The 576,716-nt window shown below is 38.6% G+C and overlaps 4 protein-coding genes, 1 long non-coding RNA gene and 1 pseudogene across 26 annotated transcripts; 4 read left to right on the plus strand and 2 right to left on the minus strand.

Annotated features, from left to right (window-relative positions):
• Positions 1-17,484: 17,484 nt before the first annotated feature.
• On the plus strand, positions 17,485-229,622 carry BICD1 (BICD cargo adaptor 1). 5 transcript variants are annotated; one of them, XM_078075862.1, is made up of 10 exons: positions 17,485-18,278; positions 109,065-109,277; positions 167,614-167,766; positions 174,840-175,265; positions 186,361-187,455; positions 191,513-191,664; positions 194,295-194,612; positions 195,588-195,781; positions 218,447-218,522; positions 223,470-229,622. In XM_078075862.1, the coding sequence occupies exons 1-10, from the start codon at positions 18,066-18,068 to the stop codon at positions 223,555-223,557; spliced, it is 2,928 nt and encodes a 975-aa protein (XP_077931988.1). In that variant the 5' UTR covers positions 17,485-18,065; the 3' UTR covers positions 223,558-229,622. The 5 variants fall into 5 exon arrangements, with proteins under 5 accessions (XP_077931988.1, XP_077931989.1, XP_077931990.1 ...); XM_078075863.1 differs by lacking the exon at positions 195,588-195,781 and having other exon boundaries at positions 17,486-18,278; positions 194,295-194,502; positions 218,437-218,522; XM_078075864.1 differs by lacking the exon at positions 195,588-195,781 and having other exon boundaries at positions 17,487-18,278; positions 194,295-194,502; positions 223,470-223,606.
• Positions 229,623-244,193: 14,571 nt separating this feature from the next.
• FGD4 (FYVE, RhoGEF and PH domain containing 4) lies at positions 244,194-455,846 on the plus strand. 10 transcript variants are annotated; one of them, XM_078075870.1, is made up of 20 exons: positions 318,658-318,824; positions 334,943-335,017; positions 335,924-336,144; positions 382,831-382,883; positions 391,814-391,966; positions 399,421-399,604; positions 404,209-404,719; positions 419,359-419,448; positions 421,462-421,607; positions 422,052-422,208; positions 427,039-427,177; positions 430,056-430,114; positions 430,447-430,593; positions 436,720-436,892; positions 440,559-440,589; positions 440,805-440,897; positions 441,201-441,326; positions 445,485-445,625; positions 448,418-448,558; positions 449,968-455,846. In XM_078075870.1, exons 4-20 carry the CDS (start codon positions 382,859-382,861, stop codon positions 450,223-450,225), a joined length of 2,574 nt encoding a protein of 857 aa, XP_077931996.1. In that variant the 5' UTR covers positions 318,658-318,824; positions 334,943-335,017; positions 335,924-336,144; positions 382,831-382,858; the 3' UTR covers positions 450,226-455,846. The 10 variants fall into 10 exon arrangements, with proteins under 10 accessions (XP_077931993.1, XP_077931994.1, XP_077931998.1 ...); XM_078075875.1 differs by lacking the exon at positions 382,831-382,883; XM_078075867.1 differs by lacking the exons at positions 318,658-318,824; positions 334,943-335,017; positions 335,924-336,144; positions 382,831-382,883 and adding exons at positions 244,194-244,771; positions 298,337-298,432.
• Positions 293,717-317,233, minus strand: LOC144382357 (uncharacterized). Its single transcript, XR_013449137.1, has 3 exons — positions 317,180-317,233; positions 299,976-300,204; positions 293,717-293,884 (listed from the first exon to the last, which is right to left on the minus strand). It is a non-coding gene; the product is annotated as an uncharacterized LOC144382357 (long non-coding RNA).
• Positions 455,847-490,140: 34,294 nt separating the features above from the next.
• On the plus strand, positions 490,141-540,510 carry DNM1L (dynamin 1 like). Of its 8 annotated transcripts, XM_036075378.2 has the most exons (21): positions 490,141-490,365; positions 513,514-513,661; positions 517,357-517,395; positions 518,837-518,883; positions 519,280-519,351; positions 521,683-521,769; positions 523,685-523,847; positions 525,105-525,225; positions 527,023-527,154; positions 527,994-528,200; positions 531,187-531,307; positions 531,529-531,684; positions 531,932-532,021; positions 533,409-533,501; positions 536,064-536,120; positions 536,994-537,071; positions 537,393-537,425; positions 539,271-539,447; positions 539,607-539,716; positions 539,824-539,983; positions 540,252-540,510. In XM_036075378.2, the coding sequence occupies exons 1-21, from the start codon at positions 490,264-490,266 to the stop codon at positions 540,306-540,308; spliced, it is 2,250 nt and encodes a 749-aa protein (XP_035931271.1). In that variant the 5' UTR covers positions 490,141-490,263; the 3' UTR covers positions 540,309-540,510. The 8 variants fall into 8 exon arrangements, with proteins under 8 accessions (XP_035931271.1, XP_035931272.1, XP_035931266.1 ...); XM_036075379.2 differs by lacking the exon at positions 537,393-537,425 and having other exon boundaries at positions 490,142-490,365; XM_036075373.2 differs by lacking the exon at positions 536,994-537,071 and having other exon boundaries at positions 490,148-490,365.
• On the plus strand, positions 507,737-508,782 carry LOC118524933 (ATP synthase subunit s, mitochondrial pseudogene; annotated as a pseudogene).
• A 778-nt stretch (positions 540,511-541,288) lies between the features above and the next one.
• YARS2 (tyrosyl-tRNA synthetase 2) lies at positions 541,289-561,620 on the minus strand. Of its 2 annotated transcripts, XM_036075380.2 has the most exons (6): positions 560,784-561,620; positions 559,793-559,960; positions 550,240-550,389; positions 546,749-546,904; positions 546,328-546,498; positions 541,289-543,624 (listed from the first exon to the last, which is right to left on the minus strand). In XM_036075380.2, exons 1-6 carry the CDS (start codon positions 561,560-561,562, stop codon positions 543,465-543,467), a joined length of 1,584 nt encoding a protein of 527 aa, XP_035931273.2. In that variant the 5' UTR covers positions 561,563-561,620; the 3' UTR covers positions 541,289-543,464. The 2 variants fall into 2 exon arrangements, with proteins under 2 accessions (XP_035931273.2, XP_035931274.2); XM_036075381.2 differs by lacking the exon at positions 550,240-550,389 and having other exon boundaries at positions 560,784-561,615.
• Positions 561,621-576,716: the final 15,096 nt, after the last annotated feature.

Here is a 576,716-nt window from a genome sequence, read left to right on the forward strand (position 1 = left end):
CAATTGGTTCAGAAGCCAGGTAGGAAGAGAGGTAGTATTTATGGGTTGCTCTCAAAGACTGGATCAAGAATGACCCCCAGGATAGTCAATCTCCCCCAAATACCATGACCTTTGCACAAAGGAGGGGGAGTGAAATGAGTATTGGTCATAGTTGTTAAATGACATATAAAAATTTGGACTTACATGATTTTTAAGTTTTGTTTTTTTTAAAAGATGTTTATTTATTTGAGAGAGACTGTGCATATGGGAGCATGCTCCAGCAGGGGGGAGGCAGAGGGAGAAGCAGGCTCCCCACTGAGCAGGGAGCCAAGTGTGGAGCTTGATCCCAGGACCCTGGGATCATGACCTGAGCCGAAGGCAGATGCTTAACAGACTGAACCACCCAGGCATCCCTTAAGTTATTTTTTGATAGATATTGTAACTGCCCTTGGGGTGGATCAGGGATAGCTAATCCCCATCCCTCACTACCAGGTTATAATGAAAGCAAACTTCAGGCAAAATCAGGCCACCCACACAGATATTTATCGAGCATGCACTGAGCAGCAAGCAGGCACCCAGCAGTTCACATAATCTGTTCTGCATGGTTAGATGACGTCCCAGTGTGTTTCCTTAGGTGCTGGAGCACATCTCGTGTAAAAGGTTCATTCTGAGACACAGGTTATCAGTGTGCTGGAGGCAGGATGTGGTTAATTTCATCACTAAATCCTATGAATCAGTGGCTGGACATAGGACGTTTAGAGGTCAGGATCTGGGTGCCAACCCTTAGGGAGCAGGCTCCAGAACATCCCAGATTCTTATACTCTGTTCCTGTCAAGAGTGGCTAAAACACTTTAGCTAATCCACATATCTTCATCACCACTGGTTTTACCAACAAAAACTCTTTTCTAACATAATGATGCTGATTAACAAAGTCTCCTTAATTATTCAAGATAAGCACTTGTAGGGTGGGCTTGCTTGCTTGCTTTCTTTCTTTCTTTCTTTCTTTCTTTCTTTCTAGGTTTATTTATTAATTTGAGAAAGAGAGAGTGCGCACGTGAACAGAGGAGGGGCAGAGAGAGAGGGAGAGAGGGAATCCTCAGGCAGACTCCCTGCCGAGTGCAGAGCCTGATGCAGGGCTCTATCCCAGGACCCTGAGATCATGACCTGAGCTGAAACCAATTGTCAGCTGCTTAACCGACTGAGCCACCCAGGTGCCCCGAGGCCTGCTGATTAGCATGCTGACCAGCCCCCGAGGGGATGGGGGAGTTCCCAAGAAGAGCATCTGACCTGCCTACTGCACATGTACTACGGAGTGTACAGCCTCTGCAAAGGGCTTCTTCAGTATATTTGTAGTCTCATTTATAGAGGTGAAAGAGTTCAGGACATGCCACCCCAAAATGTGCCCTTTTGGTATATTGATTATTTTGAGCTGAAGACACTTGAAAATCAGCAAATGCTGGAAGAAGCTTTTCTTGAACTCCTCTTATCTGCCTAAAGACAGACCCTTCCCAAGGAATAGGAATGCAGTTGTTAGAGATGCCCCCCTCCTGGAGTTTCATCAACCAGGGAAGATTGAGTCTTATCACAGGAAGGAGACTAGAGGTCACCACCACATCCAGACGAACTTTGTCACAAACTCCTATCTCCCATCTGTTCTCCTAAGGCCCATTCATTTTTTAAAAAAAAATCACAGAGTCTCTCCTAAGTGGCCTACATCCTCTCCTTCCCTTGCACTATTGAGACTGTAAAGCTCTCAGATTTCACAGCTTTTTTGGCTATTCACTTTTCCCCCCGGGTACATAATATTAAAAATTTAAAAATTTGTATACCTTTTCTCCTGTTAATCTAGACCCAGATATCATACCTAGAAGGGTAGGGGGAAAGCCCTTCTCCCCCTACAAAGGCTTATAGCCTTTTATATGCCCATATATAGAGGAGACACACAATAGTAAGTTTCCTATTTCCATACATATTTGAACTCTCTAATGAGAAAGTATGAAATTTGTAAACAATTTTTTCCACTTATTATTCGATCAATTATATTATTCTTTTGCCTTCCCTTTCTATGTTTGAACATGTTCCTTATTATATGCTCTAAATTGAATAATTTAGGATTTACTTAATTCCTCCCTCTGTGCCCCCCACTTCTGTAATTTTGTAATTTTTCCTCAGGCCAAATGGTGGTCAATTTCCCACTGGAGGCTTGGGATATCATTATTATCATAACTATCATCCCAAAGGTTCCCCTAACCCAAATTACTCTGTGTTCCATGTCTTTCTAAGGTTTTGAACAGGTTTTGAAGGTGGTAACCTGTGTCCCCCAAAATGAGTAATCTATAGGAGCCCAAGTCATGAACTGGTGAGCTCAATGAAGATACAACGGGATCTCAAAAGTGTTCTCAAAAGTGTTCCATTAAGTTTTGGTTGTATTTATAGTGTTTATTTTTCAGTATCCATCCTGAAGAGCCAAGTATGATATAGCCTCATTTATGAAGTAAACAGCTATAGACATGGTTTGGTGGATTAATAATGTAGCCCTCACTCAACAGCCTTTGTTATAGGCTGTGGATATATTCAGAAAGATTGCTCAGGGAGCATTCTCTTTAGGGTAAAAGGACATAGTGTGGCCTGATCCTCCTGATGACTTGAATTTCTTCTGCCTACTTCCTCCATTAGGACTACTTCTTAGCCCATACCCTTGGTCTTATAGACGAACACGCCTTAGAGTGCTCCTCTACCTCCGTCTATTCCCAGCCACGTTTGCAGGGTGCAAGAAGGATATTACAATGGACAGTGCTTTCCATGGAGTAAGCTGGATCCTGAAAGCATCAGACCTGCTTGCCTTAGCCACATGTGCAATGGAGCCAACCTTACATGTTTATCTCATCAGGATTCGATCTGTTACATTCAGGTAAAAAAAAATCAAAAGTACTTAGGGTTTCTTTATTTTTATCTTGAGGATGAGTAATAGAATTTCTGGTCCCGAAATGAAAAAAATGGTTTTTAAAAATTAGTTGGATGTGTTGTGATATGAATCATGTCCTCCATCCCCACCCCTGTTCCTGTCCACATCCCTCAACATGTCCTCCATGCTGGTCCTGCATGTGAGCTTCGATATATGCCGTCACAGTCTGCAAAGCGTGCCCCTCACGCTCCGGAGGTCTGTTGCGCATAGCAGTTGCTTCACTGATCCATCTCCATTTCCGGTTGGGCGAACTGCTTCAGGAGTGATGTTTGGAAACATGAGCAAAAAGCATCAATGATGTTGTAACCAAACTAAGGTGAGTTCGCTCCTTGATGAGTCACAGCTAAAGACTATACCAGGTGGACTCGTCACACAAGGGAAACTTTATTTGCAGGAAATATGGAGATCACGGGGAATAACTTCCAAAGCTGTGACTCCCTGAGCAGTGGTGATTAGGTTCTTTTTATTTAGAGTTAGGATGAATATTCAGAAAGGGGAACTTTCTTTACATCGCATGTAAAGGCGGGCATAAGGTTATGCAGGCACTTGGAAAACATGCCTATGCATGCATCCTATGTCGTGTTCATGAAGCTCCTCCTACTCCTAATGAAGCAGAAGTAACTGTCAGAGCAGGGGCAGGGGCTATGGGCATGCTCCTGGAGCTGGTATAAGCTACATGGGGGTCTTGGGTGCACTATCTCGGGGAAGGAGTGCAGGTCCTTGCTTACTTTTGAAACCGCACTGGGAGTTTTAATATTTATTTATTGTCCTGATCCTGTTAGGCTATTTCCTGGCCTGGTAGAGACTGTTAGTGTTTGCATTCCCTTTGTTCCCTGAAAATTCTTAGCTACTGAGGTTTTTGCATTTCTTTGTAATTCCAACACCTCTTAGGAAGTTCTGCAAGAAGTGTGCTTGGGCCAGCAGGGAACAGATCATGGAAAATAGCTGGGGGCCTACAATAACTTCTCTTTTGTCACAGGAGTTATGTCTTGTCCTTCTTTTCTGGGAACCCCTAACCCTTTCTGCTTACAATGTTTCATTTGACTCATTCTGCATTGCTTAAGGCTTGAAACAAAGTTTTAAGTTTTTTTGACAATCCCGGTTTCTAGTCCAAGGAGAGGAGAAACTGACTTAGGAGAAAATCTTGTATTTACAGTTGATGAACATCATTTGCCAGTTGTGAGACCTTGGACAAGATATATAATCTTTCTGTGCCTTGGTTTCCTTATCTGTCAAATAAGAATATAATCTCCTGGAGTTGTTATGAGGGGTCAATTCATTGTAAAACGCTTAGAAAAGGGCCTGGCATAGAGTAGCATTCAGGACGTGTTATCTTTAAAGAAAGACTTTAGAGAACAGGACAATGGATTAGGATGAAATCAACCTTCATGTCTGTTTACCAAATTGAACATCAAAAGCTTGCAGCTGGGTTTTCCTTAATCACCCCGAGAATGCATTTGCACATGAGATAAATGGGTGATAAGGTTTGTATAGCTCTGCCTAGAATGGGGCCATGGGCTGGATATATAGCATCTTTGAATCTCTCAGTATCATGAAAAGAGGTTGGTATATCCAGGAAACTTATTAAGAGAAACGAGAAGAGAGATTAGAGAATTATTATGGCATGTGCTTTGTACTTGTTAAAATGTTTTTAAAAGAACAGAAAAAGCTAAAATTGTCAAAAAATTGATGCTAAGAAGTTGAGCTGCTCATGTAACACAATGCCAAGCCATCGAACTTCCCTCTACTAGCAATGAGAGGAAGCTTTTCTAAAAAGAAATGATTTTGGTAGATATAAGATTTGTTTGACTTGGTTCACTGAAAATTATTTGTGCAAGCTAGGTATGTAGTCATGGCATCAACTGGGTTTCCATGGTTACAAAAATAATCGCTCTTCTACAAATAGTCTTTGCAACAGACAAGTGTTTGATTATGATCTTAAAATTACTTTGGAATTCAAGGAATTTTTTTTTCAACTGAAAGAACAAAACCTTAATTTTTTTTGTTTTGTTTTTTTTGTTTTTTAAAGAGTTTTATTTATTTTTTGACAGAGAGAGAGACAACACAAGCAGGGAGAGTGGGAGAGGAAGAAACAGGCTTCCCGCCGAGCAGGGAGCCGGACGTGGGGCTCAATCCCAGGACCTGGGATCACGACCTGAGCCGAAGGCAGACGCTCAATGACTGAGCCACCCAGGTGCCCGAAAACCTTAATGTTTTAAAAACTTATTTTTCTGGATTTGGGCATGTTTTAAAAGAACAAGAGGTGAGAGTTAGATTATGGAAATGATCTATTAACTGTGTTTCGAGTGTTTTGCTTTTAAAACTATGTGTCCATCCTCAGTTGACTCTGCAGGAGCAGCATGCTGACCCGAGCATCCTTTATGTGTTCCTGGTCACCCCTTGTCTATTCCCTGTGACTGTTCCTCAAGCCTCTCTACGACACTGTCTCCCTTCTCTCAGCAAATGATGGGAGACAGAGAAAATAGGGTCCCTTATCTTATTTAAATAGATAAAAGGAAAAACACAAAGACTTAATAGAAAAATTGCAAAAGATGGAAAGAGGGAAGAAATGTAAATGATTAATAGAATAAATGCAGTAGTTTTGGTCAGAAGGTCCAATCTCATTGGTTATCAACAAAATGTAGATTGAAATGACAAGATAATACTCCACTTTTGCCTGTCAAGTCAGCAAGGATTTTTAAAGAACTTAGCACAGATAAAGGCATGATAAAACAAGAGCTTCTTCCGTGCCAGTTGATGGGAAAATTAGTACACAGTCTTCAAAACATGCATGGTCTTTGCAGTCATTCCAACTGGGGTAAGTCCTACACAAGATAAAACTCAAACCATAGAAACATTACAATGATTTCTTTTTAATTATTTTAAAACTTCTTTTAAAAGCACTTAACTGTGAGCTAAGCACAAATTGGAGGCCTTCACATGTATTGTTAGTTAATCCTCATCAAAACTCTATGAGGCAGATGCCATTATTCCCTTTTATACAAAGGAAGAAACCAAGGTACGGAGGAAGTAAGTAACTTACTTGCCCGAGGACACGCAGAGAAGTGGCTCCAACCCCAGAGCCTGGCCCTGAACCACTATGCTCTACTGCCTAGTTCTAGAAAAGACAAAGGCAGCAGGCAAGGCTCTATGAAACACAAGATAATTTCAAGAATTCTGTAGAAGAAGGAAAAAACAATGATGGGGACATAAAACAGGAATTAGGCTAAAAATACATATTATTCGACCTATTTCCTTGATAAAAGATCACAAATTTGCCTAGAAGCTTCCTAGCGGCCTGTGGATAAAGGGAAATCTGATCAGTTATACAATTCACAGTACTTATGTTGTTAAAGCAGACCAATTACTCTGGAGAAGGCCAACTATCCTTGGTAGTAAGATCAGACACAGATTTATTCCACAGAATACAGAAGGTTCTCATAAAAAGATATTAGGTGAGGTCATGGCTAATGACCTCAACAGCATCCTTGTGTAGACAAGATGACCACTTCTGCTGGGTTGAGTATTCCAACTTTTCCCGTAGGGCCTCATGACCCAGCATCAAAACATGGTAGTGGGCAAGGAGGATGTGGGCCAGGCATGTCATTCTGTACTGGTCTAGAGATTACAGAGTACCTGTGAGTGAGTGAGCTGATATCCTTTAGATAATCCTCCTTTTGATAAATGTTGTGGGGCATGAGATTGAGATTGTGCTTTTCAACAAATCCTTAGAATTCAGCTTTTGTATTTTGTCAGTTTCATGTGCACTAAGGACTATTGGATTGGATGGAGGTAGGAATGATTAAAAAAATTATAACATGAAATAGTTAATTATGCAGCTATAAAAGATGATGCTTAGGAAATATTTTGATAATATGAAAAATGTCTCAGACTACAATATTAAATAAAGCAGGATATAAAACTATATATGGCATATGATCTTATGCTATATATGGTTTTTCCTGAGTTTTATGAGTTGCTCTAGTATGATATGAATCTTCAGTTTTTCTTAATATAGAATCTTACTATTTTTTTTTTTCTGTTATTTACTGCAATAGAAGAATGGAAGGCACTTTTGGGATCAATTGGAATATCTTAGAAAGAGGAACAGTTTTCAATTACTAATTACTTGGGTTCTAGGTTTGATTTCACAATCCAACCAAGGGGAAAGAAGAAGAAAGCAGGTTTTGTTTTGATTTGGTTTGGGGGGCAAGAATATTTGAGGGGGGAGGTATAAAGACAATGTTGGGGTAACAGATTGGGGGGGAAGGATAACAATGAAGAGGATTTCCAGGGGCCTTCAGAAATCTAAAAGCTGATCACTGGAGTTGTCCATGAAGGGAGTCCAGGACTAGGAGATTTCTATGCCCAAGAGAGAGCTGAGCCCTTATACCCTATCAGATACACCTGCACTTGAATAGTAATATGCCCATCTCCAGTGTCCCAGGGTCTACCGTTGTTTCTTCTCACAGATATGGGGAGGGACGTACTCCTTCCTAAACTTGCATTAAGCTGATAATTGACCCACCACAAGACTGTGGGATCCCTCATTCAGTACCCTGTATGAGCATCTTTAGTAACCATGCTCTAGGATACTGGCGCAGGGTGTGCGGGGGACAGGCAGCTTCTGTATGTAGAGAAGACAGGTTGAACTAGACAAGTTTGAGATCATTTTAATAGTGTGCCCATGTGTGCATGCATGCACACACACACACATATACTGGAGAAAACTCTACCTCTTTCAGGGATCCTACTCTACCTCCCCTACCTGCCTCTTAAATATGGGTGTTGCCCAGGATCCATTCTCAGTCCTTCTTCTCTTCATTCTGGTTATTTCCTGGGCTCTTTCAACTTCCACACAAATTTTGATGCATGTACATTAAATGTGAAACCTCCAGCATAAGTCTCCTTCAGTTACGGTCTAATGAGATCCAAAACAGCTTCCACACAGGAAACACATCTGGTTTTTCATCTATAAGCTTTTTATCTTTGTTTTTGTCATATTTCTTTAATCCCTAAATCCTTGATGAATATTGTACCATCATAAACAGGAGGGTCCTGAGAAGGAGAAAGAAATTAGTACTTAGAATCCTCACAACCACTTGTGAAGTAGGTGTACAGTCATTCCTGTTTATAGATGAGGAAATTGAGGTTGGAGCAGGTAAGTAACTTGTACAAGATCAAACAGCTTGGAAGTAGGATGGCTAAGGTTTAAAGTTAGATTTATCTATTTCCCTAAGGAAAGGCTGATGGCTCTTGTTGGGGAATCAAACTTCTTGTCCCCAGGATATGGGACACTTTGCTAACCAGGAAATAACTAATTCTTCCTCCAGGACATGTTAGTGTATGAGGTGTTTTGTAAGTCACCACTGCCTTTTAACCTCAGTTTTATTTAAGAATCCTGAGTAAATGCTAAATCCTGAGCTTCATCTACCTTCTGATATTACCTGGGACCGCAGCCTGTACGATAAAATCTTAAAAATAAAATAAAATAAAAACCACTGAGTTGTATATTTTAAATGGGTGAATTCTATGGTATGTGACCCATATCTCAACAAGGCTGTTAAAAAAAAAGATTGACTAGAATAGATGATTTCTAATGTTGCTCTTCTTAGGTGCTCCTTGCAGTCAGGAAGGAGGAATAAGAGCTAAGCTGATTTTCTCAAGCTCTTTATTTTTTTCTAACTGAAAAAAAAAAAGTCACTTTACATGGGTTGAGTTTGGAACATTAAAGCTGGATATCTCACCAATCCATCTGTTAAGATTTAAGGACCTAGGCACCTTCTATCCTGTTGCTCAGTCTACATGATTTTCATTATCAAAGTGATTTCATGGCCAGGATGGCTCCTGGAGCTCAGTCATTCTGTTTGCATTCCAGCCAGTATGAAAACGAAAGGGGAGAAGGGCATACCTCCTCATATTAAGGACAATTACGGAGTTGTACACACCACTTCTTAAATCCAATTAGCCAGACGCTAGTTACTGGCAAAACTGAATGTATTAACTTAAATAAATAGCCAGATTTATTACATGACCATTCATACAGCAAAAAATTAGGTATGCAATTATTATAGAAGAAAATAGATGTAGAGAGACACCTAGCAGTTGGCCATGTTCCACAATTTAACCCACCAGCTACCTTTTCATCAATATCCTCAATTTCCTTGTCTCCTATTTCTCCTACACACTCACTGACAAAACCCTAAGTCTGGACTGATATATCTACCCACCATCTCCACTCTTACACCTGATCCTCTGGGAAAAGCCATACAACTATATGGGTTTATTGTTTCTATAAATCCATGATATTTAACTATAGTTGAGCTCTTGACTCAGCTGGGTGACAAAAATTTATTCAAAACAATCTTTATGTTCTTTGATCCATAGCACCTTTTAAGACCTGGGTATGTATCTATCTCTATCTATCACTTTAGCTGTTAGCATATAGTTTTGCTCACTAAAGTGATCCTCAAAATAAACTTTATAAAAAAGAGGAATTGGTCTTCTGAAACAAATGACTTAGAACGTTGCTTCAGATCAAGAAAATCAAGGCAGGTCAGTGGACGAATTCTAAAGAAATAATATCTGGCAGTCAGAATTTTTTAGTCTTCTTTTATTATTTTTTTTAAAGATTTTATTTATTTATTTGACAGAGAGAGACACAGCAAGAGAGGGAACACAAGCAGGGGGAGTGTGAGAGGGAGAAGCAGGCTTCCTGCTGAGCAGGGAGCCCGATGTGGGACTCGATGTGGGACTCGATCTCAGGACCCAGGGATAATGACCTGAGCCAAAGGCAGACACTTAACCGACTGAGCCACCCAGGCATCCCTTTAGTCTTCTTTTAAAGAAAGAATAAGTTATTATTAGCTTGTGTACTACAATGTGCAAATGCTTGTGGTTGTTTTCAGCCAAAATACATGGGAGACAGATTTAATGATGAAAAAATAATTAATGAGATGAGATTGCCCCCGAAATAGGCAAATGCTGATGGCAAAAACGGTAAAATTAAGAGTTTTGAAGAAAATATCATTTAGAAAGTAAAGCAAAACACAGTTGGAGAAATGTAATCCCAGTGAAAATTATATTGGTGTCTTTCTGGTGGGAAGATGACAAGGATGTAGGCTGTGGCTAAGAAACAACCCCAGAGAATTTGGTAGTCACTGATTTTGAAGATGTGAAACAGGAGAGAACAGCTATGTTCTGCCCCCATCCCCCCTTACAAAATACTCCAGCTTTTATTCATTAGCATCTTGCATCTTAGAAGAGACAAAAGACAGATGAGGTAGCAGAGTTGGGAGTGCTCCCTGAATAAGCACCCAAAAGAGAGTAGCTGGGGCACAGGAAGCCATGTGAGCAGAGGGAAGGAGGCAGCACCTTCTGGGGGTGCGCCTGGACCCAGGGGTGTGCTCCAGGATCCGAGCCAGAGGCAGCTGCTCAGGGGGCTGTTATCTGAGCAGCTTGGAGATCAAGTTCTGGCTCAAAAGGCATTGATGGGGGAAACCGCACTCTTACGTTGAGGGTGAGAGGGTGCATTTGGAGGTCTCAGTGTGAAATGCTCTTGAAGGGCAGATTTCCCACCAGCAGTTCATAGCTGAGATTCCAATCCAGATCCACCTTCTCATTGTATGTCGTCCCCTCCACTGTTTCTGGGGGCACAGAGTTGTCAGCTTAGGCTGTTTCCACATCTTAAACCTCTCTTCATGTTTCAATCTCCTGTATTCTGGTTTTTACGCTCTCTGTTCTGCACAAACTACTCTTGTCAAGAGTACCCATTTGCAGGGTGCCTGGGTGGCTGAGTTGTTGGGCATCTGCCTTCGGCTCAGGTCATGATCCCAAGGTCCTGGGATCGAGCCCTGAATCGGACTCCCTGCTCCAAGGGAAGCCTGCTTCTCCCTCTCCCACTCCCCCTGCTTATGTTCCCTCTCTCGCTGTCTCTCTCTGTCAAATAAATAAATAAAATCTTAAAAAAAAAAAAGAGTACCCATTTGCATGTTGCTAAATATGGTGACATTTTTTTGTCCTCATCTTACTTGACCTTGACCTCTCAATGTCTTTGACTTGGTCCTTATTCCTTCACTCTTCAAATGCTCTTTTTTGTTCCCTTCAGATATTTCTCTCCTGATTTTCCTCCTAACCACACTGACTGGTCCTCCTTAGCTTTCTTTTCTTTTTCATTTTTTTCAAGTTTTTATTTAAATTCCAGTTAATTAGCATACAGTGTAATACTAGTTTCAGGTGTACAATATAGTGATTCAACACTTACGTACAACACTCAGTGTTCATCACAAGTGCACTCCTTAATCCCCATCACCTATTTAACTCATTCCCCCACCCACCTCCCCTCTGGTAACCACCAGTTTGTTCTCTATCGTTACCTTTTAACTTTCTTTATTGGCTTTTCCTCTTCAACCTTTGAGGTTTCCTAACTCAACCTTTAATAGGGGTACCTCAGGGACCCCCTTCTCTTCTCTATTTCTACTCTTTTCCTAAATAATACCATCCATTTCCTTCACTTGAAATCCATATAATGCTGGAGTGCCTGGCTGGCTTAGGCAGAAGAGCATGTGACTCTTGATCTCCTGGTCATGAGTTCCAGCCCCCTATTGGGTGTAGAGTTTACTTTCAAAAACAAACCCACAAAATATCTAATGCTAATGGTTTCCAGAAGAGAACTGTTATACCTCCCAAGAAGTCTCTTCTTAATTCTGGTCTTATATCCAATTGTCTGCTTAACATTTCTAGTCAAATGTCTCCAATTTTAGTATATGTGCTGCTGAAGCGAGCACCCTAGTCAAATGTCTCCAAAGTGTCTTACACTTAATATGTCCAAAATAGAACTCATAATTTCCTGAAACTTCCTCAAAGCTTTTCCCATCCAACTAATGGCAAGCCATCTTCCCAATTGCCCAAGTCAGAAAATTAGAGTCTGTGGGGCGCCTGGGTGGCTCAGTCATTAAGCGTCTGCCTTTGGCTCAGGTCATGATCCCAAGGTCCTGGGATTGAGCCCCGCATCGGGCTCCCTGCTCTGCAGGAAGCCTGCTTCTCCCTTTCCCACTCCTCCTGCTTGTGTTCCCTCTCTCACTGTGTCTCTGTCAAATAAATAAATAAAATCTTTAAAAAAGAAAATTAGAATTTGTTAATGGTTGCTTTTTTTCTTTCTATCCCACATCCAATCCCCAAACAAGTCTTGAGACTTCTATCTCCCCTCCCGCTCCCCCAATATATTAGGAATCCATTCATTTCTTTTCCCTATTGCTACCACCTCAGTCCAGGCCACCATCTTCTAGACAATCACAACAGCTTCCTGACTAGTGACCCCACTTCTTCTTCTTCTTCTTCTTCTTTTTTTTTTTTAAGATTTATTATTTATTTATTTGAGAGAGAGAGAGAGCATGTGTGAGTGAGGGAGGGCAGAGGGACAGAATCTTCAAGCAGACTCCCTGCTGAGTGTGGTGCCTAATGAGGGGCTCGATTTGTGCTTGATGCAGACTTGATGTGGGGCTCCATCCCATGGAGATCATGACCTGAACCAAACCCAAGAGTCTTGATGCTCAACCAACTGAGCCATCCAGGCACCCCCTTTTCTCTTTCTTTCTTTCTTTTTCCTTCCTTCCTTCCTTCCTCCCTCTCTCCCTCCCTCCCTCCTCTTTCTTTCTTTCTTTCTTTCTTTCTTTCTTTCTTTTTCTTTCTTTCTTTCTTTCTTTCTTTCTTTCTTTCTTTCTTTCTTTCTTTCTTTCTTTCTTTCTTTTCTCTCTTTCTCTCTTTCTTTCTCTCTCTCTCTCTCTTTCTTTTCATAAGCTCTACTTACAAAGTGGGGCTTGAACTCATGACCCTGAGATCAAGAGCTGCAGGATCTACTGAGCCAGCCAGGTACCCCTCCTACTTCTATCTTTTGATACCACCAAACTTTTTTTGTGTGTAGTCGTGATGTTCCTAAAATATAAATGAAATAATTTCATTTCCTGGCTAAATAATCAATTCTCCCACTGCACTGAGAGTAAAACCCAAATTCCTTATTCTTCTCTTTTTCTTTTTTTTTTTTTTAAGCTGTTGGGTAAAGGAATGTTTCTGAACAGGTTCGGAATCTCTATATAAATTCTAGGGCCATCAAAAAACCAGAGAAGGGGACATATTTTGGCAGAAAGAAGCGTATTAAGAAATTTTGTTCAAATCTTGAAGAGCTGGATGCAAGGCCAGCCTTAGGCACAGATGTGAATTAGATAATGTTTGTCTGCAATGTTCCCAGCCTCCACTTCTTCAGCCATTCAGTTCCTTCCTTGGGGTATTTTCTTATCAGAATCAGGAAAAAATATAAAGCAAATATAAGTATAAATTTAAGTTTAATAACTTTTTGCATTTCAAAGTTATTTCTAATTATGAGATAATAAGCATCTTTCTTTATTACCAAAGGAGTTTCAGACATCATTTTGAGGGGAATTAGAAAGAAGAGCAGAGGATTTAAAAAGTCCTTTCTGGCAGCTTTAAAATCCCAGGTCACAACCTACCAGCTATTCTGACGTTAAGACTAAACCAGTTAGGGTTATTTAAAATTTTTTCTAAAGCATGCTGAGAAGCAAAATAGAAGTATTTTGTCTCCTCTTGTTCTTGTGTGGTGTGAAACTCATTTGCCTTGGAAAATTTTTACTCTGCAAATGTTTGCAATTTGAAAGACCATATTCTTCTTTTTTTCTTTTTTAAAAATTGGGATATAATTGACATATAATATTATATTAATTTCAGGTGTTCAACATCCAAATTAGTCTAACCTGCAAGGCAGGCATGATCTGAGTGTCCCTTCTGTGTTGTCTTTCTAGTGCAGTCGTAGGTCACCTACCCTTGGCTTATAAGCCTCAGCTTCTGATTTTTATTCTTTGTACTCACCAAGCTCTTTTCTGCCTTAGGCCTTTACACATGCCCTTCCCTCTTCCTGGAAAGCTCTTCCTCCACATTTAGCATATCCAGTTCCTTCAGGTACCTTAGATACTAAGGTAAATATCACTTCTGCAGAGAGATCTCCACTGATTATTCTGTTGTTTCTTTTTTCTATCTCAATCTTATTCTTTTTTTTTTTCCAAAAACTTAAAAACAAACACACATATGCTGCTTATTAGGTGTCAAATATTGTTCTATTCACAACAATCTTGTTAGTAATTATATTATTGTCCCCTCTTTAAGGATGAGGCAACTGAGGCACACATAGCTAGTAAGTGGGGAAGTTGGATTTGACCCAAGCAGATTAGCTTCTGCTCTTAACCATTATGCTGTATCCTGCTTATCAGTATCACAATTTGGAATATTTGTATTAATTTATCTTTTTTGTTGTCTTTTTTAAAGATTTTATTTATTTATTTATTTATTTATTTATTTATTTATTTATTTATTTTAGAGAGCAAGGAAGCATGAGCAGAGGGTGGGGGTGGGGAAGAACAAAGGGGGAGGGGAAGGGAGGAGGAATGAATCTCAAGCAGACTCTGCGCTGGGTGCAGAGCCCACTGTGGGGCTGATATGACCCCAAGATCATGACCTGAGCTGAAACCAAGAGTTGGAGGCTTAACCGACTGAACCACTCATGCATCCCTGTTGTTGTCTGTTTTTGGTCTGTTTTGTCGTGTATTTGTTTGCTTCTTCCCTCCCAGAACATAAGCTCCATGAAGTCAGGGACCACTGACCACTGACATCTTACTGGTCATTGATTTCACAATGCCTCCTATTGTTCCTAGGACATAAGGGGTACTTAATAAATATCTGTTTAAGGAATGAATGAATGAATGAGAGCAAGAGAAAGCAATATTCATGCAAAGTTGGCAAGAGGTTGGTTTGAGGTACTAAGTCACAAAATATAATTTTTCCTAAATATTTGTGTTTTAAAAAATATTTAAGTAATCTCTATATCCAATGTGGGGCTCGAACTTATGACCCCGAGATCAAGTTGCACGCTCTTCTGACTGAGCCAGCCAGGCACCCCTAATTTTCCCTAAATATTTGTAAGCAAGAAAGTTTCCTAAGAAATTGGAGGCTGCTAATTTAAAGAAATATGAGGGAACCCTACTTCCAGGAATGGTTTAAGAAATTCTTTTCTAGATACTTGTCCGTGATCTATAGCTATATCCATCTATATCTAGGTCTGTACCTATATATACATGGTATGTATGACATCTATATGAAGAGAAATCTAACTGTGCAGTCCTGCAAGAGTATGGTATACAAGCTGATTTTCTTCAAGTTAAATACCAACATATAAAGGATCAAAGTTGTAATAAGCAAAATCTGTAATGTTAAAATAGTGTAATGTCTGAATGAAGTCAGACTGAATACATTAACAAGAGTTGATCCATCAGAAAAATGGGGCAGGACAGAGCATAGGGAATGGGGGGGAATGGAAACTTCGAAGAAGGAAAGTCACAGAGGCAAACTCCATTCTTAGTTCTATCCAAGGGAAAGGGAGTAACAGGCAATCTTCCCCAAGTGTTATGATTCCTTTGGAAGCGCTCTGCTTACACTTTGCAGAGTGAGGAAAGACCAGGGGCATACTGGGAAGAAGGCAGTTTGGGCTACCCACAATTACAGCTTTCATCTCTTCTCTCAGTGGTTCATGATCATTCATCACTGTGATGGAGGATGGGCGCTCCAGGAGCACCCAGGAGGAGCTTCTCAATTGGAGTGTGACATCAAGGCAGTATACGTGGACTGATGTGGTCATTATTACCCCTGCTTCTCTGCCAGGTTGGAATTCATGGTTTGTAGCGTGTTTCAAGTGTTTTCTTTCTTTCTTTCTTTCTTTCTTTCTTTCTTTCTTTCTTTCTTTCTTTCTTTCTTTCTTTCTTTCTAGATCAGATAATCACAAGAGAATATTCTGTCGTTACTGTCAACATCTGGAAGGAATATTTTTTTGTCTGTTTTCAGAGGCAGTGAAAAATCACATCCAGACTGCCTATTAGTTCAGGCTTTGTAAGAGCATTGTTGTTTGTTTGCTCTTCTTCCCACACCATCAGCAACTATTTTTTTTCTTTACCATCTACAAAACAAAGAGGAGCATCGAGTCCTGCTTTCTAAATCAGAAAATTCTGTGTGTGTTGAGCACCTCCTGGCCACTGAGAAACAGCTCTCTAAATAGTGGCACCCAATAGAAGAGAAGGAAGGAACTGGTAAGACCTTTGGTCTATTGATCCCAGAGCCTCCCTTCCATTTCCACAGAAATCACTCCTTTTCTGCTATTTCTCCCTTTCCTCTAGGTTCTCCATTCTCATCTCTTCTCCATTTTTGGTTTTTCACTCTGACTTTGCCTTCGGCTCCTTTTGTGACTCTTCATATTGATCAAAGTGGTCATTTTACGAGCATATAATATTTAGTTGCTGGGTGTGTATTATTAATGAGTGGTGAGGCCAATATAATGATCCAGTTTAGGGCTCTGGAGTTAGGATTAAATTTTGGCTTCACCACTTAAGAGTTGCCTAATTTGGGGGCGCCTGGGTGGCTCAGTTGGTTAAGCATCTGCCTTCGGCTCAGGTCGTGATCCCGGATCCCCACGTAGGGCTCCCTGCTCAGCGGGGAGCCTGCTTCTCCCTCTGACCCTCTCCTCTCTCATGCTGTTTCTCTGTCTCTCTCAAATAAATAAATAAAGTCTTTAAAAAAAAAAAAAGAGTTGCCTGATTTGGACAAATCCCTCAATTTCCTGTGCCTTTCTTTCACCACTTTTAAATTGGGGATAATGGTTCCCACTTCCCAAGAGTGGTCATTAGGACTAGAGAGAATGCACATACCATACTCAGAAGAATGGCTGGCACGTGGTCTCAAGAACTATTAACTCTTACTCTTTTAAACATGTTTATTGTAGGGTTTCGTTGATACCATATATAGGGAATTTCATGCAGTTTTCCTTTATTGAAGAATGTGTAGCGTAGAACTACTGAGGCAAGAAAGAGTAGTACCTAGAGGCTTATTGGGTGCATGCATTTTTCGGAGCAGATCCAGTCTTGTGGCAAGCTGGGCACAGAACGCTGTGCGAGGTCAAGCAACTTCAGTGCAGACTGTCCTGAGGGGTAATAAGGTTATTTGGTGACAGTGTGAGGTAAACCAGGCCAAGCTGGCGAGGGGAAGGGAGGGGAGGCGGAAGGGGTGGGGGTCGGGGGGAGCGCTCGCCTTGGGGCGCGTCTGGCAGGCTTTGGAAGCACAGCGTTGGTTTGGGTGCAGGAGGCTGGGAAGGAGGCTGCGAGCCCAGGGGGCGAGAAGGATGCGCGGGCCCCGAGCGCGTTAGTTACTGTTTGCTTTTCTCTGGGAAAGGCGCCTTTTCCAGGCAGTTCCGGAGCTCTCGCTCCCGTCTCAGAGGCAGAGCAGGGGCGGCCCCGCCACTCCGGGGGGCGCGACGTCCACGGGCCAAAGTCCTGGGAGGAACTCCCGCCCGGGGCGAGCCGGGCAGGGCGGAGGTTCCCCCAGCGCGCGTCCCGCCGCCTCCGCCTCGGCCTCCGGCCCGCGCCTCCCCCCCCCCCGCCCCCCCGGTGCAGCCCGCGGCGGCGGCCCCGCGCGCCCGGCGGGAGGCGCCTCGGGATGTTTCCGTCGGTTCCTTCCCTCCCCCCGCGCTGACTCCATCCGCCTCCCCGCCCCCTGCTCGGAGCCGGGGCCAGGCGCGAAGGGAGGGAGCGGGCCCGAGACTGCATCATTCCGCACCGGCTGCAGCACAGCCAGAGGGAGCAGGTGGAGCGAGCGAGCGAGACGCGAGCCGGGGCGCGCCAGGCCCCGGGGAGACTGCAGTGACGCTGCCCGGGAGACATGGCGGCCGGGCGCCTCTGAATAAGCAGAATCCGGAGCCCCTCGTCGTCCCCGGCCGCCGCAGCCCAGGCCATGCCGCACGGCTGCTGACCCAGAGGACACATGCGGCAGCGGCTGCCGCCTCGCCCCTGATCCTCTCCCTGCGTTCTCCATGTTGCGTTTCTCCTCAATTTCTCCGGCAGTGTAGCCGCTGCCGCCGGAGGAGCAGTCGGGGCATCGTTCTGCTCATTCATCCAGCCACACTTTTCTTTTCCATTTTTACCCTTCCCTCCCCACCTCCTTACCCCTTCCCCCGCCTGCTTTGCATCCGTCTCCCCACCCCGACACCCCGCTCCTGCCTCCATCCACCGGGGCTATGGCCGCAGAAGAGGTATTGCAGACTGTGGACCATTATAAGACTGAGATAGAGAGGCTGACCAAGGAGCTCACAGAGACGACCCACGAGAAGATCCAGGCTGCCGAGTACGGGCTGGTGGTCCTGGAGGAGAAGCTGACCCTCAAACAGCAGTATGACGAGCTGGAGGCTGAGTACGACAGCCTCAAACAGGAGCTGGAGCAGCTGAAAGAGGTGAGTTGCCTGTCACCTCATCCCTCCTCGGCCCCCGTCCCCCCACCCCCGCCGCCCACTCATCATTTGTAAAGAAGTCGGAAAGGATGCGATTGAAAGGAATGTTTCTTCGTCTTAGAGTCCTTTGTTGATAAGAGAAGATTGAAAGAGTCCATTGTTTTCCCCCCAAGAGAAAAATTGCCCAGGAAATGAATGTATAAACTGGAATTTGAGAGGCAGTGGCTGTTTAGGCTGTGGGGGAGGGAGATTCAGAAGTCTTTAAGTCTCAGCACTCTAAGGCGACATTCAGCTCGGTTGGAATGTGTAAATCCAACTTCTCAAAACTGCTGTTATTTCAAACCCAGGTTCCAGCGACAATCCCATAATCCACAAAGGCGATGAGTAGATTTGTGCTGAGGGACCCACAATTTCAGGATGTAGGATCTATGGTACCTCTCAGCCTTCTGAATGTAACCACTCCTTGGTGCGAGAGGGAACTGTTATTAGAACTCTCCGCCAATCCCATCTGACAAAGTCTGGGCAGTCTTCGTTCTCCTTGGCTTTAGTTATTCTTGTCATCGGGCTGCCTGAGAAAAACAACTCTGCTGGGTGATCCCACTGCCTCGATTTCACCTCTGAGTGAGGCAGAGCCATGCCCAAGTCATATAAGGTCACCCTGACCAGGGAAAATTTAACTCCCCTACACATAGTCTGAATGGTATGTATCAAGTACAAGGGTAGCCGTCCATATCAAATGAGGCTCTTCTGTTTGAAATGACTGTGTTTGTAAAACCAGAGTATCACAAATGGGCCATGTTATAACACTGGTCCTCTTTAGTCTTTCGGTATTTGGCTTCTCTTAAACACTGGCTAATGTTTGGAAGAAAATCATGGATATGCTTTGATTTCCTATCAAGCACTCATAAGAATATACATACTGTTGAAGGAACTCAGTTTATTTTACCTGATTCCTGAAGCACTATGGGTAACAAGTCACCGATTATAAATTTAAGTGTACACACTGCTTTTCTTTGTGGCAAGTCTTTATTTTTAGGTGCATATTGGCTTTTAAGTGTTAATTCTAAATTTGGTATATATTATCAAAAACGTTTTTCTTACTCAGTGTTTTGGAGGGTGTCTGTTTTATGTTGCTACAGTTAAAAAACATGATTTATGACCTATCTAATCAATTTGTCTTCTAATCTAGTACACAATATGGTAAACACACTTTCAGGTATGTCTTATTTTTATTCTGATGCCTGACTGCTAACAAATAAACATATGGTAAAAACCCCAACTAAAAATCTGATTTTCATGTATCAGGCTGTAAATTCTGAGTTCATGTTTTTCTTACCATGTACATGTCTTTTCTTAACAACAGCTGGACTCACTGGTATTTTCCAACTTAGGTTAGGTCAGATATGTTTAAATTCAGTGATGTTAAACCTTGTGAAGTCAGGAAACAAGATAGTGATTGTAATTCTCAGGGATGTTTTGATGTTTAAACCTGTCAACACTGCTTTGCCAATGTGAGGAAGTGCAAGCTAGGCAGCGGTAAGCCATCACCTCCTTGATAAAGGAGGTAGACTTAATTTAATGAAATGGAGTATTACTGTTAACTGATCTTCCTGCTTGATTTAAACAACCTTTCTAGGGGTATTTCTGTGTCATTTGCACTTACCCTGTATAGTAAACCATAATGCAATTGTCTTTTGCCTTTACCAGACCATGAGCTCTTAAGGAAAGGAATCTGTCTTAATTTACTTTGCATCCAAAGCCTTTAACACAAAGCCTATCACATTGTAAGTGTATAATAAATATTTTATTAAAGAATAAATTTATACTGGAAGAAGGGGCACATTTATCAAACATTCACTAGTCAATATTGGTTAGTGTCAGAGAAAGACTAAGAAAATTAGGAAGTATAGGAAGTGACTGGTATTGAAACACTACTTATATTACTGTCATCAACAATAATGGGAAAAATGAGAAAAAAACGTTTTGTGAGAATAGTACAACTCGTAATTTCTTAATACAGAATAATGCAAATAGCAGTTATAAATTTTTTTCTTTAAAAATTTGAGGCATATTTTGTTCTATATAGCAGGAGGTTAATAAAAAATTTATCAGGATTATTTTTACCAAATGATACTCATTTACATATGTATTTTGAGTTGCACTTAGCATAAATTAATTCCGTTTTTTATTCTGAATGAACTGTCTTAAGCAATTACATAAAAATGTATTTAAGAGTAATAAAATAATCATTATATTTGATCGTTTGATAGTGTGACCTGATATTTTTATTCTTTAAATGTATACTTTACTCGGGAGTATTATTTAAATGCGCTAAATCAGTCTCAATAATATTTCCTGTTTGAAAAGGAAATCCAGAATAATTGGGCAAACTGAGATATCCCAATGATGATATCATACAGAAGCCATTTTTGAAAGACATGTTTTATGAGTGCTCTGATTTTTAAAAGGGAAGTTTTGTTCATTTGCAGGTACATATAGTAAACAATGTTGCATTTTATCTACAAAGCCAAGTATAAAATCTTTGACTTATTTTTAGGCTCTTTCAACAAATATGATTCATTAAAAGTAATTGGTCCATCATCCTAATCTTCTCCTTTTAATTATCTTTGGGGAGCTGGACAAAGCAACATGTCTGGTAAAAGACTTGACCATGGTTTTATGATTTCACAAGTAATGCATGCTTTTCAGTGACCTGAGGGGCACCCATGCCCAGTTATATTCAGGTCCTGGCTGATTGTATGTTTGGGATGTGTGTAAATCAGCACTGTGAATGTCACTTAGGCCAAAGTAGTGTTTGAGGAAGAGTCATAGTTCCAAAATAATTTTAAAACTAAAAATATACATACATTAAAAAAAAACTCCTAGAATTTAAATTTGTTTTTGTTGTGTTTGTTTTGTTTTTTACTTAAAAATTATTTGAAATTTAAAAAGTAGTAAAGTTGAAAAAGATCCCCATAGAAAGGAATGATTCAGCATTCTTGGTAGCATTGTAGAAAACATATCCATGTGACTTTAGAAAAGTTTTGCAGCTAGGTTACGGTAGACTATGTACTAAGAATCTTCAACTTTTTTTTTTTTTGCTTATATTCTTAACACTGACGCCAAGGATAGACACCATTTGCTAAAGAAGCACTTTGTGGACAATGAAGAGCTTATCTTCCTGGAGCCAATTTTCTGTTTTTTCAGGGCTCTGGTTAAATCGTTCAAGGAATAAACATTGAACTTATACATTTTTTAGAGACTGTCACATTGGGGACCTGATGAAAGCCATTTAATTATTTGGATTCAACTTTAAACAGAAATTTTTCTCTTCATATGCTTGGAAAGATTGTTAGGTTTGTATATGCTAAATCATGAAATCATAGTGGGGGGAGGGAGCCCCCAGATTTCGTTTCCAATCCAGGAATAAACATAGAGGATGTTAATAATTTATTTACCTAGCTAGTATTTTCTCTCTCACTGTTTTGAAAGAGAAATGTTTATATTATCATATTTATTACCAAATTAATTAAATCATCTATAATATATCAACATATGCTTTTGGAAAGTATTGCAAAGTATTTACAAACAACCTCAACAAACAAACACAATCACTTTCAGTCATTTTTTTTTTTTTTTTTTGACCCAGTTGCTCTAACCTGCACCATTCCTTCTTTTTATTTCAACTCAAAATTTCATCTCTGGAAAAGTTATTGCTCCGATATCATTTAACAAGATGTTGTATCTTTCATCACATTCATTATGTTTGCGTGAACATGTACAGTAACCATGGTTTGATGATTTTTTTTCAGATTTTCATGCTTATGAATATTCTGCTATATCATCCCCTTCAATACACTTATACTTGATGGATATTGCATTCTAAATTTGAAAATATGATAACTATTGCATGTTGAAATATATAGTAAAGTCTTTCTCACACGTAGTGTTGTACCTGTAAGTATGGCTTTGAAGGAGAGGAAGGCATGAAGAGATGCAGTCTTACTATTAAATAATTCATTATGCTAGAGAAGACATGTGAAGTCAAGCGGCAGGAGATGATATTGGGAAAGTGGCAGTAGCCGCATTTTGCCTTGGGGATAGGGGAACCATTAAAAGGAAACGAAAAGAAACACTTAGTAACACTGTGTTTGGTGCCTTACATCTTATTTAATCTTCAGAGTAATTCAGAAACTTACTGCTCATTTTTACAGATAAGAAAATAATAAAAATAATAAAGCACTTAATTCTGTACAAAGCTCCATTTAGGGCTAGGCATTTTGCATACCTTACCTCTCATTCTTATAAGAATCCTTTTATAAGGTAGATATTACTTGAATTATGCAGAAGAGGAAAATAGGTCTTAGGTTAAGGATTCTTCTCAAGGCTGCAAAACTAAGTGGTAGAACCTGGTTTAGGAAGAAGCCCATTTTCTAATCACTGCACCATACTACCTGAGAGGGTGAAACACTTCAGTCACAAGTATGGTTTAGAAAGTCCCAGTGTTGGTTATAGAGAGTGGATTGGAGCTGTGCAGGGGCAGTAGGGATGATGGGGGGGGGTCAAACCTATTAGCTGTTTAGAAGGTGTAGGGTGGAACATGATACTGGGTCTGGATGTGGAAAGTAAGGAAAAGAGTAGAGTTGAGAATTTTCTCGGATGTGTAGAAGGTGGCTCCATTCACGAAGGAAGGAAGATGCTATGGGGAAGAGCCCTTTTAGAGGGTCAGGTTGATGGCCAGGTTATATGAGTCATTTTAAGTCATGTTTTCTTTGAAGGGAGGCATAAGTTGAATGAGAAATTCAAATACTCAACCCTCAATTTAATAAAACAAATGAATAATTTGTGCATTTTGTTGTAATTTTATTCAAACCTAATCTCCAGAACATAGAAGATATGAACAACTCAACAATGTTTTCAGCAGTTAGTTTGATTGCATTTTGAATTAGGAGATGTGCAAATTAATAAACAATGGGCAAAGAAGCTGGGCTGGAAGGACCCAGAGGTCAGCGTAAGTGGAAAACTGGCCCTTCCTGACCTCCTAGGTTAGAGAGGCCTGGGAGAAAGAGCACACACCTCTTGCTGACAGATAACTTGAAATTGCATTAGTGCTTTTAATTTAAATTTTTTTCTTTCTTTTTTTGGTCATAATAGTTTGATTGCTTTTATAAAAATGATGATTCTATAATTATAATTTATGGCCACAATCCAAGTTAGATAAAATCATATGCAAATTAGTTGTTTCTCCTTTCTCTCCCGATTCTGTCTGTATTCTTATACTTTGGTATACTTCTATACGTGTTTTAAATGTTTAAACATATGAATCCGTTGACATGGTTTTTTGTTTTTCCTGTTCTTTTATTTTTATAAAAATGGGGTCATGTTATACATATTACTCTGCCACCTGGTGTTTTTCATTTAATACTATATCCTTTTAAAATGCAGATATTTCTAGGGTGCCTGGGTGGCTCGGTTGGTTAAGCGTCAGACTCTTGGTTTCTGCTCAGGTAATGATCTCAGGATCCTGGGATGGAGCCCTGTGTCAGGCTCCACGCTCAGTGTGGAGTCTGCTTGTCCCTCTCCCTCCCCTTTTGCCCTTCTGCCCTCCCTCTCTAAAAATAAATAAATAAAATCTTAAAAAATTTTTTAAAAATGCGGATATTTCTAGAACAGGACTAACTTTTTTTTTTTTTTTAAGATTTTATTTACTTATTTGAGAGAGAGAGGGAGTGCATGAGCAAGCGAGCATGAGTGGGGTGGGGGGGGAGATGGGGGAAAGGGGCAGAGGGAGAAGCAGACTTCCCACTGAGCAGGGAGCCCCACACAGGGCTCAGTCCCAGGACCCTGAGATCATGACCTGAGCTGAAGGCAGATGCTTAACTCACTAAGCCACCCAGGTGCCCTGCAGGGCTTCTTTTTTAAGGCACTGGTATTTCAAGTGTGAAGAAAATGGGACTGAGTAGAGAAGAAAACCAGAGAATCTCAGGGAGTGTGGGTGACCCTGGGGGCTTGGAGGGAGCAGGTGGCTTTATGTGATAATACCGAGGAAAAAATGGAAAGTTTTGTGGGTGAATTAGCAGCAATTTTGATTCTTGTCTTCTTGGCTGGTGATGGGGCTACATATATCAGCATAATAAGTGGCTAGATTCCATGGCTGGTGAGAACTGGTCCAGCAGTGTGGCCACATCCTGTCCATACTGGGTCTTGGTGAGAAGCCAAGATGATTCAGGCAGTTGAGCCTCATTATTTTATTCCATCTTTGCCCTTGGTAGTTGAGTTTTGATATAGCTGGTTAGGGTTTTATACAGAATCTCAGATTCAGCATGTTACGTAGGCAATGGGGATCAGTGGCTATAAGACAGGAAATTGTTTGGCAAAGTGTTCTTCCTTAAAACAATGAAAAGGAATATAAGAGTGGCAATTGATACCTTTTCTTCTAGGATTTAATTATTTGTCTATAAAATTAAGGGGTTGGGATAGGTAATTTCTATGATTTTTTTTAGCTCTAAATTTCTGTGATGCTCTGTTTTAGAGTTACCTAGTCTACTTATTTTATCTACTTGTCCTTTACATTTCAAATTCTATTTTTTTTTTTTTTTTTACAAAATATAGAATAATCTTGTTCAATTACCATAATTTTTACTTAGCCTTCAGGGATGTGCATCAACTGTTTTCTGTCTTTTCCCTCCTATCTATTTCTACTCTGGTCACTCACCTCCAGCCAGGATAATCTACCTGTTTTCACACTTGTATTCTGTCCCTTGATAGTTTGTTTGTTTATTTATTTATTTATAACAATTCATTGTTCTCTTTTCCTTTGAGCACCTGGCCCAAATTTATTTCCCTTCTGGATTCACTTTACTTCTTTAATCATACCTATATTGTTGTAGAACTGACTCATTGAGTTTGTTTCGTTGACATATTTGTACTATAGAGCAGAACAAGGCCCACTGGGTCCATGGGAGCCAGATTTTGAGTCAAAATCAAGAACTAACAAGTATAGGTGTCCAATAATGGAACAAGGCAGATTTCTTTAGGAAGTAGTGAGTTCCCTGTCACCAAAAAAATTTAAGGAAAGGCTAGCCAACCACATGCTAGTAATACTGTCTGGAAGGTTCATACTTAGAAAGGAGTTTATATAGAATGATCTCTAGGGGTGCCTGGGTGGCTCAGTCATTTAGCGTCTGCCTTTGGCTCAGGTCATGATCCCAGGGTCCTGGGATCGAGCCCCACATCGGGCTCCTTGCTCAGCAGGAAGCCTGCTTCTCCCTCTCCCACTCCCCCTGCTTGTGTTCCCTCTCTAGCTGTCTCTCTCTCTCTGTCAAATAAGTAAATAAAATCTTAAAAAAAAAAAAAAGAATGATCTCTAAAGTTTTCCCCACCGCAATCTGAGTTTTTTGATTTTATCATTTCATGTGTTCCAAGTAATTTCATATTGTTTGTGTTTTTTTATACTCCCTTCCCCACCACTAGATCACAGTGTTTCCAATATGGTTACATTTTTCTGTTTTAATGTTTAGCATTTTGCAGTATTTATGACTTTTGAATATTTGGAATGTTTTCAAAGTATATCAAAAGTTTATCTTAATTTTGATTATGTTTTGCTTGATTTTCAGAAGAAAACTGATGCATAATAAGGAATTTAAGATGACTACCTCTGTAAATTTGGGGAAGTTTCCATGAAACTTTGTACAGTTTGAAGCTATATGGTTAACACTGAGGGGGTCTATAGCCTCCAGAATATTTGTGTTCATACACACACACACACACACACACACACACAATGATATATTTTGTCTTTTACTCTTAATTCAATATTTTATAATTGGCACTGTCAACTATTTACATTATATAGCAATCTGAGTTTGGGTTTTGCTTTAGATTGCCCATGCCTCTTGTTCTGTTTCATTTATCCATTCACATGTTTGTATTGAGTAGCTACTATGTTGGGCACTGTGCCACTTGCTGAAAATAGAGTGTTGAGCAAGACAGACAAGATGGAGCTGCCTGAATGGAGCTGATGTTTCAGACCTAGGAGATCATCAGCAAGCACACATGCACTTAGGATGTGAGGGATGCCATGAGTGGAGAGGTGGAGACTGGTTGGGAAAAGTGTGATCAGGAAGCCCTCTCCGGAGGTGACATTTGAGCCCAGACCTGAATGATGAGTCACATGGAGATTGGGGGAAGTGAATTTTGGGAAGAGGTACAAGTACAAAGATCTTGGAACTCTGTAGTTGTTAGGAGAAATGATGGGTCACCCTGCCCCGTAAAAATAGCCATTCATATTTGAAAAATGACCATCTATAAAGTACTATATTACCTTTAGAGTTTTTGGATGAGATTTTGGGTCTCAGCATAGGAAGTGTTTAAAGCAAAGCTTAAATACCCACCCTGGGATCTTCTTTTAGAAGAGCTGAGTCAGAATCAGTGACTTTCTATACAGACTACTCATTAGGGTCACCTGAGTGATTTACAAAAATGCTGCTGCCTTGACCCCACTCCAGGATAGTTCAGAGTCATTGGGGGTGGAGCCGGGGCTTTATTATATTAACCCTTCTTCCCTCATAGGTAGAGCTGGGGCTGAGAACCTCTCTTAGAAACTTCCAACTCTAGGAGTAAATGACTCCACAGGAATAGAAGTGTTTTTTGTTTTTCTTAAAAGATTTATTTGTTATTTATTTTTGGTGGGGAAGGGCAGAGGGAGAGGAGAGAGAGAGAATCCTAAACAGACTACATGCCCAGCGTGGAGCCCAATGTGGGGCCAATTTCATGATCCTAAGATCATAGCCTGAGCTGAAATCAAGAGTCGGATGCTTAACCAACTGAGCCCCTCAGGTGCCTCAGGAATAGAAGTGTTTTGGAGAGAAAAGCTGGGAAGTTATGAGCTAATATGGAAACCTTAACTGCACTGTCTTTTTACTTCTCCATTATCTAGAAATTAAAATGCTGTAAAGCCTTTCAGAAAACCAACAAATATCATCAAAAACTTGACTGCATTAGACGGAGATGTATGTTAAATGAGACTGTTTATTTTTATATCCTCCAGGGTTGTTTAAAGTTTCTTTTGAAAGTTGTCTCCTGTGTTGAATCTGTTTTGTGGCTTTACTCTGTTTGCAGTAGCTTATGCAAACTTTACAAGTTTATAAATAGGATATTAAAAAAGAATTGCTTTGATACATTGATCATTAACTTCTGGGGTTATTTTCAATTGCTCTTTGGTTATACATGCTTACTGTTTTCAAACAGTATTTTATGGAGAAAAAGCACTCTTCTAAAATGTAATATTTAACTGCTGTGTTTCTGTCTTTAAATTTAGAATTGAAAATAAGAAACCTGTTTACATTTATGGGAAGTACACAATAACAGCGATTTCCTTAAGAATGTTTTGTTGCAGTTTGGCGTGGGTCTGTAATGGAAGGTTCAGAATGATGGGTCTTTGTTTTTCTCTTGCATACTGCAGACTAATGTGGATTCAAATGCCACTGCTGAAGAGCCCTTACCCATCAATTTTTGAAATTGAAAGAGGTTTATATTATAACATGGATGTGCGTTGTTGATAAGCCTTACTGATTGCGATTCTCTAGAAGGTTTTAGAAGTTTTTTTTTTTTTTTTTTTTTTAAGTTGACCTCAGTGTGAGGTAAGACTGTACATGACTTCTTTGGTTGAGCTGAAGATACTATCATCTTGCACATTATCTCCTTGGCATATACAACCCTTTTTTCCCCTTTAAATCACAATCTGGCTTGCTTTCTGCTAATGCTGGTGTGTGTGCAGAGCTTTTAAACTCAAAACCTCAAGTAAATATAATTAGGAAGGAAAAGCAACCATTAGAGAGGCAGAAGGAAGGGGATATATTGCACTTGAAAACCAATTCTAAATATCTTTTAAATTGTTGGCTCTTTGAATTATTTTTAAAAAATTGATACAGGTTCTTAAGTAGTGTTGGTAATTCAGAATTAACTATGGTTTAATGATTTGAACAAGAAGATCCTCTTTTAGTTAATATTTTAAAATATATTTTTTAAACATTTTATTTATTTATTTGACAGAGATAGAGACAGTGAGAGAGGGAACACAAGCAGGGGGAATGGGGGAGGGAGAAGCAGGCTTCCCGCTGAGCAGGGAGTCCAATGCGGGGCTCCATCCCAGAACCCTGGGATCATAACCTGAGCCCAAGGCAGATGCTTAATGACTAAGCCACCCAGGTGCCCCAATATTTTAAAATAATTTAAAGAACGCTTTCCTAAGAGAGTCCTCAGGTCATCTGTCTTAATCACTGTAATTATTTCCAATCAAGTTATATGTGCTTGTTTTTCATTTCAGCAAAATAAATAATATACCTTGCAGGTCACTTGAAGTGTTTGGGATAATATGAGCTATTATTTGCTAGAATTGAGACCAGGATCTCAAAGCCACAATTACATTTTTAGACAGTGGTCACAGTAAGACAGTTCAGGAAAAGACAGTGAAAAGAACTCTCTACCCATGAGGTTTTTGTCATTGATCCGTTCCAAGTGAAAAAAAAAAAATTGTTTTAGAGATTTATTTATATATTTCAGAGAGAGCAAGTGAGTGAGAGAGAGAGAGACAGTGCAAGGAGGGTGTGCAGAGGGAGAGGGGAAGCAGACTCCCTGCTGAGTGCTGAGCCCAACATGGGGCTCCATGTCCTGACAGAGAGATCATGACCTGAGCTGAAACCAAGAGTTTGATGCTTAACACACTGAGCCACCCAGGTTACTATTTTCAATAGTGTGGTCAGAGAAAGGCTCCTAGAAAGGGATGGCAAGGAGGCCATCTGGCTGTCTGGGACTGAATGAGGGGGTGAAAAGTAAATGAGCGCAGAGAGAATGGGGGTTAAGTGATGAAGCAGCTTTTAGGTTGTAACCAGGACTTTGCCTTTTGGTCTGAGTAAGATGGGGAAACTTGTGGAGGATTTTGAGCAAAGGAGTCACATGTTGTACACTCTTTTTTCCCCTAGTGAGATACCTGTGCATACATTCAAGCAAGACTTAACTTCTTTCCAGGAAAAGGAGTTTAAATTAAACTGGTAGCTCACGAGATACGATGCATTCTTTTTTTTTTTTTAACTCTCTCCCCATAGCAAGTATTTAATAGATGTTTATGGTATTGCATTGATTTAGGCTAGAAAAGAAAGATGAAGTTATTAAGATAACCAGTTATTTTATTTTATTTTTTAAAAATATATTTTTATTTAAGTAACCTCTATACCCAATGTGGCAAACTCACAACCCCAAGATCAAGAGTCACATGCTGTACAAACTGAGTCAGCCAGATGCCACAGATAGCCAGTTATTTTGAAAAGAGGTTGCATTACACCACTTGTTTTAAAAATAACCATTTTTTGGGCGCCTGGGTGGCTCAGTTGGTTAAGCGACTGCCTTCGGCTCAGGTCATGATCCTGGAGTCCCGGGATCGAGTCCCACATCGGGCCCCCTGCTCGGCAGGGAGTCTGCTTCTCCCTCTGACCCTCCTCATGCTCTCTGTCTCTCATTCTCTCTCTCGCAAATAAATAAAATCTTAAAAAAAAAATAAAAAAAAATAAAAATAACCATTTTTTGATTAAATCAGTTTACTAAAAAGATGCTGTGTTGACTTTTCCAGTTTTTTTGTACCTGAATCTTTAACTTTCTTTTATTCTCTCTTATTCTGGACCGTCTGAGCCATCCAGTAGATCCTACTCTAAGGTGACATAAAAGACATTGGAATAGGGATTCTGTGCTATCATTGATATTCTAGTTTCTGAGGGACTGGAATGGATGCTAGTCATTATTTCATTCATTTATGTATCAAATTTTTTCATTGAAGTGTAGTTGACATACAATATTGTACAGTTTCAGGTACACAACATAGTGATTCAACATTTATATACTTTATGATGTGATCATCATGATAAATCTGGCTACTGTCTGTTACCATACCATGAAGTTGTTACATATTTTTATGTGCATTCTATACTGTACATTGTATCCTCATGTCTTGTTTATTTTATAGCTGGAAGTTTTTACTGTATTAAATATTTAGAGAGCATCAGTTATATGCTAAGCATTATGCTTGTTATACAAAAATGAGGAAGATATGGTCTTTATTTTTAAGTTAGTTATTACTGTTGGTGGCAACAGACATGAACAAAGGTGATTATGTATTTTATTGGAAAGATCATGGGCTTTTGAGTCAGAATGAACTGTATTTGAATCTGTTTAGTAGCTGTGTGATCTTAGGCTGATACTTAAAACTCTGAACCTCACTCTTCTCCTCTGTAAAATAGAGGAAGATAATAACTATGGGCATTAAAGAAAAATCCATGTGAAGCATTAATAGACTCTATTAAATTTACACTTCAGTAAACACCTGATAAATGATGGATGTGGTGGTAATAAGAATAATAAAATAATAAAACCAATAATGTATTGGCTGTGCTTGATAGGACATGGAAGTGGAAGGCAGCAAAGTTATCTTTAAAAAATCAGAGAAAAAAAAAACAGAGAAAACTTCCTGATCAAGACAACTGTGAGTGGGCATTGAAGAAAAAGTAGGATCTTCCAGGCAGCTGAGAAGGCAGAGTCGTTCAAGAAGAGGGAAACAGCCTGTGAAGGAGGGAAGATTGGAGGGATTGTTGCTTGTGAGCAGCTGTGTGGTTGCAGCTGAAATGAGATAAGAGGTGGGAGGTGAGCCTGGAGAGATGGTTTGGGGCCAGATGGTGAAAGGTCTTGTAAGGACGTTGTCAGTCCCCACCAGCAAAGGCCTCGGTATAGCTGACTCTAATGTCTGCCATGGGAAGGCTTTACCAGTGAGAGCAGGCCCAGTGACACTGGAGGAAGGTGCCTCTAACGAATTAGGGGTCTGGAAATATCTGCTATTCCTCTGGGCTCTGTTTGGTTTGTTTTAGCGTTTGCTTTAGCCTCATGGCTTTTTGTGAATTTCTCTGAGAGTGGCAGCTTCCCAGTCTTCCCACCTTTGTGACCAGGTTGCCTAATTGCCCATTAGTTTGGGTCTTCATCGCCCACTGTCCTTTCATGACGTTGGGCTGGTGCTGTTCCTTCTGGTCCTCACCCCCCATCGGATTCCTGACTCTCAGCTCTGAGAGCCTCTAATGCCCTGTGGTCTTGACTTAGATTCGAACGTGTTGATCAAGGCTTTGGCTATGTTAAGCTCTGTCCATATTAGACTTGAATATTCTCTGCCATTGGCTTTGCTAATTAAGATTAATTGCCATTTTCCTCCTCTCTCTTGTCTTTTCTCTCAGTTGCCATTGATTCGGGTTCAACCTTCCTTTTGCTTCTCCTCTGGGAGAGTCTCTCTTATGGCTTCAGGACAGGAGGAGGTCACTTATGAGAATGCGAAGGAGCTTCAGCTTTATTCTAATGCCATGGGACAAGCGTCGAAAACTTCAAAACTTCAAAGCAGGAAAATAATATAATTAGCTTTCTGTTTTAAAACCATTACTTTTGGCTTTTGATTCTGGCAGGACAGTGGTCTAGGACCTCTGACTAACTCTTATGCTGGAAACAATTAAAAATGCTGGATAAAATATAACACTATCCCTTAAAAATGCACAAATGAATTGGCTACTTCGGATTCTCAGAGGCTAAAACTGAATTAAAGCAGAAACCCTTAGAACTAAATAGTGCATCGAAGCTGACTTTTGCCTTGAGTGCATTTGCTGAAATCAGGTAAAAATGAGCGTTGTTTCTATGGGCCACTTAGGGTAGAGGAAATAGGAGAGAGACAAAACCTAGGATCCTCCTAAGTTTGGGCTCCAAAGAACTCCACCCTCAGTATAAGGGAGAATTGGACATACTGTCCTCTACCTCCCGCAGCTGACTACAGGAAGAATCGGGTCTCTCTCCTCAGGCTTCATACCCCCTACCACTGGCTTTCACCAAAGATTGCAGACTGTTCACACAGTGAATGTGTGTGGAGGGGATGAAATCCAAAAAACCTTAAGGTCTTAAAGTCAGAATTTAGTTTAGAGTGATTCCAGGCTGGTCATGCCTGCAGACATCTGTCAGAAGTAAATGCAGACCTGCTTTGAAGAAACCTACTGCTGTGGTGGCCTAGAAAGAATCAACACAGGTAATATTCTAAAAACTATGAACCCATGGTAAAAAAAAAAAAAAAAATTGCAAACTATGCAAGGAACAAGGCACCATTGGCTCCACATCCTTGTCATTACTTTGTATTGTTAAACTTCAGGATATTTGCCTCACTGGTGGATGTGAAGTGTGTCTCATTGTACCTTTAGTTTGCATTTTTGGGACTGTTAACGAGGTTAAGCATTAACCTTAAATGTTTACAGGCATTTATGTTTCCTCTTCATTGAAATGGTTTTTTGTGTGTCTTTTGCCCATTTTTCTATTGGGGTTGTTTATATTTTTCTACTGATTTGTAGGAGTGTATCTGTATTCTGTAGACTAAGCCTTCTTAGTTATATGTGTTAGAAATCTCTTCCTGGTTTGTGGCTTGTCTTTTGATTCTTTCTGGGGTGTCCTTTGATGAAGAGAACTTCATAATTTTAATTTGGTTCATTTATCACGCCTTTATAGATACTGTGTTTTGACTCTTGTTTAAGAAATCCTTCCTTACTATGAGGTCATAAAAATATTCACCTAGGGGTGCCTGGGTGGCTCAGTCAGTTAAATGCCCACCTTTGGCCCAGGTCATGATCTCAGGGTCCTGGGATCGAGTCCCGCATCGGGCTCCCTGCTCAGCGGGGAGACTGCTTCTCCCTCTGCCTGCCGCTCCCCCTGCTTGTGTTCCCTCTCTCTCTCTCTCTGTGTCAAATAAATAAATAAAATCTTAAAAAAATATATGTATATTCACCTACATTGTTTTCTGAATATATTATGGTTTGCCTTTTATGTTTAAAACTTTCATTCTTCCTGGAGTTGATCTATGTGTTTAATGTGAGATAGAAATCTAATTTAATTTTTTTCCCATAATTTTTCCCTAAAATTGGATAGCCACTTATCTCAACACCAGTTGAGATTGAACAGTCCTTTCCTCCACTAATCTTCAAAGTCTTGCTTTGTCATAAATCAAGTTTCTATATAGGATAGGTCTGTTTCTGGACTATTCTGTTCCACTGGCTATTGGTTTATGCAATATGCAAATATCACATTGTCTTACTGTAATGGTTTTATAATAACATTCTTTTTTAAAAAAAGATTTTATTTATTTATTTGAAAGAGAGAGAGAGAGAGCACAAGCAGGGGAAGCTGCAGGCAGAGGGAGAGGGAGAAGCAGGCTCCCCGCTGAGCAGGGAGCCCAATGTGGGGTTTGATCCCAGGACCCTGAGATCATGACCTGAGCTGAAGGCAGACGCTTAACCGACTAAGCCACTCAGGCATCCCTATAATAACATTCTTGATAGATGGTGGAATATTCCTTACTATTTTTCTCTTCTTTAGGACCCATTGGTTTCAGGAGTCGTCTTCTTTGCTCTCGTTGACTCTGCTTTGTTAGGCTTTCAACATTTACAGGGAAGCAGCAAGTGAATGAGGGCAGAGCATACTGTTTATTTCTGTGTCCCCAGTAAGTGTTAAGGAAAAGGATGTCAAGTGTTTGGTTGTGGTTGTCATAGACTTTGCATACATTTTTATAAGCAAAGCAGACAAGCTCCAATGTAGGAACTTAATTGTCTAATTAGATGTTATTGGAAACCCTAATGGGATCTGTGCTCTAATTCTTAAGAAGTTGCTTTGGAGAAAAATATTATTTAAGGGCTTTTCATAAAGTATTAAAAAAAACAAGTTCTCATCTCAAAAGTATATTTGTTTTGGCTTTTGAGCAAGCACATGCGTATTTCTAACTTAAGCATCTGGAATATTTTATTACCTGTAGCTCTGTAAAAATTCTCCCTTTAGTTATTTTCTTCTTATGACAGTTGTTGGAAAAATAAATTTGTTGATTAATTCCCAATTCACTGGTCTATTTACATATAAATAACATCAGAATATCATAAAATTTATTTATTTATTTTTAAAAAAAAATTTTTTTTTAAATTTATTTGACAGAGAGATAGCACAGGTAGGCAGAGCGGCAGGCAGAGGGAAAGGGAGAAGCAGGCTCTCTGCTGAGCAGGGAGCCCGATGCGGGGCTTGATCCCAGGACCCTGGGATCATGACCTGGGCCGAAGGCAGCCTCTTAACCGACTGAGCCACCCAGGCGCCCCAGAATATCATAAAATTTAAAACTTTTATGGAAAAGGCTCAGATGAAATATTACCTAATCAGGAATTAACTTATTTTTTATCATTTTACATTATTTCACTTTTAGTATTATGAAAATTGTAATTGTTCCTCTTCTTACTTTAAAAAAATTTAGAATATTATTTGTGCTCAGATAGTTTTAAGCCAATAATTTTCCCTTATGGTTATATTTATGTAATTAAAGCTTAATTACATTTTCAAGTCAAAATACTTGAGTTTTTTTGCCCTTCATAATATTAACCATATGGAGAGGAAAATTTCAACAGTGCAGCATCACATGGAAACTTCCTCTTTAACATTAAAAAATAAGACTTCTCCAGTCCCTTTTCTCTATCCTTATACTTTTCTTTCTTGTCTCATTTATCCCCTCTCTTCATTAACTTTACACTAGAATTTTGAGGATTTAATGGATTGTTAAAGAATGAACTCTAATTAGGAGAAAATTCCTGAGAACATTTATTAAATGTCAGTGTGGGGGAAATATTCCTAAGCAAGATATGAAACTTGCAATCAAAAGGCAGGACTGACACATTTGGTTACATAGAAATTTTTAAAAATTTTTAAAAAATTAAAAAAAATATGATAGATACCATAAACAAAAGTCAAAAAGAAGCAACAGACTGGAAAAATAATGCAGCATGGATGACTTACAAAGACTGTTATCCCTAAAGTACAGCTCCTACAGGTTGACTGAAAACAATAATAGAGTAGAAAAAAAGGGCAAAGACTAAATAGACAAACAGAGGAGGATTTGCAAATAATAACATCTGAAAAGATGCACAATCTTAGTAGTCAGTGAATGCAAATAAATAATAGTTTTTACTTTTTCATCAACTTACAAAAAGTGAAAATATTGATAATATGCAGTGTTGGAAAGTGTGTGGAAGTGTGAGCATTCTTTATTTATTTTTTAATTTAATTTTATTTATTTGAGAGAGAGAGAGACAGTTAGTGAAAGACAGCACGAGCGGGGAGAAGAGGGAGAAGCAGGCTTCCAGCCAGGACCCCGGGATCATGACCCAGGCCGAAGGCAGACGCTCAACCGACTGAGCTACCCAGGCACCCCAGTGTGAGCATTCTTATACGTTGCTTCTTGGAGAGTGAATTGCTGTGAGTTTTGAGAATGGCATCTGGTAGCCTATATTATGATATGAAATGCACACAGTACTTGGGCCCAACAATCTCACACAAATCATAGGTCATTGTATACTAGACCCCCAATATCACTCATCAAAGAAAAGCACTTAGCATTTACTATCTAATCTAGACTCTGTCCAAGTATAAGTCATATATGTGTGGAACATGAAAGGAATCAAATTATACTTTCTTCTTTAACAAACTTCCATATGTTGAAATAAATAATGCTTTTATACATTTCATAAATTCATATTATAAAATCTAAATGTAATCCTACATATCCCCACTTATCCCTTCTCCGTTAGCCCATTTCATAGACCTGGTTTGAAACTTTAGAATTAGCACTCTCAAAGTGTGTTTGAAAAATAATTTTTTAACATTGTATTATTTTTCAGCTCTTCTTGGTCTTGAAAATATGTTTTGTGAGCATTTTTGACAAAAGGTAATTCTCATTCTCTCCTCTGGTGGATTCAGGAGTTGCTCCAGTCAAAGTAAAGGGGACTACCGTCACCTGTGTTTACTTTTGCTCTTGGAAGCACTTCTACCCTTGCTGTACTGACCATGTTAGCCAGAAGAAGTGACACATTTATGGTGAGGTTTACAGAAATATGGTGCTCATAAAAACAAAAAACCCTCTTTCACATTCTCTGAAAGAGTTAAGTGGTGACTCAGAACATTTAAAATTTACCGTTACCTCTCTGTGCTGTGGAATGATGGGTAGTGACACTGTACATCAAAATCAAGTTTTATTCTTTCCTAATCCTAAATAAGAAAAGTTATTATAGGTATTTATTAATCTCACAGATGATTATTGAGCAACTGCTCTATCCCAGGCCTTGTTAGGTGCTGGGGGTACAGATTCCTTGAAGGGGTTGACACACCAGTGGGGGAGAAAAGCAATAAAAGAGTAAGCAAATAAATAAAAAATTTTGGCATAGTGATGTGTGCTAAAACGTAAATAAAGCAGGGTAAAAAAATAATAACACTGGCAGGGATGCTGGTAGGGGAGGCTATTTTAAAAATGAGGGCTGGTCCATGTTCAAAGGAGATAACATCCCAAGTGGAGAGAAAGAGCAAGCCAGGAAAGATTTCACAGTGTCCTGGGCTGAAAGTAACTGCAAATGCAAAGACCCTGAGGTGGGACCGAGCTTGGTGTTTGTGAAAATGGCACGGGTATTCCTGGCATGTGGGTACTGTGATCCTTCATAGTGTAGAACAACTTCGTTGTGGGGCAGTGGGTTCTTTGGTGCGATGTTTCACATCCCTGGCCCACTGCCTACTAAGTGCCAGTGGTGCCCCCCTCCCAAGTCATTGTGATTACAAAAGTGCGCTCACTGTACACCATGGTGACTAGAGTTAACAGTCCTGTATTGCATATTTGAAACTTGGTAAGAGAGTAGATCTTAAAAGTTCTCATCACAAGAAAAATTATAACTATGTGCAGTGATGGATGTTAACTAAATTTATTGTGGTAATCATTTTGCAGTATTTACATATACCAGCTCATTGTGTTGTACACCTAAAACGAATACATTGTTATTTGTCAGTTGTATCTCCATTTAAAGAATGAATAAATAAAAAGAAAAGAAACACAAAACAAGAAACATTCTCACACATTTTGAACACTGCTTCTCCCCCTGCAGGGTGCCAGTCCTGCCCCCCAGCTGAGAATCTCTGAAAGCTGGAGCGAGGGAGTTGGGGGTGGGGATGTTAGAAAGGAGGATAGAGAGGTGGACAGCAACCAGGTCCTTGAGCCCTGGCAAGAAATCTGCATTTTATTTTAAGCATAATGGGCAGCCACTGGAGTGATGTGATCTGATGAATGTTTTAAAAAGATCACTCTGGCTCTTTGTCTTACAGACTGTGGACAGAATGAGATAGATAAGTGAGGAGGGCTGTGACTCCGGTTCCCGTATTAGATGGTGCTGGCTTGGACTGGGGAGAATCTCCTTGGGGGAGGGGATGATCTAATGCCGGATGCTGAAGGATTCGCTAATTAATTGAATGTGAGAGCAAAAGAAAGAGAAATTAGGATGGCTCCTGGTTTGGGGGTTTCTTAAAATAAGAAGTTAAGAAGAATATAAAGAAATCATATGATAAGGAGATAGGAAAATGAAGGAATAGGATAACATTTCACAATTCAATTTAGGAGATGAAATACTCCATATTTATTTGAATTTTCAAATTCTTATGGACCCCAGTTTTGATGTTCTTTTTATTTTAATTTAATTTTTTAAAAGATTTTAGTTATTTATTTGACAGAGAGAGAGAGAGCACAAGCAGGGGGAGTGGCAGGCAGAGGGAGAGGGAGAAGCAGGCTCTCTGCAGGCTCAATACCAGGACCCTGAGATCATTACCTGAGCCGAAAGCAGACAGATACTTAAATGACTGAGCCACCCAGGTGCCCCAATGTTCTTTTTTTTTTTTTTTTTTTTTTAAGGATTTATGTATCTGAGAGACAGAGAACGGACGTGAACACACATGCATGGGGGAGTGGGGGAGAGGGAGAGAAAGTCTTAAGCAGACTCCGCGCTGAGCGCAGAGCCCCACCAGGGCTCAATCTCACGACCCTGAAATCATGACCTGGGCCAAAACAAGAGTTGGGCGCTTAACAGACTGCGCCACCCAGGCACCACCCAATTTTGATGTTCTGTTTAAAAAAGAATTTTATTATTTATTTTTTTAAGATTTTATTTACTTATTTGACAGAGACACAGCAAGAGCAGGAACACAAGCAGGGGGAGTGGGAGAGGGAGAAGCAGGCTTCCCGCCGAGCAGGGAGCCCGACGCAGGGCTCGATCACAGGACTCTGGGACTATGACCTGAGCTGAAGGCAGACGCTTAATGACTGAGCCACCCAGGCGCCCCTAAAAAAGAATTTTATTTTTTTTTTAAAGATTTCATTTATTTATTTGACAGAGAGATAGAGAGCACAAGTAGGCAGAGTGGTAGACAGAGGGAGAGGGAGAAGCAGGCTCTCCGCCGAGCAGGGAACAGGACGTGGGGCTCGATCCCAGGGCCCCAGGACCATGATCCAAGTTGAAGGCAGCCGCTTAACTGACTGAGCCACCCAGGCGCCCCTAAAAAAGAATTTTAAAATATGTCTGCCAAAAGCATTTAACATTTGGAAAGGATTCATGACTTTGACAGATAAACAAGCATCGTCCTATAGTTATTATGCTCTATGATGTAATTTACTGGACTTAAGTTGGCTACATTTCATGATACACATTGGGTGTATAGCCATATTTCTTAGTTTTCATTTAAAAGCTAAGCTGTCATTTTCTTCCTATGAAATCAAACACTCTTTTAATGTTCTATGAACACAACCTCATCTGGTTATTAAAATGGATGTATTTTTTTTTTTAAGATTTTATTTATTTATTTGACAGAGTGAGTGAGAGAGCACAAGCAGGGGGAACAGCAGAGGGAGAGGGAGAAGCAGGCTCCCTGCCAAGCAGGGAGCCCGATGCAGGGCTTGATCCCAGGACCCTGGAATCATGACCTGAGCTGAAGGCAGACGTTTAACCATCTGAGCCACCCAGGTGCCCCTAAAATGGATGTATTTTTAAAACTAAAGAGTTAAAAAAGTTATTTATAAGACGCAATGTGTGTATTCTAGATTAGGAACACGGAGATTAGGGCATAAATGCATCCTTAAACTGGAATTAAAGTAAGAAAAACATGACCGGTAGAAAGAACAGCCCTCTTTCCCCTCCACTGTAGATCTTTGTTGACTTACTTGCATTGCTAGATCATTCCATAGTCCCAAGGGGCGAGGGAGGCAGGTGTACTAGACTCATGAAACTTTGTCCAGGCGTGATGATAAGTGTGAGTCATCCACTCCTGGAATATCGTGCTCTACGTATAATGATCCAGGAACAAATAGGTGGCAGATGCAAGGATACAGAGCTCAACTTAATATGAAGAAGGACTTTTCATATGGGTAAGACTAAGAGCAGAGTGAAAATTAGCAGGCCTTCCGAGGAGAGAGACTTCCCTGTTGGCTAATGGAGATGTTTAAGCAGAAGCCAAAAAGCTACTTGCTAAGGGATGTCCAGGAAGTGAGGCAGGCACTTGATGGACTTTGGAACAGATGATGTCTAAGTTGTTTTCATAACTGTGATTCTGTCAGTAAATGTGCCTGTCCCATTCATACTGCAGAATTAGAATAAAATCCTGATAACAACAGTTGCACCAGTCCTGTGGTTTGCTTTGTAATGACTGCTGGGTTGTTCAACTCTAGGGGTGAAATACCACAGTGATGGAAAACAATACCAGTCAGATTGACCCCTTGTCATCTAGAGCAGAGATTGCACACTGCCATCCCATAGGCAGAATTCAGCCCAGTGATAGGAAACATTTGATTTAGGGAGCTTCTTTAAAAAAAAATGAGAGTTATATAAAAAGACTGGATTTCAGACCTCTCTCAAAAAATTGGAAGATTTTACAAAGCCCTGGGTCCACATTCTGCATGACATCAGAGCTAAGTGAGTCTCCTTCAGAAAGGGCATGAACCCCCAATTAGCCACAGTCCCCACCATCTCATCTATATCCTCTTACTGTCTATTTTCCTCATTTACATCATCTGCCACTTCCCTATTGACATTTGAGTTTTGACTTCTGATCTAGATGCTGACACTCTCTTGCCCTTCTAGGGAAAAAAATAAAGGAGAAAGGCAAGTCAAGAATGAGAAGGTAGAGGATGTGGAGAAGCATTATGGTGCCTTACAGAGAGCCCTGGACTTGGATTAAGAGGGCCCCAATTTCATTCTGAGTTCTGCTTCTTACATCTTGAAGCCTCCATTTCTTCAGCTACTGAATAGGAACAATAAATAGGACTGACATTTATTTTCAAATGAGATAGTGTATACAGGAGACCTGGCATGTAACTTTGCCCCCAGTATACCTTCTGGTTAGCTGATGTCTGTGTTGTCCTGTAAAACCTAAGGTGACTGTAATGTTCCCCTGTTCTGTGACCATTGATTTTTGTTTGTTTTCTCTACTAGATTCTTTGTGTCTTATTCAACTTTATATCACCAAGCGCTGACCTTGACATTTTGATGAATAAATGAATTTATGAGTGAATTTTGAGAGTGGAGGAAAAGAGAATAGAGAAAAAGGAATAACTGGTCACCTCCTGCCTTCCCTTACTTCACATCCCCCTCCCTCTTCCTCCAGACCCTCAGGCTCCTAAACTTGCTGTGAATCCTAATCTCTCCAGAAGAATGTCCAGCCGTATTGACTTGGACCACATTCTTAAGAAAATAAGCACGTGGTTAAACATACCCCAGTTCCTTATTTAGAAGCTTTATTATCAGCTTTGCTTATGGCTCCAGACGTAGCCATTGATATCTGGAGCTCGAGCACTGTTTTGGTTTATCAAGACTCTGATTTTCATTGAATACTTAGTATTTTAAAGTTGGTTAGCTTATTAACAAGTTATTTTGCTTTTGTGACCTGAAGTAATACTTTCAAATATTTACTGTAGTGATTCATTGCTTAGATATATACTTTCTCTATATTTTTCAAAAAGGAAAAAGTCATAGCAGAAAGAAAGAGAACAAGCTAGTTAGCCTGTTTGGTTGTGTTTGTCCCACTGGGGTGTCTGACCTGATTATGTTACCTACTGTGAAGCCTTTGGTACTTAGTGTCACCCAATGCACAGTGTGACCAATGTTACTTTTTGCTACTGTATCATAAATAATAAATTGTATCTATTCAATTAAATGGCCTCTATGTTTTCTAGCAGTGTGGCTGTAGAAGGTGCTCTAAACTTTATCAGGAGACCTGAGTTTTTAATTCACATCCCCGATTTGCTGCCTAGGAGACCAAGGCCATACATTTAAACTGTAAAAGTTACTAAATTGTGTTTGCCATCTACCAAACACTAAGTATTGTGCTAAATACCTAATACTTATTTTAATACTCTCAATAGCCTATGAAGTATATATTTTTATTATTATTGCATTATATGAGTGAGAAAATTAAGGCACAGATAGATTAACTTGTGATGGAACCAAAATTTGAATCAGGTGGTGTGACTTCAAAACTCGCATTCTTAAATAATAATATCAGCAACAACAATAATAATAATACTGTTATGGTAGGGATAATAGCTTGGACTTACATAGTGCTGGTTCTATGGTCAAGCAGTTCTCCAAGTGCTTTACATATGTTTATTCAAACTCATTGAGCTGTGTTTTCTTTAAGTTCATAAAGTTGTTATGAGTATTAAATATCAGTATGTGTGCATATTTACTTATGTATATATACATGCTATGGAAATTATAAATTAACTGTAAATTTCTTACATGGCATTATTGTACATTCACATGTAAGAATGAAGAATTTTGTGATTTTTATTAACTCATAGACTTTAAAGTTACCAGGAAGGTAGAATTTGCTGCATGCAAGAAAGCTGCATGTGCATTAATTTCATAAAACAGTATTACAGTAATAACTTGGTCTTTCTTTAGTACTAAAGTTTGTAGTTCAATTTCCATTTTCTTGAAAACTTTTTACAAGAGAATTACTCAGTGATCTTATCTAGAAACTGCATGACAACTTCATAATTGAGGGAGATAATCTTTCATATGCCCTGTGGTTGTTAAGGTAACTGCTTTTAACAACAGTGTTACCTTTGCTGCTGAATTAGGTTTTACTGCACCATCCGTGGTTAACGCCGTATTTTCTAATGTAGACCCATGCTGTTTCTGTGAATTTGTGTTTGTTGTAATCTCAAAAATTTTAAGGCAGTGCTTTTATGGCCTCTCTTTTTTCTTTTTGTGTGCAGCATGATGAAAAAAAAAATTAAAAGTTCTTAAATTAAATCAGAGTTTAATCCATGTCCCTATACTAGATAGTAAACTGCTTTAGACCTTTTCCTATCCCTTTACATCCAGTCATGGCTCAGTAAATACTTGCTGATTGATTCTGAAGTTAAGGATTATTTTTATAGTAGCATATGGTAGACTTTAAAAAAAATATCATTAGTGGAAAACTTGTTGGCATGTATCCATTTTCAGATTTTTCTAGAAGGTCTCCTACCAGATGAAAAGCAGCAGAACCATCTGTCCCAGTACTTTGGACAGATCTTAGCAGTCCTCCTTTGGGTTGCACTCTTTATAGTGGATTGCCTTGCTGCACTGTAATTAAGTCAGCCGGTGGGAATCCCTGTGTTGAAGGGGCTCTTCCCTGCTGGATAAGTACCACTGTCTTTGTGTTACATGCCATGTTATTGTGGAATGGGTAATTTTTTTTCCTGCATGGGTCTTGATTTAACAGCAGGATCCTCTGGGCTTCTTCCAAGCAGCATCATGTTTCCCTGAAAATAAATGGTGGATGGATTCTTTCTCCAGATTATGAAAAACTGTTAAATGAAAGCTTTTCTTTTTCTCGTGTTCAAAACAATGCTAAGTGTTTATAATTATATTCACAATGAGTTACTTGGTTCACTGGCTTCCTTCCTGTTCTGGCAAAGATGAATTTTGTTTTAACATGGCAGAGAAACTTTATAAAGATGTAATATTTAAAAAATGCCTAAAAGTCAAGAATATAGCATCTTTACACGCCTCTCATTGTGGTCTAATAAAAGAAAGGCTATAAATGAGACTGTTATAATTGGATTTGAATATCCTTTATTAATTTTTTCTCTTATTCGTACCTTCTTAAAGCCTTGTGTTTCCTCCTTCAACCAAGCCTCTTTCTGCTCACCAATTCTCTTATTCTGCACACTTCCTAGACCCCACCTGCTTACTTACTGTCCGCTATCCTTCTCCATAGCAAGCAGACTTTCTTGTACCTTAATCTCTTCCTGGAATATTCTTTCCATCTCTTCTTCTTGGCCTTACTTGTCTTCTCCTGCAGCCCTTTGTAGAAGATTTTGCTCATTCTCTCCCATATCCTATAAACCTAAGAATCCAGAGAAAACAGCATATATTTTTTTCTTCCTTATTGCAACATACAGACCATTATTCCTCTATTATTGCCTCTACTTTTGCTATGTATCCTTGCCTGTAGTCTATTTGGACTGAATAGCTCAGTGAAAAAGAATAGACTCAAGGAAAGAGGTAAAATGGGGAGACATAAGTGGGAAGTTCATCAGCAAATATGCTATGATATGATGCTGTTACTTTTTTTTTAAAGATTTTTTAAAAAAAGATTTTATTTATCCATTTGAGAGAGAGAGCGAGAGCACAAGCAGGGGGCAGAGGGAGAGGTACAAGCAGAGTCCCCACTGAGCAGGGAGCCCGACACCGGGCTCGGTCCCAGGACCCCGAGACCATGACCCGAGCCAGAGGCAGACACCTAACTGAATGAGCCACCCATGTGCCCCAAAGATTTTATTTATTTATTTGAGAGAGTGAGCGAGTGAGCGAGAGAGAGCACGAGCAGGGGGAGAGGGGCAGAGGAAGAGGGAGAAGCAGCCTCCCTGCTGAGTGTGGAGCTGGTTGCGGGGCTCCATTCCAGGATCCCAAGATCATGACCTGAGCCGAAGGCAGTGGCTTAGCTGACTGAGCCACCCAGGTGTCCCGATGCTGTTACTTCTTTATGAAAACTTATAACCTCATTCATAAGCTCTCAGTTCTGACTACATGGCTGCGTACAAAGCAGCTCCAAGAATGATCATATAAAGTTTGAATATTTAGTTTAAGGGTAGAAATAATATTGCATTGGTAAGATGCATAATTTCACCATGAAATGTCTAGTAAATCAAGTCAAAATGGCCCTCAGTTTTCCAAGAAGCATTTCATGGTGCTTTCATTTCTTGTCGGAAATCTTCTCAGGCATGACCTTTTGAAGTCTGTTATTGCTCTGAGGATATATTAATAGGAACAAACATGTGATTAGAAATATAACTTATGAAAAATGCTGGAATTGTGGTCACATGTGTTATTGACCTGTACACAAAGGAAACAGAAATCTATGCCTTCTTTCCCCCAAATCCCTACTTACTGGATAGTTAAAACATGCTTGCCATACATAGTGTTTTGGATTTTTATTTTATTATTTATTTATTTTTAATTATTTAATTATTATTTATTTATTTTTTAAAAAATATTTTATTTTATTTATTTGACAGAGAGAGAGAGAGCATGAGCAGGGGGAGGGGCAGAGAGAGGGAGAAGCAGGCTCCCCGCTGAGTAGGGAGCCCACATGGGGCTCGATCCCAGGACCCTGAGATCATGACCTGAGCTGAAGGCAGATGCCTAACTGACTGAGCCACAAGTGCCCCAGTGTTTTGAATTTTTAAATTATTAATAAGGGTGAACAACTTTCTTTCATGTTGTTTAACCATTTAAAATTCCTCTTCTGTCAGGTTGTTTTTGGTGTGTGTCCCTTGCCTTCTTACCAAACTGCATGTCAGTGCTTCTGTTGAAAGAAGTGCCATAGTTTGAAAGGATCTTTATTTTCTTTCTTTTTTTTTTTTTTTTAATTTTATTTATTCATTTGAGACACAGAGATACAGAGAGAGAGAGAGAGCATGAGCAGGGAGAGAGGCAGAGGGAGAGGGAGAAGCAGGCTCCCCGCTGAGCCAGGAGCCCGATGTGGGGCTCGATCCCAGGACCCTGGGATCATGACCTGAGCCGAAGGCAGACGCTTAACCATCTGAGCCACCCAGGCGCCCCAAGGATCTTTATTTTCTAAGCAGACTGTTTCTTTGATTCAGTGTTATAAGAACCAGATCTACAAATAAAAAGCAAAATGTTGGGTACTAGTTTCTTTGAATGAATAGAATTTTACATATATTTCCTCATTCTTACAGGGTTACATGCTTGAGTATGTATAGTTTTGGCATTTGAAAAAAAAAGGATGTTTATAACCACATCAACAACATGCTATATAGCAGAAGAAATGTACTGACTTAAATTCACGGACGGGAAACTCAAAATTTTTCAATGTCATTGAAAATCTTCCTTTGAATGTATATGTTTCCTTGATTCAGAAAGGAAAACACATTAGAGAAGTTTACACTAGTTACCTTCTATTTCTGTAAAAGTCTCTGAAATTCAAAGTCTCTTACCTTTGGAGGGATAAAAGTTCAGAACCATGGTTCTGTGTTTTGCTTCTTTGCCTTTGGCCAAGTGGTTACCTTTTCTGAGCCCTTGGCTTTCCATCTGTGAACAGAAGGCGCTCCATCTGCTGTTTTAAAGTGAGGATTTATAATTCAAATAAGACACCGTTTTGATCTTACGCTCCTGTTTTATAAGATTCCAACTTAAAATTAAGAAAATGGAATTATTCAAGACCTTATTATCTCATCTGTAGCTTATTCAGAATTTATATTTTTGATTTATTTTCTCCTGGTATCTGCTTTTGACCAATTTGTTGTGTTTTTGTTATAGCTTAAAAAATGTATGAAATAATATCTCAAAACAAAATACTGTATTTGTAATGCCCAATGAGAAATCTGATTTAGATGTCTCCACCTTTGGACAAACTTCAGTAACACTTACCATAGTATCTTGTACCTGTTGGTTTTCTAACCTTTTTTTCTCCTGTTACCTGTGAGCTTCACAAGTCCGTGATCCTTGTCTTGCTTGTTTTTGTCCCTCCCTAGGCGCTAGCACATGGTATATGATCAAACAAATGTTTGTTGAATGTATGAGCTAAATCATAGTCTAGTTTTAAAAAAGGTATAAACCTCATCAGTGTTTCTGATTTTGCTGAACAGAAGATAGTCGATTGCTTTTAAATAGAGGGGAAACTTACAGTGAAAAACACACATTTCTGCATAATGGCCAGCTCTTCAAGCACTGGGAGGCGGGACTGTGCCATAAATAGGACATAACTTAGACAGCGGGGGTCACATGTTAGGGCAAATTATATGAAACTGCCTTTTTTTAGATCAAAAATGATAGGTTGAACCATGTGGAATTGTAATATTCTAATATATTGAACAGAAAAGTTGTGAGTGTGAAGGCTTAAAATTTAATCCATTTTGAGGACCTTTGTTATCTGTGAACAACTGACATACAGAAAAAATCAATTCACTTAAAAATTGGGAGCAACACTTCATAGTAAGTAGTCAGGAAAAGAAAAAGGACTGATTGGAATTCATTTTTGAAATATATAAACATATGAAAATGTTGATAAAAATAACTAATTCTTCAAATTAAGAATGAATGGCTTTTTGTTATTTATGACATACAGTCTTAACTTCACATCTCAGATCTCAGATTAAATTTGAAGATTTAATTAACTTTTTCAAGGCTTTAATAAATATTATTAAAATGTTCATATGAAGCATCTAAAATATAGACTGCCTTTTTAATTTTATTTTCTTCAGTTGTTAACAGTCTAACATTTCCAGATCCTTATCTATCAGGGCCTTTTGGTGTAATTGGAACCATCTTCTATGGACTTTATGAAATCTTGCATGTGGCACAATTTGAAATTTCGTTGTGCATTCAATTTGCATTGCCCTTGCACTACATCCTTAGCTGTGGAGACACTGATTTTGCGGGCTATAAATAGTTCTCTCTACTCAACCTACTCCCCTTATCCTGCTTTATCTTTCTTCATGGCACATGTTCTCTACTGATGATATTTTATTTTTATTTTTTATTTTTATTTATTTATTTATTTTTAAAGATTTTATTTATTTATTTGACCGAGAGATAGAGAGCACAAGCAGGCAGAGCGGCAGGCAGAGGGAGAGGGAGAAGCTGAGCAGGGAGCCCGACGCGGGGCTCGATCCCCGGACCCTGGGATCATGACCTGAGCCGAAGGCAGACGCTTAACCGACTGAGCCACCCAGGAGCCCTGGTGATATTTTTTTTTCAAAGATTTTATTTTTGCATGTGTGTGCACACGCAAAAGAGAGAGAGCTCAAGCAGGGGGAGGGGCAGAAAGAGAGAGAGAAGCAGGCTTCCTGCTAAGCAGGGAGTCCAATGCGGGGCTCAATCCAAGGACCTCAGGATCATGACCTGAGCTGAAGGCAGACGCCCAACAAACTGAGCCACCCAGGTGCCCTGATGATATTTTTTTTTGTCCTTTGTTTCATCCCATCCAGTTTCCGGAACATCTAGTCTTATACATCTGTATAACCTTTTTAAAAAACATCTTTAGCTGTGAAATATACCATTATTTACAGAAAAAGTACACAAACAGGAAGCACAGTTTAAACAAATAATATAAAGCCACTCTTCATGTAGCCACCACCCAGTGAAAGGAGTAGAATATTGTGAGCACCCCAGAATCTCCCTTCATGCTCCTTCTCAATTGCAACTCCCCGACCCCAGGTAATCCATAATTTTGTCATAGTAATTATCTTGATTTTTATTATAGTTTTGTTACATGTGGTTTAGTTTTTATCTGTGTTTGAACTTTACATGAATGGAATCGTATATATTCTTTCATACCATATTGTTTTGTTTAACATTTTTTGTGATATTTTCCTGGTTGTTGCATGCAACAGTAGTTATTTAATTACTGTGTACCCCATTGGCCTATTTATCCACCCTTGTTGGTGGACTTTTGGGTTACTTTCATTCTTTGGGCGATAATGAAGAGTGCTGCCATGAATATTTTGCTCATATAATCCCATGTACAAGTTTGTGAATTTCTATGACTGTAATTTCTGTGGTATAGAATATGCCTATCTTCAACCTCATCGTATTTTCCAAAGTGAAGGATTTATATACCTACCAGCAGTGTATGAGAATTCTCACATTATTGGATACTGTCAGATTTTAAAGTTTTGCTAATCTGGTGGGTGTAGAATGGTATCCTGTTGTAGTTATATAATTTGCATTTTCCTGATTACTGAAGAGATTGAACAACTTTTCAACTTTTCAAATGTTCGTTTGAATTTCCTATTTTATGAAATGCCTATTTAAGTCTTTAGCATTTAAAATATTAGGTTATCTGTCTTTTTATACTGGTGTATAGGAGTTTTTTATATATATTCTGGGTCCTCTTTCTTTATCATTTATATGTGTTGCAAATATTTTTTTCCTTGTCTTTTCATTCTTTTTGTGATGTCGTTTGATAAAATTCCTAACTTTAATTAATGTAATTGAATTATCAGGTTTTTTTCCTTTGTTCATGTAATTTTGTGTCTTCTTAAAGAAAGTTTTCCCTATCCTGAGGTCTTACGTATAATTTTTGTCTTCCACAATTAGTTCTTTAACCTTATATTATTGTAAGTGTAAATAAATTTTGACCGTCTTTGAATCCACAGTAGTTGAACTGCATCTATAGAAGCTTGAGTTCATAAATGATTCTTTCCAGGGTGAGTATTAGCATATCACACTAGTACAATGGCTTTTTTGCTAGCAAAATCCTATATTCTCCTTTCCCACTCAAAAACATGTTTGCTAAACTAGAAATGAATGTACAAAGATATAAATCTGTAGTAGATGTGAACAACAAAAATTATGATTTAAACCAGCAAAATACACCTTCTGAGATACAAGAAACATTTCCTCAAATAGCCCCTGGCTTCACCTGGGCTAAATGAAGAATCACCAGGAGGTGTTACATAGTGAAATTAATCCACTTGTGGTAATTGTTTTCATTAATCAAGGCAGGTTAATTTCTATGTACTTGCATAGCAATGTAAAAAAATCTATTATCTACTGAAACCTTTTATATAGCAAGTTAAGCTCTTATTTCTTTCATAAAAATTAAAGATTAAATATTAATCCAAACTACTCAGAATCACTTTCTTTCCCTCACCTTTCTGATACCTGCACCCACTCCCCTATGAGGGAGGCCAAATTGCATTATCAGTCATCTTAAAGCCTTCTTCTTTTATATCCAATACCCGGCCATTGGTTAAAAAAAATTTTTTTTAATGGAAAGATACCAACAGCATTAGTATGGGTGGGGGCAAGTGTCATTGTCTCTTATCTAGCAAAAGAGTTGGTTGTTTCCTGACAGTTGAGTAGTATACATAGACAAAGAGAGACCTAAGTTTTCTTGAAAGCAGTATTCTTTAATTCTTGTCAATGTTTTAATCAGTACCGCTATGCATATTTGATTTCTGCATATTTCAGCACTTGATGTTGAACTCCATATTTGTTCTTTGTTTCTGCTCAGGGACCGAGTAAGAGAGAAACAAGGAAGGAAAGGAGCCTTAATGCCAAGTACAGTGCCCATAGCTCCACATCCTTGATATTGCAAGGAAGGCTCTCTGACACAAGTTAATGATCGTATGAGATAAAAAATGGTCGAGGAAAAGGCCATGGAGAGGTACAAAGTAAGAAAGATAAAAAGATTCATTTTTGCTATCAAAATCCTTTGTCTATATCCCCAAATCTCTTTTCTTCTTTTAAAGACAATGATTTATTGAATACCAATTAAATTACCAGGTACTATGTTAAGCCCATTTATTACACAGGAGATTCTGAAAATTTTTAAGTAGTTCCTGGTCTTAGAAGAGGGAAGGAGGAGAGAGATGCCAAAATAATTATAATACATGATAATTTGCAGAGTGCATTGGAAGCACAAAGAGCCAAGAACTTTACATAGAGAAAGTGGTTTTTGAGCTGGATCTTAGAGGACCAGGTTGTTAGGATTTGATGATCAGTTAGATTTGAGGGGCTAGGGAGAGTGGGTTTGTTGTTTGTTTGATCGAAGGCTGGAGTGAATATTATGTCTACAAATATAGGGCTTTAAGGAGAAAGGCTTAGGACAAAGTGCCAGAATGTCTTCTATTTTCTGTATATTTATATATCAGATTTCTATTTTCTGTGTATATAATATCAGGATAGTTCATGAACAGACACAGACACTCATCCTTGTGAATAGAGTATTCATATCATATTTACCTTTTACCTGGTCTGAGTTGTCAGCTTTGGTCATAGAGAATACGGAGCCAGCTTCTCCTTTGGTGGGTGTTTGGGTGGAATATTTTCAAAGAAGTTCCCCCTCTTGGTTCTTTTTTTTTTTTTTTTTTTTCCTCCTGATCTTGATTAGACCTCTCTGCTTGTCTCATACCTTCCTGATCAATTGATGCCTAAGAAATTTGATATCAGACATTCTAGACTTGTTTAATCATTAAAAGGGGCTTTTAAAATGATAAATGACCCTCAAGGCCAGTTTAGTTTTGCGGAGGTGAAAATCACTATCATAATCAGGGTCTTTGATTTAGTGAGAAAAAAAAAATCTGATTAAATAATGAACCGAAGACTCGACAGATATTCTGAGAAAGTTTTATTCGTCTCACTAGACAATTTTTAGTTTCTGTGGTGGTATTAAACTGATATTGTCTATTGACGTTCGGTGAGTCTTTGATTTTGATAGACAAACCAAAGCAGAACTCAGTTGTGTTTTCAGCTAATTGTGTTAGCAACAATGTATCCAGCAAGTGTTTTCTAAGCATCTACTATATGTGTCGCACGTACTGGTGCTAGCCATATAGAGATAAGCAAACAGGCATGGGTCTTGCCCTCTTAGAACTTAAAATTGAGTGGGAAAAATGGAAATAGTCAATTTTCCATATTTTTAATTACAAATAAAGGTCTCTCATAACCCATTCATTATTCCTTTCCACTCTTCTTCCTATTTATACCATCTGCATAAGTTAACAGTCATTTCTCAGGCTTACTTAGCAACTAGCTTTGCAATTTTCTCTTGCACCTTTTGTTAACAATTATTGTTACACAGTCACTTTTACATATTAGCCAAAATGCCTCACAACCATGGTGGCTTCTAGGTTTTCAATTTGGGAAAGCAGATGGATGGAGAGGCCATAAACTGAAATAGAGAACATAGGAGAGAAAATTTGAGACTAAGCAAAAAAAAAAATGTTTTGAACACACAGAGTTTAAGGGAACTATGAGACATCAGAGTGGAGGTATGGAGTAGGCTGGTGCAAATGCACTTCAGAATCTCAGGACTGACTAATGAAAAAACAAGAAAATTAATAATGAGGAACCCATCTCATGTGTCTGGCTCATGTATATAAGTCATTCTTGAAGTCACAGAGTGAATGAGATGAAAGTAGAGGAAGAAGGACAAGGGCTGTGTGTGGAGCCCTGGGAATCACAGTCCTTCAGGGCAGGCAGAGGAAGAGGCTGTCCTGAGAGCCATTGCAGTGTGGTGGGAGAGCTATGAATGTGACCAGGAGAGCAGGCAGATGGAAACCAGCACGGGAAACATTTCGAGAACCAAAGATCAACGCTGCAGAGAGTCCAAGACAGATGGGCACTGGAGAGCAAGCTGGATTGGGTGGTTCACAGCAACAAGGGTGGAGAATCCTGAATTCTGAAATCCACAGCTCTTATTTCACAGAAAGGACAGTTGGGTGGTGGTTTCTTTTGTTTTCTTTAACCACCATTTTGGATATTTGACTAATTACCAGACAGCTAAACTTCCCACTTCTTGGTAGTTAAGATTTACCAAGAAGAATTTCTACACTATTTAAAATTAAATGACTTGTGATTAAAATCATTCAAGTTCGTTGTTCACCGCACTGCTCATTCAATTTCTTTTTTTTTTTTTTTTAAGATTTTATTTTATCTATCTGAGAGAGAGTGAAAGAGAGAGCATAAGAGGGGGTAGGGTCAGAGGGAGAAGCAGACTCCCTGCCTAGCAGGGAGCCCGATGTAGGACTCGATCCCGGGACTCTGAGATCATGACCTGAGCTGAAGGCAGTCGCTTAACCAACCAAGCCACCCAGGCACCCTCATTCAATTTCTTTGTTTTGTTTTGTGTTTTAACATCTGCTTCAAGTCTACTCTCTTTAGAGTCTCTATGGTGATAATTTTTAAAAAGCTTTTTCAAGTTTTCTAGAAACATGCCTAAGTACACAATAACTTAGTGAATGTGGGCAGTTAGTATGTAGATGTGGTGTGAAGTGCCTGCTAGGAACTTAGAAATAAGGAATAACATGAACAATTAAAGGGCTAGAGAAGTAAAAATCTCAGAGACAGAATGGCTCTAGATCAGCAAGCTTTGTCTACAATCTTAAGAAAAAACATCTTAATACTCTATCAAGACTGTAGCAATCCCAGGTAGGGTTGTTTAGAAAGGGAAGCAGAGAACAAAGAGAACCTGAGAAGCAGGTGTTGGCAGGGTGCACTGAGCAGGGGGTGGGCACCCTGCCTAGCCCCTGTAGTTCTGCCAACAGGCCTGTGCTGTGGAAACAGACATAGTGAGTTTTTGGGCCCTGATGCAGTTACATTTGAATCAGACAAATCTCATGTTGACTTTGATTCCATGCTCCTCCAACTGGTGCCTGGCTAACTGGTTGCTGGAGAGCTTGCCTTTGAGGAGAGAATGTGATTTTCCTACTGATGTCCTTCTCTGACCTCTTGGCAGTTATATAATTTATACTGTAAAATAAATGTCTATTCTGGTTTTGTGTATCAATCTCCTGGGGCTTTAATTCACGTGTGAGAGTATCCATGAGCCTGAATGAGTCTGGAATGGGATCAAGTTTCCTGGTCCATGGCTCATGACCTGAATCATGTCAGATTAAAGTCTGCTAAAGTCTGTTGGCAGGCGGGCAGGTGGGCAGGCAGGCTCTTTCTTGGTGAAACTCCTCTATTTCACCATAAGGCCTTCCTCTGGGAGTTTTCACAGATTACCATTATTTTTCTAAAAATGATAAAATTTAATGTAGTAAGACTTAATTCTGTTGTAAAGATGTGAAACAGATATTATCTACTGTGAAATGAATAACTGGCCATTTGCAAGCATGTCATGATTGTTCCCATATTGCATTCTATTTCCTAGTGCTCAACTGCATGGGCCAGGCCATTTGTATATAGCCTGGTCATCTGAATAAGGAACTATGATGCCCATAAACATGTATTGAATATCGATCTTGAGTAATATTGGAGACATTCATGGCCATTGATAAAGTTTGTTCTCTGTGGTGATGGGCTGGTCTCTTAGGAATGATAGCATTATACATCTATATGTTCTTTATTTTAAATTCATGTAACTTTATAACAAGTTACATAAGTCACACAACTTAATCTGCCTTTTCTATGTTTCAATATGTATTATAGAAGAAACCATTTTTTTCTTTTTTTTTTCAAGATTTTATTTATTTCAGAGAGAGAGAGAGAGCATGAGTTGGGGGGCAAGGGCAAAGGGAGAGGGAGAAGCAGACTCCCCGCTAAGCAGGGAGCCCAATGTGGGGCTCCATCCCAGGACCCTGAGATCATGACCTGAGCCGAAGGCAGATGCTTAACCGACTGAGTCACCCAGGCACCCCAGAAACCTTTTTTTTTTCTGAAGTCAAAAATATATATTGTTTCATGCTGCTAAATTTGTATGCTTTGTCAAAAAAGCACTTGCAGAAAATCAGCGGAAGCCTAGAACAATAAAGTTGGGGCTTTAAGATGTTTTAAGTGAACGAAGAAAAAGAAGACTAGTGTGAGAGTTAGAAGGATGCAAAACAAAAATAAAGATAAAACATTGACCCTGTCTGACTTGGGAGAATTATGGTCATGTGATCTTAAGAACAAGTAACCAGTTTAGGATTTCCCTGATAGTCCTGGTAGATCATTTTGGCCTCTCTGAAGGTTTTATCTAGGGAAATAAGAGAAATCTCATACATTTTCCTCCTGACCTTGAGCGTTTACCCTGGCTTTGCTGTGTACAAACAGGAAAATCCTAGGAGATGCCCAATCAATTTTAGAGAGGCACATGAATAAAGGTAGGGATTGCAAGAACTGGGTTTGGTGGCTGGGCAGAGAATGATGATCTGAAAGGACACCCAGGTCAGATGCTTCTCTAGCTGTACAAATACATTGCTTGTGAACGTCACTGAATTCACATCCTTGCTTTTCCATGCTATAGACAGGTAATTTCCAGGGCTGCTGTGTTGCATAACTTTGAGGAGTAGTGATGGAATTGGCACCCCTGTAGTTATGCAATGCAGGTCTGCACAGCCTGACTGAGGTGCCTTGGGTTGGTCTGTAACAGCAGTAAGTGTATGACTGACATCCCGGTAGAGTAGAGGTACTCTGCTATCTTATGAAATAGATAAGATATGCAGACTGTTGCTCAGAGATAGTAGTCTAAAGAGTTAGAACCCTTTCCATAGGTAAAGAAGCCTGGCAAGACTCCCAGCAAATTCATTGACTCTTCCTGATAATTATAGCCCTGCCTTGTAATCTTAATATAAACTGTGTACTGTGCTTCTCAGCAATTCTGGTAAATCTTTGTACTTTGCCAAATGCTCCAAAAAATGTAGGGTCTACTGGCTTATGTCTTCTGTGTAGGCATCAAAGCAGATGATGGTGACATTGTTGGAATGATGGTAACAGACACAGTTGCTTAAAGATGTTAGATTTCCTTGATGTGACAAATACTGAGATATAAGTGACTGGAAATTTCTGTACAAGTGGGTGACAGTGGAGCATGTTTTGAGACAGAAGTATATGGGCCAGCTCACACAGCGGTACAGCTACTGCTCATGGAACCTGCACAGATTCCATTAGTGGACAGGCACTCACCTGCTGTCTTCGGCAGTCTTTTTACCCTGACAGCCCTTCTGACTCTTCTGGAGCCTCTGGATGCCTGCCTGCCTGCTCAGCAGGTCCAGCTCGTTAATTACTTGTATACAATATGATTACTGGATTATAGTATAGCTTTGCTTAAATCACTTACATTTTTCATTCTTATTAATTTGGAGAAATGCATATGCCAACCCAAACATAATGAGTTGCACAATATTTATTGCAAGACTAGATGAATTGGAGGTCATGTTTCCAGGCATCCCTAGGCTTGGTAACTGTACATTATGGTTACTTCACATTGGGTGATGAGTAATCAGACTTGGTCAGATCTACCCTCTGGGAGTTTGTAAGACAGGGAGAAAGGAACAGAAATGCCAGTGGTAGAAGCAGGCAGCAGAAAGGAGAGGAGCAGAGCCTGAAAGCAACTGAGAGTGCATGGAGTCACGGAGTGAGGAATATCCAAGTAGACTCTGAGGTCTAGACTCTGCCTCTGTCTGCACATCTATTTCTTTCTTCCCTGCCTCTGGTTTTCCTTTTTCTTTTTCCTGATGGCCCTGGTGGAAGATGAATGCTCCACGGTTCCTGAGATTACATGGCTTCAGTTTAAGTAGTCAGCAGAGACAGGTGTTTTTAAATCCCAATTCTACCTGCCAGGGAGGGCAAAATTGATTGGTGTACCTGGGATTATGTGTTCGCAGCTAGTCTATTATGTTGTAGCCAAGGAGAGAGATTTGCCCCGAGAAAACAGAGATACGAGCTGGTGAGAATAAGTTCTCCTACTTAAGGAGTTATATCTATAGGCATATAACATAACCTTTTATTTATTTATTTATTTATTTATTTATTTATTCTTTTGAAGAAATCAAACCTACTTAATATAGTAATAACATAGTCAAAGAAATACACAGCCACATCTGGTTAGATTTGGTTGCTCATCTGGATCTGTGAGGATTATTCAGTTATGTTCAAGAGGTTCAGTAGGAAAACTGCTCTTAGCAAGTGAGTAAATAAGACTGCCCTGACAGAAGAGGAAATTTGTTTATTTATTTTTTTTCAGAAGAGGAAATTTAAAAACATTAAATCAATTAAGATGTTTATTAGATTCCCAATGCTTGAAATCGGAGGGTGGATTTAAGACTTCCACAACTCTAAGATTTTTTTTTATGGGCTTCTTCAAGTTCATTGTAGACCTTATTTTAAACAAGTCAATAATTTCTTTTCAGTGAATATTTTGGACCTAACGTTTTTTTTTAAAAAAGATTTTGTTTATTTGAAAGAGAGAGAGCACATGTGAGCAGGTTTAGGGGAAGGGACAAAAGGAGAGAATCTCAAGCAGATTCCCCCACTGAGCATAGAAACAGATGTGGGGCTTGATCTCAGGACCCTGAGATCATGACTTGAACTGAAATCAAGAGTCGGCTGCTCAGACGACTGAGCCACCCAGGCACCCTGGACCTAATGCTTTTTAATGACTTTCCTTCCTGGGGCCTCCATGACCCTATTCTCATTCTCCTCTTACATCTCTTTCCTCCAAAGTCCCCTAAACGATCTGTATCTTCCCTACTCTGTGAAAATGGGCTCTGGTTCAGTCCTTCGCCTCCGCTCTTCTTTTTTCATTCATTTTCATAAGTTTTTCCAGTGTTTTGTGCCAAGGAGGCACGTTTCTACCCCTGACCTCTCACATCACTGTTTCTTTGTAGACACAGTTGCCAATTGAATGACTACTCAGTGGCTTCATGTCCCACAGTTACTAACTTTCCCCTAATTTTGTCTGTGTCACCAAAATTCTCCCATTTCCTTAGGCCTAATACCATGAACTCATCTTTGACAGCATTTTCTTCTCCATTTTCATTGCTATGACCACAGATCAGATTCTCATTGGAATACCTTCAATATTTTCCTAAGAGGGCTTTTTTTCCTTTATTTTTTATTTTTTGGCTTTTGTTTGGCTTAAAACTTCTCCACTTAGTGGTTTACAGCCAGAAATCACACCCAGAATTACTTGAAGAATAGTTCTTAAATATACACCCTCTGATCTCCATTACAATCACAATCTCTGGAGTGATCTGAAAATCTCAAAAAAATAAAGACAAGTTCTAGTGTGGAAAGTTTCCCAGGTGATTCTGATGTGTACCCTTGATTAAGGATTACTGCTCTGGTCTATACTGTTAGATCAGTTCTTTAAACACCACTTAAATCCTTCCTTTTGCCAGCAGCCTTCTCATGCCTGTCAGGTCAAGGTCAAGATCCTTAGTCTGACGTTCAGTGCTCACCATTCCTCTATGTGAGCCCTGAACTTGGAGTAACTAGTATTTCCTTTATCTGCCACATTCATATACAATCTGTAACTTTACTAGTCTTATTAAAGTAGTTCTGCCTTAACTTCTCTCAAGAACCACCTTCTCCGCTGAGCACTCCCAATGACTATAGCTCATGTTGTTCTTTCCTTTCCCCAAATTCCTGTGGTCTTATCGTCTGGACTGCTTATAACTCAATACTTGATTATGTACTGTCTTGTATGCATGAAATCTTTTCTATCAAAGTAGATTTTCCATTACCTAAGAGTAGGAAAGTCTTTGATATCCTGTGCACAGTCTAGGAGAGCCTGGTACTTTGAGTCAACTTAATCATACACAAAATAATGTGCATACTGATGCATTGTGGATAAGCCTCCTGCTTATCCTGTATCCAGTTAAAATGATCTCATTTCAGGTTTTCCTCTAATTCAAGTATTTTACCCCATATTGTTTCTGCAATTAGGCAGAAAGATGAGCATCTGTGAAATTAACCTTTTTTTTTACTCTGAAATGTGATTTTTAAAAACAAGCTGTGGTTTTCTTAAAATCCAGTATCTTGAATGACGTTTATTATTTTTTTTCAGGTAACATATTTTAAAATTTCTTTAAAATTTCTTTAATCCACAGCGCAGACAGGGCCCAAAACGCAAATGTGGACTTTGTCCACAGATGTATCCTATCAGCCACTAACACTCTGATTGCATTATTTCAAAGGCCCAGCAATCATTTACACTCTTTATTACCCAGGGGCATTTCAAACTGTTACTGAAATGCATCCATCCCTAGAGTAACCATCTGTGAATGTTGACACCACAAGGTAGAACGATGAGAACTAAATCTAATTGATATGCAAGAAGGAGAATTTCAGTTGTCCAGCTATGGAGATTAAAATTCAGCAATGAGCTAAATTTTTTACATAGTATCTAGTTCAAGAACTCATTGTAATAAGATTCTCAAGTAGAAATATAGTCCTCTTCTCCATTCAGAGAAGAACATCTCAAAGTAAAAGTATCATCTTTAATACGTGTTTATTATAAAAGATTCAAACTCTACAAAGAAAGGAAGTTCTTATGAAGGGAAGGAGATTGCTGTTGTTGCTGTAGGATCCTGCAGCAGCAGTACATTTCCTTCATACGTTTGCTTGCCCTCCAGAATCAAAAAAACAAAAAAAGAAAAGAAAATGCCTTATTTTAATATTTCAGCTATAGTAAAATAAACTATTGGAAGCCACATTTGTTAAGATATTAAGATATATTCACTTATATTAAATTGGTTTTATAACAATGGCTTAAAATCTTTGGAAATTTTCTCTCCCTTTATTATGAAATGTAATCGTGAAAGGGTCGCTTAAATTGGCTGTCTGGCTGGATGTACCAAGCCCTCATAGTGATGCCAGTTCACTTGGAATTATCTAGAAATCCTACAGGCCAATTCATCCCTCAGAAAAGAGGTTCTGTGGTGATTTATACGTCTGTGAGGACAAATAACACCGTTAAAATGCAGTGAGGTCTTGAAATAGCCCTGCTGTTGCAGTCCATTGAGAGATCACTATTCTCCTGAGGTCTCTCCCCTAACGGCTGGAGGGAGAGTAGCAGCTCCTGTCAGTCTGTGACAGGAGTGTATTAGCAGACATTTGTAAAGAGACAATAGTAGACTCAGGCCTTTCTGCAATAAAATTGCACTTCAAAATGATTACTCCTCCAGGGTCTTTGTGTGCGGTCTTGCAGCAGGCGGGCAGCTCTCTCTGAAGGGCAGGACAAGCATGTCTCTGTGTGTGAAGTGCGGCACTTGTCTTGTCTTTGCCAGGGAGGACACAATGGCATCTTCTCTTCTCCCCCGCACAGCTCAATCCTGGCTCCTGGGATGAATTAATAAAGGGATATCGCCAAGGGCAGCCTTAGCCAGGGCTCAGGTTCCCAGCTATCGTATTGCTGAAATCTAAGGATAGGCTTCAAGTAACTGAAGGAAAGCACAGAGGGATTTGATTGGCTCAAGATGAGGCACTCTGAGAGAGGTCTGTTAACAGCATTTGGGGAGTTATTTGGCACTGGAAACCTAGATCGTGTCCCCTAAAATTGCAGTATTTTTTGATGTTCTGGGCTCCAGATACTTACCATTCTTTTCTAAAGAGCTCTTCCCTGCCTGTCAGTTTACATGATTACGTTTTCAAAATAATGTCCTGAGGACATCCCTAAGCTGTCTTGGTATTATTTACCACCAGCAGGGCATGTGTGTATTTCAGAACACACCTGTTTAGATCAACCAGGAGATCTGCTTGTGACACAATCCTAGAAGCAGTCAAGACTGCTTTTTATATTCTCAATAAGTTCTTTGAAAATTATTTGTATTCAGGAAAAATTCTAACTATTTGGATTCTTCTCTCCAAAGAGGTCAAGTTCTGCAAAATTGTTATAAATACGTACGTATGTATAAATATACGTATACACACATGTGTGTGGATGAGACTTGTTTAGTGTTACACTGTGTGTAATATGTGTTTTGTAATGTGTGTGTGAAGTGCTGTGTTTATTAATGTGTGTATGATTATGTCTCTATTATCTTAAGATTTGACAGTATTGATACTACACCATGTGACCTAAGAATAAATCAGGAAATCCGTAAATTTTGACTCTCAAAACAATTTCTCAAACATGATGGAACCATTTTATACTGAGTAAATGCTGGTTATTATAAAAACAATAATTTTGGCATTTATAAATTAAGTAATATTTTTATAGTCAAGCTAATTCTCTGATTTGTAGTCTTCTCATTTGTAGAAGGTGTTTTTGTGTTTTTAAAATGTGTAAAACATGGTATGCCCAATGTGGGGCTTGAACTCATGACCTCAAGATCAAGAGTCGATATGCTACTGACTGAGCCAGCCAGGTGCCCCATGTAAAATGTGTATGTTAATAGTAGCACCTATCTTGAAGGATTTTATGTATTTGTCTATCTATACATATTTGTCTTTGTGTACATTTATACATCATTCCCTCCCAAACCAAAAATATGTAATAGAAATGTGTATACACACATACCCCCTCTACATGAATATGAATATACAGAATGAGTTAGTATGTATCAGTGGCTGTTAACTGACAGTAATTTTGCCCTCTCTCCTCCCCCCCCCCGCCCCCGCCCCAGGGGACATTTGGTGATGTCTGGAGACGTTTTTGGTTGTCACAATTAGGAGTTGCTACCTGCAGAGAGACCTGGATGCTGCTAAATGTCCTACAATGCACAAGAGAAACCCCAAAACGAAGAATTATCTGATCCAAATGTCAGTAGTGCTGAGGTTGATTATCCCTGGATTAGCATAAATTAAATTTTATTGACCTGGTTACATTCATGTGTGTGTGATAGATGTATGCATGTATGTATATGTGTGTGTATATGTATCTATACATATACTATGTATGCACCTATACATATACATATGTACATACATGTTACATATAATATATATACACACTAGATATAAGGAGAGAGAGAGAGATGGAAACAGAGAGACAGAGACAGACACATAAACATACACTAAATGAGTTAGTAAATATAAAACACTTTGAACTGTTGCCTAGAATGTAATTGCTGGTATGTATATGCACATTATAATTACTTTTCTAAACCAAAGGTCTGGTTTTCACAGGCTTAAAACCCAGTAAAGTTGGATGTCAATTAGCACATTTTTAAAAAAATGTTAGATATTGATTCAGGTAATTAAATTCTTTAGAAATGACTCTTGTCTATTATAATTATTTTGACTCTAGAGTCTTATTTTCAGAGATAAGGACTTGATCCCAGCCTCTGTGTGTCGATTTGAGTTTCACTTTTTATGCATATACCTTTTGATAGTACTCTTTATGTATAGATGCAGACATTAATGAAGGACCCAGGCCCACTCTGATGATGCTAAGGAGTTTACCTTCTCTAGAAGAGATGAAATGTTTTTAGGACAGACCTCTTGGCTTCAGAGCAAATGCAGGTGTGTTGTTACTCTTTTTGGATAGTTTGTATTAACAGATTTTTCAGGCCCACCCCTAAACATTTTGGGGGGCCAGGACAAGAGGACAAATGTAAGCCCACACATTCTATGTCTACATATTAAAAGTGGTAAATCAAGGGTGCTCTCCATGTTTTTCTGCTTCTTCTGGAACAACCCAGATTCCTGAGTGCTCAAGGCTGCTTATTGGGTGGTGCCAGGAGCCATCTGATCCCAAATCTCCTTGCCACGTTTCTTTATTCTCTCAGCATGACTGTTCATTTCCTAGGTGTTTTCTCAATCTTCTTCCCCACCCCTTCCACCCCTGTCTTTATTGCCCATAGCTTAGTCAATTTCACCTTAGAAATTTACTTTCTCACCTATCACATTAAAAAAAAATCCCCCCCGTATTCACTGTGGTGTCATGATTAAGAATGTGGGTTCTGGGGGCGCCTGGGTGGCTCAGTCGGTTAAGCGTCTGCCTTCGGCTCGGGTCATGATCCCGGGATCCTGGGATCGAGTCCCACATCGGGCTCCCTGCTTGGCAGGGAGTCTGCTTCTCCCTCTGCCACTCCCCCTGCTTGTGTTCCCTCTCTCGCTGTGTCTCTCTCTGTCAAATAAATAAATAAAAATTAAAAAAAAAAAAAGAATGTGGGTTCTGGAGCCCAAATGTCTGGGCCAAATCCTCCATCTGCCCTGGATTGGCTTTGTGGTCTTGGGCAAGTTACCTCCCTGTGTGTCAGTCTCTTCATCTGCAAAATGGGGATAATAATAATACTTTAAAGGGTTGTTTTGAAGACAAATGAGAACGTACATATAGAGTAGGTAGTAAGTGCTTGATAAATGTTACTATTTTTTACTGAAGGGAAAGTAAACATAATACTTCTTGCCTTTACCTAAAATTTTTGTCTGACCAGAAGCTCCCTTTGGGATTTTGATATTTGATTTGTGGTGTTATGAAGGTGTGATATTTTAGCAGCATTATGGATTAAAATAAGTTTTGGTGAGTAGAAAGGGCACTTTGCCCCATTTAATAATATTTGAGGAAATATTTTCAGAGTACAAGCCTATAGATTAACATTGGGAACTTGGCTGATTTGTAAATTGGGACTGTACTTATTCATTGGATTGACAATTGACTGATCCCTTGTTATCTGGGGTCACTAGGGTGGCCTCTCTTATATCTGCACCTTCACAAACTGAAAAGAAGCCAAGGCCTTTAGCCAAATAAAACATGTCCCACAGTTTATTTAATTTTAGTTTGGCCATTAATTATTGGGCACTTTTCTATGTGCTAAGGGTTGGGGCAATAATATTGTTAAATGGTTAAGGTGTGGGCTTTGGAATTAGACAGCCTGGGTTTAGATCCTGGCTCTAGCTGTATGACCTTTGGCACATTCCTTAACTTCTCCGCGGCTCAGTTTCCAGAAGTAAAAGGAAAATAAAAATGATAGCTACCTGGTTGTAAGGTTGTAAGAACAAAACGAGTTAACCTATGGGAAGAACACCTCTGACCCATTGTAAGCACTCAACAAGTATTAGCTATTCATCTTTTAAATTCTGTAGGTGGCAGACGTGGTCCCTGTTGTCGTATGGTAGAGAAGCTCACGCCGTGGATTTGTGAACAGCCCTCCACAACTCTCGTGATGGTTTTACTTCTGTTTCTGTGTGACTTTCACACTTGCGCAGAGCTCTGTCACAGTCTCTACGACATCCCGCAGCGTCATGTTTGTATTCCCTGCTCTCCATCCCCACTGGTTCATGCGCTCTTCGAATGCAGGAATGCGTGCGGTCTTTGGTATTCTTTTCAAAGGGCCTGCACAATGCCTGCCACTCTTGATTAAAAATGCTTAAGAAATGTTTGTTGAATGAGTGAATGAAAGAATGGGACCAATAATTTGTGTGTAATTTGTACCCCCATCAAACGAGTTTGGTTTACCAGTTTTCTAGCATCTAGACGAGCTGGTAAGATGTGTGTTTTTGGAGAGGCCGGGTGGGGAGAGGAGGGGAGACAGAAGTTGCTGGTCAGGCATACTGACAGCAAAAAGCGACTACCAGTAGATTAGCAGGGAGGGGAGAGAGAAAAACTCTGAAAAGTGTGGTGGTCCACGGCTATTTCATGTAGATGCAGAATGCTACACAGCTCAGTAGCCCTCTCCAGCATTCCTGACACGTCGAGCTGCGGTAACCAAAATGCCACCTGTGTCCTCCCTGTCCTCTTAGCTTCGGCCATCACTATCCTTCTGTTAGTGCAGCACCAGCCACTTGGTCCCAAAAGCCAGTCCTGCAAGGACTGTTCAGGGAGAATCAGTTCACCACCAGCAGGTGGGACTCTGGAATTGTCTTGCTGCCAAAGACCCACTCTTTGATGTGTGTCTGTTGTTACTGGACATGTGTGTCCCCAAGTCAAAGTCACCATACTAACCATTCCCTTGACAGGACTCTGGCTTGAACCCTGCCTGTTCACCTGGTGCTTTGACATTCTTCCCAGCTTGTCTTGCCATTCCTGTTCCCACAGAGGAAGTAGGGCAATTAGTTTCCACCTGTCGTTTGCGGTTCTCTTTCAGGTTCTCTTTCACACAATTGTCCACTTTGAATACAGACCTTTCCTTGGATAGAATGGGTTGGACCCAACAGGCTGAGGTTTGAATCTAGACTCCACCTTTCCTAGTTGTGAACTCTCTGAGCCTCTGATTTTTCACCCACAAAATGGGCATGATAATGCCCAGTTGTTACAAGTTTAGAAAACATGTACATATGACATCCAACACATACTTAACATGTGGTTTAGTCTGGCATATACTTTGTAGTCAACAAATGGTAGGTATTATCCCTCCCACTGCCATGTCCCACTCACTGGCTTAGCTCACTCTTTTGGAACCAAGCCTACCTTTACCAGGCAGCTCTGGCTAATCCCCTAGAGGTGGACCCCACAGCGGGGAGAATCTCTTCCAGCATACCTTACAGAGCCTCTTTTGACAAGAGGTTTATAAATACCCTTTGTAGTTAAGAAAAGATTTTATTGTTAAAAAACTAAGCTGATGCAAGCTAACCTTTAAAATCTATTGTATACTTTAGAAATATTTCCATAAATATGGTTAAAATGAATGAAACCACTCTTATTGAAGTTATATTCATTTATCTGAAAATAGAAGGGCCTCACTTTAAAAAAAAATTGAGCCTTACTACAGATTTTGGAAAATCAGGGAGTATGAGTTTTTCAATATCAAATCTGGGTAATAAGAACTAGTTAACTCAAATTACTTTTAATCTTTATAGTCGAGGATGAAAATCTAAATCATCTTGAAATTCAGTGGTGACAGTTAAAACTGCTTTTGTGTTTCATATTCCTGCATTCATGCAACAGTTTAGGGTTTATTATGTATATAGTGGGTAATAGATAATGAGTTGGGTAGACATTCCTGTTTGTTAATGGTAAAACATTTTTGTATAATTAAATGTCTGGTATCTCTTGCACACACACATACATATATACATATACGTATTGATTCCCTTTTTCTCCTTATGTAATTAAAAGTTAAAAACAAGTGAAAGTTGTTTCAGTTGTGCTTAAGCTCTATCTAAATCTGCTTTATTTGCAGTAAGACATACAACTTTATAAAAATCTAACATTATTTTTTTAAAAAACCATTTTTATGGCATAGGTTTACACTATGACTTTATGAGCAATATCTTTATCTTTTGTCTGGGAGTCTTAATGATATAGTAATAGTCAATGATACAGTAATTGCTCATAATCTGTTCAGATCCAGAAAGAAAAATGATTTGAATGTCATTATGTCTTCAGACGTACCTAAATCCAATCTTTTACATGTCGTACTGAATCCCCCATATGGTAAAAGATCTGAGCCTGAAGACACCCGCTGCCAAATCATTACCCATCATAATGCTGAGTAGTGATCCTTCCAAGCTGAAAGATGGCATGCTGTATAACAAATGAAAGGGAGCTGACACTAGAAAGAACATTAGTGGAATCAATATTGTTCAACTGAGACATACACTCCATTAACAGTATGTCAATATGACCAATTATTTTCTACAGCACTGACATCATGATTGTATTTTTTTTTCACTTTGTCTTTAGCAGAGAATAGTTTTGCTTACCGTAATTGTTGGATTGTAGCCATTTGCCAGAAGAAGGTCTTCTTGAACGTTTTGCATTGTAATCATCACTGGTTCAATTTGTCTTTATTTGGTATCTGAACTCCTGATTGTAACTTACCCTAGTTTGAAGGTTGAGAGCAATAAACTGGACTAAACATTCAGTAAGTCAGTATGAATTCTAGAAATTTATGATGGTATTCACTACCTAGGGAATAGGATAAAATGAAAGCAGGCAGAACTTTGAGTAATTAGAGTTTGTAAACAAATATTTATTTGTAATAATTATTTTTGTTAATTTCTGCTTTCCCAAATAGGCTGTAAGCTCCCTAACTGTAGGGATGTGTATATTTTGCTTGTCATTGTGTTCCCACCACCTAGAACAATATAGTGTCTGGCAAAAGAAGCCTCCTGGTGAATATTTTTTTAATGCATTTCTAATGTTTCATGGATTTTTGTTTATTTTTTTTGACATTGGGAAGACATCAGCTTCAAAGTTATACCTCCAACTACCGTAGTAAGGAAACCTCCATGATCAGGAAACTGCACATACTGTTGCTGGTTCCAGAACCAAGCCATGCCTGTTACACTATGCACCAGCAAATGGATGCACCTCATCATATCCTTCAACACCCGCGAGGTGAGAGAATAATCTTTGGTAGCACTGTCACAGAGAAGGAAGATACCTCCATGACCATGCTTGATGGCAGAAACAGCTGTGACCTCAGCCTCACTTCCCCCTTCTAAGTCACACTCAAAAACCTAGCCACAAAGAAATCTAGAAAATCCAATTTTTAATATTCTAGTCTCTACTGGAAAGAAGGTCCATTAGAAAGAAGCTGGAATGGATGTTAAGCACAATCTACTGTATCTATTCTATCTCCTTAAAAGTCTATATTCTATTAGCAGTCTTGGGAAGAATGTAAATGTAGGTGAGGATTTTTCAGTGCCAAAAAATAATTGACAGGTAGAGGGTAGTGGTTAAGGGTATGGGCTCCAGAGTCATGCTATCTGAAGTCACATCCTCATTCCACTCTCTGTGCTCCAATTTCCAGATCTGTAAATCAGCATAATCTTGCTTCAAGGTATGAGTTTGAGGAATATATGAGATAAAAAAATGTGATATGCTTAGCACAGTACCTGACTAATGGTAATTAACCCATAAATGTCACCTATTATAATTCTAACCCTCATTCATCAAATTTTTGTTTTCTAATAGGAAATGGAGATTCTTTGATTAATAAGTAAAATTTCAATTTTCCATTATAGTAGGGTTGTCATGTAAGAGTAACAAATCTCATTGTTTAATTCTTCCTGTTTCCTTTTCATTCATTCATGCAGCGAGTGAGGGTTTATTAATACACAAAATCCTGAGGTGGATTGTATTCTAGTTTATTGGATTGATATAAATTCTTTTTTTTTTTTTAAGATTTATTTATTTTTTTTGAGAGGGAGAGCATGGGGGAGGGGCAGAGGGAGAGAGAAACTTTTGCAGACTCCACTCTGAGCATAGAGCCTGAAGCAGGGCTTGATCCCAGGACCTAGAAATCACAACCTGAGCCGAAACCAAGAGTCAGATGCTCAACTGACTGTGCCATCCAGGCACCCCTGATATAAATTCTTAATACATGGTTATTGTATTTGACCATGATATTGGAGAATTTGGCAATAAGGAAGTACATAGAGAATAACATTAAATTACCTAACTTAATACTATACAGAGATAACCTTTGGTGACAAAGTAGTATTTTCCTCTAGCTTTTAATTTTAATTCCTTGTAATATTTTATTATGTGGAATGTAAAAATTGCTATTTCCAACAATGGAAATATATCTTTTTTTTTATTAAAGGTTTTATTAAGTAATCTCTATACTGAATGTGGGACTCAAACTTACAACCCCGAGATCAAGAGCTGCATGCTCTACCAAGTGAGCCAGCCAGGCGCCCCAGAAATACATCTTTTGAACACAGATTTTAGTGCTCATCAAATACTCCATTGTGCCCCTTATATTTCTTAGCTTCCCTTTTAGTTGAGTTAGGATCCTCACACTAGTTTAGACAGTGGTCTGCGAAGAGAATTCCCTAGTGGCACTTCTAGGTCAAGGCAGTTAAGAGCCAGTGTGTTTCCTTTATCCCTTTCTTCCTCTGCTGAAATGAACGTGGAGGTGGTATATTCCAGATGGCATACCTGAGGACAGCTGTCCAATCTACTTTGGACTTTACCTGAGTGAAAAATAAACATTTGTTGAGTTAAACCATTGAAATTTACAGATTTGTCTATTGTAGCAGCTTCTGATAATTATCCTAATAACTTATAGAATTTATCTTGTTTGCCAGTGGTATTGATGTACTATTATACTTTTTTCCCCCCAGTTTTAATGGGCCAGGCTATTATGCACCAATTTTCATCAGTGCACTTAACAATTGGTTCTTCCTACCATGTAAACTGAAGATAAATCAGAATATGTGGTTCAAAAGTGAAAGACTAAAGAAAGGTTACTACCATGTAATCTGTTTTTGTCCCCTTTCTCTCTTTTATTGACATTGAACTGGTCAGTGTTTTAGACTCCCCAAATTTTTGTTGCATGGAAGAAAGTAAAATGGATTGAGATAGTTCCTATTGTTAAATGAAACTTTATGGTATTTGTTATAGGAGACAATTAAGGTAATTAGTGAAATACAAATATAATCTATTTTCTGTCTCAGCTCCTTAGTTATGAGGTCAAAGGAGGAACATTGCAGCCTGGGTTCAGAAATCCCTTTCAATAGCATATTGATAGTTAAAGAGAAAATTGGCTCTTCAAGGGCGTGAAAGGACAAAAGTGAATCCATTAACACTATAGAAAACAATCTGACTACTGTGGAAAAAAAATCAAGAGGTAAAATGGATTTTAGAAGGCCATAGAAGCTAATTGTCAGTATTTAGGCCCCTCATCAAAATGATTTTTAATGAGGTCCCTCATAGCTGTGCATCCTAACAGTGTAGGTGGAATGACAAGTCTAGGATCATAGGGGCATAATTAGCTAACACTACCCTGCCTTTGCTGAACTACAGGGACATCTCCCCTGTCCAGAGGGGACCATGGCAAGTTAGACAAAGTGTTTGGTGAGGGCTTGAATTTCACATCAGAGCTCAGACGAACCGCAATAAAGATGAATTGGGTTCATAAGTATAAAATAGAATATTATGAGAAGAAGGATTAGAATTACTGGAAGAAATATTTGAAAAGAGACTCCAGGATTGATGGTTCAGATTCATATAAAAGTATTGAGGAGATGCTCTGTCAAAATTCATTTGTCAAGAGGACTTGGCAATTAGCCTCAAGGTGAACACCATGAAACAATGCAGAATACCTAGAAACTGCAAAGAAGTACCTACCTACAAAGAAGAACCATTCAAGAATTCTAAAGGGGCTCTTTATAAAGGAAATCTGTAGATCATCTTTATTGAATTGGTTCTATGAAAAAGGTCTTAGTTAATGGGCTATATATTATGAGTTTCCAAAGATTGTTACAGAGCTTATTAAACTGCAGTAGTTCTCAACTGGGGGCAAGTTTGCCCTCACCTCTCCCTCCACAATGTCTGGAGGCATTTTTGGTTGTCACGACTAGGGGAACACTACTGGCATCTAGTGGGTAGAGGGCAGGGATGCTGCTAAACATCCCAATATCCTACATTGCACAGGACAGTCCCCACAGCAAAGAATCATTCAGCCAACAATGTCATTATTGCTCAAGTTGAGAAACCTTGAGTTAATAAACCAGGAAACTTGTATTTAAATGAAAAAGGGAGGGGCGCCTGGGGTGGCTCAGTCAGTTAAGCGTCTGCCTTCAGCTCAGGTCATGATCTCAGGGTCTTGGGATCAAGGCCCGCATCGGCTCCCTGCTCAGTGGGGAGCCTGCTTCTCCCTCTCCCTCTGCTGCTCCCCCTGCTTGTGCTCTCTCTCACTCTGTCAAATAAATAAATAAAATCTTAAAAAAAAAATCTCTTCACCTTTAAAAAGAATAAATGAAAAAAGGGATAAGCCTCTAGCCAAAGCAGTGCCTGAGGAGGGATTATAGATGGGGTGCCTGCCTCACTGAGATCATAGGATTAGCAATCCCTCTAGTACTAGGTTGGAACTTAGGCTGAGGGCAAGTTTCTAGACCTCTCTAAGCCTCAGTTACCAAAAAAGTAGGAATAATAATAATAGTACTTGCCTTGTAGGTTTTGGTAAAAATTAAACAGGAAACATAAGTGCTTGGCACAGTGCCTGACAATCTTTAAATGCCCAGTAAATGGTAGCTAGTGTTGGCACAGAAATAAAATTGAATAGATGTACACCACAGTGTCTGTATTGGTTATCACTGGGCCATGAGTTTTAAGTTAGATTGTATTTTAAAATTTTCTACCATAACATGCTTATTTTTATGAGAATATAGTAAGCTTGTTTTAAATCAGTTTAAAAGGAAGCTTCAGATTCCATATCATTAATTCTAAATATTCTCCTCTTTCCAGAGTCAAGTCTAGGTTAAGTAGATCACAAAATAGATATTTTCAGCTACTACCTAAATCATGAGTGTGTATAAAGCTTTGTTATTGGAATGAAATAAAATAGTTGTCAGTATTCTGGGATAGCAAAAGCAGTGATGTGTTTATGACAGACAGGAGAATGGATTACAGGATTTGGTTTTGTTCAAGTTATTCACATATATTCATGTTTTGCCTAGACTTTAAAATTATTTCTCTTTCTAAGGGCACATAGTAATTACAGGGAAGTAGCTGAGAGTCATTCTTATTTGACATGGATTTTCCTAATGACAGGTCATATGTGATGAGGGAAACCCAGAAAGAGTCTTGTAGAGTGGTGAAGAACACAGACCCGGCAGCCTGGCTTCCTTGCATCAAATTCCAGCCCTATCACTCATTAGCTTTTCAATCTTGGGGAAGTAACTTAACTTCCTTGTGAATTAGTTTACTCACCTTTAAAAAGGAAACAATAATGTTTTTATAATATGATGGTTTGAGAAGATGGTATATATTTCTATTTCTACTTATTGGTTGTTGGATATGGTTCTATCCATATCTATCTAAAAAATTTCTATTTTTTTTTTTAACCTACTGCAAACACACAGCACTAACTTTGATAAAACAAAGGTAATTTTGATAGACATTCTTCAGCACATAAATAATAGGTATCAGACTGCGCTGAATTAATTAGTTCACTTACATTGGATTGCATTCTCTGGCTTCTTCATGCTGTCAGCTACATTGGAAGATCATATTATTTAGAACTAGATATTAATGCATGGCTGAGATTTCCAAGTTGTAGTTCTTGGTCAAACACCTTCCTCACCTTTCTGTCTTTCTCAAGGAGGGCCTCTCATGATTAGAGATAAAATCTGAGAATGTACACTTTTGTGTTCTTGGTGAGAGAGTGAAGGATTCAAGGTCTGTTTCTCCTGGTGCAGTTTCTTGTTCCTTGTTTTCTACTTACGTGGTAAGACTTGGCCTCTGCGAACCTTCTGCTTTGAAGGAGCCCAGTGTAGGACTGAGGAGTGAGGCCAGGTGAGGGTCCAGGGGCAAGGAATGGAAGCCAGCAGCTCAGGGGTGGTTCTCTCCTTGACCTTGAGAAAAAAGGATGGGAGGTGGAGGGTGGGGGGCAGTCTTTGAGACTGGTGAGGAGAACAGTTACTAGCATTTGACAGGAGCCAGAAAGTTGTAACAAAAGTTGATCACTGGTAACATTTGTGCTGAAAGATTTTTAGGCTCAGACTGCCTCAGCAATGCTCAGCAGTGTAGAAACTTTGGATGTGGACCAAGCACTAGGTCAGGTCCTGAGTGGATCCAAAATGGATATCTGAGAAGAATCCTGATTATGTGTCTATCTCTTGTGAGGAGATGGAACAGTGTTGCACCTACCTGTGAATCCTGGTCAGAAGCTTTCATTTCCATAATAGAAGTGGGCTTTATGATGAGCTCTTCTAAATTTAAGGATCTGGGCTCAATCCACATTGCATCATTTTTCAGACAAACTGAGGCCCAGAGAGGTTAATATCTTGTCCATCAAATATAAGATTTAAAATATAATCACCCAGATTTATTCTTAAAATAGTTACATGATGAGACATTTCACTTTGAGACTGAGATCAAGATCAAGATTTCTGTTCTGCAAAACTGAGGGCCCTCCCTGAAGGTGCCTCTCTACAGCAAGAATATATATTCCTGCCCTGCTGAAGTCCAACATGGCTACTTGAATTGTTTGGGCCTGTGAAGCAGGAGCAGAAGCAACATGCCACTTTCAAATGGAAGCCTTGGGAGTGCTTGCATGGTGTGTCCTGTTCACTCTTCCCTTTGCTAGCATGACTGGCAATGTTCCAGGTCAGGCAGGTCTGTTAGTGTGGTCTCAGTTACAACCGCCCTTGGATGGGGATGTGGTGGGGACTAGAAAGTTTGTTGTTTTAAAAACATAATCACATGAGGAAGTGTGATATACAACTTTCCTATGAAGAGCAAGATTTCGATGCTTCCTTTCCTTTATAACTTAAGCTCTGCACACATAACATTCAATAATTGTTTCTTCTTTCTTTCTTTCTTTCTTTCTTTTTCTTTCTTTCTTTCTTTCTTTCTTTCTTTCTTTCTGTCTTTCTTTCTTTCTTTCTTTCTTTCTTTTCTTTCTTTCTTTCTTTCTTTCTTTCTTTCTGTCTTTCTTTCTTTCTTTCACAGAGAGAGGCACAGCAAGAGAGGGAACACAAGCAGGGGGAGTGGGAGAGGGAGAAGCAGGCTTCCCGCTGAGCAGGGAGCCCAATGCAGGGCTCGATCCCAGGGTCCTGGGATCATGACCTGAGCCGAAGGCGGACGCTTAACCGACTGAGCCACCCAGGTGCCCCAATAATTGTTTCTTCTTTTGTGGTACCTGAGCCAGGGCACCCTCTGTTCTCACCCATCAGGAGTAAACAGGAAGGCTTATGTCCCAGCGCTGTTATGGTGGAGCTAGAAACATGAGTGCTTCTCTTTGTTGTTTGCACATTTATATTTTTAAGATTATAGTACTAAGACTGCTGGAATTGAGCACTAGGCTTTATGATGGATTTTTTTCCTTCCCTTCTCGCTTCTTGGCATCAATTTTTTCCTTCCATTCTCCTGTCCTTCCTTTCATATTTATTTCTACTTTGGACTGAGCACGATCGCATTCATTACTGGCTGCTTTTATCTACCTTTACATAGTAAGTCTAGAATGAACAGTTACCCAAAGAAGAAGGAGTAAGTGGCTAGAGAAGCAGACTGATTATAGTTAGCGAGGGCCACTAAGTAGCGGGCGTCTTTGTGAGATGGAATGATTAGTTTGCTTTTACACTAGGTACTGGCTCTATAGAGATGAAAAGAGAAGGATTCTTCACTCAAAAACCTTAGTCTGGAAGGGAAATAGATATGCCAGCAAACTACTTTGTCTCCTTACCCCTGAACTTAAACTTGCTTGAATCTCTGTCTGTAACATTTCAATGTGGAGACAAAAGCCCTTCCTGTAAGGAAGGCAGTAAGAGATCCAGAGTCCAGAGCTTTTCTCCCTCCAGGCTTAGAGTAGATCTGGCTGATTTCACCTTCTTCTCACTCACCTACCTACTTTTGGTCCTACACACAACTTCAGATCTTTTAAAGGTGTGCAGAACTCCCAAGACTTAGGCTCTCTTACCTCATTCCTGTGTAGGGAGGTCCAAAGTGACTAATCCTCCAGGGCTTTTATAGATTGATTGGTGTTACAGAAGATTTTGACATGGGTAGGTCATGTCATTCATTCCTGCCTGTGCTTACCATGTGCCAGAATTGGGGATCCACTGCTAAATAAGACAGACAGGGTCTTTGCCCTCAAAGTGCTTATGTTCTATACATTAATACTGTGAATTTCTTTCTGTACCATGCCCTAGCAAGTCATCCTCTCTTCTACTTCTCATCTTTAATTATGCATTGTTCAGTTGTTAAACCAACATTACCAGGTACGGTAATAGCAACAACATAAAATGCCTGAGTTTACCACTTGCCTCTGCTCTCAACTGGCTGGCCGGGGGTCCTGCTTCATTCAGGTAGAGCTTTAATTGACTACCATGAACTACATTACTCCTAGATACTAACTTCTGCTCAGGTTCCTTAAAGCTATGTCCCACTTACCTGATTGGCTGTCTCAATACTACTGCTGAGTAGCTGACATAAGCGTGGTGTCAACTTTTCTCTTGGTCATCTATGAGAACTTTAGCTAACATGATCATTTTTATAAAAATTCTCTTTAGAAACAGATGGGAGGGAAGGAAGATAAGAAGGAAAGAAAGGAAGGAAGGAGGGAAGGAAGGAAAAAAATAACTAGAGTCATGCTTACCTAGTTTCAACTTGTGAATTTTGCTTCTTTTCTTACCAATGCAGTAGCCCAACGTTAGATCAAACACCCTAATACAGTAATCCCCAACTCCAAACCTCTATAGAAATTATTAGTCGCTTACTTTGTTTTTTTTCTTTGAAAAATTACTTTAATTTATATATAGTTGCCAGATGTATTTGATCAAACACTTCTCCAAGAAACTTGCACATATTTGGAATTCAGTAAATATTGGTTGGATAAATGAATGTGAAGTCTGTAGGAATCACTTATTCCACAAATGGTCCCTTACCAAAATTTCCAGAAACAATTTTTGTATTAAATAAAAAAACAAAACAAAAGACCAATTCTGCTTCTTCCCACAGAGTTTTGCAATAGCCTTTAGAAAATAATCTTGAACATATTTCAGTCTTGTTTGTGGTAAAAATAAAAAGGCATCATCACATTTTTCTTTTGGGTATTGTTTTCCTCCATAATTCATAGGCATTCTTTGTCTATTATGATTATAACTTTAAAGCCTTAATCCACTGGAATTATTTTCTTCCAGTTGGATAGCCAATTGTGTCAGCATAATTATACTATTCTGCCCTATGAAATGAATTGCTATCACTGTCTATAGACTGATCTTTCCCCATATATCCTGTTCTGCTCCACTGATCTATCTTCTATAGTTAGGCCAGTATAATGTTTGAAAGCATTGTTGTTAACAGAAATTTAAAAATAGTAGAGACTCTTCTTCACTATTCTTATTTTTCATAATATTCCTAATTCTTTCCAGATTTTTATTTTTCAAATATGTGATTATAAATCATTTAGCTCCAAAACCTCATTAGGAGCCTAACTGAAATTGCATTACATCTTCTGATTCACAAGCATGGAATGTATTTCCACTTATTTGTCTTCTTTTATGGTTTTTTTTTTTTTTGATACAGTTTTCTTCGTATAAGATTTGTACCATTCCAACAATATTTTATAGTTTTTTTGTAAATGGAATTTTATTTATTTATTTATTTTTAAAGATTTTATTTATTTGAGAGAGAGAGCACAAGCTGGGGGGGAGGGGAGAGGGAGAAGCAAACTCCCTGCTGAGCAGAGAGCCCCAGACAGGGCTCAGTGCCAGGATGGGGCTCAATCCCAGGGTGGCTAGGTGATGACCTGAACCGAAGGCAGACACTTAACTGACTGAGCCACCCAGGCACCCCTGTAAATGGAATTTTAAAATTTTCTCTTTCTACCTGATTATTATTAGTATAGAGAAAAGTGACTGATTTTTATTAGCCCTTTATTTATTTGATTTATTATTTGCAAACATTTATTAGTTGACCTTTTTTGGGGTCTGTTTCCTGTTTTGAATATAAGAACAAGATAGATCAAGTTTACTTTGCTTACTATTTTATTCCCATTCCAGCAGGGAATGAATGGACGAATGAACTTCTTTTAAAAAGAGTTGGAGAGGAGATTGAACAATCTGCTCTGCTTTTCCTTTCCTTTTTTTTTTATAAATGTGTTTCTAACACATACGAAACATCCTTGGATTCCTTAACATCCTTGGATTCCTGCTGCCAATAAACTGGGAAGATTCTTCAATTTTTTCCTTAACTTTTTAAAAACAACTTTATTAAAGTATCTATTTTGTGTAACATAAAAATCACTCATTTCAAGTGCACAGTGAAATGATTTTTAGCAAATTTACTTAGTGGTACAATTGTCACTATAAATCAGATTTAGAACATTTTGATCCCCCCCCAATAAGATCCCTCATGCCCATTTTTTTTTTTTTTAGATTTTTATTTATTTATTTATTTGACAGAGAGAGAGACACAGCAAGAGAGGGAACACAAGCAGGGGGAGTGGGAGAGGCAGAAGCAGGCTTCCCGCCGAGCAGGGAGCCCGATGCGGGGCTCGATCCCAGTACCCTGAGATCATGACCTGAGCCGAAGGCAGACGCTTAACGACTGAGCCACCCAGGTGCCCCAAGATCCCTCATGCCCATTTATAATTAATCTCTGTTCCCACCTCCACCCCCAGCCCCAGACAACCACTAATCTATTTTTCGTTTCAATGGATTTGCTTATTCTAGACATTTCACATAAATGGGATCACATAATATGTGACCTTTCGTGACTAGGATATTTCACTTCACATAATGTTGCTGGGGTTCATTCATATTGTAGCATGTATCAATATTTCATTCCATTACTGCTAAATAATATTCTATTGTATGTTATACCTCTTTTTGTCTATCCATTCATTAGTTGTTAGACATTTAAATTGTTTCCACTTTTTGGTTATTGTAAATAATGCTGCTGTGAACTTCAGATGCAAGTCTTTGTGTGGATAGATGTTTTCATTTCTCTTGGTAGGTATCTAGGAGTGGAATTGCTGGTTCATTTTACTGTTTTTGAGAAAATGCCAAACTATTTCCCAAAGTGACTGTACAGCGGCAAATGTATATTATATTCCTGGCAGCAACGTATAAAGTTTCTGATTTCTTCTTTCTTAACTCTTTCCTCCCAACTGATGTATGATTGAGATATGATTTACATTGAGGTACAATTTATATATGATAAAATTCTCAGACCCTTTTTTTTTTTTTTTTTAAGATTTATTTATTTGAGAGAGACAGAGCCTGAGTTGGGGCTCAGTCTTACAACCCTGAGATCATGACCTGAGCTGAAATCAAGAGTCAGATGCTTAACCAACTGGGCCATCCAGGCGCACCTAAAATTCTCAGATCTTAAGTGTACAATTCAATGAGTTTTGACAAATGTATGCATGTGTGTATACAACTACTCTGTCAATCAAGATATGGGACATTGCCATCACTCTAGAAAGTCCCTTTACCTCTTGCCCCTCAGTGGTAATTACTGTTTTGATTTTGATCTTTGTGGATTAGTATTGCCTATTCATAGAAACCAACTCATGCAGATGTGCTCTTTTGTGTTGACTTTTTTCACTTAATATAAGGTTTTTGAGTTTCATCAGTGTTGCTGTGTTCATTCTCAGTAGTTCCTTTTTATTTCTGAGAATATTTCAGTATATGAATGCACATTTTATTTATCCATTTACCTGTTAATGGACATTTTGAGACATTTTTAGTTTATAGTTATTAGGAACAAAGTTACAATTGAACATTCTTGTACAAATGTTTTTGTGGACGTGCTTTCATTTTTCTTGTATAAATACCCAAGAGTGTAATTGCTAGGTCATAAGGTAGTTGTATGTTAACTACTGATTTATATCTGATATTGTCACCTCATGAAATTTCTATAAGAATTACAGTTTTAAAAATATCATGTCTTTGATTTTAAAAATAATTGTATAATTTGCTGATATGGATAATTTTATCTTTTATGATATTTTACTGATTATTTAATTTTCTTATATAGAACTTCTAAAACACATTTAATAATGATGGTGGTATTTGGCATTCTTGTTTTGTTGCTGACTTGAATAGATATGGTTTTGATACCTCACCATTTGGTATGGTGTTTGCTTTTGGTAAACAGTCTTTATCATACTTAAATTGTTTTACGTTTTCCCTATTTTACTTAGCTGCTGAATTTTACCCAATACATTGTGGGAATCTCTTAATATCTTCCTTTAGTTCTCTTCATTTTTTTGTTGAGATAATAAATTGTTTATAGATTTCCTGAAAATGAACTAACTTATCATTCCTGAAATAAATCTTACAAAAGACAGAAGATAGAAATAGGATTTTATAGAAGAGGAAATACAAATGACCAACAAACATAAAAAGAGGCTCAACCTTAGTTTTAATGAGGAAAATGTATATTAAGGTAACATTGATATACTGCTGTTTATCCACAAGATTAGCAAAGAGGGTGACAGTACTCAGTACTGGTGAATTTTAAGAAAAGAACACACTCATATTTATTAGAGGGAATGTGAATTACTATAGCCTTTTGGGAAGACTATCTGGCAAATCTTTAAAAACTAATAATGCATACAATTATTAGGTCATATATCTATGATCTAATAGTCATAGTCTTGCCTTATGTTGGAATAGCCTTATAATATTTTTCCTTAATTTCATGCCTTATAAGAATTGGATTTTATATTGTGAATGAGTGAGACAGTCTTCTTGTTTTAAAGATTTTATTTTTAAGTAATCTCTACACCCAACATGGGGCTCGAACTTAAAACTCCAAGATCAAGAGTCACATGCTTAACTGACTGAGCCAGCCGGGCGCCCCAAGTGAGACAGTCCTATAATCAGAACATTGAGTTCTTGAATAATAAATGTTACCCTTGATTAGCATGTAAATTTGAAATAACATTATAATTATCAGGTCATTATATTAATGGTATGTAAACACCAGAATTTTGTATAGCAACAGAGAAAGGAGTATGAATGACATAAATATTAAAGAGTGCCATCCTTTAAGAAATTTATAATAAAAGGGGTGTCTGGCTGGCTCAGTTGGCTAAGTGTCTGCCTTTGGCTCAGGTAGTGATCCTGGGGTCCTGGGATCGAGCTCCACATTAGGCTGTCCACTCAGCAGGAAGCCTGCTTCTCCCTCTGCTTGTGGTCTCACTCGCTGTCAAATAAATAAATAAAACTTAAAAAGAAAAGAAATTTATAATAAAAAACATATGCTCCTCTAAAATGGACAAATCCAAGAGTTGATATTTGCTTTATAAAAGCAATCACTAATGCTTAAATTATAACTTTAAAGTGTAAAGCTTACTACATATACATAAAAAGGTTTCTTGTATTGAATGCCTGTGGCTTCTGGCAATAATGCCTTATAATAGAGAAGAAAAGAAAGTGCCCTGTTTTTCAGAGTTTAACTAGAATAATTTAAAGATAGCATGTGTTCTTTATTTTCCATTATTCTCTTTTTAAAAAACAGAGTTTTACGGGGCGCCTGGGTGGCTCAGTCGTTAAGCGTCTGCCTTCGGCTCAGGTCATGATCCCAGAGTCCTGGGATCGAGCCCCGCATCAGGCTCCCTGCTCTGCGGGAAGCCTGCTTCTCCCTCTCCCATTCCCCCTGCTTGTATTCCCTCTCTCGCTGTGTCTCTCTCTGTCAAATAAATAAAATCTTTAAAAAAATAAATAAATAAAAAAAAATAAAAAACAGAGTTTTTTCTTAAGATGTGCATTTTCCCCCAACATATTAGATTTCTATTTATTTAGACTTAATTTAAGTATTCAGTGATAGTAGCATAATGTTTGGATTCAGACTCAAGCTAAATCTTATCCTCCTCAATATTAATACAAAGTCAGTTTTATATTATTTTGTATAATGGCAAGAACTAGAAAAATCTGAAGCCCATTAGTAGGCAAATGGTTGGATAAAATCCATATCATGCATTCATGCCTTAGAATTTATTTTTATTTTTTAAAGATTTCATTTCTTTATTTGAGAGAGAAAGAGAGAGAGGGAGAAGGTGAGCATGAATGGGGGGAGAGGCAGAGAGACAAGTAGATTCCCCGCCAAGTGGGGAGCTGGACCACAGGGCTCTAACCCAGGACACTGAGCCAATGTCAGATGCTAACTGACTGAGCCACCCAGGCTCCCCTGCCTTGGAATTTATATGAGTAACAAAAAGAATGAGTTAGATCTTTATCTGTTGATCTCGGTTTGTTTTTTGTCTTTTGTTTTTAGTGAAATAAGCAAGTTGCTGAGAAATGTAGGTAGTATAATACAAATTTTATAAGATATATCTATTTGTTTACACAACATGTATATATTTGTTTACACTCTTATAGGCAAGGGAAGAGATTCAAAAGATGCCCACTGGGATACTAACCCTGATTTCCTGGCTGAGGATTGATGTCTAAGGAGAAATGGAAGGAGTTGAGTTAAAAAAAAAAAAAAAAAAAGGAAACAAGGATAAAAACATTATTTTGAAAAGGAAATTATTTTAAAAGAGTATAAATATGTAAGATAATATTGCAAAAACTTTATAATGATAAAATTTAGAAACAGTACAAGTGATTAACTTAATGAATTTTTTTGCAGCTGTTAAAAATAGTGATAGACATATGTTTAGAATGTGTATTAAATGACAATTCAGATTGTCTACTTTGTGCTAATATGATTGTGTGATGATGGGTGTTTGTTTTTTGTTTGTTTGTTTGTTTATTTTTTTAACCTAATAGGGAAAAAGAACTGAAGTTATTTCTGGAAGTATGAATTACTTATAGTACGTGTAGTCTGTATTACCTAAATTATACTCTTCCTGGTATAGCTTCCTGGTATTACATGAGATTTAGTCTTATCTTTAATTAGATAGTAGTCTGATTGAAGGTAGGAATCACTTTTTAAGATTCTATGTGTCACTCTCAGCACTCAGAATAATTCTGATTCATAATTTCAAGGAATCACCATTGAACACAGCCCATATACAAGAATAGACAGCATTAAAGAGGTCAAAGCGTGAGCTTCTAAAAACAGCAGGCTATGGTGAAAGTATTCTTCACTCAACTGCAGTGCTGGTGCTTGCCTGTTGCACCTAACCAGCTTGATCACAATGCTTGCTGGGATTTAAGCTGAAGTTTCTAGGAAAAGGGCAGAGAGGTGAGCTAGGGCAGGACTGGTGTTAAAGGAGACTGATCTATTTGCTAGGTCAGCAAATTAGTCCCTGATGTATGGGAATTTAGGATTTGATTTGACTAGAGTTTGATTAATGTTGCTTTGATTCAAGCTGGAGACTCTACTCCAGGATATTCCATCTGGTGGATGGGCCGTAGAAGCAAGAATCTCATGGTAATGTTAAAAAGTCAGGCAGGTGGCCACTTGTTGGTTCTACGAAGTCTCTAACTGTCCAGAAGCCTGGCAACCGACTGTGTAGCTCAGTCTGCTCTCCCCAGTGCTGATGTAGGGAATTCCTCTGTCACTGCTGCTGGCCATCGCGGCCATCCTGGCCCACTGCAGACTAGGCACCTGGGGGTCGCTCTCTGCAACACCTTCCAGCTGATGTAATGAGTAACGAGTGAGGCTTTTGTATTACACTTTCCTTTAAGGGCTTCACACTTCATTTTAGGGAACATAGCTGTTCCTTAGTTACACAGCTCTCTACTTTTAACAGAGCAGCCACTTTTTTCCACTTGCGGTAGGGATAGGTTTTGGAGTATGTAAAATATTAACCAAGAAGAACAAGTTATACCTCATAGTTCTCTAAAGGCCACTGAAGTGTAAATAAATCAGGTTATTCTACATAGTCGAGGGACCTGGCTTTGCATCGTTCTGTGTAATCTGTTGGTGCCTCTGTAGAAACAACAGGCCGCACCTCAAGTGATGAAGCAGTTCTGTGGAGAAAGCCATTTACACCAGATTCCGGATGCCATTCCCACCAGAAACAATGCCAAGAACATACTTATATTTTAAATAAATGAGAAAATCAATATCTAGATGAAGTATATATTACAAAGTAGAAATTTTTTATTATTGGTATATTTATCAATCCTATTTTGGCTAAAGTCGAACCTGACAGAAAAATATCAATCCCTTCTTAAAATAGATAAAACACATTTTGAGGTAAATTGTTTTTCTTTCTGTTGTACTAGCCAGTGCTTAAAGTTTAATGATATGACAGTGTAGGGGAGGAAAAAATTTTCCTCAACCATGTTAGGGTCCCTGGCTGGGTCTGAGAATTAAACTGACAGAAAGACAGATTAACAGGAGAAAAGTATACAAATATATTTAATATTAATTTTATGTGATGTGGAAGGCTTCATAAGGAAATGAAGCCCTGAAGAAGCTGTTAAACCTGAGTATTTTTATGCTAAGTTTGATGAAGAGTGGGCATTTGTGGAGAAATTTGATAGGTCAGAGAGTATGAGATTAGTGAAGTAAACTAGAGGAGACGTAGCAAGGCCTGTTTGTTCGGATTCTTCCTCTCAGTGTCCCCTTGTCTTTGGAGATAAGGATGCTCCTTTCCTCCCTTATAGGGAAGGCACCTCTCATATAAAGATTTTATGACCTGTTTTAGGGTGGAAGATGGGGAGGAGGAGGGAAGGTCTTTCCTACTTCTGCCATTTTTTCAAACTCCATCAGCTTAAAATTCTCAACATGCCAAGTTGCCATATCTTGAGGTAGCATATCTTGAACCCTATCAGTAAGTTGAGTAGGAAAGGAGTCTAAATTTCTACTTTTTTGACTCCCAATATGCTAACTTTACTAAAACTATGAAAATAAGCAAGATATTTTCATAGCTATAATACTGATTTTTTAAACTTATGTGAAAATTGTGTATTAGGCTGAAGTAATTCATAGCTTTATAGTGGGAATAAAGTGGACTCAACGTGGAGGATTTCCCCTTGTACGAGGCAAAGAAGGAAAGCAGCAAAACCCTATTTAACCACTGAGCCCGAGCTAATTTCTTTCTCCTTATGAAGCTGCATAGCCAAGGAAGTCTGCACATAGACTTCATTGCTCCTGAGATCTTGGGTCCATTAATTAGCTTTAATGCTCTGCTTAAAGAACCCTGAGGATTTCTCCCTAGACCTTGCAGTCACCCACTGAGACATGTTATCTGGGTCTGCTTTTCCTTCTTCCTCATGGATGGATATCTTTCTGTCTTCCTGAAGAGTCTCTACTTCACTTAGCCTTTCATCTAGAGGTACCTGGTGCTTTTATAATAGGCACCAGGTACATATTTTACTTATAGGATTCTGGAGTAAGGCCTTTCTCTTGATGTTTTCTGTGGTTACACATTTTCTTTATCCGATTTCCAAATATACTTTTTCTCATGTCCTTCATTCTCTTCTGCAAAAGTTTTTCTAGGCTAGGTTGCCCTAGCTCTACTGGAAGTACATGGTACACTTGGGGAATCTAAAATAAGGGCAACAGCTCAGAGATACTGTGGGTTTGGTCCCAGACCACCACAATAAAGTGAATATTGCAATAAATCGAGTTAAATCAATTTTTTGGTTTCCCAGCACATATAAAATTTATGTCTGTACTAAACTGTAGTCTATTAAGCATGCAATAGCATTATATCTAAAAAATGTACATACCTTGGTTTTAAAATATTGCTAAAAAATGCTAACCAGCATCTGATCTTTCAGTGAGTCATAATCTTTTTGCTGGTAGAGGGTCTTGCCTCCATGTTGATGGCTGCTGACTGATCAGGGTGGTGGTTGCTGAAGGTTGGGGTGGCTGTGGTAATTTTTAAAAATAAGACAATGACGACAGTAAAGTTTGCTGTATCAATTGACTCTTCCTTTCACAAACAATTTCTCTGTAGCATATGATGCTGTTTGATAGCATTTTATTTACAGTACAACTTTTTTCACAATTGGAGTCAATCCTCTCAAACTCTGCTGCTGCTTTATCAACTAAGTTAATGTAATATTCTAAATACTTTGTTGTCATTTCAACAATCTTCACAGCATCTTCACCAGCAGTAGATTCCATCTCAAGAAACCACATTCTTTGCTCATCCAGAAGAAGCAACTCCTCATCCATTAAAATCTTATTATGAGATTGCTGCAATTTAGTCCCATATTCAGGCTCCACTTCTGATTCTAGCTCTCTGGCTATTTGGCTGCTCTAATTCTAGCTTGCTGGCAATTTCCACCACATCTGCAGTTACTTCCTCCCCCGAAGTCTTGAACACCTGAGAGTCATCCATGTGAGTTGGAATCAACTTCTTCCAAACTCTTGTTCATGTCAATCTTTGACCTTCCCATGAATCAAAAATGATGTTAATGGATCTAGAATGGCGAATCCTTTCCAGACGGTTTTAAATTTACTTTGCCCAAATCCATCAGAAGAATTAGTATCTATGGCAACTGTAGCCTTACGAAATGTATTTCTCAAATAGGACTTGAAAGTTGAAATTACTCCTTTTTTCATGGGCTCCAGAATGGGTGTTATGTTAGCAGATGTGAAAACAACATTAATCTTGTACATCTCCATCGGATCTCTTGGGTGACAAGTGCACTGTAAACAAGCAGTAATGTTTTGAAAGGATTCTTTTTTCGGGGCTGTAGGTCTCAACAGTGGGCTTAAAATACTCAGTAAACCATGTTGTAAACAGATGTGCTGTCATCCAGACTTTGTTATTCCATTTACAGAGCAAAGGTAGAGTAGATTTAGCATAATTTTTCAGGGCCCTAGGATTTTTGGAAGTGGTCAATGAACACTGGCTTCAACTTAAAGTCACCAGCTGCATTAGCCCATAAAAAGAGAGCCAGCCTGTCCTTCAAAGCTTTGGCACCAGGCATTGACTTTTCCTCTAGCTATGAAAGTCCTAGATGGCATCTTCTTCCCATAGAAGACTATTTCATCTATATTGAAAAATCTGTTGTTTGGTGTAGCCACCTGTATTAATGATCTTAGCCAGATCTTCTGGAGAACTTGCTGTGGCTTCTACATCAGTACTTGCTGCTTCATCTTGCACTTTTATGTTATGGAAATGGCTTCTTTCTCTAAACCTCATGAACCAACCTCTGCTAGCTTCACACTTTTCTTCTGCAGCTTCCTCACCTCTCTCAGCCTTCATGGAATTGAACAGAACCAGGGTCTTGCTTTGAATTAGGCTCTGGCTTACGGGAATGTTGTGGCTGGTTTGATCTTCTATCCAGACCACTCAGACTTTCTCCATATCAGCAATAAGGCTGTTTCCCTTTCTTATTTGGGGTGTTCACTGGAGCAGCCTCAAGAACTTTTCATTTCACAAATTGGCTAACTGTTTGGTGCAAGAGGCTTAGCTTTTGGACTGTTTCAGCTTTTGACATACCTTCTTTACTGAGCTTAATTATTTCTAGTTTTTAATTTAAAGTGAGAGATGTGTGATACTTCTTTTGCTTGAACATTTATAGGCCATTGTAGGGTTATTAGCTGGCCTAATTTCAATATTGTGTCTCGGGGACTAGGGAGGCCTGAGGAGAGGGACAAAGATGGGGGAACATTTGGTTGATGAAACAGAACACACACAATATTTATAGATTAAGTTCACTGTCTTATATGGGTGTGGTTTGTGGTGCCCCAAAACAATTACAGTAGTTACATCAAAGATCACTGGCACAGATCACCCTAACAAATAGAATAATAATGAAAAAGTTTGAATATGTTGCTAGAATTACCAAATGTGACACACAGACACAAAGTGAACAAATGCTGTTGGGAAAATGGCGCTGAGGGCGCCTGGGTGGCTCAGTTGGTTAAGCGACTGCCTTCGGCTCAGGTCATGATCCTGGAGTCCCGGGATCGAGTCCCACATCAGGCTCCCTGCTCAGCAGGGAGTCTGCTTCTCCCTCTGACCCTCCTCCCTCTCATGCTCTCTGTCTCTCATTCTCTCTCTCGCAAATAAATAAAATCTTAAAAAAAAAAAAAAAAAAAAAAAAAAAAGAAAATGGCGCTGATAGACTTGCTCAACACACAAACCTTCAATTTGTTAAAAAAAAAACCAAAAAACAACCCCAACATCTGCAATGTGCACTAAATCAAAGTACAATAAAATGAGGGTATGCCTGTAGAGCATTTTCCTTTAGTAATTCACCCATCTGGTCCTAGCAGGTTATATTTTCCTCCTAACATTTCTGGCGTCTGGCTTGCCAATTTGAAACTCTGTGCCATCTTCTGAAAGATCACCCTTTGTAAACGTCTTATTAAAAATAAAAGCGGGGCGCCTGGGTGGCTCAGTTGGTTAAGTGTTTGCCTTTGGCTCAGGTCATGATCTCGGGGTCCTGGGATCAAGCCCCGCGTCAGCCTCCCTGCAGCGGGGAGCCTGCTTCTCCCTCTCCCTCTGCCCCTGCCCCCCCACACTGCTTGTGCTGTCTCTTTCTCTCCCTCAAATAAATAAAATCTTAAAAAAAAAAAAAAGCTAGCATTTATTGGATGCTTATTTTGTAACATAGATGATCTCATTTAATCCTTATAATAATGTTCTTGATTAAGGCGCATTGGCTTTCCCAGGTTTGTGGAGCCAGTTCCTCCTCATCCATGTGTATTCCAGTTTGTAACATTACCTCCTGTCACATTCTCTGGTGGAAATATAGATACATATTTAATTGTACTGTAGCTTTAAAGGATTTTCAAGGGGGGTAGTAAAAATACATGTTTCGATCTATCTTTACCCAGAAGTTGGAATATCACTTTCAACAGTGGAATCATGAGTTTAGGTATATTTTAGTGCTTGGAGACAGACTAAAAAGAACTAAATAGATGTTTATAAAAAAAAATCCCACTCTTTACTAATTTGTCATATTGAATGTCATGCTGTATAGTAATTCTGGCTATAAAAAGAAAACAATTATTTTTAGAAATTTTTTTTTGAATTAACATTTGAAATCATTAAATGTTACTATCAGGAGCCCTTTATTTTGTGCATATAAATGCAGTAAGACAGCTTGTTGGTTATCTTATGCACTTATGTACTATCTTATGAAGGATTGTATTTTAACACATTTTCAAATTCACCTAAGTTAAAGATTCTATCAGAAAATATAACTTTTCTACCCACTGGCTTTTGGAACATAATTCAAAATTGTAGCAACTTTTGCTTTTATAATTGACATTTACTTGTTATAATTCTAACAGAGCAAAACACTGACCTATGTAATTTTAGTGCAATTAAATTTTTCTCTTTATGTCTATATGTACTTCATCAATTTAGCAAAAGCCATAGCAAAACTTCGAAATTCCTGCACAGCAGATTGTAGGGGAAGAAGTATCTGCTGATTTGTCTGCACTGTAAGACCCTGGTTCTGGCAGAATTGTGATGGTAATTGCTCAAAGATGCCTTCTGTTTACTAAAATTAGTGTTGCAGCTGTTTTTAATTAGCTGCTATAAATGATAAACTGTCAGTGTATGCTTGTTAGATTTACTTAAATTTATTCTATTCCAAATAAAGGAAATTTAAAGAATATCAATATAGAATGGAAAACTGCTCATTATCAATCAAGTTCAGAAAGGTGGTGGTAAATATCTTCATGCATCATTTTGATTTTATGGGAAGGAGAAAAACTTGATTTCCTATGGTACAGATGATTACATCTTATGTTCTATTTAGTTTCCTAATTTTTTTTTATATGTAGATTTCTGTTTTGAGTAAAGGATTTACTTCCAAGGAAAAGGCTCTTTGTGGTCCCCACTGTGGGCCACTGTGTATAGAAAACATTTACTGACATAAGGGTTGGAAATGAAGGAGAGTTAAAAGTGTTATGATTTATCATGAAATTTGGTGAATATCATTCACAGAGCTTTATCCAATGGGTTGAAAAAATCTGTGTTAATTTTCTTATTTTTCTGTTTTTATAGGCCTTTACACCATTTTGCTATTAGTTTTATTTTTTATTTTTTTTATTTTTAAAGAGAGAGGGAGAGCATGTGAGTGGGTGGAGGGGCAGAGGGAAAGAATCTTCAAGCAGATTCCCCACTGAATGCAGAGCCCAAGGTGGGGCTCAATCTCACCACCCATGAGATCATGACCCATGAGATCATGTCCTGAGCGGAAACCAAGAGTGAATGCTCAACCAACTGAGCCATCCAGGCGCCCCTTGCTGTTAGTTTTAAAAGAGCAATATTGGGGATGCCTGGCTGGCTCAGTCAGTAGAGCATATGACTCTTGATCTCAGGGTCGTGAGTTCAAGCCCCACATTGGGTGTAGAGCTTACTTAGAAAAAAAAAAAAGATTACGACATGCTGAAAGGTCGGATGATGGTTTAGCATCTTGGGGTACTTGGCTGGTTCAGTTGGTGGATCACGTGACTCAATCTTGGGGTTGTGGGTTCGAGCCCCATGTTGGGTATAGAGATTACTTAAAAATAATATCTTTTTAAAAAAAGAACCATATTGATGCTCATAGTCAGGACTGTTGAAGAAAGCTGATATTTTAGGTCACTGTAAAGTGTCTAAATTGTGATGGTATTTAATGCAGTGCCTTGCAAGGAGAACTTTTATTGGTTTGATTTCATGGTACACTCATTTCTTGCTAGTATATGGCCTTGAATAGTCAGTAATTGACTATGCCTAAAATGTTGTATGGAAGATGATTTTTTTCCATCCTAGGTGAGGACCTAATGAAAATTTGCTTAAAGTCACAGCAAAGGAACTTAGACTTCAGAAAAGCAAAATAAGGATGATGGAAATCCTTTTGCATAGGACTCCTTTTACCTGAAACTTTGGAAAATAGGTAGATGAATTAGAAAGCTAGATTTTTTTCAACTTTTGCTTTCTTGATTTTCATTGTTACATGGAAAGTTTATGAAACCTAAATTTTCTTCAATTCATGAAACATGTTTTATGGTCTAATAGAAAAGTTATGTCAAGTTAGTTATATGTTATATATTAATAGAGTTATATAGAGAGTCAACTTAGTTCCTATTAGCTACATTCCTGCAGAACAAATATTGCCTTTTTTCAATATGATTTGTTGAATTCCAGAAGTTTATTTGTAAGTCATTTGTTAAGAACGTGTTACTATGTATAAGCTCTGTCCACATGGAAGTCTCTTTACCCCTGCACATGCAAGGTAAATAACCAATCGTGCCAGCAAACAGAGGAGCAGATCCACCCCCAGGCACCCCGCCGCTTCCACAGCCTCACTACCTGGCAGCGGAAGTAGGGACCCCACCATCTACAAGCCGCTGATAGGGTCCCTTCAGGACCTGGGAAGTAATTTTAGAAGTAAAAAAGTCCAAAGTAAAGGTCATGCCTAACTTAAATTTTTGCTTTTGTCACATTCTCTACCAGTCATAGGAATGTTTCATTATTAGTCACAAATCAAGGCATTCCTATTCTTAATTTATAATGCTTCTAAAGAGCCACATCCACTGCTATGGTTTTGAGACTTTGTTAGTCACTTAGGCTATGTTATGCTGTGGTAACCAAACACCCCCCAGCTTTTAGGGGCTTGTAACAACAAAGTTTTCTCTCTCCTGCTCTATATCTATTGTAGGTAACTAAGACTTATTCCATGTCATTGTCATTCTGAGACATGAGCCAAAGGAGCAGCCCCTCTCTGAGACTTTGCTTATCGTTTAGCAGAGGGGGGAAAAAAACCCCACAGTGGAAACATACAATGTATCTTAAAGCTCCTGCTTGAAAGTAGCACATGTCATGCCACACACATTTTACAAATCAAGTCAGACCGCCACTCTGGGGCTGTGCAGTTCTGCAAAGAGGGGCACCGCAAGTCATGCAGCCAAGCCTGGCATCGATGTGGCAGGGATGTATAATCCTTCATGGTGAGAGGCAAGGAATAGTTTTGAATAGTGATACCATCTACTTATAAAATCTTGAGACACATCTGTTTGTGTGATGAGGTCTGAATGTTGGCTGACGTCTCAGGCAAAGACAGCCCTCTGTACTCAATCACATTATTTCATTTTCTTTTGGGGCTTATAGGAAAATAGCCTTTCTCAACCCCTTTGCGTCTGTGTGGGGCCAGAAGACTACTTATGGCCAGTGACTATGGAGACAAGACCTAGCTCCCAAACATCTAATAAAATCCCCCCTCCTCTCATTATTGTTGGAGTGAATTCAGAGGAGCCTGCCTCTCCAAATCACTGCTCCAATCATCTACGTCATCCAAGGAGATGTAGCCAGGAGAACCACCTGACCAGAAATGTCTACTTTGAACTATGGAATAGAACAAATGAACCTTTATTGTCTTAAGACACTAAGATTTTACTGTTGCTTCTTCCTGTGTTACCCTATTCTGACTAATATACCCTTGCTTTATGGTTTATTTAATGATGCACATTTACTAGGGTTATATACATTCTATAGTAGAGTGGCCAACTATGACATACCCCCCAAATTTCTGAAAGTATACATAGATTTCTCCTGTACAAATATGAATATGTGACCAAAGAACAGATTTTTAGATATTACTGAATTTTAATTAATGTGAATGTAAATGGCCACATATGGCTAATGGCTACCATAATGGATCACAGAGCTTTAGACAGTAGGAAGCTTTTGGCTGTTGATGTGTTATAAATCTTTCCACTATTTCAGCCATCTAAACATAAAACCAACATGTTGTCTAAATTAGACACTTTCTGAATGACTGAGAGTCATAAAAATGAAGAGCAGAAAGTAATCACATCTTCATATAGTGTTTCTTTTTTTTCCTTTTTTTATTATGTTAATCACCATACATTACATCATTAGTTTTCGATGTAGTGTTCCATGATTCACTGTTTGCGTATAACACCCAGTGCTCCATGCAGAACGTGCCCTCTTTAATACCCATCACCAGGCTAACACATCCCCCTACCCCCCTCCCCTCTAGAACCTCAGTTTGTTTCTCAGAGTCCATAGACTCTCATGGTTCGTCTCCCCCTCCGATTCCCCCCCCCTTCATTTTTCCCTTCCTGCTATTCTTCTTCTTCTTTTTTTTTTTTAACATATAATGTATTATCTGTTTCAGAGGTACAGACATTGGGGGGAGGGTATGTGCTATGGTGAGCGCTGTGAATTGTGTAAGACTGTTGAATCACAGATCTGTACCTTCATATAGAGTTTCATTGGTGACAGTTTTGACACTAGAGCACTGGTCAGAGTTCTTTACTAGTACAAGTTGACATGAAGGTCCATGTTAATAGATTCCAAATACAGTGCAGAAGAACAAATGGTGGAATGGACATTTTTGCCAAAGTGTAAGTGTGATCTTTACTGACATAAAATAAATTTAAAATGGAGAAGACTTCACAGTCTTAAGTTTCTAAATTTCTTCATTGTTAAGTATGTAGATGTGTTAGGAATTGATAACTTTGCAAATGCTATGCCTTTGCTTAAATCTCTGTATGACATCTGTAGAGATGCTTGTGATCCCAGGAACCACTTACAGGTATTATGAAAGACTCTACATTTCTCTGTGTTTAAAGGTCCATTTCAAAACAGGAGCTGAGTCATGTAATAGAAAGAATATTGGATTCAGAGCAAAATATCTGTATTCTGTTGTCCACTCTCTTGCTATATGAGTTTAGGTAGGTTATTTAAATTCTCTGGGTTGCTTGCTATATGAATTTAGGTAGATTATTTAAATTTTCTGGGTCTCAATTTCTTCTACAGTTTACTTATGAGCTTAGACTACTCACCAACTTCTAAAATTCTATGACTGAATATTCCTCTATGTCAATCATATTTTTTCTCCTTAACCATTTGCTATTTACACGTGGAATGGGATGTATTAGAACTGAGCCCACCCATGTCAATATGACTTAATTCTTTGCTCCAGGAAATTCTTGCCCAGGAAGATTAGACAGTAAATTAATAAATAACTTCACTGTTTGCTTTAGGAAATTCTTGCAAATCAATTTATCAGGACAAACAGTTTGCTCATCTGGGCAAACAGCTCTCTTAATGGAACAATATATTGTTCATCTGGGCAAACAGCTTGACAGGTATGTAACAGAATGACATTATGCATTATGGTCTTGAAAATGAAGCTGCTGTGAATGCTATTTTATTTTACTATCTAATTGAGAGAAAAAATATCTTAGTATGTGAGTCTAGGTATTTTTCTTGACTAGCATGAGACTCTACATAGTTTGTACATTGGTGAGGTTAATTATAACAAGAATACTGAGATCATAGACATTGGGTTAATTATAACAAGGTGAGTGAGCAAAATCAATTTTCTATGTTAAATATAGTTTACAACTTTATGTAAACAAGAATTTGTCTATAAAATACATTCTGAGAGATACAGTTTTCTATAACAAATGTACATAGTCTTAAGGTTCCAGGTTAAAGCCTTTATAGTTTACATTTTTTTTTTTTTAATTAAGTAATCTCTATGCCCAATATGAGGCTTGAATTCAAGACCCTGAGGTCAAGATTCACATGCTCTACTGACTGAGCCAGCCAGGTGCCCCAACCCTTAATAGTTTGAAATAACATAATACAGAGGTTCCCTGACATTACTTACCCAACACTTAAGAGCTACTTATTAGCTTGGGGCCCCTAGGTGGTGCAGTCAGCTAAGCATCCAACTCTTGGTTTTGGCTCAGGCCATGATCTCAGGTTGTGACTTCAGGGTCATGGGATCAAGCCCCATGTCGGGTTCAGCGCTCAGCACAGAGTCTGCTTAAGACTCTCCCTCTTTCTCTGCTCCTCCTCTCTAAAATAAATAAGTAAAATATATATATTTTTAAAATTAGCTTGACAAGAGACAGAGCATGTGCAAATTTAAACTTAAAGCAGAAATTTGTGCCTGTTGTTTAAGTATTCTTTGTTCAATGTCCTCTTAAGACCCCCAAAGAAAAATACTTCTCAACTTGTCATATTTTTGACCCTTCCTGAATTCTTAAATAACCTGTATTATTTAAGAAATAACTATAAAGTTATTTTTCTCAAAGTTTCTCACTGAGTACCTTACTCATGAGTTCTCTCTTTAATTTTTACTAAGGCTGAATTAAAGTATTTTCAAATTTATACTTTTTATTTCCTCATGAAGTCTGGGAGGAAAAGCTTTGTCCTCAGAGTCACAGTTTTACCTTAGGAGATTCAAACATGGGTCCAAAAGCAGGTTGTTGAGGATATGGAGTTAGAACTTAGAACGTAATGTGCCTTTAAGAAGGAATAACCCTGAGAAAGAGTCCTGTGACAGTTACATTCTGTTGCTTTGACATAGCCATTTTGTTGTGGGGTCATTTGATGTAGACTGAAAAGGATACTTTGATTTTCAATGGAAAGAAATGGCCAAATAATGTGCAAAGCAAACCACCTCACCTTCCCTGAGCCTCACCCCGCTGTTGACCACCTGTTATATTCTCTTTCCCTTCCTGAACTCCCCTCCCCCCGACTCCCCACCCCTGCCCTATTGATATCAGATATAATGTTGAATTGGAGATGTGGTGAGGCACAAGGCAAATCAGAGAGAAGCATGAGCTGAGCTTGAGGGTTAAATAACATCTGACAGGGGCGCCTGGGTGTCTCAGTTGGTTAAGCGACTGCCTTCGGCTCAGGTCATGATCCTGGAGTCCCAGGATCGAGTCCCACATGAGGCTCCCTGCTCAGCGGGGAGTCTGCTTCTCCCTCTGACCCTCCCCACTCTCATGCTGTTTCTCTCTCTCTCTCTCAGATAAATAAATAAAATCTTTAAAAAAAATAAAATCTGGCAGACCAGCCATGTATAGCTAGACATTAGAAGTTTTCCAGCCACACTTACTCATCTCAGGAAAAGCCATCAGTCATAAAAAAACAAAGCATCTTTTCCTTCCTGAGATTTTACTTCTATCTTTAATATCTGCCATCTTAAATTCCATTTCTCTCATTTCTCCCTAAAGTTAAAGGCCTCGATGCAGGTTAGAGTTGGGGTGGAAATGTTTGGGCCTATGGTAGAAAAATTCATATTAGTTTTGATTTGAAGAGAAGAATCTGTTTGTGGTTATCATCTTATTACAGATCAGGCCCAAAGGAGGAAACCAGAAAGTCTTCATATTTTCTTACTGACAGAGGAATTTAAGCCCTTGGCCAAGGATGTTAGATAAAGAGGGCCGAGGACAGCTTCCTTGACAGCCCCTTAGTATGTATAGCTTCAAAGTTTATGACTATATTCCCTAAGAGATAGAGTTAGCCTTCTGAAGTCTGGATGTCTCAAGGTAACTTGTTACAAAGTAGTGAGGACACTTTTATGATGACAAGATACAGATGAGCCATAAGTAAGACAAGAAAGAGCCTCCATCCAGCACAGGTTAGGACTTATAGATCTCTAAGTCCTAGGTATTATGGCCCCTCCTAGCCTTCACCTGCATGAACGGGCCATGACTGACTGCCTAACACAAATCTCTGAGTAACAAGCACGCGTCATATTCCCCCCCCGCTACCTGCCCCAATCCTTTATAATAATGAATTTCAAGAACAAAAAAGTTCTCACAGACTTCTTAAAAATTTTTTGAGAGGAGAATGATTATAGGAGTAATATATATATTACAAATGATCTAAAAATACTGAAAAAAAAAATAATGAGGAGACTGAACATTCTTCACAGCCAGGGTCAGGGTCAGGGACGAATGTTGCATGACTTAGTAATAAACACCAGCAACTGTGCATTTTGGTAGGCCAGTCTGAATACCCTACCTGTTCATCTGTTTCCCCACCCCCATCTTCCCCATGCTGGTAGTTGAGAGGCACCTCTAAGCCTACTTATTGATTTCACACCTCCCTGTTGGTTCTTTTCACCAAATCTGCTTTAGTACTGCACCAAGGTCTGTTTTTCTTAAAATGGCCCCTCTATCTCATGACTTCTGATGGCCTGTAAATAAGTACTGTCTACCTCCTTCCTTCTCCCTCAAGGCTTTTGCTAAATCACCCTCAACCGGAAGCTTTTTCCACTTTCTTCTTGCCAGTTCACTATCAGTGGTTCCCTTTAAGACCAACATCCCAAAGGAGCCTTTAGGTTTGAGCCCTGGCTTCATCAGTTACTGGACTGGTGATTCTAGACAAATTTCTTAACTTTAATTTCTCATGATCTTTTTTCCCTTTTACATCACAGGCTGAGCTGTTGACTTTTGCATCTACTATTCATTTCTACCTTTACTGATATTCCAAGGTTTTCTGTTAACAGTATATGCTATGAATTCATAAAGACATGAATATAAGTCTAGTAGAGATAAATTACAGAGAGGAATAAATGTCAGGCAGAAAGGAGGTTATTGTGAATTAGAATACAATTTATTAAGAGTTCTTGTAAATTTCTGGAAAGAAAGTTTTGAGGATAATTAAAAGTTAGAAAATTATGTAAGACACTATATCACTTGGGATTAGAATTCAGCCACATTTTACAGAAAACTCAAATAGGAGTGGCTTAAACATAAAAGTCCAGAGCTAAGTAGCTCAAGGCTGGTGTGGCGATTCTTTTTTTTTTTTTTTTAAGATTTTATTTATTTGACAGAGCAAGCACAAGCAGGGGGAGTGGCAGGCAGAGGGAGAGGAGAAGCAGGCTCTCCGCCAAGCAAGGAGTCCAATGTGGGGCTCGATCCCAGGACCCTGGGATCACAACCTGAGCTAAAGGCAGATGCTTAACCGACTGAGCCACCCAGGTGCCCCTGGTGTGGCAATTCTGTGGTCACAAAGAGCCCAGGCTTCTCCTAGTGCTGGTTTACATGCCAAAAGTCTCCTCGTGGTCATAAGATGCTATTAGCGCTCCAGCCATCATGCCTATATTCCAAACTGGAAGAAAATGAAATGGCAAAAGTGCATATCTCTCAACGGAATCAGCCCCCTTTGAAAGAGCTTTCCTGGCTTCCATTTACTTAGCTTCTGCTTCCATTTCCTTGAACTTCCCTAGAAACCAATAAAGTTAGGAAAAGTAGTCTTTAAGCTGGGCCACTGCACCCAAATAATGTCAACATTTCTTGTGAAGGGGAGGGAAGGGTGGATATTGATTAGGTAACTCACAGGCCCTTCCACAACAGCAAACTAGGGCGGAGATAGCTAGATGATGCTTTCACTTTGGTTTGGCCTAAACAAGCTCATATCTTACTCTGCCTGAATTACTTTTGTATTTCCTAACTTCCTACAAGTTCAGAATAAAAGTCTCATATTATCTTATTAATGCTTCTTATCAGGTTCTTCATTTCTGATTTCTTGCTGCAGTTCTGCTATACATAGTACAGAATACCTGATGCACAGGCTCTGGCGTCAGGGTATTGGGCTTTGAATCCCGGCTCCACCACTGACCAGCTGGTCACTTTGGCAGGTTACTACAAAATAGTGAATAATGTCATTTGCATTATAAGTAGTGTTTTAGGCTGGGGTGATTTTTAAAAATCCAAGTAAAGGATCACTTTACATGAAGACAGGAAGACACACTCAAAACATACGGTTCATTTACTTTGTGAACCAATAAGAACATAAAGGCCCATGTACGGAGGAAAGGAAATAATGTGTCCAAGAAACATTTTTCTTTTCTTGATTAGTAATAAAAGTCACTTGATCTATTCTCTTATATCCTAATCACAACTGAGTTTTAAGAAAATCTAGGTCATATTGATAACTCCCTGTCAATACTGCTTTTTTGCTATTAGCTGCAAGATCAGGAATATTCCCTCATTACTTTCTTCTTTAGATTTCAAAAAAGCCTATTGTATTTATTCTCTGAGGATAGAGTGTGAGATAATCCTTTTTCTGAATGAAATCCTCCTTTCTACTTTCGGTTCTTTCTTCTGAAACAAAGCTTTCCTTTTCTGAGTCCTAAGTAGGAATAATCTCCTCTGGGGGATCCCTCTTAACTAGGGGGATTGTTGTGAGGTCACTGCCTGAGCTAATTTCAGTTCATTTTCTTGAGCTGAATCAACTGAATGGCTTTGTCTACAAGTTGTTCTTTAAAAGGGTAGACTTGTGGTTTTGACGATTTTTTTAAAAGATGTTATTTATTTACTTATTTATATATTTAGAGTGTGAGTGGGAGGAGGGGCAGAGAGGGAAAGAGACGATCTCAAGCAGACTCCAGGCAGCGCAGAGCCCAACGTGGGGCTCAATCTCAGGACCCTGAGATCACAACCTTAGCTGAAACGAAGAGTCAGATGCTCAACCAACTGAGCCACTGAGGCGTCCCAAGGGGATAGACTTGTTTTTATACAAAACCTGGCTATAAACAAAACCACCAGGTTTCTTCATACAATAAAACGAGGCCTTGATATTCCAGTGATTTGGTACCTAAATGCATAGATTCTGAATGAATGTTTGTTGGAAGGAAGGGTGGCAGAAAGGGAGAAAGGGAAGGGAGGGAAAGTTAGCAAAAAGAAATTTTTTTTTTTTAACTGGATATTGGTTTGATTTTTAATCAGGAAAAGGAATGTAAAATTTATTATTTTTATACTTAGGGACCCAAAATATAGCTTAGGATGACTTAAGAAGTTAAATTCCTTTTATCTACATTTTAATAGACAAAGACCCTCATTGGATAGGACCCAGAAAAAAATTTTTACCTGAATTTTATACATGTTTTGTTCAAAAAACAGAATCTATTAAAAAGTTTAAGAGTTTCTTTCTGGTTGTAATACTCATAAAATGTGTGCATTTGAGTTTTGCTTCTGGACAGACATATTCTGCTAAGCAAGCAGTCTCAGAAGAGATTGCTTGCTGAGCATGTATATTTTTCCTTATGCTGATTCTTAAAGTCTCTGTAACTTGCTTGGGACTGTGATAGCCATAATAATAAGAGACTAGCTTCTCACCCAGCCAAATGAGGCTGAAGTGAGCCATCAGAAATGAGATTGACTGTATACATCAGCTAGGGGACAGTGGTTGTCTAAGACTTTTGATCTCAAGATTTCTTATGACAAAAAAATACTTAGAACCCAGGGAGAGCTAAAGAGGAGGAAGCGTGGGTGGACACCATCCTGGGCAGATGGAGTCCTTTTGGGTGAGCCAAGTTCACCAGGGAAGAAGACTAGATCCTAGCTTGAGGCCTAAACCTTTATGAGTAAAACACGTGTTAAAGACCTCAAGGGGCCCGGTAGGCAATGGTGAGCAAGGGTTTGGAGGTCCTTAATTGCCCTAAATTGCGGGGGTGGGGGAAGAAAAGTGTAACTTTTTTTCTTTTTCTACTTTTTGGGATTATCTGTATTTTCTTTAATAATTGTATATATTCCTTACATAAAGGAAAGAAAAACCTAGGTTTTATATATTCACTGGCTAAATTTCAAAATCAATATGGATTTGCTCCTTTCCTGCAAAGTATGGCATTTTCATTTAATAGATTGCCATTAGTAATGACATCCTGTTTGATGCAGATAGTTCAAAGCTTGAATCACAATGATAAGGGTCTGGATGATGTAAGCTATGCCTTCTTTCTCAGGGGAACTGCCCCTCACTTCCGTACCCAAAGAACATTAGTGGAGTATTATGGGATAGCCTAGAAACAGGCACACTTATGTCAATATGATTTATGGCTGACTTGGCACTCGACATCAGCGGAAAAGGAGGGGCAATTCATTAAATAGTGCTAGGGAAATTGATTATTTATATAGAAAATAATTAAAATAGATCTGTACTTCATTCCGTACACAAACATCAATTTCAAGTAGATTAAGGGACTTAAATGTAAAAGGCAAAACTTTTAAACTTTTGGAAGAAAATACAGAATAACTTTATGACCTTGGAGGAGGGAAGGGCTTAAACGAGACATGAAAAGTCCTAGCCAGGGAGCAAAGGATTGGCCATTGGACTGCCTTAAAATCAGGGACATTATTTCATCAAAAGACATCACTGAAAGAATGGGAGGGGGGGGCCACAAACTGGGAGAAAATATTTGCCATACTTATTACTAACAAATAGTAAGGAAACAGGAACCCGTCCTTTAGAAAATGAGATCTATAGGGGTGCCTGGGTGGCTCAGTCAGTTAAGCATCTGACTTGATTTCTGCTCAGGTCGTGGTCTCAGGGTCCTGAGATTTAGCCCTACATCGAGTTCCGTGCTCAGCGTGGAGTCTGCCTGTCCCTCTCCCTCTGCCCCTCACCCCCTCTTTAAAGAGAAGGAAAAAAAGACACTGTAAAATGAGTGAAAAAACAAGCAGGGAAGATAATTGCCATGCATATAACTGACAAATTAATAAAAGGGGGAAAATGCACTCTGTTGAAAATGAAAAAAGCCTTGAGTAGAAACTACACAGAAATGGAAATGGAATGGTTAATAAAATATGAAAATGCATAACTTCATTAGTAATCAGGGAAATGCAAATGAAACCACCAGGTGGTAAAAAAGCTTCAGAGTCTAAAAGTCAAGAAAAAGGATGTGGAGCAATAGGAACTCTTGGACGCTGCTGGTGACAGTGAATCTGCAGCAACATTGGAATGCTCTGCAGCCCTGCTGGGAAGAGCTGAGGCTGTATGTCATCTACAACCTGGCCATTTCAGCTCCTGGCCCACACCCTAGAGCAGTGGTTCTCAGCCCTTCCTTACATGAGAATCTTGAAATGAGCATGTCAGACCTGTGGATACCCCAGACCTTGTGTGCCTAAGTGCCAAGAGGCACCACTGCAAACTCACGGAAGACCATGGGATATTTTACATGTTTGAGGGGAACACACTATGTGGCTTCTTTTGACACTGTGTGAACTACGAGCTCAAGATAGTTCAGTTCACAGTTTCAGTATTAGATTGAGCTACATTCTTTTTTTTTGTGCAATATTTTGCAAAGCTGGGTTTTCAATTGTTGCTCTAATAAAAAGCAGATGCCATATGAAAATCAATGTGGAACAGGAAATGAGGATGACAGGGTCCAATCTGATTCTAGGTTTGAGAAGTTGTGCAGTGCCCAGTGGGGGCACACATCTTATTAGTACATAATTGTGGTTATTTAAGAATGAAATGAAAATATTATTTTTTCTTTAAATTTACATACACTAGTTTTTCAAACAGTGACTACATTCTTAGGACATAAACGCTTATTTATTTATTTATATATATTTTTAAAGATTTTATTTATTTATTTGTTTGAGAGAGAGAGAGAGAGAGAGAGAGAGAGAAACAACATGAGAGGGGAGAGGGTCAGAGGGAGAAGCAGACTCCCCGTTGAGCCGGGAGCCTGATGTGGGACTCGATCCTAGGACTCTGGCATCATGACCCAAGCCGAAGGCAGTCGCTTAACCAGCTGAGCCACCCAGGCGCCCCATAAACACTTATTTAGTAAAAGGAATTGTTCAGTATTTCTTTTGTCCTGTGGTGCTATGAAAACATTATTGAGACACCAGATGTACCTTAAACCAAGAATGTTTAGGAATCTCTGTCACAAATCAGTTAACTCAGAATATTTGGAGATGGAGTCTGTGTGTGTTTTTCAAAAGCTTTCCAGGTGATTCTAATGGGCCACTAGGGCTGAGAACCATTAGAGAGAAACTTTTGCACTTGTGACTTAGGATAATGCTATACAAAGTGTGTGTATCTGGGAACCAGCACCGGTTTGCAAATTATTTCCTACAGGTCTGTACCAAGATAAATATAGTTTATATTAATAACACTTACAGTGAATAATGGTACACTTTTTATAATCCTTTTGTAATCCTTTTTTTCTCCTATGCTGTTTGTTCTGGTTAAATTTATTGAAATATAATTTTGTCTATTAAATTTAAAGTTTAAAAAATTGCTTGAGTGAATACTGGTGAGGATATGGAGCAACGTGAACTCCCATGCATTGCTGGTGGAAATGCAAAATGGTACAGCTACTTTGGAAGACAATTTGGTGGTTTCCTATAAAACTAAACATACTCTTGCTATATGATCTAGCAATTATGCTCCTTAAGATATCTACCCAAAGGAATATGGATATGAAAACATACCCACAAAAAACCTGCACATGGATATTTACAGCATCTTTGTTCATAGTTGCCAAAACTTGAAAGCAACAAAGATGTCCTTCAGCAGATGAATGGATAAATAAAAAGTGGTACATCCAAACAATGAAATATTATTCAGTGCTAAAAGGAAATGAGCTATCAAACCATGAAAAGACATGGAGGATACTTACATGCATATTACTAAATGAAAGAAGCAATCTGAGAAGGCTAAATACATTCTGTATGATTCCAACTATATGGCACTCTTGGTGGCAAAACTATGGAGATGGTGAAAAGATCCGTGGTTGCCAAGGGCTAGCGAGGAGGAGGGATGAATAGGCAGGGCACAGAGAATTTTTAGAGTAGTAAATTGTTTGATACTATAAAGGTGGATATAAGTCATTATACATTTTTCCAAATTATACATTTTTATAATTTATAATACATTATACATTTTTCCAAATCTACACAAAGTATATCAAGAGTGAATCCTAAAGTAAACTATGGATTTTAAATGATAATGATGTATCAGTGTAGGTTCAGTGGTTGTAACAAATGTACCTCTCTGGTGGGGAAGGCTATGCATATGTGGGAGCAAGGAATAATGGGAAATCTCCATAACCTTCCTCTCAGTTTTGCTGTGTACCTAAAACTGCTCTTAAAAAAACAGTCTTAAAAAATAATTGAGGCTTATATTTTGTATTTTTCATCTCACATTTTTCTAGTGATTTATATTTGTACAGCTCTATTAAGGTATAATTGACATACAACAAGCTGCACATATTTAAAGTGAACAGTTTGTTCAGTTTGGGCATATGCATACACTTATTAAATCATCACCACAACCAAGATAATGAACATATCCATCAGTCCTTAAAATATTTTCATGCCCCTTGGTAATCCCTCCCTTTTGCCCCTACACACCCCTTCCTCAACAACCCCCACCCCAACTCAGAGCAACCCTCACCTGCTTCCTATTGATTGGCTTACATTCTCTACAATGTCATATAAATGGAATCTTACAGTATGCACTCTGGTTTTGTCTGGCTTCTTGTACTCAGAATAATTATTTTGCATGTCATTGCATGTATCAGTGGTTCATTCCTTTTCTTTGCTGAGTAATGTTCCATTGTATGGCTATACCACATTTGTTTATCCATTCACCTATTGGTGGACATTTGAGTTGTTTCTAGTTTTTGGCTATTACAGATAAAGTTGCTATAAACATTTATATACAAATCTCTATGTGGACACATGCTTTCATTTATTTGGGTAAATAAATACCTACAAGTGGAATAGTTAGGTCATATGGTAGGAGTATGCTTAAAGTAATTTATTTTTATTATATTTTATAAAAGCGTTAGTCCACTACAGATTGGAAATAAAACTGTTACTCACCATATGTATTTTGAGAAGGACTGGCCTAGGAGAGAGGCACAAGAATATTCAGAGCTACATTGTTTATAACATCAAAGAACTAGAAGCAATCCAATTATCCATTGTCAAGAGAATGGATTATTAAAATGAGGTATATATTTATTCAGTAGACTATAGCAATGAAAAAAGATGAGTTACAGCTATACCAAGCAAAATGGATACATTGTAGGAATGTGAAGTTGATTTAAAAAAGCAAATTGCAAAAGAGTGTGTATGGAATGATTCCATTTTAAGACTTTAAAAACAAACAATATCGAACAGTATATTGTTTACAAATACATATGTATATGGTAAACTACAAAAAAAAGCAAGAAAATGGTAAATACAAAATTTAGGATAGCGTTTACTTGGGGAGGTATTGGGGTGCAATGAGGGAGATAGGACAAAGGAAGGGCAAACGGAAGGTTTTGATGCTAGTGGGTCATGGTCTTTTTCTTAAACTACAGAAATTAATTTTGATTTTTTTTTGCTTATATTTTGTTATAAATTTTCTTTGTGTATATTCAATATACAACAAAATTTAGAAAAATCTCAGAATAGTTTGAAAGGGGGTTTTTTCAGCAAGACAGAAGGTGCTAATTACAAACCAGCAAGGATACAAAAAAAAAAATAATCTAGGCTTTAAGTAAATGTATATTTGAATAAGCTGTTAGGTATTACACTTGGAAAAATCAGGGGCAATAACCCAAGTTATCATAACTATCCTGTGTTTCCCAGATGGATGGGATTTATAATCGGGTAGGACTTAGGTTAAAAGTCAGAAAAGATGGGGAAAGTTAAGGAAGAGTTGAAAATTCTCACTGAAAGAAGATAAAACTGAATTCTTTGCTAAAATAAACCTTAGAGCCTAGGGCTTGACAAATTTGTTTGCCTTTTTACATTTTTAATGGCTTAATAAAAACAAAAGGGTTATATCAGAACTTCTGGTAAGAGGTTTAGTGTTTCAGAAATGCACAGGGAGCTGCAGTCCATAGAGAGGCGAACTGCCTCCTGAGTCATGTGCGAGCTCACAGAGGACCTTCACACCAGAGGAAACAACAGCCCGCCAGTGTCAGATCTGAGAATTCCAAAGGGCAGGTGAGAGACGCTGAGGACTGGTACTGAGTAAGCATCTACTGTGTGCAGTGCATTTTGTGGTGGATTTTTTTATTAAAGATTTTATTTATTTATTTGAGAGAGAGAGACAGAGATAGCGAGAGAGCGCATGAGCATGGAGCAGAGGGAGCCATACATGGGGCTCCATCCCAGGATCCTGCAATCATGACCTGAGCCAAAGGCAGATGCTTAACCAACTGAGCCACCCAGGCACCCCTTGTGGATTTTATCTCTCTTCTCTGATATCCTTACTTTTTAGGGCTATTCTGGTTTTACTTTTAAGGTAGATGCTGTTCTTCTCATTTTGTACGAGATGACTGAGATATAGAATTACAAAACATTGCCAGAGATTTCAGAAGAGGCAAATTTAAACCCAAATGCGTTTGATTCCAAAGCACATTTTCTTTCTCCTAATAATAGCCAATAATTTTTGAGCACTTACTGTATTTGTACCAAGAACTGATCCAAGTGATAACATAGATTTTCTCTTTTAAGCCTCACAACAACACTATGAGATGAGTAAACTGAGGTACAAAATGTTAGGTAACTTGCTCAATGTTCTGCAGTTAGTAAGTGGCAGAGTTGGTCCAGCTTAGGAGCTCACACCCTTGACCTCTTTTGCCTCTTATGAGTACGTGTCCTTTCAAGGATCAGGCTTGAGGGCGCCTGGGTGGCTCAGTTGGTTAAGCGACTGCCTTCGGCTCAGGTCATGATCCTGGAGACCCTGGATCGAGTCCCGCATCGGGCTCCCTGCTCGGCAGGGAGCCTGCTTCTCCCTCTGACCCTCCCCCCTCTCATGTGCTCTCTCTCTCTCTCTCTCATTCTCTCTGTCTCAAATAAATAAATAAAATCTTTAAAAAAAAAAAAAGGATCAGGCTTGATTCTAACTGTCAAGGATACCCGATGACTCCTAATAACTTGAGCCATGAGTCATGGAAACCAATTTCTCCCAGTTGGGTATTTTTGGGTTGTCTCACCTTCAGTGATCCTTTCTTTTTTAATTGGATCATACCCTCTAAGACATTTTGCTGCTGGAATAAGTGGTTTGGGAAATGTTTCTCAGTTCTAACAAGCTTAGCTCACTTATTCCTGTGTGTGTGCGTATGTGTGCACACTTTATGAAATCCTTTGGACCCATTATTTTCCACAGAATGAGAATGAATCCTTAATAGAACTCAGTTCTCTTAAACTCTCAAACTCCATTCTTCAACATGGACTTTCTTTAAGGCTTAAATTTCGAAGAAATGGTTATTCAACATTATTTAAACCATTTGGTGGGATTATAACTCATATCCTTTCTACTCCAAAAGTATTTGAAGTAGATTAAAATAAAAGAAACCAATACCATAGGGATAAAAGCAACAAAAACTCAAAACAGTATAGAGAAAACAGGAGAGTTATACCAGAAACTTAAGATACTTTAGCTAATTGCTGTAGAGCATTTAATGCTGAATTTCCTGGCCAGCTGAGGCAACAGAGACATATAATTGGTCAAATAGTTTTTATTGTATGTTCAAAGAAGGTAAAGTAGTTGGGGAAGATGGGTTACAGTGACAGGCTAGTTGCCAACCCTTTTCTTCTTACAAGTTAAATCATGTCTCAGTAATCCCTGGCTCACTCAGGTCTTAAAGTGCTGTGGCAGAGACTTAAAGAAGATGCCACCATGCCGCCAATGGTCTTCAAAGAGGTCCATGGCAGTGCAGTAATTCTTGCTTAGTAACACTTAAATTTAGGCTTGCTGCTTTGGGGAAAGGCCAGCTTCTGGCTCACTCCTTCCTTTGTTCAGGTCTGCTCAAAGGTTACCCCCTTCCCTGAAGTTCCTGTCTAAATAGGGCTTCCTCACTCAGCACCTGCCTTACTCTCTATCCATGCACTGTCCAACATGGTAACCATTAGCCAAATGTGACAATTAAAATTCATGAAATTACATAAAATTTAAAAATTCAGTTCTTTGGTCACACTAGCCACAATTTAAGAGCTCAATAGTCACCTGTGGTTAGTGGTTAGTGGACAACACAGATACATCTTTGCAGAAAGTTCTAGTAGGCAGTGCTATTCTATGCTTTTACCCTGGCTTTCATTTTCTTTCTAGAACTTTTGCAACATTATGCCACATACTTATTGATTTATTTATGTTCCACTGGAATGTATGCTCCCACTAGCAGAGATCTTTTTTTCTAGAACATAGCAGATCTTCAGTGCCTTAACCAGCACCTATTACGGTTCTCTGTAAATACTTGTTGAGTGAATGAACAAACAAATTTTAGTATTTCAAATAAAAACTATTTTGTCTAATGTCCTTGGGTGACTTAGCACACCGTTCTGCTACAGTTTTTAAGATGAAAGAATGAAAATTCTGTAACCAAGGACACATATTTTTAACATAACATAATGTTATTAAATATACTAGCCAAACTTTTATTTCTTTAATCATTCATATTAGGAAGGATAATAAGTATGAAAATTCCACTTAACAGCTAATATATTGTCCTGAACATGAATGTAAAAAATATCAGTCTTCTTTGGATTAAGAAGTCATGTGAGTAGAATGAGAAAGGAAAGAACTTATTATATAACTACATTAATTATGTACATTAGTATGTAATTGAAAGCAACTGCGATACATTGCAATGGACTCTATGAAGGTAATATTGTGCAATTAAATCATAATATATTCCAAAATTGTATAGAAATGTCAGTTTACTTGAATTAATTTCAAATGAAAATTATGCATGAAATGATTGCAGTACCTAAAAGGAATTTGCTGTCTGAACGAAATATAACTAGAAGCATGACTACCCTAGGTTTGCCTATAAATAGACATTGAAGCTAGTTTTGTGATTTCTGCCAAGGATACAGCTTCAGTGGCCTTGAAAAAGATTGTTTGTCTTCTCTTGGGCCCAGCTTTTTCAGGACATACTTGGAATAGTGATGGAGGAAGAAGCTCCCTGGCAGAGCCTGACAGGTCTGGTCAATCCACTTTAACAATTAGCCAAATGATAGATGTCAGTTGGCGTCCTGTCCCATTCCACTTACTGACAATTAGGAATTAGGCAAAGTAGGAGTGTTTTCTCCTTTACTCTCCCTTTCTAAAATGCAGATATTTTCTGAGTAGTGTTAGTACTCAGTGGCTTTGCAAATGCACATCTTGGGGCATCTGTAGCCTGTGCAGCGTTGATATTATTTTTCTATTACAAGTGAAAAACACCATGGTTAATGTCCTTGGATAACCTTGCATACTTTCACTGGTTTTCAATCAGGTCCAATGAAGGGCCAGGTTCTTCATAAAAATAATGACTAACTTTGGAAACCCATATGTTCAGTTAAGGTTTCTGAGCTGCAGTAAATATAAAGAGTCATCAAAATGTTTATATTTGCAATTTCCATTCTTGATTCTTTTTTGAAAATCTATTCCATGTATTTATCTGAAAATTTTTATTTCCTTTGGTGCTGGATCCAGAGTACAGTTTTTAAAACTTTATGTCAAGAGGTGGAAAGGCAAATTCACTTGCTGTTAAGACTTCAGAGGTTGTTTTAGCTACCAAGAGACCATCGCCTATGTGCTGAGGATAATATGAGAGCCATATTCTGAGTGCCTAAGTCTATTGATTTTACTCAGGCAGAGTAAAGAAAATGACCCTGTGGCAGTTTTCTGTTACAAAGAAGTGGAAAAGTAGGTTGTAAAAAGGAAGCTAGCTGAGTTGCTTGATGCACAGTTCATGCTAATTGTAAATTTTATTAATGCCTAACTGTATAGTCAGGATTCTTTTGCTAGGGTGAGGGCCTGGTGAAGACTTCAGCAGTCACTGCGGGGAAATGTGCTGCCAGACCTCTCCCCTCCAAAGGCTATCTAATGGGTAATGAATTCAGAATTGACCTCACAGAATCTGACCATTACTGATGGAAAAGCAAAGTAAACATCACCCACCCCTGAAGATACTTTTTCATCTGTTCATGAGTCTATATGCTTATTACTACATATAGAAATTTGGCTACTCAAATAAGAACTTCTTTCTGTTCAAAGACTTAACAAGCCAAATGCCAAGAGTGTTCTACTTTGTACAGATGAACATCCATCCATCCATCCATACTGGAATGTTTCTTTCTCAGTTGATGCTTAGGAACCATCTTTAGATTTTGATCCATATAGAGATTCTAAAGATAGTTTATTGAGACACAGGTTTGCAGGTTATTATTTTTCTAAATTTCTGTTCTATGAGTGAAATTTTTTTTTAAAGATTTTATTTATTTACTTGATAGAGAGAGAGAGACACACAGTGAGAGAGGGAACACAAGCAGGGGGAGTGGGAGAGGGAGAAGCAGGCTTCCCACGGAGCAGGGGCCTGATGCGGGCCTCGATCCCAGGACCCTGGGATCATGACCTGAGCTGAAGGCAGACGCCCAATGACTGAGCCACCCAGGTGCCCCCTATGAGTGAAATTTGAAGAGGAGTCTTTGAAATCATTAAATCATGCTGTCTCCTCCTAATAAGTATTAAGACTATGCAAATATCCCATTTCTCATCATACTTTTGGCCTATTAATTTTATATTCCATTGACAATTTTTACCTGCAACAATTATTATTTGGTGTTTGCCAAATTCTGATATATTTTATTTCCATCATTCCTATTCCTACTACATTTATTAATTAGAATTCTACTATAAGGAAGAGGTATTCCTTCCCTCATTTATTCAGTTATTGTATCAATGTGGACTCATGACTATATTATTCTATTGATTATAATTCATTACTACAGTTATTTATTTTATTGCCCAAATTATCCCAGATTTGGCCATTGGCAGCCCCTTCTGACAGGCTCTTCTGTCCTTTGACAAATCCCTATTATTTTTTGAAAGCATTTTGTTATTTACTCTTTGGCACCACAAGATGTATGAAATTCATTTTGCTTTAGCTCAAGAATGGATCATTTCTCCAAAGAACCCTAGTCCTTTTAATTGGAGATTGATAACAAAATCCGGGTGCAGGTATGCTCATTGCTACTGAGATGTTCTTGCTTCTGGGCCTTTCAGTGGGCAGAGCTGGGAAATACATGCATGGATATGCACATATGGAAATGTCTCTCTCCATCTGTCTATGAATATTTACCTATTAAAGACTGAAAGTTAATCCTGATGCTTCTTTTTTTTTTTTTAAGGTTTTATTTATTTATTTGACAGAGAGAGACACAGCAAGAGAGGGAACACAAGCAGGGGGAGTGGGAGAGGGAGAAACAGGCTTCCTGCGGAGCAGGGAGCCCAATGCGGGGCTCGATCCCAGGACCTGGGGTCATGACCTGAGCTGAAGGCAGACGCTTAATGACTGAGCCACCCAGGCACCTCCATCCTGATGCTTCTAATTATAACTCAGTACCACTAGTTTCCTTCTAGAATTCTTCCTTTCCTTACTTGTAACTTTCTCCAATAGTGAGAGACCTGGCATTCATGATTGGTAATATAGTTACTTATTCGTTCAACCCTAGTATACATATAAAGAAGTTTCTAAAATTGTGATCCTATAATCCCTGTGAGAATTTACTAACTCGACTATAGGATTTGGGTACAGTTCTTTTTGTCTTTGGCATATAGCAAAAATACTGATTTCCCAAATTACTCAGGCCAGATCTTTTCTTCTCCATCCCTTTCAGTGTGGTTAAGTTGTCCATTTGTGTACAACTAGGAACATTTGTTACTGTTTGTGTTCCACATGGGGTCCCCTGACACCCAGAGGTTGGTTTTTGTTATTATTTATTTGGGAGGTATGTGAAACATTACTATAGTTCTGAGAGTCAGGACTGTATGAAAAGGCATGCTCCTGAAAGTATCCCTTATCCCTTGTATTGCATTCCACCCCACCCCTCTGCCTCATTCCCACTCATCCCCTGTGGCTTACCAACTTCATTAGTTTCTGGTTTATTCTGTATTTCTTTTTTGCACAAATATGTAGATACATACAAATTTTCTTATACAGTGACTACATTTCAATGTTGGTTTTTTTTTTTTTTTTTTTGTAGTACTGGGCAATTTGAACGCCGTTTGGGGATTTTCTCTCTTCAGGGTGCTGTTCATAATTGGTGTGTTCTTACCACTAGTGTATCAGAAAGCTAATGAAACCATTATTTTCTTCCTTGAAAAATGTTTTTGGGATTTTTTTTCAAGAATGAAAGTGAGAATGTGAATTTTGATTACCTCATTAGCACTGAACTGTCTGTTTCTTAATAGGATTGGTTTAAGAAAATAGTAACATAAAACAAGCAGTATTTTTCAAGTTTTCCTTAACTCATTATATGTATCTTTAGCAAGATATTTAAAAATTCTCTTTCCCCTTTTTAATTGAATTTGAATTATTTCAAGTATCAGTGAGAGCAGTTAGATTGTTGCATAAAATGTGTTGTTTTGCTTCTCTAAAATACAAAACAAAACATTTCCCCAAGTCTGTTTAAATAGTGCTATGGTACATTTCATCGGACACTCTTTTTTTTTTTTTCCCAAATACTTTGCAGGCCTTTGGGCAGTCCTTCTCCATCCACCGGAAGGTTGCTGAGGATGGAGAGACTCGGGAGGAAACGCTTCTGCAGGAGTCTGCGTCAAAGGAAGCTTACTATCTGGGGAAGATCTTGGAGATGCAGAACGAACTGAAACAGAGCCGGGCTGTGGTCACCAACGTGCAGGCAGAAAATGAGAGGCTCACAGCCGTTGTGCAGGATCTGAAGGAGGTAAACAGCAAACTCCCTGTGAGAGATTTGTGTGAGCAAGCAATAAGTTAAAATTCTTTCTAGGAGAGAGGAATAAAACTTTTTCTTTGATCAGAGGAGCTGTCTTAAACAAGAAGCACACAATACTGATGCTAACGATTTTTCTTGTTTAGTGAAATGACAGCTTGTTCTGAGATGAGCTTTTCTCTTATTGTGTGTTAAGAATTAAAATCTACTTATGGAGTAGTTGGGAATTGGCCTTGCTATTTCTGCAAAGGTTTAAAGAAATATAGTGACCGTAGCACTTCCTCTTCCTTTTACCTATTTTAATAGAAGGTGGAGAAGAACAGTTGGCCATGATGCTCTATGTTGGCACCAATTCAAAATGACAGTGGTGTTAGCTCAGGACCCTTCCCACTAGGGAATGAGACCCCAGGGGAGTGTCTGTGGGGTCGTAGAGTCTGGCCATGCAGAGCCATAACTATTTTTCTGGTTTTAGAGAAGGCAGCAGATTACAGCTGGTGTGAATTAGGTCTGAGAGCCTCCTCAGTCCCTGGACTCACTCTTTCTTCAGCATTTCCATGGCAGCATCACGTGCCAGATCATTTTCAGAGTGGCAGAGTCATTCTTTTTTTTTTTTTTAAGATCCCATTTTTTTTTTATTATTATGTTATGTTAATCACCATACATTACATCATTAGTTTTTGATGTAGTGTTCCATGATTCATTCTTTGCGTATAACACCCAGTGCTCCATGCAGAACGTGCCCTCTTTAATACCCATCACCAAGCTAACCCATCCCCCCACCCCCCCTCCCCTCTAGAACTCTCAGTTTGTTTCTCAGAGTCCATAGTCTCTCATGGTTCATCTCCCCCTCCGATTTCCCCCCTTCATTCTTCCCCTCCTGGCAGAGTCATTCTTTACTGGAGGGGCGATAACTGGGAACAGCTTCATCTACCAAACCCTTTTAAGAGCATTTTTGGAAACTTCACTCAATTTTTTGATAAGAAAACTATAGAAGAGGTGCAGATGTCCTCTAATCCTTACAGCAGTGCAGTGGAGATTGACGAACCAAGTGGGCTTATTAATTGAGCGTTTTAGTAATACAAAAAGGAAAGATGAAAAAAATCATTAAGATTGTGAAATACAAGAGAAATAATCCACTGATATTTTTCACTTGAAATTAGTGAAATATTACAAATACATATTACAAATAGAGTAAACTGTCCTAAATTTATTGGAATTTAATCAATAATTTACATTTACACATATCCATATTATAATGAACTAAATGCATATTGACAGTAGGGTTTCTCCTTTACCTAGCTCATTCTCTTTGGACATGCTCAAATACAGCAGTATGACTTTTAGAGACCAAGAAGGAGCCAACCAAGTGGAAGTTGGTGCTGGGTACTGAGAAGAACATGCAACAGTTTTTGGGATACCCTGCCTCATTTCCCTCCAATGCAAGTGATTGTTAAAAACAAAGCTCCTCTCTAGTTCTTTATTTGATGCATCTATAAGTGTTGGGTGTGGGCCTCACTTGCTTACCCAGACCCTGCTCCTCCTAAGGAATTGCCATTCACCCTTTCAGCCCCAGGCTTCCCTATGAGACAGACATCCACTATGGAAGTGGACCCAAGATCATGTAGTGTCCTAGGCTACCAACCTGGATCAAGCCTGAAGACCCACAGAGGGCAGCCTCCACAGCCATGAGCAGCAGATTCACATGGCAAGTTGGCAGAGGGGCTGAAAAGGTCAGGCAACATGAGGGCTGTGGACACACACACAGGTGGTTTGTGGAGAATAACTGCAGTCAATGAGTCAAACAGTCTTTCTTTTTTTTTTTTTGCAAAGATTTTTTTTTTTAATTTTTTTATTGTTATGTTAATCCGAGTCAAACAGTCTTGATTGCCAGTTGGATGGATCCTCTGGAAGCTACACATGCCCACTGTGCCCAGCAGCTACAACTGAGCATTGAGCAGTCAGGGTTGGGGAAGGGCAGAGAATCCACAGATGTTTCTCTGTTGAGGCATTACAGAGGTGACTGACGAAGCATCCTCACAACGTAGACCGTGCTTGAGTGCATATTCTACATTTTCTACTCTACAGTGAGTAGATTTAGGATCACCAGCAGGAGTTGGTAATTAAGAGTGGGGATTTAAGTTAGGAATGAACTGAGGCAGCAAAGAAAAAAAAGATTTTGAGGAGCCATTCATTTCAGATCAGTTCTCCAATTTTAGTGAGCATCAGAGTCACCTAGAGAATGCATCAAAACACGACCCCTGGACCCCACCCCCAGGAATTCTGATTCTGGAGGTCTAGTTGGAGCTCAAGAATTTGCATTTCTCACAAGTTCACAGCAGGTGATACTGTGGGTGCTCCTCTGGATTCCGTTCTTTAAGAATCACTAATTTAAACTTTTTGGCTGGCCCAAAGTTAGGGAAGGGAGTATCATAAGGCTCACAGTTGGGGGAATTGCTGAATGAATCACTGGGTTATAATCCTCTATTTCTATACATTTTCAATAGTTGATTTGCAGTAAGAGAATGACTTGCTTCATCCAAATTCATGTATTTTTTAAATCTAATATATACATAAAGCAGTCTAGCCTCTGAGTGTATTCATTCAGGTTTATCGGGTAACTAAAAGAAAAAAAAAGCCAGGTTGTCAGGTTCCTGGGCTTCTAAGTGTGGTAATATATTTGTTGGTGTTCTTTTTGCTGGGCTGGAAGCTATTGGTATTACTACACCTGGAGGCCTGCTGGTTTTCATCCAGGCTTCATGTTTTAATGTACCTAGTAAAATTATTAGCATTTAGAGCTGAGTACATTTGTAAAAGGAGGAAAGAAATGAATTGTATTTCTTGGAATGTTGATACAGACTTTTTGATTGAGGTATAATTGACATATAACATTATATTAGTTTCAGGTATATGGTATAATGATTTGATATTTATATTGTGAAATGATCACCACAATAAGTCTAGTTATTGTCCATCACCTTACATAGTTACAAAAAATCTTTTTTCTTGGGGCACTTGGGTGGCCCAGTTGGTTAAATGTCCGACTCTTTGTTTCAGCTCAGGTCATGATCTCCTGGTTGTGGGATCAAGCCTCGCATCCAGCTCCACACTCAGCATGGAGTCTGCTTGGGATTCTCTCTCTCCCTCTACCCCACCCCCACTCATGCACATACACGTGGTCTCTCTCTCTCTTTCTCTAAACTAAATAAATAAAATCTTGAAAAGAAATTTGTTTATTTGACAGAGGGAGAGAGAGCGCAAGCAAGCACACAAGCAGGGGGAGCAGTAGAGGGAGAGAGAGAGAAGCAGGCTTCCCACTGAGCGGGGACCCCGATGCGGGGCTCGATCCTAGGACCCTGGGATCATAACCTGAGCCAAAGGCAGACGCTCAACCGACTGAGCCACCCAGAAGCCCCTTGAAAAAAAAATTTTTTTCCTGTGATGAAACCTTTTAAGATCTATTCTCTTAGCAAATATGTATTCCAGTTTTATTAACTATAGTCACCATACTGTACATTATATCCCATGACATTTATTTTATAACTGGAAGTTGGTATTGATATAGATTTTTTATGTCTGGTGTTAAATTGAAATCCCAGATTTGTTTTTATTGTAGGCTCAATTTTATTTATTTATTTTTGTACTCTGAGCATTGATTGGAGGAGAGATCATGAAACAAAAACTATGACCTGATGGACCATGAGAAATACACAAGGATAACCAATGCAAAATGTAGTAAATCATCAGTTTGACAGATGCTGTGTGAATTTAACTTATGGAATCACTTTTATTTATTGAAAGTAAATTATTTACTCATTTATTTACTCATCTCTTATTACAGTAGGATTATTGGAACTAGCCAAGGTTTGTGTGTGTGTGTAAATGTGGTGTGTATATTATGGAAGCTTCACATATATGTTTGTATGCATATGTAATTCCTAGGTCAAGTTCTCTCTCTCCAGAGAATCTGGTGTAGGATAACATAGTGGAAAAAATCAGAAAATTTTCTGAATTAGATATTAGAAAATTAATATTCTAGTCTCAGCTCTGCTAAAGGTTTTATAATTATATCCATGGTATTTATAGAAGATTACTTTAGCATATAGTAAATACCGTACATATTAAACATAGAGTAAATACAGTACATAGTAAACATAAACTGTTATCATTAATAATTTTCTGCATCCTCCTTAAAAACACTGTTGAAGATATCCCTTATTATGTTCATCCATTTAGGTTAAAGAAACATCAGATTCCTCTTTGAATTTATTACCTTGAAGATTCTTTCTGTTGAGATGAATCAGACAATAGGAATTACAGTGTGCTTTTTGTTCTTGCTTTGGTTGTTAAGAAGCTCCAGGACTATGTTTAACTGTAAAGACTAAGATTTTTCATATAATTCTTCCCATTTTTTTCATCCTTATTGTATAGGTGTCTTTAATGGTAAACTGCTTTAAATAATTTTTTGAAGTATAGAGAGTATAAAGAAAAAATATCACTCCAACAAAGCACCAAATAGGAGTTAATCCTATAGGGCCAGTAATAGAGAGGAAAAAAAAAAACCCTTGGGTTACCTTGACCAGCATCATTTTGGTGTGAGCTTAAAGAGAACAGATAGATCACTATAGGGCATAAGCAGATATTTAGTAAACAAATTTGATTTTCATCTTTCTTCAACCCTATAGGTATAACATGTAGAAAATAGCCTAAATAGGTGTATTTGAACAATATTTATTGAACATTTACTTTGTACTAAATTAAAATCCACATTGATGAAATCATGAAAGAGGTAAATGAAACTTTTGCTACTACCGAATACTCTCAGTTGTTAGTAAGTAAGGTAAGTCAGAATTTACTGCAATATTTTACAAACTATACAATACAATTTTACCAATATTCCTAACCAGAACTGGTGTAGATGTGAAAAAGAGATGTTACGAAAGGTAGACCCTTTCAGGTAGAATGCAGAAGATTGGAGTTATAAAATGGATTATTGACCTTAGTGGAGATTAAGCCTCTACTTTCAAGTGCAAATAACTTAACATTGACTGCCAGACAATGTGCCGGGCACTGTTCTAAATTCTTTACATGGATGAACTTGCTGAATCCTTATAACATGCTATTGAGGTAGATTCTATTACTATACCATTTCAGTTTTCTGAGAGGTCACATAACCTGTCCAAAGTCCAAAGCATGTTGGTAATAAGTGACAAGCCAGGATGAGAATTCAGAAAGTGGCTCTGACCTAGACATTTTCCATCATGTCACTGCATTGCCAAGAGCACAAGTTTAGTCTTCCCTCAAGCTAATGAAATTTCTGGCAAAATATATGAAGCTTTAGTATATTATCTAAATTTGTAATTTACTGGAATAATATTATTAGCCTTTTGTTGGGATGTGGCCATTTTATATTTTAAAAACTGCTTAATCCATATGATTTTTAAAAAAAGATTTATTTATGTTAGAGAGAGAGCGAGAGAGCTGAGGAAGGGGCAGAAGGAGAGAGAAAATCTCAAGCAAACTCCATGCTGATTGCCCAGCCCCATGTGGGGCCTCCATCTCACAACCCTGAGATCATGACCTGAGCCAAAAACAAGTGCAGGATGCTCAACCAGCTGAGCCACCCAGGCACCCCAATCTATATGACTTTTAAAAAAAAATTTTTTTTTAAGTTTTTTTTTTTAAAGATTTTATTTATTTATTTAAGACAGAGAGAATGAGAGAGAGAGAGAGAGCACATGAGAGGGGGGAGGGTCAGAGGGTGAAGCAGGCTCCCTGCCGAGCAGGGAGCCCGATGCGGGACTCGATCCAGGGACTCCAGGATCATGACCTGAGCCGAAGGCAGTCGCTTAACCAACTGAGCCACCCAGGCGCCCTTAAGTTTTTTATTTAAGTAATCTCTATACCCAATGTGGGGCTTGAACTCATGACCCTGAGATCAAGAGTCATATGCTTTTCCAACTGAGCCAGCCGGGTGCCCCAATCCATATGATTTTTATTACATTTGAAGCTCTACTGTTTTCCTTCATTGGAATACACAACCAAATTTCATAGTATACCAGTGGCTCAATTTCCAGAAACCTAACGATGCCAACATTTTAGGAATACATCTAATTCACCATAAGGAATCCATATCTATAAACTTTTTAGGGCAGGAAGGCTCTCAATGATTATTTGGTGAAGGTTGGCTGGTTGGCCCAGTCGGATAAGCGTCTGCCTTCGGCTCAGGTTATGATCCCGGGGTCCTGGGATTGAGCCTCACATGGGGCTCCCTGCTCAGCAGGGAGTCTGCTTCTCCCTCTCCCCCTGCTTGTGCTCGCTCTCTCTCTCTAGCTCTCACTGTCTCTCAAATAAATAAAAAATAAAATCTTAAAAAAAATGATTCTTTGGTAAAGACTACTCCCAGATCAACAGTTCTTTCTCCAGTATCCCTAAATGGTCATGTAGCCTTTACTCAGACATTTCTAGCACTATGGAGAAGAAAAACTGTGAGTCCTTTCAAGGAAGGAACTGTGCTTTGTCTGTCCTTTATCTTTGAATCCCCAGCACCCAGCACAGTGCCTTGCCAAAAGTGGACATTAAAAAATGTTGACTTGAAAGGAAAGAACATGCTTTGGGAGCGAGCTACTCCTAGGTTTGAGTTCCAGCTGTGCCACTTACCAACTGTGTGATACTGACAAATTACTTTTGTTCTCTAAGCTTCACTTCCTTAATTCCGATGTGGAGGTCTTAATACTAATGCTCAGGTACTGTGCAGAATATCCGGCGTTGCTAAATGACTGTTTATTCCCTTTCTTACAGCTTCTTCCCAAGGCTGCCCACCCTGTTGCTTGGCAGCTCTAATTGTTAAACTGCTCTTTTTTATTAAATGAAAAGTTGACTCCCTGTAATTTTCACCAGCTGGCCATATTTCTAGCCTCTGGATCTACAGAGGAAGCCGGGTGCCCCGGCTAATATATATATATATATATATATATTAGTTTCCACCTGACTATTCCACTTGACAATTTTAGCCTATGCCCAATAGCTTCAAATATTTGCAAAGAACTATCTTGTCTTCTCTTTTTCAGACTAAACATACCTAGATCCATTAGCACTTCTTTATGTGACATGGTTTCAGGGTGCCTTACCTTCTTAGACTAGCATCCAGTGTCTCTTAAAAATGTGTGTCTGCTTTTAAAAAACATACTATGAAGTGTCTTTACCCTTGTTATAAATATCTTGAAATTTTGAATCATTGGACCTAGATTTTGAGTTTCTCATCTTAGCATTTTAATTTCTTTGGGTTTCCAACTTTGCAGTTACATAGATTCATTCATTCAACAAAGGTCTCTTAAGTGCTTGCTATGAGCCAGATGCTTGGGGAACATCAATGAATAAAAAATTCAATAATAAGTGGTTGTTTTCAATGTTAAAACAGCTAAATGTATTTAGAAAGTATTTCCTTCTACTCTTTACTATCTGTGGAAATAGAGAGTAAGCTGTGTTTTGGACAATATATATATGATAGACTGAATGTTTGCACATACACCCCACCCCCACTGCTGCTAAACATTCATACATTGAAACTAACCTCCAATGTGATAGTATTTGGAGATGAGGTTTTTACAAATGATTAGGTCTTGAGGGTGGAGGCCTTATGAATGGGATTAGCGCCCTCATAAAAAAAACCTCCCTAGCCCCTTCCACCATGTGAAGACAGTGCCGGAAGATGGCCATCTCCGAACCAGGAGGTAGGCCCTCACTTGGCATGGAACCTGCCTGCGCCTTGATCTTGGACTTCAGCCTCCAGAACTGTGAGAAATAAATGTTTGTTGTTTAAGCCGCCCATTTTATGGTATTTTGTTATAGCAGCCGAATGGACTGGGACAACATATAACATTTTGTATATTATATGCCTCTTAGTCTCTAATTAAAACTACAAATATATGGTACTTGCTGTGACTAAGTGAAAAACACCCTCTAAAGCCAGATTAGATGTCATGACCTCAGTCACTAAGCACATACTGACTTTATTCCAAGGAGAGCCCTTTAGCTGCTCTTTAAAAATTGATTTGCTTGTTTTATAAATAGATGGTTTGGTAATAGGGTAGAATTAAAAACCAGGAAATCTGAGTTCACGTCTTAACTATTTTACCAGTTGTGTGATTAAACTTTTCATTTCCCATATAAACATTATACTAACACCTGTCCTGCTCCCCATGATTTTGATAAGGATAAAATATTTTCATGAAAATGCTGTATAAGAAAGAAAAAATAAGGATAAAATATTTTCATGAAAATGCTTTTTAAGAAAGAAAGGAAAATGCTTTATTTATTGTTTCAAAGTTTGGTTATCAGACTTACACATAGCAAGACAAACAATAAATTAGAAAGATATATTGGAGTATCAGGAGAGGCCCCAGCACCTTCCAATAGTAGCAAGAATAATGCCTGACATCCTGACACCAAAAGAGGAAACAACACATATTTTAAAAGCCAGTAGGTTGAAAGAGGAGAGCTGTCTAGGTGTTCTTACTATCAGTGTAACAGCCTTTCGTACCTGGCTCGTTCTTGAAAGGGTCACTACGTTATTAGTACAACGTCAAATGTGCTTACAGATGACCCAAGTCGTGGGGGGAGGGGGCAAGATTATTTAATTAACACATCCAATAAATAACAAAGCTTTTCTTATAGCCTCTGATATTGGTCATTGGGAGCTGTGTTTACACATAGCTGAATGAACTTGACACTTCCAAATGAATGATGATGTTTACCATTCTGTAAAGATATGGCTTGAGTATAGCTGGGAAGTGGTCTATTTTCCTGGCATGTCCCAATTTCTCCCCAGCTCTCCACACTTGTTGGAAATGGACCTTACGCCTCTTGGAATGACACAAACCCCCAGTGAAAAATTATCACTGTTTTAATTGGTTTAAATAACTAATAACAATATCATAGCTAACATTTTTGAGAGCTTACCATGTTCCAAGCATGATATCAGCACTTTACCATCATCATCTCATTTAATTCTCTCAACAGAATTACAAGGCATGCACTGTTTCTGTTTTTTGTCTCTCTTCACTCGCCTTTACTTGCGAGGCAAAGAGAGGCTAAACAGCTTGTCCAGCAAGTATTCAAGCTGGCCTGAAAATCTGACTCTAAAGCCCTGTTCTTAATTACGTTAGTGCCCGCTATTGGGTTATTAATTCCACTGGAGAGAGCTATATTTCTTTTGGTGGAAAAATTCTTTCCAACACTTGTTAAGGTACTGTAAACAAATATCCCTATTAACATCATCAGGAACTTGAAAGCAGAGTTTAACAATATACAGACAATTCACCTTTGAATCATTGTGATTGTATGTAGGACTAGTTTAAAATTATAAGCTCATAGAATTTTTTGGGGAGAGGTGTACAGTTCTATGAATTTTAATACATAAGTAGATTCATGTAACCACAGTCACGATCAAGATGCAGAACAGTTTCATCACCCCAGAACCTCCCCTGTGCTGTGCTATTTCTTTGTAGTCATACCCTCCCCGACTCAATTTCTGATAACCAATCATCTGTTCTCAATCACTGTAGTTTTATCTTTTTTTTTTTAAGATTTTATTTATTTATTTGACAGAGAGAGACACAGCGAGAGAGGGAACACAAGCGGGGGGTGGGGGGTGGGGGAGGGAGAAGCAGGCTTCCCACTGAGCAGGGAACCCAATGTGGGGCTTGGTCCTGAGCCGAAGGCAGATGCTTAACGATTGAGCCACCCAGGTGCCCCATGTAGTTTTATCTTTTAAGGAACGTGATGTAAATGGAATCATACAACATGTTAACCTTTTGAGATTAGGTCTTTTCTCTCAGCATAATGTCTATGAGATTCATCTAAGTTTTTACATATATCAATAAGTCTTCCTTTTTGTTGTGGAATAGGATTCCACTGTATGGGATATACTGTAGTTTGTTTTTTTAAATCAGTTCACCTGTTGAAGAAGATTTGGTTTGTTTTCAGATTGTGGCAGTTACAAACAGAGCTTTTTTTTTTCCTAATTTTATTTATTTTTTTAATTAGGTTATGTTAATCACCATACATTACATCCTTAGTTTTTGATGTAGTGTTCCATGATTCATTGTTTGTGTATAACACCCAGTGCTCCATGCAGTACATGCCCTCTTTAATACCCATCACCAGGCTAACCCATCCCCCCACCCCCCTCCCCTCTAGAACAGAGCTGTTATATACATTCATGTAATTTGTATTTTTGTGTGAACATAAGTTTTCATTTCTCTAGGACAGATACCTAGGAGGGTGGGAATTCTTGGTCAGATGGTGTGTGTTTAACTTTTTCAGAGTGGCTGTACCATTTTGCATTTCTGCTAGCAATGTGTAAAAGTTCTAATTTCCCTTCATGCTTTCCAGCACATGACATTATCTGTATTTTTAATTTTAGCCATTCTGATAGGTGTGTAGTAGTATCTCATCATGGTTTTTATTTGCATTTCCCTAATGGCTAATAATATTGAACATCTTTTCATGTGTTTATATGCCTTTCATATATTCTCTTTGGTAAAGTTTCTGTTTGAGACTTTTTTCCGTTTATTAATTGTGTTATTTCTTTTCATAGGTAAGTTTTGAGAATTCTTTGTATATTCTGGATACAAGACCTTTGTAAGATAAGTGATTTGCAAATGTTTTGTCCTAGTATTCGGCTTGTCTTTTCATTCTCTTTAAAGTGTCTTTCGCAGAGCACAACATGTTTCATTTTGATAATGCCTAATGTATCAAAAAAAATTTATGGGAGTTGGGGAGTGAGTGGAATGAGTTAAGGGGGTCAAAAGGTACAAACTTCCAGTTATAAAAAAATAAGTCATGAAGATGTAATGTATAGCATGGCAACTATAGTTAATACTTATTGCATAATTGAAAGTTGCTAAGAGAGTAGATCTTAAAAATACTCAGCATATGCAAAAAATTCTGTAACTATATATGGTGACAGATGCTAACTATACTTATTGTAGTGATCATTTCACAGTGTATATAAATATTGAGTCATTATGTTATATGTATATTAGTTTCAGGTATATGTACCTGAAACTAGTATAATATCATGTGTCAATTGTACCTCAATAATAATAACATATTTTATGTATCATTGCTTTTAATATCAGATTTAAGAATACTTTTCTATCCCCATGTTATGAAGATTTTCTACTATATTTTCATCTCAAAGCTTTATAGCTTTAAATTTAGCTCTATGATACCTTTGAGTTAATTTTTGTGTAAAGTATGAAGTTTAAGATAAGGTTCATTTTTTTTTTTTTTTTTTGCGTATAAATATCTGATTGTTCCATCACTATTTGTTAAAAAAAAGACTGTCTTCCATTGAATTGCCTTTGTATCTCTGTTGAAATCAATTTGCTATATTTGGTTGTATTTCTAGACTCTCTATTCTGTTCTGTTGATTTATGTGTCTGTCCCTTTATCAATACCACACTCTCATGATGAAGTCATAGAGGTAACAGGAAGCCAAATCATGTAGGGTCCTATAGACCTTTGAAAGGATTTTGGCTTTTGCTTTGAGTGAAATGGGGAGTTATTGGAAAATGTTAAGCAAAGGAGTAAAATGACTTTAATGAAGCAAGGTTAGGAGTAGGAAAGTTTTGCAGTCATCCAGATTTGAGAAGATGGTGGTTTGGCCAGAATGATAGGTGGAAGTGGTGAAAAAAGGAAATATTCTGAATGTATTTTGAGAGTGGAACCAACATGACTTTTTAAAGGGGTGGATGTAGAGACTAAGAAATAAGGAGGAGAAAGGATGACTCCAGTTGAAGGTTTTAGCTTGACCACTCGAAAAATGGAATTATCATCAGTTGCGATGGGGAAAGTGTCTGATGAAACAAGTTTTAGGAGGGAAGACTAGAACTTAAGTTTTAGATGTGTTGAATTTTAAATTTTTATTAGACCTCCAAGTGTAAAATATGGGTGGGTGATGAGAGATGAGGGCCTAGAGTTTGGGAAAGCGATTTAGGGATAGAAATATAACTTGTGGATTTTTCAGCAGATATATGCTATTTAAGGAATATCAGAGAGATCATCAAGAACAGAAGTGTAGATATAAAAGGAAGAGGCCCAAGAACTGAGCCCTAGACCACTGCAGTGAGGTTGGGGACAAGAAAGGAAACTAGCAAAGAAGACTAAAAATCATAGTGGGGTAGAAAGAGAGAATGGTTCCTAGAAGCCAAATGAAGAAAGTGATGTATCTCTGAAGGAAGTTATCAACAGTGTAAATGCTGCTAATAGGTCAGACGAGGAAACTAAACAGGCTATTAGATTTAGCATCAGTCATCTCAATGAGAGAGGTTTCTTTGGAGTGGTGGAAGCAAAAGTCTGATTTAGAGTAGTTTAAGAGAGAATAGAAGGAGAGGAGTTGGAGACAGAGAATAGAGACAACTTTTTTTTCTTTTTTTTTTTTTTGAGTTAGTTTGTTTGCAAAGAAGACCAAAGAAATGAGGAGGTAGCTAGGGGACAAAATGGGCTCAAGAGAAAGTTGTTGGTTTTTGTTCTTTTTTTTTAAGGTGAAAGAAATAATTTAACAGCGTATGTGAATACTGATTGCTGATGGGTGACCTAGCAGTGGAGGGAAGTTTTAATGATTTAAGAGGAAAAGGGGAGAATGTCTAGAACAATTGATTTCCTTGAGTGAAGGAGAGAGGAATGATAACCTGGTGCAAAAAATGGAGAGATTGCCTTTAAAAAGGAGTAAGGAACGGGGTGCCTGGGTGGCTCAGTCGGTCAAGTGTCCAACCCTTGATCTCAACTCAGGTCTTGATCTCATCAGGGTTGTGAGTTCAAGCCCTGCGTGGGGCTCCGTGCTGGGTGTGGAACCCATTAAAAAAATGCTGATTTGGGGGCACCTGGATGGTTCAGTTGGTTAAGCATCTGACTCTTGATTTTGGCTCAGGTCATGACGAGCCCTGTAGCAGGCTTCACATGGAGCCTGCTTAAGATTCTCTCTCTCCTTCTCCCTCTGCCCCTCTCCGAACAACCCCCCTCCCCCCCCCGCCCCCGTTCTCTCTCTCTCTCAAAAAAGAAAGAAAAAAAAAGGAGCAAGGAAGTTTCATCTTTGGCAATGCCTGGAAAAGCAGACTATGTGGATGTAGATGTAGGTACTTGGTAGGTGTGAATGAAGAGAGTCTTTGCAAGTCCTCTTCAGTCTGCTTCATTTTCCTCACTGAAGCAGGAAGCAAGGCCAGTAGCTGAGAAAGAAGATGGGGAGCTGTTAGGTTTTGAAGAGAGGAGTGGTGAGATAGTCACCTGGGAGTGAGTCACTAAGGTGAGAGCACGGGAATGAGTGGCTGAAGCAGGAAGAAGACGTCCCTCAAGAAGAGGAATTCCAGGAATCAAGATCATCTATGTACATATTGAGAATGCCAGGAATTAAGACCAGACCAGAAGTTCTAGAGATATTGACGATAAGCCTGGAGCTAAAGTCTTGGAGAAATGAGGGGGAATGTGTTGGTGTGTGAGAGGTGACAGTATCAGTGCTGGTAATGGACAGTATATAGGGTTTAGTCCTATCCTGCTGCCACTACCTTGTCCCAGTGGAAGCTACTGTTATTTTGTTTCCCCCCAAAATGTATATTTATCAGCTTAAGAAGAAAATCTTCTAATGAGATTTGAAGCGAGGAATTTAAGGGGAGGTGGGAGGGAGACTGCTCTGAAAGCAGCCACGTGGAGCAAAAGGGGCACCCATGCCACCTCCAGGCCAGCACTTGAGAGGGTTGCAGGGGAAACAGTGTCCCCAGGGAGAGTCGGGTTTCCATTACAGCAAGGTAAGGAGTGCATTATACACATCTGTAAAACCGATATGATGCCTGCTGCAATCCCATATGCTCAGTCAGTGGATATCGATTCAAATGCATGCATTATTGTAAGGAGCATATACACTTAATTTCTCTTTTTAAAGATTGGAAATATTTTTTCCATGATGTCAGAAGTTGGGTTATTATATTTGTCAATGAGAAATAATGCAACAGCTTTTGAATAGTTCTGAAAATGATGTCAATTGATCTTTATTCAAAAATATCGTTAGCCTTTTTGAGATTAGAGAGGTAATAAGGACCTGCATCTTTATAATCCCAAGTATTTTGAGGGCAGCTTAAAAAATGAAAGCACATGTAAATGTTTCTAATATCCAGATGTTGGACCTCATTTGGACACAGCTTCAAAATAGTACCTTTTTTGTTTGTGACTCCTTCGTTTCTGCATTCGACAATGAAAAGGGGCATAAACTTCTGGCCTGAGATGATAGTTGCATCAATTTCCTGTACAATAGCCAGTCATTAAACGAGTGCCGAATGGAGAATTAAATGGGAAACTGCAGTTCAAGCCAAAGTTAGGAATGGTGAGAGCATTGCTCAGAACATACTGTAGAGATGGAAACTGAAACTGACATAGGGTTTAAAGAAAATCTATTTTTAAAGTAATCCTGCATAGTCTACTCTTTTTAAAAAGTAATTAAGTTTTTATTAATTATCATTCATCATTTAAAAATAATAAGCAGTAAAAGGCAGCCTGTTTTTTAAATGTAAAACCAGTATGGTGTATATAATATATATGTATATATATATTTCTTTCCTCTCCCCTTCCCTCCCTTTTTTCTCCCCTTCTCCTGCCTTCCCTTCTTCCCTTCCTTTTCCTGTCTTGTGAATAGTCAAACACCAGCTTTCTGCCTCTTGGAATATAAGAAGAAAGATCTGTGCACAGTCCATTTCTACACATTGATTCCTGGACTAAAAATAGCCTGATTCAGTTTCAAACTTTTCTCCCACCCCAAGCTCAGGTTTTGCTCCCTGTGCAGACTGGGTAGAAGAAGTAATGCACAATCAGCATTTCAGCTGGAGTGCTTAGTGGACAATTTTAATCTTTTTTTTTTTTTTTTTACATCTTGACCTCTATTTCCAAAGAATATCCTGGTTGGCAGGTCTAGCCTGATTAAGATTCTGTTCAGGCATTTAATTCTCCTAAGGGAATTTATAGCTTAATCTAACAATCAAGAATACCTGAATCTACTCAGAACTTAATTTCTTGAAGGTTATAGGAAACTTATACTTGAGCAAGGCAGAGAGGGCAAATAAACGAGTGAATTTGGGGATATAATGAATTTTGATGTGTATATTTTGAATTATACTTTTTAATCCTTAATCAAATATATATATGTTCTTAAAGATTTATTTATCTATTTTAGAGAGAGAGAGAGAGAGTGCCTGTGCAACTGTGCACATAGCAGGGAGGGGCAGAGGGGGAAGTGGAGGGAGAGAGAATCTCCAGCAGACACCCCACGCTGAGCGCAGAGCAGGATGTGGGGTTGATCTCATGACCCTGAGATTAGAACCTGAGCTGAAATCAAGAGTCAGACGCTCAACTGACGGAGCCACCCAGGAGCCCCCAACAAATATATTTAAAAAAATAAATATTATAGGGATGCCTGGATGGCTCCATCAGTTAAGCATCTGCCTTTGGCTTGGGTCATGATCCCGGGGTCCTGGGATCGAGGCCCGAATCGGTCTCCCTTCTCAGCGGGGATTCTGCTTCTCCCTCTCCCTCTGCCCCTCCCCCTTTCTTGTGCTCTCTCTCTCTCAAATAAATAAATAAAAATTAAAAAAAAATAAATACTGTAGACCAAATAATACTAAATGTATTAATAGACCCAAACTTGCAATTCGAGTTAAGGTAGACTACTGTGTATCCCATAAGAAAGGCTATATGTTGATTACCTTCTTAACTAGCTTTCTCATTATCACTTACTTGTTCAACAATATTAAAAGTACTTGGATTTAGAAATAGTTCTCTGTTAGAGTTTTGGTTTCACTAAAGCAATTTTTTAAGAAGCAGAATTGTAACTAAACATCTCTTCTGAGCTTACCACAATATAAAAATCCTCACTGCCTGCATTACACTGAAGAAATATAGAATATCAAAATATATTTCCTTATGGGCTTTGGCACGCAATATATCCCCATAATTGTTTTTAAACAACAAGGTAGAGATCTGGCTACCTGTACAAAGAAGTGACCTTCAACCCTTTTCTGGATGGCGAACTTGTATAGGGAGTATATTATTCATTAGAGTGAATAATATTAAAGAACCTGTTGGGATAACAGCACCCATCCCGCTTTGCCAGCTATTAATGATGGTGAGAGTGGGCCTTGAGAGTAATGAACACCTTGCCTCATCATTTGAATCAATCTTTCACTGGCACTGCTCCCCAAAGAAATGGTGTTTTATTACCTTTTTTACATTCATTATCATCTCCTTAAAGGAGCCTTTTAAGATTTTTTTTTTTTCTAATTGCCACAAAATTAAATACTGAGGAGTAAGATTTTGTAGGGTAGGGTTGAGCTTGAGGGGATCACAAACCATTGTAATATCTAAGACTTTTTTCACTTCCCCAAGGACCAATTTTCACCCCCTTTGGGGCTGCATTAATTTTCTAGGGCTGCTGTAACAAAGTACTTCAAATTCTTTGGCTAGCGAGTGAGTCTTTAGTTTCTGGAGGCTAGAAGTCTGCAGTTTACTGGGCTAAGATCAAAGTGTGGGGGGGCGCCTGGGTGGCTCAGTTGGTTGAGCGGCTGCCTTCGGCTCAGGTCATGATCCTGGAGTCCCAGGATCGAGTCCCGCATTGGGCTCCCTGCTCAGCGGGGGGTCTGCTTCTCCCTCTCTGACCCTCTTCCCTCTCGTGCTGTCTCTCATTCTCTCTCTCAAATAAATAAATAAAATCTTAAAAAAAAAAAGATCAAAGTGTGGGCAGGGCCACCATCCCTCTGAAGGTGCTAGAAGAGTGTCCATTCCCTCTTTTAGTTTCCACCCTTTCCCAGCTTCTAGAACTGCATTCCACGCATTCGTTGGCTCAGGGCCCGGTCCTCCACCTTTCATAGTCCGCATTTTAGCATCTTGCCTCAGTGTGATAGTGCCTTTGTCAAATCTTCCTCTGCCTCCCTCCTATGAAGACACTGTGATTACATTTAGGGTCTGCCTGGGTAATCCAAGATAATCTCTCCATCTCAAAATCCTTAATCACATCTGCAAAGTTTCTGTTACCATATAAGGTAACATTCACAGGTTCCAGGCATTAAAACTTGAATATCTTTGGAGGCCATTATTCAGCCTACCGCATGGGTGATACCGCCCAATTGGAAATGCACCATTAATAAAGAAAGAAAAAAAGAAAGAATAGAAGGTAATAAATATGTAACTTTGGCTAGCAATTATTTTTTTATTATATTTTAATCTATTGGGGGCACTTGTCATTAGAAAACAGAGAGAAGATACGTTAAACATCAATAGGATTGGGAAGAGTAGAGTTGGTGATGCCCATCTTACTGTGCTGTACTCATCCATCCATTTATTCTGCATCACCCTTTCTGCTGGGGCCAGTCAGCAGAGAAGGGCAATGAGTCACTCCAAGGTCAGACAGTGTTATTACCTAACTCTTATTGTGATGGGCAAATCCACCATTAAGCTTCAGATTGAGAGAAATACTATTGAGTTGGCAAATGCTTTCGATGTGTACGTGCAGATAGTCATATGTAACCACAATTTTTCACACTCTATGGCAAAGAGAGAGATGAAAATGAAATGAAAAGAGAAATGAGAATTCTGTTGTATTTTAATTTGCTGCAAAACTTCTCTTTCATGAATGACCATTCTGTTAAGCACTCTGTGCAAATGCTATGCCAAACACTGCTGAACATACCCAGCATGTGTAATGCAATGTATACCTCTAAGAGACTGTTCAGAGGGATAAAATAAATATATAATTATAGTACTGGAAGGCACTTCTCTCCCTCTGGGCTGGCTCAGGATGGTTGCCTGAATTAAAGCAGGAAACACCTGCCTGACATCCTCTCAGTAATATACAGCCTGATTAGTGCCCTCTGGGAAACACCCAGTGGCTACCACTTGGTTCTCCAGCCTAAGAGAAGTATTATTAATTAAAGACTTACTGCCAGGTTCCTCTTTGTTTATTGTAATAAATATCTTAGATGGCCTTGAAATCGATCAGTTCTCTATTAACAGTCCATGAGTTGTACCTCTATCTGAAATAACTAGAGGATATTATGGAAGTTAAATAATATATTTAATATAATTGTGGAGGTTGAATTCAACAAGAGCCCTTATGAAGTCCAACTAGATTCTTAGGGCTTTGCTCAAACCGCTTCTGGAGACAGACTTTTCCTGACATATTTTACCAAATGACAGGCTAAAAACCTTTCTATTTGCCCTTATTCTTGGGCTAATAGGCCTGGGCATCTTAATCTTTTTTTAAAAACTGAGTTGCTGGGAAAATCTTACTGAAGCCTAGCATAATAATATTTCATGTTGGATAAAGCAAATATACAAAAGGAAAATTGTATTAGGAAAAATCCCTGAACAGTTTATTATTTAAAATTTTGCAAATAATTGAAGTTAGAAGCTTTGGATTTTGTTTTTAGAGCTAGGTGCAGATTTTGCAAGTGTTTTTTTCCCCACAGTTGCCACAGTCTAATATTGGTTCTACACATATTAGCAGAGTCATGTTAGGCGAGTGAAACGGCCTCTTGGGGCCTCAATATTGTTATCTACTAGGTGGGAATAAGAGCAACACCTACCTCCTGGGTTGTTGTGAGGGTTAAATGAATCCTTACATGTGACACACTTGGAATTGCACATGCACATGGTTAACAACTGAGTCAGAGTTAGCTATTTTATTATTTCATTGCTGTTCGCATATCTTTAAAAAATATATTTAGGATTATTTCTCTAGAATAGCATTCCAGAAGTAGAATTATGACATCAAATGATACAAAGATTTTTTTTTTAAGATCATACCTATAGCTATATTGCTTTCTTAATTGATTAAAGCAACTTATGCTCTCATCGTAATAGAAAAGAATTCCCATTTCACTTAGCCCTGGCAAGCATTAAGCTCTATAACTCTTTTAGGTTGCTTATTTGGTAGGTGTGTAGTGACATTTCAGTACAAATTTATAAGGTCATTGATGGTAAAACATTATTTATCTTACTTATTGGTGTATCCTAGCACAGAGCTTGACATATAGCAGACACAGAAAAAAGAACAGATGGATGAATGAGAAATTTACCACTTTCATTAAATTGTGGAATAATTAATGAATAAATTCATTTATTAATTAAGGAATAATTTATGTTCCTTAAGGTTTTGCATATTTATTTTTATTAGGTTTTAGTGTTTCTATTACGTATGTGCATGTTTCAAGAAATTGATTTTTCTTTTTTTCATATTTACTTATTTTTATTTTAATTCCAGTATAGTTAACATACAGTGTTATATTAGTTTCAGGTGTACAATATAGTGATTCCACAATTCCATATATTATTCAGTGTTCATCATGGTAAGTGCATTCTGAATCCCCCTCACCTATTTCATCCATCCCCCCCACCGACCTCCCCTTTGCCCAGAAGTTGATTTTTTTAATTATTACTATGAGTATTTCCTCCAGTTTGTTATTTGCCTTTTGATTTTATTTTACTTTTGACCTACTGAAGTTTTGGCAAGTTCTGTTTTTAAATCTACTACTTGTAATCCTATGAGATTCCTTTTAGTGATTTTAAGCATAGAATGTTTTTCCCTCCTCCTTCTTCCATTCACCCTTCTCAAAACTATAGAACTATAATGATCATTTATATCAGTTTTGATGCTTTGATTTTTACTTTTATTTATTTTTTTAAAGATTTTATTTATTTATTTGAGAGAGTAAGCATGAAGGAGGGTGGGGCAGGGGCAAAGGGAGAGGCAGAAGGAGAAGCAGACTCTCCCAGAGCAGAGAGCCCAATGCAGGGCTCCATCCCAGGACTCTGAGATCATGACCTGAGCCGAAGGCAGACACTTAACCAACTGAGCCACTCAGGCGCCCCTGATTTTTTACTTTTAATGCTTTAGTCTGTGTGAGATTCAGTTTGGTGTATAGAACAATGTGAGCTTAAGTTAAAAATCTTCCCTGAAATGGTTAAATGTCCCCACACCGTTTACAGCATGGTGCCCCTCTTTTAAAAAGAATATCCTTCTCTATACTTTTTTTTTTTTCAAGTAAGCTCTGTGGGACTTGAACCCATGACTCTGAGATCAAGAGTCAACACACTGTATCAACTGAGCCAGCCAGATGCCCCTCCTTTTCTATACTTTTTATTTAAGCTTATAAACAGTTTAAACTGGGAGAATCAGAATAAATTACAGGGTTGTTTAAAAAACAAAACAAAACAATGAAACCCAGAATATTTTTATAATGTTGGAGAATAAAAGAAATGAAAAGAATGAATTGTTAGTAATTTTCAATTCAAGTAAAGAAAAATAAGCATATTTAATGTTATTAATATTTTCTACAATACACAATTTTTGTGATTTGACATAATTCTTTAAGACATGATTGACAAGTTTTTAGAATTGGCATAAGTCCTTCAGTTAAGGGTTTACAATTTTGATAAGAGTCTCAATATTTTTACTTTGAATATCAAAAATACAAGACTGGGGTGCTTGGGTGGCTCAGTCATTTTTTTGAAAAAGTCTTTCCAGTCTTTTGTATTTGAGATAGAGAGCCCAGAATACCTACTCATAGAATTTCCAGTCTAATTTGTTTGTTTGTTTGTTTTTGCTAATAGGTGCTCAGAGAACTTAATCAAATCAGGACTTTGTGATATAACTTAACAGGAGCCAGGTTAAAGTTAGGCACATTTTAGCTACTGTAGTTCATGTTTCTTGATAAGAAAGAATAATATTACCATATGGGGTTATTTTGAGGATTAAATGAGATAGTACAAAGCTCTTAGAATAGTTACTAGGATGGGTGCCCAGTAAACAGTAGAAAAGGATGAAATCACTACTGGTGCTATAGGCATTTTAAGGATTTGAGTTTTGCTCAATCAACTTGAGCAAGATTGACATCTGGAAAGAGAAAGCATCCCTCAGCTTTTCTTACCAAGAAGCAGCCGACATTACTTCAGTTCTCTCTCCAGTAGCTGTGAAGATCTTGCCAGATGAGTGGCAAGTGTGGAAAAGGAATATTAAAAATATCCAGTAGTCTGATTTTGTTCTTAAGTCAGAAGGGAAAATTAGGAAATGTTGTCCAAGTTGACTTTCCAGTGTAGAATAGAAGGAATGTTTAGATTGAAAAACAACTACCTGTTGGTAAATAATGTAAAGATATAAATAATACCTTTGAGTTTGGAGACGCTTGAATGACCTATTAGTTCATGGTTATTTCTCCTCCTTCTTAGGAAAAGAATTGATTATCTCTACCTCCAGAAAGAACAGCATAATAATATGGCAGATTTCCACCAAACCTTTAAAAAAAAAAAAAAAAAAAAGGCAGCACTTCGCTGCTGATTAGGAAAAACTATTAAGAAAGCATCTTTATAGTTATTTGATATTTGTAGCTTTTCCAGTGTTTATTGGTTTTACTTTCCTTCTCCCTCTCTTCTGCATTCATCAAATACTTGTTGAACACCTTCTATTTGTCAGATACTGGTCTAGGCAATGGAGATACAGCAGGAAACAAGACAAAATCCTTACGCTCATGAAACTTATGTTCTAGTGAGTGAGATAGACTATAAATGTAATTGTAATATCCTGTGATGTTGTAAAATGGGGAACCCTCATGGAGGGGCTGGGTTGGTGTTTTGGGAAGGGGGGTGTGATGTCAGAGTTCTGTTTTGATCCTGTTTGGTTTGAGGTGCCCTTAGATCTCCAAATGGAGAAGACAAGAAGAAGAAGAAAATCACTGGATACCTAAGTTTAGAGCTCAGGGTAGAATTTGAGACTAGAGGAAGAAGTTTAGGAGTTATCAGTGAAAGATGACATTTAAAGTCATGGGTCCAGATCTCATCACTATGGAGTAATAAGAGAAGACGTCCAAGGGTCCAGCCTTGGACAGTTATTTACAGAAGTCAGTGAAGAAAAGGAGGCGCCATTAAAGGAGACTGAGTCCTAGAGATAAATTTCTTCCAAAAAGGAAGAAATGAATACTGTGAGTAGAATGAAGCTAAGACTTGACCATCCAATTTGGCAAGATGGGGTTGCTGATGACCTTGGGAAGGAAGATTTCCTGCAAGGCAGAGCAAGTGGAAAGAAATGGCAATGGTAATGTAAACAATTCATTTTAGGATTTTGCTGTGAAAGGCAACAGAGGGATGGGGCTATTACTATTTTTGTTTTCTTTGTTAGTTTCTGCTGTGGTGGTGGTGTATTTTATTGAGAGATGAGTGTTTGTAAAGTCAAGATCTTTAAAGAAAGAGAAACTGATAATGAAGAAGAGAGGTAGGAGGGATAGTTGTAAGAACGAGGTCCTTGAGCAGGTAAGATCTGCTTTCCTAATATGCATAAAGATGGAAATCTTAGAATGAAAACCAGAATCAACTCTGGGTTAGGTTAGGGTAGTGATGGCATGGGGGTCTGTGAAGCTGGGGAGTCTGTATGTTACTCAGTCCCAGTCTTTAGGGAAATTATACTCTATCCTATCCAAGTTGATAGGATAGAGTATAATTGCTGGCAAAAAAAAAAAAAAAAAAGATTTGAATAAACAAACTTCTTGGTGCTGGTGTCCTGGTAAGCAGACCTGGGATGGAAAAGTGAGCTTGCCTTAATTGGCAAGAAGCCTGATATGGACGGGAATCTCTATAAAACAAAATATGTTCTTATACATGGGTGTTTTGAAATAGTTTAGTTGGTCCTATACTTTGGTTAACAATATGTATATCTACTTTAAAGTTATTTATTGATCTGCCTGTGAATGTGTCTTTCCTCTTCTCACTTTCTCTTAGAGTGAAAACAATAGAGAAGAGAGTTTCTGATTTAATTTTATTAGAGGAAAGAGATACAGATCATCATGGCTGGAGAGGGAGTATTTCTAGGTTTCCCAGGTGTCCCTAACAACATTCAAATGGAGTCTAGCTTAAAATGCTGTGGGTTTGGGAATGTTTTCTTAGGGATCACTAAGCACTTCAGAAGCCCTGCAAAAAGAGTTTGTGGGTTTGTTTGTTTTTGGCTATTTAAGATTTATTCGGTTAACTGGCAGCATTGAACTGAAGTTGTCACATCATTGTTTTTTGTTCATTTTTATGCACAATGTCTTCCTATATGATTTGATAATACCAATAATTTGCAAGTATTTTTATGGCAGCATAACTTTAGTTCCCAGGAATGCTTACAGCATGGGTCCTACAACAGAGACTTGAAGAAGAAATAAAAGGGATATAATAATCAATGCTGTCGAGTTGGTATACCAAACGATTTTGGTTAGTGACCCATTTTTTGAGATCAAGTAGGAGACACGAGAAAGGATGTTGGGAGAGCCTGTATGGTGGAGGTGGAGAAGCTGAACTATTGGAATGAAAAGACGGAAAGTCATATTATTATGTTAATTCCGCAGCCCTGGCTCTGCCGTGCTAACAGGACTGCTAAAACTATAGCTTGTTCTATACTTCATTAATCACAAAGAAATTCTTTTTAGACATTGAGTGGAGTGTTCCTGACTATATTGAGCACAGCATTAAGTGGTTAAGATTGTGCACTTTGCAATTACCCTGTTCCTATTCAAATCTGGTTTTTACCACTTACTAGCTGTGTGGACTTTGGGCAAGTAAATCCCTTGTGCCTCAACTAGGCATGATGATAGTGCCAACCACAGAGGGGTTATTGTGAGGCTTAAATGCAATACATCTAAAACAATTAGAAGGGTGCCAGGAACACAGTTTAGATGTTTTCATTATCATTGCATTGTGACATATAATAAGATGATGGTCTAAATACCATTGTGCAACTTGCGGTGCATATTTACCACTTAGTTAACTTTTCAAGATGGTGAAAGGATAAGATAACAATGCCAGATTTACCAATACTCAGGGATGAGAAGTGAGACTCAGCTTTTATCTTGCTTTGTTTTCACCTTTTAACTAGGTATTCACCTACTTTTCAAAATTGTGTTATTTTAATCTTTATTACATACAGACATTTTCTTTTTTTTTTAAAGATTTTATTTTTTTAATTTATTTGACAGAGAGAGAGCGAGCGTGAGTGCACAAGCAGGGGGAACTGCAGAGGGAAAGGGAGAAGCAGGCTCCCCACTGAGGAGGGAGCCCTTCGTGGGGCTCTATCCCAGGACCCTGGGATCATGACCTGAGTGGAAGGCAGACACTTAACCGACTGAGCCACCCAGGCACACCCATATAGACATATTTTCAATAAATCTGTACAGCATATGTAATTGTAAGGATGAAATTGCAAGCCTAATTACTAGTCCTTTTGAGTGAGTTAGAACCTATACAAAATTTCCCCTCTTCAAATTTCATTTTTCTTATGTTTACTTCATTATTTCTGGCCATAATAGAAAATTATCCTTAAAATTATTGCCACTACAAAGGGAATTATAGTTCTGAAAATACCAATTAAAGACAGTCCTTTATGGTTGTTATTAAATATTTTTAAGGTTTTACAGTTGGCCCTTGAACAATATGGGGGTTAGGAGCACCGACTCCCTGTGTAGTGGAAAACCCACATATAACTTTTGACGTCCCAAAAACTTAACTACTGTTAAGCCTACTATTGATCAGAAACCTTACCAATGATATAAAGTTGATTAACACATATTTTGTATGTGTATTATATATTGTATTCTTACAATAAAGTAAGCTAGAGAAAAGAAAATGTTAAGAAAACCGTAAGGAAGAGAAAATACATTTACAATGCTGTGCTATAAAAAGACCACGTGTAAATGGACCGGCACAGTTCAAATCCATGTTGTTCATGGGTCAACTGTATATACATATGTTAAAATATTTAAATGAAGTAGAACGAGATACAGTTGAAATCTCTTGCCGGGCTTCCCCGACTTCCAGCCCCACTCTGTAGACAAACCACATACATTAGTTTCCTGTAACAAATCACCACAAACTTTGTGGATTAAAAAACACAATTTTTTTTTTTTTTTAAAGATTTTATTTATTTATTTGAGAGAGAGAGAATGAGAGAGAGCAGGGTCAGAGGGAGAAGCAGACTCCCTGCTGAGCAGGGAGCCCGATGCGGGACTCGATCCCGGGACTCTAGGATCATGACCTGAGCCGAAGGCAGTCGCTTAACCAACTGAGCCACCCAGGCGCCCAAAAAACACAATTTTTTTATCTTACAGTTTTGTAGTTCAGAAGTCTGAAATGATCCTCTCTGGGCTAACCTCAAGGTGTTAGCTGGGCTGTGTGTTCCCTTCTTGAGGCTCTAGGGGAGAGTCCCTTCCCTTGCACGGTCCAGCTCCTGAAGGCCCCACCTTCCTTGGCTCGTGGCCTCCTTCTATCTTCAACATAAGCAACGTGAAGCCAGATCTCTGTCATGCTGCCATTTCTCTGGTTCTCTTCTCAGCTGCTCTCTTCCACTTTGAAGGACCCTTGTGATTACACATGCCCCTCTGGGTAATCCAGTATCATCTCCCTGTCTCATGGTCAACGGATTAACAACCTTAATTCATCAGCAATCTTAATTCTCTTTTGTTTGTAACCTAACATATATACAGGGGATTAGGACACGGGCATCTTTGGGAGGCTCTTATTCTACCTGCCATGCCACGATTAACACTTACTTACATATTGTTTCAGAAATGTTTAATACTCCTTGATTTTTTTCATTTAATTATATATTTCATAGAACTCTCCATACTTTTTTAACAGCTACATGCCATTCTGTATGGACATAGCGTAATTATGTAAGCAGTCCCCTATGTTGCTGGACAGTTGGTTTATTTTTAAGTTTTTTGATTTTTCTCTTAAACTATATCCTAAAGAATATCTTTATAATTTATATTTGCATATTTTGGTAAATACATCCATGGGATAAGTTGTCTGAGGTGTAATTTCCAGGTAAAGCAGGATGCACATTGACAATTTTGATATTTTTTTTCAAAATTGCCTTTCCAAAGACTGCATCAGTTAACCAGTGATACAAGTTCATGTTTACACGCACATTGGCAGACACTTTTTCAGGGGCTGTTTTTACAAAAGTTTCAAAATGTACAAATATGGTATGTTGGGAAAAAAACATTTACTTTATTTTTCTTTCATTATAAATTGGTTTTAGCATCTTACTATGTGTATTAGCCATTTGGATTCTTTTTTCTTTGAACTGCTTGTTCATATATTTGCCCAGTTTTTGTTAAATTTATCACATTATTGATAATGCCAGAAATTGGGATGCCTGGGTGGCTCAGTTGGTTAAGCGTCTGCCTTCGTCTCAGGTCATGATCCCAGGACCCTGGGATCGAGTCCCGCATGGTGCTCTCTGCTCAGCAGGGAGCCTGCTTCTCCCTCTGCCTGCCTCTCCCCTCTGCTTGTGCTTTCTCTCTCTCTCTGACAAATAAATAAATAAGATCTTTTGAAAAAAGATAATAATGCCAGGAATTTTGCTAGTTGCTGTGCATGATGCAGAGATGAGGAAAATCTGATTCCGATTTCAAACTGCTTACATTCTAATTCTGAACTCATTTGATGGACCTTAATGCCCACTGTACTGACCCAACAGCATTTGCCATTGTCCCTTTCAAAAGGACTTCGTATACATAGAAATTTAATTGAATGATAACGGCCCAAGAAGGACCATGGATTAGTATTTTATTGTTTTTGACCAAAAGTGATTAGAATGTTTCTTTTTTTAAGGACAAAAAAAAAAGAAAAGAAAAGAAAAGCAAAGGTGGTTGTTAAGCTTCCAATTAATATTTATTAGTCACAGGCCATAGGTGAATAGTGACTGAAACAGCTCCCTAGTCACTCTCTAGCACATTTCTATTTTATTTTATTCTTTTTTTATTTAAAGATTTTATTTATTTATTTGACAGAGAGAGACACAGTGAGAGAGGGAACACAAGCAAGGGGAGTGGGAGAGGGAGAAGCAGGCTTCCCTCTGAGAAGGGAGCCCAATGCGGGGCTCGATCCCAGGACCCTGGGATCATGACCTGAGCTGAAGGCAGGCGCTTAACGACTGAGCCACCCAGGCGCCCCTATTTTATTTTATTCTTAACATTTTTTTACCATATGAGCTTCTCTGGGTTTGTTTTGTTTCGTTTATTTTCTATTTCCCTCCAACTGCAGTATAAGCTCTTTGTAGTCAGGGATCATATCTGCCGTATTCACTGCACTTATCCCAAGCATTCAGAAGAGTGTCTGGTACTCATAGAAGAATATTTGCTTAGGAAAGTATTTGTTGCATAAAGAAAATAAGAAATTTAAACCTCTTAATAGGTACCATATTTTGATATATTCATTTGTAATATCTATATGAAAATCCATAAGCAACACAAGCAAGTAAGTAAAAGCCTGGCGTTCCCCCGATGATCTTTCCTCCTCTGTTCAGCATGCTGCTAATCAATACGTTTGCTTGCATCGCTATCTCACTCAGTTGGGGGCAGTCACATCATCTGCCTCTTGCTGAACTGAGCCTTTGAATCAGATGAATGAAATTTGGGCCCACTGTTCTGGAATTCAATGACTACTATTACCTAGTTTCCCTCGGGTGCAATTAGAATGGAGCAGTGAACCAATAGATAACATTGCTTAAAAAGCAATTTCCTTTTTTGTTCTCCTTCTTCAGTTAGTCTGTTTGTTTGTCTCTGAGCTGTTGAAGGGCATTTTCTTCTTCCAAAGCAAAAGCGTTAGGATCCCTTTAGTGTTTTGATTGAGCCTCATTTCTTCTTCCCTGACTAAATCTTGGCCACTGCTTTAGTCTGCTCAGGCTGCCATAACAAAATATCATAGACTGGGTGGCTTAAATAACAGAAATTTATATCTCAAAGTTCTGGAGGCTGGGAAGGCCAAGATAAGATTCCAGCCAATTTGGTTCCTGGTAAAAGCAGCCTTCTTGCTGCATCCTCACATGGCTTTTCTTCTGTGCTCAGGCTGGGGAGCCGGGTGCTGGGGAGGAAGCAAGCTCTCTGGTGCCTCTTCTGAAATCCCATCATGGGGTGCCCCCCCTCATAAGGTCATATAATTCTAATTACCTCCCAAAGGACCCATCTCCATCACATTGGCAGAGATTAGGACTTCAACATGAATTTGGGGAGGGGCGCAACAATTCAGTACATAGGAGTCATGGGCCAGTCATCTGGATGAAGTTTGGAAAGGCTCTATCCATGCCAAAGCTTTATCTCTTTTTAAAATAATGGAGGTTTAATTAGTAATGTGACCCTTTTCATGCTCATATATTCTACAGATATTTCTTGTTTGTGCCATATTACTCACTGGCTTAAAAATCTTTCAATGATGAAGCAGTGAATTGGAGGATATAACCAGTCCTTCTACAAGGTCATGATGAGGCAGTGCACTGTAGCTCTCTCTCTCACCCACCCTGCTTCAGCACACTAGCCTCCTTGTTGCCACTTCCTTCCTTGGGGCCTTTGTTCTTGCTGTTTATTGTCTCTGCAATGCTTTGTTCCAGATGGCCAGCTCATTCTCATCATTCAGCTAAATGTCATCCCTCATAGGACTTCCCTGACACCCAGCCACAATTACACCTGGGACTAGCTGGTCTATACCAGATGCTTTGCTGGATATAAAGAAGACAAAGATCAGTAGTAAAATGCCAGGCTTGTTAAAGGGTTACCCTTAATAAATGTTGGCATGTGTGTTCATGTTAATAATAGCTGGCATGTATTGAACACCTACTGTGTGGGAAGCACTGTGCCAAGGGTTTACCATTATTTCTCTAATCAAATCCTTACAGATAGCCTCTGATATACAAATGGTCGTTATCACATCAGATCGGAAAACCACAGCCCAGGAGAAAATGGGAGGGCGGGGAATACTCGGTTTCACCCGGCTTCAGATTTTAAACCCTTAAGTAAAATTTCCCTTTTGCCAAATGATATACAAAATCAACAAGACAAAGTTTCTTTACCTTGAAAAATTGAAAAAATAATAGATCAGAAGGAAAATTGTAAAAAGAAGCAGTGGTGATTATTGAAGTAAAGGTATTTTGTAATTTGACCTGCATTTGAATTCTGACTCAGCCACCAATTGGCTCTTGTCAGAGAATTAACTCTTATCTTTTTTCTTATCTATAAAAAGGAAATTTCGATTAGATGAGACAAGAAACACTGGCACTAAAACATTCTCGAGAATTCAATGTTAGCTTGATTTTCTTGAATAATAACAACAAAAGTCAGGTATGTAATTACTTTGCAGTTCAGCACCAAGCACAAACCAACATTTAATATTTCTTTTTAACGGTATAAAATCTTTTCTAAGCATCACTAAGATTAGAAATGCAAATTTTCCAGAAGTTCCACAGCTATGTTGAAAAAAATAGACATGTTGTTAGGGAAGTAGAAATATATGCAATTATATACGTATAAAATTATTTTATTTGTTCTGGAATATAAAATGTTACCTGTATTACTGTAGATCCAGTGATCATACAAACTTCTGTTAGCATTCTGTTGAGCTCCTCTCTCTCTTTGAAGACTGTGCCAGGGTATTAAAAATGTATGGAGGGGTGCCTGGGTGGCTCAGTCACTAAGCATCTGCCTTCAGCTCAGGTCATGATCCCAGGGTCCTGGGATCGAGCCCCACATCGGGCTCCCTGCTCGGCAGGAAGCCTGCTTCTCCCTCTCGCACTCCCCCTGCTTGTGTTCCCTCTCTCACTGTGTCTCCCTCTCTCTCTGTCAAATAAATAAATAAAATCTTAAAAAAAAAAAAAAGTATGGATAATACCAAATGTTAGTGAAGATGGGGGTCACTAGGAACTCTCAAACATTGAGAGTGGGAGCGTATCTTGGTACAACCATCTTGAAAAACTGTTTGGTCTTATCAAGTAAAACTAAAGATGTACTAAGATCTAGTGATTCCAATCCTAGGAATGTGCCCCAGAAAACTTCGCACTTTTGAATCAGGAGGCATAGACAACAAAGTTTACAGCAGCACTGTTTGTAATAGAGAAGACTGAAAACAATCAAATGTCCATTCACAGTGAAATGAATAAATTATAGTGTAGTTGTACAATAGAACCTTATGTTTGTACAATTTATTTAAGTGGCTGCGTGTGGTTGCAGTTCATTAGTTCTCATTGATAAATAATGTTATATATATAAGGTTACATTTATAATATATGTCAACAACACATACATGTATATATACATGTATTTCATTGTATGAACATATAATTCATTTTTCCATTCTATTGTCAACTGACATTCAAATTGTTTGATATTTTTTTTAAATTTTCTTTTATTTGAGTATAGTTGACACACAATGTTACATTAGTTTCAGGTATACAACATAGCGATTCCACAACTCTGTATGTTATGCTGTGCTCACCACAAGTGTAGCTACCTTCTGTCCCCATACAATGCTATTATAATCCTAGTGACTATATTCCCTATGCTGTACCTTTTATCCCTGTGACTTATTCACTCCATAACTGGAAACCTGTATCTCCCACTCTCACCCATTTCTCCCGTCCCCTCCTGCCATTCCCCTCTGTCAACCATCAGTTTGTTCTTTGTATTTATGGGTCTGTTTCTACTTTTTGTTTTGTTTTTTAGATTCCACATAAAAGTGAAGTCATATGGTATTTCTCTTTCTCTGTCTGACTTATTTCACTTACATGATACCCTCCAGGTCTACCCATGTTGTTGCAAATGTCAAGATTTCATTTTTTTCCTTATGGCTGAGTAATATTCCATTGAGTGTGTGTGTGTATGTGTGTGTGTGTGTGTGTGTGTGTATCACATCTTGGATGGACCCTTGGGTTGCTTCCATATCTTGGCTATTGTAAATAATGCTGCAATAAACAAAGGGGCACATATATCTTTACTAATTAGTGTTTTCATTTTTGGGGCGTAAATACTCAATAGTGGAATTACTGGATCATATGGTATTTCTATTTTTAATTTTTTGACATTCCCACCAACAGTGCACAAGGGTTCCCCTTTATCCACATCTGTGCCAACCCTTGTTATTTCTTATCATTTTGATTCTAGCCATTCTGACAGGTGTAAAGTGATATCTCATTGTGGTTTTGATTTGCATTTCCCTGATGATTAGTGATGTTGGCACATTTTCATGTGTCTAAATTGTTTGAGACATTTGGCTATTAGGAATAGGGTTTCTCTGAAAATCCTTTTTCATGAAATGCAGCATGTATGTGTGCATTTCTGTTAGTCATATGTCTAGGAGTAGAAGTGCAGTGAGGTATGCCTGTTCAGCTTAGTAGAGACTGCCAAACAATTTTCCAAAGTGGTCGTACCAGTGTACATGCCTAATATGTGAGACTTTGGTTATACTGCATCTTTGGCAATACTTGGTATTTTTTTCTCTTCATTTCTGCCACTCTTGTGAGTGTGTAGTGATTCGTATCATAATTTTAATGTACGTTTTCCTGATGACTAATAAAATTGAGGCCCTTTTAATATGTCTGTTGGTCATTTGATATGCTATTTTTCAAGCAAGATATTTATTAACAAAAGGATCACTGGAAACATTACTTAATAAGCTTGATTATGAAATATCTGTGTAAATCATTGTATCAGTGAACTGAAGCTACGTTATCCTATAGTGAGTGATGCATCACTTGAGAATCTCAGTAGTTAAAACAAGGTTTAATTATTCCTCTTGCTTCTTGCCTATTTCTGATGGTCAGTGGCTCTGTTCCATAACCCCACCATTCTGGCAGCTTGGCTATAAGGATAGCCCCTATATGGAGCATTGCTGGTTTCCAGACAGAAAAGAGAGGCAGCAATGTGATGGGTCTCACACAAGCTCTTAAAGCTTCTGCTCAAGAGGTGGCAAGCACTTCACTGCCCCTCACATTCCATTGACCAAACATATCCTGTGTCCAAGACTGATGTCAGTGGCAACATTATATAATCTTCTGAAAGGGAGGGGCTTATAGGAAGGGGCAGTAAACATTTATGAACAAGAGAGTGACCAATAAAATCTCTTTCTGCAGAGTAGTTTTATAAGAATATTACTCCGGGTAAGAGAACCCAAACTGTCTGTGGGCTGTTTTCAACACACACATACACACATACATGGAGCACTTCTTTTTTGGTTTGTTTAGTTGAATTAGTTGCTAACATTTTAAAATTTGTGGCTTCTCTTGGAAATGGTAAACTAAAGCAAGAACCATTTGGAGCTAAATGGCAGCTGCCGTCTGGTGGGATATGCACTCTCCTGTTCTTCATGACTACCTGGTGGCTGCCTTCTCTGCACTTGTGCCTTTCAAACATTAGTAACATAGCCCACAATAAAGAGTACATTTTACATACTCGCCATTCATATGCATGCATATGCATGTGTACACATTTGTGTGCAGGTGTAGATACGCATATACATACACATTCCCAAGCAAAATTTCATGAAACAATGCTTACTGTTACTTTCTGCAATGCATGCTGATATCATCTCTTCTAGTCTATCCTGCATTACCCTATTCTATTATTTGATTTTTTTTTTTTTTAAGTGCTGGAATCAACCCTCTAAATTGATTTCACAAACCACTGCTGGGTCACAGGCCACAAATTGAAAACATTGCTCTTGATCATGTTACTTGTCTGCTTTTCCTCTGAATGCTACTGGTTAGTTTTCCAGACTGAATTTCTGTCTAAGCTTTTTAGGATTCCCAGGACAGTTTGTTGTGTGGGTGAGAGCAGCTGCTTTCCCTCACCGATTTAAGCCTGTGCGATTACTGCTTTCACCCAAGGGCCCTAAATAAAACATATACTGTTTAAGTACCTGGAAGTTTCCCTGACTCCTCTTTCCTTGTCTGACTTTCTATTTCAATCAAAATAGCCTTTTAGGCAAACAGACCTCTGATTCAAAGTATCATAGTCTCCTACCTGGGCAAATGTGAGTAAGTCCTAGGGTAGGTGCAGGAAGGAGAGCTCCGAGCATGAAAGCTACGAACGAGGACTTTATTACCTGGCAAGGCCCACGCACATGGTTTTCTCAGGATCAATTCCTCTATCTCATGGATTCCTTTAATAAGTATTTATTGATCACCAATGTGCCAGGCCCAGTGCTGGAGAACAGACCCAAAACTTGTACAAAGATTCCTAGATGCACAGAGTGTAGATGGTAATAATCATTTATTTCTATGTTTTATCAACCTTCCTGTTTCTTGTTGTCTTCCCTTGACCCAGAAATTCATCCATCGTCAGAGGGCAATTCTAGTTAAGTGTTTCTGTCTCAGGTGTGTATCCCGCTCAGATCTTTGTGATTCTCATGGTGGTTTGTCTGTACGTGCGTGGCCTGGGTTGTATGCTTGTTGCCATAGGAAGAGGGGATGGGGACGGTGAGACCCTAAGTAAAAGTCTGTCACCACCATCACACAGCGGCATTGTTATAAAACCAAGTGGAAAAGGGTAATACTGAAGGGAAGGAAAACAATGTCTCTGCGTTTTTATGGAGTTCGATGAGGCTTTTGCATTTTCAGGACCGGAGCCATTTTGATACCAAGAGAATGATGCCACGCTGTGGTGTTGGTGCCTGGAAGAGATTTGGCACCTAAGGCAGTACTGGTGCTGGTGAACCCAGCAGGATCAGGCAGCAGGGCCTACCGGGACGTGGAGGGAAGAGGCCCATCGGGATCATCAGAGGCAGCAGTGAGACACTTTCCTGCCAGTCGACGGGCAGTGGAGGCCCAGCAGTGGACATTGCTGGGAGGAGGCCAGAGCAGGAGAGGAAGGAAATGACTAATGCCTTGACAGGACATGATTCTGAGCCCAGGAGGACAGCTGAGGAAGACTCCGGAAAGAATTATGGAGATGCGGTGGAGTTCACTCTTAAGAGATACTACGGTAGCTGATAGAGGCAAGAATAGGGGATACAGGGATTGTTACTATTATATGTAAGTTCATTTTAAATCCTGAGCGTAAATAACGAGTTTATTTATCCTTGTCTGTGTATAAGCTTTACCTATAAATGCCCTTTCATAGGTGAATGGAGCTCATTACCAAGCATTCCTGAGCACTGTCCCCAACCTTCCCCATTGCCTTGACATTTGTTTCTTGTCTTTTTCTTAATCTTGTCTTCTTTTCTGCCTACTCTTTTCTTTTTGTTTTTTTTAAGATTTTATTTATTTATTTGACAGAGAGAGACACAGAGAGAGAGGGAACACAAGCAGGGGGAGTGGGAGACAGAGAAGCAGGCTTCCCGCGGAGCAGGGAGCCCGACATGGGGCTCAATTCCGGGACCCTGGGATCATGACCTGAGCTGAAGGCAGACGCTTAACGACTGAGCCACCCAGGCGCCCCTGCCTACTCTTCTCTTGATCTCTTGAGTATACATCAAGCCTGAGAAGAGGAGTCATGAACTCTTGGGCTGCTCTGTTATTTGTGTCTTCTGTTTCCTCCACTGTTCCTCCTCTGTCCCCCATTCCCTTCTCCATTCCCATCCCTGTTACTAGCAAGCTCCCCCCACCTCCCCAGCCCCCTACCCCCCGTCATGCCCTTCAGCTTCCTCCCACTCTTAACATTAGCAAAACAACAAATAATTAAGGTGGGTATCGTGGATTGAATGGTGGCCCCTCCTTCCACTAAGCATTGTTTCATGAAATGTTGCTTTGGAATGTATATGTATATGCACCTGCACATGATTGAATATATGTCACACAGCTCAGCCCAGGCTAATCCCTGGTACCTCAAAATGTGACCTTATTTGGAATAAGGGTCTTTGCAAATCTAATTAAGGTGAGGATCTTGGGATGAAATCATCCTGGAGTAGAGTGGGCCTTGAATCCAATGATGAGTGCCCTTATCAGAGAAGAAAAGGAGGTGACACCGGGAGGAAGGCCATGTGAAGACAGAGGCAGATTGGAGTTCTGCTGCCATAAGGCGAGGAAGGCCAGGGGCCACTGGAAGCTGGAAAAGGCAAGGAAGCATTCTGCCCTAGAGCCTTCAGAAGGACTGTGGCTCTGCTGGAACTTCAGTTTCAGACTTTAGGCTTTTAGAACTGTGAGAAAATAAATTCTATTGTTTAAGCCACCAAGCTTGTGGTAATTTGTTGCAGCAGCCCTGGGGAACGCAGACAGTGGGAGACCAAACAGCACGAAAGGAACATTTATTTCACAATTGATGAACGTTTTAAATAAAAAAAATATTGTAGATGGGTGCTTGGCAAGCTCAGTCAGTGGACTGCGTGACTCTTGATCTCGGATTTGTGAGTTTGAGCCCCATGTTAGGTATAGAGATTACTTAAAAATCTTTTAAAAACATATTCTAGAGAAGAATATGAAAACATTTTCCAATTAGTAACACATTTTAGAAATGCTTGCTAAATAATTATGTGTGACATATTATAGAGCCAGTTCTTACCTGGCAATAAAGTGTTCCTAAAGTTAATGCATACACAGATGGTTTGAGACTCATAATGCATTTTTTCCTGCAGAAGTCATATGCTATATTATGGGTTTTTCAGATATTAATCCTTAAGAATCATTTTAATGTTAATCATGTAGATTGTAAATTTCTTGAAACTGGGGATTGTCCTATATACTTTTAAATTTCACTGCCTAGCAGACAGTGGGCCCTCCAATAAACACTCCTTAAACAGTTCATTTTTTAAAGCACCAGTAATGTGCTATAGCAGCTGTTTTGGAGTCAAAATTTTTTTTTAAACATTTTATTTATTTATTTGACAGAGACACAGCGAGAGAGGGAACACAAGCAGGGGGAGTAGGAGAGGGAGAAGCAGGCTTCCTGCGGAGCAGGGAGCCCGATGTGGGGCTCGATCCCAGGACCCTGGGATCACGACCTGAGCCGAAAGCAGACACTTAATGACTGAGCCACCCAGGCGCCCCTGGAGTCAAATTTTAAGTCTTGAAATCCTGGCTCTGCCACCTGCAAGGTGTAAGTTATTAAGCAAATCATGTAATCTCTCTACGCCTCAATTTATTTGTCTATAAAATTATGATCATCATCATAATACCTACCTCATAATGTGTTATGAGGAGTAAATGAATTATTACATATAAAATACTTCCAAAATAACAGTACTTGCATACCAAGATTCAATACATGTTAAATCTTATTAGCTCTTAAGCACATCTCCCCACCTAAATTATAAACTCTTTGAGACAGAGGCAATGTCCTATACTTTTTATAATACCAGAACCTATACAATTTCTTGCGTATTATATATATTCAATGAGTATTTGTCAAACTAATAAAAAGAATGAATAAATGGATATATGATTACAATACTTTCTCCATAAAAAAATCAGATATGTACAGAATTTGATAACATTCTAACATTTGTTACAGTAAAAAATGTGTTCAGAGATTAAACAGAATTTAAGACTTGTCAGAGAACCACAAGTATAAATAAGAGGAGAAAAAAATGGAAATCACTACCAATGGGAAATTCTTTACTATATTTTAGCCTCCGGAAGACAGAGACTTCGTCCTATGTTTCTTTGTAATTCCAGTGTTTCGCATGTTTGGGATAGAAAGGCATGTGCAACCTCATACATAGGAAGAATTCAAGGACACCCCTATGTAGATTTCCAGAGGTCTTTTTCTGTGTGGCTATCACCTTTCCAGAATTCTTCCCTGAAAGCTTCCAGCCACCTCAGCTTCCTCAGCTCTGAACTCTGTCTGCTCACCTCAGCTGTGCCTCTGGGGTCCCCGTCTTGGCACCTCTAGGCAGAAAGCTGGGGTTCATAGTGCTTACCTCATCTGTTTTCCTTCTTCCAGAAATCACAGTCCTATAGGCTTGTCATTCAATGTCTGAAAATAGCTGTTTCATCTACTTTGTTCAGGTTTCTAATTGTTTACAAATTAAAGTTAGGACTTTGTTACTTTATCATGGTTAAAAGCAGAAGTCCTCACACAGGTGTCTTCGATAAATGAGGGAAAAAAGTAACTATAAACTGAGATTTTTAGGTTCATTCAGTTGGTTCTTTTGTTGATTAAGTGTTAAATGCTGTAATTAATGAGAAACGACAGTGCCATTCTTCAGTTTTGAAGAGGTTCTGCTAGGCGAATTTTCAGTCTCAGTCAGCAGTTTGCTTCAAGAATAGACTCTTCCGGGGCGCCTGGGTGGCTCAGTCGTTAAGCGTCTGCCTTCGGCTCAGGTCACGATCCCAGGGTCCTGGGATCGAGCCCCGCACCGGGCTCCCTGCTCGGCAGGAAGCCTGCTTCTCCCACTCCCCCTGCTTGTGTTCCCTCTCTGGCTGTCTTTCTCTCTGTCAAATAAATAAAATCTTAAAAAAAAAAAAAAAAAAAAAGACTCTTCCATCTTGACTTCCAGTGTAAGTGAATTAGAATGGAGAATGGAATTCTCAAGTATAAAGAATGTGTGCTGTTACCTGACCCAGAACACATAGCTCATAACTTGTTAGGCAGGATGGTGAGTTAGTATGTCATCTCTCCGTTTATTTGTATATTAGTTCTTCTAGCCATAGTCTGTGAAGATCTTCCATTGCTTCTCACAAACTGGCTTAAACTTTTAATGATGATATATACAGATTTCCTCATCTAAGCACAGAGTCCATTTCTGTTTACGTTATTTCTGTGCAATCATTCATTTCCCCTCCAAGGTCATAGCCCTGCAGTTCAATCATAAACAAACAATCTATTTTAATAGCACCCTGCAGTGCTGGTGGGGAGAAAGGGGTGGGAGTCATTTCATCAAAAAAGTACATTCTATCTACTGGAAGATTTTCTTGTTTCAGAAACACTCTTGAAATATATTTTTCAAAAATTTCAAATTTTACTAAAACGTGGTCATTGTCAATTTTACAACATTTTCTTTTCAGCAATATCACAATAATTATCACTATAATAATTGGGCCACATTCTAAAAGTCATTTCCTCATTAATTATGACCGGACTCTCAAAAGCTCCTTCATGTGAGCTGCCAGAACAGCAGTTGAACCCCCATCAGCTAAAAAAGATATTTTGGGACCACCTTTGGTCCAGAAGCCAAAACAATACAGCTGGGATGGAATTTAGAATGAGCGAGAAGTTAATGACTAAATAGCACAATCACCCAGCGGGACTTAGAGCCCTGCCATGAGAAGCCTGGCGCCGAGGCTTGAATTCTGTTAGACTTGACAGGACTCCCAAGATTTCTGGTCACCTTCATGGTCCCATTATGGGCAAGAGTGGCTGGTGTCCAACGCTGACAGATTCCACACTTTCCAGACTTTCAAACTTTCTTCTTTCGGGTCCCTGTATTTATACATAATGTGTATAATTTACCCACAATTTAGGTAAATAAACTGCATGATTTACTTATTGATTACATCTCTTGTCAGCAAGGCATGTAAGTTCAAGAAAGCAGAGATCTTCATGGTTTTTTGTTGTTGTTTACTATATCCTAACACTTATAATAGTGTCTGACACATCAGCACTCAATGAATGGTTGTTGAATGAATAAATACTAAATATGAATCTTTGTCAACATGTGTGAGAAATATCTATTCCTGTTTAGAGACTTATCTTTTCATGTACTTTATTGTAAATGATATTTGTTTAAACAGTTGTATTGAATTTTAGGGCACTTAAGTATATCAGTCTTTTCCTCTATGGTAAGCCATTTTTATTTCTTATTTGAGAAATTTTCTGCTACAAGGTTGTAAACATATTCTCCTATATTTTCTTCTAGCCCATCTTCTCCCCACTGACGTGCAATGACATTTCTGTTGTTTATTAAATTTTTTTTTTCCAATCATCCCCCTACCCATCTTGCCTCTGACAACCATCAGTTTGTTCTCTTTATTTATGGGTCTGTTTCTGCTTTTTGTTTGTTTGTTTATTAATTGTTTGTTTATTCATTTGTTTTGTTTTTTAGATTCTACACATGAGGAAAATCATATGGTATTTGTCTTTATCTGTCTGACTTATTTCACTTAGCATTGTACCCTCTAGATCTATCTGTGTTGTTGCAAATGGCAAGATCTCTTCCTTTTTATGGCTGAATAATATTCCAGTGTGTGTGTGTGTGTGTGTGTGTGTGTGTGTGTACCACATCTCCTTTTTAAAAAATTTTTATGTTAATTCCAGTATAGTTAACAATGTTAAATTAGTTTCATGTGCACAGTATAGTGATTCAACAATTCTATATATTACTCGGTGCTCTTCAAGGTAATTATACTCTTAATCCTTTTTACCTATTTCACCCATCCCCCCACCCACCTACCCTCTGGTAACCATCTGTCTGTTCTATAAAATTAAGAATCTCTTTTTTGCTTTTGTCTCTTTTTTTCCCTTTGTTCACTTGCTTCTTAAATTCCATGTAAGAGTGAAATCATATGGTACTTGTCTTTCTCTGACTGACTTATTTTGCCTAGCTCCATCCATGTTGCTACAAATGGTAAAATGGTAAAATTTCATTATTTTTTATGGCTGAATAACATTTCATTATATATATCCCACATTTTCTTTATCCATTCATCTATTGATGAACATGTGGGTTGCTTCCATATCTTGGCTATTGTAAATAATGCTGCAATAAACATTGGGGTGCACATATCTTTTCAAATTAGAGTTTTCATTTTCTTGGATAAATACCCAGTAGTGGAATTACTGGATTATATGGTACTTCTAGTTTTAATTTTTTGAGGAGAGTGCATACTGTTTTCTACAGTGGCTGCACCAATTTGTATTCCCACCTTTATCCACCTCTGTGCCAACATTTGTTATTTCTTGTCATTTTGATTCTAGCCATTCTGACAGGTGTAAAGTGATATCTCATTGTGGTTTTGATTTGCATTTCCCTGATGATGAGAGATGTTGAGCATCTTTTCATGTGTCTGTTGGCCATCTGTATGCATCTTTGGGAAAATGTCTATTCAGGTCTACCCATTTTTAAATCAAATTACTTTTTTTTTTGGTGGAGAGTTGTATAAGTTCTTTAGGTATTTTGGATATTAATCACTTATTGGTTATGTCATTTGCAAATATCTTCTCTTTTCTCCCATTTAGTAGGTTGCCTTTTTGTTTTGTTGCTTTTTATTTTGGGGTAGTCTCAATAGTTTATTTTTGCTTTTGTTTCTCTTGTCTGAGGAGACATATCTAGAAAAATGTTTCTATGGCCAATGTCAAAGACATTATTGCCTGTATTTTCTTCTAGGATTTTATGGTTTTAGGTCTCAAATGTAGGTCTTTAATCAATTTTGAGTTTATTTCTGTGTGTGGTATAAGGAAGTGGTCCAGCTTCATTCTTTTGCACGTAGCTGTTGTGAGTCAATTTTTCTTATTTGGACCAGTGGTTGTCAAACTTTCATGTGCATCAGAAGAACTTGTTAAAACATGGATTGCTAGGTTTTTGGTGGGGCTTGAGAATTTGCATTTTTAACATTTCTTATGTACTGTTGATGCTGCTGGTTCTAGGACCACACTTCGAGAACCTCTGTTATAAATAATATGCCCACAACATCAAGTAGTCATTATTTAAGGGTTAATATATCATCAGATTTAAGTAGTAGTATATATTAAATACTAACATCATATTAGAAAAGCAGATTTATTTAAAACATAATATGAGAAATAAGTACACGAATACAGAATATTTTGGACTTAAATATTGCTGTGATTTTTTTAAAGGAATATAAATATGAATGCTGTCCTTTCAGATTTTGATATTAGGAGGTTTTTTTGTTTTTTTTTTTTTAAAGATTTTATTTATTTATTTGACAGAGACAGAGACAGCGAGAGCAGGAACACAAGCAGGGGGAGTGGGAGAGGGAGAAGCAGGCTTCCCGCTGAGCAGGGAGCCTGATGTGGGACTCGATCCCAGGACTCTGGGATCATGACCTGAGCCGAAGACAGCCACTTAACGACTGAGCCACCCAGGCTCCCCTAGGAGTTTTTTTTAATGTAAATTATTTTCTTACACTGAAAATTTAGAGCATATTCCTTTACAGACTTAACTGTTATATAGGAACTATAAGATGAGTAATTTAACAGGGTATTTCTATATGCAAAAAAAGCATTTTTTACCAGTCTATACTTATAGCTTTCTAATGTGATTTTATCCAAAAAGAAAAGAATTATAGAGAAAATATTCCAGCAAAACTAGGTAAATATTTAATGCATCATTTTAGTATTTCTAACACTTGTAGGGGCAAAAAATTTTCCCTTCTTCTCTTCTAGTTTTTTTGGCTGGTCTAATAATTAAATTGACATAAAACAGGTTAACAGGAAACAAACAAATTTCTGATGTCCAGGAGCCCCAAAGGCACAAGACCCAAAGACAGTTAGGCAATTGAGGCTTATATGCCATCCTGAGCTAAGGAGAAAGGGTTGGGGTCTGGGGCTTCAAAGGGGAGGAAGACAATTCACAGGAAAATGAGTAGAGCAAATGTTTGGTAAACTGGTGTTTGCCTTGCCATGCAGTTCTTTCTGATAAAAAGTTATCTTTGGTATTAGCTGTCTCCTGGTACAGGCCCTCCATCTGCCTATTTTTCTAGGCAGTTAAGAGGAAGGTGAGGAGCTCTTCTTAAGTCTTCAGCTCAAGAAATAATCCACACGCCAAAGTGGCATTTTTGAGGTAATGTATTTTGCTCCCCCTCACTTTTAGAGACAAAATTTTCTGGGTTTATAATACTTTCAAATTTGCCTTCTGATGTCACCATAAATCGGATGGCTGAGACACTGGTCAGTAACTCATTAGGAATATAGATGACCCATAAACAACATGGGTTAAAACTGTGTGGGTCCACTTACATGTGGATTTTTTTCAATAACTGTATATAAATTTATAGTATCAATATTTGCAGTACTGTAAATGTATTTTCCTTATGATTTTCTTTTTTTTTTTTTTTTTTAAAGATTTTATTTATGGGGCACCTGGGTGGTTTGGTTAAGTGACTGCCTTCAGCTTGGGTCCTGAGATCAAACCCCACATTGGGCTCCCTGCTCAGCAGGGAGTCTGCTTCTCCCTCTGCTCCTCCCCCTACTCATGCTCTCTCTCTCAAATTAAAAAAAAAATGATCTATTTAAAAACAAAAATTAAAAAATAGGGGCACCTTGGTGGCTCAGTTGGTTGAGCGTCTGCCTTAGGCTCAGGTCATGATCCGAGGGTCTTGGGATCAAGCTCCATATTGGGGAGCCTGCTTCTCCCCATCCTTCTACTGCTCCCCCCTGCTTGTGCTCTCTCATTCTCTGTGTCAAATAAATAAATAAAATATTTTTTAAAAAATAAGATATTTTGTTTGTTTATTTGAGAGAGAGACAGCAGGGGAGGGGCAGAGGGAGAGGAAGAGGAAAAGGCAGACTCCCTGCTGAGCGGGAATGAATCCAGGACCCTGAGATCATGACCTGAGCCTAAGTCAGACGGTTAACCAACTGAGCCCCCTGGGCGCCCCTTCCTTATGACTTTTTTTTTTTTAAGATTTTATTTATTTATTTGACAGAGAGAGAGGCAGCGAGAGAGGGAACACGAGTAGGGGGAGTGGGAGAGGGAGAAGCAGGCTCCCTGCTGAGCAGGGAGCCCGACACGGGGCTCGATCCCTGGACCCTGGGATCATGACCTGAGCCGAAGGCAGATGCTTAACCGACTGAGCCACCCAGGCGCCCCTCCTTATGAATTTTTTAATAACATTTTTTTTCTCTAGTTTACTCTATTGTAAGAATACAGTATATAATATATATAACATACAAAATATCTGTTAATTGACTATTCATGTTCGTGGTAAGGCTTCCAGCCAACAGTAGGCTATTAGTTGTTAAGTTTTTGAGTTTTTGGGGGAGTTGAAATCTGCACCATGGGATGTTCATTAGTGGTCCTAACCCCCACATTGTGCAAGGGTCAACTGTATATGCTAAAATTCTTGGCTTTGACTTTTTTAAATGCTACTTAGTTTTATGTTTGCTTAAAATTGACTTGTTTTAAGCCAGTCATGTCTTAGGTCCTGACATATATTAGTTTATGATTAAATTTGATCTAAAATGTCATTACTTATATTTTCAATTTATTAATGAAAGAGATTAAAATAATGATGAATAAAACATCTTGACATATTATTAGTAATAAAATAATACAGTTTATCTTTACATTTTGAATATAATTGATACTATATTCGTCTTATAACTGATTCTTTACAAAGAGCAGTTCTGGCTTACTGAAAAATACACATTTTAAAAGTCTTTCAGTCTAAGTGTTTCTAGAGAATGGGAGCTTTACTAAAATCATAAAGGTTTGATGGAGATGAAATTAAGTAAGTGAGGTACCACAAACAATGAAAGCTATCCCACACATACCTTTTTTTTTTTTTTTTTTTTTTTGTAGAGAAGGGTGGGTGGTACAGAGGGAGAGGGAGAGAGAATCTTAAGCAGAATCATCACCCAGCATTGACACGGGGTTTTATCTCACGACCCTGAAATCATGACCTGAGCCAAAATCAAGAGTTGGACGCTTAACTGACTGAGCCACCCAGGCACCACAAATCTCACACATATCTTGATTGACTAAATAGTAGATGGGAACATATTTTATCTCACTATTTAGATCTCACTAAAATGTTAAATAAGCAAAGCAAAAAGTAATTATCAGGAGTTTTTAGGTAAAAGTATGACAAGATAAAAAAAAAAAGTGAAACTCTGGAATACTCTTAAGAAATATCCATACACCCCCAAGCACACTGAAAGTTTGTTTGGCTAATAGTGATTCTTAATATATATTTTATAGTATTGCCTGGGCCTTGACCTGCAGACTAAATGCAGACATTTCTCAGTCATTTTCAGGTTTGTTGCCTAAGATGCTAATTGAAATTCAGGGCAGGGAAAAATACATCACTGGCTTTGGGTATCTATGAAAGGCCTTCTTATTAGACTTTGTTTAGTATGAAAGCTTCTCTTCTCTGCCAAGTGAGAGTGACCCTATGTGTGAAGTGTGTTCAGTGGGGTCTTCAAGAACAACATAGATTCCAGTTGCTCACCCGCCAGAAGCTGTCATGCTTTCTTCAAGAGGGCAGCTCACAAGCTGTGTATGCACCCCTGACCAGGCGCCAAAAGGAGATGCTCGCTCATGCTTTCCAAAATTCTTTCCCAGGCCTGGGGGACGGGAGCCATCCTTTGAACCCCTGTGTAGAACTCTGAGTCTCCCAGGAGGTAAAGCATGTTCTCATCCCCCAAACACTCCATTTTCTCCCTGAATTAGGGTCCTTTCTTTGAGCCAAATAAGGGTCTACGTAGGGCTTGAGTGTATGACCCCTTATTTCTCTGTTTGCAGAATGCTTCCAGCTTCCTTCTGAGTTTGAGGGCCCACAAATAAAGAATTCATTTCAGTTTGCGGAGAACTCCTCATTTTCACCTTGCATATTTTATTCTTTTCCTTTCAGTCTGTTTTCCTTGACTTTCTGCCTAAATGAAGGCAGGAGATGAAGTTAGGGTGTCTTAATGAAAGGAGCTCAGGGGCGCCTGGGTGGTTCAGTCAGTTAAGTGTCTGCCTTCAGCTCAGGTCATGATCCCGGGGTCCTGGGATCGAGCCTTGCGTCAGGCTCCCTGCTTGGTGGGGAGCCTGCTTCTCCCTCTCCCTCTGCCCCTCTGCCTGCTTGTGCTCTCTCTCAAATAAATAAATAAAAATCTTAAAAAAAAAAAAAAAGGAAAGGAGCTCAGACTTAGGGATCTGGGGGACCTGGGTCAAAACCTAGAGCTATCGTTTCCTACCTCTGTTGATCTGCCTCAATTTCCTTAATCTCTCTGGGCCTCAGTTTACTCATTATTGTAGTAAAATATACATTCCAAGTTCTTTTTACTTCACCACTTATACCCTATTTAATTACCAAATACTACTATTACATGTTAGTTATATATGGTTGAATCATATGTTCTCTTGCTGTCTTTTTTTATGCCTGAGAAATTGCTTTCCTATGTCTAATAAGTCATATGTGTGTAGTTAAAACAACTTTTATTACAACATTAAAATAATCAAAGTTTCCCACTTCAATGACAGTGTAAATGATTGAAAATTCACTTTGAGTGATTGTAAAATAAGTAATGACAATAAAGCAGTTATTTTCATATAAGAGAAAGAGAAAACCACAAGATTTAGAATCTATTTACCTTCACCTGCCAAGAAGGAAAAAATGTTGCTGAGTGTATTTATGTATACATACATATGTGTGTATATCTTTCAAATATAACTGAATTTCTTTTTTTTTTTTTTAAAGATTTTATTTATTTATTTGACAGAGAGAGGCACAGCGAGAGAGGGAACACAAGCAAGGGGAGTGGGAGAGGGAGAAGCAGGCTTCCCGCTGAGCAGGGAGCCCGATGTGGGGCTCGATCCCAGGACCCTGAGATCATGACCTGAGCTGAAGGCAGACACTTAACGACTGAGCCACCCAGGCGCCCCTCAAATATAACTGAATTTCTGCTAGTATTTCACTCTGAAATCTATCTGCAAAGATATAATTTATGGGAAAAATGTTCTATTCCAAATGTTTCTTACTGTTACAGAGAATGTGAACAAAATGCCTCAGTATATTTTCTTAGGAAGGCAAAAATTTTCTGCTGCAGTTCATATCCTGGACACCTCTGTTTCAATTCAGGGCTGATTTGTATTGTCTGCCTTCCAGTAACTGAGCAGCTATGTCCCACCTGAGTATGCAGGATGCGAGGGAGGGAGGCTGTTGCCTTCTCAGCCTCTGCGTGTTGTCTTCCTGGCTGGTTGCTGGAATTCATCATGATTGCACTCTACTTTCCTAGTCTCAGTCTCTGTTTCTATTTGCTTTTACTAAAGTTGCAGCAATTTACACAGGATCAGGTGATTGAAAGGACTCACATGACTCCACAGTGTATATTCATATAAGGCTTTGTAGGGACAGAAACCTTTCCCTTCTTCACTTCTGGGTTCTTTGGCTGGTCTAATGACTGCATTGACAAAACACTGATTACCAGGAGACAAATTTTGCACGTAAGGGTGCCGCATAAAAAATAGGAGACTCCCCAGCAGTCAGGTAATTGAGGCTTATATGCTATTCTGAGCTAAGGAGAAGGGGGTAGGGGTCTGAGACTTTAAAGGGTGGAAGATAATTCACAGGAAGATGGGAACAGCCATTGTTTGGTAAACAAATATTTGCCATGTCATGCAGATAGTTCTTTCTGATATAAAAAGTTCTCTCTGGTAATATCTCTCTTCCTGGTATAGGCCCCCTATCTAAATTCTTTAAGGCAGTTCAGGGGGAGGTAAAAAAAAAAAAAAATCTTCCTGAGTCTGCTGGGCTCCTGGTTGTCTTCAGCTCCAAATAATCCACATGTCAAAGTGGCACATTCTGGAGTGGTTTATTCTGCCCCCTCTCATCTTTGATAAACTAAAGGGTGTGGTATAGCAGGATAAGGAAAACAGGCAGAGAGGTCTGAGCCTCCCAGACATAGCTTCAGGGCCCTTTCTTAATCTCACTGGATGTGCTTTGTGTTCAGGTTATGAACCACTAAAATACACACAAGATACCTGTTTCCAGGGTAGCCAAGACACAAGTTTATAGAAGAGCCTTTTATATCTTGCTGTTCATGTAGCTTAATCCTATTTTTACTCTACCACCCACCTCTGTGTAAAATAGATGCCTCTCTCTCAGGGGTGCCTGGGCGGCTCAGTCGGTTAAGTGTCTGACTCTTAATTTCGGCTCAGATCATGATCTCAGGGTCGTGGAATCAAGACCTGTGTCGGACTCCGAGCTCAGCGGGGACTCTGCTAGGATTCTCTCTCTTCCTCTGCCACTCCCCCCCGCCCCCCTGCCCCCGCATGCACACATGCACGCTCTCTCTCTCAAATAAATAAATAAATCTTTAAAAGATAGATAAAAATAATTTGAAAATCACTTTAATGCACACCATTACCCCCTTTTTTGTTCACTTTGTTCCCTTTCACAATATCTCTTTTCAATAAAAAATCTATATATAGTGTGTTCCCTTGGTAATGGGACTAAAATTGCTTATCATAATCAATGACTTTGATCCTGTTGATACTATTTATCTCTTTGGTGAATTAGATCATTCTTTACAGTAAGATCACAGGAAAGTATGAGAAGCTGAGGTGAAGGGGTAATTGCTAAAGACTGAACTATTTCTGGAATATTTGTGAACCCAGCCTTCATGTTTATTGTACAATGTAGATTCAAATCTAGTTAGTGTCTTACCTAAATTTCCCCTTTCCATTTAATAAATTATCACAGTAACTGTGTAATCGGGGCAGCATGTATATTTATAGTTATAAGGAGATACGATCAGAAAACTGTCATACCATCATTCATTATGGTGATTTATATCTTTAAATTTAAGAAAGATAAATTAAAAGAAAAATCAAACAACTAAGCAAGAGGTAACTAGACTACTTTGGGAAATGATCATGGTTTCCTGATTTCAAAGTTGGTTATAGAAAAGACAAAAGATTCCAATATGTGTGTAAAAAGCTCATTCCAAAACAGATCAGTATATTCAGGTTACAATACCCAGGTCACAAAGCCACATTTTATTGATAAAAAATAACTTGCAGCTATTGAAGGAAATTTAAACAATCATGCTTTCTTGTGAAATGTAATATTGCAATTACTAGATCTGATGTACGCTGGATAGATGCCAGCACAATGTAGTACCTTGCTGATAGAGAGTGAAATATGTTTTGTGCTGTAGTAAAGCTGTCTGGAGACTTCGAAAAACGAAGATATTTTATTAGCAGTAACCAACTGTTTAAAATCTTCCACACAGTCTTAAAAGACCACATATTATATGATTGCATTTATATGAAATGTCCAATAGAGGCAAGTAGTTGCCTAGGTCTGGAAAAGATGGGCTGGGGTGTGAGGGGGGTAGCTAAAAGGTATGGAATTTACTTCTGAAGTAATAAAAATGTTCTAAAATTGATTGTGGTGATGGTCTCAACGCTGTGACTATATTAAGAACCACGGAATTTTACATTTTAAATGGGTGGATTATAAGTATGTGAATTGCATCTTAATAAACTTGATACCAGGGTGCCTGGGTGGTGCAGTTGGTTAAGCGGCCAACTCTTGGTTTCCGCCCAGGTCTGATCTCAGGGTCATGAGATCGAGCCCCACATAGGGCTCCATGCTCAGCGCTGAGTCTGCTTCAGATTCTCTCTCCCTCTGCCCCTCCTTCTCATGCTCTCTCTCAAATAAATAATATCTTTAAAAAAAAATTGATACCAAAAAAATCTTACACAAAAAGCTTTCCTGTAAAACGCATGTTCCACTCAACTAAGATACAATGCAAATGTTTTACATCTATTTTTTAAATTTAGAATAATGTCTGTGGGACGCCTGGGTGGCTCAATCGGTTAAGGGTCTGCTTTCAGCTCAGGTCTTGATCCTGGAGTCCTGGGATCGAGCCCCGCATCAGGCTCCCTGCTCAGAGAGCCTGCTTCTCCCTCTGCCACCTGCTCTTGCTCTCTCTCTATCTCAAATAAATAAATAAAATCTTAAAAAAATAGAGTAATGTCTGAATTCTTTTAATGTACTTTTTATACAAACACAAGAAGGAAAAAACTACAAATCAAGATATAAGATAATCAGTCATATTATTTATTTTGTGCCATTTATTTCAAATGTTTACAACAAAAGGACAGATTTTACTTTGCTGTCAAGATTTTGCTTTTGATAAATATTTGAGATGAGGCATTGAAATGTGAACTGCTTGTGAAATGGGTTGGTCCTTGGCTTCTTTCTAATGGAGGCAGATATCCTATGGGAAAGATGACTTTGTTGCTTCAAATTCAGTCTAGCATCGTTAACTCATCATGGTACCACTTTCTTCAGAGCAAGATTTATGTACACCTCAAAGTGAGAATTAGAGTCTTGGTTTTGTTATAGCTTTATTACTCTTCTCTTATTTTTAAGTTTGAAGTTTTTATTTAAATTCCATATTGGTTTCAGGAGTAGAATTTAGTGATTCATCACTTATATACAACACCCAGTGCTCATCATAACAAGTGCCCTCCTTAATGCCCATTACCCATTAAACCCATCCCCTGTCCACCTTCCCTCCAGCAACCCTCAGTTTGTTATCTATAGTTAAGAGTTTGTTTTATGGTTTGCCTTTCTCTTTGTTTTCCCCTATGTTCATCTGTTTCATTTTTTTAATTCCACATATGAGTGACATTATATGGTATTTGTCTTTCTCTGACTTATTTCTCTTAGCATAATAACTCTAGTTCCATCCACGTCATTGCAAATGGCAAGATTTCATTCTTTTTCATGGATGAGTAATATTCTATGTATATATACACCTCATCTTCTTTATCCATTCATCAGTCGATGGACATTGGGCTCTTTCCATTATTTGGCTATTGTTGATAATGTGCTATAAACTTCAGGGTGCATGTATCCCTTCAAATCAGTGTTTTCATGTCCTTAAGGTAAATGCCTAGTAGTACAATTGCTGGGTCATAGGCTAGTTCTATTTTTAACTTTCTGAGGAACCTCTATACTGTTTTCTAGAGTGGCTGCACCAGTTTTCATTCCCATCAACAGAGTAAGAGGGTTCCCCTTTCTCTGCATGTTTGCCAACATCTGTCGTTTCCTGGGTTTTTCATTTTAGTCATTCTGACAGGTGTGAGGTAGTGTCTGGTTGTATTTTTGATTTGTATTTCCCTGATGGGATGAGTGATGTTGAGCATCTTTTCATGTGTCTCTTAACTATCTGATTGACTTCTTTGGAAAAATGTCTATTCATGTCTTCTGCCCATCTCTTAACTGGATTGTTTTTTGGGAGTTGAGTTTGATAAGTTCTTTACAGATTTTGGATACTAACCTTTTATCAGATATGTCATCTGCAAATATCTTCTCCCATTCTGAAGGTTGCCTTTTAGTTTTGTTGATTGTTTCCTTCGCTGTGCAGAAGTTTTTTTATCTTGATGAGGTCACAATAGTTCATTTTTGCTTTTGTTTCCCTGGCCTCTGGCAATGTGTCTAGTAAAAAGTTGCTATGCCCTAGGTTGAAGAGGTTGCTGCCTGTTTTCTCCTCTAGGATTTTGATGGTTTCAGGTCTCACATTTAGGTCTTTCATCCATTTTGAATTTTTGTGTGTGTCTGGTGTAAGAAAGTGGTCCAGTTTCATTTTTCTGCATGTTGCTGTACAATTTTCCCAACACCATTTGTTGAAGAGACTGCCTTTTCCATTGGATATTCTTTCCTGCTTTGTCAAAGATTAGTTGATATATGTCAAAGATACAGTTGTGGGTCCATTTCTGGGTTTTCTATTCTGTATTATTGATCTATGTGTCTTTTTGTACCAGTCCCATACTGTCTTGATGACTATAGCTTTGTAATATAACTTGAAGTCTGGAATTGTGATGCCTCCATCTTTGCTTTTCTTTTTCAGGATTTCTTTGACTATTCAGGGTCTTTTGTGGTTCCATACAAATTTTAGGATTTTTTGTTCTAACTCTGTGAACAATGCTGGTGGTATTTTGATAGGAATTGCATTAAATATGTAGATTGCTTTGGGTAGTATAAACATTTTAACAATATTTGTTCTTCTAATCCATGAGCATGAAATGTTTTACCATTTCTATGTGTCATCTTCAATTTCTTTTGTAAGTGTTCTACAGTTTTCAGAGTACAGATCTTTTACCTCTTTGGTTAGGTTTATTCCTAGGTATCTTATCGGTTTTGGTTCAATTGTAAATGGGATTGATTCCTTGATTTCTCTTTCTGCTGCTTCATTATTGGTATATAGAAATGCAACAGATTTCTGTACATTGATTTTGTATCCTGTGACCTTACATTGTTTATCAGTTCAAGCAATTTTTCGGTGGAATCTTTTGGGGTTTCTACATACAGTATCATGTCATCTGCAGATAGTGAGAGTTTGAGTTCTTCTTTGCTGGTTGGATGCCTTTTATTTCTTTTTGTTGTCTGATTGCTGAAGTTAGGACTTCCAGCATATGTTAAGTAACAATGGTGAGAGTGGACATCCCTGTCATGTTCCTGACTGTAGAGGGAAGCTCTCAGTTTTTCCCCATTGAGGATGATATTAGCTGTGGGTTTGGGGGAGGGTTTTTTTGCATATGGCCTTTATGATGTTGAGGTATGTTCCCTCTATCCTTACTTTGTTCAGGGTTTTTATCAAGAATGGATGCTGTACTTTGTCAAATGCTTTTTCTGCATCTATTGAGGGGATCATATGGTTCTTATCCTCTCTCTTATTGATGTGGTGTATCATGTTTTGTTTTTGTTTTTCTTTTTAAGGAGTGTTCTTTTTTTTTAAGATTTTATTTTATTATTTATTTGAGAGATAGAACAGAGGGAGAGTGAAAGGAGAAGAAGATTCCCCACTGAGTGGAGAGCCTGATGCGGGGCTCTATCCCAGGACCCTGAGATCATGACCCCTGCCGAAGGCACTTAACCAACTGAGCCACCCAGGCGCCCCCATGTGGTGTATCATATTGATTGATTTGCTAATATTGAACCATCCTTGCAGCCAAGGAATAAATCGCACTTGATCATGGTGAATGATTCTTTTAATTTACTGTTGGATTCGATTTGCTAGCATCTTATTGAAAATTTTTTATCCATGTTCATCAGGGATATTGACCTGTAATTCTCTTTTTAGTGGGGTCTATGTCATTTAGAGGTTGAGCCGAGAAGGATGGGGAGAAAGTCAGAAGGGACTGCAATAAAGCAACCAGTGAGGTTAGTTAGATGTCTGGAAAGCCAACAGGAGAAAGTGTTTCAAAAAGGAGGGAGTGGTAAATGCTGTTGACGAAGTTGAGTAAGAGGAAAACAAGGGTGTGCTGAGTTCAGTGGCAACATGCAAGTCATTGATGACTTTGATAAGAGCAGATTCAGTGTTCATCAGAATGGACTGAAGACAAATGTGATCTGAGAAAGGACGATCATGGATATAGAAATAGAAATACAGATACAAAGGTCAAGGTTTGTTTGTTTTAAGACAGGATTTATTATCTTTAAACTATATAGAGGAGATTGCAAGAAATTAATGAAGATGAGAATGGGGATAGGAGCCACACCTCCTTGCCTCCCTCCCCTCTCCCCATACTACACCACCAAGGAAATGTGAGGCAAGATTCTTGGGAGGGAAGGAGAAACTGAAAATAGGAAAAGAGAGAAGCAGGAAACTTACTACATTGTGAACACAGAGTATGGCCACTAGTGCTTAAGGCCTGTTGAATTTGAGAGATTCAGGACTTTTTTGGTTTTTTAATTGATCCCTCCTACCAGACACCATTCTAATCCACAAAGCAACCCCCAGAGGTAGTTCCCCCTACAGGACAAGAAGCAGATATGGAGAAGTAAATAAACTTGGCCAAGGTTAGTAAGTGTTGGAGTTTAGCTTTGGGCATGTTTAGCTTTGGGCATGTAAGACAGAGTTAGGCTTTATGATTGAGAGAGAGGGACGCAAGGGAGTTAAATGTGTTGGTAAGAGAGTGCATGACAACAGTGGGATTGAAGCTGGGTGAGGAGGGAACTGAAGACCCAAGGTCCTAGGTAATGAGCAAGTTGGAAGTCAAAGGTGGAAGAGTGGCTGGGTTGGGAGAACTGGAGATGATTTGGAAGAATAGGAGGTGTGGTTATTGGTGACAACATCACAGAGTGAGTGGCTGATGTGGGATAGAAGAGCAGATCACCTGAGTTGAGGTTGAGGAAGTGGGAGGTCAGGGCCTGTCCCACGGATGCGTCATCCAGGAGCCTCGTCCTTCTTTCCTTGCAAAAGAGAAACTCAAAGCCTTGTGCTCGTGGAATCGTCAGATGAAGTGTGTGCCTGTCCTAGGGCATGGAGGGTTAGGGCAGTGTAGACAGCAGTGTCAGCGGGCTCTCTTGGGTTAGACTGTCACCCCTTTCCCTCTCTGTCCTCCACCCCTAAACTACCCCAGGCCAGGTATTCTTGGCCCCAGGGCAGAGAATCTTTGGCTGGGGAGAGGCAAAGAGAACAATGGTCCACTCCTCTCACCAACAAGAGAAGTGTTCATTTTTGGCCAAGTGAAGGAAAATAAAATAAGCAAACTGCCTGGCAGTGGCAACTCTGTGGGAGAGAAGTGAGAAATACCTGCTCCATTCCCCTCTCCAGCATCCTCCCCTTGGACCAGTGCAGCTGTCCTCCTTTACTCTACTCCAGATCAGAAGTTCCTGCTTTGACTATCCAAATTAATGCTACTTATAATTGTTTATAAGCCACATCACTAACTCTCACATTCACTTTGTTGTAGTTGTCTTTTATTCTTACAGCTCGATGTAGGTACCTTTATCCTTACTCTTGTTTTTTATCTTCATTTCTTATGTCAACCATTCTAACTGCAATGTCCCTCCACATTTCCCGTCATCCCTCACTTTGAGCCCTTGGAGCGGCTGCTCAGCCCATTTTCTGTGGTTCTTTCTTCTTACAGCCCACCCGTCCCTGCTCTCAGCAGGGTCACTTGCCAAAACATAGGTCTGATCACATGGCTGCTTTGCTTGAGAGACTTTGATGGTTCTCCAAATTATTTTGTTTGACATAGAATTTCCTGCAAAATCGTCTCAAGTTACTTTGCTCCAACCACACCAAACTGCACTATTTTCTAAACCTCAGCCCAGTTAAGAACTTTAAAGGTTCTAAGCACTGCAAACATTTTGCTTCTTTTCCTACCCTATAGATTAACAACATTAGTCTGTAATTTAACATTTTATTGTATGAAATAATGTGGAACTTAGACATAAGCTGCAAATAATTGGCTATTTTCTAGATTTTTGTGAATTTCTCTTTCTGGCTCTCTGTTAGTGCTCTATCTTTACTGATCCCCCAAGGAAATGCCCAATTTGACTATTGGGTATTTTAACACTGCCCTCAACACAAATATGACTCAGCTTTTGTTTCAGAAGTTTACTTCTGACTGGAAAGTCTGTTCTCCTTATTGATTTTGTTAACTCTACTTGTCCTTCAAGGTTCTGCTCAAATGTAACTTCCTTCATAAAGCTTTTGCTGACTCACCCAGGAGTAATTGATTGCTCAGCCTTGTGGTATGAACCTCTAACAGCACTTGTTCTGTTGTGTTATGGTAAATTATCTGTGTGTCTGGAATCTCTGCTCCTATCCCCATGTTACAGCATTAAATCCTCACAATGACCACATAATGTTAAGTATTAGGATCCCCATTTTACAGATGAGTAAACTGGAGGTTTGTCGCCCATGTCACATAAGCTATTATTAAGACCTAATGTGACAATGAATATAATTTTTTAAAAGACTAAGCTATATAGCTGGGAGGCATTATTCTTTATACATTACTTTTGTTATGAAAAATAGAAACAGATGTTTCTATTTTCTTCTTGTGAAAAATAGAATTTATTATTTCCACATAAAGAAATCCTTTTAATATCAGTTAAAGCTAAGAATGCTGCTATGCTCAGGTGCAATGCAAATCAGGGGGATAGTCTACCCCAAACGTTTCAGGTTCATCTGCTCTTCCTGAGGAGGAGTTGGAGCTCAGGTCCCTGGAGGCGAAAGGCTAAAGCATTCCCTGGTTGTACCTTTTTCTCCCCTTTCTCTCCTGCTTTATTTTTCTCACTCTCATTATTCTTTATGGGGGTTTTTAGTAGAGCTCAGCACCATCTTATCCCAGGAAGAAAAAATTGTAGTAGATAAATGTATGTTGAGTGGCACAAAAAACAACAGGAATAATCTTTTAAATTTATTATGGAAGCAAAGAATATTGCCCATAGAATGTAATCTTTGGCAGTTCAAAAAACAAGAACTTCTAGCAAAATTCATAAGACCAGTTTTCTTCCTTTGGGCCTTATGTCTGTTTCATTGTTAGCTAGTCTTTCTACTTAACCAGTCTCTCGGCCACACTCTCCCTTTTCCTTAATTAACATCAGGAGTCTTCATTAGCTATTTTATGGTTTGTTTGTTAGTGATCCTCATTAGCTTTGCTGTGGCCTTAAATTTGTTTGACATTTACTATCTTACAATGTAGGATTTTATGGTTATTTCTCAGTGTGTACAAGCTAGGCTTCTGGCCATTACATTTTTTACAGTGTATACATTCACATTTTATAGAATCTCTTGTATCCAATATTTTTCTTTACAATTTTATATAAATGACTGGCATCCAGTTTGTCAGGCTTCTTCATATCTTTGTGTAGGTAAATATGGAAAACTAAATAAATATATATCACTCAGTTAATGGTAAATTTTTCAAGAAATAGAAAAATATTATATTAAGGTATTCTGTTTCTGCAAAATAAAAGAATTTAATGAAATGTTGTAATTTGGCTTTGTAGCCAAACTCTATTTTTTATTCTACACCTATTGAATACATACGTTCAAAGTATTGTCCAAGGACCAGGGAATAAAGTAACATTTCTGCCTCCAAGTTGCTGGACTAGTGAAGAAGAAGTATAACAAGTCTAGTTATTTCACAGATCTAGGTATGTCTTATTTCAAAGTATGTTATTCTCCCTTTGTTTCCCACTCTAAAACAATGCAAGACAAAAAGCCATCATCCCAGCAATAATCTTCTTTAAATTTTGTGCCAAGCATTTGTATTCCTGTAATTTGCCAGGTATTAGGGACACATTGATTAGCAATACAGAAGAAGTTCATTATGTTCAGATCAAAAAGGAAATTTAGTAAATGTAAAAAAGGTAAGTGAATGGTTTTGAGTAAAGGTTAGTGCTATTCTGTCAACAGTGATTTTTTGAGTATCTACTGTATGCTAAATGCTGATATATAAAGTAAAGCATGTAGGGTGAAGGCCAGGGAGCTGTCTCATCTCAGCTGTTCAGGGAAGGCCACTCTGAGGAGATGACATTTGAATTGAGATCTAAATGACAAGTAGAAGCAGAAGAGTTTTTTGACCTGGGTCCTAAGAGTCTGTGGATAGAATTCAGGAGACTTGGTGGGATGCTTGGATGGGAAAAATAATTCCATTTCTGTTTTCAGTAGACTGACTGAAATTTAACATTTTCTTCCATTTGAATGTATCCTATGTGAATACCTCAGCAGCATTAGCATCACCTGTGACTTTGTGATCAGTATTTTCATACCACATCTCAGGTATTTTGAAATACCATCACTGCTTTGCAATGATGGTATTTCTGAGATCTGCCACTAAATCTGATTAATACATTGTGTTAATCAAGAAGCGCACATAATTACACTATCGGTTGTATAATCACCGAACACGTAGAACAGACAATACCCCGTGATTCTGTGGCTCAGTCACATGGGTTGTACTCAGCTGATGAGTTCTTATGGACTTGCCCGGGGTCACTCTCATAGCTGCTGTCCCCCGGGCACTCAACCCAGCCAAACAGCCCAAGAAGTCTCACTCCCATGCTCAGCAGCTGGGGCTGACTGTGGGCTGGGCCACATGGCTGCAGCAGGCTGGCCTGGCTTCTTCATTCCATGGCAGCATTCCAAGAGAGCGAGAGCTGCCAGGCCTCTTGGGGCCAAGGCTCAAAAGTCCCACTCACTTCTACTGCCTTCTGTGGGTCAAAGCAAGTCAGAGGCCAGCTCGGAGTCAGTTTGAGAGGAGACTCCACAGGGAAGTATGATTAATTTGGGACCATTACTGTGATAAACTACCTGATTACCATATCATAATTTTTTTTTAAATATTGTATTAACTAATTTTAATATAATCGGTATCCTTTGTAATCCTTTTACGCTACAAGTGAGGAAAATTTCCCTCCTCTCTTTGGCTGGGCCAAAGAATTAAACTGACATAAGACAGATAAACAAGAAGAAGGCATACAAATTTATTTAATTGTTGTATGTGTACGCAGGAGTCTTTAGAAGGAAAATAAGGACCCAAAGAAGCCCTTAGGCCCCAAAACTTATATGCCTTTTTTACACAAAGAACGATGAATTGTGGGGATGTGACAAGATATGATAAATTAAGCTAGGGGCAGTAAGTTATGGGACAGTGACTAGGAAATGTATGGAGAAACTAATGGAAGATCAGGGTTATTTTAATAGGTTTGTTTGTACAAGTGCATTTTGGTGCCAACTCCCAGTGTCTACTGATAAGAACGTTCTTCTCTTCTGGTATAGGGAGAGCACCTTTCTCAGGGGCAATTTTGTGTCCTGCTTTTAGGTAGAAAGGGGGAGGGCAGAGAGCCCTTCCTGCATCTCCTGTTTCTCAAGGGCCTGCAGCTCAAAATAATCAGGATGTCAAAGTGGCATATTTTGGGGTGGCATGCTCTGAACCCTTTCACTTCCCTTTAAAATACTATCCTGAGAAGAGCTTCATCACCTTCAGCATGTTGTCTAAGAGAGTCATGGCGCTAATGAGGTTAAGAACCCCTGATCTGGAGGCAGGGAGTTCTGGGAGGGGAAGTGCAAAGCCTCAAGGCAGGAGCGAGCTGGCAAGTCCAGCATGGTCGGGGAGCACAGGGAAAGCTACTGAGGCCGAAGCAAGTGGTGACCAAGGGCTGAAAAAAGGCAGTTCAGACCATGTGGCTTATTGGGAAACTTGTGGGTGGACACTCCCCCACCCCTCCTGGGTATGGAAAGTTGGTATTGTATGTATACTAATCTATAATTTTCTTTTATATTTCACAATATGTTGTGGCTATATTTCTCTTTTAGTATATAAAGCTCCTCATTTTTTTCTCATTCTTTTTAATAATTTTATAATGCTCAATTCAATGGATGCATGATTATTTATTTCATTGTTTCCCCAATAGCAAACATTTAGACTGTTTCCAATTCTTTGTGTAAATATACATGGATTTATTTTTCTCTTTTGTTTATCTCTATGAAAATATACTTCAGAGTGATTTTTAGATGTAGAATTGCTGGATCTCGTGTATATGCTTTTAAAAGTTTTGACAGGGGCGCCTGGGTGGCTCAGTCATTAGGCATCTGCCTTTGGCTCAGATAGTGATCTCAGGGTCCTGGGATCGAGCCCCACATCGGGCTCCCTGCTCAGCAGAGAGCCTGCTTCTCCCTCTCGCTCTGCTGCTCCCCCTGCTTGTTCTCTCTCCGTCAATCTCTCTCTCTGTCAAATAAATAAATAAATAAAATCTTTAAAAAAAGTTTTGACAGGGGCGCCTGGGTGGCTCAGTCATTAAGCGTCTGCCTTCAGCTCAGGTCATGATCCCAGGGTCCTGGGATCGAGTCCCACATCGGGCTCCCTGCTCAGCGGGAAGCCTGCTTCTCCCTCTCCCACTCCCCCTGCTTGTGTTCCTGCTCTCGCTCTCTCTCTCTCTGTCAAATAAATAAATAAAATCTTAAAAAAAAAAAAAAAAAAAGTTTTGACAGATATCACTACATTGCTATTCAAAAGAAGGTGGTCCTGACTTCTGTTCTATGAGGTGTTTTTATGATTATCTTTAACCACCAAGAGATCTGCACATTATTAAGTCTAGAATAAGAAAGTTTCATATTGACTGTTTATTCTGTTGTTTCAGAACAATGAGATGGTGGAGCTACAGAGAATACGGATGAAGGATGAAATCCGAGAATACAAATTCCGAGAGGCCCGCCTCCTTCAGGACTACACTGAGCTGGAAGAAGAAAATATCACGTTGCAGAAACTCGTGTCCACATTAAAGCAGAACCAGGTAAAGTTCAAGACATTTTTTAGTTACACTCCAGTTGGAGCCACATCTTCTGACCACTAAGGTTAAATCTTCTTTTTATTTTTCAGAAAGGAACTTGTCAAAATTTGTCTTAATCTTCCTACAATATTTATGTGCTGAAACTTCCCAACCTTCCTATTTCAGCTGACATTTAAAAGACATTTAGCTCTGTGTTAACTTGTTCTGGCTGGAAGTGGAATGTATTATAATCAATTTAACCTGACAATTTCTCATTAAAAGCAATCCCTGCTCTCTCTCTCTCTCTTTCTTTCTGTAAATTACTTTTAAATCATACACGGAAAGGAATTATGAAATATAAATCAATAAGAACTAAATTATAAAAGAAAGATAATATCTTTTTTTTTTCAGCTGTAATGTGACCAAAAACATTGCATGTCTACACTTAAATATATATATATATATATATTTTTTTTTTTTGGTAGTGAGGCTTAGATAGCTTAATTGCTTTATTTTCCTGATTGGTTTGCATTGTGGTTTGTTACAGTAAGTAACAAAAGAATGTAACTTAGTAAGTAAACTTAGAGGCCTGCCCAGATGTATGTTACTTCTACTCCCTTCCAAAGCTCCTATCTCTATCAAAAACTATTTTTGGTTTTGATAGATACAAGGGTGAAGAAGGGAAAGAGAGAACCCAGAAGAAAAAAAAATGCATGTATTGACACAATTGAAATTTGATTTCTGATCACTGCCACTTCCTCCAGCTTTGGAGTGTTGGGGGGAACAAGATGTCTGCCCAGGAGCTCAGGGGGTGGTTTCAGACCATTAAAAAGGGTTATCAGGATACCCCCTCTGTTTTTACCTCAGTCCTCCCCTTTAAGCACTGACTCACTGTGCGTGTGTGTACTGAGGGTTGATAGTGTTGTAGGCATCCCAGGTCTCAGCTTGGCTGGGGTCAGTGAGCTCACGGTGAAGAAAATCAGACTGAGAAGACTTTTTTAAGTATGCTCAGAAACTTCTTAAGAAGGGTATTTTTCTTTTTCTTTTTTTTCTTTCTTTCTTTTTTTTTTTTTTTTGGTTACTGATGAAGAATGCAGAGGATTCGAAGCAAATGTACTCGAAGTGCACATATTTGAAGTGGTCATTATTCCCAATTCCTACAAATCCTCTCTGCTCTCTGCACAGGCAGGAGGCTATAGCCTCCCATCCCTGCATGTGGTAGACTAATTTACTCAGGAGGTTAATTTAGGCCAGTATTAGGTATTTTTGAAAGTCTGCCAAGGTATCCTGTGAGTATTCATTAACCCAGATGCCGTTTCTGTGGGAATTTATGCTATTAGCCTGGCTGATTACTGTTTATGGTTTACCCATGCCCTTCCACCAGTAACTGAAATATGGAAATCAAAGGCTTAACTCAGAAGTTTGAAAAAAACCAAAACAAACAAATGGGAAAATGTATACATCTCTTTAATTTTATTTTCTAGATGCAATATGGTAATTTTCCCAATTAAGTGTCTAATTAATTAACTTGAAATTATTTCCTGCACAAAGGGCCATTCTGGCTTATTTCCTGACAAGTAGATGCACTGTAGTGGTACAAGTCTCCCCCAATGAAGAAAATGCTGGGTTTTGTTTTTTGGGGTTTTTTTCCTACTATTGGCCTTTATTGACAGGAGTTAGAATCCATCATATACTCTGTTTCTAATTAGTGAAGTGTTAAGTATAACATTTTATGTACAAATGCCACAGTTCTTTTTTTGCAAAGAGATGACAATGCTAGAATTCAATCTCAAAACTGCTCGGAATGTTGCTTTGTACTGAAGCTCCCCACACAAAATATAGTCCTGCCACCTGGGTTGACAGTTCTCTGAGTAGCCAAGCTACTAACATTATAAAATGCTTAGTTCAAAGAACTAGAAGATTCTTCTTTTTCTGAAGTAGAAGATTCTTCTTTTTCTTTTCTTTTTTTTTTTTTTAAGATTTTATTTATTTATTTGACAGAGAGAGACACAGCGAGAGAAGGAACACAAGCAGGGGGAGTGGGAGAGGGAGAAGCAGGCTTCCCGCGGAGCAGGGAGCCCGATGCGGGGCTCGATCTCAGGACGCTGGGATCATGACCTGAGCCGAAGGCAGACGCTTAACGACTGAGCCACCCAGGCGCCCCGATTCTTCTTTTTCTGAAGTTCCATTTTTCTTTTAGCTATTTACTGATTATTTTCTAAATGACTGTTGTTTAAATAGCATTTCTTATTCCCTATATAGTTTCTATATGTTAGTTTATTTATTTTCCATCCCCTTCAACCGTAATATAACATCCAGAACAGAGCCTGCCTGGCCCATAGAAGGCATTAAATAAATATCTGTTGAAAGAATGAATAAATTGTTTTTTTTTTCTTGCTTATACTCATTCTTCAGCTTAGAAAGGAAACTAAAATTTAAGATTATTGTAATTCATCAGACCAGGTTTTATTTGTGATCCTAAATATGAAATATATAAGAACATCAGAGAGTTGACTCTGAAAACTTTAGGCACGTCCCTCTGTGTGCTGACTTGGTTCTATGTACAAAATAAAATTAGGTCCAGTCTTACAAATACATTTTATACTTTGATACTCTTGAAAACCAAATTTTCTGAAAGAAGTGTAGGAAGAAGCAGCAACCATAAAGAGAGGTCGAGTTGACTGTCAGTTCCCCATCAGAAAAACCCACTGATGAAGCAAAGCTATTTATTAGACCTCTCCAGTAAGAGACCCACCTCAACAGAGCCTTAGTAATGTCTCAAAATGGGAGGTTTAGGGAAAGGATGTTCATAGGATTTTAGGGTCTGGATTGGGTTTTGCATGGTGGGAAACTGGTTGGGATAGGTTGAGTTTATGACATAATGGCTGTCAGTTGGGGCGCACAACAAAGTAAGGGTCTTGACTTGGGTCTTAAGGAAGCTGTTTTCATTGGGTCTCATCTTCCAGGAGAGTATTTCCCACAAGTTTTCTATGCCTAGTCCCAGTATTGGTTAACATAGGGTTAACAGGAAAATTTGCCTGGTCCCAGTGTTACCTACCAGGGCAGGAAATTATGTTAGCTTCAATTTCTAGAGATGTACTGGTGGGAGGTAGGGGAGAAATAATAAGTCCTATGTCCCTAATATCTCACATACTAAACTAAAGCACTCAATAGTTGTTATCTAACCATTGAAAACACTTGTTAAAATTAATAATTCAATCATACTGATATTATGAAGAACATTTCCTCCAGGGATATGTTTCTATATCAGGAAATAATATCATAAGAGACCTAGGGAACATATTCAATTCAGTTTGATTCATTTAACCAGTGTTTCAGGAGTATCCTTCTATGAGGCCATGTACTTTTTTAAGGACAAAAGACATGGTCACTGTCTTAAAGAATTTATAGTCCCAGGAGGGAAGGCAGTTAATAGACTCATAGCCATCCATGTAATTGCATATTAAAAGCTATGTGTTAGATGTGGCAATAGAAGGCTAGATTAAGATCTTGAGACTTCCTAAACTCTGAAAAGATTATACTTACCCCCAACCCTCATGTAGTTAAAGAGAAAAAAGTTACTAAACTATGAAGTCGCTAGAAGGAATTGCACCAAAGTACTAATTTTTATAATGGTGACTAGTTTGATGCTATCTTAAAAATGTCAGGCATCAAATTTTTTTTTTTAAGAAGGCTCCATGCCCAGCATGGAGGCCAATTCGAGACTTGAACTCATGAGCCTGAGATCAAGACCTGAGCTGAGATCGAGAGTCAGATGCTTAACCGACTGAGCCACCCAGGCGCCCCCAGATATCAGTTTTTAAGTGCATTCTCATTCCTGTTTCTTGGTGTCTCCACTTTGTTGGGGCTCAAACCATCTGCTTCAGCCTTACAGTGATGGTACCAGAAAGGAGTGATCTGTTTGCCTGAATGGGTCAATAAAGACTTCGGAGTTAGGATCAGATTTTTGACATAGGTCTTAAAGGTTGAATAAGAGTTTTCCAGATGACAGCCTTGGCCAAGGCAGAGAAACATGAAACAGCTGGGTAAGTTTTAGGAGCCTAAATATTTATGAGTAGAGTGAGTGAAGTTGCCCAGAGAGAAACAGATCAGGTTTTATACAAAGTCTACCATCAATTAAATACGAATTACAAAACTTAAGAAATCTACAATGCAAACTAAATTAATGTCTTCTAGTCTAGCCCAGGAATCTAAACTTTTCCTACTAAGGTCAGATGGTAAATAAGTTAACTTTTGTAGGCCTAATGTATCTCTAACAGTGTCTCTTCCAACTACTGTACTCTGCTGTTGTAGCATGAAAGTAGCTGGAGACAAAATAGTGTGACTGTGTTCTAATAAAATTTTATTTACAAAAATAGGTGGTGGGCTAGATTTCATCCAGAAGACATAGTAATGTTAGACAATCCCTGGCCTAAACTATCAGTTTAACAAGGATTACAGAATAAAAGGTCTACAATGCAAACTAAAGAAGTGTCTGCAAATGTAAGCTATCAAGTAATTTGGGAGCAGTCAGAGGATTGGCTGAAATACTAGGAAAGGTTAGCAAGTGGGTATCCTGAGTTGTTCAGGGAAAGGAAAAGAGAAGGTCAGGAGGAAGATGACTTTACAGTTTATAAGCAGGCCTGGAAGAAACCATGACACAAGGACCCAGATTCTGTTATCCCAAGCAATTTCTATATTTGGGTCTTTTCTATCATGGAAATAGAAATTCCAGTGATCTTGTATAGCAGTATCCATTGTACCCCTCTCCCAGTGTATTACCCAGTATGTATGTATCTATGTATGTATGTATTTATAAAGATTATTTTATTTATTTGAGACAGAGAGAGAGAGAACAGGGAGAGGGGCAGAGGGAGAGAGAGAGAATCCACAAGCTGGCTATCTGCTGAGTGCGGATCCCGGGACATTGAGATCATGACCTGAGCCAAAACCAAGAGTCAGGCACTCAACTGACTGAGCCACTCACGCGCCCCTATTACTCAGTTTTTAATTGAGCATAAGGCTATGCAGGATAAAGAAAACATTCTTCACCTGCCTTGTAAGTAAGTGTCATGTGACTAGTACTGGCCACTGGGATATGAGAAGTGATATGAGCACCTTTTGAGACATGTCCTTAAAGAGAAAGGGTGTGCCTCTTACTTTGACCCACTGCTTGAAACATGATCAAGGTGGCAAGCCGCCTTAGATCATATGGACCAGAATAGGAGTCAGTGCATTAAGAAAGAAGAATGACCTCATGGAGCAGAGAATCCTACTGGCCCTTGACTGTCTATCTACATAGTGTTACATGAGAGAGAGCCAAACTTCTATCTAGACTCAATCGCTCTTGTCTAGGTCTCTGTTACATCAGCCAAACCTACATCTGACCTAAACCTATGTCAAAAACTGTTATCCTAACCTTTGCAAAACAAGCCATTCCAGTGAGATTATGTGAAGAAGGGGGCATGGGGTGGGGAGTAGAATAGAAACAGATGAAAATGGTAATGATCTATGATCCCTGTTCTTTAATTTTAAAAGTATTTCTTGAGGTGCCTGGGAGGCTCAGTCGGTTGAGCGTCTGCCTTTGGCTCAGGTCATGATTGTGGGGTCCTGGGATCGAGTCCTGCATCAGGCTCCCTGCTCAGTGGAGTCTGCTTCTGCCCCTCCCCTCTGCTCATGTACCCTCTCTCTCTCTCTCAAATAAATAAAATCTAAAAAAATAAAAAATAAAAATATTTCTTAAAATACAAGTTTAAACTAATATAAACAGTAAAATAGATGTACAACTAAACACATAGTTTACATTAGTATCTAATATCATAATGACTTTATTATATTACCTTTTCCAGTTTATTTTTTCATTCACAACAGCAAACGCTTGTTGAAGAGCAGAATTCTGTTGAAACAGTGTGATGGAATATTGAAGCACTGAGGGACACCTTAGGTACATAACAAGTAATTCCTCCTTCTGAGGAGACAACAGTATAGTTGTGGAGATAGAATAGTTATTAAAAAGTGGCATGTGATTAGTGCCATGGAAAAGGCCTCAAGGAAGGCCTGTCAGTTTAGAGTAGAGATCTCTTTCCCTTGTGGGCTTTCATGATGAAGGGGTGTTTACACAGGCTATTTGGTTCTCAATTCAAAGGAATATTGCATTGATAGCAATATATATGTATTTTTCTATTAGCAGATAATCAGTACCACTATTCCAGATTCTATCCATAAACACATAAAGTTTTTCTTTGCTTCATTTTACTCTCAAACATATTTTATTGAGATTAAATTCTTATTGTGATCTTTTAGCTAATCTATCTCTGAATATAAAAATTTCCTTATCATTAATAACTAAGTAAAACAAAGTAATAGTGATGATAAAATATTTTCCTAGTTATAAATATTCTGATAAATTTATTTTTTAAAAAATTCCTGGGGTGCCTGGGTGGCTCAGTCGTTAAGCACCTGCCTTCGGCTCGGGTCATGATCCCAGGGTCCTGGGATCAAGCCCCACATTGGGCTCCCTGCTCAGTGGGCAGCCTGCTTCTCCCTCTCCCTCTGCCCCTCCCCCTGCTCCTGCTGTCTCTCTCTCTTTCTCTCTCTCAAATAAATATATAAAATCTTTAAAAAAAAAAAAAAAAAAAAAAAATCCTTGTTGTTTTTTTTTTTAGGCAAACAGTGCCCCCTTTTGGCCATTGGTTCCCATAAAAAGAAATCCTAAAACAGACCTTTTCCATCTCTGCTAAGAATTGAATTTATATATATAAATAACTTAAAGTATTTATAAATTATATAATATATTATATATACTAACTAATAATTATTATAAATAATATATAATTTCCAAAGCAACCATCCTATGTTTCCTGAAGAATATAGATACTATGTGCTGTTTTAGATTTATTTTGTAGACTCACATTTTACACTGTGTACTTTCCTATTTTTAGTTAACACACAGTATTATATTAGTTTCAGGTGTCCAGTATAATGGGTAGACTAACATTTTAATTTTTTAAATAACTAGGTCTACTAGAGTGGTTGATGGCAGTTTTGTAAGACCCAAATTTTAGTTTTATGAATCTTCTTTATCCTATCTAATTCAGGTTGAATATGAAGGCTTAAAGCATGAGATTAAGCGATTTGAGGAGGAAACTGTGCTTCTCAACAGCCAGCTGGAAGATGCCATCCGGTTGAAAGAGATCGCGGAGCACCAACTGGAAGAAGCCCTTGAGACCTTAAAAAACGAGAGGGAGCAAAAGAACATCCTGCGAAAGGAGCTCTCCCAGTACATTACCCTCAACGATAACCATATCAGCATCTCTGTCGACGGACTCAAGTTCTCGGAGGACGCGAGTGAACCCAACAATGATGACAAAATGAATGGGCATATCCACGGGCCCCTTGTGAAACTGAATGGAGACTATCGGACTCCCACTTTAAGGAAAGGAGAGTCTCTACACCCTGTTTCTGACTTATTCAGTGAGCTGAACATTTCAGAAATACAGAAGTTGAAGCAGCAACTTATGCAGGTAAGATCTCCTTTAGGGCTGTGGAAGTGGATTTCTTGTGGATTGAGTTATAGCCTGTTTTGGGATTTCTTGTTCTCACATTTTACTTCTAGCTTATTTTTTTGAAATATTGCTTCTTCAACTGGAAACTTTGAAAGTACAGTATCTTAGAAAGACACAACAGAAGAGGCGTTGCAATCTCTCATTTAAAGCGTCACTTTAAGAAATCTGTCTTAGAGCCACAAAGTAGATTAGATTGCAGTCAGGTGGGACGGGAGAAAAGCCTCTCCATCCGTTTCTAACAACAAAATTCAGAAGCTATACATACAAGTGAAATGACAGAAAAATGAACTTTTCCATCACAAATAATGGTATGTATAGCTTCAAGAATAATAGTAATTTCTGTGAACAGAAATGCCTTAAGCTTTAAAAGACATGAAGGACTTTCAGTATACTAATTAGCCAGGATATCATATGATTCAAAATACAGAACAGGTATAAATCTGAAACCAAGGAGTTCTTATTCCAACATGATCTAGGCCTTAAATTTTTTGCATCTTCAAATTCAGATGTCTTGTGAAGAGTCCCAGCCTTTAAGCTTATGTCGCTGTGAAGTGGCTTTTCTAGTTTAGGTCTTACCTCCCTGCCATACCTTAATCCAGTGCTGATGGGAATCTTGCCTGAGGAACAGCATCACCACCATCACCATCGCCTTCTTACTTCTACAAATTGTTGGTCTCCACACAGATCTGCTGAACCAGGAATTTGGTTCAACAGGCTTGTCAGGTGATTAAGTTTGAGGCTTAATCTTCAGTCTGTTATCCCCCCAAGGTTCTTTGCATTTGGCTGATAATTAGAGGCTGTCAAGGCTCTGGCAGGCATTTATTTCTATAGCAAACGGGGCTTATATTTTTCTGCCTTTACAGAAATGATGACTAAAAATTGAAATTAGCCGGAATAAGAAACTAGAGAACCAATGACGTTAATTTAATAGGTTTATGATTAATAGCACATCAAGAGTTAACATATCGTGCACTTTACCTGCCCTGTGCTTTTGGCTACTAGCAAAGAATTCATTTTCACGTTGTATAAATCAAGAAATCAAGAGGGCATGGCTGTTGGAAGAAAATGAATTTCATATAGACTTTTACCTGATGGCGAAGTCCAGTTCTGTGTAGGTAATATTTCTCTATGTCTTTTTGCTCAGTTTACACTAATACAACTAGATTGATAGCAAACATATTTTAAATTTTTGCATGATAGATAATTTGTAAGAATTCATGCCCCCAAATTAAATAGAATTAATGTAAAATTTTTCTTAAACTATCGTGTTGGTGGCTTTAGGTTACAAAGTTAATATGCCGAGACTTTTTATTTCTTCTTCTTATGGTGGCAGTGCAGAAGATAATAGGAAGAGGGGCTTTTATGCATAAAACAGCTCAACAGATTTCAACCAGGTCAGCTATTGGCTGAAAGCTCAGAGCTGTTTTCGCATTTAATCCTAAATATAATCTGAAATAATACAAAATTTTAGAAGAGATGAGTTATTTAACAAGAAGAATGGTGGAGACAAGTTCTCAGCAAGAGAGTGCTTCTTGGTTGGAGTGTTATTTGCATTTGGGGTAGGAAGATTCCTCATTGTCTTGAGACTGGTGAGCTACAAGGGGTCTAGCATCTCTGGACCCAACCCATTAAGTGCTAGCTACATCTCTTCAGTCAACCTGATAACCCAAAGTGCCTCACACATTTTAGATGCTCCAAGGGTCAACCGCTAGTTGGGAACCCTTTAGAGGTCTTTACTCTCCCATCAAATGGGGCTACAGAATACCTTCCTGGTTGGAGTGGCTTGGTTTATGACTTAATGTGTGTAGAGTGCTTAGAACAGGGCCAGGCACACAGTAAATGCTCATTGATTGTGAACTGTTATTACTATTTCAACTCCATAGTGCCTTTGATTTATTAAGCACTCGATTTATTTAGCTTTTATTAATATTAACTTACTGTTGGACAGTTGGCTCGAGGAGAGTCATCTCAGAAGGGACTAATGTGGTCATTGATAGGAATACAGAAAGGGAATAGTTAAATGTCAGAAGGTGAGGTCTGAAAAGGGATGTTCATTTAGCAAAAAGGAGGAGAAAAACATGGCTCGGTAAACCTTCCCTCAATACAGTAGAAAACTGTACCAGTGCTTAATTCATGTTGACAGTTTGTCAAGTTATGGAGGGGCACAGGCAGGGCTTTATGTTCCAAAATTAGCTCCACGTTTAATTATGGAAACCAGGCTCAACTCAAGAAGGGCCTTGCAGCTTCCAACTCACAACCGACAACATTAATGTATAATTTTGTTTTAGACAAAGTAACCATCTTTTGGTAAGCAACATTTTTTAAAAAAGCATATCAACTTTTTCTAAGAATATATTTCGTTGAGTACAAGTATAGCAGGATATATCTTTTCATGCATAATTTGTTTATAATCTGATAGATTTTCCTTAGCTATGCATCCCCTGGGTTTAATTTATATAAATAAGCAAATTATAAAAAACATGCCAAGATACATTGACTAGAAGTTATTGCCATTGTCTTTGATGTTAATGTTTCAACATGTTAATGTTGAAAAGAATATGACAGTTCTGATACACAACAGTACTAATGTACCTTGCAGCATTTCTGTGTGTCAGTACCACTCTCCTGAACGTTCCAAGGAGCAAGCAATAAAATGCACTTTAAGTGTGGCTATTTGAAATGCTTGGAACAGGTGTGTTTTGAAATTTAATGTTCAGAATGTAGAAAGATAATATGCAGCATGTACGATATATTTTGTGACATCCCTAATGGGACTGGGTGCAGCAGTGCATGATCAAATAATACTAACATTTCTATAGTGTAACATGTGGTTATTCATGCTAAGAGGAGAAAATGAGGACCAGAAAATTTCTCTCATCAGTCAGGTGCAGTTTTGCTGCTAGAGAAGTCTAGAGCTGTCTAAATATCACCACCCAGTGAGTTATGAGAAAACTTTTATTTAAAACCACTTGGGATTTTGAAATTATGGCTGTCTTAGGCATGGCAGTTGCCATACGAGCTCATCGTCTTGTGTACCTCAGCTTCTAATATCAGCATACTTTGGATATCACAGCCTGTATTTTCATAGTTCCCTTGTCTTTTAGGATTTCTTTTGGCCGGGGTCCAAAGTGCCTTCAAATCAAACACCTGTGCTTCATTAATGTTGACAATTTGTGGAGATATAGAGGGGCACAGGGAGGGATCTAACACCCTGTACCAGGGAATGTGCAGCTTTTATTTTATTTTATTTTTTTTTAAGATTTTATTTATTTGACAGAGAGAGACACAGCAAGAGAGGGAACACAAGCAGGGGGAGTGGGAGAGGGAGAAGCAGGCTTCCCGTGGAAAAATTTTCTTCCTTAGAATCAAAGAAACCTTTTGAAACCAGCATACCCAGGTCAAAGAGATCATACTGCCATCTGCTGGGAAATGGTAATAATTAATATGAAAATCTGGGACAACTACAATTTAAAGAGTGCCTCCCAACGTCGTATTGCCCTCAAGACTCAGTTATTTCCAATAGATTATACAGCTGACCCTTGAACAACAGGGGTCTGAACTGCACGGGTCCACTTACATGCAGTTTTTTTTTTTTTGATAAATACAGTACAGTACTGTAAAGATGTCTCTTATGATTTTCTTAGTAACTTTTTTCTCTAGCTTACTTTATTATAAAAAAATATATAATACACATAACATATAAAATATGTATTAATCAACTATTTATGTTATTGGTAAGGCTTCCAGTCAACAGTACTGCATTGTTCAAGGGGCAACTGTAATTGATATTTTCCAGTGACAGCCAAGTACCTTAATTAGTTTTATTAGAATGAAAATAAGTAGATCCTGTCTGGGAAAACTAAATTACTTAATCTATTTAAAGGAGTCCCTGTGCTTATGCTAAAACTTCTGCCTTTGATAAATAGCCTCTGTTTAACCTCACATTGCAGAGAGTCAAACTAGGGAGAAAACTCTTTGGATTTTTTTTTCAGTATCACACCAGCTATATAATTTCACATTTAATGTGACAAAACAGCAATGTTTCTGAAACTGAAACTGATGTTTTATTGTATCCTCATGGATGTGAAAGAAATAAAGATTCATATTATATTTAGATCCACTCTATTAAAGACCATTTTAATTTTTCCTATAATGATGGTAAGTGGTCAATTTGCTTTATGTCCCATAAGAGTTCAAAGCAATTTATATATATTTGCTTGATTGGTTGGTGCTTATAACAACTGTATGAGGTAGATAGTATTGTTATCCCCATTTTACAGAAAGGGAAACTAAGGCACAGATATGTTTTTGTCATTTGCTCAAAGTCAAAAACTTAGTATTGCTACAGAGAGAGAATCAGACAAATTAAATATTCTCTGTGCTTAACAGAGACAGAATATTTTTGGGGTGAAATTAATTAAAAGAAGATTGGTCAGTTTGTGTTTTTTAAAAATTAAAGTGACAAATACAATTTCCTAGGGCAAAGTTGACAAGTCACTAAACAATTGCAGATTTTATCGTTAAAGATTACCTTTAATATAAGCTTTATAGGCAAATGCATTTCTCAGAAGATTTACTTTTTCTACGACATATCAGAAAACATAATAAGAGCATCTATTATCACAACAGCAAGGGAAGAGTCTATGTCATTTTTTTTAAGAACAACTTTTTGGAGATATAATTCACATGCCATATATCCACCTAGTTAAAGGGTATAATTCAGTGGTTTTTAGTATATTTACAGAGCTGTGCAACTATCCCCACAGTCAATTTTAGAACATTTTCATCACACCAAAAATAAACCATGTACCCATTAGCCACTCCAGCCCTGAGCAACCACTAATCTACTTTCTGTCTTGATAGATTAGTCTGGACATTTGATGTAAATGGAATCATACAATAGGTGGCCTTTCATGACTAGCTTTTTCCACTTAGCATAACATGTTTGAAGTTCATTCATGTTACAACATATATTAGCACTTCATTCTTTTTATTGTCAAATAATATTCCATTCTTATATCCATTTATCAGTGATGAACATTTGAACTGTTTCCACTTTTTGACTCATGAATAATGCCATGAACATTTATGTACAAGTTTTGTGTGCACATATGTTTTAATTCTCTTTGGTATATGCCTAGGAGTGGAATTGCTAGGTCATATGGTAACACCAGGTTAATTTTGCACTAGGTTGATCTTTTTCACAATTCTTGTTTGTCAGGGCACCTATATGCATTGCCAGAATTGCTTCACTTCAAGCAGAGAAGAATAAATTATTTATTTCTGAGTCCTATTTGTACATGTCGATACTATGTATACCATTACAAGAATCACACCAAGCATTCAAGTGTCAAATTGAGAGTCAGTTGATGATAAAAATTAATAGCTTATAAAACAGCTTTGATTTCTTTTCCTATAAAAGTCTTAATGTGAATGTGCAAATTCTGATTATCTTTTCTTTTGTTCTTCCACAAAAGAATCTATCAGTACTCAATACATGTAAATGTGTTTATTTAAAAGATAAACATTCCGTGAAATTAAAAAATTTCTATGGGAGGGATGATGCCTGGCAGTTTCAGTCAATAGAGCATGTGACTCTTGATCTTGGGGTTGTGGGTTCGAGGCCCATGTGGGAGTAGAGATTACTTTAAAAAAATTTCGATCGGATATAATGACAATAATATACTGTATAGTTACACAGGATTAAAGAGTTCACAAATTCTGCATTCAAGTTTTCTGACAAAATAACCAGCCCTACTATAAAAAATAAAACCTTCAGTTCCAGATAGAAGATGAAGATTGTAGAAAGAGAAATAAGGCAATCATTCTTAGTCACTATGGAAGATGATAATTAACTCAGCAAGTGTCTCTTGGATAACGTCTTCACAAATGGAGATTAAAATAGTACACTTAAAATGAATAGTAATTTTAATATTTGAAGTGCTTTGCATTTATTAATTCAAAGCAGAACATATCTTAAATAGTTTATGCACTGCTTCTGAAATCCAAATATAATTTAAGGTAGTCCAAACCTCAATAGCTGAGTGAAAATATCATGCTGGAGTTGTATAAAATTATCCACAATTTAGTTATCTTTCAAGGGGGAGCAGACCAATCATAATTGTCTGGAAAAAATGTGTGTGTGTGTGTGTGTGTGTGTGTAAATTTGGATATCATTCTCTGTTCAAGTGATTCCACCAGAAATGTACTGAGTGTGTGGAAGATACATATACGAAAGAGACAATATTCTATCTGATGTTTTCTGGAGAGGCTATCCTGAAGAACCTGATAGATTTATCTTTTAGTCTTAAAAAATGTTATTTTAGGGGTGCCTGGGTGGCTCAGTCATTAAGCGTTTGCCTTCGGCTCAGGTCATGATCCCCGGGTCTTGGGATCAAGCCCGCATCGGGCTCCCTGTTCAGTGGGAAGCCTGCTTCTCCCTCTCTCGCTCCCTCTGCTTGTGTTCCCTCTCTCTCTGTGTCTCTCTTTGTCAAATAAATAAATAAAATCTTTAAAAAAAATGTTATTTTAAAATCAGAATTGGCAGAGCACAGATTGGAACTCTCCTAATGGCATTACCTCATTCATTATAACACTTTTTCCTCTAAAAATGATGTTGAGACACTTTAGCACATTTTGTTCTGGTCCAATTTTTATTTTGTTCAAAATCTTTTCCCATTAAAAGCTTTTTTGTTTGTTTGTTTGTTTTTAAAAGTAGGCTCCAGGACCAGTGTGGAGCCTGATGCGGGGCTTAAACTCATGACCCCTGAGATCAAGACCTGAGCCGAGATCAAGGGTCAGATACTTAACTGACTGAGCCACCCAGGCACCCCCTCTTAAAAGGCTTTTTGAAAACACCTTTGTTGGGGCACCTGGCTGGCTCAGTTGGTTAAGTGTCTGCCTTCCGCTCAGGTCATGGTCTCGGGGTCCTGGGATTGAATCCCGCATCAGGCTCCCTGCTTAGCGAGAAATCTGCTTCTCCCTCTCCTTCTGCCTCTGCCCCCTGCTCGTGCACGCTTTCTCTCCCTCTTTCAAATAAATAAATAAAATCTTTAAAAAAACCCAGCTTTGTCTGTTGTAATCATGTATACTGATCAAATGATGTTTAGGCTTTTCAGAGCAAATTCACTTAGTTTTCAAGAGAAAAAGAAAAGAAAACTCCTGAAATAATCCATTTTCACTGAGATTATATACAATATCAACAGAATATTTAGGAGATTTATTTTTTATTTTTTATCAAAAATTTAAATGACTTGGCTTTTCCTCAAATACCACATTACCTAGTTACCTGGGTTTTCCACTTAAAGTTATTGCCCAATAGTCTGGATAAATCAATTCATCTTCAGCTATGGTAATACAATTTGTTATTATCTAATGAAACCCAACTAAGAGGATTTGTACTGGAAAATACCTTTGTTGGTTTTTTGTGTTGTTTTTTTGTTTTGTTTTGTTTTTTAATATTTATTTATTTTACAGAGAGAGAGACAGTGAGAGAGGGAACACAACTTGGGGGAGTGGGCTTCCCGTTGAGCAGGTAACTAGATGCAGGGCTCAATCCCAGGACTCTGGGATCATGACCTGAGCTGAGGGCAGACGCTTAACAACTGAGCCACCCAGGCACCCCTGGAATATATCTTGACTCTGAATTGAAAGAATTACTTTTGCACATACAGATACAAATCTGTGAAACAAATGTGTTTGCCCTACAGAAACATTTTGGTCATGGGAATGAGCAGTTACCCAAATGTTAATGACAGTTAACATTATAATACCTTGAGCGTTATATTCACTATCTTACTCAATCATCCTTTTATAAGTTCATAAACTTAAGCTTGCCCAGAGTCACATAGCTAGGTAAATGTTGGCACCAAAATTAGGGTCCAGTTCTCTGATGCAACAGCCCCAGTTGGCTTCTTTTTTTTTAACCTGTTAAACTATTTTTTTGGAATATTTTGGTTTCTGTAGCCATAATATTTAACTTGTGGATTGTGTTCCAGATATGAGCAAGTACTATGTCATAAAATCAAAGCTACAACTTAGAAGCTTCTAATAATAATTTAAAATAACAAAACTGTATTTTTAGTTCTAATTTTATCACCTAACATACAGGGAATCCTTGCTTTGCATGATATTGCTAAGCCATAAATGACTGTGGAAGCTGAAACTATGCAAAACAAACTCATAATTAATAGAGAAAATTCAATTGTTCTGTGATTTTTTTTTTTTTTTAAGTAAGTTCAACACCCACTGTGGGGCTTGAACTCATGACACCAAGATCAGGAGTCTCATGCTGTACCAACTGAGCCAACCAGGTGCCCTTTGTTCTATGATCCTTAAAAATTTTTTGTCAAAACATTAAAAACTCTCTTACTGTTGGTTATAAATGTATAAAGAAATGAAAAAATTGTAAAACTACTTAGTACACTGTAATCCAAAGAGTAGAAGCATAGTTAAAGTTTTCCTTGTAAAAAAAAAACTTATCTTTGAAATAAAAATTTAACCCCCCCGAAAAAAACTAGGGAAATTAACTTTACATTTTATAGAATATCAAAGATATCCAAACTTTTGAAACAAAAATTTAAATTGTACCTGCACCCCCCAAAAAACTTATCAAATACAGTTCAATCTTGCCTTCTTCTCATCATATGTTTTATGATAGGAGCAAGAATCTTTTCTATGCCTTGGTAAATTGTCATACTCCTGTTTGGATTAGCTTTCAGCATTCTAGATACATTGCACTTTCAATGTCTGAAAATATCTCTGAGAGTACCTTTAGTGTGCCCATGTCACTTCTTCTAGGACATTTTTATCCTTTTTGTAACAACTACTTTTTTGATTTATGTTGATGCATTCTCCTTCACCAAGTGCTTTGGCTGCATATCTAAATTCTTTCAAATGATATCAGTGTCAACATTGTCACATTCAATTATTTCTTCTGTAACTCCATTTATATCTGATTCAGATTTTACTTCCAATGTTGTCACTGCTTGTTTCTCTGCTACTTGTTCTTTTTTTCCTTCCTTTCCTTTTCCCTTCCTTCTTCCCTCCTTCCCTTTTCTTTTTCTTTCTTTCTTTCTTTCTTTCTTTCTTTCTTTCTTTCTTTCTTTCTTTCTTTCTTTCTTTCTTTCTTCCTTCCTTCCTTCCTTCCTTCCTTCCTTCCTTCCTTCCTTCTCTTTTCTTTTCTTCTTTTCTTCTTTTGTTTCTTCTTTCTTTCTCTCCCATTTCCCTCTTTGGACTATATTTTGGTAAAACATCATGTGGGTTTACCACTGGGAGACAAGAAGACAAGAGAACACAACTACACTTTGCTCTCTGTGAATGAACTGAATAACAGATACAACCTGTGACCAATCACTGAAACACTTCGACAGAAGTGATATGATTTCACTTGTCATGATGTTATTATGTAGTGATTTTGTAGATTGAAGCAGCAAAGTTTATACTGCTCACATTGCTCACAGTTATTGTACTGGTCATTGAAATGTACTGCTCACATTGCTCACAGTTAATGTACTATGTTTTGGGGGACTGGTGTTTTAACTAACTATGGTCACTGAAATTCATGCATATTAGAACCTTAAGTGAGGACTGTCTATATATGATAATAATATGAAAGATATCATATACCACAAAGGATCATAAAAATACTAGTCTACTAGGGTGCCTAGGTAGCAGTCAGTTAAGTGTCAGGCTCTTGGTTTTGGCTCAGGTTATGATCTCAGGGTCATGAGATCAAGCCCCGCATTGGGCTCCGCACTCAGCACAGGGTCTGCTTAAGACTCTCTCTCTCTCTCCCCCTCCCCCCACCCGCTCTCTCTCTCTCTTTCTCTCTAAAATAGATAAATAAGTCTTTCTAAAAAAATTTAAAAAATAAAGGTTGGCAATATCTCAATCTATTAAAAAAGCTACTGCTATACTGTATTATAAATTTATAGATAGGTATAGATCTCCTAAAGTAATATGCTGGTATAATATTAATTATAGTTTAAGAATTGATATTTATCATGTTAGTATAATAATAATTTTACTTACCTCCTAGCAATTTAGAAGTTTGGAGGGATGTAATGTATGATCCAGGAAAATCTAAAAGTTCAAACTGATAAATTCCTTTAGATAGAAAAACATTCAACATCAATCTGCTATCTTTAAAGCAAGTCTCAATAATATTATTTGCTTACTGAAAAACACATTTATGTTATAAGCATGTAAAAACTTTTAATTCATAGTGATTACCTATATGAAGGGACAGAAAATGGTTTTTTGAATTCTCCTATTATAATTTCTTATATACTTATGTTTGATGAGACAGTATTTTATATTGAGACCAGAATATTTTTCAGTATACAATAACAAAGCTGTCATGTTATTCAAATAAATTGCTAATTTTTAAAATTCCTATCTGGACTGAAGGAATTGAAATGATTTGTAAATTGTTCTTTTAACCCTAAAACTCTGTGTTCTCTGACTTTTATATTAAAAGCTATTAAATGTAGTACATGTCTATTCTGGGGATTAAATGCCTATTTTTTAAGGGGATGGTTAAGGTACCTAGCATTATTTAGTAAGTTAAAGCCTTAGGTGTTAAATCTGATTTGGGGTTGAGCTCTCAGAAGGAAAGGATGATTCATAGGAGCCTTGAGACAGTCACTTATCCCACATGAACTAAGGAGCAGATACATTCTAAGGCTCTCAAAATAAAGACAGTGCCAAGTACTATCTCTTGACATCATGTTATGTTTTCTATAAGGCGTTAAAAGATAAAAATAAGATTGTTTGAATAACATTTAAGTTTCATGAGTGTATGTGTATAATGCATGAGAATTTGGATGAGTAAATATGCATAGCATAATTCTTTTAAAATGATGTGCTTTTAGACTGATTGACTTATCAGAACTGCTAAAATAAGAAAACACACTCCAATTTAGTTTGAAATAATGGGGACATTGGCTCTGCTGCAGTTATTTTAAATGAATACATGCCTGACTGTGAATGGACAAGTGCATCATTGGCATTGCATTGAAGTCATTCAGAGACTTTTTTTTTGCCATTACAGGTAGAGCGGGAAAAGGCCATTCTTCTGGCCAATCTCCAGGAGTCACAGACGCAGCTGGAACACACCAAGGGGGCACTGACAGAGCAGCACGAACGGGTGCACCGGCTCACAGAACATGTTAATGCCATGAGAGGCCTACAGAGCAGCAAAGAACTCAAGGCTGAGCTGGATGGGGAGAAGGGCCGGGACTCAGGGGAGGAGGCCCATGACTACGAAGTGGACATCAATGGCTTAGAGATCCTCGAATGCAAATATAGGGTGGCAGTAACTGAGGTGATTGATTTGAAAGCTGAAATTAAGACCTTAAAGGAGAAATATAATAAATCTGTAGAAAACTATACTGAAGAGAAAGCCAAATATGAGAGTAAGATCCAAATGTATGATGAGCAGGTTACAAGTCTTGAGAAGACCACCAAGGAGAGTGGAGAGAAGATGGCCCACATGGAGAAGGAATTGCAAAAGATGACCGGCATAGCCAACGAAAATCACAATACCCTTAATACAGCCCAGGATGAGTTGGTGACATTTAGTGAGGAGCTAGCCCAGCTTTACCACCATGTATGTCTGTGTAATAACGAAACCCCCAACAGGGTCATGCTGGACTACTATAGGCAGAGCAGAGTCACTCGTAGTGGCAGCCTGAAAGGGCCTGATGACCCCAGGGGACTTTTGTCTCCACGATTAGCCAGGAGAGGTGTGTCATCCCCAGTAGAAACAAGGACCTCATCTGAACCAGTTTCAAAAGAAAACACAGAGGCCAGCAAAGAACCAAGTCCAACCAAGACCCCCACAATCTCGCCTGTTATTACTGCCCCACCATCATCTCCAGTATTAGACACAAGTGACATCCGCAAAGAGCCAATGAATATCTACAACCTTAATGCCATAATCCGGGACCAAATCAAGCATCTGCAGAAAGCTGTGGACCGGTCCTTGCAACTGTCTCGTCAAAGAGCAGCAGCACGGGAGCTGGCTCCCATGATCGATAAAGACAAGGAAGCCTTAATGGAAGAGATACTCAAGCTCAAGTCCCTGCTGAGCACCAAACGGGAGCAGATCGCCACACTGAGGGCAGTGCTGAAAGCCAACAAACAGGTGATCTCATTCTACTGACAACGCATGCTGGCCAAAGCTTTCCTAACTAGTTAATTCTTTAATGTTTTTGAGTGTCCATTATCATCAGGATGAGAGGTCAGATTCCTGGTCAGCAGAGGAATAAATCAAACTATGTCCCAGTGCCAGATCAGAATGTAAGTATTATTTTTCAGTGAGTGAGTGGATGATACAGGAGAGTAAGGATGCCCCTCTAGAGAGAGGTAGAGGTGAGGCAGTTAAGCAGGATCCAAGGAGAATCCAGTTGCAATGTAGAAAGACAATTCAGGCAGTACTTAGCTGGAATCCAGCAGTCATTGAGTGGGGAAACAGGTGATAGAGCGATGGCAGAATAGGCTGGCATGGCAGCTTACACCAAGGAGATAGCCTGGCAGGCGGCCAGAGCAAACAGAGGTCTAGAGAGAGAGAGAGAGACAGACAAAGATATAGAATGTCCACTAGCTCTGCCAGTGACCACATATCTGAAATTTAGGTTCAGCTGGGATGTCAATTCACCTAGGTCAGAGCTGAAGCAGTAGAAAATTTTTCCTAACAATAGGTCTCGTCCTTCTGGAATAAGCAGGAATGCTACAACAGGACTCTACCTGACTAATCCCTAGATCTCCTTCACTACCGAATTTGTTTTCCACCCTTCAGCTTTACCTGGGTGGGAGTGCTATGAAATATAGGTGGGAAAATATTTTTAATTTCTATTTAGTTTCTCTGGAAAGTGAACCTTGAAAGATACATTTGAGAAGGGTGCTAATAAAGGGTGTTGATAAAGAGAAACAACAAAGCATCAAATACCTTCTTGCAAACATAAGCAGTGCTGGTGTTGGAGAATGATTTCAGATGCAGTGCTCCTTCTTTTGCCCTTATTTGGGGGAAACCACACCATTATTATGTCATCCACAGTACAGCTTTCTAGCGTCTTTATCTTCAGTTCCCATAAATCCACTGATGTAAATGGGAGGTCTATCCCACGAGCAGTAATATTGTTTGCACCATAAATATGTTTTATATAAATCTAAGGGCAAATTAGGACCTTCTTTTGTGCCATCACTTCAGGGAAATAGAAAAGATTAGGATGAATAAAGAATTTGTGAGAGATCTGACTCCAATTTGAGGTCAGAGTGAAAGAATTTATTGCCATAAACTGCTACAATCCAAAGACCCAGTGACTTAGAGTGGTCATCAATAGCCAAAACCATATTACTAATACCATAATAGATAAGGCTTAGACGACCTTTATCAAAGACATAATGTCCCGGGCATTCTTGGTCAAGCCATTCAAGTAACATCTTTAACTTCTTCTTGCAGGTTGAATATTAACAACCTGGAAACATAGATCTATAAGTGTCAAGATGCTTAATTGATTCAGAAGTATAGATAAGCATGGTTGATAAGCCACAGGAGACTAATTTGTGAACAAGCATTCATTGATTACATATTTCAAGGCAGGTAGTAAATAGGGATGCAAAAATAAGTGACCAAGTAATCTAGTAGGAGTTCAACACATGCCTGTAACTATTTACAGGGTAGGATATATTGAGCAGTATAAACAGTACTATTGGAATTCAGTCAATACAGGAATACAAAGCATTCCTGGCTAAATTTTTATTTTCTCAGTGGTTTGTGGTACCATTTGCATCACATTAGCATCACAACCCTTATGGTCTCAGTAAATAAAATGAAAACACATTTCTAGCCATGCATTTAGTTTACATTTTAATGATGTTGGGCCTACTGCTATGATGCTTATGTGCCATGAATAACTTCAGATGTCTGCAGATGACATCCATTATATTTAGACATTGTGGAATGTTCGCTATTAAGACTAAGGTAAGAATTCTGTCATAAAAGGAAAAAGGGGCATCTTCCTGTTTTAAAAATAGGCATTCTGCGTTCTCTATGAATCTTTTAATATACTTCAGGGTTTTTTGGTATGCACGTTGTCTTCTGCTGGAATATGCAATGTTTATGAAATACCATCTGTGGACTAAACTGTGCGAGATGCTGAACATTCAACAAAGACTAATACATGGTCCCCACCTTTCAGACCAGGATTCACAAACTAGTGAGGCTGTGGGGAAAGACACAGATCATGACAGTGTGATGTTACACAGGCTGCAGTAGAAGCTATGGAAGCATTGCCGAGGAAGGGATTAATGTTTCCTAACGGGGTTAGCAAAAAACTTCATGGAAGCAATTATACTTGAGTTTGTTCTTGAAGGATAAAGAGTTGTTTTCCAGGAGAGGAGAGGAAGAAACCATTCCAGACAGAAAGAATAGTAGGTAGAGAGCCACAGAATAGAAGGATATATTCAGGGAATGGTTGGGGAAGATCTCTGTGGCTGGGAGCAAGACATTTTATTTAGAAAGTCAACTTTGGGAGCATGGAGAATGTAGTGAATGCAGACATCACCAAATCTACTCAAAGGTTGTAGATACTCAGAACTTCTTACTTCTGAAAAAGCTTTGTGCAGTCTGTGGACAAACAAACAAAAAACCCTACAAACAAAGTGGAGTCTTCTGGAGCATTTCTTACAAAGAATAAATGAGTTTGTACTTCTATTTCAGATCTTGTTCTTTTGTCATTCCTTCCTCTCCAACCTTTAGATAATGGATCATGTGGCTCCACATGCTTACAGATTTGTATGTCAACATTTTTACAACTTTTAAACTTAATGGTCTGTCCTAAGTAAATATGTGTATAAATTTTTAAAAAATTAAACAACTGCCATTTTTTTCCCCAGGTCAATTTCTGCATTCTGGATAATTTTCTGAATCTGTAATATTTCTGAAGATTCTATTGAGCTATAGCACTACAGAACATACCAAAATATTTTATGAGTAATTTCTCATTTTAATCTGAATCTGAAATTCAATTAAAACTCGTAAGAAACTACTCTGGAATCAAAACATTAACAAACTACCCTATCCCAACATTGTTTTAATTTTAAAAAGAATCCACTTGTCTCTACAGAGACATAAGAAAGTCAAGGCTGTCCATTTCAAGCACAAAAGGAAATGTTAAAAACCAGGATAGTCTTCCTAGGAAATCCCATTAGTAATGGATTTTTTTTTTTTCGTTAGTAAAAAAATCCATTTCGTTTCATTAGTATTGAATATTTTTACACACTCTGAAAAGCTGTGGTTAACGGTTTGTAAAAATAGTATGTTTGCAGTTTGGCTTCAATATATATACCATGCGCTATGCATCAAACAGGCAGTCCCTAAATATACATTGATTTCATGCATTGATTCAGTCCACATTTTTCTTTCTTCCTACTATATGTCAAGCTAGTTCTCAACTTGAAACACTGTTAATTTCAAAAGATTCAGAAATGCCCAAATTCCAAGTTCAAACAAGTATTTTAATTCATTCAACATTTTGGAATTTCTGCTTTTATGGAGATTGTGAAGAATTAAATTAGACTATAGTTTTTTGTTTTGAAGTTGTAGGCAAAGACAGGAAGTATTTGGTTCTTTGTTAATTCTTTTCCTTAAACATGTAATATGGATTTATAGTTTGTCATATACCCATGCTATAAATTGCAATGGCCTGTGTCTTTTAGGCCCATAGAGCACAAGTGACACAAGAATATTTGCATTCTATTGTATTTCAATTGGTCTGTGCTTCTTCACTACCTTCTTCTTGATAAAATCCTTCCTGTATAAACTTTCATTTCTGCTCCCTTTTTGTCTGAAAAATCGCACTTTCAAGCATCTGCATTAACTATTTACTGAACTACTATCATTTCCTTAGCTCCTGATACTGACTCTGGTTCACAGCTGGCTTCTAGGGCAATTTAACCATGTTAAAGTACATATATATATATTTATTTATCTATATATAGATATAGATAGATAGACATCTATCTATATATAGATATAGATAGATAGATAGATAGATAGATAGATAGATAGATGATAAAATGTAACCAAATCAATTTCATTCTCCGTTTATGAAAGAAAATAATAGACCCAGCATGGACAAATCTGTATGATCGGTTTTCCTGATATGAAAACCATAAGCATTGTGATTTTTCTGCTTCAGACAGCTGAGGTGGCACTAGCTAATCTCAAGAACAAATACGAAAATGAGAAAGCAATGGTGACTGAAACTATGACGAAGCTTAGGAACGAACTGAAGGCTTTGAAAGAAGATGCAGCGACTTTCTCATCCCTGAGAGCAATGTTTGCAACAAGGTAATAGTTTCTTCTTCCAAGATTAGGTGCGATAGGTGGAGGAAAGACTTTAAAATTCACATTTATCTCTTGAGTGTTGTTTGGTGTGCCATCCAAGAGGGTAAGGTGTGAAGAAAACACTTGAGATTCCGCTCTGACCAAACTAAGACAAAACGTTTTGTGCTGTTTTCCAGAGCCCTCTACTGGACACACTGGATCAAGCAATTCTTTTACACAGAAGTATTTTTAAATTAATGTGATAGATATTTTTCCTAGAGGTTGTATGCCCAAAAGAATTAGACCCCCTCCCCCAAAAGCCTCCAATAAGGGGGGGACATACTTCTTAAAATAGCTAAATATTATATTTTCACCACTGAAATTTATTTCTGTGACTAAAGGACATAGAAGTGCTTATCATTAGTATTGTGTGAGAAAGACCTCCGTAACAAATATCAATATTCATTATATCAGCTAATTACTTGGACTTTAATACACTGTGAATTAAATTAGAATTTCTAAAATGTAATTGTATTTATCACCAAATTTTTCACATTGCCCAGCTAATTAATTAGACAAATATTAGTGACTACCTCCCCCCACCAGTTTCATTATCACAGTACAGTGGTTCTATATTTTGCTTTTAAACTTGAAGTGATTAAGCATGTATTGACTCGAAGATTTCAAAATCCTGAAATTTCTTTTTTTTAACAAGAATTTATTTATTTATTTATTTTGAGAGAGAGAGAGAGAGAGAGAAAGCAGGAGAGTGGTGTGAAGGGGAAGGGCAGAGGGAAAGGGGGAATCTTAAGCAGGGTCCATGCTCAGGGTGGAGCCCAGACTTGGGGCTCACTCATGGCCCTGAGATCATGACCTGAGCCAAAATCAACATTCCATGCTTAACCAGACTGAGCTACCCAGGTGCCCCATCAAAATCATGAGCTTTTCAAAGATGTTGTCATCCATTGTTTTTGCTTTCACAATTCAGTACCAAAACAAAAGCAGTCACATATCTTATATGATACAAACATGGTACAATATTCACAAAGCATAACTATGGCTTTATTTGCAGATTCAGTAAATAATTTACATGTAGCTGATATAAGTGTAAAAAAAATCCTGAGCCCTGGAGTTTGTCCAGCTTCCTTGTGTATCAGGAGAGGAAAGTTTCAAGCTCATACTTTGTGATTGATTCTCTTGGTGATGCCTGTGAGAAGACTGAGTGCTTGGCGGATCACAGGGATGCAGGGGACCTGTAGGAACTGACTTCTGGGTCTGAGCCTGGGAGAGTTCAAGGAGTAGGATAGATACACCTCTGGCCACTGTGAAGGGCCGGATAGAGAAGGGGGATGGTACATAGTGCTCCCCTCTTTGATGAAAGAAATCAGTCAGCATTACATGTAGAATATATATGTATTCTTTTAAAAAGAAATCAAAACTTTTTTTAAAGGGACATTTATATCTCAATCTGGTTTATTTAAGAATTATTTCTCCCAAATAGTGCATTTTCACACTATTTGTCTTTTTATGTATCGTAATTGCCTTTCTCCATAGTATTTTTTAAAATATTGTTTATCTGAGCAGTTAAAATAAACCCAGGGTCCTGAAATCCACCTTCTATTTTTACTAAGACCCAATCTTTGTTATGATATCCCTGCTATGGTATCCCTACTGCTTCTTGACATTTAAGGTTAAAAACAATGACATTTAAGGGACCCACCTGGATCTCAAGTTCTTTCACTAGAGTCTGTTTTTTTCTTTAAAATGCTGCAAGGCTTGTGTTAATTTCAAAGTTTGTATAGTACATTTTAGATACCTCCATCAAGTCGTTAACTCTCAGCTGGTGCATGAAGAGTATTTGTTATTATCTTAGTGGGTAAGTAAACTCAGAAAAAAAAATCTGTGAATAATTGTGTGATTAATTTTTCCTTCCAAATGTTTATGTGCTTAGGTTTTACTTTGGATGGGGAGAAAGATCACTGAGCTTATCTTTCTGCTCTAGCATGAGTATCAAAGCTGAACAAAGATGTTCCTGACAGCCTGCTATGTCTATCAAACCCTATGCAAATCTTGGTTTTCTTTGACATCTCTTGCTTGATCATCTGGTTGAGAAATCTTTGAAAATATTCAAGTTTCTAATTCAGGCAAATCTGCCATCTTGAAAGCAGTGCAGCTGCAATTTGTACTCAAAACCCATAAATATAGATAAAGAAGGAAACGTTTTCTTTATAAATATTATTATTCTTTTGCATGCTACAAGCCTGGTCTGTTACAAACTTGTCACATTCCTCCAAAGAATACAATGTTACACTGTAGAAGAAGCGATTGTAACACATCTAAGATGCTGTGAACATTACGTGAGACTTCACTGTTCATTCTTCTGACATCCTGGAGCAGCCTCCACAGTAACTCTGTCCTTGGGGTTTAAGATGTCACCTATTAAGAGTGTCCATATGTACTCCATTGTATAGATGAAACATCAGTTACTCTATCTGCTCTGCTGTTTCCAGTTTTCCACTGTAACAGGTTACCTTCATTCTGCTCAGGGAAGACCAGGCTTCTAAATCTAAATTCCAGGACAGTTCATTACTGCTCAGCTTAAGTTCAACATTTAATTTCAGTGAGATTTTCACTGAGATGTGTTTGGGTTCTAGATGTGATGAATACGTCACACAGTTGGATGAGATGCAGAGACAGTTAGCAGCCGCAGAGGACGAGAAGAAGACTCTAAACACTTTGTTACGAATGGCTATCCAGCAAAAACTCGCCCTGACTCAGCGGCTGGAGGACTTAGAGTTTGACCATGAGCAGTCCCGACGCAGCAAAGGCAAACTTGGAAAGAGCAAGATCGGCAGCCCTAAAGTAAGTGGGGAGGCGTCAGTCACCGTGCCCACCGTAGACACTTACCTCCTGCATAGTCAGGGCCCACAGACACCCAACATTCGGGGCAGCAGTGGTACTCAGAGAAAAAGGTATGCATGCAGCGATCTTCACAGTATGGTGCAGGGGCCAGATGTTTAGTTAACTGCAAAAATAAATGTGCTCTTATTGTGGAGGATGGAGGAAGGGAAGGAAGAGAAAAACTGGGAGTGGCTGTATTAACGCGCTTGCCCCTGTTGGTTTTTCCAAATCAAAACCTTTTGATAATTGTGTTGATTTATTCCTTTCTGTCCCTCACGCCCCACCTCTTGATTAACCATAATATAATTTTCGAGTATCTGTCAACATTTTTGCTGTTCCTTGTATGTGTAAATATGCCTCTCCCTTACCTCCAACCTAAAAATTGCTAGCTAAAAGGTGAATATTAAGAATGAAGCTACGTTTTAGCTGTTTTACATGACATTTAAAAGTCATTGTACTTCTGGTAATGGTGCTATTTACCAGCTTCTGTTTAATGGGGCAAGAATATGAATCTGTACTCTTAGGGAAATTTTTGTCCGCATTACCAAACTGACAACTGACTAAAAGGAGATGTCTCTACTGAGGTGAAATGGGATGGAATGTGTATAATCTTTTTCTTAAAAGCAGGTTTTTGTGCCTTTTCATTTGGTATGTGAATGTTGCTCAAATAACTCATTTGCAAGGGTTTTAGTGGCTTGATTTTGTGACCTTTTTACAGAGTCCTGGATGTTGAATTACTTACCCTGTATTTTCAGTTAATGGTAAAATTTTTATTTTAGGAACTTTCAGTAAAGAATCAAATAATATTTTCTATTTGCGGTTCAAACTGACTAACTATAATAAATTTCTTTTCCAGTACCCAATACAGTTTCCAAATAGGGTTGTATCCTGGTATGGAAACTAAGCAATTAGCAAAAATCTTGATTTACATGTTAAAAAAAAATTAAATGCCAGTATAAATAATGCTGTCACTGGTGAGGCTTTGAAAGGTAATTAAAGTAAAACTTTTTTGTTTCCTATATGTATTTTCTTGGATCTCCTGCAAGACAATTTTCACCTTCCCTTTGTGATCAGAGCCGTCCCAGGACTTCAGGGGCTACCTACCTACAGAATTTATTAAGAGTTCCCCCTGATCCCACCTCCACAGAATCATTTCTTCTGAAGGGCCCCCCTTCCATGAATGAATTCATCCAAGGGCACCGGCTCAGCAAGGAAAAAAGGTTAACCGTGGCTCCACCAGGTAAACATTTTTTCCTTGGGTGCATGTGATGCAAATGATTAGCTGAATAGACAACTCTCCCCTTCCTCCCAACCACTCATGCCCACCCATCTACGGAGTCCGACTTTGAATTCCTACAGCTAAAGTAAACACAACTTTATGCTTAGCACCCTGTTTCCTCCTCTACTCTGCAAGACAAGTGTTCCTTAGGAGTCTCCAGGGACTTCCTTTTAACAGCCAACGATGGAAAATGAGAGTTGGAAGGAATGGGATAGGTCAAGGGAACCTAGCATCAGGTGTAATGCAGAGCACACTCCCGGGTCCTCTTTGCAATTTGGTAGCTCATAGCGATTCCATCCTGATCAAATTTTGTCATTTTGCTCTGAAAATTTTTAAGGTAATTTCAGTAAAGGGAGCCATCTTTATAAAAGCCTTTTGGGCTCATCTCCTTTTGTAGTGACTCAGAATGTCTCCTCAATCATTATAGAGAAAATAGAAGTAAAATCCTCTTAAGATTTTGCTCCTCAGGAACATATACATCTTAGTGTAGTATTCTTGAGTTTGCAAGCCCTTATTGATTTATGCTTACCAATATACTCACATTTTATGTTTAGCTTCACCATTTTGCATTTTTCTTTTTCAAAAATTTTTCCTATGAAGAGCTTCAGTTGAAAATGTGACTCACTCCTGAGTACTGATACCCAGACAGCTGCACTCAGTTTTGTCTTCGGGACCCTATTGTAACCTTTGAGTTTGCCACAGAATTTTGTTTTTTAATTCACTTTGATTTTATCACCTACCTCATTTACTTCGATTTTTACCTTAATTCCTTTTTGGAAACCTCAGCCTTTGGATCTCTAATAGTTTTCTTATCTGATTTGTGAATTAGTCTACTGATTGGGCTTAAAAGGTGTGGTGTGGAAATTTATAGCACATACTCTACATTCTAAGAGTGTTTGAGCAAATAAGTAGTAATAATGAGTTGGAAGAGCATAACAGCCAAAATGTACACCAAAAAAAAAAAAAAAAAAAAAAAGGCAACAACGCTGCTGATGTTCTTACTTTCATAACTCATTTCCTATTATTTCAGACCCCTTTGGAAGGTACCTTGAAGTATCTGTAAATCACCAAAGTGGTTATGATTCATCAGGACACTTGAATAAAACCCACCAGTCGTTTTAGTGTTCCAACTGGATTTAGTAGCACTATCTACTAGAACTTAGAAAAGAAATCCTGTGATTAATAAGTAACCCTATTGTATTTTAATTTAAAAGTGACATATCAATAAGATTAAAAATTATAAACAATAGCTATTTTCATTTTGTATATGATCATTTGATCCTTATTTACATTAATATGTATTTATATCATTGTCATTACATTGTCAAAACCATTAACATTATATTGTAAACTTTTTTGTGTTACCTAGTCTATTTTTATTTTTAAAGGTTGTTGTATCATAAATTTTGTTTCAGATGTTATTGCACTAATCAGTACTTCTTCTCTTGTTAACCACTGGGATGGTTTTTCATTATTTGTTATTTTATGCATTGCTGCTAGAAATATCCTCATGCAGTCAACTTCTCATCAGTTCAATTTTTTCTCGAGCAAATTCATTGGGTTAAAATTACGAACATCTTTGTGTTTTGTGCTCCATTTTGACATTGCTGACAAAGAGAGTATATCCATGTACCAAAAGTCTCACAAAACATTTTTCCTGTTTTCATACATTCTGAATCTTTCTTTGACTTTTTGCACACTGTACACAACTTGCAACTCTAAGGCTACTTAACCATACATGAATGAAAGCACCATTATGTTGTATTACATTCTTTAGTTTTGAATAACTAGAAAATGCCATTGGCCTTAGAATTTATCATTATACACAAGATTAAAGACATAAAGAACATGGCATTCAAAATCATCACTAGGCCAGAAAATCATTTTAATGACAACGTAGCATACTAATAAACTTTACATTTTTAACCATTTATTTGAAGTTAAAATAATGACGGGGGGAGAAAGTAAAGCTGTTATTATAGGCTAAGGAATTTTCAGTTATATACCATAGGTCCTACCAGATTCGTTCTTGATAAATTTTTAGGTCAACTGAGCAACATTTTCTAAAAAGTTTTGGCTAAATCAATTACTATAGAAAGTGACTAATTACCTACACCAAACAAATTGTAGCTTCTAAAAATATTTGTATTATTGACAATATATATTATTTTTTGTAGGCTGAACTGCATTGGGTAAGACATATTAAATATTATTTATGGTGCTTTTACTGTATAAAATGTGTTCAGTAAGCTGAGAAAGGGAAAAAATGCCATATATATCCAGTCCTATGTTCTCTGCAAGAAATATTTTAAACTCATGGGAAATAATAGATTTTTAAAGTATTTTTTATTCATGAATTTAATATGTTACTGATAATTATAAAATTTATTAGCTAATAACAATATATATTCATCATTTTAAAAGGATAATTCCCTGTTAATTTATTAGAATGTTTTGGATAAGTTTTCTGAAATGTATTTTTAATATATCTTTGTAGGTGATTATTATTATTCTAATAAGTGGGTTTTCTATTGAGGACCATTGAAGTAGTTAAATTAATTAAATCATTGCAGTGGATATACAAAGAATTTAATTTGTTTTGGATCCTTTTGTTGAAGAATTATGACAGATTTAAATCTCATTTAAAAATTTAAAACATAAAGCATAAAATATTATCTACCATATATAAAGGAATTTTCAAATAGATTTTATTACTATGAGACGGTCAGCAGAAAACCCCATCTTCTTCAAGCCACAATTTCTCAATTTCTGGAAAATCAACTCTAGGATGGGGCATTGATTTTCAAAATTAATAGATTGTTTTGTATTAATTGATTTGCAACATTAATACAACCTTTTGGACGAAAATTCTGGCCTTTGCCTCTGACTTTGGCTGTTTCTGCTGCCTCATCCCCTCAAATTCCAGAGTTTCTGTCCTTAGCTTGTTGACTTTCTTGTTGCTGACTTAGTCCTTATCTTAGCATACTGACTCCAGTGTTCTCACCCATATTGCTACCAGCCTTGATGAATCTGAGTCAAAAAGGACCCTGTTGACATCAACGAGTTTACAATCAGGCAGCAGGTAGTTTGTTTTTATATTATTTATCATATAAATAGCTGTTGCATATTATTTATATAATAATAATAATAAAATCTTACCATTTCATCAATAATTAAAATCAATCTATCAGAATATGTGAAAGAAATCTATGTAATTTATAGGCAAGAGATATTATTTCTATAGTAAAGACTTGACTATGTGATTTGCACAGGTAAATTAGGTTCCTGAACCCAACTGCAATGTGTGTATGTGTGTATGTGTGTATGTGTGGAGGCTTCCCCACTCCAATAAGCAATTCTCAGACATCAGCTGGGTATGCTACAATTCAACTGAGTTCTGACACTATCTACACAGAAATAACATTAGATTTCGCCTGTTAAGCCTCAGTCCCACAAGACTGCCCCTCCCCCCTTTTCAGACACCAGTTGAAAGCCCAGGTTATTACTTGTGTTTCTGACCACCTGGCTATGGATTAGAGGTTCCAGTGACCCCCTCCTTGGCTTCAAAGACCAGTCACAAGTTTAGGTTGTTACCTATATTTCTAACCGACTGACTATGAATCAGAGTTCCCATGACCCCCTCCTCAGGTTCAATCAATCTGCTAGAGCAATTCACAGAACTCAGAGAAATATGTTACTTACTAGATTACTAATTTATTATAAAAGGATGTAACTCAGAGATAGCCAGATGGAAGAGATGTACAGGGCAAGGTATAATGAAGAACCTGGAATTCCATGTTCTCTTCCAGAGCACATCACTGTCCCCAGATCTCCAGACATTCACTAACACAGTGCTTTTGGGGTTTTATGGAGGCATCATTACATAGGCATTATTGTTTAAATCATGGGCCATTGGTGATTGATTCAACCTCCAGCCCCTCTCCCCTCCCCGGAGGTTGGGTAGTATGACTAAATGTTCCAACCCTCCAGTCATATGGCATGTTCTCTTGATTCTCCTGGCAACCAGTCCCCATTCTTAGGTGGAGTCCAAAAGTCACTTTATTAAAATAACTGGGGACACCTTTGTCACTCTCAACACTTAGAAAATTCCAAGAGTTTTGAGAGCTGTGAGCCAGGAATCGTGGATGAAAACCAAATAAATCTTTCTTCTAAATCACAATATCGCAACAGGATAAACAAGAAATCCCAAACTTAAAAAAGCAAGTTTGAACTCTTTTCTTGAAGTAACAGCCTAAGCCATTTGCTGTTCACACTGTGTTTTGCATGTAGGAGCTTTCCCTTTTGGATGTTTTGCTTTCCCCGAAGATTTCAATTCCCTCTGCCCCTCCCTACTTCTCTCTTGCTCTCCTTCTCTTTCTCTGACACACCATTACTGAACTAGTGGGAGAGAATGGTATTATTTTGAAATCTGAAAATTTTGTATGATATTTTGGTTTTGCCAGTCTTTAAAGCAGTGTTAACCTTAGATACGAAATCACCCTTTTAGATGTATAGTCAGCAACAGACACAAACATGTTCATGAGTGAAAATTGCCTTTACATTTCACTACATTCAAACATTTTCTGTTTTTTATATTGTAGTTTATGTTCTCTCTTTTTTTTTTTTTTAATTCATTTGAGACCAGAGATACAGAGCAAGAGAGAGAGCAGGAGCAGTGAGGAGAGGCAGAGGAAGAGGGAGAAGCAGACTCCCTGCTAAGCAGGGAGTCCGATGCGGGGCTCGATCCCAGGACCTGGAGATCATGCCCTGAGCTGAAGGCAGACGCTTAACCATCTGAGCCACCCAGGCGCCCCTGTCGTTTATGTTCTTAAGCATGTACCAAACCCACACTTCTTTCCTTAACTCTTTTGCTCATTCACTCATTCATCAAAATTTAACAGAAGGTATTGAGCTACCACTATGTGTCAGGCACTTTTCTTGGCTTTTGATATAATGTTATTTATGTGGAACATCATCCTTGTGCTTCAAATAAGTAATGGTGTTAATAGATGTTCCCAGAATAAACAGAGGAGTTGGGGTGGTTAGGAGCATTCTCCCAAAAGAAAAGCAAGCGCTGGTCATGAAAGTTGACTAGACCTTGATAGGCAGACAGTAGGAATGCCGGTGTGGGTAATGAGAAGAGCCTTCTACGAAGGTCAGCTTTTGCAAAGACCACGAGCTTGGGGACTAGAAATTGAAGGGGGACTTGGGAGTGATGGGAAATGACACTGGAAAGACAGACAAGGACTTGAAAACAAATAGCCAGGTGAGTAGAGTGGACTTTATTCCTTGGGCATAGATGACTGTTTTAAGAATAAGACCAGGTTTTCATTATATTAGATTGCCCTGACAGCAAGGTGGAGAATAGATTGGATGTGGCTAACACCTAAGGTAAAGAAGTAGGTATGGAGTCTCATGAAACATGCAGATGAGAGGTGGTGGAGACTTGGAATCAAAACAGGGAGAAGTGTGAATGTTGACACGTGTCTGAATTTAGAGAAGTCCAACCATACCTGAGAGCAGGAGCTCTACTTACTCTAACTGCCTGTCTCCTTCATCCTCCCATATTTTATATGTAGAAGGAGCTCAGTGAATGCTATTTGAACTGACTTTCTGAACTAACAGACAGCCTCAGTGGTTTTTTCCCCTAAAGTATATTTTTTCCTCTAGAGGCTTCTCCATTTTTGTGAGCTCCCCTTCACCAAATCATTATGCTTTTTTCCGCCCCCACAGGATTCAATCCTTGAAATAGCTAGAGTGAACAGCGGTCTGTTGAAACTTGCAATCTTTTTAGGCTTGTATTTTCTCTTAACATAGCTTCTATAGAGTTCTCTGCAGAGGAAGGCTTGGGCATTTTCTGATGCTAGAACATGTTGCCCTTGGTTTGGTATCCAACAAAAGTTAAATCAAAAATACTAATTCAGAAAATTGCCAACCACATGTTGAAATATACGTTTCTATCTGGCCCCAATGTAATATACAATTAGAAATTGGCTCAAATTTCCAAATTTTACTGTATCATGTATGCTGCAGGAGTATTTTTCTTTTTCTGGATTAGTCATGGTTCATTTTACAGTGGAAATGTCCAATACCCTCCTATTTCTTTTCAGTATTTTTTCAAGGAGCAATTCTACTTTTACAGGAAGTCTTTTACTATAGGATGATCTTGAGTTGGAATGTGCAGTATTAAAAATGTCATCTGAGAGATGTCTCTTCAGTAGATTCCATCTGTCTCTCTGATGAAAGATACCCAACTGAAAACTGAAAAATACCCAGTTGAAAACTGAAAAATGTATCTCACTTTTTCCCAATAGCTCCATATTTGCTTTGTTTAGATAAATACCTGATATTCTCTAATTTAGCAGAATGTTTTGATTTTCGCCCAGATAACTAGTTTCATATGAAAATATTTTAGAATTTTAAGATTTTCCTCCTCTGTTATTTTCTCTTACAAAGTGTTTAAACTATATGTATCATATATACCAGTTTTACCACTGTGTACATGAATTATGAAGACTTTTCTGATCCCTTATATTCACCAGGTAGAATTACCTGCCTCCTTCTCTTTGCCTCACTCCAAATGGCATAGGCACAGTGTCTTAAATCACATTCCTCTATGAATCTGTAAGCTTTTGGGCAGGAACCTTGCTCCTTGATCTTTTAGTTTTCAGGATCCTGCACTGTACCTGGCACATAGTAGGCCCTCAATTTGGTGGATAATTGGCAATAAGTCCAAATTTTCTATGATATCTCAAATATATGGCTTTATTATAGTTTATCACCTATACATGTAGATCTTCTAATGTATAGATTATAAATGGTATATTTCAGATGAGATTTAATGTAGGTGATGTAATAAAATCTCCCTAAGAGTTGCATTTGGGAACTTTCCAAGTCAGTTATTCACTTTTCTTATCATTTAATTTAGGCAGTGTGTGTATCTGTGTGTGTGTAATATTATATATATAACATGGCATATTATATATAATTTATATAATCTTTATTTGGTTGTTTTATATGGGTGCCTAAAAATCAAGGCAATTACAAGAAAATACCCATGTAGTACGGAGTAAAAGATTACATGTAAATGTATGGGTGCCTAAAAATCAAGGCGATTATAAGAAAATATCCATGTAGTACGTAGTAAAAGATTACATATAAATATGTAGGCTTTCCTTATTTTTTACTCTCTTTTATTCCTTTTTATCTGTTTTTAAAATAGTTTTTAGGTATCATTAATAGATAATGATGGTTCAAAGTTCAAAGGTTACAAAAGGTTGTAAAATAGAAAGTAGCTCTCTCCCAGCCTACTTCTTGTGTCCTTCCAGAAACATTCTCTATATGTACAAGTGAATATATATAAATAGGTACATATATAATCACAACTATGTATTATATATGTATTAACATTGGCACAACCACAAACATTGTTATGCATGCTATTTTTTTTTCCACTTAATATAGCTTGGCTTTCTTTATATCAATATTCACCTTTCTGTTTATTTTTAACCAGATGTTATGGAGGACAAGGAAGATACTTGAACCCTTTATGAAAGCTTGAAATGTTTTCAAGTGTAGAATAGAAATATGTCTTGCCAAACAATAAAATGGCCACCACAAGAATATTTCACCTTCTAGACCAGAGCTATTCAAAAGAAAGATAATGTGAACCAGATATGTAATTTTAATCTAGTAACCATATGAGAAAAAGTAAAACGAAACACATGAACTTAATTTTAGTAGTATGTTTTATTTAACACAATGTATCCATAATATTATCATTGCAAGGTGCAATCAATAGAAGCAATTATTCAGATATTTTATGTTCTGTTCTTCTTAGTCTTCGAAATTTAGCATATATTTTGCACTTAGACTACATCTCAGTTTGAATTAGCCGTATTTCAGGGGCTCAGTAGCCAGATTTGGCTAGTAGCTACTGTATTGGTCATATAGTTCTAGGCCATCTTACTTACCAGTGGTTTTAATAGATATAATTTCTGCACAGAAACCTAAAATTCTACTCATAATTTTACAATAAGACTTAAGATGGCACATATTTAGGTTTTCTTTTGAAATGAAATATTGGGCCAAATGTTTTTTGTTGCAGATTGATTCTGCTTTGTCTCTGATTGGTGGCAATGCTCTTTTAAATAGATACATAGTAACTGTTTGTATACTCTTCTTTATACATCTTTTTTATTTGTTATTAGGTCTCTTTGTCAGTATTATAATTTAATTCCAATTGTTTAGGTACACCCTAAGAAACCATATGTCTTAAATATTCTTAAAATAATTATACAACTTTTTTTTAAAAAAAAAATTGGTGTAGTCAAGCTTATAAAAAGTCCATTTTATTTAAGTAGGGAGTGCATTGATAATGTTTATAATGCATCCTGCCAATTTTAGATGGCAGAATTTAATGACACCATATAGAGACCAGAAACACAAAACAACTCTTTCCAGGTGGGTCCCATGTGTTTTCCTTTTGTCGTGGATAACAGAGAAGATAAAGACAATACTAAGTATATAATTTCATGGTGCAAACTGAAGCCAGTCAATAAATAATGCAGTAACTAATGGAACATCTGATGACTGCAGTTCTGTCAGCATTTTTATTTATTTTTTAGTTTTGTTTTTGTTTCTTACTTCTTCCTCCGTCAAGTATACTATCCAGAACTTAAATTTTCTTATAAGATTCCATATTCAAAACCTGAGCATTGTAAGCCAAGTAAGCAATGATAAAAGGATTACTGAAGGGATCCACATGAAAACCAACATTGTAGCTGGAATGTGCATATTATATTAGATAATATTTTTCAATCCTTGTTGATGATTTTAGTGTAACTATGTAGTTTTAAAGTCTTTTAAGTTTTATTAATATTAAACCCACAGAAATTGAAATTTTCTTATTAAATTCTTCAAGGAAAAAACTAAAATCTTTCCCTAATATATACATTAAGTGAAAGAAAATAGTTTTTTTTGATACACCTAATTATTACATATTCAGGGCAAAAGTGATCAGGGCATACTTGTGTCCACCAGAGTGCAGCCATGTGGTGCTAAAGATAGAGGCCTCCAGAAGGTGGCTGAGTCTGGAAGGGTTCCTGGGGGAGGGGAGCACAGATGGGCTGAGACACACAAAAGACCCAGGACATTCCAGCCAATAACTGCCTTCCTCTCCTGATTCTGCCCAAATGACACTTTCTGGCTCGCTAAAAATATCAATAGGGAGATAGAAAACATGAAAGAGACACACCTCTAGGATTGGTTTGTAGATCACAGCTCTGCTTCAGACCCACTGAAGTGACCGGGCTCTGCCCCCAAAATGACAAACTAGTCCAAATACTGAAATAAGAAATTGCTCGTGTTCTCTTACTACTTTCTACCTGTGCATGCTCCCCACCATCAAGTCAGAGAACAGCCTTTATTCTGCCCACCTGCCATCAATTACTTACCTACAGCGCCTAACCCTTAGTGTCTTTGGTATCCCTCGTGGGTGTCGGGTGCTACAACTGTCTACCATTGGCATCTCCTTGCCTTCATATCCCATACCCCCCTGCAAAGAAGAGTTTTGGTACTCAGCTCTGGTGGGCAGCTGGGGCCTCTCCCTCATTGTATTCCAGGGGAAAATGGCCATCAGCATCTTCTCTGCTCTGCTAACCCTATTTAACCCAGTCTGCTGGCACTCGTCTATTGTATTCTATTGTTTGCCCTCACTGTAACTACGTAACAATCTCTATTATTAAAAAAAAAAAAAAAAGGCAACAACAAACCCTCTGATCATAAGCATTTCCCGGGATGTTATATCCAAACTTCAGCTTTCAGAGGGACATTTTCTATTTACAAAGAACACTAAGAAAAACATACTAAGAAAAAGCTGCAATAGATCCCAGTGAAGTCTATCTTGAGGTTAATAACTGTAGACTCTCCTTTACATTTCTAATGATATATGGACAGTTACAGTGAAGAAATAATGAAGGAGCTTCTCCCAACTCTGAGACTCTCTGATTCTATGAATACAAATCATTCCCTTCTTGACTGGGACTGGAGCTTTGTATACAACCCATATTTCCAAATAGACTTGTAAGGAAAAATATTAAAATATCTCAGCACCAGTAGTATAGTTTGTGTCAATAAAAAGGAAAATTTCCATTTTCTTAATAAACAGAACAAACTTTTTTTATTTGACAATTTAAAGTGTCTATGTGTTCACTGATTGTACAAGGCAGAAAGGAACAGTGTTCCAGAGTTCACGCCAAGTTCTTGCTGGGTGCTCACACTTTGATTTACTTCTCAAAACTGATGGGATTCAATTTCTAAAAGCATACCTAGATTGGTATACATGATACGGAGGTCACTGATTTAATTCAGAAATGTTTCTGTAGTGCCCACCAACATGGCAGCCAACCAGACCCTTCTGAGGCCTTAACAGACAGTTGGGGAATGGACCTTTCTACATGCTAACCCTGGCTTCAGTGGCCTTCCTGAGCTCTGAGCAAGTTGGTCAGGGTCTGAAGGAGCAGCCTGAGTTCTGCTGTGAGCATGGTGCAAATGACGGGTAGTTGTAATGCTCATGGAAAGGCTACCCTTGCTACTTGTTCCTTTGTTTTAAATGATGTAGTGGAAATGTAGTTCCATAGCACTTGCACCTAGACTACTTAAAGTGACCTAGTAATTAAACTTGTACAGCTAATCAAGCAGAAAAGATTCACAGCGCACTGTATTCGTTGCATAACAATGGAGCATCCAGCCACCCTGTATGTCCCTTCTTCTACACACCCCTCTCTTTAGTCATCTGTTGATGCTTGTTTGGTTTCCTTGGCTGTTTCCCCAGTGTATTGTGCCTGAAATTATGAGAGGAAAAAGGAAAAGCACAACTCAAAACATCTGCTTTATTCCTTTCTATTGTTTACTTTTAAAAGAAGTAAAGTCATAAAGATGTCCTATAACTCTTAATTTTATTGTCCTTTAATTGTCGCCTCTCAGCCAAAAACAAACAGTCATTGATATGTTCTCCATATCACAAATCTTAAGTTTTTAGGAACTGTACATGTAAAAGCCAAGTTTATTTCAGTTTTGCTCATTATTGGACTCTGGGGATTTTCTTTTTCTTTTTTTGGTGTATAGGTTATGTCACTTCCGTGTGTCCAGACCATAAATCAGATCTCCTTCTGAAGGACTGCTTTTCAAGCTGGCCTCTCATGTAACTGAATTAGTGCATGAAGGTTCTCAAGAGATGGACTAGATTAGACTGTTACACTTAAAATAGTTGAAAGAAACAACTCTAATGTCATATATTTGCATTGATAGGTTTATATGAAAATATGTATGTTCATTTTGCAGGACACTGATTTAGAGCAGGACTGTTACTTTAGCTAAACCTACTTTTAGTGGATATAAAATTGTTGCTTTTTTTTTTTTTTTAGTTGAAGGGGAAAAACTTTCCTCATGTTAAGGACTTTTTTTGCTGCCTGATGCTGTTCACCTAGTCCATTTTTTGCTCTAACCTGAGCCTTGCCTCCCAATTCTTCATTGCACATAAGAGTATGTCTTACTACAAATAGAATCAGTCTATGATCCGTTTGGATCATAAGATCTGAAATTCGAAGTTTAGAGTAGGAGGGGGTGCTCTGGCACAGACATCCCAATGAGGATGCTGCTAAGTGCACCTTGTATACCTATTTCTGGCCATCCAGGTGGTCCTGGCTCTACCTCTATTCATATGTCCTTAAAAAAACAAGGATAGGATAGTCACTTACTCTAAGTAGGTATTTATGGAATAAGCCATTATGTAATGACAATAGAATCAGTTAAACATAAATTTTTTTCTCTTTTTATGCACTACTTGACATCAAAAGCAAAAAGAGGTAAGTTGGCTATAAACCTGTAGGTGAACCTTGTTTTCTTTAATAGAATTATTCCTGAGTAGCTTTGCTTCAAGTAAGTTTCTATAAATCACATACTTTTACATTAGGAAGCTTATCTTTGTAAATTCTTATTCTTTTCTTTGAAAAATGAATAAGCACCTTCTGTAAACTTGGATTTTAAAAATATTTAGTATTTAAATATGTTGCTTTTCCTTTAACCGAGTTATACTTACGGTTTAATTTGCTTGTGAGGACGTAGTGTATTTTGTAACACTTGATTTAGTTTGGGGGTCTCTGAAATGTTCTCCCCCCCCAAATATGGATTACATAAGTATTTCTTCTTTTCTAAGAAAAGTAAAAAAAAAAAGCCAAGAAACCACTGGCATTGGTGAAAATCTGTAATTTTCAGATCCATCACTTTACAGAAGAGGAAACCCTGAACCCTGAACCTCTCAGAATATTTTCTAGTGTTGGTTTTTTTTTTTCAATGATGAATGCAATAAGAAAATCAAACACATTGCACTGAGTGGTGTCTCCTATATTTTTCTTTGGGGGATATGTTTTTTACAATGGATCTTTTTAGTGGGTTTTTGGTTGTAGTTTGTTTAACTTAATTTCTCTTTTGTGTCTTTCTGATGATGAAATTAATTCTGACACTTCAAAGGTATAGCTGGTCTTCATCTGCTACGTGCTATTTTTGACTTTGCTGAATGAGAACAGACCATCATACCACCTTGAGTTAACGCTGTGCCAGCTGACACTGTTCTTGGGAAGGTCATTTCTGAACAAAAGGCTGTTTTTGAAAAGGTGTTTAACTGGTGTAAGAATCTGGCAGCAAAATGTACTTTTACCTCTTGGTGCCACTGGATTTTATCCCCCAACCCCAAATTTATCTTCTGTCTTCCTACCGTAGACAGTTGATTCCACACATGCTCATGGTTTCATTGTACCTTGTTCAGGAGCAGAAAGTTGACTTCACTGCAGGGCATTTGTATATTTCTCTTTTGCAAGGTTTGAAATAAAAAGTAGATTGTGAATATTGCTTTGTTTTATCAGCTAGTCATCCATCTGTTATCCATCAGGACAGCAAATGGAAAGCTGGGTAAAAGTTTTTGTCTAATCTATAATGACTGAAAGGTCTAAAAATGCTCCCTCTTCTTCTTCGCAAGTCATACTCTGATTCTACATCGTTGAAGACCATTTTAATGCTTGTCACCAAAATGTGATAAACTATATGCAGTTGTCATTTGTATGAAGGCAGAGCCAGATGTTTTTTAAGATTTGTTATCAGGTCATATTTTTGCATTGTCTACATTGAATTGTTTTCTATGTATTTCAACAATTCTGTCTTTACTGTTCTTTGGAAAATTTTAATGAATAATGATTGTTTCTGACTATCAAGGGTATAAACCTGTAATGGAATTTGCTGTGTTAAACACTGATGGAAAGATAAGGCGGAAGTATCTGGTGACATGAATTAGTAGATTACACTCCTGAGTAGTCGGAAATAAGGCCATTGTCTTATCTGTGGTTACTTTCAGAGAAACTAATGTATTAACAGGATATGTCATATGTTTGGCAAAAAGGAATGAGATAGCCAACTCTATGTGTTTGATTATAAAATGCTAAAAGTTGTTCACAGCTCTCCATTTTTATTAGTGTCAATGTACCATTAAGTTCATCATTAGATTTTTTTAAAAATATTTCAACTTTTCCTGATTACTGTTTATATTTATGTCGATGCTTCTATCTCATGCTCTCCTTATTATTTTTCTTTATAAAATGTTCCTACTTTAAATATTTCTTATTTTTTTCCTAAATTCTCTACTCTGTATGTATGTTTTTTTTTTTTTTTTCAGTTTATGTGTATAGGCATCCATAGGAGTACTTAAGTGTTCAAGATGTTACTATTAGGAGAATGTATTTTGATGCTTCTTACCATTAACTTTTCTGTTAATTCACTAACACACTATTAATCATTTTGTAGATTTAGTGAGGAATAATTCAGTACTGGTGTTATTTGGCACACTTTAAATAATGGCAATTAAAATTATTTTTAAGATTTATACATCAAAGTCTTACAATTATAGAGAAGAATAATTAATCACTGAATGTTACTAAATTAACTTCAAAACCTTTATCAGATAGTATTTCCTCTTTCTTATTTCTTCTATTAGAAAGATATTATGTTAGCAATGCCTAATTGTAAATTCTCCCTTCTTCAAATGAATCCATCAGACAATACATTAATAAAGTACTAATAAACAAATCCAAGGATGCTTTAGGGAAGGTGAAATAAGTATATTAGCAAGTATTTTTCACCACATGCATCCCCAAGCAAACTCTTGTGGGAAAACAAAGAATTATAAGGCAGGGTCCTCCCTACTCTGAACCACATAGAGTGATGGAGGAGATTAGATATACCGCAAGGACAGCAGTGGTCAAAGCTGTATGCAGAAATGTTGAAGGAGATGCAATAAGTGCTAAAGGAGTTTAGGGAAAGCAGACACTTCCTCCTGGGTGGTTGGGAATAAAGATGAAACCTTTTAGTTCTGAATAGTCCAAGAGAAGAGCATTTCAGATGAATGTAATGATAGGGGCAAAAAATATATATCATTGTCAAAATGATTTCATCATATGGTCTATCTTGGCTTTTTAAATTTCATTGTTGTCAATGGCATTTACTTTGTTTCTTGAAGCTGAAAACCTCAAGGTCACCTTGACTCCTCCCCTTAGTCCCTCATGTGTAATCAATCACCAGTTCCTGTCAACAGACCCTGGGCTACATGCTTTCACAGGCATTCTCTCACCTGGTCTGCAAAGTGCTATTTAATGTCCTCACTTAACGGAAAAACTGAGGCTCAGAACTTTTAAGTCACTTTTTTGGTGTCCCTCAGCTCCTGTTTGGTGGAGCCAGGGATCTAAACACCAAAGTCTCTCTGATGGACTCTAAATTTCATGCTGATATGAAGGAAAGTTGAGGAGCACAGGGGAGAGAGAATGGGAGTGAAGAGGAAGATGAGGAGACCACAGAGAATTGCTACATCCTTGGCAGATGGAAGAAAATTATTGTGAGATACCTATTATCCATTCCCAAGGATTGATGTGTAAGGCCCTCACTTAAGAGCTGGGTGTATGCATAAGTATGTCAGTAGCTAATTATGGGGAGCACCTTTGTGCTATTATTTGCAAATATCCAGAACTCCTGAGTTTGGGAGGCTTTTCTTTAATAATTTGCATTTTTTTTTGTCTCCAGTGCACAGAAATGTGTATTTTTTTTTAAGATTTTTTTTTTTTTTTTGAGAGAGAGAGCACAAGTGGGGAGGAGAGAAAGAAGCAGACTCCCCACTGAGCAGGGAGCCCGATGCAGGGCTTAATCCCAGCACCCTTTGATTATGACCTGAGCCGAAGGCAGATGCTTAACCGACTGAGCCACCCAGGCGCCCCTAGAAATGTGTATTTTCTATCAATGACTCAAATCTCATATTCTATCATCAGTTTAGTTTTCCCCAGTAAAATGTATTTAGTTGTCCCAACCCTTAGAATGCTTAAAGTTTAGAAAAATAAGGAGAACTTTGGCTGTTCTTAGATTACTTAGACTAGAGAGGTACTGTTAGCAGAGTAAGAGGTAAGAGACGGGGTGACAATTGCTTCCACTTTGGAGCAAGTACAAAGGCTCCATATTAGTTTGTGAGGGCTGCCATAGCAAAAGACCGCAGACTGAGGGGCTTCAACCATCCACATTTGCTTATTCATAGTTCTAGAAGCTGGAAGTCCAAGATCAAGTTTGGGCAGGTTTGGTTTCTCCTGAGGCCTCTCCCCCTGATGTGTAGATGGCTACCTTCTCCCTGAGTCCCCACATGGCCTGTGTAAAGCCATCCCTGGTGTTTCTGTGTTCTAACTCTTCTAATCCCGTCTGCTCATAAGGCTATCTATCAATCAGGCTGGATTAGGGCCCACCCTAACACAGCGGCATTTTCACTTAATTACCTCTTTAAATATCCTATCTTCAAATGTAGTTACATTCTGAGGTAGTGGTAGAGTTTCCAACATATGAATTTGGGGTGACAAAATTTAGTCCATTATAGGCTCCATGGGACATTCCACTGGTCTCGTGTTCTCATTTGCCACTCTCTCCACGGGCCCTAAGAAAATCACTTAACCCTTCTGATCCTCAGTGTTCTGACCTCTAAAATGAGGATTATGACAACCAAACTCAGTTGAGTTTTGTGAGCACAAAAAAGCTTTTGTTCACTATAAAAATCATAAAGAAGATAACCCTGCACAAATTCCTTAACCTCCCTAGGCCTCAGTTTCTCATTTCTAAAATAAAAATAAAACCTATCTCTTTAAGTTTTTTTTTAAGGATTAAAGAGCTGTGGCATATAAAGTGTTTAGTCTAATGTCTGCAGAGATACAGCACTTAATAAATATTACATGTTACTATTATTTCTTATCCTTTCCTCTTCTGCCAGCTCTTCCTTTTCTGTGATTGCTGAAATCCCAATTAGCAAATAGTTTGGAAGATATGACCAGGTGTGCAGAAAGAAGAAAGAGGGATATCCTTTCATCTCCCTTAAGGACACAAAAGAGGATGTCTTCTATGCTTTGATCATTAACTAGGGAGTTATTGTAGGACAATCCATAACCATTTCTGTCGACCTTCTGTTTAATAACTTTCATCATTAAACATTCTTGCTTTTCTGCTGCTAATCATCTGTCCTAATTGAAAGGTCCTTAATGAATATCGACGATTTACTCCAATGAGGTAAGATATTTGTTCCAAAGTGATATCTATTTGCAAATAACAGCAATGTCATTATTATATGACAGCAGTTGTTTAAGTGAGTGAATTTAATTACTGAACCTATCTTTCTTTAACAATCTTGGAAATAGTACACCAAGTTAACAGAGATATTAACTGTCTCACCAAGAGCCATGTTTGCTGTTTGTATCATGAGTTAGTTTTCATTTTTTCCACCAATTTTTGAAATATATGGGTTGCCATTTTTAAATGAGAAGGGGAAAAAAGGAAAACACACATGCTTTTCCTCCTCACTTTTCTTGTTGAAGAAAAGATGCAAAAAAATCATGGCCTTATGAAAGATAGAGGAAAAGGTGCCCAGGGAGAAATAGAATATGGAAGTGAGCAGATGAATTCCTACATGGATCAGAGGAGGAAATGTGGAAATAGAGTTTTTATACAGTGGAAAAGAAAGACGTTCTCTAACCTGTCGACCAACAACCTTGAGGTTGATCCTAGGCAAATTTCTGGAAGTGAATGGGTTTCATATGCTCAATATAGAATAGGGATTACTAATAGCCAGCATGAGTTCATCAAGAATGACTTACGCTAGACTTACTTTCATTCTCTATCTCATAAGATCAGGGAAAGTGGTAACATAATATACCTGAATTTTGGCAAACAAGTAACCAGGTATTTTATAATATTTTTTAGACAAACAGAGAAAATTCTAGATGATGATGTAATTGTTTGGGTCCATAACTGGTTGAATGACATCTTCAAAGGGCCCAAATTCATAGATGGATATTTAGCCTGATGCCATTATTAGTTACTAATCTTAGATAAAGATGAAGATATTAAGGTCATGATTATGACGTTTTATGATTTGAGGGAGAAATAAGAGGGAGAGGAAGTTGATATGCTAGATTACAGAATAGGATCTAAAAGATGCACAGGTAGAAAAAGGTGAGACTTACTAGAGATAAATATAAAGTTGAAAGTATGTGAGGGACACCTGGCTGGCTCAATCAGAGGAACGTGAAACTCTTGATCTCAGGATCATGGGTTCAAGCCCCACGTTGGGTGTAGAGATTGCTTAAATAAATAAAAAAATTTTTTTTAAGTATGTGAAATATTGCATTGGGATTCCAGACACCCCAAGTACAGGATGGAGGAAGCATGACTTGATAGCACCATCTGTAGCCAAAGTAAGCTCATATGAAACAGCAGTGGGGCATGGCTGCCAAAAAAAATATTGCCATGCAGGCTTCTGCTCTTTTAACAGAATGGGGATATCTCACGAGAGGCAAGATTGCCACTCCACTCCACCAATCACATCTTATCCCACATGATTTCCTTTCAGAACACCTCATTTTTAGAAGATTGTTGCACACACTGGAACATGGTCAAAGAGCAAGGAGGAGAGCGAGCGAAGTTGAAAATGTGTCCTGTGAAGAAGAACTTGCATTATTTGGCCTGAGGAAAACTCAGGGGACAGAGAGAGTTTTCACAGAAAGTGTGTAGCACCTGGGGAGTTTGTGGTCATGAGGGAAGGTAGGGATGCTCATGAAACGGTCGGGAGGCGTTAGTTCTGAGGTCTGGAAAACCAGGGGTTGGGGTGCTGGCCATTCTGTAGGAGACTGTTTGCCACAGAGCTGCTGCGCTACTTCCCACAGAGCATCTGGGGACCAAGGAAGCCGTTCATGCAGCCGCACAACTGCCGGGTGTGGTCTCCACAGAGGAGCTTTCACCCACAGGGTCCTCACCCACCTCTCAGCACTGGCAGCTGAGCCCAGCGTGGAACCCAAGCACAGAGGGGTTCCCTGCCTCCTTCCACCTGAGGCTCTCCCTCCCTCCCCAAACAGCCACCAGTGGGCTCATGGGACTTTCTAAGGCATTGGCTTTTAGAAAATTGGTAAATTTTCTAAATTGCTGTAGGAAGTTTAAAAGTAGTAGAAGCCTGAGGAGAAAACCCTATGACCAGACTTTCTCTCCCTATTCATTAATTTATAGAAATGGAATAATATCCCATTCTTGTACCCTTTATCTTGCTTTGTGGTTTTGAGGTAATTGGGTGCCTTCAAATTACTCTCCCAACTGTGTGGTGAAGTTCTTATTTATGTTTCTTTGACTCTATGACCCTGATATTTTCTAGAGGTAGCTGGTGTCAATTTGAGAGCCAGCCAGAGTAGTGAGTAGAAAATAGGCCTCAGCAACAGAGAAGTCTGACTTTAAATCCTTGCTCTGCCACTTCCTAGCAGTGTGACTGTGGGTGAGTTAATATATTTGGTGACCGTGTATTAATTTAATCAGCGAATATTTGTGGAGCACCTCCTATGATGCCAACTTTATATTTGTTTCTGGCACCATGAAAAATGTTAAAGGAAAAAAATAGCCTCAGGGTGTATGAGATTTTGATAGAGTCCCATATATCAGAAATATTTATTTCCTTGTGGTAGGAATAGTGAAAATAATACCTCTGGAGTGTTGCTAAGACTTAAAACAGGACTAATATAAAGTTCCTAAGAGAAATTACATCATGTTGATTCAGCAAATAATTTCCTTCCTTCTTTCTCCTTCCTTTTTTTACCTTCCTTTCTAGTTGGCTTTTGTTTATGGAGGAATGCCATACATGGGTACTCTTCATGTGTATGTTAGTACAGACCTATAGATGCTTTAAGCTGTCATATCCCTTATTCATGTGCCCTGGAGACACTAGCAATCTCTTGAGTATGCTCTGACATTTCTCAGGCCTGTAACCTTATGAATGTACAGTGTTATCTAATGCAGTTCTGAGCATTTCAAAAAACTTTATGATGAAATATTTTATTACTATTGGTAGAGACCATAAGCCATGTAGAGTTGCAAAGAAGTTCTTTGGCTAACTTGTGTTTTTAGGCATTAGCCTAGATGTTACAACCTCCAGGAAGCATTCCCTGACCACTTAGATTAGGTTAAGTGTTTCTGCTCTGAGGTCCCTACATTTCCCTATCATGGAAAGCAGTGCAGTGATATGTCTGTAAATTCAATCCAGCCTTTGGATCATACAATTCTGGATTCAAATCCAGATCCATCTCTTAGCAGTCTTTGGCTAGTTACTTAACCTAAGTCCCCCTTTATCTCATCCATCAACTGCGACTCATAGAACAGGGTTCTAGGAGAGCATGCAGGTTAAGTGCCTACACAGTGCCTGGCACATGGGGAGCAATAAACAAGTGCTAGGTGCCGTCATCATCGTCACCATCATCATCATCATCATCATGACATTTTATTATAATTGCTGGTTGAATATTATTGTCTTACCCAATTGGCCAGGGACCATATCTTCTCTGTTTTCCCTTAGTCCCCAATGCCTAACAGTTTTGAACACATACGAAGAGCTTAGTAACTTGATTGTTGAATGGTTGTGTTTTGGTGGCCCAGATGACAACAGTGGTTGCTGGGGTTCTTTAATGAGTCGTGCTTGGGTCACATAATTGTCATCTTTTATGTCCTCAAATGTAATGACACGAGGCCTAGCTCCTTCAAAAGTGAGTCCACCCCAGCATAGATCCTGGAAAGAGCAGGGAAGATTATGTAGAGCCCACAGCATCTAGGGGGGAGCTGGGAAGGATTTTCCCAATCTCCCAATTCACTCCTTTCATTTTACAAAGTATATGCTAATACATATCCACTGCTCAGTTGGGTTAGATTTGTATGTAACTGGAGGGCTATTAACCTGAGAAGAGAGATTTAGACGACAGCTGAGTCAGAGCAATACAGCTATTTTTCAAATTTTATTTTTTTCATCTGTCACCATCTTATCTGTAGAATTTGCTTTTTATCCTTTAAGGATAACACTTAGCTAGGTACTTATAAATAACAAGTACAAAATAATAATAATAATTAGCCCAGAGGTGATGTTACTTCTAAAGGAGAAAAATTTGATATTCACTACAAATATCAGGAATATCCACCACTTATTAAACAGTTCATTAAGGGAGTACACTGTGGTCCTGCTCACCTGCTTTCTAAATTTCATCACAGAGCATGTTTTGAATGAATAATAATCTATAACTGCATTAGCAAAAAAACATTTCTAATGTAAGTGAGATATGGAAAAAAATTTAAACCATGTAAGTACTCGAATTACTCTAATTCTAAGGCTTGTCATTCCATAGAGGCCAAAATTTTGCTATAGGAGCGCTTCATTTATACCTCCCTGGAAATGGAAGCCCTGAGGCCAAATTCCAGAGTGGTTTTCCAAGTGCTCATTTTCATTTACATCCATTGTATTTACCCAAATACACCATAGGAGGGCAGCAGTCTCCTGGTTAACTTAAAACTTCATGTCTGCTGACCATCTCAAAATCATTATCTGAATGAGTCCAAGACATCCCCAAATTATCGCTGAGATAGGAAAGCTGTTGGAAAAGATAAAAGGATCATAAAGGAATTCATTAAGACTCTGAGTTTCTACAAAAGGGAATCATTGAGCTAATCAAGCTGCAAAATGAGAAGACAAAGAGTTAAAGGAAAAAAAATAAAGAATTCCCCAAAGTGGAGAAAATGGAAATACTTGTTACATTTGAAGGACTTTTACTGAGTGTGATAATCTGAACACCAGCTACGAATGAGAAGCAGATCTCGTTCCTATTAATAAGTAATAATTAATAAGCTACTCTGCAACAAAAACCACCTATGAAAGGCTCCCTTCAGTAAGGATGTTCTCTTGCATGAACGCAAATCAAGCCTGTCTACTTTACATCACAGACAGCTTTAGTGTGTTTTCAATGTTGTAAGCAAAAGCATCAGCAGTTTTCATGAATTTTGGTATTCTGGAATTATATAGTCAGGTTTTGCTGTGATGAAAATATACTGGCTTTAGAACAAGTGATACTTAGATACAGGCCTGTGAATGTAAATTTCAGTAGAGCTTCAATAATTCAAGCCTATAAATCCAGGTTTTATGATAATTTGGCTTTAGTATTATCTATATAACAAATACGGAAAGAAATTTGCTAAGCAAATACTTGGTCTAAGCACTTAGCGAGAGGACATGCTGCAGTTACTTGAGAATAATTGAATTTTCAAGTCTGACTCTAATTTTAACTTTTTTGCAGAAGCTTTTTACGGAAATATAACGTATGCATTTCTAACCAGCTTCTCAGTTGACTCTAGTATAGTCAGCCTAGTACCAATAAACAGACTGTTCTTTGATTAGTTTAGAACACTCAGCACATGGTCTTTCTTGCAGTAGGTGGTTAACATAACTGATCAGCTAAAACATGGAGTTTTATTAGGTAGCATTTTGTGAACCTAGTATGAGTTACATTATGTGACTTTAAAATGGCAAAAATATAACAAAAATAGATTTCCCATTCAGCTTAGCTTTCTCCATCAGTCCAAGTTACTAACAATTTACTATATAATAAGCATTCTAATATTTCTGCTAATAAATCTTGCTTTTGATTAATAAAATTTTCAGAAAACTGTGAAGATGATTTCTTTCTCTGATATCTCGTTAATCATGGAAAATATTGTATTTCATGCTTGCTTTATTCAATGTACCTATGGGATTGACAATATGCCCATGTGTCCTGACAATAAAGGCAGTTATCTGAATATATTCCATTTGGAAAAGCAGATCTAAGTAGCATATTCCATTTTGGAAAAGCAGATCTAAGTGCTAAGCAAGTAACTGCCATCATGTTCAAGTTCAGAGCTTGAAGAACTTTCATTATATTAATAGACCTTTTATTTTTAGATGTATCCAGATACCAAATGTGAATGGCCACATATATTCTAATGTACTTGAGAAACCCCACTACCAATTTTGTATCACTGATTTTTAAATACTGTATTTAATTAAGAAAAACGTCTTTTCTATTGGCATCATTCAGGGGGAAATAAAATGTCAGATGTTTCTATATGAATGCACATTCCTCACTAAATCTCTCAGGCAACTGCTTTAGTTACTAACACGATGCTCTGTCATCTCTTTGTATATATGTCTAATTTATCAGTTTCTTGTAGATTGTCAGCAGCCTGCTGCCTCCGTACCGCCACAGTGCTCACAACTAGCCGGGAGGCAAGACTGCCCAACTGTCAGGTAAATTCAGACGTCCTTTCTCTTCTCACCCAGCTGCATGTCAGATCCATGGATCCCAAGCTCTCCTTTCCAACACCATGACTTCCTATCCATAATTATATTTGCTACATTTTATCTTAAATATGGGCTATGCTAACATGCACTGGATACCTGAAGTCTACACATGCTCCGTGGAAATGCAAGAGAGCTAGAGTTTATTTTACTGGCCGCTAGTGGGTAGACTAGGGGCTGCCTTCATCTCCCTTGTGTGAATAAATGCTAGGATTAGTGCAGTGATTCATTACCTTCCAAAATATAAAACCTAGAATTGTTAGGATGTTTGCCCTACTTTTTCTTTTGCTTGTCTTTTGTCCTTAGAATATAGTTCTCAGACAAATAAGCAGTAAGAATAGAATGCATATCTCATGAATGTGTTTCTCTTTTGTCTCCACTCACTATCCTCATTAAAACTGAATTTTAAGGCTGGAGAAAAATTTATAATTGACATTTTAAAAGAATATTTGCAGTGATAGTGCCCTTTATGTGAGATTAACTGAAGAATCTTAAAGGCAGCTTTATGTACTCCCCATACACTAAACTGGAGACTTGTTGACAATTTCTATTCCAATGAAAGCTTTACAAACCCGTCATGAATTTACCTCCATGTGGGTGAACTCGCACTCAGCATCAGAGCACTGCCCTCCCCCTCCCCCCCCCCCCAGGACTTTCCATCTTTGTGTAATACTTCATCTCCAGTTATTTGGCCTCTGATGGTATGAAGTTTTTATAGTCTGTAGCTTTTATAGTCTACTTATTGTTCTTTCTGTATTTTAATGAATGTGTTACTTTTCTACCAGGGCAAGGCTGTTTTTGAGTAGGGGCCGGCCTAGATATATTTCCACATACGTCAGGAATAGATGTCAGGAGCAGGCTGCATGTGGTCATGGTTATAGCCAGGAGCCCCCATGTGACCTGGTCTCAGAGGGGATTATGCAGCCAGTTGCAGGAGGGAGACAAGGAGCTAGCAGGAGAAGGTACATGATTAAAGAAGTCCCAAACCAGCATCTCCCTACTGATGTCTAGTCTGCCGACAGGATTCCAGCCACAGAGTTTTTACTTCAGGAACGTTCTTTGCTAACATACGAATGCCATCTTATTACAGCCGCCAGCTGTAGAGTCATTTTAATTATGTAAATAACTGAATATGATGATAAATGTTCAGACCCATCCTAGTGAGACCCAGTGTGTGCAGTGGTGAAGAACATGGGGGTCCTAACCCACAGTCCGTTCTCCATCAAGCACCCCACTCCCCCAGGGCCTGGGACAGTGCCAGGCACGCAACCAATGTTCAGCACCTGCTGATTACAGGTATGAGTGAATGAGCTCTGGAGGCAGATGGCTTGGGTTGAAATCCCACCTCTACCCCCTGCTAGTTGTGTAATCGTGGAAAGTTGCTTTTGCTGGCAAAGATTCTCTGTCTGTGTGTGTGTGTGTGTGGTTTTTGTTTGTTTGTTTTTTGGGTTTTTTTGTTTTTACTTGTAAAGTAAGGAAGAGAATAGTTTTGAGGGATTCAGTGTGGCACAGGCCTGATGCATAGGGTGCTCTCGATGTGTTACTATTACTAACCATTCTCAGTACCTAACTGTTCCTCAAGGCAAAGGTCTGTGGCCTCTTTCATAACTTCTCTAATTTGCTTGGGGAAAGAGTGGAGAAGCCTACTTCTTTAAGTGTTTCAATTAGGTAAGGAGTGGAAAGGCTAGTGGGGAAATTTTTTAAGTTTAATTTTATTTCACCTTGTTTTTTTATTTTTAGGAACTGGTTTGACTAAACGGTTACCTGCCCCAGTTCTGTATCTTCTGAACTTACAGAATTTAGGTTGCTTGCTATACCTTCACAGGGATGATTTACTTTAAAGAAAAGCAATTTAATGAATTACAAATGTTTCTAGTTTCTACCCATGTGAATACAGCATAGGCCAGGTTCTGCGGTCCCCACAGAGAAATGATAAAATCCATATAGACCTAAAAAAACTCCTTTTCATAGTCACTGGGATTATGATTGGCTTCCTTCCCACCCACGCCTCTGCCAAATGGATCGAATTTAATGCCCTCACAGTTCTTGTTACTTCTTGGTGGCAGAAAAGTTAATAGCCGACATTTGAGTTCTTACCGTGTACATGACATGTGTTCAGTTCTTTACACTTATTAATCATTACAACTCCCAGAAGGTAGGCACAGTTATCACACCCATTTTTAAACCAGGAAACTGAGGAGGAGGGGGAGGTAACGTAACTTCTCCAGGGTCACCCATCCTGAAAACAATCGAGCCCGTCGAGTCTGGCACACGTTGTCCTAACCACCACGGTACAGCGCTGTACCAGGAGACGCTCCCCGATTTTCATTATGCTGTGAGGAGCGTAGGCAGAGAGAATTTAAATCACTTGTGTTGACCCTGTATCCCAGAATTGAAAAGGAAGGAATGTTTACTTAATGAGAAACATGAGAAATAAAACATGCTCACGATGTTGAGTAACTTTAGATCAGTGTTCTCTATCTTTGTTTCTCACATAAAAATTGTTTTATACTTCCTTCAGCTTACATATGTTCAAATAACTTTTTAGGTGTAGGGTTTTGAATACATGAGCATTTTCCTCATATTTTCCATATATGCTTCTTACAAACTGATTTCGTTGTAAAACTAAATTATTAAAGTTGATCATAGATAATCATAATGTGAAGGGAATGCCCAACATGTGCAGCCTTGGGTGTAATATTTAAATATACGGAGATGTTTGGGATTTAGCACTTCAGTCCCCTTCTATCAGGGAGTTGCTTACTGGGACAACAAAAGAAACTTTCTGAAGAAATATCCATTTTTACATCTTAGTAACAGTTTCCTAAGCCTACTGTTTTCAACGTGATCTACCTACAAAAAGTAGGTTCTTAAATGGTAAAGGTTGAATAACAAGTGGGCTCCTGAAGGCGGTTAGCGATCAGAACTGAATACCGCCTGTACCTGAAATAATTAGAACTTACCAAATATTTACATCTAAGAAATAATTTCTTAACTGGTAAGCCAAGAACATGTTTCTGTCTTAATATATGTAGTGTATGGCATTTTATGCAAATGTAAAATAGAAGTAGTATCATATGAAGTATTTATGAAAATCTGAAATAATGTAAGAAATCTGAAATAATGAACACATTTTTAAATCATCCTGAATATAATGTGATGGTGTTGGGCCAAGTGAGCTATAACTTGTGGCTCAGCTGGTCGAGCAGAAATGCTTGTCTTCTTCCAGAAACGAAAATCGTACTGTATGTTAACTAAGAAAGAAAAAAAGAAAAGAAATGTCTTCCTTGATTGGGAAGAGTATTTGGACTACATGGGGTCTTCCAACACCCTTCTTGTATAATGTGACCACCCCATGCTACTTGCCCTAACTTATGTTGAATAATGTGTTTAGTTGCCTAAAAAAGAAACGTGTTCTAAACCATGCAGATCTAACAGAGACAGAAGCTCTGTGAGGTCTGTGGGAGGGTCTGTCTGCTGCTGTGTTTCCTGGGCCATCTGACTCCGTCTGCAGGGGGGAGAAAGAGCCTTGGCATGCAATGGTTTTTTTAGCCCTTGTGTTTAAGCTCCAGCTCTCCCAGGGTTACCCACCACATTTTAAAAATAGGTAGGAAAGGTCATTTTTATCACTGGTTGCTCTAACTAGTACAGAAGAGCGCTCTCCTCTGAAACTAAATTCATAGCACTTCAAAGAGTTTGGGAACTGAGGATGACCTCAAGCAGATCAGCAGTTTACATAATTATAATTTTGTGTCAAAATTCAAGAGATACACTTGAAGGATAATTTCAGTACCAAAGATAAAAAGGATTTTGAATGCTAATTTTTAATGACTTCAATGATAATATTAGCTTTAAAAATAATAATTAAATAGATAAATAAAAATTATTTATTAAATATTTATGTATTTGAGCCATGGCTTAATTAAATGGGTATGATTTGAGCCATGAATAGTTTTCTCAAATATTATTCCTGGCAGAAATGAATTCTATGGTACTGAATTTCATAATATATGAGGGGGAAAAGCAGAGTTTTAGAAAAATGCAGTCTTTTTTGATTAAATAAAAAAATCCCCGTAGTGTGTGTTCCCCATTAGTCATCTTTGAAAAGGTCCGAACCCAAAAGTGTTTTGTAGTTTTAACTTAGGAAGTTCAATGATTTTACTCCCTTGTCCTTCAAGATTATTCATCAAGACATTAATGAGCCTGGGTATTTATGTGTTCATTTAAACTGGAGGCTCTTAGAAGTGGTTATTTGGAAGTCTGCATGATATGCTCAACAAATAGGAAGTTTTAAAACTATCCTGTCTTATTTATACTGCCAAACTTAAGCAAGTAGTGGGAACCCTTAGAGCAAATTAGGCTTCCATGGGCAAATTACTTATCCTATGGAATCTGAATCTACTAGAGAACTGAACTGTAGGGTCCTCTAAAGCTTCGATTCAGCATTGTCTACTCTCCGGGAGCTTGTTGGAAATGAAGATTCTCAGGTCCCACCCCAGACCTATCAAATCAGAAGCTGCATTTTACCAAGATCCCCCAGGTCATTGGTATGCATACTGGTTTTAAAAGAACCGATTTGAAGAAATCTTGCCACTAACCCAGAGACCTGTGTGCAGAAATTGAACAGAGCGACACTGGGGGAAGGGTTTACTTGTCATTTCCCTAACGTCTTTCTTTCTTTCTTTCTTCTTTCTTACTTACTTTCTTTCTTTTTGCATTGTTTTTGAAAAGCTGCGGTCGTCTTGGCATGCTTTAGATTTAAACTATTTTCTGTGCAAAATTTGTGTTTATGTTTTTAAAATTTCTATGAAAAGATTGTGTCTCTCTAACCCTTACGAGTGTGCCTGGCCCCCTGTAAATGCATTTCTTTCTGACACGCTTGTTTCTCATTTTCAGTCCTGACCTAGCTCTCCCTGATGAGCAGCCACATTCCAGCCCGCACTGCGCCCCTCTCCACTGTCTCTCCAAGCCTCCTTACCCCTAGTCTTCATCTCCCGTGGACGGATATCTAAGGTGAATGCTTTGTAGCCACACACAGAATACTGCCCAAGATCCAGCGGGTGTTTTCTTCTCGGTTGTGAGATGTAGGATTGGATTCATGTTCATCATTTTGGAAGATGAGAGAAAGTAAAGAAAAATAACACAAAGCACAGACTCCAGTGTGATGAAACATTTTATGGTTTCTCTAAGTCTCACAGATAAAATTCTGCAATCAAATGGCTATGGTTGAGTTCAATGAAAACAAAAAATAAAAGGAAACAGGAACTATGTATCTCAGATGGCTGGCTTTACCTCGATAGCATAAGGAAGACCTAAGACAATGTAAAATACATATATTGTAAAATCATCTTTCCTTGTACTTCAAATTCAGCTATAGAAGTTGATTCCAATATTTTTTGTCATTGATATTTATTTTGTATTTTATTTGCCACATGATTTATGTCTATAAAAATCATTTCTGTGAAGGGTGAACTTAATTCCTTTATTGTTAAATACGCATAATTTGCTCAATTAAGTATGAGTTTTAATTTAGTTCGAAATCTGGAATTGGCCAGACTGTGGTCATATTTCTTGCACAAAATAATAAATGAGGTGCATCAGAATGTTAACAATAACTATTTTGCTGCTACACTGATATTGTTTATGCACTTATTTTCTCATCAGTAGCTCATTAACTGCTGGTTGTTTTTTCTTTTTTTTTTTTAACTAGAATTCTTCACTTGACATCAGTAAGTAAATCTAAGAAAGACTATGTTATGATTCATTGACTTATTCAACTTTTGACAGCATCTTTAATTTTTTAAAAATTGCAGACAAGTAGATGCACTGGTGCTGCCCCTTTGTGTGTGTGTATGTGTGTGTGATAATGTTAAGAAAGCTAAATAACGTGAAGGGAAACAAAAAGCTGTGTTTATGTAACGATCAGAATTTTTTTTTTACTTTCCCAAATTCAGGGTCCTACTATGAGTCTTTCCTGCAAAAAGGTATCAAATGGGAAAATATATACATAGATAGATGTAAGTTAGCCTTTGGTTAATTAGTTTACCCAGAAAGTGTTCAATGTTTGATTAGGATTGTATGTTTCGTTATTGTTAGGTTTTTTTTTTTCATAATGAATCTTCCTTGCCAAAAAAACAATAATAAACCTTAGCTCATTGTCTACTTTTGACAAACACTCAGGTGCCTACAATCATTATATTATATTGAGATAGTACATGTTCTTAGTTCATTTACAGCTTCTGCTGGGTAACTTTTATGACTTGATTTAAGGCAGTGGATTTTCGTAGCAAATTTCTTTTGCACATAATCTGACAAACAAGGAAAACAGCTAATTTAGCTGAAAGGTCTAACACTCCTGGGCTCCTTAACTATCAAGTGCTGCCCACACAATTGCTCCTAGCCCTGATTCCTTGTCTAGTCAGGTAGCCTTAACTTATTTAAAACCATAACGGTTTAACCTTTTCATGTAACTATATCTGTAACTTCTCTTCAAAACAAAAACAATCCTCACTGTTAATACAAAAGATAGTTAACAATGCAGGGCCCTAGCAGTGGAGATCTAGTTGTGGAGATCTCAGCTTACTGAGTGGGAGTGGGTGGTACATTAATGGATGGTCCATCAAAGATGGCAGCCAGTCGGTAAATCATAAAGCACAGTGCAGGAGTTTTGTCAGTCGTACATCTATTAAGTAGTGGTCACACTATTACCAAAGCAACCAAGAGGTTTTGAGTTCCTTATATGAGTGCTATTTTCAACAGTGTCATTTATTATGCAACTTGGAGTAACTGGAAATCTTCACCAAAATAGAGATTCAGGTTAAAATACAAAAACAAGAAACAAAACAAATCTTCACAAAGTCCAGATCATGGCAACCTAATGTTCTGCTCTTTCCCACCTGCATTGCCTTGCTGTTCCTAAACATTTGCTTCATTTTATTGGTGTTGTATCTGTCTGTAATCCAGTATTAGTGAGACAGTGTGGGTTTTGTTGGAGTTCAATTAAAAGAAACTACCCCACTCCCCATTCCTGCTTTTTTTTTTTTCTTTTCTTTTTATTTGTTTTTCAAGCATCATGTTTTTGGACCTGAGAAGTGGCATAGCTGCTAAGTTGACTTTTAATAAAAACTGTTTGTGCCTGAGGGAAAATATGCCTTTTTAAGAAGTACCTCAGAACATCTTCCTGTGTTGCCTCATCGATTTTGTTGGTGGTACAGGGAACTGAGCAGGAATTACTCACAGTACTGTCACACAACACTGTCTGTGTGCTGACTGACAGTGTGGTATTGCTTTCATGCTCCCTGACTCTGTATTTATGAACTGGTGAAAAAACCACGCTATAGACGAAACATTTATTTCTTCCCATGCAAAGTTTACCCTCGAGTCTATTATATGCTGGTTTTATCTCAGTTCTTTATCTTGATAGAGTGGGAAATGCTTGTTTTGAAATATGAATTCTATAAACATGTTAATTTTAGCAAAATGTTGCCAAGAAGATATAGAAACTTGGAAATAAATGTCTAATTTTCAGCACAAAATTAGATAATAGTCCCTAAACAGTGGGAGAGAATTCCATGTATTTACACTGTGGCATCATTTAGTCTAGTTTAAACTGAGCCATATCTGTATTTATTTAGAGGCATTTAAAAGAATAAATATGTGTGGCATTGGTTAAAATTAGTACCTGTAAAAAAAAAAATCAGGATTCAAAAGGAAATTGAAATTTATTGAAGAATCAGTGAAAATCAAAAAGAATGAATCCCAGTGAGACTAACTGAAGACAGACTTGGGGAATAAAAACCAACTACTGAAATACAATAAAAATTTGGCTAATTATTGAGAACACAGTGGGCAAAGATTAAAGGTAACCGGTAAGAGTGGTTAGCAAAGTAATTAGGTAGTTTTTTAAAAGTAAGCACAATTACCATCCTAAAAAGAAGTCATTAGGCAGAAATGCTTTCCTAAGTGAGGATTCCTCTAAGCTAAAAAATTAAATTTAAGGGAGCAATAAGTTGCCTTTGGCCTGAGTGCACAGGGGTATACAGGACCCTTGGATTATTCTTTCCAATCAACTTCTCATTCATCAGATCCCTTTCATACATCCAATTCTGCTTCAATAAGAGGAATTTGGAGAACTTTGAGAAAACATAAAGCTATTAAATAATTAAGAAAAGACCCATTTAGAAAGATGATACTTTTATTTAGCCTAAGGAAGAGGAGGTACAATAGTAATCTGCAAGGAAAGGAAATTTAACAAGAGGTACCAGCTCTAGATATCATTATTAAGACTGGAATAAGAAAAACTAAGTCTTTAATGTGAAGGATTTATATTACCTCGATGAAAGAGATTTTTAACAGTGGAAAATGAATCACTGAAATTGATAATCATAAGGAATACTGGTTTTTCAAAAATTAAATATTATTGGTTATCTAGTAAGGATTGAGTTAGGTGGCAAGGTATCTTATGATAATGTATTATAATTCTGGGATTCCATAATCTTATGCTTCTTTTGAACTTAAAAATACATTGAAGTTATGCTGATTAGTCGTAAAATATTTTATCCCTTGAAAATAGGATGGCAATCTTAATTTTTCCAAAATATCTCATAAAAAAAGAAAATCATTGGTATTATTTTTTCTTCCAGCTATATTTCATAATATCTTTAGTAATTTTACTATAAAAAGCCTCAATTATCAGAGTCTAAAAAAATAAATATCCTCAGGAATACTTTGGAAATAGAAGGTATGCAATCCCTTAGGGGGGCAAATGCCTCTCAAATTTTTATCTTTTCTTAAAAGGATCTTCAATCTCAATATTTCCTCTTTCTAATGCCTTGGAAAATATTCCTGTACAGATAGTCCTTCTGTTTCAACCAACCATGAAACGTTGGTCAAATAAACCAACTGTGAATGTGGACAGTATTAAATAAAATCCTCTACAATTCTCAAGCAGAAATTACAAAATATGAAAAAGAAGAAATGAAATATATTTTCTACTAGGATAAGAATGGCAAATTTAATGTGTAATTGTTATAATCAATCAGCCAAAAGACATAATCTGTCTTTCAGAAAGACACATCAAGGGACACTAATTGATTTCCAGTAAGGAACTGTGCTGATTCAGCCCAAGGAGGCCAAACACATTGATATTGTAGATAGAAAGTAGGACTAGATTCAAAAGGAACTCTTAGGATAAAGTTCACAATTAAAAAAAAAAAAAAACGTCCTCTGGGTTTTTTGTTTATAAACCAGAATGATTTAAAATAATCCTTGTATTTAAGATTGCAAAAAATTTAGAAGAATATGTTCAAATAAAGGAGAAATAATTCTTCAAAAAGTTGTTGAACTGGAGTTGTGATAGATGGCATGATCAGTGCTGATATCGACAAGTAATTTTTACCTTGAAATCCATTTCTCTGGACATATAAGACCAATCTACTCCCGAGTGACCTTTTCCACTGTCTGTAATTATGCTCCCAGATGAGTTGCCTCTGTAAGTAAGTTCATCTTTATTTAAATGCCAAGTTAACCGCTATAGTCCCTAATGTGTTGCATTTGTAGCCTGATCCAATTATGTTGACATCTGAAAGATTTTGTCGAGGCATCTCTTTCATCCTTCTTACTCAAAGTATAACTGAAAAAGATATTTAGTATTAAGATATGTTCCCCAATTGAGGATTTTCCAGAAATAATGTTCTACTTAAGAAGAGGAGTAATTAACTGCCTTTACTGTAAGGGTGTGAGTACATAAAAGTATGTGTGTAAAATGTTTGCATGAGAAATTTCACATCATGTAAGCTTTCCCATATTCATAATACGAACACTATAGGAGTCTTATTTCTCTTGTGATCTTCTCTCCATTAGGAATGTAAGGAGATTATTACCTATATCTGGTCTCCTTTCCATATTGAAATGCATGGCTCTAATCCTCAATGTATTTTTATCCCTTTCCTCCGGAGTTATTTAAAATTTGTCCTATTTAAACTGACGCCTGGATAAACTACCAAGCCAGATTATTTCTGTGATTGGAGTTTAAGTGCTGTAGAACATTGGCCGAGAACACATTTTTTTAAAACTTTTCTTTCTTTCAGAAATATTCTCTGATCGTTATGGTTCTCTAATAAAAACACTGAGAAGTAAATTGGATGCTTTTAGTGTGACTGTACGTTTTTTTTTCTAAAAAGTCATTTAAAAGCAAAGATCAGAGAACTATGTAAAGAGAAATGCCATCTTTTTGTTGACAAACCATTATTCAGTAATACTGAATATCCAGAATGAATCATTTTGTCGTTTAGGTTTATAGATATGATTATGCACCAAATCTTAGAGGAAAGAAATGATTTTACCATTATTGCCACAAAATTTTTAAGCTCCATGGTTTGACTGTTAGAGTCAATTAAACAATTCTTTGAAAATCTTTTATGATATTTTTGTAATCTACTCAGTGTTTTTATTTGCATGATTACACGTATATGATGGACCATATATGATTCTGAATTGTATTTCTTTCCAGTATTAACATTTGTGTAATGTGTGGCCAACCCTGATTTGTACACTATATAATTGTTGTTGTAATGATTCTGCTATTCCTACATTTAATTGCAATTTTGTTATTATGCCTTTTGGGATTAAATGATGTGAAGTGTTTCCACCTAATGATAATACCATATGAAAACATGACTAAAAGACTGACCTAAGAAACTCTTTTGTTGCTAATCATTTTTTAAAATCCAAATTTCAAAGGAAACTTGTTCTCAAAGACATATGCATTTATTTTAAACTCAGAAAAATTCTTATGAATTTATTATTGCTTGTCCTTTTTAATTTTTTTATTGTAGACAATCCTAAGTGAATGTCTCATGGGAGAATCCATTTATGATATGTGCTTGTATTTGCGTAATCTGATCATGCACTCAGTGGTTGGAAAAGGCACTCCAATGCTAAGAAAAGCTGATATATCAATTCTTATATCTTGGTTTATGTTACCAACTGAATATGGTGTAATGCATAACTCTTTCCAGTAAATAAACTGGTTATCTTTTGTTCATTTCATCTATGCTACCTTGTTATCAGTTTGAGCAATCTTTCTGTATGTCATTTTGACTTGTATTTATCACAAAAGAAAAAGTATATGAATTTCTATATGATTTATATATTTATGCAGAGCCCTTATTTGAACTAAAAACTAAATGACATTTTGACATTTCTACACATTCCTAGTAAATAATGTTAATCAAATTTGCCCATTTTCTCCATTTGTCATCTCTCCCACTTGTAATCTTTTCCCACTTGTAAGGTATCCTTTTCTAAAAGGATATTTTGGCAGGAGGATACACTTAGCTGAATTAGATTAGGAATGTACCAACATGAAGAAAATTCCTGTTCTAAGGAAAAAAGAAAGAAACATTATTTTAATGAAAGAAGAATGAAGTTTGTATGCTTTATTTGGGATACAATCCTTCTTTGTTCTCTTTCATATGAAGGAACAGCAGAGTCCCAAAACTTTGAGGAAGGCTAATTTACTAGCTCCTTCTTCAAATATGTGTTGGAGCAAATATGGACTTATGTGAGGTTTTGATGAGCTGAAACCTCTAATGCAACCCTCACCATAACGAAACAAATTAATGGGCACCGCAACAATTCTAGCTAAAGGTGCCTGCTTACCTGTTGTATGAATACAACACTAGAAATAATAGTGTAAGCTTTCCCCCAAACCTCTCCTTTTTTCTCTTCTGAAAGTCATTGCTTTTCCTGGAGGTTGGATCTATAAGTCTGTTTGATCCATGATCTTCTCTTACACAATGAAGCTGAGAGTTACATTCAAAAGCTAAAAACTGGATCAGCCTCCAAGAGAACCAAGAAAGTTTCTTCTTATCCCTGCATTTTGCAGGTGATTTGGGTAGCCCTGCATCCACACTGGAGGTAAGGAAGAGTCCAGAATTGATGGGAACTTGTAGGAGGGATTTTCTTTATTTGGGGTTGTACACACATTGACTAGTACATTGTGGGAACTCAAATTTTGAACTTGAGCAATAGGTTCCTGAGAGATGGGTTCCTTGGCCCCTTGCCATCACGCCTTAGTTGTAACACATCTGGAACTGAGTTTATAGAACCTAGCGTTACCTGTTGTAACATCAGCAGGCACTAAATACCAACCAGTTGAGGGAAATGGTCTTTAAATTAAGTGAATGGTTATTCTCATTCTCTCCTGTTCAATCGAGATCTCTGTGTTTGAAGGAGTCTTCATGTGTACAATGAAATCATCTGACAGAGTTCCTTCTTAAACATTTTATGAATCAACTATCATTGAAATACTTTAAGAAAAAAGGATGATTCAGCCACAACATTAACTGTCAAGGAAGATAAATCTCACTGGGAAAAGTATTGCCAGTATGAAAAGTAAACATAATTCATAATGTAATGTAAATGTAGAAAACAATATAAAGATATATACATCATAACTATAGTGACATCCTGTTAAAGAGTAAAGAAAAGTGACAACTGAATTAATGCACGTATAAGTGAATGAAGAATTTCATCCAGATAAGACTCCAATAGTCTAAGCTTTATGTTATTGGAAATAATATCAGCTATCAAAGACTAAACACCATTTGAAAGAAGTCACATATGTCATTTCCTTTAATCTTTGCAATAACATCGCCAGGTGGGCATTTTTATCCTCATTTATAAAATGAGACAGTTGAGGCGTAGAGAGGCTAAATACCTTTCCAATGCACAGAGCTTGTAAATACCAGGGCTTACATTTGAACAAATTCCATGTTTTTCAAAATACTTCTGCTGACATAGCCTGCTTTAAAACAATTATTTCTCTAGAATTCATGCTAATTTTTATTTTTTAATTATTACTTTTTAAATAATTATTATTATTTTAGAATTTTATTTATTTATTTGAGAGCGAAAGAGAGAGCAAGCATGAGTGGGGGGAGGGGCAGAAGCAGAGGGAGAAGCAGACTCCCTGCCGAGCAGGGAGCCCATTGCAGGGCGGGGCTCCATCCCAGGACAGTGAAGGTACCTATCCAGAACCTGGACTTCATTATTAACAGAATGGATTTTCCAGTTTCTGTGCTTGCAAGAAAAAAAATAATGTGCTTATTATCTGGGACAAAACATTTTAATGCTATTACTTCAAAGAGTTATCAAGTTGAATCTTGCAATAATTCCATGACCTAATGCAGCCATACATTTTAACTTAAAATTTTTAAATTCTGACATACCTATCAAATTGTATAGAGATTATAAAAATCATTAAAGTAAATTTCATAACAGCAGTAGACATTTTAATTACTGTATATTTAAGTAAAACTAAGATCCCTACTGATAGCTTCATGACTTCACTTCCTTTGAAGTTCTGAATGATAAATGTCAGTCAAATATCACAGGAAGATTTACGTCATTTAGAAGAGCTAATAGCCCAAGATTAATAAGTGATTTATATCAACTTCTAAATAAATCAAAGAGGAAAGAAATTATTTACCTCATTGAAAGCCATTGGTACTGAAAATATCAGGGCTCACGTTTTACTAAGCTACCCTATAGGAAAGAAAGGGAGAAAATCAGAATATATATTAATTTTTTTCTTGTTTTTGGTAAAGTAACAGTGGAGACCTATAGAAATGGTTATCTCTTTTACAGATAAAAAGAGCAAAGTGTATGGTGGAAGGGAACCAGGGGAGCCAATTCCTCACTAGGAGGTGAATGCCTTTTTATATTGTTTTCCTATTTCAACCATGGAAATATAGTATCTATTCAAAAAAGAAAAAATAAATATGGACTCTCAAAATTTTTACGACTGAGTCAGAAACAAAAATTAGTGGGGCACCTGGGTGGCTCAGTCGGTTAAATGTCTGCCTGCAGCTCAGGTCATGATCTCAGAGGTTCCTGAGAACCTGTTTTGAGCCAGATTTTGCTCCAAGGGCTTAATATATCAGAAAACAAAGCAAAGAAGGTTCATGTCTTTTTGGAGTTTGTATCGGATATGTTGCATTGATGAGGGAGATACACAAAAAACAGTAAACAGAATAAAAATGTAAATATCAAAGTATGTTATATAGTGAAACTTATGGAAAAAGAAGAAAAGCGGAACCAAGAAAAGAGATTATGCTGGGTTGGGGTGGGGAGAAGGTGAAATAGATCACACTATTAAATGGGGTAGGCAGGTGGGGCCGTATTAAAAAATAAGATGAAAACAAATATAATCCTGTTCACATTGTGATTGTTTCAGTTTTTAAAATTATTAAATTACATGTTATTTAGATTTTTAGATGTTATTATCCATCTAAAAATATCAACCCCAATGAACATTAAGCAATAGCATGTTCAAAAACTAGTCTTTTAAGATATTCTAATAATTTGGAGTGAGCATTACAAAATCTCATTTCATGACAATGTTGGCTTAAAATCGCAATATTTATTTTACAAATAGGTCTCGTGCCTTTTTGAAGCTTTGGGACATGCCCATTTATGCTTCTCCAATAAAAATTTGAATCAGATAATTTTATTCAACAGACTTATTGGTAACTGTCAATTCTAATGAACTTGTAATTGACCCTATAAATAATCCTTAAGATAACTCATGTTTTTCAACGTATAGCCGGAGACTAAACTGTTCTTTCTTCTAGTTGTTAATTCCAACTCTCTCCTTGAATGACCCTTTCACCCAAATTTTCTATAAAAATAAGGGCATCTTTTAAAAATACATTGGCAACCCCCCCCAGTACATTTGCAGCACCCCCAAATACATTTGCACAAACTTTCTTCCTAATAAAAAGGTAAGAAAAGAAAGATTGTCATGGGGTGCCTGGCTGACTCAGTTGGTGGAGCATGAAACTCTTAATCCCAGGTTGTGGGTTCCAGCCCCATGCTGGGGGTAGAGATTACTTAGAAATAAAATCTTTAAAAGAAAAAAGATATTGTCACACTACTAAACTTTGCATTAGCTTGCTGCTGAGAATTACCATTTTTCTTGTATTTGTGTAGATTGAGACTTCAAACCTGACTATTTCGTTAGAATTAGCAGAAAGTAATATATATTTTGAAGTCAGCCTTCTCTTTATTCTCATAAATAGTTGCCCTAATTCTGGTTTACTTTATTAGAAAATAAAGTCCATGTTACTAAATATACTTAGGTAATATGGAAAGTCTCTTCAAATTACAAACCTAGGTAAGTATGCCTACTTAATAAATATCAAACAAAGATGAAAATAAAATCTAACTGATGAAAACATTACCTATTAAAAGTCTAACTATCTCCTGTGAAGAGTTCTTTAATGTCACTTCTTTCCAGCAGATGCAAAAACAAAGCTGACTTGAATTCAAGTAAAATTATGATAATGTGGTTTTATTTTTTTTTTTTAAAGATTTTATTTATTTATTTGACAGAGAGAGAGACAGCGAGAGAGGGAACACAAGCAGGAAGAGTGGGAGAGGGAGAAGCAGGCCTCCCTCCGAGCAGGGAGCCCAATGCGGGGCTCGATCCCAGGACCCTGGGACCATGACCCGAGCCGAAGGCAGACGCCCAATGACTGAGCCACCCCGGCGCCCCGATAATGCGGTTTTAATTATGCACACCAAACCAAAGGCTGTTCTTCAAGAGTGCATTTTATTGGTAAATGGCTGTCTTTGGACTGGATGGTGACAGCCTACTGTTATCGGTAGTGTCATTTAATTTCCACATCTAGGGGTTGATAGGAAAAACAAGATTTTTCAAAAGTACTCTTTAGAAACACATTCTTATTGGATGTTGAATATTCCAAAGTCCACATTGGAATATGTTGTGCACAGTACTATATGGTTTCTATATATTTTTAAAGATATTTACCTTATATTTAAAGGATATTTTCTTGCTCAATATACTTCATTAGAACTTAAATGAGATCAGACCAGAGAAATGGAGTAACTTCATGTTTCTTCTATTGTTGAAATAAAAACTAAATGAGTTCAATGTGTAGGCATCAACCTGTTCTTGTCTTATGTTCTCTCTATAATATTGCACGTGACCATTAAAATTGCCGTTTTCCCTTATAAACTGTTTAGTTACTACAAAAAATTCTTGCACAGTCATTAAGTGAACATTTATTGACCACATACTACATGTATCAGTGGATTCTCAAAACTTCCTTGAGCAAAATTATATTATCATATGAAAAGCTGGAACATGTGCCAAAGTAATGGCAATTTCCTGGTGCTTGCAACCCTATACTGAACAATATCGATACTTCTAGAGCAGTCCTCTCATTTAGGATATGAATGCAGTATAATATAGTTAAAACATTCACCAGAATACATCTGATAAAGTCTGAAAAGCACAGAGAGCACGAGTCTATTTTCAGATGGAAACATTATGCCTACGGTATTGAACATATTACGCAAGAACCGATCATGTTCTTAAATATACTCTAGATCAGCAAAGACACAGGGTGATAATTGGCTGGAGAAGTGAGGATCACGCTGGTGAGGCTGTGGATGCAGTGTTAGCTCTAAGTTCAAGATCCCATTCACAGCCGAGCCTTGCTCATATTGATCCCGGTAGGTAGAACTTCTCTTTGTCCTTGGATGGAAGTTACTTACATCTCTTCCTCACAACCAGGAAGTTTGCGAGAGACCTGATCAGTTCAGGATAAAAGCATTCGTTTGGGGGGCACCTGGGTGGCTCAGTCAGTTAAGCGTCTGCCTTCAGCTTAGGTTGTGATCCCAGGGTCCTGGGATCAAGCCCCTCTCCGGGCTCCCTGCTCAGCGGGGATCCTGCCTCCCCCCTCTGCCTGTAGCTGCCCCTGCTTGTGCTCTCTCTCTCTGTCAAATGAATAAATAAAATCTTTAAAAAAAGGTTAAAAAACTCCATTCATTTCAGCTGGAATAAATCAGGTTATTTTCCTTCAGACTGGTCACAGAAGAGGTTCTGCCAACCCCATTCATTTATTTCGCAAACGTGTGTTTGTCTTTTCCTAGTAATAAAAGCAATACATATTTATTTTAGTAAATTTGCAAGATGTGGGAAAGTAGAAAGAGGGCAATAAAATCACCCATAATCATCTGTCAATAAAAACTGCTGATAATACTTTGGTGCCCTTCCTTGAATCATACTGAATACACAGTTTTGAATCCTGCTTTTTTCTCTTACCATTTTATGGTGATTTTTTTCTAGTGTATTAAAAGTTTTCAACTATGTCATTTTTAAGGCTGGTATATTATTCTATAGAATCAATAAACTATATAAAATACTCTATTGGGGACATTTAAATTGCTTCTAGACTTTTACTATTATAAATAATAATGCCATTAAAATCCTTATACAGAAATTGTCATGTAAATTTCTAACTCTTTACTTGGGATCCATTCCTTCAAGAGGAATTACTGTTAATGGTAATGCACATTTTTTCTTTAATGCAGTTTTCTTCAGTAAATTTCACTGAGCATTTTACTATATAGAAGTCACTGTGGAAGATGCTACAGAGGATACAAATATGAATTAAACATAGTTCACCATCAAGAAGCTTACAATCTAGAAAGGAAAATCAGACAAAAGTATACATAACTGTAATAAATGTTGGAAAGGGTTACATTCCGTAAACAAAGGTTTTGATTTGCCCTTTGGAGACTCAAAAAGGAGGGGTCTTTTCTCATGACAAATTGAAATCTATTTACATGAAAATGTTTATTCCCTGCTTTAAAAAGTATTTCTGATTGCCAATATTCTCATTGAAATGTTTATTGTTTATCTATTTGCGTCTACTTGGAAAAAAAACTCTATTGGATGTATTGTGTAAATAATATCACTGACTTCAGGTTTATAGTTTGTCTCTTTCCCATGAGAAATTTCAAGGCATTTGAATACGGCTATTTTGTTTTCTAACGACGCAGAGTTCTGTGGGCAACTGCAAATGCCTATAGACTTGAGCCTTGTAATAAAGCAATGGTGTCACTGAGAAAAGGTGTAGATGTGCAATTATAGATTAGCACACCATCTTACAGCCTCAGTATGTCAGCTTCCGTTGACACTGTTATGGTATGTAAAAAGGCATCATCTAGCAGAGCTTAAGTGACAGGTTTTGTTTTTTTTTTAATTTTTAAAAAAATTTTATTTTTTTGACAGAGAGAGACACAGCGAGAGAGGGAACACAAGCAGGGGGAATGGGGGAGGGAGAAGCAGGCTTCCTGCTGAAAAGGGAGCTTGATGCGGGGCTCGATCCCAGGACCCTGGGACCATGACCTGAGCTGAAGGCAGACGCTTAACAACTGAGCCACCCAGGCGCCCCTAAGGACAGGTTTTGACAATAGTTTTATCATTTTTCAAAATCAAATGAAACTTTTATGTAGGTTTCTTATTTCCATTGTATCAGGAGTCAAAAAGCTTTGTAAAGGATCAGAGAGGAAAGGTTTTCGGACTGGCTTACCATCTTGTCCGTGTCACAGCCGCTCAGCTCTGCCTTTGTAGCGTGAAAGCAATCGTGAGCTGCTCACGGGCTTCAACAAAAATTTATTTATGGACATAGAAATTGGTATTTTACATAAATTTTATATGTCATAAAATACTATTATTTTGATTTCCCCCCCACGGTTTAAAAAATTAAAAGCCATTGTTAGTTCATGGGCCATACAAAATAATCAGTGGGTGGGCTGCATTTGGCCCACAGGTCATAGTTTGCTGGCCTGTTACCTAGATTATCTCATTCAAAACCAACAGAGGGATATGTATAAATTCTAAAATAAAACCTTTCTAAGCAGCAATACTAAAAGATTAAATATGAGGCTTTATAATTTTACAACTTTAAGTACTTTTCTTAAAATTCGGATAAACTACTTACTTGTATTAGTATGCTTTTGGCTACAGGTAACAAGAAAGTGTGACTAATGGTGGCTTAACTCTAAGGACAATTTATCTGATCACTTAATCAAGGATTCAAGATGTAGGAAGTTTCAGGGTTGGTTGCATAGCTCCTTGAACTCCACAACGGCCCTGGGCTCTTTCCAACATTCTGTTCGGCCACTCTCAGTAGATCCAGCAACATCTCCCCTCCTGGTCACAAGATGACTACAGCAGCTCAGGACTTACATCTGTATCCTTACAAAGCCACATCTACAAGCAGAAGGAGCGTGGAGGAGGTGGGTAGGGAATGGGTTCTTTTCAATAGGTTATTCTTTTATTGAGGAGGAAAATTCTTCCCAGAAGTCCACAGCAGATTTCCCCTTAAGACCCACAGGGCAGAACCAGTCATATATGCATGTATGCTCTCCCCTTAAATCATCAACTGGCAAAGAAAATAGGATTACCATGATCACCTGACCCCACCTGGCTTTCCCTATGAAGGAACACAACTTGTCTGCCCATATTGTTGCCAACATTTGAATGACACTGGGCTTTGTTAAGGAAAAGTAGGGATGGCGGTTGAGTAGACAGCCAAGAGTGCTTGTCACATTCTTTTAATTTTTAATAATTTATGAGTCGATATATTTAAGTTGTATAAAACCAAATTAACAGGAAAAACACACTTTACTGAATGAGATACGCGGCTTTGGTTACTCCATAATACATTTTTTTTGTATTTTGTTATATATTTTGTAGCTCCTTAATACATTTTCTAACTTCTTTATATACTCCACCACTAATTCACTCTTGATCAATCCTGGAATATTTCAGCTCAAAGAATATACCTCTTCCATCAATAAGTAAGTATATAAAATATATACATACATACATGCATAAAATATTCGAAAAAGGAAATTTATTTAAATCACGCACGTGTAGGAAGCTTTAGAAAAAGTCCATCATGGGGAGGCTGGCTGGCTCAGTCGGTAGAGTATGTGACTCTCAGGGTTGTGAGTTCAAGCCCCGTGCTGGGTGTAAAGATTACTTAAAAATAAAATCCTTTAAAAAAAAAACTATCAGAGGGGTTCCTGGTGGCTCAGTTGGTTAAGCCTCCTACTCTTGGTTTCGGTTCAGGTCATGATCTCATGGGTCATGGGATCGAGCTCCACATAGGACTCTGTGCTCAGCGGGGAAATTGCTGGAGAGTCTCTCTCCCTCTGCCCCGCCCCCCCACTCGCTCTCTCTCACGGTCTCTCTCTCTGTCTCTCTAAAATAAATAAATAAATCTTTTTAAAAATTCTATCAGAACGTTATTCTAATTTATAAAAGTACAAAAATGTATATATTCACAAATATATGTATATCATATTTCATCCATCTTAGGACATATTTTTTTCTTTTTTTACTTTTTAACATCTCTGAAATTGTGTAGCATCTTATAATCAATGATATCATATAATTGTTGAAGGTTAGATAGCTCCTGATAAAATATATAATTGTGCGTATGTAAACTTGGTCATTGAGGTTTTTTAAAAAAATTGTGGTAAAAATACATAACATGAAATTTACCATCTCAGCCATTTTAAGTGTATAGTACGGTAGTGTTAACTATATGTACAGGCTCTAGAGCTTTTTCCTTTTGCAAAACTAAAACTCTATACCCTTTGAACAACGGCCCCAGCAACCACCGTTCTACTTTCTGTTTCTAACAATTTGGCTATTTTAGATATCTCATGATCACTGAGTTTGTGCATTGTAGGTCTGCATGTGGTGGTTTTAAAAGCATTTAAAATGCCTCCAACGAGGGGCATCTGAGTGGCTCAGTTGGTTAAGCATCTGACTCTTGATCTCAGCTCAGGTCTTGATCTCAGGGTTGTGAGTTCAAGCCCCACGTAGAGCCTACTTAAAAAAAAAAAAAAGTCTCCAAAGAGATTTCACTATAAGGTGGAATCAAGACAAAAATCTTAGAGTGTATACACAAAGGTACAAAGACCGAACAATGGTTGCAAATGTGATATTAGTAAGTTTAGTATTGGGTGCAAATGTGATACGAGCAAATATTTGCTGGAGGAATGACTGTATTTCCATATTTCCTTGCAAAAAAAAGGTGTTTTATGGGACTTAAGAAGTTACCTATAAGTAGATAAAGCTGTATTATTTCTTCAGATAAGCTAAATAATTTTCTATCACATACAAAGCAATACAATTGGAAGTCGGAGAAATTGTCAAATTCCTCAGAATAGATAAAAGAAATTTGACAGTAGCAAGATTCACTGAATGATCATTAAAACATTTTGTCATGGATAGCTCTTTATCTCCTCCACTAGGCCATGTCTTCACCTTTCCATTCTCCCTTAATTTTGTTGTTTTTTTTTCTAAGATTTTATTTATTTGAGAGAGAGAGAGAACGTGCCTGTACGAGCGGCGGGAGGGGCATAGGGAGAGGGAGAGAATCTCAAGCTGCCTCTATGCTCCTCGAGGAGCCCACGTGGGGCGCGATCTCACGATCCCAAGATCATGACCTGTGCCAAAATCGAGTCAGAAGCTTACCGACTGAGCCACCCAGGTGCCTCTCCGTTAATTTTGACTTCCTCTAGAAATCTGGTATGTCTCATGGAACTATAGTCCCCATGAAGCCAGGAACTATGTACTTTAGAAAGTAACTGCTTTCTCAGGGGCTCCTGGGTGGCTCAGTCGTTAAGCATCTGCCTTCGGCTCAGGTCATGATCCCAGGGTCCTGGGATCGAGCCCCGCGTCGGGCTCCCTGCTCGGTGGGAAGCCTGCTTCTCCCTCTCCCATTCCCTCTTCTTGTGTTCCCTCTCACGCTATGTCTCTGTCAAAGAAATAAATAAAATCTTAAAAAAAAAAAGTAACTGCTTTCTGTCCAGTTACCAAGTGGTTTTAAAAAGATATTTACTAGCCACTTCCTTTCAAAGAGCAATAGTGGTCAATTTAAGTAGAAGGCCTAACTTGTACCATGACAGTTTCAGGTGACACCTCAAATTTGTACAAATCTTCTAAGAGGTGTGTATATATTTTTCCTTGTACAGGTCACTAATATACGCAATACCTGGTCAAAATATAGATGTAGGAATTAAATTAACATGGAAATTAATTAACGTTAAATAATACATATGAAATTATATATCTATGATTGTATAATTTCTAACATGTGATTTCATATATATGGTTTCATATATATGAAACTATTGAAATCTCAACTTGTATCAGCTCAATATATCATACTGTTTACTAAGTTCCTGTTAAAATAAATGCATCATCTTCTTCAATTAGGTTTTTATAAAATTATCTTCTGTAAATGCTACTACAAAAAGTCAGCATGGTTCATGGCTTTTAGTGACCTTTATTACTTTAATGACATTTATATAAATTCCTACCCAGTGATAGCCTCAAAGTGAATAACTGATAAATTTATAATTCATTTACTAAGGAAATAACACAATTTGTTATTAAAAAGAGAGAAGTTTTATCTTTCTCTAGTGAGATAAAAATAAGAATGACTTTACTACAAAGTGTTGATTTCTCTTAGATTCTAGTTTTGGAAATGATGTCCTATCAGTAGTTGAAGCAGCTTACTGATTCATAATTTTTCTCCTGAATATTCTTTTTTGGCTTTATCTTGCTTATTAGGGACTAGATCAATTGGAGACTGGTTAGGTTGTTAAAATTAAATTGAATGTTTGTTTAAAACATTTACACTAGAACTAAAAGACATATATCAATATACATACGATTTTTGCTACATTGGGAAATATAAAGATAAAATTTAAGGAACATGAATTAGTCTATAGTCTTCCTATAGGAAGGAATAGTCTAGGAATAATCTTCCTATGCATTTTTCTAGTCTGATATTATATGTTAATTCCTAGGAAAGAGGTGATTCTGGGCTGCCAACTCCTCTCCATACAGAGGCTCCACCATAGTGTGGGGCTCCAGGTTCCTCCAAAGGTCCTTCTGCATTCCACCTGGCAGTCAGAGGAGAGGACTAGCGCGTCTCGTGGTGAGGCTGCAGAAACCAGGCCTGAGGCGACACATACCACTTCTGTCCACAAAATTCTGAAGGCTGTCGTTACATGGCTCCACCTAACTGCAAGGGAAGTGTGCGCCCAAGGAAAATGATACGGAATTTGGTTAGCATTCAGCACTGTCTTTGTCATAGAGAGCTGTCATGCATAAACACCTGTGAAACATGCACATCTCGGGGCACCTGGGTGGCTCAATCGGTTAAATGTCTGCCTTCGGCTCAGGTCATGGTCCCAGAGTTCTGGAACTGAGCGCTGCGTCAGGCTCCCTGCTCAGTGAGGAGCCTGCTTCTCCCTCTCCCTGTCCCCAGCTCGTGCTCTCTCTCTCTTTTTCTCTCTCTCAAATAAATAAAATCTTAAAAAAAGAAAAAAAAAAGAAATGTGCACATCTCTGTGTCCAGCGCAATTCTCATTCAATATGTGTTAATTAGTGGCAAACTTCCTACTAGTTATATAGATGAATAAAGCAGTATATGAAGACTATATGTCCAAGACAGTATTCAATATTTTGTTCTACTCTAACCTAACTTGAGATCAAATGGAGTTGCTTGACTCACTCATTTACTGTTGCAAAACACAGCCATCAAATGCAAAGTCTGTTAGAAATGGTGTCTATCAGAAAATAGTAAGGAGGAGTAACATTGATAGAGGTAATGTCAGATGATATACATATATTTTTTAAAATATTTTATTTATTTATTTGACAGACAGAGAGAGCACAAGCAGGGGGAGCAGCAGAGAGAGAGGGAGAAGCAGGCTCCCTCCTGAGCAAGGAGCCCCATGTGGGACTCGATCCCAGGAGCCTGGGATCATGACCTGAGCTGAAGGCAGATGCCTAACTGACCGAGCCACCCAGGCACCCCCAGATGATATATATGTTATAAAACATTCCATCTGCAAATACAGGCATCCACTGATGTGAAGTGATATTATATTATTAGGCAAATATGAACAACTTTGAACCAAGAAAGAAATAGAAATATGTATACATAACTCAAAATATCCAAATGAGGAAGCATAGAACTCCTGCTGCAAATACTTGTGGTAAGATACCTTTTTGCCCCAAACAGGTATGTTTACTGCAGTTCTCTACAGGAAGAATGAGCTTTCTACAGAGAAAGTATTTTTCTGTGTGTGCGTGCGTGCTGTGTGTGTGTGTGGGGGGGGGGGGTGATTTCATCAGTAACCAGTTCTCTAAAAAGGATTGCAGGGGCGCATAGGTGGCTCTGTTGGTTAAGTGTCCAACTCCTGATTTCGGCTCAGGTCATGATCTCAGGATCCTGGGATGCAGCCCCACATCAGGCTCCCTGCTCAGTGGGAAGTCTGCTTTTCTCCCTCTTCCTCTGTACCCCTCAAAATAAATAAATAAATAAATCTTAAAAAAAGAAAAAGATTGGCAGCATCTTCCCACTTAAGAAATAAGTTACTCTAAGGTTACTCCATAGGTGGTTAGTACAATAGTATTGATTGCAATACTACCTTTTTATGGAACCAAATACATTGTTACAAATTTCCTTTTCAATTATGGTTAGCTCATGTTAATATGGAGTAAAACCTCTGTCAACATTAATTTATATTTGAAACTACTTGTTTAAATTATTTCCAGTACTATATGGCACGGTAGATAACACTGCAATTACACCAAAAGAGAAACAATAATTAGGGGCAATGTAGTGATACGCACAATAAATCCAAAGGGAGCAAAACCTCCTTTCATCAAGGTCTGAAAGGATGCATTAAAAACTAGGGGGTATTTTCTTCTCCTCAGTGGTATGTCTATTGAAGTAGCAGCCCAGGAGACTGAGACAGTTGAATTGCCCTTCTCAAAGGTTTCTTCGGGAGGACTGGATTAGGGGCTAACCTCAGGTTGCTGGAGGAGATACTACCTGGGTGAAGGACCATTTGAATAAATGTGGAGTGGCTTCTAAGGGTGGAAGTGATGGCTGGAGAACTTTTTCTGCCTGAGTTGGGGTACTTGGAATGCTGTCCTTTCCCCTCCCATTTCTGTGATTTTGGAACACAACCTCTTCATTATTAAGAGTAGCGAATTTTTAAATGCACATGAACAAACCAATTTACCGTGTTTTCTTCAATTTGCTATTTAGCTAATGTTAAACAAAACAACAAATTAAATGGATTCTAAAGTGTTTTACTAATAAAGTCCTAAAAGTGTTCATGGTGATGGGGGGTCTGATGCTCTTCTGGAAACCTGTGGATTGTTAGCTCCACCTTTCTCTTTTACTTCCACACATCCCTCTTCTTCTCTAGTCTGATGCTTCTGGTAAGATAATTTGATTCAGTGAGATAAGGACAAGACATTGATGCAGAAAATCGAGTAGGGATTCTAGGTATGCAGTGACTCACTGCAGGTTCCGCGCTTTGGTTTCCTGATCTGAAATACTTAATTCACCGACATAAATACGACATAAATACGATTATTATCAAGGGCTCAGCACTGCGGCGTGAGACGCAGGTATGACCCTTAGCATGGGGGTATGCTAGAATGGCAGGTCCCTGGGCGGAGTTAATTATCTTTCCTTTCTTCTCGCATCCAGGGCACCGCCCGCAGGGGAGCGCGGCTGACCTTTTGAGCACCCAGGTGTGCGCCGCAGGTGTGCGCCCGCGCGATTCCTCTCGGCCAATGGGCGAGCCCGCGGCGCGCCGGGCGGGGCAGGGGCGGAGCCGTCCGGAGAAAACCGGCTCCGGAGCCGCGCCCGGGGCGCTCCCATGGGCACTGCGAGGCCTTGGCTGCTTCCCCCACAGGAGGCGGCGGCGGCGGCGCCAACAGCGTGTCCTCGGCGCTCTCTACGCTCCGCCCTCGGGGCTTGCGGGCTCTCGGCTCCCTGGAGGGGAGTGGACGCAGCCCGGCCGGCCGCTGCAGTAGCGGCGTCAGGTGAGTGCGGGCGCCGCAGAGACTGAGGCGTGGTGGCTTCGGCAGGAGTCCGAGCCAAACTCTCTCAAGCGCGGCTCTGAGCGTCCCGGGAAGGAAGGGACGGCGGGGCACCCGCCGAGGGGGCGCCGAGCAGCCCGCAGTCGCCCCTCTCGAGTCGCACCGAGCGTGGCACGCAGGCGACGCCCCCGGGGTCCCGTCACCCCGAAGGAGCCGGTCGAGCGCACACTTGCTGACGGACGAGGTGGGAGAGAGCCCGGAGCTGCGAGCGGACCCAGCGCGATGAGCTGCGAGGGCGGCCACAACTTCAGGCGGGTGGCTATACGGCGGAAGTACGGTCCCTTCTACCTGCCGCTGGGGACCCCTCGGCCCTGGAGACCCTCGTCACACGTGGGACGGGCCGAGACGGCCACCTTCAGGAGCCAGGCACCTGCCGACGGCCCAGGTGAGTGCCTCGCGGGGCAGGGGTGGGCGGGGGCGTTGCCGCGGGTGAAAGACGCGCCCAGTCTCCCTGCAGCTGGGGAGAGTTTCCCAGAGGGCTGAGCCGGGCCATCCACCCCTTACCGATTGTGTCCCTTCCCCCAAAGGACCTTGGGCAGGAACCCGCGAAGGGCTGAGCTTGCCCTGGAGGTCACTTATCAGAGAATTCCGGAAGTAAAGGTATTATTTTAAAAGTTTGGCTAAGAATTAATAAGGCCCATTAGACACTGAAGTTTAAGTTTCTTGGTAAAATTCCTGCTTCGGCAGACCTCGTGAAGGACTAGTGCAACAAATGGGGGAGGCTGATGTTCATCCTAGTCCGGTAGCGTAGCTGTTGAGTAACCTAGGACCAGCTATCCCGAGTGCTCCGGTTTTCGCTTTTTTGAAAAATACGCTCGACTCCCACTCTGTGTGAAAAGCTGCGTCTCTCATAAGGAAACATGTTCCTAATTTCAAGAAATGGGACTATTATTGCTCTTTTCGCATAGATAAATTCAGCTATCAGTAATGCGGTATTTTGAGTTCTGAATTTTCATCGAATCTTAGTATTGGAAGAAATCCTAAAGATCTCTTCAAGCCCACATACTCTCCATCGCTCTTTAACGGCATTTCGTTCTTCGGAGAGGAGCTTGAAACTATGTGGAACACTAGGGATTTTTTCTTGATTTGTAAAACTTTCCTTTAATCATCTCCCTTTTTTGTGCCCCTATCATACTATAGCCAGAAATGTCTTGTTATGTAGACCAGTTGTGAGGCAAAACCCTCATTTACGCAGCAGAAATGCAAATACTTTTATTCACTTCCATTTTGTTTTGATTAAGCAAAGCTGTTACGTTATTTAAATGATAAGTGGTAAGTATTGGAGTTTTAAAATTTCTTTGTCTAATCCTTGTCCTGAAGTTGTAGCTAGTAGTCATAGAGTAGAAAAACATGATGGATGATTTACAAATTTATAGACACATTAATAAGGGCAGAAATAGCGATGTGAGAAAATAATGTAAACAACTGAATTACAGTTCTTTACCTCTCAATTTCCTCTTCTGTAAAATGAGGACACCGGTGAAATCATCTCTTCTAGATTTAGGTGTGATTCACTCTAAAATGAATGGAAGAGTGTTTTCCTTTTTTAGTGAAAATGTTTTGCTTTGTTTTGAAGTTATTTACGAATTTTTTAATTGAGCTACCAATTTTTTTTTTTTAATTTAAGTAATCTCTACATTCAACATGGGGCTTGAACTCATGACTCCAAGATCAAGAGTCTCATGTTCCTCCGACTGAGTCAGCCAGGTGCCCTGAGCTACCAGATTTCTTAATCATTGGCTGTTTTCAGTTTTGACGGCAATAGGATTCAAGTTCTTTACATCATCATTTTATTTAAAATCACATTCTTAGTTTCCAAACTGAGTAGGTGAGCAAAAGATGAAGTGAATTCCTTAACAGTAGGAATGACTGGAGTTGTGGCAGTCTATAAATCTTTGCTACAAAGCAGCTGTGCTTATAGAAGAAACAGTACTTTTTTTCTTCAGAGAAAATCCAGAACACTTTTTTTTTTTAAAGATTTATTATGAGACAGAGAGAGAGAGTGAGAGAATGCGTGAGCACATGCGTGTGGGGGGCACGGGGGAGGGGGAGAGGAAGAGAGAGTCTTAAGCAGACTCCACTGGAGCATGGGCTTGATCTCACGACCCTGAGATCAGGACCTGAACTGAAACCCCAGGCACCCCCACAACACTTTTTTTCTTTTTCTTTTTGAAATTTTTTAAAAAATATTTATTTTAGAGAGAGCAAGTGAGAGCGAGTGCGGGAGGGTCAGAGGGAGAGAGGTAATCTCAAGCAGACTCCCCACTGAGCATGGACACTGCCTTGGACTGGATATGATGACCCTGAGATCATGACCTGAGCTGAAACCAAGACTCAGACACTCAACTGACTAAGTCACCCAAGCACCCCCGTTTTTTTTCTTTTTAAAATGATATGTAGGGTCCCCTAGCTGCCTTAGGCAGTAGAGCATGCGACTCTTGATCTCCTGGTTATAAGTTCAAGCCCCATGTTGGGTGTAGAGATTACTTAAAAATAAAATCTTTAAAATAAAAAAATAAAATGATATGTAGAATGTAGCAATAACTTTTCTAGGTCTGTTACATTGTCTTAATATTGTTTACAAAAACTCAAAGTTCTTGCTGCTGTTATTTTCAGGGTTGAAAAGTAAAAATGACTTTATCTTCCTAGGTAAGATGGTTCCTCTTTACCATGATATAATCTATAGTATCTATTGGAGAATGATCCAGTGTTCTGACAGGTAGTCTTAACCTATTGAGTGACCATACCCTATTCAATTGGGTAGTGTAAAAACATTTTAGAAAGTGCTTCCTTCTTTGAATCAAATCTGCCTCCCTATTCAGTCTCATCCAACCATCATTTTATAAGTAAAATCCTCTCCAAATCAAAAAGTAAACCAGGTTTCAATATGCAAGTGCCAGTTTCCCTGCAGCACCTAGAAAAGTATTTATATATAAAACCACAGCATTTAGACCCATTACAAACAGAGTGGACGTTACTCATAATTGAAGTGTTACTTTCCCTCTTAAAGAAGGAACAAAAACTGAGAGGTCAAGAGCTTAACAGAAAATTCAGTTTAATGGTATTGTGTTATATCTATGATTGTGAAACCCACTAATTTTAGAGTTTTCTGATTTTGGGCCAAAAAAAAATGGAAAGTCTACCAGCTATGTCTGCTGTATATACCTGGCTGTGAATCTCCTTGTCTAGGTGAAGCAGAGAGTTGAGGTGATTAAGATATAGGCTTTGCGGTCATATAGCATCCAAGTTCTAATTCCTCTTCTATTACTAGCTGTGTGAATTGGACCAAGTCTCTTAATTTCTCAGTTTCATCATCTGGAAAATGAAGAAAACAGTACTTTAAAAGATAATATAAGTAAATGGCACAAAACAAACATTCCAGATAGTATCATAAGGAATCTTTATCCTTCCATCTCAAGAGTCTGGCACTAGGACACTCTATAAATACTTGTTGAATGAATGAATACCCTCCCCCTATAATGTTCATAATAACTATGTACGGAGTGCATTTTCTGTACTAAATACTATGCTATGTGAGAGACACATGTATATGTGTATGAATTTATTTTACAACAATCCTAATAGGTAGGTAGTAGTATGCCCATTTTACAGCTGAAAAAATTGAAGAGCACAGAGAGTTTTACTAACTTGCTTGGAATCCTAAAACTGGTACTTGGTTTACTAAGATTCAAATTCAAGTATGCCTAGAGTCAAAGGTGATGGTCCTATACACATAACATTAAGCACATAATTCCAGTATGGAAAAAACCCATAAATTTAAAGGGATATTTTGTACACACACAAAGTAAGATGAAAATTTTCTTATGTTGTGCATCCCCCTCTGCCCATACTCTGAATATTGGAACCCCTTGAGGGTGGGAAATAGATCTATTCAATTTTTTTTTCTGCTATAATTCAAGGCAGCTTATTTCCTTAATTCCTTAGTTTTATAGGAATCCTGAAGGGCCTGTATTGAAGATGCTTTCCTGTAGAAAATATTTGTTTGTACTTTCAACCTAATACCACTTTTATTAGCCAAGCATTTCCCTGACTTGAAGATAGTGTAAATTTGAGTTCAGGCTTGCTCAGGGGAGATCAGCATCATTATCATCATTAATTTTTCCACTTAAGCTTGATATAGGTGCAGACTTTCTCATTAGTTTGCTCTGATGGCAGATTTTTCCTAGGCCACCTTCTTATTCAGGTGTAGCTCCTTCAGTGTGGAACATTGGTGTCCAGTTTGAGGTTCGGTCCTTTCCCATTTCACAAGGTCAAGGCTAGTCTCTCCCCCTGCCCTGCAAGCCCCTCAGTTCCTGGGCTCTTGGTTCTTGGGAATGGTATTGCCCCCAGGGTAGCATGGACTTACACATTAGTTTGCCACTCAGGTTTAGATTTACTGTTCTTTTTCTTTTTTTCTCTTGTCCTTGGGAACCTCCTTTCTTATAATCTCAGCAATAAAACTACATTTCAAAGCATATCTGTTGTCATGTATTCATCATCTGGGTGCTTTGTGGTGAAGGACTTTTCACATTGTACGATGTGCTAGCTTTCTATAAGTAGAGCTTCTTTTTCCAGTTCTCACTGTGGCTGGAGTACTTGGATTTTCAACACTTAACTCCAATATCCTGAGTGCCCATTGTTGGGGGAGGAGGGATGGAGATTTGGGTAAGAGGGTTGAGTGCTTACTGTCTATTGAATGCTGTCTCTGAACCAGGACTATGTGTGTTTTACTTCCAATTCTTATGACAAGCCTGTAAGATAGGTTATATTTTCCTTTTAGAGAAAAAGACCAAGTTTCAGAAAGTCTTAACTACAATGCTCTACAACAAGCCTAATCTTTAAGGGCAGGATTTGAACCAGGTCTCTATAGCTTCAGTGCTCACATGCTCGACACACTGGTTCTGAAGGTTTCCTGGGGCTTTGAGAGGCAAAGGGCAATGCAACAACATGTTATGTATTTAGGGCTAGTATTATTTGTGACATTAATGAATACAATGATCTGAGCAAATAATTTGTCTAAAGATTTATAATATAATAACGGTGTACATCAATATTGTTTATGTTTCTTAGAAGCTGCTTAAAGATGGACTTTGAAATAGGAAAGTCCTTCAGAGGGACAGGAACCAGGAAGTGTTTTCTTACTTGGATTTCCTTCCAAGAAGAGTTAGTCGTCTCTTAACAGCAATGCCAACTTGTGAACCTGAGGACATTCAGAGACTTATTCCACACGTAATGCATTTTTCCTCTACTAATGGAAAGTTAGTTTCATGGATCCAACTGGGACAGAAGAGGAGTGGGACTTTTGGGGAAGGGATTAAGGGTCTGCCCGAAGCCCTAGACTACCAGGGCACTGCATTCATTCCTGGTATAGTCAGGGTTGTACTGAAATTCTTTTCTACATGCATGTGCTGAAAAGTTGTTTGAAAAAGGAGTCAAACATGATGTATTTAATTTTGTGAGTATAGTGTGAGATTCACTCAATTTGGACAGAAGCTCATGAACCTGTACTTTTAAAAAAGTACATCAGATAGTTCTCATGATCTGTTTGGTTTCCAAATGTTCTCCTGCTGGCTGCCTCAGAGTTACTTGGAGTGCGAATTAGAAATTCCCAGCCGCACCCTAGGTATAATGAGTCAGAATCTCCAGAGGTGGGGTGAGAGAAGCCGTATTTTTAACAAGTACCCCAGATGATTCTGGTGTGTATCCAGCTTTATGAACTACTGTGCATTCCCAAACATGGGTAAACCCTGCCTTCAGTCTTGAGCACAGGCAACCAAAAGTTGCAGGTGCAAAGCAAAGAATAATCTAGATGGCCCCTCAACTAGCACATCATCTGGGCCCTCTGTACCTCGTGGCAAACTTTCTGCCCCATCTGACTGATTCTTAATTGCATTTTTTACATCTGTTGTGGGTCTTTTCTACTACTCTGCTCTTGTTTCTCGGTCCCATCCTGTCCCTCTTGAAGTAGACTTTAATTTATGCAGATATACAATTTATGTCTGACTGGATTATCTGATGTGAACTCACGTGCCTTCCTTTCACTTCAGACTTGGCTTTTTTCTGCTTGATGGCTGACCTCTTATTCTGGTGGACTGATCCAGTCCTCAGCCGCTTTTCTCCTCTGTTACTTTCCCTGGGCTGCATGCCTCTTTACTATCACGTCATGGGCTTGGCCCCCACCCCCTCTTTTCCCTCCAGATGAGATCTGCCTACACTTTACACATGGATGTTCTTTGGAGCTATGGACCAACAGCTTTCTTCCTTAACCACTCTGTACTTTCCTTGCTGCCTCCACTTCTTCATTCCGGTCACCATGTCCTTCTCCCCACTTCCTTTTCTTTTTGGCTGGCTTCTCTTCTCAACCCTGCATCGGTAGGTAATCTAGGTCAGCAGTGGATTCCCAAGTATCATCCAACTGGCTGTTTCTGGACCTTTTTCTTAATTTCTCTGGTGTTTACTTCCTTTTTTTTTTTAAGTATTTATTTATTTGACAGAGAGAGAGCACAGGCAGGGGCAGCGGCAGGCAGAGGGAGAAGCAGGCTCCCCACTGAGCAGAGAGCCTGACGTGGGGCTTGATCTCAGGACTCCGGGATCATGAACCAAGCCGAAAGCAGATGCTTAACCGACTGAGCCACCCAGGTGCCCCGTGTTTGCTTCCTTTTAAAGCTCTTTTCTTGGTCTTGATTGTTGGAGATCTGATTTTCCTATTGCACCAGAACTCCAGGTTTCTTCCTCTGGCTAGCCCATTTTTCTTCTTTCTGCCCCACTATTTCCTGTCACCTCTATTCTTTGGTGGTGTCACCCACCCTCTGGGCTTCTTTAGATTATCTATACTGCTCTGCATTTTCAAGAACTGGCTTTTAATAAATGTTAATGTGCTAAGGGCACAAAAGTGTGACTTCTTTTTGTGCTGTGGCGCAGCCCCTTCTCCTGACTTTGCTTGGAGGTATTACCTTTAGGTTTCAAAGTTTATTTTAAATCTGCTTTTCTCTCCTGTCTACTTGTCACCCGGTCATCTGCCGTTTCTTACTGACTCACCTTCATTTCTTGATGATGGTCTTTGTCTTATTTCAGACCTGCTTCTCACCAGCAATGTTATTATCCACCTAACCCCCCCCCCCATTAATTTTCTTAAATCTGGGTCTTGATCATAATCTTCACATTGTCAGAAGCCTTCTGTGGCTCCCCAACTACGTGTTATTGAGGTCTATATTCTAAAATGTTCACCTTAGTGACTGAGTCAAACTTTACCAGTAACCTCTCAGTGTGGAGATGTACCTTTTAAAATTCATGCAAATATTTACTCTTATTTGAACTATGAAAGTTGGACTAGTCATGCATTGATCACACCTCAGGAATTGTGTTTGTTTTCAGGAATAAATTTGGCATGGTTTGCAGAGCATTGTCTAGAATTAGTTCTCTGTCCCTAGAGTGTAGTTGACAGTGTGGACATCATCAACAAGTATTCTGGTACCTGTAATCAATTTTGTATCACCTCACTTATTCAGGAATAGAGTGGAGAAGACAAACCCAGCTGCCGTGCCCCTCCTGCATACCCATGCACTGAACTTAAACTCTCATCTTCAGCTGCTGCATCTGCAGAAACTAGGGAGCTGCCACCATTCTGGGGAATCACTGAGACACAGCGCAGCCTTGCTGCAGACCAATACCCGACCGGCTCTGCAAGGCTGGGTTGTTCTCTGGGGCCTCTAGCAAGGTTTTGTGTTAGGCCATGTGTTGTATGTGAAGTTATCAAATTATAGCCAAATTCAGTTAAAAATAGGTTTTATCTTCCTATCAAGGATTTTTATAAACAAAGTGATCTTCATTTCCCTTGTAGAGAGTTGAGTAACCTATACCATTTTTCCCCTAAATTATGCTACTTAATGGTATCATATTGACGACATACCATACTGATAAATGGTATTGGGAGTCCAAAGATGAATGAGACAAATGCTGTGACCTTTAGTGATTTCCATGCTAGAAGGAGGAATATGATCTAGAATAAACACCAGGGTGTAAGTGAGTGTTGTGTATAAGAGCAATAATCAGTGAGCTTGTAGTTCAGAGGAAGGAAATCTATACGGGGTTGGAAAAACGATTTCACCTCCAAGTTCTATTCAGAGCCCTATGCCAATTAACTCCATCTATATATCTGTTCTCTTTTCAAATCCCTGTATCCTTCATTACAAAGTTGCCTCCTATAATCCCACTAAAGCCAGGGATTCTTCAGTCGTTCAGCAGATATTTCAGATCAGGCATTGTGGCAGGGCCTAGAAATCAAGGTGAGAAGAATCCATGATAAGAGCTCTCTTTGGCTCTGTTCCCTCATCTATAAAATGGTAATATTAAATATACCTACATCATAGAATTGTTGGAAGAATAAAAATTGATATTCTTAAAGGGCTTAGAACAGTGCTTGGGAAATGTTCAGATAACTTTCATTATTTTTGTTGGGATGAGCACAAGGGCTAGCCTCGCAGTCTGGCTTTTTCTTCTCATTTTCTGTGTCCCTCTAATCTAGTGCTGTCTCATGAGATTGTGATTGGTTGCCTCCAGTTGTCCCCACTGAGTGCAAGCTCCTGCCTAAGGTGCAAGCTGTGCTGGGCACATGTCTTCTGTCCCTTTACATCCCCTTCCTGCTTGGCCCTCTCCCCCCTCCTGAGTCCCCGATGAAAGTGCCTCTCTCACTGCTGGCCTCTGTCCTCAGTCTTCCCTCTTGTGCTTTCTTGAGCCCCACTTTCATGTCAGACTTCCCTAAAGCCTGGATTGCATCACAGAACCACCACCCTCTACCTCTGTTTCCTAACTGCAATCTGGCCTTCTCCTCTCATGCTGATTCTCTGGTGACTCAAGTGGTGCTTGAGTCCGCAGAGCTCCTGGTCAGGACGTGAGGCCAGCCCTCCCTACCTTTCTCTGACTATTTGTTGGCTATGTTCCTAGAAAAAAATCTTCCTGCACTCACTCTTGCCAGCCAACTCAAGTTGCTGCATCTGCCTCCCAGTCCCTAACTTGAGTGATCCATTGCCATCACTCCTCAGGGGCCTTTTGAAGTCCATTTGAGGGCTCAGTAAATATTAAGTACACAGAAGAACCCCAAATTAGTTTGGCACATCATGGTTCAACATAAGAATTTTCTGGCAACACTGTCAGAAAATGGAATTGGGTTCCCTTGATGGTTGTGAGCTTCTTATTAATTAGGATGCTCAAGGAGAGGCTGGGTGACTTAGTGGCTGAGCTGTAGAGGACATGGGATGTCTCTCTGGCCTGTGCACCCAGCGCACAGACTCTTCTCACATCACTGCTTCTCTGCTTTCCTTCTGAGTCTACACGGTTCCTATGCTCCTATCAGCAACATGTAGCAGTCTGTGCAGTGCTGTGTTAGGGAAGGTGTGGGAGTGGTCTACTTTGGTCTTGTTGAGAATTCATGGACTAGGTGTCCTTTTTTGGTTACCAGTTGTGCTTATTCAGGCATTCTTTCTGATGCTGTGATATATCTTGACTAAGAGACCACTGGAATTCGGAGGACCTGCGTTGCTCCTGCACTGGAAGACCCAGAATGCTTTGTTGGTAGAAGTTTTGTTCTCTTCCAGCTTTGTCTCTTGTTTCCCATTCCTGCTGTCCTCCTTTCACGGCCTTTTTCTTCTTTGTCTATAGGGTTTCTCACTATTAAAGCTTGGCTTTTAAGGTCAGAACTTTAAATAAACATTGTCTTTCTGCCCAGATCTAATTGGCTTGTCTTAAAAAGCAATCTGAGTGGTAGGTACTAGGTATGATCAGAAGCAAGGTTTTAGTTTCCAGCTCTTAGAACAAAAGATGAGACTGTGGAGCTACTGATACCTGAAATATCTCTATTTTGTTTTCCAGATCTTAATGTATTTCATCAGATCTAAAATGTATACTTTTTCACAGTTTAACATCTCTGAAACTGGGATGCTTTCCGTTGATGGGATTTAAAAAATTGTAAGATGTTGAAATGTAGATTGGCCTGAATTTTAAAATGTAACTGCACAGGGGCGCCTGGGTGGCTCAGTTGGTTAAGCGACTGCCTTCGGCTCAGGTCATGATCCTGGAGTCCCGGGATCGAGTCCCGCATCGGGCTCCCCGCTCAGCGGGGAGTCTGCTTCTCTCTCTGACCCTCCCCCCCCCCCTCATGTGCTCTCTCTCTCTCTCAAATAAATAAATAAAATCTTTAAAAAAAAAAAATGTAACTGCACAATATTGACTGCCTCTAAATAGTAATAAAGATTATGAAATATATTCCTAGATTATATAATTGAGAACATCCACTAACTTCCCTCTTCCTCTCCTCTAAACCCAAGACCTACCTTGCATTGTTATCTCTCTATATCTCTGGCTACTTTTTCAGCCCACTTAATTATAATTACTATAATAAGAGTCATAATAACAGCTATCATTTATCGAGCACTTACTTTGTTGGTCAGACACTGTCTTAAGTACTTTATGTGCATAAACTCAATCATTACAAGTAGAATCCGTAATCCCCACTGTACAAAAGTGGAATCAGAAGCCCAGACAGATTAAATGATTTGTTGAAGTTCATATGGCTGGGGGAGCCACAACGTAAACCCATGCTCTTAACCCCTGGACTATTCTATCTCTCACTAATTTCTTATTGCCAGCTTTTAACATCTCTGAACATAAAGATATTGTTAATCTTGAGTAATGGAGGAAACACTTTTCCCTGATACTTTTATCTACTTTATCCATAGTATTAAAAACAAAAGCAATGCTCTGGCCCACTGTAGCTAGTGAGGAAGGAAAAAAAAAAAGACATTTTCAAGGAGAAAGAGAAACGTCTTTTTTTTTTTTTTTTTAAAGATTTTATTTATTTATTTGACAGAGACACAGCAAGAGAGGGAACACAAGCAGGGGGAGTGGGAGAGGGAGAAGCAGGCTTCTAGCAGAGCAGGGAGCCCGATGCGGGGTTTGATCCCAGGACCCTGGGATCATGACCTGAGCCGAAGGCAGATGCTTAACGACTGAGCCACCCAGGCGCCCCAAGAAACGTATTCTTAAAAAAGATTCTGGAGATGGAAACAAGAAATAGCTTCCTGGTCTTTGCTGTGCAACCAGACTCAGGAATACTCACCTAATTCAAGTCCTCTACTGCTTTCTTTCTAGGAAATCTTGACTAGACTATATCCTATCTTTAGCAGGGTGATAGTTACCTATTGAACTTTGAAGTTATGTGAATGGTATTAATTTTCAAGAATCCTGTTATTTGTAGATATGCTGCAAACAGGCAAAACTGCATTTCTCCTACCTGATTAAAAAAAATAGAACTATAATATATGGCCATATAATAGAATATGTCCACTATACACGATATATGTATATATCTAATGTTAATATATCAATATCATGATCCTATTGGTATTCGCCTGCAAGCCACTTTAATTTTTCGAAAAGAATTATGCATAGCTCTCTCTCCCCCACTCTTAACATCTTAGTGTAATAAAAAACTGGGTGTGAGTAGTCACACTCAGATGCCCGCCACTGTGAAAGAACTAGGGAACTGACAAGGGTGCTAATTAGAGCCCCTCTGTAGTCCTTTTATAGAAAGTGGTAAACTCAGGCCACTGGTTATGAAAACAGTGAAAAGAAGGGAAGAGAAGGATTCAGGAGGAAGCAAGGAGGAAACTGCCAATGATGGCAATCATTGTTCTGAAGTCAATGTGGTGCCCAGTATAAGCTCCTTTTCAATGGAGAACTAAAGCCTGTTTCCAAGTTTTGGAACTGAATGACCAACTTGTATGTTTTTGTTAACCTGGGAGATTTGCTTTAACCACATGGTGGGCACTGGGGAGATAGAACAAAGAATTTGAAAACTGAAAGATACTTATATAATCCCCACTTTTAGTGGGCGGCTGTCATCATATAATGCATGAAAGCTTCTCACAGCCGGCTGGGGTGCGTTCGGTGCTTCTCTTTCCCATGATCTTGATGGTAGCTCATTTCCGTGAACTTGAGGAAAATCTGGCAATTACATGTATCATTGCACTAAAAGCTCTTATTTCAGAATATTCATTCCTGCAGATCTTTTGTTAATTGTCCATTTCTGGCATAGATTCCTGGGTCCCACTATTTATACTTTTCCATCTGGAAAAGGTCTCAAAGCCAGTTCCTTAGCTAGTTCCTACAAATGTTATAGTGGCTCATTCAGAAAATAGGCTTTGTCACAGACTTTTGGAAAAGCTTAATAGTTTTTATATCTGCTTATTTTCTTTTATCCAAAAATACCCCTGCAAGAATAGATGAAGAAATCATTTCCCTTTATTTTTTTCTTCTAGTATTTTCTCTTTGCTCATGTGTTAAGTGATACAACTTATTGTAGGCCTGAAAGTCTTGACTGATAGGAACTTTCAGTCACTTGAAACATTATTTTTAATGTTTAAAAAGTATTGAGTTCATTGGTTTCATGTGTTTGCTTAAATTTGCCTTTTCCCTGAGGCCCTCCCTGGCCACCTGATTTAACGTTGGAAGCCCTGCTCCCACCTCTCCTCAATTTATTTGTTCTCTGACACTTGCCACTATCTCTGTCTTTTTATTTATTTATTTATTTATTTATTTTTAAAGATTTTATTTATTTATTTGACAGAGAGACAGAAGAGCACAAGCAGAGGGAGTGGCAGAGGGAGAGGGAGAAGCAGGCTCTGCACTGAGCAGGGAACCCGATGCGGGACTCGATCCCAGGACCCTGAGATCATGACCTGAGCCGAAGGCAGACGCTTAACCATCTGAGCCACCCAGGCGCCCTGTCTCTGTCTTTTTAATCTTATTTTCTGTCTCTGCCTCCCCTGCCCCAGTGCACATACTAAACTCCATGACAGCAGGAGGTTTTTTTGTTTTTGTTTTAAGATTTTATTTATTTGAGAGAGGGAGGGAGGGAGGGAGAGGGAGAGCTCGCGCACAAGCAGTGGGGAGAGGGAGAAGCAGGGTTCCAGCTGAGCCCAGAGCCCACGTGGGGCTTGATCATGGGATCATGACCTGAACCGAAGGCAGATGCTTAACCAACTGAGCCACCCAGGCATCCCAAGAGCAGGAGGTTTTGTCTGTTGCATTCTTTTTTCCAAAGGCAGGGTACAGTCAGGATCCCCATTGTGGAGACTGCCCAGCCTAAGCCTGAGGACTTGTGAGACAGGGATGTAGGTGGTGGGTGTGTTTGGGGTGGGTGCTGGAAGAGAGCATTGGACAGACCTGAGAGGTAGGGTGTGAGGCCTAGGCCCGTTATACCAGAGCACCAGTGGTTGCAGCGACTGAGACATTGTTGGCTGAAGTTTTGACAGGAACAAGTGGAGGTAGAGCGTGGGGTCAGACTCATTTTAAGAATAAGGTAGAGACAGGAGTTGGTGTGAGGTCTTCAGTTCATCAAGCTGAGACTGTCTATACAGAGAAGCTTTTCTTCATCACCTCTTTTAGTAAATTTTTTGAATCACTTTAATGTGAAGTTGAATCATTATGCCAGTACAAGAGCAGTGACTATATTGGTTTTGGTCCCTCCCTGTTTCTCCAGCACCTAGAAGAGTTCCTTGTTCACTGGGTTTTTGTGAAATTGAATGAGAGGATAAAAATGTAGCACTCAACATAGGATTTCAAAGTGCATATTTTATGCCAGCCCAATATTTAGAAATCTAGTTAATACACAAGCTTTATCACATCTTACCTTAATTGTTTTCTTTACCCAGTTTCTTTATTTTTCCAAAATAGAGTTCCTTTAAATAAGTTTTCTTGGTGCTGTTGAGAAGTGATTCAATTTAAAAGTGTTTTAAAAGTATATATGCTTGATGTACAAAGTATCCTTTAATTATAGCTATTAAAGTTATATCTGAATTATTTCTTTGAGACAGACTTATATCTGTGAAAATCTCCCATGGGTTGGGGTGCCGTGTAAGGGAAAGAATCCTTTGGCAAAGCCGAGAGATTAGCTATCTGATAATGTACATTTAATCTGAACTACATAACAAACTGAGCCTTTTCCTTTGGTTTTCTAAGGTTTCTCACAGGACCTAGAAAGGTTTCTCCGTCAGCTCTTATTTAATAGTACATTCTAAAACTTTCCATCTACATTTATATGATGGAGGAAGACCTTAAACCATGCTAATTTGTTCTGTGTTAGCTTGCAGTAGGTCTTCCTTAGCCACAGAAAAGTTGGTTATCCTGTAACTAAAACATGAGGTGCAGGTGAGCAGTTAATAGTTTGAATACAAAACTCTTTGTAGCTGGAATATTTAGAATAGTTTTATTCTCCTCCCCATAAATTTCATGCACATGAAAATAATTTTAAATTCAGTAGGCTAAATTCATTTCTTAGCTCCTTTATAATAGTCTGGCCTTTTCAAAGAAGAAAGCTTTAATTATATTGTCTACAAGAAGGTCACTTCCTTCATGTAAATTAGGATTTTTGTGTATCTAGGCCCACTCTGGTTTCTTTATAGGTATAATTAACTTAATTGCCTTCTCGGTGCTTTATGCTAGGGAAGTGGGAACTGCTTTAAACCTCTGTAGATACCGACATTTAGAAAACGATTAACTTATGAATAGGGTTCAGATTTATTCTAATGAAAAATCTGTACGATGTGACGAGGCATCGTTTGGTGTTATTGATTAAATTTTGTCTGTGCACTGTATATAAGTCATGGAGTAGTGGACAAGATTAAAGAAAAATTCAATACAACGATGAATGATAGAAACTTCTGAGAGGAGTAGCTTCATTTCTTGAAAGTGGGGTAAAACTGGTTAAGAGATCTGGCTCAGTAGTCATACAGGTCTGGGTTCAAATCCTGCCTCTGCTGCTTCACAGCTTTGAGCAAGTTGTCTTACCTCCCTAAGGCTTTCTTTATAATCAGGATTGATTATAATGAGTAATGAAAGTATTCATAAGGTTGTAAAGGGTTAAATGAATGACAAGTTTGGTACATTTACATATTCAGTGCTCAGTAAATGCTGGCTACAAATTATATACAGCCTGTGTGTGTGTGTGTGTGTGTGTGTGTGTGTGTGTGTGTGTGTGTGTGTGTAGTATATATATGGTTGTATGTGCATTTTAATTGGTAGTTAGAATTGGACTGGGCTCTTTGGAAGATGTCTGCTGAAACTAATGTAGCAGAACTTCTAGACAGATACCCACAGTATTTAAGTAGAACCAGCAGATTTCAAATTGGCAAATGTTTTTATTAGCTCCTAAAAATCATACAAAGATTTTAATCTGTTTTTATGTTTACAAAGTTATGCTTACAAAGTTTTTTTTAATATGTATATTCTATGGATTACTTGTTACCCTTTTGGATTTGACCTGTGTCTTTTCATTTTTAACACAAGTGAAATATCTTTTATAGACCCACAATCTTACTAGTGCACATAATTTCACTCATTTTACTCTATCATCCTCTGCACATTCTATATACTACCGATGTATTGTCACCATGAAAATTATTTTTCATAATGTTGCTCTTGAATGTTGGGGATAGGAGTATGCAGAAAATGCTCATTTCTTTTCATCTTAGAAAACAGTACATTCCCATTTGCTTTATAAAAATGGTTTGGAAATACATAGCACCTAACAACATGTGCCTCTATATGTCACTCTTGAGGTAACAGTAGTAACTATTAGGACATCACCCCAAGTTGGAAAAGGAAGAAGTATCTGCTCTTAAAATAATGTGGAAAGCTCTGAACGTAATTCATGTTAACCTTCATCAGCAAATTCTTTAACCTTGGTTTTACTTTTTCCACTGTTCACGGCAGATGACAAGCCACAAATTAGGAGAGGCAAGAGAGTAGGTCTGCAGGGGAATGACTACAAGAGTGTGCTTTTAGATAATACAGCAAAAATTACCTGACAATCTAATATAAACAATAGAAAAAATTTAGATCCCATCCCGTGTTTAAGTAATGGATATTCACAACTATATCTTTCGCATCAAAAATGTTAAATAATGTTCAACATTGTAGAAAGCAATAGTGTATAACTTCCTTAAAATTTCAACCATAATAGTTTTCTATTATACCTTCATGTACCAGACTAGGATTATATTGTAACATAACAGAAATAGCTTTCTGGCTGTTAAATCATGTTAAATCATGACCAGGCTTGGTCTTGGGCCCCCTTTGCCCCCCTGTGGTTTCCATTGGCCTATCTCTTGGGTCTTTGTGAGATCCAAGCAAACAGTATAGATAATGGGTTTTAAAATTCCCTTCAAATGCTAATGGTTGGTAAACAGGATATTCTTTATCAAACCCAATTATGATGTTTAAGAGTACCACCAATAAGGAATTTAGCTGGTGCAGAATTTCTTATCTGCACTATTGACACGTTGGCTGGATAATTCTTTGTAGGCTGTCCTGTGCATTGTTGGATGCTTAGTAGCATCCTAGCCTCTACTCCCTGCATGCAGGTAGCTCCAGACATTGCCAGATGTTCCATTAAGAGCCAACATTGCCCCAGCTTGAGAACCACTGGTTTAGTGTAAGTGTAAAAACTTAAAACCAAATGCATTGCTAATGTTGTTTTAGCTATGCAAAATGTCCAGTCACCATCATCTCTTTTTGGTGGTTTCGGGTACCTTCTGTTCTCGCTATTTTTTGTTGAACGAGGAAAGAACTGCCTATGTTTGGATATTTGTTTCCTACTTGTTTTATGTTGTCCCTGTTGTGACTTTACTGAAAAAGACGTCTGTGACTCATAGAGGGAAGTATACATCATTGTTTTAGCTTCTCCTTGTCGAATATGCCCCACTTTTTGGTGGGGCATGTAATTCTTAGTAGAATGCCAAGTGCTGGTTGAAGAGGAGAGTATTTGGAGCTTGTCTGATTTGTACTGGTGCCCTAGAACAGCTGGTATCCTTAAAACTGGTCTCTGTGGATATGCTGATCTGTGTGGACAGAGTGGGGCAGACTGCCAGAGAATCTACCAGGGCGGCCTTTACTCCCTGCCAGCCACAGAGGGTGCTGAAGGCTGGCTTTCTCATTTTTTTCTTCTTCCTCCTTATTCCATCAAGAGTCCTATCATTTCTGTACTGGTCTTACAGAGGCATGAATGGGACAAGGGGATGGGCAGGAGAACCCGAGAAGGCTGGGGCCACAGGGAATGCTTGGAGGGAGAGTTCTGAATAGGCCCAGGAACAAGGGCAGAGTGTAAGAAGCACACAGGACATCAGAGAGTTGCTGTGGAGTGGACATTGTATTCGGAGTGCACGAATGTCTTCTATGTGCCACGTGAGCAGATAGAAGAGCAAAGAGCTTTATATATGCAACTTCACGGAATCATCCCTCCGATTTGCGGAGGTGTGCACTGTTCCACTTATTTTATAGATCAGGAAACCAAGGTCTTGGGAAGGTGACTGACTTCCTCAAAATCTCACAGCTAATGTAGGGTAGAACCAGGACACACATCTGGGTAGGTATTTTTATGCATGGTAACTGTTGCTTTTTGGTAAGATAAATGTAAAATCACCCAGATGTGTCTCAAACCATTGTTTCCGCCCACTGCCATCTTCATAAATCTCTGGATCAGTACTTAGAGAATTATTTCTGGTGATATCAGTTCATGAGTTAGTAGCCCTCTGGTTTTATGGAATGTTTTATGATAAATTCCTCCGTCCCTCCTACTTAAAGTTCACTGAACCATCAGCCCTAGGATCTGGTCACAGTGGCTCAGCTCATTTCTGTCCCCAGCTATTCCTTAGCCAAAAGTTTTATCTTCAGAGCACCATCCTTGTTTGTGAATTGTCACATTTCTCAGTGTTCTTGCCTTATGACTAAGAAAAGGGTTTGTGAGAAATAGAATGTCCAGTTAAAAAAATTTGTTTTAGAAGAGCTGTAGTACTTGATGTAGGAAAGATGTTAGGGTTCTGAGCCAGTGACCAAGAAAGAATTCTTGAGATGTTTTTGGTGCAGAAAGGTGTTTTTATTAAAGCACGGGGACAGGGCACCTGGGTGGCTCAGTTGGTTAAGCATCTGCCTTCGGCTCAGGTCATGATCCCAGGGATAGTGCTCTCTCTCGCATGTGCACTCTCTCTCTCAAATAATAAAATCTTTTTTTAATATTGGTTTTATTTATTATTTTTAAGATTTTTATTTATTTGACCAAGAGAAAGCACAAGCAGGGGGAGTGGGAGAGGGAGCCTGATGCAGGGCTCGATCCCAGGACCCTGGGATCATGACCTGAGCCAAAGGCAGACGCTTAACCATCTGAGCCACCCAGGCACCCAAATAAATAAAATCTTAAAAAAAAAAAAAAAAGGTACAGAGACAGGACCTGTGGGCAGAAAGAGCTGCACTGGAGTTGGGACGAGTGACTGATACATACTTTCAAGTTGGGAGGGGGTTAAGGATTGTAAGTCTCTAAGGAATTTTGGAAGCAAGATTTCCAGGACCTTAAGGGGGCTAGCTATTGTTGGGAAAAGGTCATTTATTACTGTCTAATAAAACCTTAGTCGTGAGACCCTTTAGATGTATATCAGTGGGCCATATGCTTGGGGGATGACTGCCAACATATATTTTGGGGGATAGAGATAAAGGAAGTTTCCAAAGGAATTTTTATATGTTAAAGTAGACTTAGAGCATCCTGGGGGTCCGGCTAAGATTGCCTTTCGCCCTTAGCAAAGTATTAACCTTGAGGCAGCTGCGTCCCTAGAGGAATGTCCCTCTGCCTGTTTCAAGGACTTGCCAGTGGGCTGTAGGTAGTAAGGAGATTTAATTTTAATTTTGCCTTTGTTTCCCACATCAGTACTGGTGGTCATCAAAAAGACAATGAAAATGAACCATAGTCTTCAAGTTTAGTCTTTTGCATTTGATTGTGATGACAGTTTTGAAGAAGGAACAGTATTTGAAAGGGCCTAAAACCAAATCAAAGTAATACATTGTGAGGTAGTGTTTTTTTGTTTGTTTCTTTGTTTTTTGTTGTTTCTAGAAAATTGACAGGCTCTCTTTTTAAAAACCAGCTTTATTTAGATAAAATACTATACACTTTACCCATTTAAAGTGGATAGGCTGACTTCTGAGGTGGAAAAACTTTGGATTATTTCAGTAGAGTTCCATAGAGCTCTGAATTAGGCAATGATTTCTGACAGGAGTTTTCTCTCTTCAGAAGTGCTTAATTATGGCAAAGTAAGAACTAAGGCAAAGATCAAACAAAAATGGGTGGCATTTCTTCAGAGTTCAGTGGAAAGTTTTGGCAACTTTTAAGACAGTCTGTCCCAAATTTGTAATGATTAAAGTGCTTTCTTCCAAATTGCATAATATTTGAAATGGTGATTGATAATGTATATAGACATGGTTGGCTTATTAGAATATTTTTCACAGAAGCTTAGCAAATTGAGATGGAAAAGCAAGGGTCATTGATGAATAAGTTCCTATGCAAATATTTGCTTTAACACTTCCCAGTTGAAGACTTTGGGGTGTGTACATGAATTGGCCATGAAAGAATGTGAGACAAATGAAGCATGAAGGTGGTTCAAAGGTTCTTAAAGAGATAAGAGAATTTGCACTTGGCATAATGAGATTTATTAGAAAAAGTTAATGTCCAGTAATGTCTTTAGTGAAATCTGTCTAGTCCTTACAAGAAAAAAATCCTTTAAAAGAATATACAGTCTTCATAATACGGCTCTTTAAAAGTGAGTTTTTACATGCTTAATATTTATAAAAGCCTGTATCGAGGTTTTCTTTTCAATTTATTTTGCTATTTCTGTGGTATAAAATAGGCATTTAGGAAATTGAACTTTGACTTACATAATACTTACCCTTTGACCATTGCTTAGAAATGGTTAGGTTGCAAATTGGAAGTTGCCTCTAGTACAATGGCTTTTTATATGGGTAAGGACTGAAGGAAACAACTAGCTCATGATAGGATTATTGAATAAAATCTTTTGTTTCTGTGGGTGCTGAAAATGGCAGAAAACCTGTTTATTGCATTTCATCAGTAGGTCTTTATGCATTAGTTATTTTAGGACTGAACTTACACATTTCATGTAAGCAATCACTGAAAATGAGGCCTAAGATGAGACTGGGAGTCAGGCTATACTGTGAATTGTGAATAAGATACATATTCTTTCCAAGACTTTTAAAATTTCTTTGCTAAACATGGATTTAAAAAAAAAAAAAAAAAGCTTCTGTAAGGACCTCCTGCCTGTGGAACTTCCAGTTTTTCTACAGAAAACCAGAGGCTGGAATTGTATGTAAAAATTCTCAGTGGTTGCAAGTAATGAAAAAATGTTACTTTGTTTTGTGGGCCAAACTAACATGCTTTTGTGGGCATGATTCTGTCCTCCGTGGAGGGACAGAACAGCAACACCTGTTCTACAAACTGGAAAGTTGACGAGCCTAGAGCACAGAGACGTGCCACAGTCCTGTGGCGCGAGGAGGAGGAATAGTGCAGAGAGGAAGTGGCATTGATCTGGGGCCTGAAGCTCAGGTCGGATTTAGAGGGGGGTCAGTGAGGGGCACGCATCCTGCCCAGGGAGGGAAAGCACAGGCTGGTCATTGGGAGTAGCAGTTGGTCAAGTGTGCGCCAGCCTTCTGCTGTGGAGATGTCCCCAGGAAGGGAAGGATAAACCCAAGCCCTTCCCATAATCCGTGTGAGCACCCACACCCCCAGCCTCTCAAAATGAATCAGGCAGTGTAGGTTAAAAGAGAATATGAAAGTTCGAAAATAAGAAAAATCAGCTTTAAGACAGGTCCCCTAGCCTGACTAGATTGTTGGTCCTTAAAAACTCTTGTGGGTAGTGGAGCTGCTGTGCTATGAGTAGTCACCCATTCCTCATCTGGGGAATCACTGGCTAAAAATAAAACCATCACATATTTTATTTTTAAGTAAAGAGGATATTGGCTCAGTACTGGAAGAATTGAAGGCTTTTTTGTTTTTCCTTCACTGGACTTTCATATTTTAGAGTCAGCTTTATATTTCTCAGTAGTTTCTTTTCTTTTTTTTTTTTTTAAAGATTTTATTTATTTATTTGAGAGAGAGAATGAGAGACAGAGAGCATGAGAGGGAGGAGGGTCAGAGGGAGAAGCAGACTCCCTGCCGAGCAGGGAGCCCGATGCGGGACTCGATCCCGGGACTCCAGGATCATGACCTGAGCCGAAGGCAGTCGCTTAACCAACTGAGCCACCCAGGCGCCCAATATTTCTCAGTAGTTTCTTGAGGTGTGGTTGGATGACTCAAGGTTACTAAAGTTACTCTTTGACTTTCCTGGAGTTCAAGTTTAGTATCTTTACTGTTAAGCATTAGATTTCTGATTTAAGGTGGCTCCAGTATGCTGTATGAACTATTGGATTGTATTAAATGAGACTATCTGTTCCATTTGCAGTATGGGAAGTAGTCTAACACAATTAGAATTAAATGTACAACTGAAAGGCTTAGCCTTTCTAGTCCTGGGTCATCCATTAACTTGCTCAGTGACCTAGGGCAAGTCACTTACCTTGAATGACATGTGATGTTTTTCATCTGTTAAATAGAGATGTTGTCGCCAGGTTAAATACCTGATAGGGCAAGATTTGGAACACACACACAAATGCTGTCCCTCCCCACCAGTATACTGTCTGATTAGTTCACCTTGGAATCCTAGTATGATGCCTCACACATAGCAGGTTCTCAAATATTTGTTGGATGAATTCAATGTAGAAGAGAAATCCCCCCCTCCGCCCCGTGGTACTAGAAGAGGCAGAGATATGTATCTTCAGTGTTTGTTTTGGGGTGTGTGTGTCTGTGTGTGTGTGTAAAACTCAAAGCCAGACACTTATTAAGAGGAGAAGGACACAGGTGCAAGACAGAAAACTGTGTGGCAAAAGCTAAAAGTAAGTACCTACCTGATCTGTTCCCAAATATTTAGGTGCTGCAAATTGTAACCTTGGCCCGTTTTATGCCTTCACTTGACCACTCAGTTTGGTTGATTCATTTATTCAGAACTCATTTCTTGAGCACCTGCTAGGTCTCGAGTCCTGGCTTAAGCTTGATGGTGGCTTAGATGAATTCAGGTTCCTACCATCAAGCAGACCATCATCTTTTTTTAAATATTTTTTTATTAACATATAATGTATTATTTGTTTCAGGGGTACAGGTCTGTGATTCATTGGTCTTACACGATTCACAACGCTCATCATAGCACATACCTTCCCCAGTGTCCATCACCCAACCACCCCATCCCTCCCACCCCCCTCCACTCCAGCAACCCTCAGTTTGTTTCCTGAGATTAAGCGTCTCTTATGGTTTGTCTCCCTCTCTGGTTTTGTCTTATTTTGTTTTTCCCTCCCTTCCCCTATGATTCTCTGTCTTGTTTTTCAAATTCTTCATATCATTGAGATCATATGATAATTGTATTTCTCTGATTGACTTATTTGCTTAGCATAATACCCTCTAGTTCCATCCACGTTGTTGCAAATGGCAAGATTTCTCTTTTTTTGATGGCTGCATAATATTCCATTGTATATATATATATATATATATATATACCACATCTTCTTTATCCATTCATCTGTTGATGGACATCTAGGCTCTTGCCATAGTTTGGCTATTGTGGACATTGCTGCTATAAACATTGAGTTGCCCCTTTGGATCACTACATTTGTATATTTGGGGTGAATACCCAGTAGTGCAATTGCTGGGTCATAGGATAGCTCTATTTTCAACGTTTTGAGGAACCTCCATACTGTTTTCCAGAGTGGCTGCACCAGCTTGCATTCCCACCAACAGTGTAGGGGGGTTCCCCTTTCTCCACATCCTCGCCAACATCTGTTGTTTCCTGACTTGTTCATGTTAGCCATTCTGACTGGTGTGAGGTGGTATCTCATTGAGGTTTGATTTGTATTTCCCTGATGCCGGGTGATGTTGAGCACCTTTTCATGTGTCTGTTGGCCATTTGGATGTCTTCTTTGGAGAAATGTCTGTTCATGTCTTCTGCCCATTTCTTGATTGGATCATTTGTTCTTTGGATGTTGAGTTTGATAAGTTCTTTATAGATTTTGGATACTAGCCCTTTATCTGATATGTCATTTGCAAATACCTTCTCCCATTCTGTTGGTTGTCTTTTGGTTTTGTCGACTATTTCCTTTGCTGTGCAAAAGCTTTTTATCTCGATGAAGTCCCAATAGTTCATTTTTGCCCTTGCTTCCCTTGCCTTTGGTGATGTTTCTAGGAAGAAGTTGCTGCAGCTGAGGTCAAAGAGGTTGCTGCTTGTGTTCTCCTCAAGGATTTTGATGGATTCCTGTCTCACATTGAGGTCTCCATTTTGAGTCTATTTTTGTGTGTGGTATAAGGAAATAAGCAGACCATCATCTTAATAGAGAAATGAACAGAAGCAGAGCACAGTGCTATATGATGTTAGAGGTATTATGGTGAAAGTATATAGAAGGAATAGTGGAAATGCAAGTAAGGGAGCCACTCTCTCTGGGCAGTTGGAACAGAGTCATTTGGGCTCATAGAAAAAGGGGTACTTGAGCTAGGTCTTGAAATGTGAATGTGTGTTGGGGCGCCTGGGTGGCTCAGTCAGTTAAACGTCTGCCTTTGGCTGAGGTCATGATCCCAGGGTCCTGGGATCAAGCCCTGCGTTGGGCTCCCTGCTCCTTGGGGAGCCTGCTTCACCCTCTCCCTCTGCCTGCCGCTCCCTCACCCTGCTTGTGCTCTCTTTCTGTCAAATAAATAAAATCTTTAAAGAAAACATGAATGTGTATTGAGTAAGGGGAAGGGAAAGGTAGGGCACTGGGGATCACTTCCTGTAGGCTGAATTATGGGGAGAGATATATGGGAGGGCTGCAAGGAAAAACTGGGGAAAACCTGACACCATAAGATATCTCCTGAGACAGAGTTTTTCTAAAGTAGGGCTATAAATTAATGTAGTTTTATGTTAAAACCTTTCTTCTAGTATACTAAACTCTGTATTTTTATGTAATTTAATTTTCATAATACTCTTGGAAGAATAGGCAGTATTGTTTCCATTTGTAGACTGAGAAGCTGAAGTAATCAAAGTCAGATGATGTGTTTAGGGTAATTACTAAGTATGAGTTCTGTGTCTTTTTTAAATTTAAAATTTAACTTAAAATTTTAAATAAAATTAAAACAGTATCAAATGTGCAAAAAAAATGAAATTATAGTACATAGAACTTTTTTTCCTGATAGTAAGTGGTTTACCTGATACCCCATCATCCCTGAATATTTAGTCCATATGTATATTTTAAACTAAGGACATTCACCTACATATTCATAATACAACCATCAAAATCAGGATGGTAAATTGCTTACAACATCTAATCCTCAGGTCCCATTAAAGTTTCACCAGTTGCCCCAGTTAATGTCCTTTATGGCAGGGGATCCAGTTCAGAATTGCCCCTTGCTTTTAGCTGCCCTGTCTATTTATAGTCTCCTACAATCTGGAACAGAACCTTAGTCTTTCCTTCACTTTCATGACCTTAACACTTCCAAAGATTGAAGGCCAGCCGTTGTGTGGAATGGGTTTGTCTGAAGCGTCCTCATGATGTGATTGAGTTTAGATGTCTTTGACAGGCATATCACAAGACTTATACTGCTTTTCTTCTAATTGAATCTTAGCAATCATAAGATGACTGATTTCTCTGTCTCATTACTGATGCTGTTCACTTTGATCCCTTGACTAAGGTGGTTTCTGCTAGGCTTCTCTACTGCAAATTTTTTTCTTTGTAATTACAAAGTATTTTGTGTCAAGTACTTTGAGACTGTAAATATCTCCTTTCTCATCAAACTTTAAATTTATTTGGTTACAGTAGGGTGTATGCATCATTTCCTGGTAAGTTTTTATCTGTTACACTCCTTTCAAGTTGTGGCTTTTGTTCCTTTTTGACAAGTTCCCATAATTCTTTGAGCACTTCTGGCAGGCACAAGATGTTCAAAGGTCATCTTGTTCTTCCCTTCCCCCCTCAGTACTGGAATCGGTACCGGAATCAGTGATTCTCCAAGGAGTCCTGGTTCTTTTTAGTGGAGAATGGTATAGAGAAACCAAGATCATGACCGTTGGGATGTTAACTGCTCCCAGGGCTTCTCAGCTAGGGGAATGTATGCACTTATATGCATACATATGTATATGTATATACACACACATTTATATATTCTTGATCTAAAAATTGTGAGCTGTTCATACAGATATAGCTAGTTCTAATCTGACACCACAAGATTCATTCCAGTTTTCTCCCTTGCCATATTTGCAACTTCTTTTCAGAAAGTGGTTATTCTGGCTCCTGTTATCCTTAATGTATTTACTTATTTGGTCAGTCCTGCTGTACATACCCAGTCTCTCGTTGCTGCTGCCCCCTCTCCCTCTGTGCTGTTGTCCTCACGCCACTTGGGCTCTGATACACTGTGTATGTTGACCCTGACATTTGGATACCCTCTTGACTGAACTTGGGCTTGACTCTAATTTTAAGTGTGGCAAGTCTGGAGGCACTAGGTTTACCTCTCTTGCACTTCAGATAAAGCTTTGTGTGAAGGGGTGATGAGATCTTGCCTGTACTCTCCTAATCTTAAATTGTGTATTTTTTGGTCATTTTTTTTCATGTAATTAGGTTTCTTTTTGTTTTGTACTTTGTACAAAAGCAATGAATGCATTTATGTGTGGATGTTGTGATTCTTGTATAATGCTTATATACATCATTATTGGACAGCTTGTGGTATAAGTAGTGAAGCCATATGTTTGTATAGTAACATAAAATGCAAAGATGTAAGAACCAGTTTCATCTGTAATCCTCATTATCATGGATTGCGATATAAATTAGAATATTGCACAAAGTTGTGATCCTCTAATTTTTATTTTTTTAAAGATTTATTTTAGAGAGAGCACGCATGCGCGTGCACACACGTGAGTGGGGGAGGGGCAGAGAGAGGGAGAAGAAGAGAATCTCAAGTAGACTCCCTGCTGAGCACAGAGCCCGACTTGTGCCTTGATCCCATGACCCTGAGATCATGACTTGAGCCAAAATCAAGAGTTGGTCATTTAACCGACTGAGCCACCCAGGCGCCCTGTGATCCTCTAATTTTAAAATTATAGCAAAGATATTACCATTGGTGTATTAGTTTCTTTTGATTTATATTTGTGTTATTCCTTAGATTTGTTTTTCTTTTAAACATGCATAAACAGGAGGAAATTACTAATTAAGGTCATGCCTGTCTTTTAAAGATAACAATAATAGGGCTTCTTACTTTCCTGAACTGCATGCCTTTGGAAATCCTTCATAAATAAGTCAATTTGTTGGGAAATAGAGCTTTCTGGATGTTCCTTTCTTGTGTGCACGTATGTGTTTTGTAGGAAGCTTATGTAAATGTGGGCACTCTGAACAGTTGTTGACTGATTGCCAATCTGACTGATTAAAAAGCATGCTGAGGGGCGCCTGGGTGGCTCAGTCTGCTAAGCATCTGCCTTCAGCTCAGGTCATGATCCTGGGGTCCTGGAATTGAGCCTCGCATTGGGCTCCCTGCTTGGTGGGCAATCTGCTTCTCCCTCTCCCTGCCACTCCCCCTGCTTGTGCGCTCTCTCTCTCTGTCAAATAAATAAGTAAAATCTTTTTAAAAAAATAAAAAGCATGCTGACATTGAGGTTCTTTTAAATTTTGCTCAACATTTTTCATTCTTAAGTCTGTCCTGAAATAGCACTTCTGAGAAGCCATCCTTTTTCATTACTCTTCAGTGATTTGGGGAACAATTTTATAGGAAAAGATTTTGTATATTTGCCTGTGGTACAGGGTAATTCTTGAGTTTAGTGTCAATATGTACCAGACACTATTCAGATCTCATCTTTCTTAGTGAATCTAGAGATCACTGTGCACCCATGTTTCATCCAAAAACAAGTTAACAAATTCATTTGTCTAAGAATGGCATGTTGGTAAAAAAAATAAAAAGTGGGAATCTGCAGAAAAAGTTATCAATATACGTGTAGGTATATCAGTTTGTGAGGTACAGTTATACTGCAAAGTAATATAATTGGCTGGATTGGTTGGATTTGCTACTCTTTGGAAGTTGGGATCCTGAAGCAAAAGGTAGAGAACTTCAAGGATCATATGGTGGTTAAATTATTGGATCATTCTCCTTGCTCTGAATTCTAGCCCATCATTGCCCTGTGGAACTATGTGACCCTTAATAGCTGAAAGTGTATTAACAACTTGTGCACTAAATGAACAATTTTTTTGTTATGGAAAATCTCTACTTCGCATAAGTTTGAAAAGAGTATGACCTCCAGTTCTATCATCCAGCTTTGCCATTTAATATATGGCCAAATGATTTTAAGTTACAAAGTTTTTTTTAAAACCCTTTGAAGTTTAATGAAATGGGACTTACAGCTTTTAGCCTGCCATGTTCTCAGAATTAAAATAATTTATATTTAAAGCAATCATGCATATATAAACTTTGTCTATATCATGGCAAATGAGAAATTTCCCTTGGATTCCAGTTTATCATTGCGTTATGTACAATTTATTCCATTTCTCCCTTTGTTTTTTAAAATCATTAAGATTTCTGGAAAAAACTTGCCCCTAGGGCTAACCAAGAGTAAGTAAAACAAACAAAAAACATTACTGCACTGATGATTGTTAGTTACCTGAATTAATCAAAGGAGTTCAAGAAGATATTTGTGTAGCAAGATTTCTTCCCCCCCACCCCCGATTTTGTGGTATTCTTTACTTCCCTGTCTGCTCAACACATCTACAGAACTTTTTTTCCATTTTCAAAAACTGGTAAAATACACATAACATAAATTTTGTTGTCTTTACCATTTTTAAGTGTATAGTTCAGTGGTATTAAATACAATCACTTGCAACCATCACCACCATCCATCCCCATAATTCTTTATCTTTTATAAAATTGAAACACTATACCCATTAAACACCAACTCTCCATTCTCTCCCACTCTCCACCACTATACTTTGTCTCTATGGTTTTGACTACTCTAAGTACTTCATATAAATAGAATCATATATGGCTTATTTCAGTTAGCATAATGTCCTCAAGTTTCATCCATGTTGTATCATATGGTAAAACTTCTTTTTTATTTTATTTTTATTTATTTTTAAAAAAGATTTTATTTATTTGACAGAGAGAGAGACAGCGAGAGAGGGAACACAGGCAGGGGGAGTGGGAGAGGGAGAAGCAGGCTTCCCACAGAGCAGGGAGCCCAATGTGGGGCTCGATCCCAGGACCTGAGTTGAAGGCAGACGCTTAATGACTGAGCCACCCAGGTGCCCCTGGGATCATGACCTGAGTTGAAGGCAGACGCTTAATGACTGAGCCACCCAGGTGCCCCTAGAATTTCTTTTTTAATGTTGAACAATATTCCATTGTATGTATATACCACATTTTGCTTATTGATTCATCTTTCAGTGGATGCTCAGCTTGCTTCCATGTTAAAGCTACTAAGAATAATGCTGCTATGAACATCTGTGTACAAGTATCTCTTCAGGGCCCTGCTTTAAATTCTTCTGCGTACATACCCAGAAGTGGAATTGCAGGATCATATGGTGGTTCTATTTTTAACTTTTTTTTAAAGGAACAGCTATACTATTTTCTACATTTCACATTTGCACTAAAAGTACACAAGGATTCTAATTTCTTCAAACCCTCACTAACACTTGTTTTCTGGGTTTTTGTTTTGTTTTATTTGGATAGTAGCAATCCAAACGGTGTGAGATGGTATCTCCTTGTAGTTGTGATTTGCATTTCCTTAATGATTAGTGATGTTGAGCATCTTTTCGTGTGCTTATTGGCCATTTGTATATCTGTTTTGGAGAAATGTCTGTTCAAGTCCTTTGTTATTGAGTTAGGTTGGGTTTTTTTGTTGAGTTTTGGGAATTCTATATATATTCTAGATATTAATTCCTAATAAGATTTGTAAATATTTTCTCCCATCATATGGGTTGCCTTTTTACACTCTTTTGATAGTGTCTTTTATGCACAAATTTGTCCACGAAGTCAAATTTGTCCATTTTTATTGTCAAATCATTGTCAAATTCAATGTTGTGAATCTTTTGTCCTATGTTTTCTTCTAAGACTTTTATTGTTTTAGGTCTTGAATGTAGGTTCTTGACCCATTTGAATTTTTGCATGTGGTGTTAGGTAGAGGTCCAATTTAATTCTTTTGCAATGTAGATACCTAGTTTTCCCAGCACCTTTTGTTGGAAAGACCACCCTTTCCCCATTAAATGGTCTTGGCATCCCCTTGTCAAATATCATTTAACCATATATGTGAGGCTTTATTTTTAGTTCTCTGTTCTCTTCCATTGGTCTGTATATCTTTATGACAGTGCTACACTGTTTTGATTATTGTAGCTTTGTAGTAAGTTTCAAAATCAAAGTGTGAGTTACAGTTTTTCTATTCTTCAAAATTATAGCAGCTATTCAGAATTCCTTGAGATTCCATATGACTTTTAGGATGGATTTTTCTATTTCTATAAAAATGTCATTGGGATTTTGATAGGGATTGAATCTGTAGTTTGATTTGGGTAGCACTGACATTTTAGCAATATATTTTTTAAAGATTTTATTATTTAAGAGAGAGAGAGAGAATGAGCAGGGAAAGGGGCAGAAGGAGAGGGAGAGAAGCAGACTCTCCACTGAGCACAGAGCCTGATGCAGGGCCCTATCCCACAACCCCAAGATCATGACCTGAGCCAAAACCAAGAGTCAGATGCTCAACTGAATGAGTGACCCAGGTGCCCCCCTCCATTTGTCTTTTAAAATCTCTTTCAGCAATGTTTTATAGTTTTCATTGTACAAGTATTCCTAGGTAGTCTATTTGATGCTATTTCAAATATATTTTCATAATTTTCTTTTCAGTTCATTGTTTACAAAAACGCAATTGAGTTTTGTGTGTTGACTTTGCTGAATTTATTTTTCAGTTATACGTGTGTGTGTGTGTGTGTGTGTGTGTGTGTGTGTGTGTGTGTGTAATCTTTAGGGTTTCCTAAATGGCCAGTATGATCAACATCTGCAAAGAGGTAATTTTACTTCTTCCCTCAATTTAGATGCCTTTTATTTCTTTTTCATGCCTAATTGCTCTGGCTAGAACCTCCAGTACTATGTTGAATGGAAGTGGTGAAAGCAGGCATCCTTGCCTTGTTTCTAATTATAGAGGAAAAGCTTTTAGTCTTTCTCAAATGAGTATGATGTTCACTATCAGTTTTTCATATATGGCTTTTATTATGTTGAGGTTGTTTCCTTCTATTTTTAGTTTGTTGAGTATCATCATGAAAGTGTATTGAATTTTGTCAAATGCTTTTTCTGCATCAGTTGAGATGATCATGTGCTTTTCTCCCCCCTTCATTCTATTTATGTGGTGTTTTTCATATGTTGGACCATCCTTGAATTCTAGGAATAAATTTAACATGGTCGTGATATAATTATTATGTTGCTGAATTGTTTGCTAGTATTTTATTGAGAATTTTGTATCAGTGTTCATAAGGGTATTGGCCTGTAGTTTTCTTTTCTTGTAATGTCTGTTTGGTTTTGGTATCAGAGTAATGCTGACCTCCTAGAATGAATTAGGAATTATTCCATCTTTGATTTTCTTTTTCTTTCTTTTCTTTCCTTTCTTTTCTTTTCTTTTCTTTTCTTTTCCTTTTCCTTTTCCTTTTCCTTTCTTCCTTTCTTCCTTTTTTGAAAAGTTTGAGAAGGATTGGTATTAGTTCTTCTTTAAATGTTTGGTAGAATTCTCCAGTGAAGCCATCTTTTCTTTATTAGGAAATTTTTTATTAGTGATTCGATCTCCTTAGTAGTTATAGGCTTAGTCAGATTTTGTTTCTTTGTGATTTAGTTTTGGTAGGTTTTGTGTTTCTAGGCATTTGTGCATTTCATCTAGATTATCCAGTTTGTTGGTGTAAAACTGTTCATAGTACTTTCATTCTTATTAATTTGTAGTAAGGTCCCTACTTTAATTTCTTTTTTCTTTTTTTTTTAAGATTTTATTTATTTATTTGAGAGAGCACATGAGAGGGGGGGAGGGTCAGAGGGAGAAGCAGACTCCCCGCTGAGCAGGGAGCCTGATGCGGGACTCGATCCCGGGACTCCAGGATCATGACCTGAGCCGACAGCAGTCGCTTAACCAACTGAGCCACCCAGGCACCTCTTACTTTAATTTCTGATTTTAGTACTTTGAGTGTTCTCTTTTTTCTTAGTTCATCTAGCTAAAGGTTTGTCAATTTTAACCATCTTTTTGAAGAACAGCTTTTGGTTTCACTGATTGTCTCTGTTACTTTTCTAGTCTCTTTAATTTAGCTCCGCTCTATATTTCCTGCTTTCAGTTCATTTTGTTCTTCTCTAGCTCATTATGTTGTAAAGTTCAGTTGTTGATTTGAGATCATTCTTGTTTTTTAATGTAAGCTGTTACAGCTATAAATTTCTAGCTTAGCATTGCTTTCACCGCTTTCCCATAAGTTTTAGTGTTTTATTATTTTTCTTTTGTTTTCATTCTTTAAGTATTTTCTGATTTCTTTTGTGATTTCTTCTTTGATCCATTGGTTCTTTAAAAGTGTGTTTAATTTCCACAATACCATGAATTTTCTGATTTTCCTTGTATTTCTAACTTCATCCCGTTGTGGTCAGAGAATATACTTTGATATTTAAAAAAAATCTTTCAGATTGTCCTCATATGGTCTGTCCTAGAAAATGTCCCATGTGCAGTTGAAGAATGTGTTTTCTGTTGTTGGGTAGAGTGTTCTGTATATGTCTGTTAAGTCTAGTTGGTTTATTGTGTTAAGTCCTTGATTTCCTTACATCTGACTGGTGGTTCCAACTTTTATTGTAGAACATTTATTTCTCCCTTCAAGTCTATCAGTAGTTGTTTCATATATTTTGATGGTCTGTCTGTAGGTACATAAATGTTTATAATTGTCTTTTTCTGTATTGAACATCTTAATATATAATGTCTTTTTTGTCTCTTGTAACCTTTTTTGATTTAAAGTCCATGTTTTTTGATATTAGTATAGTCACTCCTGCTTACTTTTGGTTACTGTTTGCATGGAATATCTTTTTCCCATCTTTTCACTTCCAATCTTTTTGTGTCTTTGGATAAAAACACAATCCAACTATATGCTGTCTATGAGACACTTGAGATCCATTCTGCCAATCTTTTGATTGGAGAGGCTAACCCATTTACATTTAAAGTAATTATTGATAAGGAGAAACTTCTGTCATTGTGCTATTTCTATATGCCTATATGCCTCATAGCTTTTTTTTTTTTTTTTTGGTCCCTTATTTCCTGCATATTGTCTTCTTTGGTTGACTTATTTTTTCTTTGTAGTGAAATGTTTACATGCCTTTCTCATTTCCTTTTATGTATATCCTATAGTTATTTTCTCTCTGGTTATCATGGGGATTACCTTTAACCCTAAAATTATAACACAGATTTGAAAATACCAGCTAAACTTCAATGACCTACAAAAAAAAATCTCTTTTACAGCTCTGTTTTCATCTTCATATATTGTGTGTCCTAAAACAAACTAGTAATTCTTTTAAATGCATTAGTCTCTCATGAGGAAACAAGATTTTGAGTGGTAAAGTTACAGTAATATTAGCTTTTATACTGATAATTGTCCTTTTCTTGATGTATTAGTGTCTTAAATCCATAGAAAACAAAAAGTTGAATTACAAACCATTGTTAAATACCCACTTTTATTATTGCCATATATTTACATTTACTGAGGTCTTTATTTCTCCACGTGGCTTTGAGTTACTTTCTAGTGTTCTTTTTATTTTACCATGTAGGACTCCCTTGAGAATTTCTTACAGGGCATATTTAGTGGTCACAGACTCTCCCAGCTTTTGTTTGTGTGAGAACGTCTTAATTTCTCCCTCACTTTTGAAGGACAGTTTTGCTGAATATAGGATTCTTGGTTGAGAGGTTTTTCTTTCAGCATTTTGAATATATTGACGCACTGTCTTCTTGCCTCCAAAGTTTCTGATGTAAAATCTTATACCCTTACCGAGGATACTTTTTTTGTGATGACTTATTTCTCTCTTGCTGCTTTCAAAATTTTCTTTGGTTTTGGCTTTTGAAAGTTTTAATCGTAATCCTACCACAATAATGGCTGTCCCCACCTCCTTGTCTGCACCTCTATGATCAGAAGCAGCAATCATCAATGAGAGCATAGATCCTGAAATTTGGAGATGGAGTCCTTTTTACCCACTCTGGTTCCTATAAGCTGTATGTAAACTACCGCCTGTCATGTGGCTGGGTTTGGGTTAGGTTGCAGCTGCTATGCTAAGAGCTGAGGTTGACCTATATTGACTGCAGTTGACCACCCAAGTCTTCCCCTGGAAGTTGTAAGCCTTCAACTGACTTCAGAGTTCCAAAACAGTTAACATCAGAGAAATTCTGCAGAATTGTTGTCTAGGTGGGGAGACAAGATTCCTGCTGTTTCCTACTCTGTCATCATCCCAGATCCTCTCCACAGAGAATTTTTTGAAGATCTTACCACTAGAGCATAGATTGGATACAGCATAGATTGGATACAGTGCTCAATTCTATTTAAAATTTGCTTCTCCTTTTCCCTCTTGGATCAGCTCATTCTCGTCTGATCTTTCAGCTCATACTGCCTTTTTTGCCATTTAGCTGTTAGGTTTGGATGGTAGCAGAAGACTTCATTAAAATGAATATATCAAAATGGTGTTTGAGCTTTATCTTGAAGGATTGGTAAAATTTAGATTGGGAAAGGTGGGATAGTAGTTGGGAAGGATATATTCTAGATCTCTGGAAAGTACAGAACTATATCCAATTATGATAAAAGTAGATGCTGTTTTATGTGATAAATCCTCTGATACATCTTGTATTTACAATAACCTTAAGAGGTAGATATTGTTATCCCCATTTTTGGTATAATACTAATCTTTCTGGGAGCTCCCATAGTTTCTGTACTGGCATCTCTTCCTGTTTAGCATTAGTCCTGGATAAGAGTTCTAGCTTGGCTGATAAGTACTATTCTCATCCTATACAGAAGCTAAATGGTGTTCAGACTGATTAATCAACTTGCCCAACTTGCTTGGAAAGAGCCTGATTTGGGCTCATTATTTCAAATGATAACAAATGGTATCTTCAAAAACTGTTCATTTTCCCATGATATCAGCACACTTTACTCTTTATATATTTGTTTATATGCTTATCATCTCTCTTGTTCTCTAAACAATAAGATCCAGGAGGGCAGGATTACATCTGTTGTATTTACTACTGCATACCTAACACCTAGCAATAACATCTGCTATATAATGTTGAATAAATATTTGCTGAGCAAATAAATTACACTAAAAACATTTTTTTAAAAGATTTTATTTTTAAGTAATCTCTGCACCCAACATGGGGTTCAAACTCAACCCTGAGATCAAGAGTTGCATGCTCTACTGACTAAGCAGCCAGGTTCCTCTCAATTACTTTTATAGTAGGAGTTTTGGACTTGAGTTCCAAAAATAGTTTAAGTGGCATTAATTAATTTCCTTTCCATCAAAAACAGTTCCCCATTTTTCTTCATAACAGACTATTGCCACCAGGGAGAGAGTAGACTTGATTATTATGAATGTTTGTCTTTAATAAAAGGAACCTACTAAAGGTAAATTATGAAAGGACTATAAAAATTGTTTATTTTCCAGCCTTTCAGCCAGTTGCTGAATTAGCATTGATGAACATTGGGTAGCATTGAGGAGAAATACGTACATTGGTAATGGGAAGTGAAAGACTAGTTCTCTCATGTTCCAGGAGCAGAGCTATGTAGTATCTATGTTCTTTTCTCCTTTTAACATAATCACAATGTGAATGAGTCACGTGGGAGTGACTTGATGGAATGAGTATATGTATTCTGTGCAGCTGTCTTTGCATTTTACCTCATTAAAGCATTGGTGTCACATACTTTGAAATGCAAAAGCTTAAGTTGCCCAAAAAGCAGAGGGTGGAAAAGAGCAGTCTACTTTGTTCCTTGAAAGAAGTACTTCTAATTGTCAGGTTAGTCTATACTCAAAGACTTTTTTCCATAGTAAAGAATTTCATAGCAACTTTTTGTTATTGGTTAAAAAAATGTGTTTAGTTACAATAGAGGCAAGCCAAAGTAATCCTATGTGCCTATCTCCACTTGGAAGTCCATCATGAAATTTAATCCAGTGTATCACATAAAATGTCAGCATGGTCCTTAGGGTTTTTCTAGTTTGTTGAATTAAATAATCAGGATTTGTTAAATCACTCAATTGTTTAGTAATAAAAAAGCATATTCTGAGCTTAAGACAGAAACACAAAACTGACCTTTATATTATCTAAGTGAATGCATCTGAGCAATAACATTTACTGTTTCTGAAAATGTTTTCAGAAAATTGCTAAAACTACTACACTAATCACACAATGAATCATGGAACACTACATCTAAAACTAATGATGGGGGCGCCTGGGTGGCTCAGTCGTTAAGCGTCTGCCTTCGGCTCAGGTCATGATCCCAGGGTCCTGGGATCGAGCCCCGCATCGGGCTCCCTGCTCCGCGGGAAGCCTGCTTCTCCCTCTCCCACTCCCCCTGCTTGTGCTCCCTCTCTCACTATGTCTCTCTCTGTCAAATAAATAAATAAAATCTTTAAAAAAAAAATAATAAAAAAAATAAAACTAATGATATAATGTATGGTGATATAACAATAAAAAAATTAAAAAAAAAAACCTACTACACTAATCACGAGTACAGAGTGCTGTCAGGACAAGTAGCATGAGCCCTAAATGTAATCTCAGATATGGAAATTTCCTTTCAAAGGCAGCTTTGTGGATGAAATTAGGAAGTCATAAAATCATAATATTATAAAATTCCAGATTTTGTTTATATTCTTCTTTGGATTGATGTTTTGAATCCTAGTGTTCCCCCCTCCCCCCCCCGAATGTATTCACTCTTTTTTTTTTTTAATATATTTTTTTAAGAATTTATTTATTTATTTATTTAATATTTTATTTATTTGTCAGAGTGAGAGCGAGAGAGTGAGCACAAGCAGGGCGAGCGGCAGGCAGAGGGAGAAGCAGCCTCCCCGCTGAGCAAGGAGCCCGATGCGGGACTCGATCCCAGGATCCTGGCATCACGACCCGAGCCGAAGGCAGATGCTTAACCGACTGAGCCACCCAGGCGTCCCTGAATGTATTCACTCTTGTGTGCTTGTCTTCCTTCAGGACTTTATCTGTGTAATCCTAGCTAGGTTATGGGTATACATAGTGATTTGTAGAGACTGCATCTATTCTCTGCTGATGCTTTTATTGTAAAATTTTAACATACATTGTGTTTGAGTGCTATTAGCAGTATTAGAGGTTTCTGTATTAATTTGGATTCCATTAATTTGAAATTTACAGTGAGTTGGATAGTATATCTCAAGTCAGGAGCACAGAGTTGGTAGCTTTTTGGTCATCTAAGATACTGACATTCAAGCAGATAAATCCTAAGAAGAAAATAAAAAGTCAAGATATTCAGAGAATAGTGTACTTTTCTTAGCAAGTAAGTAATAATAATTTGTAACTAAACTTCTGTGTTGAATTTTATCGTTACCATATTTATTTTAAAAAAGGAAGTGGGGGGGTGCCTGGTGGTTCAGTCGGTTGAGCGTCTGCCTTGGGCTCAGGTCATGATCCTGGGGTTCCTGGGATCGAGCCCCGCATCGGGCTCCCTGCTCGGCGGGGGTCCTGCTTCTCCCTCTCCCTGCTCATGCTCTCTCTCGTGCGCACTCTCTCTCTCAAATAAATAAAAAGTCTTTAAAAAAAAAGTGTGGTGAGTTGAATTAATAATTTAATGATTTATTGGACATTATAGTCTATGTAAATGTGAAGGTGGAAACTTTTCAGGTACTTAACATAATTTATTATTAACATACAAAGTATTATTTGTTTCAGGGGTACAGGTCTGTGATTCATCATTCTTACACAATACACAGCACTCACCACAACACATACCCTCCCCGATGTCCATCACCCTGCCACTCCATCCCCACCCCCCCCCCCCCAGCAACCCTCAGTTTGACCCTGACATTAAGGGTCTCTTATGGTTTGTCTCCCTCTCTGGTTTCGTCTTGTTTCACTTTTTTCCTCTCTTCCCCTGTGATCCTCTGCCCTGTTTCTTAAATTCCACATATCATTGAGATCATATGATAATTGTATTTCTCTGATTGACTTATTTCGCTTGGCGTAATACCCTCTAGTTCCATCCACATCATTGCAAATGGCTAACATAATTTCTTATTGCTATTTTTATCAGTTTAGTAAATGATGAAATAAGGCAATTATTGGTTATTTCATCTAAAGTTTAAAATAAGATATTTCTAAAACTAGGCTTTGAAATTTCTATTCTGACAAGATTTCTTAGCTCTTCAATGCACCCCACACTTACTTTTTTTTAAATTGAAATATAGGTGGTATACAATGCTAAATCCATTTTAGGCATATAACATAGTGATTCAACAAGTCTATACATTTTGCTATGCTCACAACAAATGTAGTTACATCTGTCTCCCTATGATACTATTACAATATCATTGAGTATATTCCCCGTGCTGTACCTTCCATTCCTGTGAATTCTTCGTCCCATAGCTAGAAGCCTATACCTCCCACTTCCCTTCACCCATTTTGCCCCTTCCCCACCTCTCTACATTTACTACTTATTTTAGTTTCTGAGGTTTGATTCATTTCAGGACCCTACACTATTTGGTCATCTGTCACTCTCACCGCAGATTACCTATGAATTATTGTTTGTTAAGTCTCTGTCTTCTATACAGAATCATAAGCTGCAGGAGGACAGAAACCACATTTTCTTCACTTGTATATCCTGATAGTCTGGAATATATTAGACACTTGATAAATATTTGTTTAAAAAATCAGTAAATGTCAAATATGACTGGCATGATTTGATAAATTCCATGTGCTCTTGAGTATTCTTCATTGTAGAATCCATGCAGTGTAGATACTTTTTGGGTATCTGCCAGTCAGTCTCTGAATTGTTTCTTCTCTCCCTCTCCAAATGGACAGATTCGAACTTAAGCTTCTACCTAAGATGGGATAACTGAATTTACTCTCCCATCTAAAACAAAAATAAGCAATCAACCAACCAACAAAGCAGACAAAAGACATGGCATATGGTGACAAAGAACAATGATCCTGAGAAGTGTTATCCCTGGGACATGGGAAATAGATGAGGCAAGTCCTAAGATTTCCCAACTTTTACTGCCTTAGGAGTGCTTCTAGTCCACAGCTCAGAAAGGGAGAAGATCTCAGGAGGAGCCCAGAGGACTCTCTGAGTTGAGAAATCAGGCAGATCATTGTGGTGTTAGAATTTGTAGGACAGAGTACCGGAGAGAAGAGAGCTGCAAAGAGAAATCCCCAGAGATCTGCAGAGGGACCCTCTATAGAATACTGATCATTGTTTGCATATAAGGAAATTACCCAAAGGCCATAATAAACCACTGATATAGATTATAAGAAACAGTGCCCAGTGCTCAAAGGGAATAGTACTTTTCCTGAGTCATGGGACCTTGGGAAGAAAACTCAGAATGATTTTTGTCTTCATAGTGCAGAATAAGTAGCCCTAGCCTGAGCAATGCCTTGGACCTACCTAACAAGTCATAAAAGCAAGACCTGAGAGGGACAGACAGTTTTCACATAATTTCTAACTGCATCTTGGAATGAAACTTAAGAATATTTATAGGAATATAAAAATATCCAGTATCCAGCAGAATAACATTAACAATGTCTGGCATTCAATCAAAGATTACTAGGCATGCAAAGAAACAGGAACATAATCCTTAATGAGGATAATAAGTTGAAACCAATCCAGAATTAACAGACATTGTAACGATCAGAAGACATTAAAACAAGTTATTATACATGGATTACCTGTGTTTAAAAAAACAAAACAAAACAAAAAACCAAAAAACTAAAAACAGACGTGGGAGATGAAAAAAAGATGAAAATTGAACTTCTAAAGATGGAAACTATAATATGGGATGAAAAATGCACCAGCTGGGATAAATGGCAGATGAGACATTGCAGAAGAAAAGATTAAGGACCTTTTTTTCTTTTTTTTTTTTAAAGATTTTATTTATTTGAGAGAGAGCATGCACATGCATGCAAAAGAGAGCATGGTGGAGGGGGGCAGAGGGCAAGGGGGAAGCAGACTTTCTGCTGAGCAGGGAGCCCCATGTGGGGCTCTTTCCCAGGACCCCAGGATCATGACCTGAGCCAAAGGCAGATGCTTAACTGAAGGCAGAGCCTAACTGACTGAACTACCCAGGCACCTCTAAAAGACTGAGGAAGTTTTGAGCATAATTAGACATTATCTGAAATAAAATGAGGGTATGGGGACAAAATGGAGAAAAAGTGAAAAGAAAGTGAGCCATGGACAACTTTAAGTGGCCTGATAGAGTTTACTTGTAAACTTTGCAAGGGGTAGGAGACAGAAAAAAAAATTTTGAAGGAATAGCCAAAGAAATTCCAAATTTGATGGAAACAATAAATCCATAAATCCAAGAAGCTCAGTAAATTCCAAGCACAAACACTAAGAAAGTTATCCAGAAGCACATCATAATCACATTGTTCAAAATCCATGATGAAGAGAACATCTTAAAAGCAACCAGAGGGGGGCGCCTGGCTTGATCAGTAGGTAGAGCATGCAACTTTTGATCTCAGGGCTGTGAGTTCAAGCCCCACATTTCATGGGAGTGGAGCCTACTTAAATTAAAAAAAAAAAGGGGCAGCCAGTGGGGAAATGGTACCATACATACAGAGGAATAAAGATAAGGATCTTTGACAGCAGATTTCATCTGAAACAATGCAGGTGAGAAAAGAAAGGAGCAATATCTTTAAAGTACTCAAAAACAAAACAAAACAAAAAAGCCCCTAAAATTGTATATCACCAAAAATATCTTTCAAAAATAAAGGTGAAGTAAAAACATTTTAGACATTTTCAGATGTACAGAAGCCAGAAGAATTCATCATCAATAGATGGGCTTCCTGGCACCCTATTTGATTGGGCCCAGATGACTTTATCATGAATAGGCAGACCTTACCTGGGACAATCCAAATATTCTTCTAGTGCTAATATTACACTGTATGTTAACTAACTGGAATTTAAATAAAAACTTAAATATATCCTTTTAGGAATGTGAAACTTGAACTGAAAAAATCATGTTACTATGTGAAATTGGGGCTTACGTGTAGTAGCCCAGGGGAACTGAATAACAGAGAAGGTTTTGAGCACAGAAAGAACAGTTCATGAAATGAAACATGGAGGCGAGCAGCAGACATTCCCATGGTGTTTGCTGGTCTTCCAATCCCAGTTTTAGTCTTTCTTGAGACTGAGTTGTAGACCTGCATTTTGAGTCTATGAAAAACCATTCTATCCTTAGAATAAATTTACTTCTTTTTAACATATTCTTAGATACTTGTCACCAAAAAAAAAAAAAAAAAGATTTGTTTATTTTAGTGTAAATTAGATGTCACATCTAGGCATAAGAACAGAAAGAATGGTCAGTTGTGAGGATTTAGCATTTTTAGGCCAGTCATCTATTTAGGATACTTGTCATGGTTTTCTGAACTGTAAGGCCTTAGATTTCTGTTGAGTCATAGGAGAAAAAAGATGCTATAGCTTTTTTTTTTTTTAAGATTTTATTTATTTGAGAGAGACAGAACACAAGCAAGGGGAGAGGCAGAGGGAGAGGGAGAAGCAGACTCCCCGCTGAGCTGGGAGCCCGACATAGGGCTTGATCCCAGGGATCATGACCTGACCTGAGCTGAAGGCAGACACTTAACCATCTGAGCCACCCAGTCGCCCCAAGATGCTATAGCTTTTAAAGTTAGTTCTCTGTCTCACTATCTGGAGTGCCCAGGCAGCCAAAAATTGTTGAAGAAATGAGAAAAACAGTGGCAAGAGCTTTGCAGTGTTGGTTTAAGAGTTCCGGAGAAGTTAGGGTTTTCTATATAGACTGTTTGCTTTTCTAGCATCCTCCACAAGATGCCCCTATGCTCTGGTTGATATTAGATAAAATCTTTGACTTTTGCCCTTTCATTAATCCCTAGTCTTTTTATTTTTATTTTTTTTAAAGATTATTTATTTATTTATTTGAGAGAGCATGAAAGGGGGGAGGGTCAGAGGGAGAAGCAGACTCACCGCTGAGCAGGGAGCCTGATGCAGGGCTTGATCCCAGGACCCCAGGATCATGACCTGAGCCGAAGCCAGACACTTGACTAAGCCACCCAGGTGCCCCTTATCACTAATGTTTTAAAACCAGTATCAATGTGATATATCCCAGCCTCTGAGTCTATATCAAATGCTTGTTTTAAACAAGTTTTGGTTTCCATGTGTATGTATTTCTATCCTAGTCATTAGATTTTATTTTCTTTTATTTAACTCAGTAGGATCATGAGCATGCTTTTGACCAAATATTTTGCTGCTAATTCTCTTAAATTGACTAGACTTCAATTTAGAATCTTAGAAAAAAATTTAAATCTTTAAACAGTTGTTCTTTTTATCATCTTTAATATTCTTGTTTCTAACACTGTATCTTGTGATTCTTCGTATTTTTCTAGTTTTTGGGTGATGTGACAGTATTAAAATCTTTTATGAAGGTTCTGGTGATCCTAAATATTGTTTGGGGGTGTTTTGACCTATTTAGAATGGCTCTTTGCGCTAGAGAGCATGTTTATCCCCAGGGTAACTCTGCTATAGAATTGCCCTGTGTGAACGCATCTAAACTTCCCACTTGCCAGATCTCTTATTACATGAACACACTGAAGCAGCATGTAACCAAAAAGCAGTGAGGAAGATTGCATTGTTCTTGACTTGCTTGAATTAAGACATTTTATTCATCTAGCGTTTTCTACAGATTGTTTGTCGGTAATATCCTGAACGAGGATTTTGCAACAACAGTTGCTTGCAGGTGTGTTCCTTCTCAGTATGTTTGCTGTGGTGAGAAACACCTTAATCACTTTGTTTAATAGGACATTATACTTTCAGATAAAATTTTACTTTATACTTCAGCTTTCTTAGGTGTATGGCTTTACTAAATATAGCAGTGTAGTCCTTTTTGATATTTCTTTCTTTCTTTCTTTCTTTCTTTCTTTCTTTCTTTCTTTCGTTCTTTTTAGATTTTATTTATTTATTTGACAGAGAGAGACACAGCGAGAGAGGGAACACAAGCAGGGGGAGTGGGAGAGGGAGGAGCAGGCTTCCCGCTGAGCAGGGAGCCTGATGCGGGGCTCCATCCCAGGACCCTGGGATAATGACCTGAGCCGAAGGCAGACGCTTAACCGACTGAGCCACCCAGGCACCCCTCCTTTTTGATATTTAAAGATGAACTATCAGGTCATTGTATTTAAACTTACAGTATACATTTTCAATGTTTCCATTTATTCATACTCCATTTATGTGATTGACAACAGAATATTTAGGTCATTTGCTTGATCTCTCCAGGGTTGGGTCATTCTCAAAAGCCTGAGATCGAGATCTGAGCCGAAACCAAGAGTCGAATGCTTAACTGACTGCACCACCAAGGTGCCCCACCATTTCAGTTTTTTTTTTAATGCAAGTATATATTTACACAGAAATGAGAAGGAGTCACTTAAAGTAAAAAATAAGCAGGGCATGTTCTGTTTGGTGGTTGTCAACACTTGAACTTGACTATGTGATGTTTGTTGAAACTAGACAATTGTGATGAATGTAGTATTTTTATGTACCTTGGCCTCTAGGAGGCAGCATGATCTAGTAAAATTTCTGCATCCTGAATAAAGAACCTGGGTCCTTTGTCATTTTAAGAACTTTTCAGTATCAAAAAGTTTGCTCCCTGATTCATAAAGTTACACTGGGAACAAGTTAACAACTGATAGTCACAGACTCTTAGAGAAGGAGATTTTGTGATTGTGTTGTTCTCTTTTGTGAGTTGTTAAAAAGGAAAAAGAATTATTGTTGATTGCCAGAGTAGTAGCTTAGTGATTGAGAAAGCAAAGGAATTAATAACTTTAATGGATGAGTACTTTCCCATTTGCAGATCACAGTTTTCTTATGGAAATGTTCTGTGAGCATTACCATCATTAATAGTTTGGGACTCTTATTTCTAGCTGGTGTTTTTGCTAAAATACTATGTTAAGTGTTTAAGTATAATTTGATTAAAATTACTGGCAAATGTTATGGCTCTCTTATAGCTATTAAACACTATTTAAAATTGGCTGAAATTCAAGAACTACATTATGTCAGTATTTTCATTGTAATTATACTTTTGGGTGTGATCAAAATGTACTCATGACATACAACTACTGCTGGCTTCAGGAGAACAGGAATTGTGCATGTGTTGTCAGGGGACAGTGGGTGAACAGCCATCCTTGACCTATTTTTCTTTTCCTGTTTTCATGGCCCCTGAATAATTGCTATTTAGTGACTTGGATGACAATAGTATAGTAAAGGAATAATACCCGTTGGTTTTCCTGGAATTGCTACTTTTAGGAGAATGTATTCTGCTCAAAGCTCAGAAGTTGGTTCAGGAGGCAAAGGAACTGGTGGGAAGATTTATTTATAACCTTACTTATGAGGTTGATACTGTTATTTTCTTTAATTTAATTTTGGATCTCTTTCAACCCAAACCTCAAAGTTCAGGTCATGCTCTTTTGACCTTGAATGTACTTAATCCATAAAGAATTAACCAAATACTGAAAGAATTGATAAATGTGAAAGAAAATTAGAGTACCATATATTCTAAAGAAGTCTAGTAGTTGTTTTTCCACAAAAGGATGCAGTCTTTAAAAATGGAAGTCAAAAAAAAAATAAAATAATTTTATAAAAATGGAAGTCTGAACATAAAATCTGGCATTTTCTCTTTTGAATGGTCTGAGGCTTCCATCTCCCTTTTTGTATTTGAGACACAAAGGTCTTCAGTCACCTAATGAGCTGGGCTTCTTTTTGCATTTTTTTAAAAATGTTCATTTAATGTTTGTTGTTTCTGCATTCACAGGGTGATACTTGGGACAAAATGGAAATGGGAGAACTTGAACTGGTATAACCTGTTCTGACTTCTGTTATGAGCAGGCATGTACTTGAAGGAATTAAAGCATCTGTAAATTTTTAGATTTTAAGAAACAAAATAGAGTTTCTAGTCTCAATTTTTCATGTATTCTGCATTATGTCACTATAAAGTTACTTATAGGGGGGCACCTGGGTGGCTCAGTCATTAGGCAGCTGCCTTCGGCTCAGGTCATGATCCCAGAGTCCTGGGATCAAGTCCCACATTGGGCTCCTTGCTCAGTGGGAAGCCTGCTTCTCCCTCTCCCACCCCCCCTGCTTGTGTTCCTGCTCTCGCTGTCTCTGTCTCTGTCAAATAAATAAATAAAATCTTTAAAAAAAAAATAAATAAAAATAAAGTTACTTATAGGAAAACATAGTTTCTACCAAAAAAAAAGTGTCTCTTAAAGTATTCTATTTCAACATTGTTTAGTTTCTTGTTTTTCTTTTAACTAGAGATCAGAGTTGTTTTTTTTTTGTTTTTTTTTTAAGATTTTATTTATTTATTAGGGAGAGAAGGAGGGAAGGGCAGAGGAAGAATGAGAGGGAGAAGTAGGCTACCTGCTGGGCAGGGAGCCCGATGAGGGACTCGATCCCAGGACCCCAAGATCATGACCTGAGCCGAAGGCAGACACTTGACCAATTGAGGCACCCAGGCGCCCTAGAAATCAGAGTTATATGGAGGAGAATCATTGTGAAACATTTTGTATTTTAGCCTAAGTGTATCTAGGGTTATTTTTGTCCATTAACTTAATTCAGGACTGTTACACCTGAAATAATAATGCTTAAAAGATGTCCTAGTCCCCGGGCACCTGGGTGGCTCAGCTGTTAAGCGTCTGCCTTCGGCTCAGGTAATGATCCCAGGGTCCTGGGATTGAGCCCCGCATCGGGCTCCCTGCTCGGCGGGAAGCCTGCTTCTCCCTCTTCCACTCCCCCTGCTTGTGTTCCCTCTCTCACTGTGTCTCTGTCAAATAAATAAATAAAATCTTTTAAAAAAAATTCTTAAAAAAAAAAAAGATGTCCTAGTCCTCTTAAGATGGGGAATTGTAGTAACAAAATAATTTTTTTTGCCATTTATAACTGTCCTCATTTCAAAACTAGTCTATCCAGTGCATGCTACAAGTATACATTATAAATATATTATAGTGTTGGTAGAGTGTGGGGTGAAATTTCTAATATCTAATTGCTAGGATCTTTTGTAAGAAAACATAGGCTGTGCTTGGTTTGTCAAATATGGAAAAAAATGTACTGTTAGAGCATTAAGTGTGCTTCAAGGATATCTTCAAGGGACCCAGCCCTCCAGGGTTGTGTTTTGTGGGTATGTGTTTATGTGTGAGTATATGTACATGTATGTGGGATGGGCTGTTTTCATTAAAACAGTCAGCTTATTAGACATTATTTAAAATACTATATTGTTGGGGCAATATAGTTGTTGTTAAGCATCTGCCTTCGGTTCAGGTCATGATCCCAGGGTTCTGGGATCCAGCCCTGCATCGGGCTCCCTGCTCCGCGGGAAGCCTGCTTCTCCCTCTCCCACTCCCCCTGCTTGTGTTCCCTCTCTCGTGTCTTTCTCTGTGAAATAAATAAATAAAATCTTAAAAAAAAATAAAATAAAATACTACATTGTTATTTGTGCCCAGAACATATAGCATATATGGATAGAATGCAAATTTCAGTGGAAACCAAAGTCCTAGGGCTTAAAGGGACCTTGGAGAGTATCCACTGCTTCCATCGTCCATCTCTGCTCCCAGGAGCTGGGGTGAAGACTTCTGCTTTTAAAACTGAATAATCAAATGATTAATAATTAAATTCAGTAAGGACAGGATTGCTTTCCTTCCTGTTAGATAATAACATTTCCTCATTAAAAATTTTTTTAACTCAAAATTTCTTTTAACCTTTATCACTTCCTGCCATTTATCTGTTTGGGAGTACAAACTGAATTCACAGTGAAATCTGTATAGATATATATGAATGCAAATTAATGGGAAAAACGCAAACAGCCCATTTTTTTGCTGGCCTTGTTTACTTGTGGCTGTGATTTTCTTTCATTCTTTTTCTAATAGGTATAATATAGTTACATTTTCTGGTAATAAGAGTCCCCTGTGTGTGATAGAACTGAACTTAGTTGGTAAATCAATATTTTATCCACAGGAACATATTTTGCAAAGAGCGTCATGAATTTCAAGTGCTCCATAACCCAGACAATTACTATAGCCAGTGATCTGGTCTGGTGTTTGTTCTTGGCAATGAAGCCCAGAGAGATTTAATGACTACATTAAGGTCATCCAACAAAGATGGGTAGGATTAGGGTTCTGTCATGTGGCTTCTGACTTTATGTTCGTTATTCTAGATTTAACAACAGTACTTCACAGGCATAACTGAATTTGGAGGGAGCTTTGTTTGTTTGGGAAGTATTCACATATTTGGCATATAATCCCCATGTTTACAGATGAGAAATCAAGCTCATAGAGTTCAAGGGATTTGCCTAAAGTTTTCTAAACTTTATTATTTAGAGAAGAAGCCAAGTCTTGTGCTGAAATTGCTGGTCCTTTCTTCATTTCCCTCCTACCAATAGCCAGTTATATGATCAACAGGAATGATGAAATCTCTTTTGAGTCACCAATTCATTAAAATTAAGTTTTCAAGGCTTTAGATACAGGAAGAGCTGGGCCAGCCAGTAGCTGTTTGAAAGAGATTTGGTTGGTAAATTGTAGTTGTTTGGGGATGTTTGACTATTGCTATTATAAAGATCACAAACAAAATTAAAAAGTTTTTTTTTAAGGTTTTATCTTATTTTTTTAAAAGGATTTTATTTATTTTAGAGAGGGAGAGACAGAGCGGGGAGAGGGGCAGAGGGAGAGGGAGAGAGAGAATCCCAAGCAAACTCTGCTCTGAGCACAGAGCCTGACTCAGGGCTTGATCTCATGACCCTGAGATCATGACCTGAGCCGAAATCAAGTTGCACGTTTAACCAACTGAGCCACCCAGGCACCCTGCTTTTATGTTAATTTTTAAATTGTGTGTCCTTCAACAACAACAAAAAAACGTGGAAAAAGCAAGCATGCATTTAAAAATCTAGAAGTATTTTCAAGGAAAATAGATACTTGTTTTGAAATAGAGTATCAGATCAATATGAAAAATTAAAACATTGGTTATACAGCTGACTCAATTTAAAGTGTCTTATTTATTCCTGAAATATTTTCCTGCTGTAATTTTTCTGTTCTTTGAAGTTCTCAATTTGATATTTAAAAGTTTTTATTTTTGAAAAAAATTCTGGTTAAAAACTAGATTATTGCACCTATTGTGTCTGAATACAGATGTTCAGATTGTTGCTGGGACTTAAAAGGCCTAAGGCTGGGTACAGGTTACTGGACCTGGTCTGTTGTGTGAAAATTCATTGAGCATGGTATGTGCACTTTTCTCTCTGTATATTACACTTCCATTAAAAATGGGCATAAATAAAACCCCTGTGGAGCAAATACGTTTCTTGAATGGCTAATCTTAACTTTAAAAATTTGATTGTTGTCATTAGGTGGAATCATTATTTTGCAGCTTTACCCAGCTCTCTTTGTAACATTTGAAGATTTACCTTTCCACAAAACTTGTATTGAAAATGTCATAATAATATAGCAGTAAGTGTTATTTATAACAGTATGATGCAGTGATATAGGAGCTGCTGGGAAGAAGCCATGAGATCCTTCCAGGCCAGTTTATGAAGTAAAAATGGACATTGGAACTGGATTTGTGAAGGCTTAGTAAGAGGTTATCAAACAAGGAGTAAGGGAGGTAGGTATACTCTGGGTGAAAGAGGGAACACCTACCTGATAGGAGCTGAGAAGCATTCTGACCCCAGGCTCTCATAATACTTTGTATAAATCTTCGTTAGAGTATTTTTTCACATTATGCTGTAATCTTATTTATTTCATAATTGTGCTAGGAGTCTGGGCATTTGCAGGCAATGAATGACTGGGTCTTCTTTATCTTCCTCAATGCCTGGTATATAATAGGTAGCCAATAAATGCTTACTGAATGAGTGAAGGTATGCAAGACCATATGTTAGAAACATCTAAGAATTTAGTGGGGCTCCAGAATAAGGCTTAGTATGGGCATTGCTAAGAGATAAAGCTGGATATAGATAATATCCTTATCCACATCATAAGCTTTTTATGCAAGGCTGAAGGGTTTGGATTTACCCTGTAAGGAGTTGTAGTGCCATTGAGGATATCTGAGAGGGGAGTAGGTAATGTGATCAGACTTATAATTTAGAAAGATAACAGTTTTAAGCCATGCAGAACATAGACTGGAGGAGCTGTATCAAAAGTTGAAGGCTGGGCGCCTGGGTGGCTCAGTCGTTAAGTGTCTGCCTTCGGCTCAGGTCATGATCCCAGGGTCCTGGGATCGAGCCCCGCATCGGGCTCCCTGCTCCGCGGGAAGCCTGCTTCTCCCTCTCCCACTCCCCCTGCTTGTGTTCCCTCTCTCTCTGTCAAATAAATAAATAAAATCTTAAAAAAAAAAAAAAAAAAAAAAAAAGTTGAAGGCTGAAGGGGTACGTGCACCCCGATGTTTATAGCAGCAATATCCATAATAGCCAAACTATGGAAAGAGCCAAGATGTCCATCGACAGACGAATGGATAAAGAAGATATGGTGTGTGTGTATACACACACACACACACACACACACACACACACACACACACACACAATGGAATATTATGCAGCCATCAAAAGGAATGAGATCTTGCCATTTGCAATGACGTGGATGGAACTGGAGGGTATTATGCTGAGCGAAATAAGTCAATCAGAGAAAGACATGTATCATATGATCTCACTGATATGAGGAATTCTTAATCTCAGGAAACAAACTGAGGGTTGCTGGAGTGGTGGGGGGTGGGAGGGATGGGGTGGCTGGGTGATAGACATTGGGGAGGGTATGTGCTATGGTGAGCGCTGTGAATTGTGTAAGACTGTTGAATCACAGACCTGTACCTCTGAAACAAATAATACATTATATGTTAAAAAAAAGAAGATAGTAGGAAGGGAAAAATGAAGGGGGGGAAATCGGAGGGGGAGACGAACCATGAGAGACGATAGACTCTGAAAAACAAACTGAGGGTTCTAGAGGGGAGGGGGGTAGGGGGATGGGTTAGCCTGGTGATGGGCATTAAAGAGGGCATGTTCTGCATGGAGCACTGGGTGTTATACGCAAACAATGAATCGTGGAACACTACATCAAAAACTAATGATGTGATGTATGGTGATTAACATAACAAAAAATAAATAAAAGTTGAAGGCTAAGTGGGGTATAGGGTGTGTGTATACTTGGAGGCATGTAAAATAATCCAGGTGTTGGGAGAAAATATTCGAACTTTTGATTATTTTTTAAAAATCCTTACCAGCATTTATTATGTATGTTGAAAAATCATCTTAGTTATTACATCTGTTGATGGTGACTTCCTCGTCTGAATGTTACATTGTCACATCCCATGTGTTAGGTAAGGCTTTCTGAAAGGAGAAAGGCAGGCCTGTGACTCAGAGGGGATGGCAGGGCTTTTTTGTCTTTGCTTTTAATATTTTGCTAAACGTTACAGTTCGTATGTATTTGGTTCAGTGGATTTACACAATATATTGGCTAGCTTTAAACTCTCACAAAATGATACATGAGTGCAAAAATACTCTTAAGGAAACCACAGTTTGAAGATAAGCCTAACAATAAAATGCAAGTGAACAGTAAGTAAATAGTAGAGCTTGCACTTCTAGTAGCGCTGAGTCACATCATGATGCAAAAATAATGTTTAACCTGATAGGACAAGAGGGTGACCAAAAAACTAAAATCAGAATTATCACAAAGATTCTTTGAAGTCTGGATGTATATCCAGTGTGAAGTATGAACTTTGACTTAAGCTTTATCGTGCTTTGAGATATTAAGTAATATTATGAAGCCAATATTTAAAACTGCTTTTCATTTTATCTTTATATCCTCTTATTAAAAGTTCTGTTTTTGTGTATTTTATAATATACTAGTATAGTCATCCATGTATAATTTATAAATACTCATCTCTTGGGGTGCAGAGTCAGAAGTTTTAATGGGTTGTATGAAAAAAACTTGAGAAGATTGGTTTAGAGAAAGATGCTGAAAAACTAAGGCAAAGAAGAGTTGGTGATCTGAGGATCTTAGATTCTTACTAGGTACTGTAGACCTTATGGTGTCCTTTGTATATTTTCTGTGATAAGTTAACGTTACTCCTCTGAAGTAGACACTGTCATTTTATAGACAGCAAAACTAAGGTTCGGAGAAATGAAATACCTTGCCCAAGATCACAATTACTGTATTACAGATTGAGTATTTCACCCAGGTCTCTTAAAAATTCATGGGCTTTCTACATATTGTTTCTATTGAATAACTAGGGATTTTTAAATGCTATTAACTGAGATAAAGAATACAAGTAACCCATTTTTTCCAGTAGATTACTAGTGAATTTTTAATGAAGTTGTATTTATAGAAACCCTACTTGAAACATCTAATCCATATATGATGTGTGTTGTTCCTGTGTCTGAGGGTTCAGCATTTATTCATCATGTTCGAAGTTAATATTGATTTTTCTAAGTTTTTGTATGATAATAGAATACCCAGTTAGGAAAAAAATATTTTTCCTTTTGAAAGTCAGTCCTAATCTGAATCAGGAACATATGGGGGGAAAAACATAAGCAATATTCAACTCACACTGATGTAAATACACAATTTACTGTTGTATTTAATTAAGCCCTTGTCAGATGAAGGTTTTCATGGCTCCTTATGTATCTCCAGGCTTGTAATAAAAGTTTTCAAATGATTCGTTCAGTCTTAGAAGCTAACGAGGTGAAGAAAAATGCCTCCATGCTTAAGAGGCTTTTACTCGATGAGTTTAGTCGTAATATTTCCCTTGATTCATCTGTTTCTCCGGTTCTTTTGATGTCTTTTTGCCAGGTACTTTATTTATTTGCTGTGAATTTATACAACTAGCAGAAGTGGAATTTGAATCCGCATATTTCCACAGAACACTGAGAGATGTTATAAAGCAACAGAAACCTTCCTGGGGGAATTTCAAGAATGTTGTGTATTTTTTAAATGGAAGTATCTGCTTGTTCCCAGTTTATGCCCTCTGCCCTGTGACTATTATCTTTGTCTTTTTAAAGGTTTTAACTATGACCTTTTTGTTATGGATTTGGTTTGGTTTCTGCATAAAGTCAGGTGGCTAATAACAAGTAAACACTTCATATCTGTCCTAGGAGAGTTGGTATAAAAATTACTTTTCCGGGGGTGCCTGGGTGGCTCAGTCGTTAAGCGTCTGCCTTCAGCTCAGGTCATGATCCCGGGGTCCTGGGATCGAGCCCCACATCGGGCTCCATGCTCCGCAGGAAGCCTGCTTCTCCCTCTCTCACTCCCACTGCTTGTGTTCCCTCTCTCACTGTGTCTGTCTCTGTCAAATAAATAAATAAAATCTTAAAAAAAAAAAAATTACTTTTCCGTTCTCCATGTGGCAGCCTTAAATGCCTTCACAGCTTACTCCATGGTTTGCCTTTCCTGATAATTGTCAAATACGATAATGCATTACTTCTTTTTCTGCATATTTCTTTTTCATCTGTGAGGAAGCCACTATATGCTTGTATTTAAAATGAAACTTAATTTTCATCTAAATAGGTTTGCAAGTATTTTTTTAAAGATTTTATTTATTTATATGACAGAGAGATAGCGAGAGCAGGAACACAAGCAGGGGAAGTGGGAGAGGGAGAAGCGCCCCCCCCCCCCCCCCCCCCCGCCGAGCAGGGAGCCCAAGACTGGGCTCGGACCCTGGGACCATGACCCGAGCTGAAGGCAGACACCTAACACTGAGCCACCCAGGTGCCCCGCAAATGTTTTTAGAAATAGACAAAAGGCTGGAGATAGTTTGTAAGTGCAGAAATGCTTGGGACTCTACTTAGCTCCCTAAAGCTGCCTTCCCCCCACCGCCCTCCTCTCCACACCTCCAGTTGTTTCAAGAAAGTATAACCAGGGCCACAATGAGGGAGAGAATACAACCAACACGTGCCAGGCACAGTGCATAGCCATGTAGTACCCATTATGGAATACATGATTTCCATTTTACATGGGAGGAAACTAGGCTTCAGAGAATTTAAATGTGTTTTCAAGGTTATACCCTCAGTAACTGACAAAGTGGGGATTGATTTCTGACTGTAGTCCCATTGCTTTAATTTTTCTTGAGAAAGATAATCTATATATAAAAAAATCTTAGCTTGGTGTCTGTCACATGGCAGGTTCTTAATAAATGTAGGTTCTCCTTAATCTTTTTCTGAACTTTTCTGCCTTTCATTGAAACAATTAAAAAAAAAAAAAAAGACACAAAGAAGATTAGCTGCTGTTTCTCCCCTTTAGGGGAAGGGGCAACTTGATTAAAAGAAAGGAAATGTGCTACATATCCCTATGCTGCTTTATCCCTTTTGGGCTCAGCATGAGGGGACCATTCACAGAGAACTTTTCTTATCTCTTTAACTCTTGTTACTGAAGTACAGTTGACATACAATGTTGTATTAGTTTCGGGTATACAATATAGTGATTCAACAACTCTGTATATTACTCAGTGTTCACCGTAAGTATAGTTACCTCTGTCACCATACAGCATTATTACAGTATTATCAACTATATTTCCTGTGCTATACTTTTCATCCCCATGATTTATTTTATAACTGGAAGTTGGTACCTATTAATCCCTTTCAACTACTTGCCCACCCTTCACAGAGTTTTTCTATTTTGAATATAAGTGGGAGCCAACTGAGAGCTGTAGAAAGCTGGAGGCCATTTGACCCCTTAATAATAAGGGTTATTAAGTTAGGGTTTGCTTGAAGATTTTTTTTTTTAAGATTTGATTTATTTGAGAGAGACAGAGCATGAGCAGGGGAGGGGAAGAGGGAGAGGGACAAGCAGGCTCCCCGCTGAGCAGGGAGCCCCATGAGGGGCTTGATCCCAGGACCCTGAGATCATGACCTGAGCCGAAGGCAGACGCTTAACTGACTGAACCAACCAGGCGCCCGGAAGATTTTTTCTTTTTCTTTTTCTTTTTTTTTTAAATAAGTAAGCGTTTCTGGAGCTTAGCTTTGCATATAAGGCCAGGTGGCTCCTGATGCAAAGAAAGAAGAGGGAGTTCTGACAAGTTTTGGTTCTCAAACTTAGATATATTTAGTGATGAGTCTCATCAGGGCCCTTGGACATATGTGAATGGTCCATGTGGTGACATTCGTAAATGCTAGCTTGTGAATGCCCCTTTGGGACCCCAGAGTTGTGTAGCACAGTTGCCTTGAATCTAATAGATGGATAATTTCTGAGTACGGATCATTTTCTACCTGTATGGGTCTTTAAGTCTCTTTAAAATCCCATCTGTATGTTTTACCATTTAAACAAATGGTAGCAAATATAGTGGCTTCTCCATTGATGGCTCCTTTGGAAGTGAAGTTTGTCCTAATGAAGACAGGCTTTGTGAGGTAGGAGGCATCTGAAAGCTAGGATCCAAGGGGAAAGGCTCCGTCTCAGCAGGGGGCTGAGGAAAAAAACTTGATTGGCTGAGGGAACCGCTCTTGAACACAAGGAGTCAACACTTGCTCTGGTCCTGTTAATCCTTGCTGCCACTAGGTGGCAGGACAGGCAAGAATCCTAGCCAGATCTAGAAGGTTAGGAAGCCGGGTCAGCCCTACCTTCGGGGGTGGGAGAGGGCGGCGTAGCCAGTCAGGATGCCACAGGGAAAGAATTTGTGCCCTAGAGTTTATATCTCTGCTACTTATTTTAATTCTGATGAAGTTTCTGATGATGGAATTTATTACTTAGAATGTGTCCTCTTAAAGGCATGAATCATAAAATCTTAGCTGTCTAAACCTTGCAAAGTTCTGTGATCAGGGAGTTAAGACACTGTTATACTTACTTTATAGATACACAAATAGAGGTCCATGGAGATGCCGGCTTTCCCAAGATCTTACAGCAAGTCACTGGCTGTTCTTGCTCACCGAGTTCCAGTTCTGTGCCAAGTAAGCTATTGTTTTAAGTGCTGTCTATTTATGGAAAAAGCTAGAGGTGGGAGGATGTTCTAAATTGTACCTTCTGGTTATCCATAATCCTGAAGGTAGGCCCTATCCTGCCCAAACCAGGCACTGCTGGTCCACGGGTGGTAATGACCAAACTTGTCAGTCCTGTGACTACAAGAAAATGACCTTCATTAGGTCATCATTTAAAATGCAGAACTATGAAGTGTAGCTACCACATCATGATACTTACAGGATTGGGGGAATTAAAGGAGGACGTCTGTATGTGTGCCTAGTGTATAATCTAACACCATACCTAGGATTAATAAAATGTTTTTTCCTCTGTACCTGCCCTCTCCCTCATGATTCGTTTCGTGTCTGTCTCTTGACTTGAAAATATTATACCAGTTATTTGGACCTATTAGTGATCAGTTGGACCAATGTGCTAAAGTAGGAGGGAGAACTTTCTTCTTAACGGTCTAGCCTTTTAAACTTTCTTTTGTGATCGCAGTGACCTTTTAAAAAGTAGTGTTACCATCAGTTACTTCTTTTCAAAAGTCAGTAACTGTGCTTTTGAATAGTGGTTTTCAAACTTATGAACCACAATCCAGTATAACACTATGTGTGTGTGTATACACATGTGTTTCTGTAATAAAATTTATCCTTTCTGTGTGTGTACATAACTCCGTTTTCTGTCAGACCCACTAGTGGAATGAGACCGCAGTTTGAAAAATCTTATGCCTTAGAGAAAAAGATAAGAAAACATTCTTTTTTGGCAGATTGGCAACATCCAGGGCCAAATTCAAAATGCGAATGCGTAAGAAGGTGGGGGAGAGACAGTAAAGTATCTCCCAAACCAAGAGGGCACTTTGAGGCCAGAAAATGAAGAAGGCCACTTCATATAGATTACACAGAGTTTGATTCAGGGTAACTGACTGACAGGGTTGATCGGGCAGAGGATGATGATCCATAGCAGCTGCATAGCTATTCTCCACAAAGTCCAGACCTTAGTCCACAGATTTTATAGAGCGAGCGGACACACAGAAGGGCACTGTAGTAGGACCAAAGGGTTCACATGCACCTCGAAGGGCTTGCATGCACCCAACTGACAGCTACCCTTTAATTAGATCTTGTGGCATCACCTGTGCATCAGGAAAGAAGGAAGACTATGTTATCTCTAACAGATTCCTGGGAGGCCAAAATAAAGCCTCCCCCCATCCTGGCCTTGGTGGGCATCTCTAAGGTATGTATATTAATCTCCAACGGGCCCAGAACACACAGCCCTAGGAGAGGTCATGGAGCAAACATGAGCAAGATGGAGGCCCAAGGTGGAGTCAGTATTGTCAGCACTCCTACAGAAGAGGAACTTGAAACATGCAAGTTTGGGTCGTAGACCTTGGAGCTTCAGATGGGGCATTGTCATTTTTATCAGCTCTCCCTACACGTACTCGTGCCCAGAGCTATGATTAAAGGCAGTCAGAACAGAAAGAAAAATGCAACATAGGTACTGTGAATCACAGCTAACGGTCTTGCTAAAACTTTTACTTACCCTGTATGTCTTCTGTGGATAGGTTTTAAACTTACTTCTGGCAGTTCTTGGATCAGCGGGCTTGTGTTAACTCATATCACCTAGCAAATCCACTTGAGACAGCTTTGGAAATCCAGGTGTGAATGAAACAGACTGCTGCCTCAGCTGCGGATGGACTAGGGCAGCGGTGTGGGCTGGTGCTGTCTTGTTCATAACGTGGTGTGTGTGGCCTCATTTGCTCCTCATAATCCTGTGAGAGAAGATGAAATTGGCTTCTTTGTTCAATATGACCACCTGTACCAAAAAGCAAACAGAACCCAGGGAACTACAAGGTTAGCTAACTTGCTCAAAGTCACATAGCTAGTAGAGGAGATGCTAGTAAAGCGTCATTCCAGGTCTGCCTTACTACTAAAAACCTTGATACCAAAACCTTCTATAATATGAAATTGGAAATGTCGATGTCAAGAGTATTTTTATTGTGGCTTACATACAAATTAAAATACTAATTATTTTGGAGACAAGTTCAAGAGCATAGCACAAGAAAGTATCCCTCACCTATCATTGTTTAAAGGCAAATAACCCATTCTTACAGACTTTGTACTTCACATATTTAAGATGCCTTCATTGGGAGGATACCATCCCCACAGATGGTTTTTTCCCCTCTGTGCAGCAAACCTGGAAGCCAGTGCCTGTGTTTTATGGTTTGTCTTGACTGTTTTTGTTCTGAAGAACCTGTGCAGTAGACGAGTGGGTGGTATTGTCATTGGCAATATTGAGGTCTGAAAAGGTTACGTGAGAATTTAAATGAGAACTTGGATCTTCTGACCGCTTGCCCACTTCTTTGCAGAAGCATTAAGCCATGTGGGCAGAGCAATTGAATGTTTTGGGTAAAGGCCCAAGGTCTAAAATGGCAGAGGAAGAGCACCGCCTAATGTACTTGCCATTTAAGTTTAGAATGTAGCCATATCAAGACTGTGTGTCTGGTCAGTGTTCTATAAAGTGACCCCATAACAGAAAAATTAAGTTCTGCACTTACTGGCTATTTTACACAGCCAATAAGCAGCCAACTCAACAGGTAGAAGTGTTATTCGAGTTGTGGTATTTCCTTTCTGTCCCAACTTTTTTTTTTTTTTTTAAGTAAGCTCCATGCCCAGCGTGGAGCCCAGCATAGGGCTATGAACTCACAACCCTGAGATCAAGACCTGAGCTAAGATCAAGAGTCAGACATTAACCAACTGAGCCACCCAAGTGCCCCCCAACTTCCTTTTAAAGTTTTTGCTAAGCACGTATTTGCATGTGACCCAATAAAACATGCTATGCAAATAAACACTGGACTTATCTGTGGTTTTTAAATGTGTTTGGTCTCTTTCAGCTGAAATTCATGATTCTACAAAAGATTAAAAAGGATAAGTGTGAGTAGGGCATGTATATCATAACCATTGAAAGGCTGATTCAGTTATAAAACAATAAGGAGAATGGATAAAGTTTGTTAATGGTTTCCTATGTGTCAGGCAACGTTCAAGGGTTTTACCCGTTTTATCTTATGAAATCTCCTCAAAAACCAGTTGAAGGTCAATACTGTTCTGGGTTTTACAGATAAGGAAACCAAGCCACTAATAGTTTAGGTTAATAAACTAATAGATTCATAAACTTAATCGAGGGTCATATTGTGATAAGTGGTAGAGCAAATATAATCTGACTTGAGATCTTATGCTTTTGATAACTGTTATATATCCTCCCTGTGTAAAATAAATTAAGTTAATAGAAAAATGGGTCCTATTTCCTTACACCACATACAGAAACAGACTCAAAATGGTTGAAAGACCTAAATGTGAGACAGGAGTCCATCAAAATCCTAAAGGAGAACACAGGCAGCAACCTCTTCGACCTCAGCCGCAGCAACTTCTTCCTTGAAACATCGCCAAAGGCAAGGGAAGCAAGGGCAAAAATGAACTATTGGGACTTCATCAAGATAAAAAGCTTTTGCAAAGCAAAGGAAACAGTCAACAAAACCAAAAGACAGCCGACAGAATGGGAGAAGATATTTGCAAATGACATATCAGATAAAGGGCTAGTATCCAAAATCTATAAAGAACTTATCAAACTCAACACCCAAAGAACAAATAATCCCATCAAGAAATGGGCAGAAGACATGAACAGACATTTTTCCAAAGAAGACATCCAAATGGCCAACAGACACATGAAAAAGTGCTCAACATCGCTCGGCATCAGGAAAATCCAAATCAAAACCTCAATGAGATACCACCTCACACCAGTCAGAATGGCTAAAATTAACAAGTCAGGAAATGACAGATGTTGGCGGGGATGCGGAGAAAGGGGAACCCTCCTACACTGTTGGTGGGAATGCAAGCTGGTGCAGCCACTCTGGAAAACAGTATGGAGGTTCCTCAAAAAATTGAAAATAGAGCTACCATACAATCCAGCAATTGCACTACTGGGTATTTACCCCAAAGATATAAATGTAGGGATCTGAAGGTGTATGTGCACCCCGATGTTTATAGCAGCAATGTCCACAATAACCAAACTGTGGAAAGAGCCAAGATGTCCATCGACAGATGAATGCATAAGGAAGATGTGGTATATATATACCATGGAATATTATGCAGCCATCAAAAGGAATGAGATCTTGCCATTTGTAACGACGTGGATGGAACTGGAGGGTATTATGCTGAGCGAAATAAGTCAAACAGAGAAAGACATGTATCATATGACCTCACTGATATGAGGAATTCTTAATCTCAGGAAACAAACTGAGGGTTGCTGGAGTGGGGGGTGGGGGGGGAGGGATGGGGTGACTGGGTGATAGACACTGGGGAGGGTATGTGCTCTGGTAAGCGCTGTGAATTGTGCAAGACTGTTGAATCACAGATCTGTACCTCTGAAACAAATAATGCAATATATGTTAAGAAAAAAAAAAGAGAAGAAGATAGCAGGAGGGGAAGAATGAAGGGGGGGAAATCGGAGGGGGAGACGAACCATGAGAGACAATGGACTCTGAAAAACAAACTGAGGGTTCTAGAGGGGAGGGGGGTGGGGGGATGAGTTAGCCTGGTGATGGGTATTAAAGAGGGCATGCTCTGCAAGGAGCACTGGGTGTTATGCACAAACAATGAAGCATGGAACACTACATCTAAAACTAATGATGTAATGTATGGTGATTAACATAATAAAAATTTTAAAAAAAGAGAGAAAAGAAAAATGGGTCCTAATTGTAGTTTTATTTATAGTCTGATCTTGTACAAGTCAGTTTATCTTTTTTTGTCTTTGTGTCTTCATCTCTAAATTGTGTATAGTATCTATTCTGCCTACAACTTCAATTTGTGATAGGGATTAAAAACTAGAGTGGTATAGTGGCCCTAGGGCAGGATATATTGTGGAAATGAGAGGTGATGAGGTAAAGGCAATAGAGAGTATAGTTTGTTTGTTTTTTTAAGATTTTATTTATATATTTGACAGAGAAGGAGCACAAGCAGGGGGAGCAGGAGAGGGAGAAGCAGGCTCCTCGCTGAGCAGGGAGCCCAATGAGGGGCTCGGTCCCAGGACCCTGAGCCGAAGGCAGACACTTAACCAACTGAGCCACCCAGGCACCCCTAGAAAGTTTAGGTTTAAAAAGCTCATATGCAAGAAATATTTCAACATGTTGGTGTGGTGGCACTTACTTTTCTCCCAACATGGAAACTGTCAGGGTAGGCTCCAGGTACTATTTTCATGGGAAGATGAGGAACTGTAAGGAGAGCATGGAGAAGTAGCAGTTTCAGTGATCAGAGGATGGTTGTAGAGGGATGCCCTGTAGGTGCCGCTGCTCCGTGGGGACAGGCTACATTAGACAGCAGCAGGATGAGAGAGGGGTGATGTGGTGGGCATGACCACAGGTGGTGTGTTTACATTGGTTCATTTGCTTAACCAGGCAAATGTTGGTGAAGGGGGTGAGAACTGGGTAGGGGAGTTCCATAACTATTTAGGTTAATATTTGGTGATACTAAGGTATTTTGAGGCAAGCATGAATAATTCGGTCACTTGTAATGGAGAAAATGTGTGATGCTCCAAAACAGAGATCAGTGTACTTTCTACCACTGTCTATTGTCTCTACCTCCCATTTTCCTTTCAATTCCACAATGGCCTCAGCAGGTCATTGCTGAGGCCAATTTATCTAATTATGTGATTTTGTTTATATTATGTTTGTGTTTCAAAGCTTTGAGCAGAGTATAAACTGCCTTCAGGACTCTTTCTCTTCTTAGGAATCTAATAAGTAAGGGATAATAAGGTGTGCCTAGCTATATCCTATTCCAGGCATATTCATGTATTCCTAAACAGCATGATTTGCTGGAGAGCACCATGACTGGAAGAAGGCTTAGCCATGTTGTGGTCAGGAGAGGCCATTTCCCCCTCATTGAATGACTCTTCCTGTGTAGATATTAAACTGCTGGTAGCCAGGCTATGACATCCCAAAGGGGATCCCTGTATTCAGGATTTTCAGAGAAACAGAACTAGTAGGGTGTGTGGGTATGTGTATGTGTGCACATGTATTATAAGGAATTGGCTTGTGGGTTTGTGGAGTCTGGCAAGTCCAAATCAGCAGGCTGAAGAGCCAGGAGAGCCCGCGGTGTAGATGACGTCCGAAGGCAGTCTGCTGGAGACTTCTCTCTTGGGAAGGCTGGGTATTTTGTTGTTGTTCTATCGGGGCTGTCAGCTGATTGAACGAGGCCTACCACATTATGGAGGGCAATCTGTTTACTCAGAATTCACTGATTTAAATGTTAGTCTTATCCAAAAACACTCTCCAAGTGGGCACATAGAATTAGCCATCACACCCCCTGTGAGGTGTGCTATAGGCAAGGCCTTCATAGGACATTAGAGCCTTTACCATCTCATCCTCAGAATATCTCTTAAATGCCAGCATTTTTTGTTCAGTGTATTAGGTAGAAATTCTCTAACCTGTTTGAATCAAATTAACAGATAAGAAGTTACTTTTAAAATTGTATAATGGGGGGCGCCTGGGTGGCTCAGTAGGTTAAGCGTCGGCCTTCGGCTCAGGTCATGATCCCAGGGTCCTGGGATCGAGTCCCGCATGGGGCTATCTGCTCGGCAGGAAGCCTGCTTCTCCCTCTCCCACTCCCCCTGCTTGTGTTCCCTCCCTCGCTGTCTCTCTGTCGAATAAATAAATAAATAATAATCTTAAAAAGTAAAAATAAAATTGTATAATAGGGGCACCTGAGTGGCTCAGTTGGTTAAGTGTCTGCCTTCAGCTCAGGTCTCTGCTCAGCAGGGAGCCTGCTTCTCCCTTTCCCTCTGCTGCTCCCCCCTGCTTGTGCGCTCTCTCTCTCTCTCTCTCTCTCTCTCTGTGTCAGATAAATAAGTAAAATCTTTAAAAAAATTGTGTAGTAGTTTACAAATGCAAGGAATTTAGGGAAGTGAGTGGAGAGGGTGTGGGTAGAGTTAAGTGTAAATGGGTGTATTGCCACCTGTCATGAGTACAGTTTGTCAAGAGAACAATAAACCCTTGTTTTTGTGACTGTACTGCATATTAACATACACTGTATGTGTGTCGGGGGTGGGGGCAGGCTGCTTCTTAGAACCTTCTCTTAGATCTGCAGGAAAATCCCGTCTTCATTTTGGGGAGGAGTGGCTTGGTGGGGCCTTTGGAACTCTGGTTCTTCTACCTAACCCCTGAATTCTTACCTTCTGGCCCTGCTGCTGGCTCCCTGAGAGGACCCCTTAGTTCTGCTGTGACCCCACGGGTTGAAGAATTGCATAGATAAATAAAACTGGTTTACATAGCAGCTATTTTCTGGGCCATATCATAAACCTTGGGAGAATCTAATGATTTAGAAGGGGTGATTTGGTTGCTAATATCCTTACAGATAGAGCAACCACAATTTTAATTCTTCTAGTTAGTATAAAACAGTATTTTGCACCTAGTTGCTCAGTAAATGTTTGGAAAGCTGTATTCTCTTTCTGTATTCATTCTCTTTTCTCTCTCACTTCTGATGTTCCCTGCAGCTCACGTTTGAATGCCTGTGATAGGAAGAATGCTGTATTATTTTTTTTTCCTTAGGAGAGATGAAGTAAATAGAAGTTTTAGATTCCCTTGAGAAATTTTTAAATGAGATTAATCTTAGTATCACAGTGGAAATAAAGTGCTTAGTACTCAATATTACATACCATCTAATACCTTTTAGAGTATGTTTTTATAACTGAAATCTTTCATTTTACTCTAGAGAGTAAGCCTTTCTTTCGTTTGACTTGCAGAAATGGTGGTGGTTTTATTTTCCAGTGAACTCTTACAACAAAATGTTCATTAATTAAAAATAGCTATCCCATACAGGAAACAGCTCATATAGCAGCTCCCGACACTGTTCTAAAAACAGACTTGAGCCACTCTGAGTGCTAAAGAGGAATGAACGCTGAATACCATGTGAACAAATTCAGGTAAAAGCATGCTGTTTTTTAAGAAGGCTCTGTGTGCCTTTCTCTTCATGTTTTTCTGATGATAAGAGTCATGTGCTTACTATTAAAAACCAAATATTATAGCAATATATTCTGTAGAAAGTGAAATTCGCACCCAGATTGTGGTGTCTAGTTAGTCTGGTGGTTTCTACCAGATTTGTTTTCTGTGCATATACAAGCAGGATAGACTTATTTTTAAAATGGGGTTATATGTTCTTTCAACTTGGTTTTTCATTGATATGTATTGGAAATTTTCCACATCAAATTTCTCAAAATCCTCTTCCTTTATTATTTAAGTTAGCATAGTATTTCACCGTATAGCTGTACTACAATTTGTTTAAACCAGTTCTCAATTAATAGATTTGTGAGTTGATACTCTGTATTTTTTTTTTCCCTTGAAGATCATTGTTTTTAGGGCAGATGCACTTGCAATTGAACAAAGTTACCACATGTAATATACTGGTAGTGTAATATATTGAGAGTTTACTGTGTGTCTGGAACTTTTCTAAGTATTATCCTGTGAAAATTAGAATAATTCTATGTTATGAGGGATTTATTATTGTCTGTATTCTCGAGATGCAGAAAGCCTCTGAGATTCTAGCATGCCGTCATGACCATACCTAAGATAAACTGAATGATAGGGGTGACTGGGCTAGACACGTGAGAGCCCTTTAAATCCAGAGGAGCTAAGCAGAAGGACAGCAGCTGTGTCAACGTAAGACAAAGCAGAGTTGAGAAATTCTTATTGATGTTACTGATGTTAAAAAAAAAAAACCTTCACTGGTTGCCATAACACCTGGCTTCTTGAAGCCCTGCCATCTTAACCCTTGTGACTGTGCCTGGGGGATTCCCTGGCTGTCACCACTGACTGCCTGGTATTTGTGTGCCCCCAGCCTCTCTTCCGAATTCCTGAGATGCAGGGCCTTTCCTCGGATTGGTCTGTACTCCTGGTGTGCCTTGCTGAGCACGAGACGTCAGCTACTGCTGAGATTCCCATCCCTGGCTGGTCCTCTCTGGGGGCTTGTGTAGCTGCTCATTGCTTTCTACTGAAAATGGGAACTTTCTGCTGACTTGGTGTATGGGGGATGATAACTCTACGAAAAGTCTCCTGAGACCTAGAAGGTATATTTCATTTGCTTAAATGATTGTTGAGTTGATCCTAGGTATAGTAGGTTGAATTTGTAGAGGGGAAAAAAAGTTTACTGCACTTTACAGTTCTTCATAATTAAGTAGTCTAGTGTGACTAGAGAGAAGTGAAGCTTAAAATACCACCAAAAGCGACCTGTTTGGGTTATTTATGGCCATGTAATAAACCACTCCAAAACTTGATAGTCTAAAACAGCGACTTATCTCCTGATTCAGTGCGTTGACCAGGAGGTTCTGTTCTATGTGGTGTCATCTGGATGCTGGATGGCTGTGGTGCTCTGAGGCTTGCTTGGGAGCTGGGACTCGGTGGCTGCTTAGGTGGCCTTGTGGTGTCTGGGTTCCAAAATGGAAGAAGTAGATGCTGCCCAACCAGTTAAGGGCTAGGCCCAGAACTGGCACTGCATCATTTCTGACATATTCTAATGGTTTCGGCAGTTATAGGCCCGGCCCAGCATCCGTGTGGGAGGGGACTGTACAAGGACGTGAATACCCGCAAGTGTGGTTCATTGGAGGTGACCACCGGAATGACAGTTTACCACAGTGTGCTCTCTGGCCCCTCACATATGCACACTACACTAGTCCACACACAAGACCCCCACAAGCCTCACTCCGTTGCTATGTTAGCTGGAGTCCAGAAGCTCATCTAAATCAGGTCCAGGTGCAGATGAGGCTGTTTGGGTATAGCTAATCTCAAACCAAATACCTGTGAACTAAAGGCACAAGTTATTTGCTCTCCTACCCCCACCCAACATACAACGGCAAGGCAGGGGCAGGAAAATTGCAACAGACACTCTCCTTCAAAAAGGTATTAGAGGCTGTGGAGAAGTCATAACACTGATACGCTGCTGGTGGGAATGTAAAGTGGTGCCATCACTTTGGAAACAGTCTGGCAATTCCATAAAAGGTTAAACATAGAGTTACCATTTGACCTACATACATAAGAGAAAGGAAAAAATATGCCTACCCAAAACTTGTGCGTGAATACAACATAGCAACATTATAATAGCTGAAAGGTGGAAACAACTCAAATATCTATCAAATGATGAATAGAAACATGAATTCTGGTATATCCATACAGTGGAATGAAGTACTGATATATACTGCAACATGGATAAACCTTGAAAATACGCTAGGTACAAGAAAATTGTCACAGAGAGCACATATTGTCTGATTCCATTTATATGAAATGTCCTTAATAGGTAAATCTGTAGAAACAAAGTAGATTAGCAACTTCTTAGAGCCAGTGGGATGGGTGTATGGGGGATGATAACTAAGGATACAGGTTTCTTTTTGAGGTGATGGAAATGTTTTAAAGCTATCTGGTTGTATCTGTGGATATACTTAAACCCCTGAGTTGCAAACTTCAGGTAAATTGTATGGCATGTGACTTATATCTCAGTAAAGCTGTTATTTAAAAACAATAAAAACAACAACAACAAAAAAAAAAAAAAAAAGAGGGGGGAAATGGGAGACACCTAGCAGTCCCCGGTCCACAACAGTTCTAAAATCCAGCTAGGTAAATGTCAATGGTTCCTTGTTTAGGGAGTAGTTTTTTTGTTTTTGTTTTTTTATGTTTTTTTTGTTTTGTTTTGTTTTGTTTTTAGGAGAGGGGGAGAGAGAGAAGGGGGCAGGGGGCAGAGGGAGAGAGAGAATCCCGAGCAGGATCCACACCCAGCACAGAGCCTGACGCAGGGCTCAGTCTCACGATCCCGAGATTATTACCTGAGCTGAAATCAAGAGTTGGATGCCCAGCTGACTGAGCCACTCAAGGCGCCCTAGGACTAGTTTATGATCTGGGTGGTTCTTTGTGGCTCTTGTCTCTACTCTCTAGACTCCTGGTTATGTCCTCTGAATCTTAGTTTTCCATAAGAAATGACTTATGTTTGTAGCCTCTTCCTGTCTGAATAAGGGCCCTGGTATTTTTCATTTTGAACTATGTCTTTTTAGTCCAGACTGGTGGTCTTTCCACTGATAGGTTTTTAGAGTTTTTAGGAGTATTCTCATGGATTGCTTTGGGGTTCACAACATTAGATTAAAACCATTCCCACAAATCTCTTTGAAACAGGGCTCTACCTTAAACTGCCTTTAAGTCAGGGCATTATGTGAAAATACCATTAAGATTCTTACAAGCTCAGGGCACCTGGGTGGCTCAGTTGGTTGAGTGCCTGCCTTCGGCTCAGTTCATCATCTGGGGGTCCTGGGATCGAGCCCAGTGCTGGGCTACCTGCTCAAAGGGGAGTCTACTTCTCCCTCTTTCTCTCTGCCCCTTACCCTCTTCCCCATTTGTGCTCTCTCTCTCTCAAATAAATAAATAAAGTCTTTTTAAAAAAAATTCTTACAAGCTCTACTGTCTGGTAGAGATGGTTCTTAAGACACACTTAAAATCCTGCAAAGCCTTTTGGTCTAGCACTATGATTTGCAAAGTATGATCTCTCTACCAGCAGCATTAGCATCACCTGGGAACTACAGAGGTCAGACCCCATAGCGGACTTGCTGAATCAAACCGTGGGGATCAGATGCAGCAGTCTGGGTTTTAACACCCTCCCCCCGCCAACCCCAGCTGAGTTTGGTGCACACGAAGTTTTAGAACCACTGGTCTAACATAGTCTATGAGGAACCAACCACCTAAAATCTTTGAGGGCTCAAAAAAGGTTTTGAGGCCACATTTTACTGGCACTCCAGGATTTGATCTTTGCCTTGAGCCATGTCTTACTTTGAGCTTGCTTTTTGCTAAGATACTGAAATGAGGAATGGTTTTATTTTTGAACCCATCAAGTCTGCTCCTTTTTATTTCCTCTAAATTCTACTTGAAAAGGAACCAAACTGTTCCTTTTTTAGTTCATTTTGCCCATATTTTATCATAGGTAGCTAACGTGAACCATTTTGTACTTTCAGCATTCTTCCTGAAATTCTCCTTAGTCAGATCCATGAGCTCATTGGGTGCCTTTTCTATTTCCATGTTACTGCATGCTTTGGGTTTGCTAATTATTCTGCCAGCACGTGATGTAAGTTCCCTTTCTTCAGCCACTGGTAACATTTCTTCACATTTTCAGATCTTTATTAACTGTCTCCTCAAGATTCTTCTAACTTCTGCCCATCATCCGGACCCAAAGTCAGTATATATTTTAGGTTTTTGTTCCAGCCCCTCTTCTGGTTCCAAACTTTGTTTTGGTTATCTGTTGCTGCCTAACAAATCATCCCCAAATTTAGTGGCTTAAGCCAACAACTATTTTTGGGGCACCTGGATGGCTCATTTGGTTAAGGGTCTGCCTTTGGCTCAGGTCATGATCTCAGGTTCGTGGGGTAGAGCCCCACGTCAGGCTCTCTGCTCAGCGGGGACCCTTCTTCTCCCTCTCCCTCTGCCTGCTTATGTGTTCTCTCTCTGTCAAATAAATAAATAAATCTTAAAAAAAAAAAAAAAAGACAACTATTTTCTTGCTCACAGCTTTGGGTTCTGGCCAGGGTTTGGTAAGGATGGCTCATTTCTGGTCTATGTGTTGTCTGCTGGAACAGATTGATTAAGGCTATAAGATTTATTTCCAAGGTAGCTCACTTGCAGGGCTGGCAGCTTGGTGCCGTCAGCTGTGATTTTAGCTGGAGTTGTCAGCTGGGCCTTCATTCTCTTCCATGTAGGCCTTTCTCATGCGTGTAGCTATTTGGACGTTTTCATAACATGACAGCTGGACTCCAAAAAGGAAACAGAAATTGCCAGGCTTCTTAAAGATGTAGTTCAGAACTGGTGCAATGTCATTTCTGCTGTTTTCTGTTGGATAGTCATTCAAGGAGGTGGAGAAATAGACCCCACCTCTTGGTGTGGGAATGGTGGCAAAGAATTTGTGGCTGTCATTAACCCACTTGTAACCTGTTAGAGATATTTTTGGGTTTTGTTTTTGGTGTTTTGGTTTTTGCTTTTGATTTTTGTAGTACTGAAAAGGCACTCAGCGTAAGTTGTAAATTCACCAATTTACAAGTTAATTGTTGGAGAGAGGTTCAAGCTCTGGAAGGAGGTTAAAAGAAACATGTACATATAAAGAGCCTCTCAGTATCTGTTTGTGAAAATTTTAAATGTTGCATTTCACTGGTGCACAAAAGTCTTTTTTTTTTTTTTTTGGTAGAATTAAATTTAAATTCCTCATTAACAGAATATAGTCTTTAGCACCTTTGTTGTGTCAAGATTTGGATGTGACAGGGATGTCTGAATGCATTTATGATTTTAATTGGTCTGAAAATGGAACTGGTTATTTTTAGTAAAGATTGCCTTTTTTATTACCAAAGGCAGAGAAATAACCCCCTTCTACAGACTTTCCTTCTTATAATAGGGACTAAATACTGTTCAGGAATTGTGAACAATGAAAGGTAGGCTCTGGGTGCATTGTAGAAATGATTGTGGTAAAGGCAGAGGTGAATAATAGGGTAAAAGAGTCTCAAGGTTTTCTACCATTTGGAACTTCTGTGTGCAGCTGTTTCGATTGGTAAGAAAGGACAAAACAGCCGGAAGAAGTGGCCTCTGATTTTGTTTATTCACCCGAATCATGTATTAGGTTTGCTCATATAGGTTAGTAAATGGCTTCCTGAATTTGTCAAGCACTTATGTTAGTAGATTTTTCCCTATTCAAATTGGAGTTCTATTAAAAAAAAATCAAACAGTGCTTTATTACAATAGTGATTCAAGAGTTTAAATACAACTTGTAGCTTTAAAATTGAATGAATGTGACTGGTGTTAAATCTTTGACCTTTAGTTCCTATTTTTAGCTTAGAATCGAACATTTGAATAGTTTTGGTTTTGGTTATACTTTATCTTGATAGTACTGATAAGATGTTAAACATAAAATAACTTGAATATTTTTTCTTTAATTTGATCAGTTATAAAAATGTTTGGGGCAGCACTAGTTTCCCTTACTTTTAGTTTTTACTCTCCTACATCTAAGTAGTTTTCAAGCTGACTAATAATGCACTTCCTCCTTTTTCCCCCCCTCCACCTCCTTGGTTCTTCTGTTTGTTTTTTCTTCTTTATTCTCCCCATACACTGCCCAGTCTGGTGCAGTGACCTCTTCAGGAGTGAGATTATGGATAGTGTGGATAAGATGACCATGATACATGTGTTTGATTCTGTGGAAGAATCCTTCTCGCTACCAGTGTCCAACTTCTTTAGCATGGTAATCATGACCAACAGTTTAGAAAATGATGCCCATGCTCTTGGTTTTCAGAAATTGTCTTCCTCTGTTTCTCCACCAATTATAATTCCATTTGCTTTGGGATATCCTAGGTAGTCATCAGTCCATCAAGCAATTATTGTGTGTGAACTGATAAAGCATTCTAGGAGACACAGAGGTAAGCAGGAAATAGTCACTGTTAATTGTTCCTTAGTCTCCAGTCCAGATTCTTCTTACTCAGTCAGATTTGAAAGCTGGGCATGGTTTTTTGAAGATGTGGATCATACGCTTATAGAATGTTGATGGTCTCTCAATTATTTTTGTACTCTCCTACCTTCGCAACTATACTTCACAATTATACTCATCATGAATAGGACCTTACCTATTTCAGGGTTTGTACAACCTACTGTGGTCTCACTATTTTGAACTCCAGTTGTTAAGAATGTATTCTTGTGTATATTTTTAAGTTGTTCATTTCCCTTGGGTAGGTACATAACTTCCTAATTACTTTACAGATATTTTCACAGAATTCTCATTTCTGGGCTAACTAATTTTAATCTCTTCAAAATTTTCTTGTTTCTCACTTTTCCCTGCAGCTTTCATAGATTGTCCAAATAGTTATATACATTTACTATTCAACAGAATTTTTTCCACTTGACCTGCCCTCTGTAGATATCTAAGCAGCAACATTCAAAAAGCATTATTTTCTATCACTTTTCAAAAATATAATCCCTAAAATATTGTAGGACTTGGAACAGACCTTTGCAAGTACTTAATTTAGAGCCCTCGTCTTGCACTATTATTGCACATGTAATGCACGGCTTTGATACATAGGAAAAATAAAATCAAGAAAGGGAAGAAGTGCTACCTATAATGGGAAGGTATGTACTCCATCCTTTAAACTTCCAATGTGTCCTGTGTACTGTTTTAATTGCAGAATTACCTGTAGTGCCCTTTTATTTCTTTGTAAATGATGGGAAGCCAGTCTTTCAGCAAAATCTGCTTATTTGCCCCAAATGAATATATTTGTGTTTGTGTGATTCTTGATTTTTAACTTTTAGTTAGCCCAGATCACTTTGATTTCCAAAACCTGTTTAGACTATTGCTTTTTATTTTTGTGGCATTTATAAGCTATTTCTAGGTCATTGTGTTGCTTTTAAAAGATATACCCATGAAAACTACAAAGTGCTGATGAAAGAAATAAAAATCTAAATAAATGGAGACACATACTGTGTTCTTGGATTGGATTACTCTCAATACAATGAAGATGACTGTTCTCTCAAATTGATGTATAGGTTTAACAACATTCCTGTTAAAATTCTAGCAAGATTTTTTATAGGTATAGATAAGATTATTCTAAAATTTACATGGAAAGGCAAAGTAACCAAAACAGCTAAAACACAGTTTTGAAAAAAGAAGCATAATGTGGGGAGAATCGTTCTAATTTTAAGACGTGATGTAGCTACAGTAACCAAGACTATGGTATTACCAGAGGGATAGACAAATAGGTCAGTGCAACAGAATTGAGAACCCAGAATTAGCCCCACACAAGTGGAGCCAAATGATTCTTGACAAAGGTGCAAATAGAGTGTATCTTTTCAACAAATGGTGTTAGAGCAATTGGATATCTATGGACCCCCCCAAAAAATGAACTTCTGCCTAAACCTTAGACTATATCCACAAATTAACTCAAAATAGGTCAATTTAAATGTAAAACATAAAACTGTAAAACTTTTTAAAGAAAGCCTAGGAGGAAATCTTCTAGACCTAGAACTTACCAAAAAGTTCTTAGCCATGACACCAAAAGCATAAAAACCATAAAAGAAAAAATATTGATAAATGGGACTTCATCAAAGTTTAAATCTTTTGGCTGTGTGACTGTTAAAAGGGCAAAAAGACAAACGATAGACTGGAAGAAAATATCTAAGAACCCTATATTTGACAAAGGACTCTACTTAGAATATATAAAGAACTCTCAAAACTGAACAGTATAAAAAAAAGAAAGAAAGAAAGGAAAACCCTAACAACCTAATTAGAAAATGGGCAAACACCATGAGGATATACAGGTAACAAATGAAAATAAGCACATGTGGACACTCATCATACAATCTAGCAGTCATACTTCTGAACGTCCATCCCAGGGAAATGAAAACTTAGATCCACACTAAGCCTGTACACGAATGTTCATAGCAGTTTTATTTGTAATTGTCAAAAACTGTTTAACAATGTAATGTTCATTAACATGTGAATGGCTGAACTCATTGTGGTACAACCACACCATGGAATTCTACTCAGCAACAGAAAAGGAACGGACTGTTGATACATGCAAGCACTTGAAAGGTCTCAAGAGCATTATGCTGAGTGAAAAAAGCCAATCTCAGAGTCACGGTCACATACTGTGTGATTCCACTTACAGATTGTTCCTGTAAATGACAACATGATAGAAATAGAGAACAGAGTAGTGGATGCAGGGGTTAGGGACAGTGAAGAGAAAGGTGTTGATGACTAGAAATGGGTTGCATGAGGGAGCTCTTAGTGATGCTGAAATCCTTCAGTATCGTGATTGTGATTGTGCTTACACAGGTCTATACAAGTGATAAAGTGGCATAGAACTAAACACATTGTGCCAATGTCAATTTCCTGGTTTTGATATTGTACTATAGTTATATAATATGATGTAATCATTAGGGGAAACTGGACCTCTCTGTACTATTTTTGCAATTTCCTGGAGTCTATAATTAATTCAAAATAAAAATTAAAAAGACACCCAGACCTAAGACCTATGCTGTCCTATGCTGCTTGTTTTTAAAATTTAAATTAACTAAAATAAAATTAATTTTATCTCCCTGGTCACACAAGCCATGTTTCAAGTGCTCATGTCACTACCTTAATATTGCACAAATACAGAACATTTCCATCACCACAGAAACTCAGTTGACAGTGCCGGTTTAGACTAGCTCAACAGTGCCGAGTTACCATATGCATGGATACCAACACATTTCTTAGTGCAGTGTCTTAAATTTATAAATCAAAAGATAATGATCTGTACCAATAAAATTTAAATAGAAGAAATGGATTTAACATGACACTTTTTGAAAGTATTGTACTTCTTGAGGCTATATCCCATATTTTAATAAGAAAAGGAAATGAAATTTGCATCATGTTTGAAATAGGAGTAAGGTTTTTTCCTTATCTGCCAAAGCAGTTGCAGTTTCTTTCCATAATCACAATACAGAATATATAGGAAATGGGCAAATAGAGGGGAGGGACAAGTTAGGGGAAAGAGATCAGCAAAAGTAGTATTTTAAATATCCCATACTTCTTGTTATTTTTTTGTTCCTTAATGACCAGCCTACCAATAGTAGCTTACCATTGCAGAGGAAGCGTGGTTTAGCAACCAGACCTTAGACCAGAATTATATTTCTGGCTCAAAGTGGCCTTGAGAAAATGACAGATGTACTCTTCTCATTCTCATAACCAATGGGCAAACTAAGCTAAAACTGACTATTGCTTGGGTGGACTAAGGGGTGAGTTATACAAAAGGAGGATCATTTGTCAAACTATTGGCTTACAAGTAGATTAAATACAAAGTTTTGAGGAGTTTGGTTATGAAAAGGTCACATGGAGTAGAAAGCAGAAGTTTCCCAGGTATAAACCATTTCAGTTTCTGAGTTTGGGGTTAAATACAAGAAAACTCAGGGTGAAAGTTTTTCTTCTCTCATCCAAGGTTAGTAACTTCGAGAAAGCTTTGGGAGACTAAGCAGGCATTTTGGATTTTAGAGACCAGGTTTTGAAGTTGAACAGTGCATGGTTTGAATTGCAGCCCTGCCACTTAGTCTTTGAGAAAGCTGCCTAACTTGACTTCTCACTTTCACCATCTGTAAAATGAGCCTATAACGACCCCTCTTTGTCAGGGTTCTCATGAGAAGAACACGTAAGTATACAGCTGTAGTTACTGATAATTTTATCAAGACATGGAACAGAATGATGGTGTTAGGAACAGATAAATAGCTTTGTTATTTCCCTTTTCTAAAGATTTATTTTTAGATAAATATTTAAATAATGTTTTCGGAGGTAGGGTACTAATTTTACCTTTGTAACAGATTGGTTAATATCATGGTTTCTAAAGCCATTCTCAAATTTAATTAATGTATATAGTGTGACTAAACTGATCAAATCACTTGATTTGAAGCCAAGACAGGTAAATCTGTTCTTATAAAATGTAGTAGACCAAAATATATAAGCCGCAAACTGGGAAAAAAAAAAAACCCACACATTTATGAGAGAAATGTTATTTCAGTGTAATTTTTGCGACCTGTTTCTACAGCTATAGCCACATAGTATCTGAATGAACAGTGATGAAGAGGCTTAATTAATTATAGACATATAAAAATCTATACTATACAGGGTCAAATTATCAGAAAATATTTTATATGAATTTTCTTTTTCTTTGCTTACCACATGCTGAAACAGTGAAAAAGAGGTCAAGAACCGGAGCCAACATACTCATTAGGATCCTTCTGGCCCTGGTGCACTGTAGTGGAGGAGGACAGTTGCAGTTTTAGCCAATAGTTTACTGGCATGTGGTCAGTTTGAAGGGAACCAAAAATGCTGACATCCTCATTTGACTTCATCACTGAAGCCTGAGCACATACTCCAGCGCTTCCTGTGTAAAACCTACCCTGACTCTACAGAGGACATCCCAGCCCTGGGCTGATCTGGGTGGGGATGGTGGCTTGGATTGGTGAAGCCCTCAGCTAGTTGGTATCCACACTCTGTGAACATGTCCTGTCTCTTTACTATACCTTTCATTTCATAGAGCTTAGCTTTCAAAGCTGATAATGACATTCATTGATAGCAAGAGATTGTTGCAGGTGGGTTGCTAGCTCTTAAAATCACCACTCCTTGAAAGTATTCTACTGGATAACAGCATGTTTAAGAACTAATTTAGAAATATAATGCTATGGAAATTATACTGAAAAAAATCTATCAGAAGATCTGGATTGTATATAGCTTGTCTCCCTAATATATCAGTATGGCTACATCTACTTTGACACCCGTGGCCTCAGTTTTCTCACCCATACAATGGGAGGATTTCTAAATTTCTAAGACTTCATGATTTTAGTGAGTTTCTCCAAGTAGTTTCCTCCATACTTGTTTGGTTCATAAGCTACATTAAGTGCTTTTTCTATCCATCAAAATTTCCTCATGTATTGTCAAGTTCTTTAAGGTAATATACTATTTTCAATTTGTCATTCTTTCAGAGACATAGTAATTTGAAGAAGTGATATAGCAAAAGTGAACTGACTCTCAGTATTAGAGTTTGATTCTGACAACATCTGAATATCACATGAAAGGGAAATTAGCATTTGGATTGTTATGTAAATGCTAAATTAACATGATGATAAACTATTAGGTGTTTTGAGAAGTCTGTGATTTATTAACTAAAGCATTGACTTTAATCAGTAATTTTCTCTGATTCATGGCAAGGATAAGAAATTTGCTTATTGGTACCTCTCCTCCTTTAAAATCCTGTTTTTATGAAGTTATTTGGCATTGTTAGGTAGCCCAGGAAGGAAATAGAAGGCCTTTTGCTCAGGAAACGGAGAGCATAAACACTATTTCACTGTGTTTTGCACTTCAACATTTCCTAGGACTTTCTGATGAACATGAAAAAAATCCTAAGACCCTTTAAAACCTATTTTTAAAGGATAGTTTGTTATAAATCTAAAGGCTGTAACTGCAGTAAAATCACATGCCATTGGCCCCATCCTTCCCATTCTACCCCAGTATCATAGAACTGTCTGACTGCATTTTGAAATACCTTCATGGAATTTTGAAATGCTCTACTTGCGTAGATCTTTGAGGCTGCATCAGTGCTAGAAGAGTTATGAAACCTAGCTCTGCACTTCCCATTAGTTAGTTCTTCACCATGTCAGACAGAAGATGTGTGCGTGTCTGGTGTCTAAATACAGACCTGTAGGTTTTACCCATAAATCATAGATCCAAGTAATTCTTCCACACGCAAGAGATAAGTATGATTAATCAGAAGAGTAAGAGGCACTGCTGGATGTTGTTGGAAAAAAATCCTTTATGGGGGGCTGTGAGTATTGTTATTTTTGCAATTTCTGTTTCTGAAATATCTCAGGTTAAAAACATCTGAAACTTTTGAATATACAAAGTATATGAGGAGATGAAGTAACTGGTATTAGTCTTTTTGATTACTACTAAAGGATAAGTAATTTCTGTCACTATTGAAATTATCATGGCTCTTGTTTAGAATGGTTTCGTGGTGTGGTTTTAGCATGAAGGTGTACTTTGTCTTCTTTTCATGGTCCCTGTAGGGTACCTTGAGGTGATGCCTTTCTCGCTGGGATGCGTAGCATAGCAGTGTCCCTGAGAGTGGTGAACATGAGCTGTGCTTTCAGTGAAACTGTTGACCCTTTTTATCTGACCCTTTTTATTATAACCTCTTGCCATCTCTTTCTAATATCCATTTCTTCCTTCCTTCTGTTTCTAATACATAAAAGCTATACTTTAGTCAATTTCTTAGAACTTATTTGTGTATTTAATATTCTCTTAGTCATCAGTTATTTGGGGATAAAATTCCCTCTACTTCTAAAACATGAGCAAGGTACATTGGTCATGTGCAAGTTCAAGGATTTCTTGAAATTACATACTAGAATCTGAATTCTAGTTGGCTAGATACTCTATCATTGTGGCTGAATAATGTTCTCATGGTCTTTTGTATTTAACTGAAAAGCCACTGAATGTCTTTATTCAATTTTAAACAGATTATTCTTGGTTAGTAAGAAAGAAAATAAACATCAAGGTGTAACTAACATTTTGATGTGTGTTTCCTCTTTGTTCTGTGAAGTTGAGGTCCTATTTTATGTGGATGTTTTTTAATCATGCTTCTCCCTTCCCATGTAACATTAAATTATTTTTTGTTACTAAAAATTCTTAGTAAAAATTCAATAGCTGTATGGTTCTGTTAAAAGGGTAGTACTTTAGGGCGCCTAGGTGGCTCAGGCGTTAAGCGTCTGCCTTAGGCTCAGGTCATGATCTCAGGGTCCTGGGATGGGGCTCCCTGCTCAGCGGGAAGCCTGCTTCTCCCTCTCCCACTCCCCCTGCTTGTGTTCCCTCTCTTGCTGTGTCTCTCTCTGTCAAATAAATAAATAAAGTCTTTAAAAAAAAAAAAAAAGGTAGTACTTTAATTTAGCTAACATATCCTCTATTATTAGATATTTAAAATTTTTCAATATTTTGGATTAAAAGTAACTGAGAATACCATCATTTTAAATTAAAAGACTATCTTGCAAAGTGCAGGAATTGAATTGCATTTTGCAATTGAATTGCACTTGCAAACATTGAATTAGGATTTTAAACAAATGTATTGGGTGCCATGTTGGTTTAAACTTATGGATCTCACATTTTTTTAAACTTTCGCTTCTTTGTGGCAGACAGCCTGTGTGCTAGCTGTTTTTCAAATGTGGATGACATTGCTTTCTTTAGAGAGACAAACAGAAGTGGAATCTGTAGAACTTTTGCAAATAAATGGATCATTGAGGAAAACTGAAAGAGAACTTCCCTAACAAGGTTGATTCTTCTATGCACAACGTCATATGAATGGATAACTAGATCAATGCAACAAAATAAATCAAGCATGGGCTCTGAAAACATGGTGCCTGGAAAAACACAGATTCATAAGGCTTTGGCCAAAGTTTTTCTTTGTTTCCACTAGGTTAGGAATGGCCTGGGATTCTCCCAGTAATTCAGCCAGAGAAGAAAGAAAAAGCTTCTTGTTCTTCAATCCCTTTGTATAGAGCCCCTATGTCACTGACTTGCACCAAGATGGAGTACTGACCTTTCTAGTGGAATGAATGGAACTGAATTTAGAGTTACTTTGAATTACTCATAAATTCTTAAAAGTATCTTCTTTTTAAAACTTGATAGGCCTAATGATAAATTTTAATAGAATAGAACTACCTAGGGTAATAGGCATATACAGTCAGATACCAAATTTTGGAGCCTTACTCTTCAAGGAACTATTTTGGATCAGGAAATTTGATTTCAAGATTTTAGGAGACTTATTTTTTTTCTTTGCCCTGCCTCCGCCTTCTCCTTACTAGTTTAGATGGCAATATAAGTTAATATCCTGACTTTTCTTTATAAGTGAGTAAAAATTTTACTGAATATGTATTATACATAGAAATAGTCATTTCTCCTAGTATTTATTATAACTTTAAAATTTAGAATCTGGTTGCTACTAAATACCAGATCTTACACACACACACACACACACGCACACACACTTTACATTAAAAAGAAGTCAAAGTGAGATTTATTGTAGGACTTCTATGTTTTATTCTTTAACGACAAGTATGAATAGATTTATTTTTAAGACTAAAGGAGGCTCAGAATTAGGCTGAAAACCACAGTAGTACTAAGGGATGTTTTGTCCCAGTTTCATTCTTTTGCTTTTCAGGCATCCTAACCTGCATATGCTTCTCTTTATAAAGAGTGTGCATACAGTGTGCATAGCGTTTTAAGGATCAACTTTGTAACTGAACCAGTTGGACTCCTGTCCAGTTTATGCACTTATTGGCATTTCTCCTGCCCATTTGTTTAATCTTTCCAACTCATTTGATCCTCTGACATTAGAGCTGACAGCTGCAATTGCATATGGGTTCATAAAGTAGCTGAGTAATAAAATGCCATGACCTGGTTCTTGTGTAGTTTTACCAATGACTAAGTTGGCAACTTAGAAATGCTACAGATTGGTTTGGCAGGTCCGGTGGAACATCTTCTTGTGAAGAAGAAAGTTTATGTATAAAAAAGTCTGGTATTGATCCTGAGTGATAGAAGTTCCATCTCTTAAATCCTAGACTTATTGTTTACTGAGCACCTATTAGACATAGTGCTTTGTGTTATATGCACATGACTTTAAATCCTCAGAAAAATCTTGTAAGACAGGTGATATGACCCTATTTTTCAGATGGAGAAAGCAGGGTTATGAGGTTATATACTCATATCTACATATTTGATATTACATTAAGTAGCAGAACTGAAATTCATGTCCAGAATCATTGGTTTCCAAAGCTTGTGGCCAATCCATTACTGTAGCAGTAATTTTGTTCATTGTGAAGAGTTTTTATTTCCATTTTGCCATTGATGGACGTTGATCATTATGCTGAATGGTGCTATGAACATTTCGTACATGTCTTTTGGTGGCATTATTGGGTCATGGGGTATGCGTATATCTCAAGCATAGACCGTGTTTTCTATTTCATTTCGTCTCACTAGTATAGTGCTCTATACACATTGTAGGAAAGAGTAGAGAATTTACCAGTCATGAAAAGGTTTTTATTAATGGAATGGCAGCCACTGGGGTACGCATCACTGCAGGGGAAGGAAAAGGAACTGGCTTTGCATTGTTGGGTGGGAGGAGTGTATGTGTTTTTTCGAGGCAATGTCTTCCTAGCTGCACTTTTCCCATAAATTTCTTTACACTGAAAATTATGGAGGTTTGGATTACAGTTCTCACCGGATTGAAAGTAAGTATCAGGGAATCATTCATTGAGAACATAGTTCTTTAGCTGCACTCTCCGATGGGTTTTATATGTGCTCGATAAACCTACATGTTCACCATAATGGGGAACTTTTTCCTCCTTACTTGTTTCATTGGTTTCTAATTTGATTTTTAAGTAAGGAGTAAGAAAGCACTCCACGAAAGATTTTTTGGTTCTGGCCATGATGGAATAATTGGTATTGGAATACTTTTCTGCCATAAAAAACTGTAAAACTGGAAAAATATATGCAGCTTTATATGCTTATATTAGAAGTTTTAGAATCAGTGAAGGTAAATAAAAGGAAAGGCATAATAAACATAAAAATAAAAAATACGCAGTAGAGAACAGACAATAGAGAAAATAGAACAAAATGTTTCCTTGAAATAATAAGATTGATAAATCCCTGTTGAGACTGATCACAAGAATAAAAAACAATTCCAGTGTCAGGATTCTTACAGATATTAAAAGGCTAATAAGTGCTTATTATGAGCAACTTAGATGAAAAAGAAAGATGTCTTTAAAAGACAAACTAAGGGGGCACCTGGGTTGGCTCAGTCAGTTAAGCAGCCAACTCTTGATTTTGGCTCAGGTCATGATCTCAAGGTCCTGGGATTGAGCCCTGTGTTGGGTTCCTTGCTCAGCCAGGAGTCTGCTTGAGATTCTCTCTCTCTCCTTCCGCCCTTCCCCCCCCCCCCACTCTTACACTCTCAATCTCTCTCTCTCTCTCTAAAAAGATCTTTTAAAAAAAATGGAAATTAGAAAATACTTAAAAAAAGGAAAGACAAACTGAGGAAAAAAACAAATTGGGAAGAAATAGAAATTTGAGTAGTCATGCAATCTACTAAAGAAATTTAATTGGCAATTCAGAATTTTCTACAAAGAATTCCATTATGTTGCTGGACACAGGAACCACTGTGTTAGGCTGTGAGGTCTGTGAGGGCAAGGAATAACTTTCAAACCTCTTTATTATCTGCATGTGACATAACATTTTTGGTAAATGTTTGTTAAATAGAATTGTCTGGATGACATGGTACTAAGTAGAGAAATTTCTTCCCTTGAGAAACCTGACAATTTTTTACCTTTCTTTGGTAAGGAATCTTGGCTCTTCTAGTTCATTTCAGAAAATGTATACACCCTACTGAAATGAAAGCACTTTAATTTCTTGTGTTTGTGAAACTCTATGATTAGAAAGGCCTCAGGGTTTCCTTGGTTGAACATATAAATCATGTTGGGTGTAAGTGTGGGCTGTATTGCTCCCAGACATGGTACTTTAACCTAAAACCATAAATCTTGCAGTCTTATGAGTTAAACCAAAAGTAACATTGATCCTCTCCTTAGCAATGGCAATTCGGGTTGGGGTGGGGGAGGGGGGATTGTGGGAGGGCAATGTGTATGTGTTTCCTGACATTACAGTTCTGTTGAACACTGTGTTGCCCATTTTTAAAAAAATACTTTATTTATTTATTTTAGTGGGGAGGCAGGGACAGATGGAGAGAGAGAATCAGCGTGGAGCCCCATGTGGGGCTCAGTCTCATGACCCTGAGATCATGACCCAAGCAGAAATCAAGAGTCAGAGGCTTAACCTACTGAGCCACCCAGGTGCCCCTGTGTTGCCCATTTTTAAAGAAAGAATCAAATTGTAGCACACTCCAGTTGCTGCTAAAAATTCATGAGTTTGATCTTGCATGAGGCATTATTCAGCTAACAGTTGAAAATCCTCCAAAGTGAACAGCATTTAGGAGGCTATTAGAAACCTTACTAGAAAGTCAGATAGTGACTCTGCACAATAAATTACCTTAACCTGCAGAAGAAAATGGTACAGTAGCTGAAAATAAGTCTCCTTTGTATTGGGTGGCAACTCTTCTTGGGTGGAAAGTTTTGTTTATTTGAAGAAACTTGAAATGACTGTACTGATATTTATTGGACTGTTACAGAAGTTATGTTCCTTAACAATACCAACCACTACAACATGTTAAATAGCTTAATTACATATCAAAGTCACCTTTTTCTTTTTAGATTTTATTGGAGAGAGAGAGCTCACGGGGCGGGGGGGTGGGGAGGAGGGAGAGAGAGAATCTCCAGCAGACTCTGCACAGAGCCTGACGTGGGGCTCGATCCCACGACCCTGGGATCATGACCTGAGCTGAAATCAAGAGTTGGAAACCACTAACTGAGCCACCCAGGTGCCCCACAAAGTCACCTTTTAAACCCCTTCTACCCTGACATAATTAAGAAAAAACGAAGCAAACTCTTCTTTTGGAATGATTTCATAAAATTTCTTAAAGAGCACAATGTTTAGAAAAATCCTAATCCTGATGCATATTATGCAAAAGTTTTAAAGGAAATGCATCAAAATATTGATCATGATTATATCTATATGATTACTTTATAGGCGATTTTAATTTTCTTTCTGTAATTTCTTAATTTGTAAAAACACATTACTTTTTAGCCATTAAGATATTTTTGTTTAGTAGAAATATTTGCAAGAGTTAACTAAAAGTGGAGATTTTCTCAGTGAGCATAGCAGTTAATATTAGTTGTACTTTGGGGGTGGAGGAAGCTGACTGGCTCAGTCACTAGAGCATGTGACACTTTCTTTTTTTTAAGATTTTATTTATTTATTTGGGAGAGAGAGAGAGCATGAGTGGGGAAGGGCAGAGGGAGAAGGAGAGGGAGAAGCAAACTCCCCACTGAGCAGGAAGCCTGGCACAGGGCCTGATCCCAGGACCCTGGGATCATGACCTGACCTGAAGGCAGAAGCTTAACTGACTGAGCCACCCAGGTACCCAGAGCATGTGCCTCTTGATCTCAAGGTGGAGTCTACTTTAAAAAAAAAAAAAATTGTACTTCTTACTGAAATATACTTACAAACATGTTAATATAGTGCATATCTGAAGTTGCTATAGTTTTTAATAAAGGTAAAGCAGGATATATAATACACTGTTTTTGTAAAAATAAAACATTTGTGATATATACATCTGTATAGGTATATGCATATGCAGAAAAGAGTTTAGAACAAGTACTCTAAAACAATAATTAGGGGTTATCTCTGGGTAGTGGGAGTAAGCTGCTTAATTGCCTTTTATTTCTCTCTTTTTTTTTTCTTTTTGCAGCAAACATGCATTACTAATCATAAAGTTTTTTTTAAAACTCAAGCCTGGGAGTTAGCATTTCTTCTAGCTTTAGAAGAGGTAAAAAGCTGGTTCTGCCCTAAGCAGAGGCAGCCCTGCTCTCCAGTGACAAGGCAGTGAAGGTGGGAGACGAATGAAGAGAATATAACTGGAGGCTTATGAACTGACCAGCTACTTTCGACTCCCAGATTGGCTGACTCCACTGTTTTCAAGAGGAAAACCCCATAGTGTGATCCCATTGGAATAGGGTTAGGATTTAGATGACTGCCAGGTTTAGGTCATGAGGTAAAGCCTGGGTCATAGCCGGGGAACATGGAGATCTGGTGTCAGAGTCACCAGTCACTGTCCAGCCACCCTGTAGGAGAGCAAAGAAATAGGAAAGTGCCAAAAGAAAGTTTAAAAAATTTCACTTGATTTACAGTTTTGCTAAGGCAGACATCTTTTTTTCACTTTTCCCTCAGAAAGCATCTAGAATATTAGTGACCTCCATAGGATCCTTATTATCTCCTGGGCTGCCAGCCATCTTCCCTTTGAGCCCTATTCTCTAGTCCTGGACAAAGTATTGTATCCTGATGAGTCAGGTTCATTAGTCCTGCACACAGGCTTCCTGCCTGCTTGTTCAAGACTAGTGAGCATACCTGCTCAACTTGCTTCAGAAAGTTGTTACCTATTTCCACTTCCATCCGCTCAGATGTGCCAGTGACCTGGTTCCATGGTCACTTCCCACATAGGTTACAGTGGTGTAGCCCACGCTTACATTGTCATCATTCAGTCCCTACCATTTTTTATTCTTTTCGTTTGTTCTTGAAACAAAGATTTAAGGAGCACCTGCTTTGGGCCAGATGTTAGGGATTCCTTAGTAAACAAAACAAAGCTCCCTTATTCATGGAGTTTACCTTCTAGGGTAGGAGCCAGGAAAAAAAAATGAGTGGGGGAAAGAACAACATTTAATGTTGGGCAGTGATAAATGCTGTTAAGTAACAAAGAGACCAAGGTGTTGGGATAGGTAGAAAGTCAAAAGAGATGGGGTTGTGAGGAAGCCAAGAGCCACCTGAAGAAGTGGCATCTAAGTGTAGACTTGTATGAAGTGTGCTATGGAAGCAAGAGGAAAATTCATGGAAATGTTCTAGGCAGAGGGAACTGCAAGCGCAGAGGATCTGAAACAGGAATGAGGTTTGGCATCAGAACATGGTAAGAAGTATTTAAATTCCTATACAACTGTTCAGCAGACTGGCTTATGAGGGCTGGTAAGGTCTTTGAACCCCCTCCAGCGATATACTCGGTAAGATATCATTTACCTTGTTTTCTTATTCTAATCTGTTAATGGGTTTCCATGTTTGAGCTGATAACTACATATTTTGCCATTGAGTTGGTGTATAATAACCAAACACATTGACTTGTGATGTATTTTATGAATGTTTTTTCAGTGAACATTTATTGACTTTACCTGATTGATGGGATGTGACTGAGGAGGGAGAAGGTGGAGAAGGACAGTCAGATGTACACGGGGAAGTGCAGGGATATGGGAACTGAACGGTGACCTGTGGATTGGGCAACTGGAATGTCCCTGCTCTTCTTGATGGGAGCAGGGTCAGGTGTGTGTTGGTCAGACAGAGGTGAGCTGAGGAAAAGGCAGTTGGCCGTAGAGTTCCCACCTTTTGAGAAGTGTGAATGAGAAAGAAAGGAGGAACAAGACTAGATAGCTTGACAGAGAAAATGGAGCTCAGAGGGGTTTTGTTTTTTATTTTAAAAGGAACTTCAGTGTTTTGTGTGTTTTTTTTTTTTTTTATGACAGGAAATCATTCTTTGCTATTCTTGGCTCACAGAGTAAACAGTTGTTTGTGTGTGTATGTGTCCCATCACCATATTTTTAAATCCGTTTAAAACTTCTTACAGCTCCATAGTTTTCCAGGTATTCAAAGAGAGTTCACCTATGTGATCTTGATCTTCTTGAGAGGAAGGTACCAAATATTATGCCTAAGTTTCTTAGATGCAAGTCTCAAAGCTCAGGTTGTAGCTCAGAAGTCACCCGACTACTAAGTATTGGGGCAAGAAGTTGAATCAGTCTCTCCCGTGTTGCCCAGAGTTCGGCAGTCTATATTCACAGCATTAACTAACCATGATTTGCGCCGTCCCCGCCTCCCCGCCCCCATTCAACCAGTTATCCTCTGGTTATCTCAGAAAAGAACCCAGGGCATTTAGAAATAATTTCCAGGGCAGATGAAGAAGCTTTTCAGAATATGCAGTTATGTCCCACTTGCCACACACACCCTCCTCACCCACATGTGCATCCTCCTATATACAGCCCCCCCCCCACACACACACTCCTGCCACACATAGAACAAACTCACACACCTTCAAATGTTCACTGAGTATACCTCAGTCCTAGTCTTAAAGGATCCTTGCTCACAAAGAAAGCCTGGCTACTCTTTTCAATAATTTCCTCTATCTGGGGTTTGGACTGACGGTAGAAAGATAAAGTTAGGTTGAGAGAATTGATTTTATAAGACCAGAGGAGAGGCCATAAATAAATCCCCAGGTTTCAACAGTAAGGGTTCAGTTGATTATTTTTGCAGGATTTGCTTTCTCTTCTAACGAAGGGAACCCTGTACAACTTAAGCTCAACAGTTTTGTATAAATTTCATCTAAAGTAGTAGTGGTTTGCATGCATTGGTCCTTCAGGATATTTTATTTTTTGAGCTTTAAGAGTTAATTACTGAGCATTGAATTTTATGAACACAAAACCTGGGTTGTCATTTTCACTCTGGCCTAATCTCAGCCTCTTAAAAGAATGTTCAGAATGTTGATATTTTGATAATTTTATGGAATGACATTTGTGTGATATATCTTCGCCACTTACCTAGTACTATATATATATATATATAATATATATATATATTACTGTTTTATGTTGTTAGCACCTTACCTGGCCCCACCCCTGCACCAGAGGGAAAACTCTTTGTTTCTTAAACATACTATAGAGTTTAGGTTGGAACTTTGCAAACTGTGGAAGCCCAATGTCTTGTTTACATAACGTTCTTTGTTCTTACCCCGTTTTTTACTTGTTGCACCCTCTCATAAACATTTAACTTAAATATATTTATTAATGTAATTAATATAATTAATACATTAGCAGAAATGTATATTGTTATACATATGTACTTCCTGTAAAGAGTCTCCAACTTTCATATATTTCTGGAATTTTCTTAAGAATTTAAAACATCTAGGGGTGCCTGGGTGGCTCAGTCGTTAAGTGTCTGCCTTCGGCTCAGGTCATGATCCCAGAGTCCTGGGATCGAGTCCCGCATCGGGCTCTCTGCTCCGCGGGGAGTCTGCTTCTCCCTCTCCCACTCCCCCTGCTTGTGTTCCCTCTCTTGCTGTGTCTCTCTGTCAAATAAATAAATAAAATCTTTAAAAAAAAAAATTTAAAACATCTAGGTTCCAAATTAAATGAGTCACTTCTTTAAAAAATGTGGGTATGGGGACACCTGGGTGGCTCAGTCGGTGTCTGACTTAGGCTCAGGTTGTGATCCCAGGGTCCTGGGATCAAGTTCCGCATCAGGCTGCTTGCTCAATGGGGAGCCTGCTTCTCCCTCTCCCTCTCCTTTCTTGTGCTCTCTCTCTCTCTCTCTCTGACAAGCAAATAAAATCTTAAAAAAAAAATGTGGGTATGAACAGAGAATGTGGAAAGCAACAGACTAGGGCCCAAAGCTTGCATAATTTCCTCCCACCTCTGTTTTAGAGTCAATGTTAAAGATTTGGAAGGAGAGGGAATATTACCCTAAGGAAAAGAGCAGTAGATAATCTAATGATGTGAAAAATTGGATCCCGTTATTCTCATTGGACTACAACATTGTTCTTCTGATTTTAATTAAAAGTTATCCCTCTGGGGTGCTTGGCTGGCTCAGTCAGTAGAGCATGCAACTCTTGATCTCAGGGTCATCAGTTCAAGCCGCATGTTGGGCATGGAGCCTACTTAAGGGAAAAAAAAAAAATCCCTGGGGCATTGGTAGACCTGAGTCTACCTGATGGTTGGACTATCATGAAAAATGACTAGATTTATCCTCCTTAACGTTGTTTTGTTTACAATATTGTACCTGGGCAGGTCCCAGAAAGGAAAGTACTTCTCTGAAATGCTAACCACAACAGGGGAATGATGGGCGATTAAAAAGAAATTGCTTCCATCAAATCAGGCTAGACTTATTACTGTATCATCTTAATCTCTCTTGTGGTTAGGGGGGGCAAACTGGGCAGAAAAGTTCCACTTATTTCATTGTGTTTTCTTTTGTTCATAATGTACTCTTTACCCTGCAAATACATTTTTAAAAATTTTCAAATTTAAATTCAATTAATTAACATATTTTTAGTTTCAGAGGTAGAGGTCAGTCTTGTATAACACCCCGTGCTCATTACATCATGGGTGCTCCTTAATGCCTATCACCCAGTTACCTCATCCCCCAACCCCTCCTCCCCTCTAGCAACCTTCAGTTTGTTTCCTATGATTAAGAGTCTCTTATGGTTTGTCTCCCTCTCTGGTTTTGTCTTGTTTTATTTTTTCCTCTCTTTCCTATGCTCCTCTGTTTTGTTTGTTAAATTCCTCATATCAGTGAGATCATATGATAATTGTCTTTCTCTGACTTATTTCTCTTAGCATAATACCCTCTAGTTCTATGCATGTCGTTGCAAATGGCACGATTTCAGTTTTTTGATGGCTGTGTAATATTCCATTGCCTATATATATACCACATCTTCTTTATCCATTCATCTGTTGATGGATATCTGGGCTCTTGCCATAGTTGGGCTATTGTGGACATTGCTGCTGTAAACATTGAGTTGCCCCTTTGAATCACTACATTTGTATTTTTGGGGTAAATGCCCAGTAGTGCAGTTGCTGGATAGTACAGTAGCTCTATTTTCAACTTTTTGAGGAACCTCCATACTGTTTTCCAGAGTGGCTGCACCAGCTTGCATTCTCACCAACAGTGTAGGAGGGTTCCTTTTTCTCTGCATACTCCCCAACATCTGTCATTTCCTGACTTGTTAATTTTAGCTGTTCTGACTGGTGTGAGGTGGTATCTCATTGCAGTTTTGATTTGGATTTCCCTAATGCCGAGCGATGTTGAGCACTTTTTCATGTGTCTGCTGGCCATTTGGATGTCTTCTTTGTAGAAATGTCTGTTCATGTCTTCTGCCCATTTCTTGATTGGACTATTTGTTCTTTGGGTGTTGAGTTTGATAAGGCCTTTATAGATTTTGAATACTAGCCCATTATCTGATATGTTATTTGTAAATATCTTCTCCCATTCTGTCGGCTGTCTTTTGGTTTTGTTGACTGTTTTCTTTGCTGTGCAAAAGCTTTTTATCTTGATGAAGTTCCAATAGTTCATTTTTTCCATTGTTTCCCTTGCCTACATTTTTGTTCTAAATCATCTTCTTAAAACTAATTGCAAAAGAAAAAGTCAAATTAAAAAAAAAATCTTATAGAATGTTAATTAAGAATACAAAATTCTCAGTAACACAGTGCAAATATCTGAGAAAATATTATCTCTTTACAAATGTTGTATTTTGTGTTTCAATGTGTCTGTGCCTGGTTGGTGCTGTTGTTTAATCTGGTGCTTCTTAGGCAGACATGACAAATTTGATCTCCAATCAGGATAGGTCATTTGAATCTGTTTCACTGTCAGACTCCAACCCTGACACTATCCAGTCACTTGATCATACAAACCTTTTGTCCAGAAGGAGTTTTGGCAAGAGTAGAAAGAGCACAGAAAGCACGGCACTGGTGGCGGGGTCACTCAAAGTGTGCCCTACATGGATGGGATGCACTTCCCGTCTCTCCTGGTACTTCAGTAACACCTCACGTTCAAACCTTTATCATGGCACACCTAAATTTTAGCCTGGGTTTCCTTCTGGAAAATAAATATTTGTCCCTGGCTGCTCTAGCCCTTTCTCCTTTTCCTCTGAAACTAGTAAGAATGAGGAAGAACCCTCCTTCCTCTAACATTCATTCTTACTGTTTTAGAACAGAAGGGAACTTTGGAGATGATCTAACTCCCTCATTTTGTGACTGAAGCACAGAGGATGGAGAGGGCAAAATGGTGTGCCCCTGTCATTCGAGTGGCTAAGCAGGCAGTCCAGGCTTTTGAATTTCTCATTAGGGAGTCTTTCTGTCATCGGGCACTGCAAAATCTAAGAGCTTAAAAACATCATTGCCAAAATATGTGCCTATGCCTAGGTGCTCTGGGGCACAGCCACCAGCTCACAGGTGTGCTACCTGGAGGGTATTTTAACATTTCAAGAGAAGTACAGTAACATCTATCAAACACTGTGGGAACTCTTAGCTCTGGGTGGTTCTGCTTTAGTATTAGATTGAACTGTATTTCTTTCGGTGACATCCTAGTTTTGCAGAGCTGGGGTGTTGGCAGGTTATTGTAATAACAAGCAAATACCTGGTAAAAATCAATGTGAAGCAAGAATGAGGATGGCAAGGTCTGTGATCCTGTGATGTGAGAGGTTTTGCAGGGCCCAAACCCAACAGGCACCCACATGCCATTAGTAAGTAGTGGTAGTGATTGAAGAGTGGAATAAGAATATTAATTTTTCAGGGTACCTGGGTAGCTTAGTTGGTTGAGCGTCCGACTCTTGGTTTCACTCAGTCATGGCCTTGGTCATGGTGTTGGGGTCTTGGGATCAACCCCGTGTCGGGGTCCATCTTCATCGTGGAGTCTGCTTGTCCCTCTCCCTCCCCCTCTGCTTCTCTCCTCACTGGTGCATGCGCACATGCTCTTTCTCTCTCTCAAATAAATAAAATCTTAGAAAAATTAGTATTTTTTTTTTTCAACTGTTTTATACTACATTTTCAAATGGTGCTAAGTTGCTGGGTCAAAAATAGTTATTAAGTTGTTTATACCTAACCATTAAATAAGTGAGCCTGTTAGGGATCTCTGTTGGCCTGGAGTGCCATGAGAGGCTAAGGGCTCCATAATTCGAAAGAGTTTGGGAACCTCTGACTTAGAGTATCTTCCCGGTTAAAACTTCATACTAAGAAAAAGAGAAAGGTCAACTAAGGGTGAATGAAACCAGGTACATTCAATAGTGAAGGGAAGTAGAACAATGCTCGCAAGGTTATTTCCTCACGTAGCTGACACGGTGGCTACTCCAACAGATTCCAGGCAGTGTTGCTGCCCGCCCAGCATTAGAAGAAGATAAATTATCAGGCCTCTCTGCTTCCAACACTTTTTCACCTTGAGAACCTTGATGAGGATTGTTGGGTCTTTGTCACGTGCCCTACAGCTTACATTTGGAGGTCCTGTTACTAGATTCTGGGCAGTGCGGCTTGAGGAACTGTCGTCGTAGACAGTGTCAGAATGCCCAGAGGTGACTGTAGCTCCGAAGAGGGCACTATTGTTGACATGCCTTTCTTGGATCTGCCACTGTTTTTTCTTTCTCACGCATTCCCCTAGAATCAGTTCTCTAGAAATTGTGAGTCAAGTTATTTTGATTTTTTTATTGTATCTTGCTACTTAGTAGATCCACCCAAGAATGTAGGAGAGTGAATATTGAAGAATATGTGTCGTAGGAATACATATTATCTTTAGAAAATAATCATTTTTGACATTAGGAATTTTGGAAAACAGAGGAAAGGAAAATATCGCCAATGTTTCTTCCTCACAACTGCTTTTATAATTTTGAGGTAGGTAAGCCTAGGCTTTTGTTCCTAAGAATCTTTTTTTATGTAGTTGTTCATAGTGAGTATTCAGTTATGTATTTTTTTTTTTTCCCCTTTACTTCCAGGAGGGAATGAGGCAATAATGACTTAGACCCAAGTTTTGGTCACAGATGAGGTTCAAATCTTAGCGGTGAGACATAGAGCACAGAGCTGAATTTCTGAGTATCTGTTTCCACACCTAAAAAATGAGGATGGTAAGATCTATTTTATAGTCCCTGTGAAGTTCAAATAAAATATTTGTGAAGTACTTATTACAGTGCCTGGTACATACTAAGGGCTCAGCAAATAGTATATTGTTATTAATATACCATCAACATTCTCCTTATGCCACATCGTTTCTGTGACCATATTTTTAATCACCACATGATATTCTAGCAAGTATGCATTCTTACTTGTGCAATCATTCATTTATTATAGATTGTTAGGTTGCCTCTAATTTGCACTGGAATAAAAAATTCTGCAGCAAGCTGTTACTCATTGCAGATTTAATAAGTGCTCACAATACACAAGGACCTTTGCTTGGTATTGGGAGCACAGAGTCCAGAGTGGTAGTCCCTGGCCTTGAAGGGCTCACGGTCTGGTGGGGTTCGGGGGTGATGTGTACAGATAACTGGCCTGTGGTAAACACCGTCACTGTCCCAGTTACTGAGAAAGTGCAGAGGAGAGGACAAAATGTCAGACTGGAGAGCTTGGGGAAGGCAGGAGAAGGTTGTAGGAAAGGAGTTAAGTGAGTTAATGGGGATGGGGCCCATGTTATTAAGGGTTTTTTAAGCCATCACACAAAATGGGACTTTTCATTAGTGCAATGGGAATGTCAGTTTTGAGAAGAGAATTGGCATTATCCGTTTAGGTTTTATAGCCTATAGGAGGTGAATGGAAGCAGAGTTAAATTATTAAGGAGACCAGGTGGTAAGAAGTGGCCAGATTGGAAGAAATATCTCATGACATGAGCTGTCAGGTTGGATGTGAAGGTGTCAGAGAAGGCTAGGAGGTGGGCTCTCGGGTGTTAGACTGAATGATTGCAAGAGTGGAGTTGCCATTTCCAAAAACAAGGAAGGATGCAGGAGGAGCAGGTTTGGGGAGAAAATCAGAAGTTGAGTTTTGGGGGCTTATGTTTGAGATATTTATTAAACATCCAGGCAGAGATGTTCAATAGGTAATTAGATATAGGAGTCTGGAATTCCATGGGAAAGAGGTTTTTCCTGGAGTTATAAATATGGGAGGTATCAGTATATTGTATTTATAGCATGTTTTAAAAACTTGGTATAGTTATTTTACCCGTTATTACTCCTCTCATATAGAATTTTCTTTGGTATTTTCATCTTTTTGAAATCCAAATAAATTTCAGTCACTTTGTTAAATTTATTTTCTAAAGTATGTTGGAAATTTTACTACTACACTATATGGTAATTTGGGAAGACTTGGCATCTTTAAAAGAGATCTTTGTATTCAGCAACAATACTAGGTGTCTTCATTTCGTTTTCCTTTACCCCTTCTGGTAAGAGTTCATTCTTTTTCCCCCAAGTAGTTCACACACATTTCTTGATACTATTCCCAAGAATTGTATACTTTGCCTTGTCCTTGTTAGTAATTCCCCTTTCATTGTTATTCTGATAGTTTTTGCTCTTCTAAAGGAATTATATTGATTTATTGTCTAGTTCACTGAGCTTCTGGTACTATAAATAATATCCTACCTGATTTCTCTGATTTTTTTTCCAGATAGAATCATCATCTGCAAATAATTTTGTCTACTTCCTTTCAATATTTGTCTCATTTATGTTCTTGCCAGGAAAAGAACTCCTAAATTTAAGATAGGAGGTAACTGTGGAGGCAAGAGGCTCTACTTCTAGTCACAGCTTACAAGGTTTGTTTTGTTTTCACCTTAGGCTTATCCTAATTATTTCTTTGCTCTCTTAAAAATTTATTTCTAATGGATTTTTGGAGTATCTGGAGTTTATTTGTTTTAGATTTGTGCATTACCTCTAATAGTTGGTTTTGGTGTGAAATAGTATTTGGTTTTGCTCCTTCAAGGACTTATTCTCTGATTCCTTGAGCACCACGGGTTTAGGGAAAGCTGTTTTCCTGCTGAATCAACATTTAACTTACGTGATTGCAGGAACAAATTAAACCTGTGGAAAGTACATAATGAAGAGATTTCAATCCCATGATTGGGTAAGGCTCTAATGAAAAATTTAAATCCAGTAGCCCTCCCCTCAACCTCGAAATCCACGAACACAGTAAAAATGAATGTATACAAGTTATTTTTTTAAATGATTATATGCACATTTATAAAACAATTGGTTTTGAAAACTTATTTTCAAACTAAGGTAGTTCCACAAATTTAAAAGTTTTATTGTTTAAAAAAATCTTTCTAAATACAAAACCAGTTTCACTTCTCATGTGGATTGCAAATCAGAAAATGATTTGCTGATGCAGCTTAGATTTCTAGAATGCTTTATCTTGAATTTTCAAGTTAACTTTCAAGTGTTATTTTCTGTTTGTCAAGTTAAGCCTCTTGTGACCTTTCTCCCTGAATGAGCAGTGGACACTATCTGAAATGTTAGGACTTTGAACCGCCACGGGTAGATTCGCTGAAAAGCTTTTAATTGGCCTGCATTGCCTTGTTTAAATAGCCAAACACCTGCTAGGCAAGCCCTTGCACATGTGAGTGGCTATATGTTGCTTCCTTTAGGATTTGCAAGGCTGGAGCACAAAGACAGTGATTGTTACCCAATAAGCTGTAGTCACACACTTCTACCAATCGCCTTAGGAGGGCTGGTTACCATGGAATCCACCATCTGTTCACTCCCCGCTGGAATGTGATTATCCTTGCTGGGCTGGGAACTGGGAAGCGTGTGCTGTGTGAAATTATCTGCAATGGACTGGGTTAATGGGAAGCTGGATTTGGCTCGCTGGAAGAACAAATGAAGGGAGTTTTACTTAAACCATTTGTGACTTCTAATCAAGAGGAAAAAATCCAGCTTTTATAAGGTAAGTAACCCTAGTCCTGTGTCTCCAGTTTGTACTACATTTGGTGTGGGGCACTATCTCCATGTGGTCCAAGGAAAGGGAGCTATAAGCTCTTCTGGAACACATCTCCAGCAGTACACACTTCTCTTGTATTGAATCTGAGCAGCTTAATTATGCCTGTACAATTATATGTTGATGGAAAAATGGAGAGTTATTTTTTAATCATTTTAAATTTTTTGTGCCTGTGAAATTGTGCTATGACCTCTGAAAGGGGCAAAGAGACAATCCTTTTTAATGGTTTCTAAGAGTGAGTTATACCGATATTCTTTTTGAAATACGCCCATGGCCACAATGTGTTCTTATGCCTGTTCGTCCAATAAGAAAATGTCTCAGGTCAGGGACATTTGTAGGTTATGGTTTAATTAATGATTACTCTAGCCCACATGGCTGACCTACCACTACTAGCTCATGTTTTGAAATGCGACGTTTATGCAGTTTTATTTTGCAATGCTTTTGCACAAGTTTCAAGGGCCCTGAGCATGTGGAAACAATGTGACCGTGCTTTACCAGCAGGCATGCAGACTCAGTGATAAGGGCAGGGGCAGCGCTAGGGAGATCGCTTTCTTTTTCAAGGGCTTCCTTTGTTTTTCTGGGTTCAACGGCCCCTTAAAATGTGTGGTGCGTATTGTAAGCAGTCGAAGGAGATTTGGGTGCTAACAAATGGATGACTGACATTTTTCTATGTGGCTAAGAGGTTGGTAGCTCAAACAAGGGACTTCTCTGTCCTTTGTAAAGAAGCATTGTAAGCCCTTCCCTAAAACAGTACCCTAAAATATAAAAGTGAAAAACAAAAAGAGTGCTGTCTGTACTCCACGTACTCCTTTTGTGTTTTTCTATCTTTTAAACCATAGCACCAGAGCTCTGTGAGTCTGGCTAGGTCTGCCATTTTTATTTGATAGAGGAAGGGTTGCAAAGAAAAGCTTCGCTTATGCAGCCTGAGTCCTCCTAATTGTGCTGTTTTGCTGTCATCTTAGATATTCATGTCAGTGGGTCACCGGCTGCCTGGAGAGCTAGGAAAGGTCATTGTTAATAGGCCCTACCTTGTTTCAATTTTCTTTTTTTAATGATAGTATAAAATTAGATAACCTTGTATTGGTCAAGGACTCCTGGTCTTACTTCATGAACAGGATTTGGGGCCTGACTGCTAGTTGTGGGTTCTTGGTATTAATTGTAGTTTACTTTAAAATTCTTACCTTCTTTTGCACTTACTGATCTATATACATTATTATTTGAACTGTTTTTACTATGAAGAATCAAATTAGATACATACTAGCTCTAAAAAGCAATGTCTCAGGCACCTGGGTGGCTCAGTCATTAAGCGTCTGCCTTCGGCTCAGGTCATGATCCCAGGGTCGGGGGATCGAGCCCCGCATCGGGCTCCCTGCTCAGCGGAGAGCCTGTCTCTCCCTATCCCTCTGCCTGCCTCTCTGCCTGCTTGTGCTGTCAAATAAAATATTTTTAAAAACTAAAATAAAAAGCAATGTCTCTCTGCTTGAAATTTTCCTTAGCATCTGTAAGAAATTTTAGGCTAATCTTATATTATTGGGGTGAAATTTTCACCCGTAAAAACACAAGCAATGTAAGTTTAGGGAGGAAATGAAATAATGGAAAAGCATCTGTATTTAGGGTGTTCATGTTGCTTTAGTTACCTTGATTCCTAAAAACCTGAAAAAGGCTTTGAGTAAATGAGTGTGTGAGCATCCATGTGCCTGGGGTGTGGTTACTTCAGCAGTTGAGGCAGGCTGGATAAATCTGTATACGTCTCAAGTTCTCTCATGTTTCTGAACTTCTTTACCATCTTTATTGTTACTGAATTAAAGTTAGAAGATTGTGTTTCCTTTAAGTGTGTATTCATGTCAGAATTTGTCCCAGCATTTTATAGATATTGGCAGGCACTTACTCATTTATTTTCACTGGTAAGCATATTTATTAATAGCACCCTTGACTGAGTTTTCCGAGTAATAAATAGTAAAGCCATGAGCACGTTCACATGTGTTGAAAAATCTCTTCTGTCAACCACGGACAAGAAACTTAGGGCTGCTCTTTCAGAAATTAGTGAATAGGACTGGACAGCCGGGACACTCCTAGAGCACTTGAGATCCCTACCAGCGTACCCGAGGGACGGGAGTGCACGGTCATAGAACTATGTGAGTTCACTTGAGGGGATATAGTTTTGGGACCTGGTGGTTCGTATTGCAGGTGGTAAAATGTTTGCTTCCATTCATAAACATTGTCAGGAGTGAGACCCACCATCATGTCTACAGTCTTGTGGTGACAAGCTCAGACTGTTCTTGGGTCTCTGCCAAGCGTTGCTTTCTGGTTCTCACTATCCTTACCTGTAGGTGCTAGATTTCTGGGATTTCTGAGCCTTCTTCCAACTTTTCAAACTGATGGTGTGGTACTTTTCAGTACAGCTTAGGATTTTACCAAATGGCAAGTTTATAATGTTTGTTAACCCTTATTCAGAGTTATTTCTTATGAAAGTATTATATAGATGATGAATCGGAGACTCTGAACAAATAGCTGGTACTGATGCAAACCCATAACAGTCTGGGTAGACAGTAAATCAACCCACCACTAGTAAAGGGCAGGCAAGTCTTTCTGCTGCTTCCTCTGACACATTATGCTGGAATGCTGCCTGACTTGACTTACATTTGAACAGGTAGACTGCAGAGCTAATAAATAGCACTGAAATGCTTACATTTTTCTTCCTGTATTTTATTGCCACATTCTTTCTAACTTCTAAACTGAGTCTGTCTCTTTGCTTTTGGAGTACAGATTTCGAATCCAATTTTTGAAGTTAATTCTTTTGGGCGGTTGTGGTCCGTGTGGCCCTTGAGCTGTCTGAAATGATGGAGCACTAGGGATTTGAAGTGAAGAAGAAACTGCAGATGCTGTCCTTGCTGATGCTGTGTTCACATGTCCTTGGTGTTGAAGCTGTTTGCATGTTACATGACATTTAAACACAGATTTACTGAAAATTGCCCTCTTTTGCCCTAACAATTCCATATTGACGGGATTTCAAGAAATGCTTAGAATTGATTGTATGCACCAGTAAAATTTTGTGTTTGTGTTAGATACAGAACTACAGGATGGGAAGCCTCTAAAGTGTGTATGTGAATGATGCAAGCTCACCCAAGAGCTATGGCTCAAATGTTGCATTTGGCAGGATGTTTCTCTGTATGAGTGTGCCTTATTTTTGATTATCAGCGGCTGTTTCTTCTGAGATGCTTCCTCTTCTGTGTTTATAACTGCTTCTCTGCTTCTGTAGAATAGAAAGGCAAACTTTGTATAAATTGGCAATGAATGGGTCTATGGAGGCTGCAGCAGGTTTTGGAGTGGTTTTGTGTAACTTGCCCATCCTCTTCTCATTCAGTTGCCACTACTTCAGGTTTAGAGGTGGCTTGATGGAGTAGTGTTGAGGGTGTCTAGCACCTTATTCTTAGAAAAGCTGCATATTTTACAAATAACCCCACTCTGAGGCTAATTGTTCTTTTGTAACAAATATGTTGAGTTACTGACTTCCCTTGTAACGAGTTTTCTTTCCTTCCCTCCTTTGCTTCCTCCTTCTCTGCTTAATCCTGTGTTCTTTTTACTTTTTCACCAGTTTTCTGGTCCTGAATTCAGATTAATAAAATCACGAGACAAGGTATATTTCCATAAGGCAAACTGATGGAATTTATTGGATTTTTTTTAGATCCCTACTATATATTTCTAGGTGTTTATTTTTACATAATTTCACATAATTTTCACATATTGTCACCTATTTTGAGGATCTGTCAACATCATCTTGTTTTACAGCTCTCATTTTACAGAGAAGAATCAGAGACCCATAAAGATTAAGCAGCATATCCAAGGTCACAAAATTTGAGTTGCAGAAACAGCTAATGTTGAGTATTGCATGTTAAATACAAAGATACAGGGTAAAATCAACTGACTTCCTACATTGAAGCCTTATGTAAGGAATAGAACACTGGGGTGTCACCCTAAAAAGTCTCACGCGATTTTCAGTATGCCCAACGGAAGAGCAGCTTTGAACGGTGGTTCCTCAATAACCAAGGTCATGCGAAACCTAGTTTTTTTTTTTAAGTTTAGGCATTTTATTTATTTTTATGTATTTTTTAAGATTTTATCTATTTGAGAGAGACACAGTGAGAGAGAAAGAGATAGAGCATGAGCAGGGTGAGGGGCAAAGGGAGAAGCAGATTCCCTGCTGAGCAGGGAGCCCGACTCAGGGCTCAGTCCTGGGACCCCGGAATCATGACCTGAGCTGAAGGCAGATGCTTAACTGACTCAGCCACCCAGGCTCCCAAAGTTTAGGTATTTTAAAAAAAGATTTATTATTTTTGGGGGGGAGGGGCAGAGGGAGAGAATCACAAGAAGACTCCCCGCTGAGCATGGAGCCTGAGGCAGGGCTTTATCTCACTACCCCAAGATCATGACCTGAGCTGAAACCAAGAGGTGGACGCTTAACCGACTGAACCACCCAGGCGCCCCAAAATTTAGGCAATTAAATGAGAACTAAAACTTTCAAGCCAACTAGATATTTATGTTTTTTAGTTTGCATGTTTTTTTCCTTATGTCTGTATCTGTAGCAGAAGTAAAGTGATGATCAGAATGTTGCTTGGTGATTGTGGAGCCCAGAGCAGATGGGGGTGGAGCACTGGGGAAGGACCCCTTGACGGACAAATACAGTTCCACTTGAGGGCACACTTGTCATCTGGCTAGTGGCTAGTGTATTTCTGATGTGGGCTAATGCATCCTCTTTGAACATTGCTAGAGACATACAACCTGTGATTACTGACCTGGCCTCCCTTTTCTCAGCTTCCCACCATGCCAACCACCTGCTTCCCTTTGTCCAGGACCACGCTGCTGCCTATTGAGACATTCTTTCTCTGGTATGTTATGGTCATCAGTGTTAACCTTGCATTCACTCATCAGACATTTATTGAGCATTTAATCTCTACTGGGCAGTATTGCAGATGTGGAGGGTAGGGCACAGAACACAAAGGGAAAGGACTTTAGTGAAAAGTATATAGTAGAAGGGAGAGACAGATAATGCACAAATAAATGAAGAATGTTAATTTCAAATAGTGGCGAGTATGTGAAGACAAAAAACCGTGATGTGTTGAGGGATTTTAGGGCAGCAAACTTCAGATTGGTTAATGAGGAAATGCTTATCTGGGGAGGTCTCATAAAGCTGAGACACAAATCGTAAGCAGCCAGCATGATCCAGTGGAGTGGTTGAGGGGGTCTGCTATTGCCACTTCATTCAGGAAGAAACTGAGGAAAGCCTATCAGGATCATACCATGGTTATGGTAGTTAGTTAGTATTTCAAAAGCACACTGCATGTTGTCTTTACTTTCAGGACTTACTACTGAATGTATGCTCTTTTCCAAAGTCAGAGTTTAATGGGCTAGTATTGGAAGGCATTCAGTATAGTGGTTTAGAGCGCAAGCAGCCTAGATTTAGTTCCATCCCTCGTACTGGCTACTTGGAAGTCTCTAGGCAAATTACTTAACCTCTCTAAACCTGTTTCCCCATTTGTTAGAACTGATGGGGTTATCGTGGATACTGAAGGAGGTAATATTCAAAACCCCTTTTAGTGCTAAAGATGATGGTGATAGCTGTGATGTTCTCTAAGGGGCATGGGTAATAATCCCATGAATGTTGAAATATTTGCTCCTGTTTGGCAGTGAAAGCTTGGAAGTACTATTAGCCTTCTCTCTATAGGGTGAATTTTTCTTTGATCTCTCCCATCATTCTCCCCCCTCACATTCATTCATTCATCTCTCACATTCATTTATTCAACACACACTTTTGTTGTTTTAAAAACTATATTGAGGTATGACTGACGTACAGAAAGCCATACATATTTGACATATATAACTTGATGAGGTTTGGAGATAAGTATACACTTGTGAACTCATCTCCACAATCTGCCATAAACGTATCTATCACTTCCAAAAGAACACTTTTTGCATGTTCATCTGCCCTTGCTAGCTTCTGGACGAAGAACTTGATTAGACGTGGTCCTTGCTCACAGGTGCTCAGTTAACAATCTGTTAACCAGGCAATTGCATTCAGTGTGCTTGGTGCCTGAGGACGTGCAGGGGACAGAGGAGCAGGTAATTGACCACACAGGTGAAGTGGGCTGGGAATTCTAGTCTGAGGCGACACAAGCAGGGAGGCATGAGAGGCCTGGTAAGTGCCAGTAGCTGAGTGCAGAACTTGAGCTAAGGCAGGCTTGAGATACGAGAGTGGAGATCTTGGCTTGCGTAGAAGTTTTTACTGTATCTTGTAAAGAGTGAGGAACTTTTGAATAGCTTTAAATATTTTGAGAATAGATCTTCAGTTTTGTAGTCTTGAAAGATAACTGGCAACTTAAATGATGGAAACACTGGAAGGAATAATATCCAAGGCAGCCTAAATTCTTTTGCATCTTTATCTTCATCATCTTCTTCATCCACAGCAGACAGACTTTTTCTGTTCTTATCACCACCACAATACAGTTGTCCTATCTTACTCTTGATATTTAGATTCTACAATCATCACATAAAGTAAAACTTGCATAGAGAAAGAAAAAAAAAAGTCCTTGAGAATTTCCTTAGGAAGGCATTGCTTTGGAGATCAACTCTTTCATTGAGTTTGGCCTGGTGTGTGTTTTTTTGTTCCCGGGGTTGGAAGAGAGATTGCTACTGCTTTGGTCATGAGATGAAATATTTACTTTGCTTGCATTTAAGGGCCATTCTGCATGAAATATGAGGGAGCAGCAGGTTCATGATCTCTATCTCATGCCTACCACAGGGAACATGGGCATTTGGGTCAGGTTCCCTAAACAACTTAACCTATAACACCTGTGTTTGTGCTGCTCACCTATAGCTGTTTTCTATGTCTGCAAAGCATGTTAGTTCAAGTTTAAATGCACTTACAGTACAATTACTGCTATTGCATTAGTACCAACTTTTAGTGTTTTCTATGTCAAACAATGCAAAGTGTATTCATCATCTCATTTAATGTTTAACAAATATTTGAGATGAGTGGAATTTATCCTCGTTTGAACAAATTAAACTTGCTATGAGATGTATACTGTTTTCAAGTTTACTAATAGTTAAGTGATAAACGGGGATTAAAACCCAGTTCATTCTGGCTTCAATCCTATATTCTTAGCTTTTATGCTCAATTTTCTTTAATTAGAAAATCATTGCATTAACATAGGCCAAAAAAAAAAACAACCCAAAAAAACCCTCCCCCCAAACCTAGGAAACTTACATACTGCAGTAGCTGAGGGGGTAGAGAAATGATTAGATCCCAAAGAAATGAAGAGAGAATTAATGAGTTTTACTGTCTTTAAGAAGCCTGTAGGTAGTTAGTAATTGTCAAAGAACATTAACAGTTATTTCAAAAAGGAAGAAACACAAATGACTAATACATGAGAAGAAAGTTTTATATAACTGGAAATATACAAAATAGATATTCTTTTATTACACTGGCAAAAATTTCCTGAATGATTATATTTTGGATTGGCACCCTTACTTACTTCAGATGACAATGTCACTTCAGATGACAGTGTAAATTGATATAATTTTTTGGAAAACAATTTGGTAGTATGTATTAATTAGAGAACATTTTGTTGCAGGGCATAGAAGAATACCCTATAATTTAAGAGAAAAGAGGGATGTATAGAAACAATAAAAAAAAGTTATCTTCTGGAGCCAACTCATCTAGGCCTCCCAGGAGCCTGGAGCCAGGACAGTTACAATCTCTCTCCCGCAGACGGGCCTCTTCTGTGTGTGTGTGTGGATGGCAGAAAACAGGGCCACCCCAAATCTCAATCACACCACTTCCTAGTCCCAGTGCCCAGCAGAAACAGAGTCCCAACTACTGATGGCTTGGAGAGTGACTCTGATGGCAAAGCATTGGTCGGCACTTACCCATGATCCCATCACATGTGGCCATGGAACACAGAGGTCATTTGACTTATCTACCTACTCAGAATGTCCTGTGAAGCAGAAACTCTTTGAAAGGGGAGTAGTTAAAGCAAGCAAATATGAGAACACACCTGGTACATGTATCATTAGCACTAAAAATGTTCATGTCCTTTGATCCCACAGTCCCACTTTTAGAAATCTACCAGTAAGTAGTAAGTTACCTAGTGATCCAGTAAATGATTTATCACATCACATCAGGTGCTCCAGTGGAGTGGAGAGAAACCAGAAACTATGGATGTTCCACAATAGGGAAATGGCTACATGAATTACTCATGAGATCATATGTTACACAAATATTAAAAACAGTTTTCAAAAATATATAGAAAAGTGCTTACAATGAAACGTAGTATGCATACATATTGTTTACACTGTACTAAGTTACATTTTATATAATATGCAGAAAAAATACTAGAGGGAATTAACACCAAACACCAGTTACTACTAGATTTTAGAATCACTTTTGTTATTTACAACTTGTTTGTAGATTTTATTTTTTATTTTTTGAAGATTTTATTTTTAAGTAAACTCTGCACGCAAACTCCCAACCCCAAGATCAAGAGTTGCATGCTATACCAACTGAGTCAGCCAGGCACCGCTTGTCTGTAGATTTTAAATGATTAACAATGGGCTTACAGTTATCTTGAAATTAAAAAATAAACTAATATAAAATAACTGTTGAATCACAGACCTGTACCTCTGAAACAAATAATACATTATATGTTAAAAAAAAAAAAAAGAAGAAGATAGTAGGAAGGGAAAAATGAAGGGGAGGAAATCGGAGGTGGAGACGAACCATGAGAGACTATGGACTCTGAGAAACAAACTGAGGGTTCTAGAGGGGAGGGGGGTGGAGAGATGGGTTAGCCTGGTGATGGGTATTAAAGAGGGCACGTTCTGCATGGAGCACTGGGTGTTATACGCAAACAATGAATCATGGAACACTACATCAAAAACTAATGATGCATGGTGATTAACATAACATAATAAAATAAAAAATAAATAAATAATGTAAAAAAGATAAAAAAATAAAACGACTCAAATTATAATCTGGTAAAGAAGATAAACCTGTCCTAAGTAAGGTAATAGTAACTGACATAACCTCATATGTACTTTTGTGTTATGGATTGTGTATTAAAAACTTAAGGATGGATTTCCTAATAATTAGATTCTTTATAAGTATAATGGTGTATTCAAGAATTATTTTCCTATAACTGGTGATATTTAAATAGAAATCAGACAAGCACTTACAAGAACTGTGGAGAAGATTCATCTGTCACATACGAAGAGTTAGATGGCGTCTAAAATCCTTTTCAACCCCAATGTTCTGTTAGAGAAACAGGTATACTGTGGAGTGATTGTTTAAAAAAAAAAAAAAAGTTTGATGTTAGGAGAAGATACACAAGGCAAGTAGCTTTTGTGAAAGAGATGTGAAGTTCTTATACGGGAGATGTCACAATCTGTAGGATTAAGCAGGAGGCAATGAATTTGAGTCAGATCTTGAAGGATGTGATAGTCAGGGATTGGATTATGTGATGGAAGTCATTTTAAGGTCTGCTAATGATTGATGCTAAGGCAGATTTTGGATTTGGCCATTTATGGTTAAAGGATGGTAACCAAATTGGCTGGCCAAAAGGGAGAAGCATTTTCCTTGTTCATCTTCTAGTGAGATGAGTGAAGTGGTACAAAACTTAAATTGAACAAGAGCAAAGTCAAGCCTTGTTTGTGGCCTTAACTATATTCTGAGAAGAAAACTTCAGGGTGATCAACCATGATTTTCATGTTTTGGTGGGTATGTTAAATTATGGCAGTAATATATTAACAACTATGCTATAAATTCAACCTGCTTGTTTAACTCCCAGACATTAAAATGTTTTGAAACTACACACAACTACACAGGAACCAAAGATCTTTAATTTTACGTGTGTGTGTGTGTTTGTGTGTGTGTGTGTGTTGGGGGAGGGGGTCATCTTTTTGCCAAAGGAAAGTAATACTGAAGATACGTTCTTTCTGTTCATTAGAAAAAGGTGTAGCCCCTTAAAGCATAAGCTGATCTCAGGGTTGACAGTGTAGCATTTTCTTTAAAGCTGATTTTCCCTCTTTAAAAAATTGGAATAAGCATAAAATTATTGCTGTAAAATGATCAGTAATCTAGCTTTTCTTTGATTTTTCTGCTTTCTGATTATTGTATACATTGAGTCCCTTCTGTGATGATTAACAACTTCTAGACCAATTCTGATGAGTACATCTTCAACTCATGGTCATGACCACTTTGAGAGCTCTAAGGAGTAGAGTGTTTATGACTTTGAGCTCATATAGCTTCAGCCTTCAGCTACCTGATGGAGCTACAACATTTGGCACTCCTTTTCCAAATTAGCACCCAATCCCCCATTAGAGTTTGTCACTGCCTTTTTGTCATCGAAAATTGTCAAAGTAGTTTCTTTTCTCAGAAGAACCAGTTCTGTACCTGGTATAGTAGCTACTAGCTAATTCAATAATTTGACTACATAAAATGCACAATTGCTTTGAAAAAGGCTGTTTTAATATCTATATTTATGTAAAATGTCTAAAATCTATCCAAGCATGAAATTAGTTTGTTACATATACTTCAGTAATAAAATACTGAAACAGTGTGAACGTTGAGGCAAGAAATGGCTATATGTTGTACAGTTTTTGTTTTTAAACAACAAAAAAATTTTAGTGTTAATTGCACTCCTTTAAGACAGTGCTCAACTACCTGTCTTCCAGTAAACCTTTCTTTCCAGTTGCATTCCTCTCCTCTGAGCTCCCGAAGCACTCTGTGGTTATATCTGTCATTAACATATTTTGCAATTGGCTGTTATTTTGTCTCTCTACACAACTTGATTGATTTCCTGAGGCCAGGAACTATTTTACTCATCTTAAATCCCCAGCTTTTGGCTCCTCACAAAACCCATGATTACACTTAGATTGTTGAACTGAATTAAAACTAATGAAAAAAATATAAAGCAATTTACCCAAATTGCCAGCGATAGTTGTGTGTTGCCATTTCAACAATTGGAAGATAAGGAGAGGTATCACCCCATAGGATTAGAAGAGTAATTGCCTCGCCTAGCTCCTGTGTCTCTACTTCTGGAAAGAGCCCTACCCCCAAAAAGAGAACTAAGCAAATCCTCCTCAAATCTCTGATGGTTCTGGATCCATTCTTGTCTCTCCGTGACTACATTGGGTGCTGCTGGATGTCATGGATTTTGTTGATCAAATTTATGCTTACTGGTGGCTAAACCCCAGCAAATGGAAAGTGCTAGATAAAGCATCTAATGGAAGGAATGAGTCTTACCCAGAAATCCTCAAAATGTTTGAAGAATCACTGGTTTTTCTGCCCATGGAATTTTAGGCACAGTTGGTTAAAAAGACCAAGATTACGTTATCTTATGTAATTGTGATGATTAGGTATCTTAGATAATGTATTGGAATTCTGGCAATACTTGATGACAAGTCATCATAAACATCAGATTTGTAGGTTATATAATGGCACAATACTTAAACGAGTTGTCAAACCAAAGACCTTTATATCTTTTTCTTTTACAAAAAAACACAAATGTTCCACGTTTACTAACCCTTCATGTGAAGAAAAGTCTGTCAGTACATATTTAACAGATTCTTACCTAGCAGATATATTTGAAAAAATAAACAAAACCTGTCCTTTTGAGGTAAAGGTAACATTTGAGTGAGTGAGAAAGTAACTGCAACCAGCAGAGGGAAAAGTGCATTATGGACAAAACATTTTTGAAATGACTATTTGGAAATGTTTCCATTATTGTGTCATCACCAAAATAGATATAAGTGTATCATTTTAAAAAAATTTTCCTTTAAAAAAAAACTATTTCTGCATACATATTCAAACTTAAATACAAGATCTTTTTTAGCTTGTTTTAAAAATCTTTGAGATAGTTATAGTAGATTTTAGACCAAATTAAAAAAAAAATAACACTTTCTAAGACATCAAGGCAGATGGAAATATACTAGAATTTCAAGGAAAACTTTTGCATAATTGATAGATGGGATTTTTTTCTTTTTTTAAGATTTTATTTATTTGACAGAGACACAGCGAGAGAGGGAACACAAGCAGGGGGCGTGGGAGAGGGAGAAGCAGGCCTCCCACTGAGCAGGGAGCCCGATGCAGGGCCGATCCCAGGACCCTGGGACCATGACCTGAGCCGAAGGCAGACGCCCAACAACTGAGCCACCCAGGCACCCGGATAGATGGGATTTAAAAATGTGTATTATGATTTAGTAAGTGCAGCCAATGATGTACTTCTTCCCTTTAGAACAATGAATTTTCCTCAATTAGGGGCAGTCATTAAAACCAAGTGTGGAAGTAAACCAACTTATATCTGCTCTTTCAAAGGGTTATATCACCAAATATTTAACCAAGATTTAAAAAAACAAAGCAGATTGAATCACACTGATCCCTCAAAAATAGTATTTTATCTTTACCTCATCCTACTTTTTCAATTTTTGTATTTTACAGTATGCATTTTAGTGCAGTAATACTTGTGTTTAATGCATTTAATTTATGCATATACCCATGTATCCATACACACTTGGAGGTGCAATGCCCAGTTTTCATACTGAGAGGGATGTGCCATCATAAAGTTTGGATGTCATTGTTCTAGCAAGCCCTCCTTAACCTCCCTACCCCCATGGCAGTAACAGGGCTCCATTCAGACTTGTCAGTCACCTTTCTATTTGTCTGCTCTCCCTTTGACTCCTTGGAAGGGACCATTTAATGAGATTGTATTAAGCATCTGATCCAATGTGCAGAGGGCCTATGGAAATGAAGAGGAAAGTCATGGTCCTTGTTCTCCAGAAGCTTTGAGAATGGTAGGAAATACAAATGCTGAACAAGGACATTGCATGAACTTTCATTTAATTACAGTTGTAAATGAGCATTCAAAGGAAACCTACAGGGGATAGTGAGACCTAATCATATGAAAGACCTTAAGGCCATAGGAACTGAAAAGAATAGTGTGGTTAAAGGAAAATGAGATGCCATTGAAAGTGATGGTGCAGACTTTCTAGAAAATTCCCAGGTGCTTAGCAGCCTGCCATGTATACTATATTAAGCCCCATGTAGGGGCTCAGAAATTCCTTGTGAATAAATGGATAAAACAATTTCAGAACAAACCTCAAATTGATGGCTCAAAATTTTATTTGATCCACACAGTGTTTTTGAGTTTTGAAATTTTGAAAAAAATTCATTCTCTAGGTTGCCACAAGTAATTCTAATTCATCTATTTCCACCTGCCTTGATGACTTAGAAAGTGTTACTTTTTTTTTTTAGACTGGTATCCTTACCCATTTGTGTTACGTGCCTAGATGCTAAATACGTTTGCCTTTGCTCCCCTGTGTAGAGGACAAAGATTATGCCATACTCCACAGACAGTGAGCTGTTTACTAATATGAGATCATTTGAGTTCTAGTGATTAATGTACACACTGTTAGGTCTTAAAGACTATATGGATATTTTATCATCCTTAGTATAATATTGAAAATCTGTTTCAGCATTATTGGCAAAGTTCACAATACACAGATTGCTAGGATAATAATTTGAAAATTTCAAGCAAGTAAATTTGTAATTTATCACGTACTCATTCATCAATTTAAGGCCCATATGATGGTAATTGGCTGTTTTCTTTCTTTCTTTCTTTCTTTCTTTCTTTTAAGTTCTCTTTTTATCCTTGATTTTCTTTCGTACCGCAGAAAAAGGTATCTGAAAGCTTACTGAAATTTGGAAGGACTAATAATCTCTTTTTCTTTCTTGGCAGTTTTATTTCTGTAATATATTCCTGAGATTGCATCAAAAAGGAAACTGCATGTTTAAGTGTGCTATTATCTGTGGGATAAAAGGGAAGAAATAAGTAGAATCGGTGATTTGCAGACAGGATGGTGTTGGTTATATTTAGGTTATCTTTTCTTTCCATATTCTGAGTTTGTCCTTTAAGAATATTTGGGCCAACACAAAAGGCTAAGCAGCTGCTGTTATACCAGCAAGCTGTGCATTAGGATCTTGAAGAAAGGAAGACAAGTAATTAAAAGAAATCTGGATGAGGCAGCTGATCAAAAAAAGAGAGAAACAAAAGCCCTCCCTCTGTTCTCCCAAGTTAGTAGCAAGTAACTGGCTGTACTTTACCCTTTATCTGACCTGCCAAGGGCAAAGCCTAAGTTTTATTTTCTTAAAGCCTCAGAGGAGCCTTTTCTGGAAGCTGCATGGCTATTTCAAAGTTGGAAAAAATAATAGGTTCCTGTGGAAATTTATGAAAAGAAAACATTTTTCTTGACTTCCTTCTCAAAACCAGTGATTGATAGAGGGAACATGGTTTGGGAACATACTTTGAAAGCAAAGTGGCAAGAAATGAGTCTAGAAAGGTAAGCGGGGGACAGAGACTTAGGCCTGTGTGTAGTTTGGATTCATTCTGAGCGCAGTGAGCCGCCACTGAGGATATCAGCCGGCAAGTGATGAATAGTTCTGCAAGCGTCAGCAACATTTACAAATCTGCCACAGATGTCTTCACCATACAGCCTGAAATCAGGTGCTTTCCCTTCCTTTGCTGCCTAACAAAACCTCACTAATCCTTCAAGATAAAGTTCAGTCTTCTCTTCTCCAGCAAAGGAGGTCGCTTTCAGATATATGGAAATGAGAGCATGAAGCTGAAAGAGAAGTTGGTACTGGAAATGTTTTAGAATCTTCTGCATAGTGGAGGAGCTGTAGCCTTCAAGTGGGTCCGTTGTCCAGAGTAGATACTGAAGAGAGAAGAATGCAAAGGAATAGTACAGGCAGTAGAGAGTCTATAATAGGGATTCATAAGCATGAACAAATAGATTGACCATAGCAGAGATAGGCTGGCTGAGGTTGGGTGTCATAAATTCATGGTGCAAAATGTTCTAGTTGCAGTAATTTTTTTATTGTGGTAAAATATACATAACATAAAATTTACAATTTTTGCTGTTTTTAAAATTTTTTTTTTAAAGATTTTATTTATTTGACAGATACAGCGAGAGAGGGAACACAAGCAGAGGGAGTGGGAGAGGGAGAAGCAGGCTTCCCGCTGAGCAGGGAGCCCGATGTAGGGCTCGATCCCCAGGACTCTGGGATCATGACCTGAGCTGAAGGCAGACGCCCAATGACCAAGCCACCCAGGCGCCCCCATTTTTGCTGTTTTTAAGTGTACAGTCAGTTCTGTGGCATTAATACATTCACATTGTTCTACCACCATCACCATCAGCCATCTCTAGAACTTTTCATCTTCCCTTACTGAAATTTTAGATCCATTAAAAGAGTTGCAACAGTATTTTGTTCACACAAAATGGCAGCCTCAGCACCAGAACCCTGTGGGTAGACATTGTTGCGGTGCACACTGGGGAAAGAGCTGCAGTGAAGGACAAGCAACTGCCAAAGAAAGCGTTTGTAAAGAGTGACTCTGTTGTGAGGTGGGTGAGGCAGGAGGACTGTGATAGGGATTGAGCAGAGAAGAGAAACCGATATCTAGTGTGTGTCCAGCATCATATTAAGTGCTGTGTAGATGTTCTCTAAATGAAGCTATTATGAGAGCTAAAGAATAGGTTCATTCCAGAGTTTAGGAAAGGGAGGAATCTAGGTGGCGGCAAGATGAGGACTGCAGAATTTGAAATCTCAGAATTAACTTGTTGCTGAAGTGAATGTGATTTATTCAAGGAAATACACAGCTCTTTCATGTAGGGTGGTCACTTGGCATTGATCAGGTGGAACCCAAAGAAGCTGTGCAAAAATAATGGTCATAATTAAAAAAGAAACACTGTATTTATCAATTAACTTTGTTTCTCCTTTGAATTTAGATAATACCAACTACCTGGGATTAGGATAAAGGCTAAATGAGATAAAAAAGCATGCCAGGGGGCACTTGGGTGGCAAGGTTGGTCTAGAGTCCGACTCTTGGTTTCTGCTCAAGTCATGACCTCAGGGTCATGAAACTGAGGCCCACTTGGGCTCTGTGCTCAGCAGGGAGTCCGCTTAAGATTCTCTCTCCCTCTCCGTCCTGCTCATATTTGCATGCTCACAAGCTCTCTCTCAAATAAATAAATCTTTATTTTATTTTTTTAAAGATTTATTTATTTGTCAGAGAGACAGAGAGAACACAAGCAGGGGGAGCGGCAGGCAGAGGGAGAAGCAGGCTCCCTGCTGAGCAAGGAGTCGGATGCGCAACTCAATCCCAGACCCTGGGATCATGACCTGAGCTGAAGGCAGATGCTTAACCGACTGAGCCACCTGGGCGCCCCTCTCTCAAAAAATAAATCTTTAAACGGAAAAAAAAAAAAAAAGAATGCCAGATGTGAAGGTGGACTGTAATGGGGGGAAATGCCGAAAGAGAGACATATCACCAACTTAAAGTGCATTTACTACTGAGCTGTGTATGCGAACATGTGAAATGAGTGGTGTGATGGAGGAAATCCATACTGATAAAATCAGACAGGCTATAAATTGGGGTATGGAATCCAATTCCATAATTTAGGTTAGAGAAAAGTCTTTTTATTCTCTAGGATTGTCTATTTTTATTAGAGAATTATTAAACTCAGATGACATTTCAGGTACAATGTTTCTTCTATATACCTAAAATATACAAGTATCCCTATCCACATGCCATAAGAAAGATATGTAGCTTTCCATGGGCTTCCAAAGTAGAAGAGTAATGGAATTGTATTAGAACCCATAATGGACAGTAATGTAATCTAGAATTATATTATCATCCATCCAGAAACTCTGGTCTGAGGGGTACTGTCTATGTGGTTGGGACTTTAATCATCTAACTGTGGAATTAATATAAAACATTTATGTTAAATATTTTTAAAAAAGAATAAAGATTCAGGGATAGTAGGCTTGCTTTGAAGATCTCTATGAAAATAATTTGGTACAAAAATATTTAAGCAACAACATTTACCTGGCACATATTCAAAAATTTGTAGGTCTTACTTCATTAAGGCTCAGACATGCAAAATGGAAATTATGCATTGGTTGGTTGGCTTTTTAAACTAAAATGTGTTTTTTTAGGCCAACAAGGGAATCATCTTAACATCAAATTGTTATTTGATTTTATTAGATTGTTAATAGAAGACTAAAGAGTGCAAAATGGGTTAAGATTCAGATTGGTTTTGTTCTGTGAAATTGGAGGTTGCCTCTCAGTTAAATAACATTGGAGAATGAGTATGAGAATTTACTCCTTAGTTGATAATTGAAAGTCACAAGTATTTATTTTTTCCTACTCCTTGTATCTAAACAAGGTTAAATACTAGCATTCACTTGGTATAACTGTCCTGTTATTTATTTCCAAAATAAGTTTATTAGTAAATAATTATTAAAGCCACCTTTGCCATTAGTATGTGGAAGTTTTCAATTATATGACAGATGATGTGCTGGGTAGCTTTAAATAAAAATGCCAGCCAGACAACTTAATCCACCACCTTTTAAAAAACATTGTAGATAAATTTTGTTCAGGAAGCACAAGTTGCATGGTAAAATTTTTGTTTTAGATCATTTCCATTAGAAATAGTAAGCTATTGAAAGGAATAGAAGTAACCTTTAACACAAAAAGCAAGCTAAGGTCAATATAATGAAAAAATAAGTGGTTATGAAATATCATGTGAATGTGGGGCAGGATTTCTAAGTCCTTATTCAACAATTTGTGAGGAATAACCTCTCTTTCTAAGGAGGAGATACATAAGAGCAGAGGGCCAGCCCGTTAAGTCCTCAGGACACAGGGTATTTTGTGAATAGCTGTAAGTTGTTTAGCATTGACTTTAGGTATTTTCAGGGCTGATATCTCTAACAAATAATCTTACTAAATTAACGAAGTTGCCATACATTTATTTGAAAGGTTCTTTTAAATATACTATTGTAAACTTCAGTGTTCCCAAATGGACTTTATGTGGGGAACTAATTAAGTCACTTCTGAATTTAAGATTTTTTTAAATCATAGGAAACAGATAAAATGAACCAGTGATTATCTTTACTATTAATGGGAAAGGCAATGAATGTACCCAAAATAATGGTTTTGGGTTTACACTAAGACAGATCATCCATTTCATAGCCTGTTGCTTTTATTTACTTCTTAATTTTTAAAATTAAGGAATAATTTATATACAACAAAATTCACCCTCCTTAGGGTAGAATTCTGAGTTTTGACAATTGCATATAGTCATGTAACCACCACCACAATAAGTGACTTTTTTTTTAAAGAAAAAATGTATTTATCTTGCCCTTTTGTAATCAATCAGTCCCTCTCCACATCACCAGCTACTTCAGATTTATTTTCTGCCCTATAGGCTTCTTTTTTCCAGAATGTCATATAGAATTATATATATGTAGCCTTTTAAGTTGGCTTCTTTCTTTTTATGTTTCAAGTTTTTATAATGTAATATTGGTTTCGGGAGTAGAATTTAGTGATTCATCACTTAGATATAACACCCAGTGCTCATCACAAGTGCCTTCCTTAATACCCATCACCCATTTAGCCCATTCCCCCCCAGCTCCCCTCCAGCAACCCTCAATTTGTTCTCTGTCATTAAGAGTCCATTTTATGGTTTGCCTCCCTTTTTTTTTTTTAATCTCCCTTCCCTATGATCATCTGTTTTATTTCTTAAATTCCACTTATGAGTGAAATCCTATGGCACTTGTCTTTCTCGGACTTATTTCGCTTAGCATAATACATTCTAGCTCCATCCACATTGTTGCAAATGGCAAGATTTCATTCTTTTTGATGGCTGAATAATATTCCATATATATATGTATATATGTGTATACACACACACACAGCCCACATCTTTTGCGGGGGGAGGGATAGAGGGAGACAAAGAGAATCTTAAGCCGGCTCCATGCCCAGGGTGGAGCCCGAGGTGGAGCTGGATCTCACAACCCTGAGATCATGACCTGAGCTGAAACTGAGAGTCAGACACTTAACCGACTGAGCCACCCAGGGGCCCCTTACCACATCTTCTTTATCCATTTATCAGTTGATGGACAGTTGGGCTCTTTCTATAATTTGGCTATTGTTGATAACTCTGCTATAAGCATCGGGGTGCATGTGCCCCTTTGAATCAGTATTTTTGTATCCTTTGGGTAAGTACCTAGTTGTGCAATTGCTGGGTCATAAGGTAGTTCTATTTTTATGAGTTGGCTTCTTTCTAATGCACAAGTGAGTGTCCTTAGTTGATTCCTTCTTATTGCTCAGTGTTATGCCATTGCATAGATTTACCAGTTTGCTTATCCATTCACTAATTGAAGGATGAATGGGTGTTACCAGCTTTTGGTGACTATGAATAAAAGCCCCTGTAAACATTCCTATACAGATTTTTGTGTGAATGTAAGTATTCATTTCACTTGGTTAAGTACCTTGGAGTGTGATTGCTGGGGCATATGGAAGTGCATGTTTAACTTTGTAAGAAACTTCCCTGGCTACTATTGGGTAGCTTAGAATTTAGTACAAGTTTGTGGTAGATGCTGAATATAATCACAGATTACCACTTGTGGACAATGAGAGTTGATAATAGTTATACTTTATTTTAATTATCACTTACTAGCTGCAAATCATGTTTTGGTTTTCTGCCTTTCATCTATAAAAATTCAAAAGCGATTCCATTATATCTTAATTTATTGTACAAAAGTGAATTTAATTTTTTAAAGGTTGTTATTTTACTAGCGTTATGGCCAAAATTTTTAACCTCTTAAACCTTGTTTTGGGGCACCTGGGTGGCTTAGTTGTTAAGTGTCTGCCTTCGGCTCAGGTCATGATCCCAGGATCCTGGGATCAAGCCCCGCATTGGGCTCCCTGCTCAGCGGGAAGCCTGCTTCTCCCTCTCCCACTCCCCCTGCTTGTGTTCCCTCTCTCGCTGTGTCTCTCTCTGTCAAATAAATAAATAAAATCTTTAAAAAAACAAAAAAACCCTCGTTTTCTCTTCTACAAAATGGGAATTACTATTTCCTACCTTACCTGTATTATTCCTTTTACAGAAGATTCTGTAAAATAGTGATAAATTATTAATACCTTGCAGTGAGGATTTAATGAAATGCTGCATGGAAAGTGCCTAGCAGTACCTGGCACAAAGTAAATGTTAACTATAAAAAAAAGAAAAGCTATTTATTTGTTTGAAAACCAAACCTGAATTTATAATTTAAACGTTGCTATCAAAGCTCAGAAAGCACAGAAGTTGGGGCATTTTTATGACAGGGAAATGTTCTGTTTTTTACATTACTGAAATTTGCCAAGCTTAAGTGGTCTTGGAATCAAATATAGACAGTTTTCCTGCCACAGTGAAATTTAAACACATGGGTGGAGTTTGCAAAGGAAATAAAAGACAATTCAGATTTCTTCTTTCTTTGACTTCTTTTCTCCATGTTTCTAATTATCTTTTTTTTTAAGATTTTTTTTTTTTATTCATTTGACAGAGAGAGAGAGCATGAGCTGGGGAGAGGGGGAGAGGGAGAAGCAGGCTCCCCGCTGAGCCAGGAGCCTGATGTGGGGCTCCGTCCCAGGACCCCGGGATCATGACCTGAGCCGAAGGCAGATGCTCAACGACTGAGCCACCCAGGCACCCCTCTAATTATCTATTCTTTTTAGATGAGTTGTAAAACCTACTCATGCCTAATATATAAATAGATTTTTTTTTATGAAGAATTAAGTTGATAACCCTCACTTCCTGGTGAGCAAATGGAAGTTACTGTGAGTCTCATTTGAATGAGTACATAGCCCTTCATACCTCATCCTGAACATTGCCCTCCTGCCTTGACACTGAGCAATGCCTAAGCAGGTGCAAGGGAACCAGAGCTTTAGGCCATCAGTGAGTGAGTCAAGACTCCAGATAGGCAAATCTCTGCCCCAGTGGTTCTCCCAGTGTGGTCCCTGACGTGCAGTCCCAGACCGGCAGTGTCTGTGTCACTTGGGAGCGTGTTAGAAAGGTAGATCCTGGAGCTCCACCACAGACTGTTGAATTCAACTCTGGAGATAGGATTAGGCAACATATGTCTTAAAATGCCATCCAGGTGATTTGATGCAACTGGAGTGTGACAGTGATTGCGTGTGGACACCCTGAGGAGGGGATTGGAGAGATTATTTCCAACCATGAGAGTGATGTCTGTGTAGCCTGTTACTTCATTGTGATTTTATATTTTTATTGACATTTTCTAATATTTCAGGGGATCAGGAATTTTTAAAGTACTTATTGAATGATACAAACTTATAAAGATATATAAAAATGAGTGATAAATATTATACCAGCCAACAAGTGTTCTGAAATAACCTATAAAACTTGGTTTCCTTAGGAAATCTGTGAGTAGTATTTATTCGCCAAGCTCAATAAGCTGTGCTAAAATGGAAGGTTGAAGTGGCAGAATAACATTTGTGATCCTTCAAAATGACATTTTAACATCTTAAGCCTGTGAATCCTGGATCTGTAACCTCTTCAGTCCAAGGCATGGACCCAGTTAAAGTGGAAACAAACTGTTTTCATGTTGGCTTTTTTAGAGCATTACTAATAGTTAAGGAATTAGTCAGTTTATAAACCATCCTATTCCCAAACGTATTTCTAGTTCACTTGAAGCTTCCATGTGTCTCCGTTGTTGTTTATTTTACCATAATAAATAGAAGTCTCTCCATCTTCAGATACTTGGCCTCATGAAAAGCACTGCAGCAGCCCTTCCTCTGGGGAGGTGTGGCATATTACGCATGAGGTTGTCTTTGAGCAGTTAAGGTCTAAGAATGCCCTGAAGTAAACAGTGCCTTGGTGCAGGCTCCTGGCTGATCCTGTGTGTGATCTGCAGTCTTCCAGAGGCTTTAAAGCCGGGAGTGAGATTTTTATCTCATGATCATTAAAAGAGTAAAGTCAAATATTTTATCAAACCCAAGTAGACTAATTATCAGTATATATGAAGTCATGTCCACTGATCAAGGTAAGTGGTTTCATTTTCTAGTGTATCTTTCTTCTGTTTCTTTATAGTGTGTGTGGTCAGTTGATAATACAGCATGCAGAGGGACATACAAGTGGCAGAGTGTGGTTTTGTTTTAATGTTAAGAATAAGGTTCACGTTATTTTCAACTTTAACATTAAAATATGTACTAGATTCAAGGTTTTTGGCTCTTTCAAGAGGCGTCTTTTGGGTTACCAAAGTACAAATTTGTTTAAGTTCTGTTTCTCTGACTCATTCTTACTAACATTAGAACAGTTTGAAAATTCAGTCAGTAAGGAGAGGAATGCAGAGAAAGAAAGCAAGAATTTTCTTTTTTTCTTTTCCTTCCGTTTCTGTTGTGAACAAAGCTCACAAATGTTTACCACTAATCCTTTTCTAGTGCTACTGCATGGAGCAGCGTTCTGTTCAAACAACCCCCCCACCATCCCAGTCTGCTTGTTTTAGTAAAGTTCAAGGGACTGAGTGTTCTGGGTTTTACATATTAGATAACATAGTAGAGCTAGGCATGGATTTGGTTTTTTTTTTTTTTAATTGTTAGTGGTATTGAGCCACTGTTGTTTTCCTCCAGTGTTCTAGAGAGCATATAAATGGGAAATTGACTTTCAAAGAGGAATGAAATTCTACTGTGTGGTAGAAATATAATCATGTGACAGGAAATTTCTGCTAAAAATATTTTTTAAGACTGAAATGGGTTCATTTTGTGTAGCTATTTTCCCATTGTTTCTGCATGGATATAAACCCTCCTGAAGAATGCGTCCATTGCTAAACAAGATGAGCTTTACCTTCATAGTTACCAAGATTCTCTTCCTTCTGACATCGCTCCTTCCTTCTTGTGGCCTAAGTGGGGTTTGCACTGAGTGTGGAAGCCCAAGGGTGGGGTTGGTCATGGTACTGCAGCAAGAACCTGAGGCTCCTTTCTGGAGCTGCACAGCCTTGGCTGGCTCTGCTCCCAGGTTCCAGGAGTTGCTAGAGATTAAGCAGCCCAGTCCGTGTCTGCCCTGCTTCCTCTGTCGTCTAGGTGGAAGCCTTGATTCTTTCGTGGGGCTTCCACTCTTCTTGCATAAATAATTTCAGAGTTCATGTCCTCTCTCCATGGTTTACCATCATATTCTAAATATGCAAGTATTTTTTAAAGTGACAAGTATTTTCTTTCTCCATTACTGAAGTTCTCTCTTTGCGTGAAATAGCTTCTGTCTCTTCTCATTCCATCTTCAAACAGTTAGGGATGATTGGGAATCAATAGGGAACTGATCTTCCCTCCTGGAAGGCAGTTCTTAAATGGAGAGAGAACTACTAGAATTTTCTGCTCTGATGCACATCTCCCTATAGTGAGTGACCACTGTTGAAATGTGGGCTTCAGAAGTTCCTTTTACGGTTTTTAAACTGAAAGGACAGTAATGGAGCACTTCCTGCCCACACCAATGGTTTATTTCGTTGCTATTACATTGTCTAAGAAAACATTTTATGCATGCATATTTAGTGTACATGTTATTTTGTAAAAGTTTTATCTTCTTTTAATGACTGGAAGAAATTTTCCTTTTTAAAACCTATACTTACAGGCAAACTCACATGGAAACTGAAAAGTGAAAAATAGTGTGATGAACGACTCAGTAGCAAGTATTATTTAATCTTTGCAGGGATGATAATATGGTCTTCATTTCATAGTCATCCAAAATATATGTAACTTACATTGTGATCCAAGAGTAGGATTTATACTTGCCCAGTTCTCCTTAGACACTAGAACACCATTCATCCAAAAAATAAAAAGGCCTTTTCCTTGGTGCCTGTAGACCTTATCCCTACTCCCTTTCTGATCTGCCCTCTGATAATCTTTACTCTCTGTGTTCTTTGTTGTTTATAAAATAGGGAGCCAATTTTTACTGGCCCGAAATATATTTTTAAAGGTCTTCACTCTGTAATTCTCTGCGTTGTCCCCTACCACAGTACCTCTAAGCCCTGTTTAGATCAGATCCTTCTAAGATTATTCGCCCTCTGCTAATTGACCAAGGGTCTGTAGTCGGTCCTATGTTGAAGCAGCAGAAGGAAAATGCCTATGAGGAGGAAAATAGTGTTCGCCTTGGAGGTTGGTCATTTTACGTGTGGTTATTGAAGCCTGGCCTGGGGAAAACCTCTCGTTCTCCTCTTAGAGAATGAATATAGACAAGATTTTCTTTTTTTAAAAAAAGATTTTATTTATTTGAGAGAGAGAGAGAGACAGGGGCATGTACCCGCACGCTCATGTGCATGAGTGGGGGGGCAGAGGGAGAAGGAGAAGCGGACTCCCCGCTGAGCACGGAGCCCCACATGGAGCTCAATCCCAGGACCCTGAGATCACAACCTGAGCCGAAATCAGATGCTTAACCGACTGAGCCACCGAGGCACCCCCAAGATTTATTTTTAACTAAAAAAAAAAAAAAAAATCCCACTAAGTCATTGTGGCCTTCTCCATGTCATCGTGTAGCAACTCTTACTTCTTAGGCTCTGGCGGAAGACCTTAGTCTTCGTTCAGTCTTTTTCCTCTTATATCCAATCTGTCAACAAATCTTGCTTCAAGAGACCTCAAACTGACCATGTTTTAATGTCTCCCCTGCTGCCTCACTGGTTCAAGCCACACTCAAGTTTTCCTTGGATTATTCCAATAACTTCCTATCTGCGTTTGACCTCCTGCAGTCTGTTCTGCACCCAGCAGCCTGAGTGCTCCTTTAAAAATGGAAAACAGGGACGCCTGGGTGGCTCAGTTGGTTAAGCATCTGCCTTCAGCTCAGGTCACAATCTCAGGGTTCTGGGATTGAGTCCCACGTTGGGCTCCCTGCTTGGCGGGGGTCTGCTTCTCCCTCTACCTGATCTGCCTGCCACTCCCCCTGCTTGTGCTCTCTCTCTCTCTCTCTCTCTCACAAATAAATAAATAAAATCTTTTTTAAAAAAATGGAGGGGCACCTGAGTGGCTCAGTCAGTTAAGCATCTGCCTTCGGCTCAGGTCATGATCCTGGGGTCCTAAGATCGAGCCCCACATCGGGCTCCCTGCTTGGCGGGGAGTCTACTTCTCCCTGTGCCTCTCCCCTTGGCTTGTGCTCTCTCTCTCTCTCTCTCTCTCAAATAAATAAAAGAAAAAAAAAATGGAAAACAGATCATGGTCTCTCCTCTGCTTTACGGCCCTTCAGTGGATTCCCAGCTCTGTCAGAGGAATAGCCTCTGTCCTCTCAGGGATAGACCAGGTCCTGCCTGTCCTGGCTCTGACCTCTACTGTTAACTCTGACCTCGATGCCAAATGTACTCCCTGCTCATTCTTATCTATCCTTTCTCCCCCCACCCCCATGTTGTCTCTTACTTCTTCCTGAACATATCTACTGTGCAACTACGTTAGCACTTTTGTAGTTTTATCCTTTGCTTGAATGTTAATCCCCCAAATATTTGTGTGTCTCACTCTCTTCAGGTCCACTCAACTGTCACCTGATTGGGGAAGCTTTTCTTGAACTGCCCCATCCAACAGCCCTCTGTCTCCTTTACTCATCTTTGTTTTCCTCATAGCTCTTTTTGCCATCTAGCATTTATATAAATGTATTTTTTATTGTGTTGTTCACTGTTCTATCTCTAGGGCCTAGAACAGTAACTGATATATACTGGGTGCTTTGTTAATATTTGTTATATGAATGAGTACATTTCTTTTTTTTTTTTTTTTTTAAGATTTTATTTATTTATTTGACAGAGAGAGACAGTGAGAGAGGGAACACAAGCAGGGGGAGTGGGAGAGGGAGAAGCAGGCTTCCTGCGGAGCAGGGAGCCTGATACGGGGCTCGATCCCAAGACCCTGGGATCATGACCTGAGCCGAAGGCAGACGCTTAACGACTGAGCCACCCAGGCGCCCCTGAATGAGTACATTTCTAATACTTGTGACCTTTTCTGTTAGGAAATTTAAAGCTAAATGAGCAGGAATATAGAGAAGTTAATAAATTATACATATTTGTAGTGTTCTCCATTTCTTCCCCTCAATTCGCTTCATAGAGTAAATATTCTGCTTATTAGTTTCTGGTCTTCCCTGTTAAGCAGAATCTGAGTCATGAGTGTCTTTCCGTTGGAAGTCTGGAGGTCAAGTTGATCACGTTAAAAAGAACAAAGAAAAAGGGAGAATGACACTGAAGTCATAGATGGGCTCAATAAGTGGTTTTGGATTATGAATTACAGGGCTCTGTTGGAGAGAGAAAATAGATGGGAGAAGTTTTGGGGTGTGAGACCAAGAAATTTGGGGAACCACTTGCATGGAGAAAATTATGGCAAGATGACAATAAAATGTTTAAGATGTTTTATTACATATTAAGGATGTGCTTTCCCCACTTTCTTTTTCTTGTTTTTTTCCTCCTGCATTTAAGGCATTTAACTTTGAAATTCTCCCAAAGGAGGAAAATAGGAAAAGAATGAAGTTAATATAAAATGTAACAGTGTAGGGGCGCCTGGGTGGCTCAGTCTTTAAGCGTCTGCCTTTGGCTCAGGTCATGATCCCGGGGTTCTGGGATCAAGCCCCGCATCGGGCTCCCTGCTCCACGGGAAGCCTGCTTCTCCCTCCCCCACTCCCCCTGCTTGTGTTCCCTCTCTCGCTGTATTTCTCTCTGTCAAATAAATAAATAAAATCTTTAAAATAATGTAACAATCTAGAAATGTTTCCTCTTAATAAGTTCTTGTAAAGCTTGATTTAAAGGGAGTAGAAAACCAATTCATGGATTAAAGTGTGAGAATTATTTATGTGTTTATACTTCATCCAGTTTCTTTCCAAATTCATCTGGATAATTGGAAATTGACCTGCATTTTAAAATTTATAACCAGCAGTTAAATTCTATGAACTGTTATTTGCAATATGCTAATATATTTATTTGAGTAATAATAATGATACATTGTTGGGTCACATGACTTCTTAGAAAAATGAAATCTATTTTGAGTATAATAAAAAGAAGTATATAAAGCTTGAAAAGGATTATTTTTGTGACTTTGTAAATGTAAGCCCCCTAATGACTATTGAACTGGTGAAGTTACCAATTTATATAGAATATCACCAGTTTTTCTCTTTTCACATTGCCCAATAAAAATTTTTTCTTGATTTACTTCTATCAGAGTTGCTAATTTAGAGTGGAAAATAGCAAAATAGTGAATGAAAATATTGAGCAAAGAAGATATTTTTTGTACTTCTTTAGTCTAAAATTCATTAACTTATTTAGATACAGGAGAATGGTAAGGAGACATGCTTAGAGATAGGGAACATAACTGTACAGTAGTCCCCCTTCATCCATGGTTTCGCAAGCAGATGATCCTTCTTCTGATGTGTCTTCAGAAGGTCAGTAGTAGCCTAACAGTATGTCACAATACCTGTGTCATTCACCTCACATCAGCTCATTGTGCAGGCATTTTATCATCCCACACATCATCACAAGAAGAAGGGTGAATATGGAACAGTAAGGTATTTTGAGAGAGCTCACTCACTCACATAACTTGGTATAGTATAATTGTTCTATCTTATTGCTAATCTCTAACTGTGCCTAAGGTATCAAACCTTATAGGTATGTATGTATAGGAAAGAGAGTAAATATAGAATTCAGTACCATTTGCAGTTTCAGGCATCCACCCAAGGTCTTAACATATCCCCTGTGGATAAAGGGGGGGGCAGGGAACTACTGTATTCACTAGACCCAATTCTCTTTTTAAAGATTTCATCTTATTTATTTGACAGAGAGAGGGAGAGGGAGAAGATGCGGGACTCGATCCCAAGACCCCTAGATCATGACCTGAGCCAAAGGCAGACACTTAACCAACTGAGCCACCCAGGCGTCCCTCACTAGACCCAATTCTAAAAACCTTTTAATATTCCTGCCTTCAAGGAAGTTTAAGTATGCCTCCACATAGACACAGATAAAAGCAGTGACTCTACCTGACAAATGTAATAGTATAGATACAAAATATGTTTTTGGAGAACAGAAAAGGAGGAACAGCTGACTGTTTGATTCAAGGAAATTTCCTCAAAAAAGTGACATTGGAACTAGATTAATATGTCTGACAAGAGACTGTTAAGCTAAGGGAACCAACATAGGCAAAAACATACAGAGACATAAGAAAAGAATATGTTCCAGGAATGGAGAAGATAGGAGTGTGGCTAGAGCTTTGGGTTGTGTGTGGCTGTGAGTAGATAGACATGAAACCTTTACAGGTAGACTGATGGCTAATGCTGAGATCTCTGATGGTGAAGAGTCTTTTATGCAAATTAGAGTTTTTTTCCTATGGGTCTTGCAGTTCCGTTAAAGGATTTTAAGCAAGGGGAGGAATAAGATTGGTTATATCATGGAATGAATAAAATAAAATTTTTCTTTGTAGGAACAATCCTCTTAGATATAACTAACCATGACATATATAATGCAGTTTTAAAATTCAGAATTAGAAAAGTGGTTATATTTGGTGAATTGGCTTATTTTTCTTCCTTCCTCTGTCAGCCAGGAAAAAAAAAAAAAAGGAAATAATAGAAAAGCTAGATGGAATATTTGCTTTTTAAGTTTTGCATGACTGAAACAATCCCCTACACTGTTAGAAGCTAAACACACAGTGCTATTGTGCTCCTGCTCTAGAACCCAGCCAGGGAAAAATACGAGGCCGCAGGGCCTGCTGGTCTGATTACACAGCAGGGAAAGCAAGTATCTAACTTGTTAAGCTGTTAAATATTAAATTTTTAGTAAAATGGGATTTTTATTAATGTTTGTCTTGAAAGGGTATTGATATAAAAAAGTGGGTTGGGATAGATTAGAGACTGTCTCCAAACCTCTTTGTAGAAAGTCACCTACCTACCTTGTCAGATTTTTAAAAAATTGCCACTCTTCAAACAGAAGTACTGAGGTCCACATACTACCTACCTGTGACCCATACCTAAGCAGTGACACTAGAGAAGTAAAACTTTCTCTAATTTATAAAGGTAAGTAACTTTCTCATAGTCACAAAGTAAATAGTCATGTCAAAACTTTGGCCTTTTACTAATTTACCCTCTTTTCTCTTAGGAAAAAAATGCACTTCACAGATGAACATTAGCCTTGTTTCCCACAGCAGGTCTGGCTGGTCCTGGACTATAGTGATTGTATTGGTGTGTTTAAATAAGTAGCTTTCATGATGAAGGACTTGCTGGCCCCGAGGAGCTTTTCCTATTTGGTAGAGGTCTTTTTTTTTTTTTTTTTTAAGATTTTATTTATTTGAGAGAGAGCACAAGCAGGGAGAGGGAAAGGAGAGAGAGAGAAGCAGACTCCGCATGGAGCAGGGAGCCCAGCAATGACGGGGCTCAATCCCAGGACCCCAGGATCATGACCTGAGCTGAAGGCAGACGCTTAACCGACTGAGCCACCCAGGCTCCATGATTGCTATGAAGCTAAATTTAGGTTTGAAAAGTGAATGAACAGTGTCAATAACTGCAAAACAAAGTGTAAGAAGACAGTGGGCTGAGAAGTAGAAGTCGGCCAATAATTTTAAGGAGGCAATGTGAAGTAGGCAGAAGCTTGCAGACACTAGTTAATAAAAATAGAGTATTAGGCTGGAATGTTTTAGCTGCTGGGAATCAGGTTTAGAGAAATCAAGTTCAGAAAAGCAGGTACAGAATTAATGAAAATAAGCAAAGTCAGGAAGGATTTGGTTATGAAAAGGATGTTGTGTGTGTGTGTGTGAAAAGAAACAGTAGTCAGTGTTTGGTTGCTTATGATTAAGATAATTAACAATTCTGTTTGGTCTTAGCAACATCCTTCTCAAACCGTAATCAACACTGGCCAGTTTGATTTTCTTCTTCTCTCTGGATCTGCAGATAAATTTATTGTGAATAAATGGAAAATAGTTTGGCAGTGGGTAGAAGGAAGAGGAAAAGCCAAGATTCTGGTTAATTTATAAACCAGACATCTTGAATAAATGAGTTGGCTATAGCTCTTAGAAAAAAACAACCTTATTTTGCCCTTCAAGTTCTTTTCTTACATCTGTTTTTATTTCTTTCAGACTTTGTGAAGTCCATAAAATTTAATTTTACTGTTTTAGAAGTCTCCTTTCATAGCAGAGCTTTCCATACTCAGCCAGAAATCATCTCCGTCTTTTGAATTCTCAAGGCTTCTAGCTGATACCTTTTCAAATACACAGAGGATTTCTAGATATTTGGGCTTTTGTGGTAGTGAATTTTTTTTTTTAAAGATTTATTTATTTTAGAGAGAGCACGTGCATTCGCACAGGGTGGGGAGGGGCAAAGGGAGAGGGAGAGAGAGTCTCAAGCAGACTCCACGCTGAGCACAGAGCCCGTCACGGGGCTCCATCCCATGGCCCCGAGATCACAACCCAAGCTGAAACCAAGAGTCAGATGCTTAACTGACTGTGCCACCCAGGCACCCCTCAGTAGTAGATTCTAAAATCACATAATCTTACTTTACTACCACATAGCAAAGAGGGCGTCATTCTTGAGATTAAATTTTGGGTGTGGCTTAAATAGCCAATTGATGCTGTGAGCCTAAATTGTTTCTATTAAAATTTCACTAAATCTTCATGGTATCTCCACTTTATAATTTTGGTGGAACTTTAGCCTAACAGCTAAAAATTTAAAAAATTCATTTCATACAGCTTCCACTGCAAATAGTAATTTGATCTATGCCCTGTTACGACACCAGAAATAGTGGTTCTCAACCTTGACTGCACCTTGCAATCACTTTAAAACACATATACCGTGGGGCACCTGGGTGGCTGAGTTGATTGAGCATCTGCCTTTGGCTCAGGTCGTGATCCCAGGGCCCTGGGATCAAGCCCCGAGTCAGGCTCCCTGATCAACAGGGAGTCTTCTTCTCCTTCTGCCCCTCCCCTCCACTTGTGCTCGCACTCTCTCTCTCTCTCTCAAATAAATAAATAAAATCTTTTAAAAAACAAAACAAAACAAAACACAGATACCTGGGACCCACGCCCTAGAGATTGTGATCTCATTGACTTGGGGTTCAGTGCAGGTATTGCAGTTTTCATTTTTAAAGCTCCACAGGTGATTCATGGTTGAGCACTGTTGACCAAAAGCGTGACCTTTTGGCTTAGTGGTTCACATACAGTAGATAGCTGGGGAAGATAATTTTTACTAAAAATATTAGGAAGGCAACTGAATTAATAGCATAATAGGCATGTGGGATTTAGATCAATAAGAAAGTGAAGATCAGGGCGCCTGGGTGGCTCAGTTGGTTGAGCGACTGCCTTCGGCTCAGGTCATGATACTGGAGTCCCGGGATCGAGTCCCACATCGGGCTCCCTGCTCAGCAGGGAGTCTGCTTCTCCCTCTGACCCTCCCCCCTCTCATGTGCTCTCTTTCTCTCTCTCTCATTCTCTCTCTCAAATAAATAAAATCTTTAAAAAAATAAAAAAATAAATTAAAAAAAAAAAGTGAAGATCATACGGTGTAACACTGTTAGTTTACCCCAGAGTCATCTGTAAGCCCAGATGTGCTAGATAAACTATGTTAGATCAACTGTGCCATGGTGCCGTTAATGAGTTTCCTGAAACCTAGAAGTTTTTACTTGAAGAAGTCACATTGCTAGCTGGGGACAGAACCAAGAGTGGTTCTGGAAGATTATAGTGATAACATAACATAGTGCTATAGTAATAATAGTGTTATTATATAGCACTTAGACCACTAATCTGTGGGGTTTTTTGACTTGATTATTTAGGTCAAGGTCTGCAAACCTTTTCTGCAAAGGGCCAGATCATACATATTTTAGGCTTTGCAGAACACAGGGTTTCTGTCACAGCTGCTCACTTCTGCCAATTTAGTGAGAAAGCATCATACACAATATGTAAAAGAATGAGTGTGGCTGTATTTCAGTAAAACTTCATTGACAAAAATAAGTGGTGGACCAGATTTGCTCTGTGAGCTGTGGACTGCAGACTTTGAGTTCAGGTGTATTTTAATTTTCCCACTGAGGGACTTGTGGGCTGTAGCTTGTAGCCCCCTCATTCAGGGGCATTTTAAACTTCCTACTTGAGAGCAGGGTGAGGATCTTAGTGATCCTAAACACGGATCACTCCACTGGTACTTACTGATCCTTTTTCGGTGCCCTCTCTTGCAAGGTGCTAGTAAGTACATACTTACTGAATTAATGTATACATGCAACTTTTAACCTTTTTTCTATTATCTTCAACCAACCCGTATAACCAGTCTTCCAGTAGGGAAAAAAGATGGCACATGTGCCAGCTATGGAGAGGAAATGCACTTCAGTTCTTTGAAGTCTGTGGCAGGCTATAATTGCTAGGTTTGGTAGAATTCTCGAAGTGAATAGAGATCTGATTTGCTCTGAGGACATTTATTATCCTAATGTCTTAGAGCAGATTCTAAGACTTTATTTCTAAAAAATTAATTCTTTTCTTTTTTAAAAATTTAAATTCACGTTAGTTAACGTTAAAATTTTAAAATTTTAATTAACATTTTATTAATAACGTTAATTAATAAACGTTAAATTTAAAAATTTAAATTCATGTTAGTTAACGTTAATTTTAACATAAAAAAAATTCACTACCACAAAAACCCAAAAATTAACATTAATGTTAATTAATATCTAACGTTAGTTAGATAGTGTATTATTAGTTTCAGGATAGAATTTAGTGATTCATCACTTGCATATAACACCCAGTGCTCGTTACATCAAGTGCCCTCCTTATTGTCCATCACCCAGTTAGCCCATCCCCCCCACCCACCTCCCATCCAGCAACCCTCAGTTCCCTATAGTTAAAAGAGTTCCTTATGGTTGGCCTCCCTCTCTATTTTTATCTTATTTTTCCTTCCCTTGCCCCATGTTCATCAGTTTTGTTTCTTAAATTCCACATATGAGTGAAATCATGCTATTTGTCTTTCTCTGACTTATTTCGCTTAGCATAATGCTCTTAAAAAAGTATTTCTTAAACTTGGTTTTGTAATAACTAGGGTGTAGTTAGTGATTAAAGAGTATGTTTAGTTTCTCAAAATAATATTTCAATTCATTTGGATTTAAGATCACTATCATGCTTGTATGTGGTGAGTGGAGTCTTTGGCAGAACAGAGCAAATACTGGAAATAGCACTCCAGATCATGAGTCCGTTTGCAGTGCAAAGCACACATGGGCCTGACCCTAGTTGTGGTGGAAAGAGCACTGTCCTTGGAATCGGAAGCCCTGTTGTGACTCTTGGCTTTACCACTATTTACCAACCTTGCTAGAACATGGAGATCTCTGTCCTACATGTTTCTGTCGATGCTGAAAGTGAAATGTGGTGCGATATATGTGAAAGTGCCTCATGAGGTCTTTCCTGGCCTCTCCTTGCAGAGTCTGGGTCAAGTGTAGCAGAAACCACAGTGCAGCACCGCGCTGACTAGGACTGGACTGTCATGGAGGGAACCTAAGGGATATGCCCACTGGTCTTCAAAGAAAATGTGTGAGGGTATATAACGGAGAGGCCTTCTTGGCCTCAGCAGAGCAAGAAGATGAGAAATCTCAAAAATTGAAGGGCAAGTGAGGAGGAGGTCAAAGTGGGGAAGAGGCAGAGCAGTCTAGAACTCTGTCTTGATCTGTTTAGTTACCCCAAATCAAAATTCACATTCTTAACCTCTGTGTCTTAAGTGGGAGTTTTTGAAGCTCCTGGCTACACAGTGTTGGTTGAAATGGAGGCACAGGATCAAGGCAAATAGCTGGAATATAACAGATGTAATCACTTGATGATCTTCTGAGTGAAAGCCAAAGAATTATGAGCTTGGAGTCCTTATCCAGATGGTACTTACAAACTCTATGTAGATGTGACCTCTAACATCAGCCTAGTCACTTACCACCACCTCCATTTACCACCTTCATAATGGACACCACAAAGCCTGCCTGCCTTTATTTCATTGGATTCTTGAAAGGAGCAAATGAAATGAATATAAAGTGCCTCACATTCTGCATACTTGGCTCAGAATAAACAATGTTATATTTTATTACTACTATGGTTAACAGTAGCAAATCTGTTGTATACTGTGTAAGTTTTAAAGCATTACAAAATCCCAAGTTATGATTGTTAATATTTTTGTGACATTCAGGAAAACAATGTATGTTACTGAAGGATATGTCTCTCAGCATCAGTGTATATCTGTCTGAAGCTATGCATTGTACGCATTTATCCAAATGCCTCTTGGTGTCTAGAGAACAAATCAGTTGAGAAAAGACCATTTTGAAAACTAGTTTTTTCCAGGGAGCATAAGCCCATTCTAATTCCTTGTTGGTATATAGGTTATAAGTCTTCAGGAAGAAGTCAAGCTTCCTACCAAACCCATTGTTTTGCCTGATCTTGGTATTTAAACCCCAGGGAGGTCACAGAGCAAAGGAGTATTTGGATCTGTTTGTGACTCAGCAGAATTAAAGGCAAGTGATGTGCTTTTACATTCAGGGGTCTTAGGATACTTTTATCAATGAAATAAAACTATCCACAATATTCTACATATTGCTATTCTCTGCGTGGTTAATTATTGTAATACTTTACATCCTATTTTATAACCACTTTGAAGGGGGAAAAAAGTCCCTTTGGAGATTTTTCTGTGTTTGCTAAGTTTCAAGTCTGCTAGGCTGTGGGATTTTGCCGGTGAGAGGAGGAGAGTGGTGGAGAGAAAGTGGCCTCACAGAATTACAGAATTGTGATCTCACCTGGGCTCTAAAACTCAAGTTTTAGACTGCAGGACTCAAACATCCAGGCCCTGCCCCTAGTGCTGTTTTTGCGGTCAGCATATTGTGTCATGGGATCGTGCAGCTTCAAAGCTGGGGTAGCAGCATCACCTCCAAGAGCCGAGGGCAGGCTAGAGTTTTGGCTCAGTTTGAGTCAAGGTCATGAGGGCAGCCAAAATGATGGCGAAGTCAGGAACAGATGCCAGTAATGGAGATGGGGAAGTGTGGGGGAATGGCCAAGGCTGTAGCTGTCAGAAGGCAGGAAGGATCCTAGGGCAACTTTTCCCAAAATGTGTCCCAAGATACATTAGCCCCCATGGGATGTTGACTTGTTATGATGGCACGTTTTCCTGGAGATATACTGGGTTCAAAGTCAAACAGGTTTTTCTACTTTAGGGCTTTTTGTAGCCTCTAATATGCCCACTGGTATCATGGGAATACAAGGTAAAGCTGTAGAATTTGGCAGGTCACTAGTATTTCACACAGAATCATTATTGTTCGTGGTGGGGGTAGTGGGGGATGGAGTGGATGGGGGGCGGTGCTAGGGGGATGGGGATGAGAGATCCTGTTGTCAGAATAGAGCTTCCCAGTACACACTTTGGGAGAGGCTGCCCTAGGGCATATGGCAGGTGCTATGAAGGTTGCTGTGGTTTTTCGCCTGGGCTCTTGAGTGGACTGAAGGAACCGGCAAATACCCAAAAATGTTCTCCAGGCTCTCAATAACTGCTCTTTTTTCTTCCCTCTAGCCTCATCACTTGACTGGTATTTACTACTGCTATTAATAAGATGAAGGAAATTAGTCTTTCTTATGTAAAAAAGGTTAAGTGATTTAACCCGTGATTACTGAGACCAGAAACAACAAAAAATGAGTCAGAGCTTCTGTACATTTGGCCCTGCCTCAGGCAAACAGGCCTGCCCTGCTCCCTTAAAAGGCAACGAAATGCTATTTTTTTAAAGGTATCAAAGGGAATACATTTGAAAAATTTAACAATGAGTTTGAAAAATGAGGCAGATGGAGTGTTTGCGAATGGCTGAACTTAATGAATATCAGGGCATACTGTTCATTCGGGCACTCCCACAGGCTTCTGAAACTTAACACAACTGTATCCTTGCATTCTTACTTAAAATGAAAGGCACTGTTTCCTTGTCACATTAGCCAGGAACCTGAGCAAGCATCCTCTTTTACTGCTCTCTGTTCTTCCCTTCTTCAGCCAGTCCCCTACCTATGCTGCCCTCAGGATGTCTTAGCGCTCCTCTCTCCTCTTCAGCCTCTGCCATGGCGTGGTGCGGGTGCTTAGCCCGCGCTCAGGCCAGTGCAGTTAGCAGGGGGATGAGGGAAGTGGGGAAGGTGAGCATTCCAGATACCCATGGAATTGTACATATCTCTTTTCTCTTTTAAATCATGAGTTACATGAGGGTAAGGATTATGGTTTATTTGCCTTCCTGTCCCCAGTTGTTCGCAGAGTCCTGGGGCACTTTTAATTAGGGAGTTATCAGTACATTTAAGTAGAGATGGAAAGAAAAAACAAAGAATGAAATGAAGTAGAAACTTGATAGGTTCTGTTAATCTCTTTGCAATTGATCATTAGATATTTTCATTGCTGACAGAACTGTTTGTATTTTGGAGGCATAAAGACCTGTTAAAATTAGATACCGAATTTCTTTAAGTGGTCATAAGTACTTCAATGTGCTTTTCAGAAAATTGTCAGATTCATTGTCAAATTTTCAGATTCATTGTCAAAATAGCAATTATGATTAATGTCAAATGGAGGAAAATTGAAGGTTTATGAAGTCCAGGACACATATTTACAATCATGGTAAAGGGTGAAGGATAATGATTAAATCGTCTGGGATTAAAATTATCTGCAGTAAATTCTCCACAGCACATGTCACACATCATTTTATCATCACTAATACTGTTATCTTTATTGAATAAAGATTCATCTTTGTAGCAGGCCATGTACTCTTAAACTAATTATTGTATTAATTTGCAAAAGAGTCATTATTTGGCCTGAACTGATCCAAAATGATTTATTGGGCATCCCTGGAAGAAGCAGAGGGGTGGGGCACTGAAGCACGTGACTGGCGCTGAGAAAGTGAGCCAGCATGAGCAGGTGCTGGGTAAACCAAGTTAGGCCGTGGTCAGGGCAAATACAGGCAGGGCAGGCAGAGAAGGAGGCAAGCGAGGAGGGCCTGAGGAAGCTGGACGGAGGAGAGAGACCAAGGATCTGGTTCCCTGAGCCACTACCCTGACATCCTATAGCACTGACTATTCAAGGGGAGGGAGAAATTTTCCTCTGTCCAAGGTTTTTCTAGATGGACTAAGAATTAAATTTACATGAGACAGATTAACAGGAGAAAAAGCCACACTTTTATATGTGTGTACGGAGGCCCAGTAATAAAATTGAGACCTAAAGGAATGACCAAGGCAGGCACTTTTTATACTTTTTAGGCAAAGAGACAATAGTGAGGAATTGACAAGACCAAGAAAACTTTAGAATTCCATACTAACTGAAGTTCCCAAACAGAAGCTGGGCTAAGGTGGTAGGTTAGTAAGAAGTAACCAGGGTTGTTCTGCAGCCTCTCAGCTCTAAATTCCCTATCTCCATGATAAATATATCTCTACCTCCTGGTACAGGGAGAGGTACCTTCCACACAGAAGATACATTGTCTGCTTTCAAGAAGACAGAGGAGGATCTGAGTGTCCTTGCACAAGCTGTCTCTTAAGTAATTTTTATTTGAAATAATCAGTATGCCAAAGTTCTGGCATAGCTAATGCAGGGTGTTTAGATGAATATAGGGCCCAGTTTAATCCACCTGGTTACGCTTTGCAGTAAGAAGAAGGAACTAAAAGGGGCACCTGGGTGGCTTAGTCAGTTGAGCGTCTGCCGTCCGCTCAGGTCATGGTCCCAGGGTCCTGGGATCGAGTCCCACATTGGGCTCCCTGCTCGGTGGGGAGTCTGCTTCTCCCTCTCCCCCTGCTCGTGCTCTCTCTCTCTCTCAGATAAAGGAATAAAATATTTTTTAAAAAGAAGGAACTAATAAATGGGTGTTACTATAAATTGAAAACAATTGATCAGGTAAAGCACAGCAGGCTGTGGGCCTCTTCTAACTCTGGATGGTGTCAACTAGAACCACCCTTTGCAAGTAGAAACACATGTAATTGTGGTTTTTGTTTACTCCCACCTTCCACTCTAGTCAACGCTGCAGACAGAATAATCTTTGTGCTTTAAATAGCCAGAGCTTTCTGTAATCTTGACCAACATCCTTAGTTGAATATAATCAAAAAGTGAACCTCCATCGGTGCCTGGTTTTAGGGGTGGAAGAACTATCCCTAGCTCCCTTCCTGATGCAGGGGGCTGCTGGAGGAAGTTCAGTGTCTAAGATCATACCATGTCCCAGCACCAATACAGAAGTCATCGTGGAATGGGTACTTTCAACATGTCTATGCAGGGATTCATGGGACCTAGCAAATGGTCACACTGAAAGGGGGAAACAGATTCAGATTCCTAGCGCCAACATTTAAATTGTAGTGATAAAATGTAGTTAGCAACATAACAGGCACTATGGCCATGGGCCTCAGCTGTGATCTCCTACTCAAAACCGGAATTTTGACAAGCTTAGTGTGGTTTGTTTCAGTTCATCTAACAGAATTCTAACTTTTAAGGGAGCAGACAATAGTACTCTTTAGAAATGTTATCTTTTTCATTCCTTATGTATAGCAAAAAAAAAAAAAATTCAGTAAATAATTATGGAGCATATTTCAGGAACATAAAATAAATATTTCTATTTTGAAAACATTTTTGTGTCTTTAGAGGTTGTACATTTCTTTGATCTCATTGCCTTCATGCAATGTTGCATTTGATTAAGAAAAATACAGTAGTCAACGGTTGCCTTTTTACACTTTTTATTTGTGCTCATCCAGCTATGGGGCCTTGAAAAATATTGACTACCTACAGTTACCTACCTTCAGGGCTTATTTTGAATTCATACTGCTTTTGAACTTCAAAGACCTCAAGCAGTCTGCTTTCTCTGACAGTATAAAATTCTATAATTTTAGGTAGCATCATCTCATGAGGTCTGAAACATTGGCAGCCTATATTGCCTGTTAGTGACTCTAGTAAATGTAAATAAAATTACAGATTATGATGGATGGAGACATTTGAGTCAGTTGCTGGGATTTTTAGCTATTGCTGTTTTTATCAAGACATCTGGATAGTTACACAATTCCAGATGTTTAGAAATCTGCAGGGTTGTGAGAAAGATTACTTGGGTAAGAGGTTTTTCCTAGATACTTAGAATTTGTGTAGAAATGACCTTGAATGTTTTAGAATTTAGATACGAATGGAAATGTTTGAAATTTTATTTAGAACTGGGCTCTCAAATAGCTATATATTTACTTATTGTTGAAATTTAGAAAACATCTCTCATGAAATAGAAACTAAAAAGGTAGGCAAATGAAGAGAAACTTGCCTAAGGTCTCTAGCGTTCATTTGTTCAAAAGTATTTATTGAGCATCTACTGTGTGGCGGGTGATGTTCCTGGGATACATCAGAACAAAGGTCCCTGCCTTCTCAGAGCTGACATTCTAACCAGGGGACACAGACAATAAATAAATAAATAAATGTGGTATTGATTTAATTTTATTGAAGTATAATTGATACACAACCTATGAGTTTCAGGTGTACAACATAACTCAATATTTGTATACATTGCAAAATGATCACCACAGTAAGTCTAGTTACCATCCCTCACCAACATTACAATTTTTTTTCTTGTGATAAGAACTTTTAAGATTTTACTTTCTTACCTTTTAAGTTTGCAATACATTATTGCCTGTAGTCAGCATGCTGTACATTACAATCCCAGGACTTATTTTAGAGCTGGACTTATTGTACGTCTTGAATCTCTTCACCTTTTTAGTCCACCACTGTACCCCTTTCGCCTCTGGCAACCACCAGTCTGTTGTCTATCTATGAGTTTTGTTTGTTCAGTTGTTTTGTTTATTAGATTCCACAGATAAGTGAAATCATACAGTATTTGTCTTTGACTTATTTCACTTAGTGTAATACCTTCAACGTCCATCCGTGTTCTCACAAATGACAAGATTTCATTTTTTTAAATGACAATTAGTATTCCATTGTATAGATGTACACATTTTCTTTATCCATTTATCCAATGATGAACACTCTGGTTGTTTCCATGTCTTGGCTATTATAAATAATCCTGCAGTGAAATAAGGGTATGTATATCTTTTCAAATTAGCGCATTCATTTTCTTTGGGTGCTAGAATTGCTGGATCATATGGTCGTTCTATTTTTAATTTTTTAGTAACCTCCATACTGTTTTCCATAGGTGCTGCACAAATTTATATTTCCATCCTTAGTGCACAAGGGTTCATTTTTCTCCACATCCTTGCCAGCACTTGTTTCTTGTCCTTTTGATACTAGCCAGTATGACAGGTGTGACATGATATCTCATTGTGGTTTTGATTTGTATTCCCTGATGATTAGTGATGTTGAGCATCTTTTCATGTGTCCCCATTTTTAAATTGCATTGGTTTTTTTTTGTTGTTGAGTTATAGGAGTTTTTTGTTTATTTTGATGATAACCCCTAATTGGATATATGACTTGCAAAAATCTTCTCCCATTCAGTAGTTTGCTTTTTAAATTTTTATTGATGGTTTTCTTCACTGTGCAGAAGCCTTCAGTTTGATGTAGTCCTATTCATTAATTTTTACTTTTGTTGCCATTGCCTTTGGTGTTAGATCCCCCCCCCAAAAAAAACCAATCCAAAAAAACAAAAACAAGACCAATGTTAAGGAGCTTACCACTTAGGTTTTCTTTTAGGAGTTTTATGGTTTCAGGTCTTTAATCCATTCTGAGTTAATTTTAGTGTATGGTGTAAGAAAGTGGTCAAGTTTCATTCTTTTGCATGTGGCTATCCAGTTTTCCCAACACCTTTTTTGAAGAGACTGTCCTTTTCTCCTTGTATATTCTTGGTTCCTTTGTCGTAAATAAATTGACAGTATACACATGAGTTTATTTCTGGGCTCTCCATTCTGTTCCATTGATCTGTGTGTCTTGTTTTTATGCCAGTACCATGCTGTTATGATTCCTATAGCTTTGTAGTATAGTTTGAAATCAGGGGAATGGGATGCTTCCTTCCATCTTTGTTCTTCTTTTTAAGATGGCTTTGACTCTTCAGGATCTCTTTTGGTTCCATACAGATTTTAGGATTGATTGTTCTTATTCTGTGAGAAGTACCATTGGAAATTTTGATAGGAATTGCATTGAATCTGTAGATTATTTTGGGTAGATGGACATTTTAACTATTAATTTTTTTAATCCATGAACATAGAATAACTTTCCATTTATTGGCATCTTTTTCTATTTCTTTCATCGGTGCCTTATAATTTTCAGTGAACAAGTCTTTGACCTCCTTGGTTAAGTTTATTACTGTTTTATTCTTTCTGACGCAGTTGTAAATGACATTGTTTTCTTAATCTCTCTTTCTGATAGTTTGGTATTACTGTTTAAAAATGTAACAGATTTTTGTGTATTAACTTGTTTATTCTAACAGTGTTTTGGAAGCCTTCAGGGTTTTGTATAAAATCATGTTGTTTCCAGTGACAGTTTTACTTCTTCCTTTCCAATTTGGATATCTCATTTCTTTATCCTGCCTAATTGCTCTGGCTAGGACTTCCAATACCATGCTGAATAAAAATGGCAAGAGTGGGCATCTTTGTCTTGTACCTGATCTTAAAAGCTTTTAGCTTTTCTGCATTGAGTATGAGACAGCTGTGGATTTGTCATATACGGCCTTTATTATATTGAGACACATTCTATCTATACCCACTTTGTTGACAGCTTTTATCAGAAATAGATGTTGAATTTCGTCAAATGATTTTTCTTCATCTATTAATATTATCATAGTGACTTTAACTTTCATTTTGTTAATGTGCTATATCACATTGATTGGTTTGCAAATGTTGAACCATCCTTGCATCCCTGGATAAATCCCACTTGATCATAGTGTATGATCCTTTTAATGTATTGTTGAATTCAGTTTGCTAATATTTTTGGGGGGATTTTTGCATGTATGTTCATCAGGGATACTGGCCAGTAATTTTGTATGTGTGTGTTGTCATCGCCTGGTTTTGTTGTCAGGGTTATGCTGGCCTCATAATAAGTTTGGGAACGTTTCCTCTTGTTTTGTTTTGTTTTGTTTTTTTGAAGAGTGTGAGAGGAATAGGTAGTAAGTCTTATTTGAATGTTTGATAGAATTCACCACTGACACTGTCTTGTCCTGAACTTTTGTTTGTTGGGAGTTTTTTTTTTTTTATTACTGATTCAATCTCCCTACTCGTGATTGACCTATTCAGAATTTCCATTTCTTCATCATTCAGTCTTAGAAGATTGTATATTTTTTTGGAATTTATTCATTTCTTCTAGGTTGTACCATTTTGGGTGTATAATTGTTCATAGTAGTCTCTTATGTACTTCTTTGGTATCAGTTATAACTTCTCTTTCATTTCTGGTTTCATTTATTTGAGCCCTCTCTTTCTTAGTCTAGCTAAAGGTTTGTCAATTTTGTTTCTTAGATACAGCTCTTAGTTTCATTGTTTTTATTTATTTTAGTTTCTATTTCATTTCTTTTCACTCTGATCTTTATTATTCCCTTCCTTCTAACTTCAGAATTTATTTCTTTTTCTTTTTCTGGTGCCTTTAGGTTCAAAGTTAGAGTGTTTTTTGAGATATTTCCTGTTTCTTGAGGTAGGCCTGTATCACTATAACCTCTCTTAGAACTGCATATGCTGTATCCCATTGATTTGGGTATGTTATATTTCCATTTACATTTGTCTCATGGTATTTTTTTTATTCCTTCTTTGATTTCTTTGTTGACCCATTGGTTGTTTATTATCATGTTGCTTAATCTCCACATATTTGTGATTTTTTCCAGTTTTCCTCTTTTAATTGATTTCTTGTTTCATGCTATTATAGTTGGAAAAGATGTTTGATCTGATTTCAGTGTTCTTAAATTTATTGAGACTTGTTTTGTGGTTTAACATGTGATCTATCCTGGAGAATGTTTCATGTGCACTTGAAAAGAATGTGTATTCTGGTTTTGGATGGAATATTCTGTACATATCTGTTAAGACCATCTGGTCTAATGTGCTGTATAAGGCTGATGTTTCCTTGTTGATTTTCTGTCTGAATGATCTATTCATTGAGCTAAGTGGGGTGTTAAAGTCCCCTACTGCTATTGTTTTGCTGTCGATTTCTCCCTTTATGTCTGCTAATATTTGTTTTATATATTTAGGTGCTCCTGTGTTGAGTGCAGGGATATTTACAGGTATTATATCCTCTTGCTGGATTGAACCCTTTATTGTTATGTAATATCCATCTTTGTGTTTTTTACAGTCCTTATTTTAAAGTCTGTTTTGTCTACTCTAAGTATAGTTACCCAGCTTTCTTTTGGTTTATACTTACATGGAATGTCTTTTTCCATTCCTTCACTTTCAGTCTGTGTGTCCTTACATCTGAAGTGAATCTCTTGTAGGCACCATATAGATGGGTCTTGTGTTTTCAATCCATTCAGCCATGGAACTTAGTCCATTTACATTGAACCTAATTATTGATAGGTATGCACTTATAGCCATTTTGTTAATTGTTTTCTGGCAGCCTTGTAGTTCCTCCATTTCTTCTTTTCTTGCTTTCTTTCCTTTTGGTTTTATGACTTTATAGTATTATGCTTAGATTCCTTTTTCATTATCTTTTGCGTATCTACTACAGGTTTTGGCTTTGTGGTTACCATGAGGCTCACATATAACAGCCTATATATATATGTATATATATATATATAATAGTCTATTTTAAGTCAGTAGGAAGTTAGGTTTGTGAATGCATTCCAAAACTTCACATTTTTACTCCCCACCCTCCATGGTTATATTTTTTAATGTCCCATTTTACATCTTTTTATTTTGTGTATCCCTTAACTAATTCTTTTTTTTAAGATTTATTTATTTACTTTAGAAAGAGAGAGACCACAAGTGGGAGGGGAAGGGAGAGGGAGAAAGAATCTCAAGCAAACTCTGCGAGTGCAGAGCTGGGTGTGGGGCTCAGTCTCACAACCCTGAGATCACGACCTGCCCCAAAACCAAGAGTCAGATCCTCAGTCTGACTGTGCCACCCAGGCACCCCTCCCTTAACTAATTATTATAGTTACTGTTATTTTTTACTACTTTTCCCTTCTAAATTTTTCTACTAGCATTATAAGTGATTAATCCATTACCATTACCATATATTTACCTGTACCAGTGAGGCTTTTACTGTTTTTTTCTTACTAATAATTAGTGTACTTTCTTTTCAACTTAAAGAAGTCCCTTTAACATTTTCCATAGGGCCAGTTTAGTGGTGGTGAACTCTGTTAGCTTTTGTTTGTCTGAAAAGCTCTTTATCTCTCCTTCAAACCTGAGTGATAACCTTGCTGGATAGTGTTTTCCTGTTTGGAAGGTTTTTCCCTTCAGCACTTTGAATATACCATGCCATTCCCTTCTGGCCTGTAAAATATCTGCTGAGAAATCTGCTAATAGTCTTAATGGGTGTTCCCTTATACATAACAAGTTATTTTTTCTCTTACTGTTTTTAAGATTCTTTAACTTTTGACATTTTAATTATAATGTGTCTTGGTGTGGGTCTCTTTGGGCTCATTTTTGGGGAATGCTTTGTGCTTTCTAAATCTAGATGTCTGTTTTCTTCCCCAGATTAGGGAAGTTTTCAGCCATTATTTCTTCAAGTGAGTTTTCTGACCCTTTCTCTTTCCTCTGGAATTTCTATGATGAGAATGTTAATCTGTTGTCCCATAAGTTTCTTAATCTATCTTCACTTTTTAAAGTTCTTTTCTTTTTGCTGCTCTGTTGGGGTGAGTTTCACTGCTTTTCCAGATCACTGACACTTTGTTTTGTTTCATCTACTTTGCTGTTGAACCTCTCTACTGTATTTTTCAGTTTAGTTATTGTACTCTGCAGCTCTGTAACTTCTGTTTGCTACTTACATTTCTAACTCCTTTTTGAAGTTCTAGTGTGTTTATTCATTCCTCTTCTCAGTTCAGTGAGCATCTTCATGGTCATTACTTTGAACTCTGTATCAGAAAAATCACTCATCTCTGTTTTATTAAGTGTTTTTTGGAGGAGGGGTGTATCTTGTTCTTTCATTTGGAACATATTCCTCTGTCTTCCTATTTTGCTTGACTCTCTTTTCATTTCTGTGTGTATTAGATGAAACAGCTATCTCTCTCAGCCTTGGATGAGTGGCCTTGTGTAGATGATGAACCTTATTGCTAACCTTGCCCTTTGTTATCTCTTGAACCTTTGTGATTGTCTAAGCAATGTGATTTATTCCTGATTGGCCCCAGTTGTTGAGGGAGTGGCTAGCCCTTGGAGTCTTCCAGAAGGTGGGATCTCAATCAGCCCTTAGCTTTAGGCTAATTGGAAGCTTAACTCTCAGGCAGGAGCTTTTAAGATACACAAATATATACAGTCTGGTGGGACTACAATTGTAAACCCTGCTGGCCTCCAGACCAGGCAATGTGCAAGTGTCCCCTTGGTGACAGTTGGAAAGACTGGGGCTCCAGAATAGTGTATAAGCTCATTTCTGGGGGAACAGGTAAGCTGTGGCCAGGCCAAGGGAGGGCACAAAGGTAGTGTCCCCTGGCCTACATTCCCTGAGAGCATGTCTATGGCCTTTAAATATGTAGTAATCCTAAAGTGTGTCCTTCCATCTACAGTTCTAGGACGAGTAAATAGTCCTGTTTCAAACGAGAGTGGGATTGTGTTTTGGTCTGCTGTCTCTGCAGTGTGCTGCGGGTGGTAATCCATCAAGAACTGTCACTCCAATGTTTCAAACCTGCTGGGACCAGAAACACAGTCTTCCCTGGCAGCAGAGCTAGGTGCTCAAGGGACATCCCTGTGAGGGATATACCTACCTACACTAGCAGGGTAGAAAGGATTGCAAAAATGGCACCCATCAGGGCCTCTCTCCCTAGAGAGTGTCCTAACAACCTTTTGGCAGGTACTCTAAGATTAGCAAATGAATCTCATTCACAAAAGGTCTAGGAGCTTTTGTGCTAGGTCCCAGGGTGAGTGAGTCTGCAGTCAGATGCTTTAAGAGTGGAATCTATGTTTCCTACAGCCCTATATTCTTCTGAATGTAAGCCTTGTTGGTTTTCAAAGCCAGCTATTTTGAGGGTCCTCATCTCTTTGGTATAGGTTACAAGGGTCAGGGTGCCTCATGGGAGGCACATCACCTTGCTCCACAAGGAGAAACTCCATATTTGTGACATCCTTCCTAATTTTGGGTTGCCACGGCAAGGGTAAGGTTTTTGGTGAAACCCTCTCTGCCTCTCCTACCCATATTGATGGGGCCTTATAGTTGCTTGTTACAGAGGAGCTGTTCAGTTAGTTTTCAGGTCTTTTTAAGGGGGATTTATTTCATAGGTAGCTATAAATTTGTTGCTTATGGGAGGTGAGTTCAGGGTCTTCCTGTGCTGCTATACTAAACTGCCTTCCTCAATAATGTAGTTTTTAGAAGGTGGTAAATGCTATGGAAAAAAATTAACTATACAGCTAATAAGAGTAGTAGTTATATTGGGATGGTCAGTATAGTCCATATTGACAAGATAAAATTTGAACTAAGATGTGAAGAAGACAAAGCAATTAGCCAGCAATTACCTGGGGGAAGAGCATTCCAGCAGAGAATGCTAGACCAAAGGTGTACTTGGCCTGTTTGAAGAACAGCAAGGAACCAGTGTGACTGTCATACAGTGAACAACGGGGTGATACTAGCAATGAGGTCAGTGGCAAGAGGACAAAAACCAGATCATGTAGAGCCTGTGAGCCCTTTTAAGGAGGTGAATTTTTACTCTGAGTGAAATATAGAACCATTGGAAAATTTTAGCACAGGAGTGACATGATCTGATTTGTTTTTTTTTGTTTTTTTTTAAAGGGATGTCTCTCTGGTCCTGTTTGAAAATATGGACTGTACGGAGGGGGGAAAAGGTAGGAGCAGGGAAACCAGGTTGGAATGTGTTGCTCTAATCCAGTTAAAGTTTATGGTTATTTAGGCCAGAATAATAGCAATGCAGTGGTGGTGGTAGATGGTGGAGTTGTCAGAATTTCTTGATGGATAGGATGTAGAGTGTGAGAGAAAAAGAGGACTTGAGGTTGCTTCCAAGCTTTTTGGCCTAAGCATAGGTGAAGCTGCCATTAGCCAAGATGGAGAAGACTGTAAAGACGGTGGTTTGGGGTTAATGTTGAGAGACAGTGGTGTCAGATTTGGGTATGTTGACTGTGAGATAGCTCTTAGACATACTAGAGGAAATGCTAAGTAGGCAACTTGAATGTATTAATATTTCTTGACCTTTTCTTCATTAAGCAAGTGATATACTTTTTATTTTTTATTTTATTTTATTTTGTTTATTCATTTTAAAGTGCGGGGCTTGAACTCATGACCTGAGCTGAGATTAAGAGTCCAATGCTCAACCAACTGAGCCACCTAGGTGCCCCTTTATTTATTTTTTTTGCAGGAATATTTTTTAATTATAAAATTAATTTTCTATAGATATAGTTTTATTCAATAGTTTTTCAACATTTTATTTAATCATATCTTTTTTTTTTTTTTTAAGATTTTATTTATTTGACAGAGAGAGACAGCGAGAGAGAGAACACAAGCAGGGGGAGTGGGAGGGGGAGAAGCAGGCTTCCGGCTGAGCAGAGAGCCCCATGCGGGGCTTGATCCCAGGACCCTGGGATCATGACCTGAGCCGAAGGCAGACACAACGACTGAGCCACCCAGGCGCCCCTATTTAATCATATCTTTTAACCAGTTTTTATAGACTACCAATTTTGAAAAAAATTATTGAAAATATATTTACATCTAAAAGATCATCAAATCCATTTTATGTTAGGAAATGTTCTCTCTCCAAATTTTTTTTATTTAAATCAATTAATTAACATATAGTATATTATTAGTTTCAGAGGTAGAGTTCAGTGATTCATCAGTCTTATATAACACCCAGTGCTCATTATATCATGTGCCCTCCTTAATGTCCATCACCCAATTACCCCATCCCCCACCCCCTTCCCCTCCAGCAACCCTCAGTTTGTTTCCTGTGATTAAGAGTTTCTTGGGTTGCCTGGGTGGCTCAGTCAGTTAGGCATCTGCCTTCAGCTTGAGTCATGATCCCAGGGTTCTGGGATCAGTGGGGAGCATGCTTCTCCCTCTCCTGATCCCCCTGCTTATGCACATGCATTCTCTCTCTCTCTCTCTCTGTCAAATAAATAAATAAAATCTTTAAAAAAAAAGTTTCTTATGGTTTGTCTCCCTCTCTGATTTCATCTTGTTTTATTTTTCCCTCCCTTTCCCTATGCTCCTCTGTTTTGTTTCTTAAATTCCACATATGAATGAGATCATATGATAATTGTCTTTATCTGATTGACTTATTTCGCTTAGCATAATACCCTCAAGTTCCATCTACCTCGTTGCAAATGGCAAGATTTCATTCTTTTGATAGCTGAGTAATATTCCATTGTATATATATACCATACCTCCTTTATCCATTCATCTGTGGATGGACATCTGGGCTCTTGCCATAGTTTGGCTATTGTGGACATTGCTGCTATAAACATTGGGGTGCAGGTGCCCCTTTGGATCACTACATTTGTATCTTTGGGGTAAATACCCAGTAGTGCAGTTGCTGGGTCATAGGGTAGCTCTATTTTCAACTTTTTGAGGCCGTACTGTTTTCCAGAATGGCTGTACCAGCTTGCATTCCCACCAACAATGTAAGAGGGTTCCTAGGTGCCCCTTTAAATTAAAAGCTTTTCACTTATTTTTAAAAATACATAAAATTTGCCATCTTAACCATTATAAGTGTATAGTTCATTGGCATTAAGTACATTGGCATTGTTGTGATACCATGACCACCATCCATTCATAGAACCCTTCATCTTGTAAACTGAAACACTGTACTCATTAAACAGTAACTTTACATTCTCCTATCTCCTCAGCCCCTGGCAACCACCGTGCTACTTTCTGTCTGATTTTGACTACTCTATATAGCTGGTATAAGTGGAATCAAACAGTAGTTGTGTTTTTTAACTGGTTTATTTCATGTAGCATAATGGCTTCATGGTCAACCATGTTGTAGCATGTATCAGGATTTCCTTCCCTTTTAAGGCTGAATAATATTCTGTTGCATGTATATGCCACATTTTGTTTATCTCTTCATCTGTTAATGGATAGTTGGGTTGCTTCCATGTTTTAGCTATTGTGAATAATGCTGCTGTCTACATAGGTGTGCAAACATAAAGTATATATTTTTTTAAATCTTTAATACACATATGACTTTCATAGATTTTCTCTTTTACATAAGTAATTTCAGGAGCACCTGAGTGGCTCAGTCGTTAAGTGTCTGCCTTTGACTCGGGTCATGATCCCAGGGTTCTGGAATTGAGCCCCCCATCAGGCTCTGCTCAGCGGGAAGCCTGCTTCTCCCTCTCCCACTCGCCCTGCTGTATTCCCTCTCTCGCTGTCCCTCTCTCTCTGTGTGTCAAAAAAATCTTTTAAAAAATAAATTATTTAAAAAAATAAGTAATTTCAAAGCACATTTTCATTATAAAAGATTTAAATGATACAGCTATATAGACAGCAAAACATGAAAGTTCCAGTTCATCCTCTCCTCCTACTCCCAATTCCCCCAGTTAAGTTTGCCCTGTTACTGACATCCCTTTCTAATGCATTTATGCACATTTGTATGCATCTTCCTTTTTTAAAGGGGATCCTACTGTACATATTTTTCTGTAGCTTTTTTTGTCTTTTATTTAATAATGTCTTGGAGATCGTCCCAATCTTACGTTTTTCTGTTTTTAACAGTGGTTCATATGTTCCATAAAGTTGCATCGACTATTCATATACTTTTGTATATGTACATATACTTTTACACACACAGGATTCTTTCTGTACATTCCTAGAAGTAGAATTCCTAGGTCCAAGAAAATTTCTTAAACTATTAATCATATATTCTTTTCTAATTTCCTTTATGGTTTGCTTATTTTTTTGGAAAAGTTATTATGGAGCTCTAGAAGTTTGGAAAACAAATAGTATTCTAAGATAAATTTCCTGGCTATGGATTTGTTCCCCTTTGCAAAAGGGTTGTAAACCATGAGTTTATAACTTTAATGGGTTTATTAAAAAAAAAAAAAAAAAGAACTAGTTGATCTCTTAATCTAGGCATTTTAGTTAACACATGGGAGATATGACCCTTATTTGAATTTATAGGACAAATGGGGAGATTTTGAAGGGATGATAAGAAAACATTGTTGAAAATGTCTTTTAATATTTTTAGTGGAGAAACCTGGCAGATACCACCTTACCCAGGGACCAAAGTTAATATCACATGTGATAATCACATTGATAACACACAGTGATGTAATACAGTGAGATGGGCACATTGTCTCTATGATGTCCTGCCCTCAAACCCATAAACCCAATTTAATCATGGGACAACGTTAGAGAAACTCAATTTGGGGGACAGTCTACAAAATACCTGACCGTGACTCTTTAAAAGTGCCAGCATCATACAAAACAAGCAAAGACTGAGTAACTCTCTCAGTTTGGGGTGCAATAAGGAGACAATGAGAACTAAATGCAATGTGATATTTTAGATTGGATCCTGTAACAGAAAAGGGATGTTAGTGGAAAAATTGATGAAATCTGAACTAAATCTTTGGTTTAGTATTGTATCAATATTAAATTCTTAGTTTTGATAAATGTACCATGGTTATATAAGATGCTAATTTTAGGAACCTGAATGCAGCTCCCTTTAAATCTAAAAATATTTCAAAGGAAGTTTTGGGGGTGGTGCGGATCATGCCTGGGTGGCTCAGTCGGTTTAACGTCCAACTCTTGGTTTCCACTCGGGTCACCTCAGGGGTTGTGAGTTAGAGCCCTACATCAGGCTCTGCGCTCAGATGGGAGTCTGCTTAAAGATTCTCTCCCTCTAATCCAAATCAAAACCTCAGTGAGATACCACCTCACACCAGTCAGAATGACTAAAATTAACAAGTCAGGAAACGACAGATGTTGGTGGGGATGCAGAGAAGGGGGAACCCTCCTACACTGTTGGGGGGAATGCAAGCTGGTGCAACCACTCTGGAAAACAGTATGGAGGTTCCTCAAAAAGTTGAAAATAGAGCTACCATATGATCCAGCAATTGCACTACTGGGTATTTACCCCAAAGATACAAATGTAGGGATCCGAAGGGGTACGTGCACCCGATGTTTATAGCAGCAAAGTCCACAATAGCCAAACTGTGGAAAGAGCCAAGATGTCCATCGCCAGATGAATGGATAAAGAAGATGTGGTATATATATACAATGGAATATTATGCAGCCATCAAAAGGAATGAGATCTTGCCATTTGCAACGACGTGGATAGAACTGGAGGGAGTTCTGCTGAGTGAAATAATTCAATCAGAGAAAGACATGTATCATATGACCACACTGATATGAGGAATTCTTAATCTCAGGAAACAAACTGAGGGTTGCTGGAGTGGTGAGGGGTGGGAGGGATGGGGTGGCTGGGTGATAGACATTGGGGAGGGTATGTGCTATGGTGAGCACTGTGAATTGTGCAAGACTGTTGAATCTCAGATCTGTACCTCTGAAACAAATAATGCAATATATGTTAAGAAAAAGAAAAAAAAGAAGAAGAAGTTAGCAGGAGGGGAAGAATGAAGGGGAAATCGGAGGGGGAGATGAACCATGAGAGAGGATGGACTGAAAAACAAACTGAGGGTTCTAGAGGGGAGGGGGTAAGAGGATGGGTTAGCCTGGTGATGGGTATTAAAGAGGGCACGTTCTGGGCACCTGGGTGGCTCAGTTGGTTAAGCGACTGCTTTCAGCTCAGGTCATGATCCTGGAGTCCCTGGATCGAGTCCCGCATCGGGCTCCCTGCTCGGCAGGGAGTCTGCTTCTCCCTCTGACCCTCCCCCCTCTCATATGCTTGCTCTCTCATTCTCTCTCTCTCAAATAAATAAATAAAAAATCTTTAAAAAAAAAAAAAAAAGGCACGTTCTGCATGGAGCACTGGGTGTTATGCACAAACAATGAATCATGGAACACTACATCAAAAACTAACGATGTATGGTGATTAACATAACAATAAAAAAATTTTAAAAATTCTCTCCCTCTGCCTCTCCCCCAATGCATGCTCACGCTTGTGCGCTCTCTCTCAAGTAAAAAATCTTCTGTAAAAAAATGTGGATTTTGTTTGTTTGTTTGTTTTTAAGGTATCTCTTTACTCTGGACAATGTAGTCCTAAAAAGTTTGTCTTCCCTAGAACACTACTTCTTACCTCTTAAATCTAAGAGACCCTCTTGTCCCAAGGAGAGGAGTCCATTGAGCTTTTACGGACTAGAGACTTGGTGCAGTTGGAAGAGATGTCATGAATGGTTGAGGCAGTAGAGACATGGCCATAGCAAGGCCAGAAAGATGTGATCTGAGGGAATGGATACTATGGCAAGAGAGCAGGCCTGTAGAATCAGAAACTGAGTGGACTTTCTTTTGGAAAGGATGGCCAAAGAGTGTGAAAGAGCTATTTGAGAATGATTTGGCAAAATATAATAATAGCTCAACACAAAGTTTTGCAAATAGGAGACAAAGTCACCCTAACCATTAAGAGGGATTATCTGCCACTCACAAGAGATATAAAAGAAGACCTATAAATGAAAGTGAAGCGTAGTGGCAGCCTCTATCTGAAGTCAAAGATGAGGCTGGATTGATTGAGAATATCTGAGGCCTTTTGCAGTTAGCCTATATCGAGACATTTCTTACAGGAGATGCGACCCAACAAGCATAAATCAGTAACCCAAATGCAGAGGAATGCAAAATGGGTAGGACCATGGCTGAAAAGATTATCAATCCTCAGGAAGAGACATTATTTAAATAGGACCCCTTCCTGCACACTAACATAATATAACTGTACTTGTATCTGAGCCCAAGATTAACTGTTTAGTCACTCTTCTTGGTAAGTTGGAATCTAAAAGTTAATATTAAATTTCTTGAATGGGTGGACCATCTGGTTACAGTTTTGGTTTCAGTTCCCTGTTATGCGTTTGGCACCCAAATAAGAACTGTCTCCAAATGTGAATAGGCTGAGTCAGTCATAAACACTCAAAAAAAAAAAAAAAAAGTTTTACTTTATTTTGCTATTCCAGTATGTCAAAAGATGAAGTATTTAATGAAATGGTCCTTTTTTTTTTTATGGCACATTTCTTTACCATGATGTGTTTGACCTAGAACAATGGTCAGCAAACTTTTCATGTAAAAGGCCATTTAATAAATATTTTTGGCTTTGGGGCTCCTGGGTGGCTCAGTCGGTTAAGCGTCTGCCTTCCACTCAGGTCGTGATCCCAAAGTCCCGGGATGGAGTCCCACATCTGGCTCCCTGCGCAGCAGGGAGTCTGCTTCTCCCTCTGCCCCTCACCCCGCTCTGGTTCTCATGCCCCCCCAATAAATAAATAAAATCTTTAAAAAATATATTTTTGGCTTTGCAGCTACAAATGGTCTCTGCTGCCTATTTGTCATTGCTTTTTTTTTTCCTTAACCCTTTAAAAATGTGTTTTCTGTGTCTTTCACCATATTTTCATACTTTGTGATAGTGGCTAAAGTTTGCAGACTGGTGTTAAGCAATGATCTAAAATCAAGTTTCTAGCTGTAGATTTATTGCACTGACCAAAAAAATTGTAAACGTGACTTTAATGGATTTATAAGAAAATGGATATGTAGTTGATTTCTTACTGCAGGCCTTTTGGCACATTCATGGGGGTACTCTCTAATAAATATGACACTTGCATAAAACCCATCATACCCTGAAAGTTTGCTATCCAGAAATAAAGGGCCTAGTTTTTAATTTCAAGTTATTTATTCAAGACATCTTTTGTTTCTAAATAGGCTAATTATTAAAGTGGTTTCATCTTTTAATATGTAATGTGGTGATTTATTTTTCAAAGATTCAGTATAATCTATTTTCTCATTTAACCCATTAGCTGCCTCCTTTTTATAGTCTTGTTGCTATAAGTCACATTCTTGCTTTCAGTGCCTCATTTTACAATCACATTATAGTTTCTGCCTCTGACTTGGAGCTCATCTCTGGCTTTTCACTGTTTCTGTCCTGAGGCCATACTTCCAGACCCCAGCTGGAGGCCTTTAGGACCCGGAAGCCATCTTTGGGATCACTGTGGAACAAACATCCTAATGCTCCTAAAAGGCTGAGTGGTTAGATACCATGCTACAGATTATTTAGAGTTATATTTTGCCTACTTCACATGGTTTTTCTAAAAAGGTAGATAGGATCACACCTTTAAAGATTTGAGCTTTTATTTTTTTATTTTTTTTATTTTTTAAAGATTTTATTTATTTATTTCACAGAGAGAGACACAGCGAGAGAGGGAACACAAGCAGGGGGAGTGGGAGAGGGAGAAGCAGGCTTCCCACCGAGCAGGGAGCCCGATGCGGGGCTCGATCCCAGGACCCTGGGACCATGACCTGAGCCGAAGGCAGACGCTTAACGACTGAGCCACCCAGGCGCCCCTAAAGATTTGAGCTTTTATTTCTTCTGTTTGCATTTGTCATAATATACTGTCAAATCTATAAATCTTGCATTCAAAGCCTCTGTTCTGTTTGGCTAAACAGTGCTTAATCCAGCTGGCAGCCCATTTTAGCAGAAGGGTGTCTGATGAAAACCCATTTACTTGGTTGTAGCACTGGATCTCTTGAACTTGTCGACAATACTCAGAATGGTTAATATCTTTTAAAATTTGTTTTACCAAGGTAAATTTCAAGGAGAACGCAGAAAATAAAGCAGCGTGTGCAGTTTTTACTTTGTACTGTTTAATAATCAAAATGGAATTTTTTTACTCAGTAAAAAGTTGATTGGGTTTTATTAGCATTTGTTTTGAATAATTAAGGCTTTTGATCTCTTATAGTTCTCTCTCTAGATACTTGAATTCTATGAAAATGAAACTCTGTTTATTTAAACAGTGATAGTTTCTTAAATGGAATACTTTAGTCATCATAATATTCCTAGTAGAAATTTTATTTTCTCCTAAGCAGGGTCCAGTCTGTTGTTAATATCACTGGGTCAACCAGAAGAAAGGGAAATTTAATACGAGTAGTATAAAGAGAAAACAGTGGCATATGATTTCTTAAAAAGTCTCTGAAATTCAACAGTTAACTTCTTATATCAGGAATCGAACAAAAAATTGATCTATTTTCTTACATCTATGTCTTACGATGTATTTCAGTCTCTTAACATTTTAGAGTGCTGAGTTATAGATATGACAGTATAATCTGTATAATCCTTTTTTTTTAAATGTGGGTATTAGCTTATATATGTAGATGTGGAGTCTGAGTAAACTCGTGAGTGAGAGGAGTGTGTGTGTATTTGTTCGTTTCTCACTGAACCATTCTTCTAGAGTCTTTAGGTCAGCTGTCATGTCGGTGCTTTCCTGCTTTGTTCTTTCGAGTCACTCTAGTCACTCGATGACTGGTGACTGGCCACTGGAAAGGAACGCTTGCAACAGATGAGTGCTGGGGCCCTCCAGTCCTCGCCTTCCCCTGTAGCAGCTGCATTCTGCCCTTTCTGTGGCCCTACAAGGAAAGGAGGGAGAGAGGGCGGGGGTGTGCATGTGTGCGTGCTTGCACGCGTGTGTGGTGATCTCTGTCAGTACGCATTACAAGGTTTCTCAAGCACGCGGAATGAAATCTTTCCCAAGAAATTCTGGCAAGGCCAGCACACACGGGACATGTATTGCTATGCTTAGTCTTGTACCTGTGATTGTTTTTGTTTCTTGGGACATTTAACTCATGGGACATAGCTGCGCTCCACCTCTCTGTTTACCTGTCCTTTCTTTTTGAACTCTTCCAGGCAGCAGTACCTGTCCAAAGATCACTATAGTTCCACCTTGTTTGAAAAGAAGCACGACCCCACTGATTGATCAGAATGTATCTAATGAAGAGGCTCAGGGAATAAATGGAAAAACACCTGCGAAACACTCAGCTGCAAGTCCAAAGCCACAAGGTATGGGTTTTGTTTGTTTGTTTGTTTTTGATCAGGTTGGGTGTTTTGTTATTGATGAAGCCTACCCAGAAGAATGATAATGAATAAGAAAGAGTTTAAAGCTTTAAATGGAAATATTGGGTGCATTTATTTTTTTTTCAGGGAAAAAAATCAGTCTCAGGCAGAGTTGGGTATTTGTTCTGCTCCTAAAACACCTTATACATTTTTCTAATATAATTCTTTTCTCATTGCTGAAATTTACATGTCCCCTTAAGGTGATTGTGATCACTTCATGCATTATCCTTGACCTAGTACATGGCCTGACTTACTATTTGCATAATAAATGTATGACAAGTGAATGACTACTGTCAGAAAATCAGTATGACTTGCTAGATGTCAGAGGATCTGTGAAACAGATAATTGTAAAACCGTGCTTAATATACTTCGTAAGAATGTGATTTTATGCTATTCAGGAACTGGGGCTTGAAAAGGCTTCTTAGTAAAGTCATCCACAGTTATTAAAATAAATGGCTCCTCCATTCAAGATTTGAGCAGTCAACAAGGGGAAAAACAATTACAATGGTGGAAATCTTTGAATGTTTTGTTCAGGGACCATTTCCTTTTGGCAATAAATTTCTAGTGAACTGGGTATTAGCTTTAAAGAGCACAGAACTTCAATTTTGATGACAGAGAGTAAGACCTTTGGAAACATTAACACAAAACTGAGCCCTACTGTGATTTAATGTGTAGTTTCTTCCAATAGATTTGTACCAAATGCTGAATATTCAGCCAAGAAACAATACTGGGCATTTTCAGAATTAATATATATTTTGGGAAAAAATAAATTTCTATTTGATTTATGTTGTATTTACTTTGGTCTCTTTCTTGTTCTTTGAAAGAAAAGTTGTTACAGAGAACACATCATAAAAGAACAAGCGTTACTCTTTAAAGTTCTTATGTTTTTAGGATTTCTGAGTCTTAAAGGCGCTTAAACAGAAAGGGGCTTAAAATAGAATCTGCCAGATTGTGGGACATTTTTCTTTTTGTTCTCACTACTGGCTATATTTGTGGTAGTGTGGGGTAAGGCTATCAAATAGTGAGGTCAGATAATTGGTGATTGAAATGAATGACTCATTCATGAGTTCATAACATTTTCTTTTGACCATATTCCTCCCTATATAATTGATATGAATATGAACATAGAAATTTTTTTGATCATGGTTTAAGCTATTTTATTTGCCAAATACAAAATTCCATCTTGCTCGTTAGACCTGAGCTGACAGAGATCAAATGAAGTAAGAATATAAAAAATGAATGTAATTCAGTTTTATGTAATTGCCCAGATCACAAACAGGAATTTCATTATTTATAAAGCCTTTTTTGGGAAGATGCATTACTTCATTGTTTTTCATAGTTCATTGAGATAAATTACAGCAGTGCCCTTCCTGAGCTGCTGTGTGCCAAAATAATCATATTCTTTAGGGAGCTAACACTTGATCTTGCTTTTGCTGTTTGGAATTATATTAAAGTCAATATATTGATTATTTAAATACATACATACTTCCTGTTCTGAATATGGATTAATATCTATAATTTTACCTAACTACAGGGACTATTTCCAGGTATTAAATGATTTAGAGAACATTGTACTTTTTAAAAAATACTCTCACTCACTGCTTGGCCCGTTTCTGGTTCCCCAGCTAAAATTTTAACCCCACTGTCACCTTTGACATTTCATATTTCCTCTTACCTACTTTATTTTTTCTCATTCATTACAATCTGACCTACTCTGTATGTCACTCATCCATCTTAGTTTATTTCTGCCTTTGGACTGCCAATCCCCCATGGCATCGCAGGCCTTCAGTAATACTTGTTGAATGACTCCCTGCTCCATCGCCACGTTTCCTCTACTTTGTTTCTGCTGTTCTTTGTTTAAAACTTGGAAGAATGTGTGCTATATAGAGAAAAACATGCAGGAAATGAGGCTACATCTTAGTATTGTCAGATCAGCTGCCAAGTAAATTGGGCACTACTTACTTATTAACCAAATAAAAGTGTTCCCCACCCTCTAGTGGAGAGAAGCTTACTTTTAATTTCTCCAAACCCTTCAGAATATTTGGGTGACTGAGGCAAAGAAAGGAAGGGGTCATTAATAGGGACTTCCTGTACAGATCAAGGGATTATCATGCTGATACCTTTATTCCCACTTCATGGCAAATCCCTTACAAATTATGAATGGGGAGCCTACTGAGGCTTCAAGATCCATTATGTAATTTTAATTTAATTGAAGATTCTTATTTTAGAGAAGTGTTCTCAACTGGAGATAATTTTGCAGCCCCCCACCCCATGGCCCGCACTTGATATTGTCTAGAGACTTTTTTGCTTGACCCCACGTGTGGAAGTTTCTAATGGCAGCCAGTGGGGAGAGGCTAGAGATGCTGTTCAACATCATACAGTGCACAGGCCAGCCCCCCAAAACAAAGAATTATCTGACCTGAAATGTCAGTAGTTTGAGAAACTCTTATCTGGATCCTCAAAAGAGCTCATAATTAAATCTTTTTTTTTCTCCTGTGGAGTGCTAATAATATCATAGCTACAATTTATTTTAGTGATATTTAAAGGGAGGGACAATATTGAATACCTTTATTAGTGGTGATTATATAGTAATGTGTCTGGAACAACATCAGGTTTATATTTTTGTGTTTATTAATATGTAAGTTATGGGGATATAGTGTACAGCTTGGTGACTATAGTTAATAATACTGTGATGTATATTTGAAAATCGCTGAATAGAGATCCTAAAAGTTCTCAACCCATGAAAAAAATTGTAACTGTGTGGTGATGGATGTTCATTAGACTTTAGTGATCATTTCACAATATATACAAATATTGAATCATATTATAAACCTGTAATTAATATAATGTATGTCAATTATATCAATTAAAAAATACCAACAAGTATTTTTGAACAATTACAATTTTAAAACAATGAAAGAGGTAAATTTTAGATTAGATAAGCTTCCATTTGAATCTAAGTAAGAGCCTGTAGCTTTTTTGAAATAGATTCCTTTAATAGTTAGGGCTTGTTTTGCCTCAGCCTCAGAAAATACCCTAAAGCCTTGGAAAACAATGGTTTATTCACTTCATACCAATCCTACCCGTCAAACAAATAAATTACTGAGCAACTTCCAACATAAGTCTGTCTTCTTGTTCACCACTTTTAATATTGAACTATTTCCTGCCATGCTAGACATAACTCAGAATAACTTCTTTAGCAATTAAAGTTAATAGTTCTTTTTCTCTCAGGAGCTTTGATCCACAGCATTCTCCATAATTGTTTATTTTGTAGAGCCCATATATTATTACTCATCAATCATTAAACCTTAATGTTTAAAAAAAAGTTTCATGAACTTCGAAAGCCACATTATTGTTTGAATAATTTAAGTAAATGTGAGGTACTCAAACGCATTTCATTTTCTTCTAAAGTAAAGAATCCTGTGTGTAATGTTCCATTCTTAAAGTATAATATGTTATCAATTCATAATGTATTAAAAATAGCCAGCTGTGTAGGGCACCTGGCTGGCTCAGTTGGTAGAACATGCGACTCTTGATCTCAGGGCTGTGAGTTCGAGCCCCACGTTGGGCTAGAGTTTACATAAAAATGAAATGGGCAGCTGTAGTTTTTCATAGTAAGTAAAATGAGACTAATCACAATCCACTAGTAATCCCCAAACTTAAACTGGCAATTCATTCTTTTCATGCTCGGTAATTATTTCGGATGGTTGGAAATTTTTAAATAAATTGTTTTGTTCTATTTACGGTCTGTAAAATTGGCTGCAATAGAGCCCATTTACTTAGAGTCAACTAGATATCTTAAAATTAGCATGTCCATAACTGGACTACTGATCTCTCCAAAAATTACTTTACCTCTTGTGGTCAGTTGATGACAGTTCCATCCTTCCAGTGGTTCAGGCCAAAGGTCTCCAGAGTCATCCTTGACTCCTCTCTCTCTCATACCTCACATTTATTCTATCAGGAAGCCTACTCAGAAAACATACTGGAATCCACCTGTTTCTCACTACCTCCTTCTAAGTACCGTTATTTTGCCTGAATTTCTGCAGTAGTCTCCTGACTCTTCTCCCTGCTTCTACCCTGTTTGCACCCTGTTTCCCGACATCCTCAACAAAGCGGCCAGAGTGACATAGTTGGCTAGAAGTCCTGTCATGTTACTCCTTTGCACAGAACTCCAGTGACTTCTCATTTCACTCAAAGTCACTCTCCTTACAGGGCACCACCAGGTTCTGCGTTATCAGGTTATCAGGCCCTCCCTCTGACCTCAGTACCTTCTCTTGCCTATTTGCTGCTTTGGCTTCAGGCACATTGGCTTCCATTGTCTCTAGCTTGGTCTCTACTGGATGGAATACTCTTCCCAAAATAACTCCCTCAACTTCAAGTCTTCTTCAAATCTGAACTTTTCAAAGAGGCCCACTTTGAATACCGTACTTAATATAATACTGCAATCTGCCCTTCCCCCCCCATTCCCTATACTCCAAATCCCTTTTATCTTGTTCTTGTATTAGCCCTCCCCCTTTTTTCTTAGCTCTCACCACCTTCTCATATATGGTTTACTTATTAGGTTTTTTGTTTCTTATCTTTCCTTTTGTTTATTGATAAGATCAAGTACATAGAACTTAAGAGGTATTCAGTAAATACTGAATTAATGAAAAAGTAAATATTTAAAGAAACCCTGTATTGATATGTAAGAATTTCTTTAAGATATGTATTTTGGAAATGTCAAGTTCCTAATGGTTCTGTTAATTTATATTCCCTCTCAAAATGTATGAGATATCATATTGCTTGATATCCTCACTGACACTTGGTATTGTCAGATTTAAAATTTTTGGTTAACCTGATGGGGCTGAAGTAGAATCCTATTTTCATTTCCCTGATTATTAGTGAGGTTGAACACTGTTTTTTCTATTTACATCCATTGGGCTGCAGGGGGGAGAAATACTATGTTGAGTTTCAGACATACTAAGCGGAGGTGCCTTGATATCAGAACACCTAGGGGATGTCCAGAGAGCATTTGGAAATGTTGACCTCCATAGGGTAGAAGATAGAAATGATGAGAGAGGGGGCAGGGGAGGGGAAGATGAGAGTCCTTTTTACTCATCAGTTCTGTTTTTTGACCAAAGTACACATTATTTCCCCATAAGGCAGTGTTTCTGACGCTTTAGCCATTCATGTATCATCTTGAGATTTTTGTCATATACATGTAACATTTGTGCTCTTTTATTTAAAATGTGCATATTTACTTTATTTTCCATTTGGGTTATCTCCCTTGATGAGATGCCTCCTCTGTGCTTCTCAAATAACAGTACCCAATGCCCACTTTTATCGACCTCATTAAACTGTCTCCTCACTAGACTATGAATTCCTTGATGACGTTAATTTGTTCCTTTATGTATTCCACAAATTTGCCAAGCACTGTGTACGTGGTTACTGTGAATATATTTGTGATCAAAATAAACTTGTTTCTTACCCTCACAGAACCCCAGCCTTGTGGAAGAGAAAGCTTTACATTATAGTATACTTAATATTTTATTTCTGGTTTATTTAATACTATTTATGACTACTTAATCATAGTGATTTATTATAAGCACTTTGGAGAAAAAGTACACAATGCTATGAAACAGTTTGAGGTAAGCATAATTGAAATGGGAAAAGTCAGTGGAGTTATCTCTGAGAAACTGGCTGATACGTATCATCTTATTTGAGTCTTCTAAGCATCTAACAGTGTCTGATATGTAATAAATAATGTTCACTGAGTAAACTCTAGATGAATAAATAATAACAATTTTATAATAATTTTTATAGAATTATAAAGAACACATTCACTTCCTTTTTTGAATATTCTAATTAGGAATGTTGAAATTATTCTTAATATTAAAACTTTTTTTTTTCTGTGGGATATTGTCATAGTTTACTATTTTGGTATATATTCTACACAGGAAATTTTTCCTTAAAATTAACAAATATCACACTTTTATAAGTCCCTTCTTTCTCAATGGATACTATATTTAACCATCCCCCCTGAGCATTTCTTGGAAAATAACACCATTTCCATAAAAAGAAGCATGCCATTTTTTAATTGGGATTTTCTTCTTGTGTTGAAAGGGAATGAGGTGAATTAATTGTTATACCTGTAGTTTATTGTGATATGCTTTTTTTTCCCTTCTTTGTAAGAATTGGTAACTCACATAGAAATAATGACATCTAAGCCAGTGAGCATCAGGCAACTGTCAGCCAAGTTTATAGAAGAAATGAGATGACTGAAGACCAGGGTAACCAAGCTGGGGGAAAATGGGGCATGTAATTAGGAGACATGATTCCCTACCCTTCCTTGGGAAGTCAGGACAAGGATTTAAAAAAAGAAAAACGATGATTTTATTTGATTTGTTAGAACCAGTTATAGAAAAACGCATACATGTTATATAATCCTTGACCCAGAATGTTAATCTAAGAGGAAAATTATATTGGTTTTCAAAATTGAAGTAATTCCTGTACTGATAAAGCAAGCACTTATTTTCTCATCTACAGAATTGCTCATCTGTTAGAGAAATTCCGTAGATTTTAATATTTCAGGAAATGATCTGTTAACTGAGGGAAGGACTTAATGCTAAGCAAGTAATTTGTGGTGTATTAATACAAGCCAACTGTTAACATAGCAGACAATAATAACAGAACTCCTATAACCCCCTTTTGCTGGTTTTATGATAAGGAGCAATGCTGACAGAGGAAGGAATTAGAGTCTGGGTACCAGTCATAAAATCAGATCAGCCTTATTCTTCCAGGGCAATCACTTAACCACTCTGAACCTTCATAGACCTAAGAGGTGAATAATGCTACCTACCTCAAAGGACTGTAAAGTGAAAAATTTCATCTAAGATCAAATGAGATCAGGTGCTTTTGTTAAATGGGAAGATGCTATAGTAATTACTGTTGTTTGATATTGTTTTGTTGGCTTTTTATGTCTAATTTACTAGCTCTGGATTCTGTTATATTAGCTATTACTCTATAATTAGAAAATCTGTTTTGTAACAAGCAGTGTATCCCTAGGAATTAGTTTCAAATTTAGTACTTTGTTTTCTCCATTTAGATAAGTAACTGCTATGTTATCTCTAGTAGACGTTGGAAGGTCACAGCAATACGCAGATCCCTAGATGTTTAATAAAGCCATATTTAAAATGACCTAAAATTAAAAGAGAACCACTTGAATCTTGGAGGTGGGATTTCCACAGGACACAACAAATGTCCTAGATAGAGATCCCTTGGTTAAGATTCAGTATAAATTTGACAGACTCCTTTACAAAAGTTTGATAATGCTGAAGATTTTTGCACCCAGGCCACCAGTTTCATTTGTAATGGAATATATATCAGTGAAATACTGAATTCTTTTAATTCTTTTTCTACAGTGCCTCCAAAGCCATTACATCTGCAGAATTCACCTTTGTCCAGTATACACCAAACCCCCAGGCATAAAGCTTTATCTAGTGAGAAACCAAGGATGGAGGAAGTTAAACCTGCCTCTGCTTCTTGTGTCTCAAAAGAAAAACCCAGTAAGGTATCAGATCTCATCAGTCGCTTTGAAGGAGGCAGGTAAGAGCTAATTCACAATGGGAGAAAGATGAGGGGTGAAGAAAGCTGGGTTGTGTGTGTGTGTGTGTGTTTAAGATGATGGAGTAATACATACTGCATGGAGCACTGGGTGTTAACAATGGATCGTGGATCACTACATCAAAAACTAATGATGTATTGTATGGTGACTAACATAATATAATAAAATAAAAAAAAAAGATGATGGAGTAATAGATTTTCTAAATCATAAGTATTCTACTAGGTTTTGGTAGGCTTTTAGAAAGAGTAAATTTTAAAAATACTTAAACTTGCCCTAATATGAATTGTCATTTACTCTATATTCCTGATGTGCAGCACAGTCTCTGCCACCAGCTTTTTCATCACATTGTGTGTCGTATAGATCAACTGATATGCGCTCTCATTTCCTTTGTATCTGCATATGTCACATTGTTTTATGCCTCGGGGTCATGCCGTGGGTGGCTAGCTGTCTGGGTTGGGAGAGCAAGAGGTTGTCTCTCCTTGTTTCTCACTTGGCATGTTTGTGGCTGGAATTTCTGCCGGCCTATGCCATCTCTGTGGCCTTCTTTCTGACCTACTTTTTATTTAACCTGAGTCTTCAGTATCCATTCAGCCCCCTTCCCCTTCCCCCCGCCCCCACTCCCTTGTATCGTACTAGGTTTTGTGAGGAGACATTGCCAATAGCAAAATAAATGCTAAGTTTCAGTTTTGTATTTATTAGATATAATTTTATATTCTTTAGTCCTAATGTTTCAAAAAATGTAGGCAAAATACGAATTTCTCACTTGAAGATAAAAATAAACTCCCATAAGTTGCTTTTCTCCTTTATGACCTCAATTGCTTTTTCTTAGAATTCCCATCACTGACATAAATAGAATTAAAAAAAAAAAATTTTTATCAGAAGGATTTTAATTTTCTCTGTCACCAAAAGTTTATATTTGATTAAACAATGTATATAACCTCTCTTTCATACTTGAAGGCAAATATTTCCATTCATTCCAGTGTAATAGTTGGGAATGGTTTCCTGCTAGGTGATTGCATTATTTACTTGCAGGATTTATTGTTATTTACATAGTGGATCATAGCTTGGAAATACTTACAGAAATCTTCTGAAAATTGTGACCAAGTACAAAACTGCAATATCCTTCATTTAAAATGAGACTATATTTAGAAACAAGTTCTTGAGAAGAAAAGTAGTTCAGAAGCCTGTCTTCATTTTCATTCCCAATCAATTGTGGGAACTTGAGTCATAAATATTTAAACTTCAACATCTCTTCCTCTGAAGTGGGAATTTTAATACCTTTGCTATCTTAAATTATAGTAATCTTTACCAGAATTATTTAATTCCACTTTAAATTTTTTTCTCAGTAAGTTGATTCAGTAGCACAGAGAGTGACCCTTCATATTTGCAGATTCTCAGGGCCATGTCCAATGACTGCATAATATCAGGAAGGGCTGTAGCCCTGATCCCTGTCTGTAGTGCATACCAGATTCGGGGGGAGCTGTGGGAAGCCCTTAATGGGTCAGTATTGAAAAGGTTGAGCCTTCTGATTCTCACCATTTTGGTAACCCACCATTTGCATTCCTGTCCATACACAAAATGTACATAGTTTTTCCACATATTAGTACCAGTTTTCTTTTACTCCTTCAGACTTCACAGGTTCAGAGTCATTTTTTGACGCAAAGTTTGAAGGTTGTATCTAAGGAGAGATATGTTGTAACCTAGATATTTTAAGCAAACTTATTCTAAGTGCAGATAGAATGTAATGTGAGGATTTTGGCAAATCTGGTGAAGGGGTGTTACTTGTAGCAGAGTCTACTGCCAGTACGAGAAATGAATATATGTTCTTAGTGAGGTATTACCAGTAGGAACTGGCCCTAAAAGTGTATGAATGGGTTAGCGTTGCATTGAGTCCATAGGACTTGAATGGGAAGTTGTATTTCTTGTCGAGTGATGTCCATGTGCCTACAGTATGCATAGCTTTCAGGTTTTACCCCAGTTGTTACAGCTTAAAGTAGCATTTTGAGGAATAGAGATTCAGCAGGCCAAGTTACCACTGTAAACTGACAGGAAGAGAGTGGGGTCATAGGTTACTAACTATTAGACTGCACTATTAAGACTATGTATCAGAATTTTGCTCCTTGCAGTAATGCAAGTAACGCTATTATATTAAGGTGAGTGATTTGGAGGATGTATTTGGAGCACCTGAATTTTATTATTTACGTATGTAAGTATTACTACGGTTTCTTCCTTCCTTTCTTTCTTTTCTTTCTTTCTTTCTTTCTTTCTTTCTTTCTTTCTTTTTTTCTTTTCTTTTCTTTTCTTTCTTTCTCTTTCTTTCTTTCTGAAACTAGTCTTTTTAACCCATGAAAGATTTCAGGATTTTAGAAAGAAATAACATCTTGCACAAAACTGAACACTGGTTTTTCCTAAGGACTCTTGAAGGCAAACTGTCTTTCCCCATGGTCTTGGCATCCAGAAAACAGCAGGAATATATGTATTGGTTCAACCACTGCTTTTACTGACCTCTCACCACCTTATCTCTATCCCACCTCCATGTGCATGTCCCCTGGAGATCACTTATTACAGGAAATTCTTACCTTTCATCCAAAACAGTCCTTTCCAAAAATCCTAAGCAAGTCTGAAGTTGGTTCAGAGGATCTGCTGAGGATCTTTCTCCTGGGTTTCTGAACATTGATGTGGGGAAGAAAAGGAAGACCGTGCCATTTAAATCTCCAAGGACTGCTTGAGAAATCGTCTAGGCCAAGAGTATGCTCCCCTAGAAGGCACATATTAATGGTGGAGTATGTAACACTTACTTACATTGACAACCACCAACTTTTATATATATCGCATTTTCCCTGCCAAATTTTTCCTTCCCTTCCTGTGGTGCTGAGCTTACCATGTCTTTTATTAACTTTCTTGCCGTCTATGGTTATTCTGCATTCCAGATCAGCAGTGTCTGGGAGGAGTAGAATGAATAGAGAAGGTAACCCACATCTGAGCACTGTCCATGGACTGTACTGTTGTGTCCTCTAGCCCGTAACCTCTGTCGGCACCAGGGAAGAGGCTAGACCTGGACTTTCTTCCCATGTTCTGTATGCAGGCTACTCACCTGCTGCTCCTTCCCTCCTTCATGTTCTAGTGTGTCACAGTGTGGGCTTAAGACCATGGAGTTCGAATCAGACTTCAGGGTCAGACTCTAGCAGTATCATTTCTTAGCCATGTGACATCACCTCACTATGCAAGTTTCTAAGCTTCAATTTCTCTATTTTGGGGTCCTGTTTTAGAATTATTATGAGGTTGAAACAAATAATGTAAAGAATACCATGTATTTTCCGGCACTTAATAAATGCTAGCTGCTGTTATTGAGTGACTCTCATGATCACCATTACAGTTACAGTTACTCTTTATTGATCCCTGAGTACTTTCCATATGCCCAGCACTGTGCTACGAAGTGGGAAGAAAGCAGAGAACAAGATAGGCGCGGTCTGCACCCTCCCAGAGTATTAGTCTGTATTCATTTTGTCTCCTTATTAGGTCAGAGGAATCTCTCCAACACTGCAGCCCAGAGATTTCTGTTTTTCCTCCCCGGAATCCTAGATTAAAATGTTATGCAAATATTTATATAGGGACATTGTAATATATTGGCAGTTAGGTTCTATTGTACTAGTAGGGTTATATATAATATCAAGTAATAAGGGCTTTAAGGAAAACTAAAACAAGATGTGTAGTTCATGGTAGAGTGCACTTGTAATACATAGAATAATCCAAGAAAGCCTCTTTGAGGTGACATCTGAGCAGAATCCTGAATGATGGGAAGGAGTCAGCCACACTGATGTCTTGGGGAAGGTCGTCCTGGGCAGAGAGAACAGCAGCTGCAGAGACCCTTAGATGCACGCATTGGCTGGTTGGGGGTGTGGGAACAGCAGGGAGACAGGAGTGCCAAGAGACAGTGAGTGAGGACAAATGGAACTGAACGAGGCCAGGGCAAGTAGGGGCTCGTGTGTACAGACCCCTAGGTCGAGGGCAGGATGCCAGATTTACCTTCTAAGTGTACAGGGTGCCCTCCGAGAGTTCGGCCTCTGTGGTCGACCTTGAGAGACTGGATTTGAGAGGATGGAGGCTGGAAGCAGAGAGGTCGGTTAGGTTATGGCAGCAGGGGTATCAACGTTTCTGAGAATGTGTTCTGCTCTGTAAACAGAAATAACCTTTGATTTCTAACCTGTTCATAAATTGGGATCTGACGATACTTGTTTTTAAAATGTATGAAAGTAAAAATCTTGGGAGAAGATGGCTTTCACTCTAAATACTTCTCACATCTCAGTCCTCACTGACGAGCCATATTGACGCACAGCACAGGGAAATGTTCCAGACCCTATAGCAAATGCTCAGTCTTACCATCTTTACTTAAATGTTTACTTAAGTGTGTGTAGCATCCCAAGAGACTGAGAACTATGCCCAGCTATTCCAATCCATGTTTCTAAAACCATCAGAGGAAAAAAGTCTTCATGAAATATCTCCTTTCAATTGGAATAAGCTGGTCTGTCTTCTAGAACTTTTCCATGCCAGTGTTTACATACTTCTTTTGTATCTTATCTTTTAGCACATTATCAAATTACAGTGATTTGAAGAAAGACTCTGGTGTGAGCCTGAATGTTCCTAGAACCCCAGGAAGGCATGGACTGACAACCACCCCTCAGCAAAAGCTCCTCTCCTCACACCCACCACCGAAGCCGGAAGATGACGCAGATCCCACTCAGGGTGTACAGCCTGGTGTGGCTAATGGTGTGATGGCAGCACCAAACCAGGTGGGATGTGAGGAGGATCAAGTGGCCACTCGTAGCCCAGAAACTCCAGTTCAAACCTCTGAACGCTTGCATGCTGTGAACTTAGTGAATGGAGAGGGAGAGGAGGAAGCGACCACAGGCCCTGCATCCCCCACAGCAAAGGACTATGACGGAAATGTTTCTGACAGTAGCTGCAGGACTGCCAGAGTCAGCCAGGTGCTCCCCCTAGAAGAAGAAAGGGCGGACACGGAAGCCAAGGTGCAAGAGCGGGAAGATGGAGAAAGCCCTCTGGAGCTGGACCAGCTGGACCAGCACCACGAGATGAAGGTAAAGCATGAGACTGGCTCATAAGTAGGAAGAAGCACCAACTGTTCCACTGTTTTTAAAACTCTACTTAATAGCACCCGTGAAATGAATGAGTCAGATCACCCACACCGCCAATTAAACAATTTTTAAACTTTAGCTGCTAATGGATGTTTCCCCTACTCTATGAGGAAATATTTCACTTTTTCTGGTGTAGTTTCTGTTGATCTTTCTATTATGATTTCAAGAGTCAGAACATTCTGAAGACTTTAATATAGGAAAACCACAAGCTTGTTTTTTTTTTACTTAGAGAGGAAGAAAATGTTCTTTGTTGCTCTAGATATTAGGGCTACATCCCTAATATTTATGGGCTAAGCAAGAGGAAATTGTATAATTTTCACTTTTCACACATTTCTAGTCTAGACCTGGAAGAGTAACTTGCACCAGCAAATGTTTCATTTAAGGACACAAATACGGAAGTATTCACAAATTAGTCAACAGATTGTAACCGTAACTCTTTCCAGGCTTCTGAGTGTTTTTTTTTTTTTAAATTTGTAATTAGTATAGTTTTAAAACAATCTACTTAATCTTGGATTTAGAAGCCTCTTTAAAGATCATCTTAGTTAAGCAGTTCATTTATAGAAGTAGAGACAGTTCCAGAAAGCTGAAGTGATTTTTCAGGTCACAGTAATAGCCTGGACCCTTGGTGCCCTGACTCACAGGCCAGTATTGTGTCCCTGATGCAAAAAAATCACAAACTTAAGTGTGTAAATGCAGGAAGTATCCACAAATACAGCATCCACGAGTAATGTTCTGGAGAGAGGGGAGGCTGTGGCAAACTAGAAGTTCAGATTGTTTCTAAAGAGGGCAGCAGTTCAGTGAAATTGCTTCAATGGCATGTATGTCCAGGTGCAAAATCTAAGCTTACAAGGAGCTGATTTGCTGGTGAGATATGTTCATAATTTACCTGGGCGACAGAGAGCTTTGCTACAATTCTAGGAACAAGACCACTGCATTTGTATTCTTTATTCCTGTCAATATGGTGTTTTGGAAGAATTAATAAATACAGCTTTTACAAAGTACCTGGAATTTCTCAGATCAAAGGTGCAATAGAAGCATCATTATACAGTTCCCTGGAAGAGAAAGTTGTTTATGTCTCTGAGGACCAAAAAAAAAAAAGAAGTTCCCATTGCTCAGTTTCTCTTTTTAAGTATAAATAGTAATCTGTGTAGGAGAGTTGAGAATTGAAAATTTGGCAATTATAGGAAAATCTGTAAATGACAAATCAAGTTCTAAATTTATTTAGGATTTTTTATGGTGCCGTGGCTTAAGTGGCATTAACATAGGGAGAAATTCAAAAGGACTAATACTAAAATCAGAGTAAAAAGTGATTGACTGATGTGTTGACAACTTTAACTAAAACGAAATCCACGTTACGGTACAGTTTTTACTAACCCTGAAAAAGGTCCCAAATAGACAAAAAGCCAGGGATTTATTTTCTACCAGTTAGTGAATAAATTTTAAATACTGTCAGGCAGAGAAAGTTTAAATAAGGAAGTGGGTGGAAGAAAAGTGAGTCATACTTGGTAACATTATCTGAAACATTAAAGAGACAGGACATTGCAAAGTGCATCTCTTCACTACATCTTGATGTAGTGGTAGATTTTAGTGCCGCTGTGCTTGAACCATGGTGAACAGAAGAGGAGGTTAGAATCAAGAAGCTCAAGACTCCTACATTTGTGCTTTAATAGTTGGGATGATGCCACCAGCAAGTATTTATAAAACAGTAAGAGCTATTCTTATTAATATTTTCATTGATAATGCCTATGGTTGCTGGGTAGTACTTTTTTTTTCCTGTCCTGTATTATTATCTGTACATTTTCATAGATGAGTGGTGTTTGGTTTGGGAGAGACTTAAATAGGGGCTTTCTTATTAAGCTAGTGCAATGAAGTACTACAGCTGGCCTTTCTCCTATACGAAATATAAGTAGTGGATGGCACATGCTGTATCCAGGAGCAAAAATGCAATTTTCTCTGCAGAGCGATTGATACGAAGACACCACATGAGTCTCTCCTCTAAAAGGGAATATTAGGGGGCGCCTGGGTGGCTCAATCCGTTAAGCTCTGCCTTCGGCTCAGGTCACAGTCCCAGGGTCCTGGGATCGAGCCCCGAATTTGGCTCCCCGCTCAGCAGGGAGCCTGCGTCTCTTCCTCTCCCTCTCCCTGCAACTCCCCCTGCTTATGTGCTCTCTCCCCCTTCCCTGTCAAATAAAGAAATAAATAAATCTTTTTAAAAAAATAAAAGGGAGGATCAGGATTTAATTTCTACACGGTGATAATATGTTCTCCTTTGTTGCTCTGGTTGGTGACTGTTACATTGCCTTTGTTCAAATATGCAAACATAAATGTTAGTAATGTTAAGATGGTAAATTTTATGTTACATATATTTTGTCACAGCTAAAAATGAAAAATGAAATGTTAAAAATAAGTAGTATATAGTAGAACCATTGGAACCAGGACGTTTTGGTGCTGCTTCTGGCTTGTCCACTAACTAGTGGTATGACCTTAAACAAATCAATTAAATTATTTGTGCCTTTAGTTAGAGGATATTAACTGGGTGTGATCGTAAAGCCCTTTTCAGTGGTGATGTAATAATAATTTTTTGCTGTTGTTTATGGGTATCCTCCTTTGTTAGCATAGCCCATGTTGTCAGCTGCCTCTTGAACTGTTTAATGTGTTGAACCTCTTAAGATACAAAGGAATATCTGGGTTTCACTATGCAGACAAGTGAAAAAAATTACTTCAATCTTTATATAGTTCAGTGCAGAGACTTACATCACAATAGTCTTAGCTAAGTTTAAACAGGTATTAAATGTAATGGCTATTTCTTAAATGCCCGCCAAGAATGGGAGAAGGAGGAATTGGGGGATGAAGGGGTAGGAGCAGAGTAGCATCACCAAGATTGTTCAGAAAAGCAGATACACATTAAAATAGATCTTGAACAGTCATTGTTAATAATGAGAACTGACTTGAAAATCGTCTCAGCTTATGTAACTTTCACTGATACCTGATGTATTGTGATCAAGAATCACTTCAATGGTGAATACAGAATATTGTTACTTTTACTATGTGAAAGATAATACCTACCTCATTGAAACTATTGTCCTTACCATACTTCAGCAAAGCTACGCTTTTCCAATATTTAAACTTTTTGCAGCATCAGTGATCTAGAATATAGCCAGGCACCTCAAAATAAGCAGATAGTTTTGTTGTTTTTTTTTTTTAAACCTCTGACTTAAAGGAAAATTGTGAGCACTTTGTGACACCTTTAGCTCTTACCCGTAAGGTGTTATCAGTATCTTTAAGGTTAATTATGTATTACAAGAGATTAAAAGACTGAAGTCTACTAAGGAGGAGATGTCATTAGAAGGAAACCTTAAAACCCTTAAGTGACAGGGGGCAGGAAACTGTCACATGTGTCTGCATACTTGAGGGCATCAGGGGTAACAGTATTATAATCCTGTTTGGCATGACAAATTTGGGTTATCATAAATAGCTTAACTATATTAAAAGACTCAGGTAAATGGGTCAGGACATTTTAGTATGAATTTCATTTAAAAATGTTTTTTTTTTTTTTCTCAGATTTATGTGCTTCAGTGGGTAAGCTTCATTAGAAATGCGTTAATGTGGAATGCATTCATTGATTATGCCATATAATAAACACTTCTTTTTATAGTTTTCATGAGCCTTTTAATATCCAAGGTATCCTTTAACAGGTTGTATTTGTAGATCTTCCTGAAACTTATTAGTGTTTTATTAGACTTCCTCTGTATTTCATATTGTAAGCCAAATATAAACAATGCAGATGTATGGTTTCTAAGACTAAAGTTGATAGAAATTATGAATCTGCTATTGCAACATAATAAATCTAATAATAGCAGTTTTATCAAGAATATTATAGACACCTTTTAAATTAGTCCTTTGTTTCACCAAAAATGAAAGAAATTATATAATAAAGTGAGGAATTGATGAAGATAGAAATTTGATACAACTGATAGAGAATTGACAACCTGGAGATTTATAGAAACATTTTTTTTTAAAAAACTTAAATTTTTTTCTAGTGCCTTATTTTTTTAATGAGCATTTTACTTATGTTTTAACATAAGGCTTGAGAGTTTATAACCTTTGAACATACTCAAAAATTAAGAAGATAATCATCTCGTAAGGAAAAGAATGACAGAGAATCAAATTCAGAAGTACTGCAAATAGAAAACCAATGCTGTAATCCAGGTTAACTCACTTTCCTTTTTTTCCCTTTAATTTCACTTAATTGTGAATCTTAACACTGTTGATTTTGCAGGATGTAATGTGAGGTATCAGAGTTTTCTGGGAGTTAAAACATAATGCTAACCTTGATTTTCTCTTCCTTATGATGGGCTACAAGTTCCTTTTTGTGAGGCTTTAAATTTCTTTCCCTTTACTTCTTGAAAAATAGAGGGGGATAGCTGTTGAGATCATGTTAGACTTGAAGACAAATAGTAAGTTACTCCTTAGCTCTGTCTTCTCTTGTCAACTCAGCTTCCATTCCAAGAATGTGAAAGACAAGCAGAAGCAATGGAATCATCCAGCTTCACTAATCAGTCTTTGTTGTTGCTAGTATTACAGTGAAAGTTCTCACTGAAGTTGTAGGAGTTTTAAAGCAAAGTGTTGAATAACAGAAAAGTTGTCCCACTAACCATATGGATTGGATAGTTCATAAAAGTCTTGAGGATAGCTTTTCTTTATTCACTTAGAACTGAAAGGTGAATTTAGAAAGTTCTTTATTTTGTGGAGACTCCATTTAGTATATTGGAAAGGTATAAAAAAGTATAATGAGAAAAAATGAACTTCAAAGAGCCTGTACCTGAAAAAAACACCTGTTCCATTTGTAAATTTAATGTGTGGGGCTTACTGTGCTAGGTGCTAGAAACAAATGAACAAGACACACCCTGCCTTCAAAGCCTCGGTCTACCCAGTAGAGAGACATAAGTAAATCCCCATGCTATGTGGTGTGATCTGTGCTTCGCAAACACAGATGAGGAATTACCTGTGCCTGGGGGAGGGCTGGTTGAGGGGCAGGGTGCTGAGAAGCAGTTGAATTTAGCTTGAAGCAAAGTGATGGGGAGGTTGCTAGGGAGTTGAGAATGGACGGGAATGGGGTGAGGTAGGGAGGAGCAGCTGTATCTAGTCAGAGACAAGTGAATAGATGCCATATTTGTGGGTGTTTCTGGCCCAATAAGAAGAGGCCAGAGGGCTAGAGAATTGTGTGAGGGGTAGAAGGATAGATTTAAAAAGAAAATATAAGCTAAGGACAAATTGCAGTGGGTTTGTATGCCTAAGCTGTATCTTTCTCCCCTGAAAACAATGGATTTTTAAAATTGTGATAAAAATTAATAATCCTCATAGAAAATCAAGAAAATGCAGCAAAGCGTAGAAAATACAAATATCACCCATATTTCCAAAGAGAGCTGCTTTGGTATTTAACATTCCAGCTTGTTTTTCTGAGCTGATATTTGAAAAAAAAAAAAAATTTTTTTTTCAATAGCCTAATGTATGGTAGTTCTGCATCCTGTTTTGTAGGATTAAACATAGGTGTTTTCCTGTGTTATTTCAAACTTTCCATAAGCCTAATACTATCTGGCCTCCAAGGCACTTAATTAAAGCATGGAAGTGACATGATTATACCATCTGTGGATTTTAGAAAAATGAGTCAGATAAAAGGAAAACAGATGGACTAGTTGTAAGCAACTGCAGTAATCCAGGTGTGAGAGGATGAGGTCCTGGACGGATGCGGTGGAGGGTTAGGACAAGGAAGAGAGATTTCTGAGGGCCTCCTGATGGAGGTAGGGAATGAGTCATGTTCAACTTCTAGCTTGGATGAAGTGGCAGATGGTGTATCACTTACTGAACTACAAGAGAATGGAAGGAGCGGTGTATTTGGAGGGCAAAAATTTAATTGGGTTTAGACATACTAAATTTGAGGGACTTATGGATTGTCCTCATGAAGATGTCTCAAACAAAAATGGAATACTCTGGAGACATTACAGTCTATTGGGTAAGGATGAAGACTTTAGAATTAAAAGAGATGAGTTCATACCCCAGCTTTGTCACTTACCAGCTAGGTGACCTCAGACATGGTACTTTAACAGAATTCGGCAGGTCTTGGTTTCTTAATATGTTAATGAAATAATTGAGGTGGCAGACAGGAAGGAACATAATTGTGTTTGGAATGTTGGGAGAGGTAGAGTTGCTAATTAGGTTAGTTTTGTACTACTGAGTTTATGGCATCTGTAGGACATCCATTTGGAGATATTAATTAAGCAAGTGGAAATACAGATCTGGAGCTCAGGAGAGAGGATAAGAATGTAAGAGGATGTACGTAAGGGTGTGATTAATATTGCCGAAATAGAATGTGCAGGAACAGGAAGAAGGGCAAGGACCGAGCTGTGGAGAGCACAAACATAATCAAAAGGGGAACATAGTAAGTTGTGTGAGAGGAAAAAGAAGAGAGAGCAAATCATGAGAACCACAGGGTTTGGGGGGAGGGGGCACAGGATTATTGGTGGGCTTATAAGGATGGTCATCATTTAGAATATGAAACTAGGAGTTAGTCTGGAGGCCTTGGCCTTACTGGGACATTATAGCTAACTAGCTCAGAGAACCTGGGTAACCAAATTAAATGCAGTACATTTATATTGCACATATACTATTTGCAAAGTACTGCAGAAAATACAAAGAGGAAACAGCTCAAAAGGAGTATTGAGATATATAACCATTATATAAGAGGTAAAGGGGAAAAGAGAACTCAAAGATAAAGTCAAGGTTCAGAGCATGGCTGAGAGGGTGAATTCTTCCTTGTTAGCCTAAATCGAGAAGTGGGGAGAGTCTGGAACTCGGTGAGCGAGATACTAAGACTACAGTGTAGAGATGACTCTTGGGCAGGGTGCTGAATGTGTCAGTTTGGGAAGTGCCCCCATAGAGGCCAGTGAGGTAGCCTCAAGGGGTTGAGGACAATGGAGAAGGTTAGCTCTCATGGTGACTTGTGACTAAGATTCTGAGGGCCAGGATCAAAGGTAGCGGGCATAATCAACAGTCTCCCCAGCATTGCTGAGTGGCCTGAAACTTAAGAAAGAGAAGATCAAACTTGCAGGGGGAGTGAGGCAAGGTCTGCAAATCAGCAGTACCGAGAGAACAAGGAGATAATGGAGTCAAAGATGGAGTTTAACAGAATGTTGACATGAATCAGGAGGTTTGGGAAAGCGAGGTGTTTGGAGGTCACAATGCATCTAAAGATGCTGTTTGGCATGGGTGGGAGAGAAATGAAAAGACCAGATCTTAAAACACAGCAGTTGTTGTATGTGGCTTACAACAAAACAAAACAAAAAGAACAATATACCATAACCTGGTGGTCAAGAAGACAGGCTCAAGAGCCAGACTTTCTAGGTATGCAACCCAGCTCAGCCACTTACTTACCAGTTGTATGACCTTGAGCAGGTCACTTAAATCTCTCTGTGACTTAGTTTCTTCATATGCAACATGGAAATAATAATACCTATCTCATAAGGTTATTACGAGGCAAAGATCATTGAATCATTGTAAAGGATTTAGAACAGTGCCTTAAAACATAATGTGAGCTGTCTGTTAGATAAACATAAAATAAAGTTCTGTTTCCTCATTTGTAAGTCAAGATGAACAGACTCATGACCTGAGATATCCCTTGATAGATCCAAAGTTCAGCATATCCTGCCAGGTAAGTATTCCAGCAGCTGTCGGTTCCGTGTTAAGCTGACGTGCTCCTTTGCAGGATGCACAGAGATAATTTTGCATGCCACTTCCTTTTTAACCCTGGTTTCCTATAGTTTGTTTGTTTCTCTTACTTGAGGACCATAGGTTATTTCCACATAGTGCAGTCACTTATATGCACAAGGTTTTAACTCTAGGGAACTATCATCAGAAAATACTTATGTTACATAATTACTTTGATGGTCTGCCTAGATTTGGGATAGGTTAATTCAGTTATTGATTGTGAGCATATATTAAATTCTTCTTTGTGCCTTAATTTCTGCAAAAGGCAAAGGACAATTTAGTCTAATGTATACTAATTGGGTATAAGAAGAACAAAGTTCTCTCTTTGCTACCACTTACTTCCTGTCTGATCTTATGCAAGTAACTGAATTGTCCTTCTCAGTGTAAGCTCTCTTTTGCCCTTCTCCCTACCCTATCTCGAAAGGATATAATGTAAACCTTCTGATTAAAAGTTCTCACTTGGCTATTCTCCTGTTTTGAACTGAATAAATAGTATAGATAGGACATCAGATTGGAAAAATATTGGTGCTGGGTCGAAAGTAGGCTTGGCCTGTGCTCCCAAAGCTTCCTGAAAGATCATGCTAAGGTAACAAACTGTTTATTCTTGTGATACTATACAATGAAGCCCTGGGAAAGGAATAACGTGTGTGTATCATAGTGAGTATTCTTTTTCCTGTAATGTGAACCTGGTGATAAATTTCTTGCTGATTACAAATCTTCCCTGAGACCATGTGACCTTCCTTATGGCATTACTACATGATCTTAATTGAACACAAAATCTGTATTTTATTCCCTTACCTTCTCATTTTCTTGTCACACAAATCCACAGGGACTTCTCTTAAAGAGCTGTAACAAAGCAAGAACTTTATTTTCACAGACCCAAGATTTGAATCCTGGCTCAGTCACTTCCTAGCTATATGATTTGGGGCAGGTTACCCATCCTCATTAAGACACTGCTTCCTCATCTATAAAATGAGAGGATAATGATACCTGCTTCACCGGATATTAGTAGGATTCCACTAGATAATTCATGTGAAGCACGTACGGTAGTGCCTAGCACACAGTAAGTACTCTCTAAATGGTGGGGGCTGTCATTGTCTCTCACTTGTGATAGCCTCCCTTGACTTCCCTGTTCTTTAGTATAATGAGAAAAAAATTTATACAGTTCTGGAATATTGGAATGATGGTGTCAAGACAAGTTAGAGACTTTAAGATGCTTTTTGAGATGATAGGCCAATTATGTGACATTCAAATATTGTGATCTCATTTTAAATTGTCACCTGGAGCCATATAGAAGACTTTAATGTCTAGGAAGACATTAAAAATGACCTATCAAACTGTTGATGCATCTCATGAATTGTGGTACAAAATCAAGTGTTTATTCCCTAAGTTGACTCATCTTGTTATGAAAGAATGGACTTCAGGGAAAGCAGAAACATATGTATTCATACAAAGCCACATCTGCCTTCTCCATGGAAGAATTTAATTAATTGGGTAGAAACTTCCAGAACCTAGAAACATTCATTCTGGTCCTATAAAACCCAATAACTTATGTACATATTATTTTAAATATAACCTATAATGAATATATGGAAAGAGCAGTTTTGATTCAATGTATTTAGAAAAAAAAATTCTTCCTGCTTAAAATGAAATCATGAGAACACATACTGAAAAGTTAAAAAGCATAATTGAAGAGTAGTAAAGCATGATATCAATATCTGATTCATTTTTATGTAACTGAAGGCATTGCCTTTAAAGCATCTTGTAAGAAACTCTAATTATTGATGAACCTTTATGAAGTTCTTTCCAAAATATCTGCTCCCCTGCTTGGTGGTTTTGAGGCATGTGGCAGTGCGTATGGCACTGAAGATGAATCACTGGCTCCACACAAACATTTTCTGCCTACCCAGTAAATGAAGTCTGTGAGCTGCAGTGGGGGCTCTTTGTCTGGGCTCCTGCCATATGGAAGAGTCATGCCAAAAGGTCTGAAAAGAGCTGCAGGAGCTGGTGACATCTGTAAGTGGGGAGGCAGAACTGACAGTGCAGCACATTCATGAGCCAGCGGGCACAGTGACTCACCACCAGGCTGAACCTGACCTAGTGGGAATGGAGCGGATCCCTGCTGAAAGGTTACTGGACGTGTGCAAGTGCACTGTGCAGAGAGAAGTAAGAGAGAAGCAGAGGAAAGTAAATTGTGTAATCTTTTACTGTAAGAGGCGTACATCTTGCCTTTTCAATTGGGATTGTTTAGACATACTCTATTGTATTTTTGTTTGAGGCAATACTCTGAGAATCAGCTTTCAATATAGGACATAGTTATCATTTGCAAGTGAAAAAAATCTGTTTATTTTATAGAAGAATATCAAAGGTAAGATGCTTTTCTAATAGCATATTTGTTATTATTTTTAGAAGTGAAGTCTGTGTATTAGGTTCCAATAGAGGCAAACAGGATTTTTTATTAAATCAATATTGTGTAGCCATTACTGTTTTCCAAAGAATCTAAAGAATATATGACTTCTTAGTAAAGTGCTAAGCACAAAGTAGGGGTTATATAGTTTTGAAGTGGCAAATAATAAGAGACAATATTCTATAACTTGACCTATTTAACTTTCTATTTTAAAAAAATACCGTGCTATATCCCCAGTGTATCAGCAATTTTAGAACAGGTTTGTTATTTAAGCACAAGTCTGATAGAGTAGTAGAGACCCATGCATGCAGACGGATCATGTATTTCTCCCTAAATGTACTCACAGATGAGTTTCAGTAACTAATTTTTTAAAGTTAGAAGCCATTAGGGGCGCCTGGGTGGCTCACTCAGTTAAGCCTCTGCTGTTGGCTCACGACATGATCTCAGGGTCCTGAGATCGAGCCCCACTTCGGGCACTCTGCTCAGCAAGGCGTCTGCTTCTCCCTCTCCCTCTGCCCCTCACCCCACTCCTGCTGTCTCTCAAATAAATTTCTTTTTAAAGATTGTATTTATTTATTTATTTGACAGAGCAAGAGAAAGCGAGAGCAGGAACACAGGGGGAGTGGGAGAGGGAGAAGCAGGCTTCCCGCTGAGCAGGGAGCCTGATGCGGGGCTCGTTCCCAGGACCCTGGGATCATGACCCGAGCCAAAGGCAGAAGCTTAATGACTGAGCCACCCAGGCTCCCCTAAAATCTTTTAAAAAAAAGAAAAAGTTAGAAGCTATCATATCATTACATCAAATATGACTGAATTTTTAATACCTGATAATTACTAGAATGCTGAGAAACCTGCTATAAATAGAATTTATATTAGAGAAAGAATGTGTAAATTAAAATGCCTAGTAGATATCCCATTTCGTTTTCAAGTGGATAGTTTGTATTTTCTTAGTCTGTATCCCTTGTAGGCACTTATTAGTCTTGTTTCTTGTTGCAGAGAAGAGTTAGAGTGAGAGCGAAGGGTTTACTGACCATGACGTAAAGTCCCATGCTCTCCTATATGATTGGAATCTGATTTGGTTACCTTTTAACTGTGTGACTTGGGGCAAGTCACCTGGCCTTTCTGAGCCTTGGAATTTTGTCTTTTATGTGTGTGTGCTGCCTATAAAACAGGAATAATGTATCTATTCTATAGAGTTAGTATAAGGATTAGTCAATTTATGTAAAATATAACAGTGTCTTGTGCATAACAAGCAATCAGTGAATAAGTGTTAGCTGTTCTTCTGGTGAAATTGTTGTTTGGGTCGGTGATTTCCTCACCTCCACCACAAAAATCCCTAGTAACTTTTCATACACCTGTATGTGAGTGTTTAAACTGAATGTCAGCAAGTTTACTTTTGCTTATCTTTGTGTTGGTTTTGGCAAGGTCAGGGTCCTGACATTAGAAGCCCATCTGTGTGGAAGGACACAGCTTTTGCTAATAACTCCTGGCATCTCCCTTGGATTTTGCAAATTGTGACCAGGATACCTACAACTTGCCAAGATCAGCTAAAGTATGATTTAGAATCAGCAAAAGATTGTTTATTATAAGCTTCCTATTTAAGATCCTGTAGGATGTGGAAGACCTCAGGAGTGACTTCACTGCATAGCAGTAACAGCCAGTATGACCTGTTGGTTAATGAATTCTCTGACTCATAAGAGATGTATCATTTTATCACGGCACAAATTTTGCTGGGTGGTTTTCTTTAGAGTTATTTGTCAAACCAGAATCAGAGCATAGGAAAGTGTGCAAGTAAGTCAAAAAGATACAGTAGTACCACTGTTAGAATAAGGGCTTGGAAAGAGCAAGCCACTAATACTAATGACAACAAGGATGTATCTCAAATGCATTTTGAGAATTGGAAGAGGCAAGACTCAAAAGGCACATACTGTGTGATTCCATTTACACAACATTCTGGAAAAGGGCAGATCTATTAACAGGAGCTGGTGATAGAAGAGAGGGGTGGGGCCGAGAGGAGGGAGCCCCAGTGCATATAGCCTCATGTTTCATTGGCGCCTGAACCAGTTACTGTATTCTTGATTGTTACACCAGTCAGGGCCTAATTTTGATCTGGGGAATGAGGGTAGTTTCTCCAAAGGAAAGGCTACATAGTAGTAAGATAGATGCTCTGAACAAATCTGGGTATCATTAGGAAATGGAGGGAAAGGATGTCAAACAGGCAAACGATAATGCTAATACTTTACCCTGAATTTGTTGTTTAACCAAAACCTTGGCTAACTGTGGGATTTAATGACTACATAGTTCTTATTTCAGTATTTTTGAGACCACAAATATTTAAACAGTATTACTTTACCTGAAGACTTCACGTAAAAATACCTCATTTCAGTGCTGCTGTAAAAAGCAAAATGATAACTTTTCACATTAGAACAGATACTGCATAAAGCATAAAAGTAGACCTCATATGCTGAACACAATGAAGCATTCCTACAGCTGAATAGGATTTTATACATAGTTTAAAATGTAGTCTTTGCACAAATTAGACACTGGTTTAAAATATACTTTGTTCTGCTTTCCTGTTAGTTTTTACTAAACCCTTACTATGCTTCATACTTGCCTAGAATGAAAAGGATACTTCAGCAAATACCTAGGTAGAAATTTCTCAACAAAAAGATGTTTAGGTATAAAATAGAAAATGAGTTCTAATAGCACCAAACCCAAGAGCTTTGGATAGTTGAAGAAGGCTCCATGGACAAGGAATGGAAAATCAGCAGGCCATCCAAAAAAAAAAAAGTAAGTCTTAAACACCTAGAGAGATAAAGCAAGAATGTATGCCATGGGGGCACCTGGGTGGCTTAGTCGTTAAGCGTCTGCCTTCAGCTCAGGTCATGATCCGAGGGTCCTGGGATCAAGCCGCATCAGGCTCCCTGCTCCATGGGAAGCCTGCTTCTCCCTCTCCCACTCCTCCTGCTTGTGTTCCCTCTCTCGCTGTGTCTCTGTCAAATAAATAAATAAAATCTTAATAAAAAAAAAAATGTATGCCATGCAGAGAGAATGGAAAGAAGAAAAGTTTGGGAATGGCCATGGACATGTTTTATAATGGTGCATTAGATTGGTGTGTTTGGAGGGAAGGGTGCCTGCAAAGATACAACAGGAAAGAAGTCTGAGGCAGTGAGTAGAGATGAGATTTGAACAACCCTGAATGATACACAGAGTCTGGATTTTATCCTGCTGGTGAAAAGAGGACTGTTGGAAGTTTTCCTTCTATGGAAAGTAGAATGATCTTGGCAAAGCAGAGTTAGAAAGATTGCTCATACAACAGCATGCAAGGTGGGTCTGATTAGCCAAAAAATGGTAGAATCAGATCAACTGGGAGCTATTGATTGGCTGGGCTTGACATATGGTATGAGCAAAACCGGGTGGCAGTGATGAAAACTTAAAGGATGGATGCTAATGATATAATATGAGTAGGAGCTCATAGCAGCTGGATTTTGTGGTAGGGAACTAAGTTTAGAGAGATTCAAGATGCCAAAGCCAGGTAACTGGAAAGGGATGGAACCATCATCAGGCTGGTAAAGTTCTGGTGGGGTGGGGTGGCATGGGGTAGGGTGGGAGGTGGTAAGATAGAGGTTTTCCTGAAAAGATGAGTTTGGTCTTACATTGACAGCATGTCAAAGTGGTAATAAAAGTGCAACAATAGTTAGGTTTGTGTTATTGCTACTCATTCATTCATTCAGCAATATTTTATTGAATGCCAGTATTTTATTGAAGACAAGAGAGAGTTCCAAGTTAGCGAGAAAAAAAGTGTTCCCATTCTCATGGAACTAGCAAAGCTATACAAATATATTTAAGGGCTAAGTAAACATACACTGAGGGAATAATAAAGTGTTTATATTTAAGATAATATGGGTAGAGGGAGGGGAGGATTGATGAAACAAGATTAACAATGAGTTGATAGCTGTTGAAGCTTAGTAACGGATACATACTGGTTCATTTTACTGTTTACTCATATGTGATTGGAATTTTCCCTAACGTTTTTTAAAAAGGCAAAAAGTTGGGTACATAGAGCTAATAATTAGACAAGGTATCTGAGAGAATGATGAAATCATGGCTAAAGAGTGGCCTGAGAGAGGCAGGGAGAAAATGAGCCAAATACAGTATCTAAGAAAGATAAAAGGTGTTTTAAGAACAAAGATGAGAGTGTTAATTTTGACAGAGGCTAAAGATGTTATAAGTTAAATCTAGAAGATTATTTTAATTTTGTTCATTTCTGGTTGGATGGCCCTTCATGGCTGAAATGAATTGGGTACCTGAGAAGCTTGAGAAAACTGTTTTGACCATTTGATAAGGTGTTTATTACTTGAAAAATATGTCCAGGCTTTATTTCCTAATATGTGAACATCTATTGTATTTTTAGGAAACTAATGAGCAAAAGCTTCACAAAATAGCCAACGAACTTTTGCTTACAGAAAGAGCTTATGTCAACCGACTTGACCTCTTAGATCAGGTAAGATTTTCCCTTTCAGGGTTATTTTTTGGCATTGTACATCATTTTTAGTAATCAAGGGGTTTTAGGAACTATAAGAAGGGCATGACTTTTTGGCCAGTGAAAGCTTTTTCTTCAAGGAAATCTTTAGGATTTTTAGCTTTGTCAGTGAATTCACTAGACACAAAGGGTTTTCAATTCATAAAGAGCAGATTCAAGGACTCTCTGTGAGTCACAAAATGCCTTTATCTGTATCTTTCAACACTAAACACTAGTATGTTTCTTGACCATTTGTTATGATCCTAGAGCCATGTTACCCTTATAATCTAAATAAGAGATTGGTGATTCTAATTCATATGTGAATATGTCACTGATTCCATTTGTCTCATGCACTCTTCAGCCCCATGTGAGTCATCTGAATTAATGGAGTATTAGGGCCAGAAGAATTTTGAGCGTTCACTTGTTCAAACTTGTAGGAGACATCTAATACAGTGCCTGGTGTAAAGTTGCATAGTCAATATTTGTTGGTAATGACATCCTACTTTTTCACATTTTGTACTCTCATCATGGAGCCTTGAGTATCATTTCAAATACATGTACGTTTACAAAGAAAGTTTTAAAATGCATCATAAGAATCACTTGAAAACTAAGGCCTCTTAATATTGTTTTAATGATAAAAGAACAAGATAATTGGTAGATTGTTAATGTAGACTTCTCTTATTAGAAGAGAAAGTTGCCATGTTTGAGTGTTAATTATAAGAAGAATTGTCCCACTTCTGCCATTGGAAAACTGGAACTTCATGGGAACACGCCATCCTGGGTATTATACCTCCTTATCATCGGTTCCTAGAGTGAACTCTGGCCCTGTTAGAGTGAGCCTTAAGGGATCAGATTAAGGGTTCTGTTCTTTGAAATAACGACTTTGTGACTTAAATACTCACTTTCCAAAGAATTTCACTGTAAGTCCATCAACTCATGTTGAGTTTGTACCTTCGAAACAATTTTTTTCCTCATGGGGATTACAGACCTGAAATGTTAGGTATTCCCATCATGGAGACATGTCTTTTCCTCTTACCAGGTTTTGTGGGTTTTTGGTTTTTGTTCTTCTTTACTATTTTAGCCGTATTAGCTTGTCAGCTACTATTGCTGACCTTTTAGAATTTTAGAGTCTTAATTAATATCCTATCTATTGGAGTCTCTAAGGACATAATTTTGTGTTCTTTTTGCCTCCCAAGAAAATGCAGTGGAGGTGAATTTAGAAAATTAACAACCATCTGGACATTATGAAGGAACAGACCTCCTTCTGCCTACATTTAACAGAATGGCAATTAAGAGGTATAGTAGCTCTAGTGGAGTATAGCTAAGACTGCAATTTTTTTAAAAATTGTTTTTAAGATACTCATTATTATGTACAGGAGATCTTTTTATCCTCTTGTAAGTGTTCAAGTTATCATGCATTATTACTTACTTAAAAGCAAGAAAACATCTGTGAACTGAAATTCTTTTATTTATCCATTGACCAGATATTTATTAAGCACCTGTTCTACTGTGGGAACTAAACTATGATGGCCTCCCTCCCCAAGGGGGCATACAGGTTTTAATAGGGAAAATGAGATTTATGCCAACAAATTACAGTAAAGGGCAATATGATACACATGCCGTCGAAGTCATTCAAAACATAAAGAGGAGTGAAATGTACCACAGTTGTTGTATGTAAAGCTTTCCATCTCTCTTACTTCTACTTATAGATAGGAGTAAATCCGTTTACCTCACTTGGAAATTCTCTGGCATAGAAAAGGTTGACATCCCCCAAATAGACGCATAGCCTAGGTTAGAGTCAAGTTTTCTAATTCTAATTCCTGGTTCTTCTCAATCAAAGCATATATTCAGACATTTCAAAAATGATTTATTTCTTGAACCATGAACCTTTTCATTGATTCAACGAAAGTTACTAAGAGCCCACTATATGCCCAGCACAGTGCTAGGTGGTAACCAATAAAGTTAAAGTAATGTTTGCTTTATTCTCTTATTCAGGTATTTTACTGCAAATTATTAGAAGAAGCAAATCGAGGCTCATTTCCAGCAGAGATGGTGAATAAAATCTTTTCTAATATTTCATCAATAAATGCCTTCCATAGTAAATTCCTATTGCCAGAGCTGGAAAAACGAATGCAAGAATGGTAAGACGAGTAGATGGCAAATGATATGTCTAAGGCAGTCACATTAGGTGCTGCGTTATTTGCTTTTAAATTGAAACAATAATGCTACACAGAGCTACAGCCAAACATTTGAGTTAAATTTTTACTGTAAAGACCACTGATAAGGAGTTGTGGTACATTTTTAGCTTTGATTGAAAAGGATTTCATCTCTGCTCTCCAAACTATCTTTTGATTAGTGGAGATGAGATATCAGGGGTAATCTGGAGCTTTAAAAACTCCATAGCATGTCTCTTTACTATGTGATTCCTAAACTCCCTCAAAAAGGTGCTGCTTCATTCTCTACCCATCTCATGGCAAGGTGATGAAGCACAGGGAGTGTGTAGAAAGTGATCACTTCATTTGGAGTCCTGTTAATTCACTTACTCTCTAAGAAATCTTAATGACCTGTTTCTGTATTTTGTACAGGGAAACAACCCCTAGAATTGGTGACATCCTTCAGAAATTGGCACCATTCCTTAAGATGTATGGAGAATATGTGAAGGGATTTGATAACGCTATGGAATTGGTTAAAAACATGACCGAGCGTGTTCCCCAGTTCAAATCAGTAGTTGAAGAAATTCAGGTAATTGGACCCTTTTGTTCAAGGCTATGAATTAGTTTTTCCATACAAATCATAAGGTCTTCTAGATCTAAAGTTCAGATTGAGACATCTTGTGAGGCCCTATATCTCAGGGGTTAGAGCACTGGTCTTCTAAATTGAGACATCTGTCGGAGACTGCCAAATTCCATGCTATTCTGAATTATGCAAAAATCATCTCTGCAAAATTAACATATTTATTGAGCACATGCTATGTGCTGAGCAGTAAAGTCTCTGTTTGCTTTTGAGTCTAGCTTTTATAAAGATCCACATAAATTTATAAAGTGAGTTCCCATTCAGGTCTATGCTTCTCTTGCTTTCTTTCGGAGGTTGAGATGATGGAATGAATATATAAATGAATATAAAGAATGATTGCCATAAACCCTGACATTCTGCAAACATTATTATTCTGGGTGTGTGTGTGTGTGTGTCACTTTATATATGTGTCCTGATTTTTTTTTTCCAATTTCACCAAACCTGGATAATACACTTTAATAACACCGTAGTAATTTCTATTTGATTCTCTAGTCAAAGTTGTTAATAACGTATTATTTGATAAAGTTTAAAAAATCAAAAAGGAATTCTTTGGATCACATAGGATTTTTGGGTGGGGATTCTGCTGCTCCTCTGTTTTCTTTTGTGCTATATAAATATTTCTTATTTTACCATTTCAATTCCTCTAAATTTTAAAACTGTTTTTCATTTTTTTCCTACTATTTGTTGGGGGAATTATAATATGCATCTTAATTTATCACAGTCTACTTCAGATTAATACTAACCTTAATTCTGGTAAAAATACAGGCATTTTGCTCCATTGTAGCTCTGTTCCTCCATGCCCTGTGCTTTTAGTCTCCTATATATTCCCCTTGTAGGTTTTAAATCCAGTAATACAGTGATATAATTATTATTTTATATAATTTTATGTCTTTGGAAGAAGGGAGGATATAAGAAAATATATCTATAAATGTATTAACCCATATATTTATCATTTCTGAAGTAAGTTCCTTTCCACATAAAATGATGTGTTTCTCGTAAGGCAGAGATTGGATAGCAACAAATTTTCTTGGTCTTTGTTTATCTGGGAATATCCTTATTTTTTCTACACTATTGAATTGTGTTGCTGGATACAGAATTCTTGGTTAATAGTTTTGTTTTGTTTTGTTTTGTTTCAGCAAAATGAATGTCATTTCACTGTGCTCTGTCCTCTATTGTTTTATATGGGAAGTTAGGAACTGTATTGATATTTCCTGTATGTGATGAATTGTTTTTCTCTTGCTGTTTTCAAATTTATCTCTTTGCTTTTGTCTTTCAACAATTTGAATAAGGTGTCAAATGTGACTCTTTCTATATTTATCTTGCTTAGGGTTGAATTTTTTAGATGTATAGGGTTTTTTAATCAATTTGAGAAGTTTTCAGCCATTATTTCTTCAAATAATTTACTCCAATTACACGTATGTTGGTATTCTTGTTATTCTACAAGTTTCTGAGATGATTCATTTTTCTTCAATCTTTTTTCTGTTCTTCAGATTGTATCATTTCTATTAATCTTTCTTTGAGTTCATTGATTTTTTTTTTTTCTCCTGCCGTCTGGAATCTGCTGTCGCGTCCCAGTGGTGCATTTTTCATCTCAGCTCTTGTGCTTTTCAACTCCAGAAATTCCATTGGTCCTTTTTATAATGCCTGTTTCCTCCTTGGAAATTGCTATTTGTGCATTCATTGTTATTATACTTTTCATGTTTTTCAAATACAATTTCCTTTCATTCTTTGAACATTTTTATAATGGCTACATTGAAGTCTTTGCCAGCTACATCCAGTATCTGTGTTCATAGACAATTTCTTTTGATTGCCTTTTTTCAGTTTAGTAAATAGTAACAGCTTACTATGTCTTTGAATGTCTCATATTTTTTTTGCTGAATATTGGACATTTTAGATAACCTATTGTGGCAACTCTGGATTCTGATTTCCCCCACTGAAAGAGGCTTTGGTTAGTTTTGTTTGTTTAGTAACTTGCTTAGACTCAATCTATAAAATCTGTCTCTCCTCTGGTGTGCAGTTGCCAATGTCTCTACTCAGCATATGGTTTAATATTCGTGTGTGTGTATATGTGATCCCAGCTTTCTAGGCATTGCCCCTCTGTCTGTGTAGGTTAAGGGTCAAACAGTTATTGAACAGAGATGACTAAACTACCTAGAGCCAGTAAACTGTCTCCTCCTGATGGACCTATGCATAGGGGAACGCATTTAAAGATCAGACCATTTTCAAGTCCACTGGACCCTTTTACATCTCCTGTCTGCATGTTCATAGCCTCAGGGTGGCCCAGAGGGTGTGCTGGCTTAAGCTCTCATCTCTCTCTGCTGATCATTCACACAGCCTCAGCCAAGAATATTATTATCTAACCTCCCATCTCCAACCACAGCTTCAGGCTAGTAGAGCCATTGGTCTTCCCCACTTGCCCACCTTCACTTTCACTGACAGTGTTGCTGGGTGTGTGCATTGCCCACACTCCAAATCTAATGAGCCCTCAACTTTAGCAGAGACACTGCCAGTCCTCACAGCCAGTCCCACCCAAACTGAACCTTCCAGTCATTGAATCTTCATTTGCTAGGGGAGGAATGGGTGGGACCACAGGCCGGAATGCCACAAATTCTCACTGTTCTTACCCAAAGGTCAACAGTTTTTAAAGCATAAACGCTTTTCAGATTGTTCTGTGCCTTTGGTCAATTTCCAGATGGCTGAAATGGTTGTTTTATCAGTTTTATCCAGCTTTCTAGTTGCTTTTTCCAGGGAGGATTTTGCCAGTCTCCTCCCTCAGCCATAGACAAAAGTCCTTCCTCTTTCCATTCACTTTTTTTCTTTTTCTTCTCTCACAATTAAGCACTCATCTACCTTTCTGAACTCTGGCTCCTTTGATTCTTTTACTAGCCCCTTTGGCTTAAACTGTAATGTGGACAGAGTACAGGGTTGATTGACTGCTCGTGTTCTTCTTGGCCTTCACACCCTCATGTTCCTGGGCCTTTAGCCATCATGTCCTACAGATGCCTCTAGGGTCATTGTTTCTAATCATTTCCTACCTCTAAACTGTCATAGTGCATTGGGAATCAATCAACTAAGTTTAATATTCGGCCGCTTAGTCACTGAACTTCAGAAGACTCTAACTTCTCTGAGCCACAGTTTCTTCATGTAAAAATGTGGAGATCAGTAATATTTTCCTATATTTCCTATACATATAATATATAATAATATATATATTTCCTACACACATATACAATAGATTTTTTGGAGAAAGTCAAATGAAATGACTAACCTTATATCATTAGTATTTTATACTGTAGTAAAGAAAGCTATTATTTCTTCAGCTTCCATGTTGATTTCAGGCTCTTTATACATTTTTTTCCTGGTCTACACCATAACTTCCAAACTAATTTCCCCACATCTCCCTAAAGCCACACTGCAGTAAGTTAATCTTAATATATCTCAGATCTAACGATACTACTCTCCTGCATGAAAACCTGCATTTGATGAAGCAAGTCTAAACTCAGCTTGACTTATTACCCCAGATTACCTTTTCTTCCTCATCCCGTGTGTGTGTGTGTGTGTGTGTGTGTGTGTGTGTGTGTGCCCACTGCCTTTGGCCTGTTCTCCATGGTCCCTCTTTGGGCACTTGTCCCTTGGTTGTCTTCCCTTCCCACCAGAGGCTGCCCTCATCAGAGTTCATGTCCAATGCTCTCTTGTCTGTGAAGGCTTTAGTTTCTTGTTTGCTTTGAATGCAAACATCATGTCTTAATACAACTTTTATACCTGACAGTGCCTTGATCATGGTATGAGTTCAATAAGTATTTTAACGGGATTCTTCATTTGTTTAATATGAACAAGAACACATCTTATTTTTCAAATAATCTTTTCCCTGTCTTATGTTAACAGTTTATTAAAAATATAAGGGCTGTAGGGCGCCTGGGTGGCTCAGTTGGTTAAGCGACTGCCTTCGGCTCAGGTCATGATCCTGGAGTCCCTGGATCGAGTCCCACATCGGGCTCCCTGCTCGGCAGGGAGTCTGCTTCTCCCTCTGACCTTCCCCCCTCTCATGTGCTCTCTCTCATTCTCTCTCTCAAATAAATAAATAAAATCTTTAAAAAAAAAATAAGGGCTATAGACTCAATTTTGCTGTAAGAAAAGGAGATCTATTTACAGAGTTCAGTTTCTAATGGAAAAGACTGGCATGGCCTAATGAAAAACTAAAATTTTGTGAGAGATAATAAGATGCTCAGATCTTGTCATTCTTCTATGTGGAGTCTTTTTTAAGTTCAAAAGAAATGACATTTATGGTAGCCTTATTATTAAATAGTTTCTGCTGAGTCCAAAGTCATGTAATACTGTTGTGCTTGTGAACCTCATTAAATATATGCATCTTTTAAAAATCTCTGGAGTATGATTCAATAATGTGACCACACAAACCCTCCTAGTGACTAATTGAAGTGGTTGCCAGCAATCTGGAATTTTCTTCCTTAAAATTCTGCTTGATTTTTCTTTCTGTTCTTAGACTAGATTGGTGGGCCTCAAACTTTAATGTTGTAAGAATCTGGGATATTTTAAAATGCATGTTCGCAGGCCTTAGCCTCAGAGATTCTGGTTTCATAGATTGGGAAAGGGTTCAGAATTTGCATTTTTAATAGTGCCTTAGATCGATCTAATGCAAGTGTCCACAGACCACACTTTGTAGGGAAATACTGTCCTTGATGAAAGTTCTGTATGACAGTGAGTTTTTAGATGGGCCAATTTCATTTTTAAATCTTTCTTCAAAAACCTTTCTCATTGTAGAAACAGAAGATCTGTGGGAGCTTGACTTTGCAGCATCACATGCTAGAACCTGTTCAGCGGATTCCCCGGTATGAGATGCTCCTGAAGGACTACCTAAGGAAATTGCCCTCTGATTCTCCCGACTGGAATGATGCTAAAAGTAAATGCTTCTCTCCCGCCCCCTTTCTATTATGGGGTAATCAAGTGACCTGGCAGCCTTGTGGTTAAAGAGCAAGATACGTCTCACAGCCAATTTAGTAAAATATTGCTGCCAAAAAATAACCTCACTGGAAATTGTCATCAACATCTCAATTAGGCAAGCCCTTCTGAGCCCAAATCACAGGTTTAGAGCAATGCAAATCACATTTCTCATGCTGATTTCACGTTAATCATTAACTCAGAAATCTGAAACTATAGTCTTAGAGACATCTGGAATAGCAATACACAATTACCTTCTCACAGGAAGAATACAACCATTCAGAATTACTGGTGCTGCTGGTTAATTAGATAGGTTGATGCATACCAGAGAGCTAAAATGACATTTACTGTGTAAAAATAACCTAAGCAAAGTTGACTCTACCTACCCTAAAAGAGAAGAGAAAATGATGCTTTGTAGTGTCAGTTAACATTTTCCCGGGAAAATTTTACTCCCGTTCTTCTAGCTATTTTCTATTTTTTCTTTAGATCTTAACGAATGGGTTTTTTTAAGGCTCAGGAGTTTCAATACTTTAGCTTTCTCATGTACTTTTTTTTTTTTTTAAAGATTTTATTTATTTATTTGACAGAGAGTGACACAGCGAGAGAGGGAACACAAGCAGGGAGAGAGAGTACAAGCCGGGGTGGTGGGAGAGGGAGAAGCAGGCCTCCCACCGAGCAGGGAGCCCAACGCCGGGCTCGATCCCAGGACCCTGAGATCATGAACTGAGCTGAAGGCAGACACCCAACAACTGAGCCACCCAGGCGCCCCTCTCATGTACTTTTTAAAAAAAAAAATCAAAGCATATGACTCTTGATCCTAGGGGTCATAAGTTCAAGCCCCTCATTGGGTGTATAGTTTACTTTAAAAAAAAAAAAAATTTATAAGGGGGCAGCTGGCTGGCCCAGCCAAAAGAACATGTGACTCTTGGTCTAGGGGTCATGAGTTCAAGTCCCACTTTGGGTGTATAGCTTACTTTAAAAAAAATTTTTTTTAATTAAAAAAAAAATAAATCAAGTAACTGAAGGGTAGAATACAAGTTTAAGGGATAGAAATGGCTTAGTGTCAAGAACTAACTGTGCTGCTGTACAATCTTGAAACATTGGTACTTTGCTAGTAATTTCTTGTCTTTATTATAAGTGTACCCAGGTAAGAGATGAGGAGCACAGAATACAGTCTTTCGTCTTGGCAGCCTGGGTCTTTTTTTTGAACAGAGGCTTTCTCTGATACATTTCTCCTACCACCCAAGTGAGTCAACGACCACAGGAACTTCTCTACTTCCCTTTCCCCCTTTACAGTTTAGAATTATCCTGACTTGACTTTTTCCACTTTCCACTTCATGCCCACTTCCCACTCATCTGGGCTGCATGGCTGGTTTTGGTGGCAGAACTAGTGGTAGGACTGAAGGTGGGATCACCACTGCTACTCCTCCAACTGCTGATCCCAGGTTATTTTATTTCTGTCTCCCTCTACCTTGGATCCTCTAGGGAATGCACAGAATTGCCCCCATCAGGATAGTCCTCCAAAGTCTAAATAAAAATTCAGTTTCTTCTATACTCAAAGACTTAGACTTGCCCTAAGCTGGCAGTGTCAACAATGAGAAGGTTAACAACGCTGTAGGGTATTTTATTACTCTCTTTGGTTGCCGATTGCTCCTTAAACTAAAATTGTAAGGAAATCACAGAGGTGCTCTTAGAGACCCAAAGTAGAGGAGGACGCAACAAAAGTGCATCTGTTCAGCCATGGAACAAAGAAGACAGAGTATTTGGTCTAGAAGTAATGAGGTTGTTGCGGTAACGGAATTAATCAGGCCGGTATTCATAAGATAGAAAAGAAAGAGCAGGTCATGATTTAGGATTGAGAGCATTCCCTGGGGTTGATCCAGCAGGAGGCCTCAGCCTCCACAGCTCTTCACCAGCGGTGCTGGAGCTCCTACCTTGCCCTTACTAGATGGTTCCCATTCCCATCTCTCCTACCACCTGCTCAGCAACAAAACCTTCCATCAGCATTGGCATCAGTGGATTCCCCCTCACCTGACCAAGACTAGAACTGTGAGTGTGTTTTCCCAAAGAAAGTTGGTTATGCTTGGTGGTTAATTTGCTCATAAAACTCATAAAACAGTATTCCTGCTGAAATGTTGTAGAACTTTGAACCAGAAGATGTAGGTGTCCCAGTGTGGCCCCACAGTATCATAGTTGTGTGACCTTAACCAAGCCACATCACTTGCCATTTGTTTCATCTGCCAAGTGGAGCTAGCTCATGGACTCTCCATTCGAGGTTGTGTAAGAATGAAGCGACATAGGGGTGCCTGGGTGGCTCAGTCGTTAGGCATCTGCCTTCGGCTCAGGTCATGATCTCAGGGTCCTGGGATCGAGCCCCGCATCGGGCTCCCTGCTCGGCGGGAGGCCTGCTTCTCCCTCTCCCACTCCCCCTGCTTGTGTTCCCTCTCTCGCTGTGCCTCTCTCTGTCAAATAAATAAATAAAATCTTTAAAAAAAAAAAAAAAAGAATGAAGTGACATAATATATATGAAAGTGTCTGGCAAAGTGCCTTTTACCAGTCTAGTGTACATGTATTTGTTAATTTTGAAGGTTCATTATATAGGTCATCTGTATAGTTGTGTATGACTTATTTACAGGGAAATGTCCTTCATGTTCCAAGTAATCTGCTTACAAATCAACTTGTTAAAGTATCTGTTTTGTAGATGGAAATTGCCCCTGCTTTTGATGTCAGATGTGGTCATCGGTCTCGGATTTCTTCTTATTGTAGTATATGTTATTCAGCTCTTTAGTAGCATAGAAAAAACAAAACACATTTATTTAATTTTCTTTTTTCCCATTTAGAATCACTTGAAATTATATCTACAGCAGCAAGCCATTCTAATAGTGCAATAAGAAAAATGGTAAGTGTTTTTCAAAGGAGATGGGAATCTTCTAGTTAGATAATTGTCAGTAACATAACCTAATATTATCTGCAGGTTTGGACAAAAACAAATTGATACTGGTGAACAAAAAAGATTCTTTATTAAATGTTTAGTGTTATGTGGAATAATCCTCTCCCCTCTTCTCCTAGGTTTCAATTTGCTCATAACTGACACATTTTATACCAAATTTATGCTTAGTCCCAGTCCCTTCTGAACTATCCAGATTTTAGCTAAGGTCATGGTATTATTAAAGCCACTAGGGTAAAACCTCCCTTTATTTGGTCTTGCTGTGTTTTGTTTTAATTTCCTAGGAGAACCTAAAGAAACTCTTAGAGATTTATGAGATGTTGGGAGAGGAAGAAGACATTGTAAATCCTTCAAATGAACTAATAAAAGAGGGACAGATCCTCAAACTAGCTGCTCGGAACACATCAGCACAAGAACGCTACCTTTTCTTAGTGAGTATTATAGTGTGAGCCGGTCACATAAGAATAATTCATAAATGTTGTTCTGTACATCTTGGAAAAGTAGGATCCTTGCTTCCTCACCAAAGCAATTCTGTCCGACCTGGTTTAATTAACACTGTTAGGGGAAATTCCTTCGTAACTAAAACTTGTTCTTTCAAGGACACAAATCTTAAAGTATTTTAAAAATATTTTTCTGTGTACTTACCACGTGTCAGTTACCTTAGTAACACACAACTGAAGACAATTTAAACTGTCCATGATGATCTTAGCTATCAGTGTGGGGGGAGGTATGATATGTTTTCTCAAATTTTCCTTGTTTCAGATTCACTCTTCCTTTCGTTCTTATAGGCTAATGGGTACCACTTTCTGACCAGAGTTCTCTTCCTAGTTCTCTCTGATCACCACTTTTGATCTTTCCAATTTGAGGAAATGTATCCTCAAGGTTGTGAAGTTTGTGCCTAAAATATCTCTGTGAAAAGTGTGTGAGTTTGCCATGTAGTTCCTTTTCACTGGTTGGTCCCTGTCCCTTCCTTTACTTCCTGGAAATGACATTTAGTCTGCGGCTTATCTCAAATGTAAGAGCTTTTCCTGGGGCATCCAGGCCATTATGTTTTTAGTCTCTGTTAATTCCAGTTCCTTTCTGTATCTATTGGTATAATAAGAATCACAGTAATAGCTAACATGGAGTAACAATAAGGTAACACTGAGTAATAGCTCAGTAAATGTTAGCTATTGTCAGGATTGTTATTAGAGGCACAGAAACAGAGACACATTGGTCATGAGGCTGACTTTGTGCTGCAAGGCAGTCCTCCCACCAGCCATAGTATGAGTTTAACTGGGGGCTTATAGGTTTTCATTTTCTGGTTACAGCCTCCAAGGAAAACTTACAGGGACTAAATATCATGCATAGGGGTGTTCAGTATCTCTCATTTTTCAAAAAGAACATTTGGTTACCATATACCTAGCTGTTCTCCCGAGTTTGTGTAACTCAAGAAAATTGATGGGGCACTTGGGTGGCTCAGTCGTTAAGCATCTGCCTTTGGCTCAGGTCATGATCCCAGGGTCCCGGGATCGAGCCCTACATCGGGCTCCCTGCTCCGCAGGAAGCCTGCTTCTCCCTCTCCCACTCCCGCTGCTTGTGTTCCCTCTCTCGCTGTGTCTCTCTCTGTCAAATAAATAAAATCTTTAAAAAAAAAAAATTGAAAATATATGTCTACACAAAACATGTTTATGAATGTTTACAGCAGAATTATTCGTAGTAGGCAAAATATTTGGACGTATGGATATAGTGGTATATCTATGCAATGGAATGTTATATGTCAATAAAAAAGAAGAGAATATTGGTACATGCTACATGGATGAACTTTGAAAACACTGTGACAAGTGAAAGAAGCCATTCACGAAAGCCCATACTGTATGATTTCATTTATATACAATGTCCAGAGTAGGCAAATGCAGAGAGGCAGGATGTAGGTAGTGGTTGCCTGGGGCTGGTGGGGAAGAGGAAATGGAAAGAGGGTTTCCATTTGGAGTCATGAAATGTTCTGGAATTAGAAAGTAATGATGACTGCACAATTTACAACTGTATTAAACCACGAATTGTACATTTTAAAAGGGTAAATTTTATGTTATATGAATTACGTCTCAATAATTTTAAAAAATATATAGATGTTGTCCATATAACTGTAAAAATCTTCATTTGAGCTCAACAAAAGTACTTCACCTCTCAGAGGTTATGTAAAGCAAGGATTATGATGTCCTGTCAGGGTTCAGAGGTCTATTTATTTGAAATACAGGTTTTGTTATTCAGGTGTTGGGAGGCCACCAGATCGGGAGACAGTTGCCATGAGAAACATCGTTATACTCACAGATTCCCAAAAGGAGAGACATGCCATACCTTGGGGGTTACCTGAGAAAGCAGCAGGGTCCATAAGGGGCAGAGGGAGCAAGCAGAAAATGTGAGCAAGAGCCTTTATTGTGGGTTCAGTGAGAAGGAATGGGCAAAGCAGCATAAACAGGCTTAGGATTTGCTAGTTTAAATAATTCCATCAGGCTCTGGGGTACCGGGGCTGTTGTCTGGTACCTGGCCCTGAGGGGTGAGGGCAGGGGAATACTGGCCCAGGAAGAGCTCAAGAAAGGAGGCAGTGGGGGTTGGACTCTGGATGGGTTGCTTTCCATATGAAAGGCATGCTTGCAGGTGAGTCATTTACTACTTATAGGAAGTGGGTAACCCTAAGAGGGACAAGTCCCTCCATTGTCAGCAAAGCCCCAAGATGTCAAAGCATCAAAAATACAGATTAAAAAGACATACTTAATGTACTATTTTGGGCAAAATGCATAGGAGTTAATGTCTTCCCTTTGCCTTTACCCTTCCTTTAGGTGCTTAGGTAGTGCTCCTTTCCCCTCTTCTGGATTATATTATAGTTTCAGTAGTTAAGTTTCTAGCTCTGTGTCTTAACCAATTGCCTGGGTTTAATTTTCACATTTGAGAATTATTCTGGAAATAGTTTAAGGTTGAACACCTTGTTGCAGAGCCAAATTAAGCAGCTATTTGGAGGGCAGATGGCAAAGAGCCTTGGGGGAATACAGCCATAGTGACTTTGAAGAAAGGACCCATCTTGTTCCAGTTATTATGAGCTATCAAACCTCTCTTGTCATTGCCTCCCGGGATAACAGAGTCCTAGAGCAGCAGTTACCGGAAAGCCGCATTCGTCTTGTGAAGACCATCTTAGAAGCATTTCTGTAGGTCCATTCTAGTAATCCCTGCACGCCTCCCGCCTCCACCCCCTGCACTGTCCTTGTCAAACACTCTCTTCACAACACGCTTTTCTTCCGATAGAACATCTTGGTTTTTTGTGTATAGAAACTTCAGAAGTACCGTTTTTATTTTTCTCTGTCTCTAGGAACAAAATGAGGGCTAGTTTTCTGTATCCTACTCTGGTGATCTTACATTTCTCTAAAAAGCCAAATTGCATGTAGAATCTGATTTCAACCTGGAGCTGACCTTCACGTGTTTGCTCATTTGCTTGCCTCCACACCATGCTTTTTTCAATTACTGCAGGATACTTTGTTGACTAAATTAAATAACCACACCTGACATCTGAAAGTTTAAAAAAAAAATCCGCAAATTATCCTGTAGAATGACCCAAGAGATTTTATTCTTGGCCCTTTGTTGTTCTCGTCTTTATTTCCTTATAGCTTGACAGATTTCAGTTTTTCCCCCTTGACTCATTTAAACTTTGAATACAGAGCAGGCAGTGGAAGTTTTCTGCAACCATGTACTTTTACAAACTTTAAAAAAACTTTAATGAAATTGTCTCTGGTGAAACATGACATTGAATTGTTTCACTCAAATATTTCAAGACCCTTGAAATAAGTAATTGAGGACCACTGGAGATCAGGAAGGGGGACTCCCCCTGTGCTTTTAATAAAATTGGGGCTAGCTTCTAGCGTAGCACTTTCAGAGCTTGCTCCACCAGCCAGAGATCACATGTCTGTAACTACTTCTGGCCATGGATAAAAAGCCATCTCCTGCACTGAAAGGGAAAGCCATCTACTTGGTCGTGCAGTTGTTCTGACTTCCTCTCTGAGCACTGGCGGAAACCCACACAGAAGGTGATCGTGGCTTTTGCCCCAGGAGCAAGGTTCACAGAGGGAACAGAAGGCATCTACTGCTTTGTAAACAATATTTTATATCCTTATGCTCTTACTTTGACCTCTAGGAAGAAGAAAAATGGTATTTATTGATTTGCAGTAGATTGTGATATGAATTATATAAGGTCAATAAATAGTTATTGAGTGTTTAGAGTGTAAAGTCCCACTTAGGAAGCATCTGTAATCGGGGAAGCATAATCCTGCAAGCATAAAATGGAAAGAGAAACATATCATTTATAAGATAGTCTGTCATCTTGTATGAGTGTCACCACAAAAAACAAATGCCTAGAACTTCCATATTCATGGACTATGTTTCTATAAAATAACAAGACTTTGCTGAATTTTATAAAGTGAACTTAAGTACAAGTATCAGATAACTCAGAAATTTTATGCTGTAACATTACATTTGTCACTCAGTTTGCAGAAACATGAGGTGGTGGTTGCCATCTTGAAAGTTGAGTCTTGTGGCACCTGGGTGGCGCAGTTGGTTAAGTGTCCAACTCTTGATTTCAGCTCAGGTCATGATCTCAGGGCCGTGAGATTGAGCCCCACGTCAGGCTCTGTGATGGGCATGGAGCCTGTTTGGGATTCTCTCTGCCTCTGCCCCTGCTCACACGTGCTCTCTCTCTCTCTCCCCCTGTCAAATAAATAAATTTTTAAAAAAGAAAGAAAGTTGAGCCTTGTGCATGTTGGTTGCTGCTCTGCAGCACTACTCACAGCCTTGACCAAATCCCCTTCTGAGAAGGCTTCATACAAGATAGGGAAAAAATGTTAACAGGAACAGTTAGCAGCAAGCTGTTGCCTTAATCAAACTGGGATGGTGATGAGAGCCTTTCAGAGTGTTTTCAAATCCCTGAATCCTATGTACTGCAGTGAGGCTGGAGATTGCCACACTTAGAACGCAGTGGACAGTTGATGATAGGTCTTTAGGGTTCTCTTCTAGAAATGTAAATGTGAAATGCTAAAGTGTATTTATTACCCTTTTATTTCTATGGTATCCAGTGAGGAAATGAAATTTATGACACTGGTTACAGGAACTTGCAAAATAACATACAAGGAACAACAGATAAGAAATTTGCTTTCAGAATGAGTACAATGGGCAGTGTCACATAAACCAGTGGAAATGTTTTAAAAGTCCATCCACATCTCTCTTCTTGATGGCTCTGTGGAGCCAAACAGAACCTGGCAGAACAGGACATTTTTCTGGATTTAATTCTCTGAATAACCAGTGACTTTTATAGATAATAATCCTGAGACATGAGAGGTTACGTAGTGCACAGTTTAAGTCCCCAGTTATTCTTGTCTTTGAAAAATATATGTAACTCTAGAAGCAGTGTCAGATATGTAACTCTAGAAGCAGTGTCAAATATGAAGGAGGAAGAAGATAAGTATGGACCTTCTTTAGGAATCCACCTACACATTAACCTAAGTATTTAGCCTTTCCTCCTTTTGTATGTTTCAGTGTGTTCAAAAGTGAATTAAATGTCTCCCCAAACTTACTGTTTGGTTCTGACTAGCAGGGATTGTTCATTGTTGACTAGAAATGGGGCATGATACATTATTTGATTCAGTTTCAAAATAAAGTCCTTCATTTTAAAAGGAAATCTGGTAAAGAAGATCTTTAAAAACTTTTTGCTAAAATAGATGACTTTTTATTCATTTTTTTTTAAAGATTTTATTTATTTGACAGAGACACATCGAGAGAGGGAACACAAGCAGGGGCAGTGGGAGAGGGAGAAGCAGGCTTCCTGCTGAGCAGGGAGCCTGATGCGGGGCTCAATCCCGGGACCCTGGGATCATGACCCAAGCTGAAGGCAGACACTTAACAACTGAGCCACCCAGGCGCCCCAATAGATGACTTTTCTATCCATACATGACAAATTCTTAAGATATAGGCCAATAAAAAACAGTAACTTAGTTTATTACATAGGGTTTAGTGTGCTAACCCCACATGTTCTAAACTAATAACTTGATTTTTTTTTTAAACTTAATACTAAACACACTGGCAAAAATAATTGTTAAATAATACTCATTTCCTCTACTAGCTATTGAAGACTTGCTTTGTAAGACACAACAATTAGAAATTTTCTTGCCTAAGGGCTTCAGCTTATATAGTTAAGAACTTCAATTCCTGGTATATGGAAAGTCCTTAATAAATTGTTGCTGAACAATTTTAATTGAACTAATTTTCTTCATAGTACAAAATGATGATTGGTTTACTTAAGTATCAATTAAATATTATGAACCAATAAAGGGAAATATGTTATAAGTGTTACAGTAAGGTAATTCTGATACAAGCATAAAAATCTCAATATAATATTTAAATAATCTTGCTCACATAGGGCGTATGATATTCCCTGGGAATTCCTTGGAATTTTTGTCTAGGACTACTTGTAATACTGGTCGCTTCCTTCTTTCTTCTTTGTTTTCCTATTTACTGATGTGTGCTCTGTGTCCTTGCAGTTCAACAACATGTTGCTGTACTGTGTACCAAGATTCAGCTTGGTGGGCTCTAAATTCACAGTTCGAACCAGGGTTGGCATCGACGGAATGAAAATTGTGGAGACTCACAATGAAGAATATCCACATACTTTCCAGGTATCTGGAAAAGAGAGAACATTGGAACTGCAAGCCAGGTGAGAGAAGCCTTCCTATCACACAGCTTTACGAAAGCATCAGAATGAGTTGTAGGACAGAATAATTCTGAGGATCTTTCCCAAGTGAATACTATAGACCTCTGGGAATCTGGTTGGACATAAGAAACACAATCTCTTAAAAGGCAGGAATTATGTTATCCTTTTTGATTCCTTCATAGTGCCTAGAGAGTAGTTTTCAGATAGTAAGAATTCAGTAGATTAAATTGACTCTTCAGATTTGCAAGGTGCTCAGAGAATGAAGTGGTTGTGTTCAAGCCAGAGTTTTGAGTCTTGTAGGAAAGGTTCTCCCCTAACCCTTCCTCCCTCCACCCTTCCTTTTGGTGCACAATGTTTATTGATGCTTTCTATCCCATGCTAAATGTTGAAGCATTAACTGTCAGTCCTTCAGCGGCTCTGCATTCATGTGACTTATTGCCGCTTTGATGGAGAGGATTTTCAGAGGAGGCAGAGTAGAAAAGGTAATGATTCTGCCATAGTTGGAGGATACAGGAAGGCGGCCATTTGGGGTTATAGTGGCCTCTAGAAACCAGGACTTCTGGAAGGGGTGGTTCTTTATAAGCTTTGTTGAGTTGGAAAGAAGGGCTGGGGTTCTGGCATCCCTCTGCTTAACATAACAATGTTTGGAAAGAAAAAAACCGTGAGAACCACTACAGTGGCTCATAGCTACCTCGTATGTGAACCTCTGGAAGATAGAGTGCTGTCAGGTTTTGAAATATCTACCTTAGAAGACTGCCCTCCATTTATCCTACAAAGGCATATCGTGAAATATGGGAACCTTCAGAAGGTCACAGATCAGAGGGTTTAGGTACCAGTCTTGACTCTGATGGTTCTGATACCCTAGAATCTGGAGACTCAGAGAGCAGTTCTGTTCCTTTTTGTTCTCTTGCACCAATAGCATATGGTTCTGGCTGGCTCAGATGAATTCATCCTGGATATTTGTACTTAGTAACTGTATAAAAGTTTGAAGTTCAGACTTTTAAAAGAGAATAATTCATTTTAGCAGGAATCTGTGCCCAGGGAATTATGGAATTGGTGAAATTACAGTTAAGGGAGATAGGGCTGGTACATTTTGAAGAAGTAGCCCTTTGATTTCCCACAGAAAATCTATACTGAACCTGCCATTACTTAGGGAGCTGCCAGGCGACTGCTCCTACGGATTAGAAGGTGGCATTTCAAGCATAAGTTAAAAGTGTAGAGGACTTAGCTTTGAATGGCATGGCTTTCCTACCTCATGGTGAAATTTAGCCCCAACCACCAAACTGAAGGAAGAATGTATTATGCTGTGCTCAGAGGCTCCTGACCTGAGTCCTCAGTGCTTGACTCACTGAGCGATTGGTTCTGGCAACAGGGAGGACTCATCAATAGTTCTGACCATCAGAGAAGTCTTCATGGCAGAAGAATGAAGACATTGCTGCTGTGAAATCCAGCATACTTCCAAATCTGCAAACCTGAGAGAGGTGTTGAAACAGCAAAAGAGAGATTATCAAGGTTTGGGGGGTTGCCAAAATGGAAACCCCAGCTGTGCATTAGCAGGTTGGCCTATTTTCTCTTCAGGGTAGGGCTGATGCATGAGGAATTTTCTTAAGTACAGGCAATAATCACTTTGTAAAGTTCCAGTATGCAGGATTGGATACATTTCAATTGATACCAAAAACAGTCATTTTTCCTTAAATTTCTTATTCCCCTAATCTCATTGCTATAGTTATGATTATATGGTGAATTGAAGAGCTGAATTAAGTGATTACTTTTCATCTAGTCTATGATTCTTTCTAGAATAAGGACAAACATTGAAAGTCTCAGAACATCAGAGTGTTACAGGGATTACACGGAGCCCAAAGTTGGGTATATATTTGGAGATGTTTAAAGATCATTCACTTCAGAAGCCACCTGGAAAAAAAATGGGTTCTGCTTTTCTTGCTAAATGAGTCAGCCTGAAGACTGACCTCTTACACTCTGCATCCTCTTTTGTATTTAAAAGAATATTAAGCATTCTGTCTTGTATACTTTTTATGTAATGGCTTTATATTGCTAAATGAATTAAAAAAAACCCATAGTAATAAGTAAATTAGAGGAGTAAAAATTATGCCATGACTTGAGAAAGTAAAACAAAAAGCATTAAAGTCTTGTCAAGTTTGTTTGCATTTAAAAGACTAGAAGCAGCTAGGAAATAACTGTGATTCCAGAGCAATGGAACTGATTTTACCCAGGCAGGGCACTGAAGTAGAGAGAAATCTCTTTTGAGGGGCAAGGTTGAAACCCCACCCCGCCACTAAGGCTCTTGGTCCAAGGATCCCCAGGTGAACAATAAGCAGAATCTTCCATTTGGTGGCACAGACTCCAGCAGCATTCTTGGCACATCATGATGCTCAAGAACAAATCTGCTGGAAAGATGGATGATGTCACAGGAGCAGAGCTCCTGCCAGACTCACGCATGTGTGATACCTGTGGGAGCGAGGCATGCAACGTTCAGGCTGGAACTCAAACTTAGCCCTAGCCTACCAAACACATGCAAACAGAGCCCACTCTTCTGGCATTCTTCAAAATTCTCCAGGTTGGAGATATAGCTCTGATGGGGACTTTTCTAATATACACTGTGACAGCAGCCCGCTATAGAAGCTACCTGCATGGGAGATGAAATAAAGAAAATTTGCCTCAGTAGGAAAGTAGAAGGCTTGACTATAGTGAAACTTCCTTCCTACAAGCATCTAAAATGTTTGCTTTGCTTTATCTGTAATAGGTTAAGTACGGTATTGCCCAAAGCTTTCTAGCAAAATTGTTTATCAAAGAAATGTTAAATAGCCCCCTAAGGCCTTACAAAGATATTTTAGATTCTAAAGGATAATTGTAATCTTTTCTAAGATGGGTTGTGACTAGTAGCCTTTGAAAGCCTCCTGTGTTTTCTTCCAAGGTGAATTGGAAGACTAATTGTATATCTGGTACAATGCTAAATTTGCAGTTACCTAACATATTGATTTAGATGATGGTTATTAAACTTAACATCAGGGCAATATATTAATGGAAGCTAAATATAACTCTCCCAGTCAAAAGTTATGTGTACCAAAGTGGATGGTCTAAAACATTATGTTTAAGGGGCTCCTGGGTGGCTCAGGTGGTTAAGCATCTACCTTCCTTCTCAGGTCATGATCTCCAGGTCCCGGGATCGAGCCCCAGATTGGGCTTTCTGCTCAGCGGGGAGTCTGCTTCTCCCTCTCCCACTCCCCTATGCTCACTCGCTCTCTCTCAAATGAATAAATAAAATCTTTTTTAAAAATTAAAAAAAAAAAAAAACTCTGTTTAAGAATTTATTTGTTCAGGGGTGCCCGGGTAGCTCAGTTGGTTAAGCATCTGACTCTTGATTTCAGCTCAGGTCCTGATCTCAGGGTCGAGAGACTGAGCCCCAAGTCAGGCTCCACACTGGGTGTGGATGCTGCTTAAGATTCTCTTTCCCCCTCTGCCCCTCCCCCGCTTTCTTAAAAAAAAAAAAGTATTTGTTCAATTGCCAGCAATTCTGTTTAATTTTTATTGTAACTCCTTCCTAGACATCCCTGGATTTTCCAGAAAGTTGGAACAACATTAAAGCATAGTTTTATTCATGAGGTGTAACTCGTTAATGTTCGTATTCACTTGAATTTTGTTTTGTTTTAGTTCTGAGCAAGACAAAGAAGAATGGATCAAGGTAAACCATATTTCTATTTTTTATTTTTGTTTTTTGGTAACCTTTGTATGTGTACACAAACATGCACATATAATAGTATACACATATTGTCATCAGAACAAGGTCATTTAATTTTTAAGATCATTCTTACATCATAGATGTTTGTTTGATGAAGCATTTTCATTAATTTGCATGTGATATTTTAATGTATGCTTTGAATCTCATTTATATTTTAGGCTCTTCAAGAGACCATTGATGCTTTCCATCAGAGACATGAAACCTTCAGAAATGCAATTGCAAAGGACAATGACATGCACTCAGAGGTTTCTGTAAGTTGAAATAAATTCTTTTCTCTTTGCAGTTGCAGATCTGTCTAATCATTTTCTTATCTTGCCTTTTCTCTTTGCAATGCTGGAACTGGCTATTTAGACAAAATCTCATTCTTTCTTACGTGAATACAATAGTGAGTGCCTTTTTATCCTGCTTAAACTTCTTTAAACCTTTTATTTCTTTTTCTAGGTCATGAGTTTCAAAGCATGATATGAGCAGTGTTGTCAAAATGCTTTTTAGTAAGTAAGTAAATAAATAGATGGAAATGACAGTTTTTTCTATTAAAATTGAATCCTTTTTAGACTGCTGAGCTGGGGAAAAGAGCTCCAAGATGGATCCGAGATAATGAAGTAACGATGTGTATGAAATGCAAAGAGTCTTTCAATGCACTGACAAGAAGAAGGCATCATTGTCGAGCATGTGGACATGTAAGTGAGATTTCTTAATGATCATGAAGGTTGCTAGTAACTAGGTAAGTGTTGTATAATCATCAAGTTTGAAAAGGCAAAAAAAAAAAAAAATCATTCAATAAATAAACCACCTAATTAATAAACTTAATTTTGATGACAGCTATGTGCAAAGCACTGTGCTGCTGGGTCCTGGAGAAAAAATGGTAAGCAAAATGATACCCTTCTTCACATAGCTTACATTCTAATGGAGAAAATAACCAAAGTCAAGTATACAGACAAACATTTCAAATTACTATAAAAACAATAAGGAGGCAATGAAGAAGTTAGAATGGAGAATAATGTTAATGAAGGAGGACTTGAAACCAATTTTACTTAGAAAAATGAAGCCCTGGGGCGCTTGGGTGGCTCAGTCAGTTAAGCGTCCAACTCTTGATTTTGGCTCAGGTCATAATCTCAGGGTTGCGGGATAGAGCCCCATGTCAGGCTCCGTGCTGGGCGTGGAGCCTGCTTAAGATTCTCTCTCTTCCTCTCCCTCTGCCCCTCCCCCACCATCTCCCCCTAGTTAAAATACAAGAAGAAAGAAAAGAAAAATGACCTATCTGAAGGGTTGATATTTAAGCTGGTGCCTAAAGGGTGAGAAAGAGCTAACCATGCCAAGGGAGGTGAGAAAGGTGTTCAGTGGCTCTGTATGTCAGAAGCCCTGAGATAGGAGAAAGGTGGGTCTGCTCTTGAGATGCCAATGAGCCCAATGAGTAAGTGGAACTGTGGCATAAGAAATAGAGGTAAATAATAACCAAAGGAGTTGATGTCCTTGAGAAGACAAGAGATGGAATGTATATAGCATAAGTGGAAGTTCCGGCTTCTGATGGGAGAGGGAAACTTCCCTCCATTATAACAAAAAGGAAAAAGGAAATGATGGGTGCAAATGTGGGTGTGTTTTTGATTTTGTGGTAGGAAATTTTCGGTATGATGATAACTATGTTTTCATTGAAGTATGAGGAAGAGTCATCAGCTGAAAGAAAAGGGGGAAGGGGTGGAGAGATGGGGAAAGTCAAGAAAGATGGCTCAGTATGAAATAGTTGTATCTGGGCCAGGGGAGTGAGCCTCCCCAAGGAGCAGGTGGGGACTGCTCTGTGCCCATTAGAGGTTTATGGTTATGCATGTAAAGGGACCACAGTCCATTTACTGGCAAGGATTGTTCTCACAAAATTCAACACCTCTGGCCAGAGAAAGCAGGTGACAGGTTTTCAGCAATTTGAGTTGTTTCATATAGAAAGCGTGAGGAGGAACAAGGCATGAAATGAAGCAGGAGAGAGAGAACAGCAGATTTTGGATGGCCTTGTAAACCAAGTTGAAGATGATATACTTTCTTCTAAAAAGCAACAAGTAAACAGAGAAGGGTAGGCATTGTAGTGCTGTGATTTAATATATTATTAGTATGCTAAAGTGCAAAACAATTTGTATTGAGAGTTCTTTTAGATTATTCTCTTACAGCAGATTTATTCTTCCATTTTTGTCCTGAGTTTTCTCTCAGTGAAACAGTTTTGTGATCAAATTCGAGTTGATAAAAAAAAAAAAAAACAAATTCAAGTTGATAGGGGCGCCTGGGTGGCTCAGTCGTTAAGCATCTGCCTTCTGCTCAGATCATGATCCCAGTCCTGGGATCGAGCTCCACATCAGGATCCCTGCTCGGCGGGAAGCCTGCTTCTCCTTCTCCCACTCCCCCTGCTTGTGTTCCCTCTCTCGCTGTGTCTCTCTCTGTCAAATACATAAATAAAATCTTTAAAAAAAAAAAATTCAAGTTGATAGCAAATAACTTTCTTCCCCCCCCCCCCCCCCCCCAGGGTAAGACCTTGATCTGTCATTGAGTTTGCTTGAAATGATTTCAGGTATTGACTGATAGACTTACCTTCAGTAAACAAACAGAAATGTATTTGAATGTTGATTACCAAAATACAAGAATATGACTTGAAATAAATAAGATAGTAGCTGATATGAATGTGCAGATGCAGGCGTGTCTAGTTCCAAATCCTACAGTAATTTCACTGTAATTATGAGAAAACAATGAATAGTTCTATATCATGAATTTACATGCTGTGAACCTAAACTAAAAGTTTTACTAATATTTTTATGTTCATAAATAGTTTACTACAAATTAGGAAAAATATGCTTCTAGAAGCAAGAAGATAATTTTTTATTTATTTTTTTACAGATTTTATTTAAATTCCAGTTAATATACAGTATAGTATTAGTTTCAGGTGCATAATATAGTGATTCATCACTTACATATAACACCCAGTGTTCATTACAGAAAGTGCCCTCCTTAATCCCCAGCACCTATTTAGTACCCTCCCCACTTCCCCTCTGGTAATGATCAGTTTGTTCTCTATAGTTAAGAGTCCGTTTCTTGGTGTGGCCCTCTCTCTTTTTTTCCCTATGTTCATTTGTTTTTTTCTTAAATTCCACATATGAGTGAAATCATATGGTATTTGTCTTTCTCTGACTTCTAGCCATTCTGATAGGTGTGAGGTGGTATCTCATTATGGTTTTGATTTGCGTTTCCCTGATGATGAGTGACATTGAGCATCTTTTCATGTGTCTGTTGGCCATCTGTATGTCTTCTTTGGAAAAATGTCTATTCATGTCTTCTGCCCATTTTTTAATTGGATTATTCATTTTTTGGGTGTTGAGTTTTAGAAGTTTTATACATTTTGGATACGAATCCTTTAACAGATAAGTCATTTGCAAATATCTTCTCCCATTCAGTCGGTTGCCTTTAGTTTTTTTGATTGTTTCCTTCACTGTGCATAAGGTTTTTATTTTGATGAAGTCCCAAAGGTTTATTTTTGCCTTTGTTTCCTTTGCCTCAGGAGACATCTAGTAAGAAGTTGCTATGGCCAAGAAGATAATTTTTTTAAACTCGAAGGTTTTTTTCTAACAATTATCCTATAATAATCAGAAAAAAATACTATTCACTAAGAAGTAACATGCATTTGCATTGTACTCATTCATTTATTGGCATTCTGTAAATGTTCCTTGGGTGCCTTATGAGCAAAATATACAAGGACAGTCTCTCACAGAGCTTACAGCCTAGTGAGGTTTACAAACATAAACAGTGAATAATCACACAAATATATGATTAAAAACTAATCAGTGCATCAAGAAAAGTAAGGGAACTTCAGTAGCATGGTGACAAGAGACAGTGCTCTATTCTGGAAGTTGGAGAAATCTTCCTTGAAGTGAGATTTGAGTCAACATCTGAAGGATGAACAAGAGTTAATTCACTGAAGCAGAGATGAGAGACATTTCAGGGGCTCTAAGAAGCCAGTGTCACAGGGGTTACAGAGAGCAAGAGGGGCAGATTATAAAGCACGTTGTAGGCCATGGGGAAGAATCTGCTCTTTATCCAAGAGCAAAGGGAAAACTATAAGGATTTTAAATAGAGGAGAAACCTATCAGATTAGCATGTTTAAGACAGCATCTGGTGCTGTTTGGAAAATAGCTTGGAGGGATGTAAAAATAGAGGCTAGAGAATGCTCCAGTAAGAGTTCCAGTAAGCATGCTACAAGGACCAGTCATGAGACTGTAATACTCCAAATTATGACATTGGTAGCTTGGACTTGGAAGGAAGATGTAGAAAAATAGATTGAAAAAATATCTAGGAAATAAAATCAGCAGGACTTTGTAATATGGTGACTCTATGGGGCGAAGTAGAGGGAGGTGTTGAAGATGATGACTCCCAGGTTTCTGACTTGCCTTGACTGGTTAGATGGCTGTGCTATTTTCTGCAATAGGGAGCACAGAAGGGAATGGGTTGGGAGGGGTGGGGTGAGTCAGGAGAGATCTGAGGGCAGGGAAGATCAAGATCATTAGTTCATTTGGGGAGTATATTGACGAAACATCCAGAAGTATGAAGGGTAAAAGTCCTTCAAAGGACCAAGCAAGCCTTTGAAGATCTCCTGCCGTTAGAATGAGGAAGACAAAGGGTGAACAAGGAGAGCCCATCACCAACAGCATTATAATACCATGATATATACTCCTAACGTTCATAGGGTATTCTTAGTCTAGTATACACTTGTGTTAAATATTTAACTCTTTCTTATTTATTATTACTGTAAGTGATTATTGCTCAAATCTTTATGATTATTCACTCTTCTTTTTTTTTTTTAATTTAAGGTGGTTTGTTGGAAGTGTTCTGATTACAAAGCTCAACTTGAGTACGATGGTGGAAAATTAAACAAAGTTTGTAAAGACTGTTATCAAATAATAAGTGGATTCACAGACAGTGAAGAAAAAAAAAGAAAAGGAATTTTAGAGGTATGGAATACTAAATGTTTGATAACTTTTAAATTTTTATGAAAGGAACGTAGAATTGTCTTTTAACCCTGAAGAATACAAATAGCATATTTTGTTATTTCTCTTAATATTTAACATTTTGAAGAACAAGCAAGATTCATACTTTTGTCCTATCCTGCTGAATTTGGGGATCATATTCAGTTGTATAGAAAGAAGAGGGACAAGTGCTGTATTTTAATCACATGCATTTGAGAGTGAAATGTTGGTTTTGTGAAGGTGGCTATAGTCAAATATTAGAGTATTAATTGTCTCTTCTAGTGCCCGACTTATAGTATATTTTTTAATAGGAAAGCTTTTCTGTCAATTTTATCATATTGGCTTCAAAAACCACTGTTTGAAATTATTAAAATTCGTATTAAAGTATTTATTACCTGAGAATGTCTACCAACTTATTGCATTAAAAGCATCATTTAATAGCCAGTGACAGTAAGCTGGTAACTGCATTGAAATATTATTGAAATGTCTTGCAAATGAATTCGACTCATGTTTTTCGACTAAAGTCAGAACCTCCCAATCAATCCTGGGAACTATAATGCAGCATGTATCTGAAATGAGTTTTACACTCAAAAGACATTAACATAAGGAATAAATTATGTAATAAGGCCTTTGTGGCAGAAAGTTCAACATAGCCTGGAAAGTCTGTGAAAAATAGGCTCATGATCAGAATTCTATGTATCTAAAGTCAGAGACGTACTTGGTTTATTAAGAATTTCCATGGTTTATTAAGAATCAATAAGCATTCATTTTGCATCTATACAGTGTAAGCATACAAAGGTCATTTCTGTTAACTGAAAAAGAATCCTAAGCTTGAGTGTCCATTGAAAGTTAAAGTATAGGCTGACAAGCTAAAAGTATAACTCTGAATTCTTCTAGGGTACAGATGTTGCTTGTAGGCAGACCAAAACGGGGCTTTCTCTGGCAGGCAAGGTGGAGGCACATTTCATTGGCCTCAAGACTTAAACACAATAAAACTGACAAAACTGGCATAATACAATGAGTCAGATAATTTGTGTTAAGGGATGAATTTCAGGCTGTATCTATGAAATAAAAAAAAAAACCTCTAGATAGTTTCTCAAAAAACCTATACTTGGGGGACAAGTTACCAGGTTAACATATTTAATCAAATAAATATATCATGTGAGGTCCATCAGTAGAAGATAATGTATATATGTGCACCTGCACACACAAATACACACATATTTGAAACTGGCTTCATGCCAACGAGTTTGTTATGTGCTTTAGACCAGAAGTCAACAAACTTTTCTGGTAGAATAGTTTCTGAGAGAAACTATTTTAGTCTTTGCAGCCCAAGAGGAAAAACTGAGAATATTACTTCTAAACAAGAAAGAAAACATTTTCACAGTTTTTTAAAAAAATTCAAAATTGAGTAATAACTTAGTATAATATTTTATGATATGGTAATAAGACTGGAATTCTTTGCGGGTAGGGGAGGTAGCAATTTATTTAATTGGAGTCCAGAGTTAGTGTTCACTGTCATCAAATTGATTTTAAATGTTCATCTATAAAAACTATTCTTAGCTCATAGGCCATACAAAAATAGGTGGTGGGCTGGTGGGCCCTAGTTTGCCAGCCAGTGCTTCTTAAACTATTTGTGATGAAGGGCCAGTTTTATTTCCAAACCACCACAGCTCAATATTTTTGTAACATAATCACGTTGCTTGCATGTCATCACAAAGTCCAGTTGCTCTAAAAGTTTCTAAGTGCTTACTCTTACTTTCTGTGCTTTATCTTGAATGGGTAGCAAAACAGTCTGAACCGGCACTGTTTGGTGGATGGCATTGAGTAGCACTACCCTAAGGATTAGAGCAATTGAAAATAGAAGCAAACCACTCGCTTCCCATAATGTGTATAATAAAATCTATCATTTAATCAAATGGTTTTATTCCCTTTTTAACCAGAGATATATATATCAGGAGACAAAGCAGAAAACTGTAAATGGGTCTGGAAAGTAGCTGTTGCCATTTTAAAAACTTTTAAATTATCTCAGGTTCCAGGACAAAGATAGCTGGTCAGTATTTGCCTTTTTGCTATTGCACTGTTACGCAGTTGAAGCTGGTATAAGATTGTGGTTAAAGGTCAGGCTCTGGATCCAGACCCAAATGCCTAGCTCGCAGGTTCCTAAATGTGTGCTCTGGGGAAAGTTACTTCATCTCTGAACCTCATAGATAATGAAAGTGGTATCTTCTTAGTGTTGGTATGAGGATTAAATGAAATGATACACGTAGTGGACTAAGAAAAGCACCTGCATAGCAAGCAGTCAGTAAATGTTTAACTTTATTTAAATTTGAGGTCTGGTAATACAAAGAATTAAAATTCACTTAAATATTTTCCCTTGTGGGACACCTGGGTGTCTCAGTCAGTTAACATCTGCCTTCAGCTCAGGTCATGATCCCAGGGCCCGGGGATCGAGCCCCACATTGGGCTCCCTGCTCAGTGGGGAGTCTGCTTCTCCCTCTGCCCCTCACCCCGTTTGTGCATGTGTGCTCTCTGTCTCTTGCTCTCACTCTCTCTCAAAAATATAAATAAAATCTTTTAAAAAATACTTTCCCTTGCTCATGAAAGGGATGAGTATTTAAATAATCATTGCCAATGAACCCTTTTTGGACATTCCCAGGAGACATTTTATATGAATATATTGTACTTTATGAATATTTCCTTAAGGTGAATTACTTCTCTACCTGGTTCATTTTGTGTTTTCTCTCTCTCACTCTCTTTCCATTATATTTTTCTAGATTGAATCAGCAGAAGTATCTGGAAACAGCGTAGTGTGCAGCTTTCTTCAGTATATGGAAAAGTCAAAACCTTGGCAGAAAGCTTGGTGTGTGATCCCCAAACAAGACCCTCTTGTGCTGTACATGTACGGTGCCCCCCAGGTATCTAAACTGTATCTTTCTGAAGAGTTGGAGGTCCTGGGGCAGGGGGAGGCGAATAGACACTGAACTCAAAATCCTTCATTACTCCTCAACAGAACGAGAGAGCTCAGACAGTTGCATTGTCTTTCATTACAATTGAAAAATAATTAGTAACTAAAATTCAAGTTTATTTAAACTGATTTTTATTTTTTTAACTTTTTTTTTTTTTTTTAGATATAGCCCATAGTTTCTTCATCCTGTGCATCATGTGCCTTCTCCCCTCCTCTCATTCCTATTCAGTGATTTGAGAAAGGATGAGTTGGATTAGGAAGGGGCATGGGAAGCGGTGGTGAAGCAGAGGGAGATGCAAGGAAGAGAAGGAGCCTGTTTGATGAAGGGAAATAATTATTATAGGTTTGGGGTTTTTCTCCTGAATGGATAGATACCTGAAAAAAAAAGGAATTTGAGAGGAAGGGGAATTTAAGTCAACCTCAGATTTTCATTGTCCAGTAACAAGTTTTTGAGAACCATGTATGCATGGATCTGAGCTAAATCTATGGGAGCAACAGACATGCAGGTTTAGCTTCTAGCCAGCAGCAGGCACTGTGGGTTGTGTTGTGCTTGAAAAACACCTGCGTTCACCTGGAAATAGATAAAATCTTAAATGTACCTGTTGTATTTTAGCCTATATCTACATTAAGGGCAGGTAAAATTTTATTTTAGAAATAAACTTAAGGGGTGCCTGGCTGGCTCAGTCGGTTAAGCATCTGCCTTTGGCTCAGGTCATGATCCCACAGTCCTGGGATTGAGCCCCATGTCAGGCTCCCTCCTCAGTGGGGAGCATGCTTCTCCCTCTCCCTATGCCCCTGCTGTGCATGTGCGTGCTCTGTCGTGCTCTCTCTGTCTGTCAAATAAATAAATAAAATCTTTTAAAAAAATAAAAAATAAACTTAAAATACCAAGGTATATATTGTCTTCTATTTCGTTGTTTTTCCTATACCCTTTTCATGTCCATACATTGATGCACGAATGAATGGATCACCAAATAAAACTGTGTTTGGTAATCAAATCATCATTAACATTTGCTGGTTTTATACAGTAAGATAACTATTATTCTTTCCCCTTTTCATCTGAATGAAGAGCTGAATGGACTCCCTCACAGAGAGGGCGTGGGGTGTAGGGTCAGTGAATCCTAGCTGATTTAGGTGTCTGCTCTCATTCATTCATTCATTCAGCCTACATTTTCAGTGACCTCACGTCTGGGCAGTATGCTAAGGACTGGATCACAGGCTCCGTCCACGGAGAGCTAACAGCACGAGTCTGTGTGGAACAGTGGTACGGAAAGAGGTTTAGTGGGAGCCAGATCACAAAGGGCCACAGATAGCAAGCTAATACATCTCACGCTCCTGTGTACCATGTTTTTTCCTTAGGATGTCCGAGCCCAGGCCACCATTCCACTCCTCGGCTATGTTGTGGACGATCTGCCAAAGAGTGCAGACCTGCCCCACAGTTTCAAATTGACCCAGTCCAAGTCTGTGCACAGCTTTGCTGCAGACAGTGAGGAACTGAAACAGAAGTGGCTGAAAATCATCTTTTTAGCTGTCACAGGTGAGACACCAGACGGTCCCAACAAGCATCCAACCACCTTGGATGATCATCCTGAACCTAAGAAAAAATCAGAATGCTGAACTCCAGGACCATCCATGATGTGGAGGTCTCAAGATTTACAGCTCAAGACATTCCCAGCCCTCCTTATTCATCTCTTAGCACTTTATGTTGAAAAATATAGGCTCATAAATGCATCTTTTGGGGGACTATTTTCCTACGTTTCTGTACTCTTAGTGAAACTGATGTGCAGAGCCATTCTACCGATAAAAGTTTGAAATAATGTGAAAATGGAGCATTTTTTAATGAGCTATTCCTTGCATATGTACTTTTGTCTTGAACAAAATGGTATCAGTGGATTCTATCACTATCAGGTTAGAATAGGCCACTTCCATCTAAGGTCCTTCCATGTCTTCTCCCTCACAGGTAGGACTTGTAACAGTTTGAAAGATATACCTCCATGTTGCCAAAATAGATCCATGGTAAAAAAAAAAAAAAAAATACAGGGACAGTTTAGGCTATTGTATTAACTTATTTAATTTAGTTTATAAAGCTCAAGCTACATAAATAATGTATGTTCTTTTAAAACAGAAAGGACAAATTGTTGGTGTTCAAACTTTCAACTTATTAAGAAAAGATAATACTTGTTTTTGTAGAAATATTCCTAAGAAGAAAATATCTCAAGAATATAGCAACTATGTGTATAAAGTATTAAATATGAATATAATTATATTATACATGCTTTTCTCTTCAGCTTTAGGTTCATATTTGTCTCTAATTTATTTTTTAAATATAAAGCATGTTTTATCTTGGAATTGAACAAGTGTTCTAAACTTCCAGAAATGTTTTTGGTGATTTATGTTTAACTGATTGACATCTAAGGGTATTGATATTTTTATAATAAGAAAAAGCAGTAATTTATGTGGCATGGGATATATTAGTTCCAACAGTATTTTTAAAGTACTATTTTTTTGTTCTGTGCCTATTTAAAACAGTGCCTCTCTTTGAAGGTGCTAATAATACCTATTTAAATTTATAATGAGGGTTTAATTAATGCTTCAGTCTTGATTATTTTGAGATAATAATACACTTTGGCCACTAGATGGTCGAAGTCACACAGGTTATTTTACCTTTCACAATCCTGCAATTGTTGCAGCAGTTAACATCAGCATGTGCAAAAATGTTCACAGAAACCTAAACTGTACAAGATACCTGACTTTATACAGAACTGGGACATATGGAAACTACATTTTTGTAATGTTTTTCTTTTCCATAAGACTGTTCAGCATGGTTAAATGAGGACTATATATAATTAACACTTAAGATAACTGTGTGGGCCTATTCCTTTGTCAGAGGGGAAATGAAATTCATATGTGATAACCTGTGTTTGAGGGGCAGACACATAGATGTTAGAGGAAGTTTATGTTCAACTCTTTAAACCACCTCAGTGAAGAAGAGGAGGGGAAAACAATAATGAAAGCAATATTTTAATGGCAGGTTTGGGAGGTACAAGATGTTTGAAGAGAGTCTGAGCATTTTTCCCCCTGTCGTCTGGGGAATTTTTAATAGTCAAAACATGATTTCTTGTCACAAAGGCTGCTCTTCATTATATTGTGGTTGTGATTAAAATCTCACATTAAGTTGGCTATTTAACTTACTCTTTTTCTCAAACTAGTTTTTTTCCCCATTTACCCTGTTATGCCCCAAACATTATCACTTTTAAATGCCTAAGTCTGCTAGAAATCTAGAAATCCCCAAGAACGACCCTACTATCTTGGCCTTTGAGAATATAATTATACCTTAAATGTAGAATGGATTCACTCAGAATTTGAGACAGCCACACATTTATGCAGGCCTGTCGTTTTAAGAAATATTTCAAGACTCTCCTTTTTCTCCCCACTCCAAAGGAGAAGGTAAACTAATTATGGCTGACACAATTAGATTGCCTTCCTCTATAATATAAAGGAATGCCAGCCATGATCTTTTTTTTTTTTTTTTTTTAAGATTTTATTTCTTTATTTGACGGAGACACAGCGAGAGAGGGAATACAAGCAGGGGGAGTGGGAGAGGGAGAAGCAGACTTCCCGCGGAGCAGGCAGCCCGATGCGGGGCTCGATCCCAGGACTCTGGGATCATGACCTGAGCCGAAGGCAGACACTTAACAACTGAGCCACCCAGGCGCCCCCATGATCATTAATATTAAACCAAATATTTGGAATCAGAAAGAGAGATAGGCGTAGCTTCTTAGGCCCTATCAAATCAGGGACAGACTGAAAGAAATGTTAGATTACTTCTCTTTTCTAGTTGCCAACCATGTGGGGGGTGGTGTGTGTGTCTGTACAACATATGTATTCAGGGTGGCTTTTGAGACAGTTACACTATAGCCGTAGATGATACATTGGCATTCTTAATCTCCAAAAAAGAGAAGCAATAAAAACGTGGAATGGTTATCAGGAGAACATGACTTTTGTAAATTGTGAATAGAGCAATGGAAATGTAAGGGCCAGTTTAGAAGATTTATGGGCCAGCTTATTTTTGAAAACTATTTTGAACCGTGAGAAGACTTCACTCTGCCGATCATAAATTGTTCTCCTGCAATGGGAGTAACATGGATACACTCAAGTTTTGGCTCAGTAAATATCAATGTTATTTAATTTAGATTATCAAAAGAATACATAAAAAGAATATTGTCAGGCTCTTCAATTTTTCAAAAAAATTAGAAATAATAGTACTAGAAGAGAATTTCTGGTTATCCGGTTACCATCTTTCATGGTCCACCCCGTGTTCTTTATTCAAGCACAAAGAGAAGCATTGAGGCAACCTTACCTGTGTTTCTCATAAAGAATCACTAATGCTTTTACTTGGAGAAAGGCAAGGGAATACTCTTAGGCAGGCATTTAGTAAACATCCAGCTAAACCAAAAGACGTCAAAGAGTGATTGGTTTCAAGAACCCTCGCATGTCTTGGTTTCCGAGACACCTGAGCAGTCACGACAAATTGAACATAAAAAAAAACAATTGTGATTGCTTTCGTCTTAGAACCAACATTCCATATAGGCTTTATTCTTCATTTTCCCTAATTTGGTGCTTTCCAAGTCCTCTTTAAAGTGCCCTTTCTCCAAACTTAAAAAATATTTCTTTGGTAAAAACTGCTATTCATTACAAAACATTCCGATTTTTTAAACTTAAATTTTGCTTTTACTGAAAGTCTACCATTTGGTATATTAAGTATGAAATGTAGTGCAGACTTAGCTCCAGGTTTTAAGTGGGACTCAATAATGAAAAATGCCACCAGCCACTTTTGTAATAATGGCATCTACAATGCCATCATGTATGCAAGCAATAAAATTCTTCAGGGTATGTTTTTATACTGAAATTTTAATATGAATGCCCCTCGCCACAAGGATATAGAGAATTACTTTTAGAAATGATACTATAACTCAAATTGCTGAGTATAGGGAAGGGAAGGGGCGGCATTATTCCTTGGATTCAAGTAACTGTCAAAAGCATTTTTCCTTTAGCAAAGGGTATGGAGGGTGAGAGATTTAAGCACATCTGCACTACTTTATCAGCTACATTTCATTTTCCATGAAGTTTAATACCACATACAGGTTGGTGTACTTACCTTCATTGGGTGACCTACCCCAATTAAAAAACAAATACTCCAACCAGAAAATTACTAAACTTTTTATAAGAACTAACCTTTTAAATGTGCCCTGTCCCCATATATAAATACACATTTGGATTTTTTAAAAGAGTACTTGTCGTAGTCATAAGTATATAAACTACAAACTTCATTGTACTGCAGGGTTGTTAAAGATTCATTGATGCCTTCTAAAAACTTCTGTGAGTTCACAATTCTGTTTTACTTTTTCTTGTCTACTTTGTGGAAACAAGGTAGGTGTTTTTTTTTCCTTTCAAATTTTAGATCCCATTTCTGATTATATTTAAAGCCTTAAGTTCTTATTTTGAGAATATTGTCTGCGATGACTCTAATAATGATCTTTCTGGACTAGATATATCCAGAGGAAAAGGCACCAACAGGAGCAAATAAACTTCTAAGGAACAAAGGTCTTATTTTTTGCAGGTATCCTTGCTATAATGCAGAATAAAAGATTAATTAAATTTCCTACATCATATGATGTTCGTGTTAGCGGGTCTAAGATTAAGCACATGGTATTTATAAGCTAAAATTAATTCAAAAGGCAAGAATGTCTTAATGTTTTCATTCTTCAATTTTGTATTCTTCAAGAATGTATTAATATAAAAACTGTGGCTAACCAGTTCTTATTCTCTAGAACTGTATTGACACCAGTAGTGGATCGTGTTACTTCTTCATTCTCATCCAATTTTAGTAGAATCAAATTGCTTTTTATTTTCATATTACTATCTATTATAGATTCTTCAGATTTAGAAAATGAGTATGATATATAAAGACCACTAGATATACTTTTAAAACGCTTTCTGTGAATTTATGCATATATGTATATATGTAAAAACATTGTTGATTTCCAATTCTGTTTTTCCATAGGAATGACATTTTTATAGAAACTGTTCTTTTTAACTTAAATATTTTAACATAAATTATTTACATGGATTTTTAGTACAATTCATTCTTATGTGTGCCCCATAATCATGTTTTCATGAGATTACTTTCTTTACTGATACAGTAAAGAGGAATAAAAAATTAGGAACTGAAATAAGCAAGAGTGAACAGAGAGGTGGACAGAAAGAGACTGCTGATCACCAGATCAGAGCAAGTTATGTTAAGACAAGAGAAAAATACTTAAACAGCAGAAGGGATATGAACTATAAAATAGAAATCTTTGTAATTGCGTACTGATGGGATCTGTTGCACCTAGGCCTTTCTCCATTAGTTACTTTTTCCTTTAGGCTTAAAATACTTTCAACCTATGGGCCATTTTCTACACTGTTTACTGAGGTAAAAAAATCCTCTAAAGTCAATCATGGTTTTTCCACTTTTTGGACCAAGCATTTGGCAGAATGCTGTGTCTTTTCTGTGTTTTGAGATGAACTAGCACATGGCTTCTACAAGATAGTTTTTAAATCATTGGGGTCACTGGGAGTTACATGATGGTATACTTCTTCCTAAAATTTGTTATGGTACGTTTAGTGAGAAATTAAATCAAGAAATCTCATTGTAGCATATTTTAATAAGTGAATACCAAATACATAGAGTGAGATATATATACATATATATATATCGGTTTGGTAAGGAACACAATAGTCTTGGGGACCATTATGATAACAGAATTGCATTATATATTACATATTATGTGGATATTGGAATGTATCACCTGAGGGGGTCTCCATTCATTAGCAATCATGTCTGTATATAAAACTTTTTTTTTTTTTTTTAACCAAACTAGCATTTTATTTTGTGAGTGACAATTGACTGATATTTTTGAATAAGTGTTATCTGGGTTTTGGAATTGTTGACTGATCAGTTTGAAAAAGTATGTTACCAGAATTTTAGAGTTAACGCCAATGTGAAAAAGTATACACAAAAAGTAATTCTTTTCTAGCTATATGAATGTAATATTTGCATATAGTGTATATATTGTGTAACATATGTATATTTGGTCATAAAGGCATAGAATTGGAAACATTGTAAAATTAAGCACTTTAATTCCTATTAAATATTAAGCATTTATATCTTGTAAATAAATACATCCTTAAATGAATTATGAAGACTTACATGTTATTTCAGCTAGGACTGTAGATGTTCACAATGATTTTGGTTGTCTCAGAGAAAAGTTACTCCAGTAGAGTGCCGATGCTCCTTCCCACCTCCCATCCCCACCAAAACCTGTGGAAGTCTTTCAAGAATAAAGCAGCGATGGAAGCCAGGGTTCCCCAGGTGTAGAACTGGGGACTTCTCCCTGTGATAACTCCAGGGTTAGATCTGCGGGAGCCGCGAAAACAGTGCTGCTGTTTTCTGAGAAATGACTGCTTTACTACATAGTTTATGGTGCTTGCCTGCATTGTTCAGTCTTAGGTGGTGAAACAGACATGGAAATGGCAGTCAAAGAACCACATTTGAGTCTTAGTCCTGCTATTACCCATTATGTGACCTTAGACAATTTACCTGAGTCCCAATGATAAACTCTTAGAGTCATTCCAAGAAATATGAAAAACACACTTGGTGACTACAAAACACTATACAGGTAAGTAGTATTTCATGGAATACTTCACTGGGTTTCATACAGTTACCTTATTGGCTTTTGATTTAAAACATAAAAGATATCCCAGAAAGGAATGTGTGAACAGTATGATTTAAGAGAGAAAATATTTCCAGACATAATCCTTTTTAGAAATTAAAAGCCTTGTTCGGGTCTCAAAGAATTAATTTATCAATTGGTTCTTAAAAGCAATTAGCAGGGTGCCTGGGTGGCTCAGTCGGTTAAGTGTCTGCCTTCGGCTCAGGTCGTGATCCTGGGCTCCTAGGATTGAGCCCACATCGGGCTCCCTGATCAGCAGGGAGTCTGCTTCTCCCTCTCCCTCTCTCTCTCTCTCTCTTTGTCTCTCTCTCTCTCTCTGTCTCTCATGAATAAATAAAATCTTAAAAAAAAAAAGCAATTAGCATCAGCTGAAGAATTTCTTAAAATTAAAAGTTGTCCTTGGCTTACCAATATGACATGTTTGAGTCCACCTTATACCAGAGTAGAAATATGGTGGAGAGAGCCAATGTGGCATAATTCAGAGCTTCTCAAACTAAGGTACATAGGAATCATGCAGGGATCTTGTTAAAATGCAGATTCTGATTTAGCATGTCTGTGATGATCCAGTTCTAACAGGGTCTCAGGTAATGTTGATATTCTTCAAACCATTCTTTGGAGTAGCAGCTTATACTGAGAAGGACTTTGTCATAGACAACTGGCTAGAAGTCCCTGACTCTGACACTTTTTGTGACTTTAGACACTCTTCCTTGAAACGTTGTGGGACTTAGATGGTATTTTAGTATACTGCCTGGTCCATATGAGGCATTCAGCACATAATATTTTATTTTCAACTGAACTATAGTTGACAATATTGCTTTCAGGTTTACAATATAATGATTCAACAATGATGTATATTACAAAATGTTCACCAGGGTAAGTGTAGTTACCATCTATCACTATACAAAGTTATTATAATATTATTGGCTATATTCCCTATGCTGTACATTTCATCCCTGTGACTTATTTTTGTAACTGGAACTTTGTTATTTTTTAATCCCCTTCACATACTGCTCACATCCCTCCTCCCCTCTGGCAACCACCGGTTCTCTGAGATTTTTTGTTCATTTGTTTTTTAGATTCCACATATAAGTGAAATCATACAGTATTTGTGTTTCTTTGTCTGATTTACTTCACATAATACCCTCTAGATCTATCCATGTCGCAAATGGCAAGATTTATTTTTTTTTTAAGATTTATTATTTGAGAGAGAGAGATAAGAGTGCATGTGGGGGGAAGGCAGAGGGAGAGGGAGTGAGAATCTCAAGCAGACTCCTCACTGAGTCTGGAGCGGGGCTCCATCTCACAACCCTGAGATCATGACCTGAGCTGAAATCAATAGTCAGATGCCTAACTGACTGAGCCACCCAGGCACCCCAAGGATTATTCTTTTTTATGGAAGAATACATTCTGTTGTATTTATATATACCACATCTTTATCGATGGACACTTAGGTTGCTTCCATATCTTGGCTATTGTAAATAATGCTGCAATAAACAAAAGCCACATCTTTTTGAATTGCTGTTTTATTTTTCTTTGGGTAAATACCCAAAAATAATATTAATGGGTGGTATGGTATTTCTATTTTTAATTTTGTGAGGAAACTCTATACTGTTTTCTAAAGTGGCTGCACCAATTTACATTCCCACCAACTGTGCATGAGGGTTCTCCTTTCTCCCATCCTTGCCAAGACTTGTTATTTCTTGTCTTTTTGATAATAATCATTCTGTGTAAAGTGATATCTCATTGTGGTTTTGATTTGCATTTCCCTGATGATTAGTGATGTTGAGCACCTTTCCATGTGTCTGTCAGCCATCTGTATGTCTTCTTTAGAAAGAAAGTCTTCTTTCTTGGTTAGAAAAATACCTTTTTAGGTCTTCTGCCCATTTTATAATCAGATTATTTGGGGTTTTTTTGTGTGTTTTCTTTACATATTTTGGGTATTAACGCCTTATCCGATATACCTTTGCAAATATCATCTCCCATCTTGTAAGTTGCCTCTTTGTTTTCTTGATGGTTTTTTTTCACTGTGCAAAAATGTATTAGTTTGATGTAGTGCCAATTATTTATATTTGCTTTTGTTTCCCTTGCCTGAGGAGACATATCCAGAAAAATACTGCTAAGGCTAATGTCCATGAGTTTACTGCCTATGTTTTCTTTTAGGAGTTTTATGGTTTCAGGTCTCAGGTATGGGTCTCTAATCCATTTTGAGTTTATTTTTGTGTAGGGTGTAAGTGGTCCAGTTTAATTGTTTTGTATGTGGCTGTCCAGCTTTCCCAGCACCATTTATTGAAGAGATTGTCTTTCCCCATTTTTGGTTCTGTTGTTATAAATTTATTGACAATATACACATGAGTTTCTTTCTGAGTTCTCTATTCTGTTTCATTGATCTATGTGTTTGTTTTTATGCCACTACCATACTGTTTTATTTACTACAACTTTGTAGTATAGTTTGAAGTCTAGAATTGTAATACATCCAGCTTTGTTCTTTCTCAAGATTGCTTTTGTTATTTGAGGTCTTTTGTGGTTCCATACAAATTTTAGGATTATTCTAGTTCTATAAAAAATATTGTTGGTATTTTAATAGGGATTGCCTGTGTTCTGTAGGATTTTTATGGCTTCAAGTCTCACATTTAGGTCTTTCATCCATTTTGACTTTATTTTTGTTTAGTGTAAGAAAGTGGGCCAGTTTCATTCTTCTGTATGTGGCTGTCCAGTTTTCCCAACACCATTTGTTGAAGAGACTGTCTTTTTCCCATTGGATATTCTTTCCTGCTTTGTTGAAGATTAATTGACCACAGAGTTGTGGGTTCATTTCCGGATTTTCTATTCTCTTCCAATGATCTATGTGTTTATTTTTGTGTCAGTACCATACTGTTTTGATCACTACAGCTTTGTAATACAGCGTGAAGTCTGGAATGGTGATGCGTCCAGCTTTGCTTTTCTTTTTCAAGGTTGCTTTGGCTATTCTGGGTCTTTTGTGGTTCTGTACAAATTTTAGGATTGTTTGTTCTAGTTCTCTGAAAAATGCTGGTGGTATTTTGATAGGGATTGCATTAAATATGTAGAGTGCTTTGGGTAGTTATAGACATTTAACAGTATTCTTCCAATCCATGAGCATGGAATGTTTTTCCATTTCTTTGTGTCCTCTTCAGTTTCTTTCATCAGTGTTTTATAGTTTTCAAGAGTATAGGTCTTTTATATCCTTGGTTAGGTTTATTCCTAGGTATCTTATTGTTTTTGGTGCAATAGTAAAGAGGATCAATTCCTTAATTTCTTTTTCTGCTGCTTCATTATTGGTATATAGAAATGTAACAGATTTCTCTGTGGTGATTTTGTATCCTGCAACTTTACTAAATTTGTGTATTGGTTCTAGCAATTTTTTGGTGGAGTCTTTTCTACATAGAGTTTCATGTCATCTGTGAATAGTGAAAGTTTGACTTCTTCCTTGCTGATTTGAACGCCTTTATTTATTTTTGTTGTCTGATTGCTGAGGCTAGGACTTCCAAAACTATGTTAAATAACAGTGGTGATAGTGGGCATCCCTTTTTCCAGACCATAGAGGAAAAGCTCTCAGTTTTTCCCCATTGAGGATGATATTAGCTGTGGGTTTTTCATATATGGCCTTTATGATGTTGAGGTGTGTTCCATCTAACCCTACTTTGTTGAGGATTTTTATCATGAAAGGGTGTTGTACTTTGTCAAATGCTTTTCCTGCATCTATTGAAATGATCGTATGGTTCTTATCCTTTCTCTTAGTAATGTGGTATATCACATTGCTTTGCAAGTATTGAACCACACTTGCATGCCAGGAATAAATCCCACTTGATTGTGGTGATTGATTCTTTTAATGTACTGTTGGATCAGATTACCTAGTGTCTTGTTGAGAATTTTTGCATCCATGTTCATGAGATATTGGCCTGTAGTTCTCTTTTTCGAGGAGTCTTTGTCTGGTTTTGGAATCAGGGGAATGCTGGCCCCATAGAATGAGTTTAGAAGTTTTTGTTCCATTTCTATTTTTTGGAACAGTTTGAGAAGAATAACTCTTCTTTAAATGTTTGGTAGAATTCTGCTGGGAAGCCATCTGGCCCTGGACTTCCGTTTGTTGGGAGATTTTTGATTACTGATTCAATTTCTTCACTGGTTATTAATCTGTTGAAATTTTCTATTGCTGTTTCAATTTTGGTAGTTTATATGTTTGTAGGAATTTATCCATTTTTTCTAGGTTGTCCAGTTTGTTGGCATATAGTTTTTCATAATATTCTCTTATAATTTTTGTATTTCTGTGGTGTTGATTGTTATTCTTTTTACTTATTTTTTAAAGATTTTGTTTATTTGAGAGTGAAAGAGAGCATGAGCGGGGGGAGGAGCAGAGGGAGAAGAAGAAGCAGACTCCCCACTTAGCAGGGAGCCCGACGTGGGGCTCGATCCCAGGAGCCCCGGGATCATGACCTGAGCTGAAGGCAGATGCTTAACTGACTGAGCCACCCAGACGCACCCTATTTCTTCTCTCTCTTATTTTTTATTTTATTTACTTGGGTCCTTTCTCATTTCTTTTTGATAAGTCTGCCTAGAGGTTTATTGATTTTATTAATTTTTTCAAAGAACCAGCTCCTGGCTTCATTGATCTGTTCTATTGTTTTAAGTTTCTATATCATTTATTTCTGTTCTAATCTCTATTATTTCCTTCCTTCTGCTGGCTTTAGGCTTCATTTGTTGTTCTTTCTCTAGCTTCTTTAGGTGTAAAGTTATATTGTTTATTTGAGATTTTTCTTGCTTCTTGAAGTAGTCCTGTATTGCTGTATGCTTCCTTCTTTCCTTTTGCCGCATCTCAAAGGTTTTGGACTTTTGTGTTTTCATTTTCATTTGTTTCCATGTATGTTTTTATTTTTTTAAATTATTTTTTATTTTTATTGTTATGTTAATCACAATACATTACATCATTAGTTTTTGATGTTGTGTTCCATGATTCATTGTTTGTGCATAACACCCAGTGCTCCATGCAGAACGTGCCCTCTTTAATACCCATCCCCAGGCTAACCCATCCCCCCACCCCCCTCCCCTCTAGAACCCTCAGTTTGTTTTTCAGAGTCCATCGTCTCTCATGGTTCGTCTCCCCCTCCAATTCCCTGCCTTCATTATTCCCCTCTTGCTATCTTCTTTTTTTTTTTCTTAACATATATTGCATTATTTGTTTCAGAGGTACAGAGCTGTGATTCAACAGTCTTGCACAATTCACAGCTCTCACCATAGCACATACCCTCCCCAATGTCTATCATCCAGCCACCCCATCCCTCCCACCACCCCCCCACTCCAGCAACCCTCAGTTTGTTTCCTGAGATTAAGAATTCCTCATATCAGTGAGGTCATATGATACATGTCTTTCTCTGATTGACGTATTTTGCTCAGCATAACACCCTCCAGTTCCATCCACGTCGTTGCAAATGGCAAGCTCTTGTTCCTTTTGATGGCTGCATAATATTATATATATATGCCACATCTTCTTTATCCATTCATCTGTCGATGGACATCTGGGCTCTTTCCACAGTTTGGCTATTGTGGACATTGCTGCTATAAACATCGGGGTGCATATACCCCTTCAGATCCCTACATTTGTATCTTTGAGGTAAATACCCAGTAGTGCAATTGCTGGATAGTATGGTAGCTCTATTTTCAACTTTTTGGGGAACCTCCATACTGTTTTCCAGAGTGGCTGCACCAGCTTGCATTCCCACCAACAGTGTAGGAGGGTTCCCCTTTCTCCGCATCCTCGCCAACATCTGTTGTTTCCTGACTTGTTAATTTTAGCCATTCTGACTGGTGTGAGGTGGTATCTCATTGAGGTTTTGATTTGGATTTCCCTGATGCCGAGCGATGTTGAGCACTTTTTCATGTGTCTGTTGGCCATTTGGATGTCTTCTTTGGAAAAATGTCTGTTCGTGTCTTCTGCCCATGTATGTTTTTAATTTCTTCTTTGATTTCCTGGCTGACCCATTTATTGTTGTTTAGCCTCCATGTCTTTGTGATCTTTCCAAATTGTTTCTTGACTTCTAGTTTTATAGTGTAGTGGTCAGAAAAGGTACATGGTTTGTAGTTGTTTAGCCTCCGTGTATTTGTGGTCTTTCCAAATTGTTTCTTGACTTTTAGTTTTATAGCATAGTGGTCAGAAAAGGTACATGGTATGATTTCAGTCTTTTTGTATTTGTTGAGACCTGTTTTGTGACCTAATATGTAATCTATTCTGTAGAATATCCTATGTGCACTTGAAAAGAATGTGTATTGTGCTGTTTTAGGATAGAATGTTCCGAATATATCTGTTAAGTCCATTTAGTCCAGTGTGTCCTTCAAAGCCATTGTTTCCTTGTTGATTTTCTGCTTAGGTGACCTGTCCATTGATGTAAATGGGGTGTTAAAAGTCCCCTACTATTATTGTGTTATTATCAATTAGTTCCTTTATGTGTGTTATTGTTTTATATATTTGGATACTCCCATCTTGGGTGCATTACTATTTATATATATTGGATTTCCATTATATATAGGATAGAATGTTCCAAATATATCTGTTAAGTCCATTTAGTCCAGTGTGTCCTTCAAAGCCATTGTTTTATGGCTTTGTTATATCCTCTTGTTGGATTGTTATATCCTCTTGTTGGATTGTCCCCTTTTTGATTATATAATGCCCTTCTTTATCTCTTGTTATGGTCTTTGTTTTAAAGTCCAGTTTGTCCGATATAGGTAATGCTATTCTGGCTTTCTTTTGACATCCATTTGTGCAACAAATGAGTCTCTTGGGGCACCTGGGTGTCTCAGTCAGTTAAGCATCTGCCTTTGGTTCAAGTCATGATCCCGGAGTCCCAAGATCAAGCCCCACATTGAGCTCCCTGCTCAGCGGGGAGTCTGCTTCTCCCTCTGACCCTCCCACCTCTCATGCTCTCTCTCACTCAAATAAATAATAAAATCTTTAAAATAAGTCTCTTGTAGGCAGCATATAGATGGTTCTTGTTTTTTTGTTTTTTTGTTTATTTGTTTATTTGTTGTTTGGGTTTTTTTTAAATCCATTCTGACATCCTATCTCTTTTGTTTGGAGCATTTAGTCCATGTACAAAGTAATTTTTTTAAAGATTTTTATGCCCCAACATGGGGCTTGAACCTACAACCCTGATATCAAGAGTCATATGCTCCAGCAACTGAGCCAGCCATGTGCCCCTCAAAGTAATCGTTGATAGATATGTTTTTACTGCCATTTTATTACTTGTTTTGTCATTGTTTCTGAAGATTTTCTCTGATCCTTTGTCAATTTTGGTCTCTCTTTTGCACTTAAAGAGTCCCCTTTAATATTTCTTGCAGGGCCGGCTTAGTGGTCACAAACGCCTTTAGTTTTTTTGGTTTTTGGTTTTTGTTTTTAAGTAGATTCCATGCCCAGCATGGAGCCCAGTGCGGGGCTCGAACTCATGACTCTGAGATCAAGACCTGAGCTGAGATCAAGAGTCGGACTCTTAACTAACTTAGCCACCCAGGTGCCCCAACTCCTTTTGTTTTTGTCTGGGAAACTCTTTATCTCTGCTTCTTTTTTGAATGATAGCCTTGCTGGATATTCTTGGCTGCAGACTTTTCCCATTCAGCACTTTGAATATATCATGCCACTCTCTTCTGTCTTGCCAAGTTTCTGTTGAAAAGTCTCCAGCTAACCTGATGGGTCTTTCCTTGTAAGTTAAGGATTTCTTTTGCTGCTTCTAAGATTTTTTTCTTCATCTCTGTATTTTGCAAATTTAATTACAGTATATCTTGGTGTTGACCTGCTTTTGTTGATTTTAATGGGAGTTCTCTGTGCCTCCTGCATCTGGCTTTCTGTTTCCTTCCCCATATTAGGGAAGTTTTCTGCTACTGAAATTTTCTGCCCCCTTTTCCTCTCTCTTCTTCTCCTGGGACTCCTATAATTCAAATGTTATTATGTTTGATGGAGTCACTGATTTCCTTAAGTCTATTCTTGTGTTCCATAATTATTCTCTCTGTTGTTCAGCTTCATTATTTTCCATTATTTGTCTTCTATTTCACTTATTTGGTCCTGTGCTTCTTCCAGCCTGCAGTTAATCCATCAAGTCTATTTTCAAATCTCATTTATTGCATTCCTTATTTCTGAATCTTAACTCTTTTATCTCTGTGGTAAGGATCTCTTCTGATGTCTTCCATGATCTTTTCTCAAGTCCAGTGAGTATCCTTATTATTGTTGCTTTAAATTATCCATCAGGCATGTTACTTACATCTGTTTTGCTTAGATCTCTGGCCATGGCCTTATCTTGTTCTTTCATTTGGGATGAATTCCTCCATCTTGGCATTTTGTCTAAGTTTCTGCTGTCTTCTGTGTGTTAGAAAAGCCAGTTATGGGGGCACCTGAGAGGCTCAGTTGGTTAAGCATCTGCCTTTGGCTCGGATCATGATCCCAGAGTCTTGGGATCAAGCCCCACCTTGGGCTCCCTGCTCGGCAGGGAGTCTGCTTCTCCCTCTGCCCCTCACCCCACTCATGCTCTCTCTCTCTGTCTCTCAAATAAATAAGTAAAATCTTTAAAAAGAAAAGCCAGTGATGTCTCTTGTTCCTGAAAGTAATGGCCTTATGGAGAAGAGGTCGTGTAGTACCCAAGACCTGGTGCTTCTGGGAGTGTCTCTGGCGTGTGCTGCATCACTCTGCTGTTGTGTTGTGGCTGCTCTATCCTTAAAGATAGTCATCTGCAGAAGCTCTTCTTGCATGGTGTTGGCAGTTTCTGGTTCCTGGCCTGAATGTGGCAACTCTTAACTAGGTGTGCTCTGGTCTGCTTGTGAAATGAGACCTGACACCAACTCCACCAGAACTGAGGCCCTGTAGAACTGTCTGGTCAGAAGACGTGGTGTGGGAAGGGGTTTGTGCTGGTCTTCTGGGAGAGGGGCCCTCCACGCAGGAATGAGGCAGCTTGACTTAGAAAGGCAGTCCTTCCAGAGCACAGGGGGTGGGGCTTGCTGTAAGTAAGGCAGCTGAGTAAGTCAGGTAGGGGCTGAGCTGCTTCCCTCAGGTGGCTCTGTATTTATGCAGAGAGGCAGGGGAGGGAAATGGTACCAGCCAGCTCCTTTGTTCTGAGAGGCGTTTCCATGAATGCTGCCTCTCAGGGAAGTGCTCTCAGAAGAATGAATAATCTCCTCCCATTCCCCCCATGTGCTCCAGGCATTTTTCAGATAGCTGTTTCCATGCTGGTTGCCTGTGGGTTTTTTGCCTGCCTTCTCTCCAGGAGGAATGCAGTGTCCTGGCTCTATCCTAGCCAAGCCTGCTGACCTTTAAAACTCTAGGCTTTGGGGCGCCTGGGTGGCTCAGTTGGTTGAGCGGCTGCCTTCGGCTCAGGTCATGATCCCAGGGTCCTGGGATCAAGTCCCACATCAGGCTCCCTGCTCGGCGGAGAGCCTGCTTCTCCCTCTCCCTCTGCCTGCCTCTCTGCTTACTTGTGCTCTATCTCTGTCAAATAAATAAATAAAATTTAAAAAAAAACTCTAGGCTTTAGGGGTGCCTCAGTGGCTCAGTCGGTTAAGCATCCAACTATACACACACACACACACACACACACACACACACACACATATATATACACACACATATATGTATATTTTTTTTTTTTTTAAGATTTTTATTCATTTATTTGACAGAGCAGGAGAGCACAAGCAGGGGTAGTGACAGAGGGAGAGGGAGAAGCAGGCTCCCCGCTGAGCAAGGAGCCTGATGTGGGGCTCAGTCCCAGGACCCTGGGATCATGACCTGAGCTGAAGGCAGTCGCTTAACCAACTGAGCCACACAGGCGCCCCAAGCATCCAACTCTTGATCTCAGTTCAGGTCTTGATCTCAGGGTGGTGAGTTCAAGCACTGTGTTGGGCTCCCCACCGGACATGGAGCATACTTTTAACAACAACAACCCTCCAGGCATTAAAGACATGGTATGGGCAGGGGCCTGCGAAGCTGGGACTGAGGCAAGCTTGACTGAGAAGGACAGTTGTGCCAGAGCACAAAGAGGTGGAGCTTGGTGTAAGCAAGTTAGGCAGCCAGTGTTGGTGCTGCACTGCTTCCCACAGGTTGCTCTGTTTATGCTGAGGGGTAGGGGAAGGAAATGGTGCTGGCCAGTTCCTCTGTTCCCAGAGTGGTATCTCCATGAATGCTGCCTCTCAGGGGTGTGCTCCAAGAAGAACAAATAATCTCCCCACAGTGTGCCCCAAGTGTCTTTCAGGTCGCTATTTCCATGCTGTCTGCCCCTGGGTTGTTTTCCTGCCTTTTCTCCAGAAGACAGGCAGTGCCCTCAGGTCTCTATCCCACTACACCTGCTGACCTTTATTTTTTATTTTTTTATTTAAATTCAATTAATTAACATATAGTGTATTATTAGTTTCAGAGGTAGAGTTCAGTGATTCATCAGTCCTATATAACACCCAGTGCTCATTACATCCTGTGCCCTCCTTAATGCCCATCACCCAGTTACCCCATCCCCCTACCCCTCCAGCAACCCTCAGTTTGTTTCCTGTGATTAAGAGTTTCTTATGGTTTGTCTCCCTCTCTGATTTCATCTTGTTTTATTTTTCCCTCCCTTTCTTTGTGCTCCTCTGTTTTGTTTCTTAAATTCCACATAGGAGTAAAATCATATGATAATTGTCTTTCTCTAATTGACTTATTTCACTTAGCATAACAGACATGTCTCCAAAGAAGATATACAAATGGCCAACAGACACATGAAAAAATGCTCAACATCACTCTCAGCATCAGGGAAATACAAATCAAAACCACAATGAGATACTACCTCACACCAGTTACAATGGCTAAAATTAACAAGTCAGGAAATGACAGATGTTGGTGAGGATGCGGAGAAAGGGGAACCCTCCCACACTGTTGGTGGGAATGCTAGCTGGTGAAGCCACTCTGGAAAACAGCATGGAGGTTCCTCAAAAAGTTGAAAATAGAGCTACCCTATAACCCAGCAATTGCACTACTAGGTATTTACCCCAAAGATACAAATATAGTGATCTGAAGGGGCACCTGCACCCCAGTGTTTAAGCAGCAATGTCCACAATAGCCAAATTATGGAAAGAGCCCAGATGTCCATCGACAGATGAATGGATAAAGAAGGTGTGGTATATATAGACAATGGAATACTACTCAGCCATCAAAGGGAATGAAATTTTGCCATTTGCAATGATGTGGATGGAGCCTACTGAACTTTAAAACTCCATGTTTTAAGCCCCACTGGTTTCAAAAACTCTTGAAATTCAGCACCTCTCATTTTCCAAACCAATGGCTTTGGGGAAATTCTCTCCTTGTGCATTTCCCTGTGTGCACATCTCTCTCCCTCTCCCTCCCTCCCTCGCTCTCTCTCTCTCTCTCCTCCACAACTATGGCTCCCTCCCCTCTGCAGCACCCATGATCTGTTTCTTCCCAAAACCACATCTCCATACTTCCTACCTTCTTTGATGTGGCCTCTTCTCTCCCTTTAGTCGTGGTTTGTTCTGTCCATCTTCAGGTCAATTTCTGGGGTATTTAGAATGATTTGATAGTTACCTGGTTGCGTTTGTAGGATGAGACAAGCCTAGGGTCCTCCTCCTCAGCTGCCATGTTCTTCTCTCCAACTGTAAGGGTTTTTTTAAGGTTGAAAGTTTTTTTCCTTTCAGCTCTTTGAATATATCATGCCACTTTTTCTGTCTTGCAAAGTTTCTGCCAAAACATTAGCTGATAGCCTTATGGAGTCTCCCTTGTACATAATTGTGTGCTTTTCTCTTGCTGCTTTAAAGATTCTGTCTTTATCTTTAATTTTTGCCTTTAATTATCATGTGCCTTGGTGTGGACCTTCTTGAGTTCATCTTCTTTGGTGCTCTCTGTACTTCTGGACCTGAATGTCTGTTTCTTTCCCCTGGTTAGGGAAGTTTTCAGCTATTATTTCTTCACATAGGTTTTCTGCCCCTTACTCTCTCCTCCTTCTGGGATTCATATAAGGTGACTGTTAGTCCATTTGATGTTGTCACAGAGGTCCCTTAACCTATCCTCATTTTTTTTAATGATCTTTTTTTTTTTTTCCTGCTCTGCAGCATGGCTGCTTTCCACTAGTTGTCTTCCAGGTCACTGAACTAGTCTGCATCCTCTAATCTGCTGCTGATTCCCTCTGGTATATTTTTCATTTCAGTTATTCTTCAGCTCTAAGTCATCCTTTTAAATATTTTCTATCTCTTTGTTGATGTTCTGAGTTCCTCCAGTCTTTTCTCAATTCCAGTGAGGATCTTTATTACTATTACTTTGAACTCGTTATGAACTAGGTTGCTTAGCTCCGTTTTTATTTAGCTCTTTTCTGAGGTTTTGTCTTGTTCTTTCATTTGGAACATATTCTTCTATCTCCTTTTGTCTAACCTTCTGTGTTTGTTTCTGCATATTAGGTAGGTCAGAGACCTTTCCTGGTCTTAAAAGTAGTGGGCCTGTGTAGAAGGTGTCCTTTTGTCCCATTAGCACAATCCTCCCTGGTCACTAGAACCAGGTGCTCCAGGGTATCCCCTGTGTCGGTCTGCCTGTGCCCTCCTGTTATGTCTGAGTCACAACTGCTGTGGGCATACTGGTGAGCAGGGCTGTCCTTCAGCCTATTTGTCAGCAATGACTGGCCACAACTACTGTAGGTGCAGTGGTGGGCAGGGCTTGTCCCCACAGTGGCCGGCTGAGAGGCCTGGCTGTGGCTGTGACAGGCATGCTGGTGGGTGGGACTAGCTACCCCATACCCGGGGCAGGAATTGCTCTGGAGGGGCATTAGGCCCCACTGGGTATGAGAGGGAAGCAGTCATGCTGGAAAGGATGCCAGGCCTGACAGAGGCTGTGTGCCAAGTCTGGTGGAGCACGAGCCCCTCTGGGAGAGCGCCTCCTGGGGTAGATGGGTAGGTTGGGTGGGTCAGGTCTGCAGGGGAACACTGGAGTGCTAGCAAGATAGATGGACAGTGTCTAAACTTGGACCCACAAAAATGTCTGTTTAGCTAGGCTGAAGGAGGGCAAGAATAATGGTGCCCACCAGCACTTCCATTCCCAGAGAAAGCTCCTACAGTTCTCTGTCCCTCCAGCACATATCCTAAAATTAGTCAAAAAATCTTCACATATAGGCACTTTTCAAACTGCTTGGTCTCAGACCAAGTGGCATAGCACATTGGCTCTTTAAGAGCAGGGACTCTGTTTCCCATTGCCCTCCTCCTTTTCCAAATTAAGCCGTGCTTGTTTCCAAAGCCAGGTGTTATGGAGGCTTGTCTTCCTGGTGCTGGTCCTCAGGGCTGGGGATGCCCAGTGTGGGGCTTGATCCCCTTGTTCCCTTGTTCCTGTGTGCTTGTAACATAATTCTTCTTATGGATAGCCATACTGGGGGCTTGGTTTCCTACCATGTCCCTGCCCTTCCTACTCTTCTTTAAGAAATATATGTATATATATTTATTAAGGAGAGAGAGCTCATGCTTGGGTGAGGAAAAGAATCCTTAAGCAGACTCCCTGCTGAGCACAGAGCCCCACTCGACGCCCAATCCCAGGACCCCGAGATCATGATCTGAGCCAAAACCAAGAGTCAGATGCTCAACCAACTGAGCCACCCAGGCGCCCCCCTTCTCTTTTTGATGCAGCCTTCTCTATGATTTCAGCTGTGGGAGATCTATTTGCACATCTTCAGATTGTTTTCAGAGTGAGTTGCAATGCATGTAGTTGTATTCCCTTCAGTCCCTCTAATTGCTAATATTAATAGATTGTTTAGTTAATTCAAAAGTTTGCAGCCCTGATTACACATTAGAATCACCTGAGAAATAAACAGTGATGACCTGGCCTCACCCTCAGAAATTCTATTTGCCTGGGTTGGGCTCTGGACATAAGCAGTTTTAAAAATTCCCCAGGTGATCCTGATGGAAACCTCATTTGAGAAACACTGACTCTTCATTCAGTGCTTGGTCCTTTAAATGTTCTCTCTCTATATACATCATCTCATATAAGCCTCACAGCAGCACACAGATTTTCAGGTAAGAAACATGTGTAGTGGGCGTCTGAGTGGCTCAGTCTGTTGAGTGTCAGACTCTTGGTTTTGGCTCAAGTCATGATCTCATGGGTCATGGGATCAAGCCCTGGGACGGGCTCCCTGCTCAGCAGGGAGTCTGCTTGTCCTTCTCCCTCTACCCTTCCTCCTGGCTTATGCTTTCTCTCTCTCTCTCAAATAAATAAATAAAATCTTTAAAAAACAAAATTAAACCTAATTTTTTCCACTCTGTCTTCTCCATGCCAATGCCTATGCAACTGTCTAAAACAACTACATGGATTGGCCTCACTTTTAATTTATTATTAGATCACTATTTCACATCTCTTTTCTCCTCAAATCTCCAACACCTTCTCCCTGCTCCTGGGTCCCCATTGATGACCTTCCTTCCTACTTTACTGAGAAAGTTAATCACAGGAGACTTCCACAATCTCCCACAACCACATCAGATTCTTTACACCAATTTCACTGCTACCATTTTGGCCTGAACCACCATCGTCTCTTGCCTACATTACTGCAGTAGCTTTCTAATTAGTCTCAAGTCTTTCATTCCACCTCTGCCATTGTCAAATAATCAGCGAGGGGAGTCAGTTAAAGCACAAGTCAGATCGTGTTGCTTTTCCACCCTAATCCCTCCGGGAACTCCCCATTTCACTCAAAATAAAAGCCTAGGGCCTTGAGTGGCCTCCCAGGCCCTATATGTCTCCCCACCACCACCACCCTGTACCATACATCTCCTTGCTTTTCCTTAAAGAAGCCAAGTGCAGGGCACCTGGGTGGTTCAGTCATTAAGCATCTTTCTTCAGCTCAGGTCGTGATCCCAGAGTCCTGGGATCAAGCCCCACATCGGGCCCCCTGCTCGGCAGAAAGCCTGCTTCTCCCTCTCTTGTGTTCCCTCTCTCGCTGTGTCTCTCTGTGTCAAATAAATAAATTAATTAAAAAAAAAAAAGCCAAGTGCACCACAGCCTTATAACATATACACTGGCTGTACCCTCTTCCTGCAATGTTGCTTCTCCAGATACCTGCATGAGTAACACCCTTGCCAATTTAAAGTCTTTGTTCAAATCTCACCACCTCACTCTCTCGACCATGTTATTTTAGATTACAACTGCCTTCACTACCAATGTAACTCCCGTTCCTCCTTAATCTGATCTATTTTTTCCCATAACACTTAGCATCTTGTAGCAAAATAATTAGCTATTTTTACATTTATTTTTCATGTATGCTCTACCTACTAGAAAAAAATGTTCCAAATAAGTTCCATTTATCTGTTTTGATTACTGTTGTCCCAAATCTACAAAACAGTGCCTGGCACATTTTAAGAACTCAATAAATACTTACTCAGTGCACAAGCTAGGTTATGTGAAAGGGGAAAAAAATGAACAGAACATTTATTCCAAAGTATCAAACTGTTGTGGGTATAGACTTTTGGAATAGAGACTGAGAGGAAAGGAAATCAACATTTTATAAGCTAAACTGTTTTAATAACAAAACCAGATTTCTGATTGTTTACAACATAGTCAAGGACTTCAAAATATGATGATGAAAATCTTAGTTAATTTTTTCATAATGGATTTTTGCTTTCAAAAAATCAGTCCAACCCACTATCACCACCATCACCACAGCAGCTGGTGGGACTTCGGAAATTAGAGGCAGCTGGTCACTGTTCCAAAAGGAAGCCAGAGGTACTGAAAGACACATGTCCTGAGGAAGTGGGGCTGGCAGAGTGGGCCTGGCCCAGGGTTTGGATAATGAGTGCCTCGTCTGCCGTCACTTCATAGAGGAAGTGATTCATGGATTGTTTTGGTCCTGCATTTAAGTAAAAACATAAGCCAGGTTGTTTTGTCTTAGTAAAGGAAACTCTCTGCTTTTTTATAGTAAGATTGGACCTTATAGTCCATTATGGTATTTTCACAAGAAACAATATTTTAAATCACTTAAATATATTGTTATCATATACTGTGAAAAAATTAAGAATGTTGTTTCTATAGAGAATCATGTCCAATGGTGGAAGAAACATACCTCATTCTAAAGATCATCTTGTAGTTTTTCAAGATCTTCTCCTCGGTATGTGCTTATGTATCTGTGTATGTATGCTTGAGGAGTAGAGAACAGGCAGGCAGGCATGGAACATAAGGAGAATGAATCAAAGGACCCAGGCTTAGTTATAAATATAGGAGAAGGAACTTTCAAATATAGAAAAATTATTTGCAGGGCACCTAGGAGGCTCAGTCTTTAAGCGTCTGCCTTCAGCTCAGGTCATGATCTCAGGGTCCTGGGATTGAGCCCCACATCGGGCTCCCTGCTCAGCATGGAGTCTGCTTCTCCCTCTCCCCCCACCTCCCCCAACTCATGCTAGCTTGCACTCTCTTTCTCTCTCATAAATAAAATCTTTTTAAAAAAAAGAAAGAAAAAGTATTTGCTAAAACAGCCACAGTGCTTTTCTAAATGTACCTTTTTTGTTGAGTTTTGACTGTGAACCATCTTAATGTTTTATGTACACACACATAATAAAACTAAAATTGTGAAACAAAACCTAAAATGGAATACAAATGCAAACAAGTGAACCTATCTGTATACCAAATAATAGCAAATGAATAACACAGCCAAACTGAAGATAAGAATTAGAAGAACTAGCTAATGCACACTTTTATTTATTTATTTATTTATTTATTTATTTATTTATTTATTTATTTATTTATTTTTAAAGATTTTATTTATTTGACAGAGAGAGACACAGCGAGAGAGGGAACACAAGCAGGGGGAGTGGGAGAGGGAGAAGCAGGCTTCCCGCGGAGCAGGGAGCCTGATGCGGGGCTCAATCGCGGGACTCTGGGATCATGACCTGAGTCGAAGGCAGACACTTAACGACTGAGCCACCCAGGCACCCCAAATGCACACTTTTAAATATAGAATATTGACTATTCTTAAACTAAAGACAAATATACTTACAAAAAAATATTGAATTCTAGGTCTTTGGTTTTTTTTTTTTTTCCCAGTGGTATGGCTTCACATTTCTAACATTACTTTTGCTGAGTTTTAGAACTAAGATTTAGAACTCCTCAAGTAGTATGTTGAGTATAATGGAAGCTAAATTTCTCACTATCAGAAAAGACAGTATGGAAAGGGTGACATGATAATAAATCCTGTTTTTTGGACTAGAATTTCAGGAATCAGTATGAATACATGGTTTTATAAAATTAGCTAGCTAGGTTGGTATAGTTATATAGATATAATAGATGTGTATAGACATATAGATATATGTGTGTTCATATATTTCCAAGCTGTCTGCTGTGAGGGTCTAGAAGCAATAACACCCCAGTAATAATGAGCATATCTATGTTGGTTTCTAAATACCATATTCCACTAAAAGAAACCAGAGCTCCTTGGAAAACCAGCTGATTCCAGGGCTGGAGCAGAGAACATTCAAAATAAGGCTGGAATATTATATTGTGCCAGAAAGTGGGAAAGTGCCCAAACAATGATGGGGACATGTCAGAAGAACCAGGAGTCAGCTTAAAGAGACTCCCACTGGCAAAAGTCTAAAAATATAGTCAGAAATGAAGAAAAAAACACGCCATTATTAAGGACCTGCTGCCAGCCCCCCCAAGAATATACAAGCGCTAGGAGGCAGTCACCTGCCGGAGTTTGCTGACAGTGATGGCGGCCAGGAAGAGCCACACTTCCTCTCACTTCGGGGTGTTATCTGGCAGTGATTTTGGCCCAAACAGGAGAGAGAGTCCCCAGCTCCTACAGTTTGCATTAGTGTTTGTCACCTAAGCCCCAGTTATAGGACACAAGTTGCTCAGATCTTAGTATGCAACAGATTCCTTGGCCAACATAACAACCCGAAACGCAACAAATAAAAATTCTTCAGCTTCTGCCAATAATCCTGCTCTTTACGAGCTCAGAAGAAGCCCGGAGGGGCCGGCCAGGGATCAGAGCCAGACGGGACATACAGGCTCCAGGGAAAGTAGTAATTTGGTGCCTTTTCAAACTAATACTATTTAAATACTTGCTTCACATTTACTGAGAGAAGGAAGGGGAGAGAAGTAAGACTTCGGGGGGCAGCTAGCAACCTCTTCTATTGCATTCTGGGCTCTCCAGCTTCGGCAAGAGATTTGCATATACTTACTATTCACAAAATGAAAAGCCAGGAATCAGCTGGACCCAGTTTCACTAGAAAGCTGTGTAGGGACCGTTTACTCAAGAGCGCCGCCTGGAGGTTTCAAACTGTGACCAGTGACTTTAACCACAGTCTGTACTCAGAGAGCTCTGGTAAATACAAGTTTCTCCAAAACACTGTTTTCCACCACGGCTAGTGCTCACTGATACTTTAGCATCCCTTGCACAATGGCAACACTGACGGCTCACCTGCTTGCGCATTCCTTAATCCAGCTCGGCTGGGAAGGACAGTCCGTAACACCGCTGCCCCATGATCCACCCAGTTACTTGTCTTTGCCCCCTCCACTCAGTTCTCCTATTTCTCCTTAACACCAGAGGAAATTCTTCAAGTGTGTCTCCTCACCAGTCATAACGAAATCCAAGGATTAGACTGTCACAACTCAGTCCTGAGCTGGGATCCCCAAATTATAGGTATCTCTTTAAAACACAGGGATCCACTATTTGTAGCCTGGGGTCTTATCATTTTCATTCACTATCATACCCTAAGCACTTCTCGACCTCCAAAAGTGGTTTTTCATAGTGCTAGTCAACATGTGCTAGGCAGTATTCTAGGAACTTTATATATGAATTATTCATTTATATGAAATGAACCACCACAACTTGTTAGCAAATCTCCTACGTCCTATTTTTCACTAGTTTAGATAATACTTCAAGGAACATCTTTTTTTTTCCTTTGAGTTTATGGATTTATTTTAGTAATCTCTACACCCAATGTGGGGCGGGAACTCACAATCCCGAGATCAAGCACTGCATGCTCTTCCAAGAGGCAGCCAGGCGCCCCAAGGAACATCTTTAACGTGTTATTGAGAGCCCACCTGTGGCTGAGGTTAGATGTCATAGAAAACTTCTTAGGCAGGTGGTTCTTCTGGACGGAGAGAGTTGAAAACTGGCACACCCATCCCACGCACACCCATCCCGCGCATGCGCCTGCTGGGATTTTGCTGTGCCTGGGGCTACGTGCCTGCAGGTGGACGAGGTTATATCATTTTCTCCCAGATGATTCTGATTCATCCCCCCCCCCCTTTTTTTTTAAGATTTTACTTATTTGAGAGAGAATGAAAGAGAGAGAGCACAAGAGCGGGGAGGGTCAGAAGAAGAAGCAGACTCCCTGCCGAGCAGGGAGCCTGATGCGGGACCCGATCCTGGAACTCCAGGATCATGACCCGAGCCGAAGGCAGTCGCTTAACCAACTGAGACACCCAGGCGCCCTGATTCATCACCTTCTTGCTCTACCTGCTCACCCCCATTTTTACGAACCACGGTGATAGTCAAAATTGAGGTAAGAAGGTTAGTTTTCAATGTTTCACTCAGGTCGAATACCACAAGCCCTGTCCTGATGAGACCCCAACGCTCGGACCAGAGCACTGTGCCCTCGTGCCCTCCTGCTGTCCTCCCAGATGCCCAAGGGCTTCACCAACGGTGTCTTGGGTAAGCCACAACCTGTCGTGGGATGACTAGGAGGAAAACAGAGATCCTCTCCAGCTGAAAAAGATCCATAAAGGATCTTTTAAGGGATCCCTAAAAAACCTTTCTAAAAAGGCAAAATGTTTATGAAAGAGAAGGGAAATTTTTATAAAAGGAGAAAGGGGGGAGGCAGATGCCCAGGGTATAGTCCTATTCTTTGCTTCCTCACACCCAAGAACATCGGCTCGCAGCCTGGTCTTCCATCTCCATTCTCCCCCCCTCAGTAGGGACATTTGGCAGTCTGGAGGCATTTTCCATTTGTCCCCACTGGGAGGAGGATGGTGCTACTGGCATCTAATGCATAGAGGCCGGGGGTGACCGTACACTGCACAAGACAGCACCCCACAACAAACAGTTCTCCAATCCAAAATGTCAGTAGTGCTGAAGCTGAGAAGCTCTGCTCGAGAGCCTTTACTTCCCTACAACGCTCTCCTCCTTTTTTCTGTCCCCCTGTCCGATGCTCTACTTCCTTTGGGTTGAAATGGAAAGATGGGACCTAACCAGAATGCTTTAGGGGCCTCAAGCAGTTTCCTTATGTTCTCAGTCTGTAGGTGGTATTCAGTAATAAGGTTCTTTGAGCAAAATTCCTTCTATATGAAACCTGGGAACTCAGTTTTCTAAATCCTAGTGGGCTGGGAACGTGACCTGTGACCTGCAGAATTTGAAAGTTACTGTCCCTAACTGGCCTTGAGCTATGATGGCTGAACTGTTCTTTCAGAGCTATCTCTAGTTCTCTAGCTTAGCATCTTTTTAGGATGTTTCTCAATTTTGCATTCCTTTGGGCTATGATTCAGTCTCCCATAACCACTCCCCACCCCCACATGTCGTTGTAGTTTGTTTCTATTGAACTTGTAAATTCAACAGAGAAACAGAATTGGCATTAGTTGTTATTTGATAACTTAAGAAATTAATTTGCTGAGAAAGTGTATGCCTTGAAGGAAGAAGTCCTCTGTGGATTTTTTTGCTTAAATGATTAACATAGTGATTGAATACATTTTATCGCTATTCATTACATCTCATTATACTTCCTATGAACTGTTGGGTAAGACTGAGTCCATAGAAAGGACTTTAAACATTTTAAAGGACTTTAACAATGGCAAAAGGGCACAGGGGTTTTGACTCTAAAACTCATCTTCACAGCTACCCTAGAGTTTAAATATACTTCATGTGAGGGCGCCTGGCTGGCTCAGTTCATAGAGCCCGCAACCCGATCTCAGGGCTGTGAGTTCAAGCTCCATGTTGGGTGTGGAGGCTACTTAAAAATAAATACATCTCACCTCTGCATGATGAGCTGGGAAGGACCTGATATGTGTTCCCATTCAAAGACCTGAACACAGTGCTAAGTGCCTATATGTACTATGTTTTGGGAATGATCCTAAGCATCTCATTTCATCCTCAATCCTATAAGGTAGGATGAGAAAAGTAAGGCTCAGAAACTTGAAGAGAACTCCTCAGGAACATGTATCTAAGGAGTGCCAGAGGCGGATTTTAAGCCCAGATTTATCTAGCTTCAGCGGTCACACTTGACAGTAATTGCTACTATTATTGAGCACATTTAATGAAAAACACACTCTGTTAAGCCCTTTATATGCATTATTTTGTTTTGAATCACACAGCTATTTTTTCATGTATTTTTTTTAAAAGATTTTATTTGTTGGGGCGCCTAGGTGGCTCAGTTGCTTAAGTGTCTGCCTTTGACTCGGGTCATGATCCCAGGGTCCTGGGATGGAGCCCGGCATCACATCGGGCTCCCTGCTCAGCGGGGAGCCTGCTTCTCTCTCTCTCCCCTGCCCCCTGCTTGCGCTCTCCCTAGCTCGTTCTCTCTCAAGTAAATAAAATTTCTCTCTTTTTTAAGATTTTATTTATTTAACAGAGAGAGAGAGAGAGAGAGCGCATGCCAGAGAGCACAAGCAGGCGTGAATGGCAGAGGGAGGAGAAGCAGGCTCCCCAATGCGGGACTCGATCCCAGGATCCCGGGATCATGCGCCGAGTCAAAGGCAGACGCTTAACTGACTGAGCCACCTGGGTGCCCCTCTTTTCTTTCTCTCTTTCTCTCTTTCTCTCTTTCTCTCTTTCTCTCTTTCTCTCTCTCTCTCTTTCTCTCTCTCTCTCTTTCTCTCTCTCTCTCTCTCTCTTTCTCTCTCTCTTTCTCTTTCTTTTCTTTCTTTCTTCTTTCTAGATTTTATTTATTATTTGACAAAGAGAGACACAGCGAGAGAGGGAACACAAGCAGTGGGAGTGGGAGAGGGACAAGCAGGCTTCCCGCTGAGCAGAGAGCCCGATGCGGGGCTCGATTCCAGGACCCCGGGATCATGACCTGAGCCGAAGGCAGACGCTTAATGACTGAGCCACCCAGGCGCCCCGGGTACCCTATTTTCTTATGTATTTTGTAGATGAGCAAATAAGCTCAGAGTGTACGTCACTCATTCCAGGTTAGAACTAGTAAACAGAACTTGGATTCAAGCATGTTGTGTCTGCCTATAAAGAATACAGGATACTGTCCCCCCAAACCCCATTTCCACCTCCCCAGGTAGCCCTATATGCATCTCATCAATGCTATCATTACCCTCTTGGCAAAAAATGTTGGTCCCTTTTTGCACGTGGGAAAATTGAAGCTCCGAGGCATAGGTAACCTATCTAAGGCCACACGTCTTTCCCCCTACATGGATTATAGTAGGCAAATATAGTTAGGCAATTATATTACTAGTGCTCATTCCACCAAAAACTTTCAAGTTCTGTCAGTGTGGGTGCCTTTGAGGCACCAGTGCAATTTAAAAAAGAAGCCAAATCATAAATTATGCTCTACATATATACATACATTTAAAGGTATTAAAAAGAATAAGGTGATGCTACATATATTGATTTGGAAAGATGCTGACAAGATAATAAGTGAAAACTAAAAAAAAATTTTTTTTAACTTAATTATAAAACAGTCTGACTCTACTCCCACAAGTCTGGGACATTTCTGAAAGCACACACCAGAAACCTTTAATGGTGGTTACGTCTAGGGCAAGGGATTTGATGAGGTGCCGACAGAGTTCAGGTGACTTTTACCTTCCCCTTTAAACCCTTCTTTATTATTTTAAAAATTATTACCACCATTTCTTTGAGGTAAAAAAAAAAATCTAAAACAGCCTTTAGAGAACCTCCTAGCTTGAGAACATACCCTAGTTTGGGTATGATAAAAGTAATCTAAAGGTTGTCAGCATGCTAGTGATTTATAATGGGATCTACAGAGTAAGGTGTGCCGATCTCCAACACACAGTTGGCAAGATGGGTGGGGGGAGGGCAGGAAAGTGGCTTTTAGAGAACCTATAGATTAGGTTCCAGGCCACAGTTAGCTCTGAGTTGCTGATCCTGGGAGTTGATCGTCTACGTGAATTTAATTAATGTCTGGGGGCAAGACTCAGGAATGCTACTTCCTGGGGGTTTGAGTTGGCTTCAGGGCTTGGGTTCACCAAACAGTTCAGCTCAGCCGGGTGTTAGACAGGGACATAAAATAGTTGTGAAAGCCTGATAAGTAAACTATCAAATTTTAATTCTGCAAAAAGCCACATTTTAAAATGTATGAGATTTGTTGTTGTTTGGTTTTAAAACCAGAGATATAGGAACTCCTAAATTAGGGAGGTTTTGTCAAATTGAGAGCTTAATTCTAATCCTGTCTTTGCTAGTAACTGGAGCTGGTTCATCTGCGATTTTTTTTTTAATTATCACAAATTTTCTGCAACATTGTCCAAAATAAGAAATTTGAACTGATCTATCATCTGTCAAGAAAAACCTTAAGTAAATTATCACAATCTTTACGAGAGAATACTATGCAGCTGTTTGAAAGAATATTTTGGGATTTTTATGTACTGATAGGGACGATATCTGTAATATAGCATTTAGTGAAGAAAAATCATAGTAAGAAGCTTTTTCCACTATAAGTGAAAAAATAGCTATAAGTGTAGTGTGATCTAATTTATATTATGTTTGTGTCTGAACAGTAAAATGTATGAAGAACAGAAAGAAGCTATTCACTCTCCCATCTCTAGAGAGTAAAATCAGAGGTGAGGAGGGGCGCCTGGGTGGCTCAGTCCGTTAAGTGTCTACCTTTGGCTCAGGTCATGGTCCCAGGGTCCTGGGATCAAGTTCGGAGTCGGGCTCCCTGCTCATCGGGGAGCCCGCTTCTGCCTCTACTCTCCCACCCCCTGCTTGTGCTCTCTGTGTCAAATAATTTAAAAACAAATCTTAAAAAAAAAAAAAGAGGTGAGGAGCTCTTCATATTTTATATTATTCATTCAATGATATTATTATGGACTTAATTGTGTCCCTACCTGCCCCAAATTCATATGTTAAAGCCCTAACCCCCAATATGACTGTATTTGGAGATAGGACCTGTAAAAGAAGTAACAAGGTTAAATGGTCATGAGGGTGGGCCCTAGTCCTATAAGACTGGCATCCTTATGAGAAGGGGAAGGGACACCAGATAGCTCTCTCTTTCTACCTGTGCACAGAGGAAAGGCTATGCATGAACATAATAAGGCAGACATCTCTAAGCTGGGAACAGAGAGCTTCCAGAAACCAATCTTGCTGGCACCTTGATCTTGGACTTCCAGCCTCCAGAACTGTGAGAAAATGAATGTCTGTTGCTTAAGTCACCAATCTGTGGTATCTAGCAGCTTGAGTGGACTAATACAGATATGTAGAGATTTTTATACTCTTATCCTTGAATAGTCTTTGTTGGTAGAGGTGCATACCCCCCCCTTTTTTTTGCAGATGCTTTAAAAAGCCGCTTTCAGGACATAAGCTGCACCCCAGGATAGAAACTTTTCAATAATGTGCCCATCAAGGTTAGGCTGCTGTAGCAATGAGGATAATTAACACCAACTGCTGCAAAACACCTCTAAATCTTAGCATCTGTAAACCACCAAGATTTATTTCTTGCTTATGTTACATGTCTAATATGTTTTGGCAGAGGACTCGATTCTATGTAGACAGTCAGGAACCCAGGCTGACTAAGGGTTGACCATTTTGGTAAATCACTCTTTCAGCATTTGTCCTCAGAGATAGCCGAGTCAGGAAAAGGGAGCTAAAAGGTTGCACCAGGCTTTGCACTGACCCAGTTCAGAAGAAACCCAGGCTACCTCCGCTCACAGTGAATTGGAGAAGTAGTCACATGCCCCCAAGCACACTGCAAAGGAAGCTGGGAAATATAAGAACTATTGAGTATTTAATGAATACCGAATATTCCTATCCTATTCCTTGTTATGGATTGAACTGCATTCCCCCCCAAAGATATGTTCAAGTCCTAACTTGAGTACCTCAGAATATGATCTTATTTGGAAATAGGGTCTTTATGGAGGTAATCAAATTAAAATTCCTTTGAGTTAAAATTCTTCTTCTGTCTTCTCTTTTTTTTTCTTTTTAATGATTTTATTTTTAAGTAATCTTTACACCCAACTGGGGGTTGAACCTACAATTCCAAGATCAAGAGTCTTACGTTCCACCAACTGAGACAGCCAGCAGGCACCCTCTTCAGTCTTCTCTTAACACGAGGTCATTAGAGTGAGTCCTAATCCAACAATGACTGGTATCTTCATAAAAGGAGGACATTTGGACACAGAGACAGATACCCACAGAAGGAGGATGGGGTGAACATCTGTGGGAAGCAGATTGCCATGTGCAGGTAGGGACAGAGATTGGAGTAATGTTGCCATAAACGCTTGGGGTCACCAAAAGTTAGAAAAGAACGTGGAGTAGATTCTCCCTCACGGCCCTTAAAAGGAACCAATCCTGCTGACAACTGAATTTTGGATTTCTAGCTTCTAGAATTGTGAGACAATAAATTTATATTTTTCTTTTTTTTTTTAAGTAACCTCTAAACCCAACATGGGGCTCAAACTTATGACTCTGAGATCAAGAGTTATATGATCTACAACTGAGCCAGCCAGGCGCCCCAAATTTCTATTTTCCTAAGCCAATGAGTTGGTGGTACTTTGCTACAGCAGTCCTAGGAAATGAATACACTCCTCTATCAAGTTCATGCAGAAAGAGATTTAATGCATGGAATTAGATGTTTATGAATTTGCTAGAATGCCTTGAAAATGAGCTCTAGGCTACACACCCAGGAATTACTCCCAGAAAAACTGGGCACCAAAAGTTACTGATACATTTACCACAGTTAGGAGCTGGCTCTCAGGATCTCCTCACCTTAGCCACTATCTGAGAATCGGAAAACATCATCAGAACCGTTAACTCTAGAACCACGTCTGCGTCAGCAAAATGGATGCCTTGTGTAACTTGTCATCTTCTCATAATTTAGATCAGAATTTAAGCCTTGAGTGAATGCACCTGTTTTATAGAACTAAAATTGTATATGGAACACTGAGCTGTAAAGACATTGAGAAATGTAGTTTTTAGCTTCTAAAGCAAAGAAAAGCCCACAAGAAATAGGTTAAAATACATTTTGCACAAGTCATTTTTTAAAAATTTTTTTCCTTTTATGTTTTCAGGTCACTATTTTATAGTTTCTTTAACCTCCTTCTTCTGTCTCCTCTTAGATGTTCCTATTGCCCAATCTGCCCTTGGCCATTTTTTTTCCCTCTATATTATCTGGACAAATTCATCTATTCCAAATTTCTCCAGTTCCACCAACCCACGTCCATTATTCTCATCCTAGTATCCATTACCATCCTCTCTGACTTGGATCACTTTAACACTCCCATCTGGTTTCCCATTCTCCCTCCCCTCGTCCCAGTCCAGTGGGATGTGCTGACCTTTATAAAACTCGTAAGATAATGCGTCTCTTTGCACACTTCTGATTTTCTCCCTTACCCTCAGGATCCATCTCTATCTCCTCACTCTCATGAGTTCATCTCTGACTGACGAGCTATTAGCCTGGCCACATAGCACTCCCCTACAGACTCTCATGCCCTATATTTAGCCATTTGAAACTATTTAAAGCATTGAGAATGCATCATGTGCTTTCCTTCCTCTTCATTTTTGCACAAGCTGCTCCTTATGCTTGGTTTGGAAGTCCTTTCTCTTCCTCTTTGGTCAACTCCTGTTCATCCTTTCATCCAGGAAGCCCAGGCAAGGTCTCTTTCCTACATGCTAACTTAGATTAATTCTGACCACTTGCCTGTTTTCTTCTTGAGGAGAGGGAAAGAAAAGAAAGGAGTTTTGAGGAATGCCAGTGGATGTGTTTTATTCACTTTTGTAGCTTTCGTACCTAATTTAGTATTTAATAGCTCTTTTTTCATTTTCATTTTTATTTTGTTTGCTTCTGTGTTTGCTACTGGTGTGAATAGTGGCACATTTGAAACCGCTCTCTGGGTTTTGGGTACGCCATTTTCTATCTTTCCATTAACTTACTACTACTGCTAATTCTGTTTAAAAACCTACTTCTGTTTAGGGAGTAAGTCACATCCTTAGTAGTTACATTATTACCCTATGTCATAGATCAGGGGTTGGGAGTAAGTAAAACTTCTTAAAGAGGTTGATTAATTCAGAAAAATTTTCCTCATTCTGTACCAGTTCTAAAATAACTTGTTAGTCTCTGACTAGCCCAGATGAAGGATTTTTAGTATGCAAAACATTCAATCATTCATTCTATCACCCATCCATTCATCCATTTCATCAAAATTCAGTAACTGAAGAAGAATTAGAATAAAATCCATCAGAAAGAAACATAAGTCAACTGTTGGATAAACCTTTATATGTATTATACATACTGTACTTAGTACTTTGATATACTGTCTTATTCACTAATTTTACTAATCCTATTGATGTATAAGTTTTATCATCCATCACAATTGTGTGGCATGTTTATAAAATTGGTTCTTATAAACTCAGTGGACTCACGCTACCCACTACTGGTTAGATGGACTGGGCAATTAGAAAGGAAAGATGTTCAAAATCTATACTAGGCCTGGCTACTAATGGAAGAAATTGAGTAGAAGTCGCTTTTGTTCACCACAGTGTCCTAGTAAGTCTTCGGATATGCAAAGGTAGCTAACCAAGGACTGAAAAGCTAGATTTCGCTTTACCAAAAAGTGTGAGCTAATTGAGTTCGTATTAGGGAAGATATAAAGGAAGTCTGAAAAACAGAGGATAGAGGAGACTTGCGGAGCTTCTAAGAATGCCAAACAACATTCTGGGAACCTGGAATGCAGTTGTAAAGAGACCAGTGAGAAATGCCCATAGACAAGGTGAGAAAGGTAGTTTAAGAGTGGGGATGTCTAATGTGTAATTTTCAGTTGTTGGCATTGCCCTGATGGAAAGTCACTCTATATCTCAAACAGTTAGTGAAATATACATGTTTTATGTTTAGAGGGTGGGAGGATTAAAAAAATGGCCAAGTTCCCTTGGTGTATTGGTATGGAGAAAGAGAAGACAATCGGCTAGGGAAAGGAGTTGGCTCTATTACTCTTAATTGTGTTGTCACACTGCCCTCTCCTGGGCTGTCAATATCTCCCCAGATTTCATTGTTGGCTGCTCAACCACCTGACCTGCCCCACCATCTGTGGACAATTTTCCTGCCCCTGCTGACAAAGTATGTGTTAAGCTTGAGGCCTAGGGAGTAGTGCAAATTGATTAAAGCTGTTTTCCTTATCGTCTTTCCAAAATACAGGCAGTTTCCAAAATACAACAAAGAAGCTTCCCCACCAGAGTTGTGTATTTTATGTTAACATTAGATCTGCACGGTCCACTGTGATTTGAAGGCATGGATAGAGGCAGCTTGGCTATGATTGATGATCAAAATGTTGGCATAAAATGATACTGGACAATTATGCTATAAAAAAAGTCTGAATGGTCTGCAAGAGCTATTAATAATTTCCAGTTATTAATTTAATTCAAAATGAACCTTCTCTCATTAGGGTTATTAAGTTAGAACAAAGCCTGCCTACTTCCTAGCAAAACAATTTGGCAGCTATTCTGATGAGTCCTCTGCCAGGCCAGCCTCATATGTCTTGGCTGGGTTTAACTGCAAATCCTAGTTGCAATTCTGCCATTTCAGACCTGCTTAAATCCTTGCTATTCCAGACTTTCCAAGTAAAGCAAAAGGAACCCACCCCACTTCACTAGAGTGGTACAATGTCACAAGCATCACACTTGGTAGTGGAGATAACTAGCTACATAAGACCCCACTTCTGCCCTCCTTGAGCTCGCTGCTGACTAGGGCGGAAGGGCATGCTATTGTCACGGCCACAGTACCCCCCTCCCTTTAGCAAATACAGTGCCTGGCTAAGACCCATATGTCTAATAGGTACATGATAAATATGTGTTGAATAAGTGAGGGAATGAATGAAGAAACGAGGCAGTATGTGTAAAGGTTAGGAGTTGGCCAAATACCTGTTTGGATCACAGCTCTGTCACATACTAGCTGTGTCCATGTGTCACTTTATAAATCCTGAAGCCTCAGCTGCCACATCTATACAGCAATCCCACAGAGCAACTGTAAAATGCTTTCACCCCCAGCAAGCACTTAATAACTCTAATAATGTGAGAAGGGCAAGGAGGAAAAGGAGTGATTAAATATGGGGATTAGATTTCCTAGATTATGTCTATATATGTACATTTAGAAGTATAGGACAATGTTGGATTTGGGAAATTTTTTTATGGTGAATAAGGGATCTGTTTTCCAAAACCAATTTATTCCATGTGGTAGGAAACATGATCTCTGGAGACAGTGACTCACATCCTTAAAATTCTGTAACCAGAGAGAGAAAATTCTTGGGTTAACTCAAGTTAAAAAATTTGGGGGTGGGGGGAGGGCGCCTGGGTGGCTCAGTCGGTTAAGCATCTGCCTTCGGCTCAGGTCATGATCCCAGGGTCCTGGGATGGAGTCCCATATTGGGCTCCCTGCTCGGCGGGGAGTCTGCTTCTCCCTCTCCCTCTGCCCCTCCCCCCTTCTTGTGCTGTCTCCCTCGCTCTGCTCTCTCTCAAATAAATAAAATCTTTGAGAAAGAAGAGAAACAAAAATTCTGAGGGAAGGCTTCTAAGTGGCCCTGCAGGGGTCAGGTCCATCTCCAGAGCAATCCCCTTAACCTGATGTGGTAGGCAGAATAACAGACCCACAAACGTGTCCATGCCCTACTCCCTGGAACCTGTGAATCTTACATGATTAAAGGAACTTTGTGGATATGATTAAAGGTATGGACTTTGTGCTGGAAGATTGTTGGGTTAGCCAGGTGGGCCAATCTAATCATGGGTTCTTAGAAGCAGAGGAATTTTCTTGGCTATAGTCAGAGATGTGATGGCAGAAGAAGGGTCAAAGACATGTGACATTGCTAGTTTTGAAGACGTTGGAAGGGGAACAAAAGCTGGAACGTGAGCATGCTCAAATCTGCAAACGGCAAGGAGATGGACTTTTCAGAAGAAGCTCCAGAAAGGAATGCAGCCCTGATGAGATCTTCATTTTAGCCAGGTGAGACTCACATTGGAGCTCTGGCCTTCGGAGCTGTCAGATAATAAATTTTTGTTGTTTGAAGCCACTATGTTTGTGGTAATTTGTTAAGGCAGCAATAGGAAAATCATACACCAGGGAAACAGGGTGGAAAAACCTAGTTTCAGTTCCTCCCGGATGTGCTCAACATCATCTGCCCTGAGGCGGCTTGCTCGCTGAGATCCCTATAGCGTCCACCATTGCCTGCTCGCCTGTCCACAGGGACACACTGATGGAAGAGACTGAAGTAGATTATGCAGACAGAAGCAGAGATAAGAGGTAGAGAGAATTCTGATGCTACCTGAGACCCCAGTTCCAGTTATTTTTGAGGCCAACATCCTGCTAGCCCTTTGGTTATACAAGCTAATCAATTCTTTTTGAGCTAGTTAGTTTGGGTTAAATGTCTGTGACTTAAAACCAAACGATCCTGCCTAAATCATAAACCTATGGTAAGGGAGGGATGGCCAAAGGAGAAGAGGTTTTGGGTTTTTTTTTTAAGCCTTTGCAACAATAGCTGATAATGGATTAATGTGATCTCATAGCAACCCACTGAGAAACACATTATCCTACTTTAGATGAGGAAAGTCATATTTATTGGCTAAGTGGCTCTCCTACAAGCAAGAATATTCTGAATTTAAAATGTTAAAACCCATATTGGTTTGCTTTGTCTCCAGTGAAACACATTGCACATACAGTATCCTGCCTTACGGTTTTTTTTTTTTTTTTTTTAAGTTATCAAAACAGAGCCACACTTTTTCAAGGCCTTACCACTTCCTGTTTCTGCAGGCTCAAACGCTTTTCCTTTGCACCTGATAAACTCAATGCTCTAGAGTCTAGACAAGTACTGGACAAAGCTGCTTAAACCCAACTGGTGGTGGTGGTTATAGGAGGACTTCTGAGCACTGGCCATGTGGTCATTTCTCCTAGAAAAAAGATAGAATTAAAAAGCAGTCACTCTTATTCCTGAAGCACTGAATGTTCCCTCCCAAGAGATACTTTATAATTTAAATGGAAATATAGAATGCCACACAAAAGCCACGACATTTGTCTTCCTGGAATATTTGTATGCTTGTTCTTTTAATTTTGTGAATAGGAAAAGACTCTATTGGTGCCACAAATAAGGTCAAAGCAGGTGTAGTTGCCTCATTTTTGCCCCAGGGCAACTTGCCCTATGAAGCAGTGACGGATTATGTCCACGGAGCTTCACCAGGAGCCTGCCCTCTGTCTGCTTTTTCTTCTTGGGAGGAATACAGACTGCTCAGAGAAAAAGAAGAGATGAAAATTTCTATCAGTAGAGGACTGAAAAGCAACGTGGGTAAAATCTGAATATTATATCATCTTTGATAGAAAATAGGATTTGGAATAAATGTCTTGTCTGCTCTTTGTTTTCTGGGGTTCTGAAATTTTTGTCTTTGTTTCTGAAATTTTTGTTTTTTAAAACAAAGAGAAGGGAATGTTCATAAAACTTAAGATGCCAAAACACTACTAGTGGGCCTTCAGGTCTTAGCTTACATGATATTTTATTCATTTGTCCAAAAACATTCAGTACTTCCTGTGTGTCCTGCTGCCCAAATTGAGCATGTTCCTCAGGCTGTGGTGCAGGGCTGTGCAGGTGAACGGGACCCCGTGTAGTTGTGCAGTGCACAACTTCCACTATGCAGGTGGTCCTTCCCCGCCTGGAGATTAAATCTGGTGACTTCTCGAACGTCTTGCTTGAATTTTCACTTTTTCTTCTCAGAGTAGAAAAAGTGCTCCTATTACGTGTTCTATGATACCCAGTCATAACACTTTACCCATTTGTAACGGTGTCATCGTGTTACATTGTAAACTCAGATGGGACTGAGATTGTACCTATTTTATTTGTCACTTTCTAGGGGCCAGGGATGCATCAGTAAATTAGTCAAAAATCCCTCGCTTCTAGGAGCTGATAATCTAGCAAGAGGAGAGAGTAAACAAGTTCAATATGTAGCATGTGAGGCGGACATAAATACTACGGAGAAAAATTAAGCAAAAGGGGCTTTCTCCTCACACACTTTATTTAAAAAAAAATTTTTTTTTAAAGATTTTATTTATTTGACAGAGACACAGCGAGAGAGGGAACACGAACAGGGGGAGTGGGAGAGGGAGAAGCAGGCTTCCTGCTGCGATGTGGGGCTTGATCCCAGGATCAAAGGCAGACGCTTAAGGATTGAGTCACCCAGGTGCCCCTTTTTAAAAATTTTAAAAGATTTTTTTTTAATAAAGATTTTATTTCTTTACTTGACAGAGAGAGACACAGCGAGAGAGGGAACACAAGCAGGGGGAATGGGAGAGGGAGAAGCAGGCTTCCTGCAGAGCAGGGAGCCCAATGCGGGGCTGATCCCAGCACCCTGGGATCATAACCTGAGCCCAAGGCAGACGCTTAACCGACTGAGCCACCCAGGCGCCCCTTAAAAGATTTTTTATTCATTTATTTGAGGGAGAGAGAGCCAGATTGAGCAGGATCTGAGGAGAGGGGCAGAGGCAGAGGGAGAGGGAGAAGCAGACTCCCCACTGAGCAGGGAGCCCCACTTGCGTCTCCATCCCAGGATCCTGGGATCATGACCTCAGCCCAAGGCACACGCTTAACCGACTGAGCCACGCACGCACGCCACTCCCCACCTACTTTAGATCTTTGCTCAAATGTTACCTTTTTTTTTTTTTTTTTTTTTACTTTGAGAAAAGAAACATTTGGAGGTTTGGAGAAGGGGAGAGGTACGATCTGTCTAAAAAGAAAAACATTTAGGAATAGTACAGTAAGCACAGCAAAAAGCAAGTAAGGCACTTATCAGGTCTCCACTTTGCCAGGAATCAGGCCAGGGCAAATAAAGTTTTATACAGAATACAGAGAACAAGGGCTCAGCCTTTCCCCTCCAAAACTCTTGACCTAAGATTCTTAACACTTTTTGTTTTTGAACACTTTTTTTTTTTTAAGATTTTATTTATTTGACAGAGACACAGCGAGAGAGGGAACACAAGCAGGGGGAGTGGGAGGGAGAAGCAGGCTTCCCGCCGAGCAGGGAGCCTGATGCGGGGCCCGATCCCACGACACGAGGATCATGACCTGAGCCGAAGGCAGACGCTTAACCACTGAGCCACCCAGGCGCCCCTTTGAACACGTTTTTACAAAAATCTTGGAGAACCCGCGTGTTCTAACCGGGGCTGGTGTTGTAGTTTTGCAAAACAGCACCCCACGCCTTCTGTAGTATCACCCTACAGATCCTGTGCACCTGATACGGGTGGCTGAGTCTATGAGCTATCCTTTTAAGCCTCTTCAACCCGCCCTTGTTAAGCAAGCGTCCTTATAAGGAAATGACATCTTGGATAATCAAGATATTCCGCTGTACTTCTCCGTACTGTACATATCCGGCATTTTCACACCCGTTACGCCCCGAACACAGGCATAAATGTATCTCTTCCCTCCTACTCTCCGATCCTCGCTCCCTACTCTTTTGACAGGCGCGGGTGAACCCTGCGGGTGCTCCTGGCTTTCCGCCCGCCCAGCGCCGCGCAGCCTTCTGGAAGCCGTAGGCCTCGGCGTTCCTCCGAGAACTACAACTCCCGGCAGACTTTGTCTTTCTCCACCTTCCTCTTAGCGCGTGGCCTGCCGGGAGGGGGCAGGTAGCGGGCGGGCGGGGTCCAATGGGTGCCGGCTCCCGAGGAGAGGGCGGAGGAGAGGAGGAAGGAGGCGGACTCTGGGCCCCGGCCCCATTCATTGCCGCGGCCGGCCGGGCGAGGGTCCCGTGTTTTCGGAGTCATGGAGGCGCTAATTCCTGTTATCAACAAGCTCCAGGATGTCTTCAACACGGTAGGCGCCGACATCATCCAGTTGCCTCAGATCGTCGTGGTGGGAACGCAGGTAAGAGACGAGGGCGGCGTCCGCCCAGGCCAGAGTCCGGGGCGCGGGCCTGGTGGGGGGCTGCGGCAGCGCCCGCTCCCAGCTGGCCTTTGCGGCCTGTAGGGGCAAGGCGCTGCTGGGGGCGCGGGGGCTGCCGGGGCTCTGCCCGCGCCTTCCCGCCTGGGGCTGCGTTGCTTCGGGCCTGGGAATCCCGGCCGGGTCGGAAGGCGAGGGGCGGAGCCGGCGCAGCGGGCCCGGCGAGTCCCGGGGGCGGGCTAGGGGAGGGACCGGCCGGCGGGCTGAACTGGAGTCCGCGGGGACCGGGCGCGGCTTGCCCAGCGGGCCGCTGTTTGCAAGGGCACCTGGGGGACGCGCGGGGCACGCGGGGCCACACTGGGCTTGTGGTGGGCCGGCCAGCCCTTCCTCGGTTGGTTTTAGGGCGGCAGGGTTTTTTTTATTCCCCTCCTTGCCTTGCTCAGGGGCTGCGGAGTCAGTTTTGGAACTGCGGGGTCGGGGCTGCGAAGGCCGCAGCTGTGTGGCACCTGAGTGTCTTCCTGCAGTGCAATCCCTTCAGGTTTCGGGAACGCCGAAGTAGTTATAGAAAAACAAAAAGCAACAAACAAACAAACAAACAAAAAACACGCCCCGAAACCACCTGTACCTGGGTTTGAGGAAGGAATAACCAGTTATTTCTGAGTAGGCTGTGGTTTTTGTCTTCCATCAAAATTGGGCATCAAGGTTCTCTGGTCTTTTCATTTTGGGTCTCATAGATAGCATAATTTTTTATATGCAGAAATGTTGAAGAAATAAATTATTTCTAGAGTGACGGAGGAGAAGTACAAGTTTTATTTTCTCTGCCTACTGCTTTTCTTGGGTTTAAAAAGAATCCTAGGACTTTTATTAGAGTTCAGAGAAACGCATTTTAGAGATTACTTGGTATATTGATTTTGTGTTTTCATTTCAGTTTACCCATTTTCTTTTTTTTTTTTTTAAGATTTTATTTATTTATTTGAGAGAGAGAGAATGAAAGAGAGCACATGAGAGGGGGGAGGGTCAGAGGGAGGAGCAGACTCCCTGCAGAGCAGGGAGCCCGATGCGGGACTCGATCCCGGGACTCCAGGATCATGACCTGAGCCGAAGGCAGTCGCGTAACCAACTGAGCCACCCAGGTGCCCTCAGTTTACCCATTTTCTATTGCTATATCTTGCTACAGTATTTTAGTGTAGAGTATAAATATGAGAGAGAATACTATAGAATATATTCAAACACTGGAAACCTTGGAGACCATAGACATCTTGCACTTTTTTTTGCTTTTAAATATAGTAATAGAAATTATTTCAGAAACACATTTGCTTGGTCTGCTGTAGGGTTGCTATCGATTCTGGTCTTTCCTGCCTACATATATTATAGTATTTGTAACTCAATATTTGTAATGATTGGACACTGAATCATCAGTATAATATTGTGAGCAGTATTTTCGTTTAGCATGTTTTGTTCACTGCTGTGTTCCTGTTCCTAGCTCTGGAACAGTCTGGGGTATGTAGTGAGTGCTCTATAAATACTTTGAATGAATGAATATTGCTCACTGTAACTAGATAATATTTTAAAACACTGGACTTCTGTCATCAAAACGGATCTGTTTTTGAAAATAGAATTAAAGGAGGTGAAATAAACCTTCTTTAGTGGTAATTTGGAAGTGTTTCCTGTCTGTGGACCAGAAACTTTCCATATACTTTTGAGATTCTCCATGCTTTTTAAGCTTGAAGCAGTGAAAGAATCAGGGCTATTGTGTATCAGCATAAATAGTTTAAAATCAAGAAGGATTTTTCTTACACAAAATTGAGTTTATTTCCGTGAGTAAGCCTATTGGCAGAATTGGGAGGGTCAGAGTAGAAAAGTAAAGATCTCACTGTTAGGAAAGTCATTTTTGTGTGCTAGCAAAAACCATCCTAGTAGTGATAGGTATGTGCCGCGTTTGTGTGTTGATGTTTGAAATTACTCAGAAGGGAAATTAATTGTTGTTTTAAGTACACTCTACATGGGGTTTGAACTTAAAACCCTGAGATCAAGAGTCATATGCTCTACTGACTGAGTCAGCCAGGTGCCCTGGGGAAATTAGTTTTTCAAGACTTGATTTAATGAAGTTTATCTCCGTTTAGGTCTTTATTAGCTGAAATTCACTCCTTTATTATTAAGGTACAGAAGAAATAAATAAGAAACAATGTCTTTTTTTCCATGTTTTCCTCAGTATGTTGAAGAAAATCTCTTTCACTTGACTTGAATACAAGTACACCACTACTTTGTCATCTATGCCATTTAATGTTTTGTATATTTATACAGCACATGCATTACATTCCTATTTAATGGAGTAGTGTACAATGAGTGAGTTCCAGACATAAGTGTTCTGACAGGTGAACTCAGTAGCGGTGATGATGTCTTCATAACACAGGTATAGTCTCTACCTTACACATTACCCATATCTTAAATGGCTGTAGGTCCCATTTTTTTGAACTTTTTAGAACAGTGATTTGCAAACTTAAGTGTATGTAAGAATCACTTTGAAAATAAGTTCCTGGATTCCATCCCCAGAGATTTTGATTTTCTTTTTTTCTTTTTTTTTTTTTTAAAGGATTCTTTTTTTTTTTTTTTTTAAAGATTTTATTTATTTGACAGAGAGAGACACAGTGAGAGAGGAACACAAGCAGGGGGAGTGGGAGAGGGAGAAGCAGGCTTCCCGCGGAGCAGGGAGCCCGATGCGGGGCTCGATCCCAGGACCCTGGGATCATGACCTGAGCCGAAGGCAGACGCCTAACGACTGAGCCACCCAGGCGCCCCAGAGATTTTGATTTTCTAAGTCTAGGTTCGGCCAGGCATCATAGGTGATTCTGATGCGGATGGTTCATAGATCCTAATTGAAAAGAATTTTAGTGCGTCTTTGACTTTAAGATGCATGAAACTGGAAAAGACAGGGAAGCTGAGCCTAAGGGCATACTACCATCCAGTAGCATGTTGATCTTGGTGGCATTCTTGCTAATGTTTTAAATTTTGATTTCTTAAATTGCCCAAGTAATACTTATTTCAAGCCTAGAGAGTTGGAGGAGTTGAGAGGGAATCATGTTTATAGCTGTAGATCATTCACAGCTTTTCTGGTTTAACTAAGTAGTTTTCTTTTTTCTCTGAGACCATCTGTGTGGAAAGCCCTGAAGAGGGGAGAGAAAAGGTTGATACTTTTGGACCATGGTGTACTTTGCAGGTGGAGAAGGAGGTAGACTTAAACAACTTTTGTGACTTAACTTGGGAAGTTTAATCACTTTTTTAAGTTGAGAATTAGAAGGGGAGCCCTCCCAGGTGTGTAATCCAAACCACCGCCCAGTAGAGGAATCCCAGTGCCGATGACACTAACCTGAGATGCCGGCTCAGAGTTGCTAGTAAGGAACTTTTCATTTTACCTTTTATTTCAGTGATTTCAGCACTCCACCTTTAGTAATTCAAAAAGGAATCTTGGGTTTTAAATGACCTGATTCCAGACCAACCTTTTCTTTCTTTTTAATTTAACATTTCAAATATTAAAATTTAATTCATACGACATAAAATTCACCCGTGTAAAATTCAGTTTTAGTATACTCACCAGGTTATGCCACCTTCACCGCTATCTAATTCCCGAACCTTTTTTTTTTTAAAGAACGTTTCTATTATGCAGGAAAGAAACTCTGTACCCATTAGCTGTCGTTCCTCGCTGCGCAGCCCCCTTTCCCAGTCCCTGGCAACCACCAATCTATCTTATGTCTCTATGGATTTGTCTGTTCTGAACATTTCAATGTAACGGAATCATACAATATGTGGCTCTTTGTGTCTGGCTTCTTTTGCTCGGCATGTTTTTTAGGTTCATCCATGTATTTACTTCATTACTTTTTATGGCTAAAATTCCATTGTATAGATTTGCCACAGTTTGCTTATCCATTCATTAGTTGATGAATACCAGGTTGCTTCCACTTTTTGGCTATCATGAATAATGCTATGAACATTGTTTACAAGTTGTCCTGAGGACATATTTTCAGTTCTCTTGGGTATATACCTAGGAGTGGAATTGCTGGGTCATTTGGTGACTCTTGTTTAACATTGAGGAACTGCCACATTGTTTTTGATTGTGGCTATTTCATTTTACATTCCCTCCATCAGTGTATGAGGGCTTCAGTTTCTGCACATCCTCACCAATTCTTGTTATTGTCCTTTTTTAAAAAAGGGCTAAATCGGGGTGCCTGCGTGGCTCAGTCAGTTAAAGGTCTGCCTTTGGCTGAGGTCATGATCCTAGGATCCTGGATAGGAGCCCCCTTGGGTTCCCTGCTCAGCAGGGACGCTACTTCTCCCTCTGCCCCTCCCCCATCTCTCTCTCTCTCTCATAAATAAAATCTTTTTAAAAAAAGTGCTAAATTATTCTAGAATTCTTTATTTTAAAAAAAAGCACCCTCCACCCCCCACACTGCTATCTATATTTTAGTTCCTGAAATCTTGCCCTTTCCTGCTGGATATACCTTCATTTGTCTTGTGTTCATAGAGGTGACGATTTCATTAAGTTTAGTAATTTCCTGCCAAATATTGATCATAATTTTCATTCCTATATTGATTTCTTGTGAATATTTTTAGGTAAACTTATATTTTTCTTTTTTTCCTAGTTTCTTTATATAGCTCATGTGCTGCTTCCTTTTTTTTAAACTTAAAAATGAGGTGAAATTTATATAACATAAAACTTGCCATTCAGAGTGTACAGTTCATTGCCATTCAGTACATCCATGGTGTTGTGCAATCACCATCTCCTTCTAGGTCTGAAACGTTTTTATCACCCAAAAAGAAAACTCCATACCCATTAAGCAATCACTTCCGATTTTTCATTGTCCCTCCAGTCCCTGGCAACCACCAGTCTTCTTTCTGTCTCTGTGGATTTACCTATTCTGGAGAGTTCATAGAAATGGAATTTAAAATATGTGATCATTTATGTGTGGCTTCTTTCACCACAAATAAAAAGTTAAAAAATTAAGAAAAATACATTTTTATCTCATTATTATCAAAGAATTAAGAGGCCTGTCTTATACAATGAAAAATAAAAACTTAGTTAAAAACTGAATCAGTTTTGGGTAATGTGTCATGAGTGAATATTTGCCACCTACTATTTCCAACTGATGGTAGTTATCAGAGAGAAAAAGCTAAAAATACGTCAGAGCCTTTCCAGTGAAAGGCTCAGTCTCAAAATACAAATCCAAAGTTATATATTTCTATACAGTATAAATTTCAATACAGTACAATTTGGAAGAAACCGAAAGATGACACTAAGACCAGGCACACAAATCTCTAACCCTTAAATATATAGATAGTGAAATCAATTTGGGGAATATGTGGAGATGAAAAAAGCAGAAAGCATTGCAGTGCCAAGTGAGCCCTGTTTTCGGAGCAAGATGCCTGTGACTTGCCATACTGGAATTTCTGTAGCCACTCACCTTCCTGGAAAGAGTGTGGATAGTGGGTGTTTAAATCACTGGGGAAAACAAGCACTGTTCTAACCAGTTGTTGAGGAAGCCAACATTATTCGTAATAGGTAAAAATGAGAACCTGTAAGCATGTTTTGTTTGGTCTGTATGTGAATCTGTTGACATAATTTTTTGTAATTGAGATATAATTGACATACAGCATTGTATTAGTTTCATGAGTGCAACATAATGATTTGATATACATATATAGTGAAGTGATCACCACAGTAAGTCAGTTAATATTCTTCAACACACATAGTTACATTTTTTTTCCTTGTGAAAACTTAAAATTTACTGTCTTAGCAACTTTCAAATAGAAAGTACAGTATTATTATCTGTAGTCACCATACTGTGCATTACGTTCCCAGGACTTACTTTATTGGGAGTTTGTACCTTTGACCACCTTCACCCACTTCACCTACCCCCTGCTACTGACAGCCAGTAATCTGTTCTCTGTATCTCTGACTTCTTTTTTGCTTTTTTTTAGATTCCACATGTAGGTATTTGTCTTTCTCTGACTTATTTCAGTTAGTGTAATGCTGTCAAGATCCATCTATGTTGTTGCAAATAGCAGGATTTCTTTTTTATGGCTGAATAGTATTCCATTGCACATGCATGTGTGTATTAGAGTAGTCTTTTAAGATCTTTTGTATTTTTGTGATTAACATCTCCTCTTTTATTTCTGATTTCGAGTCCTCGTTTTTTTGGGGGCAAGCCTAGCTAAAGGTTTGTGTATTTTTTATCTTTTCAAAACAACAGCTCTTCATTTCATTGATTTTTTTTTTTCTGTTCTCTTTTCAGTCTCTATTTCATTTATGTTTGTTTTGATCTTTGGTATATTTCATTCCTTTACTACTAATTTTGGGATTAATTTAGTCTTCCTTTTCTAGTTCCTTGAGGTGTAAAGTTAGGTTGTTTGAGATCTTTCTTGTTTGTTAATATAGGCATTTATCACTATGAGATTCTCTGTTAGAACTGCTTGTGCTGCATCCTGTAAGTTTTGGTATATTTTATTTTCATTTGTTTTGAGCTATTCTTTTTTATTTTTTCATCCATTGTTTGTTCAGTGGCATGTTGTCTAATCGCTACATATTTACAGATTTTTCAGTCTTCTTGTAATTGATTCCTGTTTTAATACCATTGTGGTTGGAAAAGATGCTTGATACCATTTTAGTATTCTTAAAAGAGACTTTTTTTTTAAGACTTTTTATTTATTTATTTGACACAGAGAGAGAGAGAGAGAGCACAAGCAGGGGCAGCGGCAGACAGAGGGAGAGGGAGAAGTAGGCTCCCTGACTCAGTGCTCCATCCCAGGACCCTGAGATCCTGACCTGAGCCGAAGGCAGATGTTTAACTGACTGAGCCACCCAGGCGCCCCATCATTTCAGTATTCTTAAACTTACTAGGATTTGTTTTGTGGCCTATGATCTATGCTGGAGAGTGTTCCATGTGCGCTTGAGAATGTGTATTCTGTTAGTTTTGGATGGAATGTTCTATGTATATCTCTTAACTCTGTCTGGTCTAATGTGTTTTTTTTCTTAAATTTTAAATCCAATTCACTTAACATACAGTGTTATATTAGTTTCAGGTGTACAATATCTTGATTCCACAATTCTGTACATTATTCAGTGCTCATCATAAGTGTACTCCTAAAAACCCCTTTACTTATTTCACACCTCCCACCCCCAATCTGGTAACCATCAGTTCTCTATAGTTAAGAGTCTACATACGAGTAAAATCATATGGTATTTGTCTTTCTCTGACTTACTTCACTTAGCATTATACTTTCTAGATTGATCCATGTTATTATAAGTGGCATGATTTCATTTTTTATGGCTGAGTAATATTCCGTGTGTGTGTGTGTGTGTGTGTGTGTGTGTGTGTGTCTGTATATGTATGTATCCATCTATCCATCTCTCTGTCCATCTATCCTATATATACACACCACACCTTCTTATCCATTTATCTGTCAGTGGAAACTTGGGCTGCTTCCATAATTTGGTTATTGTAAATAATGCTGCAAAAACTGAAAGGGACCATCGACAGATGAATGGATAAAGAAGATGTGGTATATATATACGATGGAATATTATGCAGCCATCAAAAGGAATGAAATCTTGCCATTTGCAACGACGTGGATGGAACTGGGGGGTATTATGCTGAGCGAAATAAGTCAATCAGAGAAAGACATGTATCATATGATCTCACTGATATGAGGAATTCTTAATTTCAGGAAACAAACTGAGGGTTGCTGGAGTGGTGGAGGGTGGGAGGGATGGAGTGGCTGGGTGATAGACATTGGGGAGGGTATGTACTATGGTGAGCGCTGTGAATTGTGTAAGACTGTTGAATCATAGCCCTGAACCTCTGAAACAAATAATACATTATATGTTAAAAAAAAAAAAAAAAAGATAGTAGGAAGGGAAAAATGAAGGGGGGGAAATCGGAGGGGGAGATGAACCATGAGAGACTATGGACTCTGAGAAACAAACTGAGGGTCCTAGAGGGGAGGGGGTGGGGGATGGGTTAGCCTGGTGATGGGTATTAAAGAGGGCATGTACTGAATGGAGCACTGGGTGTTATACGGAAACAATGACTCATGGAACACTACATCAAAAACTAATGATGTATGGTGATTAACATAACATAATAAAATTTAAAAAAACAAAACAAAACCCTGAAAGGGTGCATATGTCTTTTCAAATTAACATTTTTGTATTTTTTGGGTAAATACCCAGTAGTGGAATTATTGGATCATATGGTAATTCTATTTTCAATTTTTCAAGGACCCTCCATACTGTTTTCCAAAGTGGCTGCACCAGTTTGCATTCCCACCAACAGTGCACAAGCGTTCCTTTTTCTCCACATTCTTGTCAACACTAGTTATTTCTGACGTTTTTAAGCTATTCTGACAGGTGTGAGGTGGCATCTCATTGTGGTTTTGATTTGCATTTCCCTTGAGTTGTGATGTTGAGCATCTTTTCATGTGTCTGTTGGTCATCCCTATGTCTTCTTTGGAGAAATGTCTGTTCATGTCTTTTACCCATTTTTATTTTTTTTAAATTTTTTTATTATTTTTTTAAAGATTTTATTTATTTATTTGACAGAGAGAGACACAGCGAGAGAGGGAACACAAGCAGGGGGAGCGAGCGGGAGAGGGAGAAGCAGGTTTCCCGCGGAGCAGGGAGCCCGATGTAGGGCTCAATCGCAGGACCCTGGGATCATGACCTGAGCTGAAGGCAGACGCTTAACGATTGAGCCACCCAGGCGCCCCGTCTTTTGCCCATTTTTAATTGGATTATTTGTTTTTTTGGTGTTGAGTTGTATAAGTTCTTTTATATTTTGGATACTAACCCTTTATTGGGTATGTCATTTGCAACTATCTTCTCCCATTCAGTAGACCGGCTTTTAGTTTTGTCAATTGTTTCATTTGCTGTGCAGACCTTTTTATTTTGATATAGTCCCAATAGTTTATTTTTGTTTCCCTTGCCTTAGGAGACATGTCTAGAAAAATATTGCTCTGACATATGTCAGAGAAATTACTGCCTGTGCTCTCTTCTAGGATTTCTATGGTTTCAGGTCTCACATTTAGGTCTTTAATCCATTTTGAGTTTTTTTTTTTTTTAAAGATTTTATTTATTTATTTGACGGAGAGATACAGCCAGAGAGGGAACACAAGCAAGGGGAGTGGGAGAGGGAGAAGCAGGCTTCCCGCGGAGCAGGGAGCCTGATGCGGGGCTCGATCCCAGGACCCTGGGATCATGACCTGAGCCGAAGGCAGATGCTTAAGCCACTGAGCCACCCAGGCGCCCCTTTTTTGAGTTTATTTTTGTGTATGGTGTAAGAAAGTGGTCCAGTTTCATTCTGTATGTAGTCCAGTTTTCCTAGCACTATTTGTTGAAGAGACTGTCTTTTTCCCATTGCATATTCTTGCCTCCTTTGCTATAGATTAATCAACCATTGTGCATTTATTTCTAGGCTCTCTATTCTGTTCCTTTGATCTAGGTGTCTGTTTTTGTGCCAGTACTATACTGTTTGTATTAATATAGCTTTGTAGTGTATCATGAAATCTGGGATTGTGATAATCTCCCGTTTTGTTCTTCTTTTTCCCGATTACTTTGGGTATTTGGGGTCTTTTGTGGTTCCATACAACTTTTAGGATTATTTGTTCTAGTTCTGTGAAAAGTATTTGATATGGATTGCATTAAGTCTGTAGATTGCTTTGGGTGTATGGACATTTTAACAATATTTGTTCTCCCAATCCATGACCATGGAATATCTTTCTATTTTGTTTGTGTCATCTTTATTTTCTTTCATTAGTATTTTATAGTTTTTAGAATACAGGTCTCTCACCTCCTTGGTTATGTTTATTCTTTGGTATTTTATTATTTTTGGCACAATTGTAAATGGACTGTGTTCTTCATTTCTTTCTGCTGCTTCATTATTAGTGTATAGAAATTCAACAGATACCTGTATATTGACTTTGTATTCTGCAACTTTCCTGAATTCATTTATCAGTTCTAGTAGTTTTTTGGTGGAGTCTTTAGGGTTTTCTATATATAGTATCACATAATCTGCCGATAATGAAAGTTTTACTTTTTCCTTACCAATTTGAATGCCTTTATTTCTTTTCTTGTCTGATTACTGTGGCTAGGACTTAGAGTACTATGTTGAATAAAAGTGGGGAGAGTGGACATCCTTATCTTGTTCCTGATCTTAGGAGAAAAGCTCGCAGTTTTTCCCCATTGCAGATGATGTTAGCTTTGGGTTTTTCACATATGGCCTTTATTATGTTGAGGTATGTCTCCTCTAAACCTACTTTGTTGAATGGATTTTTTTTTTAAGGTTTTATTTATTTTAGAGAGCGTGAGCCAGGGGACCAGCAGAGCGGGAAGGAGAGGGAGAGAGAGAATCTCAAGCAGACTCCCCACTGAGCGTGGAGCCCAGTGTGGGGCTCAATCTCACAACCCTGAAATCATGACCTGAGCCGAAACCAAGAGTTGGTCGCTTAACTGACTGAGCCACCCAGGTGCCCTGATGAATGGATTTTTTTACTTTGTCAAATGCTCTTTCTGCATCTATTGAAATGATCATATGGTTCTTATCCTTTGTTTTGTTGATGTGATGTAGCACACTGATTGATTTATGGATATTGAACCACCCTGCATCCCAGGAATAAATCCCACTTGATTGTAGTGAATGATTTTTTTTTTCAGGATTTTATTTATTTATTTGTCAGAGAGAGAGGAAGCCAGCGCACAAGCAGGGGGAGCTACAGGCAGAGGGAGAAGCAGGCTTCTCATTGAGCAAGGAGCCTGATGTGGGACTTGATCCCAGGACCCTGGGGTCATGATCTGAGCCGAAGGCAGACACTTAACCGACTGAGCCATCCAGGTGTGCCGTGAATGATTTTTTTAACGTATTGTTGGAGTCAGTTTGCTAATATTTTGTTGGGGATTTTTGCATCTATGTTCATCAAAGATATTGGCCTGTAGTTTTCTTTTTTTGTGGTGTCTTTATCTGGTTTTGATAATGCAGGGTAATGCTGGCCTCATAGGATGAATTTAGAAGTTTTCCTTCCTTTTCTATTTTTTTGGAATAGTTTGAGAAGAATAGGTATTAACTCTTCTTTACATGTTTAGTAGAATTCACCTGTGAAGCCATCTAGTCTTGGGCTTTTATTTGTTGGGAGTTTTTGTTTTTGTTTTTACCAATTCAGTTTTGTTACGAGTAATTGGTCTGTTCAGATTTTCTATTTCTTCCTGATTTAGTTTTGGAAGATTGTATGTTTATAGGAATTTATCCATTTTTCTAGGTTGTCAATTTGCTGGCGTATTAATTTTTTTTTTTTGTAGTCTCTCAATCCTATTTCTGTGGTGTTGGTTGTTCTCTTTCATTTCTGATTTTGTGTCCTCTTTTTTTCTTGATAATTCTGGCTAAAAGCTTATCAATTTTGTTTTATTTTCACAGAACTAGCTCTTGGTTTCATTGATTTTTTTTTTTTTTTTTTGTACTGTTTTATCAGTCTCTGTTTCATTTATTTGTGTTCTAATCTTTATTATTTCCTTCTCTTCACTCTGGGCTTTGTTCTTGTTCTCGTTATTTTAGGTGGAAGATTATTTGAGATTTTTCTTATTTCTTGATGAGGCATGTATCACTGTAAATTTTCCTTTAAGAATTGTTTTTTGCCACATTTAAAGATTTGGACAATTGTGTTTATATTCTCATTTGTCTCCATGTATGTTTTGATTTCCTGTTTGATTTCTTCATTGACCAGTTCGATGCTTATTACTGTGTTGTTTAGTGTCCACGTGTTTGTGGTTTTCCCAGTTTTTTTCTTGTAATTCATTTTTAGTTTCATACTCTTGTAGTCAGAAAAGATGCATGATATGATTTCCATCTTAACTTTGTTGAGACTTGTTTTTGTAGCCTAACATGTGATCTGTCCTGGTGAGTGTTCCAACAAAAGGATGTGTATTCTGTTTTTGGATGGAATATTCTGTATATATTTAAGTCCATCTGGTCTAATGTGTCATTCAAAGACACTGTTCCTTGGGGTGCCTGGGTGGCTCAGTTGGTTAAGTGTCCGACTCTTGATCTTGGCTCAGGTCTTGATCTCGGAGTTGTGAGTTCAAGCCCCAAACAAAGACACTGTTCCTTTATTGAATTTCTGCCTGGATGAATCTGTCCATTAATGTAAGTGGGATGTTAAAGTCCTCTACTATTATTGTATTACTATTAATTTTTCCTTTTGTGTCTCAATATTTGCTTTATGTATATAGGTGCTCCAATTTTGGGTGTGTAGATATTTACAATTGTTATATACTCCTGCGGGATTGACTTGTTTATCATTATGTAATGCCCTTCTTTGTCTTTTGTTACAGTCATTGTTTTAAAGTCCATTTTTGTCTGATAAAAGTATTGCTACTCCAGCATTTTTTTTTCATTTCTGTTTGCATGGTATGTCGTTTTCCATACTTTCAGGTTTTATGTATCTTTAGGTCTGAAGTGAGTTTCTTGTAGGCATTATATAAAGGAGTTTTTTTTTTTTTAATCCATTTCACCACCCTATGTCTTTTGATTAGTGGAGCATTTAGTCTATTTACATTTAAAATAATTATTGGTAGGTGTGTACTTTTTGCCATTTTGTTAATAGTTTTCTGGTTGTTTTTGTAGTTCTTCTCTGTTCCTTTTCTTTTGCTCTCTTTCCTTGTTATTGATGACTTTCTGTAGTGTTATACTTTATTTTCTTTTTCCTTGTTTTTTGTGTATCTATTACAGGTTTTGGGTTTGTATTTACCATGAGATTCATATGTAGGGTCCTAAGTATATAGCAGTCTATATTAAGTTGGTGGTCACTTAAGTTTGAACACATTCAAAGAAAACTTTTTTACTCCCTCCTCCATGTTTTATGTATATGGTATATTTTACATCTTTTTCTCATAATTTTCTTATTTCTAATTATGGCTTTTTTCCCCCCACTTACAGAAGTCACTTTATAATTTTTTGTAAGGCTGGTTTAGTGGCAATGAACTTCTTTAATTTTTGTTTGAGACACTCTTTATCTCTCCTTCAATTCTGAATGATAACCTTGCTGGGTATAGTATTTTTGGTTGTAGATGTTTTTCCTTTTAGCCCTTTGAATATATCATGCCACTCCTTTCTGGCTGCAAAGTTTCTCCCAAAAAATCTGCTGATAGCCTTATGAGGTTTCCCTTCTACATAATTTTTTTCTTCTCTCCTGCTGCTTTTTAAATTCTCTATTTTTAACTTTTGCCATTTAAATTATGTTGTATTGCTGTAGGCTTCCTGGGTTCATCTTGTTTGCAACTCTTTGTGCTTCCTGAACTTGGATGTCTGTTTCCTTCCCTTCTTGGTCAGGGAAGTTTTTAGCTATTATTTCTTCATATCTTTTTTTCCCCTCTCTTCTTCTGGGACCCTTATAATGTGAATGTTAATTCACTTGATGTTGTCCAAGAGATCCCTTAGCCTAATTGTCATTTTATTTTATTTTATTTTATTTATTTATTTTTTAAGATTTTATTTATTTATTTGACAGAGAGAGAGATAGCGAGAGCAGGAACACAAGCAGGGGGAGTGGGAGAGGGAGAAGCAGGCTTCCTGCCAAGCAGGGAGCCCGATGTGGGACTCGATCCCAGGACCCTGGGATCATGACCTGAGCCGAAGGCAGATGCTTAACGACTGAGCCACCCAGGCGCCCCTAATTGTCATTTTAAAAAAATTCTTTTTTTCTTTTTGCTCTTCAGCTTGGATGCTTTCCATTACCTTGTTTTCCAGATTGCTGATCCAATCTTTTGTATCCTCTAATGTGCTGTTGATTCTCTCTAGTGTATTTTCCATTTTAGTTAATGTTTTCTTCAAATTTGATTACATCTTTTTAGTGTTTACTATCTCTTTATTGAAGGTCTCACTGAGTTCTCCCACTCTTCTCAGCAGTCTGGAGAACATCTATATTATCGTTACTTTAAACTCCTTATCAGGCATATTGCTTATCTCTGTTTCATTTAGTTATTTTTTTGAGGTTTTGTTCTGTTCTTTTGTTTGGAGCATATTCTTTGGTCTCCCATTTTGCTTGACTTTCTTCGTTTGTTTCTGTGAATTGGGTGGGACAGCTACTTCTCCTAAATTGAAGGTGTCGTCTTGGGTATAGTCATCCCCTGTGTAGACTGCGTGTGCTTGGTGACTTGGGCTGGCTGGAGCTGTGTCTGGAGTGGGGCCCTGGGGCACTCTGTGCTGGGGCTCTCTGTGCTGGGGCTGCCGTGGTGGAATGGCCAGCAAGGAAGTGGGCATGGGCCTGGGTGGTCCAGGGGCTTTCCACTCAGAGGGTACTCTGGCAGCACAGTTGAAGATGAAGTGGGTGCAAGCTTGGGGGTCCTAGGTCTCTCCCTACAGAGGGCACCCTGGTAGGGCAGCTAAAGCTGAAGTGGATATGAGCTGGTCCTTGGGTTCTCCACACAGAGGGCACCCTGGCAGGATTGCTGAATCTGAAGTGGGTGCAAGCTGGTATGTCTGAGGGTACTCAGTGCAGGGGGTGCCCTGGTGGGGCGACCAGAGCCAGGGCTTGTGTGGGCCAGGGTATCCTGGAGCACCCTGTGCAGGTGGTGCCCTGGTAAGGTGACTGCAGACAAGACACAGTGCAGGCCAGGGGATCTGGAGTGCACTACTCAGGGGATTCTTTGGTGAGGTGGCTGGAACTGAGCCAGCATGGGCCAGGGGTTCCTGGGGTGCTCCATGCAGGGGGTCGCTTGGCAGAGTGGCTGGATCCAGGCAGGTGTGAGCCAGGTAGTCCTGGAGTGCTCTGTGCCAGGGGTGTGCCCTTGCAAGCTGTCTTGAGTCAAGGTGGTGTGGGCCTGTGGTGTTCTGGGGGTACTTAGTGCCTGTTACCTTGCCATGACAGCTGGAGCCGTAGTGAGTGCTGACCAAGGGTGTCTTGATGTGTGCCACACTGGTGCTGCCTTGACGGGATGGCTGTGGCTATGGCTGATGTGGGCTATGGCCCGGTACTCTCTGAGGTGGTGGGTTGGCTATGGCACCTGGAACCCTGCTCCCATCTCCACTATCAAGGTGGAAGGTGAACGTAAACTGTGGCGCTTGCCAGCTTCTCTAGTCTGGAGAGTCCCAGCAGCTCCCCCACTGTTCGGTGGAGTTGTATGGCTGAATCTTTTATATACTAATTGCTTTTTTAAACCATAGTTTTTTTTCTGTGCCCCAGGGCAGATGAATCTGCCCATAGTCCCTTCATACTATCCCTCCCTACTGCAGTTCACAGCGTTGGGGGTAGAGGTTCCCTTCCTTATGCTGTCTGGTTTCTCCAGCTCTTCTGCCATTTTCTGTGTGACCTCTCTGTGTTTTGTGGTGTAGAAGCTATTCAGGCTGACCTCAGTTCTTTGGAGGAAGTGCTGTATAATCAGGTATAGATTTGGTGTGTCTGTGGAGGAGGTGAGTTCAGCATCTTAAGTTGCCATCTTGGACAGGACTCTTGTTTATTGTCATGTTTTAAATTTATGGTATTTAATTGTGGCTTTATTATATCTCCGTGATTATTATTATTATTTTTTTTAAAGATTTTATTTATTTATTTGAGAGAGAGAGAGAATGAGAGAGCACGAGAGGGGGGAGGGTCAGAGGGAGAAGCAGACTCCCTGCCGAGCAGGGAGCCCGATGTGGGACTCGATCCCGGGACTCCCGGATCATGACCTGAGCCGAAGGCAGTCGCCCAACCAACTGAGCCACCCAGGCGCCCTATCTCCGTGATTATTAACAAGTTTGAACATCTTAACTTTTCTCTTGTCCTTTTGTGGTTCTGTTTTTGTGAGTTTCTGTTATTATCTCAACACGTTATTTTCTATTAGATTATTCATCTTTTTCTTACTGATTTGTAGAAGTTATTTTTGCATTTTGCTTACTAGTTCTTTTTCAGTTATTGGAATCACAAATATTTTCCTCTTAATTTTTTTTGTATGAGTAAAAGAAATTTCAATTTTACTGTAGTTGAATTATCAATTCCTTTTCTCTAGTACAAACTAGAGAGTATTAGGGAGTCAGGAGGGTATACTTTAATATTCTCTAGTACTTTTTAAAATTTGTAATTCATTTGAAACTTTTTTCTCCTTTATTTTGTTTTTTTTTCACAGCTTTATTGAGATGTTGTTTATATACTGTAAAGTTCACCCGCTTGAAGTGTATAATCAGTAGTTTTTAGCATGTCTGTAGAGTTGTGCAACCATCACCATAATCTAGTTTTAGGTATTTCATTATCCTAAAAAAGAAACCTGTATCCATTAGTGGTCCCTCCCCATTTCCCTCCATCCCCAGTGCTTGGCAGCCACTTGAAATCTACTATCTTGCCTGTTCTGGACATTTCATATAAACAAGATCCAAAAAATATGTGGCCTTTTGTGACTGACTTCTTTCACTTAGCATAATGTTTTTGAGGTTCATCCATGTTGTAGCATGTATCCGTACTTTCTTTTCATGACTAAATAATGTAAAAAAAGTATAATATTAAGCATTAGTCTCAGTTTTTCCAAATGGGCTAAATTTCCATATTATGGTTTCTGAGATGACAACAGTGATAGAATAGTTATCTAATCTCTGTATGACCTTCCCATAAAAATGGGACAAATAGAATAGGAAACCCAAAACCCACGATCATTTACAACATTTTTTTAAAGATTTATTTTAGAGAGTGAGAGAGTGAGCGTGCATGAGCAGGAGAGAGAGGGAGAGAGCATCTTAAACAGACTCACAGAGCCTGATGTGGGGCTCGATCCCAGGACTCTGAGATCATGACCCAAGCTGAAACTGAGAGTTGGACACTTAACCAACTGTGCCAACCAGGTGCCTCTGCAACATTTACAAGAAAATGAGTTCACCATGTTTCTCTGTAAGTCCTCCAATACCAGTAGGTTGGGGACGAACCACAAACAACTCCAAGACCTGTGTATTATTATCTATGTAGGAAGAGGAAGAGGGAAGCAGTGGAACATCAGATGAATCTGGGAATCAAAAAATAGACAAAAAGCAATCACTGGAAATCTTGGACGGCCAGTTTAAGAGTAAGAGCTGAAACAGGATGGGGTTTTGCACACACAGATAATGGGTGTGTGAGAGAGGTCTGTGATCAAGTCTTAAGGGTCTAGAGCACCTTTATGAAACTTTGAAAACTAACCAACCAAAGCTCCTTTCCAGGACCAATTAACAGAGTGCAAAAGAACTGAGAATATAACTGAGCATCGCCTGAAGAATACAGCAAAGGAAAGAGAAGATCCTGGTAAAAGTGGTGGAGAGAGAGACAAGATATCAGAAAACAAAGAACTATATTTTTGAACATTATATGTAAATGAGGGGCGTTTTAGAGTGTGAAGTTAGAATAGCTATTCTAGGCCAAGCTTTTTTCTAAAGTTTAGAAAATGTTGTCAAATCTCACAATTTTTAAAGAAAAATGAGACTCAGAATAGCAGCCCTGTAGACAAGAAAGCACACCAGAAAGACATCCACAAAACAGATGAAAACAATTAGATATTAAGACAAAAGGCAAGACAAGACATAATCACAACAAGGCATTAAAAAAGCAAATTTGCGTAAGAAAAAATAAAAACTAGGTGATAGAACTTAGTAAAATACTAGAAATGAAAGAACATTTATTTTAAAATGAAGGGAACGAAGAAATACAAGAACAAATAAACATAACAGACAGTACCTTGAGGGAGAAAGATGAAAAGGAAAGACATTAAAAATAAGGGTAAGAGCCCTCCCTACCTCCGGCGCTATCAAATGATGCTGTTTGGAGAAATTTCCCGGCAGTTGTGTGGCTTTTATATCTAAGAAACTCCCATGGTCATGTGACTGCAGAAACTTCTGGGGTTGGTTGAATGCAGTGTTTAATAAAGTGGATTATGAACACATCAAGGATGTGGGACCCGATAGGGCAGCATCTGAGTGGCTGCTGCACTGTGGGGCCACAGTGCGCTACCTTGGCCAGGAGAGGTGACAGAAGGACTACAACCACCTCCCAACAGGACCTCTGGACAAATACAAGATTCAGGCGATGGATGCCACCAGCTCTTGTATCATGAGAATTGGATTTGATCACCTGGAGGGCCTACAGCATGTTGAAAAAATAAGACTATGCAAGTGTCATTATATTGAGGATGACTGGAGAGACTTGGTAAACCTGAAAATTTACAAAAAAGCATATTGGAAATGGAAATAATTTCATGTGGGAATATCACAGACAAAGGCATCATTGCTTTATATCACTTAAGAAACCTCAAGTATTTGTTGTTAAGTGATCTTCCTGGAGTAAGAGAAAAAGAAAACCTTATCTGAACCTTTAAGACAGCACTGCCTTCTCTGGAACTAAAATTAGACTTGAAGTAAAATAATAATATTCAGTAAGTGTCTTATTTCAATATAAAGTATCGTTTGAAATTGTTGACCCTCAACAGCAATGAATATTATATAATCATCAACAAACCTTAAGGATATCATATCATGACATTTCAGAAGTGGAGAGTCCATCATGTAGAGAATATTCAGATATGACTCAATCTATGCACATTAAGTCATTTTAAGAAAAATGGAAACCAGGTAGCAGTTTAATTCTAATATATTCTTCATTTTATATAAATATCTATGTAGATAACTCTTGATGTGGATAATGACAGAGTTCTTTAAAGTGATTTAGGGGCACCTGGGTGGCTCAGTCGGTTAAGCATCTCCCTTCAGCTCAGGTCATGATCCCAGAGTCCTGGGATCGAGCCCCCCATCAGGCTCCCTGCTCAGCCGGGAGCCTGCTTCTCCCTCTGCCTCTCCCCATGCTTGTGCTCTTTCTCTCTGCCAAATAAATAAATAAAATCTTTAAAAAATATATTTTAAAAAACTAAAAAAATTTAAGTGATTTAAATGTGCAACACAGATAGATATTCTTTATTGTACTTCATCAGTAATTTATAGGACCATTACCTTTTACTTTAAAGTTACTGAAGCATGCTACTATAAATGTACAATTATGAGAAACTGAAAAAAAAATAAGGGTAAAAAAGAGTTGTAAAACGAATTTGACAGAAGTTAACATACTGAAAACAGGCAAAGAAGATCCAACATATGTATAATGGGAGCTGCCCCCCCCCCCCCCCCGAAAATAAAGCTAGGAAGGGAACAGAACAGATACTAAAAATTTAACTGAATTCTAAAAACAGATTTGGAATTCCATTTTGAAAAAGCACGGCACATACCTGAGAACATTGGCACAGAAAGACCAACCCTGACATAGGACATAGTCTAGTAAAATTATTGGACTTTAAAGGAAAAATAGAACGCCCTTAGACATGCAGGCAAGAATTCAGAAAGTCTCTTAGAAGGAAAATCAGATTATTGTTATACTTTTCAACAGTAAGCATTCATGAGAGAAGACATACTTTTTTTTAAAGAATTTATTTATTTATTTGACAGATAGAGACATAGTAAGAGAGGGAACAGAAGCAGGGGGAGTGGGAGAGGGAGAAGCAGGCTTCCCGCCAAGCAGGGAGCCTGATGTAGGGCTCGATCCCAGGACCCTGGGACCATGACCTGAGCTGAAGGCAGATGCTTAACGACTGAGCCACCCAGGTGCCCCAAGAGAAGACATATTTATGAGAAGACTTACGAGAGAAGACACAATTTATTGTGGAAATTTTATATCTAAGATATTCAAGAGTGTATGAGCCCAAGATCTTATATATAACAAGCTGATTTTCAAGTATAAAAGTCACAAATGGTTATATGTATGCTAGAATTTGAAGATTATTGTTTCCATTAGCTCTCCTGAGGAATCTACTAGAGAACAAGCTTCAGAGAATCAAAATGTCTAGAGAGGCATTAATATAAGGACTGATGTTAGCATGACACTTGCAGAATCAAATGATGGCTAAAAAAGGGGAAAGTATGGTCTGTAAAGAGGTAGGAAAGAGAACGGAGGGATTAAATGCAAAACATTTAAAAAGCTATTTTCAGTTATCTTATTGGTGGTGGTAACATTGGTAGTATTTGGAGACTCTGTAATGTGAAATAAAAGCAAATGAGTAATTGTGTATTCTAATTCTGTCATGAACTGTGTCCTTGAGAATCATAATTCTTTGTATAGAGGAAAAGATAGAGACAACTCAGTTTGAGAAATGTATGTATGTATATGGGATGGGTGGGGCAAGTGTTGGTAGCTGAGATAGAGAAATAAGCTAAATTAACTGCAGGATTTTTAAAAAGAAAAGATAACCCCTCTTTTTCAGGGGAGGAGGGAAGGGAAGAAGTGGAAATTAATAGTATTAGAAAAATAATTACAAAATGAAATCAGTAAAAGATTTGACCAGTAAAATCAATTTAATAATCAACTGGAAGGGGTGCCTGGGTGGCTCAGTCGTTAAGCATCTGCCTTCAGCTCAGGTCATGATCCCAGGGTCCTGGGATCGAGCCCCACATCGGGCTCCCTGCTCCGTGGGAAGCCTGTTTCTTCCTCTCCCACTCCCCCTGTTTGTGTTCCCTCTCTCACTGTGTCTCTCTCTGTCAAATAAATAAATAAAATCTTAAAAAAAAAAAAAATCAACTGGAAAATCTGGCTAGAAGAAACAACAAACAACATAAAGACAATATTAGAAGTAAGAAAAATGAACAATTTCTAAGAATATTATAAGCAGTTATACCTGTAAATTTGAAAATTCAGGGAGTTAGGTGGTTTCTTTTTTATAATGGACAGGTTTTATCAAATGCATAAAGAACAGGAAATTTCCATGTTCAAATTTTTTTAGAATACAGAATACAGAAAAGAAATGATAGAAATCACCCCATTTTTCTTAATGAGAGGCATAAACCGAGACAGTAAAACCTCGCAGTATCAGGTGTGAAACATACTCTTCAATTTGACCATTCCAGTCAACATTCCTGTTCTTTATCACAGGGGACCTTTCTGGACAACATGAATGGGCCCCTATGTTCTCTGGCATCTGATAGGATTTGGAAATGGGGAGCCTGGCAGGAATTGGAGATTAAAGTTTGGATATTTATTCCTGTGGCTCATTCTCCATAGGTACATGCCTTGGGCTGGCTCTCCCTCTTCTCAAAATCCTTTCTTCATGGCTTATAGGTGGTTAAGAACTTCTCTGTTGTTACTAGCCTGGGTTATTGTACTATCCCTTGTGATTTCTGTAAGCCTTATCTTCAGCTTTGTATACAGTCTGCTTGTAAATAAATTCTCCTTAAATTAACCTAACTTGAGTGGGCCATCTGCTTTCTGTAGATTCTTTTTGATACAATAGATGAATTTAGGATTTTTGCCTTTGTAGAAACTATGAAAGTAAAAGTTGTACTAGTTTTGACTAGGAAGAAGTATAGCATAGAAAAAATATTCTGTACAGAAAATATTATAAAGTTAAGAAAAATTTATAAACATTTAAGATGTATAGATGAGGGTTTTATATATTATTTGATAATCTACTGTTTTTTAGTATTGTATCTATGTTAAGTTTCCTGAATGTGATCATTGGATATGGTTATATAGAAGAATGCCCTTGTAAATGTTCTTAGAGATAGATATGCTGCAATATTTAGGGATGAAGTGTCGTGATATATATAATTAACTCTCAAATAGAACAGAAGAAAAAGAAGTGTGTGTGTGTTTAAGAACAGACCTAAAGCATGTGTCAAAACGTTAATTGGTGCATCTTTGTTAAGATATGAACATCCACTGTTAATAATTCTCAAAACTCTTGTGGCTTTGAAATTTTCAAAATAAAAAGTTGTGGAATAGTCAGAACAAAAAATGAAATACATGGATAAAGAGCTTTATAAGCTAATAAGAAACATAAAATGCCAGCATCTGAGCAATCACTGAAAAATACAGAAAGCCTTTAAACAAAATGATCCTTGACTTTAGTAATAAAGGAATGTGAATTTAAATGAGTTGTCAGTGTTCATCTATCAAAGTAGCCGAAGTTCAAAAAAGTGATAATGCCCAGTGCTGATGGCGGTGCAGCAAATTACATGGGAAGTATGGCTTGGTTCCTGCCATCTTGTGTGCAGTCTGACAATATCTGTGAATGCTTAAAATCTCTATGCTCTTTAATCACAGCCATTTCATTTAATGAATAAAACTAATAAGGTAATATGTGAGTAAGGTTATATGTATAAAGCACGTGCACTGCAGTGTTGTTAATAGCGAAAACCATTTAAATGCCCAAGTCAATGTTTGGCTTTACAGACAGTAGAATACTACTTAACTATTAAACAAAGAAGTTAGTATATTGATATGGAGTGTTATCCATGATTGCTACATTAAAAATAAAAGCAGATTATAGAACTACCCCATGTAAAGTAATATACTCTCATAGGCATAATGTTACATACCAGTATTATACAGGTTTTGAAAACTTGGTTGGGAGTATCGAAAAAGGTGGGAAAATTATAGGGGAGTGGGACTTTTATTTTTTATTTTTTAAATTTTTGGGGGAGAGTGGGACTTTAATATTTTCTTTTTTTATTATAAAGAAATAAAGATCATATAATAGAAAATGTAACTAAACTTTAATTTTAAACATCTTTGCAGTAATTTTTCTTTAATTTCTTTGTATGGTGCTTTGTTAGTATAGTTATGTTGAGTTATAAAAAAAAAATCTCTGGGGGGGCGCATCTGGGTGGCTCAGTTGGTTAAGCATCTGCCTTGGCTTTGGTCATGATCCCAATGTCCTGGGATCGAGCCCTGTGTCAGGCTCTCTGCTTAGCGAGGAGCCTGCTTCTCCCTCTCCCTCTGCCTGCCCCTCCGCCTGTTTGTACGAGCTCTCTCTCTCTCTCTCAAATAAATAGATAAAATCTTTTAAAAGAAAATCTGTGGAGGGGTGCCTGGGTGGCTCAGTTGGTTGAGCATCCAGGATTCGGCTCAGGTCATGATCTCAGGGTTGTGAGATTGAGCCCTGTGTCTGGCTCTGTGCTCAGCGGGGAGTCTGATTGAGATTCTCTCTCTGCCTCTCCCTCCGCGCCCTCCCCACCCCCCGTGCTCATGTGCATACGTGCTCTCTGTCTCTCTCAAATGAATAAATAAATCTTAAAAAAAAATCTGTGGAGAAACTAATTTTGGTCTTGTGTATTCTTTTTTCAGAGCAGTGGAAAGAGCTCAGTGCTAGAAAGCCTGGTGGGGAGGGACCTGCTTCCCAGAGGCACTGGCATTGTCACCCGGAGACCTCTCATCCTGCAGCTGGTCCATGTTTCACCCGAAGATAAGCGAAAAACAACAGGAGAAGAAAATGGTAAATTTTAGAATTGGAATAAAAATAGTTTAAGAATTCTTCATTTTTGCTTGAAAATTTTGCTTAAAAAATCATGAATTAATTAGACAAATCAGTGGCTATAATAAAAGCAGGAGTCCTGTGAAGAGAAGTGGAATGCATCATTTCTCTTGTGAAAAAGGAGTGAGTTTTGTTTTGAGGACCATGAGTAGACGTGTTAGGAATAGTACCTTTTTGGTAATTCAGCTTATTAGTAAACTGTCATTAATGCTTAGGGAGGATTTAGTGAGGTACTGGGTAAATTGGAGTCAGTTATTTTAAAGAAAAAAGTTTTTGTGTCTTTTGGAGTGTTTTAATAAGCTTTTTTCCCTAGTATTTAAAACAGTGTTTTTACTTTTTAACTTTGATTTAGAAATTTAAATAATTTAGATTTTAGTTTAAAAATTTTAAATACAATTAAAATGACTTTGCTTTTCAGTACAGCAGTGTTGTCTCACCTTCCCTTTTTTGGTCTCACCATGTACCTGCTAATTTTGAATCTTTTGCCCTTTAAGCTAATAAAATATTATTTTTAGAAAGAGTTTTGGTTCTTTTTATTTTTTTTACTATCCTTCTCTTGCTAAGGCTTACCTACATAGCACATACTATTCTGATTTTTAAGATCCACCCACTCCTGCAATAGTAAATGTGGAATATTAAGATAAGAAAATATACACTGTCCTTTATAGCAGTCCTTCTTTGGTTAAACTGAAAATATTTTGAGAAATGCGATGTCTATAAACAGATATTAAATTGCTTATTAAGTATGTGTTCTATTTATATTAGTGAGGTTGGAATGTTTGATGAAAATAATATACTTAATCTTCCTTGTTAGTTCAGTGTTTGGCTCAGACTTTCTGTCTTATTTATAAAAGTCTGTAAAATGCTGTAATTATTACATTTGCAGCAGAGTACCATGTTTGTTACTTATCTGCAGAGATCTGTTTTCAGTGCACTTTCATTCTACTTCTTAGATTCTGACCTAAGAAGGGATGATAGTATTGATGAAATTGAAGTTACTTTATTTTTATTTTTATTTTTTTAAAGATTTTATTTATTTATTTGAGAGAGAGCACATGAGAGGGGGGAGGGGCAGAGGGAGAAGCAGACTCCCTGCCGAGCAGGGAGCCCGATGCGGGACTCGATCCGGGGACTCCAGGATCATGACCTGAGCCGAAGGCAGTCGCTTGACCAACTGAGCCAGCCAGGCGCCCTGAAATTGAAGTTACTTTAATTTGTGTCTTATTTTTCCATTATTATATGATGGAGCATTGGTGGTGATAGCCTGATTTTTTTTTTTTAAAGGAAGTAAAAAAACCCTATCATGATGTAGAAAGTTAATCACTGAAGCAGGTTAATGAAGTTGTAGATGTTAACAAGTAATATTTTTGGATAAACTGCCAGAGGATATGTAGGAGCCTCTTAATTATATTAGGTAGTGTCTTGGTATATTATTCATCACTTTGCATTTCTGTAATATTTCTTTATTATTGAAATTCTGAGCCTTGAATTTAATCATTTTGAACTAACCTGTGGTTCAGCTTATATATATATATATAAAATAACCCTTAAAATTTCATTCCCACTAACTTATGTCATCAAATCTACCAAATACCTTAAACTAAGACTTTAAGAAACCATATGGCATTAATTAGGTCTCTTTCTTTTAACTTTTTATTTTCTTCAGTCACCATGAAAAGGGCAGATGATAGATATCCTGCCTCTCAGAAACTATTTGCAGAGCTGGGCAGTGTTTTTAGAAAAGGGTATATATTTCAGCTACAGAAATGTCAGTTCCTCAGTATCTCTGCTTGTATGTTCACTATGTTTTGTTCATGTGTCTCTTCTTGGTGGTGGTCAGCAAATCTGCGTATCTTAACCTATATATATATTTTTTTCAAAGCTTAGTGCTTATATTTTATATAAAAAAAACATAAACCTCACATTTAAAATGACAACTCAGCTACCCAGAACACAAAATAGATTAAATAAGTTTTGAGTATTAAATTTTGTATGTCCTATTAATAACTAGCATAGTTCCTTAGTTTCTCACCAGAGCCTCTTTATCCTCAGGATAAACAGTCTACCTTATCATAAATCTTTGTAACCCAGAGAAAGTCAGAAATAATGAAGCAGATAAACATTTAGTTAGCCACAAGAGTATGAACTACCTGACAGTCTGACAACCAGAGAGGAGAAAGGGAGGAAAACATAACCAGATGGAACTTTCAGAAAAGAAAAAGCCATCTCTAACCATTTTGTATAGGGATTTATAGCCTCAGAGGGCTTTGTTATGTAAGAAAGCCCCAGGTTATCAATAATAGGTTAGTTTTAGGATGACATGGAGTAGTATAATCCATTTTTATTTTTATTTTATTTTTAAAGATTTTATTTATTTATTTATCAGAGAGAGCGCACAAGCAGGGGGAGTGGGAGAGGGAGAAGTAGGCTCCCCGCTGAGCAGGGAACCCCATGTGGGTCTCGATCCCAGGACCCTGGGATCATGACCTGAGCTGAAGGCAGACGCTTAACTGACTGAGACACCCAGGCGTCCCCTTTAATCCATTTTTAGATACAGGTCCATCAAAATTGACTAAAATATTTTAATGTTTATTTTTTTATTTTTTATTTTTTTAAAGATTTTATTTATTTGACAGAGACACAGTGAGAGAGGGAACACAAGCAGGGGGAGTGGGAGAGGGAGAAGTAGGCTTCCCTCGGAGCAGGGAGCCCGATGTGGGGCTCGATCCCAGGACCTTGGGATCCTGACCTGAGCCGAAGGCAGACGCTTAACGACTGAGCCACCCAGGCACCCCAGAAAATATTTTAATGTTTAATAGACATAATTTAATTATCAGGAAATTTTATTCAATGTGGAATCCTTCATTCTGCCAACCAGATATGATAATTGAGGTGTCAGTGTATAGAATTTCTCAGCTTGCACCCCCTTTTGCCAATGTAAAAGAATTTTCTGATCAAATCTTACCAGAAACATTAGAGTAAGATGGTGGTTTAGTTTGAACCACCATCAGAAAAGAAACTGATTGCATCAGTTTGAACTTAATGATTATCTTTCATATATTTTAAGAAATAAATTAAGCTTTCCTCTTTTTAGGCAAAATCCAACGGTAGCATGCTGATTAAAGACCAAAATTGTTTGTGTTCTTTTAAATTCAGTATATATTTCAAAGAACATCATAATCCCTTATAAAGCTCAATCTTTGTGAATAAGGTAAATACTTGTATGTATTTACTTTCGACGTATTGAAAGATGTGTTTGGTATGCTTTGTAGATTTTTTTGTACCAGGCAATTTATCTTTTCCCATAGTCATAGATATCAAATATATCAAATATTTAAGGCAAACTTTTGGAGAGTGAATTAAGTTTAATCCAGTTGTGTTAGAACTAGAAACCAGAGGTAACACAATTAGTTGTAATGGAAAATAACAGTAAATTATGACACATAGTATGCTTCATTTATATCACTTAAAATCTCTGCATCCCTTTAATTATAATTAATGGTAGTGGGAATTACAGTTGTAAATTTTGAGTAATTGAATGCTCTGTGCATTTGAAATGTGTTCAGGTTTCTGCACATTTGATTTTTTAAAGAGGTTTAAAATATTAGGGATAAGCACTAAACTTACCATTCTGTGCTGTTTCTCTTTAACTACAGACCCTGCTACATGGAAAAACTCAAGACACCTTTCTAAAGGTTTCCTTTATCCATTTGTTTTTGGCCCTTCTTTTTCTAGTCTGCCTGCATGTGTGCTTCTGTACCCTTACAGGCTGTGTGCGTTATTTTTCTTCCATTTTTATTTGCCTATCCACATTGATTGATTGCAGGTGGTTCTCGTTACCTCTTGGCATTGCATCAGAATGCAGGCTTCTTTTGGTGGTGAATGTAATTTATTTTTATTTTTAAAAACATGCTTGTTAAGCCAGGCCTCTTGTATATGATAAGGTAAATTAAAAACACCCCTTTGGTATGTAGTACTTGCTTCTGTGAGTTCTGTTCACCTAGATTACTCCAGTCCTCCCATGAGACTTCTTGGAAGAAGGTACTAAGCTTCAAGTAGGTGAGCATTTTACTCGCAAAAAGGATCCAGTTTTATTTACCTTATTTCCACCAAAGAATCGAATCCCTTTTTCTTCAATATTTATTTGAATATCTTTTAGTCATTTTTGTTTTGATTTCAGTGGCTGATATGCATTATTCATAAACTCGGTCATGAAGATATTTAAAACTCTGAATTTGGCGAAAGCAGAATAGCTGTGCTTAGGAAAGGCAGTTAGGTTACCTTTGTACAATTAAACATGTCTAGTTTCTCGGAGAAAACGAACAAAACTTGCTCGCCAAGATTTAGACCACTTGAAACAGTGCCTACAGTGAATATATTTTCCTTTTTTTCAGCAAGTGCAGGAAGAACAGACCTATTACGGGAAACTTCATGGAGAGTAGCAACTCCGTACAATAGTTATGCTAGGGTCTGTCCGTCCTACCCTCCTCCCCAACACACACTCATTTCATTTCTTTCCAACCTTCACTTCCAAAGGGGGAAAATCACTTCCCCTTGAAAGTGCATATAAATCACAGAATGCACTACTGAGGGAGCTCTTTAAAGGAACAGCACATTGTGGCTTATAGGTAGTCAGTAGGAAACCAAATTAAAAAAAAAAAAAATGGATTTAATAGCTGTTTCGTTCACATACTGCAAATTTTTACCTTGAGGTATATGTGTAAATCTATTATATGTGCTTTTTGTGTTACTCAGTAGGATTCTTAGTTTTTCTTCTTTTAGCCATTTGCTTGAGTTACTTTCATTATATAAACTGCTTTATGTGTAAGATATTTAAAAACAAAGCATATACTTCTGCTATGATATAATTACATACAAAATATGAAGAGAAGTGAACAATTTTATTTGTAGAATCTAGATTTCAAATCTAGATTTCAAAAGGAAGACCTGTGAGTAACTGAAAATAGTCACTTCTTGAAATATAGGATACAATTTTTAAATATAATTTAGTAGATCTTAAAGTACTGCTTGTCAGTGGCAAAATTAGAAACAAATGATACTATGTTGCCTTTTTGAATCCCTAAGATAAAAAGATAATTCCCATAGTTCCCAATAAACGGAGTTTTTCTTTTTCAGGGGTTGAAGCAGAAGAATGGGGTAAATTTCTTCACACCAAAAATAAGGTAATCAATCAAACAAGAATATTATGAAGAAATAACATGTTGAAAAATTTTTTTGTACAAGTATTTGATAATTTAGTTTATCATTGGCGGTGTGGTATGTTACCTTGAAGCAACTGTTCCTTATAAAATAATCTTATCTTAGTAACATTTCTAACCATAGCAGTTTATTTGGAAAACACATTAAGTTGAGCTTTATTGTAATTTGGAAATTAACTGTTGTGGAATCAGGCAGCTTTGAAAAACTCATATAGAACTCCTTGGCTCAGAAAATATCTCTATGTTAGAATTCACTAATCTGTGAAGCAGATCCATAGACATTTTTGAAATTTATTAACCCCTCACTTAAAAACTTGATCTTACTATGAGTGTTGTGCTTTTTGTTCCAATAATTTTTAGCTTTACACGGATTTTGATGAAATTCGACAAGAAATTGAAAATGAAACAGAAAGGATTTCAGGAAATAATAAGGTAGGCATCTTTTAGAGCTGGAACATATAAACATCAGTAAATGTAGCATTGAGAGTATTCTGTATGTAATGTATGATGGGCATTGTAAATTCATAGTCCTAGTATTGAAAACTAATGGAGATTTTCACAAATATATAAAAACTTTACTTAAAATCCCATTTCTTTCTTAGAGCTTTTATATGCTATTAGATATTTCATTTAGATGTTTATTCTTGATCTTGTGATGTACATACCACTTGTATAATTTTTCTATTTAATACTGCTACAATAAGTTACCTTCATCTGATGGATTGACTGTACTCTAACTCAAGAGGCATTATGTAACTTCTGAGATTTTTGAAGACCTCTCTTTCTTACACCTGAGTGAGGCTAGATTTACTTATGAAAGCAAAGAGAGGTTGTTTCAGTGAAAATAAAAACTAATGTTAACTGTTCTCCTGTTTTCTAATATTGTGAGAATTTGAAGTCAATTAGGTGTCCAAGATGCCATTAATCTTGACACCAGGCACTATCACTGCTTCCCATAAATGCTTCTGCTTTCTCTCCTTTGTTTACTCTTGCTACCTTTCTCTCTGTTCCCTTCCTTTTTAAAAAAAATTTTTAAACCTCCATTCTTGTATTATCCAGAGGCCGTTTAATCCCACAGGTTGGCCCTAACGCAGTACTAATATTCAACAAGCATTCATTGAGCCCTTTATTTCTGCCAGGTGCTCTGCTGGAAAGGTCCTGACAAAAAGGCATTTTGGGAGCCATATTAGTTCTTTGTGCCTAGTCAGGATATTTAGCTCTCTGACCAACTGAGCTTTGTTCATTATTGGACTGGTAACCTTTGCTGCTGCTACCATACTTCCTTGAATTTCTAATTAATCGTGTTGTATAGAAGAGGTAGAAAAAGTGGCAAGGAGCTAGGTTAGCTTGTCCTCAGTCCTGTAATTGTATCAGGGATAATTTTGACTTTGGGGATGTTATTAATCATAATACCAGTCTGAATTCTCTCCTCCTGCATCGCCATGGAGTTACTGAACTTAGGAATTGGTGGTAATTTTACATAGGGCTAGAATTTAGAGTGGCTGTGACTAGTGTTTCAGAAAGGAAAGTTTTAGTTACACTAAACTGAATGTCATGAAAGATTGAGTCTGTATACCAACAAGATGTTTAATTTATGGTGGGGATGTGATATACTTACCTAGCAGGTTTTCTTACCCACAGCGTCCAAAGGATGAGAAGTCCCCTACCCCCAAATCTGTGAAAAGTCTCTCCTTTCTTAAGACATGTTTGTAATGAAGTAAATGATACTTTGATCTTATGTAAGTAATTTTGTATGTATAAATATCTAAATGATTTCATATGCCTAACATAAAGCCCTGAAGGATTTAAAATATCTGTGAGATTGAAATTGTAAAGGCATTTGAGCAAAGCTTTGTATTGGACATGATAAGGGAATGCCTGAGAAGTACACAACCTAGGTGGGTATGCTGAATGTCAGCGTAGGACTCTGGAACATTGGTGTATTTGAAATAGAAAAGTAGTTTGGAGTAATCTAATATTAAACTCAGAGTAAAGGATGTTCCAAGAAAGCTTTCTGGGAAATTAGAATTTTCATTGGGTTAATGAAAGAAGATATAAGGTAGGTAAGATGGGAGGACGTTTTCAAGGATAAAGAAGGGCATGTGCAAAGATAAGTCATGCACATTTTCTGTGTGCCTTTTTACATGCAGCTGGCTCAACTTTAAAACTGGTAGAGGGCCAGTGGTGAAGAGAAGGCAACCTGGATAATAATCTCAGTCTAGGGGAGAGAAGATAGAGGTATCTCTCACTATCCAAATTCTCACTACTTGAATTCAGGGATCTGAAGATATGGATAAATTTTCCGAGGAATCTCTTACAATATACACTTTTGCTACTTGATATTCAAAGATTAGGAACCAAGTTGATTTGGATAACTTGTTACCCCATGCATCACTCTCTACTCAAGAACCTCATAAATTTGGATAATGATACAGTTTTCTTTTGTTCAGCACTAAGTCTATTAAACATATTTAAGAAGTTTTGTCTGTTCAGAATCAAGAGAAAAGAATGTGAAGTAATGCAGGGGAAATACATTTTGTATATTAACGTTATAGGATTGGATAAGATTATCACCTACTATGTGGCTCTCTGTCTTACTTGCCATGTGTTTCATCAGGGTTTGATTATTGAAATGTTCATGGTTTAATTCATGTTTAAAAGCATCTAACGTCTATCTACTTGAAATGAAGTGTACTTTAGCATTTTATATTTCACTGAAATTTTAATGTGATTTTAATATGATATTTTAAAACTTATTTTTAGGGAGTAAGCCCTGAGCCAATTCATCTTAAGATTTTTTCACCCAATGTTGTCAATCTGACACTTGTGGATTTGCCAGGAATGACCAAGGTAAAGATTAGTTGTTACTCATTGTGGATTTGGTCATGTTTGTTTTCAATTGTGGTGGTTTTTGCTTGACCTCATATGAGAATAATCACCCCCCCCAAGTCAACTTGGTCTAGTAGCAGCATTGATATAGTTGAGCCCTCCCTTCTCCTAGAAACACTTTCTTTACTTGGCTTCCAGGATAACATACTCTGCAGATTTCTTTCTAGTCTTACTGGCCACTCCTCTGTCTCTTTAGCTGGTTTCTTATCTTCCCATTGTCTCCACAGTGAGTGCCTCGGAGCTGTTTTTAGACCTCTTGTCAGTTGGGCACACTTACCCTCCTTGATGATTTCATCCAAACTATGGCTTTTTAAATACATGAGTGTCTGTATGCTGACAGCATGTAAACATCTCCAGACTTGTATATCCAACTATCTATTTGACATGTATGCTGAAGTGTCTAATAGGCATTTCAAACCTGATGTGTCTTATGCTGAATTTCTGACCTTATCCCTCAACCTTACTTGATCCTTCTGTAGTCTCCCCCACCTCAATAAATGGCAGCTCTCTTCTATCAGTTGTTTAGCCAAAAAGCTTGTAGTCATCCATGACACTTTTTATTCCACAGCCTACTTTCTGAGAAGATCCTTTTGGCTCTCCTTACATTTAAAATATATTCAGAATTCCATTATATCTTACAAATTTATAGCTACCATCCTGATCTAGCCACTATCCTGTCAGCTGGATTACTGCAATAACCTCCTAATAGGTCTTCCTCATAATCTGTTCTTAAGTAAGCAGCCAGCGTGATGTTATTAAGGTGAAATTAGATTGTGTCATTCCTTGGCTCAAAATCTTTCCAGTGGCTTTTCATCTCATTCACCATAAAAGCGTAAGTTCTTAAAAGAGAAAGTATCCCTGTTATTCTTCTCTTTCTGCTCCAGTTTTCTGCCCTTACTGTTCATTCTGCTGGAATATTCTTCCCCCAGATAGCTGCATATACCTCTCTTATCTCTTTCAGTTTATGTGCTTTCTCTCTTTTTTTTAAAATTTATTTAATTTTTAATTTTTAAAAAAAATATTTGTCAGAGAGAGAGCAAGCGAGCATAAGGGGGAGCAGCAGGCTTCCCGCTCTCTGCTCATTCTCTTAAATGTCATTTTCTGAATGACTTCTTCCCTCATTACTCTATTTAAAAGCATAATCCAATAATTATTTAAAAGTATAACCTTCTCTAATCATTCCCTAGCTTCTTGTTCTGCTTAATTTTTTCCATAGCTCTGCCACCACCTAGATACTATATATATGTATTTGCTTATTATCTACTTCTCATCACTAAAATATAAACTTTATGAAGTCAGGAATTTTGGTCTTTTTTTATTTTTATTTATTTATTTTTAAAGATTTTATTTATTTATTTATTTGACACAGAGAGACACAGCGAGAGAGGGAACACAAGCAGGGGGAGTGGGAGAGGGAAAAGCAGGCTTCCCGCTGAGCAGGGAACCCGATGCGGGGCTCGATCCCAGGACCCTGAGATCATGACCTGAGCCGAAGGCAGACACTTAACCAACTGAGCCACCCAGGCGCCCCTCGGTCTTTTTTTTAATCACTACTGGGACATATCTGATGTAGAACAGCGCCTCAAATATAGTAGGCTGCCATAAGTACTTGCTAATTGAATGAACAAATGAATTTGTCTCTAGGCAGTTATCATTGACCAGTCCTTTACCTGGTAAACTTTGATATTTGCAAGAGATACGTTTTGAGACTTTCACATACTACCAAATTCATATATAGCACTAGTAGTAGTATATACTTTCTTCATTTTAACTATCTGTGAATGGAGTAATACCTATATTCCGGAGATTAAATGGGGGTGGGGGAAGCTGAGTTGATTTTTATTATTAGTTCCTTGCTCATCTCTGTTCGGTTCAGGTGCCTGTAGGTGATCAACCTAAGGATATTGAGCTTCAAATCCGAGAGCTCATTCTTCGGTTCATCAGTAATCCAAATTCCATCATCCTTGCTGTCACTGCTGCTAATACAGATATGGCAACATCAGAGGCACTGAAGATTTCCAGAGAGGTAGATCCAGATGGTAAGGACGGATGTTAATATTGAATGAGATGCTTGGGTAACAGTGGTAAATCTACCCTCCAGAAAGGAATACTTATTTTTAAAAGTAATTTTTCTAGCTGTTAATACAGATTTAAAAAATAATGCAATCCTGTTTTGCTTATAAGTAGAAATAGAAATTCTGATGGAAAATAAAGTTTTAATGGGTTAGTTGCTGTATAGTCAAGGCAAGAACACTTTACGTAATGTCCATATTTGTAATGGTTGCCTAATGATTTTAAAATTGTAAGATGGGCTTTGCAAAGAGGGTTTGTTTTGTATGAATAAAATGATTTAGATTTTTGAATGGCTGACTTCAAAGAATAACTGTCATAATAGGTAATCATTGTAGATTCTTATGGTATAGTAGAAAATTGTGGTATCTACATTCCGCAGAGGTAGAATACATTTAGACAAGGCAGAGGAAATTCTTAGAAATAAAGGTAAAATCCTTTTATGAAGCATTCATAACCCCAAGGATTATGTTCATAAATCCTAATTTAGTTCATACTGTGGGTCAGTGTATGGTATTTGACTAATGCTGTGGTGTGCATCTCTTAGTATATATAAAATGGCAGCTTGTAGGCGAGTAGTTATTATTGGTGCTAATAAATGTAGCTTTGCTCCATACAGGAGCTAATTTTTTTTTACTTGAGTATTTGGAGGTTCTGTGAGCTGTGTCATGTTTCTTTTTTCCTGCTTTGAAGAAGAATTTGAAATAAAAATTTGGTAGGAAAGGTTAATGCTATAACTGCTAATTAAAATTACCATAAACAAATTTTTTTAAAGAATTTTTTTTTTAATTTGAAGTTTTTAAGAAATTTTTACCACACGTCATTTTAGATTAAAAGGTAAGCTCTAGGGGCACCTGGCTGGCTCAGTCAGTAGAGCATGTGACTTTTTTTTTTTAAGATTTTATTTATTTGAGAGAAAGGGAGGGAGCACTAGCTGGGGAGGGACAGAGGAAGAGGGAGAGGGACAAGTAGACTCCCCACTGAGCCTGGAGCCCTAACAAGGGGCTTGATCTCATGACCCTGAGATCACGACTTGACTGAGCCACCCAAGTGTCCCTAAAATTAGTTTTTAAAAAGTATTTGTAAGCAAAGGTTAGAAAAGCATTATCAAAATGATGACAGAGGTAATGTTGGAGGGATTATAGATGAGGATTTTTCTTGATTAATACCTAATAGCTTTATTTAATGGATCATTTTCTTTTCTTTTTTTTTTTTGCATTTACCAGGTCGCAGAACTTTAGCTGTAATCACTAAACTTGACCTCATGGATGCGGGTACTGATGCCATGGATGTATTGATGGGAAGGGTTATACCAGTCAAACTTGGAATAATTGGAGTAGTTAACAGGTTAGCCATCAAGAATGGGATAAGAATTGCAGCATTCCCATTTCAAAGCAGATAGGATATTTTTTTTTCTTTTTTAAGATTTTATTTATTGGGGCGCCTGGGTGGCTCAGTCGTTAAGCATCTGCCTTCGGCCCAGGTCATGATCCCGGGGTCCTGGGATCGAGCCCCGCCTCGTGCTTCCTGCTCAGCGGGAAGCCTGCTTCTCCCTCTCCCACTCCCCCTGCTTGTATTCCCTCTCTCGCTGTGTCTCTCTCAAATAAATAAAATCTTTTTTTTTTTAACAAAATTTTTTTTAAAGATTTTATTTATTTATTTGACAGGGAGAGACACAGCGAGAGAGGGAATACAAGCAGGGGGAGTGGGAGAGGGAGAAGCAGGCTTCCCGCTGAGCAGGAAGCACGAGGCGGGGCTCGATCCCAGGACCCCGGGATCATGACCTGGGCCGAAGGCAGATGCTTAACGACTGAGCCACCCAGGTGCCCCCAGATCTGAATTTTTAAAAGCAGCCTAAAATGTGATATTATCCCTCTTTTCCCCTTTTACCATAATCTTGGTATTGCTAGGAATTCATTGCTCTAAAGGAAGAAAAGAGATTCATTAAAGCCTCCTGTGGGCATTTGTAATGGAAAGTGTTTTTAAAGTAAGTAGTCCATAAAATGGAAGAAAATTTAATAGCCAGGCTTGAAAAATTTTTGCCTATTATGTTATATATGAGGAGTGCTCTGGATAAGAAAAAAAACAAATGTATTATTTAATTTGCATGCAATCAAGAAAAAGTTTGTTAATAAGCTAGTAGGATTTAAATAAATTGGTTTAACACCTCTGGCATTAGTGATCCTTTGTAATTGCCAGGATGGGACTTCGAGTGATTTTATTAAAGATATCCTAATTATAAATAGCTGGTATCAAAAATTGTAGAAAGGAAACTACTATGTTTTAGACCCTCTCCTGTGAGCAGTTTGCAAATGGTATCTCTTTGAACCCTTACAACATCTCTGTGAGGTAGGGGTTGATGTTTATTTTATAATCAGAAGACTCAAGTTATACATCTACCAAAGTCACATGGTGAAAGCAGATTTCAGATGAAGATCTCTCTTAGTCCAAAGACTTTATAAAGTAGGAAGCACTGAAATTAACAGGAGATCTGGGTTCTACTCCTAGTTTGTCCATAAACTAGATATATAATGTGGATTTAAATGACACCTAACATCTTTGGGTCTCAGGCCTTTTCTAAATGAAGATTTTTTACTAAGTGATACTGAAGATCCTTTACAGTTGTCTGCTTTATTCGTATGTCCTACCTCACCCATACTTCAGCTTTTTTTTTTTTTTTTTAATCCCCCCTTCTCTTTTCATGGTATAAAACTGTTGCATTTGTAAATGACTGCTCTTTAATTATTTTTGGTAGAAATTAGTTGTCTGCATATGGATAAAATATACAGCTGGTTATCATATTTATACTTTTTTTTTCACCTGTCTGTCCCTGTTACTTCAGAGTACTGCTTTTGACAAGAGTTAATGGTAACAATGAGGCCTAAACTATTCAGGTATTACAAGTCACAGACTGAATCTTGGCGGAAGTGCTTAACATGTGACCTTGGGTAGGTTAATGTCCCTGAACCTTGGTTCCTTTGCTATAAAATGGGATAATACCTACTGCATAGAATTATTGCACGAATTAGATAACACAGTCCATATCGGGCATTACTACAGTGTCTGGTGCTACCATCATCATCTAAGGTATGTAGAGGACACAGCTGACTTTTAATTAAACAATTTGTTATTTTTCAACCTTAGGAGCCAGCTAGATATTAACAATAAGAAGAGTGTAACTGATTCAATCCGTGATGAATATGCTTTCCTTCAAAAGAAATACCCATCTCTGGCTAATAGAAATGGAACAAAGTATCTTGCTAGGACTCTAAACAGGTAACATTTTTGAGGTCCCTTTGGTTTGCCAATGAGAGTCTGAGAGCTCTCATTTTTAGTTCCTTACATTTTCATAACATTCTTGTGTGTACAGTTTCAGGTTTTGTTACTTGTACAGTAGGTTCTTATAATGTAGATGTCTTTTTTTAATTCAGGTGGTTGGGGTTAAATAGGGAATGCTCAAGGGAATTTTTAAAATGTCTTAATTATGAAGTTCTTGACAGTCAATTTACTTTTGGTAATAGAACTAGGTAGCAGATGACTTAATTTCCACTTGGGATTTCAGGACCTAAACTAAAATAATTTTCACATAATCGATTCTTATTTTAGGATGTCTTCTTCTATTCTTATTCATAAAAAGAATTTAAAGTATATACCTTGAATCCTTAATACCCACTGATGGTAGAGGGACTGGAAAACCTTTCTAGATAATTTATAAATGACTGAAATGAAAGCTGTTTTCTCTTACCTTTGTCTTATTCCCTAAATAATTTAAAGGCTGATGGACTTGGATCTTAATAAGATTGATTTTCACTGTGCTAAGTACTCACTGTAAAAGATAAGTCAGAAATCAAATTTTTTTCAATTTATATTTGATTCACTAGCAAATGCTATAGTTTGATGGGTTGAAGGCAAATTTAAAAAGTGTTGACCAAGTTGTCTTTGTTCATGTCATTTTTTCAGTAAATAAGCCTTTACTGCTCGCCCAAGATTGCATTATTTCCTGCCAGGACAAATTATTTGACAGCTTTTACCATTATTGGCATTTTAAAAATTTGACTTATTTGGGTCTTCAAAATATAGTTTTACTTTAAATCTTTTCTTGTAACCTTTATTAGGTTACTGATGCATCACATCAGAGATTGCTTACCAGAGTTGAAAACAAGAATAAATGTTCTAGCTGCTCAGTATCAGTCTCTCCTAAATAGCTATGGTGAACCTGTGGATGATAAAAGTGCTACTTTACTCCAACTTATTACCAAATTTGCCACAGAATATTGTAACACTATTGAAGGAACTGCAAAATATATTGAAACTTCAGAGCTGTAAGTAAAAAATTTCTCTATGGATTTGGTTACTTGAATTGCTGGGTTACTTTAGCTTTTGTAACAGTGACTTTAACTCTGAGATTTTCTGATTGTGATTTATTATCTGCACAATAGTATTTTGCAGAAATAATGATGATGTCTGATGTATGTGTATAGGTAAAGCACAGTAAAAATTTCAGTTTTTTTTAAACAAGACTTTGAGAAGTATTTAAAAATATTTGGTAGTTTAACTTTTTAAATGTTTGTTTCTTTAATAGACACACTATAGTTTTTCATGAAAAAAAAAAAAGAAAATGCAGATAAAAATAATAGGACAAAATTACTTAATTCCACTATCCAGAAATAGTCCCTGCTAATTTTGGCATGAACCTAGACATTTTTCTATGCATCTGTAAAACATTATAAATGTATTTCAAAAATCAGATCAAAATACTGTCATGCTATTTTGGAATCATTTCTTTAAATCACCGTGTCCCAAACAACTAATATTAATTATAGATTTCTATAATCAATCTTAAAAATTTACATGGCACTTTACTTTTTAGATACACTCTCTTTTCTTGAACCAGTACTCTACTACTGGTAGATCGTTTTTATTCCTACACATATATAAACAGTGTTGTGATGGACTATTTTGGGGGCATGTATCGGAGTAAACACTTAGGCTAAATTCCTAGAATGGAATTACTGTGTCACAGGGTAGGAACATCCTAAAAGTCTCTTACTGTTGTCATACTGTTAGTAGATTGTATTGTTTTACTACTAGCAGTATATAAGAATGTTCATTTCTCTGAACTCTCATTTAAAAAAAATCTTTTAATTTTGAAGTAATTATAGACTTCCAGGAAGTTGCAAATAAATGTACCTTCCTAGGTCCTGTTAATCCTTACCCCATCTTCCCCAGTGTTGACATTTTGCATAACTACAGTACAGTAACAGAATGAGAAAATGGACACTGGTACAACCCAGAGCATATTCAGATTTCACCACTTGTGAAATTATACATGCACTTGTGTGAATTTTCTGTGTGCTTTTGTGTGACCCAGGTGGCCTTTTATGTGAGTTAACTCCATAAAGACAGTATTGAATTAATTGGTGAATGGTTATTTTATACACACACACACATACACACACACACACACACACACACACACACACGGCAATATTGAGGGAAATATATATTATATATATGGCATATTGAGGGAAATAAAGATTACTACGATGAACCTTTAAGAAGCTTATTGGGTAAGGCAGAACAAGGTAATACGAGGCACAATTATGTGGCAAACAGGAATATAATCAAGTATTTTTATTTAAATATTTATTAAATATAATACATACCCAGAAATGTGCTTATAACATATATGGGGAGTTTTATAAGTAGTTAATAAAGCAAATATCTGTAATCATTTAAGCCTTTAAAACATTGAAGAGAGACCATTTACATTTCTCTCAGGCACTGGGAGAGTGTTATAGTTAAGAATGTGTTTAGGGGCGCCTGGGTGGCTCAGTCGTTAAGCATCTGCCTTCCGCTCAGGTCATGACCCCAGGGTCCTGGGATCGAGCCCCGCATCGGGCTCCCTGCTCCGCGGGAAGCCTGCTTCTCCCTCTCCCACTCCCCCTGCTTGTGTTCCCTCTCTCGCTGTCTCTCTCTCTGTCAAATAAAAATCTTAAAAAAAAAAAAAAAAAAAATTGTTTCAGTTGGGCTCCGAATAGAATTTGGGAGGCAATAAGTAGAAGGGTGCTTTAGGCTTTGGGACAGCAAAGAGTAGCGCAGGGTGTATTTGGAGAACGGCATGTGCGCGACAGGATGTAACAGGAGGCAGGCAGCAAAGGCATCTCAGAACAAATCGTGGAAAGCCAAAAATCTTCAGAATTTGGAGAATTGACTGAAAGAACACTTTCAGTCAGATGAGTACCCATTTTAGAAGGATAATTCTAGTCGTTATGGAACATTAGGTGGAGAAGGGGAAGGTTGGAGGCAGACTGGTAATTTAACTACTTTTAAGTATAATTTAATGGCATCCAATTAAAGTCACAGTATTGTCAAATCATCAAATCGCATCTATTTCTAAAATTTTTATCACCCCAACAGAAACTCTGTATCCATTAAGCAGTATCTCTTTGTTCCCTCCTCCTTCGGTCTCTGTGAATTGGCTAATTCTAGGTATTTTATATGAGGGGAATCATACAATATTTGTCTTTTGTGTCTGGCTTATTTCACTTAGCATAATGTTAGGCTAGTACCTTCTGCTTAGACAACTGTAAGAAAGTAGTGTGTAATAGAGATTTAATTTGTTTAAAGCAGGAGCAAACTGTAGCCCATTGGCTAAGAAGGATTTTTACATCTTTAAATGGTTGAAAAAAATTCAAAGAATATTTCATGACATGGGAAAATTATGTAGAATCCAAATTTTAGCGTGCGTAAGTTTTACTGGAACACAGCTGTGCTTATTTGTTTATATTTTGTCTGTAGCTGCTTTTGTGCTCAGTGGTAGAACGGAGTCGTGTGGCAGAGACTCTGTGGCCCGGAAGGCCTCAACTATTTACTATCTGGTCCTTTACAGGAAGTTTGTCTGTGTCTCCTGTAAATTGTGGATAAACAGAAATAAATAAGATTCTGTTTCTTGTCTTTTAAAAAGCTCATAGTCAAGAAAACTAGGGCAGAGAAAAGATGTTTAGTAGTTCTTAGTGAACTGATGTTTTTTGACAAAACAGTTACTCTGTGTGTGTGTGTGTGCACGCCAACACACACATATACATGTGATGAATGCCTTTTTGTTGAATGACTCTTCTTCATTAAAAGAAAAAATTAAGAGAAACTGGATCATAATGGAGTTGAGAACACATGGAAATTATCTAAATGTAATTATTTGAGACTTTCTCAGAAAATAAGACCTTAAAGGCTTATAGGAAGACTTCTAACTTGTAGCTTCTTTCCCTTTTAGTAATAATAGAAACCATATACTTCATTGCCTTTCAGATGCGGTGGTGCTAGGATATGTTATATTTTCCATGAGACTTTTGGGCGAACTTTAGAATCTGTTGACCCACTAGGTGGCCTTAACACTATTGACATTTTGACCGCCATTAGAAATGCTACTGTGAGTATGCTCAACTTTTAGAATTTTTTGAAAGAGGTTAAAGGTTTATTATAATTTTTAACCCATTAGGTGTATCTTTTTAAATGAATCATATTTTTGCTCTCGTACTTGGTTATTAGGAAGCACTTTTCATGAAAAATACCAAAAAACATAATTTATTTTAACCTAGGGAAGAATTAAAATTTTGTGTAGCTATAATAAGAGCTCAAAAATTTTTTTAGGGTCCTCGTCCTGCTTTGTTTGTGCCTGAAGTTTCATTTGAGTTACTGGTCAAGCGGCAAATCAAACGTCTGGAAGAACCCAGCCTGCGTTGTGTGGAACTGGTTCATGAGGAAATGCAAAGGATCATTCAGCACTGTAGCAATTACAGTACACAGGTAACTGCGAAATGTCACACATGTCAGGTGAGGTAGTACAAGACAGGAAGTGCTGGTTTCCTGGGGTGGGAGGAAACATGGAAGATGGGCTAAAGGTAACTTAAAATCTGCATTTTCCCGATTGGAAAGTGATTTGAAGTAGTATGCTTAAATGTAGCTTAAAGTCTAATTCGCTATTTTGGTGATTATTTAATTTTCCTTTAAACAAGGCAGACTGTTCTATTTTTCTTTCTTCCATCATATATAGGAGTTGTTGCGGTTTCCTAAACTTCATGATGCCATAGTTGAAGTAGTGACTTGTCTTCTTCGTAAACGGTTGCCTGTTACAAATGAAATGGTGAGCTGTTACTTTCACAAATGATCATTGTAACCACTGTTAAAGAAGTTTTTTTGTACAGCAATAGGAGTACGTTAGAGTTTAGGCATGTTTCCCAGTGTATTGGGAAGAAAAAGAAGTGAACCTCACTTATTTCAAAGGACACTTTGGTAATTCTGGCATAAAGTACATTTTTCTTCATATTTCAGTCATTGTTAGCCTGCGGCCACAGGTTTTCATGAGATTGGAGTTATTGTTGGGGATTGTGAATAACTTTGCTCTACAATATAGCACCACTGATCTCATGGAAAATTAGTTTTATCTTCAGCCCCAGTAAACTGAGCCTTTATAGCCAGCTATTTTAACTCTGGTACATCGGGGTCATTTGGCCACTTCTTGTTTGCTTATTTGATGACCCAATGCTGTAATATCATGGTTGCTTGCTACTATTTTGTGGGTTGCTGCTATCCTTAAAAATGCTGAAATTGGCAAAAATATGGGATAAGCATTTGAGATTGCTTTTATGTCTCTATTTGTTGGCTGTGTGTTTAGTTTCCCTTTCTGGTCACTAACAGTGCATTTGGGTCCTTGGCTCAGGGTGGTGCTGACCCCCAGTGGAGGTTTACTAAGACTACAAAACCATCCCTGGAAGTGTAGAATGTGAGCACTGCTCCTCGGGTGTTTCCCTAGCAAGCGTAACCCCCAGCCTGAAGGAGCAGGGATATAGTTAGCCTGATCTCAGAGTTAGTGATAGCACAGAATCATTGGAATTTCATTTGAATAGATGCTTTTCACCTTGGTTCTTGACGTTTTAGTGCTCTCCTAATACCTGAGATTCGTTAGGGCAGTGCAAATGAAGGAGTTAGTTTAATCTCTGCAGTGCTGGAGGAATTAATTTCAACTTTCTTTTTGGATTATTGTCCCATTAGGATTTCAAACCACATACAGTATTTAAACTATGTGTCTAATTGAGGCTAATCAGTCATTATCTCAGGTCTTTAAATGTGTCTTTTACTCAAAGTTAACATCTTTTATATCTGATTATGAAATGTTTTCTTGTTGAAACTGAACTGAAACTTTGTGACATGGAATAGCAGATGATCTGAGATTTTAATAGCAAAATTACATAAAGCCTTGGAACTTAGATTTGCATCAGGGAATTTTTTTCCCCCTAACAAAGTACTTCTGACTACCTTAAGGTTACTTCCTCCCCTCCCCCTTTAGAAATGCAATCTTAGATGCTGAGATACAAATAATTCAAAAGATAGAGCAGATTATTATATGGCAGAATACGCCATCAGTTGGAGTATAATTATTACTGATTTAGGCATCAGGGTCCCATAGTGTCTTTTTTAGAACTGTTTACTAAGTTTCATGTTTCCTAAACCCTAATTTTATTCTTTTCTAGGTCCATAACTTAGTGGCAATTGAATTGGCTTATATTAACACAAAACATCCAGACTTTGCTGATGCTTGTGGGCTAATGAACAATAATATAGAGGTAAATACCATTTGAATTGTCACTTTTGAGAGGAAAAATCTGTTGTAAATCAGTTGTATCAAATTTACTGAGCATGGGATAACGATAAAACACACATGGACCACATTATTTTATCGTTACATCCCCGGAAGTATGCTGAGGGCATTACATTGTTATGTTAAATCTAATTCCCAAAACCACCTGGCAGCATTATTCTAAGTTTCTGTTTACACGACTGCAAGTCAGAGGGGATCTGGGATGCACTGATTTAGTGTGGACTGCCTGCTCCCTTTCAGTAACTGGTGTAGTTTATTCAGGTTCAAGAGTGGAAAACTGAGTGTTTAAAATTGTTTTCATTTGGCTCTGAAAGCTGGGAAGGACATTCCAAGATTTACCTAAATAGTAAATTTTCACCAGTACTGGGTGGCTGCATTTCATGGCTCTTTTTTTTCCATTTGAGGTGAATGTTGCAAGTTGTGTAAGCTCTCACATGGAGACAAGGCTGGTGGATAAAGCAATTTATCCAGATGCTACTTTTGTTCTCAGCTACTTTTATCCAAGAACAGTAAATTTTTCTGCTACTCCTTAATCCAGTAAGACCTTGGAGTCCCCTTCTTTATAAAATTTCCTTTTATGCATATGGGTAGGGAGAAAATTGCAAACATGGAATTTGGGAACTGGACGGGACCCTGGGTCATCAGCTTCAGTCCTTTGGTTAAACAGATGAGGAATCTGAGGCCCACAGATGGTAACAGTGTTATTTTAGTGCTTATTTTGCCAGCACTGTTGGAGGAAACAAGCATCTTCTCTTTAATAGGTACAGGGAACTATTTTTTTAGCTGCTTAGCTGAGGTGACTCAGTGTCAGAAAAAAAATTTCAAAGCGGACATGAGTAAGGCATGTTAAGGCACTTTAAAGCACTTGGAAAGTGCACTAGAAAAGTTATGTTAAAAATGAGTTTGTAGACACTGTCTTAGAATAAGGGTTTGGTTCTTGGTTTTTTTTTTTTAAGATTTTATTTATTTATTTGACAGAGATAGCGAGAGCAGGAACACAAGCAGGGGGAGTGGGAGAGGGAGAAGCAGGCTTCCTGCCGAGCAGGGAGCCCGATGCGGGGCTCGATCCCAGGACCCCGGGATCATGACCTGAGCCGAAGGCAGACGCTTAACGACTGAGCCACCCAGGCGCCCCTGAAACCAGTTTTCAATGGAAAACTGATGTATGGAAGTTTTTGTAATACTGACAAGGTTATTTATGATATGATTTCAGCTAAGTTTTGTTTTTTAAACAAATGAGCATGTCGTTTTTAATGATTTCATGGCAAAGAACTTAACTTGGATATTCTCATTAAATCTTTACAACCACCTTTTGAGGGTAGAAAATGTTAACAGACTACAAAACTGAGGGCTTAGAAAGAGTTGGTAACCTGTCCAGTTAACAAAGTTAAATAAGCCAGGACTGGTGTCCAGGCCAGCTAAGGTCATAACTGGCTGGTAACAGACTAGGATGAGAATTTCTGGGCTCCACATTCTCCTGCCTTTTGCTTCGTGTCCCTCTTCAAAATGTACATTTTAATTATTCTGAAGATTGTTAAAATCCACATATTTTTATCATGTGCTATATTTTTTGTATCACTGGATTCCCTCATGAAAAAAATGAAAATCAGTCAAGTATCTGTCAAAAGAAAGTCTTACCCATGAAAGATCACTGTGGAAGCTTGGTTAACATCTTTTTTTGCAGGTTTGAGAGTGCTCATGAAATGGTTTCTCCTTAGCAGTTTTGACTTTATTTAACCTAAATGCTTTCCTGTGTCTTTGTCACTGCCTGCGAGAGAGCCGGAAACACCCCCCTTTCTGTTTTCACTCCTGCCCCTCTCATGGTGCTTGACATACAGTAGGTGTTCACTACCTGCTGATTTGAATTTAACACAGTTTCTCAAGCTTTGTACCAGAGTGACCTTGTAATACTGGCCAATTCAAAGAGTGGGCGGTCAGTCAGTCTATTACATTAGGTTACAGAAAGGACTGTTTTCACCACAACATTTATTTCTGGGAGATAGTTTAGGATAAAGAAAATGGAACGTCCTTAAAGGATAACCTCTCTCCACCACAGGTATTCAGGGTTTTGTGTGTGGGAGTTGTGTGAATTTCACACACAGGTGTGCAGGTTAGAGTGATGTTTAAAGGCTTAAGTTTTCCATCATCTGTGCACTTAAGATTCCACACGGTGTGCTGGAGGGTTGTGCACACGTTTACGTGGGGACAGTTTACATCATTGACTCCCAGCGGGAAAGGCAGAGATGTCAGCCCATTGCCCCTCAACTGAGAATCCCTGGTCCAGGGAGCCACTGTTACTGACGTTGTATTGTATCCTTCAGGTGTGTTGGGCAGAAAAAAAGATTGAGAAGCATTGGGTTAAATGATTTCTTGTTTGTTTTAAAATAAAATTGTGACATGAGTCCCAGCAGTGAGAGGATATACTGTAAGTTATTCCACACTTTTCGATTCAGCTGAACATTTTTTAGTAGGCTTCTCTCTCAGTGCTCTGATAATCATTTGGGTTTTGTTTGGTTGTGTTTTATAGGAACAAAGGAGAAACAGGCTAGCAAGAGAATTACCTTCAGCTGTATCACGAGACAAGGTAAAAAATGAGTATTTTAAAATCATATTCCCAATATGCAAAGGATTGGTAAGCCTTAATACTACTCAGTTCTAGGAGTCGTCGTCTTTTCTTCTTCTCCCTTTACTATTTCATTGGAACTTTTTCATTGTTTGAGTAAAGGTATGCAAGTTCAAAAAGAGGTTGAGTAATTTAAAGATAATGGTATCTTGAATACATTAGAAAAAATGCTTTAAGGTGGATTTTAAGTACCAAGCTTTTATTTTTTTTTAAAGATTTATTTTAGAGAGATGGGAGGGAGGGAGAGACAGAATCTCAAGCAGACTCCATGCTGAGCACAGAGCCCCACGCAGGGCTCGATCTCAGGACCTGAGATCATGACCTGAGCTGAAACCAGAGTAAGAGGCTTAACTGACTGAGCCACCCTAAGTATCTAGCTTTTAAAACAAAGTTTATGGTGACTTTATCAACTTTGTAAAATTAGTTGAAATGACCAATGAATTTACTATAACACAAAGGTATTTTGGAGAGGGAAGATAATATGCACATAATAGGTTTTAGTTTTCTGTAACGGTTACATAGATTAAAATGCGTGTAAACAAATCTGTTACCTTGAATTCTTTACCAGAAAAGACCTTACCAGATTCTAGAGATAAAAATGAAGTTTTTGAATTTGGATTTTCCTTAGTTACTCATCTGAAGAAGGCTTGTAACAAAGATGACAATAGTACAAGAAATAGGGAAGAATAAACAATTTTATATCCCATGGTTGCTTTTGTTTCTCATGTTACTTTACTATTTTGGTACAGAGAAGAAAAATTTACACTTAATAGAATGTTTCTGAATGCATTTTTGGCATCCTTGATTTTCTTTCCCTGCATTTTTTGCCTTTAGTCTTATAAAGTTCCAAGTGCTTTGGCACCTGCCTCCCAGGAGCCCTCCCCTGCTGCTTCTGCTGAGGCTGATGGCAAGGTCTGTTCTGATTCTTAATCTAAGCCTGCATGCCTAGTTGTTGGTGCAACATAACCATCTGGAAACAACACACTGTACACTGGACATTAATGTGGGATGTTGTGCTAAGGTTGGATCATCTTAGTCTAATAGGAATTTTAAATTATATGACAATGTATACTTCATAAATTATTGTTGACATGCCTTTCTTTTGCTTGCAATATAGAAGATGCACACGGAAAAATAATTTAAAGAGGAAATTATCCTGCACTTTTGAAATTCAAGCTATTGGTATTTAAATTTTGCTTGTTAAACTGCATGTTTTAACATATCTTTTAACAGTTAATTCAGGACAGCAGAAGAGAAACTAAAAATGTGAGTCTCTTGCTTCAGAATGGAAATGTACCTTTGGTTCTCACTGAAACACTGTCTTCACAACCACTGAAGAAGCTGTTTGTACAGTAGCATCTATCTCTTGTCTGTGTTCCATTTTTTAATGTTTCTCTTACCTAACTAATCTTTGTAAGATGGCATTAGTTCTAGTTTTAACATTTCTTTAAATAACAACAGGCTTTCCTCCTAGTTTTGATTTTAATATTGTGGTAGGAATTAAGATTCCAGAGATGGAAGTTAATACTTTTGAACATTTCCTCTTTAAAGGTTCTGAGATCTTCTGTTACTAATGGGTCAGCCCCTCCTTGCTGCTTGCCTGAGTGGCCATGCAGTATGCCTTGTCACCCGAAACCTGGGGCTTAGCATGTGCCTCAGCAGCTTAAGCGAATTCAGAGCAAACAGGGACTGGGAGAGTTTGAGACCATCAATTCTTGATGACCTTTTTTGGGGGAAAAATGAGATAATCAGTAAATTATTCAGACCCACCCTTATTTCTGGTTTTTCTTCCTTCAGCTCCTTTCCTCACTTATTGTCCAGATTTAAGGTTCTAAACCTCAAAAGTTTACGAATGTCTTATCTTCTCTCAGCCCACTGTGCTCAGGTTTTACAGAGAACTATCTAAATCATTGCTTTAAGTTTTATTTCACTCGTGGCATCACCCTGAATGTGCTTACTTTCCTTTTTATCATTCGTGGTGTAGTTAACAGGCATTGAAAAATATAACTCATTTTAAGATTAGTGTATAAAAATACTGCCTATATTTGTAGTAGAGGCAAATTTGGGCTAGCGTTTTGATTCAGAATGATACCCCAAACTGACTTTTTAAGAATACATTTCAGGTGTGCAATATTATAATTTGACATCTGTATACAATACAAAGTGATCAACCCCAAAAGTCTAGTTAGGCATCCATCACCTTACAGTTGACCCCCAGTTTTTCTCTGTATCTATGAGCATTTATGTTTTGAAAACTGATGTTTCTTAACAAAAAAGTTTGGATGCCATCTTAACTCCATTTTAGATTGTAAGATCTTTTTAAAGAGCATCTACAAACATTCTTAAATGTTGATGAGTTACTGTTTTTCCCATTATCCTAAACATTTTTTCTTTTACAAATCAACTAACAGATATCCTAGAAAAGAAGGTGCAAAAGTACTGGTGATGACTAGATTTCTTTCAGTAGATCCTTAAGAGTATAGTGAGGAAACTTACCTTGGGTTTATGTCACATTCCACATTTTAGGCAGCTTAAAAGTCACTATCAGCCTAAGAATTGTGAGTGTATTCTTTACAGAGTTTGTAGTTTTACCCTACAGTATTTTGTTGACTATTAAGAATGTAAACTAACTTGGAAAATAGACAAACTCTGAAGTTTCTGAGACACGAGTTCATAGAACTTTTGGAGAGATCATAGTTCAACAGTGTGTAAGGTTACTTTGAAAAAATTAAGCTGAATGGCAGTTCTGTTTTTCTTTGTGCTTTTAATAAGCACTCGTTTTTAAGGGCAGTTTATACTTTTCCCACAATCTGTTAGAGGGTTGGTGAAAGGAAGAATTTTAAAGTTAGCAAAAGATAAAGAAAAATTAAATCTATTGGCTGAGGCCTCACAAAGAAATGACAACAGAACCTCTTATTTACGATAGCTCAGGGTTCAGTTACACATGGCACACACGATCTTTTTCTGACCCTGTTGTCTGTCTGAATAGATGAAATTCCAGATGGTACTGGATGTGTGTTCTCCTTGACAGCTGTCAAAGAAAATGAACTTTGTTTAGTTAATGTCAGCTCGGATGCAGTTGGAATAGGTTTTGGAACATGTTTATTTCAGGTTGCGTCTGGAGGCGGTGGGGTTGGAGACGGTGTTCAAGAACCAACAACGGGCAACTGGAGAGGAATGCTGAAAACTTCAAAAGCTGAAGAGTTATTAGCTGAGGAAAAATCAAAGCCTATTCCAATTATGCCAGCCAGTCCACAAAAAGGCCATGCTGTGAATCTGCTGGACGTGGTAAGCCATGCGAATGGGGTAAGCGCTAATAAGATAGCCACATTACTAGGAAAACACTTCAAAAGACCAAAAGTCACAAAAACGTACTGAACTTTTAACTGTTAAAGGCTGCCGTTTCAAAGCACAAGAGTAAAATTTTCTTCCCCTCACTCCATTTAGCCTGTTCCTGTTGCACGAAAACTATCTGCCCGTGAACAGCGAGATTGTGAGGTCATTGAACGACTCATCAAATCGTATTTTCTTATCGTCAGAAAGAATATTCAAGACAGGTTAGTACTAGAGTACTAAATCAGACTCTAATACTGCTCGATGATTCCATAATCTGTTTTAAAGATACACGTGTTTTAAAATTTTGGGGCTTTTCTTTGTTTTGCAGTGTGCCAAAGGCAGTAATGCATTTTTTGGTTAATCATGTGAAAGATACTCTTCAGAGTGAGTTAGTAGGACAGCTGTATAAATCATCCTTACTGGATGATCTTCTGACTGAATCTGAGGACATGGCACAGCGCAGGAAGGAAGCAGCGGACATGCTGAAGGTACTGTCATGGCTTTGAGTTTTCCCACTTGGGGTCACAGACACAAACACTACGTTCTTAATGCATTCTGAACCTTGGAGATACATAGTCTTTCAGATGATGCCTAATCTTTTTTTTTGGTTGATACTTGATTAGATTTTTAGATTCAAATTCCAGAGAAGATACTGGTTAATATAAATCTACCACATATAAAGTGGAGAGATTACCCCCACATAATTCAGGTTTTTTGATATCATAATAAGCATCTATAATCTTTTTTTTAATCTAGGCATTACAAGGAGCCAGTCAAATAATTGCTGAAATCCGAGAGACTCATCTTTGGTGAAGAGACCTATATGATAGAGACTTTGTTGACTCGAAATCTGCTAGTTACTGCCTACTTGAGTAGAATTTTATTTATGAACTCCTGTGTATTGCAATGGTATGAATCTGCTCATGTGAAGAGACTGGCTATAAACTGAAAATTTTACTCTGTACTGCAGAACAAATCATACATTTAATCCAAATAATAAATGGCTGTTTCTCAAGTTGCCCAGTACATATAATATACATCAAGTCTTCCTTGTGACCGTTTCATTTGAACTTAAAAAGAGCTGTTAATGTTCTAGTTGTACAAGCAGTCTGCCTGTGGATAAGATGACCTGTGTAATATTAGTAGTCTTAAAGCTGCTGCCTAGTCCTTCAAGAAGAACGCACCCAGACACCATTTCCTACAACTGTAATGCATGCACACTATAAACTGGTCTGGCTTTGAAAAATGTGAGTTGACAAGTTACTCACAGTCACTGTAATCCATCTGTCCTTCGATTTATAGTTTTATTGAGCTTCTCTGCGACCTTTGATGTGTTAGTAAGAAAGAAGATCTGGAACGTTGACAGTGACGCGGTATGCGTAATGTGTAGCTATGCAGCCCTTTCACTTCTGGGCCCACGCTGCCCTAGTGCGTTAAAAAATCAAAATATCTTTGATCCTTTCATAAACCTGGAAGCATGAATTACATTTTCCTGCATTAAAAACAATCATCTAGACTTGATTTTCAAATATAATAATTCAGATACATCTTTAAATTAGGTCACTTAGACCATGCTCCAAGATTCACTTGGAGGTGGGACTTAAAACCGAATCCTGTGCTGATCATTGAAGTATATCTTCTCTATTGGTAAAGAAAAGTTAGTTACTTTTACTTCACACCAACAAAATACATTATAAAATACTGGTGAAACTCTATAATAATCTAAAGAAAAATACCCAGACAGCCACACATCTGAAGGCTTAGACTACTAAAATGCATTCAGAGGTTGGGGGTGAGGTTTACAACATATTCATATTTTATTAAAATTCCCCAGGTGATTCTTGATATGAATTACATTATAAATTTTAAGAGACGGGTCAAAATCCTTAAGGCATCTAGCTCCATCTCTAACATACTGTATCTGTGATACATAATTTACTGAACATGTTAACATTTCTCTTACGTTATGACATTTATGAAGGCCTCATGGCAGGGCAACATGTCTGTTAACTTGAGCTTATGGCACCCATTTACTAGCAAACAACAGGCTCAGCAACTGATCTCAAAAAAACAGATTCAGTCTTCTAGGATTGGTACTACTCACAAAGTAGTACCATATCTTGATAGAATGCACACTACCTAAGTGTCTGTTAGCACACACTTTAAAGTCACTTTGCCATTCTTCAACATCAGTATAGCCGTCCATGATTTAACTTCAGATACATCAGATTCTTACTATCATTTCAGCCTTTTGAATTTGTAAGGGGGGAAAACTTACAGTGCACCATTCTCCACTATATCAAACATTTCAAATTGAAGATGTTACCTTTAAAGATAGGCTATGGTAACGTACTTGTTGGCACTACACACCTTGTACAAGAAAAGCAAAGGCAAGAAAGATATGGAAAGTTACAAAACCTTCCTTTATTGGCTCTCAAGCTGAGGGAAGCTCTAATCTGTTGAGACGATCTGACGTTTACAGTGGACACCTGTATGTTCTTGCTATGTAAATAAAATTGCTGGTATGTATGACATTAAAGTTTTGTCAATAAATGAATTCTTCCTAACTTTGCTCCCAGAGAAAGGTTTAGATAATAGTGTATAAAAGTTTTACAAAATTTTTTCCTATTCTCACAATTCTCAGAGATATCACATCTCCAGTTTTACACATAAAGACAGTGATTTGTTCCACATAATCCAGGTAGTAAATGGCTAGAATTTCAGCACTAAAGCCATGCTTTGCTGCCTGTAAGGTTTTCTAGAAGGAATCAGATTGTGAACCATTTTGTATTTGTGTTTCACTTGGACCTTGATTTTTCAGATGTGGAAACAGTTCTGAGAATTGACTTGCCTAATGTATGGAGAGCTTAATTAGGTCTTGATTCTAAATCCTGAAAGCTTCCCTTACCTGAATACTTTTTGATATTCTCCTATGATTGGATATTTGGTATAATATTTGCCTCTATTTTCGCTCTAGTTACTTTTCAGTTTATCTCAAGTTGTAATCTGCTTGGGGACAGAAGCTGAAACTTAAAACTCATTTAAGTTTCCAGATTTATAAAATACTGCTACCTTAGTAATCCGGCAAAACAAGGCTGTGAGTAAATTTAATTATACTGAAACACAGGCAAGGACCTAGAAAACTGAATTAGAAACTTTCTGAAAAGTACGATTTTTGTTCTTTGAAAGCAAACTTTCTACTAGAATTTCTACTGCCAACTATGGCTTAATGTATGTAATACTTTTCTTCTTCTTAAGGAGAACTATATTTGATTCATAAACAACAAAAAATTCAGAAATTTACAAGTTTCCAATACTATTTTTCACATTTCTAATGGGGACACTAGAGGCGCTGCTGGTATTCCTGAGTGAGATCAGGGAGATAAACCCCTGATATACAAGTATCCAAGACGGCGCCTGGGTGGCTCAGTCGTTAAGCATCTGCCTTCGGCTCAGGTCATGGTCCCAGGGTCGTGGGATCGAGCCCCACATCGGGCTCCCTGCTCCGCGGGAAGCCTGCTTCTCCCTCTCCCACTCCCCCTGCTTGTGTTCCTGCTCTATCTCTGTCAAATAAATAAATAAAATCTTTAAAAAAAAAAAAAAGTATCCACGAGTCCTTACTCTGCCCTCTTCTTCACTGTTTTTCCTCATCTCTAAAAAGGGAGCAAGAAGGATAAGATCGTTCCTTCATGAAACAGAATTTTTAAAAGAGATTATTCCTGGCAATCACGGTTTTCTGTGGTAGTCCTTATACCTGCAGCTCAGGAGATAAAATATCTCACTGTGTAATAAGCCCCTTGTCTTAACCACCCTGTGGAAATAAAATTACTCACGCTCTGAGGCCTAGAGTGTACTCCGTTCTCTGTGGTTTGACGTGCATGAGCAAAAGTGTAAGTTCTGGAGCCAACCTTTGGTACATCTTGAGAAGGAGATGGGTAAGTCTGTTTGAACCACCTGAAGGATTTTTCATCATAGCTGCAGCCATTTTATAATGTAGAAATTCCTTTTTCCTATTTTAAGTAATGAAAGTCCATTCTTAAGAATGTGTTGTCCAACAACCAAAACAGTCTCAGGATTTGTGACTTGTCTGTGATTTATACTGACTCCACCTTCTGTTATCATCCGATACCTAAAAACAGAAATGTTTAATTAGAATCATCATTTCACTTACATTTCAGAGGCTCTCCAACTAAAACCACCTAGCACTGAATTGTTACACCTTCATGTTCACTCTACTTAGGTTCTGCCTCCTTCGAGTGCTCTTCTAAAAGCAGATTTAAGGCGTAAGTTTCTTGTTTAGTGGAGAAAAAGCTGGGATATTTCACAGCTTTACATAGAACTATTTAGTTGGTAGTGGTTTAAAAATGAATAGCGGAGGGGTGCCTGGGTGGCTCAGTCGTTAAGCATCTGCCTTCAGCTCAGGTCAATCGAGTCCCACATCAGGCTCCCTGCTCAGCAGGAAGCCTGCTTCTCCCTCTCCCACTCCCCCTGCTTATGTTCCCGCTCTCTGTCAAATAAATAAAATCTTAAAAAAAAAAAAAAAAAATGAATAGAATGAATGGAGCACTGGGTGTAATGTATGGTGATTAACATAACAATAAAATAAAATTGAAAAAAAAATGGGAAAAAAAATACGTCTCCCACATCTAAAAATAAATAAATAAAATCTTAAAAAAAAAAAAAGAAATGAATAGCAGAATCACCTTCTGGAGAGTGATTCCCCAATCACAGAAAAGAAGCCTCCAATAAGGAAAGAAGACAATGCTGCTTTTCATGAGTGCCCATGAGATAGAGGTCACGACTATGTAGTCCTCTTACAGAAATCTTTAGGAAACTTGCTTATGAAACTGGAAAATCCTTGGAAATTATATTCTGAGGTTATGCAAATAATAGCAAATTGTTAAAATCTAAGACTTAGGTGAAACGGGCATCAGTAGCTTATCTAATTCCAGTTTAGTAACAATTTTTTGATGGCATATGTAAATAGGTTTTACTCATGTTATTTATTTATTCCCCAATTCATTCAACATTTATAGAACCTTTACTATGCACTAAATATATATATAAATAGTATTGCAAACTAGTGGAGAGAGCCAGACAAATAATTCCCCAGGGATTAAATGCTGTCACCGCTAGGAAAGACCGCTCCGGGCACACACTGGGTGGGTGGGGGTCGGAAATTGTCCTGAAAGAAGACACATGGCAACTGGGAGGGTGAGCAATAGTTACTTGCACAAATAGGGCGAGGAAACATGGGGAGTAGCTAGAAAGAAGCAAACTGAGAGAAAAAAAGGTCTAGAGCATGAAAGGCCTTGGAAGCCCTTGTGAAAGGCAAATGTTCATTTTCTCTTATCTGAATGTTACCAAATGACAAAGAAACCGCTACTACACATGAGTTCATAAAACTCAAGAGTTTTCTATTTAAGGACAGATTTCTTTCTCCTAGGAAGTGTTATTTTGGGCTATTTGCTATAGTTTCCAGATCATGTTCTACATTTTGTTTAAATGCACAAGCCAATCTTATTTAGCTTATACAATCTTAAAAAATGTCAGTATTACTTAAGAATTCTAAATCAGATATGGTGTCATCTTAAGTCGTGGTAAAATTTCCAGTATCAGTAAATAAACCACTAGAAAAGTTCAGAAGAAAACCAAAAATGCTTCCACAGTAAGGAAAATTCTTAGAACCAGTGACTCACTCTGGGGAGGTATATGGTACCACCCCCAATTCAGTGTACATTAAATAATGAGCATAGTAGGGAATCAGTAAGGTAGAATGCAAGTGATACAAAGACAATGGATATTTTCTCTCTACAGAATAATCTAGGGTTCTTCAGGATGAAGGCAAATAACCCAAAACAATGGAAAGAAAACAGCAACTACAACAAATGTCATTTATAATCATGAATATGGGCTGATAAGCATTTGACTTATGCTCATACTCCAGGAGATGAGGCACCCAGGGTCTTCTGGCTAACTAATGCTTTTCCTTCTACATCACACTGTTTCAGTTATAAATGCATAAGCATCAGGTATATGCCGGATTACTTTGTGGAACACTTTATTCCCTCATAATACCACATAACTGAGAAAAAAATATCCTACCTACTTCTTGAATAAGAAAAACGGAATTCTCAAGAGGAATAGTATGTAATTTATAATACTAGTTTTAGGAAGTAACATCATATGCTTACTTCATTTTCAGAAATTCAACTAATATATATTTTTTTTAATGTTTTTTAAAATTTTATTTGTCAGAGAGAGTGAGCGTGTGCACAAGCAGGGGGAGCAGGAGAGGGAGAAGCAGGCTCCCCGCTGAGCAAGGAGCCCGATGCGGGGCTCGATCCCAGGACCCTGGGATCGTGACCTGAGCCGAAGGCAGACGCCCAACCGAGAACCACCTAGGTGTCCCTCAACAAATATTTTAAATAGGCTGGGCAACCCCTCTACTCCCTCAAAGACCATATAGACTGAATATGAGAGGGGTCATGTGAATCTGTTCACTTTTGATCTCAAATTGTGACCATCCCTGAGCTGACTAATCCCAGTGCACCTGCTGACCATAATGGTCCCTTCAATATAGGCCTGTCCAGCGCTGAGGAAAAACGGAGTTAGACTCAATGAGAGACAACAGTAGTACCAGATTTTATAGAAAATTTAGACTGTTTTCAACGATAAGTACTCCGTTTTCACTTTATTCTTGGACTAACCTAACTTCTCCCGGGAGTGAGACACCATTATGGCACTATCAGGAAAACACCCTCTGGAAACATGCTGTGGACTCTAACATTTAATGTTGAATTAACTGTGAATAAAAGTTAAATCATCTTACCCTCGGGGACCATCTGGAATGGCATTTGCTTTGCGGCATGTATCTAGGACACTTGTTCCTGGGTCAAGAACTAATTCAGAAAATGAAGCTTCTTTAAACAACTCTTTCAACTCTTGATCAGACATGACCTCCAGTGCATCAGTACTGCTATGATAAAGGGCTTGCGTACACCTGGAAACACATCAAAACCACATCATGTGAGTGCCTATGCTCTAATAGCCAGTTTTCATAGCAACGTTTATCTTGTATAACTCATCCTTAACTCAAGATGATCCTTCTTTCCAATAGAGGCTATTCTAAAGCACTTAAGTCAAACACTGACAATCCTTGTTAGTGGTAAATGACAAGATAACCCTAAGGAATTTTCTCAAGCCTATTAACGACATAACTTCATCCAGTGTTAGTCATTCCTAAAGGCCACCTTTTAGCAGAATCTAGCCCTTCTTGTCCATGAACAAGCTTCGTAACTTCTGCAGCAAGTCGTTTCTGAGGACCCCGCTTTTCTGGCTCTTTGTCATGCAGCTGCATGATGTGGTCAATCTCTGGCAGGGGCAGGAAAGTGAAGAGCTTCAGGTACCTGTGGAACAAAAAAAACAGTGCTGGTATGTATAACACACCTAATTTCTGTCTCCAACTCCCTTTCCCTTTAAAAAACATCCTGTCTACTTTTAAATTTATATTTTTTTAAAGATTTGTTTATTTTAGAGAGAGAGAGCGTGTGCATGAGCACGAGCAGGGGGGAGAGTGACAGCAAGAATCCCAAGCAGACTCCCTGCTGAAAACAGAGCCCGATGTGAGGCTCGATCTCATGGCCCTGAAATCATGACCTGTGCCAAAACCAAGAGTCGGCCGCTTAACCAACTGAGCCATCCAGGTGCCCCTAAATTTTATGAAAAATAAACATGCAGAAATGTACCCCAGACAAGACACCCATGCACATATCACCCAGACTGAAGATGTTACTATTCTGCCATCTTTGCTTCAGATCTTTCCTTTTGAAAAGATGTAAAATAATATAGGTCTAGATGCCAGCACCATCATATTCCCCTCCTTGCCCAGAGATAAGCTAATCTAAATTTGTACATATCCTTCTTTTTTAAAAAGATTTTATTTATTTATTTGACAGAGAGAGAGAGAGAGAGAGAGAGAGAGAGAGAGGGAACACAAGCAGGGGGAGTGGGAGAGGGAGAAGCAGGCTTCCCGCTGAGCAGGGAGCCAGACGCGGGGCTCGATCCCAGGACCCTGGGATCATGACCCGAGCCGAAGGCAGATGCTTAATGACTGAACCACCCAGGTGCCCCGTACATAGCCTTCCTAAGCATGTTTTAATACTTCTGTTTTATAAATAAAAAATATGTGTAACTTGAAAATTGACATTTTATATGTAGCCTTTAAAAACATCTTTTCTTGGTGAAAACCACATCACAAACATTGAGTTTAATGAATCAGAAAGCAAACATCTACATAACCATCTCCCGTCTAGAAATACGTCGCTGCTTCTATTCAAGAAAGCCCAGACGTATCACATCCACTTCCCCCTCCAAATGACCCACTCTCCTGCCTTTCAAGGTAATCTCTTCCTTGTTTTTCTTTATACTTCTACTATTCTGGTATCCTCTGGTAAACAGCGTGGCTTCGTTTTGCCAGTTTTCAGGGCTTTATAAATAAACGGACTCCTACAGAATATACCTTAGTGTTTGGCTCCCCTGGCACATCAGTATGTTTAGCAGGAGACTCACTCGTGTTGCTGTGTGTACTGCTCTTCTGTACAGCAGTCTGTGCTGTGACTATTTCCCATAAGGTATTTATTTCGTCTACCGTGGCTACTCTGCTCTTGGACAGCTGCTGCTGATGCTGCGGGGACTATTCCCACGTATTTCTCTCGCGGCCTACGTGCGCTCCTTTCTTCTGCGGACGTACCCAGGAGAGGAAGTGCTGGGTCGTAGGCTTACGTGCATATTCAGGTTTAGGAAACACAGACACATACGTTTCCGAAGCGCTTCTGTAAGCGTAGCCTCTGTGCCTGACATTAAGCCTCTGCCTGCCCAGGCATCCATTCCCAAGCCCTCCCTGACATGAATGCCCCAGCCAGCGGCACATCAACCAGGCAAAGCAGCAGGCCACCGCCGCACAGGAAGTTCCCCTCTTAGAAAGCTCTGGGTAACTCAGATAACTGACCACTTGAGCGATCCCGTTTCTCCCTTCCCACTTCCTACTTTCCGTTCTTATGTTTTAAATTTGTCAATAAAGGAGGACCTCACAAAGCCCCAGGCACCTCCCCCTTCATCCCAATACAGGCGGAGCCCCAGGACCATGCTCTCTGCCTCTCCCCCTAACCGAGACCTCAGAGTGCCCCACACCCTCCAGAACTTGTAGGGAGTAAGATTGTGTTTTTTGAAGTTCCTTGATGGTGGCTGCCGAGGTGCGTCCTGCAATCATAAGAACCACGAAGGCCAGTCCAGCTGCAAAACGGACTCCGGTGAGGGAAATGTCTGTAGGGGACACACAGTCCCACTAGGACCCACCGCTCAGTGGTCACTAGGGGAGTTCTCCCTCCTCCTCACTGACTAGAATATCCTTTCCTCAGTAATTAGCCCAAAGCCTCCCCTGGGGCAGTGAGAACAGCCTTGGGATCCAGTCTGCCTTCATTAGCTCTCCTGGGCGCAGGGCCTGGGGACCCTCATTTACCTTAGTCACTAAAGGCCTTTATAATTAGTGGCCTAATCATCTCCTGAGTCCCTATGGCCTTGCACACACGGCTCTGAAGAGACTGAATTACTATGGCAGCAGTGACACTTCAGGAGAGAGACCACAGGCAACACACAGCGGAGGCGACACGCAAAACCGAGCCCGGTGGGACGGCGTCCAGCAAGTGGCGCTGCGTTCCCAAGTGCCATGACCTGGCCGGTTAGCCAGTCACCGTAAGACGGTGGAAGGTAGGGCAGTCCCCGCAGTTACCCGCAAGTGCTACCACACAGCCCTGCTGACTACGCCGTCTGCCAGCCGTCCGGGCTCAGCCTACCGAGAGGGATGCCGGCTGCTGGGAACGCCTGCGGGCACTCGCCCGGGCCTCTACTACTTGTGGCGGGCCCCAAGAGACCGGACCATAGTGACCCAGATGACCCCCTCTTCTCCTCTTCGTTTCTAAACCTGAAGAGGCCCCACGTGACCCGGAGTCCAGAGACTTCTTTTCATAAGGCGCTCCCCCTAATTACAGGGCAGCCCTACTACATTTTAATGGGACTGCTGGAACCATTTAAAAGGCACTGGAGGGCCCTGACACGGTTGCTGGACGTAGAGGAGATTACTATCCAGGCACCCAGATACTTCAGACCTATGCCCTTCCACACCCACTGCCCCAGAGGAGGTTTCCCCTTGAGCAAACCTCCCCGCCCCCTCCCTAGTAAACTCCCAACTTAATTTTGCCCCTTATGGAAATACACAGGTTAACCTCTCCTGGGAGTTACAACATCTCAGTGTTCCTGGTCACTTAGTATACAGACAGCCAGTCTCTAAACTCTAGACCCTAAGACAGGCACAACCCCCTTCTGCCATCCATCCTCTTGTCACACAGCTGCCCTCTATCCCGACTCCAACCCAGTCCCTGCAAGTACCTCTGCCCTCCTCTCTAACCTCCAGGGTTAAGCCTCTACCCTAGGCAACGGGTAGCTCCCCAGGACTCAACCCACCTCCTGCAAGCAGTGGCCCCTATGCCACTCTGATAGTCCACCGGGACAATAAAAATGCATGGGCCTCTTGGCCCTATTAGACACCAGGGCCCAATCACTGTTATTCCAGATAATCCCTCTAAATTCTCGAAAGGGAAACCCTTCTGCCTACAGGGCATTGCCAGTTAAACAGTCAAAGGTGTACAAATCCATTCGGATGTAGCTAACTACAGGGACCACTTACTTCAAAGGGCTTCTTCTGGTGGTAGCTTCCTTGGCCCTTTCCCTATTATGGGCATGGATGCATTGACACAATGCCATGTCACAGAGAACCAGCCCAAGTTCTTGACCTTCCTGGTGGGATTTACCAAGTGGATGCCAGGGACTCTTCCTCCTGTGGGCAAGATGGTAAACACCCCCCAATACCAATTTAAATAGGACACTAAAGGCCTATACCCTGTTATTAAAGATGCTGAGATGGAGTCATTAAGCCCACAGCCTCAGCTTTCAATGGCCCCATTTGGTAGGTACGTAAGCCACTAATGAATGGTACCTCACCATTTACCTTCAAAACCTTAATACTAAGGTTCCCCCAACTAAGCTACAATTCCTAGTATTATATAATTAATTAAGAACACATACTTCTGAGACCACAAGCACACTAGTATTCAACTACAAGGGTCCCAAAGGGAAAACGGAGAGAGTAAGGGGCAGAAAACTTAACTGGAGAAATAATAGCTGGAAACTTCCCTAACCTGGGGAAGGAAACAGACATCCAGGTCCAGGAAGCACAGAGAGCCCCAAATAAGAAGAACCCAAAGAGGTCCATACCAAGACACGTGATAATTAAAATGGCAAAAATGAAAAGTGGGGAGAGAGAAGCGAACAGTGATGGATGAGGTCACTCCCGAGGCTACCAGCTGATTTTTCAGCAGGCCAGAGGGGGCAGTACAGTGTATTCAGAATGACGAAAGGAAAAAACTACAACCAATACTCTCCCCAGGGGCGCCTGGGTGGCTCAGTCGTTAAGCATCTGCCTTCAGCTCAGGTCATGATCCCAGGGTCCTGGGATTGAGCCCCGCGTCGGGCTCCTTGCTCAGCGGGAAGCCTGCTTCTCCTTCTCCCACTCCTCCTGCTTGTGTTCCCTCTCTCGCTGTGTCTCTCTGTCAAATAAATAAATAAAATCTTAAAAAAAAAAAAACAACTCTCCCCAGCAAGGCTGCCATGCAGAACTGAAGGACAGATAAAGAGGTCCCCAGACAAACAAAAGTTAAAGGTGTCCATCACCACTAAACTGGCCTTACAAGAAATGTTCAAGGGACTTTTCTAAGCAAGAAACAAGAGGCCGTAACTAGGACTTAGAAAATTATGAAAGAAAGAATTTCACTGGTGAAAGCGAATAAACAGTAAAGGTACCAGGATCAATCAAAGCCAGTATGAAGGTTAAAAAGACAACAGCAGGAAAATCACTTCTATCTACACTAATTAGTTAAGCAATACAAAAGATTTAAAAAGATGTAAAATATGACATCAAATACATAAAACATGGAGGGGGGAATAAAAACATAGCAAATGTGCTTTTTGAATGTGTCGAAACTTAAGTGACCATTAACTTTAAAATAGACTGCTATATGCATAGGGTGTTACATATGAACCTCATGGTAACCACAAACCAAAAATGTATAATAGATACACAAAAAAATAAAAAGAATCCAAGCATAACACTAAAGAAAGTTATCAAATCACAAGGGAAGAGAGGAAAAAAGGGACAGAGAAGAACTATAAGAACAATTAAAATAGCAAAATATACCTAACTATCAATGATTACTTTAAATGTAAGTGGACTAGGGGCGCCTGGGTGGCTCAGTCAGTTAAGTGGCTGGCTCTTGACTTCAGCTCAGGTTATGATCTCAGGGTCCTAAGATTAAGCCCTGCATCAGGCTCCACGTTCAGTGGGGAGTCTGCTTGAGGATTCGCTCTCTCCGTCTGCCCCTCCCCCAGCTTACGTGCTTGCTGTTTCTCTCTAAAATAAATAAATAAATCTTTAAATGTAAATGGACTAAATGCTCCAATCAAAAAACAGACGCTGACTGAATGGATAAAAAACCCAAGACCCACCTATATGCTACCTACAAGAGCCTCCTTCAAACCTTAAGACACAAACTGAAAGTGAACAGATGGAAAGAGGTATTCCATGAAAATGGAAAAAAACAAAAAAGCTCAGGTAGCAATACTTATATCAGACAAAATAGACTTTAAAACAAAGACTGTAACAAGAAACAAAGAAGAGCATTAACATAATGATAAAAGGATTAGTCCAATGAAGATATATCATAAATACCCATGTACCCAACATGGAAGAACCTAAGTACATAAAGCAAATATTAACAGACGTAATGGGAGAAATCAAGGGGCACCTGGGTGGCTCAGTCAGTTAAGCATCTGCCTTCAGCTCAGGTCATGATCCTGGAGTTTCAGGACTGAGCCCCACGTTGGGCTCCCTGCTCAGCAGGGAGTCTATTTCTCCCTCTCCGTCTGGCCCTCCCCCTACTAGGGTGTGCTCTCTCTCTCTCTCTCTCAAATAAATAAAATCTTTAAAAAAAAATAGAAAGAAATTAATGATAATACAATAGAAGGGGACTTTAACATCCCACTTACACCAACAGATAGGTCATCTGGTCAGAAGAAAAATCAAGGAAACAGTGGCTCTGAACAACATATTAGACCAGATGGACTTAACAGATACCTACTGAACATTCCATCCCGAACACAGAATACACATTCTTTCTAAGTGCACACAGAACATTTTCCACAATAGATTGCATGTTAAGCCACAAAACAAGTCTCATTTAATTTATGAAAACTGAAATATCAAACCTCTTTCTGGTGTGAAACTAGAAACCAGTTACAAGAAAAAAACTGGAAAAAATACAGACATGTGAAGGTGAAACAACATGTTATTAAACAACTGATGGGTCAACAAAGAAATCAGACAGTAAATTAAAAACTATCTGGAGACAAACGAAAATGGAAACACGATGTTCCAAAATCTTTGGGACACAGAAAAAGGAGTTTTAAGAGGGAAGTTTATAGTAATGAAGGTCTGCATCAAGAAACAAGAAAAACCTAAAATAAACAACCTAACCTTACAACTAAAGGAATTAGAAAAAGAACAAAGCCCAAAGCTAGCAGAAGCAAAGAAATAATAAAGATCAGATCAAATAAAAACAGAAACAAACAAAAAGAGAAATAAAACTATGAGTTGGTTCTTTGAAAAGAAAATAAACCTTTCACCATATTCATTAAGAAAAAGAGAGGACTCAAATATATAAAATGAGAAATAGAGAAGGTATGACTGACACCACAAAAATAAAAAGGATTATAAAAGACTACCATGCTTAGGGGTGCCTGGCTGGTTCAGCTGGTAGAGCGTGCAGCTCTTGATCTCAGGGTTGTGGGCTTGAGCCCCATGTTGGGTGTAGAGATTACTTAAAAAAATAAAATCTTTAAAAAAAAAAAAAAAAAAAAAGACTACCATGCTTAACCAAGGAGGTAGAAGATCTGAACTCCGAAAACTATAAAACAGTGATGAAAGAAATTGAAGATGACACAAACTACTGGAAAGACATTCCATGCTCATGGATTTGATGTGACAAGAGGCAAGAAAATACAGCGGGAAAGAGTCCCTTTAACAAATGGTGCTGGGAAAGCTGGACAGCTACATGCAAAAGCATGAAACTGGACCACTTTCTTACATCATACATAGAAATAACCTCAAAATGGATTAAAGACCTAAATATTGAGACCTGAAACCATAAAATAAAAATAAACTGTTGGGACTACACCAAAATAAAAAGCTTTCACACAGCAAAAGAAACCATCAACAAAAGAAAAAGGAGACCTACTGAGTGGGAGAAGATATTTGCAAATGATATATCCAACAAAGAATTAATATCTAAGATATATAAAGAACTCATAGAAGTCAACACCAATAACAATAAGAATCCAATTAAAAATGGGCAGAGGACCTGAACATTTTTCCAAAGAAGACATCCAGATGGTCAACACATAACAAGATGCTCAACAAGATGCTCAACATCACTAACCATCAGAGAAATGGAAATCAAGACCACAATGAGATATCGCTGGACATCTGTCACAATGGCTAGTATCAAAAAGTTAAAATTACGTATTGGTGAGGATATGGAGAGAAGGGAACCCATGTACACTGCTGATGGGAATGTAAGTTGACGCAGCCACTGTAGAAAACTGTATGGAGGTTCTTAAAAAATTAAAAATAGATATACCACAGGATCCAGTAATTCCACTAATGGGTAATTTGCTAAAAGTACATGAAAGCACTAATTCAAGAAGATATGCATCCCTATGTTCACTGCAGCATTGTTTACAATAGCTAAGATATGGAAGGAACCCAAGGGTCCATTAACAGATGAATGGATAAAGAAGTGGTATATATGCAGTGGAAAATTACTCAGCAATAAAAAAAGAATGCTATCTTGCCATTTTGACAACTCCGATGGATCTAGAGGGTATTATGTTAAGTGAAATAATTCAGGCAAAGAAAGACAAATTCCATGATTTCACTTATATGTGGAATCTAAAAAACAAAACAATCAAAAAACCAAAAAAGTAGAAACACACCCACAAATACAGAGGAAAAACTAATGGTTGCCTGAGGGGAGGGGTGGTGGGGGATGGGAAAAATGAATGATTGGGAGTAGGAGATACAGACTTCCAGTTAAGGAATGAATAATCATGGGATGAAAGGTACAACATAGAGAATATAGTTAATGGTTTTTTTAAAAAAAAGGACTACTGTGGAAAATTATTGTATGTTCAATGTATTGAACAGCTTAGAAGGAAAGAAAAATTCTTAGAAACACACAATCTACCAAGACAATCAGGAAGAAATAGAAAATCTGAATAGATCAATTACTTGGGAATGAAACTGAATCAGTAATTAAAACCTCCCAAGAAACAAAAAAGTCCAGGACCAGATGGTTTCACATGGGAGTTCTACCAAACATTTAAAGAGCTAATACCTATTCTTCTCAAACTATTAAAAAACTGAAGAGGAAGGAATGCTTCCAAATACACTGTATAAGGCCAGCATTACCCTGACAATAAAAACCAGACAAAGATACTTCAAAAAAAAAAGAGTATTGCAGGCTACATCCTTGATGAACACAGATGCAAAAATCCTCACAAATATTATCAGACTGAATTCAACAATACTTTAAAAGGATCATTTCCCACAATCAAGTGGGATTTACTCCAAGGATGCACGGACGGTTCAATTTATGCAAATCAATCAACATGATACACCACATTAACAAAAGATAAAAACTATACGATTATCTCAATAGATGTAGAAAAAGCATTTGACAAAATGCAACATCCATTTATGATAAAAACCCTCAAAAGAGTGGGTTTCCATGGAACATACCCCAAAAGCCAAATATGAAAACCCAACAACTAACATCATACTCATTGGTGAAAATCCCAAAGCTTCTTCTCTAAGATCAGGAACAAGGCAGTGATGCCCACTCGCCACTTTAATTCAACATAGTACTTGAAGTCCTACTACAGCCAACAGACAGAAATAAAAGGCACCCAAACTGGTAAGGAAGAAGTAAAATTGTTGCTATTTGCAAATGACTTGATACTATATACAGAAAACCCTAAAGACTCCACCAAAAAACTACTGGAAGTAATATAAATAAATTCAGTAAAGTTGCCGATACCAAATTAATACACAGAAAACTGTTCCATTTTTATACACTAATAACAAACTAGCAGACCAGGAAATTAAGAAAACAATCCCATTTACAACTGCATCAAAAAGAGTAAAATACCTAGGAATAAATTTAAGGAGACCTGTACTCTGAAAACTATAAAACGCTGATAAAAGAAAGTGAAGATGACACAAATAAATGGAAAAATATACCACGCTCATAGGTTGGAGTAATATTGTTAAAATGTCGATACTACCCAAAGCAAAGTACAGATTTAATGCAATCCCTATCAAAATACCAACAGCACTTTTCACAGAACTAGGAACAAACAATCCTAAAATCTGTATGGAATCATGAAATAACCAAAGCAATCTTGAGAAATAACAAAGCTGGAGGTATCACACTCTCAGATTTCAAGATAAACTACAAAGGCAATAATAATCAAAACAGTATGGAACTGGCACAAAAATATATACATAGACCAATGGAACAGAATAGTGAGCCCAGAAATAAACCTATACCTGTATGTTCAATTAATCTATGACAAAGGAAGCAAGAATATGCAATGGGGAAAAGACAGTCTCTTTAATAAATGCTGCTGGGAAAACGGGACAGCTACATGCAAAAGAATAAAACTGGACCACTTTCTCACACCACACACAAAAATAAACTCAACATGGATTAAAGACCAAAATGTAAGACCTGAAACTATAAAACTCCTAAAAGGAAACGGGCAGGAAACTCTTGGACATCCACCTTAGCAGTATTTTTTGGATTTTTCTCCTCAGGCAAGAGCAACAATAGCAAAAATAAACTATTGGGAATATACCAAATTAAAAAGCTTTTGTGCAATGAAGCAAACTATCAACAAAACAAAAAAGCAACTTGCTGACTGGGAGTAGATATTTGCAAATGATATATCTGATAAGGGGTTAATATCCAAAATATATAAAGAACTTATATAACTCAACACCAGAAAACAATCTGACAAAAAAATAGCCAGAAGACCTGAAAAGACATGAAAAGATGCTCAACATCACTCAATCAACAGGGAAATGCAAATCAAAACCACAACGAGATACTGCCTCACACCTGTCAGAATGGCTAATATCAAAAAGACAGGAAATAAGTTTTGGCAAGAATGTGGAGAAAGGGAACCCTCATGCACTGTTGGGGGGAATGTAAGCTGATACAGCCACTATGAAAAAGAGTAGGGAGGTCTTCAAAAAATTAAAAATAGAAATCTTTTTTTTTTTTTAAAGATTTTATTTATTTGACAGAGAGAGACACAGCGAGAGAGGGAACAGAAGCAGGGGGAGTGGGAGAGGGAGAAGCAGGCCTCCCGCCGAGCAGGGAGCCCGATGTGGGGCTCAATCTCAGGACCCCGGGATCATGACCTGAGCCGAAGGCAGACGCCCAACGACTGAGCCACCCAGGCGCCCCTAAAAATAGAAATCTGATACCATCCAGCAGTTCTACTTCCAGGTATTTACTTATAGAAAACAAGAACATAATTCAAAAAGTTATGTGCACACCTATTTTCCCTGCAGTATTATTTACAACAGCTGAGATATGGAAGCAACCTAAGTGTCCACTGACAGATGAACGGCTAAAGAAGCTGTCATTTGCAACAACGTGGATGAACCCTGAGGGTATTATGCTAAGTGAAATAAGTCACTCAGAAAAAAACAAATACCACAATTTCACTTGCATGTGGAATTGAAGAAACAAAACAAATGAACTGACAAAACAGAAACAGACTTATAAATACAGAGAACTGGTGGCTGCCAAAGGGAATGGGAGGGGTGAACAGATGAAGGGGATTAGGACATACAAATGTCCAGTTATAAAATAAGTAAGTCACAGGGATAAAGAGTACAGCACAGGAAATACAGCAATAATATTGTAATAATTTTGTAAGGGGGCAGCCAGTGACTACAATTATTATGGTGAGCATTTCATAATGTATATTAATGTCAAATCACTATGTTGCACACTGGAAACTAATAAAATATAGTATGTCAACTATACTTCAATGAGAAAAAAAGGACAAAAAAAATCTGATGCCTCTAAGTGCCTGACACTTAGTGTGTAATTGCCAAATTAGCCATTTTAAAGAAGTTCACTGTGAATGAACATACTGCTAGCCGTTACCATATAGCTAGTAGCAAACCAACTCGGTAAGTTACCAGGCCACCCTACTCATGAAGTTCCTCTTTTAGAAAGCCCTGGGTGACTTAGGTAACTGACCACTTGAGTGACCCTGTTTCTCCCTTTCCTGTTCCCTAATTCCTGCTTTTATGTTTTAGATTTCCCAATAAAGGGTGAACCTGCAAAACCCTAGGCACCCCCCCAACTTTGTCTCCAATAAGGCCACACCCTAGGTCCACGCTCCCTCCCTCTCTCTACCCAGGACCTTCTGTGTGGCCCTCCAGGACCTGTGAGTAAGAAATCTTGTTTTTCAAATTTCCCTGAGAGTTGCTGCTGAGGTGCATCCTGCAATCGTAAGAACCACTAAGGCCAGTCCAGCCACAACACTGGTTCTGGTCGGGGAAATGTCTGTGGGGGCTCACCCCAAGTGGTATGTGCCCAGGCGAGTTCCTCAAGCATTTCTAGCCAAGAGCATCACTAGCAATCGGCGGAGACTGATTCGACAGTAAGTTTACTCTCTCACCACCTTGGAATAGTCTCACCACACTTGGTATTGCCATGTCTATGTTTATCCATTCTGGTATATAACAGTATTTAATTGTGCCTTTATCTTGCATTTTCTCCTCATTATTAAGGCTGAGCAACCTTTTCAGATGTTTCTGGCCTTTTGGATAGAATCTTTCTGAAGTGCATGTTCAAGCCTCTACTTGTTTCGACTGGGTTGTCTCTTTCTTACTGGCTTATGGAATTTGAGTATAAGCTCTTTACACTTTTAGTACGTGTAACTGATAGTCTTCTATCTTAATGGTGACTTTTGATGAACAGTAGATCTTAACTGTAATTTAGTCTAATCTACCAATCTTTTTCTTTGTACCTCATTTAAGAATCCTTCCCTATCCCAGTTATGAAGATATTTTCCTATTTATCTTCTGAACACATGATTTATCTCTTGTGACAGAGTTAGACTGACAATCTACCTGAAATTGACTTTTGCATACTGTGTGAGGTTAAGTTTCATTATTTTCCCCACATAAGACATCAAATTATCTAAGTGAAATTTATTGAAAAGACTGTTTTATCTGCAGTGCCACAGAGATCAAGTGACCATAGATGCTGGGATCTGTCTGGATTCTCTGATCTTTGCCATTAGTCTCTTTACTTAATCTTACATTTAGGCTTGTGCTTTAAAATCCAAAGGTTATTAGAATTAATAAGATTTTAGAAGGGTTGCGGGATACACAGTTAATCATAGAAATTAACCGTATTTTTATACATTAGAGCCAACAGAAAATGAAATTTTCAAAAAGATGTCAGTTCTTGAAACATCAAAACCCTAAACTGTATCATCAAATATGTTTGGTATAAATCTGAAGGAAAAAAACCTTAATTACTGTAGTTTTATTAGGCATATTTTCTACTCTGGAAAAATTATTTTTGGGAAAATTGACCTTTTCTTTATTGCAGGCGTATTTTTCTCAGTTTATATTCTTTGAAGAGTTTAAGATCATGTGAATTAATGAGAATCATTTTTTAAAAAGGATTTTCAAAAGATGTTACAAAGAAAACAAACTTCAGAGACAAAGGTAAAACCAGGTTTAGTCAAGTTGATGATAAAAGGAGTGAAAAAACTAGAATACACCAGTGATAATGTCTTAAGTACTTGCTAGATGTAGATCACAAACTTGGCTCTGTTCTTCGGCAACCACAGTGTTTTTCTGTTCTAACCAACAAAAAACTGTTCAGAACAGTTAAAATTGCAATGTTCTGTGTCTTAAAATCTAAATGAAAACAAAACCAAAAAAGTATAAAGGGTACACAGAGATTCAATGGCTAAAATTATAACATGAGCTTATAAACTTAATTTTTCTCAGCATACCATTAAGAACTCACCTTTCTACCAAATCATCCTGCTGCCTGACAAAGAACTGATACAATTCAAATGGAGAGGTCTTATCTCTGTTTAGCCAAACAGCATTACCAGCAGACTTTCCCAGTTTTGCTCCGGTTGTACTTGTAATTAGAGGAACAGTGATTCCAAATACATCTTCTCCAGTCAACCTACGCATAAAGAAAAACTTCATTATGTGCTTCAAGCACAAGTAGTGGCGGGTTCTGCTAATCATTCTTCAGATTTCATTCTGGTCCCTTGCTCTAACAAAACTTACTTCACCTTCTAAATTTGAGTTTTTGTCCCTCGTAATTGTTTTCACAGCACTCACTACGTTTTTGCATTTGTCATTCTAAACTGCAATGGAACCAGTGACTCTGGGGTAGTTTCTGCATAACTAGGGCCTAGAAAACTTTAAAAGCCGAGGAAGAAGAGGAAAGAAAACTGGGTAAGGGGAAGTCAGGTAGAGACACTAAGGATGTTTTAAGGGATTTTAAAAATGAGTACCACATGGCCTAGCCCGGTAGTTGAGCTCCCTCAAGAAAATGCGATTAAAATCTACGTTATTTGTCAAATATTTGGAGTTGAAAGAATTTTGAGATGCCAACCAAAAACTAACACTAGCTTCATGGAACCTGCAGAGCTAAAGCAGAAACTACTCCAGGAGACACAGTCGCATTCAAGCATAAACAACGAAAAGCAGTTTCTCAAGTCAGAAACACAGAGTTACTAAGGGGAAGCAAAAGACAATCTGAATCCTGACTAGTGGTCTATTTCCTGCAAAGCTCTAAGAATACGTTCCATGCCCAGTACCATTATTTCATTCCTTTAGTTCTCATTTAGCTAGTCACATTAACACCATTACAGACTTGGTGGGGTAAACCAACAAGGGCTCAGAAAGGGCGTCATTCCCCAATCCTAATCGTGCATCACAGGCTATTCGTGTGTAAATTATTTGGTTACAAGATTTCTCCTGGGTCTAAAGGAGCTTACTTGTGGATAAACTCGTATCCGGACAAGATGTTGCCCAGCTGATCAGAACCACCCAGCTGGACCCGGCATCCATAATGCTGGAACAGATAGTAGAAGTCATAGGCCTGGAGCACCTGGTATAAAAACTCGGCCAAACTCATGCCCTCGGGACTCTTGAGCCTGGTTTGGACGCTCTGACGGCTGAGGAGCGTGCCCATGCGGAACTGCCCGCCCACGGCCGCTAGGAAGTCCACCAGGTGCTGCTTCTGGTACCAGGCCGAATTGTCCAGTACCGTGAAGCTTCCCCAGGTGCGCCCATTAGCGAAGAGCTGTTGGTGATTAGCCACCATGGCCTCGAGCCCTTGGCGTAGGGCGCGCGCATTGCTTCGCACGCGCTCTGGTTCCAGCGCCTCTCGTTCCTTGGTACGGCCGCTGGGGTCTCCCAGGCGCGCGGTGGCACCTCCCACCAGTGCGATCACATTGTGGCCCGCTCGCTGGAAGTGAAACAGGCCCAGCAGCGCTAGCAGATGCCCCACATGAAGCGAGTCGGCCGTGGGGTCGAAACCGCAGTAGACGGTCTGGGGAAAGTTGCCCGAGCCGCGGTCGAAGAGCTCTGGGAGCTCTATATTCGTACCCCTCTCGGGGAAAAACTCCTTGAACAGACCCCGAGCCTTCTGCACCGCCAACAACCCTTGAGCGCCCGAATGGGACTCACGTAATCCCAGGAGCAAGACTCCAGGTAGGCCTGGGGTCCTAAACCACCGACCCCGGGAAAAGCACCGCAACATGGGGGCCGCCATCTTGGCGTCGGCACGATGGGAATGCTGGGACTTTAGAGCCCTCGCCACACCCCTCAGTGCCAGCCTCCCCCAAGTTCTACGGAAATTGCTTCCGTGTTTTCCTGCGCATGCCCGGGTGGAGCGGGGCGGTCACTTAGCTACGGAGCTTGAGTTCTCAGCAGTCATTAGAGTTCTGATGACCTGAGTGGGGCTTCTGCTTCCCGTCCAGTCACCTTAAGTTCGCTAAAACTTCACTCATTCGTGACGGAGGAGTGTCTGTGATAATAGTTCCTACCTCAGAGGGTTCTTGTTTGGACTAAGAATGAAGGCACTTGGCACCTACTAAGCTCTCTACAGATGATAGATTTTAAGTTTTCACGTGAAAAAATTGTGATGCACAAGTTCCTTTGAATTCTTGGTTCGATGCAAAAACTTGTTCACAGAGGTTGTGATGGGTTAGAAATTGGTTTAACTTAACGGAGAGAGAGAGTTGGCGTTGGGAACCGAACTCGTAATAGTGATTCCCCGAGCGGATGAAAGCGCCTCAGTCACCAGTGTACATTAGCTTCTCCAGGAGGTGGCAGTCGTGCCCAAGCTATACCGAGAGCAAACTCTACAATAAATTAAATGCAGAAAACCCCGTTTTATTTATCTATTTAACAATTACAGGTAACCAGGTGGGACACAGCTTTAGTATAAGTGGATTCAAATTAGTAATCACATTACCACAGCATGGCAGGTGCTATCAGTACTCCGCTCACCAGGGATGGGGTTCTCATTGCCAGTTGGCTGGCACAGAATCCAGCTCCAAAACCCTATTCTAGAGTCTCATTTCTGGGACCACTTTCAATATCAACTGTGTAAGGTCGAGTTGGAGATTTGTGTGCAGAAGGATTATTGGGGTGTACTCTTGGAACAACCTCTGTAATGGAGTGATGGAGGCAGGGTTGAGCTGAGGGAGAAGTTGAACTGTGAATAGTTTGCAATAGGGGCCTCCAACAATCCCTGGGTGCCCTGGAGCTGGGCTTTACTTTCAGATTCATTCTAAGTTGAAACAAGGGACAGGCCTTGTTTATTGGCTAGCCATTAAATGTAGGATGCCCCTGGAGAGGAGGCAAAACCTTGGGCAAGGCTTTGGCAGAGAGCGAGATGCAGAAATGGACTCAGCTGTGAGCTATCAGCAACCAATAAACTCAGCAGCTGGGGGATTGAGCACCTGGATCCTGAAGCAGGCATCTGGGCCATGGGCCAAATTATTCCCTATAGGACCTTTCCATTTTGTAACATTATAAAGTCATTTAACAAAATGAAATATTATTTAAGAAATTAGTTTCTTTTCATGTATAATTATCAGTGAAGTGAGATTCTCGTTGCCAAATGGAACTGTGATAGGATTTGAGATACTTATTCAACAGACTATGCAATATAATCCCAAATGCTGAAGAAACTAAGCAGGATGTGTTCTCCCATGTTGCTATTCAAAATATCTTAATATTTGCAATCATAACCTGTTCACCTGCAATCTTATTTCCCACCACTTTAATCAGAGACATATTTACGTATGTGTAGCACACAGCAGATAGTGTTTTCTATTTAGTACCTAACACACAGGAAGATTTGGACGTTTTTATTTTTATTTTTTTAAAGATTTTATTTATTTATTTGACAGAAAGAGAGATTGCGAGAGAGGGAACACAAACAGGGGGAGTGGGAGAGGGAGAAGCAGGCCTCCCGTGGAGCAGGGAGCCCGATGCTGGGACTCGATCCCAGGACCCCGGGATCTTGACCTGAGCCGAAGGCAGATGCTTAACAACTGAGCCACCCAGGCACCCCTGAACATTTTTAAAGGCTATCTTTCATTCCTGAGGTTTCTGGTTAATAATCTGTGCTTTTTACAGGTATGTTAGTAATCTTATACCCGAAAGTATGACTTCATATTGTGGTTTAATTAGTCACGTCAGGTGGTACATTTAAACCCTTGGAATTATATACATGGCTAAAATTTTATGGTCCTGGACCTATGACTTGAGCTTGGCTTGAGGAAAGGTGCATAAGTTGATTCTTATTGTTTCTGTTGGCTTAAAACGGAAATAAATAATGTTAAAAAGTATTTTAGAAAGCATGATTTATCTCAACTGTGATAACTTGAAGTTAGCTGATTTTTAATTAGTCACATCAATTTTGCAATTACCTTTTCCTGCAACAGAATGCCACATAAATATTCACTTTGAAAGCACCCCTATATTGTATGGTTTGGTTTCAAAATGTAAAAAAATTGTAATAGTATCCCAAAGGCACAGAAAGAGTAATGATTAATACTGTTTTAATTGGTTTCTCACAGGTTATGCCCAACAGTTTAAAGTTAGGCAGCCCTACTGAATTCTGAAGCGTTTCTCTATCTGTAGCATGGAACATATTCAAATTACAGCAGAGACGTGGCTGGGGCTAGAATATAAGCTGTCTAAAGGTCACAGCAAAATCACAGCATTCTGATCATTATAACCACTTCTGATCATTATAATCACTATAAAATATTATTCTTGTATTTCCTTTTTTCTCTTGAAGACAGGTGGCATAGGTTTCTTGTGGCATGTAAGTGGTGGCATGGGATGCAAAAGGGAGTGGATAGGAACAAGAAATAGAAATTGTAAGTCACCTCAGGGATTTAGCGATGGCCTTCCAAATACTTCCAGATGAAGTATTTCTGTAATATTCCTATTTCCTATTACTTGAGAAAAGATCAAGAATCACTTCTAAAGGCCAGTTTCAAGCCTTTGTTGTCTACGTATAGTAACGAAAAAATCAATCTGCCTCATAATTTCATCCTGTTTCATGACTTCATAGTTGCCAATATTCTTGAAACTGACAACCACAAATCATAAAGAATTCTCCCACTCTGTCCATCCCGATCTGCAAGACAGTCACCCCCCCTTCATTCCAAATGAATTTCTTCCAGTAAGTTTCTTCTGCAGTAGGTGGGATAGGAGAAATTGCTTTTACAATCCAAGTTCATCATATCCCTAAAATATATTAAAATGTGAAATTAATAATGTTCATCCTACTCACAAGAAAAGAAAGCCCATTAAATTTGATTCAAAGTATAAGTTTATGACAGCCAGATGCCTTGAAACCTAGTCTATGTCCTTTTATTGTCCCTGATGCTTTTTGAGCTGGTGTTCATCTTAACATCCAAACAATTTTTAGAAGAAATTAGTTTCTTCAAAGCTGTTGGTTAAAGGAGGATATTAGACCAAAAAAACCCAAGACAAAGCCAAACAAAAAAACCTGTTACTAAGTGTTCCTTTTTTTTCTACATTGGTAATATCAGAGAAGAATACACACAACTGTTCTTTCTTTTAAACTGCTTTTATAGTCAGTGGAATAACCTGTAGGGCTCACAGTTGCCATAACTACATGCACCTGGTCCCGTACCCATATGGCTGGATAATATTTTGAGATATTTATGGGTTTTTGTTTTGTTTTTTCCATCCTTCATTTTCCCCTTTCCAATCTACCATTTGAGTCGGTAGTAAGCTGTGTGTGTCAGCGCCTGGGGGACGTCAGGGAAGAGTGCAGTGTAAGTCTGGAAATTTTATTGGCTTTTGTTTCCAAAAGTCGAAAACCTAGAGACAGGATAAAGTCTGAGAAAATAAGCTTGGAGAAGCAGAAGAGAAAGAGATACGATTCTCTTTATTAATGAGGGCCCCAACCCAAGCAAGAGAGCTCAGGTTGTTGGCCTCGCTTGCGAGAGGAGCTGTGCATTGCTCCCTGGCCTCAAAATGCTGGTCTCCTGAGGCACGTCAGGCCTGGGGCTCCTGGCCTCACAGAAGGTTCCTCTGCTTCATCCAAGGCCGTGCCTGAGTGCCAATTGGAGGCCTCAGAGAACCACTTGGGCTTGGCCAACAAGGATGGCTAGAGTGACCAGAATAGATTGGAGATTATTACTTCTTGGGCATCATGTAGGATGATTGAATTTTAGAAATCCTGGAAGATTCCCTCTTCTGTGGAGCCCAGTAATGGTGGAGAAATAGTCTGCCACCATTACAATGGGTTAAGGACTCAGAAGTTTGTTCATTCATTTAAAAATTTATTTAACAAATATTTATTAAAAGCAAAAAAAAAAAAAAAAGCAATTGATAAGTCAGGCACTGTTCTAGTGGCTTAGACACATTCATGAGCCAAAGGAAGATCCCTGCCCTCATGGAGATGAAGTTATTTTCTGAAGTCATATTTCTCTGAGCAGTCCTTTTCTTCACCGACTTCCTCCTTCTGACCCAGGTCCCCTTGCCACCCCCAGCCTTGGGGCAAAGAGAGGGAATGAGTCCGAGGGGACTGTTCAGGACCGTGAAGGTTGAGATGGGGCAGAGGGAGAGAAACACTGTGGAGAATATGCCAAGGGAAGGCCCCTCCTTGAGGAAGAGTGCTGATAGAGGTATACAGCTAACAGGATCCTGGGCCCCAGAATTCACATAATTCTTCCCCTTTGGACCTGCAGTTTTGTCTTCCTTCACCATTGCTGCACTGACTTTTTTCCCTCAGGTGACGCTTTGCCCAACACCCTCTCTTTCTGCTCCAGGTTTGGTGATAGCTGGTGCAGTCCATGCCAATATTTTGTCTCACAGGCTCTTTGCCAGGATTACATCACGAGCTGATTGTCTGTGTGCTCATGTGATGAGAACAAGCAGGCTTGTCTCCTAGAAACAGAATCTTGGAGACACCGGTTGTGATTGTCTTTCGAAAAGCTTAGTTCAAAAGGATAATGTCTTCAGACAAGATAATTTCAGAATTTGCCTCTTTCTCAAGTCACCTTAGTATTTTTCTGGTCTCTCTGACATAATGCACAAGTGGACCAATCAACTCATCATTCTCCTTCCATCAAGGCCAACTGAACTTACGTCTCCATTGGAGAAGAAGTAAAACAATAAGCAATCAGTCTACATTTTGTAGAGTATTTCCACTTTGATTCAATTTATTTTTGTCCTTTTCTTTTCAGTGTCTCCCATATAGGCTTTATGTGTTCCTGTTGTAAGCACTGTATGGTCAACTATCTAATGAGAAGCAAGTCCAGAAATATCTCCTAACTGCTCTTCTATAATATCATCATGGGAATAAATACCTTCCATTTATTTGCCCCATACAGAAAAATCAGACATTACTTCCTTCATCTTCATGACAGCAACAAAATGTGGTTCGGAGTTGCGATACAAGAGTACTGGAGTAGGACTCAGAGACCTGGTTAGTTGTCTCAGCTCAGTCCCCGCTAGCTGTACTCCTTAGATGACTCACTTAACACTCTCGGCCCTAGTGTCCTCATTTTACAGATAAAGGAGCTAGGGTGCCTGGCTGGCTCAGAAGAGCATACGGCGACTCTTGGTCTCGGGATTGTGAATTCAAGCCCCCCAGTGGTTGTAGAGATTGCTTAAGTAAATAAACTTTTTTTTTTTTAATGGGGGTGGGGGCTAGATTAGGTTATCTCTAGAATCCCATCGAGCTCTAAAATTCTGAGATGCCTATCTTTACTATTTAAGCTGCCACACTGGAAAAGAGGTTTAAAAGCATGTTCATCTATTTCCTCCTCTACTTGGTTCGCTTAAGTAGTAAAAGCCATTTTAAGTAATGTCTCCATGGCTGGCAAGTTTAAAAAAGTGAAGATTTACAGGGTCACCTGGCTGCCTCAGTTGGTAGAGCTTGTGACTCTTGATCTCAGGGTTGTGAGTTCAAGCCTCATGTTTGGGGGTAAGAGTTTCCTTAAAAAAAAAAAAAAAGATTTGGAAAGTGACCACTAATCAATAAAACATAGATCCTATTTGCAGAAACATTTGCTCAGGACCCAAGTAGCTGTGTTCAAATTCAAGCAGTTTTGGTCCCCACTAATCTTATTAACAGTTGTCCATGGGTGAAGACCAAACTGGAAGGGTCTCATTAACAAAAAAACAAATGAGAACAATTCCTCTGCTCATAGCTGTTTTCCCAGAAACCAGAAAAAAATCTTACATACCTGTGCCCCTCTTTCCATTATGCATCACACATAACTCTTCTTCAAGCATGGAGTTTAAGGAAGATCAAGGGGAGCAGGAATCAGGGACACTTTAGTTGATGTCAGACTGTGACCAAATACATAGCGCATGTCGTCAATTGAGACACCTTCCCTGTGGACTGCCAATATCATTTCACACTACACATTTGACAAAGCACCCTGTTAGTAGGTGCCCATGAGCTCTGGTTTAGATGCCTCTTGTCTCAGCCTAATTCTTAATATGACCCTTTTTACTCTCAAAAATGTCCTGTTTTGACAATAAATTATATGGTCATTCTATCTAAAGTTTCTACTCTGGAAAACCAGTTAATGAAAACCTTTTTCTGAGTTAAGAGTTTTTAGTATGTTTTGTGGAGGATTCTTAGATATGAATTGGTTCTCCTTAGTAATATAAGTTTTTAATAGTCAAAATGGTAGGGTGAATGGGCATACAGAGCTGGGACATTGAAATTAGTAAGACAATACTGAAATAGCAACACGTATGAAGAACAATGAAATGTTTATATATTTTTGTCCTGATCATATGAAAAGTGGGAAACACAGGCACAAGGATGCCTATCAGGTTATTATGGGGAAAATTAAACATCCAAAGATTGAGAACTGATTAAATATAATATGGTATAACCTGTACTGGTATATTTTGTAGGCATTAACATTGTGGTTATAAAATGTTTAGTAAAATCAGAAACAAAAGTGTACATATTTCATATTAAGATGGAATAGAATTCTCTAAAATAAAAAAGTGGGATCATACATGAAGAGATTAAGAATTTCTGTTTATAAAAAAATAGAATGATCAAAATAAAAATATTTATAATGTATGTGAGAAACAACTAATTTATTAAGCATACCTTGAATAGAATGAGAAGAAACCTGATATTTCAATTGGTAAATGAATAAACAAGTCACACACAAACATATCCACAAAGCCCAATGGTCAATCAGACATTTTAGAAAATGCTCAGGCTCAACACTAATTAAAGAACTATATAGTTTAAAGCCATATTTTCCTCATATAAAATGATTTGGTGTCTGAAGTAAATGACTGGCTTCTAATGCAGCAGAAATTGATCTTATAAAAGTACAGATATTCAAAGATCTAAAGCATATATCTATACAAATAGGTCAATGATACTACTCAAATGAGGAGTTGAGCAGGCTTGGAAGCACAGAAAAGATCCACAAGGACAACCTTGGTAATCCTCGCCCAGCCACTGTCCAGAGAAGAGATGGAGATGTAGGTTTCTGACTTGGAATACATCCGTGGTGACACCTGGCAGGTTGATCCTTAATGTCAAGTTAGATACAAGGGACAGGAATAATAATAATGCCAATAATAACAACGAACATTATTGAATGCTGTTTGCTAGGCATTGTGGTAAGTGCTTTACACGAATTTTTAATTATCACCAAAAACTCTTAAGAGAAATTTTATTATTTTTATCTAGTTCACAGATGAGGAAGCATCAGTACCTGAAGCCAGATTTTTCTGACACCAATGAACATCTTCTTAGTCATTTTGTATAAGACTTTTAAGTAGTTTTTCATTCAAGAGATATGCACTAGACCTGTATTAAGTTCTGAAAATTTAACTGATAGGAAGACAGATGTCTCTTGTCCCTATAGAACTTAGAGTTTAGCAGGACCTTACGGTCTGATGGTGCTGCTGACAAGCTCAGGCTTACTGTGAGGTGAACACATTAGGCTCTCTTAACCTGATGCCATTGGTGCTAATTCTGTTGGATTGACATTTATTCCTAACTCCTTCTATATGACTTTCTGTGCAGCAAGGGCTGGAAAGCTGAAAGCTATCTTTCCCAGAATCGCTTGCAGCTAGGGTTCTAAATGAAAGTTGGATTCCTCCAATCAGATATACGCATGAGCGATACGGAGTCAGCTGTCAGGTGGAGACCATCAATCTTCCTTCCTTCCTTGCTTCCTCCCTGCCTGTATCCCTCCCTTTCTTTCTAATTTTGGTGAGAATATTGAAGTTTTACTCTCTGAGCAATTTCAAGTATACATTACAGTGTTATCTATCGACTATTGTCACCACATTATACACTAGTTCTTTAGAACTTATTCATCTTTTAACTGAAAGTTTGTACCCTTTTACCAACCTCTTCTTATTTCCCCCACTTCTGAGCCTTGGCAACCACTTTTCTACTCTGTTTCTATGAGTTTGACTTTTTTGGAGTGATTCCCCATACAGGGCACCTGGGTGGCTCAGTTGGTTAAGCGACTGCCTTCGGTTCAGCTCATGATCCGAGCGTCCTGGGGTCCAGCTCCTTGCTCAGCGGGGAGCCTGCTTCTCCCTCTCCCTCTGCCTCTCCCCCTGCTTGTGCTCTCTTGCTTTCTCTCTCTCTCAAATAAATAAATAAAATCTTTTTTAAAAATCTTCTTTTACCTTCAGTCAGTAATCCTGGACACCAATAAAGCAAGATCTTTCCCATCCAGTTTCTCTCATTCTTAACCTGGTGCAGTGGTCCAGTGGTCTCCAAATCTTTTTGGTCATGCACCTCTAACTAAGAAGGTTTGAGCATCCACTATCTCAGTGTGTGTGTGTATGTGTGTGTATGTGTACATATGAGTGAAACATGTACTACTGAAATATTATGTACATCATAGAACATCCACAAATTGAATTAAAATATAAAAATAAAAATTCTATTTTTTTTTATCTTGTATCCCATTATGTGAATTTACCCTCTACTGGGGTACACACACTACATTTTAAGATGAACGCCTTGAGGGGTGCCTGGGTGGCTCAGATGGTTAAGTGTCTGCCTTTGGCTCAGATCATGATCCCAGGGTCCTGGGATCAAGTCCTGCATCGGGCTCCCTGTCCAGTGGGGAGCCTGCTTCTCCCCCTCCCTCTGCCTCTCCCCCTGCTCATTCTCTCTCTCTCTCTGTATCTCTGTGTCTCAAACGAATAAATAAAAAAAAAATCTTAAAAAAAAAAAGATGAATGCCTTGAACTTCAGAACAAGTTTCAAAGGAGCCAACCTCCTGCAGTGATAAATCTACTCTGGCTCCTTCCATAGGAATATTTTTAAAACTAGTTTTTAATGGCTTTTTAGTTTCTTAATCCCCACAAGTATTCCTTACATCAAGCCAGAACTAACTTAATCCTTGATTTTTCTTGTTCTTTTCTGACTTACCATATTTCTTTTCCTTTGCTTACTCACTATATTTGTAGTTTTATTTTCTCTCAAGCAATCTATTTCCAACGTATTTTAACATTTAAGCCATATGCATTTACATTGACTTTACAAAATATTGTTTCCAGCAATATTGACAGGATACACACACAAACAAGGAGGGAGGGAATTTCCTTTAGATTCCACTTGGATTCTGCCCAAGATGGAAAGGACCTGGAAGCCATTCAGAGACTGGATAAACTGCCAAGTGGATGAAAAATTGTAAAGTACTTTGGGATTTTCCACAGGTAGAAATATATAAAAGAAACATGAATAGAAACAAAACCTGTGCTACTTTTCACTAGAAATCACTCTTTATCTAATACATAATAAAAGCTGTGATCTCAGCGATTTGGCCATCATACCCTGGATCGGTGTCAAAAGCCTATAGGCCAGCAGTGAAAAGCAGTATATTGTTAAAAAACTTTATGGGTCAAATTTGAGGCATTTAAAGATACATTCAGTTTTATTTCAGAAGACAACCACCGTTACCAGTTCTTTTGCATCTTTTCAAATATATCATACATAACACTAATAATAATGTACTATATAGACCATCCTGAACCTTTCTTGTTTTTTTTTATTTTTTTAAAAAAGATTTTATTTATTTATTTGACAGAGAGAGAGACAGCGAGAGAGGGAACACAAGTAGGGGGAGTGGGAGAGGGAGAAGCAGGCTTCCCGCAGAGCAGGGAGCCCAATGCGGGGCTGGATCCCAGGACCCTGGGATCATGACCTGAGCCGAAGGCAGACGCTTAATGACTGAGCCACCCAGGCGCCCCTCTTGTTTTGATTTAAAATTTATCTTTAGCAAAGTTTCTAGTCAGTAAAGGAAGAGGACCCTCATTCTTTTTTATAGTTTCATGAAAAGCTGTAAGATAATTTATTTAGTCAATTATTTATTTACCAATATTGATGATCAATAACACCAGTCTAGCTATTTTACAAATACGCCTGCATGAATAAGCTTACACATGCCATTTTATATATGTACTAATGTGTCTGTAGTATGAATTCTTAGAATTCAACTGCTGGCCAAAGAGTGGTTTTAACTTTTATAGGTATTGGCAATTATTGCCAGCAATAAATGAAAGTGAGTAATGTGTTCTTTATGATGCTAATGATAATGCTTTATAGTTAGTAAGCATTCACATATTCATGTGGTGATCCAATTAATTGTTGTAAAATCAAAGTACAATATGTGACAGAAATGGGAGATACATAATCTTCAAGACTAAAACGTGATAATTATTCTCCATGATGAATTCAAAATCATCTCATGTTAGACGAAGGAGGTTCTGAGTTTATTGTTTCCTTGTGCTGGGCGGGGAACAGAGAACTCAGAGGTAAACTTTCCATCTAAACTCTACCCTAAGCCTACAAGCTTGCATCATTTGGCTGCCATGGATGGCTCTCACTTAAAAAAAAAAGAAACCTTCATTTTAAGAAAGAAGGGTAATGTCATGCTTTATAAATCAAAAAGCAAGAACAAATCATTTTCATAGGACTGTTTAGAGGAGGAACAAAGCTTGCTTTGTTCTTCCAGGTGTGCTCTTTGGATAAAAAGATATTCCTGTTAAGGCCTCAATTGAAGTCAACCTACTGAGCAGAGAATACTGTTCAGGATTATCTCCAGTTGAAAGCATTCAGGGTATAAATGAAATCCTATTGGCAGGAAAGACAGCATCAAGATGTCCATACCTCTGCATTGAAAACAGACAAAGACGAAGGAGTGAACAGCAGATGCAACTGTTGGGCAAGACGGTTGGTGCTCTGGCACCTGGGTTTGCATATATATATCAGTTGGCACCATTTGTATCTTTACCACCAATGGTACAGATTATAAGTGTCATTGCCTTTATGGTTATATCAGCTCTGTTAGAGATGCAAAAGCTCTGCAGAGGACCAAGCCTTCTGCTCTTAAGGACACACACAGAACTCTGTGAGCTAAACACACTGACGCAGCTGTATTCGCTGATACATAAATGCAACTTAAAGGGAGAGCAGAGGACAAACAGGCCCTGTCCTGGGATAATGAGTCTGTCTGGCCCAGTGCTGCTGCTCTGTGATTCTGTGATGCTGACCCAATTCAAACAGGTCTGAACTCAGTTCTACTCCTGTTTTTTTTCACAGGTGGCTTAAGCCTTGAATCAGCCTAGACCGTGCACTCCACAGTGCTTAGCTCAGGCCACTGCACACTGACCTCTTATCCATGATCTTAGTCCTAGGGGCTTAATTTTTCACTCTGATCTGCTTGCCCACAATTTGAATTTTGCAGGGGGCCTCAGGTGAGGGGCAGCTCAACACTTGCATCTTAATATCTGCTTTGCTGTTACAAGTCACGATAACCATGTGCTTCCTCTCCCTGAGAGCTGGTGCATGCTGACCCCCAGAGCCTTTGTCCTGCCCTAGCAGCTTTACTCGCCTTCTGGGGTCCTGATTAGAGTCTCTCAGAGTCAGGGGAGCCACAGAGTGCAGTAAAAATACAGGCTTTGGAGCAAGACAAATATAGTCTTGGGTCACAGCTTGATTCTTTCCGGCTGTCACTCTGAGCAAGTCCCTTGGCCATTTTGTTCCAGCATTCTCATCTGTAACATGGTCACCTCAGTGTTAACGTCATGAGGTTTTATTGATAGGAGTGGAAGCAATAATGTGCATAACATTTTTGGCAAAGGCCGACAGGTTCTATGCACTTTATTTTTATTGCTCTATCCTGTAGCCACCTTTAACCAGAGCCTTTTTCCCTCCAGTCTATGAGGACGGTGGCGGTCTTGATGACTTGTATATTAAAGAGATGAGGGGGAAACCGTCCTTTTTCTTCTCTTCCAATGTGACAGATATGTGGATTCTTCCTCTTCATGATCCTGAGTAAAGGACAGAAGTGTTCTTAGGCCTGCTGTTGGGGTATGGCCCAGATAACCTTCTCCTCAGTCGAGAGGGAGGGTCTCCTATGGGAGGTCCCAGCTTGAGCTCTTCTTTTAGTGCTAGAAATGGTCTTTCACAGGGGTCCTGCTGGCTGTGAAAAATGCAGGCTTTCAGCACAGAGCTCACACAACCATAATCCTCATTATTATCTTTGGACTTAATAATAATATAAGAGGAAAGCGCATTAGAAATTACTCTTTCATCATGCATATCCTTACCTTGAGAAGGCCAATAAACACTAATTAATGTACAGACCAATACAACTACAGATAAGGAAATCAGACTATTTTGTGCACGCGGTCATGGGGAAAAGTAACGGTGCAATTGTTGACACCAAGCACCCTAAAGGGGTGTTTTCTTGCTCTGCGCTGAAGAGAGACGCAGAATTGCTAGTTACAATTCTTCTGTAAAACCTTTCAAGTCTGATGACCATTACTAAGTTTGTCTTCTGGCACTTCTTACCAAGTTAAAAGATTCTAATTTTTAAAAAGATGTTTAGATATTCTGTTTTTCAATTGCTTGATTCTACTTTGAATTCTTCTTAAATATCTCCATATTTTTAAGTAAAATAACCTAGTGATCACAGTGTTCCAGTGAGATTTAAACCACTGCTGATTATAATTGCAGTTCTCTTGTCCGATGCCTTATCACCTGGAAGACTAGAAACCCATGTTTCTGATATACTAGAAACAATCTCCAATCTAAACTTGGATCTAGGAATCCCCCTGCCCAAGGGAAAGCAGTTTAGCTGCTTTGAGAGTTGTTGGAACCTATAAGTAGTTCTTGTATATGTGCCTGTGGGGATTTGGAGTTTGGGAAGACAGGGAAATGTTAATCGATGGCAAACCTAAAAGGCTGACAATAAACAATGATAGATAGCTCCTTTTCTCTTAGAAATCTAAGGAAGGAACCAAGAGAAGAAATACAGAAACCTGTGATGCAACAAAATCACAGGATGATTTAGACTTTGAAGAAACTTGCTGTTCTTCTGGTTTAAATGCTTTACTCAACAGGTGATGATCCAGGACTATGATGCTAGAAATTGACATAAGTTTAATTTTAATACCAATTTTACGGATGATGAAACTGAGGTAACTCAGACAGTAAGTGCAGAGCTGGAATTTGGACCTAGCTTTGGTCAGCTTTGGGGCCTAAGTTTTAGCCTCTGTGCTACCTCATGCATATACATCTATGAGGTGTTTTCTGGCATTGATTCACTGTGTTTGTTCATAATGAATGACTGCATTTGCCCCATTGCATTTTGCTTATATTCCCTAAAAGAGTTAGGTGGTTTTAGTGTAAGGAAAAGACATTCCCTTATGTTTAAGAGACTTGGATTAACACTTGTGCTTTTCCCCTCTGGAGAATTTATAACCTCCACAGTATCCCAGGAGATCAAATTGGCAGGGGGAAAAGGGCCAGGGAGTCAGGGAAGGGCACAGAAAGGCCAAGCTGAGGATCATACAAACAAACAATCAAACAAAAAACTGGGGGTAAGATGTGGGGAGTAATGACCAAAGGACACACCTAGTAAATTAAAATACTGAAAATAATACTGGTCATGCTTTAAAATTGGAAAATAATGTTGATAAAGGAGATAAGTCAAATTGAGGGGCTGAGTTAAAAGGATGCCCCTATAGGGGAAAAAAAAAAAGGACTCACTGTTTTCCCACAGCCTGGCTTGAAGTTTTAAACATTTCATCTATCTTTACATGATAAGTAGAGAGGAGGAGAAAGGAAAGTAGCAGGTCCCTACCTAAGACACATAGCAAAAAACGTATTTATTTTAAAATATAAGTACTAAATTTCTACCACTTCACCCGTTCAATAATTAAAATTTATTGAGCACCTATTCTGTGCCAAGCCTTGCATGAGATGCTACATATCCGTAGCTACATATCCTCAATCAATTTACTGCCCAGCAGGGGAGATAATAAGCAGATATCTGCAATATAATGGGCAGGTAATAGAACCATAAAACTTTAATACAATAATTTGAACAAGCAACTCAGCTTGGGGTATCTGGAATATAATCACAACAATTCCTTTTGAGTTGTAGGATCCTTTTGAAGGATGAGAGGAAGTTTGCCAGATGAAAACAAAGGGGAGAAGATATTTCAGGTGAATGGCACTGCATGAGCAAAGACACAGAATTACGCAAGCACATGCATGGAGGGTCTGGAGAACTGTGCACAGTTAGCACGGCTCTAGCTAGAGGACCGAGGGTGGTGGCTACTACAGTTGATCCTTGAACAATGCGGGGGTGAGGGGTGCTGTCCCCCTGTGCAGCTGAAAATCCACATCTAAATTTTGGCTCCTTAAAAACTTAACTACTAATAGCCCACTATTGACCAGAAGCCTTACCAATAACATAAACAGTCTATTAACACATATTTTGTACATTGTATGTATTATATATCTGTTCTTACAATAAAGCTAGGCAAAAGAAAATGTTAATAAAGTCACAAGGAAGAAAAAATACATTTATAGTACTATGCTGTACATATCGAAAAAAATCTACATTGAGAGTGGACCTGCAGTTTAAACCCATATTGTTCAAGGGTCAGCTGCATAACACTAGCTAGTTATAATGAAAGTGTTAATAGTTATTATATAACAAGTTAGTTCCACTTACGCCAATGCCAGACTGGAATGCAAGTTGAGCAAGGCTGGGTCTAAGAGAGTGAAAGTTTCTGTATATGATAGAGATTATTAAAGATAAGATAAAAAGCAGCTTCATAGCAGAATGATGGACAATATAACCAACCTTATCATTTCCAGAGTTTAAGGAAGTCTTGACAACAAAGAGATAGAGTCAAGCGGACCACTTCACCCTGAGACAGCAGTGGTGAGTGCTTTCTTGAAGACCAAATGAAACTGAGCAAAACACTGTAGAACAAACAGAATGAATAAACAGAAGAATCTGTGCAATCCTCTTGGATTTCCTTTTAGAGAACACGTGTAGAGAAAACAGTATGGCATTTGGAGCCTCAAAGTCTGAGGTCTGAATTCTGGC

This window comes from Halichoerus grypus, chromosome 6, assembly GCF_964656455.1.
Source record: "Halichoerus grypus chromosome 6, mHalGry1.hap1.1, whole genome shotgun sequence".
NCBI classification, from domain to species: Eukaryota; Metazoa; Chordata; class Mammalia; order Carnivora; family Phocidae; genus Halichoerus; species Halichoerus grypus.

Excerpts from the sequence above, each read along its gene's own strand:
- BICD1 (XM_078075862.1), top strand. The coding sequence starts at position 18,066 with ATGGCCGCAGAAGAGGTATTGCAGACTGTGGACCATTATAAGACTGAG. Across the intron at positions 109,278-167,613 it reads TTGTGCAGGATCTGAAGGAG|AACAATGAGATGGTGGAGCT; the intron begins GTAAACAGCAAA and ends CTGTTGTTTCAG. Across the intron at positions 194,613-195,587 it reads AGTGGTACTCAGAGAAAAAG|ACAATTTTCACCTTCCCTTT; the intron begins GTATGCATGCAG and ends ATCTCCTGCAAG.
- FGD4 (XM_078075867.1), top strand. The coding sequence starts at position 244,609 with ATGAGCTGCGAGGGCGGCCACAACTTCAGGCGGGTGGCTATACGGCGG. Across the intron at positions 440,898-441,200 it reads ACATGCACTCAGAGGTTTCT|ACTGCTGAGCTGGGGAAAAG; the intron begins GTAAGTTGAAAT and ends AATCCTTTTTAG. Across the intron at positions 448,559-449,967 it reads ACATGTACGGTGCCCCCCAG|GATGTCCGAGCCCAGGCCAC; the intron begins GTATCTAAACTG and ends TTTTTTCCTTAG.
- DNM1L (XM_036075378.2), top strand. The coding sequence starts at position 490,264 with ATGGAGGCGCTAATTCCTGTTATCAACAAGCTCCAGGATGTCTTCAAC. Across the intron at positions 525,226-527,022 it reads ATAATTGGAGTAGTTAACAG|GAGCCAGCTAGATATTAACA; the intron begins GTTAGCCATCAA and ends TTTCAACCTTAG. Across the intron at positions 531,685-531,931 it reads GTAGCAATTACAGTACACAG|GAGTTGTTGCGGTTTCCTAA; the intron begins GTAACTGCGAAA and ends CATCATATATAG.
- YARS2 (XM_036075380.2), bottom strand. The coding sequence starts at position 561,562 with ATGGCGGCCCCCATGTTGCGGTGCTTTTCCCGGGGTCGGTGGTTTAGG. Across the intron at positions 550,390-559,792 it reads CAGGATGATTTGGTAGAAAG|GAGGAAGAGTCCCTGGCATC; the intron begins GTGAGTTCTTAA and ends TCTTGCCCACAG. Across the intron at positions 546,905-550,239 it reads ACCAGAAGAAGCCCTTTGAA|GTACCTGAAGCTCTTCACTT; the intron begins GTAAGTGGTCCC and ends TTTGTTCCACAG.